The following is a 545,976-nucleotide window of genomic DNA, read 5'->3' as shown; positions in this document are numbered from 1 at the left end:
CGAGGAGTACTTGTTGCCATACAGTCTAGTTTGCAAATTAATTCCAATTCTGCAGTTTCTTGTTGGAGTCTGTTTTTGAAGTTTTTTTGTTGGAGAATTGCGACCAAGGATAGGTTCCTGAGTTAGTAAAGAAACAGATTGACAGAGCCAGAAGAATGCCCAGAAGTCAGCTACTCCAGGACAGGCCCATCAAAGAAAGTAACAGAATGCCACTAGCTGTCACCTTCAGCCCCCAACTTAAACCTCTCCAGCGCATCATCAAGGATCTACAACCTATCCTGAAGGACAATCCCTCACTCTCACAGATATTGGGAGACAGGCCAGTCCTCACTTACAGACAGCCCCCCAACCTGAAGCAAATACTTACCAGCAACCACACACCACATAACAAAAACACTAAACCAGGAACCTATCCTTGTAACAAAGCCCATTGCCAACTCTGTCCACATGTCTATTCAAGGGACACCATCATAGGACCTAATCATATCAGCTACACCAAAAGAGGCTCGTTCACCTGCACATCTACCAATGTGCCAACAATGCACCTCTGCCATGTATATTTGGCCAAACCAGACAATCTCTTCGCAAAAGAATAAATGGACACAAATCAGACATCAAGAATTATAACATTCAAAAATCAGTCAGATTTTTCAACACTTCAACCTCCCTGGTCATAGAATCATAGAATATCAGGGTTGGAAGGGACCTCAGGAGGTCATCTAGTCCAACCCCCTGCTCAAAGCAGGACCAATCCCCAGCTAAATAATTGTTGGTTACTCAATTTTAGACCTAAAAGTTGCAATTCTCCAACAAAAAAACTTCAAAAGCAGACTCCAACGAGTCTCCAACTGCAGAATTGGAATTAATTTGCAAAGTGGACACCATTAAATTAGGCTTGAATAAAGACTGGGAGTGGATGGGTCATTACACAAAGTAAAAACTATTTCCCCATGCTAATTTTTCCCCCTACTGTTACTCAAATTCTTCTTGTCAACTGGTTGAAATGGGCCATCTTGATTACCACTACAAAAGGGTTTTTTTCTCCTGGTGATAATAGCCCACCTTACTTAATTGGTCTCATTACAGCTGGTATGGCAACACCCATTTTTTCATGTTCTCTCTCTATATCTATATCTTCCTACTGTATTTTCCACTGCATGCATCCGATGAAGTGGGTTTTAGTCCACAAAAGCTTATACCCAAATATATTTGTTAGTCTCTAAGGTGCCACAAGTACTCCTCGTTTTTTTTTCTACATCAGATAGCAGTTTTTAGCAAAGTAGGAACTGTTGCTGCTACAGGTAGCACATTCCTACAGATAGCGGTTTCACACACCTTATAGTGTAAGAAACTAATATCTGTTGGAATGTGCTACCTGTAGCAGTGCTCTCTGACGTAGCTAATTCCTACAGATATCAGTCTCATGCACCTTATATCTGTAGGAATTTGCTACCTGTTGCCTGGAGAGGTAGTGAATTGTTACCATTAGCAGTTACTGATACATATGGTTGTTCTTATGTGCTGACTTGTCCTAATATGCTAAAACTTGACAGTGGTGTGGGATGGAAGCATAAAGTGTTCAGCTTCTAAACAACCCTGCCTAGATTCATTGTAGTGGAACCTGGGACATGTGGAGGATAATTTAAACTCTTAATTTCCTTAGCGTTCGCAGTCTCTGACCATTAGAGTTCATGAACTCAGCAGGCAGGCACAGGCAGCAATGCACTTGTCCTGTTGCCTTGACTGAGAGAGGTTTCTGATCAAAGCAAATGTGGATTCCAGCAAGCTCCTGGGTTAATATCTCATTGGAGATGAAAGGGCTTGTTCAGAAAGAGATTTTGAAGTCTGTAAGGTAAAGATGAGCCAGATGGGTTTGTCTTCATGAAGCTATATTTTATTCTCTGGGGGCTGGATAGAAAGGAAAGGAAAGAGAAGTATTTTGGATTTCCTATTTCCCTTACTGAGGACCATCTATGGTCACCTGAAATTTTTCCTGGCAGAAGCAGTTCCTATCCATATCTTACAGGGTCAAAATATGGCTGCCATCACACAGAAGCATTAGTGGTGGTGAAGGTGAGAAGAGGGCCAAAAAGTCCTTTCCCTTCCCCAAACACTCCCATGCATGTGGAAGCCCTAATGTTGCTGCTGCCTAAATACCCTGATGGCAAACAGGTAGGGGCAGAAGGCACTGCCAGCTGTACTGAGCACCCCAGAGGAGCCATGCACTGTGTGGAGTGTATGCTGCTACATATATCCTGTACTGGTGAGGGCAACCCTCACTCCACAGTGCTCCTTGTGGCCCCAGGACTTCCCCTGACTTCCACCAGCACAAACACGCTCCTACCACCATTGGTGGAAAATGCACCACCTTCTCTTCCTCCCCGCCATTGCTCAAGCTTTAGAGCCATAACTGAGCCTGCAGCTGGTTAAGTGCTCATGATCTCTATGAAACATGACATAGGTTGATTATAATTGTTGCTACTGAGGATCTCAAACTCAGACAAACCTTAATGGGGAGGCAAAGAGTTCTATTGAAGAACTGACGTGGTGTTTTTGGTGAGGTGAATAGCTCTTTAGAGGTTCATGCTACTCCCGTGAACAAATGAGCCAGTGAAGCAGCCTAGAAAAATAAACAAACATACCCTGCTATTTACATTAGGAGGATAATTGATGCTGAATCCTGTAGTTGACAGAATGTGATATAAACAAGTATCGCACAGTAAAAATATTTCACTGCTGTGTTTTCCACAGAAATTTAGATTAGGGGAGGTGTTCAAAAATACAGGGGGAGGGAGGAGGACTGTTAGGGCAAAGGTGAGCTGTATGGCACCATAGTAAAAACTGAAAAATGTTTCATGACCATTTTATTAGATTTAACTCATGTTTTTAAATCATCACACAAAATAAAGTTGGCTATACAAGCCTACTATGAAGCACTATATCTACATCCTTCTTGGTTTCTTGTTGTAATTTTGCACAACCCTGTTAATGAACTTCTCGAATGCAGTACATTCATTTTTGGTGGCTTCTCATGTGTCAGATACTTCCAGTCCTTCATGATATGCTCATGATCAGGCAGAAGGTGACTTCTTTCAGAACACAAAATTCTATTCAACGAGGAAAAGGAATGCTCAACTGTAGCTGTGGAGACTGGGAATAGAAAGAGATGAATTCCTACCTCTTTCATCACAGGAAACAGCACAAAAATTGGGTTAAACCATTCCTTTTCCTCGTTGAATAGAATTTTGTGTTCTGAAAGAAGTCACCTTCTGCCTGATCATGAGAAGTTGAAATCAAATCTACATTCTCAGAAGTTGAAATCAAATCTACATTCGTGCATCATATGATATTCCACTCTGTGTTCAAATTCTCTATTCTGTCCTGATCACATGGCAGTCCCATTGCTGGTAGTGCCTCACTCCACTCTATTGTCAGTGTTTTATAAGACAGGCATCTGTAAAAGCTACGTAGAGGTTGATGGAATCCAAAAGTTGTTGTTGTAGAGATGTAAAAATCAAGTCAGTGTACTTTATTTTTTTCAGCTGGCTAAACAAACACTTCTTGTCTTTTTCATTTAATATAAGTGCCCTAATTAGTCAACATCTGAACTGAAGTCTTTGCTTCTTCCAGTACATTTTCAATGGCTATCTCTCTGCTTGATCCAAGTGTAGCTTCCATTGCTGAACAGAGATTTACTACTGTTGTTTCAGATGTTTGGATGGCATTGTATAATGACCCCAGTGGTTTCAACAGTAGACTTACAAGGGACAGAATGGCGATTGTGTTCTCTGAACTTAGTAGGAAAAATAGTCCACCAGCCTCACTACTTAGATTCGCCCATCTTGGTAGATACTTTCCAAAGCCAATAATAATGGTTGCAGTAATTTTAAGACAACAGCTAAGGATCACTCATGAGAAAGCCAGTGGATTTTCCCAGGTTGGACTAATTTGAACTTCTGTCTCAATGTATCTTCTATATTTTCCTTTTGGACTCTTGCTGAAAAGGAGTATAATGAAGACATTACATTTATAACTTTTTAAATGCCTTTTGAAGATTCTGTAGCTTGTACTAGTGCTAGCTGGAGTAGATGGCCTCTGCAGTGTATATTGGACAGATTAGAGTTACACTTTTCTCTGAGCAAAGCTTGTACTCCACTATGTCTTCCAGAGAAGTTTGCAGCTCCATCAAATGCACAGGTAGCCATCTGTCTGGGGTTCAAATGACAATAATTTAACTCTTCTAAGATGTGGGTTGTCAGAGATGCAGCCGATGTGTCTTCTATAACCTGAACATCTAGAAATTCATCTACTGACCTATCACTGATATCAAGATAACATAGGCAGTGACTTAATACTTGACACCCATTTGCATCGGTGCATTCATCAGCCATGTATGCACATTTTCTGAATGTGGTGAGAGAGTTCTTCACTTTTTCAACTGCTGAGTCTTTCACTGTTACACTGCATGCTTCTAACCAGTCAGTTGAGTTTCTTGCAGAAAGAAAGTGAGCATTTGCTGGTCTTGGTAGGAACCAGTGTCCAACTTCCACATTATATATCCTCATATCTTGAATACAGTGTGTAGTCCTGGTCGTCCCATCTCAAAAAAGATATATTGGAGTTGGAAAGGGTACAGAGAAGGGCAACTAAAATGATTAGGCATATGGAACAGCTTCCATATGAGGAGAGATTAAAAAGACTGGAGGACTTTCCGGCTTGGAAAAGAGACTATTAAGGGGGGGTATATAAAATCTTGACTGGTGTGGAGAAAGTGAAAAGCTCCCTCACATAACACAAGAACTAGGGGTCACCCAATGACATTAATAGGCAGTAGGTTTAAAACAAACAAAAGGAAGTTCTTCTTCAGACAACATACAGTCAACCTGTGGAACTTTTTGCCAGGGGCTGTTGTGAAGGCCAAAACTAGAACAGGATTCAAAAAAAGAACTAGATAAGTTCATGGAGGATATATCCATCAATGGCTATTAGCCAGGATGGGCAGGGATGCAATGCCATGCTCTTAAAACCTCTGTTTGCCTGAAGCTGGGAGTGGACAACAGGGGGTGGATCACTCAATTATTGCCCTGTTCTGTTAATTCCCTTTGAAGCACCTGGCATTGGCCACTGTCAGAAGACAGAGTACTGGGTTAGATGGACCATTGGTCTGACCCAATATGGCCGTTCTTATGCTCTTATGTAAAAATTAATTATAATATAATAAAAATGTTTAGTACAGAAACTCCCAAAACACCAGCCAAAATTGATCACTTGGGCAACACAGCTCTGTCTGCTGGATACCTAGGCGGAGTAGGTGAGTTCATGTAAATACAATCTGGTCCTGAAGCCCTCCCCCTAGCCCCAGCTCATCATTAGCTGTCAGGGGAGAGCTCATTCAGACCTTGCTTACAAATCATAATTTTAAATTATAAGGTTGGCCAACATTGCTGAAATGAATGCACCAACATTGTCAGAAAAAACAATAGCTGTGTGAGGAAGCTAGTCTTTGTTCATACTTTTCAAACCTATTATACTTTTTTAGGTACAAGTATTTTATCATACATTGTCTATGCTTTTAAATTGTGTATTAATGTTTCACTTTCAAGTCAAATTTCCAACCAATGACAAAATTGGCAACACTGTTGTAACTAGTTGACCACTGGGGGGGTGCTGGGGATATTTGGGGTGGGATGGGGTGTACAGCCCCCTGGGGAGGTGTAGGGAAGGCCCAGTTTCACTGAATTAAGTCTCCTGCTGCAGCACCTCATTAGGTTACATCAAAGAGAAGCTGCAGTGACTAGGGATTTGAATGCCTGTGCCTTTAAGAAAAGTCATTGGAATACCTGTGCCTTTAAGAATCCAGCCCTGGGAAGCCCATGCTGAGAGGTACTGTCTGTGGGAGAGGAAATAAAAAATTCCCTCTGCTCCCCCCACCCTATTTTTTGCCAAACAGTGGTGTCTCAGTCCACTGGGGTAACTATTACCCCCTCTGCCTCTCCCTGTGCCGGGGTTTTATCCTCTGCTACCCTCTGGCAGTGGCTTCAGCAGATGATACTGAACATGTTTTGTTTGTCTGAAACCATGCTCGCTACACCCTAAGTAGCATATTCCTACAGAGAGCAGTTTCCTATACTACACTGGCAGAGTGGCGTCTGGCTGCTGGGCGGCTCCAGGATGACAGTGGAGGTGTTGGCGGAAAATTGTGGTGGGCCCCAGGCCCCTCTGTGGGAATGAGACCAGAAAGAAACTAAGAAAGGTGTCGTGGGCCGTGGACCCCTTGTGGCCCAATTAGACATTAATAGGCAGCAGGTTTAAAACAAACAAAAGGAAGTTCTTCTTCACATACAAACCCCACACCGGACAACAAGGGGCCAAAAGAAATCTGATGAGGTTCAACAAGGACAAGTGCAGAGTCCTGCACTTAGCATGGAAGAATCCCATGCACGGCTACAGAGTAGGGGCCGAATGGCTAGGCAGCAGTTCTGCAGAAAAAGACCTACGGGTTACAGTGGATGAGAAGCTGGCTATGAGTCAACAGTGTGCCCAATCCTCTAATTTGTCTAGGTCCCTCTGTATCCTATCCCTACCCTCCAGTGTATCTACCTCTCCTCCCAGTTTATTGTCATCTGCAAACTTGCTGAGGGTGCAATCCACACCATCCTCCAGATCATTTATGAAGATATTGAACAAAACCGGCCCCAGGACCGACCCTTGAGGCACTCCACTTGATAGCGGCTGCCAACTAGACATGGAGCCATTGATCACTACCCATTGAGCCCGACGATATAGCCAGCCTTCTATCCACTTTGTAGTCCATTCATCCAATCCATACTTCTTTAACTTGCTGGGAAGAATACTGTGGGAGGCAAGCATGGGATTATTGAACCTGCAGGTCCACCAGAGTCTGCAGCATGTCTGTTTGCTGCCTGAGAAGTGCAAGCATCTTCTGTGGCACATCCCTCTCCTTTTCCTGTGCTTTTCTCCTCTCCACTTTATCCCTAACCATGCTGTCTGCAAGGGTCATCTTCCAAGACCTGTGCTCATTATCTGAAGCACTGGAGCCTTGGAGGGTCTCTTGGAGCATATAATCCCGAGTCCACTTCCTTCTTCTCCTTATCTGGCTCAGCTGTTCCAATGGAGTGCATGGAGAGACCCTCAAGGCCACATTTGCAGCTGCTTAAGATGCAATACACAGAGGCACCATGGTGAGTGTATTCACAAGATAAATCAAAACTTAGGGTACTGTACTCATTCCTCTTGAGACATACAAGTTGTAAGCACTACATTTTCACTTCTCCTTGGGATTTATACAGCATGGCGGCAGTCACAACAGAAGCCATGGTGAGTACAGCCCTGGGGCAGGGGGAGAATTGGGGAAATGAGGGAGGATGGCTCATGCTCATAGGTATGCCAGCCATCTATCAGTTGGACGGCCGTGTCTCCCTTGATTTATTTCCTGACACCACCTCGCACAGAGTAAAAGTTACCAAAAGTTTTGGGTTGAAAGAACCCCAGGTAACAGAATTTGGAGGCCCCACCGAGGATGGTAGAGAGGAAGGAGACGGATGGTACAAACAGTTTGTAGTTTGTCCATTGCAATAGGAGGTAAAAGACGGTGGGGTAGGGTCGCTCCTGTGCCAGCTCGAGTGGAGAAATTATGTCCAGAGACAGGGAAACAACTGGAAAGAAAGAACAGTTGAAAATGATGTTGGGAAACAGCTTGACAGATTTTTTTCAAGAGTATGGGGGTAACAGACCCAGGAAGCCTTCACTGGCCCTGGGGCCTTCCTGCAGCTCCACAAGCAATATGATATCTGGGTTAGTGCAGGAAGGTGGGGAGATCCATATGTTAGGGCAAAGAAAAAGGCTGCTTTGAAGGGGTTGTGAATGGTTGCGACAACACTGGATCATGAGATAGATCAGCTAAAAGACCAGGTGCAGAAATTGGAAAGAATCAGAGCTGAAAAGGAAAGTGAAGTTATTAATTTGAAGGCAGAATCTGATGCTCTCAGGCCTGGTCTACACTGGGGGGGAGGGGGATCGATCTAAGATACGCAACTTCAGCTACGAGAATAGCATAGCTGAAGTCGACATACCTTAGTTCAAATTAGAATCACTTACTTCAGGTCCTTGTGGCGCGGGATCGATGGCGGTCGCTCCCCCGTCGGCTTGACTTCCACCCCTCGCCCTGGTGGAGTTCCGGAGTCGACAGCAGAGCAATCGGGGATCAATTTATCGTGTCTACACTAGACGCAATAAATCGATCTCCGTGGGTAGTGTAGACGTGGCCTCAGAGCTACATCTCTGACACAAGCAGCACAGATTGTAGGAATGCAGAAGCAAGTATGTGACAGTGAGAGGGTCAGTGGCAAGTTGCAGAGGAAGTGTCTGAGTTAAAACAGCAGACCACAGAAAGCAAAGCTGCAGTGAGAGCTCTTTTAAAGGATTCACAAAGCAGAGCCCAGGTAGACCACGGGGAATGGTGGAGACAGATTTGTACCCTTAAGGCTCAGTTGGGAGAGCAAAAGGGGATTGTGGTAGTGATCAGAGGGAATTGTAGCTGGAAGGAAGACATAGAACGAGAGGAGGATCCCAGTGCATACTCCCCTTATTGCAATTATGAGCTGAAGGGCCCGGTGAGTTCATCTTGGATCCCATCGGGCAGTCTCCAAATAGTCCCCTACGGGAATCACTGGAAGAGCTAGAAAGACCTCAGCCAATGGCCCCCATAATCAATACCTCTGTCACAAAGGTGGGCCCTCAAAGAGGTCACGCAGGAACAGAGAAACGGGTGGAGACTAGACCCTTCTCCCCTGACCAGGTTAGGGCAGTGGGGAAATCAGTTGGCCCCCTGAATAGGAGCACAGCCTTGGAGTGGATGGTAAGAGTATCTGGCATGGCTGGATTCACTCTGGCTGATGTGGCAGCTCTGTGCAGGGAGTGTATGTCCTCCAAGGATTTTGCTGGGCTCCCTGTGAAATCCAGATGGGGTCCCCCTCCCCGAAGCAGATGATACAGAGAAGCACATAAATGTGCAGAGGGAAGTAATACACACCCTGTTCCCAGGTAAAAGCCCCACAGTTATATTTCACCAAGAGAAGCAACAGGCCGGGGAGAGAGTAGAAAGTTATATAGCCAGAACAAAATTGGCATGGAGATATTCTGGGCTGACAAATGCAGACTTTTCAGCCTCCTCTTTCACACAAGCTTTAATCCAAGGATTTCTCCCTCTAATTCATATGGCCTTAGTGGGTATGGATCTGGCCTCAATTCTAACAAGAGATATTGAGGATAGAGCAAAGCAGGCCTACGAGGTCCAAAAGGATATGCACCCTCCTAAAAGAAAACCTGATAAGGTGGCTGCTATAACCCCTCCAAGTAGCACACAGGAAAAGGAAAGAGGAGACAGACCCCATAAGGGTGGAGGCAGAACCATGATGTGGGGAAATTTGGAAGCGGCTTTTAAAATATGAGCAAAAGGAAACGATAGACCGGGTGCCTACTGCTGAACTCCTAGCGAAATTGGCAGAACATGAACTAGCCGGCTGCCCTATAGGGAGCCAGGCACCCCAGGAACCCCTAATTGTGCCAGAGTTAAACACAGATGAGTGGGGGAGGTTCACAGTTTATGTGAACTTTGCAGGAGGGGCGTTTGGACAAAAATTTACTAGTGGACTCAGGTGCCACCTATTCCCTAATTAGTACCCAAAATAACCACCTGTTTGGACCTCCATCTGGAGTCAAAACCTTACAGGGATTTAATGAGGCACAAAGCATTATTTCCTTCTGTAAAAAAATCACCTATAGTGTGGGAACAAAGAAGAGACAAGGGCAATTTGGCTTGATGGATTTGAGGGGAGAAGGTATTCTAGAAATAGATGCTCTGAGGGAAGTGAGAGTGCTGGTTGATTGTGCTAACAAGGTTTTGTGGGAAATGCCTCCTGGCACCCATGGGAGCCTGTGGCGATTTCAGCCAGCTATCGAATAGTAGCCATTAAGGCATCTGAGGACTTGGAATGGCGTGCATGGCCCCCAGAAGTTTTAGCAATTGCAGAGATATACCAGGAGGTGTGGGCCAAGAATAAAATTAAATGTGGTAAAATTGATGCAGAAATCCTAGTCACAGATCTCTGATCCTCCACCCCAGAAGCAATATCACTATCCAAAGGAGGCAGAAGCTAGCCTAAAGGAAACAATTGATGGGCTTTTGAGCCCAGGAGTTCTAGTGGAACAGCCCAGCCCTAACAATGCTGCCCTATGGCCTATCCTTAAGAGTGATGGCAAAACCAGGAGACTTGTGTTGGATTTTTGCCCCCTCAACCGGGTGACTCCACCTATTGCCCCGTAGTAACAAAATATCAGAAGGTAATGGCTTCCATTGTAGGAGGGGCCCAGTGGTTTTCACTTTTAGATTTGGCTAATGCTTTCTTCACTGTCCCCTTACACTGGGACATCTACTATAAATTTGCTTTCACCTTTCAGGAAAAACAATTGTGTTTTGCCCGGGTCCCCATGGGCTGGAATAACGCACCTATTATTTGCCATGCTCATGTAGCAAAAATGTGGGAGGGAATGACTGAAAGCGATAGTGTGATTTCTTATGTGGATGATATCCTGATCTGCACACAGACCCCAGAGGAAAATTTAAAGGTGTTGGACAGAGTGCTACAAAAGATTCAGGAAACAGGATTTAAAGTAAGCCTAAAGAAGGCCCAGCAGGTACACTACCTTGGGTTAACCTTGGGACAAGAAGGGTGCTCCCCTAACCAACAGAGGGTTGAGCTGATTCTCAACCTCCCAGGTCCCACAGACATAACTGCTCTGAGATCCTTTCTGGGCATGGTTAATTTTTCCCGAGATTTTATAGAAGGGATTTTAGAAAAAGCAGCCCCACTGCATGAATTGTTAAAGAAAGGGACAGAATGGACCTGGGGCCCACAGCAGCAGGAAGCCATGGCCCAGTTAAAACAAGCCTTGGCCCAAGCCCTGGCCCTATCATATCCTCGGGTAGGAGAACTATTTGTATTACAACTGGCAACTGCAGACAAGGGAATGGGAGCTGTGCTAGGCCAGAACCATGGAACAGGTCTCCGACCTGTCGCTTATGCCTGCAAGACCCTGAGTGAGATAGAGAAAGGATTCACCCCAGGTGAAAAGGAAGTCTTGGCACTCATTTGGGCACTATGTAATTGGGAATACCTGGTGGGTTTGTCCCGTGTTACTAAAAATAACCCACTCCTCAGTGAAGTATGTAAAATCAACAATGGCCACGTATCCAGCACTCGGTTGGTAAAATGGACCCTTGCTTTGTTAAAGAAAAATGTATATATGGAAAAAAAACAGTACTGTCTCCAATACCTTATGGCCTCCTGATAGAGGGGGGAAAGCATGAATGCCCGCTACCTGGGCCACTGCCTCAGGAGCTGTTACTCTTCGAGGGAGAGGCCGTGCTGATTGAGATGTTGGAAATAGTAGATATTTCGTTTGTGGATGGCTCTTGTTTTTATGAAAACAGCCATCTGCATGCGGGCTTCACTGCTGTAAAAGTGCTTACGGACAAGGTGCTGAGGGGACAGTGTACATCACACTCTGCCCAAGCAGCTGAAATTGTGGCTATAGCAATAGCCCTCGAAAATACCCCAACCTTTCAGGAGGTAGCCATTTTCACAGACTCAGACTCAGTCCTTCGGTCCCTAGTGGATTGGGTTCCAGTATGGAAAAAGAAAGGGATGAGGTCTGCAGATGGGAAACCTATAGCCTATGCTGACAAACTGACATACGTGTGGACATTGGCAGAGGCCTGGGACACTGTGGTACACTTGGGAAAACAAGAACAGAGAACACAAGAAGCGGACTGAGGAGTCAAAATGGAATAATCAGGCAGAGGAGGAAACAAGGAGGGGGGCCAGAGAAGGAAAATGGTGGCAGCCAAGAAATGGGGGAGGTATAGCTCCTACAGCAGCCAGAAAAGGAGAGTCAGTTCAAATAGATTTAATAACCCTCCAAAGCAGGATCCCAGCCTGACAGAATTAGTGAAAAAGGGAAAGCACCAGGAGTGGAAAGTGTGGCAGAATGAATCAAAATTAATTCTAGCAACTAAGGAAGGGGAACCAGAAGCAATCTGGGTGGCTCCTGCAGCATTGCAAATGGAAATGATTTCCCTAGCTCATGATGGGGGACACCTAGGAGTAGAGAAAACCTTAACCTGATTGCAGGCTGCCGGCTGGTGCCCACACATGAGCAGCAATGTGGAGCAGTTTGTAAATAGCTGTCTACCATGTGCAGCCAATAATGCTGATCCCAAAATAATCAAAGGACCTCTGAGACATCAAATAATAGATTCATAGATACTAAGGTCAGAAGGGATCATTATGATCATCTAGTCTGACCTCCTGCACAATGCAGGCCACAGAATCTCACCGACTCACCCCTGCGAAAAACCTCTCACCTATGTCTGAGCTATTGAAGTCCTCAAATCGTGGTTTAAAGACTTCAGGGAGCAGAGAATCCTCCAGCAAGTGACCCATGCCCCATGCTACAGAGGAAGGCGAAAAACCTCCAGGGCCTCTTCCAATCTGCCCTGGAGGAAAATTCCTTCCCGACCGCCAAAATGGCGATCAGCTAAACCCTGAGCATATGGGCAAGATTCACCAGCCAGATACCGAGGAAAGAATTAGAGGGACCATGGGCCAGACTGCAAATTGATTTTATTGGGCAACAGGACAACAAAGGGAAATCAGTATTGTCTGGTGATTGTTGATCCTTTTACTAAATGGATTGAGGCTATCCCCTCTCAAAATAACACAGCTCAAACCACAGCTCGGGTGCTCACTGAACAAGTAATAACCAGATGGGGCATCCCGAGGAAAATTGATTCAGACCAAGGGCCCCTCTTTACTGGGGAAATCACAAAAGGAATCAGCCAAATGTTTGGAATTAAACAAAGGCTACATATAACTGGACACCCTCAAAGTTCAGGCCAAGTAGAGCGAACTAACCGCACTCTAAAAACAGCTCTCAGAAAAGTAGTAAACTAGCAAGGGAAGGATTGGGACCAAAGTCTGCCATTCATCCTGATGGCTATCCGGGGGTCTGTGGCATTGCATGGAGTAACTCCATTCAAGGCAATGACTGGGAGAAATATGAGTCTCCCAGAACAGCAGTGGGTGGATGGAACACCACCTGACAACCTACAACCCCACATCCTCACAGACCAATGGATGCAGCAGCTGTTAAAAGTTGTTGCCGACACCCATTGGCAGGTTGCCATAGCCTTGGGAACAAACATTCAGAAAATGGACAGAAGAATGGCTCCAGTCCTAAATCCCCAAGAATGGCAGGTCAGAGACATGGTTATGTATCGGCAAGTAAGGGAAAAAGCACATAATCTCAGTTCCATTTTGGCAGGACCTGTCAGAATCTGTAACAAGGCTAGTCTCATTGTCTATCAGATAAAAATTTGGTCAGGAAAGAAAAACATACTGAAGTGGTTTCACTCCTCACAGCTAAAACGATGGAAGGGAAACCATCCCAGTCAGTCTTAGACGAGATGGATGCCTATTTTTGGTTCCTGGAGGGGGAGAGCATAATTATTCATGGGAAATGGGAATCTGAAGTAGAAACAGATAGTGACCTGACAACTAATCCCTCGCAGTCAGAAGAGGAGGAGTTAAGTTTAGAGCTGGAGGTAATAGAGGAAGCTCAAGTGGTGCCAGATGAAAATATAAATGTAACCGAAGTAATAGTTAAAATTAAAACAGCATAAAGTGAAATAGATGCCATAAACTACCCTAGTAGTCATGGGCAAATGCTCGGGACCCAGTGTCAGGCCCAGATACTCCCAGCTTGGGAGAAACATGATTCAGGTATCAGTGAGTCTGAACAAATGTTAGCTTTAAAACGCTTTACCACTCCCTCCCTCTTTTGGGGTAGGAGGGAGGAGCCGGGGGGGGGTAAACAGTCTATTTTTGTTTTGTGTAGCAGAGTCCTTTGTCAGCAGATGTCCAACAGCCCGGCCTGCAATGCGGTCCTGGCTGTGTATGTTGCTATTTGGATTCTTGTGTTTGTCGGTCTATGCTTCTGGAATTGGTGCACCAAAAGACATCATGATCAAGACATGGGAGAACCATGCGTGGAAGACACTGGAGTGTGAAGTAAACAATACCCTTGACATTGCTCCAAGTTCCACATATGTCTCAGGAGAAAGTCTCCACCTCCTAGGACCTACAGATCGATTCAACCCCACTTCTGTGAGGTTAAAAGGTTTGAGCAATAAATGTCACTGTCAGAATGAGTGGGGAATCAACATGTACAATGGTTTGGACTGTAAATGGTAGTGCACTTTGACAGCTAAAGAATCCCAGAATGATTGGTGGAAACATCACTATCCTCATGCATACCATAACATCCCCTCTGTGGCCCAGGAGAGCAGATTTATTGGTGGGAGGAATTGGAGGATACTACCCATAGAATCATAGAGTCATAGAATATTAGGGTTGAAAGAGACCTCAGGAGGTCATCTAGTCCAATCCCCTGCTCAAAGCAGGGCCAACACCAAGCCAGATTAAATTAGGCTGTCATTGGGTGGGAACAAACAGGCTGTTGCATTATTGTAGCAACCTAGATATGCGCAGTTGTGGACTGATTGCCTGAGAAAACAGCCCCTGGAGACAAAACAGTCCAATTTAAATTAGAATATGCCACCCACTTCACTGGGAAGCAGACAAATTTGGAAAAAAATGGATTGCAAATAGTCATGCCGGGAGGGGAATGAAGATCCTCCTGTCCTGTTTCCCCAGGAACCAGTGGCCACTCAAAGAGGATCTCCTGTCTCCACGATGTGGAGAACAGCATCAGTTGATTTGGTGTGCTAGTGAGGAAATTATCAACGTGCGGGTTAGCATGACAGGAAAATGGCTTCTGCGAGGGCCTCATGGTGTAAAAAGCTGCAATGTTTGGATTCTGGATCCGCCAGTAATCAATTTAATCAGTCCTTATATTGTCCGAACCAATGTCAAAAAGCAATTAGTAATTGACTCTACTCACTCCCTCAAAAAGGTCATTCTAGACCTAAGCTTGACAAAGGTCTCATGATGGAGCCCTGGTGTAAGCAATTTGTTCCGCCCTTATTTGAAGGTTGGAAAAATTGGATGGAAACACACTAGCCTTTGTAACCTGAGCTGAGATTTCCCAAGAACTTCAAGCAAAATAAACTGTTTTCGGTAAAGTATAAAACAGATTTATTAACTAGAGAAAGTGCTTCTTGATTAGGCACTTAAGTTGCAAATTCCTTTCTAAAGAAGCTGACCAAATGCCTTACTAAGGTTATTTAAAATCAAACAAGTATACAGCCAATATTCATAACTTGGAATACAACTATGACACATGCATACAAATAGGATGAATATATTCAATAGATCATAACCTTTACAGAGATATGTTACATGGCTTATGTAGCATAAAACATATTCCAGTTATGTCATATATATACATTCATAAGCATATTTCCATAAAGCCTTATGGGGTGCACTGTCACAGTTGCCATTTACTTATTCTGGTAACAGGGATTTGTTTAATCTGGGGCTAATATATCTGTCTCCCATTACTATCCTCTGGTCCATCCGCATGTCCCACTTTGTCTCCATCACCACCGCCATTGCTGCCCCCTCCACCACCCCCAGTGGACACTTACCATCTGCCTCAAGCTCCTGCCTCTGAGAGTCAGCTGCTCACCTGGCTTGCCATGCCCTTTCACCACCTTTTGGGCCTGAAGCAGCAGCCAGCCCAAACTGACTTTTGCAAGCGCACGTGGGCACGTGTGCCCCCCCGGACTAACCCCCACCCCCAGCAAACCCTCAGCTTTGCCCCTTGCTACCTGCCCCATTTGCCCCTGGCAGTCTTTTGCCCCTCCCCTTTGCTCCAGCCCCCTCACTAGCTTCAGTTTCTTTCCCTGTGCTGCTCTGTTTGCCCTGCCCCAGCCTCTGAAGCTAGCCCATAGGTCTTCTTGTCCTACCTCCAACCTGGTTGTTCCCCCCCACCATGTGGTTCCCCCTGCCCTGATTAGCCCCCTCACTTTGTGTGCCCATGTCCCCCTCCCATGTGCTTGTGCCCCTCCCATTTTAGTTGACCCCCATATCACTGCACCCCCGTAATGCTATTGTAACCCCCTCTCCCCTAGTGCAGCTAAAGGAGCCAGAATCCTATCCTGAGTTGGTGACAGACCCCCACTACATCCTTGATAGCCTCCCCTGCATCCAGCCCTCCACTTCCAGCACCCTCCTCCCCTGCTTGCAGCCTAGTGGGGAGGAGTGGTCGACCTGTTCCCCTTCCTCCCCTCCCTCTGGTGTTTGTTCCCCCCCCTTTATTATGGTGGGGGACAAGGCAGGTGGGACCCCTCGGGCAGACCCTGCCACCCCTCCCCATCTGCCCTCTGTTACCCCACCAGCCTGTACCTCAACCGCTGCTGCTGAACAACCCCTGCCACGTCAGGGGTCCCCCCTTGCCTGCCCATCTCAATTGACCCCGGCTCCCCATATGCTCAGAGAAGAGCTGCTGGAGTTTCTTGAAGACATCTGTGGCTCCCACAACAAGGTGCAACTCGCTCTCCAGTGATGGGGGGATTTTCACCAAATCCTCCGGGCTGCAAAGGGGAGGGTAAAAAGACTGGGAAGCAGGCCGCCATGGCCTACCAGTGGGTCCGCGGCTTCTGTGACTCCTTGCTCACCTACGGGTTAGGTCACGGTTTGCTGTGTGGCCCAGTGGGGACTGTGAGCATCCCTGCTGGCTAGGGTCCCCCACAGCCCTCCTCATGGTACTCATCATCTTTGCAACATTGAACACCCGAGGCTGTAGGATGGGTCTCCGCAGGTGCCAGGTGCTCTTCTTCCTTCGGGATGGGGGGTACTCTGTGGTTTTCCTGCAGGAGACCCATACGGATCCGGCCGCCAAAGATAGCTGGCAGCTGGAGTTGGGGGACAGGGTCTACTTTAGCTGTCTCACAGTTCATACAGCTGGAGTGGCTACCCTGTTCTCCCCCAAACTATGGCCCGAGGTGCTGGGGGTGGCTGAGGCTGTGTCAGGCTGTCTGCTGCACCTCCAGGTCCGCATGGAGGGGCTTGTGGTCAACCTCGTTAATGTTTATGCTCCTACATCGGTCTCAGAGTGGCTGCTTTTCTATCAGCAGGAGTCCGCCTTCCTCAGCTCCTTGGATTCTCGCGAGTGCCTGGTCCTGGATGGGGACTTTAACACCACCCTCGAGGAACGGGACCACTTGGAGACCGAGCAGTGCCCGGCCACCACGGACATCCTCTGGGAGATTGTAGACCATCACTCGCTGGTGGACGTCTGGTGTGACCACCATCTGGATGACGTCTCAATGTTCACCTTTGTCTTGGTGGAGGCCCATCGGTCGCACCACTCCCAGTTGGACCGCATTTACTTGTCATGCTTCCAGCTTTCATAGGCCCAGTCCTACAGCATCTGGCAGGCCCGGTTTTCGGATCACCATCTAGCCACCGTGACAGCCTCTCTCTGTGCGGAGAGGCCGGGGCCGGCCTATTGGCATTTCAACAACAGCTATTTGGAGGATATGGGCTTTGTGGCATCCTTCTGGGAGTTCTGGCTGGTCTGGTGAGCGCAGAGGCACACCTTTCCCTCGGCACAGTGGTGGTGGGACGTGCGGAAGTTGCGCTCCCAGCTCTTCTGCTGTGACTACACATGGGGTGCCAGCCGACAGAGCGATGCAGCGATAGAGTGGTTGGAATGGGAGGTCTTAGAGCTGGAGAGGTGTCTGGCCACAAGCCCCGAGGATCTATCCCTCTGAAGAGTGTGCCAGGAGAAGCAGGAGGAGCTCTGGGCCCTCGAAGACCTTTGGGCCCGGGATGCCTTTGTTCGATCCCGCATCCGCCTCCTTCGGGAGATGGATTGCAGCTGCCACATCTTCTACAGCCTGGAGAAAAGGAGGGGAGCCAAGAAGCACATCACCTGCCTTCTGGCAGAGGATGGCACCTGCCTCACAGATCCGGCAGAGATGTGCGGGAGGGCCAGTACCTTCTACGCAGGCCTTTTCTCCCCGGATCTGACCGATCCTAATCCTTGCAGAATGCTCTGGGACAGGCTCCCATCAGTCAGTGCAGGTGACTGAGACCCGCGAGAGCTGCCTTTCACTCTGGCCGAGTTCTCAGAAGTCCTCCGTCGCATGCCCACCAATAAATCTCTGGGCATGGACGGGCTGACCGTGGAGTTCTACCGCGTGTTCTGGGACATCCTCGGCCCAGACCTAGTCAGCGTCTGGGCTGAGTCTTTGCAGAGGGGGGTCCTCCCTCTTTCGTGTAGGTGAGCCATGCTCGCCTTATTGCTGAAGAAAGGGGACCTCCGCGATTTACGAAACTGGCGTCCCGTCTCGCTCCTCAGCACGGACTACAAAGTCGTGGCAAAAGCAATCTCACTGCAGCTAGGGTCCGTGCTGGCGGACGTGGTCCACCCAGACCAGACCTACACCATCCTGGGCCGCAGCATCTTTGACAACCTATATCTGGTCCGGGACCTTTTGGAACTCAGGTGTAGGGGTGGTCTGTCGTTCACCCTCCTGTCCTTGGATCAGGAGAAGGCATTCGACAGGGTGGACCACGGGTATCTCCTGAACACTCTGCAAGTGTTTGGCTTCAGACCCCAGTTTGTGGGTTTTCTCCGGGTGCTGTATGCCTCCGCAGAGTGTCTGGTCAGGCTCAACTGGACCCTGACCAAACTGGTCAGCTTTGGGTGAGGACTACAGCAGGGGTGCCCCCTCTCAGACCAGCTGTATGCTCAGGCGATTGAGCCCTTCCTCTGTCTCCTCCACAGGAGGTTGACGGGGCTGGTGCTACGGGAGCCGGAGCTGCGGCTGGTCCTGTTGGCATACGCTGGTGATGTGCTTCCCGTGGTCCAGGACCCGGGCGACTTGGCGCGGGTGGAGGCCTGCCAGGCCATCTTTTCGGCAGCCTCCTCCACCCAGTCAACTGGGTCAAGAGCTCTGGCCTTGTGGTTGGGGACGGCTGGCAGGCGAGCTCCCTCCCACCCGCGTTTCAGGCCATCCAGTGGAGTGCGGGTCACCTGCTCTATCTCGGCGTTTACCTTTCTGCCACGCATCCCTCTCCACCGGAGAACTGGCACAATTTAGAGAGCGGGGTGATAGAGCGGCTCTGGAAATGGACAGAACTACTCCGGTGCGCCTCCCTTTGAGGGAGAGTGCTGGTGCTTAATCAACTAGTCCTGTCCATGCTCTGGTACCGGCTCAATACCCTGGTCCCGGCCCCAGGTTTCCTGGCCAACCTCCGGACATCGATTCTGGAGTTTTTTTGGTTAGGACTGCACTGGGTCCCTGCAGGGGTTCTCCATCTACCCCTGGAGGAGGGAGGGCAGGGCCTGAAGTGTCTGCACACTCAGGTCCATGTCTTCCACCTCCAGGCCCTGCAGAGGCTCCTTTATGGTGCAGGTAGTCCGGTGTGGAGCACACTGGCGCATGCCTTCCTACACCGCTTCCGAGGTCTCCAATACGACCAGCAGCTCCTTTATCTCCATCCGAGAGGTCTTCCGCGAGATCTCTCCAGGCTGCCAGTCTTCTACCAGGACCTCCTCCAGACCTGGAAACTCCTTTCAACGACCAGGTCCATGGTGGTCACCAAAGGGGCAGATCTCCTCGCGGAGCCCCTGCTACACAACCCCCAGCTTCGCGTGCAGGTGGCGGAGCCCCCCTTTGTGCACCAGAGGTTGGTCCTGGCAGAAGTCACAAGAGTCGGAGACCTCCTCGACTATGACCGGGGAGACTGGCTGGATCCTCTGATGCTCGCTCAGCGCATGGGACTCTCCAGACCTCGTACTCCTAGGCGCGTATTTCAGGAGGTGAGGGCCACTTTGCTGCCCGCTGCTCGGGTTTACCTCGACCGGGTCCTGCACAAGGGTGCACCCCGCCCACCCTCCACCCCAGGCCCGCTGGATCTTTTCATTGGGCCCCTGCCTCATGGACCCAACCATACCCTCCGCCCCTTCACCGTGAGCCAGCTGCACGAGCTGCAGCTGGTCTGCTTCCAGACCGCACCAAGGAAACATCTATACATGCTCGTGCTCCACTCCCTTCATGCCCTCACCCTTGCATCCCACCCCAGTACAAAATGGCGGGACCTCCTGCCACTTTTGGAGGCTGAGGAGTCCCGGTGGGCCAGTCTATATTCCACGTTGGTCCCAAAGCTCGCCGGTGATATCAGTTGGCGGCTCCTTCATGGAGCTGTGAGCACGGGCATTTACTTGGCGTGGTTCACCCCATCCCAGACACCTGCCCGTTTTGCAGCATGAGGGAAACCCTGGCACACATATATTTGGAATGTGCCAGGCTGCAGCCCCTATTCCGGCTCCTCACAAATATTTTATTACGTTTTTGGTTGCAGTTTTCCCCTCACCTTCTTATTTATACACTCCCTATCCGCAGCCTCACAGAGTTGCTGGACCTCCTGGTCAACGTCCTCCTGGCCCTGGCAAAAATGGCCATCTATAAAACCAGGGTGAGAAGGTTGGCCGATGGAGTCTCCTGTGACTGTGGGGCCTATTTCCGATCCTCTGTCTGTTCACTGTATCCGGGCAGAGGTCCTCTGGGTGGCGTCCACTGACTCTCTTGATGCCTTTGAGGAACAGTGGGCGCTGTCTGGGGTTGTCTGCTCAGTGGCCCCGTCCGGGTCCCTTCATTTGACCCTTTGACCACACTCCTGTCCCTTTTATTTCATTAGTTGTCCCCCGTATTTATTTGGTGTCCAGGTCCTGTGGATCCCCCTCTTAAGCTGGGGGGTATCCTTTAGCAGTGGGCGCGCTTCGCCCGCCCACTTCCCAGATCCCAATAGGATCACTTTCCTGTAGCCCTCTGGCCCGGAGGGAGAGGGCTGCTGCTCCTACTCCTGCTGCTAGGCCCTGAGCTCTCCCTGCTGCTGCTGCTCCAGCTGCTCCCCTGGCTGGGCCAGACACCACCCCTCTTCTCTGCTATCTGGTTGCTGGCCGGTTGCTGGACCCCCCAACCGTCGGGTGCTGCTACTGCTCCAACTGCAGCCCCTTGCGGGGGGGGCTGCTAGCCTGCTCCCCAGAGGGGAGGAGTGAGGGACCCCAGCCATTGCTGCTGTGGATACCACCACCACCACCTGAGAGGGGTCCTTTCTGCCTACCCGGACCACCACCTGGAGTTTCTGGAGCTGCTGCTGTGGAGTCTACTCCCTGGAGCTGCTGAAGCCCTGAGGAGGAGAAGAAGAGGATCATCTACCGGGGGGGAGTACCTAGAGACTTTGCAACTACCATGGAGGAGGCCTTTGGAACTGAGTAACTTTCAAACTATGCTCTTGTGGTAGCGGTCTTGACTGTGTTTGTAGGGGCACAGGGGGTGTGGCGTGGAGCTGCCCCCTGATCCATCTGTGTGTCCCCCGCAACCCCAACCACTGCCACCACCGCTACCCCCTCCACCACCCCCACTGGCTGTTTACCATCTGCCTCAGCTCCTGCCTCTGGACTCAGCTGCTTGCTTGGCTTGCCACGCCCTGTTTCCACCATTTAGGCCAGAAGCAGCAGCCAGCTTAAACAGACTCTTTGTGCAAGCACACATGGGCTCACGTGCCCCGCCCCCAGACTGCCCACCTCACAGCTTTGCCCTTTGCTACCTGCCCCATTTGTCCCTTGCAGCCTTTCCCCCTCCCTTTTACCCCAGCCCCCTTACTAGCTTCAGTTGTTTGCCTGCCCGCCCATTTCCATCTGCAGCTTTTGTTTGTTTGCACTGCCCCAGCCTCTGAAGCTAGTCCCTTGGTTTCCCTGACCTAACTCCAGGCCCCTTAGCCCCTTGCTCCGTGTGCCCATGCCCCCTCCCATGCGCTTGTGCCACTCCTCTTTTTAGTTTAAACCCTCTTCACTGCACCCCCAATACTGTTGTATCCCCCCCTCCCCTAGTGCAGCTAGAGGATCCGGAATTCCACCTCGTGTCGTGACTGACCCCAACCCCTGATTTGCGCCCCCCATCCAGCCCACCCCTTTTCGCACCCTCCTCCCCTGCATGCAGCCTAGCGGGGAGGAGTGGTTGACCTGCTTCCCCTTTCCCCTCCTATTTCTGGTGTCTCCCCCTCCCTCCCTGCTCATGGTGGCGGGGGATAAAGTGAGTGGGACCCCTCCAGCAGATCACCGCTGCCTCTCCCCCACCTGCCATCCTGTTGCCACCCCAAGCCTCTACCTCCACTGCCGCACCCGAACCACCTGCTATTGCCCCTGCTGGGGCACCTCCGCTGCTGCCACGTCCCTTGCCCCTTCCGACTCTGGGGAAGTCCCCCCAGACAGCAGGAAGGGCCAGGGTAAAAAGAAGGATAAGGGCCCCGCAAAAAAGACAAGCCTTCCATGGCAGGGGCTGCCCCCACTGCTGTGGCCCCGCCATGGGCCGCTGTGTCCCTCCTCGCTGCTCCCTCCACCAACTCTGTGGGTGTCTCTCCCCCGGCCCCCAGGGTGTACGCCCAGGTGGCAACAGCCCCCCCGCCTGCTGCTACGTCATCTCTCCTGACCACCGCCTCTGCTACCATCTATAGCGGCCAGGGCCCCTTCCCAACCTTGACCAGGAGGCACGGTGTCCGTTGCCTCCTGGTGCCCACCTCACACCACATAGAAACCTTCATGTGAGCGTTGGCGAGAGCGGTGAGGCCCACGGCCATTGTGGTGGCCTCCAAAATGTATGGCAAGGTCGTCTTCTTTTTGGCATTGGAGGCTGCCGCCCAGGAGGCAGTGGAGAAGGGCCTGGCGGTGGGGGGCGTTTGTCCCCCTAGAGCCTCTAGAGGACCTGGGCGTCCGCCTGGTCCTGACCTCTGTCCCTTCCTTTCTTCCCAATGCCACCCTATTACCCACTCTCTCTACTCTGGGGAAGCCTATTTCCATTGTCAGCCCTCTTCTGTTGGGCTGCAAAGACCCCGCCCTCCGTCACGTCCTCTCGTTTCGCTGGCAGGCGCAGCTTTAACTGCCGCCAGTGGCGCATGACGGAGAGGTGCTCGAGGGGTCATTCCTGGTCCCATACCAGGGGTCCTGTTACCGGGTGCATTATTCAATGGGGGAGGCCTGGTGCTACCTCTGCCGGGCGATGGGGCACGTCCGGAGGGACTTCCCATGGGCCCAGCAAGGAGGGGCATCCGGGACCCCCAAGACCCGGCAGGGCACCAGCCCCGTCATCGCTGGCTGCCTGGTGCCCGAAGCCGTCCCTCCTCCTTCCCAGCCCACCACTGCTCCCGCTCGGGCCCAAGGGACACCTCCCCCAGTATGCCCAGATGAGCGGGAGAGCCCCGCCTCTGCTGCTTCCAATCTGGCGGGGCCTGTAGAGGAGGGTGTGGCAGGGATACCGCCGGCAATGGGAAAGGGCCTGCCCCAGGGGGAATCTTCCCTCCCTTGTGCTGCCCCACCGTTATCCCCCCGAGTCCCTGAGCCATCGCCCCTGCTCCCTGACCTGACCTCTGTTAGCCAGCCCCCAGATGTTGCCATGGAGGGCTGGGCCCTAGTACAGGGGAAGCGGGGAAGCTGAAGTCTTGAGCTCCGTTCCTTCCATCAGATGCGGAGGCCTTCCGGAAGACCAGAAAGGGGGGCACCGATGTTGAGCCTTTTGCCCTGCTCCTGGGTGTATTCCATCCACCAGTCCCCCTTTCCCCAAGCTCCCACCCCTTGACCGCTGCTTCTGCTCCCGCCTCTGAGGGTCCCCTGGGCTCCTCCATCTGCCCAGGCACAGGTGGCACACCACTGAAGGCCGCCGAGCCTACTGAGGCGATGGCCGGTGCCATGCAGCCAAGACCCTAGACCCATGGGGTATCCCTCGTAGGTGTGGGGCAACCGACCTCCTTCCCAGGCGGGGACCCCACTGCAGACCATCCACCTTCCGATGCCGTGGCTTCCACACCATCCATAGAGCCAGAGCATCACTTCCCACCCCTTCCAAGATCCCTGAGCCCGACCGAGAGGGGCCGCCTGCCCGTGGCCCAGCTACTGGGGTCCAGGATCCTGCCTTTGCCTCTTCCCCCTGCCCCTTCTCCTGACCCCTGCCCTGCCCCTACTCTTGATCCCTGCCCTGCCCCTGATGCCAACCTCGTCCTTATCCCCTCCACCTCCCAGGATGCCATTGCCACCCTTGGGGCCATCACCTCCTCGTTCCCAGAGGATAGGCCCCAGGGAGCGGCCTCTGTATTTCTCTGTCCTGACCCACCACGGGCTGCTATCTTCCCTCCGCCACCCACAACTGAGCCGGAGTTTGAGGCGGGCCACATGGCGCCGGCCCATCAGTACCCCTGTAATGATGCTGGTTCTGGTGGGACCCAACTGAGAGTGCCAATTCAGGACAAATTGCTTCAAGCAGGGCAGTTACAGCAACAAGGCAAACCAAACCAGCCAAACAGAGAAGACTTTGGTTTTACCCCACTGCTAACCACAAGTCACACAAGCAATTCCCTTAGACACTCCAGTTTCCCAGTATCCCCACCAGTGCCACTCGTTATGGGGACAAATGGTTATGAAAACCAATACCCCAGTAAAAGAAAAATGGTTTTCCCGATCCCAAAGGACCAAGCCCCAGACCCAGGTCAATATACAATCAGACCTTACCCACAAATCACGCTGTTGCCAATTCTTTAGAATCTAAAATCTAAAGGTTTATTCATAAAAGGAAAAAGATGTAGATGAGAGCTAGAATTGGTTAAATGGAATCAATTACATACAGTAGTGGCAAAGTTCTTGGTTCAGGCTTGCAGCAGCAATAGAATAAACGGCAGGTTCAAATCAAGTCTCTGGAGTACATCCACAGCTGGGATGGGTCATTCAGTCCTTGGTTCAAAGCTTCAGTGTAGCAAAGTTCCTCCAGAGGTAAGAAGCAGGATTGAAGACCACATGGAGGAGCTGCAGCAGCTTTTTATATTCTCTTGCCATGTGGTCTTTCTTTCTTTGTTCCAAAGACAAGCTGTTCATCACATGGCCTGGAAAAATCTCAGCATTCTGTCCATAGGCATGTCCCTGCATACCTTGCTGAGTCACAAGGCGTGTCTGCCTTCTCTCAATGGGTCAGTTGTATAGCTGATGGTCCCTTAATGGGCCATCAGGCAGGCTAGGCAGAGCTAACACCAACTTGTCTGGGGTGTCACCCAGAAGCATGGCACAAAAGTTTGAAATACAGACAGTATAGAGCCAATACTTATATCTTTAAATACAAAAATGATACATGCAAACAGATAGTATAATCATAACCAGCAAACCATAACCTTGTCTTAGACACCTCCTTTGACCCCCTTTATACAAGATTTGGTGCCACTACAGGACCTTGGTTGCAACAATGATCTATAAGGTCCCAGATTATGTCAATAACGTCACACCCCCCTCATTTCCACCCAGGTTAGGAGGTAAAACTCTGCAGATAAACTTATGAACTCTGGGGCTGCACTGACCAGAGACAGAGACTTTTGGGTTGTTGGACTTTTGGGACTTTGGGTGACTTTTGGGTTGCTGGACTCAAGAACCAAAGGGAAAGAACTCGGCCCAATTTGCTTGGGATGGGTTTTGCTCATGGGGTGTGTTATGAATCCTGTTGGTGGTGTTTCCCCAACATAATGTCACATTGTTTCTCTCTGTTATTAAAAGGCTTTTGCTACAGTCAGACCCTGTGCTTGCGAGAGTGGAAGTATTGCCCCTTGGAGGCGCCCAGCGGGGGTGGTATATATTTATCCCAGGTCACTGGGTGGGGGCTCGAGCCGGTTTTGCATGGTTATTGGAACGGAACCCTAGATACTGAACCCGGCCCTTGCTGCTGCCAACTCTGACGGGGAGAAGGGTTACATGAAGATTTTTGATTAGAAAGAAAGCTTTTTAGCCTACTCTGACTTCAAAATGAAGTCTTTTATGGCTTTCTGGATCAACTTTTTTTCGAGTGTTGGGTGTCCTTGCTATGTTGACCAAACTAAAGAAAACTTATTTGCAGCTAAATGGAATTACAGTTTGCTTCTTTTTTATTTGCTCTGCAACAAAGTAGATTGAGTTTTGCGTAGCAGTATTGACAAATATCTTTGGGTCTTCCCTCCCAGAATAACTTGGAATGAGTGAAATAAAGTGTATAGAAAGAGACAAAGGAGACAGGAAAGCTGGGTTCCCCTTTGCTTCCTCTCCTATAAAACCACAGGCCAAAGTAACCTGAGACCTGGGCTACTCTAGGAGCACTTTGCTAGTATAATCCTTTGCACTGTGGTATACCAGCACAGCACTCCTTGTGTGATGCAGCACACACCTGCAAATCTGCACTTCTGCTGCTACAGAGACATGGGGGGTGGGGTGGGTTAGGTAACGTACTTTTTTGGACAAACTCCTGTTTGTGAGAGAGACAAACTTTTAAGCCACACATAAAGCGTTTCTTCAGGTCTGGGAAAAGTACTCCAAGTGTCACAGTTAAATGCATCATCATACAGATAAAGAAAAGGAGTACTTGTGGCACCTTAGAGACTAACCAATTTATTTGAGCATAAGCTTTCGTGAGCTACAGCTCACTTCATCGGATGCTTATGCTAAACTATCATACAGATAGTTTAGCATAAGTAGTTAATACATATTCTAAGGCAGACCTCGATAGGGATGGATTTAGAGTCTGCTATTTCCTGAACCACCAGGGTAGAAATAGTGCTCTAGCTAATGTAAGTATGACAGATGCTTCTACATGAAAATTAAACCCAAAGTCGTGAGTTTACATAGTGAGATTTTATTTTACTCCAAGTTATTCTTTAGAAGTTTAACTTTTCACCCTGTCTCTGGCAAAAATCCTGTTCAAAGTTGGACTGCTTATAGCTGCTACATACCAAATTATAAAAAGGGAAATTTAGAGCAGAAGAACAGTTACTTAAGAATAAGGAAGGTTTGCATTGTGTGTTTAGTTGGATGACTGAGTATTTTCATTTTTTCAGGTCAGACTTTTTGTTAGCTTGTTGTTTTTTTTTGTGAAAGTGTGGGGTTAGTTAGAACTTTTGTGGGATGGTTTAAAATGTCTGTGGATACAACTATAATTGAACTCCTAGACTCACTATTTTGGGACCTGTGGACAGATTGGCTGGCTGTACATTTTAGGATGGAAATTCACAAATGTCAGTCTAAACCAGCATTTACTAGCAGGGGGAGGATCTGTTTGTATAAAGATGACTTAATCAAATTGAGAGATGCCAGTGACTTCAGAAGGGGTGTGCCCCACTCTGATTCACCAAAAATGATGCTGAAGTGAAGTTCAGTGGTTGAGGAACCAGCTCAGCTGTCATCTAAAGGGGGGAAAATTTCTTCTGGCTATACATCACCCTGCTTGACAAAGAGGCCTGTGCTTCCTCCACATTCCTGTGTAAACACCAAAGGCTAGGAGTTCAACAGCATCTAAGATTTAACACGTACAAGTTAGTCACATCTAGCCAGCCAGCAAGTTCAGCGTTAGCCTACTGAGTTGAGAACTTCCAGCTAATCTTTTCCACCACATTCCAGGTTTCTGAAGCTGAATGAAAATACAAGAATAGTGACAATTATCCAATGTAATTATCAACTTTGCTGTGTTTATTCCCCCATTATTACTCAAGGGATGCTTCTACCTTTGTATTTTTGTACTTTTTAAAACTTCAGATGGTAACTGATAGCAAGCATGAGTGTATGTACTCAAGAATGTGGTATATATGGATGGAACCTACAGCATTTCTTAGAAGAGTGCCTAAAGATTAGTTTCTCAAATACCTAAGAGAGTCCTAGATTAAATAATCTCATTGACAGAAAAATCACTTTTACAAATATTTTATGTGTTGGGAAGCATGTGTTAAATTCTAAATTATTTTCACTTAAATTTATTTGAATTTTTTCTGTAACAAGATATATTATTCTGAATCGTATTGGAATAGCTCACGTAACACTATGTTGGGGGAGTGGGGAGGGAAAGAGATTGGTTATCATCTAACCACCTATAATTTGGGTAGATTTGATATTACAGATTTGGGGTAACATTTTCAAAAGTGCCTACATGATTTAAGCATAGAGCTGTGCAAACAACTGATGTTTCACTTTGCTGGCTAAACTGGAGAAAAAATGAATTTTCATTTCAGGTCTACCAGAAACAAATTTTAAAATTTTTTCAGCAAACCAAACGTAGGAAAAAATTAGTTTAGTTTGAATAGCATTTAATACAATTGAAATAAAATTGGAAATGAAAAATTATTTTGAATCAAAACATCTGAAAAATGTCAAATACTTTTATTTTCAAAATTGTTTTTTCAACCAAAACAATCTGAATTAAAACACAAATTTGTGAAAGGTTTTAGTCAACCCAAAATTGCATTTTTGGGGGGATTAAATTTTTTTTTTCAGCTGAAAAATTTTGCCTAGTTCTACTTAGGTTTCTATGTCCCACTGACTTTCAGTGAAACTTGGCTCTTAAATCATTTAGGCACTTTTCATAAATGTACCTGTAATCAAAATATTTCAACTTGTATCAGATGTTTGCCTGGAATGTAAATATATCAACTGGCATACAGCTCAATAATGCCCTGTTACTGTTGGGGCTGATAGTCAAATAAAGTCTGCTGCCTTCCCAAGTTATTAAATCTAATTAGTTTATCATTCCAAATAAAGCCAACTGATAATTTGATCCTAAATAAAACAAGTTAAAATGCGTTATATGTTTGGATTGAGTATGTAGGTATTTACATTGGTTAAGAACAGAAGAATGACCATACTGGGTCAGACCAATGGTCTATCAGTTTTGTGAGACCACTTTGTAACTCTTTGCAGTCTGCTTTGGATTTAACTATCTTGAGTAATTATTTTGGGAAAGTTCTATGGCCTCAGTTAGACAAGAGGTCAGACTAGATGTTCACAGTTGTCCTTTCTGGCCTTGTAATCTATGAATCTGGTGATTGGGAATTAGAACATAAGAATGGCTAAACTAGGTCAGATCAGACCAATGTTCCATCCAGCCCAGTATCCTCTCCACTGAAAGTGGCTGATGCCAGCTGCTTCAAAGAGAATGAACAGAACAAAGCAATCATCAAGTGATTCATTCCCTGTCATCTAGTCCCAGCATCTGGCAGTCAGAGGTTTAGGGACACCCAGAGCATGGGATTGCATCCTTGACCACCTTCACTAATAGCCATTGATGGACCTATCCTCCATGAATTTATCTAATTCTCTTTTGAATCCAGTTATACTTTTGGCTTTCACAATGTCCCCTGGCAACAAGTTGCACAGGTTGACTGTGCATTGTGTGAAGAAGAACTTTGTTTGTTTTTAAACCTGCAATTTATTAATTTCGTTGGGTGACCTCTGATTCTTGTGTTATGAGAAGGGGTAAATAACACTTCCTTATTTACTTTCTCCACAATATTCATGATCGTATAGACCTCTATCATATCCCCTGTTAGTTGTCTCTTCCAAGCTGAGCAGTCCTAGTCTTTTTAATCTCTCATCTATATAGAAGCTGTTCCATATCCTTAATAATTTTTCTTGCCCTTCTCTTAACTTTTCAATTTCTAGTATCTTTTTTGAGATGAGGTGACCAGATCTACAGTCAGTATTCAAGGTGTGGGTGTTCTGTGGGTTTATGCAGTGGCATTATGATGTTTACTGCCTTATTGTCTATCCTTTCCTTTTGGTTCCTAACATTTTGTTAGCTATTTTGACTGCCACTGCACACGGAGTGGATATTTTCGGACTCCAATATCTCTTTCTTGAGTGGTAACAGCTAATTTAGATCCCATCATATTGTATGTATAGTTGGGATTATGTTTCCCAATATGCATTATTTTGCATTTATCAACATTGAATTTCATCTGCCATTTGGTTGCCCAGTCACCTAGTTTTGTGAGATCCCCTTGTAACTCTTGCCAGTGTGCTTTGGACTTAACTATCTTGAGTAATTATGTGTCCTTTGCAAACTTTGCCACCTCACAATTTATCCCTTTTCTCCAGATCATTTATGAATATCTTGAACAGTACAGATCCCTGGAGGACACCACTATTTTGCTCTCTCCATTCTGAAAACTGACCATTTATTCCTATTGTTTGTTTCTTGTCTTTTAATCAGTTACTGATCAATGAGAGGACCTTCCCTCTTATCACATGATGGCTTACTTTGCTTAAGAGCTTTTGTTGAGGGACCTTTTCAAAGGCTTTCTGAAATTCCAATGATACTATATCCACTGGATCACCCTTGTTCACATGTCTGATCCAAGGTGAGGGGAAAAGTGCAACCAAAAAAGTAGTAAAATATTTGTGAGGAGCCGGAATAGGGGCTGCAGCCTGGTACACTCCAGATATACGTGTGCCAGGGTTTCCTCTCACGCCGCAAAAGGGGCAGGTGTCTGGGATAGAGGTGAACTGCACGAAGAACACACCCGTGCTCACGGCTCCATGAAGGAGCTGACAACTGACATCCCCGGCGGGCCTCAGGACCAAGGTGGAATATAGGCTGGCCCACCAGGGCTTCTCGTCCTCCAAAGGTGGCAGGAGGTCCCGCTATTTTGTATCAGGGCGGGACACCAGGGTGAGGGCGTGAAGGGTGTGGAGCACGAGCATGTATAGATGTTTCCTTGGCGCGGTCTGGAAGCAGACCAGCTGCAGCTTGTGCAACTGGCTCACGGTGAAGGTGGGATGGGGGGGGTGACAGTTGGGTCCACGGGGCAGGAGCCCTATGAAAAGGTCCAGCGCGCCTGGGGTGGAGGGTGGGAGGGGCGCGCCCTCATGCAGGACCCAGTTGAGATAAACTTGAGCAGCAGGTGGCAAAGCGGTCTTCACCTCTTGAAGTATGCGCCGGGAAGTACGAGGTCTAGAGAGCCCCATGCGCTGAGCGAGCGTCAGGGGATCCAGCCAGTCTCCCTGGTTGTAGTCCAGGAGGTCTCCGACTCTTTTGACTTCTGCCAGCACCAACCTCTGGCGCACCGAAGGGGACTCCGCCACCTGCATGTGGAGCTGGGGGTTGCGTAGCAGGGGCTCCGCGAGGAGATCTGCCCCCTTGGTGGCCGCCATGGACCTGGTCGTTGAAAACAGTTTCCAGTAGAAGACCGGCAGCCTGGAGAGGTCTCGCGGAAGACCTCTCGGAGAGAGATAAAGGAGCTGCCGGTCGTATCGGAGACCTCGGAAGCGGCACAGGAAGGCATGCGCCAGTATGCTCCACACCGGACTACCTGCACCATAAAGGAGCCTCTGCAGGACCTGGAAGCGGAAGACATGGACCTGAGTGTGCAGACACTTCAGGCCCTGCCCTCCCTCCTCTAGGGGTAGATGGAGAACCCCTGCAGGGACCCAGTGCAGTCCTGACCAAAAGAACTCCAGAATCAATGTCTGGAGGTTGGCCAGGAAACCCGGGGCTAGGACCAGGGTATTGAGCCGGTACCAGAGCATGGACAGGACTAGTTGATTAAGCACCAGCACTCTCCCTCAAAGGGAGGCGCACCGGAGTAGTTCTGTCCATTTCCAGAGCCGCTCTATCACCCCGCCCTCTAAATTGTGCCAGTTCTCCGGTGGAGAGGGATGCGTGGCAGAAAGGTAAACGCCGAGATAGAGCAGGTGACCCGCACTCCACTGGATGGCCTGAAGCATGGGTGGGAGGGAGCTCGCCTGCCAGCCGTCCCCGATCACCAGGCCAGAGCTCTTGACCCAGTTGACCCGGGCGGAGGAGGCTGCCGAATAGATGGCCTGGCAAGCCGCCACCCGTGCCAAGTTGCCCGGGTCCTGGACCACGAGGAGCACATCATCAGCGTACGTCGACAGGACAAGCTGCAGCTCCGGCTCCCGCAGCACCAACCCTGTCAACCTCCTTTGGAGGAGACAGAGGAAGGGCTCGATTGCCAGAGTGTACAGCTGGCCCGAGAGGGGGCACCCCTGCTGTACTCCTCGCCCGAAGCTGACCGGTTTGGTCAGGGTCCAGTTGAGCCTGACCAGACACTCTGCGGAGGCGTACAGCACCCGGAGAAAACCCACAAACTGGGGGTTTGAAGCCAAACACTTGCAGAGTGTTCAGGAGATACCCATGATCCACCCTGTCGAACGCCTTCTCCTGATCCAAGGACAGGAGGGCGAACGACAGACCATCTCTACACCCGAGTTCCAAAAGGTCCCAGACCAGATATAGGTTGTCAAAGATGCTGTGGCCCAGAATGGTGTAGGTCTGGTCTGGGTGGACCATGTCTGCCACCACGGACCGTAGCCACAGTGAGATTGCTTTTGCCACGACTTTGTAGTTCATGCTGAGGAGCGAGACGGGACACCAATTTCGTAAATCGCGGAGGTCCCCCTTCTTCAGCAATAAGGCGAGCATGGCTCGCCTGCACGAAAGAGGGAGGACCCCGCTCTGCAGAGACTCGGCCCAGACAGTGACTAGGTCTGGGCCGAGGATGTCCCAGAACACGCGATAGAACTCCATGGTCAGCCCGTCCATGCCCAGAGATTTATTGGTGGGCATGCGATGGCGGGCTTCTGAGAACTCGGCCAGAGTGAGAGGCAGGTCTAGCCAGTTTTGGTCGCCCGCGCTGACCATAGGGAGCTCCTCCCAGAGCACTGGGCAAGCATTAGGATTGGTCAGATCCGGGGAGAAAAGGCTTGTGTAGAAGGCTCATACCCTCCCACACATCTCCACCAGATCCGTGATGGGGGTGCCGTCTTCTGCCAAAAGTCAGGTGATGTGTTTCTTGGCCCCCCTCCTTTTCTCCAGGGCATAGAAGAAGCGGGAGCCGCGATCCATCTCCCGAAGGAGGCAGATGGGGATCGAACAAAGGCACCCCGGGCCCGATGGTCCTCAAGGGCCCGGAGCTCCTCCCGCTTCTCCTGGCACGCTCCGCAGAGGGGCTGGTGGCCAGATGCCTCTCCAGCTCTAAGACCTCCCATTCCAACTGCTCTATCGCCGCTTCCCTCCGTCGGCTGGCGCCCTGGGTGTAGTCACAGCAGAAGAGCTAGGCGCGCACCTTCCTGAGGTCCCACCACCGCCGTGCCAAGGGAAAGGCATGCCACTGCCCTCGCCAGGCCAGCCAGAACTCCCGGAAGGACGTCACAAAGCCCACATCCTCCAACAGGCTGTTGTTAAAATGCCAATAGGCCGGCCCTGGCCTCTCCGCGCAGAGGGAGGTTGTCACGGTGGCTAAATGATGGTCAGAAAATGGGGCCGGCGAGATGCTGGAGGAGTGGGCTCATGAAAGGTGGCAACGTGATAAGTAAATGCGATCCAACTGGGAGTGGCGCGACCAATGGGCCTCCACCCGGACAAAGGTGAACGTGGAAATGTCATCCGGGTGGTGGTCACACCAGACATCCACCAGGGAGTGATGTTCGACTATCTCCCAGAGGATGTCCGCTGCGGCTCGGCACTGCTCGGTCCCTGAGTGGTCCCGCTCCTCGAGGATGGTGTTAAAGTCCCCACCCAGGACCAGGGACTCATGAGGAGCCAAGGTTCGGAAGAAGGCGGACGCCTGTTGATAGAATTGCAGCCACTCCGGGCCAGATGTCGGGGCATAGACGTTAATGACGTTGACCACGACACCCTCCATATGGGCCCAGAGGCGCAGCAGGCGGCCCGGCACAGCCTTGGCGACCCCCAGCACCTCGGGCCATAGGTTGGGGGAGAACAGGGTTGCCACTCCAGCCGTATGAACAGTGAGATGGCTAAAGTAGACCCTGTCCCCCCAGTCCAGCCGCCAGCTGTCTTCAGCTGCTGGATCTGTATGGGTCTCCTGCAGGAAAACCACAGAGTACCCCCCCACCCCCGCCGACGGAAGGAGAGCACCTGGGACCTGCGGAGACCCATCCTACAGCCCCGGGTGTTCAACGTTGCGATGGTGAGAGGTGCCATGAGGAGGGCTTGGGGGGATCCTCACCAGCAGGGATGCTCGTGGCTCCCAATGGGCCGCGCAACAGTCCGTGACCTACCCCGTAAGTGAGTAAGGAGTCACAGAAGACGCGGACCCGCTGGTAGGCCGTGGCGCCTTGCTTCCTGGTCCTTTTACCCTCCCCCATGAGGGCCCTCGCGGCCCGGAGGATGTGATGAAAGTCCGCCCATCGCTGGAGAGCAAGCTGTACCTTGTTGCGGGAGCCACGGACGTCTTCTAAAAACTCCCGCAACTCCTCTCGCAGCGCATGCGGGGGTGGGATTACGGTCTCCTGCTTATCCCCTGACGGGGCCCTTGGTACAGCCCTGTGGCCCACGGTACAGCCCCGTGGCCCACCGGGATGGGCAGACAGGGTGCGGACCCCCGACGGGGCGTCTGATGAGCTGGTGCCACTATCCAGAGGGAGGATAGCAGCCCCTAGTGGGTCAGGACAGGGGAACACAAAGGCCGCTCCCTGGAGGTCATCTCCTGGAAAAGGGATTGAGACAGCCCCAGGGGCAGCAATAACATCGTGGGAGGTGAACCGTGTCAAAAACACGCCCGTGCTCACAGCTCCGTGAAGGAGCTGCCAACTGATGTCCCCGACGGGCCTTGGGACCAGGGTGGAATACAGGCTGGCCCACCGAGGTTGCTCACCCTCCAAAGGTGGCAGGAGATCCCGCCACTTTGTATCGGGGCGGGACACCAGGGTGTGGGCGTGAAGGGTGTGAAGCGTAAGTGTATATAAGTATTTCCGTGAAGCAATTTGAAAGCTAACCGGCTGCAATTCGTGCAGCCGGCTTGCAGTGAAAGGGTGAGGGGTGTGTTGGGATCTACGGGGTGGGGGCCCGATGGAAAGGTCCGGCGGGCCTGGGGTAAGGGATGGGCGGGGTGCGCCCTCGCACAAGGCTCGGCTAACATAAGCCCGAGCAGCGGGGGTCAAGGTGGCCTTCACCTCCTGAAGTACGCGCCGGGGGGTACGGAGGCTGGAGAGCCCCATGCGCCGAGCGAGATGACCCCTAGCACCTCAGGCCGTAGGTTGGGGGAGAATAGGGTTGCCACTCCAGCCTGCCAGGTCGCAAAGTGGCTAAAGTATACCCCGTCCCCCCACTCCAGCCGCCACCTGTCCTCGGCGGCCGGGTCTGTATGGGTCTCCTGCAGGAAAACTACAGAGTACCTCCCCTCCCGAAGGTAAGAGAGCACCTGGGACCTGCGGAGAGCCATCCTACAGCCCCTGGTATTCAGGGTCGCAATAATAAGAGGCATCATACGGAGGGCTGGCGGGGTGGGGGTCTCGTATTGGCGGGGGGGTTCAGGGCCCCCGGCGGGTTGCGCAGCAACCCATGACCCATCCCGTGGGTGAGTTGATCGCTTCGGAAGCTGCGGGCTCGCTCGTAGGCCGCAGCACCGCGCTTTCCTTGCCCCCTGCCCTCCTTTATAAGGGCCTTTGTGGCCTGGAGGAGTTGATCAAAGTCCCCCCATAGCCGAAGAGCCAGCTGTGCCCTATTGCGGGCGCCACGGGAGTGCTCTAGGAACTTCCGTAGCGCATGCCGCAGCTCATGGGGGGGTGGGATTACAATTCCCGAGGTATTCCCTGATGGGCCTCTTAATACAGCCTCGTGGTCCGCTAAGGCAGGTAGACAGGGTGCGGACCACCGACGGGGCGTCTGACAGGCTGGGGTTATTAAATTCATTTCACACCTTGGGGTGGAGGGGGATGGCAGGGAAAAAATTGCCACTCCTAACGGGTCGCGACTAGAAAGTGCAAAGACTGCTCCCTGGGGGGAGTCTGCAAAAGGCGGAAAGGAAGTAACCCCAGGGGCGGCATTAACATTGCAGGAGGAGGGACCTTGGGCAGGGGCAGGGGTAAGGCTCTGGGGTGCAGGAGGCGAGCAGCTAAAGGAAAGTGCCTCCTGAGCAGAGTCAAGGGTTAAGGGGGAAGGGGAGGGGCTCCCAATAATGCTAGGTGCTGGCTCCATGGTGGTTTTAGCGGTCACGGCATCAGGTGGTGGACCGCCTTCTGCAGGGTGCTCACCCGGGAAGGCAAAAAGGGGGAGGGAGCATGGGGAAAGGGAGGCTGGGGTAAGGCTGCCCAGCTCGAGGCCAGCCGGCAGCAAATCATCCCCTCCCTGGGTGACCGGGGTCAAATCTAGGGCCTCAATCTCCGCATACACGGAGGAGAGGCCAACTCCTGCCACCCCGGGGGCCTCTCCTCTAGGGCCCGCCTCAACGGCCGCCTCGGAGTCCGCGGGGGGTTCAGGTAGCGTCCAGGCAGAAGGGGTGTCCTCAGAAGTCTCGGAGGGGAGGGTTTCCCGTGGAGGGGGGATTCTGCCCTCCAATGCCAGTCCGTCTTCCCCTCCCGACACCGGCGGATGGATCTCGCTCGCAGCCGTGGCGGGAGGCTCGATAGCAGTGCCTCCTTTCCTGGTCTTCCGGGGGGCTTCCGCGTCGGGTGGATGCAGCGGAGCTCGAGCCTTCCGCTTGCCTCGCTTCCCCTGGACTAGGGTCCAGCCCTCCATAGCATCATCTGGGGGTTGGTTAGCAGGGGTCGTGTCGGGGGGCGGAGGCAATGGTTTAGGGGTTCGGGGAGGTAGCGGTGGGGCAACATGAGGGGCGGGGGCTTCTCCTTGGGGAGGGCCCTCTCTTATACCTGATAATATCCTTGCCACACCCTCCTCCATGGGCTCTATTGGGTTGGTACGAGCAAGGGTGGAAACCCCTTGCTCGCCCGGGCATTGTAGGGAAGGTATCTCTTGGGCCTGGACGGGAGCAGCGATGGGTCGAGTAGGAGGAGGGTTGGTTTCAGGTACTGGGCAGCCAGGGGCGTCGGCAGCGACGGGGCCGATGTCCTGCCGGGTCTCGGGGGTTTCGGGTGCCCCTCCCCCCCGAGCCAAAGGGCAGTCTCTGCGGACATGCCCCGCTGAGCGGCAAAGGTAGCACCGGGCCTCTCCGGTAGAATAAAAGACCCGATAGCGGGCTCCCTCGTAGGGGACTAGAAAGGACCCCTCAAGCGCCTCTCCGTCACGCGCCCCTGCTGGTGGTAGAAGCTGCACTTGCCGGCGGAACGAAAAAATGTGACGGAGGGTGGGGTCCTTGCAGCCCAACGGGAGAGGGCTGATGACAGAAACAAGTTTCCCCAGGGTGGAAAGAGCGGGTAACAGGGCAGCATTGGGTAAGAAGGGAGGAACGGAGGTAAGGACGAGGCGAACGCCCAGGTCTTCTAACGGTTCTAGGGGGACAAACACCCCCCCTACCGTCAGGCCCCTCTCCACCGCCTCCTGGGCGGCATCCTCCGAGGCTAAGAAGAAAACGACCTTCCCATACATCTTGGAGGCCGCCACAATAGCCGTGGGTCCTACCACCTTCGCCAACGCCTGCACGTATGTCTCCACGTGGGGCGAGGCGGGCACCAGGAGGCAACGGACGCCATGCTTCCTGGTCAAGGCGGGGAAAGGGCCTCGGCCGCTGGTGATGGTGGTGGAGGCAGGGGGGGGCGAGATGACGAGGCGGCAGGCAGCGGGGAGCCCGCTGCCGCCCGGGCATACGTCCTGGGGGCCGGGGGAGGGACAATCGCAGAGCTGGTGGAGGGAAACGCTGGGAGGGGCGCCACGGTTGATGACGAGGCCGCAGCGGTGGGGGCAGCCCCTGCCATAGAGGGCTCAGTGGTTTTAGCGGGGCCCTTTCCTTTCCACCCGCCCTGGCCCTTCTGGCGAACCGGGGGGGTTTCCTAGAATCTGGGGGGGTGGTGGGTGCAGCAGCAGCAGCAATCACCCTGGTGCCTCCTGCTACCGGTGCCCCAGCAGGGGGGGTGGTAAATACCTTAACAATAGTAGTGGGGGGGGGACCTTGGGGGTTGGGCAGGGGTGGTGGTGGGGAAGGGACAACTAATTTTATTAAAGCAGTCTTGCCCCTCTCGTTCCCCGCCATTGTGAGCGGGGAGAGACAGGGAGACACCGGAAGAAGGAGGGGGGAGGGGAAAAGGCGGAATAGCCCCTCCTTCCGCTGGCTGCGGACGGGAAGGGAAAAAATGCCGAGGGAGGGGGGCTGGGAGGATGGGGGGGAACAAAATCGGGGTCCAATAAAAGGGGCAAGTTGTGGGATAAGCAATCCGGGGGGAGGGGGTGCAGACCCACACACGTTTGTCCAAAGAGTCTCGGTTGGTCGGTTATTAGGTCCGGTCCGGAAGGCAAAGTTCAAAGCAAACAGCTGGATCCAAAGGGAGATGGCAGATTGCCAGCAGGGACAGACTGCGGGGGGGCCATGACAGTTGTAATAATGATGGGGGGGTAGGGGCACCGATGGATCGGGGGTGGGGGTCTCCACGCCACACCCCCTGTGCCGCCACAAACGCAAGTAATCACAGTCAAACTCCCCCCCACGAGAGTATAATTCAGAAAGTTACTCAATCTCACGGCCTCCGTCACGATGATTTATATTATTTCTCCTGTCTGATGAAATCTCCGTCTCCGGCTGTGTTGGCTGTGTTCCAAGTCCTCCGGTATGTTAAGAATGTTGTAAGATCCGAGCTGCTGGCAAAACGGCTGGGGGTTTCCACTCCCCCCCCCGGACAGCAAAATCGGCAATCTTCCCCCCCCTCCTCCGGGGGCTCAGCTGAGGCAAATAGCTGTGCCCGAAAGCAGGCGTGGGGGGGATGGCTGGCGAAGGACGTAGACGGAAAAAAAACACAAAAAATAAAAAGAAAAATCAAAAAAGCGTCTGGCCCGGTCGGGGGGGGACTAAGGCAGGTGCAAAAAGTAAGAAAAATCCAGGCCAGGGGGCTTTAGGAAAGAATAGAAAGCAGATAGCTGAGGAGCAAGCAAAAGACGTTCCGTTTCCTAACAGGGAAGGTTCCAGAACAATCAGGAACCTTTGGAAACAATTAAGACAGGCTGATTAGAACACCTGCAGCCAAACAAGAAGCTGCTAGAATCAATTAAGGAAGTCTAAGCAGGACACCTGGGTTTTAAAAAAGGAGCTCACTTCAGTTTGTGGTGCGTGTGTAAGGAGCTGGGAGCAAGAGGTGCTAGGAGCTGAGTGAGAACATGGACTGTTAGAGAACTGAGGTGTACAAGCACTATCAGACACTAGGAGGAAGGTCCTATGGTGAGGATAAAGAAAGTGTTGGGAGGAAGCCATGGGGAAGTAGCCCAGGGAGTTGTAGCTGTTGCACAGTCGTTCCAGGAGGCACTCTAGACAGCTGCATTCTACAGGGCCCTGGGCTGGAACTCAGAGTAGAGGGTGGGCCCGGGTTCCCCCCAAATCCTCCCAACTCCTGGTCAGACACAGAAGGAGTCCACCTGGACTGTGAATTCAGAAAAACAGGCAAGCTGAGGGCTGCCGTGAAGCTCCAAGGTGAGCAAATCTGCCAGTAAGCGAAAGACCCACCAAGGTAGCGCAGGAACTTTGTGACAACTTTTACATTTGACTTGCCATAATTTATGCTCCTTTCTATTTTCCTCAGTAGGATTTAATTTCCAATTTTGCCTCTAACCTCTTCTTTTACTCAGTTTAGCCAGAGTGGCATTTTTTTGGGTCCTCTTACTAATTTTTGTAAAGTTGGGATATGCATTTAATTCAAGCCTCTATTATGGTGGGTTTTTTTTTAAAGTTTCCATGCAGTTTGCACTCTTGTGACTGTTTCTTTTAATTTCTGTTTAACTAGCTTCTTCATTTTTCTGTAGTTCCCCTTTTTGACATTAAATGTTACAGTAGTGGTCTTTCATATTCCTATCCCTCAAGCTGTTAAATTTAATTATTTGATCACTATTAATGAGTGGTTCAGCTGTATTCACCTCTTGGACTAGATCCTGTGCTCCACTTAGGACTAAATCAAGAATTGCCTCTCCCCTTTATGGGTTCTAGGAATAGCTGCTTGAAGAAGTCATAGAATCATAGAATATCAGGGTTGGAAGGGACCCCAGAAGGTCATCTAGTCCAACCCCCTGCTCAAAGCAGGACCAATTCCCAGTTAAATCATCCCAGCCAGGGCTTTGTCAAGCCTGACCTTAAAAACCTCTAAGGAAGGAGATTCTACCACCTCCCTAGGTAACGCATTCCAGTGTTTCACCACCCTCTTAGTGAAAAAGTTTTTCCTAATATCCAATCTAAACCTCCCCCACTGTCGTCATTAATGGTATCTAGGATCTTTATTTCTACATCCTGTCTTGAGGTGACGTACACAGTCAATATGGGCATAGTTGAAATCTTCCTTTAATTATTATTAATAAAGGTTTCTATTCTCCCTGAGCATTTCACAATCAACATCCTGGTCAGGTGGTCAGTACATTTCTATTGCTATATTCTTATTATTCAAGTATGACCTTTCTGTCCATAGATATTTTATGGTACAGATTGATTCATTTAAGATATTCACTATATTTGACTGTGTGATTTCTTGCACTCCCTGGCCTGCACAACCTATTCTTTCATATTTAGTACTCTGGTATTACAAGGTCCCATTGATTGTTATCATTCCACCAAGTTTCTGTTGTGCCTATTCATCAATATTCTTATTTAATACCAGGCACTTAAGTTCACCCATCTTAGTATTTAAATGTCTAGCATTTGTTTATAAGTGCTTGTAAAATTTGTCACTTTTTAGTTGTCTGCCTTCATGTGATGTAATTGAAGAGGCCTCTTTCATTTGACTGTTTCTCTTCAGTTCCCTACCTGTACTTGATCAACTTCTATCTTCTCCTCTTTACTAGGATATAGAGACTCTCTGTTAATAGAGCCTCCCTTATGGGATGTCTCTGTCCAAACTGTGTGTTGGCTTTTCCCCAGCCCTTACTTTAAAAACTCCTCTACAACCTTTTTAATTTCACATGCCAGCAATCTGGTTCCATTATGGGTTAGGTGGAGCCCACCCTTTCTGTATAAGTTCCTCTTTTCCCAAACGGTTCCCCAGTTCCTAATAAACCTAAACCCTCCTCCCTAGACTATCCTCTCATCTATGTATTGAGACCCTGAAGTTCTGCCTGTCTAACTGTCCCTGCATCTGGAATTGGAAGCATTTCAGAGAATGCTACCATGGAGGTCTTGGACTTTCAACTCTTGCTTAGCAGCTAAGCCTAAATTTTGCCTCCAGTACCGCTCTCCTCCCTTTTCCTATGTCACTGGTATCTACATGTACCACTACCACCAGCTCCTTCCCAGTACTGCGCATACATCCGTCTTGATTTCTCGAGAGATCCACAACCTTCAGACCTGGCCGGCTTCAGGGCTGGAAGAAGACCTAGATCTAGAGTAGTGTGGTGGGAGAAGATTGGAACCATGGGAGTAGAAACTGGGACTGGAGGCTGGTAGTGGTGGAAGACAGGGAGACAGTGGGTGGGGAGATACTAAAATCACATGAGGAGCCATAGGGAAGGGATGGGAGATAGCACTGACAAAGAGATGGAGTATGGGGGAGAACTGGGACTGGCTGAACAAAGAGACTGGGATAAGGAGCAGAGAGAGGTGAGGACATGGAGATTGGATGAGAAACCTGGGGAGGGAGACTGCAACAAGGAGACAGGGGAGTGGAGCCCAAATGGAGGCCACAAGGTGGAATGTGGGGAAGAGACAGTTGGGTTAGTGATGGAGGAAACTGGGACTGGATGGACAAGGAGATTGGAGGCAAGGATCTCCTAGAGTAGGTGGGGGAGTAGTAGGAATGGCTAGTTGAGGAGACTGGTAACCAAGAGCACTAGCGAGAATGGAGGGGTAAAACTAAGACTGACTGAACAAAGAGTGAGACTGGAATCAGAAGCCTGTGACTGGAGACTGAGGCTGACTAGGTGAGGAGCCAATCATGGGGTAGAGACAGGAGTAGGACAGGTTGCAGGGGATGGGGTAGAAGCCTCACTAGCTGCTCTGGGCCCAGTGGTGTACCTGAGGATTTTGCCCTTAAATTACTGCACCAGATTTTCAAAGATGGATGATTACATATGTTTCAACCACAGTCAAAAGAGTATTGACATACAGAGTACAGCATAAAGGGATACCTGAAGACACAGGATTTGTGCACAAAGCAGTGCACATGCAAATTAGGCATGCAAGCTTAATTTTTGAAAATCAGGACTTCTGTCTCATCACTTTATTTCTTCATTTTCTCTTCGGTGTAATTTTCCTTAATTTGTTTCTTTTTGCTCCCTTTCCCCCCCAGTTGCAGAATTTTTTCAGTCTTCTCCCTCCTTTTTCTCCCCCCACACACACACACTTCATTCTCCTTGCCTGCATTCAACACACTCTTTTCCTCCCCTTCATTCATCAGTCTCCCCTCTTAACCCTTCACACACACACGCACACAGAGCTGTTCCCCATCCCCACTCACAATACTGACTTCCATCTCAAATATGCTATCCTGCTCAGGGCTGATCTCCACTTGCATGTGTATAAACTCTCAAGCTCTCTCTCACATTGAAGGTCCCATAATGCATGGTGTGTGGTAGTTTGTTAAATCAAAAAACAAAGGTGGCCAGGATTGGGATTACTCTGTGGCAGCCTCATTTTGCAGCTGCTTCAGCTGTGAGTCCTCCACAAGGCACCTCTGATCCAGGATTGTTGCCCTTTTGTCCCCTCCCAGCACAGGATCCATGAATCTACCCTGACAACATGAGTTTACTGATGGAAGAGCATGTGTGAATGTGACTACCTTGTATCACCCCTGCTTTTCTCAGCTAAAATTTATTTCAAGTACACTGTATTATGGTGCAGTGATAGCTGCATTATAATTACACTGAATTCTGTAATGCAACCTTAACATGACCTTCAAACTCTACTTTGTAAAGTCACTGAAATGGCAAAAAAGAAAATATAAACACTGAGCAGAACTTTAGTTTGAGAAATGACTATTGAACTATTCAATCTTTTAGCATTTTTTCATTGGATTATCTCACTTTTAGATTTCTTGCAAACAGGGCACAAAGAAAACACTCTGGGACCTGTCCTTTGTCCACACTTTCTCTTCATATGTGGATTTGTACAATATCAGCTGTAAATTATTAGTGTTCATATATAGACAAATTATAACTTTTTAGCCATACTTCAAAGTTTTTGTTAAGTTGAACCTGTTGACAAAAGGGGAAGGAGGGCAAGGTAGAGCCTCACCAAATACTTTTGTAGCCTATAGGAATCATAGAATCATAGAATATCAGGGTTGGAAGGGACCCCAGAAGGTCATCTAGTCCAACCCCCTGCTCGAAGCAGGACCAATTCCCAGTTAAATCATCCCAGCCAGGGCTTTGTCAAGCCTGACCTTAAAAACCTCTAAGGAAGGAGATTCCACCACCTCCCTAGGTAACGCATTCCAGTGTTTCACCACCCTCTTAGTGAAAAAGTTTTTCCTAATATCCAATCTAAACCTCCCCCACTGCAACTTGAGACCATTACTCCTCGTTCTGTCATCTGCTACCATTGAGAACAGTCTAGAGCCATCCTCTTTGGAAGCCCCTTTCAGGTAGTTGAAAGCAGCTATCAAATCCCCCCTCATTCTTCGCTTCTGCAGGCTAAACAATCCCAGCTCCCTCAGCCTCTCCTCATAACTCATGTGTTCCAGTCCCCTAATCATTTTTGTTGCCCTTCGCTGGACTCTCTCCAATTTATCCACATCCTTCTTGAAGTGTGGGGCCCAAAACTGGACACAGTACTCCAGATGAGGCCTCGCCAATGTCGAATAGAGGGGAACGATCACGTCCCTCAATCTGCTCGCTATGCCCCTACTTATACATCCCAAAATGCCATTGGCCTTCTTGGCAACAAGGGCACACTGCTGACTCATATCCAGCTTCTCGTCCACTGTCACCCCTAGGTCCTTTTCCGCAGAACTGCTGCCTAGCCATTCGGTCCCTAGTCTGTAGCTGTGCATTGGGTTCTTCCGTCCTAAGTGCAGGACCCTGCACTTCTCCTTATTGAACCTCATCAGATTTCTTTTGGCCCAATCCTCCAATTTGTCTAGGTCCTTCTGTATCCTATCCCTCCCCTCCAGCGTATCTACCACTCCTCCCAGTTTAGTATCATCCGCAAATTTGCTGAGAGTGCAATCCACACCATCCTCCAGATCATTTATGAAGGTATTGAACAAAACCGGCCCCAGGACCGACCCTTGGGGCACTCCACTTGATACCGGCTGCCAACTAGACATGGAGCCATTGATCACTACCCGTTGAGCCCGACAATCTAGCCAGCTTTCTACCCACCTTATAGTGCATTCATCCAGCCCATACTTCCTTAACTTGCTGACAAGAATACTGTGGGAGACAGTGTCAAAAGCTTTGCTAAAGTCAAGAAACAATACATCCACTGCTTTCCCTTCATCCACAGAACCAGTAATCTCATCATAAAAGGCGATTAGATTAGTCAGGCATGACCTTCCCTTGGTGAATCCATGCTGGCTGTTCCTGATCACTTTCCTCTCATGCAAGTGCATCAGGATTGATTCTTTGAGGACCTGCTCCATGATTTTTCCAGGGACTGAGGTGAGGCTGACTGGCCTGTAGTTCCCAGGATCCTCCTTCTTCCCTTTTTTAAAGATTGGCACTACATTAGCCTTTTTCCAGTCATCTGGGACTTCCCCGGTTCGCCACGAGTTTTCAAAGATAATGGCCAATGGCTCTGCAATCACAGCCGCCAATTCCTTCAGCACTCTCGGATGCAACTCATCCAGCCCCATGGACTTGTGCACGTCCAGCTTTTCTAAATAGTCCCTAACCACCTCTATCTCCACAGAGGGCTGGCCATCTCTTCCCCATTTTGTGATGCCCAGCGCAGCAGTCTGGGAGCTGACCTTGTTAGTGAAAACAGAGGCAAAAAAAGCATTGAGTACATTAGCTTTTTCCACATCCTCTGTCACTAGGTTGCCTCCCTCATTCAGTAAGGGGCCCACGCTTTCCTTGGCTTTCTTCTTGTTGCCAACATACCTGAAGAAACCCTTCTTGTTACTCTTGACATCTCTGGCTAGCTGCAGCTCCAGGTGCTATTTGGCCCTCCTGATATCATTCCTACATGCCCGAGCAATATTTTTATACTCTTCCCTGGTCATTTGTCCAATCTTCCACTTCTTGTAAGCTTCTTTTTTATGTTTAAGATCCGCTAGGATTTCACCATTAAGCCAAGCTGGTCGCCTGCCATATTTACTATTCTTTCGACTCATCGAAAATCTAGGAAAGATTTTCAGAGTCCAAGGCCAGAAGGGACCACTATGAGCATCTAGTCTGACCTCTTATTTTGGGAAAGTTCTATGGCTTATGTTAAACAATTCCTTTTGATGTAGAGCATAGCTTTTTTTAAAAAAAAATCTGACCTCGATTTAAAAAATTGCCAGTGATGGAGAATCCACCACGATTCTTGGTAAATTGTTTCAATGTTTGTTTTTGTTTCTCTGCAAAACAAAAAGACCTTTATCAAATATCTGTTCCCCATGTGGGTACTTACAGACTAATCGAGTCACCCCTTAGACTCGAAGAGCTCAGTCTACCACTATAAAGCATATTTTCAATCCATTAATCATTCTCATGGCTCTTCTCTGAATCCTGTCCAGTTTTCAGCTTTGTGAAATTGGCTCTATTAAAGTACAAGTATGTACATTACTGGTCTGGACTTTATTCTTCTTGCACATTATAAATGTGATCAAGTCATGATCATTTGTATCCAAGCCACCATTAACTTTTTAGTTCTGTGATCAGTTCCTCTTCAGCTGTTGGCTGCAACAATTTTTGCGTTAGAAAACTCCATGTATAATATTTAGAAATTCCAAAGATGTTTTAGTACTGGTAGCATGAGACCTCCAGCAAATGCCATTCCAATGGAAGTCCCCTATGATCACAATCCGCCCTCCTCCCCCAACTTACACATTGTAAGGTGCATGAGGAGTCATCTTTTTCCCTAGTGTGACCAAGGGGTCTGTAACAGACACCAACTAATACCCCATCTTGTGCTTTATCTGTTAGGACATTGATCCATAAACATTCAAGATCATTTACTTCTGAGTGACTTGGAAAGAGGTAATGCCATTTTTGACAGAGTGCCACTGCCCCTCCCCTTTTGCCCACTCAATTTTTTCTAAATAAGTCATGTGATTAGAATTAAAAATCAATAAATCACCACACTAGGTTTCAGTAACACTGAATAGATATAATTTATTCTTGTAACTGAGCAATTCCAATTCCTCCTTTGTTACACGTTTGTAACATTAGTGTATAGATAAGTCTAGAATTTCTGTTCCACAAAACCCTACCCTGCTTAGCAGCAGGGTCACTTCCAGAAAATGTCTTTGTCTTCCTTCATTTGTGGGACAGCAAGGATCTCCAGGAAGATCACTTGGATATTTTTCTTTTTCAGCACCCTTCTAAGTTCCCTGAAGTCATCTAGTATTAGTAAGATATCCCATAACATAGTGTCATTAGTGCCAATATGAACCATTGCTGATGTTGCCTATCAACTTCAGAAGCCTATGCAGTCTTAGAGTGATGCTTGTGTCTTGGCCTCAGGAAAACAGCACACCATCCTGTTGTCTACCTGTCCCTTCCAGAATGTTCTTTCCATCCTTCTTAATGGAGAATTGCCAACAAGGATTATTGGTCTTCCTTGGCCAATTGGTGATTTCTTTGTGGGCAAGCTTGATTTTCTTACAGGTTGGGCTAAGCACCATCCACAAGTGTGTTCCATACATCTCTCCATTCTCTTGGATCAGCTGCATCTTCAGAGATATATCTTTCACAGTTTCCACAATGAGGATATGGTATTGATTGGAAACTTCAAGCTCTGTGGAATTCCTCTTGGTCCTCTTCTCTTTGGTGACCACAGCTAGGGTGACCAGATAGTAAGTATGATAAATCGGGATGGGGTGGGATGTGGGGGATAATTGCCTTTATAAGATAAAGCCCGAAATATCAGGACTGTCCCTATACAACTGGGACATCTGGTCACCCTAAGCACAGCCTGCCCATCTTTGACTGCCTACAGATGTTTAGAATGCTACCTCATCCTCTTTCCTCTTGTGTCTATGAACTGCCATGCCTCTTGAGTTCCTCTCTCTCCAACTCCTTGGTGCCCAGCTCTTTTCTTTCTTGAACCTGGGGTACTGATATTTCCCAAACCTGGTTGTCTAGAAACACTTCAATTTCTCAGATTATCTGTAGCATCTCTAGTTGCCCTCCCAATCCAAGAATCTTTTCTTCCAGCACAGCTACTAACTGCACTTCATACAAAGGAAGTCCCTTCTGGCTTCAGGCAAGAAAGAAAACATGGCACATGCATTGCAGGTCACAAACATTGCTCCATTTCTGATTATTAAGGAATCAAACAGAGTTGGACCTAGGAGGAAAGCCTCTCACACTCCCTGAGCTAAGAAAGAGTCCAAGAATTCAACACTTCTCTAAAAGGTATTTAAACTCTCAAGAAATTTACTATCCTTGTTATTGACTAAGGCCATGAACCCCAAACTAGAAGACAGTTAGGGGAGAGCTGCTGACCATTTCCCATCCCCACCCATTTTTAACAAGGTAGCTTATGGAAGGCCACTGCAGAACCACAACCCAGTTATCTAACTTGATGATAAATTCCAGTCTTATCCACTGGAGCACACTATCTTCAATAGTTATTAAAACATTGAGTTATCCTATATCTAGCCACTATGAATCACACTCCTCTCCTGAAGGAAGGACAGAATCTAGTATATCTGATCCCCAATATTATAGTGCAGATTAAATAATTTTGTAACTAACCAGGAAGAAAATGGATACTGTCCTACTCCAGTGGCTGGTCTATAAAGGGGCTAGCAATTACTCCTGTTGGTCCGGTAATAAGGGTCTAAGTTAAGGACTGATACATTTGAGTGGGCTGAGGTTTCAGAATGTGAGATGACCAGGAATTGGAAGAGAAAAAAGGGCAAATCTCGGAATGTGATAGAGGAAGCAGAAGCAAGATTTAGACACACCCTATATGTAAAGGCCATGAGAGGGATAACGCAAAGATGAAGCCAGGATTATAGATGCAAGTTATATGGAGAGAATGATAATGCTCTCCATTGTGAGAAAGAAACAAGGTAGGAGGAGCCACTGAACAAAACACTGAGGGAGAAATTCAAAATGGAGGAGAACTTGGAGATGTTACAAAACCCTAGGCATGACAAGATTAAGTAGTAGTGCATAATCAGTGTCAAACCAATAGGTAAAGGAGGAAGATAAGTACCAGCCCTGAAACTAGGCCAGAATAAGGTCATTAGAGAACTTTGAGAGCTATTTCAGTGAAACATAGGGAACAGAAGCCAGGTTGGAGGGATTTAGAATAGACCTAGAGGAGAGAAATTTAAGGTAGCAATTGTAGATGGTGCATTCAATTAGTTTGGAGATATTAATACCTAGTTCAGAATGTCATAGTCCATCTGTAGAAAGAATTTAAGATCTCTAGCCTAGAAGTGTTGTAATAAAGAGATGTAAGCATAGAACTCATAATATTTTATTCAAAATCAATATTGTCTACACTGTTCTTCTATGTTTACTATGACTGACTTAAAAAAGTTTGGTGTATTACTAGAATCTTTCCCCACTGTACCTCACATTCCTACACCAGATTTAACCACATGAAAGTCCACAGTTTGATTGTATGCTTCCTAACCTTTTTTCCTCCCTCCCCACACATTTTGTTCAAATTGAAAAAATTAATTCAAGTAGCAATAATGACTATGGGGGTCTTTGTGAGAAGACCACACCCAATACACACACTAGCTCCTACCTCCATTCATGTCCATAAAAAGATGGTCTGATTCTCCATTGCCTTTTACTTCATACTTATTTATACTAATACAAAATAGGTGTAAAACACTGCAGAATTGGAATGATAAAGTGAACACAGAATACTAGATAGTAAAGAAATTGGCCACTTTGTGCCACTCCATACTAATAATGGTTTAGATTTGAATATTTGTGAATAAATCTGCAGAAAACTTCATTCATATGAATGGCAGACTAAACTAGTATTCATTCCCTGAACATTATAGATCATTTGAATGAGGATAAGAGCTTTCATGGTTCACCTGAAAACTGAAATTAAGAAACAAAACACACAAAAACAAAAGTCCCATTTTAGATTTTCCTATGATGGAGTCAGTATTCACCAAAAATCAGGATATACTTAGCTTTAGTGCTTCTTGTAAAAGCATATGAAGAAGAGTGTTAACTGCCATTATCAATCCCTTGACCTATCCAGTTCTTGTAAAAATATTGCCTGTTTGTGATTCAAGGTTTAGACGTAGTCTGAGAAACCAATAAACTAACTAGTTCATGTAGTTCAGCTGCTATGAATATTTACAAATCTCTTTTAAATCAGTCCCATCACTCTCTTCTCATCTACTTGGACAGCTAACTCCAGCTGAGAATAGAATAGTGGAGCAAAAGCAATTGCTCAAGTAGTGTATAGTACTGGATGGGTCACGGCTGGCCTATTCCCTTTCTCTGTGCCACAATGGAGTCACCTTCACAGTCTTCCAACTAGTGGATTAAGGAATACTGAATTCCAAAAGTTTCTGTTCTGTCACTGGCTGTTCCTCCTCTCAGCTTGTCCCTCTCCTACCAACACTATTCTTTTGCTCCCAAACATTCCTCTCCTTCAACCCTTCCCACCTTCCTCTGTTGTTCTTAAGATTCATTTTTCAACAATACCTCCTCATTTCATCTTAATCTCTCCCCTAATTTAAGAAAAAGCCGAGACACCAGCAGGAGGGCTTAAACACGGGACTGTCCCTTTAAAAACAGGCCATCTGTTCACCCTATCCAGAATGCTTGCAGTTGCTGAAACCTGTCTCTTTAAGGTGTTTGTCATAAAATATATGGCTAGGCCATCTTGAAGGAATTCTAGAATATCCTGAACTCTGGAAATATTTTTGCTTTATCCAACTGTCATAATACTGCCTGCATGGTACCATATATCCTGCTGGTATAACTTGTTCACAAGGCCACTTGCTTATAATATCTTTCCAATTCTTCTGAAATTCTGATTCTAATTTTTCCATCTTCTAGCTTTAGTTGATCTGGGATTTGGTGCATTATAGGACCATGTCTCAGTAGGCCTACCTGTGACTGGATTTTGAGAGGAATATCCAGTTTCTTGTGAATCAGAACTAAGAACCAGAATGTAAGGGGCTAATAAGTGACATATTCTGGAGGTCTCATGCCAAAGCAGCTTGATTTCCTTCTTTGACAGGATAACTGGTTCGGTGGATATGGGGAATGCAGCAGACATAATATACTTGTACTTGAGCAAGGCTTTTGACACTATCCCACATGATATTCTGATAAGTATGCTGGAGAAATGCAGGCTTGGAGGAACTACCATTAAGTGGATACATAATTGGTTAAAAAACTGCAAACAAAGAAACTATTAATGGAATAAGAACAGGAGTGCTTGTGGCACCTTAGAGGCTAACGAAAGCTTATGCTCAAATAAATTTGCTAGTCTAAGGTGCCACAAGTACTCCTGTTCTTTATTGCGAATACAGACTAACACGGCTGCTACTCTGAAACCTATGAATAGAATGATGCCAGATTGGAAGAAAGTGTAAAATGGGGTTCCACAGGGATTTCTTCTGGGTCAAGTATTATTTAACATCTTTATTAATTACCTGGATGTAGGAATAGAGAGCACACTGATCAAATTTGCAGATGACACAAAGCTGGGGGGAGAGGAGGGGTTTGCAAACACTTTGGAAGATAGAACTAAAAGTCAAAGGGATCTTGACAAATTGGAGAACTAGGCTATAAAAACAAATTGAAATTCAAAGACAAATGTAAGGTGCTTAGGGAAGAAAAATCAAATGCACAAATACAGAATCAGTGGGGGTTGTAGAGGGATAACTGGCTTGGCAGCAGCACTGCTGAGAAGGATCTGGGAGTTGTGGTGGATCACAACCTCAACATGAGTCAGCAATGTGATGCTGCTGCAAAAAAAAGCAATCCTGCATTAACAGAGGCATAAGATGCAAGTCATGGGAGGTGATAATACCTCTACTTGGCACTGGTCAGGCCACAACTGGAATACTTGTCCAATTTTGGTCACCAATGTATAGAAAGGATGTAGAGAAATTGGAAAGGATCCAGAGGCAAGTGACAAATGATCAAAGGGATGTGCAAGCCATATGAGCAAAGGCTGAAGGAACTGGATATGTTTAGTTTGGAAAAGAGGAGATTAAGGGGGCTATGATAGCGGTCTACAACTACTTGAAAGGCTGCCATAAAAAAAGATGGAGAAAAGTTGTTCTCTCTTGCAAAAGAGGGCAGGACAAGAGGGAATGGGTTCAAACTACAGAATAGCAGATTTAGATGATGTCTCAGGAAAAAATTCCTAACTATAAGAAGAGTAGGACAGTGCTACAGATTGCCTAGGGAGGTTGTGGAAGCTCCTTCACTGGAGGTTTTCAAAAAGAGACTGGATAGCCATCTGTCTTGGATGGTTTAGACACAACAAATCCTGCATCTTGGCAAGGGGTTAGACTAGATGACCCTTGCGGTCCCCTCTAACCCTATGGTTCTAATAGCCCAATCCCAAGTGAACAGGTAGAAATACATGATGAAGATCTACCACTAGAGCTTAATATTGATTTAGGAGACATTACAATGGAAGATGTTAGAAAAGCCACCATAAACTTAAAAATAGGAAAGCAGCTAGAGAGGATAACATTACTGGAGAGATGCTTAAGGCAAGTGATGAAATACCCCTCCAGACTCTCCTTGTATATTTTCCTCTGTAGTGCGTGGGCGTGGCCCTCCCTCTGAGACCGACTGGGAGAAACCACTCTCCATGCTCCCCACCAGAAGCAAAGGGGCAGGACAAGAAATTTAAAAGGCAGACCCGGTAACTCAATTGTGCAAGAACTGAAGGAAGCAGATATCTCTTGCCTACTGCCGAGCCCTGTGCCCGAAATGGAGCTCTACAGCACTGAGGACCCAGAGGAAGTGCTGGGATGGAGGCCTGACCAGTACCCGGAGGAACTACTGGGACTGCCACTGGCCATGTACACCAGGAAGACAGAAGAACCTGAGGAGATGGAGGTACACCCAGGGGGTATAGTAGGAAGGGACACTAGACGTTAGTCTGGTTGTGTTGCCAGAGCTAGGTCAGTATGTTTCGATGGGATTCCTTCTGACCCAGTGGTGGAGCAATCTTCCATTGTCAAGGACCTGGTGGAGTAGGGTGGGCCAGGGTCCTCTTCCCCCCTACTGCCCAGAAGGCCAGAGCCTTTAAACTGCTCGGTGCTCTGACATGCCCAGAGGGCCAGAGCTTCTAGACTGCTTGTTGCTGTACCCCACCCAGAGGGGCAGAGCCTTTAAACTGCTTATTGCTCTGCCCTGCCCAGGGGGCCAGAGCCCTGAGACTACTAATCCCTCTGTTGAGCCTTGCATTTATAGGCAAATTGTACTGAGGTGGTGTGGTGTCCCTCTGAGACTGATAGGAAGGGACAGCCACGAACCACTATACATGGTGGAGAATAAAGGCAGTGCCCCATCCTTGAGAAAAGGGTTTTTTGTGCTACCAACCTGCCTCCAGCCCCAAGCTGCCAGAATGGAGCTGGATAAGCTGATGAAGTGGTGGGTGGAGAGCCAGCAGGAGCAGCAGGTGGCCATCCAGCTCCAACAGCAGCAGCAGCTAGTGCAGCAATTAGAAGCCAAGGAGCAGCAGCTGATCTGAGGGCCCAACAGCAAGAACAGCAGCGGTAGTGCCTCCAGGAGCTTGCAGCCCCGCTGCTCAGCTCCACTCCTGGAGGAGTGACAACCCCGGCTGCCTGAGATACCAGTGCAGCTTACTAAAATGGGGCCCAAGGATGACCCGGAAGCCTTCTTGATCACTTTTGTATGGGTTGCCTCGGTAGCCAGATGACCCGTGGACAAATGCATCATGCTCTTGGCCCCATACCTGACAGCCCAGGCCATTTATAATGACAAAGCCTGGGACAAAGCCAATGACAAAGCCTGGGACTATGGGCACATAAAGGCAGCCATACTTGAATCCTTCGATATCATCCCCAATACCTTCTGACAGTGGTTCTAGGGGAAGACATACCTGCTGGGAGCCTGACCCCAGGTTTTGGTGCCCCTGCTGACAGTGGCTCCAGCCCAAGAGACACTTCGTGACTGATATGGCTGAGCAGGTTGTCATCAAGCAGTTTGTCCACATACCTCTGCCCCATGGGAGGGCCTGGGTTTTTTGACACCGATCCACCACCCTGAGGGTGGAGGTGGGCTTGATGGAAGACTTTCTGGCAGCAGAGGCCCTGGTCACGCTGGCAGCCATGGCTAGGATGCCAGCTAGTAGCCCCCTAGGCTTGGGGAAGACCTCCAGCCCTAAGGCTGATGCTCGACTTGGCCCAAACCATGAGGAAGACCTCAGCAGCAGCCATCTGCCATGGATTACCCCAACATCCTGAGGAACCGCTGCAGGTCATGCTACAGGAGGGAGACCTGTGAATCTGAGCTCACCAAATCATAGAATCCTAGACTTTAAGGTCAGAAGGGAGTATTATGATCATCTAGTTTGACCTCCTGTACGATGCAGGCCACAGAATCTCACCTACCCACTCCTGTAACAAACCCCTAACCCACGTCTGAGCTACTGAAGTCCTCAAATCGTGGTTTAAAGCTTCAAGGTGCAAAGAATCCTCCAGCAAGTGACCTGTGCCTGTAACGCAGCTAGCCAGGGCTCGACCCTCTCCAGGGCGGTGGGGAGCCACGCTGGCTCACGACACACAGATAATGTTTGGGGGAATTAGTCTGGCTGTGGGAGTCTCCCTCGGCAGTGCTTGCAGCAACTGAAACAAGCACCATGAGCCCGGGCCCTAGGTCAGGGCAGGGCAACAATAAGTCAGGTGCTCAGGCTCTCCGGCAGGGGCTGAGCAGTAGCAAACAGTATATAGAAATAGGCCCAGGGTCAGGGCAGGGCAAGCAAGCCAGTAGCTCAGGCCCTCAGGCAGGGGCTGAGCAAATAGTTCAACGTTAGCAGGCCTAGGCCTCTAAAGGACCTGGAAGAGGGGGAGACTGCCACCCACAAGTTGGGTGGCAGGGGGGACACAGGCCCTCCCACTCCACTGTGTCCCAGCCCAGGGCCCTAGCAGGGGCAGAAGACCCGCTGCTGTGTCAGTGTGAATCCTGGCCTCAACACACTGACATGGGCTCTGGCAGCATTACAGCCAGACTAGGGTCAACTGTCCCCAGGCTACTTCCTAATCCCCCCTCTTGGGGTACCTGGGTCCAGGCAGTGTCCTCTGGGGCATCCAGCACCATGGGTTCCTCAGGGTAGCAGGCAAGCAGCAGGCCCAGCAACTCCTCCAGGTAGCAGCTGCAGGGCAGGTCTGGCAACTCCTGGCATGTACCTTGGACCGCAGGGGCTTCCAAGTCGCAGGCCAGGCTGGAGGCATCTGGCCTCCCTGGTAGCTGGGCCCTCAGGGAGCTCTGCAGGTGAGCTTTTATACTTCCGGGTCGCCACCTGACCCTCTGAGGGGTGGGCTCAGAGCTCCCGGGCTCCGCCCACTCTGGCACCTGGATGGGCTCGTCCCTCTCTGGGGCGGCAGGGAGTCACAATGCCTCACTACAGTACCACACGCTGCAGAGGAAGGCAAAAAAACCCCAGGGCCTCTGCCAATCTGCCCTGGAGGAAAACTCCTTCCTGACCCTAAATATGGCGATCAGCTAAACCCTGAGCGTGTGGGCAAGACTCACCAGCCAGACACCCAGGAAATAATTCTCTGTAGTAACTCAGATCCCACCCCATCTAACATCCCATCACAGGCCATTGGGCATATTTACTGCTAATAGTCAAAGATCAATTAATTGCCAAAATTAGGCTATCCCATCCTACCATCCCTTCCATAAACTTATCAAGCTTAGTCTTGAAGCCAGATATGTCTTTTGCCCCCACTGCTCCCCTTGGAAGGCTGTTCCAGAACTTCACTCCACTGATAGTTAGAAACCTTCGTCTAATTTCAAGTCTAAACTTCCTGCTGGCCAGTTTATATCCATTTGTTCTTGTGTTCACATTGGTACTGAGCTTAAATAATTCCTCTCCCTCTCTGGTATTTATCCCTCTGATATATTTATAGAGAGCAATCATATCTCCCCTCAGCCTTCTTTTGGTCATGCTAAACAAGTCAAGCTCTTCAGTCTCCTTTCATAAGACAGGTTTTCCATTCCTTGGATCATCCAAGTAGCCCCTCTCTGTAACGGTTTCAGTTTGAATTCATCCTTCTTAAACATGGGAGACCAGAACTGCACACAGTATTTCAGATGAGGTCTCACCAGTGCCTTCTACAATGGTACTAACACCTCCTTATCTCTACTGGAAATACCTTGCCTGATGCATCCCAAGACCACATTAGCTTTTTTCACATTGGCAGCTCATAGTCATCCTGTGGAAAACCAATACTCCAAGATCCTTCTCCTCCTCTGTTACTTCTAATTGATACATCCCCAGCTTATAACTAAAATTCTTGTTATTAATCCCTAAATGCATAACCTTACACTTCTCACTATTAAATTTCATCCTATTACTATTACTCCAGTTTACAAGGTCATCCAGATCTTCCTGGGTGATATCCCGGTCCTTCTCTGTATTGGCAATACCTCCCAGCTTTGTGTCATCTGCAAACTTTATTAGCACATTCCCGCTTTTTGTGCTGAGGTCAGTAATAAAAAGATTAAATAAGATTGGTCCCAAAACTGATCCCTGAGGAACTCCACTAGTAACCTCCTTCCAGCCTGAGTGTTCACCTTTCAGTATGACCTGTTGCAGTCTCCCCTTTAATCAGATCCTTATCCACCTTTCAATTTTCATATTGATCCCCATCTTTTTCCAATTTAGCTAATAATTCCCCATGTGGAACCATATCAAATGCCTTACTGAAATCAAGGTAAATTAGATCCATTGCGTTTCCTTTGTCTAAAATATCTGTTACCTTCTCAAAGAAGGAGATCAGGTTGGTTTGGCATGATCTACCTTTTGTAAAACCATATTGTCCCAATTACCCTTGACCTCAGTGTCCTTAACTACTTTCTCCTTCAAAATTTTTTCCAAGACCTTGAATACTACAGATGTCAAACTAACAGGCCTGTAGTTACCCGGATCACTTTTTTTTCCTTTCTTAAAATTAGGAACTATGTTAGCAATTCTCATACAGTACAACCCCTGAGTTTACAGATTCATTAAAAATTCTTGCTAATGGGCTTGCAATTTCATGTGCCAGTTCCTTTAATATTCTTGGATGAAGTTTATCTGGGCACCTCAATTTAGTCCCATTAAGCTGTTCAAGTTTGGCTTCTACCTTGGATGTGGTAATATCTACCTCCATATCTTCCTTCCCATTTGTCATCCTACTATTATCCCTAAGCTCCTCATTAAAGACTGAGGCAAAGTATTTGTTTAGATATTGGGCCATGCCTAGATTATCATTTATCTCCACTCCATCCTCAGTGTTTAGCGGTCCCACTTCTTCTGTCTTCATTTTCTTCTTATTTATATGGCTATAGAACCTTTTACTATTGGTTTTAATTCCCTTTGCAAGGTCCAACTCTACATATCTTTTGGCCTTTCTCACTTTATCCCTACATGTTCTGACCTCAGTAAGGTAGCTTTTCTTTGCTGATCCCTCCCATCTTCCACTCTTTGTAGGCTTTCTGCTTTTTCTTAATCACCTCTCTGAGATGCTTGCTCATCCAGCTTGGTCTACAACTCCTGCCTATGAATTTTTTCCCCTTTCTTGGGATGCAGGCTTCTGATAGTTTCTGCAACTTTGACTTGAAGTAATTCCAGACGTCCTCCACCTTTAGATCCACAAGTTCTTCAGTCCAATCCAGTTCCCTAATTAATTTCCTTAATTTTTTAAAGTTAGCCCTTTTGAAATCAAAAAGCCTAGTCACAGATCTATTTTTGTTTATCCTTCCTTCAAGAGCATTTGCCCAGACCAGTCCTCTAATTGTCTCAGGTCTAACCAGTCTGTCTCACAAACATAAACCTTCAATCTTCAGTGTAGGGCTTTCTCCAGCGGCTCACAGGTTTAGATTTTAAGGTCAGAAGAGATTTATGATCTAACCCAACCTCCTGCATAACAGACCATAACACTTCATCAAGTGATTCTAGCATCAAGACATAATTTCTGGTTGAGCTAGAGCATCTGTTTTTTGGAAAGACAGCAAGTATTGATTTAAAGACTTAATGTAATGGAGAAGCCTCTACATCCTTAGATAAATTGTTCTAATGATTAATTACCCTGACTTAAAATTTTGTGCCTTATTTTTAGTCTGTATTTATCTAGCTTCAGCTTCCAGAAATTGGATATTGTTAAATTTCTGGATTAAAGAGCCCTCTGCTATTAAATTTCTTCCCCTATGGTCAAGTCACCTCTTAATCTTGGCTTGGATAAACTAAATAGATGGAGCTTACTCAAGCTTGAGTAGGGCTTGAACTTTACCATTGGGTAGGTTTTCCTGTCTTCTGAATTCTCTCCAATTTATCAACATCCTTACAAAGGACAAAAAATAGTCCTTTACTGGTGGATTTCTTTCTCTCTGGCTTAACCCAAACATGACCCATTTTTGGGATACTTCCCCCAGACCTGGATTTAGGCAAATTGGGATCCTAGGCACCCTATAACATGGACTGTCACCTTGGCCTTGCCTCCCCTCCTACCCCCACATGGTGTGTGGATACTTAGACAAGAACATGCTGGGCTGTTGAGGGGCCTGCCACCCCACATTTTCAGGAGGGAAGGGGCTGCAGTAGCCCTACCTCCACTCCAAGAAAAGCAGAGATGGCTGCAGGGGGTCCCTCTTCTCACAGAGAGGTAGCAGCAGGGGCCACTCTTTTCCACTATAGGAACAGCAGCAGGGACCCACTTGTGAGCAGTAGTTGCTGCAGGGGTCCCCTCTGCTCCCAGCAGACAAAGGAGGGCCCCACACAGCTGCTGGGGTGAATAATCTGCTTGGATAAGTCCTGCACTGTTTTGTCTTGCCATACACTGTCTTGGTCCCTGTGCATCCCAGAGCTCAGGCTGCAGCCTGAGCCCTGGAATCTACACTGCAATGAAATAGCCCCATGGCCCAAGCCCCGTGAGAAGGAGTCAGCTGGCATAGGCCAGTCATGTGTTTTTAATTGCAGTGTAGACATACCCTAAGTAACATTATAGGGCAGGAAAAGCTAATCTGTGCCAGTCTGTACCCTTGTGTTCACCCCTTTCACAGGATTATGATAAATTTTGTACAAAGTATGGCTTGTGAAGTATCTTTTGAAAACTCATAATTTGCTGATCTTTATTGTCCTGGTAAAATACTGTGGCAACACTGTATGTAAAGTTATAAGATTCCTCTGTATGGTATAACTAAGACATGTTCCAAGTCTGGAGAGTGACCACAAACCAGTTTCCCAGAAACAAAAAGGCAAACTGATGCCTCAGCCAGGTTTAACCATCACCTGGTTAAATGGCCACTCTTGGGCAGGAAAGAAGTTGTGGATGAAATAGCTACCTGTTGACAAAGAAATAGCTTGGCGTTCCCATCTTCACAGATTTTCTGTCTCCTGAACCTCAGCTAGAGATGCTTCTTGAAGAAGAGAAAGAAGTATAAGAAGGGAAAGCAGATGCCCCAAATCATTCGTCCCTTTCTCTCTGCTCACGGCACCCATGACACCTGAAGAACAAAGGAAGCAGCATTGGACTGGGGGAGGGATCCTGACTGAAATAAGTTCAGACAGTAAGACTGCTGAAACATCTGGTGAGAGACCTTTGCTTTGTATTCACTCTATTTTTTAAAGCTAGGCATTAGTTGCATTTTACTTTTCTTGTTAATGTAACAACTTCTGACTTTTATGCCTCATTACTTATCACTTAAACTATATCCTTTTGTAGTTAATAAACTTGTTTGTTTTATCTAAACCAGTGTTATTTGGATTGAAGTGTTTGCGAAACTCCATTTGGGATAACAGGATTTGTGCATATCATTTTATATTAATAAAATGACTTTATGTGAGCTTGTAGTGTCCAGGAGAAAGCCAGGTAGTACAAGACATGCATTACTGGGGAAAGTCTGGGACTGGGAGTTTACTGGTGTTTCTCTGCAATATAATTGAAGACTGGCTGGCTTTAGCACTCATACAATATAACTGGAAGTAACTTACATACTGGAGACTGGGTGTGAGCAGACCAGAAGCGATAGCTCTCACTGAAAAGCAGTGTAAGGAACACCCCAGGTTGGAGAACTGAGGGGACACAGCTGTTCATCAGTCCAGATTGTACACTGTGTATAGCATGTCATGTATGCTATAGTCAAAGCTGCAACAGAGTTAAAAAACAGGAAACAGAGGCACTTTAAATGTATATAACTGGAATGCCGTCACTAAAAATTAGTGCATAGTACTGAAAAGGGCAATCTTTTTAAATGTAAAAAGCTGTTAGACTTTATTTTGGGAATTAAGTGGAACGCTGCAGAGCTGTATTCTACTATAGCTTGCTAGCACATTGTGAAGCTTCCTAAGGAGTTCTAATAAAATAGTCATATGGAAGGAATACTCATCTACAAGCCAGGAGACCATGAGTTCTGTTCTCTCCTCTTCTACCCACTGCTGCTAATATTTCTGTACACTTGGGCACTAAAGCCTGGGCTCTGAACCCAGAGGCTCTCGGAACTTGAACCTGAATGTCTGTAATGACATTTTTAGCCTCATAGCATGAGCCCAAGTCAGTTGACCCAGGCTCTGGGACTTGCTTCTGTATTTTTGTTATTCTGTGTAGACATATCCAGAGAGAGGGTGCATGATACTGTATAGGCTGGTTGCGAGGGTAGTCACCTGGGAGGTGTGAGACCTGAATTCAAATCCTTGTTTCAGAGCAGGGAATCTAATCTGGGTTTCCCACATCCCAGGTGAGTGCCCTAACCAATGGGCTAAAGATTATAAGGGCAGGTGGGAGAACACCATCATTTCCTCAAGCTGTTTTGTGAATTGCAACCAAGTCCCCTTATAAATCTAGCCCCAAAAGGTTTTTGGCTGAAACTATTAAACAAATTTGTGTCAAATTTTGGATCAGACAAAACTACATATTTTTGGTGAATAAACTACTCATCTGAAAAATTTTGCCCAGCTCTTATCCATGCTACCTGGGAGCCAGCAGAAGGTAACTGACAGCACAGGAGAGAGAGTCTGCTCTCATTTTTGGTACCTGCCCTGTCCCTGAAATAGCCTGGAGTAGCAGTTGGAGGAAAAGTCTCAGCACCTGCTGTCTCAGGCCAGAGCATACTCAGTGGCAGATGGAATCTTCAGAAATTTTATCTGTGAAGCTCTAAGCAGTTTCTACCAAGCATATGGAAACTGATTTTTTTTCAAAGGTGCATACATTGGCCACACGTGGGTAGATTTGCACAGGGAATGACAAACGGTACTATGGGGGCACTAAAGCTTCTTAACAAAAATAAGAAAAGAAAAAAAAAGGTTGTTAAATTATTTTTTAATGTGAACAAAACCATATAGTTTTCCCTAATCTGGTTCTTGGAAACTGTTGAACTCTTTTAGTTAAAACTTTCCAGTTAAAATAGTTAGTCTGAGGCTGACACTTGACATTGAAAATTTCAAACTGAACAGTTAGTATGCTGAAGTTATAAGCAACTAAAAACTGGGTCTTATGTTGGAAGTGTCAGACAAGCTTAATAATAGGCATCACTACCATCTCTGCCTCTAATATTTCTAAACAGGTTATGATAATTGGTTTGATACATTATGGGCCATCTTTATCAATATTACCTGTTTAAAATTATATGAACATACCAATTATTTCTTTACATGGTTACCTTTAAATATGCAAATTCAATAGCATTTACTAAGTAAATGAAATCCTTTTCCCATGCTACTACTGTTGCTGGAAAAAATTACAGGAAGGCAGGGCATTTGACAGACAATTTCAAACCACTTCACTTGAATAAAACAGAAAACAGCCTTCTTCAAGCATAACTATCTTTTTGTATTGGATACTTTTCAGCTATCATGTACTGAAACTAATCTGAGCCAGAACAACTATAGGCACTGCTGTAAATACAGTAGAACTTGAATAATTTGCATTGGGGGACCCATTAGTGAACTACTGAATTTTATGAATTAAATACATACACACACACACCACAATCAAAAGAGCAAGGACACTTCATCACAAAATGCACTTCTTAATTTATTTTGACAATTACATTGCTCTTTATACTATAAAAGTAAATATTCTGAAATATTTTGTGTATAAGACTACTGCTATTTTGAAATGTGAGACAGTACAAGATTTTTTGCACAAATTATTCAGTATTAAGATTAGCAAAGGGGATGATGAGTGTGAGATTTTTGTGGAATAATAGTTATTGAATTTGGAGTGTTATTTGTAACATGGGTCTTTTACTGAGTTCAGCCAATAATGTAATCAAGTAGATATTTCTAAAAGACCGAGAGATCATGAGTTCTTTTTTCCCCGAAGCACAAAAAAGCAGTATACCAGTCAAGAGTGGAAAGTTATAGAAATGCCCCAGTAAGGCATCAGGGCCAGATTAGGGCAACTCAAGGGCCTTGATATATGGAGACTTGGGGTCTCCCATTGCCTTGACCTTATGTAGCAGCAGCCAGGGGCACCCTCCCACACCAAAGAGGCAAGGGTGGCAGTTGGGGACCCACTTCTCTTTCCAGGAAGGGCAGTATGTCCCCCTACCTTCTTGGGAGCAGCAGCAGAGGAACTTCAACTCCTAGAGGCAGGATCAGCAGCATGAGGCTTTCTTTACCCCCCACAGGACCAGCAACAGAGGCCCCTCCTCCCCTTGGAAGCAGTAGAGGTCTCCTTCCCCTCCCCCCAGGCATGAAGGAGTTGCAGCAAGGGGCCTGTAATACATGCTGGCTGTTGGGTGGGCCATGCATTTCTCCTCCTTCCACATAAAGTCCTCTGCTGGAATGATGTTATTATGGCTTCTCAGAGCAGAAAGTCTTGGAGTTAAAACCCCATACAGATGTACAGAGCTATATTACTGCATTGGTTATACTTCTCTTGCATTTCTTTTTAGTAACCACGAAACTTTGTTTAATAAAAGCTCAAATTCTGATATGATCCCATGGTTCCAAGAGTGAGGGCCATAATACAGCCTTGGAAACCAACAACCATTTCTCTGTGTACTGATGTCACATGATTACACTTGTGGCATGGTAGTGTTTGTGGTACAGATTAAATTTAAGTAATTGTTTCCAAAAATTAATTTCCTCATAATGTCACTACACAGTAGCATTAAGGGTCTTTGGGTGCCTTATCTGTACTTCCATAACTTATGATTGGATTTCTGTTAAACTTAATTGTAACTGTGAATGTCTTGCGTTTGTAATGCTTGTTTTGAGATAATGATATTATTTTGTGATTTTTATCATTAAATTGCTTGTGTATACTCCTGATCTTTGCTCAAATTTAATTTTTTTCTGGGAATATTATTACATCCATGCCAAATAGGAGGGAATATATAAAATAGATTGGCAGTGATGTTTTTTTGAGCTCTTGGCAGTACTACTGCATGATCTTTAATGTGATTTGTGAACAATGAAAACTAGGAATGGAAAAATACTGCTATTGTCTTAGTCATCGCTCTAGAGCAGTTGAAACTTGTAATTTGGCACTTCAATTTTTAGAAGAGCTACTAACGTGCAGTTAACAAAATTTTAGTTTTTCCAGTCTATATATTTTGATTGTGAATAACTTGGGGTAAACATTACCAAAATGGAATTCTTCTCTAAATATGACTGTGTGTACAAAGTTAAGAGAAAGATGGGAAATTGTAAAAGCCAACAAAACAAACTAATGCAATCTTTCTCATGGAATATGAAAGACTACCTGGGGTGAGCGTGAACAATTTTAGCTTTCATTTAAAGCAATTATGGTTGTAGAGAAAACCTTAAATTAAAGCAAGTGTAACTGTAAGCGTATAGGTGGGTATGGCTCTTCCTCCCTCTCAGTCCCCTTTGCTGATGCCACAGTCTAAGGGCACGTCTACACTGGCAAAGTTACGGCACTGGTAGTTACAGCGCCGCTCAGAGAGTACCGAAGGAAAACCACTGTTGTGTGTTCACACTGACAGCTGCCTGCGCAATAGTGTGTTCACACTATTTGGGGGGAGGGATAGCTCAGTGGTTTGAGCATTGGCCTGCTAAACACAGGGTTGTGAGTTCAATCCTTGAGGGGGCCATTTAGGGATCTGAGGCAAAACTTGGGGATTGTTCCTGCTTCAAGCAGCGGGTTGGACTAGATGACCTCCTGAGGTCCCTTCCAACCCTAACCTTCTATGATTTAAGGATACGCACTTGCACTGAGAGTATCAATTCAGGACAAACTGCTTAGAGCAAGGCTGTCACAGCACAAGGCTGGGGGTCCTTTGCACGCCAAACTAGCCAAACAGAGAGGACTTTGGTTTTACCCCACTGGCTAACCAGAAGTCTTACAAGCAATTCCTTTAGATGCTCCAGTTTCCCAGTATCACCACCAGCACCGCTCCTTATGGAGGATGAATGGTTATGAAAACCAATACCCCAGTAAAAGAAAAAAGGTTCTCCCGATCCCAAAGGACCAAGGCCCAGACCCAGGTCAATATACCAGTCAGACCTTACCCACAAATCACGCTGTTGCCAATCCTTTGGAATCCAAAATCTAAAGGTTTATTCATAAAAAGAAAGAAATACAGATGAGAGTTAAAATTGGTTAAACGGAATCAAGTTTCTGGAGTACATCCACAGTTTGGATAAGTCATTTAGTTTGTAGCAAAGTTCCTCCAGAGGTAAGAGGCAGGATTAAAGACAAAATGGAGAAGATGCAGCTGCCTTTTATAGCCTCTTGCCATGTGACTTTAGCTTCCTTTATTTCATACACAAGCTGCCCGGCACATGGCTTGAAAGCCTTAAGAGTCCTCTCCATAGGCATGCCCTGCATGTCTTGCTGAGTCATAAGGTGTATCTGCCTTCTCTCAATGGGTCAGTTGTATAATGGATGGTCCTTAATGGGCTACCAAGCAGGCTAGGCAGTGCTGATGCCAAACTGTCTGGGGTGTCACCCAGAAGCATAGCACAAGTTTGAAAATACAGACAGTACAGAACCCATAGTTATAACTTTAAATACAAAAATGATACATACATAGAGATAGCAAATCATAACCAGCAAATCCTTACTTGACCTCCTTTGTACAAGATTTGGTGCCACTATAGGACCTTGGTTTCAACAGTGGGCTATACAGTCACAGTTCATGTCAATAACATCACAGGGGGTTGTGCTCATGGTGGGGTTGGGCATCTGGCAAGCAGCCTGTGGGCGGGGGCATGCGCTGATGCCAGGGTCGGGCACCCAGCAAGTAGCCTAGGGGCGTGGGGGCGGTGCTCAGGCTGGGGTTGGGCATCCAGTTAGGAGCCTGTGAGGACGCGATCAGGCTGGGGTTTGGCACCCAACAAGCAACGTGGAAAGGGGAAGGTGCGCTGAGGCTGGGGCGGGGTATTGAGCAAGCAGCCTGGGGGGAGGGAGGAGCTCAGACCAGGGTTGGGCACCGAGCAAGGAGCCTGGATGGGGGGTGGGGCTAAAATTATCAATGAAAGATCTAATGGATTAAAGACAAATATTGAATAAGAAATCTAAATATGAGAAATAAAGAAAAATCTAGCAATGACATAGGCCCAATATTAGACAAGGATAATAAAATTATCAATCGTCATTCAGAAAAGGCATGTTCAATAAATATTTCTGCTGTTCTGCATTTGTAAAGAAGCAGGACAACATATTTATATCTTGCAGCGATAATAAAATGTTTTCTATTTCATCTGGTACAATGGAGTATGTTAAACAGTATCTAAAGTTAAGCATTTTAAAATTAGCAGCAGTACTACATAACTTCCACCCAAGAGTATTAAAAAAAATTAGCCAAGGAGCTCTCTAAAACATTAAGGTTGATTTTTAACAAACCTTGTAACATTGGGGAAGTTTCAGGGGACTGGAAAAAAAAAACCCAATGTTGTGCCAATATTTAAAAAGAGTGAACAGAATGACCTGGGAAACTAGGGTATAGGGTAAATATTTATTAAAGCTAATGTTAAAAAAATTATATAATACATAAGTTGGGAAAAGAGTGTCTGTACATCTGGGCATAATGCTTAGATTATCCACAAATACAAAGTTTGTTTTTAAAAGTCGTACGATACATAGAGTACATAATCAACAATAACCCAAATTTAGGTGAATAGATTTAACAATACAGTTTAGATATTAGAATCCGAATACTGGGTATATCACTCATGAAACGTTGTACAGAGATTTGGTTGTGGAAAGTAAAATATATCAATGAATGGAGATTATCCCTCAGTAATTGAGAATTAGGTTGGTTGTCCATTTAGAAAATACAATTCATGAGGAAAGTATTTCAGTTACTTTCCTGACTTCCCTACTTTCTCATCGGCACTCCAGCTCATCCCTCCTGGTATTGCCAATGTCCGGTGATGTGTTCTATGTAGATGTCCCTCGACTACCTGATGGCGTCCAACACCATGAGTTGCCGTATCAGCCGAGTGTAGTGTTGACCAATTCTGCATTCTCTCAGCACTTGCTCGTTACTGGGGTCCCATACACTATAATGTAAACCTGGGCTGAGTCACAGGCTTGAGCCCAGACTCTATTCCATACACACACAGATCTCTCAGACTCAGGCTTGGATCTAGGATCCTCGGACCCTGTGGGGCTGGAGGTGCTGAATCCGAGTCAAGCCGTGTCCCAAGGTTCAAGCCCTATTGCTTGGCAGTGTAGATGCAGCCACACCAACTTGGGTTCTGGGAGTCCTTTGAAAGTATTCCACAATATCATGGGCCAACTTTGTTTGTCCTTTCTATCCCACAAATCTTCAGTAGACTCCAATGAAAAGGGAAGCAGTCCTCCTTGGTGTACAGCAGCAGCTTAGAGAGTCGGCATTAACCTTCCATTGTCTTCTGACTACTGAGCAGCAAACGCACCATCAGAGAGCCTTCTGTGTTTGCAATGTATATTAAACAGAAGAATCTTTTGCAAAGCATGGTGCTTCATAGTCATGGAAGCACAGTCAGCTTTTGGTGAATCTCTGGTGCGAGGACAGCAAAACTGTGAACTTTAATAAGAGTACCAGGAATGACCACACATACTAGCAAATAGTGAAGAAATTGATAGATTTGCAAATTTACTGAACAAGTGATCAGTGCAGGGAGTGGCTGAAGAGTTCAGTACCGCAAAGTGTTCAGGGACCAGAACCACACCTCAGGCAACTCACCAAAATCATGCCCATATGATGAGGCGTTTGACTGGGTGCTAGCCACTGCACTTAGCATGGAGTCAAAAGTGGTGCATGATGACCTGGTCAACTAGGATGGCGCCCTGTTGCCCCAGAATCCATGATGGGGAAGAGATGGGAGCCAACAGCAGGCACCGAGTGAGAATAAGTCACTCTGTTGCTGAAATTGGTCCCAGAGCTGGCTTTGGAGCAGGAGCAGGACATTCTGGGTCCAGAGGAGCTATCTGGTGTCCCCCCTGAGGAACAGCCTACTGTGAAGCCTGCAAAAGACACAGAAGGAACAGGAGCTGCCCCTGTGCCTGGTAAGTTTCTGCCTCCATTTTAATGTTTATTAACTCAGTCATGGGAGGGATTTCCGGTCTATGAACCAATGCAAACGTTATGAGAAGCCCCAGCTAGCAGCGTGTATCTACTAATGGCAGATTGTATGCCAGTCTCTTGGCATTCCCCCTTCCTCTTCCCTCTACCATGTTGAGTTCAAAATGGTGGCCGGGAAATGCAAACAGTTAAGAACAACTTTAAAGTATATTTCTAATGGAAAGGCACAGATATTTGCAAGGGCCATTTTTGTTTCTTAAAAATAATAACCTTACATTGCCATGCCTGTAAGTATGCCGCTCTATAACCACTCAATGATCTGTCAATCTGCCTGGAAACAGCGAACTGTGTGGGAGTGGGGGAGGTAGAAAAGTGATCCATTTACAAATCTGGTCCATTTCAGTTAGAAGTAGTCTGTGCAGTCCACAGGCGACTGTGACACTTGGGGGTTGGTTGGTAGGGGAGCATTGCCTAGTGATCAGGGCTTAGGCCCGTGACTTGCAGGGGGTTGTTGGTTGCGGAGCCCAGCCCTCTCCACTCCACCGGGCTCTGACTCAGGGCCCGTTGAGGGCTATCATTGACCTGACAGCCAGGGAGCTGCTTAAGGCTGCCCTCCCAGGCCACTTCCTATCACCTCCCCTGCAATTGCCCCAAATTTGCTATCTGGGTCTAGGCAGCATGAAGGGTGTCTTCTGGCAGCTGCGTATAGTGGGGCAGCTCTCTTCCTTTCTTGGGTGGAGACTGCCTCTTGCTGTGGTATGGCCCACCCTCCTGGGCAGCTCAGTCCTATGGCTTTCCCATTCTGGGGTAGTCTAAACATAGTAAAGGGAAATTAACAGAACTTGGGAGTTCATATAAGAGGAAGAGGGGAATGCTTCCCTCTCAAACTGTCTCTGTAGCAGGTCCTCTCTTCTCTTAGGGAGGGACCTTTGGGCAGTTGTCATGGGGAGAGATTCTGCCTTTCCTCAGCTCTCCTTTGCTGGAGCTGCAGGTTTGCTCTCTTCTACCACCAAATGAGGTCTGCCACCAAATGAGCTGTTCTCCTGCCTTTTAACTCCTCCCCTAGTTGGAGCATTTGCTACAGGGGTGGTGGGCAGGGCTGACTGGGCCCAGAGTAGTTCCTTACCCCCTTGTTGCCCAGTGTGGGATTTGTATACCCCATCAAAGTGATAAAATTATTTGTCCCAAATATGACTGGGATTTGAAATTTTGTCCTGAAACGTGCTGGGGGAGAGGAGGGAGGAGGAAGTCTGTGGAGTTCTGCATGTTTGCATGCAGCCATAACAGGGTAAGTCATGTGGAAGTTAACGCAGCATCCTGTTGATTCCCTCATGAATTCTGACCCAATCCCAGATGCAAACTTTTCCTGAAGCAGGAACTCCAGGTAGGTGGTCACATTTCAGGAAAGGGCGTTTTTTTACAGGCCACCTTGATAGCCTACTCCACTCATAGATGTGCCGGTCAGTCACTATACGTTTGAATACCTTAGTTGCATAAACTGCAGGTTTCCTACCAACAGCTTGGAATATCATCTCCCTTTGCCAGTCAGGTACCACAAGAATGGTTATGTCCTCCAAAATATGGAAGATCTGAAACGATAGACAATGTTTTTGTAGCATGGTCACTGATGACAGCCCTCCTATCATGCCCCCAAAACCCAAAGTAGTTCTGAAATTTTCTAAAATAAAAAAAGCAGCTTTGCATTTTCAACTTACCATTGTGTGTGCACTTCTTTTGCTGTGATTAGCCAGGCTGTGTCTAGGGACCCTCTGTGGTCTGAAGCATCCCTCTCACAGTGTACAGAACTTCAGTTTGTAAAAGTATCATTCTATGTCCTTGAAATCCTAACAATGATTTTTTCTGAACTCCTGCTCTGAGCTATTTGAGACAATGTTCCAGGCCCCTCAACCTCTACTGGCTGCAGTTCCTCCACAGACTATCCATACTGCAGCAGAAGCCTGGACCAATGTAGCTTCACAGACTGTTCCAAAACGAAGCATTTCTATGATGAACTTATGGTTGAAGTTTTGGAGAGGGCCAACAAGCAGCTCCCGTAACAAAGACAGAGAGACTTATGGCTAGAGGAAAGGGATGGCAAGAGGCAAGGCTTAGCCTGGCTACACAGCTTGAGCAGAGGATTTCAGCACAAGTGCAGGCACTTGCTTTGCAGTTCCTGGAACAGAAACAGCAGCTAAGGGAGGAGGACAGAACTCAGCAGAAAAAAGTTTCAGTAGCTCATATCAGTAATGACTGCCTGTGCTTCAGTCCAGAAGTAGCATGGAAGACTCTATGGCTGCGTGGCATATGCAATTTGGCCCCATGAGCGGCTGGGCAGGGCCACCTTGCCCATGCAGTCCTTCATATTGGCCTCCTCCCCCATGGGCATCATGTGAATGCCTGCTCGGGGAGGCTAGCCCCTGGCCCCGCCCCTTCTGCCCAAGGCCCCTCCCTTTCCCCTCAGGAGCCCCGAGGCTGCTAGGCCCCCACCCCCCCACTCCAGCAGTCCCAGCGCAAGCGCCCCAGAACACCAGATGGCACAGTTCCAGTGTCCCCAGCCCCAGCATCCCCAGTCCTGGAGTGCCAAGCAGGCAGCCCCAGAGCGCTGGGCAGCACAGCCCCACCCCCAGCGTCCCGGAGTGCCAGGTGGTGCGGCCCCAGCCCTTGAGTGCCAGAGTGCCTGGCAGGTGGCCCAGCACCAGGCGGACAGAGCACTGACCCCAGCTGCCCTGAGTCCCAGACCACAGGTCAGCCTGCCCTAGCCCCAGCCCAGGCCAGGGGAGGAGAGTGGGAAGCAGGAGCAGGTTTTGGGGCAGAGTGTGGGGGGGCAACACCTGGCTGTTTGGGGAGGCTCAACCTCCCCTGGCTTGCGATACCTGCTGCTCATGCCCTCCACTATGGATGCCTCCACCCCTCCCCCCAGCACCAAGTGTGTAGCAAACAGGGAAACAGGGAAAGGAGAATGGATGGCCAGGGTATATGCCATAGTAGGGGATTACTGTCATGTAAATGATTTCACTGTTTGCACTTGTTCATGCACTTTGTTTTTACTGTTTTTTTTTCTGTAAGGTTCTGTTGTTACTGGTTTTTTGGTGTGATAATGGCAGCTGGCCTGCCTGGGAATGGTTATCTATAGCAATTCATACTTCAATCACTTCCTTACATCAAGCCATACTGTGAATAACCCACCTCCATTTCATAAGTGGTCCTGTCATTCACAATCAATGAGTCCCCACACCACCACAAGCACATTAATAATGTACTAATACTAATGGTATTCCATTGTGCCATGCAAGTCCATCATGTGGGAGCTCAAAGCATCCCTGACTTCTGTTGCCTGGGTTCACCCAGTTGTGGTAGGTGAACTTTCTGGCTGATTGTATCACTGTCAGAGAGCCATTGAGTGGGGAAATTGTTCATCTCTGGCTTTACCAAGATTGTGAAGAGCACAGTAAGCCACAGAAATGTGGACAGCATTAATGACACTGTAATCCAAACAGGTCTGTAAACATCTCCAACAGGATTTCAATCTAACAAAAGCACATTCAACAACCATTCTGCCCCTGGTGAGAGGGTAATTAAACCTTCTTTTGTCATGGCCTCTTAAATCAGGGTACAGTTTCATAAGCCAAAATAGAAGTGGGTATGTGGGGTTCCCCAAAATAACAGCAGGGACGTAACTTCATTTATGACAATGTCAATTGGTGGGAATAGTGTCCCAGACTGTCCATGAATGTAGACTCCTGATCGGCAAAGAACCCTGGCATCATGAACTTCTCTGCTGAAGGACACATTGAGTTCATAAATCACCCTCTGTGGTCCATGAGGGCCTGCATAAAAATGGAGTAGTACCCTTTGTAGTTTATGTACTCACGTTCCTTGAGGAGGGCAAACTATGGGCACATGAGTCCCATCAATGGCCCCAGCGCAGTTTGGAAACCCCATTCTCTCAAAGCCAGCAATTACTCCAGGAATATCTATTTATGCCTGCACCCTGGGGTAAAATACACTCTTGCCTCAGAGTGGTTGACTTTCCAACACCAAACTAGTTTGCAATGAACCTGTTGCAGTTTGGGCTATATTATAGCAACCAGCTTCTGGACTGGCAAGTATGGCTCCATACATGTATCTTTATGCTGGAAGACAAGCTGCTCCCAAAGCTCCAGAAATGTAGCTTTCTTCATGCAAAAGTTCTGGATCCACTGCTGGTCGTTCCAGGTCTGCATGATGATGGAATCCTACCAGTCTGTGCTAGTGGCCCTGCTCCAGAAGTGCTAGTCTACGTACAGAGCACTAGCACCTATACCAAGTGTCATGAGCAGCATCAGACAGTGTGAGTCTGCCAAGCCTAGGTACTCCCTCCTCTGCCTTCTTCTGTTGCTTCATAAGCTCTGTCAGGTGCCTTGGTGGGTCAAAACCACTGCTGAAATGTCCACCAGAGTCTCACAGTAGCTCTGTCAATTTCCTGACACAGGAGTGAAAGCGAAAGTAAGAGAAGTTCTTGAAAAGGTGCCTCCTCCATATGCTGGCTGTAGTGGCTATAAAAATGATACATGCATACAGACAGCAGTCCCGAGCACAGCAACAAATATTAGTGGCTTTCAGCTTCAAATTGCTGCCTCATTCCTGATCCTTATGGCCCCGCGCTGTGCCCCTCTAATAGCCCTAGTCTCTGGCTGTTCAAACTCAGCCTCCAGGAGCTGAGCCTCTGCAGTCCAGCCCTGAGTGAAGCTTTCATCCTTCCCTTCACAAATATTACAGAACATACAGCACACGGCTATAAGCATAGGAATATTGTCATCAGCCATGTCAAGCTTCCCATAGAGGCAGCACCAGTAGGCCTTTAAATGGTCAAAAGCACACTCAACAGTCATTCTGCACTTGCTCAGCCTGTTGTTGAACCACTCCTTGCTGCTGTCAAGTTGCCCTGTGTATGGCTTCATAAGCCATGGCATTAAGGGGTAGGTAGGGTCTCCCAGGATCACAATGGGCATTTTGACTTCCCCTACAGTGATCTTCTGGTCCAGGAAGAAAGTCCCTGCTTGCAGCATTCTGAACAGGCCAGTGTTTTGAAAGATGCACGCGTCAAGCACCTTTCTGGACCAGCCTGCGTTAATGTCTGTGAAACGACCACAGTGATCCACAGGAGCCTGGAGAACCATTGAGAAATATGCCTTGCGATTAATGTACTTGGTGGCTAGCTGGTCTGGTGCCAGAATTGGAATGTGTGTGCCATCTATCTCCCTCCACAGTTAGGGAAGCCCATTTGTGCAAAGCCCATCCACAATGTCACGCACGTTGCTCAGAGTCACGGTCTTTCAGAGCATGATGCAATTAATGGCCCTGCACACTTCCATCAACATGAGTCCAGTGGTCGACTTTCCCACTTCAAACTGGTTAGCAACCCATCGGTAGCAGTCTGGAGGAGTGAGCTTCCACAGTGCAATCACCACGCGCTTCTCCAATGGCAGGGCAGCTCTCAATCTCATGTCCTTGCACCGCAGGGCTGGGGCGAGCTCATCACACAGTCCCAGGAATGTGGCTTTCCTCAGGTGAAAGTTCTGCAGCCACTGCTAACCATCCCTGACGTGCATCACAATGTGATTCCAGCACTCAGTGGAATGAGCTGAAAAGCGGCTTTCCACTGTGGTCAGCACGTCTGTGAATGCCACAAGCAATTTCGTGTCATAGCTAGTATGCATGGTGGGATCAATGTTGCACTCCTCTTGCCTTTGTAGTTTAAGGAATAACTCCACTGCCACTCGTGATGTGTTGGTCAGAGCAAGCAGCATACTAGACAACAGTTCGGGATCCATTTCTGCAGACTGAAGAGGCAAAGTGTGCAGTACAGAAACCATGGAAAGATGACGCCAAATGAGGATGGAAGCACAGGGATTGCTGGGAAGCAAAGCAATGCATCATGGGGCATTGGGACAGGACCCAGGATGCCCCGCGACCCCCTCCATCTTCCCACAACTCTTAGCGGCAGAAGAGGAAGAAATGCTCTGTGTGATAGCTCCCCAGAGTGCAATGCTCCGAATACCACTGCAAGTGCCGCAAGTGTGAACACACTATTGCACAGGCAGCTGACGCTGTGAACACACAACAGTGGTTTTCCTTCAGTGCTCTCTGAGTGGTGCTGTAACTCCTGGCGCTGTAACTCTGCCAGTGTCGACATGTCCTTAGAAAGATTCTGAAGATAAAAATCTTTAGGGTAGTTTTTGCAAGCAGTTTGCTGTAATTGAGGGATATAGTGAAAGTGATTTGATCAAGGGAGTTTCAGTTCCTAAAACTGCCAGAGTCTTTCTGAGGTGTGTAGCTACACTGAGCCAGCTTTAGGAAGATCCAGTGGGGATATCTTTGAGGAGATTTTGGATGGAAAGAAAATTGTCAGGGAACTTGAACAGCCCCATAACCAAGTGGCTGTGTTTGACCAGCTTGTTGGGGAGACAAGGCTGTTGGAACATGAATGTCTCCATGCTGATTTTTTAAGTAAGCAGTCTGTGCCTCAGGGTCTGAGGAAAGACTGGGATTACTGGTTTTTCAAAGCAGAACAGCCTTATGACTTAACCCACAAGGATGCAGGGGAGAGCAGATAAACTCTCACCCTTAGACACTTTGGATTCATTTGGTATCTCTTTAAAACAGAGTCCAGCCTCTATGCTGGTGGTGGTGGTGGATCCACAAACAAGCATGCAGGAGAATGTCTGTGTAGATATTCATAGCACAGAGGGGCTGCAGCTGGTAAACACATCTAGCCAGCAAAGGGATTCCTATAAGCAGGGAGGTTCAGTTTTCAACCTTCTAGAAAAAAAGGTGTGTTGGGAGGAAGGACCCAATCCTGCTGATGGAAAGAATGAGTGTCTAGCCTTAAAATTGGTAGCAGATGATAATTTGGAAGCTAGTGTCTGGGTTGATACAATCTACCAAGGGAGGGGGAAGATTTGCCCCATAGCTGGTAGCATGGAGGACACACCTAGCCAGCCAAGGGATTTAGTAAGGTGAGAGGCATGCTTTATCAAGATACTTATAATCACTGACTTGTAAGAAATTTTGTGTTACTGTTAAGGTTTAGCCTTGTGATGTATTTGATTTTTATGTCAACCGTGGTAAAAATATACAATGTGCCTAATCTTTTGTGTAACTTTAGTGTCCTAATGGCCAAGATGGAGTCTGCTCTGCAGGCAGCTCTGGCCAAGATAAGGCGCGTGCAGGAATGCAGCAGGAAAAATCCCTTCCATTTCAGGGACACCTGTTCCAACGCCCCCAGAGTGAACACACACACACCAGAAAAGTACAATGGATATAAGAAAGGGAAATATTTATTTACAGAGGGATGAGAGGAGAAAAACAAAAGGGGAAATATAGGGGGAGCAGCAAAACAGGGTTGGATCCAAACCAAGGCCCCACAGGCCCAGTGGTAGCACAGTCTGAATGGGCAGACACTGAGCAATGTGTCTGCACACAGAGTTCAGGAGTCCTGAGCAAAGTTCCAGTCCAGTGGTGAGTCTTGGGTGCTCCTGGTCGTCTTCGTCGCCAGTAAACTTTCCCCAAGAAACCCCTCCGGTGTCCTTGAGACACAAATTCAAGGGCATCTGCATTTAAAGTGACTGTTTGTGGCACAGGATTCTTTGCCTGCACTGAACCTTCCTCCTCATGTTCTTGGGGACTCTCAACAACTTTGGACGGTGAGGCCTTGGGAGTGCTCAGTGTGGGTTCTCCCCCTTCACCATCTCTTTGTGCAACAACAAGAGGATCCATTAGGGTTGGGGCATTCCAAACTAGATGTTTGCCAAGCCCCATTTCATCCTCACTCTCCGAGGAGCTGCGCGTTTGCGGAGGACAGGTATATTTCCGTCATCGGGACTGTGTCTGACTTGCGGGGCCGGGAGGCTCAGAATCTGTGGAAACATCCTTATGGAGAAACAATACTTGTCCTACAGGTAACAGATGATTCTGGTGGAGAGTTCTGGTGGGGCCGTGACTGCTTTTAGGACATATGTGATACACTGGTAGATCCCCAAGTTTCTTCTCTATAATGTATGGGTGTGACTCCCAATGGTTTGCTGCAATCTCTGAGATACCCTTGCATAATCTGTTTTGTTTTGGAAGTCCAAGGCATAGTGACCATCTTTCCCACAGTTGTAACAGAAACCTTCTCGCTGGCTATCACCCCTCCTGCTACTCTCCGCTCTTGAGGATGGCACAGTATGTCCCTGAGGCTTCGTCATGGCCAGTTCTTGGCTCAAATCTCTGAGTGCCGCTGCCACTGATGAGGCCTCTTCCATCTCTCCAAGCACTGTGGTGGCGTGTCTCCCTGCCTTCTTCGGCTGCACCACTGCGTCCACTTGCAACAATCGCTCCTCCTCTGCACGTATCTCTTGAATCAGCTTGTGGAATGGGGGTGGGTTTTGGGCCTGCTCCCTCAACTGCAGTCACCACAACCCATGTTGTCAGGTGCCCCGAAGGATCTGATCCAACCTAGTGGAATCAGTGCGCTTGGTGGTGATGCCCTCCTTCCGCACTACCTGCTGTAGCAAATCCTCTAGTCTCCTGATGAAATCTGACAGTCATTCATGGGGCTCTTGATAGGTATGGTGGAAACGATAATACAGGTTTTCGCTGCTATCCGTAGCACTGTAGACACTCTCAAGAGTGGTTAAATAGTCTTTCACTGTGGCAGCTGGTTGTGAGTCTTTAAGGGCTTGGACAATTTGCATGGCAGGTGCCCCCAGACTCTCAAGCACACTTTTCCACTTCTCAGCATCAGAGCATTCCCACTCTTGGACAAGTGGCACTGTAAAATCCCTCCAGGTCTCGTAATCATCCTCCCCGAGGGTACAGGTGACACCCCCGAGAAAGAACGTAACCGATTGTATGGAGCACTTTCATATGTCGGCTTCAATGCATCTTTGAGAGCGTTTCCCAGCTATTTGGCCATCCCACCAGGCTGGGTGCCACAAGTGTTGGAGCCCCTCCTAATGCCAAACTTAATTCCTCTCTTCTCTGCTTCTCATCCACCAGAGTTTGCAATTTCTGCGCTAAAGAATCCACCTCAAGTGACATGGGCACACTAGTAGGGGATTGCTCTGCCCCCAGAATTGTCCAGGGAAGAATTCCTACTTGCACCTCTTTGGGCACTTTATCAAGATCTTCCTTGGAGTGAGTACACAGTGCTACCATGCCCTTCACTTTGCAGTTGTAAATACGGATGTTGACCTTCACTCTCCCCAGTACTTCAACTGCATCTAGGCTCTCCTCAATATCATTTGGTTCCATCTCTTCTGGGAACCCCGCCACTAGCACAGCTTTGGTTACTGGGATTCGTACCCCTCGGCACAGGTCTTCTAATAATCACCTCTCCATTTTTTTTTTTAAACTGAGATGAAAGTCACTCAGAAGTATCTTTGCACTGTGAAGGAGAGCCCAGGGTACGTAACATAGGTGTGTGCGTGCATGTACTTCAAAGTCCTTATACGGGCCAACAAGTGTAACTTTAGTGCCCTCGTGGCCAAGATGGAGTCTGCTCTGCAGGTAGCTCTGGCCAAGAGAAGGCGCGCACAGGAATGCAGCAGGAAAAATCCCTTCCACCTCAGGGGCGCCTGTTCCAAACCCCCAAGAGTGAACATACACACGCACACACCGGTAAAGTACAATGGATATAAGAAAGGGAAATATTTATTTACAGAGGGATGAGAGGAGAAAAACAACAAGGGGAAGTATAGGGGGAGCAGTAAAACAGGGTTGGATCCAAACCAAGGCCCCACAGGCCCAGTGGTAGCACAGTCTGAAAGAGCAGACACTGAGCAATGCGTCTGCACACAGAGTTCAGGAGTCCTGAGCAAAGTTCCAGTCCAGTGGCGAGTCTTGGGTGCTCCTGGTTGTCTTCGACACCACTAAACTTTCCACAACAAACCCCTCCAGTGCCCTCTTCTGCTGCTCTCTGCAAAGCCGCACAGAGCGACCACCTCCCCACTTAACTAGCTAGCAGCCTCCCTCCTTATTCCCAATGGAGAGTCACAGGTCCCAGTACTCACAGCCCCATGCAGCTCTGGGCAGCAGTGATACTAGGTCCAGCTCTCTCTGTCCTTCTCAGGCTTCAGGCAGATTCTCCGCCGCTTCACTTTGTGAGGGCCTGCTTGCTGCAGCCTTTCTGTCTTGAGCTCCAGAGCCATACCCCTGGAGTTTCCCTCCTTTCTCTCACTGCTCCCTCTCCCCCATTAGGAAAAAGATTTAAAGGGGCCATGCTATCTAAACCGCAAGGGGGTTACATTTGAAAAAAAACTTTGAACATTTTAAGAATGATAGATAAGAACACACTTTATGTTAAAAGGCCTTGTGATACTGATGTTTCCCAATTAATGCCTATGGACAGTCTTGAAGCTCTTCACAGCAGAAAAGACATTGCATACCTAATGTGCTGTATGAAAAGGGAAACTGAGGCACACTACTATATTGCTTTCATGGCTAACTGGCAATATTCCTACACTGTGGCAAACATTAATATCTACATTGGCTTGATGTTAATTAGGTTTGTAAAGAAATTCAATAATATTGTTAAATATAATTTTGATAAACCATTTCTGTTATACATTAAGACTTCTAATATTGGGTTAGAAGCTGTAGTAATACAAAACCAAGAATGGAAAGATTCCTAGATGCATTCAACAGTGACTGGGACACATCTTCCCGCACCAATTGTGTGTTGGGGGAGTGATGTTATCTGATTAAAATATAACCATATAGATCACTGTTATATATTTGCCACAAATCTTGTACAAAGTTTGTCTGTGAAAAGGTTATGATTTGCTGGTTATGATTATGCTATCTGTATGCATGTATCATTTTTGTATTTGAAGTTATAAGTATTGGCTCTATATCTGGATTTCAAATGTTTGTTCCTGGAGTATCACCGACAAGGTAGCTAGCCAGCATATCCTTGGAGGGACTATTCAAATTAAGAGGCTCATCAAAAAATACTTGGCTGACAATGAATCATGGGAGATGCTCATCTACACTGTGTGGACTGTAGGTTATGGCTTCCTACAATGACTAGGCGAAATGCACCAACATGTGACTTTCCCAGGTGACTCCAAATTCCATCTTGTTGCTGTAATTTTCCACAGTAAGAACAATGGGTTTCCTTCCACATGGCAGAGGATATAAAAGGCCCTGAAACCTCTCCATTTTCGCCTCTATCCTGCTCCAGCCTCTTTCCAGCCCAAGCCTCTGGACTATGAACTTATACTTATATGAGCTTTCTAACCAGTGGACTGAAGTCCTTCCAATGATTTGGAAGCAACCAGAGACTTATCAAACCAGCAGTTTATATGACTTATATGAGCTTTCTAACCAGTGGACTGAAGTCCTTCCAATGATTTGGAAGCAACCAGAGACTTATCAAACCAGCAGTTTATTCCATCACTGCTACAAGCCTGAACCAAGAACTTTGCAATTACTGAATGTATTTGATTCCTTTAACCAATTTTAACTCTCACCTTTCTTTCTTTTTATGAATAAACCTTTAGATTTTAGATACTAAAGGATTGGCATCAGCGTGATTTTTGGGTAAGATCTAAGTTATATATTGACCTGGGTGTGTGGCTGGTCCTTTGGGATCAGAAGAACCTATTATTTGATGAAACTGGTTGAAAAGAACCACTCATCTCTGAATCCAGTGTTTTTGGATATAAGAACTGGAATGCCTGAGGAAACTGCCTTCATGTTCTCCTGTTTGCCAATGTGGTGAAACAGAAGTTTACTTTTGTTGCTGGTTTCATATATGCTATGGGATTAGCCACCAGTCTTGGGGTGTATCTGCCCTATTTCTCAGCAGTTCACCCTGAATTCAACATTCTCAGTTGTGACCCCCACTGAGGCACGGTTACACCACCTTTTTCTCACTCTCCCTTGGCAAGCACACAGCTCAGTGAGCTCCCTAAATAGGGTGAATTCAGCCACAGGGTTGTGGGGGAAAGGTCCAAGATGGGACAAAGGGTCTAGGTATTTTTTTAAGGGGATAACTGCAAGTGTCTAGGGACACTATTGTATATTTTGCCACCATTTTCCACAGACAGGGGTGATTGAAGCTGCTATCTAACTCCTGTGGGTAAATGAGAATGCAATGCATTAGTAGGAGTGTTGCCAACAGATAGAGGGAAATGATTATTTCCCTCTATTTGGCAGTGGTGAGGCCACATCTGGAGTATTGCGTCCAGTTTTGGGTCCCCCACTACAGAAAGAATGTGGACAAAATTGGAGAGTCCAGCGGAGGGCAATGAAAATGATTAGGGGGCTGGGGCACATGACTTATGAGGAGAAGCTGAGGGAACTGGGCTTATTTAGTCTGTAGAAGAGTAGGGGGGGGGGGGTTGATAGTAGCCTTCAACTACCTGAAGTGGGGTTCCAAAGAGGATGGAGCTAGGCTATTCTCAGTGGTGTGTGAAGACAGAACAAGGAGCAATGGTCTCAAGTTGCAGTGTGGGAGGTCTAGGTTGGATATTAGGAAACACTATTTCACTAGGAGGGTGGTGAAGCACTGGAATAGGTTACCTAGGGAGGTGGTGGAATCTCCATCCTTAGAGGTTTTTAAGGCCCAGCTTGACAAAGCCCTGGCAGAGATGATTTAGTTGAAGTTGGACCTGCTTTGAGCAGGGGGTTGGACTAGATGACCTCCTGAGGTCTCTTCCAACCCTAATCTTCTATGATTCTGTGATCTCCTACATGTCTTAGGTTTCAGACTGAGCTCCTATGCTGCTCACCTGTGTGCTGCTTTGGTCCCTGCACAAGTGATTGCCCGTTGGCATGGCAAAGTTTCCTGCAATGGGGGAAGAAATAAAGCTGCTCTGCCAAGGAACCTTCAGCAGAGGATTGGTGAGTACCTCCAGGAAAGTTTCCTAGAGATCTTTCTGGAAGATTTCCGTAAAATCTCAATGTGCGTTAACAAACTTTTCCACAGGATCCCCACTGCGTAGCTGCACTGGGGAATGGGAAGCAGACGCTACCACTGCTAGTCATGTACATTTCTATCCTTGACTCACTTCTAAGATATAATGAAACAAAAGACAGCTCTTCCTCATGTAACCAAGTAGTATCACTTATCAAAATGAGTACTTACCAGAGTTCCCCTCTCCTGCATCATTCATGCCAGAGCCACAGTGCTGGGACTAGCTTGAACGCACCAGAGTTGAGAAGAGATCCTGGCTCACCACACTATCGGATAACCCTGCCACCTGTTCCACCTCATCCTCCAACTCCACTTCATCCTTGGGGTTGAGTCTGCTGACTGCTGTCTTCTGGAAGCCATTTACAGCAACATAAGCAAGTACAGTGTCTCCATTAACACTGTGTTGATCTAACTTTGCTGCAAAAAGCTCTGCACCTTGTCATAAATATAAAGGGAAGGGTAAACCCCTTTGAAATCCCTCCTGGCCAGGGGAAAGCTCCTCTCACCTGTAAAGGGTTAAGAAGCTAAAGGTAACCTCGCTGGCACCTGACTAAAATGACCAATGAGGAGACAAGATACTTTCAAAAGCTGGGAGGAGGGAGAGAAACAAAGGGTCTATGTGTCTGTCTATATGCTGGTCTTTACCGGGGATAGACCAGGAATGGAGTCTTAGAACTTTTAGTAAGTAATCTAGCTAGGTATGTGTTAGATTATGATTTCTTTAAATGGCTGAGAAAAGAATTGTGCTGAATAGAATAACTATTTCTGTCTGTGTATCTTTTTTGTAACTTAAGGTTTTGCCTAGAGGGGTTCTCTATGTTTTTGAATCTAATTACCCTGCAAGATATCTACCATCCTGATTTTACAGGGGGGATTTCTTTATTTCTATTTACTTCTATTTTTATTAAAAGTCTTCTTGTAAGAAAACTGAATGCTTTTTCATTGTTCTCAGATCCAAGGATTTGGGTCGGTGGTCACCTATGCAAATTGGTGAGGCTTTTTATCCAACATTTCCCAGGAAAGGGGGGGTGCAAGTGTTGGGAGGATTGTTCATTGTTCTTAAGATCCAAGGGTCTGGGTCTGTAGTCACCTAGGCAAATTGGTGAGGCTTTTTACCAAACTTTGTCCAGGAAGTGGGGTGCAAGGTTTTGGGAAGTATTTTGGGGGGAAGGACGCGTCCAAACAGCTCTTCCCCAGTTTGGTGGTGGTAGCGGCCAGTCCAAGGACAACGGGTGTAATATTTTGTACCTTGGGGAAGTTTTGACCTAAGCTGGTAAAGATAAGCTTAGGAGGTTTTTCATGCAGGTCCCCACATCTGTACCCTAGAGTGCAGAGTGGGGGAGGAACCTTGACATGGTGGCAGTGGTGGGATAGTGGTGGGATTAACCTGAAATCATTTTGAGATCCAGTTGAGATTTTTTGAGCTAGAAATACAGATTTTAAAAAGGAAATTTTTTTTTCCTTTGGAAAGGAAGTCCAGAAAGCAGCTGAAACTGAAAGCAGCTTGTTTTTTCTCTGCTTTGTGGCCAAGCAGAGACAAAAGGGGATTATCTTTGTGAATTGCAGGTTTCTTTGCCTGGAGGCAGGGTACTTAACTCCTGCAAGGAAATTCACAGTCTTCCAACCCAGAGGTTTTTTTTTCTTCCTAAAAGTAAATAGGGGGTGTGTGTTCTACCCATTTGCTTTTTCTTTGGGCTGGGTAAGCAGGTTTCCAAGTAGTTGGAGGTTTTTTGCTTTAATTTGTGCCCAGAGCAGAGACAAGGGAATTGTCTTTTTCTGTAGGCTGACAATCACTATCAGAGAATAGGTATTCTATTCCAGCACAGCAAAATTTTACAGCCAAGTTTTGTTTGTTTATTTCTAAACCTCGGGTGTAAAGTTAGTTAAAAACAGAGAGGTTAGAATGACCAAATCTGCAGCTCGACTACAGCTGGAATTAGCCAAATTTCAGGCTGAGGAAAGACAAAGGGAACATGAAAGACAGATAGAACTCCTGCGGCTGAAGAAGGAACAAGAAAGGGAGGCAGCGAGAGAAGCAGAACAACACCAAGCGGCTGCTCACAGGAGAGCTATGGAAGCAAGGGACAAAGAACTGGAGGAGAAGGAAAAAGAGAGGAAGTACATGGAGGAGATGGAGAAGATAAAGGCTCAGCAGAATATCCCAACAAACCCTAGTAATCCTTCTCCAAGTACCACTTCCCATCCCAGAAAGTTCCCCACCTACAAGGCAGGCGATGATACTGAGGCCTTCCTAGAAAACTTCGAAAGGGCCTGCCTTGGGTACAACATCTCTACTGACCAATACATGGTAGAGCTGAGGCCGCAGCTCAGTGGACCCTTAGCTGAGGTGGCAGCTGAAATGCCTAAAGAACACATGAACAAGTATGAACTGTTTAAATCCAAGGCGAGAGTCAGAATGGGGATAACACCCGAGCAGTCTCGTTGGAGGTTCAGAGCCCTAAGGTGGAAACCAGACATGTCATTTACCCGACATGCCTACCACATTGTGAAACATTGGGATGCCTGGATATCAGGAGCAAGTGTTGAATCTCCAGAAAATTTGCCCTTCCTAATGCAAATGGAACAATTCTTAGAGGGTGTTCCTGAGGAAATAGAAAGATACATCCTAGATGGGAAACCCAAAACTGTAATCGAGGCAGGAGAGATTGGAGACAGATGGGTGGAGGTGGCAGAGAAGAAGAAAACTGGTCGCAGTTGGAGCGGAGACCAGAAGGGACCACCCCAGACCACACCCTATTACCGGGGGCCACCCAAGGCCCCACCTACCTCCCAAAGAACCCTCCAGACCCCTTATTGTCCCGCCACCCCGTTCTCCAGCAACCCTCCTCGCCCCAGTGACCCGTCAGCTGGACGATGTTTTAAATGTAACGAGCTGGGGCATGTAAAGGCCAACTGCCCCAAGAACCCCAACAGATTACAGTTCATTGCACCGGAATCACACCAGAGGTCCTCAGGCCCACATACCTCCCAGATACCCTTGGAGCAGAGGGAAACTGTGAGTGTGGGCGGGAAGAAGGTCACCGCGTGGAGGGACACCGGAGCACAAGTATCAGCTATCCATGCTTCCTTAGTGGACCCCAATTTAATCAACCCAGAGATCCAAGTGACGATTCAACCCTTCAAGTCCAACTCTTTCAATTTGCCTACAGCCAAGTTGCCTGTCCAGTACAAGGGCTGGTCAGGAATGTGGACTTTTGCAGTCTATGATGATTATCCCATCCCCATGCTGTTGGGGGAAGACTTGGCCAATCATGTGAAGCAGGCCAAGAGGGTGGGAACGGTCACCCGCAGCCAGGCTAAACAAGCCGTGAGGCCTAGCTCTGTTCCGGAAACTTCTATCAGGACCCGGTCAGAGGTGATGGACCCGGACCCCAGGCCAATGTCTGCAACAGCAGTAGTGGATCCAGTTCCAGAGACCCAGACGGAACCAGTCCCAGAACCGGAACCAGCCGAACAACCAACACCAGACCCAGTGTCAGCACTGAATCCAATACTTGCAACCTCAACACCAGAGGGCCCCACTGACCCTGAACTGGCAGCAGCCGATAACCCGACCCAAGAGGCTCAGCCGGAGCCTGAATCCCAACATAGTGCACCAGCGGAGAGCGGTTCACAGTCAACAGAAACAGCTCCATCCCCTATATCGCTTCCAGAGGGACCAAGCCTAGGTCCACAATCCAATGAGGAACTGATGTCTCCAGCATCAAGGGAACAGTTCCAGACCGAACAGGAAGCAGATGAAAGCCTCCAGAGAGCTTGGACGGCGGCACGGAGCAACGCACCGCCTCTCAGCTCTTCTAATCGATCCAGGTTTGTTGTAGAAAGAGGACTTTTATACAAGGAAACTCTTTCTGGTGGACACCAGGAAGACTGGCATCCTCAGAGACAGTTGGTAGTTCCAACTAAATACCGGGCCAAGCTCTTGAGCTTAGCCCATGATCACCCTAGTGGCCATGCTGGGGTGAACAGGACCAAAGACCGTTTGGGGGGGTCATTCCACTGGGAGGGAATGGGCAAGGATGTTTCTACCTATGTCTGGTCTTGTGAGGTATGCCAAAGAGTGGGAAAACCCCAGGACCAGGTCAAAGCCCCTCTCCAGCCACTCCCCATCATTGAAGTTCCATTTCAGCGAGTAGCTGTGGATATTCTGGGTCCTTTTCCGAAAAAGACACCCAGAGGAAAGCAGTACATACTGACTTTCATGGATTTTGCCACCCGATGGCCGGAAGCAGTAGCTCTAAGCAACACCAGGGCTAAAAGTGTGTGCCAGGCACTAGCAGACATTTTTGCCAGGGTAGGTTGGCCCTCCGACATCCTCACAGATGCAGGGACTAATTTCCTGGCAGGAACTATGGAAAACCTTTGGGAAGCTCATGGGGTAAATCACTTGGTTGCCACTCCTTACCACCATCAAACAAATGGCATGGTGGAGAAGTTTAATGGAACTTTGGGGGCCATGATACGTAAATTCGTAAATGAGCACTCCAATGATTGGGACCTAGTGTTGCAGCAGTTGCTCTTTGCCTACAGAGCTGTACCACATCCCAGTTTAGGGTTTTCCCCATTTGAACTTGTATATGGCCGTGAGGTTAAGGGGCCATTGCAGTTGGTGAAACAGCAATGGGAGGGATTTACACCTTCTCCAGGAACTAACATTCTGGACTTCGTAACCAACCTACAAAACACCCTCCGAACCTCTTTAGCCCTTGCTAAAGAAAACTTACAGGATGCTCAAAAAGAGCAAAAAGCCTGGTATGATAAACATGCCAGAGAGCGTTCCTTCAAAGTAGGGGACCAGGTCATGGTCTTAAAGGTGCTCCAGGCCCATAAAATGGAAGCATCGTGGGAAGGGCCATTCACGGTCCAGGAGCACCTGGGAGCTGTTAATTATCTCATAGCATTCCCCACCTCCAACCGAAAGCCTAAGGTGTACCATATTAATTCTCTTAAGCCCTTTTATTCCAGAGAATTAAAGGTTTGTCAGTTTACAGCCCAGGGAGGAGATGATGCTGAGTGGCCCGAAGGTGTCTACTACGAAGGGAAATGTGGTGGTGGTGTGGAAGAGGTGAACCTCTCCATGACCCTTGGGCGTATGCAGCGACAGCAGATCCAGGAGCTGTGCACTAGCTACGCGCCAACATTCTCAGCCACCCCAGGACTGACTGAATGGGCATACCACTCCATTGACACAGGTAATGCTCACCCAATTAGGGTCCAACCTTACCGGGTGTCTCCTCAAGCTAAAACTGCTATAGAACAGGAGATCCAAGATATGTTACAGATGGGTGTAATCCGCCCCTCTGAAAGTGCATGGGCATCTCCAGTGGTTCTAGTTCCCAAACCAGATGGGGAAATACGTTTTTGCGTGGACTACCATAAGCTAAATGCTGTAACTCGCCCAGACAACTATCCAATGCCACGCACAGATGAACTATTAGAGAAACTGGGACGGGCCCAGTTCATCTCTACCTTGGACTTAACCAAGGGGTACTGGCAGGTACTGCTAGATGAATCTGCCAAGGAAAGGTCAGCCTTCACCACACATCTCGGGCTGTATGAATTTAATGTACTCCCTTTCGGGCTGCGAAATGCACCCGCCACTTTCCAAAGACTTGTAGATGGTCTCCTAGCGGGATTAGGAGAATATGCAGTCGCCTACCTTGACGATGTGGCCATATTTTCGGATTCCTGGGCAGACCACCTGGAACATCTACAAAAAGTCCTTGAGCGCATAAGGGAGGCAGGACTAACTGTTAAGGCTAAGAAGTGTCAAATAGGCCTAAACAGAGTGACTTACCTTGGACACCAGGTGGGTCAAGGAACTATCAGCCCCCTACAGGCCAAAGTGGATGCTATCCAAAAGTGGCCTGTCCCCAAAGTCAAAGAAACAGGTTCAATCCTTCTTAGGCTTGGCCGGTTATTACAGACGATTTGTACCGCACTACAGCCAAATCGCTGCCCCACTGACAGACCTAACCAAAAAGAAACAGCCAAATGCTGTTCAGTGGACCGGAAAGTGTCAGAAGGCCTTTAACAAGCTTAAAGCGACACTCATGTCTGACCCTGTACTAAGGGCCCCAGACTTTGACAAACCGTTTCTAGTAACCACAGATGCGTCCGAGCGTGGTGTGGGAGCAGTTTTAATGCAGAAAGGACCTGATAAAGAATTCCACCCTGTAGTGTTTCTCAGCAAAAAACTGTCTGAGAGGGAAAGCAACTGGTCAGTCACTGAAAAAGAATGTTACGCCATTGTCTACGCTCTGGAAAAGCTACGCCCATATGTTTGGGGACGGCGTTTCCACCTGCAAACCGACCATGCTGCACTGAAGTGGCTTCACACCGTCAAGGAAACTAACAAAAAACTTCTTCGGTGGAGTTTAGCTCTCCAAGATTTTGATTTCGACATCCAACACATCTCAGGAGCTTCTAACAAAGTGGCTGATGCACTCTCCCGTGAAAGTTTCCCAGAATCAACTGGTTAAAATCGTCCTTGAGATGTGGAAAATATTGTTAGTCTTTATGTACTCGGTAGTATATTTAGAGATGCATGTGTCTTATTAACTCTGTTTTTCCTAGAGCTCCAGGAAGAAATCCCAGCCAATGTTTCACCCTAGCTGAGATTTGGGGGGCGTGTCATAAATATAAAGGGAAGGGTAAACCCCTTTGAAATCCCTCCTGGCCAGGGGAAAGCTCCTCTCACCTGTAAAGGGTTAAGAAGCTAAAGGTAACCTCGCTGGCACCTGACTAAAATGACCAATGAGGAGACAAGATACTTTCAAAAGCTGGGAGGAGGGAGAGAAACAAAGGGTCTGTGTGTCTGTCTATATGCTGGTCTTTACCGGGGATAGACCAGGAATGGAGTCTTAGAACTTTTAGTAAGTAATCTAGCTAGGTATGTGTTAGATTATGATTTCTTTAAATGGCTGAGAAAAGAATTGTGCTGAATAGAATAACTATTTCTGTCTGTGTATCTTTTTTGTAACTTAAGGTTTTGCCTAGAGGGGTTCTCTATGTTTTTGAATCTAATTACCCTGCAAGATATCTACCATCCTGATTTTACAGGGGGGATTTCTTTATTTCTATTTACTTCTATTTTTATTAAAAGTCTTCTTGTAAGAAAACTGAATGCTTTTTCATTGTTCTCAGATCCAAGGATTTGGGTCGGTGGTCACCTATGCAAATTGGTGAGGCTTTTTATCCAACATTTCCCAGGAAAGGGGGGGTGCAAGTGTTGGGAGGATTGTTCATTGTTCTTAAGATCCAAGGGTCTGGGTCTGTAGTCACCTAGGCAAATTGGTGAGGCTTTTTACCAAACTTTGTCCAGGAAGTGGGGTGCAAGGTTTTGGGAAGTATTTTGGGGGGAAGGACGCGTCCAAACAGCTCTTCCCCAGTAACCAGTATTAGTTTGGTGGTGGTAGCGGCCAGTCCAAGGACAACGGGTGTAATATTTTGTACCTTGGGGAAGTTTTGACCTAAGCTGGTAAAGATAAGCTTAGGAGGTTTTTCATGCAGGTCCCCACATCTGTACCCTAGAGTTCAGAGTGGGGGAGGAATCTTGACACACCTCTTGTTGAGGTGCTTTTATTTTGATGGCGTAGCAGGAAAGTTAAATTGGCTGGAGGAGCATTGCAGCGTGTACACCTCCACTGTTTTGTCAATGAAAGTTGACTTTTGTGGACAAAACTGTGTTGCACAGACAAAGCCTTAGGCAGATGGATGTCTATTTTCCCCCAGTTTGTATACTACTGGGGTTAGGTACCTAGACACCTGGAGTGAGGCAGCAGCATGCACACTCAGAGACAGAAACAAAGGCAACTTTTACAGAAGAAATTTAGGCACATTGATTTTGTGTGTGTGCACCTAAAGCATTCAGTGGCAGCTGAGCTGGGGTTTTGTTAATACTAGAGGTGCCTAAAATCTGGGACTTACCTGCCTAAAGAGGCAGGTAGGCACATAAGACCTATCTCTTTTCAAACAATTTGGGGAATATCTCTTTTCAAACAATTTTGCCCTGATATTAGAACCTATCCATTCCACTGAGAGCCACTGAGGGGAAAACATGGTCTCTTCTGGACTCTGGCTTGCAGAGGATTTTAGGAGTCCTCCCAACTCAGCTGGTGAGTGTAGGGGAGAAAATCATCAGGAGTGGGGCGGTGGGGGTGACCCTTGCGGATTGGATCTCGGGGGCTGTATCTACTTAGTGTGGGTGGGGGCCCGGCCCGGCGCTCCCCCTTTTCCTTCTGTGCAGACGCTGAAGTTAGTAGACATGGCAGCCGGCGGAACTGTTTGCAAAGCCTAGTGAAAAATCAAAGCCAGCGTGTGGAGAGCGCCAGCCACCCCCCACGGCGTGAGGAAATGGCTCTCACGTGAGGGAGGCGGCAGCTCGAGGACTCCCACCCCTCTCCCTGTCGGGGGAGGGAACAGCAGACGCCGCCGCCAACGCCCCGTCGCTCCCGAGCTCTGAGCGCGGAGTCCCGGCGCTGCCCAGCCGGAAGACAATGCCCACCAGTTTCACAGTAGTGCCAGTGGAAGGGCAGGAGCCGCAGCCCAGCCGGCCACTGGAGGAGACGAGTCAGCAGCTGGCGGAGTGCAGTTCCGGGGAGCCGGGTGAGTCAGCGGCGCCGAGCCCCCGGCACCGGCGGGCGAGCGCGGAGCTGCGGGGGTTGGGCGAGCCGCACACCTGAGTTAGGTCACAGGCGGAGCCCGGCTCTGCACACAAAGGGCCCTGCCGGCGGCAGCTCCTAGCCCCGTCCTGGCTCTGCTTGTGAGCAGTGTTTCCTTTCAGTTACCTGGAGGCAGCAAAAAGGGCTCAGTCTCCGGAGTCTCCTCCTCCAAGGAGCGCTTTGCAGGGGCCGTTCAGCCTCCAGAGTACACGGACCTGCTGCAGCTCTTCTGGCCACTGAACGTAACTGTCTGGCGCATGATCCAGCCGAGCAGGTAGCTGCCATAGGGTACTGGCCTGTTGCGCCAGGAGGATTGCCGTGGGGGGCTTCTCCGGGCGCGGAGCAAGATGGGCCAGTGTAGTGGCTCTTCGCATATAGGGTTGGATTCTCATTGTTTCTCCAGGTGGCCTTAGAGCCCCTGAAAACAAAAAGGAGGTAGCCTAGCCACGTCTACTATGTGCTTCTGCTGGATAGGCAGACAAGGAAGGAGGTGCTCTTTGGGACTGGACTGGACTGGACTGGAGGTGCTAGCCACAGGTGGGAAAAAGAAATGAGGGAGTGGGCAGGATGCCCAATGAGTAGAGGGAATAGAACAAATGACGGTGAAATCCTTGCGGATCTTAAACATAAAAAAGAAGCTTACAAGAAGTGGAAGGTTGGACATATGACCAGGGAAGAGTATAAAAATATTGCTTGGGTATGTAGGAATGAAATCAGGAGGGCCAAATCACACCTGGAGCTGCAGCTAGCAAGAGATGTTTAGAGTACCAAGAAGGGTTTCTTCAGGTATGTTGGCAACAAGAAGAAAGTCAAGGAAAGTGTGGGCCCCTTACTGAATGAGGGAGGCAACCTAGTGACGGAGGATGTGGAAAAAGCTAATGTACTCAATGCTTTTTTTGCCTCTTTCTTCACGAACAAAGTCAGCTCCCAGACAACTGCACTGGGCAGCACAGCATGGGGAGGAGGTGACCAGCCCTCTGTGGAGAAAGAAGTGGTTAGGGACTATTTAGAAAAGCTGGATGTGCACAAGTCCATGGGGCCGGACGCGTTGCATCCGAGAGTGCTAAAGGAATTGGCGGCTGTGATTGCAGAGCTATTGGCCATTATCTTTGAAAACTCATGGCGAATGGGGGAAGTCCCAGATGACTGGAAAAGGCTAATGTAGTGCCAATCTTTAAAAAGGGGAAGAAGGAGAATCCTGGGATCTACAGGCCAGTCAGTCTCACCTCAGTCCCCGGAAAAATCATGGTGCAGGTCCTCAAGGAAAGTGATCAGGAACAGTCATGGATTCACCAAGGGAAGGTCATGCCTGACTAATCTAATTGCCTTCTATGATGAGATTACTGGTTCTGTGGATGAAGGGAAAGCAGTGGATGTATTGTTTCTTGACTTTAGCAAAGCTTTTGACACGGTCTCCCACAGTATTCTTGTCAGCAAGTTAAAGAAGTATTGGCTGGATGAATGCACTATAAGGTGGGTAGAAAGTTGGCTAGATTGTCGGGCTCAACGGGTAGTGATCAATGGCTCCATGTCTAGTTGGCAGCCGGTATCAAGTGGAGTGCCCCAAGGGTCGGTCCTGGGGCCGGTTTTGTTCAATATCTTCATAAATGATCTGGAGGATGGTGTGGATTGCACTCTCAGCAAATTTGCTGATGATACTAAACTAGGAGGAGTGGTAGATACGCTGGAGGGCAAGGATAGGATACAGAGGGACCTAGACAAATTAGAGGATTGGGCCAAAAGAAATCTGATGAGGTTCAACAAGGATAAGTGCAGAGTCCTGCACTTAGGACGGAAGAACCCAATGCACCGCAACCGACTAGGGACCGAATGGCTAGGCAGCAGTTCTGCGGAAAAGGATCTAGGGGTGGCAGTGGACGAGAAGCTGGATATGAGTCAACAGTGTGCCCTTGTTGCCAAGAAGGCCAATGGCATTTTGGGATGTATAAGTAGGGGCATAGCCAGCAGATTGAGGGACATGATCGTTCCCCTCTATTCGACATTGGTGAGGCCTCATCTGGAGTACTGTGTCCAGTTTTTGGCCCCGCACTACAAGAAGGATGTGGATAAATTGGAGAGGAGAGGCTGAGAGGACTGGGATTGTTTAGTCTGCAGAAGAGAAGAATGAGGGGGGATTTGATAGCTGCTTTCAACTACCTGAGAGGTGGTTCCAAAGAGGATGGTTCTAGACTATTCTCAGTGGTAGAAGAGGACAGGACAAGGAGTAATGGTCTCAAGTTGCAGTGGGGGAGGTCTAGGTTGGATATTAGTAAAAACTTTTTCATTAGGAGGGTGGTGAAACACTGGAATACGTTACCTAGGGAGGTGGTAGAATCTCCTTCCTTAGAAGTTTTTAAGGTCAGGCTTGACAGAGCCCTGGCTGGGATGATTTAGTTGGGGATTGGTCCTGCTTTTGAGCAGGGGTTTGGACTAGATGACCTCCTGAGGTCCCTTCCAACCCTAATATTCTATGAGTCTATGAAGTGTTCAGCTATACCACATAGATTAAAGAATCAAGTGGCAGGGACTAATCTTATGCAGAAGAGGCTGTGGGAAGTGTGCTAAAAGTATGTGTGTGGGCGGGGAGCGAGTGGGGAAACAAAATGAAGAGCAAAAGTAACCAGTGTGGCTAACTATTTCTCCCCCCACCCCCAAAAAAAGACAAAACTGGAAGACAGATACAGAAATGCTACTGAATATTAGATACCCATATAAGCAATTTCTGTAACTTGCTACAGAGATGAAGAAGAGGGAAAGTGGCTAAATAGGAGGGAAGGTGGTCTGCATGACGGCAAATATTGGGGAGATGGGGTCCACACCACTAGTGCCCTGAGGCCACATATCTGTTCAGCCATGCACTCTGCTGACAAGGACTGTACACAGATCATTTCCCGCCACTAAGCAGTAAGGTGCCAGTAATTCAGCACTAGGTGCTGCTATCAAAATTGCATTTGCTTGAATGGCAGTGATTGAAGTTTGAGGGAAGAGCAAGACGGTACATTTGTGTAAAGGAAAAAGGAGGGTTTAATGAAACTAACCAATTCTATAATGGGGTTAAATCAGGGGTAGGCAAACTTTTTGGCCTGAGGGCCACATCAGAGAATAGAAATTGTATGGAGGGCCATGAAATTGGGGTTGGGTGTGGGAGGGGGTGCGGGCTCTGGAGTGGGGCTGAGGATGAGAGGTTTGGGGTGCAGGAGGGTGCACTGGGCTGGGATCGAGGAGTTTGGAGAGCAGGAGGGGGATCAGAGCTGGGGAGGGGGTTGGGATATGGGGAGAAGCTCAGGGGTGCTTACCTCAAGTGGCTCCTGGAAGCAGTGGCATGTCCCTTCTCTGGCTCCTATGAGGAGGCATGGCCAGGCAGCTCTGCATGCTGGCGCATCCACAGGCGCTGCCCCTGCAGCACCCACTGGAGCACATAGGAGCTGGAGCGGGGCCATGTCGCGGCTTCCAGGAGCCGAGTGGTGCGGCCCCCTATCGTGCCCCACAGCTGGAGTTGGGCCGAGCTGCGTGGTCCGACCCAGACCCAGGGCCCCAGCCAGAGCGCTGGAGCGGGGCCGAGCCACTGGTGTGGTTCGCAAGCCAGCTTTAAATGGCTCATGGGCCGGATCCGGCCTGCAGGCCGTAGTTTGCCCACCACTGGATGAAATAGTCATCTTGAAGCTTTGTCTTGAAAATGATTGAGTGCAGTTGAACAATATACTGGCCCTCAGAGACTGTGTGTGGACTTTGGAGACCAGGGTGGCTGAGCTGGAGGAGCTAAGGGAGACAGAGAGGTACGTAGATGAGACTTTCTGGGACACAGTAGAACGGTCCCACCCCTGGTCTGACAGCCTCTGTGCTGTTGAGTAGGATGAAAGCCTCAGGGAAGGAGAACATCCAACTGGAGCAGAGGGAAACGATCCCATAGTTGGGACCCTCCTCCCAGATGATGCTGTGGTATCCTCTCACACTGAGGAGTCTTCTCTGGGGGAGAGAACTTCAGTTATTAGGAAGAGACAGGTATTAGTAATGGGCAATTTGATCATTAGAAACATAGATAGCTGGGTTTGCGATGATCGGGAGAACCTCATGGTGACTTGCCTGCCTGATGCGACGGTTGCGGATCTCTCAAGACATCTAGACAGACTTATGTGTACTGCTGGGGAGGAGCCAGTGGTTGTGGTACATGTAGGTACCAACGACGTGGGGAAGGGTAGGAGAGAGGTCCTGGAGGTCAAATTTAGGCTGCTAGGTAAGAGATTGAAGTCCAGAACCTCCATGGTAGCATTTTCTGAAATGCTTCCAGTTCCACGTGCAGGGCCAGTTAGACAGGCAGAACTGCAGGGTCTCAATGCGTGGATGAGACAATGGTATAGGGAGGAGGGGTTTAGATTGATTAGCAACTGGGGAAGCTTTTGGGAGAGGGGGAGCCTGTACAGGAAGGATGGGCTCCACCTAAACCAAAACGGAACCAGATTTCTGGCGCTTAAAATTAAAAAGGTCGTAGAACAGTTTTTAAACTAAAGGTTGGGGGAAAGCTGACAGGTGTGGAGGAGCATGTAATGCCATGTAATAATGGCACACAGTAATGTACAAAATATATTGAAAGGACAGAACATGTCATGCTGGTGGGGGAGTGGCACTATATGTGAAAGAAAGCATAGAATCAAATGAAGTAACAAATCTTAAATGAACTAAATTGTACTATAGAATCTCTATGGATAGTTTGAGTAACAGCCATGTTAGTCTGTATTCGCAAAAAGAAAAGGAGGACTTGTGGCACCTTAGAGACTAACCAATTTATTTGAGCATGAGCTTTCGTGAGCTACAGCTCACTTCATCGGATGCATACCGTGGAAACTGCAGCAGACTTTATATATACACAGAGAATATGAAACAAAACCTCCTCCCACCCCACTGTCCTGCTGGTAATAGCTTATCTAAAGTGATCATCAGGTTGGGCCATTTCCAGCACAAATCCAAGTTTTCTCACCCTCCACCCCCCCAGACAAATTCACTCTCCTGCTGGTGATAGCCCATCCAAAGTGACAACTCTTTACACAATGTGCATGATAATCAAGTTGGGCCATTTCCTGCACAAATCCAGGTTCCCTCACCCCCCTCCCAAAAACCACACACACAAACTCACTATCCTGCTGGATGAAGATGTCATCAATATAGCGCAAGTAGAGTAGGGGCTTTAGGTCTTTAGGTCTAGGTCCCCTAAAGCCCCTACTGGCCTAGGTCCCGATCCAAGAAATCTGCAGGGCAGTGACTTGGTCCTCAATGAATACCTTCACCTCTCACCATGCCATTGTCCAGCACGCCGGACCTGAAGCAGCTTTTGGCAAAGCGGTGCTACAATCAGCATTTCCTTAACTCTGACCCCACCGCCTAGATAAGGCTTGGGAGTCACCTAATTGGAATCAATGTGAGCAATCACTCGAAGAAGAAAAAATGGTTACTCACCTCTCGATTGTTGTTCTTTGAGATGTGTTGCTCATATCCATTTCAAACCCACCTGCCTTCCCCTCTGTCGGAGTAACAGGCAAGAAGGAACTGAGGAGGCACCAGGTTGGCAAAGTCATATATTGAGCGCCATGAAGGCACCACTCCAGGGGGCTCCACAGCTGACCTGAAGGGTGCTGCTAGGGGAAAAACTTTCAGATGACTGTGCACACAGCGCACGCACACCTAACTGGGATGGATATGAGGAACACATCTCAAAGATCAACAGTTACGAAAGGTGAGTAATCTTTTTTTCCTCTGACTGGAACATATTAGAGCAGCAATTTTCAAACTGGGTCACATGGTTCTGGCTTGTCCCCTTGTTTCCAGTTGCTAAACTGCTTTAAAGACAGCTGTAAATACTTTCCTTGTGTTATCTTTCCTTATAAATAGGGCCTTACCAAATTCATGGCCATGAAAAACGTGTCACAGACTGTGAAATCTGGTTTCCCCCTATGAAATCTCATCTTTTGTGTGCTTTTACCCTATACTATACAGATTTCATGGGGGAGACCAGCGTTTCTCAAATTGCGGGCCCTGACCCAAAAAGGAGTTGCGTGTTTGTCACAAGGTTATTTTAGAGGGGTCGCAATATTACCATCTTTACTTCTGTGCTGACTCGGGAGCTGGGCGGACGGAGAGCGGTGGCTGTTGGCTGTGTGGTCTGCCCTGAAGGCAGCGCCCCACCAGCAGCAGCGCAGAAGTAAGAGTGGCAATATGATGCCATGCCACCCTTACCTCTGTGCTGCTGCCTGCAGAGCTGGGCCCTCAGTCAGCAGCTGCCACTTTCCAGCCGCCTGGCTTTGCAGGTAGCAGCACAGAAGTAAGGGTGGCAATACCATACCATGCCATCCTTACTTCTGCGCTGCTGCTGGCGGTGGCTCTGCCTTCAGAGCTGGGCTCCTTGCTTGCAGCCGCCAGTCTCCAGCTTCCCAGATCTGAAGGCAGCGCTGCCACCTGCAGCAGTGCAGAAGTAAAGGTAGCAGTACAGCAACCCTACTACAATAATCTTGTGACATGCCCCCCAACTCCTTTTTGGGTCAGGACCCCTGTAATTACAACTCTGTGAAATTTCAGATTTAAATAGCTGAAATAATGAAATTTACAAATTTTAAAATCCTATGATGGTGAAATTGACCAAAATGGACTGTGAATTTGGTAGGGCCCTACATATAAAAAATTGCTGTAGTTACTGTAGGAATGTTAGATGATCACAGATGAGAAGACAGCTGGTGCTCAAAGCAGTCTGGATTAACATGGTCTATATGATGAAAAGAATGAGAACCCACTCCTATACTAATTGGTTATAAACTTTTATGTGCATCATAGTATGAGGGGATAAGGGGGGAGGGATAAAGGAATGTCTGACAAATCAATTGCATAATTTTCAACTACATTTACCTGAAAATTCTCTAGGAAGATTACAAAGTGATTTAAGAATTTAGATGGTCTGAACTCATTTTTATAATGCTTAAAAATGGTTCCAGCAGATATCATTATTATACCTCTAATATAATCCCTGAATCTCAGGAACCAGATAAAGTTTTTATTGTACCCTCTGGAATTATTTTCTATTCTTTTTTGGGTACATTGTTCTTCACAAGTTTTACTCTCTTTATTCCAGGCTATATTTAAAAGGTTCTGCTATTCATTGATTGAAGAAGCACTTGGATATGAAAAGCATTGTATACAATCTAACTGAACTTATATACTCCAGGATCATTTTGTGCCAGGTTTCACTAATAATGAAGTGGTCATTCTGGTATCAATCAACCTCCATAGATCAAACACTGAAAATATTAAAATTGCCTTAAGGGATAATGTTTCTTAATTTATTTTTATATATGAAAACAAAATTTTTACATGTAAATGTAATGAAAACTTACTTTATACATGGCCAATTCTGCTAAAGAATATTATGTGAAAAAGAATATATTTATTGTCAAAATCTTAAACAGAAAAAAAAGAGGAAAATGAGAGGCAAATTGGGGAGAAGGGGGAAAGACTGTGGTAATCAAATTGTCAAAACGTCTAACTCTTCTCAGCTTCAAGTGTTGTAAGCAGAAAAGGGATTTAATTTCTGCCGTCTTCTTGAACTTGGTGGTTCTACTTATAGAATCACAGATATGAAAAGTGAACAAGTTGATTTATTATAAAATAGGGAGTTTCAATGGATAATTTCAACTTTAGTCTATTGTGGAATGATCCTCGCAAAGAGTAATTTATTCCTATAGTTTTTGTTATTAATGCATGGTCTGCAGTTATTATTCTGAAGGGTTTTTTGCGTTTGTTTTTAATTGTCTGCCAGACAAATTGTATTAATTTCAGGGCCATTTCATCCAATGAAAGATTAAAGCACACTTTTTTTTTTTATCAGAAACCTCTTGGATACCTTTTAAAAACACTTTGTTTTGTTCAGTACATTGGATGAAATGAACAATACAAGGAGGGATCAATACAACAATAATAGAGTTAACGGTGGCAGTATTTTCTAACTATGGTTAAATCAGGAGCAGAATACTCTGACATTTCATGGAATGGGAGGTGGTGGTTAAAGACTCCTTTTCCATGTATTTTTTGTTTGTTTTTAGTCTGATTTTTGTTTTTAATATTAACTATTTGGAGAAGTTTTGTTTATACTTAAGGCAGAAATGTATCCATCAAAATTATTAGGAACCACAGGGCATTCTCTGGAACAGATGATGCAATTTCCTGTAGACCGGAGTTAGCTGTCAGAGGCAGAGAAATCATTTCAGTCTTTCCATCAGTTTTGTGGCAGAATTTTAATAAGTGACTTCTGTGAGTATTCTCTAGCACATCCAGTGAATGTTTTACACTAATCTACATAAGGCTTATGTACTAGAATTTTGGTTTTGTTTAACTTTGTTATTACTAATGTTTTCAGTGGTAGTTAAAGCAAAGTTAAACTGAAATCTATGATTTAACCTTAACAGGAGATTTAAACCTTTATTTTGCAAAATTGTCACTGAAATAGTAAAAAAATAACACAAGGAATATAAATTTTGAGTACTATTCAACTTTTTCATGGTGGATTTATGAAAAATGAATTGATAGAGAATAATATTAATCCCTTTTGGCAATTGCATTGGATTGTCTAACCCTTCTTTGTCACCCTTTTGCAACAAATGTAAAAATTATCCACAATCTGTTCCATGTCCACATTATCGTTTCTTGTTCTGATTGCTCAAATATCAGTTATACATTGGTGGTAGTTGTTTATAGATCATGTTATACTATTTTAGCTATAATTGCAAATTTATGTGCAAGGCTGAACCCACTGACATTGATGACAATTCTGCTATGGCGTGAGCAGGGAGGGACACAAACTGTTGCCAAATACCTCTGAGCCTAGGAGAAAATGTCCTGAGCTGGGAAAGAGGAGACCAGGAATTCAAATCTCACTTCTAAGGTCAGTTTTAAATTCCCATGCATTTTACTGCCCTTATTATTGACTAAGGCCATGTCTACACTGCCACTTATGTCAGCAAAAAGAAAGGCTCACTTTGGAATAGCTGTAGCTCAAGAAAGCTTATGTTTAAATATATTTGTTAGTCTCTAAGGTGCCAGAAGTCCTCCTTTTTCTTTTTGCGGATACAGACTAATACTGCTGCTACTCTGAAATCTGTCATTATGTCAGCAATACACCCCGGAGCGACATAAATTTCGCCGGCATAAGTGACAACGTGCACGGCGCTGTTTCGGTGGGAGAACTTCTCCTGGTGACATAGCTACAGCCATTCATTCAAGTGGTTTTATTATGTTGACTGGAGAGCTCTTTCCCATCAGCATAGAGTGGCCACACAGATGGTCTTACAGCAACTCTGCTGCTATAAGCTCGCTAGCGTAAACATCGCGTAAAGGTATGTCTATACTTAAATGCCACAGCTACGCCACTGCAGCGCTTCAGTGTAGACATTATCTATGCTGATGGGGTTCTCCCATCAGTGTAAGTAATCCACCTCCTGAGAAAGCAGTAGCTAAGTCAAAGGAAGAATTATTTCGTCGACCTAGTGCTATCTACATGGGGATTTAGGTTGGCTTAACAATGCCACTCAGGAGTGTGGGTTTTACACACCCCCGACTTACGTAGTTCAAGAGACTTAATTTTCTAGTGAAGACCAGGCCTCAGGCCATGAATTCCAACCTAGAATACCATCAGGTAATTCATAGAATATCAGGGTTGGAAGGGACCTCAGGAGGTCATCTAGTCCAACACCCTGCTCAAAGCAGGACCAATCCCCAATTAAATCATCCCAGCCAGGACTTTGTCAAGCCTGACCTTAAAAACTTCTAAGGAAGGAGATTCTACCACCTCCCTAGGTAACGCATTCCAGTGTTTCACCACCCTCCTGGTGAAAAAGTTTTTCCTAATATCCAACCTAAACCTCCCCCACTGCAACTTGAGACCATTACTCCTTGTCCTGTCCTCATCTACCACTGAGAATAGTCTAGAACCATCCTCTCTGGAACCACCTCTCAGGTAGTTGAAAGCAGCTATCAAATCCCCCCTCATTCTTCTCTTCTGCAGACTAAACAATCCCAGTTCCCTCAGCCTCTCCTCATAAGTCATGTGTTCCAGACCCCTAATCATCCTAATTGATGCTGAACACCCCCCTCCCCTTGTTAAAAATAAGTTACAGCTCTTATGGAAGGTCACTGGTCACTGCAACCCAGAATTCATATCTCTAACAAGACAAAACCCAGTCTTATTCACTGTACCATGCTGTCTTTCAGGGTGTCTTCACCAGTTAGTTATCTTATTTCTAAGCACTATGAACCACACTCCTTTCCCAGAGCGAGAGAGAGAATCCAGAATTTCACTGCTGATTACTAAATAATTATATAACCCTCTGGGAAAATAGTGAGTCCAGTCCCCTCCAGTGGCTAGTCTAGAAAGGGACTATCAATTACTCAGTTGCCCAAGTAATAAGGGTCCAAGCTAGCAATCTCAAGGTCAAGGGGTTCAAACATAACTGCTTATCTGTGTGGGAGGATGGCATGGTTGTATGTGATTCACACAGTAAGAAGACCTCTTCATATTTTTTTAAAGTCCAAATTTGCTTTGATCTGTAAATTATGTTGTAAATTACCAAAATACATATATTTTACATTCTACTTGTGAATGCTCTTGGCCAGTGTGTATGTTACACATCCCTCTCGGTGGCCAATGTACAGAGGATGCAAGTCTATAGCAGCTCTGAGCTTGAGCCTGGCCTTTCTTTACCTTACAAATAAAAAGCATGAATCTCTACATCTTGTGCTAATTGGTTCAATCCCACTGTCAGCCAAGAGTGCAGCTGTCACATTTGCAGGAGTCTCCCATTGTCATGTTTGAAGGTTGAGAGGTATGTGTCACACTGGCAGGAATAGGGGATTGTTGCAGTGTGGCAACTCACCTCTAGGGCACCTCCTACTGGTTGTCCAGGGAATTAGCATTCCAGCCTCCAGAGCGCCCTCTGCAGGCCAGTGTCCCACTTGCTGCTGGGCCCCGAGTCCCTCCTGGACCCTGGTGCACCCTTTTATGCCAGGGTGCTGCCACCTGCAGTACCCCATGCAGATCTGGGTTTCCCCTCCCGGGGGAACTCCCAACCCTCTACCTCCAGCTGAGTCTATGGCCACTGCCAGTCATCACCTAGCCCCCGTTCCCTGGGGTTAACTGTGGTGTAAGTGCCACTCATCATAGGCAAGGGGGGTTTGGATCTGCTGCCTTTGCCTACCCTCTGCAACCCCAGTACCTATTTGGCCTTACTGTAGGCCTGCAGCCTGGGGGGTTTCCAGGCCAGAGCTTCCCAGCTCCTCTGGCCTTCCCCCAGCCCTGCTCCACCTCAGGTACTCTCTCAGCTTCCAGGCAGCCAGGCCCTTCTCCCTCAGTGCGGGAGAGTCCTCTCTGCTCCTGGCTTCATTGGCCATTATAGGGCCAGCTGGGTCTGTTTGGGGCATGGCCCCAACTGTGGCTGCTCTGCCAATCAGCCCATTTTTCCCCTGCCCCAGCTCTCTCCCAGGGCTGTTTTAAGCCCTTCAGGGCAGGAGCGCGTGACCATCCCACTACAGGGACCCAGAACAAGAAGCCATATGATAGGCAGATCTGCTGATTTAATACAAACTTATACCATGTTACTGCAGCCTCTCCTGGCTGTATCCAGTACCTAGAAGTCCATCAGAGGCTATGGAGTGTTTCATGGAGATTCCTTCCACCTGCCAGGTGCATCCGATGAAGTGAGCTGTGGCTCACAAAAGCTTATGCTCAAATAAATTGGTTAGTCTCTAAGGTGCCACTAGTACTCCTTTTCTTTTTGCGAATACAGACTAACACGGCTGTTACTCTGAAACTTGCCAGGTTGTGCATCACTTCTAAACACAGAAGGTTGCTCTAATTATACATCCTTCCAGTAATTTTGAAACTGATACAATTTCATAGACAAAGAATCTACTGAGGCATGTCAAAGTCTCTTGAACTGGTCAGATGGGTCAGCATAGTCAGGAGCAACATTAACAGCATAATTTCTCCCTCTCATTCCCAGGTAGGTGCAGCTTCCTTTTTCCTTGACTGGGGAGAGATATCCATTAAGGCAGAGGTTATCAAACTTTAGGAACCCAAGGAGCCCCATTTTGATTTTAAATTTTTTTGCGGATCCCCAAGGCCCCACCTCAGCACACCTCTTCCCGCCCCTGCTTCACCTCTGCCCCTCCTCTTCCCCACCTCTTTCTGCCCTCTCCCCCTCGCGCTTCCCATCCCCACTCCTTCCCCTCCCTCCTAGCGTGTCCTGTGTGCTGCTGAACTGCTGTTCCCTGGCGTGCAGGAGGCACAGGGTGGGAGGGAGAGGAGTTGAGTTGATCAGCGGGGCCCATGGACTCCCTGGAGTAAGGACCCCAGTTTGAGAAATGCTGCATTAAGGTACACTAAAGCTGTATAAATGAACAGTAAATTAGTAAACACCTTCATATGGCCTATAATACACTTTCACCTCCATTTCCACCAGATACCAAAAGCAATACATATGGCAACTTCATAAGCTTACACTCCAGCACAAAACCTAAATCTGATCTCAGCAACCTTATTGCAGAATAACTTTCCAAATGTGTGACAGTCCAGATGTGCTTATCTGTTAATATAATTTTTATATAAAGCTTATGACATCACCATTTAGGTTTTGCACTAGTGTGTAAATTTGAAGTTGTAGTATCTATTGCTTTTTGATATCTGTTGGAGATGAAGTAAAAGCCTTATGGAGCGTAGAGTGCATGATAGACAATGTGAAGGTGGAAGGAACGCACAAGTCTGTCCCCTTAACTTATTCCAGTGCTTTTCAGGTTTTGGTTGGATGGATTTGGTCCTGATGCAGATTTATCTGTTCAGAAACAAAGTTTCTGTTTGAGTTTTAATATATGTTCCCTTAATGTATGATTGATGTTGCTTTGGGTACAGTTTTTCCCCGCTCAGTCTCTGACTACTCTAATAAAGAACTGAATTTGCATTCTGAAACCTACTTGCTCTCATAAATTTTTAAAGCTAGAAAGGACCATTTGTCTTCTGATATAGTCTTGAATTTCCCCCAGTTTTCCCTGGATTGAGCTTTTGTTTGAAGCATATTTTCTAGAAAGGCATCCAGTCTTGATTCAAAGACATCAAGAGATGGAGAATTCACCATTTCCTTTGGTAATTTGTTCCTTGTTAATGGTTAATCGCTCTCCTTGTTGAACACTTGTCTTATTTCCAGTTTGTTTGCCTGGCTTCAGCTTCCAGCCATAAGTTCTTATGCTGGAATAAAGAGCCCTTTAGTTCCCAATATTTTCTCCCCATGAAAGTAATTATTATAACAGAGTGAGTTAAGACCAGATTTTTGTTTAAACCTAGACTTTGTTTTCTAAAGTCTACACGGTTGCTTGGGTTGACTTGAAATTTGGTGTGCCTCATCAGTGTGCTGGGTACAGTTAGTGGTCCGAATTTTGGGCCATTTAACAAACAGGTTCCTGATATGCAGCCCCCTGAGGCAGTGGGGACAATATTTCTTAAGGCTGAGAGAATCTGGCAACATTTACTTAATCAGAGATAGAGATCAAACTAGGGTTCAGATGATTGCACCAAGGTGACCAACACTCAAAGGTTAACCAAACAGAATTCATGGCACCAACCAGCCCCTTGGGGAAAATCAAATTAAAACCTATTTAAAAAAGATTTTGCTTTTCTAGTTTATCCAGTCACAAGCCTCTTTTACTAACTGACATGCTTATAAAATTACACTGAGCATAAACATATAGAGAAGTTAACAAAATTGTTAAATTTTCACATGAGCTGCATAATTTATGGGAATGAGCAGTAGTTCTTTGATCCTGACTCATCCAGTCAGTGTTGTTCAAATTCTACCTTTGGCAGAAATTTGGAAAAGGTTGCATGACATATTGCTAAAATCTGTCTGTCAGGGCTTTTTATTATTATTTTATTATATTTATTTATTTATTTTTGGGTATGTTATCAAAGTGTATAGTTGGGTTTTGTTTTTTTAAACAAAAAGATATATGTATGTTTGCTGGCAGGAGGGGGCAGTTTATGGGAGGAATAGGCACGAGGGATTTGGGGCTGGGTAAATGGGGTTGGATGGTAGCCTACCCCCCATGTGTGCTGAGATCAGGCGGTCTCTGCCTGCTGGGGATGTCGGAGCCCTACTCCCTGCACTGCTGTGTGTGTGCCAGGATCTGGGGTTTCCTTCTCCTCTGGGGTGTTTGAATACCTTTCCCTGCTCCCTTATGTGAGCCAGGTTTTGGAGGGGGCTTGCCTTTCTGGCGGGACTGAACCCATCTTCCTACCCCCTCCATATGAGTTAGAATCTGGGGTTCCCGCTTCCCTCAGGGATATGTGAGCCCTACTCCCTTCCTCCTTGTATGTGTGCCAGGATCTGGGGGGGCTCTGGCAATCGATGCGGATCTTATCTCCTCTTCCTCTCATGTAGGTTTGCCAAGTTTCTAATCGCAGAAAACCGAACACCTCTGCCACTTCCCTAAATTCCTGCCCCTGCTCACTCCATGCCCCCTCCCTGCATCGTGTGCTCTTCTGCACCCTCACTCACTCACTCGTTTTCAGTGGGCTGGGGAAGGAGATTGGGGTACAGGAGGGGGTGAAGGCTCTGGCTGTGGGTGCTGGCTCTGGGGGGGGCGGAGATGAGGGGTTTGGTGTGCAGGAGGGGGCTCAGGGCTGGAGGGTGGGGCCAAGGGGTTCAGAGTGTGGGAGGGGGCTCTGGGTTGAGGCAGGGCGTTGTTGTGTGGGAGGGGATACAGGCTCTCGGATGAGGATGCGGGCCAAAAATGAGGGATTCAGGGTGTGGGAGGGGGCTCCAGGCTTGGGCAGGGGGTTAGGGTGTGGGGGGTGAGGTCTCTGGCTGGGTGTGTGGGCTCTGGGGTGGGGTCAGGGATGAGGGGTTTGGGGTGTAGGAGGGGGCTTTGGGCTGGGGCCGAGGGTAGGGGTGTGGGATGGGGTGTGGGCTCTGGGAGGGATTTTGGGAAGCAGTGTCATGTCCCTCTGGCTCCTAGGCAGAGGGGTAGCCAGGGGGCTCTGAGTGCTGCTCCCACCCGCAGGCGCCGCTCCCACAGCTCCATGATTCCTGGCCAATGGGAACTGCGGAGCTAGTGCTTGGGGTGGTGCCTACAGGTGGGGGCAGCGCGTGGAGCCCCCTGGCTGCCACTTCACCTAGGAGATGGAGGGACATATTGCCTTTTCCCGAGAGCCACGCAGAACTGGGCATGAGCCTGCCTGTCTCATTGTGGCCAACCGGACTTTTAATAGCCCAGTCAGTGGTGCTGACCGGAGCTGCCAGCCAGATACCTGTCACCCCTAGCCTCATGGAAGCTAGGTTCTGGGGAGGGGGGTTGCCTTACTCTCGCGGGGGGGGGGGGGGGGGCTGAACTGCACTCCTTACCTCCCCTGTGAGCTGGGATCTGGGGAAGCACTTCCCCTCTGGGTGTGGCGTTTAGAACAGGCATGCTCAGAACATGCACTAAGAATACACTGCTGAGACTGGAGTGAGGAGCTGAGAATGGGTAATATGCTTGACACACACCAGAAATTTTCCAGCACTGGGGAAGGGGGAAAGTCAACACCCACTGAAATGAATGAATCAGTTCACACATCTCAGAGCTATTGTTTCAGTCTGTATTCATCTCCATGGGGTATTCTCTTTCAGATGAGAACATTTCATTGAGATTAGTGAGCCACTTAACACCTCTCTGAACTTGCAACTTTGAAGTTTGAAACCCACAGTGGACAGAAATCTGAGAACTAACTGAAAAAATCTGCCTCTGTCAAGGTTTTTTATAAATGTAATCTGAGTACAACAGACTATTCAGAAGGTGCTGAAACTATTTTTGAAAAGAAAATAAATTACACATGGATACTCACTGGTAGGGGAGGGAAGAGTGGGGGGGTAGGGATTAGTTGTATTGGGAGGAGAGAAGACAGTACAGGTAAGAGAATATGGGGGATAGCAGAGGAACTTGGGGTGGGAGCCACATCATCCCTAAATTCTCCCCTTCAATGTATGTGTTGGGGTCTGGAGGAGCCCTGCTCCTTTGCAGGGGTTTGAGCCCCACTTCCTGCCTGCTATGTTCTGGGATCTGAGGGACTTTTTCCTCTTGGGGTGTCTGAGCCCATCTCCCTGCTCCTCCATGTGAGCTGGGATTTGGAGTGCAGAAATGAAGGTAGTATTAACATCTGAAATCCAGAAAATGAAGAGTTAAGATACACATCATTCTGTGTGCGGTGAAGGTGCTGTCCAGTGTATGTGGGGAAGGGGCTTGATTCGGAGGAGAGGCAGACTGTATAAACCTGAAGCATGGCTGGGGAAGCCTGACTGAAGCAGGAGTCCTAGCTGGTAGGTAGTGAGAGTGAGGGGAACAGTTTGGACTGCATAACCAAGGTAGCATGTGGCCCTCCAGTAAGCTGCTGCTTGTCCTGAGATATGTGCATGCAGCACCATAAGGTAAGAAACAGCAAGGAGCAACTTCTTACACGTCAATGGCGTCTACAGTGCTAACGAATGGCTTGATAGGATGCGAAGGGGAATTGGAAATTTTGCAGGTGGAGTGGCTACATGTTATGGGGAATGGAGGGGCAAGGGGTGGAGAAGGAGAGAGATACCAGTCTTTTCTCATATGCTTAGTTATGTAACAACCATGTAATAAAACTGTCAAGGTTTTCGCAAAAAGAAAAGGAGTACTTGTGGCACCTTAGAGACTAACCAATTTGTTTGAGCATGAGCTTTCAGCTCACTTCATCGGATGCATACTGTGGAAACTGCAGAAGACATTATATACAACAGAGACCATGAAACAATAACTCCTCCCACCCCACGCTCCTGCTGGTAATAGCTTATCTAAAGTGATCATCAAGTTGGGCCACACACACACACACACAAACTCACTCTCCTGCTGGTAAAAGCTCATCCAAAGTGACCACTCTCCTACTCCTACTCCCTACAATGTAGGGAGAGTGGTTAGTCTCTAAGGTGCCACAAGTACTCCTTTTCTTTTTGCAAATACAAACTAACACGGCTGTTACTCTGAAACCTGTCAAGGTTTTGGGACATACTACATGGATGAAATTTCTCTCATCCATCCTGTTAGCAACTATACATTACAAACATTTCAAACATTACCATTATCTCCATTCCACTATAACAAAATGTACAGGGGGGCAGGAACACTGGGGAATCACATAACAACAGTGTGGCCGGAAAGACCACTGGACTTAGACTATTCCTAGCTCTGCCACTGGCCTGCTGTTGACCTTGGGCAAGTCACTTAACCTCTCTGTGCCTCAGTTCCTCATCTGTAAAATGGGGATAATGATGTAAAGCTCTTTGAGACCCACTGTTGAAAAGCACTATATATCACCTAGTCACAATAACATAAACTGCAAACCTAGGTGAGAACTAAAACTATCTAAATGACCATTCACTCCTACAAACAAATATTTCTTTTTGTTTAAAAATTATGAAATTGAATAGCAAAAAATGTAAGTCTGGTCTACACTACAAAGTTAGATTGACATAAGCTGCCTTGTGTCGACCTAGCTGTGCATGTGTCTCAACTAGTCTTCCACTGATGTAAGTGCCCTGTCATGCTGTCATAATAACACCACCTTCCTGAGCAGCATAGAGCCATGATCGATGTATTTAGGTTGATGCAAAGTGAGTGCACACACTGTGTTATTTGTTGACCTGAACAGTCCTCCATCAGCTGTCCAACAGTGCCCACAGCTCTGCTCCCAGGGGTCATGTACACCAGAAGCCACCCACTCCTTTAAAGTCCCATGAATTTTTTAAATGGCTTTTCCTGGTTGCCCAGGCACACGGTCTGGCCTGGAGTAGACTGGAGATATTGGATCTCCTGGGGCTGTGAGGAGAAGAGGCTGTGCAAGCACAACTACGGACCAGCATTGACATCTACAACCAGAGTGCTCTGGGGATTCAGGAGAACGGTTATGACAGGGACCCACAGCAGTGCTGTGTGAAAGTGAAGGAGCTGTGGCAGGCATACCAGAAGGCCAGGGAGGCCAACAGTTGATCTGGTGCTGAGCTGAAGACTTGCCACTTTTACAAAGAGCTGTGTGTCATACTTGGTGGAGACCTCACCATGACCCCACACACCACCACAAATACCCTGGTGAGAACAGGGAGGATGAAGAAGAAGATGGGGGACATTTGATGAGGGGGTCCAGCTATACCATGAGCCAGGCCCTCTTTGAGACTCCACTGCAGTCCCGGCAGTCGAGCAAAGACAAGACCGATGTGGGGGAAGGATCCTTGGGTAAGAGTGTACATTTATTTCCTATTACGGTGATGGTATCCCCAACTTAACTGGACACAGCTATTGACTTTGCATTCATTTACTTTTACTAGAAGAGACATTGGTACAACAGAGGTAGCATTTGTTATTTGCATTTCATTGCCCTGGAGAGTTAGGCAAGAGGAGGGCCACGTGGAGTAATTTGCTTATATACACAGGGATCATAGAATCATAGAATATTAGGGTTGGAAGAGGCCTCAGGAGATCATCTCATCCAATCCCCTGCTCAAAGCAGGACCAACATCCACAAAATCATCCCAGCCAGGGCTTTGTCAAGCCAGGCCTTAGAAACCTCTAAGGATGGAGATTCCACCACCTCCCTAGGTAACCCATTCCACTGCTTTACCACCCTCCTAGTGAAATAGTGTTTCCTAATATCAAACCTAGACCTCCCGCACTGCAACTTGAGACCATTGCTGCTTGTTCTGTCATCTGCCACCACTGAGAACAGCCTAGCTCCATCCTCTTTGGAACCCCCTTTCAGGTAATTGAAGGCTGCCATCAAATCCCTCCTCACTCTTCTCTTCTGCAGACTAAATAAGCCAAGTTCCCTCAGCCTTTCCTTGTAAGTCATGTGCCCCAGCCCCCTAATCATTTTCATTTCCCTCCACTGGACTCTGTCCAATTTGTCCACATCCTTTCTGTAGTGAGAGGACCAAAACGGGATGCAATACTCCAGATGTGGCCTCACCAGTGCCGAATAGAGGGGAATAATCGCTTCCCCCAGTCTGCTGGCAATGCTCCTACTAATACAGCCCAATATGCCATTGGCCTTCTTGACAACGAGGGCACACTGCTGACTCATATCCAGCTTCTCGTCCACTGTAATCCCCAAGTCCTTTTCTGCAGGACTGCTGCTTAGCCAGTTGGCCCCCAACCTGTAGCGGTGCATGGGATTCTTCCATCCTAAGTGCAGGACTCTAAACTTGTCCTCATTGAACCTCATCAGATTTCTTTTGGCCCAATCCTCTAATTTGTCTAGGTCATTCTGGACCCTATCCCTACCCTCCAGTGTATTTACCTCTCCCCGCAGCTTAGTGTGATCCGCAAACTTGCTGAGGGTGCAATCCATCCCATCATTCAGATAATTAATAAAGATGTTGAACAAAACTGGCCCCAGGACTGACCCAATTGGGGCATTCCGCTTGATACCGTCTGTCAACTAGACATCGAGCCATTGATCATTACCCATTGAGCCCAACAATCTAGCCAACTTTCTATCCACATAATAGTCCATTCATCCAATCCATACTTTTTTTAACTTGCTGGCAAGAATACTGTGGGAGACTGTATCAAAAGCTTTGCTAAAGTCAAAATATATCACATCCACTGTTTTCCCCATATCCACAGAGCCAGTTATCTCATCATAGAAGGCAATCAGGTTGGTCAGGCATGACTTGCCCTTGGTGAATCCATATTGACTGTTCCTGATCACCTTCCTCTCCTTCAAGTGCTTCAAAATGGATTCCTTGAGGACCTGCTCCATGATTTTGCTGGGGACTGAAGTGAGGATGAGCCTGTAGTTCCCTGGGTTCTCTTTCTTCTCTTTTTTAAAAGATGGGCACTATATTTGCCTTTTTCCAATCATCTGGGACCTGCCCCAATCACCATGAATTTTCAAAGATAATGGCCAATGGCTCTGCAATCATATCAGCCAACTCCCTCGGCACCCTTAGATGCATTAGATCTGGACCCATTGACTTATGCATGTCCAGCTTTTCTAAATAGTCCTTAAACTGTTCTTTCACCACTGAGGGCTGCTCATCTCTCCGTGCTGTGTTGCCCAATGCAGCAGTCTGGGAGGTGACCTTGTCTGTGAAGCATTGAGTGTACTTCAGCATTTTCCACATCATCTGTCACTGTGTTGCCTCACCCATTCAGGAAGGGTCCCATACTTTCCCTGACCACCTTGTTGCTAACATACCTGTAGAAACCCTTCTTGTTACCCTTCACATTCCTTGCTTGCTGCAACTCCAATTGTGCCTTGGCCTTCCTGATTTCATCCCTCCATGTTCTGGCAATAGTTTTATACTCCTCTCTAGTCATCTGTCCAAATTTCCACTTCTTGTAAGCTTCCTTTTTGAGTTTAAGCTCACCAAATATTTCACTGTTGAGGCAAGATGGTTATATTTGCTATTCTTTCTGCACGTCGGGATGGTTTGTTCCTGCGCGCTCAGTAAGGCTTCTTTAAAATACCACCAGCTCTTCTGGACTCCTTGCCCCCTTATATTAGCTTCCCAGGGGATTCTGCCCATCAGTTCCCTAAGGGAGTCAAAGTCTGCTTTTCTGAAGTCCAGGGTCCACATTTTGCTACTTTTCTTTCTTCCTTTTAGTCAGGATCCTGAACTCAACCGTCTCATAGTCACTGCTACCTGGGTTGCCACCCACTTCTACTTCCCTGACCAATTCTTCCCTGTTTCTAAGCAGCAAGTCAAGAGAAGTATGGCCTCTAGTTAGTTCCTCTAGCACTTGTACCAGGAAGTTGTCCCCAACGCTCTCCAAAAACTTCCTGGATTGTCTGTGTATTACTGGATGTCTCTTGAAACCTCCTTAGAGATCTTGATGAAACTTTTATGGAGGTTCTCTCCAGTCTTCTCCTGCAGGTTTCTAGGGAGGGCTGCCTTATTTCTTCCTCTGTGGTAGGATCCCACATCACTCAGTGTTAACTTTGGCAGGACCATTGTAGTACATAGGCTAGCAGCGTATGAGCCCAGGTAGCTTTGGGATGCCAGCAATAGCTGTGCCCTCTATCTTTGTTACCCTGAGGGGTGCGGTATCAGCTAAAATCACCAGTGTCTGTGGAAAATGGTGCCAGTATTCAGTGCCATTGCCCTATACTCATAGTTTTATGGAAACAAGAAATTCCCTCCTTGTTTGGTTTGATCTGAAAGTGGCACTGGGGTCAGGAACTCCAAAGCAGAAGTGTCAATAAGCTTGTCATGTTTAACACTTATGGGGAGTATGGGAGGGAGGAGTTCTGAATCTTTAAATTCTGCTTTCCATTGTGAATATTACTAACAATGATACCTCTGTGTGTTAGCAGCAGCTGCTGCCTTTGCAACGTTGGGGGGGGTTTCCCCTCCAGACCCATGGAAAGCCTGAGTCAGATTTGAGATGACACGTTTAATTGTGTCCTGCAAGACAGTGCTGCATCAGACTGTGAGCACTGGAGCTGGAAGGTCAACATTGCAGACAGCCTGGAAAAGAGTCAAGAGCAGAAAGGCCCAGGAGTCACAGCAGGAAAAAGAAAAGGAGATGCATCAGGACATAATGGGGCTTCTCTGGTATCAAACACAGATGCTGCAGACCCTGATGGACCTACAGTTTCAACAATCCTGGGCTCGCCTCCCTCTTCAGCAGGAGAACTCCTACATGTTGGTGTTCAACCTTTCACATGGCATCAGCGACTGCTTCATGATCCCTACCACTCCACTACAGGAGACATTAAAGACAATCACAGCTTCACATCACCAACCATTGCTTTCACAGATCAGTGTATGTATAGCTGAAATCGACATGAATATTCTTTTCCCCTCAAGTTCTGTTCTATTTATTTATTAAATTTTATTAAGTTTTTAATTTAAATTTGCACTTTTTTGGCACTGATTTTGTTACAGAATAAAATTATACTGTTTGGAACATAATCTGTATTAGTTCACAACAGATACTGCTCAGGAGTTCTGAAAGCGACCAATTACTTGTTAATGCACAGTTTCACACAACTCCTAGGATCAGTCACAAACAACATTAATAGGTGCATTGACAGGGTCATAAACAGCATGGTCAGGGTAGAGCATAGTGCAACAAAGCATATTACTGTGGCTCGCTATTAAAGTGCTCTTGCAAAGCCTTCCTGTGCCATATAGCTCCACGTTGAGCGCTTCTAATAGTCTTTATATCTGGCTGTTCAAGATCAGCAAACAGCTGCTCCACCCTGGTAGAAACTTTTCTCTCTGTGCTTCACAGATATTATAAAGGACACAGTAGGAGCTAACCATTGGGATATTTTTCTCACTGAAATCCAATCTTGTGAGTAAACAGCAGCAGTGTCCCTTCAATCTACAAAGGCACATTCAGAGGTCATTTTGCTCCTACTGATTTAGTAGTTGAATCTCTCCTTGCTGCTGTTGAAGTGGCTGTTGTGTGGTTTCATGAGCCAGTGAATCAGGGGTAGGCTAAGTCCCTCAGGATCTCTATTGGCATTTCAACATTCCCAGTACAAATCTGCCAATCAGGAAAGAAACTCCTTACTTGTAGCTTTCTCATATCTTAAAGATATGAGTGTCATGCACCCAGTGATCGACCAGTGTTCATATAGCCATAATAAAGTAGCCCTTTCTGTTGACATATTCTGTGGCAAGGTAGCCTGGTGCAAGATAGGGGTATGCACGCCATATATCACTCCTCTGCAGTTTGGGAACTCCATATCCATCCACTATGTCCTCTATGTTGCTGAGAGTCACAGTCTTGCATAGCAGTATGTAATTAATGGTCCTGCATGCTTGAATGACAACAGCCCCTGCAGTGGATTTTTCGACCCCAAGTTGCTTTCTGATTGACCAGTGGCAATTTGGCATTTCAAGTTTCCACAGTGTGAGTACCACTTGCTGCTTCACTGTCAGTGCAGCTCTCATTTTGATATCCCTGCGCTGGAGGGCTGGAGTGAACTCAGTGCACAGACCAAGGAATGTGGCCTTGCACATCTGAAAGTTCTGCAGCCATTCTGTTTCCTTGACTTGCACATAAGGCGTAGCTTGCACTGTTCATTGTCCCAAACCTGAATTATGATGCAATCCCACCAGTCGATGCTTATTTCTCAGGCCCAGAAGCAGCGCTCTGCCATTTGCAGCTGCTCCATGAACACCACCAACAACCTTGAATTGATTTTCACTGTGCCCCACAGCAATCTGTCCTCCAAGAAATTGTCATGTTCCCTACAGATTCAGTTCTTCTTGTGTCTCTGCAAATACTGGAAGAGTGTGTGTCCTGTGTTTGCAATACTCACGACAGTAGTGCAGAGCTGTGCGGGATCCATGCTTCTGTCAAAGATGGTGGACAGTGAGGAGGGCCACGTGGCTTTGTGGGATTTTTAAAAAAGATGCAAAAATTATGGGATATAGATGCCATTATGGGATGGAGACAATTGCACATTAGGAACTTGACCCTTTGCTCCTAGTGACTCTTGTGCGAATCATTTCTGCTCCACCATGTATTGTGAAAGCTTCCCAAAAGATAGTGCGTTGGATGGTGGCAGGTGCACTGCATTATGCACTGATACAAGCAGTCCTGGTGAGTATGCTTGCCACGAACACAAGGAGCCAAGTATGCATGCGCACAAGTGATATACCAACTCTAATGGCTGTATGCTGACATAACGTGTGTTGGCACAACTTTGTAGAGTGGACATAGCCTTAGTTAATGCAGAATTAAAGTTGCTTGGTGGTGGCTTGTCCTTTTCCAGAACATTGAGTTCAGCAAGGCTAAAACTTCTAAAAGCCAGGAAAGGTAAACGCCCATGCAATCTGAACTCTGCCCTTCTGAGGAGCTGACAATAGCTCCTGGGATTTATCAGGATGCAGTCCAGCTGCCTTCACTGTATGAAATGCTGAGAATGGTGGAGGCATTGGGTGGGGCAGGTTGGTAGAGGTGTGCTTGTAAATTGAGGAGGCTGGGATTAGTTGGAGGAACATCACAGAGCTGTGATATGAGAAAATGAGGGCTTGTAGCTATGCCCTATGTGCAAGTCAAGGAAAGAGAATCATGTGCACCCAAAGAAGTAATGTGCAGTATTGTATGGAAAAAATTGTGTGTGTAGGTAGTGTCAGGATGGGTTGGGATGGTGGTCTTTACACAAGAGTTGTCTTTGAGGTGAGATATGACAGCAGAATGTGGGTTTACCCACTGGTAGATAAAGCAAATGTACAGGTGCAGAAGGTATCTTGTGCATATGCGCCGACTTCCCCTCTTTCCCATGGGTACTCGACCCCCTTCTGCCCCTGGCCCCACCCCCACTCCACCCTTTCCATGAGACCCCACCCCTGCTATGCCTCTTCCCACCCTGCCCTGCCCCCATTCCAACCCCTTCCCCAAAGTCCTCACCCCAACTCTGCCCCCTCCCTGCCCTTATTCCAACTCCTTCCCCAAATCCCCGCCCCGGCTGCACCTGTTCCCCACCTCCTCCCCTGAGTACCCCACGTTCTCACTCCTCCCCCCTCCCTCCCGGAACGTGCTAATGCTGCAAACAACTGTTTGGTGGTGGCCAGACGGGAAGCGCTGGGAGGTAGGCCGAGGAGTGGGGACATGGTGTACTTAGGGGAGGAGGAGGTGGGGTGGGGGATGAGGGGATCCTGGCTGCCTGTGGGTGCAGAGCACCCACTAGTTTTTCCCTGTGGGTGCTCCAGCCCTGGAGCAAACCATGGAGTCTGCACCTATGATCTTGTGGGTGAATGTGAAGGAGTTATTTACATTTCACTGAGTGTGGTATTCTGTCAGAATAGTAGGCTAAGGCTACGTTTATATTACAGATGCTACAGTGGGCACCATTCTGGCACTGCAACTGTAACACCATAGTGTAGACACTTGCTACATTGAAGAAGGGGTTTTTCCATTATTTTTCCCCCTTAGATGTGGCACTAGGTTAATGGAAGAATTCTTCCATCAAGCTAGTGGTGTCTACACCAGGACTTAAGTCAGCTTAGCTATGGGTATGTCTATGCTAGGGAGAGTATACTTGCATAGCTTTGTCAGAATATAACCCGCTAGTGTAGACGCAGGCTACGGTGACAGAAGGGTTATTTCCATTGGTATAGGAAGTCCACCTCCCTGAATGATGGTAGCTACATCAACAGAAGCAATCTTCTGTTGACCTAGCTGCATGTAAACTGGGGGTTAGGTTGGCATAGCTATGTCAGTCAGAGGTATGGTTTTTTTCATACCACTGACCAACATAGCTATGTCAACTTAACTTTTAAGTGTAGACCAAGTTTACATCTCTGAGGTGTGAGCAATGTAGCTAGGTTGACCTAAGTTTTAGGTGTACATCAGGTGTAACCAGAGGCAGATTAAGATTTATTAGGGCCTTGAACACAAAGAAAATTTGGGCCCCCCACACCCTTAGCCATGGGCCCCTACCCCCTGCTCCTCCCCTTCTCCCCCGCAAGGCCCAGCCCCCTGTTTTGGCCAGAAGCTGGAGCTGAGCTGTGGTAAGAGCTGCCCATGGAGCCTGGGCTACTGTGGGGAGCCCTGAACCTTCCACCTTCCCTGGGCAGTGTGCCCGGTGGGGGGCAGGCACACAGGCTGGGGGCTGCTCTTGGGCCCTCTGGCCCCCTGCCCAGGGCAGGTGGAGGGTCCGAGGCTCCCCACAGCAGCCTGGGCTACTTGGACAGCTCTTAAGTGATCCACAGTCTCAGCATCTCTCCTTCTCTGGCTCTGGAGAGGGTTAACCCTGTGGTTCCCTTGCTTAAATCAAGATCAGGGCTCCATTTCATGAGAATACACAGACATCACAAACAGAATGAAGGATGGTCCCTACCAGTCTTCCCACTAATCTTTCCCACCCATGTGCAGAATGAATTTTGTTATGTGCACCAATATAGAGGTAATGTGTGACTTCCACAGTGGTGCACGTAACAAAATTCAAGTGGTGGGGGTGGGGCCGAGGGGTTTGGAGTATAGGAGGGGGCTCAGGGCTGGGGCAGAGGTTTGGGGTGTGGGGTGGAGTGAGGGCTCTGGCTGGGGGTGTGGGCTCAGGGGTGGGGCCAGGGATGAGGGGTTTGGGGTACAGGTTGTCCTGGAGCTGCAACAGGGAGGGAGGACTCCCCCCAGCTCTCTCTCCCTGTAGCAGTACCTGTACTGGTGGGGGGAGAGGTGCCTCTCCCACACTCCTGGCAGGTCTGGGCTGGGTTGAGGCCAGGGGAGGGGCGCCTCTCCCATGACCCCAACCCAGCTTGGCCTGGATCTGCTGCGGCCATGGGAGAGGTGCCCCTTCCCCAGTCCGAACCCAGCCTGGCCTAGTGCTGCTGCAGCCATGGGAAAGGCGCTCCTCCCCCAGCCCCAACCCTCTGACCTGCTGCAGCCCAGAGGACACCCAGAGCTCGCTCCGCTTTAGGTGACTCCCTGCGTGAGCTGGGGGAGCACACTGAACCACCTAGTGGGGCATAATGGCAAAGAGCTGCTCCTCCTGTTCCATGAATTGCACATTTGAGTCATGTTGCTGCTGCTGTGCCAGAGCCTTGGTGTGAGAGGGACTCGGAAATGCGTTTCGGCTGAACGAGGCGCTCTACATCAGCTCTGTGCCAGGCTGGGTTGGGGCTGGGGGAGGGGCACCTCTCCCCTGGCTGCAGCAAGTCCATGGCTGGGCTGGGCTGGGCTGGGCTGAGCTGGGGCTTGGGGAAGAGTTAGAGAAAAGAAATCTCTCCCCGCTGCAGCCCTAAATGCCTGTGTGGTGCTTAATATGCTGCTGTGCGGCCACACAGCTTTGAGGGAACTTAGGTCCCTACTCCAGGTGCAGAAGGTATCTTGTGCATGTGTGCTGACTTCCCCTCTTTTCCATGGGTACTCGACCCCCCTCCACTTAAGAAAGATTACTCCAATCATTCTTAAAAGCCAATACAAGTGAAAGTGATGGATGCTAGGAAAGTAGTGATGAAGGACTCTTGCAGTTACTGAGCCTGACAACAGGGAGGCCCCAAATCAGGTATTTTTTTTTAAAAATAGCATTGTTAGAGTTCCCTATTGAACCAGATCTCCTGGACTCCCTCAAGGCCCCCACCCCAGGAACAAGTGACTTTGGGCTTGGTGCCCATTATTTTTAGAGCATTTTATTGATTTTCCCCTTCTGTACAGACTCTCCTCACCAGGGCCCTTTCCCCAACATCATTAGTACTCTTAGAATCATAGAATATCAGGGTTGGAAGGGACCTCAGGAGGTCATCTGGTCCAATCCCCTGCTCAAAGCAGGACCAATCCCCAACTAAATCATCCCAGCCAGGGCTTTGTCAAGCCTGACCTTAAAAATATCTAAGGAAGGAGATTCCACCACCTCCCTTGGTAACGCATTCCAGTGTTTCACCACCCTCCTAGTGAAAAAGTTTTTCCTAATACCCAACCTAAACCTCCCCCACTGCAACTTGAGACCATTACTCCTTGTTCTGTCATTTGATACCACTGAGAACAGTCTAGATCCATCCTCTTTGGAACCTGCTTTCAGGTAGTTGAAAGCAGCTATCAAATCCGCAGACTAAACGATCCCAGTTCCCTCAGCCTCTCCTCATAAGTTATGTGTTCCAGTCCCCTAATCATTTTTGTTGCCCTCCGCTGGACTCTTTCCAATTTTTCCACATCCTTCTTGCTGTGTGGGGCCCAAAACTGGACACAATACTCCAGATGAAGCTTCACCAATGTCAAATAGAGGGGAACGATCATGTCCCTCATTCTGCTGGCTATGCCCCTACTTATACATCCCAAAATGCCATTGGCCTTCTTGACAACAAGGGCACACTGTTGACTCATATCCAGCTTCTCGTCCACTGTAACCCCTAGGACCTTTTCTGCAGAACTGCTGCCGAGCCATTCGGTCCCTAGTCTGTAGCGGTGCATGGGATTCTTCCGTCCTAAGTGCAGGACTCTGCACTTGTCCTTGTTGAACCTCATCAGATTTCTTTTGGTCCAATCCTCTAATTTGTCTAGGTCCCTCTGTATCCTATCCCTTCCTTCCAGCGTATCTACCTCTCCTCCCAGTTTAGTGTCATCTGCAAACTTGCAGAGGGTGCAATCCACACCATCCTCCAGATCATTTATGAAGATATTGAACAAAACCGGCCCCAGAACCGACCCCTGGGGCGCTCTACTTGATACCGGCTGCCAACTAGACATGGAGCCATTGATCACTACCCGTTGAGCCCAACAATCTAGCCATGGGATCCTGCCCATATTTCCTGAGGGAGTCAAAGACTGCTTGTCTGAAGCCCAAGGTCTGTATCCTGCTGCTTTCCTTTCTTCCCTGTGTCAGGATCCTGAACTCAACCATCTCATGGTCACTGCCTCCCAGGTTCCCATCCACTTTAGCTTCCCCTACTAATTCTTCCCAGTTTGTGAGCAGCAGGTCAAGAAGAGGACAATTCTTCCTCTTGTTGTCCCCTTTCCTAATTCTTCCTTCATATTCTATGAAGAGCTCTGCCCCTAGTTGGTTCCTCCAGCACTTGCACCAGGAAATTGTCCCCTAAATTTTCCAAAAACTTCCTGGATTGTCTGTGCACTGCTGTATTGCTCTCCCAGCAGATATCAGGGTGATTGAACTCTCCCATGAGAACCAGGGCCTGCGATCTAGTAACTTCCGTGAGTTGCCGGAAGAAAGCCTCGTCCACTTCATCCCATCTCTTAAGCCTTCTCAAATCTTGGGACAGTCCCTCAGGGTGTGTACTTCCTGTCTCTTTGCTGCTATGTAGGGGGCCAGGATGGATTCATGAAGTATAGGGAGTCCATTGATCAGTTATGGAATGCCTGCTTTGATGTCCCCACCTGTGAAGGTGCCAATGGGGCCTGCCTGTTACCTAATTCCCTACTTAGGCTGCCTGGCACTAGGGCATTCCTTATTACTATTGATCTTAAAGGCACTCAGATATAAAAATGTTAATGTTAAAATTATATAATACATAGGTTAAGAAAAGAGTGTTTGTAGATCTGGGTATAGTAAATTATCCAAAAGTACAAAGGTTGGTTTAAAAGTAATACAATACATATAGTACATAATCAGCAATAATCCATATAAGATTAATAAATGTAATGATACAATTTAGATATTGACTTCCAAATATTTGGGTACACCACTCATGAAAAGTTATATCGAGAGTTGGTTGTGGAAAGCAAATATATCAATGAGTGAAGATTGTCCCTCAGTAATTGAGAATTTAGGATAGGTTGTCCATTAGAAAATACAATCCACCAGGGAAGCATTTTGGTTACTTTCCGACCTCACTTCTCATCGGCACTCCAGCTCATCTGTCCTGGTATTGCTGATGTCCAGTGATGTGTTCTAGGTAGATGGCCCTTGACCACCTGATGGCGCCTGACACCATGAGTTGCCATATCAGCTGAGTGTAGTGCTGGCCAATTCTGCATTCCTGCAATACTTGCTCGTTGCTGGGGTCCATGCGCCCAGAGCTCTGACAATCAGAGCATGAGTTTGAATCTGGTAACCCCTAGCTCTCAAGGTGTTAGCCAGAGGGGTGTATTTCTCCACCTTTCAATTTTGGGCGTCACGGAAGGCCGAGGTCCTGTTCTCAAAGGGCACTGTGATATCCACCATGATGATCTTCTTCTGGTCCTCGTTGGTGATGATGATGTCTGGTTGCAGTTGGCTGTGCGTTCCAGGGATGGTGGAGTTCACGGCCATCTTCCCCACAGGTGGCAGGATGGCTTTGACTAAGCCAGTGCATGCAGCCCATCAGGGTAATCTGCGGGCCGCGAAACATTTTGCTGATGTTGATCAGCCGCAAGCATGGCCCCTGCAGCTCCCAGTGGCCATGGTTCGCTGTTCCCAGCCAATGGGAGTTGCAGGAAGTGGCAGGCCACAGGGGCGGTCAATGTCAGCAAAGTGTCTTGTGACCCGCAATCAGATTAACCTGATGGACTGCATGCGGCCCACGGGCTGAAGGTTGCCCACCCCTGGACTAGGCAATCTTGGATGGCATTGTGGCGCAGCTGCCAGGCTTTGGAATCAGGCTTGCAGCTACACAAGGTGTGGGGTAGTGTCTCGTTGGCATAGCTGCACTTTCTGCATCATTTCTCTTGATTCCCGTGGCGGACAGCTCCTTTCAGTGGGGTGCAGTTGAGCTGGGCCCTGTGGATGAACCTCCAGTTGGCAAATCTGGTGCATCTCCCTTTCCATTTTCTGCTTGGACTCCTGGGCCTTTCTCCTCACCACTCTTTCCTTCTCTATGTTTTCTGCAAGGGTCACCCTCCAGACCCAGGTTTCATTTTCTGATGCAGCACAGTCTTGCAGCATCTCCTCTTCTTTCTTCTTATCTGGCTGTATTACTTAAATAAAAAAAGTCATTGATCTTTGGTAATCCTAGGGAAGTTGTACTTGACATGTAGGACTGAAAATATTTGTTCATCAAAGTCATTGTCAGTGTCATCTCTTCCTGGGGCACCACTGCTAAACATGTCATGTTGATGCTCATCTGCACCGCACATGCACATATCTGTACAAGTGAGGCTACTAGCCAGATATTTTCAGGGTACTGAGTATCTTGTCTTTGCACATGAGCATTTGATTAGCTGAAGGATTCTTTTGGGAGTGCATGGTATTTCACACATAATGGGTGTGATCAGTCCATCCTCCAAGACTCATTCATGCCCAGCAGAGGAGAATAGTTTTGGATGCCCTCAATCATCCTGCAGCCATTCCATTGCGTGTTAATTTTCCCTCTTGATATTAGGTATAAATGCACCCCTTATAGGTGACCATTTTTCTCCATTTGCCAGCTTCTTGGAAAACATTCACTAATGTAGCTCTGCAAGTGTCATAATGTTTGTCTTCAAATGGTAAACTCAGCATATGAATGCCTCCAGTGTATTTATGACCTCATCAGTGACAGTCAAGCGCCTTCAGGGTGAGGAGGCTAAATCAGATGCCTTTCAGTAAGATATTTCAGTCCTTTCAGCCAACCTTCTAGTAGTGTCATATTCTGAAAGGATGTGTAAACCTGACAGTGTGACAGCATTTAATGGTCCAGCTGATAGGAATACATCTCTGAGGGATATATATTGATTCTGTTTCTCAGCAAAAAGAAAAGGAGTACTTGTGGCACCTTAGAGACTAACCAATTTATTTGAGCATGAGCTTTCGTGAGCTACAGCTCACTTCATCGGATGCGTACCGTGGAAACTGCAGCAGACTTTATATACACACAGAGAATATGAAACAATACCTCCTCCCACCCCACTGTCCTGGTGGTACAAAAACAGAATCTTGTGGAAGTCTTGGGTAGCATCTCACGTAGAGCACTGGAACATCTGTGCCAGAGTTTAGTAGCACCTCTCTTTGTGGCATTGGTGGCATGTAAGGTAATTTTAGTGTCAACCTCCTTATGGAATCTATGAAGAAACTCCACTAAGCAGTGTGAGGCAATAGCTTCATTATGCCATACGATGGCAACAATTCTTTGCATGCTGGAATGTTTTCCTGCAAAGTATGCAGTCAAATTGTCCTTCATATGAGTATGAGACAGTAGCTTCTTCACTGTGGCATTGGAGATGTTCGTGGAGTCAATGATTTTGAATTGGACAGGTTTAATACCATGGAGTCTCTTCTTTCCAGTAATATTTTTAATTGATTCCTCCTTTTCTGCTTCCATATCAAACATGAGGCAGACTTTATCACCGGTCCAGTATTTTCTCTATAGCCTCATAATGAAGTGTTTAGCCAAACCTTGGCAGGTATTAACATTTTCTGGCTTGTAGAGAGCTTGTACGTCAGCCATACCATCTATGATTACTATGCTGAAAGGCCTCTGTTGTCATAAGGTACTGGTTATGTTATCAGTAGGAGCTGGCTTAGGAAGACCATGCAAAATGTGCATTAGTTTGCATGTCACCTGTCACATGTATTGTTCCTTCACATTCAAACATCAGTTGTGGTACCACAGAGAACTCATACTTTCCCAAAGGTTCATGCAGATCAATATCACACTGAGATCTGGGCATGACCAGGAGATAGGTTATTATTTGCTCATCTGTGGTTAGATCTTTACCAGACCCTGCCACTTTCATTCTGACTTTCTTCTTTGCATTTGAGCACAGCTTTAGTCTATTCTTCTTGATTGGAGCCCAAAGATAGATAAGTCATGACATGTCATGACTCAAAGCATCCATTTGACTGACATCTTCAGCTATCACAGCACCTGAAGACTGCTTTTGTCAAGTTATTAATAAGCTCTGGTTCATCAAATATGAATAGCTGCCAGTCCGAGTAAGCTCATCCTGTAGCATTAAATTGCCCCTTCTTGGCATTTAAGAGTACCTAATGAGTCTAGATGGTGCTTGCTTACTTCTGGGGAAGTCATCCCAGCCACGCTTAATGTTTTGTCTGAAATTTTCTGTTGCTTTTACCTTTTGATGCAACACTTTATATATGTTCTTGGTGTAGCACTTGATGTGATACAGTATCATATGTATGGATATCTTTTGGGTCAATACACAATAGTTTCCTTTCCATTCTAAGAGTGACATACTTGCTAAGAGTGACTGCTTTTAACTTGTATGTTGAAACTGTGCTTAATGGATGGCTTTAGGCTTCTGGCCTATTAAGAACATAAGAACAGCCATACTGGGTCAGACCAAAGGTCCATCTAGCCCAGTATCCTGTCTTCCAACAGTGGCCAATGTGCCATGTGCTTCAGAGGGAATGAACAGAACAGGTAATCATCAAGTGATCCATTCCCTGTCACCCATTCCCAGCTTCTAGCAAACAGAAGCTAGGGACACCATCCCTGCCAATCCTGGCTAATAGCCATTGGTGGACCTATCCTCCATGAATGTATCTAGTTCTTTTTTGAACCCTTGGCCTTCACAACACCCTCTGGCAAATAATTCTACAGGTTGACTGTGTGTTGTGTGAAGAAATACTTCCTTTTGTTTGTTTTAAACCTGCTGCCTATTAATTTCATTTGGTGACCCCTAGTTCTTGTGTTATGAGAAGGAGTAAACAACACTTCCTTATTTACTTTCTCCATGCCAGTCATGATTTTATAGACCTCTGTCATATCCCCCTTTAGTTGTCTCTTTTCCAAGCTGAAAAGTCCTAGTCTTATTAATCTCTCCTCACATGGAAGCTGTTCTGTACCCCTAATAATTTTTGTTGCCTTTTTCAGAACCGTTTCCAATTCCAATATATCTTTTTTGAGATGGGGTGGCCACATCTGCACACAGTATTCAAGATGTGGGCATGCTATGGATTTATATAGAGGCAATATGATATTTTCTGTTTTATTATCTATCCCTTTCTTAATGATTCCCACTATTTCCCAACATTCTGTTAGCTTTTTTGACTGCTGCTTCGCATTCATAGAATCATAGAATATAAGGGTTGGAAGGGACCTCAGGAGGTCATCTAGTCCAAGCCCCTGCTCAAAGCAGGACCGATCACCGACTAAATCATCCCAGCCAGGGCTTTGTCAAGCCTGACCTTAAAAACTTATAGGGAAGGAGATTCCACCACCTCCCTAGGTAACGCATTCCAGTGTTTCACCACCCTCCTAGTGAAAAAGTTTTTCCTAATATCCAACTTAAATCTCCCCCACTACAACTTGAGACCATTACTCCTTGTTCTGTCATCTGCTACCACTGAGAACAGTCTAGATCCATCCTCTTTGGAACCACCTCTCAGGTAGTTGAAAGCAGCTATCAAATCCCCCCTCATTCTTCTCTTCTGAAGACTAAACATCCCCAGTTCCCTCAGCCTCTCCTCATAAATCATGTGTTCCAGTCCCCTAATCATTTTTGTTGCCCTCCGCTGGACTCTTTCCAATTTTTTACATCCTTCTTGTAGTGTGGCATCTGGACACAGTATTCCAGATGATTCCTTGAGGACCTGCTCCATGATTTTTCCAGGGACTGAGGTGAGGCTGACTGGCCTGTAGTTCCTAGGATCCTCCTTCTTCCCTTTTTTAAAGATGGGCACTACATTAGCCTTTTTCCAGTCATCTGGGACCTCCCCCGATCGCCATGAGTTTTCAAAGATAATGGCCAATGGCTCTGCAATCACATCTGCCAACTCCTTTAGCACTCTCGGATGCAACGCATTCGGCCCCATGGACTTGTGCTTGTCCAGCTTTTCTAAATAGTCCCGAACCACTTCTTCCTTCACAGAGGGCTGGTCACCTCCTCCCCATGCTGTGCTGCCCAGTGCAGTAGTCTGGGAGCTGACCTTGTTCGTGAAGACAGAGGCAAAAAAAGCATTGAGTACATTAGCTTTTTCCACATCCTCTGTCACTAGGTTGCCTTCCTCATTCAGTAAGGGGCCCACACTTTCCTTGACTTTCTTCTTGTTGTTAACATACCTGAAGAAACCCTTCTTGGTACTCTAAACATCTCTTGCTAGCTGTGACTCCAGGTGTATTTGGCCTTCCTGATTTCACTCCTGCAAGCCCGAGCAATATTTTTATACTCATCCCTGGTCATTTGTCCAATCTTCCATTTCTTGTAAGCTTCTTTTTTGTATTTAAGAGCAGCAAGGATTTCACTGTTAAGGCAAGCTGGTCGCCTGCCATATTTACTATTCTTTCTACACATCAGGATGGTTTGTCCCTGTAACCTCAATAAGGATTCTTTAAAATACAGCCAACTCTCCTGGACTCCTTTCCCCCTCATGTTGTTCTCCCAGAGGATCTTGCCCATCAGTTCCCTGAGGGAGTCAAAGTCTGCTTTTCTGAAGTCCAGGGTCTGTATTCTGCTGCTCTCCTTTCTTCCTTGTGTTAGGATCCTGAACTCAACCATTTCATGGTCACTGCCTCCCAGGTTCCCATCCACTTTAGCTTCCCCTACTAATTCTTCCCCGTTTGTGAGCAGCAGGTCAAGAAGAGCCCTGCTCCTAGTTGGTTTCTCCAGCACTTGCACCAGGAAATTGTCCCCTACATGTTCCAAAACCTTCCTGGATTGTCTGTGCACTGCTGTATTGCTCTCCCAGCAGATATCAGGGTGATTGAAGTCTCCCATGAGAACCAGGGCCTGCGATCTAGTAACTTCTGCGAGTTGCCGGAAGAAAGGCTCGTCCACCTCATCCCCCTGGTCTGGTGGTCTATAGTAGACTCCCACCATGACATCACCCTTGTTGCTCACACTTCTAAACTTAATCCAGAGACTCTCAGGTTTTTCTGCAGTTTCATACTTGAGCTCTAAGCAGTCATACTGCTCCCTTACATACAGTGCAACTCCCTCACCTTTTCTGCCCTTCCTGTCCTTCCTGAACAGCTTATATCCATCCATGACAGTACTCCAGTTATGTGAGTTATCCCACAAAGTCTCTGTTATTCCAATCACATCATAATTCCTAGACTGTGCATTGAATGGATGTTTTCAGAGAACTATTCACAATAACTCCAAGATCTCTTTCTTGAGCAGTTACAGCTAATTTAGACTCCATCATTTTATATGTATAGTTGGGATTATGTTTTCCAATGTGCATTAGTTTAATTTATCAACATTGAATTTCATCTGCCATTTTGTGGCCCAGTCACCCAGTTTTGTGAGGTCCCTTTGTCATTCTTTGAAATGTGCTTTGAACTTAACTCTCTTGAGTAGTTTTATATCATCTGCAAACTTTGCCACCTCACTGCTTACCCCTTTTTTTCCAGATCATTTATGAATATGTTGAATAGTACTTGTCCCAGTACAAACACATGGGGGACATCAATATTTACCTCTCTTCATTCTGAAAACTGACCATTTATTCTTACCCTTTTTTGCTATCTTTTAACCAGTCCTAAAATGATAGTTTACAGAGATTGTTAAGCTTACAGTTTCTTAGAGGAATTTTTTAATACTGTAAATGCTGAAATGAAGATTTTGCAGAGATAGCATTTGAAAGCCGGTCAGTGGTGCTTGAAAACTCTGAAAGGAATGGTCATGGAGATTTCTGTCTTCACTTGCTTGACTTGCTAGACTGCCGAGCTTGTAAACCTTGGACACTTAAATGACAGAATAATGATAATCACAAAAGATAGGAGTTTCACAAATCAATAAGTCATTTGTTTAACTGCTTCCACTGAAGTAAATGATGAAATTTTCATTGACTTCAGTGGAATCAGTCAGGTCAATCAGTCTGAACCCTTTTTGAAAACCCCACCCTAAGTCCACTGTTTTCTTACAAGTTTCTTACAAGCTGTTTTCTTACAACTTGTACCCAGAGTCTCTAAATTCTATAAAACCTGAAATGAATAGCTCTAGGAGTATTCAAACTTATATTAGAGCTGTTGCTTACTGAGCTCATGAAGCATTAGAGACAGGCTGCTGTTACTATGTGGCTCTTGGATCTTATAAATTCTGCAGGGCTGTTTCAGAGGTTTTATTCTCATTGAACCAAAACTGTTGGATTCTGGTGATTTGCAAACTCCACACACATGCAGAATATATAAGTTCTGCAAGATCTAGGAAAAGGTTTAATAAGCTCAGCAGAGACCTTGTGGAGCTCAGAGATTAAGATACTTATAGTGAGTAACTTCAAAATTAACAACCAACTTTCTGAAGATAGTCTTGTGCATAGGGCTGTAACCAGGGCGAGGCAAGCAGGACAGCCGCCCAGGGTGCAAAGCTGTCGGGATGGAAAAATTGAGCAGAGAAATGCAAAAAACCCCCCCAAAACCTGGCAGGGGGTTCAAATATGCTTGCTCTCCCCAGGGTTTAACATGTCTAGTAATACTTGTACAAGAACTCCCAAAGTTTTAAAATGTCAACCCAACCTCAATAATAAACAGTACTGCATATTAGTGCTCACTTTAAAAAGCATTTAAAACAGATGTGAACACTTCAGACCAACATATCTTTTACATATATTTTGCAGGGGGAAAGGAATTATATTTGGAGTGAAAAACTACCAGTTTTCTAAGTGGTTCAATTCAACATGACTTATTTGATTAACCACAAACATTCAAATATTTTTTTTCTTGCCTAAAAGTAAAGTGTGTGCAATTTCAGGCACAAAAAAGCTTTCAGAAAATGGAACATAAGGCAGTGAAGGGGGAACATTGGGTTTAAGATATAAACTGTCCAATAACCCTAACTAGTATGGTGCCAAAATGAAAATATTGGTTATAAAATCTCTTATAATAACATCTCCTTGTAAGGATATTGTGGGGTGTGTGTGTGTGTGTGAGAGTGTATTTGTGTTTGTATGTGAACTTGAACACTTGTCTTAAGAAAGTAACTTATGGCTAAGAAACTACCCTTTACTCTTTTTGTACTCTTTAAAATCCATTGTTTACATATGTCTGAGTAACTGCCCTTTTCATTATTTTTTCATAGGTGACATGAGTTACTTTAATGTAATTTGATAGAGAAAAGAAATGTACTAAGAGTAAACAGTAGGAAAAATTCAATTACCCTCCCCCCCAGATCTCTTGCCAGTTTAAATTCCCATGGGCTATAGAAACAAATAAGCTGCCTTAACTATGTTCTTTCTGTTGTACAGCTTATGAATCATAAGAAGCAAAGAGTTTAAATGTAATGAAATGCTGAAAGAATGAATATAGCTTTGATTTACAGTGCTACTCAACACTTCACAATACTAAAACCCCTCTATTAACAAAACAAACTAATATTCTCTACAACATAAAGGTAGTTGAAAATTGTTGTGCTCCATAATTGAGTGTTTTGGGTTTTTTGTGGTGTAAACATGGTCAGTTCTGATAAGTTTATCTTATAATATTTAAAAATAAGCAAACTTTTAATTCAAAATAATAATAGAGTGGGCATCATCTCACCTCTTTTTCTTTGCTTCCCACGTATCACTTTTGTGAGTATAATGTTAAATCTACCTATTGAACTCTATATGGTTACAAAGTGTTACTTTCAGTTATCTTTGTAAACTTTCAGCATAATAGAACATATGAATTCAGACCAGATGACCGCTCTTCCTTCCTTCAGGTGTGGTAAAAGTTTTTTGTTTTTGTTTTAACTGACCCAGGTGGACTTTTTAGGTTCAGGGATTGTCTGTATCAGGGATTTTTGCATGGGGGTGGCTACCTCTCCAGTGCAAATCCATTCATGCAAATGTGCTATACCAGTGTGAAGTGAGAACTTCACTTTACACTGATGCAGTGCATCTATGCACCAATGCAAAAACCCTTAGGGTATGTCTACACTACGGAATTAGGTCGATATTATTGAAGTCGATTTTTAGAAATTGATTTTATACAGTCGATTGTGCATGTCCACACTAAGTGCATTAAGTCGGTGGACTGTGTCCTCACTACCATGGCTAGCATCGTCTTACGGAGCGGTGCACTGTGGGTAGCTATCCCACAGTTCCCACAGTCTCCGCCGCCCATTGGAATTTTGGGTTAAGCTCCCAGTGCCTGATGGGACAAAAACATTGTTGCGGGTGGTTTTGGGTACATGTCATCAGTCTCCCCTCCCTCCCTCCGTTAAAGCAACGGCAGACAATTGTTTTGCACCTTTTTTCCGTACAGACACCGTAGTGCTTTCAGCAGATGGTGCAGTAGGACCGCAAACCGTCATCATCCACTACTTTTTCTGCAACTCTGCTCTGCTGCTATTGTCTCAATAGCGAATTTCTCCATGTTGTCTGTCATGGGCTCTCAGGTACATGTGTGCTTCCTCGGGAAATGTGCGTGGTGCTAACCATCGGCCTCTACCGCTTCAACTCTGCTCTCCTGAATCCACCTCGCAGGTCCTCTCGTCATTCTCTATAAATATCTATTCCCGTGGCATCCATTGTCAGCCACCGCTTCCGCTGCAACTCTGCTCTCCTGCAGACACCATACCACAGCAAGCATGGAGCCTGCTCAGATCACTGCGGCAGTTATGAGCATTGTAAAATTATCCTGCGGTATGTGCAGAACCAGAACCTGCAGGGGAAGAGGCGATGGCAGCATGGTGATAAGAGTGATGAGGACATGGATACAGACTTCTCTCAAAGTATGGGTCCTGGCAATTTGGACATCCTGGTGGCAATGGGGCAGGCTCATGCCATGGAACTCCGATTCTGGGCACAGGAAACAAGCACAGACTGGTGGGACTGCATCATGCTGCAGGTCTGGGATGATTCCCAGTGGCTGCGAAACTTTCGCATGCGTAAGGGCACTTTCATGGAACTTTATGACTTGCTTTCCCCTGCCCTGAAGCACAAGAATACCAAGATGAGAGCAGCCCTCCCAGTTCACAAGTGAGTGGTGATAGCCCTCGGAAGCTTGTAATGCCAGACAGCTACCGGTGAGTCGGGAATCAATTTGGAGTGGGCAAATCTACTGTGGGGGCTGCTCTGATCCAAGTAGCCAGTGCAATCACTGAGTTGCTGCTATCAAGGGTAGTGACTCTGGGAAATGTGAAGGTCATAGTGGATGGCTTTACTGCAATGGGATTCCCTAACTGTGGTGGGGTGATAGACGGAATACATATCCTTATTTTGGGACCGGGCCACCTTGGCAGATGGTACATAAACCGCAAGGGATACTTTTCAATGGTGCTGCAAGCACTGCTGGATCACAAGGGAAGTTTCACTGACATCAATGTGGGATGGCCTGGAAAGGTACATGACAGTCACATCTTCAGGAACTCTAGTCTGTATGAACAGCTGCAGGAAGGGACTTACTTCCCAGACCAGAAAATAACTTTTGGGGATGTTGAAATGCCTACAGTTATCCTTGGGGACCCAGCTTACCCTTTAATGCCATGGCTCATGAAGGCATACACAGGCACCCTGGACAGTGGTAAGGAGCTGTTCAACTATAGGCTGAGCAAGTGCAGAATGGTGATAGAATGTGCAGTTGGACATTTAAAAGCGTGCTGGCGCAGTTTACTGACTCGGTTAGACCTTAGTGAAACCAATAGTCCCATTGTTATTGCTGCCTGCTGTGTGCTCCACAATATCTGTGAGAGTAAGGGGTAGACATTTATGGCAGGGTGGGAGGTTGAGGCAAATTGCCTGGCTGCTGATCACGCATAGCCAGACACCAGGGTGATTAGAAGAGTGCATCCGAGAAGCTTTGAAAACCAGTTTCATGACTGGCTAGGCTACAGTGTGACACTTCTGTTTGTTTCTCCTTGATGAAAACCTGCCCCTTTGGTTCACTCTGCTTCCCTGTAAGCCAACCACCCTCCCCCCTTCGATCACCACTTGCAGAGGAAATGAAGTCATTGTTGTTTCAAAATCATGCATTCTTTAATTAATTCATCACACAAATAGGGGGATAACTGTCAAGGTAGCCCGGGAGGGGTGGGGGAGGAGGGAAGGACAAGGCCAACACTGCACTTCAAAACTTATTGAATGCCAGCCTTCTGTTGCTTGGGCAGTCCTCTGGGGTGGAGTGGATGGGTGCCCAGAGCTGCCGCATCCCACCCGCCTGCATTCTTGGGCATCTGGGTGAGGAGGGCGGACGGTTACACAGGGGCTGCAGCGGCAGTCTGTGCTCCTGCTGCCTTTCTGCAGCTCCACCAGACGCCAAAGCAGATCAGTTCGATCCTCCACAGTAGCCTCAGCATTGCATCCTGCCTCCTCTCATCACGCTGCCGCCACCTCTCCTCTTGCTCCCGCAGCCTCTCATCTTGCTTGTCTCTCCTTTCCTTGTGTTCATTTTCTGCTTTCCTGGACTCTGCCATTGTTTGTCTCCACGCATTCTGCTGAGCTCGTTCGCTGAGCTCATGCAGTGAAAATTTCATCGCGAGTGCATTTTTTTCACCTTCTTATCTGCGCTAGTCTCTGGGACAGAGATGATAGGGGGAGCGTTGAAACATTTGCAGGTGCAGGAGGGAAAAAAAAAGGGAGAGTAGTATTTAAAAAGACACATGTTAGAGAACAATGGGTAGACTCTTTCATGGTGAACCGAGCTGTTAACATTACATAGCACATGTGCTTTCGGTACAAGGTCACATTTTGCCTCTTATATTGAGGGCCTGCCAGTTTGGTGTTAGAGATCACACACGGAGGGCCAGGCAACAGAATTCGGCTTGCAGGCAGCCATGGTAAGCCACAGTCTTTTGGCTTCTTCAACCTTCATAACATGTGGGAATGGTTTCAAACAGCAGTACCCTCCTTTCCCATACCAAGCACCCGTTGGGTTGGCCATTTAAAAGGAGGGGCTGTGGTTTTTGGGTTAACGTGCAGCACAAACCCAACTAACCCCCCACACCCATCCAATTCTCTGGGATGATTGTTTCACCCCTCCTCCCACTGTGTGACTAGTATCAGGGAAGATCCCTGCCAGCCAAATACAAACAGCTGACCGTGAACAACCCCCCCAACCCCACCGTGTGGCTAAAAGAGGGGAAGATTTCTTTTCAGCCACAGGCAAACAGCCCAGCAGGAAAGGCCACCTCTGAATGTCCCCTTAATAATGTCCCTGCAGGATTTCCGCTCCATTCCCAGACACGTTAACAGACTTTTCCAGTAGCTATACTGGCCATGAATGCATCCCAAGTCTTCAGGGCAAATTAATCATTAAACATGCTTGCTTTTAAACCATGTATTATATTTACAAAGGTACACTCACCAGAGGTGCCTTCTCCGGCTTCATGGTCCAGGAGTCCGCCTTGGGAGGATTGGGAGGGTATTGGCTCCAGGGTGATAAACAGTTCCTGGCTGTCAGAGAAAACGGTTTCTCCACTTGCCTGTTGTGCACTATCCTCCTCCTCATCTCCCTCGTCCCCAAAATCCTCATCCCTGTTGCATGAGACTCCCCCCTTGCAGATGTCCACGGACAGGGGTGGGGTAGTGGTAGAGGCACCCCCAAGAATTTCATGCAGCTTATCATAGAAGCGGCATTTCTGGGGCTCTGACCCGGAGCAGCTGTTTGCCACTTTGGTAGGCTTGCCTGAGCTCCTTAATTTTCACACGGCACTGCTGCCAGGTCCCTGTTATAGCCTGTGTGCATCATGCACTTGGATATTTTTTTAAATATATTGGCATTTCGTCTTTTGGAACGGAGTTCTGATAGCTTGGATTCGTCTCCCCATAAAGTGATCAGATCCAGTACCTCCCCTTTGGTCCATGATGGAGCTCTTTTGCTATTCTGGGACTGCATGGTCAACTGTGCTGATGAGCTCTGCATGGTCACCTCTGCTGATGAGGTCGCCACACTGGCCAAACAGGAAATGAAATTCAAAAGTTCCCAGTGCTTTTCCTGTGTACCTGGCTAGTGCATCCGAGTTGAAAGTACTGTCCAGAGCGGTCACAATGGAGCACTCTGGGATAGCTCCCAGAGGCCAACAACATCGAATTGCATCCACACTACCTCAAATTCTACCCAGCAATGTCGATTTCAGTGCTAATCCCCTCGACGGGGAGGAGTACAGAAATCTATTTCAAAAGCCCTTTAAGTCGACAAAAATGGCTTCATCGTGTGGGCGGGTGCATGGTTAAATTGATCTTATGCTGCTAAATTCGACCTACACGCGTAGTGTAGACCAGGGCTAAATGTAGACGAGTCCTTACTGTGAATCTGTGGACCTAAAAGAATGTCTGGTTTCTTTTGTTCTTATGAATAAATGCTGTTTTAGCTGTGGGGAGTTTTCTTTCAAGTTGGAGGCGGAGATTTATTATTATCATTTAATGCTGGGGAGGGTTTTTCTCTTTGTCCTTTAATGTGATTTTTCTAATTATGCTGGAGCAGTAGCAATGCTATAGTTACAGTTGTTTTCTGTTTTTGCACATAAAGAATAATAAAATGAATACCTAGTTCTTATGCATTCTTCATCAATAGATCTTAAAGTACTTGACAATCTTTAATGTATTTATCCTCAGAACACTCCTGTGATGTAGAGAAGTACTATTATCCCTGGTTTTAGTGATGAGAGTTGGGGGAGGGAAACCAAGGCACAGAGAGGGTAAATGACCAAAGATCACATAAGAAGTCTGTGGTGGAGCAGAAAATTTAATCCAGGTCTCACAAGTGCTTGACTCATGCCCTAATCACTGGACAATTTTGCCTCAACCTCCTTATTTTATTTAAAAAAAAAAGTACACCTGCCCCAAACTTTCAGCACAATCTCTGATTAATTAGTTTCCCTAATTAATCAATTAAAAGTTGGCCTTTAAAACAAGCAAACATAAAACATTGTGTGTCACAGGTTTTTGAAAGATTAAGTACAACAGACTTGTAGATATGAGAGTTCAGAGTGTGTGTGGGAGTGTCTGTCTGGGATTTCTGCTGTGTATTTTGTTTAACAGAAAACCCATTATGAACATTATTCATCATAACTGAATCCTTATGCATCACTATGAGTCAATAGATAACGTGTTGTATAACTATGGGTGGGCAAACTTTTTGGCCCGAGGGCCACATCTGGGTATGGAAATTGTATGGTGGGCCATGAATGCTCATGAAATTGGGGGTTCGGGTGCGGGAGGGGGTGTGGGCTCTAGGGTAGGGCCAGAAATGAGGAATTCAGAATGCGGGAGGGGGCTCCGGGCTGAGGCAAAGAGTTGGGGTATGCTCTGGGGTGGGGCTGAGGATGAGGGGTTGGGGGTGCATGAGGGTGCTCTGAGCTGGGACTGAAGGGTTCAGAGGGTGGGAGGGGGAGCAGGAGTGGTGCAGGGGGTTGAAGCACAGGAGGGGTTTGGGGTGCAGGCTCTGGGGGGCACTTACCTCAAGCAGCTCCCAGAAGCAGCGGCATATGTCCCTCCAGCTCTTATGTGGAGGTGCAGCCAGGCAGCTCTGCACACTGCCTCATCTGCAGGTGCCACCCTGCAGCTCCCATTGGCCATTTGGAGCTGTGGGGTGGTGCTTGAGGTGGGAGCAGCGTGCAGAGCCCCCTGGCTGCCCCTATGCATAGGAGCAGGAGGAGGGATATGCTGCTGCTTCTGGGAGCAGCATGGAGTGGGGCAAATCCCTGACCCTGCTCTGTGTCTGGAGCAGGGCAAGCCCCTGGCAGAAGCTCAAGGGCCGGATTAAAATGTCTGAAGGGCCAGATGTGGCCCCCGGGTCGTAGTTTGCCCACCCCTGGTATAACTACTTCTTCCATTCTCCAATACAGTGTGCAGCTAGACTTATAGACTTTAAGGGCAGAAGGGATCATCATGATCTAGTCTGACCTCCTGCACCTTGCAGGCCACAGAACCTCACCCTGAAATAGACCCCTAACCTCTGTCTGAGTTACTGAAGTCCTCAAATCAGGGTTAAAGACTTCAAGTTATAAAGAATTCATCATTTACACTAGTTTAAATCTGCAAGTGACCCCGCCCCAGAGTCTCTGCCAGTCTGATCCAGGGGAAAATTCCTTCCCAAATATGATTATCAGACTCTGAGCATGTGGGCAAGACCCACCAATCAGATACCTGAGAGAGAATTCTCTGTAGTAACTCAGAGCCTTCCCCATCTAGTGTCCCATCTCTAGTCATTGGGGATTTCTGCAACTGGCAGTTAGATTTTTTTGCCCTCAGTGCTCCCCTTGGAAGTTCCAGAACTTCACTCCTCTGATTGTTAGAAACCTTTGCCTAATTTTGAGGCTAAATTTGTTGATGGCCAGTTTATATCCATTTGTTCTTGTGTCCACATTGGCGCTTCACTTAAATAACTGCTTTTCCTTCCTGGATTTATCCCTCTTATGAATTTATAGAGAGCAATCATACCTCCCCGCAACTTCTTTTGGTTAGGTTAAACAATCCAAGTTCTTTGAATCTCCTCTCATAATTTAAGTTTTCTATTCCTCAGATCATTCTAGTAGCGCTTCTCTGCACCTGTTCCAGTTTGAATTTATCTTTCTTAAACATAGGTGATGAGAATTGCACACAGTATTCCAGATGAGATCTCACTGGTACCTTGTATAGTGCTACTAACACTTCCTGATCTTCACTGGAAATACCTCATCCTGATGCATCCTAGGAATGCATTAGTCATAATCATCCTGTGATCAACCAAAAACTCAGGTCTTTCTCCTCCTCTGTTGCTTCCAATTGATAAGTCCCCATCTTATAGCAAAAATTCTTATAGTTAGTTCCAAAATGCATGACCCATTTCTATTACTCCAGTTTAAAAGATCATCCAGATCTTCTTGTATGATTATTCCGGCCCTCCTCCATATTGGCAGTACTTCCGAACTTTGTGTCATCTGCAAATTTTATTAGCACGCTTTAATTTTTTGTGTCAAGATCAATAATAAAAGTGTTAAATAAGATTGGTTCCAAGACTAATCCCTGAGAAATTTCACTAGTAACTTCCCTCCAGCCTTTCGGTATGACCCACTGTAGTCTTCCCTTTAACCAGATCCTTGTCTGCTTTTCAATTCTCATATTAATCCCTATCTTCTCCAATTTAACTAATTTCTGATGAGGAACTGTATCAAATGCCTTACTGAAATGCAGGTAGATTAGATCTACTGCATTTCCTTTGTCTGAAAAAATCAGTTATTTTCTCAAAGAAGGAGATCAGGTTGGTCTGGCACAATCTACCTTTTGTAAAACCATGTTGTATTTTATACCGATGACCATTCACCTATGTCCTTAACTACTTTCTCTTGCAAAATTGGTTGCAAGACCTTGCATACAATTGAGGTCAAACTAACAGACCTGCAGTTTCCTGGATCACTTTATTCCCCCCTTTTTAAAAAGGAACTATATTAGCAATTCTCAAGTCATAGAATCATAGAAGATTAGGTTGGAAGAGACCTCAGGAGGTCATCTAGTCTAATCCCCTACTCAAAGCAGGACCAACCCCAACTAAATCATCTCAGCCAGGGCTTTGTCAAGCTGGGCCTTAAAAACCTCTAAGGATGGAGATTCCACCACCTCCCTAGGTAACCCATTGTGGTGCTTCACCACCCTCCTAGTGAAATAGTGTTTCCTAATATCAAACCTAGACCTCCCCCACTGCAACTTGAGACCATTGCGCCTGGTTCTGTCATCTGCCACCTGTGGCAAGATGGCCAATTTTAGTGTGGTGGGTTCCATGCTTTTCTTGGCAAGGAGAAGAGATGCTACCCTTTGCCCCTCCCCTTGGGTGCCAAGGGCCCTGCTACTAGTCTGGAAGGGTGGTAGAGGAGGGAAGCAGGGGAGGGGTTTAGGTTTGCTCCTCACTCTGAGTTCCAGCCCCTCTCAACCCCTGTGGGTTTTTTACCCTCAGTCCTTAGACACTGGGGGGAAGGGAGTCTCCCTGTGGGCAGGGTCTCCCTTACTTCAATGCTCAGGTCTTCCAAATCTCTCAACATACCTCCAAGCTCCAGTCCTTTCTCCTTCCTCCTCCTCCTCCCCTGTCTGCCTGACACAGAGGGTTTTATTAGGTTCCTAACAGGGCCTTAATTGACTGCAGTGCTCCAGTTAACCTGCAGGCACCTTCCCTAGTCTACAGGGAACCACACCTTAATTAGCCTTGATTTTATATATTTCTCCTCTAGCACTCTTCCACTGCTCCCTGGCCCTCCTGTATCATACACCACTGAGAACAGCCTAGCGCCATCCTCTTTGGAAACCCCCCACCCCCACCTTCAGGTAGTTGAAGGCTGCTATCAAATCCCCCCTCACTCATCTCTTCTGCAGACAAAATAAGCCCAGTTCCTTCAGTCTCTCGTCATAAATCATTTGCCGCAGCCGCCTAATAATTTTCGTTGTCCTCCGATGGACTCTCCAATTTGTCCACATCCTTTCTGTAGTGGGGGCCCCAAACCTGGATGTAATACTCCAGATGTGGCTTCGCCAGTGCTGAATAGAGGGGAATAATCACTTCCCACAATCTGCTGGCAATGCTCCTGCTAATGCATCCCAATATACCATTAACCTTCTTGGCAAGAAGGGCACACTATTGACTCATATCCAGCTTCTCATCCTGCAGAAAAGGACCTGGGGATTACAGTGAACTGCCACTTAGCTAGTTGGTCCCCAGCCTATAAAAGTGCATGGGATTCTTCCATCCTAAGTGCAGGACTCTGCAGTTGTCCTTGTTGAACCTCATCAGATTTCTTTTGGTCCAGTCCTCTGTCAAAGTCAGATTCAGGACTCACATAATTTGTCAGACCACTCTGTTTATTAGCAAAGCGCTTTGCCAATGCACCCAGATGTGAGCCCCTCTCTGAGGCTAAAGATAACTTATTTATTCAGCTAAGCCAAAGCTAATTTAACATAAGAGACAAAAGGAAGCAGAAACTGACAAATATACATACATATCTTATTTGCATACTAACGTTTACCAATCTCCTAGCTCAGTAGGAGCTCTAAGTTAATTAGTTTGAGGACCCATTGTCTCACACGCCTTAATGTTTCTCTTTCTGACAACTATATTTCAACAAACCCTTCAAGCAGCATTTCTTTAATGAATTATAATTTCAATATAATTAATTCTACTTTCACAATCCCTCCTTTTGGTCAAGCTACGCAATGACCAACAATGACTGGGTTCCACATATCAATCGTTCTTTATCTCTTTGTTCATCAGTGATATTTAAAATCATCAAATTAGCACTCTGGTTTGGGGCAGCTATCTGTATAGCATGCCTGGCACAATTTTGGATACAACAGGAAAGTAACTGAAAACATACAAAAATTATTAGGATTCCAAACAGGAGAGTTAGGGCTCCCTGAAACAACCAGTTTCCTATGCCAGAGAAATTGAAAAGGTTACTTAGCCACTTCCATAAAGAACTTGGCTCTTCGTGGGGAAGATATGCGATTTGTTCTAAGTGGCTAGCACGATCTGTTACCTCATGGGTGTTGTCTGGTATATACACACAGCAGTCTTTTCCAATGAGAGCACAAGTCCCTCCTTTTGCCGCCAGCACTATGTCCAATGCCTGATGGTTTTGGAGGGCCGTCTGTCGGATTGCCCCTGTTTCTTTAGCCAGGGCTCTTAAACTTTCTCCAGTTTCATTTGCCATTATTTCAACTACTACTTGTAACCTTAGGAGCCTTTTTGTTTGGTGTATTACTCCCCCTAATGGTATTAAGCAACTGCCAATGGCCTCTTCCCAGGTTAAGGGGCTTATGTTATTTACGTGCCGTTGGGCATCTGTTAAGTCCCTTCTTTTTCACCTGAAATTGCTGAGGCGTTGTCGAGGAAAGGTTCCTAGCACTCGGAATTGTGGGAAGAGTCGGGCAGGATAACAGATTCCTGACCAATTAGCTGTTAGTTCGGTATAAGCTCTGGTCCCACACACCCAGTGATGGCCTATTAAGGCCAGGAAGGGTCGGTTGCACCCATTTGTCATATAGGTGTTTGCAAAGGAGGAGTAGTATCCCCCAAAGGGTACAGGGTAATTCTCCTTACGAGGAGTGGTGTTATTTGCATGACATTGAAAGATTGTATTGTTTTCACTAAGGTTACTGTAGGGGGAACATGAGATGGATTTCTCTGTTTGATCCCAGGTTGAGAAAAAAATTCATATCTCCATACCCGGCCCGCCACTTTTTAGTTTTGTTTGAATAATCCCATACACCATTGGCCACAATATGCTGAAGGCAACGGCTTTTCCCCAGATCCAGCCCTGTCCCATTACACACCCAACACCAATGACTTTTTCCTTCCACCACGCTTATCTATTTAGTTGCATTTATTCCCACCGCTTCCCAAGTGTCATTGTTGATCCATATTTTGTTAAACGGACGAGGCCCTCCAGTGAGGTCTGGGGACTTGAGTGGGATAGCCAGGACAGGAACACCAGTTTGAGAGTTGGCTGGGATGTGGCTGCAGACTCAGCAATTAGAAATATTAAGGGTCTGAGCTATCCACACCTGCTGCTGGATAAAAGAATTGTCATCGTGGTATCCCCAGACCGTAAGATACCAGCAGCCGAGGAACAGCGTCTGCTTCTGGCAACCCTTACGAGAGCGTAGATTGTAAGGTATTGCAGACTGTTCCTCTACGTCATCTTCTGGAGTCAAAATTGACTCTGCGTTGTCCTGAGGTGATGACTGGTTCTCTGGGGATGGTGCCTTTTTACACTGTGAAGCATGTATCCACGCTGCGATGCCAGATAGTCTAACAGCCGTCTGTGTAGTAAGCAGTACCTGATGAGGACCCTTCCACCGGGGCTCCAAGGCGTGCTTTCGATGACGACGCCGTACGTAGACCCAATCACCTGGCTCAAGGTTGTGGCAAGCGTCGGAGGTGGGTTCCGTGGGCCAGGCAGCTCGAACCTGTGAATGGAAGTGACTTACAGCTTGCATTAGTCCCTTGCTATACTGAAGGAGCGCACTGTGAGTCAAGTTCAAATCTGGAACGGGAATCATAGCTCGCATAGGCTTAAGTACACCATTTCGTCTTTCAACTGCACCTGCACTCTGTGGGTGGTAGGGACAGTGCAACAGGTGTTTGATATGCAATATACGGTCCAGGTGTTGAACAAGTTGTCCAGTAAAATGTGTACCCCGATTACTGGACAGAGTAGCAGGAATTCCCTTGGCAGGCATAATATGATTTAACAAACATTTAGCAACAGGCAGTGAGTCAGCCTTGTGACAAGAAAAGACTTCAATTCAACCAGAGAATAAACATACCATAACCAATATAAATTCATATTATTGACACTTAAGCATATGTGCAAGAACGGTGCTTGAGGCAGGCCCTGGAACCCCTGGGCCACTTTTACAGGTTTAACAATATTATGGCTTTGTGGTACAGGCTGCACAGTGGCGGGCTGCAAAAGAGCTAAAATGGGGGGGCCCACCATCCTGTCTTAGTTACAGCAGAGACCATCCCCTCCTTTCCGACATGCGAAACACCGTGTAGCAGGCAGCCAGAGAGGGGTAGAGTGAAAAGGGGGCTACAAAGGCGCCAGTAGGCGAGCGCCAAAAGGAATCGGGATGTAGAGAGCAACCTTGGGCAACCCAGGATTCTTTCTCCGTTTCTGGGGCAGAGTCTTGGAGCAGGGTGAGGTCAGTGAGGGACCAGGAGGGTAAGAGGAGAGTGGAGAACAAGGGAATCAGACATTTCAACTAGGCGCGCAGCAGCAGGCAGGGGAGTAAGCCTTGGGCAACAGGGTCTAAAGTGGCAGAGAAATAAGCCACTGGGCAGTTCTTTTCTCCATGCATCTGAGTGAGAACTCCAAGCGCACACACAGATTGTTCGTGGCAGAAAAGGGTAAAAGGCTTAGAATAGTCAGGCAGCCCTAAGGCAGGGGCAGAAGCCAAACCCTATTTGAGGGAAACAAAGGCAGAATTGGCCTCCGGGGGCCACGGCATGGGGTCAGGCACAGAGAATTGAGTGAGTTCCTGGAGAGGTTTTGCAAGGGAGGCATATTGGGGAATCCATTGTCTGCAAAATCCAGCCATGCCTAAAAACTTCTGGACCTGGCCTGGGGAGCGGGGTCGGGGAAAGCTAAGGATAGCTTGGGCGCGGGTAGGAGAAAGTGCACAGGAACCCTGGGAGAGGAGAAAGCCGAGGTATATGACAGAAGCTTGACAGAGTTGTACTTCAGAGCGAGAAGCTTTGTGACCCTTATTTGCTAGGGCAGTAAGGAGCACTAAAGAGTCAGTTTCAGAGGCAGACAATGAAGGGGAACAGAGGAGTAGATCATCTACATATTGGACTAGTGTGGACCTGGACAGGAAAACAAGGTCAGCAAGGTCTCGGGCTAATGCTTGGGAAAAATATGATGGGCTTTCAGTATACCCCTGGGGCAGTGTGGTCCATGTGTATTGTTGCCCCTTGTAAGAAAAGGCAAACAGGAACTGGGAGTCAGGGTGAACTGGGAGAGAAAAGAAAGCAGAGCACAAATCAACAACAGTAAAATGAGTTGCATCTGGTGGGATAGAAGCCAGAATCTTTGAGAGAGGCAAGTTTTGATTCTGTCCACCTATGATTTGCCTCTTCCCACCACTGCATGAAACAATCAACCTCTCCTTTTGCCAATTTAGTTGTAGGTTGGCCGAGTTTGTCTTTTAAGACGTCTACACAGTCTTTGTCCCAAGATCCTAACAGTGGCCACTGAATTTTGGGATTCTCCTGAGTTAGCCTTTTGCATTGCCATACACATCTTCCCCCCCGCCCCCCCAGGTCAGCCTTTTGAAGCCATCCCCCACCGATGTCATGAGGTTTTCTGTTCATTAAAACACAACAATGCTAGCAACGAGACAAACACCACAGACAAACAACACAAAACATAGATCCATGGTATTCTGAGTTATTCTTCCACTGGTGCCAGCTTGCTTGTAGAGACTAAAAACAAAAGAAACAATTTCCACCCCCCCTGGTGGGGACAGATTATTGCTTAATAATAATAACACTTTCTTTTACAAATTTCCTTGCTAATTGCAGGAAAAACAGAAGAATTACCTCCAAGCTGTACTTATTTTGTTCTATAGTCAGGCTATTCTATAGTCAGGCTAGTGAATTACCCCACTCACTGGTCATTTATGAAATTCATGAGGTGGTGTACCTCAGTTTCCCCTCTTGTGCAACAGACCATGTTTGCAATAGTTTCTCTGCTGTACCAAGCTTTATTCTCAGGTGATAGCTGAGACACAGCTTCAGATTTTGGCACTATTCACACACACAAAATTCTCTTTTGCCTAACATCCCTTGCGCTGTGATTACTCTTTTACACAACTGTACCCCGATTACACTTCCATCTTGTACAACTAGACACAACCAGGAGCAGCCAAGTTAAGTTCCAATAGAAACGCCTTACATCCTTTAGTGATTTTGATTACATTACCCAATACTCAAATAATTTTGATCAGATTCTCTCTCTGCCTGCTGCCTGCAGCAGTCCCTTATAGACCATTTCTGTGGGAAAAGGGCCCATTTTCCCTCAGAATAGCTGTAAAGGCTTTTGGGGACAGAAGCATAGTGCTGGTAGTAGTCACTCTGCCTGACCCCCTTAGCCTGGACCATTTTTCCAGAAATTTACAGGAGTCTGGACTCTTCCTAAAATATATAAACTGAGCCGGTGTTCCTTTAGGGAACTGTCCCGACTTAGATGTCTGGTTACCCATACAAGAGGACTTTACACACCAATCACACAAGAAGGAAAGTCAGGTTCGTCAGAGCGATGCCTGGTGCAACACAAAAAAGGAGCCCACAGGCTACTGCCTCAATTGCCCTTGCTTTCACACTAAGGGTATGTCTACACTACGGAATAAGGTTGAATTTATAGAAGTTGGTTTTTTAGAAATCGGTTTTATATATTCGAGTGTGTGTGTCCCCACAGAAAATGCTCTAGTGCATTAACTCGGCGGAGTGCTTCCACAGTACTGAGGCTAGAGTCGACTTCTGGAGCATTGCACTGTGGATAGCTATCCCACAGTTCCCACAGTCTCCACTGCCCATTGGAATTCTGGGTTGAGATCCCAATGCCTGATGGGGCTAAAACATTGTCGCGGGTGGTTCTGGGTACATATCGTCAGGCCCCCCCTTCCCTCCCTCCCTCCGTGAAAGCAAAGGCAGACAATCGTTTCGCGCCTTTTTTCCTGAGTTACCTGTGCAGACGCTATACCATGGCAAGCATGGAGCCCGCTCAGGTAACCGTCACCCTATGTCTCCTGGGTGCTGGCAGACGTGGTATGGCATTGCTACACAGTAGCAGCAACCCATTGCCTTCTGGCAGCAGACGGTGCAGTATGACTGGTAGCCATTCTCGTCGTGTCCGAGGTGCTCCTGGCCACGTCGGCTGGGAGCGCCTGGGCAGACATGGGCGCAGGGACTAAATTTGGAGAGACTTGACCAGGTCATTCTCTTTAGTCGTGCAGTCAGTCCTATTGAACCGTCTTATGGTGAGCAGGCAGGCAATACGGATTGCTAGCAGTCGTACTGTACCATCTTCTGCCGAGCAGCCATGAGATGTGGATGGCATGCAGTCCTTCTGCACCGTTTGCTGCTAGCCAAAGATGTAAAAGATAGATGGAGTGGATCAAAACAAGAAATAGACCAGATTTGTTTTGTACTCATTTGCCTCCTCCCCTGTCTAGGGGACTCATTCCTCTAGGTCACACTGCAGTCACTCACAGAGAAGATGCAGTGAGGTAAATCTAGCCATGTATCAATCAGAGGCCAGCCTAACCTCCTTGTTCCAATAAGAACAATAACTTAGGTGCACCATTTCTTATTGGAACCCTCCGTGAAGTCCTGCCTGAAATACTCTTTGATGTAAAGACACCCCCTTTGTTGATTTTAGCTCCCTGAAGCCAATTTTATAAGCCATGTCGTCAGTCGCCCCTCCGTCCGTCAGACAACGGCAGACAATTGTTCCCCGCCTTTTTTCTGTGCGGACTCCATACCAAGGCAAGCATGGAGGCCGCTCAGCTCACTTTGGCAATTAGGAGCACATTAAACACCACACGCATTATCCAGCAGTATATGCAGCATCAGAACCTGGCAAAGTGATACCGGGCGAGGAGGCGACGTCAGCGCAGTCACGTGAGTGATCAGGACATGGACACAGATTTCTCTGAAAGCATGGGCCCTGCCAATGCATGCATCATGGTGCTAATGGGGCAGGTTCATGCTGTGGAACGCAGATTCTGGGCTCGGGAAATAAGCACAGACTGGTGGGACCGCATAGTGTTGCAAGTCTGGGACGATTCCCAGTGGCTGCGAAACTTTCGCATGCGTAAGGGCACTTTCATGGAACTTTGTGACTTGCTTTCCCCTGCCCTGAGGCACATGAATACCAAGATGAGAGCAGCCCTCACAGTTGAGAAGCGAGTGGCGATAGCCCTGTGGAAGCTTGCAATGCCAGACAGCTACCGGTCAGTTGGGAATCAATTTGGAGTGGGCAAATCTACTGTTGGGGCTGCTGTGATGCAAGTAGCCCACGCAATCAAAGATCTGCTGATATCAAGGGTAGTGACCCTGGGAAATGTGCAGGTCATAGTGGATGGCATTGCTGCAATGGGATTCCCTAACTGTGGTGGGGCCATAGACGGAACCCATATCCCTATCTTGGCACCGGAGCACCAAGCCGCCGAGTACATAAACTGCAAGGGGTACTTTTCAATAGTGCTGCAAGCTCTGGTGGATCACAAGGGACGTTTCACCAACATCAACGTGGGATGGCCGGGAAAGGTACATGACGCTCGCATCTTCAGGAACTCTGGTCTGTTTCAAAAGCTGCAGGAAGGGACTTTATTCCCAGACCAGAAAATAACTGTTGGGGATGTTGAAATGCCTATATGTATCCTTGGGGACCCAGCCTACCCCTTAATGCCATGGCTCATGAAGCCGTACATAGGTAGCCTGGACAGTAGTCAGGAGCTGTTCAACTACAGGCTGAGCAAGTGCAGAATGGTGGTAGAATGTACATTTGGACGTTTAAAGGCGCGCTGGCGCAGTTTACTGACTCGCTTAGACCTCAGCGAAACCAATATTCCCACTGTTATTACTGCTTGCTGTGTGCTCCACAATATCTGTGAGAGTAAGGGGGAGACATTTATGGCGGGGTGGGAGGTTGAGGCAAATCGCCTGGCTGCTGGTTACACGCAGCCAGACACCAGGGCGGTTAGAAGAGCACAGGAGGGCGCGGTACGCATCAGAGAAGCTTTGAAAACTAGTTTCATGACTGGCCAGGCTACGGTGTGAAAGTTCTGTTTGTTTCTCCTTGATGAAACCCCCCGCCCCTTGGTTCACTCTACTTCCCTGTAAGCTAACCACCCTCCTCTCCTCCCTTCAATCATCGCTTGCAGAGGCAATAAAGTCATTGTTGCTTCACATTCATGCATTCTTTATTCATTCATCACACAAATAGGGGGATGACTACCAAGGTAGCCCAGGAGGGGTGGTGGAGGAGGGAAGGAAAATGCCACACAGCACTTTAAAAGTTTACAACTTTAAAATTTATTGAATGCCAGCCTTCTTTTTTTTGGCAATCCTTTGTGGCGGAGTGGCTGGTTGGCCGGTGGCCCCCCCACCGCATTCAATAAATGGCGGTTGGTTACACAGGGGCTGTAGTGGCAGTCTGTGCTCCAGCTGCCTTTGCTGTAGCTCAACCATACACTGGAGCATACTGGTTTGGTCCTCCAGCAGCCTCAGCATTGAATCCTGCCTCCTCTCATCATGCTTGCCGCCACATTTGAGCTTCAGCCCTGTCTTCAGCCCGCCATCTCTCCTCCCGGTCATTTTGTGCTTTCCTGCACTCTAACATTATTTGCCTCCACGCATTCGTCTGTGCTCTGTCAGTGTGGGAGGACAGCATGAGCTCGGAGAACATTTCATCGCGAGTGCGTTTTTTTTTCTTTCTAAGCTTCAGTAGCCTCTGGGAAGGAGAAGATCCTGTGATCATTGAAACACATGCAGCTGGTCGAGAAAAAAAAAGGGACAGCGGTATTTAAAAAGACACATTTTATAAAACAGTGGCTACACTCTTTCAGGGTAAACCTTGCTGTTAACATTACATACATAGCACATGTGCTTTCATTACAAGGTCGCATTTTGCCTCCCCCCACCACGTGGCTACCCCCTCAACCTTCTCCGCTCCCCGTGGCTAACAGCGGGGAACATTTCTGTTTAGCCACAGGCAAACAGCCCAGCAGGAATGGGCTCCTCTGAGTGTCCCCTGAAGAAAAGCACTCTATTTCAACCAGGTGACCATGAATTATATCTCACTCTCCTGAGGATAACACAGAGAGATAAAGAACTGATGTTGTTTGAACGCCAGCAAACATACACTGCAATGCTTTGTTGTACAGTGATTCCTGAGTACGTGTTACTGGCCTGGAGTGGTCAAGTGTCCTACCATGAAGAACGCAATAAGGCTGCTGTCCCCAGAAACCTTTTGCAAAGGCTTTGGGAGTACATCCAGGAGAACCGCGAATGCCAGGGCAAAGTAATCCTTTCACATGCTTGCTTTTAAACCATGTATAGTATTTTAAAAGGTACACTCACCGGAGGTCCCTTCTCCGCCTGCTGGGTCCAGGAGGCAGCCTTGGGTGGGTTCGGGGGGTACTGGCTCCAGGTCCAGGGTGAGAAACAGTTCCTGGCTGTCGGGAAAACCGGTTTCTCCGCTTGCTTGCTGTGAGCTATCTACAACCTCATCATCATCATTATCTTCTTCATCCCCAAAACCTGCTTCCGTATTGCCTCCATCTCCATTGAAGGAGTCAAACAACACGGCTGGGGTAGTGGTGGCTGAACCCCCTTAAATGGCATGCAGCTCATCATAGAAGCGGCATGTTTGGGGCTCTGACCCGGAGCAGCCGTTCGCCTCTCTGGTTTTCTGGTAAGCTTGCCTCAGCTCCTTCAGTTTCATGCGGCACTGCTTCGGGTCCCTGTTATGGCCTCTGTCCTTCATGCTCTGGGAGATTTTGACAAAGGTTTTGGCATTTCGAAAACTGGAACGGAGTTCTGATAGCACGGATTCCTCTCCCCATACAGTGATCAGATCCCGTACCTCCCGTTTGGTCCATGCTGGAGCTCTTTTGCGATTCTGGGACTCCATCATGGTCACCTCTGCTGATGAGCTCTGCATGGTCACCTGCAGCTTGCCATGCTGGCCAAACAGGAAATGAGATTCAAAAGTTCGCGGTTCTTTTCCTGTCTACCTGGCCAGTGCATCTGAGTTGAGAGTGCTGTCCAGAGTGGTCACAATGGAGCACTCTGGGATAGCTCCCGGAGGCCAATACCGTCGAATTGTGTCCACAGTACCCCAAATTCGAGCCGGCAAGGCCGATTTAAGCACTAATCCACTTGTCAGGGGTGGAGTAAGGAAATCGATTTTAAGAGCCCTTTAAGTCGAAATAAAGGGCTTCATTGTGTGGACAGGTGCAGGTTTACATCGATTTAATGCTGCTAAATTTGACCTAAAGTCCTAGTGTAGACTCGGGCTTAGGGTTTTACTGAAGGCGCAGTGTGGCTGCGATTGTGCAGATTTCACTCACTCAGACCGTGGGAGAGGAACCCTTTGGTCAGCCGATCCCTGGACGGAGACGGTGCCCAGACTCAAACACCCCACAGGGAGGACGGATAGACAAGACAGTCCTCAGAGACAAGACAGTCCTCAGTCCGGACAAAACACAGAAATAATTACCTGACCAGATTCCTGATGTTAGATCCCGGGATCTCTACCAGAACAGAGTGGGAACCAACAGGTTCGATGGCGTAGACTTCACTGTGGTCATGCACCCTTCCGTTCTGGCGGAGGACCGCTCGGGCCAAATGCCCAGGTTCCAGCTTGCCATGGCCATCCTAAGAACAGTCAGAAGTCACACGGCTCCAGTGAAGACGGTTGCCATCTCGGTGGGACCTTCAAATTGTCAAAGTCAGATTCAGGTCTCACATAATTTGTCAGACCACTCGGTTTATTAGCAAAGTGCTTTGCCAATGCACCCGGATGTGAGCCCCTCTCTGAGGCTAAAGATAACTTATTTATCCAGGTTTGAGAATAACAGCCATGTTAGTCTGTATTTGCAAAAAGAAAAGGAGTACTTGTGCCACCTTAGAGACTAACCAATTTTTTTGAGCATAAGCTTTCGTGAGCTACAGCTCACTTCATCGGATGCATACTGTGGAAACTGCAGAAGACATTATATACACAGAGACCATGAAACAATACCTCCTCCCACCCCACTCTCCTGCTGGTAATAGCTTATCTAAAGTGATCACTCTCCTTAAAATGTGTATGATAATCAAGTTGGGCCATTTCCAGCACAAATCCAGGTTTTCTCACCCCCCCCCCCCCACACAAACTCACTCTCCTGCTGGTAATAGCTTATCCAAAGTGACCACTCTCCTTACAATGTGTATGAAAATCAAGGTGGGCCATTTCCAGCACAAATCCAGGTTTTCTCAACCCCCCCCACACACAAACTCACTCTCCTGCTGGTAATAGCTCATCCAAACTGACCACTCTCCTAACAATGTGTATGATAATCAAGGTGGGCCATTTCCAGCATAAATCCAAGTTTAACCAGAACGTCTGGGGAGGTGGGGTAGGAAAAAACAAGGGGAAATAGGCTACTTGCATAATGACTTAGCCACTCCCAGTCTCTATTTAAGCCTAAATTAATAGTATCCAATTTGCAAATGAATTCCAATTCAGCAGTTTCTCGCTGGAGTCTGGATTTGAAGTTTTTTTGTTTTAAGATAGCAACCTTCATGTCTGTAATTGCGTGACCAGAGAGATTGAAGTGTTCTCCGACTGGTTTATGAATGTTATAATTCTTGACATCTGATTTGAGTCCATTTATTCTTTTACGTAGAGACTGTCCAGTTTGACCAATGTACATGGCAGAGGGGCATTGCTGGCACATGATGGCATATATCACATTGGTGGATGTGCAGGTGAACGAGCCTCTGATAGTGTGGCTGATGTTATTAGGCCCTGTGATGGTGTCCCCTGAATAGATATGTGGGCACAGTTGGAAACGGGCTTTGTTGCAAGGATAGGTCCCTGGGTTAGTGGTTCTGTTGTGTGGTATGTGGTTGTTGGTGAGTATTTGCTTCAGGTTGGGGGGCTGTCTGTAGGCAAGGACTGGCCTGTCTCCCAAGATTTGTGAGAGTGTTGGGTCATCCTTCAGGATAGGTTGTAGATCCTTAATAATGCATTGGAGGGGTTTTAGTTGGGGGCTGAAGATGACGGCTAGTGGCGTTCTGTTATTTTCTTTGTTAGGCCTGTCCTGTAGTAGGTGACTTCTGGGAACTCTTCTGGCTCTATCAATCTGTTTCTTCACTTCCGCAGGTGGGTATTGTACTCCTTTTCTTTATTTATCCAGCTAAGCCAAAGTCAATTTAACATAAGAGACAAAAGGAAGCAGAAACTGACAAATATACATTCATATCTTATTTGCATACGAATGTTTACCAATCTCTGAGCTCAGTAGGAGCTCTAAGTTAATTAGTTTGAGGAACCATTGTCTCAGACGCCTTAATGTTTCTTTTTCTGACAACTATATTTCAACAAACCCTTCAAGTAGCATTTCTTTAATGAATTATAATTTCAATATAATTCATTCTACTTTCACACCTCCAATTTGTCTAGGTCTCTCTGGACCCTATTCCTACCCTCTAGCATATCCACCTCTCCCCCCCTAACTTAGTGTCATCTGCGAACTTGTTGAGGGTACAATCCATCCCATCATGCAGATCATTAATGAAGATGTTGAACAAAACCGGTCCCAGGACCGACTCCTGGGGCACTTGACTTGATACCGGCTGCCAACTAGACATCGATTTGTTGATCACTACCCATTCAGCCTGACGATCTAGCCAGTTTTATATCCACCTTATAGTCCATTCATCCAATCAAAAGCTTTGCTAAAGTTAAGGTATATCACATCCACTGTTTTCCCCATATCCACAGAGCCAGTTATCTCATCACAGAAGGTAATCAGGTTGCTCAGGAATGACTTGCCCTTGGTGAATCCATGTTGACTGTTCCTGATCACTTTCCTCTCCTCCAAGTGCTTCAAAATGGATTCCTTGAGGACCTGCTTCATGATTTTTCCAGGGACTGAGGTGAGGCTGACTGGTTGTGGTTCCCCAGATTCTCCTTCTTCCCTTTTTTAAAGATAGGCACTACATTAGCCTTTTTCCAGTCATCCGGGACCTTCCCCAGTCGCCACGAGTTTTCAAAGATAATGGCCAATGGCTCTGTAGTCACATCAGTCAACTCCTCAGCACCCTCGGATGCATTGCATGCAGCCCCATGGACTTGTGTATGTCCAGCTTTTCTAAATAGTCCTTAACCTTTCACTACTGAGGGCTGGTCACCTCCTCCCCAGACTGTGCTGCCCAGTGCAGTAGTCTGGGAGCTGACCTTATGGGTGAAGACCGAGACAAAAAAAGCATTGAGTACTTCAGCTTTTTCCACATCATCTGTCACTAGGTTGCCTCCCCCATTCATTAAGGGTCCCACACTTTCCCTGACCACCTTCTTGTTGCTAACATACCTGTAGAAACCCTTCTTGTTACCCTTCACACCCCTTGCTAGCTGCAACTCCAGTTGTGTTTTGGCCTTCCTGATTATACCCCTGCATGCTCGAGCAATATTTTTATACTCCTCCCTAGTCATCTGTCCAAGTTTCCACTTCTTGTAAGGTTCCTTTTTGTGTTTAAGCTCACCAAAGATTTCTCTGTAAAGCCAAGCTTGTCGCCTGCCATATTTGCTATTCTTTCTGCACATCAGGATGGGTTGTTCCTGAGCCCACAATAAGACTTTTTTAAAATACAGTCATCTCTCCTGGACTCCTTTCCCCCTCATATTAGCCTCCCAGGTGTTCCTGTCCATCCGTTCCCTGAGGGAGTCAAAGTCTGCTTTTCTGAAGTCCAGGGTCCATATTCTGCTGTTCTCCTTTCTTCCTTTTGTCAGGATCCTGAACTCGACCATCCCATGGTTACTGCTGCCCAGGTTGCCACTCACTTGTACTTCCCCTACCAATTCTTCCCTGTTTGTGAGCAGTAGATGAAGAGGAGCATGGCCTCTAGTTGGTTCCTTCAGCATTTTCACTAAGAAACTGTCCCAGACACTCTCCAAAAACTTCCTGGATTTTCTGTGCACGGCTGTATTGCTCTCCCAGCAGATGTCAGGGTGATTGAAGTCCCTCATGAGAACCAGGGTCTGTGATCTGGAAACTTCTGTTAGTTGTCCGAAGACAATCTCATTTACCTCATCCTCCTGGTCTGGTGGTCTATAGCAGACACCCACCACGACATCACCCTTGTTGCTCTCACCTCTAAATTTTACCCAAAGACTCTCAACAGGCTTTTCTCCAGTTTCATACTGGAGCTCTGAACAATCATACTGCTCTCTTACGTACAGTGCAACTTCTCCACCTTTTCTCCCCTGCCTGTCCTTCCTGAACAGTTTATACCCATCAATGACAGTGCTTCAGTCATGTAAGTTACCCCACCAGGTCTCTTTTATTCCAATCACATCAAAGGGTATGACCCCTGAATTTACAGATTCATTAAAAATCCTTGCTATTGGGCTTGAAATGTCATATTCCTTTAATATTCTTGGACAGAGATTATCCGGCCCCATTCCCGCAATTCAGGCCACCTGGAGCCATCAGTTACCTCTATACAAAACACACAGTCATAAAACAAAACCAAAACCAACTAAACAATTATTGTAACCAACATACCCTGTACTCCTCTATCCAGGGACCTAGACCCTGGAGAGAAGAGCAAGTTAACATAGTAGTTAACATCGTAACCCAACTAGCTATAAAAGATTGTGCTTGGATAGGTATTTCCATGACCAAAGTGCTACATTAAGTCCATGATGTAACTGAAGTCAGAAGACAAAGGTATAATCTAACTTTCTCTTCTGACTTCAGTTACATCATGGCCTTAATGTAGCACTTTGTGCTTGGACGGGTATTTCCATGACCAATCTTTTTTTATAGGTAGTTGGGTTACTATGTTGACTTGCTCTTCTCTCCAGGATACAGACTTTTTGCTATTTATATAATTCACATGATTGCATTAAACTAAAAGTCATGTTAAGGGGGCAGAGAAAAACTATTTCCTATGCTTAGATTCTGGTAGTGAACACTACTTCAAATGGAGTGTTTTAGTAGTACTACTATATTTAATGTTAGAATAAACAAATATAGAAGATAGTTTTTTGAAGACTTTTAAGTTTATGTAGGTAAAATGTGATTCCTGCTTGTGTTTTAAAATCTGAATTTGCCACATTATAGTAAGTGTAAATGTTTCTGAAGAAACATTTCTTAATTTTTAGGAGAAAGGTGATAGATGTTAGGTTTTGTTTTTAAATTAGCTTAGACTTTATATTCAATAGCGATTTTTTAAAAAAAATGTTGGTGGTTACCTTAGAATCATAGAATCATAGAATATCAGGGTTGGAAGGGACCCCAGAAGGTCATCTAGTCCAACCCCCTGCTCAAAGCAGGACCAATTCCCAGTTAAATCATCATTCCCAGTTAAATCATCTATACTACCTTGAGGTAGTATGCTAATAAACATCTAGTATTTTTGTCATAAGATCTATATAAGGCAGTATATTAACAATATGCACTATAGAGATTTTTTATTTTTAAGGCCAGAAGAGATCATTGTGATGATTCAGTCTGACCTCCTGCATAACAGAAGCCGTGTAACCTCCCTCCAGAGATTGTTGCATCAAGCCCATAAATTCTGTTTGAACTACAGTATTTTTTAGGAAGATTTGTCTTGATTTAAACACTTAAAATGATGGAAAGTCCATCATGTCCTATGCAAATTGTTCCAATAATTAATTACCCTCACTATTAAAAATGTGCACCTTATTTCTAGTCTGAATTTAGCTAGCACCAGCTTCCAATCACTGGCTCTTATACATCACTCCATCCCTCTTTCCTAAATTCTAGAGACCTCTTATCAGAAATCTCTTCCCATTTAGGTACTTGTAGATCATGATCAAGTCACATCTTCGCCTTCTGTTGGATAAATTAAATAGACTGAGATACATTTATTGTAGTTTTGTGTTATCAGAAAATAAGGCAAACTTTTAATGTTACTGTAACAGATGAAAGTACTGGAATACAATATCCCTTTAGACACTTCTTGCTTGTAAACAGAGAACTAGATCATTCCCATTATACAGGGGTGGGCAAACTTTTTGGCCCGAGGGCTACATCGGGGTGTGAAACTGTATGGAGGGCCAGGTAGGGAAGGCTGTGCCCCCCAAACAGTCTGGCTCCTGCCCCCCACCCCCTATTCGTCCCTTCCCACTTCCCATCCCCTGATTGCCCCCTCCTGGGACCCCCCCACCCCAAACTGCCCCCCCGGGATCCCACCCCCTATCCAACACTCCCCCCCCGCTCCCTGTACCCTGACTGCCCTGACCTATTCACACCCTGCCCCCGACAGGCCCCCAGGGACTCCCATCCAACCCCCCTTTACCGCGACCCCTGACTGCCCCAGAACCTCCGCCCCATCCAACTGCCCCCTGCTCCCTGTCCCCTGACTGCCCCCCAGGACCCGCTACCTAACCCTCCCACTGCCGCGTGCCCTTACCATGTTGCTTAGGCGGCAGGAGCTTGCAGCCCCACTGCCCGTGCGGCAGTGTGGCTGCATGGGGGGAGGAATAGTGGGGGAGGGGTTGGGGACGAGCCTCCTGGGCCAAGAGCTCAAGGGCCGGGCAGGATGGTCCCGTGAGCCATAGTTTGCCCACCTCTGTCATAAGATGACAGCTTTCTTGTGAGTCTTATCACCCTCTTGAATCATAGAATCATAGAATATCAGGGTTGGAAGGGACCTCAGGAGGTCATCTAGTCCAACCCCCTGCTCAAAAGCAGGACCCATCCCCAATTAAATCATCACAGCCAGGGCTTTGTCAAGCCTGACCTTAAAAACTTCTAAGGAAGGAGATTCCACCAATCTCAGGAGATTGAGATATTGAAACTTTCCCCCTCATATGAATATTTCAAATAAAAGTTCAATGTTTATAAGAAAGGTCTTACTTTTTTTTTTAAATGATCTGCATATCCAACCAGCCCATAACAAATACTAGAACTTCATCCTTATTATTAGGGGCATTCAACATAAAGAGAGGTGTTCAGCACTTCAGCTTACTACTTCCCTGTTTTTGTTTGAGCCTGAAGTCAATATCAGCCATTGAGCACTGGCTTCCATTTGCTTGTGATACCCCAAACTTTGGCTCTACTGGTGATTCCCTGGCTGGAGCCAGGTAATAGAATAAGGTGGATCCTTCTTCTTAAAACAATAACTCATATGATTTTGTATATATATTATAAATAATACCCCCTACCCAGGAGCTATAATAGTAGGAGTAAGCAGGTGATTTTTACTTCTGTATACAACATTAGTGAGATAGGAATAGAATATTGGAACCAATTCTTGGGTCCACATTTTAAAAAGTGTGAAATTGGAGTGGGTATAGAAAAGAGCCACAAAAGTGATTTGAGTCCTGGAGAGATTTAAGGAGCTCAATCTGTTTAGTTTATCAATAAGAAGACTGAGAAGGGGCTTGATGACAGTGTAGACCTTCATGGTGAGAAAATACCAGGTACTAAAGGGCTCTTTAATCTAGTGGAGAAAAGTATAACAAGAACCATTGTCTGGAATTTAAAGCCTCACAAATTCAAATTAGAAATAAGATAGGCTTTAGTCAAACACAGGTTATTGGGCACAATGCAGGGATAACTGGGTGAAATTCTGTTTGTGTTATATAAGAGGTCAGACCAGATGATCTCATTTTCATTAAAAAAAAAAAAAGCAGTGCTTAAAATTTCTTCAGATTTCCTCTCCAGAGTAATGTCTCTGTATTATCTAAATTAGAACATCATGCTGCCTTTATTTTTTTCCTAATTGGTCTCATTTCAAAGTTATAAGATGGTATCTATTGCCTAGACATCTGTAGAGCCATCAAATTCTAAATCAACATGACAAAAGTATCAAGGTACCTAGATAGTATGAGTCTTTATTCATCATCTAGGCCAGTGCTACTCAAAGTGGTGGTCCGTGGACCGGTGCTGGTCTGCGAGCCATCAGCTGCCAGTCTGCGGCACATTGGAAAAAATATTGCCGGTCCCCCGCAACAGATAGCAGGATTTGTAATAGCCTAGTCCAGTGCTTCTCAAGCTAAGTGCACCCTCATATCCTTCTCTTTGGTTCCATGGATGTAACTTAACCCTTTTCTGTCTGAGCTGGCTGCTTTGTCCTAGTTGGCAAGCTCCTGTTGTTTCAGGACCTGCCAACAAGGTCAGCTCCCAGACTGCTGCACTGGGCATCACAAAATGGGGAAGAGATGGCCAGCCCTCTGTGGAGATAGAGGTGGTTAGGGACTATTTAGAAAAGCTGGACGTGCACAAGTCCATGGGGCCGGACAACTTGCATCCGAGAGTGCTGAAGGAAATGGCGGCTGTGATTGCAGAGCCATTGGCCATTATCTTTGAAAACTCGTGGCGAACCGGGGAAGTCCCGGATGACTGGAAAAAGGCTAATGTAGTGCCAATCTTTAAAAAAGGGAAGAAGGAGGATCCTGGGAACTACAGGCCAGTCAGCCTCACCTCAGTCCCTGGAAAAATCATGGAGCAGGTCCTCAAAGAATCAATCCTGAAACACTTGCATGAGAGGAAAGTGATCAGGAACAGCCAGCATGGATTCACTAAGGGAAGGTCATACCTGACTAATCTAATCGCCTTTTATGATGAGATTACTGGTTCTGTGGATAAAGGGAAAGCAGTGGATGTATTGTTTCTTGACTTTAGCAAAGCTTTTGACACGGTCTCCCACAGTATTCTTGTCAGCAAGTTAAGGAAGTATGGGCTGGATGAATGCACTATAAGGTGGGTAGAAAGCTGGCTAGATTGTCGGGCTCAACGGGTAGTGATCAATGGCTCCATGTCTAGTTGGCAGCCGGTATCAAGTCAGTCCTGGGGCCGGTTTTGTTCAATATCTTCATAAATGATCTGGAGGATGGTGTGGATTGCACTCTCAGCAAATTTGCGGATGATACTAAACTGGGAGGAGTGGTAGATACGCTGGAGGGGAGGGATAGGATACAGAAGGACCTAGACAAATTGGAGGATTGGGCCAAAAGAAATCTGATGAGGTTCAATAAAGGATAAGTGCAGGGTCCTGCACTTAGGACGGAAGAACCCAATGCACAGCTACAGACTAGGGACCGAATGGCTAGGCAGCAGTTCTGCGGAAAAGGACCTAGGGGTGACAGTGGACGAGAAGCTGGATATGAGTCAGCAGTGTGCCCTTGTTGCCAAGAAGGCCAATGGCATTTTGGGATGTATAAGTAGGGGCATAGCGAGCAGATCGAGGGACGTGATCGTTCCCCTCTATTCGACATTGGCGAGGCCTCATCTGAAGTGCTGTGTCCAGTTTTGGGCCCCACACTTCAAGAAGGATGTGGATAAATTGGAGAGAGTCCAGCGAAGGGCAACAAAAATGATTAGGGGACTGGAACACATGAGTTATGAGGAGAGGCTGAGGGAGCTGGGATTGTTTAGCCTGCAGAAGAGAAGAATGAGGGTGGATTTGATAGCTGCTTTCAACTACCTGAAAGGGGGTTCCAAAGAGGATGGCTCTAAACTGTTCTCAATGGTAGCAGATGACAGAACGAGGAGTAATGGTCTCAAGTTGCAGTGGGGGAGGTTTAGATTGGATATTAGGAAAAACTTTTTCACTAAGAGGGTGGTGAAACACTGGAATGCGTTACCTAGGGAGGTGGTAGAATCTCCTTCCTTAGAGGTTTTTAAGGTCAGGCTTGACAAAGCCCTGGCTGGGATGATTTAACTGGGAATTGGTCCTGCTTTGAGCAGGGGGTTGGACTAGATGACCTTCTGGGGTCCCTTCCAACCCTGATATTCTATGATTCTATGATTCAGCTCTGCCTGCTCACTCTGACACCTGGCTCCCAGCCCCATCCACCTCTCCTCCACAAGCATCCTTTTCCACTCCAGTCTTCATAGCTCTGGACCGCTCACCCTGGCCACTACATCTGCGGCACACAGTTTGGAGTGGGTATCCCATCCTGCCTCAGAGTATATGAATGCAGGCTGGCTACCCATTTTGCCTGCTTCTCCTTCATGAAAAGTCTCTTCTGCTCTAGCCTCTGGAACTCTCACCATCACTGCTACATCTGCTGCACTGTCTGTGACACCATCTGTTTGGTCATCTGCATGCCCTGTAGGAGCAGGTGCCCCATCCTGGATCAAGGTATATGAGTGCAGCATGGCCACCAACTCAGATTTCTTCCGATCATCAGCAGACAGACTTCACTGTAAACATAGGCTCAGAAGCTGCTGTTTGTAATTCATCCTTTCTAACAGACATACTCCTGGCTTTCAGTTTAAGAGCAAAAGTGTAGGCCCATGCAAAAATGTTTTTAAAAGCTTCCTACACGGTGTTCCCACTGCTAATACCATTCTGTTACAGATCCCAGGAGATGGCCTAAAAGCCAGGGAATGGACCAGACCCTGTGAATCCATGACAGGCTGATGATAATTTTATTTAACACTTATATTATGATAGTGCCTACAGGTCAACCAGTTCAGGACCCATTTTGGTAGGTATTGTACAAATATACAGAAAATTATAGTTACTGTCCCACAAAAGGTTAAGGCTTCAGAGTCTACAAAGTAATTGTCTCCTGGTGGGATAGGCAACTATTGGTCAGCCATACAGGAAGGTTGGTAAAACTTCTTCTAGTCTCGGCATTCCACGAGATCTGCAACATCAGATCACATCAGCATTACACATCAGCAACAGAGTGATAAGGAGAGTGCTACAGAACAGCCACCTTGAAATTTCTGCACATCTTGAGACATCCACCTTGTTGTGCTTTTTAATCCTTTTCTGATGCTGCCATTTTCTTTCAATCAGGTGCTGTGGTCTATCATTACTCCCATATTCTCTTCTCCATGTTGCCTTTACCCTTCCTTTTTTCTCACACTGCTTCCTAATTCCCAATAAACCTTTCCAGGTTAATGGACTAACTGCATATGAGAAGAGACCATTTTTTTTCTTACCTGTAACTTTTTCATTTCATATGTAGAAATAAATTAGTTTGGGTATTTTCCATTCTTGTAAATATGTTCACAATTATTTAGGCTTCTAAGTGTGGGAAATTACCTACTGGAGCTGTGACATAATGGACGGGGTTATAGAGCGGGAGCGGTTTTGTGCAAAAAAATCTTCACTGTGAGCCTGGATAGGTGTAGTCAAACAAATAGTCCCTCTCAGATTAATGGGTTTTCTCCATTAGATGCAGGTAAGGGCAGTTTGGGGGGACGCCAGATGGAATGTTGTCTGAGAGCAACTGTTTGCAATCTCATCCTGTGCTGGCCACTGTCTGTCTCTAGTATAAGGATAAAGTTTGGCTATTGTAACCAAACCCACTACGGGATGTTACTGCAAGTATTGTGATATACCCTCCCTTGTTAGATGTCTGGTAGAGTGCTCTGTTTATCATCAGCTCAGAGGCAAGCAATTCAGGCATGCCAGGCACTAGGCTCTGCAGGTTCAACAATGAAAACAAACAGATTTTGATAGATTTGTAAAAAAGTGAATAGATGGGGATGTAAACAACTTGGAATGAGTTTTTTTTACTTTTAAATATTTTATAGCTTATGAATTCTGTGCAGATGTGATTTACTTTTTCTGGTCTTCGAGTGGAAATATTACAAATATTAGCATAATAGTTACTTGGTTTAGGTGAAACCTTTTCTGATTTTTTCAATTTCAATAATAATTTTTTTACAGCCCTTTCCTGTGCATTGTCTTGTCAGGATTCAATTTTAAGAGATATATATTGACACTGAAATCGATGCAAAAAATATTGATTGGTAACAGTAGGCAGGAGTGCAGCCTCCCCCCCCTTGCACTTACTGGGATCCGGTGTCACAGGCCCTATCCTCCAATTTGTCTAGGTCCTTCTGTATCCTATCCCTCCCCTCCAGCGTATCTACCACTCCTCCCAGTTTAGTATCATCCGCAAATTTGCTGAGAGTGCAATCCACACCATCCTCCAGATCATTTATGAAGATACTGAACAAAACCGGCCCCAGGACCGACCCCTGGGGCACTCCACTGGACACCGGCTGCCAACTAGACATGGAGCCATTGATCACTACCCGTTGAGCCCGACAACCTAGCCAGCTTTCTACCCACCTTATAGTGCATTCATCCAGCCCATACTTCCTTAACTTGCTGACAAGAATACTGTGGGAGACCGTGTCAAAAGCTTTGCTAAAGTCAAGAAACAATACATCCACTGCTTTCCCTTCATCCACAGAACCAGTAATCTCATCATAAAAGGAGATTAGATTAGTCAGGCATGACCTTCCCTTGGTGAATCCATGCTGGCTGTTCCTGATTCAAGTTGCAGTGGGGGAGGTTTAGATTGGATATTAGGAAAAACTTTTTCACTAAGAGGGTGGTGAAACACTGGAATGCGTTACCTAGGGAGGTGGTAGAATCTCCTTCCTTAGAGGTTTTTAAGGTCAGGCTTGACAAAGCCCTGGCTGGGATGATTTAACTGGGAATTGGTCCTGCTTTGAGCAGGGGGTTGGACTAGATGACCTTCTGGGGTCCCTTCCAACCCTGATATTCTATGATTCTATGATTCTATGATCACTTTCCTCTCATGCAAGTGCTTCAGGATTGATTCTTTGAGGACCTGCTCCATGATTTTTCCAGGGACTGAGGTAAGGCTGACTGGCCTGTAGTTCCCAGGATCCTCCTTCTTCCCTTTTTTAAAGATTGGCACTACATTAGCCTTTTTCCAGTCATCTGGGACTTCCCCGGTTCGCCACGAGTTTTCAAAGATAATGGCCAATGGCTCTGCAATCACAGCCGCCAATTCCTTCAGCACTCTCGGATGCAAGTCGTCCGGCCCCATGGACTTGTGCACGTCCAGCTTTTCTAAATAGTCCCTAACCACCTCTATCTCCACAGAGGGCTGGCCATCTCTTCCCCATTTTGTGATGCCCAACACAGCAGTCTGGGAGCTGACCTTGTTAGTGAAAACAGAGGCAAAAAAAGCAGAGTATATTAGCTTTTTCCACATCCTCTGTCACTAGGTTGCCTCCCTCATTCAGTAAGGGGCCCACACTTTCCTTGGCTTTCTTCTTGTTGCCAACATACCTGAAGAAACCCTTCTTGTTACTCTTAACATCTCTTGCTAGCTGCAGCTCCAGGTGCGATTTGGCCCTCCTGATATCATTCCTACATGCCCGAGCAATATTTTTATACTCTTCCGTGGTCATATGTCCAACCTTCCACTTCTTGTAAGCTTCTTTTTTATGTTTAAGATCTGCTAGGATTTCACCATTAAGCCAAGCTGGTCGCCTGCCATATTTACTATTCTTTCGACTCATCGGGATGGTTTGTCCCTGTAACCTCAACAGGGATTCCTTGAAATACAGCCAGCTCTCCTGGACTCCTTTCCCCTTCAAGTTAGTCCCCCAGGGGATCCTGGCCATCCGTTCCCTGAGGGAGTCGAAGTCTGCTTTCCTGAAATCCAGGGTCCGTATCCTGCTGCTTACCTTTCTTCCCTGTGTCAGGATCCTGAACGCAACCAACTCATGGTCACTGCCTCCCAGATTCCCATCCACTTTTGCTTCCCCCACTAATTCTACCGGGTTTGTGAGCAGCAGGTCAAGAAAAGCGCCCCCCCCCAGTTGGCTCCTCTAGTACTTGCGCCAGGAAATTGTCCCCTACACTTTCCAAAAACTTCCTGGATTGTCTATGCACCGCTGTATTGCTCTCCCAGCAGATATCAGGAAAATTAAAGTCACCCATGAGAATCAGGGCATGCGATCTAGTAGCTTCCGTGAGCTGCCAGAAGAAAGCCTCATCTACCTCATCCCCCTGGTCCGGTGGTCTATAGCAGACTCCCACCACTACATCACTCTTGTTGCACACACTTCTAAACTTAATCCAGAGACACTCAGGTTTTTCTACAGTTTCGTACCGGAGCTCTGAGCAGTCATACTGCTCCCTTACATACAGTGCTACTCCCCCACCTTTTCTGCCCTGCCTGTCTTTTGTCTGTTGAAAAAAATTTCCCTGGAACTTAAACCCCCCCATTTATATTCTTATCGGGAAATTGAATTTGCTTAACATCATTTCACTTAAAGTCACACTTTTCAGGAACATAACTACAACTTTAAGTGAGGAGTTATTGCACTGGAAACCCTCTGATGCCCCACTGTCATTGCTGAGAGCCTCCTGCAGTCCCACTGTCAGTGCTGCCCTACCCACCATCCCTAATTTCCAGCAACTGTAAAAATAAAAATAGTTAAAAATTGAAAAAAAAAATCTTTAAAATAAAAATTGATCTTAATTGTTAAAATTAGAAAAGAATAGAGTTCTGCCAAGCCTACTTGTGCAGTAGCATATCTGATAGAACTTAAAACTCATACAACCACAATGATATATACAGTAAAAGTATTTTTGAAGTGTATTTTCAATTTTAGTTTAGCAACAGTACAAGATAAAATAGTTTCTGAGAAGATTAGTAATAGTGTCTAAAAACTAGCAAGGCAGTGTTAAATTTGTGCATCTGCATTTTGTTGTCCATGGAATTACTTCCAAATCAATTTTGACCTTTACTTTGATAAATGCTGCTAGAAATATCTCTTGACTACAAAGATAGTTGGACAATGACCTCAGTTAGCAAGGCTCCAACATTACCAGCTGAGTCATATTACTTGGCAGAGTTACTTTTAGAGGTGGTAACTAGTGATTGACATCAGGTGTTCTATTAAAGACATGAGAACTTCTTGGATCTTTTCAATGAGAGTATTTTTAAAGGATCTTTGCATCTCCACTTAGAAAACAAAGAAGGAACAATATTTTGTAAGCATCCTGGGGATTACTGCACATTGACTTAGTGGTGGCTAAAAAAATTGTTACCAGATTTTAGAGGGGCCACATCTCAATTTCATACCTTCTCTCTTTAGTGGTAAAAGAAGTTTGTGGGGGATAGACCTGGAAACAGTCAATGTAGCAATGAGAGGGGGAAAAGATATACTTTTCTGTAAAATTATATTTCTTCTTGCCTCACAGTTCCTCTTTCATTCCTGCACAAAACTGTTTCGCAATATTTTCTTCTTTTTGCTTTCTGTTCCTGTTTCTTTGCTTAGGTTTTTTGTTTGTTTGTTCTACCTTTGCTTCCTTTCCCATTTATCCCTCTCTTTCGTGGGTTCTTCTTTTGTGGACACCTGGGAACGTTGTAGAAGTACTTCAAAAGTAGTTACTTATGGTCATTGCTATTTTGCTGTACATAAATTGGGGAAAGAAATTGAGAATCATAAAAGTGACAGATTTCCTTCAGCACGCCACATCTGACAAGTTCAAGGTCCCCTTTTTTACCATAAAGCCATATATTTCACTTAGAAATTCCAGCATCTAATTCAACAATTTGTGAATGAAGTAAAGCATGTCTTTTAGAAAGAAATCCCATATTGATTTAAAGACCCAAGTAATGATGGAAAATTAAATAGATCTTCCAATAAGCTGTTTCAATGTTTAGCTGCACTCACTTCTTATTTCCAGTTTAAACCTCGATAAGCTAAACAGATTGAGTTCCTTTAGTCTCTTATTTTAAGGCTTGTTTTCCAGACCACTAACATTACTGTAGCTCTTTTCTAATTCCTCTCCAGTTTTTCATCATTCTTATTTAAATGTGGATGTCAGAAACAGACATGTTACTCAGGTAGTGGTCTCACCAGTGAATATAAGCAGAGGTATAATATCACCTGTGTACGCCTACTTTTGTAATGTGTTAGCCTTTTTCCCAACAGCATTCCACTGGGAGCACTTGTTCAGCTGGCTATTTAAGATGACCCCTCAGTCCTCTCCAGAACTGCTGATTTTCTGGATACTGCTGATTTCCTCAAGGCTTCCTGCTGGCACCCAGGAGTACGAGGCACCTCGCTATCCCCTGCCCATAGCATTAAGAAGTTTGTCTGTGCTTGCCGGGGTCAGCTTCCTGACACCACCAGCCACAGTCAACACAAACACTCCCCTCTTAGCCCATACAGGCTCTGCTGTCCATCATGCAGGCTTGGGATAGGCACACTCCAACCCCCAAGTCCTGCAAGCATCCCCCTTTGGGTTCCCTCCCTGACTGTTCACCTCTTCCGGTTAATTTCTTCTCTTGAAGACCCCACAGTCTCTTTATTAGCATTTGACTCATGCAAATAGAATCCCCTTGTAAGACACACAATATACAATGGTCAGCCAGTGAGGTAAGTATCTCTTACCTCCTGTCTGGTGGAACTTTCCCAGACCTGAAGAAGAAAGCTTTTCTCTCTCACCAACAGAAGTTGGTCCAATAAAATATATTACTTCACCTACCTTGTCTCTCTAACTTGTCTTCAGGCATGTTACCTCTGGATGACCTGCCTTTAACTACAATGCCTTAAGAACATAGTTTCCAATATACATCTCTCCTCATGCACGACTGTGTCCGAAGCCAGTTGGCATCAAGAGGTCCTTAGATCACGGATCAGATTGGTTATGTATTAGCTATGAGCCAAGGTTTTTAAAAAATAACTAATGGTCGTGGGTCTCTAATTTTTTTGGGTATCTAATTTGAAACACTTTAAAGGGGCAGATGCTCTGTACTTTCTGACAATTGTTTCAGGGTGGGACACATAATCATGAATCACTTCTGACAATCTTGGACAGGATCTACTGAATGTTGTACTCCAAGCAATGTTCGACAATGCAGGATGAATAGTCACACTTTGATGTTCTTAGACTTGTTTAAAGATTTATTAAGGACCTAAGAAGACTTAATCATAGAATATCAGGGTTGGAAGGGACTTCAGGAGGTCATCTAGTCCAACCCCCTGCTCAAAGCAGGACCAATCCCCAATTTTTGCCCCAGATCCCTAAATGGCTGCCTCAAGGATTGAGCTCACAACCCTGGGTTTAGCAGGCCAATGCTCAAACCACTGAGCTATCCCTCCCCCCATGCATATGTCACCACAGGGCATATTAATGGGTGCTTTTAGTACTTCTGTTTTTATTTTTTTAAGAAAAGGGATTAAGGGATTAAATGTGTTAGGTAATGCAACATTATAGTTGCACAGTCCATTTTAATAACAGGAAATGTTAAAGCTAAGATGCTAAATACAGAGTTGGTGCTGTGTGGAACATCATTGTCCTTCCCCCAATTGCACCCACTACTGAAAAGTGGCATAGTAATGGGGGCCAGTGCACAATTAAGTAGGGTCCTCCACCCCATCTCAGAGAGGCAGAGGCATCAGCATGAGAGTCCCCTTGTCCCTCCTAAGAGAGGCAGTAGCAAGAGGTTGGCCCAGTGCTTATGCTACAGCTACTGAACTATTTGTATGGGTGGATGGTTGGGCCAGGCTTCCTATGCTCTTTTCCTGCCACACAATGTTTTGGGATGGTGTCAATAAGCACCCCCATCCTCCCCATGCAGAAGGGACTTGGCATTAACACCCTGTATAAATGAATGGGGTAGGTCCTTGGTAGATTAAATTAAATAGGTTTATTTTTAAAAAGAAAAAAAATTAAATTAAATTTGAAATTGTGACAACCTATGTTAAGGCCTAAATTACTGTAATACACTAAAATCATTTAAATAAAAAACATCAAGAGTTCCATGTTTGTGGCTAAATTTTTAAAGAAAGTCCAATCTCTGAACTGATGGAAGTTCCTGTCTAAGAACATGGAACCAGAATTTGTGTAAATGCTAAACCAGCTTTTGACAGCAGTAGCCTCTTCTGCAGGTGCAGAGAGAATATTGTCTTCATTTCAGTATATTCAGCTAGTTCAGTTCAATGACTAGTTCACTGAAGCTGCAAAAGTGATTGAAGTTGAAGAAGCAGGAAAACTTGTTTTCCTTTTCCAATGTATGAATACAGATAGGCGTGAGAGGATGAGAACTAGTAGATCCCAAATCTTGAAAGGACATGGTGACCAGAGACAACTGATTTATAGTTAAAAAGTAACACAAAATAACAGAAAGAGATTAGAGGATGGAAAATACTTTTTCTGTATTAGAATTTTTAGTTTGAGCATGAGCTCAAATTCTGTATTAGAATTTATTTGAGCATGAGCTTTCGTGAGCTACAGCTCACTTCATCGGATGCATACTGTGGAAACTGCAGAAGAGTTTCCACAGTATGCATTCGATGAAGTGAGCTGTTGCTCACAAAAGCTCATGCTCAGATAAATTGGTTAGTTTATAAGGTGCCACAAGTACACCTTTTCTTCATGTAAAGTGTTATGCATCCCATGCTGGTATCCTATCACTGTCTGACGCAATTGGGAAATTTTTGCAATGTGTTGAGAAATAGAAATGACTTGCCCAGGGATCTCTGGGAGCTAGGGGGTCAAGTTCCCAGCATGCAACTTTTTCCGTTCCATAATGCCATCTATATCCTATAATTTCTATGTCTTTTTAAAAAAAGTCCCACAACCTGTCTGGCACTTTTCAGTGTCTGCCATTTATAACAGAAGCACAGAGCCTGCAGAACTCTGTGCTATTTTAATGAACTTTACAAATACAGGGGACACAAGTCTCTTGTATATGCAGACCTGCAGGAAGTACCACAACAACGGAGGACATGGTAATTTCTACAAGGACAGTTTTCTGATGAGCATAGCAAAAAATAATTTAAGGCAAAGCATAATTCTTGGTGCTGCCTATATAGGTAGTGTTGCCTTTCCAGCCCTGCTGCACTTCTGAGGGGATCATTCTGGTGAATAACATTACTATGTATTTTTCTAGTCTGGTCATTGCTTTTTTGCATAAGCCTTTTCTTTGCTTCTGGGGGGATGTCTACACTGGAGCTGGAGGTGAAATTTCCAGCTTGGATAGATATGCCTGTTCTAGCTCTGATCAAGCTAGCATGTTAAAATAGGGTAGCCTTGGCAGCATGGGGTGGACAGGTTGCTGCCCTGAGTACAATCCAGACTGAACCCCTAGATATGTATTCAGGGCGGCAAATTGGTCCCACCGCCCATGTCAACACAACTACACTGCTATTTTTAGTGCACTAGCTTGAGCAGAGCTAGTGTGGGGTTGTCTACCTGAGCTGGAAATTGCACATCCGGCTCCAGGGTAGATATATCCTGGGTGACTCTCTTATTAGGTTAACATCCTCCAATGAAAGAACTAGCTGAAGAGAGGTACACATGCAATTATTCAATTACTAACCTAGCTTCTGCAAGCCTTAACTGCCACCTAGCCCATGTAACCCCCCAAACCCTCAGCCCATGCAAACACTCTGCTGCCAGCCTTCAGCCAGGTAGCACACCAGCAGTATAAGAACAGAACAAGGTTCCTATGCAAAGGGGAAGTAAAATAGAAAATGTCTTACCATCTCTAAGATCTTCTCTGACTTGGGAAGAGGCTATTGGAATGGTATTCCAAAACTGAGGAAAAAACAATGTTTGATCATTGTTGCCATAGAGACTGGAATTACTACAATAACTACTTGCTCTGTTTCTCAGTCCATCACCTCCCCCTCCACTACATCTGACATCTTCTGGCTACAAGGACAGCACTATTGTCTGTAGAAGCCTTGGCAAATATCTGGGGCAGGAGAAGGAAGATCAAAGATGAAATGTTTGGGGGCCTCTTGTCAGCATCCCAAAAAAGAGATTAGAAGATTGAGGAGTGGATGGAATTCTTATGAGGGGGCAGAGAGAATGACAGAGAAATGACAAGGGACACCATCATGGAAGAGACAGTCATGCAGAAACAGTTCTTGAAGCTGATACAAAAGCAGACTGTCTTGATGGGAGAACATTTTGGCGCAATTTTCTGGCCCAGCACTACAACCCCTATTCAACCATGTCCTGCAGCCCATGGAGAACAATGTATACTGGAACAGCATTACCCATCCTAAAGCTCACGCCACAGACACTTACATCCCACCCTGCACCAGAGGTCCCCTCCTGCACAATTACTATAACAAACTATGGCTTCTTCCCATGCCATTTTATACCCCAAGACAATCCTGTACACACATATGCTTATCACCAGTACAGAACAAACACATGCACTCAGCACTCTTTTGATATGTGGTTGTGACAGTGTGATGGGCCACAACAGCTGATCCAGCACTCTGGTCACTCCAACTCTAATCAATTACTCTCAAGCAGACCTCATTAAGAAGTGCTGTGCCTAAATGATGGGCTAAGGAGAATTAAAAGTCTAATTAGGCCAGTAGGCAGATGATACAAAAGGCACAGAAAGGAGGCAGAGAAGAGAGTGTGTGATTGATTGATTGCTCTTTCCTACTTGCCACAGGAGTAGCCTAGGACTGTAGGGGTGAGGCTCTATAGAGTATAAGGGTGATGGAAACTAATTTTGTAAATAAACTGCACAGGGTATTTTACCAACAAAAAGGTCTCGGAGCTGTTTGTTGGCTTGAGCAGAGGCAGGAGTGAGTGAGCCTTGCACAGTGGTACACATGTTTATTATCTTGTGTAAGGTTTGCACTGGTTTATGTTACGGTTTATTACAATGGATAAAACCTTGCAAATTTTTTTTCACTACATGTTTTGATTATCTGCATTATTTGAAAAAAGAAAAGGAGTACTTGTGGCACCTTAGAGACTAACCAATTTATTTGAGCATGAGCTTTCGTGAGCTACAGCTCACTTCATCAGATGTTTACCGTGGAAACTGCAGCAGACTTTATATACACACAGAAATCATGAAACAATACCTCCTCCCACCCCACTGTCCTGCTGGTAATAGCTTATCTAAAGTGATCAACAGGTGGGCCATTTCCAGCACAAATCCAGGTTTTCTCACCCTCCACCCCCCCACACAAATTCACTCTCCTGCTGGTGCTAGCCCATCCAAAGTGACAACTCTTTACATAATCAAGTCGGGCTATTTCCTGCATAGATCAAGGTTTTCTCACATCCCCCCCACCCCCATACACACACAAACTCACTCTCCTGCTGGTAATAGCTCATCTAAACTGACCATTCTCCAGGTTTAAATCCAAGTTAAACCAGAACATCTGGGGGGGGGGGGTAGGAAAAAACAAGAGGAAACAGGCTACCTTGCATAATGACTTAGCCACTCCCAGTCTCTATTTAAGCCTAAATTAATAGTATCCAATTTGCAAATGAATTACTCCTTTTCTTTTTGCGAATACAGACTAACACGGCTGTTCCTCTGAAACCTGTCATTATGCAAGGCACTGCATTTAGCCGTATGGAGTGGAAATCTATCAACTGCATGAAGAAACTTGTACAGATACAGACAGACATCATCTTCCTTTCCAAATGCAAACAGATGGACATCGTACCAAAAGGACTGAAGGTCAAAAATCCATTACAATCTACATACCACACAGACTATGCTGACAGCTTGTGCCTCACGCTCTCAAAGAAACTGCGGAATCACCTGATCAAGATCCTCTACAGCAAACAGGGAAAGATTAAGAATGAGCTCTCAAAAATGGATACTCTCATAAAGAACCAACCTTCCACACAAACTTCCTCGTGGCTGGATTTTACTAAAACTAGACAAGCCATTTACAACGCACACTTTGCTTCTCTACAAAAGAAAAAAGACACTAAACTTTCTAAACTACTACATGCTACAAGGGGCCACAGCAATGGTTCCCTCACCCCACCTAGCAATATTGTTAACCTATCCAACTATACTCTCAGCCCAGCAGAAGCAGCTGTTCTATCTCGGGGCCTCTCCTTCTGCCCCTCCACCCCCACGAACATGATACAGTTCTGTGGTGACCTAGAATCCTATTTTCGACGTCTCCGTCTCAAGGAATATTTCCAAAATACCTCTGAACAACATACTAATCCACAGAGGTCTCCCTGCCAACACTACAGAAAGAGGGATTCTAGATGGACTCCTCCTGAAGGTCGAAACAGCAGACTGGACTTCTACATAGAGTGCTTCCGCCGACGTGCACGGGCTGAAATTGTGGAAAAGCAGCATCACTTGCCCCATAACCTCAGCCATGCGGAACGCAATGCCATCCACAGCCTCAGAAACAACTCTGACATCATAATCAAAAAGGCTGACAAAGGAGGTGCTGTTGTCATCATGAATAGGTCGGAATATGAACAAGAGGCTGCTCGGCAGCTCTCCAACACGAGTTTCTACAAGCCATTACCCTATGATCCCACTGAGAGTTACCAAAAGCAACTACAGCATTTGCTCAAGAAACTTCCTGAAAAAGCACAAGATCAAATCCGCACAGACACACCCCTGGAACCCCGACCTGGGATATTCTATCTACTACCCAAGATCCATAAACCTGGAAATCCTGGGCGCCCCATCATCTCAGGCATTGGCACCCTGACAGCAGGATTGTCTGGCTATGTAGACTCCCTCCTCAGGCCCTACGCTACCAGCACTCCCAGCTACCTTCGAGACACCACTGACTTCCTGAGGAAACTTCAATCCATCGGTGATCTTCCTGATAACACCATCCCGGCTACTATGGATGTAGAAGCCCTCTACACCAACATTCCACACAAAGATGGACTACAAGCCGTCAAGAACACTATCCCCGATAATGTCACGGCTAACCTGGTGGCTGAACTTTGTGACTTTGTCCTTACCCATAACTATTTCACATTTGGGGACAATGTATACCTTCAGATCAGCGGCACTGCTATGGGTACCCGCATGGCCCCACAGTATGCCAACATTTTTATGGCTGATTTAGAACAACGCTTCCTCAGCTCTCGTCCCCTAAAGCCCCTACTCTACTTGCGCTATATTGATGACATCTTCATCATCTGGACCCATGGAAAAGAAGCCCTTGAGGAATTCCACCATGATTTCAACAATTTCCATCCCACCACCAACCTCAGCCTGGTCCAGTCCACACAAGAGATCCACTTCCTGGACACTACAGTGCTAATAAACAATGGCCACATAAACACCACCCTATACCGTAAACCTACTGACCGCTATTCCTACCTGCATGCCTCCAGCTTTCACCCTGACCACACCACACGATCCATCGTCTACAGCCAAGCTCTGCGATACAACCGCATTTGCTCCAACCCCTCAGACAGAGACAAACACCTACAAGATCTCTGTCAAGCTTTCTTACAACTACAATACCCACCTGCAGAAGTAAAGAAACAGATTGATAGAGCCAGAAGAGTTCCCAGAAGTTACCTACTACAGGACAGGCCTAACAAAGAAAATAACAGAACGCCACTAGCCGTCACCTTCAGCCCCCAACTAAAACCCCTCCAACGCATTATTAAGGATCTACAACCTATCCTAAAGGATGACCCAACACTCTCACAAGTCTTGGGAGACAGGCCAGTCCTTGCCTACAGACAGCCCCGCAACCTGAAGCAAATACTCACCAACAACCACATACCACACAACAGAACCACTAACCCAGGAACTTATCCTTGCAACAAAGCCCGTTGCCAATTGTGCCCACATATCTATTCAGGGGACACCATCACAGGGCCTAATAACATCAGCCACACTATCAGAGGCTCGTTCACCTGCACATCCACCAATGTGATCTATGCCATCATGTGCCAGCAATGCCCCTCTGCCATGTACATTGGTCAAACTGGACAGTCTCTACGTAAAAGAATAAATGGACACAAATCAGATGTCAAGAATTATAACATTCATAAACCAGTCGGAGAACACTTCAATCTCTCTGGTCACGCAATCACAGACATGAAGGTCGCTATCTTAAAACAAAAAAACTTCAAATCCAGACTCCAGCGAGAAACTGCTGAATTGGAATTCATTTGCAAATTGGATACTATTAATTTAGGCTTAAATAGAGACTGGGAGTGGCTAAGTCATTATGCAAGGTAGCCTGTTTCCTCTTGTTTTTTCCTACCCCCCCCCCCCCAGATGTTCTGGTTTAACTTGGATTTAAACCTGGAGAATGGTCAGTTTAGATGAGCTATTACCAGCAGGAGAGTGAGTTTGTGTGTGTATGGGGGTGGGGGGGATGTGAGAAAACCTTGATCTATGCAGGAAATAGCCCGACTTGATTATGTAAAGAGTTGTCACTTTGGATGGGCTAGCACCAGCAGGAGAGTGAATTTGTGTGGGGGGGTGGAGGGTGAGAAAACCTGGATTTGTGCTGGAAATGGCCCACCTGTTGATCACTTTAGATAAGCTATTACCAGCAGGACAGTGGGGTGGGAGGAGGTATTGTTTCATGATTTCTGTGTGTATATAAAGTCTGCTGCAGTTTCCACGGTAAACATCTGATGAAGTGAGCTGTAGCTCACGAAAGCTCATGCTCAAATAAATTGGTTAGTCTCTAAGGTGCCACAAGTACTCCTTTTCTTTTTGCGAATACAGACTAACACGGCTGTTCCTCTGAAACCTGCATTATTTGATGTTCCATAAAGGTCATTTCTGACAGAAGCTCACCAGTTTCCAAAAATACCACTGTGACATTCCGCAGGGTACAGTCTGGATTGCTAAACAGTTGTGTCCCCTCAATACCCCAGCCTGAGGTGCCCGTTACTCTGCTTTGCTGTGAAAACCACCACTCCTGGCCAGTTCACACACAGCCTCTAGCATGCAAAATCTCTCCCAGCTGTATTAGATAAAAACTATGGCTAGCCACTCATGAATTATATGCAGCTTGACACCAGCATATTCCCAGTTCCAGACCTTCCCCCAGAAATTTTGTACTGCCTAGCAGCCACTGGACAATGAAAGCTCACGTAAAGGCCATCATTTCATCAATGGAAAATTATATGTACCAACTCTGTTACCTGAAATGGAAGTTCCCAAACACTTCAATCCAAACACACTGGTTTAGATAAACCAAGTTTATTAACTACAGAAGGATTTTAAGTGATTACAAGTAATGAGGCATAAAAGTCAGAATTACAAAGAAAATAAAAAGAAAATGTAAGCTTACTGCCTAACTTAACAAGCTAAGTGTACTTAAAAGCAAAAGGGTTTTCTCACTATGGGCATACAGCAGTCTGTACAGGCTGAAAAGCTTCCCAGCCAGGACCCCTCCCCCAGTTCAATGGTGCTTCCTTTGTCTTCTAAGCGTCGTTGATGTTGCGAATAGAGATGAGGGTAGAGAGGTCATTTGTGTTGCGTACGTCCTCTATTTTTATACCCTTCTCCCCTCTTTGAGGATTATCTCCAGCTGGGGTTCAGGAAACAGCCAGTCTGTTTACATTGGAACCCCCAGTTGTTCTATTGTCAATATTTAACGTTCTTGCCTACCGCCTTCTTCCTCCGTAAGAATGTCTGTTTAAATAGGTGATTGTCCAGTTGATTATGCTGATAGCTGGCTGGGGTGCTAGTGTGTCTTTGTCTCTGAAAAACTGGTTTGGGCCTGCCTTTCTAACTCTGGAACATGTTCCAACAATGCTTTGCAGTAGAATCTTATAACTTAACATACAATGTTGATAGACATATTTTACCAAGACAATAATAATCATCAGATTATAGGTTTTAAAATGGTACTTCACAAAGCGTACTTTGTATAAAATTTATCATAGTCTTGTAAAAGTGGTGAACATAAAAGTATAGATTGTCACAACCACATATCCCATAAACCTAATAAAATACCCTCTCCATAAATCTTTGCACCAAATGTTTAAAAAGCAAAATAGGCAAAACATTTAAGAAGCTCAATACACTTCTGTTTCACTAAACCTGCACACAGAACAATAAACTACCACAGTGCATAATAAATTTACATTGCAACATTTCAGTTCCTAGCTTCCAAGTAGGAGCACAGGGCATCCTGTGGCGCAGATGATTTTCTGCAGTTTGCAGAGAAAGCCTCTCTGGCTGTTCGTAGTATTCTAAAAGTCTTTGCACTTCTGCCTTTCAGCCATTGGTCAGGCTCTCTTCCTGGCTCTCCATAGATGTTGTGCAAAATACAGCAAGCAGTTATCACACAAGACAGATATTGTTAAGCAGCCCCCAGCCCCTCATGAATCATAGAATCACAGAATATCAGGGTTGGAAGGGACCTCAGGAGGTCATCTAGTCCAACCCCCTGCTCAAAGCAGGACCAATCCCCAATTAAATCATCCCAGCCAGGGCTTTGTCAAGCCTGACCTTAAAAACTTCTAAGGAAGGAGATTCCACCACCTCCCTAGGTAACGCATTCCAGTGTTTCACCAGCCTCGTAGTGAAAAAGTTTTTCCTAATATCCAACCTAACCCCCCCCCCCTGCAACTTGAGACCATTACTCCTTGTCCTGTCCTCTTCTACCACTGAGAATAGTCTAGAACCATCCTCTCTGGAACCACCTCTCAGGTAGTTGAAAGCAGTTATCAAATCCCCCCTCATTCTTCTCTTCTGCAGACTAAACAATCCCAGTTCCCTCAGCCTCTCCTCATAAGTCATGTGTTCCAGACCCCTAATCATTTTTGTTGCCCTTCGCTGGACTCTCTCCAATTTATCCCCATCCTTCTTGTAGTGTGGGGCCCAAAACTGGACAGAGTACTCCAGATGAGGCCTCACCAATGTCGAATAGAGGGGAACGATCACGTCCCTCGATCTGCTCGCTATGCCCATACTTATACATCCCCAAATGCCATTGGCCTTCTTGGCAACAAGGGCACACTGCTGACTCATATCCAGCTTCTCGTCCACTGTCACCCCTAGGTCCTTTTCCGCAGAACTGCTGCCTAGCCATTCGGTCCCTAGTCTGTAGCTGTGCATTGGGTTCTTCCGTCCTAAGTGCAGGAGCCTGGACTTATCCTTATTGAACCTCATCAGATTTCTTTTGGCCCAATCCTCCAATTTGTCTAGGTCCCTCTGTATCCTATCCCTGCCCTCCAGCATATCTACCACTCCTCCCAGTTTAGTATCATCCACAAATTTGCTGAGAGTGCAATCCACACCATCCTCCAGATCATTTATGAAGATATTGAACAAAACCGGCCCCAGGACCGACCCCTGGGGCACTCCACTTGACACCGGCTGCCAACTAGACATGGAGAAACATGAGACAACGCCATCACCCTTTCAGCCTTCCAAATGCGCACGCCACTGTCATTGTGCACCTATTCAGAACCTTTCTCCTATCCAAGTATCCAGTAAAAGCCCTCATAAGCCAGGGTGTATTGGCATTTTCAGAATGATGGGAAATCATAACACCATTAAAGTCCATAGTAGTCCTGGGAGTAAATTTTCCAGTTTTCATTAAGGAAAACAGACTTGAGTTTCTAAGGATCCTAGAGTCATGGACCTTTCCAGACCACTGCACATTAATATTGGTGAACCTTTCATGGTGATCAACCAGACCTTGGAGCACCATGGAGAAGCACTCCTTTCTATTTATGAACTCTGAGGTCTGGTCAGGAGTGGGGCATTTGGGACCTATCAGTGGCCCCCATACAACTCTGAAATCCCAGCTGTGCAAATCCAACAATAACCTCCTGTGTGTTTCCAAGCTTTCAGCACCTTCTTGATAACAGTGCACACCTCCATAACAGCCCCGACAGTTGATCTACCAACACCAAACTGGTTGGCTACTGACTGATAGTACTGTAATCAGAGGTGGCAAGCTTTAAGATGGCAATAGCACTCTCATGTTGGTGTGATGCTGCTGCACCTCTGGGTGAGCTCTGTGTAGAACTCTAACATGGCTGTTACTCTGAAACCTGCTCTAGACCCGAAATTCTGCATCCATTCCTGGTCATTCCAGGACCACAATGCTATCTTTGCCTACCAATCAGTGATGGTTCCCTGAGCCCATCGAGTGAAGGTGCTCCAGAAAAATTTACAAAAAGAAAAGGAGTACTTGTGGCACCTTAGAGACTAACCAATTTATTTGAGCATGAGCTTTCGTGAGCTACAGCTCACTTTATCGGATGAAGTGAGCTGTAGCTCACGAAAGCTCATGCTTAAATAAATTGGTTAGTCTCTAAGGTGCCACAAGTACTCCTTTTCTTTTTGCGAATACAGACTAACACGGCTGTTACTCTGAAACCAGAAAAATTTATTCACACTTTGCTGCTCAGTTTTTCTCCTTCTCCTCCTCCTGAAATCAGCTGAGCAGCATAACAGCTGCTTTCCAAAGCCTGAGCCACCTGAATGTGGTTGCCATTCACATGAAAATCAGCAATGGGATCTCAATGGTATACTGGCACTTCCAAGCTAGAATAAAAGTACAAGTTGAAAATTCTGAATAAAGCAGGGAAAATTGTCTTGTTCCTGGAGCAGGAAGTTTTGTTGATTATTTATTGCTTATACTGTTTCTTTTCAATACTTTCACTGTGTGCTGAGTGCTTTTCAAACCCTCATTAAGGATGATCTGTATTGTGAGGAGCCCACAACATGAGACATTTAATGCAGCAGTTCCCAAACTTTATCAATTCACATACCACCTTCTTAAAATAAATGTAATAAAAAGTTTGAAGTACCACATGCAAATTTCTCCTTTTTATACATATTTTAGGTCTTCATAGGCTTAACATCTCTATTTCTGGGCTCTATAGTAAATTAAATTCCTAAAGAAATCTAAAATGTTTAATTGTAACATTTTTTTTAAATGATCTCTGATGTTTAGATACTGCATCCAAAGGAAAGACAATGAAGCAGCCATTATTACTACTTATGTCTTTTTTGTTACTCAAATTGCAAGAAGCAGTTGAATGTGTTGCACATGATGTCTGCCCTGATCCATGTAGGTGATTATGACTGAGCTACACCCCATGACTGATGGATTCTTTAATGTGACTTAAGTTTGAAATTCCTACTCAGGGTTATCTGGATTGCTGTTCAACATGAGCCAAAGTCATGGCAAGAGCTGGCGGGGTTTCACCTGGAAACTAAGCAGCCTCACCTCCAGAAACCTCTTGCTCATCAGCAGCTCAATCTGGCCTCCTCCTAGGCAGGGTCCTTGGATGCCTGCAATGCTGGGCAAGCTGCACAAGGGCTGTGGGGCAGAAGAGAACATTGCAGTCAGCCAAATGTTCTGATGTTGAAAAGCCTTGTGATTCTCCTTAGTCCTGTGGCCAGGCTTTCTGTTCATAGAATATCAGGGTTGGAAGGGACCTCAGGAGGTCATCTGGTCCAATCCCCTGCTCAAAGCAGGACCAATCCCCACTAAATCATCCCAGCCAGGGCTTTGTCAAGCCTAACCTTAAAAATATCTAAGGAAAGAGATTCCACCACCTCCGTAGGTAACACATTCCAGTGTTTCACCAGCCTCGTAGTGAAAAAGTTTTTCCTAATATCCAACCTAAACCTCCCCCACTGCAACTTGAGACCATTACTCCTTGTTCTGTCATTTGATACCACTGAGAACAGTCTAGATCCATCCTCTTTGGAACCCCCTTTCAGGTAGTTGAAAGCAGCTATCAAATCCCCCCTCATTCTTCTCTTCCGCAGACTAAACGATCCCAGTTCCCTCAGCCTCTCCTCATAAGTCATGTGTTCCAGTCCCCTAATCATTTTTGTTGCCCTCCGCTGGACTCTTTCCAATTTTTCCACATCCTTCTTGCAGTGTGGGCCCAAAACTGGACACAGTACTCCAGATGAGGCCTCACCAATGTCGAATAGAGGGGAACGATCACGTCCCTCGATCTGCAGGCAATGCCCCTACCTATACATCCCAAAATGGCATTGGCCTTCTAGGAAACAAGGGCACACTGTTGACTCATATCCAGCTTCTTGTCCACTGTAACCCCTAGGTCCTTTTTGCAGAACTGGTGCCGAGCCATTCGGTCCCTAGTCTGTAGCGGTGCATGGGATTCCTCCATCCTAAGTGCAGGACTCTGCACTTGTCCTTGTTGAACCACATCAGATTTCTTTTGGCCCAATCCTCTAATTTGTCTAGGGCCCTCTGTATCCTATCCCTACCCTCCAGCATATCTACCTCTCGTCCCAGTTTAGTGTCATCTGCAAACTTGCTGAGGGTGCAATCCACACCATCCTCCAGATCATTTATGAAGATATTGAACAAAACCGGCCCGAGGACCGACCCTTGGGGCACTCCACTTGATACCGGCTGCCAACTAGACATGGAGCCATTGATCAGTACCCGTTGAGCCCGACAATCTAGCCAACTTTCTATCCACCTTATAGTGAATTCATACAGCCCATACTTCTTTAACTTGCTGGCAAGAATACTGACTGCTGAATTGGAATTCATTTGCAAATTGGATACAATTAACTTAGGCTTGAATAGAGACTGGGAGTGGCTAAGTCATTATGCAAGGTAACCTATTTCCCCTTGTTTTTTCCTACCCCCCCCCAGACGTTCTTGTTAAACCCTGGATTTGTGCTGGAAATGGCCCACCTTGATTATCATACACATTGTAAGGAGAGTGATCACTTTAGATAAGCTATTAGCAGCAGGAGAGTGGGGTGGGGGGAGGTATTTTTTCATGCTTTGTGTGTATAAAAAAATCTTCTACACTTTTCACAGTATGCATCTGATGAAGTGAGTTGTAGCTCATGAAAGTTTATGCTCAAATAAATTGGTTAGTCTCTAAGGTGCCACAAGTACTCCTTTTCTTTGTGGGAGACCGTGTCAAAAGCTTTGCAAAAGTCAAGGAACAACACGTTCACCGCTTTCCCCTCATCCACAGAGCCAGTTATCTCGTCATAGAAGGCAATTAGATTAGTCAGGCATGACTTGCCCTTGGTGAATCCATGCTGACTGTTCCTGATCACTTTCCTCTCCTCGAAGTGCTTCAGAATTGATTCCTTGAGGACCTGCTCCATGATTTTTCCAGGGCCTGAGGTGAGGCTGACTGGCCTGTAGTTCCCAGGCTCCTCCTCCTTCCCTTTTTTAAAGATGGGTACTACATTAGCCTTTTTTCAGTCATCCGGGACTTCCCCAGATCGCCATGAGTTTTCAAATATAATGGCCAATGGCTCTGCAATCACATCCGCCAACTCCTTTAGCACTCTCAGATGCAGCGCATCCAGCTCCATGGACTTGTGCTCGTCCAGCTTTTCTAAATAGTCCTGAACCACTTCTTTCTCCACAGAGGGCTGGTCACCTCCTCCCCATCCTGTGCTGCCCAGTGCAGTAGTCTGGGAGCTGACCTTGTTCTTGAAGACAGAGGCAAAAAATATCATTGAGTAGATTAGCTTTTTCCACATCCTCTGTCATGAGGTTGCCTCCCTCATTCAGTAAGGGAGTTACTGATCCATGAGAGAACCTTTCCTCTTATCCCATGATAGATTACTTTGCTTAAGAGCCTTTGATGAAGGACCTCATCAAAGGCTTGCTGAAAATCTAAGTACACTATATCCACTGGGTCCCCCTTATCCACATACTTGTTGACACCCTCAAACAATTCTAGTAGATTGGTGAGCCATGATTGCCCTTTACAAAAACCATGTTGACTCTTCCCCAACAAATTATGTTAATCTAGGTGTCTGACAGTTCTGTTCTTTACTATAGTTTCAACCAATTTGCCCAGTACTGACACCAGGCTTACTGGCCTCTAATTGCCAGGATCACCTGTGGAGCCCTTTTAAAAAATTGACATCATATTAGCTATTTTCCAGTCATTTGGTGCAGAAGCTGATTTAAGTGATAGGTTACAAACCATGGTTATTAGTTCTGCAATTTCACATTTGAGTTCCTTCGGAACCCTTGGATGAATACCATCTGGTCCTGGTGACTTATTACTGTTTAATTTATCAATTTATTCCAAAACCTCCTCTAATGACTCCTCAATCTGGGACGGTTCCTCAGATTTGTCACCTCAAAATAGTGGCTCAGGTTGGGAATCTCCCTCACATCCTCAGCTGTGAAGACCAATGCAAATAATTTATTTAGTTTCTTCGCAATGGCCTTATTGTCCTTGAGTGCTCATTTAGCATCTTGATCATCCAGTGGCCACACTGGTTATTTAGCACGCTTCCTGCTTCTGATGAACTTACAATTTTTTTTTTGCTATTACTTTTGAGTCTTTGGCTGGATATTCTTCAAATTCTCTTTTGGCCTTCCTAATTATATTTTTGACTTCACTTGCCAGAGTTTATGCTCCTTTCTATTTTCCTTACTAGGATTTAACTTCTACTTTTTAAAGGATGCCTTTTTGTTTCTCACTGCTTCTTTTACTTTGTTTAGCCACAGTGGCACTTTTTGAGTTCTCTTATTATGTTTTTTAATTTGGGGTATACATTTAAGTTGAACCTCTATTATGGTGTCTTTAAAAAGTTTCCATGCAGTGGCAGGAATTTCACTTTTGGCACCTTTTAATTTCTGTTTAACTAACTTGGCTTCATTTTTGTGTAGTCCCACTTTTTGAAATTAAATGCTACCATGTTGGGCTGCAGTGGTGTTTTCCCCACCACAGAAATGTTAAATTTAATTATATTATGGTCGCTATTATCAATCAGTCCAGCTATATTCACCTCTTGGACCAGATCCTGTGCTCCACTTAGGACTAAATCAAGAATTGCCTTTCTTCTTGTGTGTTCCAGGACTAGCTGCTTCAAGAAGCAGTCATTTAAGTTGTCAAGAAACTTTATCTCTGCATCCCATCCTGAGGTGACATGTGCCCAGTCAATATGGGGATAGTTATTAATTATTATTATTTTTATTTATGATTGAGTTTTTTATTTTTATAGCCTCTAATTTTCTTCAATATTTCACAGTCACTATCACCATCCTGATCAGTTCGTTCAGGGGTGGGCAAACTATGGCCCAGGGGCCGCATCTGGCCCTTCAGACATTTTCATCTGGCCCTCAAGCTTCCGCCAGGGAGCAGGGCCTGGGGCTTGTCCCGCTCTGGTGCTCCAGTCAGGGAGTGGGGTTGGGGGCTTGCTCCGCGCAGCTCCCGGAAGCAGTGGCATGTCCCCCCTCTGGCTCCTACGTGTAGGGACAGCCAGGGGGCTCCACACGCTGCCCCCACAGCTCCCATTGGCTGGGAACCACAGCTAAGGGGAGCTGAAGGGGTGGCACCTGCTGACGGGGCAGTGCATAGAGCCACCTGGCCGTGCCTCCATGTTGGAGACAGAGGGGGGACATGCCGCTGCTTCTGGGAGCTGCTTGAGGTAAGTGCCGTCCAGAGCCTGCACCCCTGACTGTCTCCCACGCCCCCACCTCCTTCCCCCATCCTGATCCCCTTCCAGCCCTCCGAACCCCTTGGTCCCAGCCCAAAGCACCCTCCTGCACCCCCAACCCCTCATCCTCACCTCAGAGCCTGCACCCTCAGCTGGAGCCCTCACACACACACACACACACACACACACCTGCACCCCAACCCCTGGCCACAGCCCCTTCCTGCACTCTGAACTCCTCATTTCTGGCCCCACTCCAGATCCCACACCCCCAGCCAGAGCCCTCACCCCAACCTCCAGTTTCGTGTTCATGGCCCCCCATAGAATTTCCATACCCAGATGTGGCCCTCGGGCCAAAAAGCATGCCCATCCCTGAGTTGGTCAATAGTATATCCCTCCTGCTATATTGTTATTATTAGAGCATGGAATTACTATCCATAGAGATTCTATGGTACAGTTTGGTTCATTTAAGATTTTTACTTCATTTGATTCTATTCTTTCTTTCACATATAGAGCAACACCCACACCACCACAACCTGTTCTGTCCTTCCAATATATTTTGTACCCTGGTATTACTGTGTCCCATTGATTATCCTCATTCCACCAAGTTTCTGTGGTGCCTATTATATCAATATCCTCATTTAATATGAGGCACTCTTATTATTTAGACTTCTAGCATTTGTATATAAGATGACACTAAACTGGGAGGAGTGGTAGATACACTGGAGGGTAGGGATAGGATACAGAGGGCCCTAGACAAATTAGAGGACTGGGCCAAAAGATATCTGATGAAGTTCAGCAAGGACAAGTGCAGAGTCCTGCACTTAGGACGGAAGAATCCCATGCACCGCTACAGACTAGGGGCCGAATGGCTAGGCAGCAGTTCTGCAGAAAAGGACCTAGGGGTTACAGTGGACGAGAAGCTGGATATGAGTCAACAGTGTGCCCTTGTTGCCAAGAAGGCTAACGGCATTTTGGGCTGTATAAGTAGGGGCATTGCCAGTAGTTTGAGGGACGTGATCGTTCCCCTCTATTTGACATTGGTGAGGCCTCATCTGGAGTACTGTGTCCAGTTTTGGGCCCCACACTGCAAGAAGGATGTGGAAAAATTGGAAAGCGTCCTGCGGAGGGCAACAGAAATGATTGGGGGTTGGAACACATGACTTTTATGAGGAGAGGCTGAGGGAACTGGGATTGTTTAGTCTGCAGAAGAGAAGGATAGCTGCTTTCAAGTACCTGAAAGGGGGTTCCAAAGAGGATGGATCTAGACTGTTCTCAATGGTAGCAGATGACAGAACGAGGAGTAATGGTCTCAAGTTGCAGTGGGGGAGGTTTAGATTGGATATTAGGAAAAACTTTTTCACTAAGAGGGTGGTGAAACACTGGAATGCGTTACCTAGGGAGGTGGTAGAATCTCCTTCCTTAGAGGTTTTTAAGGTCAGGCTTGACAAAGCCCTGGCTGGGATGATTTAACTGGGAATTGGTCCTGCTTTGAGCAGGGGGTTGGACTAGATGACCTTCTGGGGTCCCTTCCAACCCTGATATTCTATGATTCTATGATTCTATGATTCTCAGTGGTATCAAATGACAGAACAGGGAGCAATGGTCTCAAGTTGCAGTGGGGGAGGTTTAGGTTGGAGATTAGGAAAACCTTTTTCACTAGGAGGGTGGTGAAGTACTGGAATGCGTTACCTAGGGAGGTGGTGGAATCTCCTTCCTTAGAGGTTTTTACGGTCAGGCTTGACAAAGCTCTGGCTGGGACGATTTAGTTGTGTATTGGTCCTGCTTTGAGCAGGGGGTTGGACTAGATGACCTCCTGAGGTCCCTTCCAAACCTGATATTCTATGATTCTATGAACAGCACAGAGGCTGTCAGACTGTGGATGGAATCATAGATACTAAGGTCAGAAGGGACCATTATGATCATCTAGTCTGACCTCCTGCACAATGCAGGCCACAGAATCTTACCCACCCAACTCCTGCGAAAAAACTCTCACCAATGTCTGAGCTATTGAAGTCCCCAAATCGTGGTTTAAAGACTTCAAGGAGCAGAGAATCCTCCAGCAAGTGACTCGTGTCCCATGCTGCAGAGTAAGGCGAAAAACCTCCAGGGCCTCTTCCAATCTGCCTTGGAGGAAAGTTCCTTCCCGACCCCAAATATGGTGATCCGCTAAACCCTGAGCATATGGGCAAGATTCACCAGCCAGATATCAGAAAGCATTTTCTATAGTAACTCAGATCCCACCCCATCTAACATCCCATCACAGGCCATTGGGCCTATTTACCATGAATATTTAAAGATCAATTAATTACCAAAATCATGTTATCCCATCAGACCATCTCCTCCATAAACTTATCGAGTTTAATCTTGAAGCCAGATAGGTCTTTTGCCCCCACTGTTTCCCTGGCAAGGCTATTCCAAAAGTTCTCTCCTCTGAGGGTTAGAAACCTTCGTCTAATTTCAAGTCTAAACTTCCCAATGACTAGTTTATATCCATTTGTTCTTCTGTCCCAGAAAGTCTTGTCTCTCTATCTCCCTTAGTTCCTCCAGTTCAGCCACTCTGGTCTCCAAAGTACACAGTCTCTGAGGGGCAGGAGCTCCTTGCACCGAATGCACACATATGCCACCTGCCCATAGGGCAGGTAATCATACATGCTGCATTGAGTACAATAAACTGGATAGCTCCACTCTTGCTGGACTTCTGCCTGCATTCTCTTTTTACTCTTGCAGCTCGTTCCTTTGTTGTTTTGTTTTTATCAGGGGGTGTTTTTGGCCTTAAGTTTAAAGAATGTTAAGTGTATCTAGCCCCCCCCAGGCTTCCCCTCTAAACTCCCTCTCAAAACTCCCCTGTTAGCCGCTCCTGTTCACTAGCTCCTCTCGTCGCTTTGGAGTGGGCTTTTTAAAGCCCTGGTCTTCCTGAGTAGCCGCGCCCCCTGGTTAAGGCTTGATGGGTGCTAAAGCGCTTAGGGATCAAAGCCTTGTTAAGAAGCTCTCAGTCTTGCCTAGCAGGCTGCTAGGTTTAGCACATGGTCCCCCAAACAAAGAGACCACAGAATATATATTTCAGTCAAGCAGCAAGCACACCACAAACATATACGCTACAGACAACAAACTTACCCCAAGGGTCATGTAATTGCTCCTTCTTCACCTGGAGAACTCCCTTGCAAAACTCCCCTGTTAGCTGCTCCTGTTTGCTAGCAAGTAAGGAAGTCCATGTACACTTGCCAAATAACTTCTAGTTTTCTATTTGATGGTGAAAATACACCTCCATCCCAGTAGCTCACACAAAATGTAGCTTAAACACCTGGACTTACAGCCTTACACATTCAAGCATTTGGGACAAGTCTCAACTGTCAAAGAAATGAGACTAAGGGCCCTCTTTCCACCACTTCTTAAAGACCCAGAGAAAGTTTCAAACACAGAATCAGCATCTGATAGCTGGGTTATGACAATACGTCTTGGCTTTTGGTGGAGCCAGAGGAAGATATTGACCTTAGTGTTTGCTTTGTCCCAAACTAAGAGGAAGTTACCAATAAAATTGCAAGTGTTGGAACAATACATGAACATGACACTTCAAAATGTATTGGAAGTCTTCCAACTTGTCATTCTGTGGGCAGTCCCAGAAAGCTCTACTTTTTCCCCAATCCTATTTAACATCTACATTAAACTGTTAGGAAAATTATTGGAAAGCCCAGCTTTAAACGTTAGCAGTACTTTGGTAACATCAGCTTTATCTCATTTATGTCATAACATCCATCCTAATACTTGTTAGAGATAACCATCTGGCTGAAACCTTTGGCTATAAGTTTTTCCATTGCAATGATTCCCAGCCTGTATTTCTCCATGCTATAATCTTGAGAGATCAGTCTTCTTCCAAAAACGAGCAATCACACTCCTAGCTATTAGTAGTAATTATGAGTCATTCCCTGAGGGTATGTCTACACTAGAAACCTAAGTCGACATATATTAGGTGGACTTACAGACACCACATGTCCACACTACCCTCCTTGGGTTAGTGGTGCACGACCTTGTAGGAGCGCTTCCACCGACCTAAGGGGGGCAGTGTGGAGAAATGAGAGACTGGTCTCTCAGCTCTGCAGGCGGCTCCCTGCTGGGAGCCTGACTGCGTCACAGGCTACTGGTCTCCCAGTGGGCTGCCCCCTCCTCTGCTCCCCATTCCTCACTGGGAGCAGGGGGAAGCTGCCTGTGGCTTCTCGCCCCCAGGGAGCAGTGTCCAGCTGCCCCAGCTTCTTGCCCCCCCTGCCCACTCCCCACTGGAAGCCAGGCAGCCTTGTCAATTTTGCGGCTCACGAAACTGTGAAATTAACAAGGCTGCCCTGCTGGGGCCGGGGGCTACCCCAGGTTCTTGCTGCTCCTGATTGCACAGCAGAAAGTCAAAAACTCCTTAATATATGCTGCCATTTTTTCATAGGCTTATTATTTATGCCTCCAACTATATTTGCATAAAATCTCCTGAATTTTTTACTAATCTCTCTGGTCTTAAATTTTACTTCTCACTCTGCTCTTCTGTATGTGTGTGACTCTTTTCTTTCTCTTCTCTTTTTCTTAGTCTGTAGGAAAGAAGCTTATTAACCTTATTCATTCCTTCATGGTATCTGTGTTTCAGCTAGCTGAGTGAGGGCCTTTTAGTTTTTTTCTGTAAGTATGGCATTTAATTGCTCTCTGGGGAAGGAGATGCATTTAAATACCCAGTTCTTTTTTCAAGGCTTGAAGTTTTCAATCTCCTGTGTTAATTTTGCTTTGTGTACTTCCCTTTCTTTTCCTCTTTGAGATGTTAGGCTAACTAATTTCCCTCATTTTACTTTATATTAAGGCTTCCGATTAATCACAGTTAACTCACGTGTTTAACTAAAAAAAATTAATCACAATTAATCGCAGTTGTAATCAGACTGTTAAACAATAGACATTGAAATTTATTAAATATTTTGGATGTTTTTCTACATTTTCATATATTTTGTATTCTGTTTTGTAATTGAAATCAAAGTGTATATTACTTTTGATTACAAATATTTGCACTGTAAAAATGATAAACAAAATATTTTTCAATTCACCTCATACAAGTACTGTAGTGCAATCTCTTTGTCATGAGAGTGCAACTTACAAATGTGGATTTTTTTTGTTACATAACTGCACTCAAAAACAAAACAATGTAAAACTTTCTGGTGACGCTGTAAATTAGAAGAGAGCAGCATTAGCTCCTGTAAATGTAAACAAACTTGTTTGTCTTAGTGATTGGCTGAACAAGAAGTAGGACTGAGTGGACTTGCAGGCTCTAAAGTTTTACATTGTTTTGTTTTTGAATGCAGGTCTTTTGTACATAATTCTACATTTGTAAGTTCAATTTTCATGATAAAGAGATTGCACTACAGTAGTTGTATTAAGTGAATTGAAAAATACTATTTCTTTTGTTTTTTTTACAGTGCAAATGCTTGAAATAAAAATAAATATGAAGTGAGCACTGTGCACTTTGTATTCTGTGTGGTAATCAAAATCAATATATTTGAAAATGTAGAAAACATCAAAATATATTTAAATAAATGGTATTCTATAGAAGTGTGATTAATCAATCGCGATTAATTTTTTTAATCACTTGACAGCCCTACTTTATATGCATCCCAGGCAATATTATTAATTGTTTGAACTTCTTTTTTATAGCATCCTGAATAACTAAGTCTTTCATTCTAGGATCTCCATTATTGATTTTTAAGGCATTTTAGACATTGCATGGTATGTTGATACTTGAGGTTTGATGTCTGAATCTATAATATCTGCTACTAAGGATGAAGAAACCAGGATGTCCTCATGTATATATTAGAGAGGCTGGGAGAAAAAGGTCTAATCACTTTTTTAAAGGGGTGCTGATCCCTCCAGCTGTCATGAAGTCCAGATTTATAAAATTTGTCTTTGACTTTTGGTTGTCAGAGACCTGGGTTCTGAATCTGCAGTGACCTTGCACAAGCTCTTTGCTAATTTGTTTAAAAAATTGGTGGGGCATGTTCAGTAACACTTTCCCAGATTGAAGTTGACAATAAGGGGTAATAAATTGCATGGGAATTTAAACACCTCTTAGAAGATGAGAGATTTGGATTCCTGGGCACTTTTCAGGAAAAGTCAGGAAACTTTCCTCTAGGTACAGGGTATATGGTGAATATGTTCTCTCTCTGCATGGCAGCACCATCACAGATTTGTATTCAAGTTAACATTTGATAGGTTCAGCTTAATGTACATATTGTCCAACATAGATAAAAATGTATAAAATTGCACATCTCTCATTGAATGTCAGTCTCGAAAGAAATAGTTTAATGTTGAGCACAACCATCATTCTTGAAACAAATTTCTGTCCTGGAGAAGTTGGGATGTAATTTTGTGTTTGCTAGTCAGATATACAGTGACTGCAAACCGTAGTTAGTGGGGAAGGGAGATAGCTGTTTTACTGTGTTTCAGCTTTATTGCTCAGTTCTAAGTTTTGCAGACACAAACTTATTTTTTTTAGTTAGCATTTGTATATCATTAGTTATCTTTATAGTTTTTTAGGTTTTTTTTTTTTAAAGGAAAACTTTTCAGTTTCCCTTGAGTAGCAGTGAAATTAATGTAAGTGAGCTCTGGATGAATCACAACAGGAGGTCTGGACTATGTCTAAGGATACAATTCTGTCATGGAGGTAACAGATTCTGTGACTTTAAGGGACCCCCGTGACTTCTTTGGCTTCAGCTCCCACCAGAGCAGTGGTCAGTAGTCGGGATTGGCAGTGCACCATTCAGGGCTAGGGCAACCCCTGGGGGCTGGGCTGGTGCAGCGAGTGGGGGCTGGGCTGGAGCAGGAGCCGGCACCTGTGGCTGTTAGTTCCTTCTTCCCCCCAGTATTTCTAGTAAAAGTCAGGGATAGTAAAAGTCAGGCTTCTGTGATTTTTGTTTACTGTCCATGACTTTTACTAAAAATACCTGTGACAAAATCTTAACCTTAACTATATCTAACCCTACTGAAGGATACCCTGCTCCTCCCTAGACATCCTTCCCAAAGGGTGCATTATTATATATAACGTTTACTTCACTCATAGGTGGGTGGCTATGACATTAGTTTCAGTGGATTTTTGGGTGATGGGCAGTTTTAAAAATCAAGCTATTTTTATTTAGCTCCCTAAATAATGGATTATGGGGCCTAAATTTAGGCACCCAGCTTTGAAAATGCTGGCCTTAATCTCAAAATGAATTTTGGATACAATGAAGAAGTTAGTTTTATTAAAATATTTAAAACAGAATTTTGATTTCACAAATGTTTGGGAGCAAACAACTAAAAAAGGTTATGAATATAGTGAATCAAAATTGTTTTAAATTGAATATTTGTGAACATCTCCCACTATTTGCCAACCTCTTGCATTAAACCAGAGCATTGTCCCTAAAAATTTTGTAGAATTACTTTTTTCTTTTTCTGGCTTGAGTGTAGGAACTCAATAAGTATTTCTGAAATCCTGTTGCTGAGAACGACTTCTGGACAGCAGAAATACTATCTTTGGATATTCATGCACTCTAATGGTGTCCATCTACTTACATGGTAAATGGAACCATCATAGTTGGTTTTAATACTGGTGAAAGCTCCTAGTGAACTTTGGGACTGTGCAAATAGTTAATTCAGTCTGCCTGAGTACCCTTTTTGGGGAAAAATCTGTGTGAAATAAGCACCAGTGTGGATTTCCATTTCTTGAGATAGAGGGGTATCTTTTGTCTTCATTAGTGAAGGGTTCAGGCCTTGCACTGACTCTGAAGTAAAATGCATTTGTAGCTCCCTTTCTAATGACTTCAGAACTGATATCAGAGTGTTTAGCCCAGTGATATTCAGACATCGTGATTCAGGAGCCAAGTTAGAGATCAACATTACCTAAAAGAGCCACAAAAGTGTGAATTCATTGTTTCATTTGCTACAGTACTATATATTCATATTTAAACAGTATGATGGGAAATACTTAATGTATTGTGACAAAGCTCTGTCCTTGCCTTCGTGGGTTCTGTGTTTCCTGGTGGATTTCGCTAGCCCCAGAGACTCACTGTGACCCTCCACGTAACCCTTCTTTCTCTAGAGACAAGAGTCACAGTCTACTGAGCCATTTTCATCATAAGCCAGCAAGGGAGGTGAGGAGAAGTTATCCTTCCTTGCACAGTCTCTTGTCTCCCAGTCTCAGTGATTAATCAGGGGGCAAAGGTGTGTGTGTGGGGGGGAGCCCAGGCCCACCCTCTACTCTGGGCTCCAGCCCAGGGACCCTAATAGTATCAGCTATGGTAGCTGACCTTTTAGAAACATGATGTGTACAATTCCCTGGGCTACTTCCCCCACAGCAGCCCTCACTTCCTCAAGCTCCACTTCACCCTTACCTCAGGGCCTCCTTCCTTGTGCCTGATATGGTGTGTACTACTCAGCCTCTCCAACAGCACAACTTCCTCCCACAGCTCCTGACATGCACAACCACCTGACTGGCTGGGAGGCTTTTAACTAGTTTCAGCCAGCCTCTGATTGGCTTCAGGTGTCCCAATCAACCTAACATTCTCCCTGCCTTCTGGAAAGTTCTTAATTGGCCCCAGGTGTCTTAATTGACCTGGAGTAGCTTCCATTTCACTTAACCTGGTACCAGATATATTAGCTCCAGGCTAAACAAATCCCTATCTCCCACTACTTTTCTATAGCCATCTGGCCTTGCCCCGTCACAGTATATATATATAATATTTATATTATTCTCAAAGCAAAATAACTAAGTATTATTATTGTTTCAACTACAATTGGTTAATAACATAGTAAAAGAATCCTGATTAGTTAATAACTTAGATCAGTTAATAAGGCCAGCTGCCTTAAGAGAGGAGTCACGGTTTCTGCTACTTTCCATTGTGCAGCTCTTAAAAATCTGTCCTGCTAACCCCGGCTGATATATGCTCTCCTCCACTCCTCAGTAGCTATTACCATGACATAAGGGATTGGAGAGGGAGTTGTCATAGATGCTGCTGTTGTACATACTTGTAGCACTAAATTGTCTCTTGGAACAAGGGCACCTATCTAGCCTGTGACATAGGATCTGTCTTTACTTTGGTGTTACTTCTGAGAGGATAAAGGTTTGAGAGGCATATGTCTTAAATCCTTAAACTGCTCAGAAGGAAACTTATAACTGTAAGCATACAAGCTTTTTAATTGATGTAAAAAAAACCCCAGATTGATTGTTTTGTACCTCAAATAATATCTACCTGAGTTAGTTCTTTTATTTGTCTTACAATCAGGTTCTATTGCACCAATGTGGAAGTGTGGTTCGTGACCACTACCACTCCAATGTCCTTCTCACAGATGCTTTATGGAGTGTCTATAAATCTATTTCAGTTAGCAAATTAGATTTTAAATTTTGTTTTACCCTGTGGAATCTGTGTCTGTGCTTGTAGGTATTCTCATCAGCCATCTTAGATTTCAGCCTCCAATACAGATGTATTGTACATTATTCTAAATTTCCCATTTAAAAAAGCCTCTGTGTGAAATAAATTTATTATCAGTGAAGCTATTATAGCAGGGGTGGGTAAACTACAGCTCACGGGCCAAATCCAGCCCACCAGCCATTTTAATCTGGCCCTCAAGATCATGTTGGGGAGCAGTGTCTGGGGCTTGCCCTGCTCTGGTGCTCCATGGGGCCTCTCCGTATGTCCCCACTCCAGCTCTTATGCATAGGGGCAGCCAGGGGGCTCCACTCCACAAACTGCTCCCACCCCAAGTGCTGCCCCCGCAGCTCCTATTGGCCAGGAACCGCAGCCAATGGGAGCTGCAGGGGTGGTGCCACCTGGCCGCGGCTCTGCCTAGGAGCTGGAGGGGGGATATGCTGCTGCTTTCGGGAGCTAGTTGGGGTAAGCGCTGCGCAGAGCCTGCACCAACCCCCCGTGCCCTGTCCCAGCCCTGATTCCCCTCCCACCCTCTGAGCCCCTCAGTCGCAGCCTGGAGCACCGTCCTGTTCCCCAAACCACTCATCCTCAGCCCCACCCCAGAGCCTGCACTCCCAGCTGAAGCCCTCACTCCCACACCGCCCTCCACCCCGGAGCCCCCTCCCACACCCTGAACTCCTCATTTCTGGCCCCACCCTGGAGAACACCCCCCCAGCCAGAGCCCTCACCCCCTCCCCAACCCCAATTTTGTGAGCGTTCATGGCCTGCCATACAATTTCTATACCCAGATGTGGCCCTCAGGCCAAAAAGTTTGCCCACCCCTGTGTTATAGTGTATGTGGGGTTAATGATTATTTATGGTTGAAGAAAGAGCTGGATTTAATATTTGAATCTAAGATTTGACCATAGGAAGTCACCTTTTCAAAGTAATAACATGCTGTCAGGGTTCCCTCCCCACTCTGAACTCTAGGGTACAGATGTGGGGACCTGCATGAAAGACCCCCTAAGCTTATTTTTACCAGCTTAGGTTAAAAACTCCAAGGCACAAATTCTCCCTTGTACTTTGGATTAGGTAAACACTACCACCACCAAGTGATTCAAACAAACATTTAGGGAGGGCCACTTGGAACCCTACCTCCCCCCTAATATCCCCCCAAGCCCTACACCCCCTTTCCTGGGGTGGCTTGAGAATAAACAAGATGAGCACAGATCAACCTTGGGTTTTTAAGGACACAAAAAACGCCAATCAGATTCTTAAAAAACAGAACTTTATTAGAAGCACAAAGAAAAGATAAAAGAACAACTCTAAGATTAGAATGGAAGATAATCTCACAGGCAGTCAGACTTAAAACACAGAGAATCCCTCTAGGCAAAACCTTAAGTTACAAAAAGACACAAAAACAGGAATACACGTTCCCTCCAGCATAGTGAATTTCACAAGCCAAAACAAAAGAAAATCTAACTCATTTTCTAGCTAGATTACTTACTAACTCTATAGGAGTTGGATTGCTTGCTTTCTTGATCTGTCCCCGGCAGAAGCATCACACAGATAGACAAAGCCTCCTCCCCCTGATTTGAAAGTATTTTGTCCCCGGATTAGTCATTTGGATCAGGTGCGAGCCAGGTTACTTGAGCTTCTTAACCCTTTACAGGTAAGAGGATTTTATAGTACTATATCAGAGCTTCTTAACTCCTTCCCTTTATATTTAATGACACATGCATTAAACAGCAACTCAAGAGGCTGTCCTAAATTGCATACAGTTGTTGAGTATTTGTTCAATACATACAAAATGACTTCATATAGAAATTTAAAACCAGAATAGTGCTTGTAGTTAAAGAAAACTGTGTTTAGAAACAAGAAATTTAACCAAATGTAAATTTGAACTATAATTGCTCTTTAACATGAAATGTATTTGTGATTATATATTTGACCCGAAAAGAAATTAGCTTATGCATAATGAAATAACTATTGGATTACATTAATATTATCATTCATTGCTTATATACACGAAGATTATATGATGTGGTTGCTTGTGACAGTAGTGGAGTGGACTGAATGACCTAGAAGGTCTTGTCCAGTCTTATGTTCTTATATTTTCTTAATGGAAATATTTTCTAAAATAAGATTTCCGTTAGTAGAAATAATAAGTATAGTTGGCTGCAGGCACAGTTTAAATCTTTCTAGTCAAACACTACACTCAGTGATAAGGGCAGGGCCTAAGTTACTAATGTCAAATGTCTTTACCATTGATAAAGATCATGTAGCTTAATTCTATTGGAGTGTACTGCTGCTAGAGTGCAGCTTGGCTTTGTGTCACATGCATACTTTAAACTGCATGAAGCCTTGATGACTTGCCTCAGGATTAATCCACTACTACTGAGAGATAGGATTTGAGGTCTTGCACAAAACGGAGAGGGGACAACTGTCAGCTTCCTGCTGTTTCATTTCTTGATACCTGAAGAGCTAGCAGATTTTATTTTATTTTATTATGAATGAACAGGATTACGAGGAAGGTGGGCCAAGCCTGGGTGAGTCTTTTTATTTTATTTTTTAAAATAAAAAAGTGTTTTATATTTGACAGTTGATCCTGTTTTAGATGGGAGTCCTACTGAAGGTACTGCAAAGGATTAAGAGTTTTTACAGACTTTTTCATTAAAAGTATACTGTACTTGATTTTAATATCAATTTGTTTCTTAAATTACTAAATTTTTAAATTTTAATTACTATGTTGACAAGATGGTTGAGCGGTGCAGTATCAGAATCCTCCATTATGTAAAAGGCTTAGAGAGAGGCATCTTAAGTATTCCTAATTCTGCTTTTCAGTATAATTTAAGTAAACAATGCTAGTCACTGATAAAAACAGTGCAAGATACAATTTAATGCATTTTTTATATATAATATAAGCATTAGATTATATGGAAATGTCTTTGTAAAGTAATTTAACTTTAACTTGAATAACTTGCATTGGATTGGTGAAACCTCTCAACTCTAGTGTTCATAAATAAACACAGATAAAATAGATACCTCAACACTTTACCTATACATTTTCTGATGAAAATGTTTAGTGTTTTTGTTTTACATTTTGAAATTTAAACCTGGTAATTGCCATTTTGAATTTTGGCTTGTTGTAGAAATTAATTCAATATATAATTAAATGCAAAAAACAGTTTAGGTTAGGAAACAAACTTAACTTTGAATTTCATTGCTGTGCTAAACCTGCCTATAATTTGCTCTATTGTGCCCGGACACTCAAAGGTATCAGGCATCTAACGTCATAAAACTGTCTTTGGGATCTGAAATATCTAGTCACGATTAAGTGAGATAGGAGTAGTTCTGTCACAACTTTAGAATTCCCTTTGTCAGCTTATATTTCAAACTGCATTTAGTTTTTAAATGTTTCTTTACTTTTACAGTGTTTAAACAATAAAACTACAGGGAGAAGGGGGGAAAGAGGAAACACCATCTTGTATATCTGATGTATAGTTTCCTGTAAATGTGTTTTGGGTTTTAAAAGCTGATAATACAGGACCAGGATTTATTCTGTTTGTAGCCAGGACTGCTAAAAAGGCAAAGCCTTGTAACATTAAAAAGAAAGTTATTACATTTACAAGAAAGTTAATTTTTTATTTAGAATTTGGAATGATGTAGGGGTCTGAATATTGGGAGGAAGTGGGTAACCAAACCTATATATTAATACAGCATTAAGGCTGCCTCATTCTATTTTTAGTTGTTTTTTTTTTTTTAAAAGGCATAATAATAATTTATTATAACTGATCAAACTTATCTAACGCTTACTTAAAGCAATCCTGTATTTACAAAAATAGTGTTTCTTCATAAGCAATATGTATATTAACAAAATGTTACATAAAGATAGGTTTTCACCAGACTTAGAAATGTACTGCAAAAGATTGTAGCGAAGAACCTATGCTAACCAATTTGAGGGGCAAAATAGAGAGATGTTTAAAACACCAAACAACAACAAGATAAACAGCAGAGCAGATAAAGCCTGAGGCTGTTCGTGCAACTATACCCTCAGCTGAATGCTCTGAAATTCCAAATCTGATTTGTTCTGATGAACTTATACCTTAGATCCAAATGATGTTTAGTAGCACTATAAAACTAAAATAGAATTTTTGTCTTATTATTAATTAAGGTAGCACCAAATGCCCCAAATAGGATTGAGTCCTTGTCATTGTGGGGCTGTACAAACCATACAATCTCTACCTAAAAGGTTTTACAATCTAAAAGCACAAACAGGGGAAGGATAGTGAGTGTGATAAAATATGTAAGCAAATAAATCTGGTGAAGAACTGGCACAGCTTTGTTAAAAGCGTAGGTTTTTGTTGGCTCTCGTGGCCGGACGTCCCTCCGTGTCCACGAGAGCCTCCTCACAGTTTGCTAGATTATTTTCCAAATGAAGAAAAAAGCAGGGAATTAGCAGTTCTCAGTGGGCCCTGGCCTTCAAGTGGGGTGGGGCCGTAAACAGTCTGGGTTCTGACCTGCAACCAGGCCAAGTGGTTGCATTTTATTCACCCAGTCTTTAAGCAGGGTGGGGCAGCAAACAGTCAAGGTTCTGGCCTGCAGTAAGGCAGAGCCATAGCACTAGCCCAATCTATGGGGCTCAGGCAAGGGTGTCCAAGGAGCATAGGCCTCCTTGCCTAAGGACGGGGAGTACTGCCGCCCCAGGGGTGGAGTGGCAAGGGGGATGTGGGCCCACCTAACTTCACCGCATCCCAGCCCAGGACCCTAACAGTGGTGGAATGGTCCATCACTGGGTCAGCAGGGATCTGCCCATAACATGCTCACCTTGTACCAGGCCAGCTCTCAACCAGACTGTTGTCTAGTTTCCCTGGGCTACTTCCTACTCTCCCCCTCGGGTGTACCTGCATCCAGGGGTCATCCTCAGTCTCCCTGGAATATACCACCAAGCTGCTCCTCAGTATTGGGAGTGGCAGGGCTCTGTAGAAGCTCATGCAGGCCCTTGGGGTAGCCACAGTTCTCCTCAGTGTCCCACTCCAGCAGCAGGGAAGAAGAGTCTGTCTCCCTCTGCAGCTCCCTCCCAGCTGAGCTTCTGGGTGGCCTTTTATACTTCCTCTTCCTGTCCTGCCCCTCTGTTACCTACAAAAAATGTAGGGAACTCCACCTATACCCTACTAAGGGCTCAAGGCGTGGCCTGGTCAATTTAGGGTACCTTCCCTTTCCCATGGGCCTCAAGGGTCTACAGGTCTGTGGAACTTTTTCCCAGTGAGAGCCTTGCACAGCTGTGCTCGAAACATCCATTTATTAGCAACAGACACAGAATACATATAGCAAGCAAATCTCTTATGATCACCACTCCCAACATACAGACAAAATTCATCTGATAGCCAGTCAGGATCCTTTCATCTTGGGGTTTTCAGCGATGCCTTTGCATGTCAGGGTCATGCAGAGGGGTCAGACTTCTAGCAGTTTGATGTTAAATTCCAGTCCAGCTACTTAACTTCACTAAACCTATCACACTATTCAGTACCCTAGGTAACAACATTTAACCAATCATGCACTGGCACCTATGTTTTCTCCTCCCTGCTCAACTCCTTTTACATTTTATATCTCATGACCAAATTGTAAGTTATTTATGACCTTCTTTGTTTGTGCAGCTGATCAGCATAAATTCACTGGTCAGAGCTTATCTTATCTATTTTACCAATTCTTGGGGTCATTCTGTTTCCTGCCTAAACCTCCCAGTGTCTAGGTGTCTATACTTTACAACCCTTGGTGTTATAACTCTTGCTAGGGGCATTCCTGAGGAGGGGACACCTTAGCAGCAGTGGAGCATTTTTTCCTTAACTATAGTGGTGAACTCCCTGAGTTTCACCAAAGGCTGGTTGAGTATGGGGTGAGTTAAATCTCAGGCTTGTGTAATGGTTTTAGTTATATTCACTAGTTATGATTGTTTGATTTGTTTGCAACAGATCACCTGTGCCCTACAACGACCACAACTACTGTAATGATCATAGATCAAGGGGAGAGTGTTGTAGGAGCAGTAGTGATGTGTATGCTCTGTATAAAATGTATGCTCAATAGGGGTATTACACTCCCCACCCCCGTTTTGTCTCCTCTCCCTCTTTGAATACCTGTGAAGTGGCTTTCCCCCTCTCCCTCCCTCCTGGAATGCTTGTGGGATGAATGGGCTGCTTGAACAGCTGGAAGATCAGAAGAGCTCTCAGGTAGACAAGGTCTGGGTTGAAAGAATAGTAAATATGGCAGGCAACCAGCTTGGCTTAACGGTGAAATCCTAGCGGATCTTAAACATTAAAAAGAAGCTTACAAGAAGTGGAAGGTTGGACATATGACCACGGAAGAGTATAAAAATATTGCTCGGGCATGTAGGAATGAAATCAGGAGGGCCAAATCACACCTGGAGCTGCAGCTAGCAAGAGATGTCAAGACTAACAAGAAGGGTTTCTTCATGTATGTTGGCAACAAGAAGAAAGCCAAGGAAAGTGTGGGCCCCTTAATGAATGAGGGAGGCAACCTAGTGACAGAGGATGTGGAAAAAGCTAATGTGCTCAATGCTTTTTTTGCCTCTGTCTTCACTAACAAGGACAGCTACCAGACTGCTGTGCTGGGCATCACAACATGGGGAGTAGATGGCCAGCCCTCTGTGGAGAAAGAGGTGGTTCGGGACTATTTAGAAAAGCTGGACGTGCACAAGTCCATGGGGCCGGACGAGTTGCATCCGAGAGTGCTAAAGGAATTGGTGGCTGTGATTGCAGAGCCATTGGCCATTATCTTTGAAAACTCGTGGTGAACGGAGAAAGTACCAGATGACTGGAAAAAGGCTAATGTAGTGCCAATCTTTAAAAAAGGGAAGGAGGAGGATCCTGGAAACTACAGGTCAGTCAGCCTCACCTCAGTCCCCGGAAAAATCACGGAGCAGGTCCTCAAGGAATCAATCCTGAAGCACTTACATGAGAGGAAAGTGATCAGGAACAGTCAGCATGGATTCACCAAGGGAAGGTCATGCCTGACTAATCTAATCGCTTTCTATGATGAGATTACTGGTTCTGTTGATGAAGGGAAAGCAGTGGATGTATTTTGACTTTAGCAAAGCTTTTGACACGGTCTCCCACAGTATTCTTGTCAGCAAGTTGAAGAAGTATGGGCTGGATGAATGCACTATACGGTGGGTAGAAAGTTGGCTAGATTGTCGGGTTCAACAGATAGTGATCAATGGCTTCATGTCTAGCTGGCAGCCGGTGTCAATTGGAGTGCCCCAGGGGTCGGTCCTGGGGCCAGTTTTGTTCAATATCTTCATAAATGATCTGGAGGATGGTGTGGATTGCACTCTCAGCAAATTTGTGGATGATACTAAACTGGGAGGAGTGGTAGATACGCTGGAGGGCAGGGATAGGATACAGAGGGACCTAGACAAATTGGAGGATTGGGCCAAAAGAAATCTGATGAGGTTCAATAAGGATAAGTGCAGGGTCCTGCACTTAGGACGGAAGAACCCAATGCACAGCTACAGACTAGGGACCGAATGGCGAGGCAGCAGTCCTGTGGAAAAGGACCTAGGGGTGACAGTGGACGAGAAGCTGGATATGAGTCAGCAGTGTGCCCTTGTTGCCAAGAAGGTCACTGGCATTTTGGGATGTATAAGTAGAGGCATAGCGAGCAGATCGAGGGACGTGATCGTTCCCCTCTATTCGACATTGGTGAGGCCTCATCTGGAGTACTCTGTCCAGTTTTGGGCCCCACACTACAAGAAGGATGGGGATAAATTGGAGAGAGTTCAGCGAAGGGCAACAAAAATGATTAGGGGTCTGGAACACATGACTTATGAGGAGAGGCTGAGGGAACTGGGATTGTTTAGTCTGCAGAAGAGAAGAATGAGGGGGGATTTGATAGCTGCTTTCAACTACCTGAAAGGTGGTTCCAGAGAGGATGGTTCTAGACTATTCTCAGTGGTAGAAGAGGACAGGACAAGGAGTAATGGTCTCAAGTTGCAGTGGGGGAGGTTTAGGTTGGATATTAGAAAAACTTTTTCACTAGGAGAGTGGTGAAACACTGGAATGCGTTACCTAGGGAGGTGGTAGAATCTCCTTCCTTAGAAGTTTTTAAGGTCAGGCTTGACAAAGCCCTGGCTGGGATGATTTAATTGGGGATTGGTCCTGCTTTGAGCAGGGGGTTGGACTAGATGACCTCCTGAGGTCCCTTCCAACCCTGATATTCTATGATTCTATGACTCTGATTAGGCAGCGATCACACACCCAATGCATGGACACTGTATGTACACTGTCCGAGGTGGAGTGTGACCAACCAGATGCAGCCAAGTCATCCCTAGTTGCAGGCCATGAGGAGCAAGTCCTTAAAAGGGGAAGGGGCCATGTGCTCAGGAGTGACTCTCAAGATTGTACCTCCCGTAAAGGCCCTTCGCTCAGACCACCTGGCTAGTGGTTTGCCACGTTGGTTTCCATCGTGCCTCAGGTAGACTTACCTTCATCACACCATCCATCAGTAATGTTACCTGAAATTGGGTGAGCTAGTAAGCTTAGGGAGGACTAATGACCCACCAGAATTTGGAAGAAAGCAGCACGTTTATTATAGTGATAGTTAAGCTCAAAAGAAGCGGGGCGAGGGGGTTACACTCACAGTTGCTTACTCACGCTCCCAGGACAGGCACGGCACTGGAGATGTCAGGATCCTTCAAGGTAAATGTCCCACAGCGCAGCAATGGATGGTGCGATGAAGGTAAGTCTTCCCGAGGCACGATGGAATGCAACACAGCGAACCACTGGCCAGGTGGTCTGGGCGAAGGGCCTTCACGGGAGGTACAATCTTGTGACTCACTCCTGAGCACATGGCCCCTTCCCCTTTTAAGGACTTACTCCTCATGGCCTGCGACTAGGGATGACTTGGCTGCGTCTGGTTGGTCAGACTCCACCTTGGACCGTGTCCACACAGTGTCCCCATGCATTGGGTGTGTGATCGCTGCCTAATCAGAGTCCCAGAAGCCTTGTCTACCTGAGAGCTCTTCTGATCTTCTAGCTGTTCAAGCAGCCCATTCATCCCACAAGCATTCCAGGAGGGAGGGAGGGGGGGAAAGCTGCTTCACAGGTATTCAAAGAGGGAGAGGAGACAAAAGAGGGGGGAAAGTGTAATAGACCTTTTGAGCATACAGATTATACATAGCATACAGATCACTGCTGCTCCTACAACAGCCTACACCTCGGCTTCCTGTATGTGAGGCATGGTCCTCTGGCTCTGCCCAGCAGGCGGCTTAGGGTGTTCCCTCTGTGTCTGCCTCTGAGGGAGGCCACGCCTCCTTGCTACAGTTTTGTTTTGTCTTTTAATGACTGGGGCTTGGGGAAAGGAGTAGGAAAAGGAAAGAAGAGGAAAAGAAATAGTCACAGCTTGTCACCTGCCTCGCCATGAACATTAGGTTGGGTTTTGAAAGGAGTCTGAAGGATAACAGTGGATATTTGGATTTTGCCAGAGAATTTTCCCCACCAGTAACGGGTAGCACAGTAGAAAGCACAGAGATGCTTTTGAGAGAAGCTGATTGGTGAGTAGTCAGGACTGGGAATGCTGGCAGAGTGAAGGCATAATTCATCCCAATAGGTCAGCTAGGTAGAGTGGAGCTAAATTAGGAAGGGTCTTAAAGATAAAGACAAGAAGCTTTTATTTAACGAAGAGGTGAACAGGGAGCTAGTGTAGAGACACACAATAGGGGATGATGTGGCCAGGGGGATGAGCCGCAAATGTGATTTTTGCAGCATCAGCATCATTCTTGAGGACTTGAGCGGAGCAGGGTTGCAGTACTTTAAGGCCAGAAAAGAGGAGGTTGCAGTACTTAAGACATGAAATGATAAAGGCTTGGATGAGAGTTTTGACTGTGGACAAAGAGGAAAGGCTGTATTTAAGAGATGATATAATAATAATTGAAAAAAGAAGAGTGGAGATGGGGCAGCAAGTACTGAGATTTAGAAATGACTTGAATATGATACAGTTGAGGGCAAAGTCAAAGATGACACCCTGGTTCTAGCCATAGTGACTGTAAAGATGTGCAGGTGTCTGGTGTCCATAGTGATGGAGAGAGGGAAAGATTTGGGGGTATGTTGAAAGGAAGATCAAGAGAAGATTGAAGGTCTGGAGCAACAGATAACGACCCTGCGTTGCATACGAGAAACGGAGGATTTTCTGGACAAAAGTCAGGATATGCTTCTACGGGCACAAAGCTCAAAAGATTTAGAGCAGGTTGCACAGCGGAGCCAAGAGGCCAGTGAAGAAGCTTGGCAACATGTGACCTCCAGAAGAAGAAGGGGGAATGTCCGGGTTCCAGCAACGCGGACACAGGTAACTAACCGCTTTCATGTTCTCTCCACAGGTACCATTGCGGAGAGTGGACCAGATGATATGTCTGGGGGGAGAAAGCAGAAGGAGACTCCGCTGGTTGGAAGGCATGAGATGCGCTGTCCTGAGATGGGGGGTTCCACGACCACCACTCCCAAGAGAAGGAGGCGGGTGGTGGTGGTCGGGGACTCTCTACTCCGGGGGACTGAGTCATCTATCTGCCGCCCTGACCGGGGAAACCGAGAAGTCTGCTGCTTGCCGGGGGCTAAGATTCGTGTTGTGACGGAGAGACTGCCGAGACTCATCAAGCCCTCGGATCGCTACCCCTTCCTGCTTCTCCACGTGGGCACCAATGATACTGCCAAGAATGACCTTGAGCGGATCACTGCGGACTACGTGGCTCTGGGAAGAAGGATAAAGGAGTTTGAGGCGCAAGTGGTGTTCTCGTCCATCCTCCCCGTGGAAGGAAAAGGCCTGGGTAGGGACCGTCGAATAGTGGAAGTCAACGAATGGCTACGCAGGTGGTGTCGGAGAGAAGGCTTTGGATTCTTTGACAATGGGATAGAATCATAGAATCATAGAACCATAGAATATCAGGGTTGGAAGGGACCTCAGGAGGTCATCTAGTCCAACCCCCTGCTCAAAAGCAGGACCCATACCCAATTAAATCATCCCAGCCAGGGCTTTGTCAAGCCTGACCTTAAAAACTTCTAAGGAAGGAGATTCCACCACCTCCCTAGGCAACGCATTCCAGTGTTTCACCACCCTCCTACTGAAAAAGTTTTTCCTAATATCCAACCTAACCTCCCCCACTGCAACTTGAGACCATTACTCCTTGTCCTGTCCTCTTCCACCACTGAGAATAGTCTAGAACCATCCTCTCTGGAACTACCTCTCAGGTAATTGAAAGCAGCTATCAAATCCCCCCTCATTCTTCTCTTCTGCAGACTAAACAATTCCAGTTCCCTCAGACTCTCCTCATAAGTCATGTGTTCCAGACCCCTAATCATTTTTGTTGCCCTTCGCTGGACTCTCTCCAATTTATCCACATCCTTCTTGTAGTGTGGGGCCCAAAACTGGACACAGTACTCCAGATGAGGCCTCACCAATGTCGAATAGAGGGGAACGATCACGTCCCTCGATCTGCTCGCTATGCCCCTACTTATACATCCCAAAATGCCATTGGCCTTCTTGGCAACAAGGGCACACTGCTGGCTCATATCTAGCTTCTCGTCCACTGTCACCCCTAGGTCCTTTTCCGCAGAACTGCTGTCTAGCCATTCGGTGGGATGGTGTTCCATGAAGGAGGAGTGCTGGGCAGAGATGGGCTCCACCTTACGAAGAGAGGGAAGAGCATCTTTGCGAGTAGGCTGGCTAACCTAGTGAGGAGGGCTTTAAACTAGGTTCACCGGGGGAAGAAGACCAAAGCCCTGAGGTAAGTGGGAAAGCGGGATACCGGGAGGAAGCACAGGCAGGAATGTCTGTGAGGGGAGGGCTCCTGCCTCATATTGAGAATGAGGGGCGATCAGCAGGTTATCTCAAGTGCTTATATACGAATGCACAAAGCCTTGGAAACAAGCAGGGAGAACTGGAGGTCCTGGTGACGTCAAGGAATTATGACATGACTGGAATAACAGAGACTTGGTGGGATAACTCACATGACTGGAGTACTGGCATGGATGGTTATAAACTGTTCAGGAAGGACAGGCAGGGCAGAAAAGGTGGGGGAGTAGCACTGTATGTAAGGGAGCAGTATGACTGCTCAGAGTTCCGGTACGAAACTGCAGAAAAACCTGAGTGTCTCTGGATTAAGTTTAGAAGTGTGAGCAACATGAGTGATGTAGTGGTGGGAGTCTGCTATAGAACACCGGACCAGGGGGATGAGGTGGATGAGGCTTTCTTCCGGCAGCTCGCGGAAGCTACTAGATCGCATGCCCTGGTTCTCATGGGTGACTTTAATTTTCCTGATATCTGCTGGGAGAGCAATACAGCGGTGCATAGACAATCCAGGAAGTTTTTGGAAAGCATAGGGGACAATTTCCTGGTGCAAGTGCTAGAGGAGCCAACTAGGGGGGGAGCTTTTCTTGACCTGCTGCTCACAAACCGGGAAGAATTAGTAGGGGAAGCAAAAGTGGATGGGAATCTGGGAGGCAGTGACCATGAGTTGGTTGAGTTCAGGATCCTGACACAGGGAAGAAAGGTAAGCAGCAGGATACGGACCCTGGACTTCAGGAAAGCAGACTTCGACTCCCTCAGGGAACGGATGGGTAGGATCCCCTGGGGGACTAACATGAAGGAGAAAGGAGTCCAGGACAGCTGGCTGTATTTCAAGGAATCCCTGTTGAGGTTATAGGGACAAACCATCCCGATGTGTCCAAAGAATAGTAAATATGGCAGGCGTCCAGCTTGGCTTAACGGTGAAATCCTAGCAGATCTTAAGCATAAAAAAGAAGCTTACAAGAAGTGGAAGGTTGGACATATGACCAGGGAGGAGTATAAAAATATTGCTCGGGCATGTAGGAATGAAATTAAGAGGGCCAAATCGCACCTGGAGCTGCAGCTAGTGAGAGATGTTAAGAGTAACAAGAAGGGTTTCTTCATGTATGTTGGCAACAAGAAGAAAGCCAAGGAAAGTGTGGGCCCCTTACTGAACGAGGGAGGCAACCTAGTGACAGAGGATGTGGAAAAAGCTAATGTACTCAATGCTTTTTTTGCCTCTGTCTTCACGAACAAGGTCAGCTCCCAGACTGCTGCGCTGGGCATCACAACATGGGGAATAGATGGCCAGCCCTCTGTGGAGAAAGAGGTGGTTCGGGACTACTTAGAAAAGCTGGACATGCACAAGTCCACGGGGCCGGACGAGTTACATCCGAGAGTGCTGAAGGAACTGGCGGCTGTGATTGCAGAGCCATTGGCCATTATCTTTGAAAACTCATGGCGAACGGGGGAAGTCCCGGATGACTGGAAAAAGGCTAATGTAGTGCCAATCTTTAAAAAAGGGAAGAAGGAGGATCCTGGGAACTACAGGCCAGTCAGCCTCACCTCAGTCCCTGGAAAAATCATAGAGCAGGTCCTCAAAGAATCAATCCTGAAGCACTTACATGAGAGGAAAGTGATCAGGAACAGTCAGCATGGATTCACCAAGGGAAGGTCATGCCTGACTAATCTAATCGCCTTCTATGATGAGATTACTGGTTCTGTGGATGAAGGGAAAGCAGTGGATGTATTGTATCTTGACTTTAGCAAAGCTTTTGACACGGTCTCCCACAGTATTCTTGTCAGCAAGTTGAAGAAGTATTGGCTGGATGAATGCACTATAAGGTGGGTAGAAAGTAGGCTAGATTGTCGGGCTCAACGGGTAGTGATCAATAGCTCCATGTCTAGTTGGCAGCCGGTGTCAAGTGGAGTGCCCCAGGGGTCGGTCCTGGGGCCGGTTTTGTTCAATATCTTCATAAATGATCTGGAGGATGGTGTGGATTGCACTCTCAGCAAATTTGCGGATGATACTAAACTGGGAGGAGTGGTAGATACGCTGGAGGGCAGGGATAGGATACAGAGGGACCTAGACAAATTGGAGGATTGGGCCAAAAGAAATCTGATGAGGTTCAATAAGGATAAGTGCAGGGTCCTGCACTTAGGACGGAAGAACCCAATGCACAGCTACAGACTAGGGACCGAATGGCTAGGCAGCAGTTCTGCGGAAAAGGACCTAGGGGTGACAGTGGACGAGAAGCTGGATATGAGTCAGCAGTGTGCCCTTGTTGCCAAGAAGGCCAATGGCATTTTGGGATGTATAAGTAGGGGCATAGCAAGCAGATCGAGGGACGTGATCGTCCCCCTCTATTCGACATTGGTGAGGCCTCATCTGGAGTACTGCGTCCAGTTTTGGGCCCCACACTACAAGAAGGATGTGGATAAATTGGAAGGAGTCCAGCGAAGGGCAACAAAAATGATTAGGGGTCTGGAACACATGACTTATGAGGAGAGGCTGAGGGAACTGGGATTGTTTAGTCTGCAGAAGAGAAGAATGAGGGGGGATTTGATAGCTGCTTTCAACTACCTGAGAGGTAGTTCCAGAGAAGATGGTTCTAGACTATTCTCAGTGGTGGAAGAGGACAGGACAAGGAGTAATGGTCTCAAGTTGCAGTGGGGGAGGTTTAGGTTGGATATTAGGAAAAACTTTTTCAGTAGGAGGGTGGTGAAACACTGGAATGCGTTGCCTAGGGAGGTGGTGGAATCTCCTTTCTTAGAAGTTTTTAAGGTCAGGCTTGACAAAGCCCTGGCTGGGATGATTTAATTGGGGATGGGTCCTGCTTTTGAGCAGGGGGTTGGACTAGATGACCTCCTGAGGTCCCTTCCAACCCTGATATTCTATGATTCTATGATTCTAAGAACTTAGTTTTCACCATGTTCTGTTGAAGAAGACAACTGGGAAACCTGTAAAGAGATGTTGAAGGACAGGCTGATATATTAGGGCTTGTCTACACTTACCAGGGGATTGATGGGTGGTGATCAATGCATCGGTGTAAGACCCGCTAAATTGATCACCACTCACTCTCCTGTCGACTCCTGTACTTCACCAGACCGAGAAGAGTAGGGGGAGTTGATGGGAGAACGTCTCTCATCAACGTCATATAGCAGATCTAAACTACGTCGATCTAAGCTATTCATGTAACTCAAATTGTGTAGCTTAGATCGAATTTTCCCTGTTGTGTAGACAAGGCCTTAGATTGGATGAGGGGAGATAAATTTGTGAGTTATCAGCATAAAGATGATAGTTAAAGCCATGCTTTCAGCTAAGACCACCTAGAGTTAAGGGTGGAGGGGACTAAGGAGAGAAAGATACCTACAGAAAAGGGGGAGAGCAGTGAGAGATCTTTAATGAATCACTTATTTAGCTGGATTAATAACAGAGTCTTAAAAATTTAATCAACAAAATTCCATTCTTAATTAAAACAAATGTCTTCAAGATTTTTAATTGAGCTCTCTGGGGGGAAAACAACTTTTTTCCTAAGGAAAAAAAAATCTTTAGCTTTTACATACTGCAAGACTATTTTCACCAGTAGTCTTCCTTTGCTCAGTTTTTCTGAGGCTGGGATGATGGAATCTGAGGGAATGAATTAATTGCTTTTATGTGGGTTTCGGGAATATATTAATTCATAGTCCTACAGAAACACTTTTGCCACCTACACTGTAAGCTCTTTGGGACAGGGATTGTCTTCATGTGTGTTTGTATAGCACCTCTCACAGTGGGGCTTGTCACAGTTCAAGAAAACTGTACCCGTATTTCCTTTCTTTGGTCCCCCAAGGGCATCCACTTAAAGTTTTCCAGGTCCCAGTCACCCTCCGTCTTGGGCAAAGACTCACATCTCTCTCCCTCCTTACGTGGTTGTTTTAATGCTATCTACACTATGATTAAGAATATGATTTTGTCACAGAGGTCATGGATTCTGTGACTTTAGTGGACCTCCGTGACTTCTTTGGCTTCAGCCCCCACTAGAGCAGTGGGGGTGGAGCAGCTATGTGGCTCCAGCACAGGAGCAGCAGCCGGGGCTGGAGCAGTGGCTGGCAGTCAGCAGCTGGGGCTGGAGCAGCGACTGGGGCTGAGTCCGGGGCTGGCGGAGCAGACCCACCACAGGAGCACTGATAGTCCCTGCTGCCAGCTTTTAGTCCCTACCCCGATTCCCCTCCGCCACGGTATTTTTAGTAAAAGTCAGGGGCAGGTTGCAGGCTTCCGTGATTTTTTTGTTTATTGCCCACGACCTGTCTATGACTTTTACTAATAATACCAGTGATAAAATCTTAACCTTAACTGTGATATACCCAGCAAGCCAGACTGTCTAAACAGGCCAGTATCTGCATTTTGCTTTCTCTCCAATGTGATGAACAGCATAAGTGCCCACAGTTCTTTCTTAGTAAGTACATTTATTCTTTAAGTGAAAGTGTTACAGCAAAAATATATTAGAACAATAAAAGAACCTACATGCATCCTAAAAAGCTTAGAAGAGGTCACCCCAACTCCGACTTTGGGCTCTGGAAGGTGTCTGTCCTTCAAAACCCACAAATAGCTTTTCTTGATAGTTACAATTTCATAACAGTCTCAGATTCAGAACCAGAATGGATACTGTGCATATCTGCCTCTTTCTTTATACACCTTGGGCCTTTGATCTGCAGTCTCTGGGAACAGGTAATCATCAGACAATCACCCACTCCTCATTGTGTGGCTTTATAGAGCTGGGATTTGCATAACCCAGAGGTGAGGAATTTGCATTAACTGGGTAATCCCCAGGAAATCCACTTAATACTTATTGTTTGAAGGAACAGAAATGGACACCATGTAGAGTCAAGGACAGGAGTTTATTACGCACAGCGCTGGTGGAGTATCACTTTGCTTATTAGGCTCAGAGACACTGCCCAACAATTAATTACAATAGATTATATAGGGTGCCATGGGTGGAGAGAAGCGACAGGGAGGGATTTCCCAAGCCTCTGGCAGCAAGACAAGATAAACACAATAAGCCAATGGTCTAAAAGATTACCTAATGGCTCCGCCCATGGCTCAAATTAACATATTGTTAACACACAGGTAATTACCTTTAAACTATTTCTATTAAAGTATATAGGTTAAATCCTAATTTTGAGGTCCAGGGGAACGAGGTAGCAGCTCTCCTGGTTGACGAACAGGTACATTTCTGGAGATTTAATGCAAAAGAGCAGTAATTAGTTTTTAACAATAACAATTGTTTATAGTTTTACCTTTGCATTTTTGTGAACTGGGATTGGCATACATCTATGAGGGGAGGGCGTCATTACTCACGTCAATCATGTTAGGCCTCCCATGAACTCTGTTCTGGCATGTGTTCTGGCATCTGTACCAGGGAGTTAACTTTGAGGCCCTTCTCAGCGCTTCGTGTGTCTATAAGTTGCGATAAGGACACCCAATTACAGCTCACCATCTGGAGTAATGCTGACTCCACTCATCGACTTGAAACACACAAGGTTGTCTTAGCCATGTATTGTTCTTTGTTAGCTAGCCCTTATCTGGATCTCCCTGACACTAAACTGAGAAGAGAGGTAGATACGCTGGAGGGTAGGGATAGGATACAGAGGGACAAATTGGAGGATTGGGCCAAAAGAAATCTGCTGAGGTTCAACAAGGACAAGTGCAGAGTCCTGCACTTAGGACGGAAGAATCCCATGCACCGTGACAGACTAGGGACCGAATGGCTCAGCAGCAGTTCTGCAGAAAAGGACCTAGGGGTTACAGTGGACGAGAAGCTGGATATCAGTCAACAGTGTGCCCTTGTTGCCAAGAAGGCCAATGGCATTTTGGGATCTATAGGTAGGGGCATTGCCAGCAGATTGAGGGACATGATCGTTCCCCTCTATTGGACATTGGTGAGGCCTCATCTGGAGTACTGTGTCCAGTTTTGGGCCCCACACTACAAGAAGGATGTGGAAAAATTGGAAAGAGTCTAGCGAAAGGCAACAAAAATAATTAGGGGACTGGAACACATGACTTATGAGGAGAGACTGAGGGAACTGGGATAGTTTAGTCTGTGGAAAAGAAGAATGAGGGGGGATTTGATAGCTCCTTTCAAGTACCTGAAAGGGGGTTCCAAAGAGGATAGATCTAGACTGTTCTCAGTGGTAGCTGATGACAGAACAAGGAGTAACGGTCTCAAGTTGCAGTGGGGGAGGTTTAGGTTGGATATTAGGAAAAACTTTTTCACTAGGAGGGTGGTGAAGCACTAGAATGGGTTACCTAGGGAGGTGGTAGAATCTCCTTCCTTAGATATTTTTAAGGTCAGGCTTGACAAAGCCCTGGCTGGTATGATTTAGTTGGGGATTGGTCCTGCTTTGAGCAGGGGGTTGGACTAGATGACCTCCTGAGGTCCCTTCCAACCCTGACATTCTATTCTAATATAAAGTCTGGATAGAGAAAGGGTCAGGCTCTGGCTTTAGATTTCATAGAATATCAGGGTTGGAAGGGACCTCAGGAGGTCCTCTAGTCCAGTGCTACTCAAAGTGGTGGTCTGCGGACCAGTGCCGGTCCGTGAGCCATCGGCTGCCAGTCTGCGCGCACACTGGAAAAAAAAATTGCTGGTCCCCCACATCAGATAGCTTGAGAAGCACTAATCTAGTCCAACCCCCTGCTCAAAGCAGGACCAATCCCCAATTTTTGCCCCAGATCCCTAAATGGCCTCCTCAAGGATTGAACTCACAACCCTAGGTTTAGCAGGCCAATGCTCAAACCACTGAGCTATCCCACCACTCAAATATTTCCTATGGGAGAAAACTGGAAATTGCAGAAGCAAAGGTCTGTTACTAAAAATACCATGCCTCTGGTTCCTCTGAGATTCATCTGTGGGTCTGATAACTTCATTCAATTGGAATGATGCAATTAACATGGTATGTGTGAGGAGTAGCTAGGTCATTTAGTCATAATAACTAGTAAGTTGATTTTCACCAGAAGTAGATTGACAGCTAATGCAGATTGCAGAGTATGGATGAAATATGATCATTCAATTCTTTTCTGTCCTGGCTAAGACTCCTGACTGACCTTCAAGGTTAGCCTCAGATAATGAGTATTGCAAATAATCTGCCCTAGGGCAAGACTTGCATTTTACTAGAAAAAGAGTACAATGTCTTGGTCAGCTGCAGATGTGGAAAGGCATTTCTGGTCACTGTTGCTAACCTAGTAACGATGAATCTATTAAGATCATTAGAATGCCGACCACTTTCTCTTGGCCTCATATTAACGTAACAATAAAATACTTTACTATGCCAACAAAATGCTTCCCATTATGTTAATCATCAACACTTTCTATGAGGAATAATCTTAAAACAACTGGTTTTCATCCAAAAAATGTATTAAGAGTTCTGCTGCCTAACTACTGTCAACGGATAGCATTCTCTGGTTGGTGCTTCATGTCCGTGAAGGTAAAATTTTTAAAAGTAGTTAAGTGACTTAGGAGCCTAAATCCCATTTTCAAAAATGACTTAGGCATGTTAATGGTTTAAGTCCTATTGACTGTCACTGAAACGTAAGCATGTAAGTGCCTAAATCACTTTTGAAAATGGGATTTAGGCTCCTATGTCACTAAAGCGTTTTAAATTTTTTTTTACCCCAAATTAGAAAGTCAAGAAATGCAAAAGTTAAGGCTGACAGAGTTTAGAGTAATATAAAATTATAGAAGTGTAGCACTGGAAAGGACCTCAATGGGTCATCTAGTCCAGTTCCTGGCACTCAAGGCAGGATTATGTAATGTTAAACATTCTATGTTTGTTTTTATAGTGTATACTTATTAGCAGTAATATATTATTCTACACACAATGAAAAAAAGAGGTTGGTTTGATGCTTGGATATGGAAGGATTAGTTGCTGAAAATGGTAGCAGAGAGGCCAGTGTAAGAGTCTCAGCCCGGATAAATCAATATTCTGCTGAAATAGGCTCACTGAAGTCCTTCTGGGCAGCACTAGGCATGATGGACTGGGTCTGTGCTGGGCACTGGGAAGAGGCCTGTTTAGTACGTGGTGCAAACAAACTCTGCTGAAACTGGAGTGGGGAGCTGAGAATGGCATGTTCAGTGTTTAGAATAGGCGCATAGTGAGATTAGGAAGTTGAGAATGGGTATGCTTGGTGCATGGAATGGGCACACAGTGTTGAGACAGGGGGTGAGGAACTAAGAGAAGGTCTACACTTAAAATGCTGTAAGCTGATGGAAGAGAGCTTCTCCTGTTGGCTTAGTTAATCCACCTCTGTGAGAGGCGGTAGCTATGTTGGCGGGAGAAGCTCTCCTGCCAACATGATGCTGTCTACGCCAGCGCTTAGGTCGGTATAACTACATTGCCCTGAGCGACGTAGTTATACCCAAGTAATTCTGTAGTGTCGACCAAGGCTCAGAATCATGTGTTCGGCTCATGGCACTATACCCAAGCACTGATATGGAAGAAGTGGGGTGAGAACATTCATTGAGATGAATGTTGTAGTTCACATGTCTCAGAGCTATTGTTTCAGGCTTCATTCATCTCCATGAGGTGTTCCCATTCAGCTGGGAACATCTCATTGAAATGAATGGGCCACTTCACACCTCTACAGTCTTCCCATGATGCAGAGAGGGTTGTGCAAAGCCTTTCTCCTCTACATTAGCCACAAAGTAGAATAGGGAGTCTGTGGCTCAGTTTCCCTTCCCCCCCACCCCCTGTTGCTTCCAACTGTTAAATGTGCTCCTCACAGCCCATTGGCTACCACCTTCTGCCTTCCCTATAGCACCTTGAATTCTTCTGGGGACACACAGAGGCCAGGAGGAGGGCAGAGCTGGTAGCTGAGAGGCAGTGAGACTTCTCAGGGAGGCCCTTCATTTTCCCCTGAAACTCAGCCCCCAACTGGTGCCTCTGAATATGGTGCCTTGGCTTCACAACCATCACTTCCTCAAAACAAAAGGAAAATGCACCCCTAAAACATTGTTTATGCAGAGCTAAGGATAACTGATATTGCCAGAATGTGAAATGCATATCTGAGAAACAGGAAATAAGGTAAAACAAACTTAAACCTCTGAAAACTGGGAGACAAAGAATGGAGGCAATGTGTCTCACACTATGCTCCCACAAAACTTTATCTCTGCCTCCTTTGGGCATTGCCCCGAGTCTGCATGAGCAATCATAGGATTGTACACTTCCTCAGCAGTGTGAAAAATGCACTGGACTAGTCTGGGGGAAAACTCTTAGGTCTTTTCTTCTCTAGGATAAATGTTAAATTTAGGTCAGGCTCACTGAACACAACCTACTTAGGCACCACATACGCTCACGCACTTTGCGTACTCTAGACAAATCAACAAAGTCTTACCAGATGTTAACATATATTAACCCTCTGGGACATCATCTTCAGTGAGTCCTGACTGAGCCTTTGGTACACTTGATAGGAGCCACCTGGCTGCTAAAAGTCCCCAGGGCAATAATGCAGCACAGAAGGCATGGTACTGCCTGAATGACAGTGCAGGTGTGGGATTCTGTGCACACTGAGAATATGCAGTAGTGTTAGAAATAGGGGCAAGGAGGAGCATCACCCATTTCCTTGAAATACCTAGTGAAATGTTAGCTTCTGGAGATTAAAATTCTACAGACATTTACAAAATACTTTTGTATTTTCTAAGATTTTAGAGCCAAGAGAGGCCACTGTGCTAATCTACCTGGACCTACTGCATATCACAGCTCTGGTAAAAGGGGAACCTTTATTCCTCTCCATTCAGCTGCATTTCTCCTCAAATGGCAATCTGAGCTGTGACAAACTTGGATCAATACAGCTAACCCTAACACAGTGAGGGTCAGTAGAAGTATAAGAGGAATTTTTGCATACCCTTGTGTAGAATATAACACAGAAAATGTCAGGTTTTGTTAGGAGTAGGTCAAGTTTGGTTTACCAAAGTTAAGGTTGTGTGGTGTAGGAAATGTTAACTGTAACTCTATATTTCCTGGTTTTCTTAGGCTCAGGTTTGCTTTGCCTTATGTTAAGTAGAATTTCATATTAGGAGCATATTACCCTAGTGTGTGATAGACCATAGGAAATGCCATACTGGATCGGACCAGTGCAGGTTTTAGAATCATAAAATATCAGAGTGGCAAGGGACCTCATCTAGTCCAACACCCTGTTCAAAGCAGAGCCAATCCCCAATTTTTGCCCCAGATCCCTAAATGACCCCCTCAAGGATTGAACTCACAACCCTGGGTTTAGGGGACCAATGCTCAAACCACTGAACTATCCCTCCCCTTCAAGTGTCTTGCACTCTCTTCTGAATCTTCTAATAATAGACATGGTTGAACCACTGATCTGATCCAGATTGATGAAATCTAAGACTTTGTAGGTTTGCATTAGTACCTTGAACTCCACACAGAAACTAAACAGAAACTAGTCAGTGCCGATCCTGAAGTGCAGAAACTTAGCATGTTTCAAAAAGCAGTTAGACATTTATGTGGACGACACTACCAGGTATTCCTGTAATAGTAAATACTAACAAACAAACAAAAAATAACCTTAACCCCAACTTCCAAGAGTTTTAGAAGATAGGAGTTTAAGCCAATCTCTGAATATTGGGGGTTAGGTGAAAACTTCCTAGCAGCAGGCTGTTAAGTTTCTGGATAGAATTCAAAGTATTACAGTTATCATATAAAGCCTCAAATGATTTGGGACATGGTTACCTGAGAAAGCACTTCTCTGTGTGCCATACTTCTGCAGTTGAGCTCAATGGAGGCACTTGAGCTGCATCCCCCTTTTTCTGGAGGGGGCTGCTGGCAAGGCATTCTCTGTCAGTGTTCATTGACTTTGAAATTTGCACTACTATGTGGTCCACCAAAGCCAGGTTTTGTTTACCTTCCAGCTATGTTGTTGTCATAAATATAAAGGGAAGGGTAAACACCTTTAAAATCCCTCCTGGCCAGAGGAAAAACCCTTTCACCTGTAAAAGGTTAAGAAGCTAGGATAACCTCACTGGCACCTGACCAGAATGACCAATGAGAAGACAAGATACTTTCAAAAGCTGGGGGGAGGGAAAAACAAAGCCTCTCTCTGTCTGTGTGATGCTTTTGCTGGGGACAGACAGGAATGGAGTCTTAGAACTTAGTAATCTAGCTAGATATGCGTTAGATTCTGATTCCTTTAAATGGCTGAGAAAATAAGCTGTGCTGATTGGAATGGATATTCCTGTTTTTGTGTCTCTTTGTAACTTAAGGTTTTGCCTAGAGGGATTCTCTATGTTTTGAATCCAATTACCCTGTAAGATATTTACCATCCTGATTTTACAGAGGTGATTCTTTTTACTTTTACTTCCATTAAAATTCTTCTTTTAAGAAACTGAATGCTTTTTCATTGTTCTTAAGATCCAAGGGTTTGGGTCTGTGGTCACCTATGCAAATTGGTGAGGATTTTTATCAAACCTTCCCCAGGAAAGGGGGTGTAAGATCTGGGAGGATTTTGGGGGGAAAGAAGTTTCCAAATGGGCTCTTTCCAAATTATTTCCCTGTTAGATGTTTGGTGGTGGCAGCAGTAAGTCCAAGGGCAAATGGTAAAATAGTTTGTACCTTGGGGAAGTTTTAATCTAAGCTGGTAAAAGTAAGCCATTTAAAGGAATCAGAATCTAACACATATCTAGCTAGATTACTAAGTTCTAAGACTCCATTCCTGTTCTGTCCCCAGCAAAAGCATCACATAGACAGAGAGAGGCTTTGTTTCTCCCTCCCCCCAGCTTTTGAAAGTATCTTGTCTCCTCATTGGTCATTTTGGTCAGGTGCCAGCGAGGTTATCCTAGCTTCTTAACCCTTTACAGGTGAAAGGGTTTTTCCTCTGGCCAGGAGGGATTTTAAAGGTGTTTACCCTTCCCTTTATATTTATGACAGCTGTAAAGTCCATCTTTTCCACTAAGCTTTTAAGGAGGGGGTGAGATGAAGGATGGAGAAGTTTGGGTTTCTTTTGTTATCCTCCACTTAGCTGGTGAATATTTATGTCAGGAGGAGATGATCAGTCCTTTATACTAGATTATGTATTGTGCATTTTAATTTATGGGATGGGTGTCTAAGTATATTTAAAAAAAATCTGGAAGAGTACTGTTTTGCCAAAAAAATCAAGATTTTAATTTTTGGATGGTAACATTTTGTTATTATTTATTTGCAGCAGCACCAAGTATGTTCTTTCAACACCAGAGCAGGGATGTCCTCCTTCATTGACCTCATGATCTAAATATAAACAAGCTGATAAAAGTCAGGTGAGGGATAACTCAGTGGTTTGAGCATTGGCTTGCTAAACCCAGGGTTGTGAGTTCAATCCTTGAAGGGGCCATTTAGGGATCTGGGGCAAAAATTGGGGATTGGCCCTGCTTTGAGCAGGGGGTTGGACTAGATGACCTCCTGTGGTCCCTTCCAACCGTGATATTCTATGACTCTATGAAAGGGAATAACAATGGGCAATCTACAAACAATTCATATACGTTAGCTTTTTCAGAACTGAGTCTTTAAGAGGGCTTTACTTAGACAGGGTAAGGACCTTGCACATTATGGAGGTTGTATGATATGTAGGGGTCAGGGTGTAACTGATTGTATGAGAATCTGACAAACAGAAGGACTGTGCTGGGAGCACTGGCAGACCAGAAAAGAAATGACAACAGGAAGCTTGACAATGGAGAATAAACTGTGAGGGGCAGAGTTATAGAGAGCTTTGAAAGTGGTGATAAGAAGCTTAAATTTGGTGTGATATCAGATGGGAAGTCAAGGGAGGGATTCAAAGAGAAATTGAAAAGCTAAGTGCTATGTTTCTATTTGAAGCACATAGGTATGTTTGGCAAGATAGATCTTTAAATTATCAATAAAACCTTAATGTTGTTAGCGATCTTGTGCTCTGCATTTGTTGCTATTGGAGCAAATCCAAGTAATTGTTTTTATATAATGTAAGCATACAAATAATCAGAATTTAAAAAAAATCTTAATTTTAAATTATAGGGAAACACTAGAGATATGAGGCCTACAATACTGAATGGCAGTTATTATCTGTGAAAATGGCAAAACTCCAAAGAATATACTTAAATTTCTTACCTCAGAACTGCAGAGGCTGATGGCTATATTCACTTATTATTTTCCCTCCCTTTAGCCTTTTAACACCTTACTAATAATTTATCAGCAAAAGAAATAGCTGTTTCAAAGATGTTGTTGTTTGTTGTAGTGAATGTGAGAAAATGTTTACTGTTCTGAAATACCTCCCTAATGTTTTGGAAGGAGAACTCTATTCTCATTGGAAGAGGAAAAACCTTTTTCCATTAGAAGTCTCAGTTTTCAGTCACTTTTAACTTGTCCAGATCTTAACTACTGGGTCTGAAATTTTCCATGTTGGATGAATGCCATAGAGTGATGTTTTTGTTTTTGTTTTGTTTTGAATAGGGTTGCCAACTTTCTAATCCCTGAAAACCAAACACCCCTGCCCTGCCCCACCCCTTCCCCCAAGGCCCCGACCCCTGCCCTTCCCCTTCTTCTGAGGTTCTGACCCACCTCTCCCACACTCCGCCACTTGCTCTCCACTTCCACCCCTGCTGCTCAGTCCTCATCACCTGGGACTCACCTGCTGCCTGCAGAGTCAGGCTGGGAGGAGCTGATGCAGATCCTGCCTGCCTTCCCAATCGGGGCACAGTGGGGGCTGGCAGGGTCAAATACTGGAGTGAGGGGCTGGAGAAGGGAAATTGGGGCACAGCAGGGTGGTCCCCAGAGCAAGGGGCCAGGGCAAAATGGTGACTGGTCCCTGGAGCAAGGGGTTGGGATGGGGAAATTGGGGCACAGTGGGGCGGGGGGGTCTGTACATGGAGTGAGGGGCCTGGGAGTGGAAATTGGGGCACAGTGGGGTGGCAGAGAGTTGGTTCCTGGAGCAAGGGTTGTGGTGGGGAAATCAGGACACAGCAGGGTGGGGTGGGCTGTCACTGGAGTGAGGGGCTGGGGAAATTGGGGCACAGCAGGTGTGTGTGAGGTAGACAGGTTACTGCCCTCTCCCCGTCCCCCGGACAGCACCAATACCAACTTCGAAGCCCGGTACAGGAGCCAGTCAGTTCTCTCCATCAGGCTCGGGGGTGGGAAGATCAGCAGCTGCTAAGCAGAGCCTCTTCTGCAGGGTCCAGCATCAGCTGCTGTTCTTCCCACCCCCCAGTGGCGGAGGCCAGTTACTACAAGTAACTGGACTTTTAGCGTACGGTCAGCTGTGCTGACTGGACGCTGACAATTTCCCTTTTTGACCAGACGCTCTAGTTGAAAACTGGACACCTGGCAACCCTAGTTTTTAGCTGAAAACTAATTTTAAAAATGGTTTGGGTAATCCATGAACAAGATCAGGGAAAAATATTGTTTTGACAATATTGAAAAAAATGAGCAACATTTTTATAGAGAAACTTTAGTGCTGCTGTGCTTTTGAACAGGGAGTTGCAATTTGGCAGGGTGTCACTCTAATGACAGAGTTGTCTTTTGCTGTCCTTATGAAAACCTACCCAGATTTGCCTGAGTTGTAAGCTTATGAAAATTGTTGTTCATACATGCTCAGTAGAGGTTTGGTAAAGTATGGTAGCTAAATTGTCTGACTTTTTTTCTCCCCTGAGCATGTCCTGTCCCACAGAACTCCTTGAGCAGGACTTTTACAGCAGTTGCTCTTGCCAGATGCAAGGCCTGCTGTGGCTCTGGGCAGCAGGACTGAGAATAGGAAGCTGCTCTCTTCTGTGCTTTCTCTGGTCTGCTGATTCCAAGGCAGTGTGAATGAATAGCAGGAAGCAACCTGATTCAAGTACAGATGAGTGAGCAACAGAATGGGGCAAGGACAGGCTGGGATTATAATGTGGAGAGGGGAAATGGAGAAGGGGAACAGGACAAGCTGTGGGGAAAATAGGAGCAGAGGAGTGCAGAAGCAGGGAGAGGGGGACAAGCGCAGAGAAGGATGGTCTGGGAAGGGGATGGGCAAAAGGATCTGTAAACACTAGAGTACATTCCTCTCCAGAACCTGAAATAGAATCAAGTGGACTTTTTGAGTCCCAGCATTAGTCTGATGTAAGCAATTAACTTTTAATTCCACTGGTAATGTATGTCTTATCCCCCTCTAGTGGTGACTGGCCAATATAAAGAAAACCAGTCTTCTACTACTACTGTCAGTCACCTCAAGTGGTAGAGGGTTGTGGGCTTTTTTAATGTAATATATGAGTTAAAATGAAAAATGTTTACTCCATTATTTGCAATAATAGGACATTGTCAAGGCTGACAGACTCCAATTTAACAGCACTGACATTTACATAGGTGTTCTTAAGTTTTCCATTGATAACATTTTAATTGTTATTGCTCCAATATGTTTACTGTGAGTGTTACAGTGATAAAATCTTAGGGTCTGGTGCTTGGATTGTTATTCCAAGTGTGCACAAGCTCACAGCTTTGCCTGCCCATTTTGTTCTGATAAGCCAGCACAATATTGAATTTAATTAGACAAAATACCTTGAGACCAGCAATTTTGACATAGTCAATACCTTGCAGCTTAAGTGGAGGGGGAGGGATAGCTCAGTGGTTTGAGCATTGGCCTGCTAAACCCAGGGTTGTGCCTTCAATCCTTGAGGGGGGCATTTAGGGATCTGGGGCAAAAATTGGGGATTGGACCTGCTTTGAGCAGGGTGTTGGATTAGATGACCTCCTGAGGACCCTTCCAACCCTGATATTCTATGATTCTATGACCATCAGAGTAGAGGGGATATATCATGTGACAGTGACTGAATTCTGATATCATTTCATACTTGAGTTTCCTTTATAAAACCCAACAACAGAAACGTCTTGCTTCTAAACCTGTTCTTTATGTACTAAGCATTATTTGTGCTAATGAATAGAAACCACAAGTTCACATAGAAAGATCTAGTATCTGCCTCATTGTTTAGAGATTCATAGATTAATAAATTATAAGGCTGAAATGGACCACTCTGATCATTTAGTGTGACCTCCTGCATAACAGAAGCCATAGCACTTCCTGAATTAATTCCTGTTTGAACTGGAGCAGCAGTCCCCAAACTGTAGGTCATGACCTGAAATGATATACAAAATGGCAGCCTCCACACAGCATGGCCTCACATGTATTATGCAGAGGCTGCTATTTTGTAAAATGGTGGCCTCCTGGTGCAATATTTGTGGAGCAGGTCCGGACAGATTGGCTGTGTGTGGGTGGTTTTGTGGATCCCATTTTGTGTTTTGCACCATCTGACTGTGCAAGCATCCACCTAAGAGACTTGAATCCAGAAGATCCTTACCCGTGTGCAGTAGTCTTATCAACAGAGCATCCTCTCTGCTTGAGCTGGTAGGTACCTGTACTAGACTTTTCTGAGATGTGAATCTGCAGTGGTTTTTAAGCTCTTTAAAGCAGGGCCCATATCTTCTTTTATGCCATCCTGAGCGCTCTGTTGGCACTCGATAAAGAATAATCTTAAATCACTGTCTCTATGCTGCCTTACTATCACTGCACAGAGCCTTACTAAGTACTGGCCTCATTTTCTTAACAGTGAATTCCTCTTTCTCATTTGTGATAAGAGGCACAATGGGCTGATTTTTAGACTGAATATCTGCTTCAATCTCCAGCTCTGAATCTAGCTCAGTTATGAACAAAAAACAAGAGTGCAAGAAATGTGCTCACAAATGAGCCAAGGCTTTCTCTGAATATGACTTCACCAGTGATTTTTGTCAAGAACAAAGACAGGCTAAAACGCCTGCTATGTCACACGCTGTTATCTAGCGAAAGCATGAAGCCTAATAAACTTAAATGACATTTGGAAACCTTTCACAAGGATGACATAGGAAAACCAAGGTCATTTTTCCAGTGCTGGAAAGAAGAACTTTCTCATTAACAAATGCAATTCAAGAGAGCCATGTCCGTCTCTGACCATGATCAAAAGGCATAATTTGAGGTGAGTTACTGCATTGCACAAGCCAAGAAGCCTCACATAGTTGGAGAAACTTTGATTTTGCCAGCTGCAATCAATATCATGAAGATAATATGTAGGAAAAACGAGGCAAACAATCTCCATGCCATACCACTATCCATCACAGTGAAGCGAAGAATTGAGGCTATAGGGGCAGACTAGGAAAACACACTGGTGGAGCATCTGAAAAACATGGATGCTGTTGCTCTTCAGTTGCTGTGAGCACTGAGAGTTGTTCTTCTTCGAGAGATGTCCCTGTGGCTGCTCCACTCCAGGTGTTGGTGCATCCCTGTGTCTTCGCTCGGAGATTTTGACAGCAGTACTCGTACCGGTCACGCACGCGCAGAGCCTGCCCCACACGCTGAGTGTGCTTTAATAGTATGCGTGCGTGACCGGTCTCCTCCATTCCTTCTCTACCGTCCCCGGACTGAGATGGAGCTCAGCAGACTTGCCTGGCTCTCCAGGTTTTAAGCACTGCTCTAACTGTAATGGTGCCATCCCTCTTTCAGATGGCCACTCTAAATGTATTAAATGTTTGGGGAAGTCCCACATCCCCCAAAAATGTGCCCACTGCAGCAAGTTAAAATCCAGGGCATGCAAAGACAGGGAACTGCACTTAAAATTGCTCCTGCTGCAAAAATCTCTCAGACCAGCCTCAGACACCGGCTCTGACTCTGCTGTACACCGCTGCCCCCCCGCTTCAAAGAAACAGAAGAAAACTTCAAAAAAGCATCAGTCCCTCTCACCCACAAAGGGTATTCTCAGGGACAAGAGCTCTCTGGGCAGATCCACTGCTTCCCTCCCGGCGGTCCCCCGGCTGGGTACTTTTGATGTGCTGGGCTTTCAGTTGCCTGCCTCTCACATGGCACCGCTTGGCACTGCAATGGAAGCAGTGCTGATGCATACTAGCCTGCCTGACCCCCCACAGACTCCTCTCACTCTCCCAGCACTGTCAGCCTTTGAGCTAGCTGGCAGTGACAGAAGGCTCAGGACACTGGTGCAGAGGAACCCCTCTTCACAACAAATTCCTCTCGCTCAGCCCTCCCCTCACAGAGGCACTGTGGCGCTGCAATTCACACAGTCAAGGGACCTGCTGGTGTCACCTATCTTGCAGTCACCCCTACTTACCAGCTACTTCTCTCCGGATGCTCAGGCAAGATCCGCACAGCTTTCCTCCAGAGATGAGGAATCTGGGCTGCAGGGAGAATTTTCACCTTATCAGATCTCCAGTCCACAGACCCCAATCAAGAGAGGTCATAGAAAAGCTACCTCATCCTACTCCGAGGGCCCTGCCCCATGGTGCGTGAACCCCTGGATGGTACCACCCATGCCCTTCCCACCACAGTGGCAATATTGGGCTCCATGGGCTCCTTCTACTCTGGACCACACTCGTTATACGACTGCAGCCAGGCGTGAGACCTGCTCGGTACCACCAGCTGACGACCCTGCCACTGACTCCAGACACAAGGCAGCCCTGTCACAACCTCAAGAACAATCATGGCCTGCCTCTAACCTGGTAGAACCAGTTGTTCCACCTGATGAAGCATTGCTTCCTCTTCCTCCAGCGTCTTCAGACGACTTCTCAAAATTTCAGAACCTCTTTCAAAGAGTTGCCAGTGAGCTACGAATTAACCTGGAGGAAGTTCCTGAACAGCAGCATGAGTTAACTGACATCCTGCAGCCCTCTTCTTCTTCTAGAATTGCAATAACTATCAATGCAGCCCTTCTAGAACCTGCCATGGCCATCTGGCAAACTCCGGTTGCAAGCCTGCCTACCTGTAAGCGAGTGGACCAGAAGTACTTTATTCCTTCTAAGGGCTTGGAATTCCTTTTCACTCACCCAGTGCCAAACTCGTTGGTAGTAGACACAGTCAACCACAAGAACAAACACCAGTTTTCCCCACTCCACCCCTTCTGACAAGGACAGTAAACAATTAGATCTTCTTGGATGTAAGGTATACACTTCTTCCATGTTACAGTTTCGCATTGCTAATTGTACAGCTGTTCTAGCAAAATATGACCACAAAAATTACAATAAATTAATGGACTTTATTGATCACATTCCAGAGGAAAAGAAACAACAATTTAAAGCCATAGTTTCCGAGGGACAAATCGTCTCCTGCACTGCTCTTCAAGCTGCCCTGGCCGCAGCCAATACTGTGGCACGATCCACTGCCACAGTAGTTGTGATGTGCTGAGGTTCATGGCTCTTGTCCTCTTCCTTTCCCTGGGAGATCCAGAGTATCATTGAGGATCTCCCCTTCGATGGTGAGAAACTATTCTCCTCCACTACGAATGACATACTCCACTCCATGAAGGACTCCAGGGCAACTCTTTGCTCTCTGGGGAGTCAAACCCCTACAACCAGAAGGCGACAATATAGATACCAGCCTTACCAGCAACTACGCTACCCCACATACACCCAGCAATTCCATAGATCTCACGAGCAATAGCAACAACAGCAACACCAGAGACCCAGATACCAATGCTGCTGTCCCAACTCGTTGGCAGTGTCTTAACCCCCTCTGACCAATAAGCAAATTCAAAGCCTTGGTCAAGGGTATAGAAAACAATATTCCCACTTCAATGCTTACGCCACCTGCCCCTATTTTTGGTCATTGCCTATGCCCATTCTCCCATCAATGGCGAAATATTACCACCGACAAGTGGGCTTTAGAGGTCATCACAGTTGGCTGTTCCATCCCTTTCCTCTCGCCGCCTCCCACCCACCCACCTTCCCTGTCTCTCTTCAGGGACCCCTCTCACGAGCAACTGCTCCTCCAAGAAGTACAACATCTACTTCAATTGGGGGCAGTGGAAATCGTGCCCGAACAACACAGAGGGAAATGTTTCTATTCCCATTACTTCTTAACAGAAAAGAAAACTGAGGGATGGTGACCAATCCTCGACCTCAGGTGGCTAAACAAATTTATCAAAAAGTAAAAGTTCAAAATGGTTACCCTCACCACCATAATCCCAGCACTGGAGCAGGGTGATTGTTTTTGAGCCCTTGACCTACAGAATGCCTGTTTTCATGTGACGGTTCACCCATCCCACAGACGTTTTCTTCGTTTTACCCTTGGTTCGACACATTTTCAATACAGAATGTTGCCCTTCCACCTATCTACCGCCCCCCAAGTTTTCTCCAAACGCCTAGCTGCCCACCTCAGGAAAGAGGGGGTTATAATATTTCCTTACCTCGATGATTATCTCCTCAAAGCCTCAACGCTCGATAAAGCTCGTTGATCCATGCAGCTTACCGTCGCTTGCTTCCTTTCCCTTGGCCTACAAATAAACAAAAGCAAATCCACCTTATCTCCTACCCAACAACTGGAGTTCATAGGAGCACACCTTGATTCCCAAACGGGAATAGCGTCTCTCCCTCTCAATCATTTCAACACCATAAACCTCCTGGTTACAAAACTTCGCAGCAGTTCCCAGGTCACTGCACAAGACTGCCTGCAACTATTAGGCCACATGGTCTTGTGTACTTTCGTGGTCAAAAATGCATGCCTATACATGAGGTGCTTCCAAGCTTGGTTGGCCACGGCTTGCAGACAGAATGTACATGCTTTAAACAAGCCTCTATCCATACCCTTTGGAGCCAAAGACTCCCTCCAATGATGGACAGTTCCCTCCAACCTCTGCTGAGGAGTCCCTTTTCTCCAGGATGCTCTATCACTCATAACGACTACTGATGCATCCCTCATGGGATGGGGAGCACACATGTCCCACCACACAGCCCAGGGGCTATAGTCTTTCACTGAAGCCTCCCTATACATAAACGTCCTGCCGTCACTTCCTCCCGTTCATTCAGAACCAATGTGTTTTGGATAATGACAGACAACATTGCATGCATGTTCTAAGTTCACAGGCAGGGAGGGGCTCGATCTCACTCACTTTGCACAGAAGCCATGAAGCTCTGGAATTGGTGCCTCGTGAACAACATCCGGATATCAGCCTCCTATCCTCCCAGAGCCCTGAATATCACCAGGGATGAACTAAGCAGATGTTTTCCCTGGGATCATGAATGGGAGATAAACGACATGATCATACACAACATATTCTGCATTTGGGGCTATCCAACCCTAGACCTCTTCATGACTGCGAAGAACAAGAAATGTCCCGAATTTTGCTCCAGAGCAGTGTTCGGCAAACATTCCCTAGGAGAGGTTTCGGAGTAACAGCTGTGTTAGTCTGTATTCGCAAAAAGAAAAGGAGTACTTGTGGCACCTTAGAGACTAACCAATTTATTTGAGCATGAGCTTTTGTGAGCTACAGCTCACTTCATCGGATGCATACTGTGGAAACTACAGAAGACATTATATACACAGAGACCATGAAACAATACCTCCTCCCACCCCACTGTCCTGCTGGTAATAGCTTATCTAAAGTGATCATCAAGTTGGGCCATTTCCAGCACAAATCCAGGTTTTCTCACCCTCCGCCCCTCCCCCTCCAAACTCACTGTCCTGCTGGTAATAGCCCATCCAAAGTGACCACTCTCTTCACAATGTGTATGATAATCAAAGTGGGCCATTTCCAGCACAAATCCAGGTTTTCTCACCCCCCTACCCCCATTCACACACAAACTCACTCTCCTGCTGGTAATAGCTCATCCAAAGTGAGCACTCTCCCTACAATGTGCATGATAATCAAGGTGGGCCATTTCCAACATAAATCCAAGTTTAACCAGAACGTCGGGGGGGGGGGGGGGTAGAAAAAAACAAGGGGAAGTAGGCTACCTTGCATAATGACTTAGCCACTCCCAGGCTCTATTTAAGCCTAAATTAATAGTATCCAATTTGCAAATGAATTCCAATTCAGCAGTTTCTCGTTGGAGTCTGGATTTGAAGTTTTTTTGTTTTAAGATAGCGACCTTCATGTCTGTGATTGCGTGACCAGAGAGATTGAAGTGTTCTCCGACTGGTTTATGAATGTTATAATTCTTGACATCTGATTTGTGTCCATTTATTCTTTTACGTAGGGATTGTCCAGTTTGACCAATGTACATGGCAGAGTGGCATTGCTGGCACATGATGGCATATATCACATTGGTGGATGTGCAGGTGAACGAGCCTCTGATAGTGTGGCTGATGTTATTAGGCCCTTTGATGGTGTCCCCTGAATAGATATGTGGGCACAGTTGGCAATGGGCTTTGTTGCAAGGATAAGTTCCTGGGTTAGTGGTTCTGTTGTGTGGTATGTGGTTGTTGGTGAGTATTTGCTCCAGGGTGGGGGGCTGTCTGTAGGCAAGGACTGGCCTGTCTCCCAAGATTTGTGAGAGTGTTGGGTCATCCTTCAGGATAGGTTGTAGATCCTTAATAATGCATTGGAGGGGTTTTAGTTGGGGGCTGAAGGTGACGGCTAGTGGCGTTCTGTTATTTTCTTTGTTAGGCCTGTCCTGTAGTAGGTGACTTCTGGGAACTCTTCTGGCTCTATCAATCTGTTTCTTCGCTTCCGCAGGTGGGTATTGTAGTTGTAAGAATGCTTGATAGAGATCTTGTAGGTGTTTGTCTCTGTCTGAGGGGTTGGAGCAAATGCGGTTGTATCGCAGAGCTTGGCTGTAGACGATGGATCGTGTGGTGTGGTCAGGGTGAAAGCTGGAGGCATGTGGGTAGGAATAGCGGTCAGTAGGTTTCCGGTATAGGGTGGTGTTTATGTGACCATTGTTTATTAGCACTGTAGTGTCCAGGAAGTGGATCTCTTGTGTGGACTGGATCAGGCTGAGGTTGGTGGTGGGATGGAAATTGTTGAAATCATGGTGGAATTCCTCAAGGGCTTCTTTTCCATGGGTCCAGATGATGAAGATGTCATCAATATAGCGCAAGTAGAGTAGGGGCTTTAGGGGATGAGACCTGAGGAAGCGTTGTTCTAAATCAGCCATAAAAATGTTGGCATACTGTGGGGCCATGCGGGTACCCATAGCAGTGCCGCTGATCTGAAGGTATACATTGTCCCTAAATGTAAAATAGTTATGGGTAAGGACAAAGTCACAAAGTTCAGCCACCAGGTTAGCCGTGACATTAACGGGGATAGTGTTCTTGACAGCTTGTAGTCCATCTTTGTGTGGAATGTTGGTGTAGAGGGCTTCTACATCCATAGTGGCCAAGATGGTGTTATCAGGAAGATCACCGATGGATTGTAGTTTCCTCAGGAAGTCAGTGGTGTCTCGAAGGTAGCTGGGAGTGCTGGTAGCGTAGGGCCTGAGGAGGGAGTCTACATAGCCAGACAATCCTGCTGTCAAGGTGCCAATGCCTGAGATGATGGGGCGCCCAGGATTTCCAGGTTTATGGATCTTGGGTAGTAGATAGAATATCCCAGATTGGGGTTCCAGGGGTGTGTCTGTGCGGATTTGATCTTGTGCTTTTTCAGGAAGTTTCTTGAGCAAATGCTGTAGTTGCTTTTGGTAACTCTCAGTGGGATCATAGGGTAATGGCTTGTAGAAAGTGGTGTTGGAGAGCTGCTGAGCAGCCTCTTGTTCATATTCCAACCTATTCATGATGACAACAGCACCTCCTTTGTCAGCCTTTTTGATTATGATGTCAGAGTTGTTTCTGAGGCTGTGGATGGCATTGTGTTCTGCACGGCTGAGGTTATGGGGCAAGTGATGCTGCTTTTCCACAATTTCAGCCCGTGCACGTCGGCGGAAGCAGTCTATGTAGAAGTCCAGTCTGCTGTTTTGACCTTCAGGAGGAGTCCACCTAGAATCCTTCTTTTTGTAATGTTGGTAGGGAGGCCTCTGTGGATTAGTATGTTGTTCAGAGGTATTTTGGAAATATTCCTTGAGTTGGAGATGTCGAAAATAGGATTCTAGGTCACCACAGAACTGTATCATGTTCGTGGGGGTGGAGGGGCAGAAGGAGAGGCCCCGAGATAAGACAGCTGCTTCTGCTGGGCTGAGAGTATAGTTGGATAGGTTAACAATATTGCTGGGTGGGTTGAGGGAACCATTGCTGTGGCCCCTTGTAGCATGTAGTAGTTTAGAAAGTTTAGTGTCCTTTTTCTTTTGTAGAGAAGCAAAGTGTGCGTTGTAAATGGCTTGTCTAGTTTTAGTAAAATCCAGCCAAGAGGAAGTTTGTGTGGAAGGTTGGTTTTTTATGAGAGTATCCAGTTTTGAGAGCTCATTCTTAATCTTTCCCTGTTTGCTGTAGAGGATGTTGATCAGGTGATTCCGCAGTTTCTTTGAGAGCGTGTGGCACAAGCTGTCAGCATAGTCTGTGTGGTATGTAGATTGTAATGGATTTTTTACCTTCAGTCCTTTTGGTACAATGTCCATCTGTTTGCATTTGGAAAGGAAGATGATGTCTGTCTGTATCTGTACAAGCTTTTTCATGCAGTTGATAGATTTCCACTCCATACGGCTAAATGCAGTGCCTTGCATAATGACAGGTTTCAGAGTAAGAGCCGTGTTAGTCTGTATTCGCAAAAAGAAAAGGAGTACTTGTGGCACCTTAGAGACTAACCAGTTTATTTGAGCATGAGCTTTCGTGAGCTACAGCTCACTTCATCGGATGCATACTGTGGAAACTACAGAAGACATAGAGACAATGAAACAATACCTCCTCCCACCCCACTCTCCTGCTGGTAATAGCTTATCTAAAGTGAGCTATTACCCTAGGAGATGCGTTCCTGATCTCATGGGCTCAACACTTAATGTATCCTTTCCCCCCGATACTAGTTCTCCACAGAGTTCTGACAAAGATACAAACAGATTGTGCCATGGTAATTTTGATTGCCCCGTCGTGGCCCAGACAACCATGGTATCCATTCCTCACCAGCATGTCAATTTATCCACCGATTTCATTGCCTCTCACTCTGAACCTCATATTACAGCAACACGGCCAATTTCTTCACCCCAACTTATCCATGCTTCACCTCAAAGCTTGGTTCCTCCATGGTTCTCAGAAAGCGAACTAGCATGCTCTGAAAAGAGTACTTTAACATAGCAGAACACAATCTACTCGCACCACATATCTCCAAAAGTGGAAACGATTCACGCATTGGTGCTTGAACAACCAAATTCTTCCCATTTCCGCACTTCTTCCAGCACATACGTGATTACCTACTAGACCTTAAGCAATCTGGCCTTTCTTTCAGCTCCTTCAAAGTCCACTTAGCTGCTATTCCAACTTTTCACGACAACATCAATGGTACTTCTGTTTTTGCTTATCCAATCAGCAAGTGCTTTCTTAAAGGGCTCCAATCCCTATACCTGGACATTAAACCTCCTACTCCTCCGTGGGACCTTCACTTAGTATTAATCTGTTTAACGCAACAACCTTTCGAGCTCCTAGCCACTTGCACCCTCTTACACCTCTCTATGAAAACAACATTCTTAGTGGCAATCACCTCAGCCAGACGTGCAGGAGAAATAGCAGCTCTTATGGCGGACCCACCCTACACAACATTTTTTTAACAACCAGGTTACCCTCCGACTACACCCCAAATTTCTTCCAAAGGTACATTCGTCATTCCACATCAACGAACCTATACATCTACCAACCTTCTTTCCTAAATCGCATGCAAACTCCTTTGAATTCCCAATGCATATGTTGGATGTACGCAGGGCTTTGTCCTTTTGTTTGGATAGAACCTTTAGGAACTCTTCCAGACTCTTTGTCTCCATTTCAGAATGATCCGAGGAGACACCTATTTCCACCCAGAGACTTTCCAACTGGATCTCTGCTTGTATCCATCTATGCTATCAGTTAAAGGAGACAATTCCTCCAGCCTGCATCAGGACTCACTCCACTAGATCTGTAGCTACCTCTGTGGCTTTTCTACGCAGAGTCCCTCTGGCTGACATCTGTAAAGCTGCCACTCGGACCTCCGAACACACATTTGTTAAGCATTATGCCCTTACTCAAGCCCCTCTCACTGATACACGATTGGGCAGAGCTGTATTATCTACCACATTCCTACCAGATCCGAAGTCCCTACCTCCTTGAGATATACTGCTTTTAAGTCACCTGGAGTGGAGCACCCACAGGGACATCTCTCTCTCGAAGAGGAGGTTACTCGCCTATGCAGTAACTGACGTTCTTTGAGATGAGTATCCCTGTGGGTGCTCGACTACCCCCCTCTTCCCCTCTACTTCGGAGTTGGGGTAGCCTCCATTGCAGAGAAGGAACTAAGGAGAGCGGTCATGCACGCTTACTATTAAAGCACACTCAGCATGTGAGGCAGGCTCTGTGCATGTGCAACCGGCATGAGTACTGCTGTCAAAATCTCAGAGCGAAGGCACAGGGATGCACCAACACCTGGAGTGGAGCACCCACAGGGACACTCATCTTGAAGAAAGTCAGTTACTGCACAGGTGAGTAACCTCCTCTTATGTACATTTCCTGGCCTTTGTGAAATACACATGGGCGGTTGCAATTCTCGAAGACGTTCTGTTTTCTCTCCCTCTTCCTGGACATGAGATGGTACAAGGAATGTTTGATATGCTACATGGCTGACATGCAAAACAAAAACATCCCATGTGATCACATTGGTGGGTTTTAGACAGAGTTCCATCTGTTCCATGTCAGGCCACAAATCAGGTCTGCATACCTTGCTAAAGAAAGTTGCTCCATCTACTGTGTGGACTCACTGCAGAATGCACAGAGATCAATGGCATCTAAAGCTCTGAATTCAGAGCTAGGTGAAGTTTTGCCCAGGTCTCATCTATTGTGAACTATATTAAAACTCAGCCTCTTCATGAACATCTATTTGCAAAACTGTGTGAAGACATGGGGTCTTATCGTGAGGTGTTACTGTTTCACCCTGACAGGTTTCAGAGTAACAGCTGTGTTAGTCTGTATTCGCAAAAAGAAAAGGAGTACTTGTGGCACCTTAATGACTAACAAATTTATTTGAGCATAAGCTTTCGTGAGCTACAGCTCACTTCATCGGATGCATTCAGTGGAAAATACAGTGGGGAGATTTATATACACAGAGAACATGAAACAATGGGTGTTACCATACACACTGTAAGGAGAGTGATCACTTAAGATGAGCTAATACCAGCAGGAGAGCGGGGGTGGGGGTGGGAGAAAACCTTTTGTAGTGATAATCAAGGTGGGCCATTTCCAGCAGTTGACAAGAACATCTGAGGAACAGTCAGGGGTGGGGGGAAATAAACATGGGGAAATAGTTTTACTTTGTGTAATGACCCATCCACTCCCAGTCTATATTTAAGCCTAAGTTAATTGTATCCAGTTTGCAAATTAATTTCAATTCAGCAGTCTTTCATTGGAGTCTGTTTCTGAAGTTTTTTTGTTGAAGAATTGTCACTTTTGGGTCTCTAATTGAGTGACCAGAGAGATTGAAGTGTTCTCTGACTGGTTTTTGAATGTTATAATTCTTGACATCTGATTTGTGTCCATTTATTCTTTAACATAGAGACTGTCCAATTTGACCAATGTACATGGCAGAGGGGCATTGCTGGCACATGATGGCATATATCACATTGGTGGATATGCAGGTGAACCATGTGCAGTGTGGCTGATGAGATTAGGCCCTATGGTGGTGTCCTCTGAATAGATATGTGGGCACAGTTGACAATGGGCTTTGTTGCAAGGATAGGTTCCTGGGTTAGTGGTTCTGTTGTGTTGTGTGTGGTTGCTGGTGAGTATTTGCTTCAGGTTGGGGGGCTGTCTGTAAGCAAGGACTGGCCTGTCTCCCAAGATCTGTGAAAGTGATGGGTCGTCCTTCAGGATAGGTTGTAGATCCTTGATGATCTGTCATTCCACTATTTTGCCCAAGATCCATGTCAATCTGAGAAATACAGTGATTTGTGTTGTCCCATTTATCCTTTAAAAATATTGGTGCAATATTAGCTTTCTTCCAGTTCTCTGGAACTTTCCAGTGTTCCAAGACTTATTGAAACTCAATATTAATAGTACAGAGATCTATTAAATGTCATCCCATTTCTATTACTACAGATTTCAAGGTCATCCAAATCTTGTGGTATGATATTCCAGTCCTCCTCTGTATTGGCAATACTTCTCAACATCCACAAATATTATAAGCACACTCTCATTTTTGGTGCCAAGACCAAGAATGAAAATGTGAAATAAGATCAGTCCCAAGACTGATTCCTGAGGAACTCCACTAGTAACTTCCTCCAGCCTGACTGTTCACCTTTCAGCATGACCCATTGTAGTCTTCCCTTCAGCCAGTTCCTATTCACCTTTTAATTCTCATATTAATTCCTATCTTCTTCAATTCAACTAATACTTTCCCAGGTGGAACTGCATCAAATGCCTTACTGAAATCCAGGTAGATTAGATATACTGCATTTCCTTTGTCTAAAAGATCAGTTATTTTTTCAAAGAAAGAGATCATATTGGTCTGTCACGATCTACCTTGTGTAAAACCATGTTTTATTTTGTCCCAATTACTGTTTACTGCTATGTCCTTAACTACTTTCTCTTTCAAAATATGTTCCAAGACCTTGCATATCAAATGTGTTGCATTACAGCTAAATGCAAGATCATACATGTAATATCAAATAATGAAGGTCACACTTGCAGGTTGGGGGACTATGTTGTGGATAGCAGTGCCTCTGACAAGGATTTAAGTGTTATCGTAGATAACCAAATAAACATGAGTACCCAGCACAAGCTATGTCAAAATGGCTACACAGCGTTAGGATTTATTAACGGGGTTACATGAAGCAGGAGTATGGATGTGATGTTACCTCTGTATATAGCATTGGGGAGACTACTGCTGGAATAGTGTGTCTACACTTTATGAAAAATATTAAAAAGTGGAGATGGTTCAGAGAAGAATTACAAGAATAGCTTCTCATCTGGAAAACATGAGTAGTTAAGAACTCTATAGCCTTCATTTCCATTTAATTTTGACGGGTTTCCATGCCTCCTTTTTGGCTTATGTCCTGCCCCCTGGACTCATGTGTACATGTACGCTTTTGGCATGGTTGGCCATTTTGAAAAGAAATTATTTTATTATTTTTATGGGGAACCTTAGGGGTGTTTGTGTGTGTGTGTGTGTGTGTGTGTGTGTATTTTTATACGTTATGGTTAGAAGAAAATTTTTTTTACACACTTTCAGAGAAATAATTTTATAGGCATTTTTAGATAATTTACAAAACAAAGCAGATTATCACAAAGCGTTAAAGGAAAAATGTCAGAAAAGACAGTTTTAAAACTGCAAAAAAGGAAAAAAGAGAAGAGTCCCTTAAATGTATTAACAAGTCTTTTTTTTAAAAAAACCAAACAGCTATGGATTTAGGTTATTTTGAAGTAAAGTCTGAAAAATAATTATATGGTTTTTGAAATAAAGAACAGAACATGTATGTTTAGAGAAAATTAACCAGCTAGTGAGAGAGGCTTGTAGAACATTTGAGAAAAGCAAAAACCTCTTAGCCTGTTACAGAAAGAGGAAAAAATAAAGGGGGAGAGAAAGTTTTAAAGCAGCAAGAAATGCTGTATCACTGACCACTGAGAGAACCACTCTACCCCTGCAGCTATCTCTAGTCAAATGCCAAGAAGTCTGTCAAAAGTCAGCCAGCCTCGGGCAAACAATGCCTCTTGGCTGAGCCTGTAAAATGCTGTTGAGCTTTGTCATAGAAGGCATTTTCCTGAACCAATCATAATGAGCCACATGACCACTAACATGTGGCTATTGACAGTTGGTGTGCTTAAAAAATACAACACTGTGCATAACACAATTTTTTGTAGAAATACCTGCCTTTTTAAAAAAAAATAGTGTTAGCTTGCTTTTTAAAGTTTTGCCCAAAAGGAAAACTGCCCCCAAAACTTATTACTTGTAATGTGTAAAGAAATCTTTAAATTGCACACTTGATACAAAACACACATAGGTTAACTGAAAAGAAATACTAGCTTATGTAAAGCAGTTAACATTTTTACCAGAGGTATGAACGCTGTTTTCCCGCCACAGTTTTCTTTCCTAATGTTTTTTAGTATTTAAATGCTATTAAACCAAGTAAAATTTTAACAAACACACTTTTAAAACAGCAATCAAAAGAAGCACGTGTGAGGATTTCTTTACTAACATTTTTTTTTAAAATGTAGGAGACATTCTTATTTGTTTTTGGTGTTGTACCAGAAAATAAATTACCGGTACCTCCTTTTACATAAAGCCTGTAGCCTTGATCTTAAAAAGTGATAGAATGACCCTAATGAAAGTTTTCTAATCTTTATATCAATTTCTCTTATTCTGTTTACTTAAAGTAATATATTTTTAAAACCCTTGATTATGCTATGTCACTGGGAGCTCTGCAATTTTCACCCCTCCTGTATTAGCATTTATACCTCAGTAATATTTTCTGTTGTAGAAAATAGTGCTTTTTAAAGTTTAGCCAGGGTGCAAAAGCAACCCCAAAATGTTCTTAGAGACTAAAAGAGCTAGTAACCCTTTTTACCAGAAACAAGATTTTGACTTCTGAAAAATGTTTTAACAAACTTTTAAAAAAGAGCTTTGAAGCAGTTTTATAACTTTTAAAGGAAAAATAACCAAAATTCATGTTTTAAGTCTAGTGAAATAAAATTGACATTTGCAAATTGTGGAGAAGCATAGCCTTTTGCTAAAGAATTGAGCAACGTTAGTGAAGGAGCATACCCCCCCTTCTTTTAAAAAATTGTTAACTTTTGCAATGAAAGAATTTTTAACCACAGGATTAAAATTAAATAAAGTTGGTATATCATAAATTTTAAAAATAATGTAAGCATGTTTTTACATTTTAAAAAGTTGCTAAGTTTACTTAATTTCCATAACTAAATAATTATCTCAGTGACACAAATTAAATAAAATTTTTAGTAATTTTATGTCTAAGGACATGTCTATATGGCAAAGAAAAACCTGTGGCTGGCCTGTGCCAGCCAACTTGAGTTCGTGGGCTACGGGTTTGCGGGACTCTTTCATTGCTGGGTAGATTTCCGGTCTTGGGCTGGAGCCTGGGCTCTGGGATCCTCCAGGATGGGTGGACCAACTTTTCTTGGTGAGAGAGACAAGCCTTCGAGCTTACACAGAGCTCTTCTTCAGGTCCAGGAAACATACCCAGAGTGTCACAGCTAATACAAAGTGGAACAGATTGCTTAGTATAAGGGGTAATGCTTGTTGTAGGAGGCCATGGAACATTTCTGAAGACCTTTTTCAAGAAAGGTGGGTCTGTACATATTTGGGCTTGTTTGGACATCTGAATCTTTTAGAAGGTTCATTTCTGAAATGTTCCATCTATAAAAAAAAATCTCATGACAATTTGTGTGGCAGATGGCTGTAGCCCTTATAGACAACGTTTTTCTATACCGGTTTGCACCTTGGTGTGTGGTGCTTACTCTCAAAGGCAATAGGACTGCCCTGATCCTGTAGGGTTGATGGGGGCTGCGCTTTGATAGGCTTGGTCCAAGGGGTTGTGTAGCAGTGTGTTGATCTGTTTGTATGACACAGGGCCCCTTACAGGGAGCTCCAAAAAACATGCTTCACACAGTCATTTTCAACTGACATTTTATTCAAAAGACACATTTATTTTATTTTTACAACATACCCCAGTTTGTTCCTAAATCACACTAGAACTTTTGGGGTTTTTCCTCAACAGGATTTTGTAATTTGCTGAACGAAGACGACGTTCAACATTACACATTAAACATTTATCCATTAGCTCAGTTGCTTCAGCTAAACCTTTATCTTGGTCCTCTGCCTCTGCCACTTTGTCCATCAGGTCTGTCCCTTGAGCTAAATGTTCCTGGATTAAACAGAGGCATTCCAGTGCATATCCCAATGTGATGATAATATTTAAAACACTCTCCAGGCACAAATTACCACTAAGTTTTGGATTTTACAGTTCACATCATCTGGCCAGGGGCATCTATGATGCATCTTGTGCAGTCCTTAAATTGCTTCTCTCTCAGGTAGTGCTTGATGATTCTATGTGCAGCAACTCGTACAATTGCATGCGTAACAGTTTTACAGTTACAGCCTCACGCAGGTTCAATACCATATTTCCTCCTCACTGTTACATAGTACAGGCCTATAGAATAAGCATCTGATTTTGGGTTTGGGCAAAAACAGATCAGTCCCAATCCGTTTGCTCCTTCAGAGCTGTCAGTGTCCAGATTCTCCAAGACCTCTGAAGAACACAGCTGCTGAGAAATTTAAAATAAGAAATACGTGTAAGGCATCATTTTACTTTTTTATAGTGCGCTTTTAAAACATTTTATTTGTATGTTAAAAGACTTCTCCAGTTTACAGCTTTTTTTAAAAAAAATTGCCTTGGTATGAGGATTGATCCAAAAAGCTCCAACCAATTGAACAAAGAAGCCAGATCCCCTCTCGCCCCCCAAGCGTTCTTACTTATAACATACCTGTAATTTGTCTCTGTACAACTCTCCATTTGAATCATTTGGGGTCTCCCCAACTCTGATTGAAGTCCAGAGTGTCAAACAAAACTGGTTTCTTCAGTTCTTACAACTTCACCTTATAACATCTCTTCATGAGCTGCTTGACTGCTGGTGTTGTCAAGGGACTTTTAGGTGCTTCCATTTTTAATAAATAGGCCTGTTTGAACAGTTCTTCCTCTTTTATACAATAGTTGCAGAATACTTTCTCAGCCAATAGTTTAGGGCCAATACTTCAAAAGTCCTTTGGTTCCCCTCCCCAAGTAAGGAAGAACTTCTGTTTAAGGGCATTGAAGGATGGACACTATTGTACCTTTAGTTTTGTATTATTTTTATATCTTATACTTTCCTGAGTCAGTTCTCTTACAGAATTAAAACCCAAACCAAAACAAGTTATGTGATAAAAAGGTACTTACATTTTAAAAAGTGGTTAATGTTTTTCCCTATGATTTAAGTGTGTGAAATTGAACAAAATGTATCCTAAAAAGCCATAGACTGACTTCTCCTGTAATCTACATTGGGCTGAATAGGCGAAGCTCGGGCAATGTTGGTCTTCACTAACCAAAAACAAAGTGAAAGAAACCCGCTGCATTTCCTCGCTGGCTAGAGTGTAAATGCTGAAATTCAGTGCAGAATTAATAACTGCCCAGGGAATGAACCAGTCAGCCTTGTATAAAATGGCAAACTCCTGGGTCACTGTTGATTTCTTGTTCATGTGCAAATCCACCTTCTCTTTAATAGCAGGCAAGGCATTATTAATTAATAAATCCACATACTGAGGATACCATCATCTCTGTGCATGTTAGTGCCATCCTAGGCTGCTGGTAATCTTTCATGACAGGCATGAGGAGACTCATCTTTTTCTTGTCTAACATTTGCTAACTGTGCAATTTCTACCTCTCCTGGATATAAAATCTGTTCCAATTTAACCAGTGTCTCAGCAAAATCCTTGGCTTCTGACTGAAAGTCTGGGCGTAGGGCATACCACAAAGGACCCACTGTCATTTGCAAAATCTTTAAACAATCTCTATCATTCAACGGAAACATTTGAGTAGTATTCTCAATTCTTCTAGCATGCAACATAATTAGATCACTCTTAGAAACTCTGTAAATAACCAAGTTTTTTAGCCACCAAATCCAATGTTTTAACATACACTGCTGGCACAGGATGGAGGTCCCTCATCTAATTCCTCTGGATTTTACTAGCTTTTGAGATACTGCTGTTTAATACCCCCATCTGTAGAAAATATGCTACAGGGTTGAAGATTAGACTCCCTCCTTGCTCTTTACTAGCTGCTGCACACAGAAGGTTAGGAAATCCACTCCATTCTGCCTCTGTACAAATGCCTCTGTATTTTCACAAACAGTAATGGATTCCAACATGCCTTGTTCAGCACTGTTAAAAATATCTCTCAAAATTTGAAAGAAAGGGGTATTTGGTGCTGCTAAACTTTACCCCCAGTTTTGCGCCCTCCAGGGGTCCAAAGACTGTTCTTAATCTTGAGGTCTCTGTTCTAAACCCTAAAACTGAAATACCCATTGCTCTGGCAACAAAATTACAGGTCTTATTGCAAACCAAACTGTCCTGACTTGAACTGCTCTGTGTCAGAATCTGCTTGTTCTCTGTCTTGAGCTCTGGATCTGGTTAGCACTCCACTATACTCTTGTCCCTGTTCCTTCTGTGTCTCATTTCCTGGTGAAACCATAGTCACGCAGGTCTAGTCTCTCCACGGGCATATATGCTATCAGACAAAACCTTTCTTAAAAGCTGAATATCATCCTTCATCACCAAAAACATCAAATCATCCTCTAAAAGAGGAGCATGTGTACTAAAAACCATGGATCCCTTCATATAAAACAGCATGAAGCTCAGCCACCTTATTTTGTGCAGCTCTCCTACAGATCTCTACATCTTGGTCATGACACCAATGTTCCTCAGCCTTACCTTTTATATGACAAGGCTTTTTCCTTCTATTTCTCAGAATAGTTTTGGATAAAAGGGCCAAGATATCTAAAATTCCAGAATATAATTCTAGTTTGCTCACACTCCTGAGCTACAATAGCAGTGATACTCACCTGTGCTTGCAAATGTTCTTCTAAATTCTTTATTAGTTTTGTAATATCCACCAGACTAGGAGAATGAGGTAGATGAGGCTTTCTTCAGTCAACTAACAGACGTTTCCAGATCCCAGGCCCTGGTTCTCATGGCGGACTTCAATCACCCTGACAGTACACCTTGACTTTAGCAAAACTTTTGATATGGTCTCCCACAGTATTCTTGCCAGCAAGTTAAAGAAGTATGGATTGGCTGAATGGACTATAAGGCAGATAGAAAGGCGGCTAGATCGTTGGGCTCAACGGGTAGTGATTAATGGCTCAATGTCTAGTTGGCAGCTAGTATCAAGCGGATGCCCCAGGGGTCAGTCCTGGGGCTGGTTTTGTTCAACATCTTTATTAATTATCTGAATGTTGGGATGGATTGCACCCTCAGCAAGTTTGCGGATGACACTAAGCTGTGGGGAGAGGTAGATACTCTGGAGGGTAGGGATAGGGTCCAGAGTGACCTAGACAAATTGGAGGATTGGGCCAAAAGAAATCTAATGAGGTTCAACATGGAAAAGTGCAGAGTTCTGCAGTTAGGATGGAAGAATCCCATGCACTGCTACAGGCTGGGGACCGACTGGCTAAGCGGCAGTTCAGCAGAAAAGGACCTGGGGATTACAGTGCACGAGAATCTGGATATGAGTCCACAGTGTGCCCTCGTTGCCAAGATGGCTAATGGCATATTGGGCTGCATTAGTAGGAGCATTGCCAAGAGGTCGAGGGAAGTGATTATTCCCCTCTATTCGGCACTGGTTGATCACCTGTTCAGCCTGATGATCTAACCAGTTTTCTATCCATATTATAGTCCATTCATCCAATCCACACTTTAACTTGCTGGCAAGAATACTGTGGGAGACCGTATCAAGAGCTTTGCTAAAGTCAAAGTATATCACTTCCACCGCTTTCCCCATATCCACAGAGCCAGTTATCTCATCATAGAAGGCAATCAGGTTGGTCAGGCATAACTTGCCCTTGCTGAATCCCCGTTGACTGTTTCTAATCACTTTCTGCTCCTCCAAGTGCTTCAAAATGGATTGCTTGAGGACCTGCTCCATGATTTTTTTGGGAACTGAGGTGAGGTTGTAGTTCCCCGGATTCTCCTTCTTCCCTTTGTTAAAGATGGGCATTAAATTTGCCTTTTTCCAATTCGTCTGGGACCTCCACCGATCGCCATGAGTTTCAAAGATAATGGCCAATAGCTCTGCAATCACATCAGCCAACACCCTCAGCACCCTTGGGTGCATTGCATCCGGCCCCATCGACTTGTGCATGTCCAGTTTTTCTGAGTAGTTCTTAATCTGTTCTTTCACCACTGAGGGATGCTCACCTCCTCCCCATACTGTGCTGCCCAGTGCAACAGTCTAGGAGCTGACCTTGTCTGTGAAGACCGAGGCAAAAAAAGCATTGAGTACTTCAGCTTTTTGCACATCCTCTGTCACTAGGTTGCCTCTCCCATTCAGAAGGGTCCCACACTTTCCCTGACCTTCTTTTTGTTGCTAACATACCTGGAGAAGCCCTTCTTATTACCCTTCACATCCCTTGCTAGCTGCAACTCCAGTTGTGATTTGGCCTTCCTGATTACACCCATGCAGGCTCAAGCAGTATTTTTATACTCCTCCCTAGTTATCTGTCCAAGTTTCCATTTCTTGTAAGCTTCCTTTTTGTGTTTAAGCTCACCAAAGATTTCTCTGTTAAGCCAAGCTGGTCGCCTGCCATATTTGCTATTCTTTCTGCACATCGGGATGTTTTGTTCCTGTGCCCTCAGTAAGGCTTCTTTAAAATATAGCCAGCTCTCCTGGACTCCTTTCCCTCTCACATTAGCCTCCCAGGGAATCCTGCCCATCCATTCCCTGATGGAGTCAAAGTCTGATTTTCTGAAACCCAGGGTCCGTATTCTGCTGCTCTCCTTTCTTCCTTTTGTCAGGATCCTGAACTCGACCATCTCATGGTCACTATGCCTAGATTGCCCCCCATGATTACTAGATTACTTCCCCTATCAATTCTTCCCTGTTTTTGCGAGCAGCAGGTCAAGAGGAGCACAGCCCGTAGTTGGTTCCTCCAGCACTTGCACCAGGAAGCTGTCCCCAGCACGCTCCAAAAACTTCCTGGATTGTCTGTGCACTGCTGTATTGCTCTCCCAGCAGATATAAGGGTGATTGAAGTCCCCCATGAGAACCAGGGCCTGTGATCTGGAAAGTTCTGTTAGTTGTCTGAAGGACAATCTTAGGCTTAATCTTAGGTTTAATATTAGGCTCTCAAATAACACCCCTTTCCTCTAAGCCATCTCATACATTTCAACAGGAAAATGTTTTTTGGAAGGATCTGAAATGTAAGTCAAAACTGGGTTTATAACAGGAAATAAATTACAACTTTAAATTTGGAGCTGCTACTGCAGTGTCGTAATGTGTCTGTGCCTGTCTGTTTTAGGTATCAGTGGGTAGCCGTGTTAGTCTGTATCCGCAAAAACAACAAGGAGTCTGGTGACACCTTAACAGCTTTATTTGGGCATAAGCTTTCATGTCTGTTTTAGATGGACACATGCAAGTAAGTGCAAGGCCTAGCACAATTTTGCAGTGAGGGCACAGTTTCTTACCAGTGTGGAAAATTACTTGAATAGAAGGATTATGGAAATTCTCCTCCACCCCCAACAGTTTGCTTTGCACTGCACATGTTGGAGTCTACTGAGAAATGGTTTATTGAAATGACAAAGGATTGTGGATTTAACAACATCTTGCCCATCAAACCAAACCTTTCTAATCTCTGGGAATTTTTTACAACCTTCTGAATAGCTGTAAATTTTATCTCCTTAATAGGAGAAGGAATGTACAGCAAATCAAACTAAATCAGACATTATAACTATATCTTAAAAATATTTGGTGTTTTTTAACATAGTTTGAATTTTTATCTTATAACTTTAGCAACATGCATTAAATTTGAACACAGTGGTATCAATATTGATGGTGTGTGTGTTATTTTAATCTTCATTTCAAATGTTTTGGATGAAACATAAAATCAGTTCGAGTTCCTTCCTTTCTTTATCAGAAAGCACAATGTTAACCTATACTGCTTAGACAAATTACAAACCTAGACACTGAGTTTAACATTCCTTTTATGTCAGAAAGCACCAAGGGATCAGGACCTTGATTTTGTTTAATCTAAATGATTTAAAATAGAGATTAAAATAAAATACACGTTGATATTTTTATCTTCTCAAGTGTTCAAATACTATGTCGGCTCAGACAAGTAGGATTACTTAATGTAACCAACAGTTGGGCACAGGAAGAATTCTAAACGCTTGAGTGGGAAAGGGGAAGTGTATGTTTCTGAGAGAGGTCAATATTTCCTGGACATTAGGGTATTTTCTCTAGTATCCGCTAAAACATAGGGGTAACAGCTGGATTTTAGGTGATCCAGAGACTTCAGAGCTGTGTTCTACTCAGTTCTGTAAAAAATATATTGGAAAGACTAGTTTCAGTATGAAGAGTTTGTCATTCAGTCCCTTACATTCTAGGGATTTCATAGCTAAGGCTACGAGTTTGTCACAGAGGTTACAGAAGTCACGGTTTCCGTGACTTTCCGGGACCTCTGTGACTTCTGCAGCAGCCGGTGTGGCTAACTTGTGGGCCACCTGTGGATCTCAGACCACAGCCTCCCTTCCACACACCTCCAGCAACAGCAGGGGTTTGGGTTGAGGTGCAGGAGTGGGTGAGGGCTCTGGGTGGTGCTTACCTTGGGAGGCTGCCTGGAAGTGGCGACATGTCCCTCCCTCAGCTCCTAGTTCTGCCTGCTGCCTCCACTTGCAAGCACTGCCAGTGGGAGCTGTGGAGCCGGCGCTTGGGGTGGGAGCACCGCATGGAGCTGGGAGCTGAGGGAGGGACATTTCGCCATTTCTGGGAGCCACGAGGGGTCAGGTAGGGAGCCTGCTAGCTCTGCTAAGCCCCCACCCCCAGCACCAATGGGGATCCTGCCTGCCCCTCCCAGCAGCGGTAGAGTTCCTGGGCAGCTCCCCTGGAGCCCCCGCGGTGTCCCCAGGCCACCCCCCCAAGCATCCATGGTGCCCCCTAGGCTACCCCCCAGAAGTCCCCGTGACACCCCCAGGCCACCCCCCGTCCCCTCCAAGATTTAGTCAGGGTATATAGTACAAGTCATGGACAGGATACGGGCCATGAATTTTTGTTTACTGCCTGTGACCTGTCCATGACTTTTACTAAGAATACCTGTGACTAGAATGTAGCCTTATTCATAGCCCTTCAAAATGATTGTCAACATAAACCCACACATTTCATAAGGCCATAGTTCTCCTATTACTATAATATGGCAGCATTTCCAGGGCACAGCTGTACATAAGTCTTGTGTGATTGTTTAGAGTGTGTCTGCTAAACAAAAGAGGTAAAATTTTCAAAAGCCCTTCAGTCATTGAATCTAAGTTTTTTGAGTGATGGTCCCTATTGCATTCCACTGAGGGTTATGCACATGTACCAGGCACCTTGAATGGGAACTTTTCAAAATAGTAGTGTCCATTGGTCCATGCATGCACTCCTGCATGGCCTTGTGGTTTTGCTGAAGGTGATAAAGGACCAGGTAGACAGTTCATTCTCACTGGTGCATGGTTGGAGTCGGAGCTTCTGCTTTTTCTCTCTGACTGTACTGCACCTCCTCCAGTGGGATCCGAAGAACATTAGCTATTCTCTTGAGCGCCTCCGGAAATTGACGGTAGTCATTTGGAGGAAAGGAGGGTGTCGATGACAACAAGTGGAATCTCTCTGGATCCATTAAAAAAAGAAAAGGAGGACTTGTGGCACCTTAGAGACTAACCAATTTATTAGAGCATAAGCTTTCGTGAGCTACAGCTCACTTCCTCAGATGCATATCGTGGAAACTGCAGCAGGCTTTATATATACACAGAGAATATGAAACAATACCTATTCCCACCCCACTGTCCTGCTGGTAATAGCTTATCTAAAGTGATTTCCAGCACAAATCCAGGTTTTCTCACCCTCCACCCCCCCACACAAATTCACTCTCCTGCTGGTGATAGCCCATCCAAAGTGACAACTCTTTACACAATGTGCATGACAATCAAGCTGGGCTATTTCCTGCACAAATCCAGGTTCTCACATCCCCCCCACCCCCATACACACACAAACTCACTCTCCTGCTGGTAATAGCTCATCCAAACTGACCACTCTTCAAGTTAAAATCCAAGTTAAACCAGAACATCTGGGGGGGGGGGGGTAGGAAAAAACAAGAGGAAACAGGCTACCTTGCATAATGACTTAGCCACTCCAAGTCTCTATTTAAGCCTAAATTAATAGTATCCAATTTGCAAATGAATTCCAATTCAGCAGTTTCTCGCTGGAGTCTGGATTTGAAGTTTTTTTGTTTTAAGATAGCGACCTTCATGTCTGTGATCGCGTGACCAGAGAGATTGAAGTGTTCTCCGACTGGTTTATGAATGTTATAATTCTTGACATCTGATTTGTGTCCATTTATTCTTTTACGTAGAGACTGTCCAGTTTGACCAATGTACATGGCAGAGGGGCATTGCTGGCACATGATGGCATATATCACATTGGTGGATGTGCAGGTGAACAAGCCTCTGATAGTGTGGCTGATGTTATTAGGCCCTGTGATGGTGTCCCCTGAATAGATATGTGGGCACAGTTGGCAACGGGCTTTGTTGCAAGGATAAGTTCCTGGGTTAGTGGTTCTGTTGTGTGGTATGTGGTTGTTGGTGAGTATTTGCTTCAGGTTGCGGGGCTGTCTGTAGGCAAGGACTGGCCTGTCTCCCAAGATTTGTGAGAGTGTTGGGTCATCCTTTAGGATAGGTTGTAGATCCTTAATAATGCGTTGGAGGGGTTTTAGTTGGGGGCTGAAGATGACGGCTAGTGGCGTTCTGTTATTTTCTTTGTTAGGCCTGTCCTGTAGTAGGTAACTTCTGGGAACTCTTCTGGCTCTATCAATCTGTTTCTTTACTTCTGCAGGTGGGTATTGTAGTTGTAAGAAAGCTTGACAGAGATCTTGTAGGTGTTTGTCTCTGTCTGAGGGGTTGGAGCAAATGCGGTTGTATCGCAGAGCTTGGCTGTAGACGATGGATCGTGTGGTGTGGTCAGGGTGAAAGCTGGAGGCATGCAGGTAGGAATAGCGGTCAGTAGGTTTCCGGTATAGGGTGGTGTTTATGTGACCATTGTTTATTAGCACTGTAGTGTCCAGGAAGTGGATCTCTTGTGTGGACTGGACCAGGCTGAGGTTGGTGGTGGGATGGAAATTGTTGAAATCATGGTGGAATTCCTCAAGGGCTTCTTTTCCATGGGTCCAGATGATGAAGATGTCATCAATATAGCGCAAGTAGAGTAGGGGCTTTAGGGGACGAGAGCTGAGGAAGCGTTGTTCTAAATCAGCCATAAAAATGTTGGCATACTGTGGGGCCATGCGGGTACCCATAGCAGTGCCGCTGATCTGAAGGTATACATTGTCCCCAAATGTGAAGTAGTTATGGGTAAGGACAAAGTCACAAAGTTCAGCCACCAGGTTAGCCGTGACATTATCGGGGATAGTGTTCTTGACGGCTTGTAGTCCATCTTTGTGTGGAATGTTGGTGTAGAGGGCTTCTACATCATAACTACTTCACATTTGGGGACAATGTATACCTTCAGATCAGCAGCACTGCTATGGGTACCCGCATGGCTTAGTTGCTTAGGCAGTTTTGAAAATCCCAACCTTTGTTCTTTTTTTTTTTCTTTTTTTTTCATTTGGCACAGTTTGGCTCTTGGTTTATTCCTAGGATTATCACATGATGATCTTCCTACTTCCCATCCTTTTATTGTACCACTTTGTTAAAATCCTCATGACTTGGAACAATGCAGAACATTTTTTTCTTATCTATAAATATATCATCTGTGATCTTTCAATATATCAGATTTTTCTGAAGGAACAAGAAGAAAAGGTTGAAAATCAGTTATATGAATTTTAAACTACTTTTGATAGTAGACCAGCAGGAATTATAGATCCCGGTCTGTTTGCTTGTTACTCCAATTTCAGAGTAGTTGAGCACAGTTCTATAGTGCTCCATTAAAGGAAGCTTACAAAATATTTACAGCAGAAATTCACATAATCTGTATTGGATATCTGTATTTAAATATCTTCTGTTCTTGTGCTGGTTTAAAAAAAGAAATATTGAAACTGCTGTCAGGCAGTACTTCGGAGACCAGCAGTCAAAAGTTTTCTTTCCTGCTACCAGAAAGCTTTGTTGTCAGTTCAGTTATTAAAACCCTAATTTATTGTAGCACAATAATGCCAGGGTAATTTCTCACTACATGCCATTTTTGACTAAGAGATGTGTTATGGCTCTCAGCACTAAAACAAATGGGTTAAGAACGAATAATCCTTCCTTTTTGGAGGATGTGTAATGCTGAGGATTTTTTTAATGAGATTTATAAGCTTCCTAAGGACAATATTTTGTTTGCCTCAGAGGACAACAGAGCAGCAGTGCTCTTTGTCTTAAATTGTTCAAGTGCTGGTATATCAAAAAGCAGGTAAAAATGGTCCAGACAAAAATGCTGTTTCACTTCATCACTAAATTGGCAAGCATTCTAAGGCCAGAAAGGACCATTGTGATCATCTAGATCACCTACGATATGACACAGGCTATTGGACTTCACTGAATTAATTCCTGCTTCAAGTCCAATAGCTGTGGTTGAGATAGAGTATCTCTTTTAGAAAAACATCCAATCTCGTTTAAAGATTACCAGTGATGGAGAATCCACCACAAACCTTGGTAAGCTGTTCCAGTAGTTAATTATCCTCCCCTCACTCCCATTAAATTTTAAGACTTATTTCTAGTCTAAATTTGTCAAGCTTCAACTTCCAGCCATTAGAACTTGTTATACCTTTGTCAGCTAGATTAAAGAGCTCTCTTTATCAAATTTCTGTTTCCCATGTAGGTATTTACAGACTGTGATCAAGCCACCCATTAATATTTTCTTTGATAAATACACAGTGAGAGACTCAAGGAGGAAAATCTATAAAGCATGTTTTACAATCTTTCAGTTCTTCATGTTCCAATTCTTTAATTCCAGTCCTTCAGTTTTCATGTCTCTTCCATGAACCCTCTCCAATTTATCAGTATCCCTTACTGAACTTTGGAGAACTGGTCACAGTATTACAGTAAGGGATTGACCAGTGCCATATAAAAAGGCAATATAAACCCTCTTCCCCTTACTGCAGATTCCCCTGTTCATGTATCCAAGGATCATTAGCCTCTTTAGCCATAGCATCACACTGGGAGCTCATGTTCAGCTGATTATCCACCATGACCTGCAACTAATCTTGTAAGTATGGCCTACATTTTACCTTACATTTGGCCATATTGAAACATACATTGTTTGTTTGTGCCCAGCTTACCAAGTGATCCAGATCATCCTCTTCATTATTCTCGGCTCCCTCAATCTTTGTATCACCTTTAGACTTTATCACTGATGATTTTATGTTCTCTTCCAGGTCATGGATTTAAAAATGTTAAAAAGAGTAGGGTCAAGAATCAATATCTATGGGACCCCACTTGACAAACCATCCACTCAGTGATGATTCCCTGTTTCACAATTACATTTTGAGACCTGTCATTTAGACAGTTTTTAATCCTTTTAGTGTGTGCCATTGTTTTTGTATCAGTCTAGATTTCTTAATCAAAATCCATGTGGTATCAAGTCAAATGCCTTCCGAAAGCCTAAGTATATTACATCCACACTATTAAATTTATCAACTAAACTTGTAATCTCATTAAAAAGTGATATCAAGTTAGTTTGACAGTATCTATTTTCCATAAACCCATGTTCATTTGCATTAATTATATTACTCTCCTTTAGTTCATTATTATTCAAGTCCCATATCAACTACCCCATTATCTTGCCAAGGATCAAGTCAGACTGACAGATCTATAATTACCTGGATCATCCAATTTACTTTAAAAAAAAGTTGGCACAGTAGTCAGTGCTCCAAGACTTACTGATAATCAGTATTAATGGTCCCGTGAGCTCCTCAGCTAGATCTTTTAAAATTCTTGGATGGAAATTAACTGGATCTGCTGATTTAAAAATATCTAACTTTAGTAGCGTCTGTTTAACATTCTCCAGAGATACTAGTGGAATGGAAATGTTGTCACCATATGATGAGACTAAATAATCTGTTTTTCCCCAAATACAGAACAGAAATATTTATTGAACACCTTTGCCTTTTCTGCATTACTATTGATAATTTTATCATTTCCATTTAATAATGGACCAGTACTATTGTCAGAATTCTTTTTGTTCCTAATCCATTTATAAAACTCCTCCTTACTATCCGTACTGTGCTGGCCATAGATTTCTCCTTATGTCTGTTGGCTTCCCTTATCAATTTTCTACAGTTCCTAACTTATGATTTATATTCATTACTATCAAATTCCCCTTTCTTCCATTTGTTATATATTATAGTTTTATTATTATTATTTATTATTTATATCTGCTTTTACTTCTCCTCTAAATCAGGTTGGCATTTTAACCAGCATGGCTGTTATCTGCACAATCTAGAGCACCCTGCCTTTACCCTACTGAGGGCTCAAGATGTGACTGAGTTAATTTAGGCACCCCCACCCTTTCCATTCCGAGGGCTCAGGAGATAGGGCGCCTACCCTTACCAGTCAGGGGCTCAGGGAGAAACCTGGTCAATTTGAGTACCTGCCCTTACCTCTTCCCTTGGGGCTCAGGGCTCTCTGGATCCGCAGGACCTTTTCCCAGTGAAAGAGTCTTACACAACTGTGCTCTAAACATCTGTTTGTTAGCAACACACACAGAATACATATCACAAGCAAAGCTATTATGCTTACTGCTCTTAATATACAAGCACATTTCACCCAATAGCCAGTCAGAATCTACTTCTCTGGGGGTTCTGATCCACTTACATGTCATGGTCGTGCAAGGGGATAGGGTATGCCACAGCTTGTTGGTTCCCAAGGAGTGTTGTTTTTCATTTACTGTATATACCTCCTTTAACTCTATACTAAATTTATCACATTGTCCGACACCCCTACATAACAAAATTTAACCAATCACACGTGTCCTCCTCCCTGCCCTTCTGTGTGTCCTCCTCCCTGACCAAGTCTCTTATATTTTATCTCTCATGCCAAAATTGTAATTTATTTATGACTTCCCCTGTTTGTGCAGATGGTCAGCATGAATCCACTAGTCAGAACTTATCTTATCTATTACCATTTGTTCTTGAGTCTCTCTGTATTCTCCCTAAAACTTCCCAGTGCCTATGTCTCTCTACTTTACAACCCTTGTTAGGGGACATTCCTGGGGAGAGGGTACTTTATTAGCAGCAGAGAATACTTTTTCTCAGTTTTAGTGGGGAAATCCCTGAGTTTCACCCAAGGCTGGTTAAGGAAAGTTTAGTATGGGAGTGGGTTAGGTCCCAGGCCTGCACAGTCTTCTGTTTTAAGGGGTATTGACTGGACTATTGTGATAAATGAAGGTGTGTGTGTGTGTGTGGGGGGGGGGAGTAGCTCCCTGACACCCAGCTGCCAGTTAGCTAAAAAATCTCTTATAGTAGCTGTTCTCTACTTGCTTTACCTGTAAAGGGTTAAAAAGTCTGACTGCATGCATAGGTAAAAGGAAGTGAGTGGGCACCTGGCCAAAAGACCTAATGGGAAGGCTAGAACTTTTAAAAATTGAAACGAGACTCCCCTTTTGTCTGTCCATGTTGTTCTCCCAGAGAGGAAACACAGACTAGCAATGCCGTAAGAAGCTTTGAGCCAGGTATGAAAAATCATAGAATCATAGAAGATATGGGTTGGAAGAGATCTCAGGAGGTCATCTAGTCTAACCCCCTGCTCAAAGCAGGACCAACACCAACTAAATCATTCCAGCCAGGGCTTTGTCAAGCTGGGCCTTAAAAACCTCTAAGGATGGAGTATGGGTGGGAGAAGTATGGAACAGGTTTTTTTGGGGGGTGGAAGGTGGCATTGTTAGGGAGGTGGGAAGCCTCCCCCCATGCAGACTCTTGCTGACCCCAAGTCTCTCCCATTCAGTCAGGCACATCTGCCGTTGTTCCCACACCTCCCCATCCCCATGTGTCCCTGCAGCCTCCTCCCCAATCCTCATGTGTCCCTGCAGCTCCCCTCCCCCATCCCCATGTGGCCTTGCACCCCCACTCCCATTCAGCCCCTGGCTCAATGCTGTCATCCCACTAGCTCCTGAGCCTGTGCCCCAGTCTGTTCCCTGCACTAGCCATTCTGACCCCCAGTCTGTGACCCCCCCCAGCAGCCCCATGTGCCCTACTCTGTTCTAACCTGGCTCCGCGAGCAGGGTGCTGTGATGAATTTCTACTCCTGGGGGAATTCTGTGCCATTGCACATACACAGAATATTTTTTCCCCACAGAAAATACATTCTGCCCATGAAGTACTGCAGTTCCACCTTTTGCCCACCAGAGGCAGCTGTGGTGCCAGAACAGGCAGCTATGTTCATGCTGCTGGCTGTCCTAGTATCACAGCGGCCTCTGGTGGGTGAAAGGTGGAAATGCAGCACTTCTTGGGCAGAATGTATTTTCTATGGAAAAAAATTCTGCAGGACACATGCATTCTGCACATGTACAATGGTGCAGAATTCCCCCAGGAGTAACTCTTCAAAATTACAGTACTGATTGAATATTCTGAGAGTTTACTAGTAAAGAAATTAATATTGATTGAAAAGTGTACTCTTTTACATCTGACATTTTGTTGTTGTTGGCTGTTGTCGTTTTTGTCGAGGGGAGGAGTCCCAAAAAGATGAGCTTGGGTGTTGTCTTTCTAGACAAAAGTTGTCAGAATAAATCTTGAGCAGATCAGATTACACTGATTAAGGTATGTTTAAAAATATTTTTAGCATTAATATCACTTTTAAAAATTATTCTTCATAAGTGAAAATTCCTCTTTCAGCAGAGACTAAAGAATAATGTTCTCTTCAGAGAATTCATGAAGGACTGCCCTCTTTCAAAATAGTCATCTAAATGAGACCGAGGTCACAATTTGCACTCTGCTAAGATGCCCTTGTCAAAATATGAGATAGAGGTCATCACCTGTCATAATCAAAAATGGCCACTGCCTCCATTCTCCTGATCCTCAGTGTTTGATTATGAAGAATAACAGCAGAAAATTACCATTAACTGCAGCTAGAGTCTATACTTGAATGACCAAGCCTAAAAGTTAAATTTTAAAAAGCTATTTAAGGTTGTTATTGTATATCTTCAAATAATTAGAAATCTCACATGGTAGCATTCTCCTTTAGCTTTCTTGTTTACTGTTCATGTGTGAACATTTTAATAATTAAAATATTAAATCTCCCCCAGGAAATTCCCAAAGTTACATTAAAATATTTGAGGATACACTTAAGTAATTTAGGGTAAAATACATTACAGGGATGTTGTAACAATCAATATAAAAGATTTTTTTTGCCTTAAATACTGATGTATAGTTTCAATCTTAACTACATTATAATATAATATATGTTATATTCAGTGCTGGGATGATGCCTCTTTTACAAGTTAACTTAACATTAGGAATGGTAATTAAGCACACATGACATTAAAAAACAAGCATGTTTATTTTTTTCCATTTAAAACTTTTAAATTTGCTCTGACAAATCATTCTATATGTACCACAATATCCAGTTAACAGGCAACTCATAAATAATCTTCACATATCACAATGTTTTTCAAATGTTGAAGGCTGAGAACTTTCAACTCACTTCATTTGTAACTGAAAACCCAATGGAAACATTAATTTTTAATTGAAAAAATCTGTTGACAAAAAATTTTAACCTGCTATTTTAACACAGACTATAATGCCTTTTCTGCAACAGAAAAAATATCTATGGACAAAGCAGTTAAACTTAATTTTAGAAAATTTTAGCTGCTGTAGTAATTCTCTTAAGCCTATTGCTGTCTTCCAAAGGAAATTACAAGTGTGCACTAATCCTTTAGAACCACTTTTATCATTTATGAGACATGCAACACCCAAAGTAGTAAAATATTTATGCCTTTTAGTCACTAAAAATTGAAAGTATGACTAAAACGTGATGATTTCACTTGAGCCCATAGTGTTGCACTGTCTCACATATTGAAGTAAAAACAGACTTTTATTATAAACAATGAAAATAGAAACAATTGCAGTAGAAGTAATTACATATTAAAACAAAAATCACAATAACTCTAAAATAAGTATAGTGTATCTGGAAGACTTGTTACTGAAAAGTCCCTGAAGACATGAAGCGATTAATTTACACGGCAAGAGACTTTAATTAGGTCCCCTGTCCAATGCTTGGTAGAAAATGATTAAAATGCAGGATAAAAATAAGGGAAAAATGATTCATATGCCTTGGAAAATATTTTATTGAGTTAGTAGCTATCCAGAGAGAATTACATGAGAATGAAAGATATTATACTTTGTGATCTGATAGCCATAAGTCTTGCTTCAGAATAGATCTACATTTTTACATATAGAAATAATTTATAGAACATTCACACATATTTATTGTGTCATGCCCCATCTTGAGTATTATCGTCAGGCAAGGGAGTTTGAAACAAACAAAACAATTGATGTTTAATAACTCTTTACTGCAGCTCCAATTGTCCCTAAAGCATATGCTTTCCTTTCTAACAGACACTGAAAAGCTATATGTTCCTCAGCTTCATCCAACTTGTGCTCTTATGAAAAACCTTAATGATGACTTCAGCAATGTTAATGTAGAATAACTCTCAAACTGAATGGAGAAGAGAGTATGATGGTATCGATAGGTTTTGCATAAAAGTGCAAGTGGAGACTTTTCTCTTTTCCCTCTTATTTCTATACTATTAAGGTTTGGGTGGCTAGGCTCAGTATCGATTCAACCTTAACTGTCACTAAATAACCTTAAGTGTCACTGAACAGTGGTTTTGTGTGTGTGTGTATTAATTTATATATTAGCTAGGGATGCCAATTAATTGCAGCTAACTCACGTGATTAATTCAAAAAAATTAATTGCACTTAGAACAATAGAATACCAGGCATTCGCATAGCACTGTTGTAGGTGGCATTGCAAAATATTTACATGCCAGACGCGCTAAAGATTCATATGTCCCTTCATGCTTCAACCACCATTCCAGAGGGCATGTGTCCATGCTGATGATGCTTGTTAAAAAAATAACGCGTCAATTAAATAATCTGTCAATTAAATTAAAATCTCCTTCGGGGGAGAATTGCATGAGGTGGTGGAATCTCCTTCCTTAGAAGTCTTTAAGGTCAGGCTTGACAAAGCCCTGCCTGGGATGATTTAGTTGGGGATTGGTCCTGCTTTGAGCAGGGGGTTGGACTAGATGACCTCCTGAGGTCCCTTCCAACCCTGATATTCTATGATTCTATGTCTCCTGCTCTGTTTTATGCATTCTGCATATATTTTATGTTATAGCAGTCTCGGATGATGACCCAGCACATGTTCGTTTTAAGAACACTTTCACTGCAGATTTGACAAAACACAAAAAAGGTACCCATGTGAGATTTCTAAAAATAGCTACAGGACTCAACCCAAGGTTTAAGAATCTGAAGTAGCTTCCAAAATCTAACAGGGATGAGGTGTGAAGCATGCTTTTAGAAGTCTTAAAAGAGCAACACACTGATGCGGAAACTACAGAGCCCAAACCACCAAAAAAGAAAATGAAACTTCTGCTGGTGGCATCGGACTCAGATACTGAAAATGAACATGCGTCAGCACTGATTTGGATCGTTATCAAGCATAACCCATCATCAGCATGGATGCATGTCCTCTGGAATGGTGGGACATATGAATCTTTAGTGCATCTGGCATGTAAATATCTTGCAACGCCAGCTACAATAGTGCCATGCAAATGCCTGTTCTCACTTTCAGGTGATGTAAACAAGAAGCAGGCAGCATTGTCTCCTGTTTGTCTGCGTGAATGGTTGACCAAGATGTAGGACTGAGTGGACTTGTGGGCTCTAAAGTTTTACATTGTTTTATTTTTGAATGCAGTTTTTTACATAATTCTACATTTGTAAGTTCAATTTTCATGATAAAGAAATTGCACTACAGTACTTGTATGAGGTGAATTGAAAAATACATTTTTTTGTTTTTTTTACAGTCCAAATATTTGTAATAAAAATAAATATAAAGTAAGCACTGTACACTTTGTATTCTATGTTGTAATTTTAATTAATATATTTGAAAATGTAGTAAACATCCAAAATATTTAAAATAAATAGTATTCTATTGTTGTTTACCAGCACGATTAATTGCAATTAATCGTGATTAATTTTTTTAATTGCTTGACAGCCCTAAAATTAACAACATTTTTGTGCACATTTCTTACCTGGCTTCAAAGGCTAGCTATGTTAATGAGTGAACTGGTCTAGCTATCCTTGATATGAGTTAGGTCAACACAGAGCCTTCATAAGGGGAAAAATTGGGCTAATGAGTCTGTTTCTAAGTTTCAACCGCTTTTCTGAGGTAGGCATTGCTGCTGCCTTTGTTTCTAACCATTTCTTATTATCCACCAGGAGATGGGATTCCGAAGGAAAATAGTCCATTTATTAACAGTGCCGAGATGGACCAAGGAAATAGCTATGAAGGGAAAAATATGGCTCTCTTTGAGGTAACTTTCAGAATTTTAAAATAACTTATTTTGAGGAGTAAATTACAGAGCAATTTCAGGTTATTTTTAGAGAGTGAGGAAAAGTAAAAACAATTGCAGCTCTCTGTATATTAGAAATCTGTTGTACAAGACATGTAAACATAATTTGTTTCTTTTAATTGTTTAGTTTCCATGAGGTTGTGTTAATGTTTTTAAAAGTCTGATCAAGAATCACTTTTTAAATTAATTTTGATTAGAAACTTTCTTAACTTATCCACTTCATAATTTATTTTATAAGCAAATTATTGTGACATCCCCCTCTGGCGTTGTCTGGACCGGTGATCTGCTAGGCAACTCCAATCCTTGACTCTGGGAGCCAGCCTTACCCTGCTCTGCTGTGAGAATCTCCATTCCTGGCCTGTTCACGCACAGTCTCTGGCATATAAGCTGCTCCTTGGATTGTGCAACCGAATGACACTAGCCAATACTTCCGGTCCCAGACACAACCCTAGGAACCTCCGTCTTGCATTGTCCAGTTATGCCCACTGGATGCTGCAAGTTTATGAGTTTGACAATTTAACAAAGAAATTGATTTGTACCAGGCTTGTTATCCCAAGGGGAGTCTCTGTCACACTTCAGACCAAATGCACTGCTTCAGGTAGAATAACCAAATACATTTATTAACTATAAAGATAGATTTTAAGTGATTATAAGTCAAAAAATAACAAGTCAGATTTGGTCAAATGAAATAAAAGCAAAACACATTCTAAGCTGATCTTAACACTTTCAGTGCCCTTACAAACTTAGATGCTTCTTACCACAGGCTGGCTGGTTGCTCTTCAGTCAGGCTCTCCCCTTTGATCAGCGCTTCAGTCGCTTGGTGTGGTGTTTGTAGATGTAGGTGGAAGAGAGAGGAAGTGCATGGCAAATGTCTCTCCCTTCTATCATGTCCTTTCTTCCCTCTTGGCTTTGCCCTTCTCCCCTTCAGAGTCAGGTGAGCATTACCTCATTGCAGTCCCAAACTGACCAAAGGAAGGGGGGTGACTCACTCAGAGTCTAACAGATCCTTTTGATGTTGCCTAGGCCAGCATCCTTTGTTCCTGTGAGGCTGGGCTGGGTTTTCCCCATACATGCCCTGATGAGGTGTGAACTACCTCTCTGTTCTTGGAGAGTTTTTGTTGGGCTTGGTTTAAGCCATGAGGATAAATTTTCAGCTTTATGACCATATACATGAAATTATAGCTTATAACATTACTGTAATAATTACTGTAACGTCACTAGAACAACCATGCTCAGTGCATCATGAACCTTCCGAAGACACCCAACATGACAAACTTTGCATTGGATACAACACAATCATTTTTTTCAAAAGGAACATGGGGGTGTAGCGTGTTCCTCCAAGGTACCCTTAGTTTACTGCAAGAGGGTTAGTTACTGACTAGCTTGAAGGCAGTTTGTGTTATAGTTCTCTTGGGATCCAGCCATTAAGGCTATGAGGCAGCATGCCTCAGTTTCCCCAGTCACACACAGAAAACCAGGTTTTTTAAGGTTTCTCTGCTGTGATAAGCTTTAAACCTGTTTACAGGTATTAATTGAAAAGTAGAGTGATGGAGCAGGGAGTATTAACCTGGTAATGTTGCATGGGAGTTTTACTAGTTTACTGTCTTCTGCTGACACGGGGCGTGCCTCCATTTCCCTGGGGTAGTGCATCAATACTAGATGGTGATGGGAAATAAGGGTGTGACTTCACTGAGGGATGATACTTGACGACCAGCAAGTAAAGGATTGTGGCTGCGCTTCATAACCTGAGCCCAGGAAGGGGTTGGAGCCAGGTGATACTTTCTGCCTGGGAAACTGGACAAAGTGTGGAGGAGGGGCTGGGAGTGTGGCTGGGTGAAGCAGCAGGAAGGGGTTTCAGTTTGGAGCTGGCTGGGGAGATGCGGGGAGGCCCAGAACCTGGGTCTGTGCTCCCCGCTCCCCAAGAGGGACCTAACTGAGGGGTCCTGTTTTCTGTACCTAAAAGCTCTGTTTTAGACTGTGTTCCTGTCGTCTAATAAACCTTCTGTTTTACTGGCTGGCTGAGCGTCACGGTGAATTGCAGGAAGTGGGGGGTGCAGGGCCCTGACTCCCCCACACTCCTTGACAAGTAGCATTATCATAGATTTAACATCTGTGTCAAAATTCTTATCCCCAAAACTTAACATTAATGCCAAAATTTTTATCACAGATGGGCATTTACTAGTATCTTTATGATACCACGCCCTCTATTCAGATAGTGTAGTTTGAGGTTAGTTTGTTCGTTACCCATGGTGTTCTTTGACTCTCTCCCATGTAATCAGTCACTAGCTTTTCCTTCCTTCCATTGTTCCCCTCTGCGTCGGCTCTTAATTTAATCACGTTTCTGGAATTTTGGTGCCTCAGGGTCTGGCAAGATAGATGTTCAGGGGGATCCTACACATTGGTTGGCCCTTTGGGGATTGGTCTCCGAACCCCAGGACTGTATATATGCAGAAAATCCAGCTCCCCTTTTGGGGTTATCCTGTGTTCCCCCTTCCAGAACTCAGTCCTTCCCTGCCCCCTGGAGGGCTGTGATCTGTGCTCTACGAGCTAGGTGTGTTTACTCTTCGATCAGATGCTCCTTTTCCCAGCAGCTCTCCCATAATTGCTTTCTGTGTCTCACCAGGGTGGGGTAAGACACCCCCCACTCTGTCAGTTGGGCCATTTGTATTCTCACTAACTACCACCTGGCAATTTTCTTTTCCCAACTCCTCTGTTATCACAGGCATTGGAGCCGCATCTTGATTTAAAGACACACAGTTACTTTCCAAAAACCCTCCAGGAGGTCAGTTACACAGTTCCTTCTCAAAACCTGGGTCACAGGCTGAGTGTCTGGGCGCACAGATGCTGACCCAGCCACCCTAGTGTCCTGGACATCCTGCCCCAAGTGACTAGTGAGGAGACATTCCTGTACCCCCACTATTCCTTTCCCAGTTTCCTCCTCTGGGCCCCCTCCTAAGACAGATTTCTCTGTGCTCCCTAGGAAGGGTTCTGTCTCTTGTTCATCTGCAGAACTCTGCCAGCTAACAACTGGGACAGTTTTCTTAATCACTGACATCACCTCTCCTGCCCTTGTGCCTGAGGGCATGTTGCCTTCTACTGGAAAGGAGCTAGCTTCAGCCTCTCCCACACTTGGAAGTACACTGCTTCCCTGTGTTACAGAGTCACAGGAATCCTCACCCACCTCAGTGGTTTCTGAGATCCCCAGCCCCTTCTCTGGGCTCTCCTCTGGGACACATTTCTCTATGTTCCCAGTGAGGTGCCTGCAAGAATAAAATATTGAGGTTGTTGACTTAAGTCTATACCAGTCCTTTGATTCTTTGTACCCGGCCTTAGAAAATGAAAAACACTGTTCAGATGAGTGTAAGCCTTGTCTTTCCAGGTGTGTCTGATGCTAGTTTGTTGCAGACACAGACCACCTGACTGCATTATAACCAATTGAGACAGTTATTCAGGGTATGATAAATGTAGATACCCTTTTCTCCCTCAGAAAGAATCAGTATCATAGCTATCTTAGAGACCCTGAGGGACTGAAGGTAGAATCATAGAAGATTAGGGTTGGAAGAGACCTCAGGAGGTCATCTAGTCCAACCCCCTGCTCAAAGCGGGACCAACACCAACTAAATCATGACAGCCAGGGCTTTGTCAAGCTGGGCCTTAAAAACCTCTACGGATGGAGATTCCACCACCTCCCTGCGTAACCCATTCCAGTGCTTCACCACCCTCATAGTGAAATAGTGTTTCCTAATATGCAACCTAGACCTCCCCTACTGCAACTTGAGACTATTGCTCCTTGTTCTGTCATCTGCCATGACTGATAAAAGCCAAGCTCCATCCTCTTTGGAATCCCCCTTCAGGTAGTTGAAGGCTGCTATCAAATCCCCCCTCACTCTTCTCTTCTGCAGACTAAACATGTCCAGTTACCTCAGCCTCTCCTTGTAAGTCATGTTTTCCAGCCCCCTGATCATTTTCCTTGCCCTCCGCTGGACTCTCCCGAATTTGTTCATGTCCTTTCTGTAGTGGGGGCCCCAAAACTGGATGCAATACTCCAGATGTGGCCTCACCAGTGCCGACTAGAGGGGAATAATCACTTCCCTCGATCTTCTGGCAATGCTCCTACTAATGCAGCCCAATATGCCACTAGCCTCCTTGGCAACAAGGGCACACTGCTGACTCATAATCCAGCTTCTCATCCACTGTAATCCTAAGGTCCTTTTCTGCAGGACTGCTGCTTAGCCAGTTGGTCCCCAGCCTGTAGTGGTGCATGGGATTCTTGCATCCTAAGTACAGGACTCTAAACTTGTCCTTGTTGAACTCATCAGATTTCTTTTGGCCCAATCCTCCAATTTATCTAGGTCACTCTGTATCCTATCCTTACCCTCTAGCATATCTACCTCTCCCCCCAGCTTAGTGTCATCTGCGAACTTGCTGAGGGTGCAATCCATCCCACCATCCAGATCTTTAATAAAGATGTTGAACAAAACCAGCCCCAGGACTGACCCCTGGGGTACTCCGCTTGATACCGGCTGCCAACTAGACATCGAGCCGTTGATTGCTACCCATTGAGCCCAGCAATCTAGCCAGCTTTCTATCCACCTTATAGTCCAAAGGCAGACCAAAGGCAGACCAAAGGAAGGGCCACATCTTGCAAACACAGGTTCCCCACTATGAACTGCAGGTATTTGAAGAGGGAATAATGTACTGAGACATTCAAATGTGCTTTTTGGAGATTTGTAGCACATAGAAATAGTCATTTCTAGATTTTCTTGATTGAGAGACGTACTCCACCCAGAATCTTATTGCTGATTATAAAGGAGATCAGTCTAGATCTGGGAGTATGTGCCCATCCTCTTTTGGGAATCCAGAGCTATGGTTTTCAAACATAGGATTCTAAAATTAGGTTTCTAAATCCATATGTAGACTTCTATTAACTTCAGTGGAAGCTACTGATGCTTTGCATTTTTAAAAACCAGGTCACTTATTTATGGATTTAAATTCCTAATTTTAGAATCCTATGTTTGAAAACGTTGGCCCAGTAAATCTGAAATAGGTACCCTCCCAAGGTGGGACAGGTGAAATTGCACACAGTCAAGAAGATATTGAAGGAGTTCCAAAGAGATGTCTATCAGAATAAAGAAAAGAAAATTAAGGAAGGAACATGAAATGTGAAAAGTAGCCACATTGTACCAAATAAAATGCAGTTTGTCCTCAGTAGTTTTAGTCCACGCTGGGTATAGTCTTTCAAACCTGTTCCCAATAAGAGATGAGATATAGACTGGCTAGCTTTTGCTTACTGGAGGAGGAGCTAGAGAAACTGCTTATATCTGGAACCTCAGGTGGATACCAAGAAGTATCCCTTTGCCCTGTAGAGGAAGGGAATGAGCAAAAGGGCTGCTTTTGATCCATACCATTGTCTTCATAGCTATTGCCCCAAGGAAAGAGAGGGAAAAAATGCTCCTATAGGGAGTTTGATCTGGTTTGAAGCTTACCTTATTGCTGTGTCTGAGGCCTCACTAAACAGCTTTAATGCATCAAAGGGACATTGGATCACAGGGATCTTAGAAATGATTTTTACTTCCCAGGATCACAGCCCAGTCTGCATCCTTATTATTCCATTTTCTGTATGCCCTTTCATCCGATTCAGACTCTTATAAATCATCAATACCCTCAGTGTGGCCTGGGTGGAAACATTAATATGGGATCCATTGTTTGACATAGATTTCACTGAGCTCAATGAGCTACCTCTACTCTTTGTTTTCAGTTAAACATTGATAATCAAAGAGACTAGCATTTCATAGATTCATAGAATTTTAAGATTGTTAGGATCATCTATTCTAGTCTAACCTCCTACATATGTAGGCTATAGCATTTCACATAGTGATTCCTGTCTCAAGCCTGTATCTTCAGTTTTGAGGTACAGAATCTCTTTTAGAAAGACTTTCAATCTTGATTTAAAGACTTAAAGTAATGGGCAAGTGATGGTAAGTTGTTCCAATGGAGGGGAAGGTTAAAGGACTAGAGACCCAAGTATCAACCCTACATTGCATCAGAGAAAATGAAGACTTTCTGTATAGAAGTCAGCATTTGGCATTGCAAGCACAGCATGCTGAAGAATCAGAGAGGGCAGTGCAGAACAGGGAAGAAAACTGGCAGTATGTGACCTCAAGAAGGAGGAGGAGGAGAATCCATATACTCCCAATGCAGATAGAGCTAAGAAACTGTTTTCAGGCTCTCTGCACAGGTATTATGGAGGAGAATGGTTTGGAAGAGTCATCTGAAGGAAGGGATCAGAAGGAGACCCCATCGACTGGAAGGCATAGGATGCATTGTCCTAGGGATGGAGGTTCTAAGACCACCACTTCCAAGAGGAGGAGATGGGTGGTGGTGGTTGGGGACTCCCTCATAAGGGGGACATAGTCATCCATATGCCATCCAGATTAGGAAACTTGAGAAGTGTGCTTCTTGCCTGGAGCTAGAATTCAGGAGTTGTCTGCCGAGACCGATCAAGCCCTTGGACTGCTGCCTGTTCCTACTTCTCCATGTTGGCACCCATGATACTGCCAAGAATGACCTTCAGCAGGTCACTGCAGATTATGTGGCTCTGGGAAGAAGGATAAAGGCATTTGAGGCGCAAGTTGTGCTCTCATCCATTCTCCCTGTTGAAGGAAAAGGCTCAGGTAGGGACCACTGAATTGTGGAAGTAAATGTGTGGTTACACAGGTGGTGTTGGAGAGGCGGTTTTGGATTCTTCGACCATGCGATATTGTTCCAGGAAGAAGGATTGCTAGGAAAAGATGGGATCCACATAACAAAGAGAGGGAAGAGCATCTTCGCAGGCAGGCTTGCTAACCTAGTGAGGAGGGCTTTAAACTAGGTTCACCGGGGATGGAGACCTAAGCCCTGAGGTAAGTGGGCAAGTAGGGTACCAGGAGGAAACACAAGAAGGAGGGTGCAACAGGGGAGGCCTCCTGATTCATACTGAGAAAGTAGGGTAATTGGCTCGTTATTGTAGGTGCCTGTACACGAACACAAGAAACTTGGGAAACAAGCAGGAAGAATTGAAAGTCCTGGCACAGTCAAGGAACTGTGATGTGATCGGAATAATGGAGACTTGGTGGAGTAATTCACATGACTGGAGCACTGTTGTGGATGGTATAAACTGTTCAGGAAGGGCAGACAGGGGAGAAAAGGTGGAGGATTTGCACTGTGTGTAAGAGAGCAGTATGATTGCTCAGAGCTCCAGTATGAAACTGGAGAAAAGCCTGTTGAGAGTCTTTGGGTTATGTTTAGAGGTGAGAGCAACAGGGCTGATGTTGGGGTGGGCGTCTTCTGTAGACCACCAGACCAGGAGAATGAGGTAGACAAGGCTTTCTTCGGACAACTAACAGAAGTTTCCAGATCCCAGGCCCCAGTTCTCATGGCAGACTTCAATCACCCTGACATTATACCTTGACTTTAGCAAAGCTTTTGATATGGTCTCCCACAGTATTCTTGCCAGCAAGTTAAAGAAGTATGGATTGGATGAATGGACTATAAGATGGATAGAAATCTGGCTAGATTGTCGTCAATGAGTGATTAATGGCTTGATGTCTAGTTGGTAGCCAGTATCAAGTGGAGTGCCACAGAGGTCAGACCTGGGGCTGGTTTTGTTCAAGATCTTCATTAATGATCTGGACGATGGGATGGATTGCACCCTCAGCAAGTTTGCGGTTGAAACTAAGCTGGGGGGTAGATATGCTGGAAGGTAGGGATAGGGTCCAGAGTGACCTAAACAAATTGGAGGATTGGGCCAGAAGAAATCTGATGAGGTTCAACAAGGACAAGTGTAGAGTCCTGCACTTAGGACGGAAGAATCCCATGCACTGCTACAGGCTGGGGACCGACTGGCTAAGAGGCAGTTCTGCAGAAAAGGACCTTAGGATTACAGTGCACGAGAATCTGGATATGAGTCAACAGTGTGCCCTTGTTGCCAAGAAGGCTCATGGTATATTGGGCTGCATGTATAGGAGCATTGCCAGAAGATCGAGGGAAGTGATTATTCCCCTCTAGTCGGCACTGGTGAGGCCATATCTGGAGTATTACATCCAGTTTTGGCTCCTCCACTACAGAAAGGATGTGAACAAATTCGGGAGAGTCCAGTGGAGGGCAACGAAAATGATCAGGGGGCTGAGGCACATGACTTATGAGGAGAGGCTGAGGGAATTGGGCTTATTTAATCTGCAGAAGAGAAGAATGAGGGGGGATTTGATAGCAGCCTTCAACTACCTGAAGGGGGGTTCCAAAGAGGATGGAGCTAGGTTGTTCTCAGTGGTGGCAGATGACAGAACCAGGAGCAATGGTCTCAAGTTACAGTGGGGGAGGTCTAAATTGGATATAAGGAAAAACTATTTCACTAGGAGGGTGGTAAAGCACTGGAATGGGTTACGTAGGGAGATGGTGGAATCTTCATCCTTAGAGGTTATTAAGGCCTGGCTTGACAAAGCCCTGGCTGGGATGATTTAGTGGAAGTTGGTCCTGCTTTGAGCAAGGGGTTGGATTAAATGACCTCCTGAGGTCTCTTCCAACCCTAATCTTCTATGATTCTAAATTACCATCACTATATATGTCTTATTTCTAGCCTGAATTATTTTAGCTTCATCTTCTAACATTCAAACATTTTGGGCCTGGGCTTGATAAAGAGCCATCTACTATCAAAAATCTTTTCCCTGTGTAGGTACTTCCAGTTTAAGATCAAGTAACCGTTAAGATTTACTTGTTAAACTGAATAGATTGAGCTTGTTTAATCTCTCCTTATAAGGAATATTTTTCAAGGCTCAAATAATTTTTTTAACTTTTTTGGACACTTTCCAGTTTGTTGTTGTTCTTTTTTAAAGGGTGGGCACCAGATCTGGACACATTATTCCAGTAGAATTCTGATTTATGCCATATACAGTGGTAACAACACCTCCCTACTTCTGAAACACGCTAATCTCCTGCTTATACATTCAAGGAATTCGTTTTCTTTTCTTAGTCCCACATAGCATACTGTCAACGCATGTTCAGTTGATTATTCACCATGACCCCCAAGTCCTTTTCTGAATCACTGCTTTTCAGAATACAGTTCCCCATCTAATAAGTGTGACTGACATTCTTGGTTCTTAGATGACTAATTTTGCATTTAGATGTATTAAAGTGCATAGAACCGGTTTACCATGCAATCTGGATCACTCTGTACAACTGATCTGTCCTTATCATTATTTATCTCTTCACCGATTTACCTCTTCACAAATTCAGTAGAGGATTTCCAACAATTATTTTCCTGAGTTTAGACAAATGTTCCCCATTCCCAAAAGAAAAATGAAGTAATATGCTGGCAAGCAATAAGGACAAAGTTTAGGTTGTGTGGCTGTGCTTAGTTTGAAGTAGCACCTTAAATTTCCATATTCTGGTTTTCATAATTTTTTGTGATTTTTGTTTTTAATTTTAAGCTAATATTCTTTTGGGGGTTTTGTAGCAAGCCCTTATCTGAAGATTCCTGTGTTTTTAACTGTTGAATGTAGGGTTTCCCTTCTCTCAGAAGTGTACAGTGAGAAGAAAACCCTGTTATGGAAAAGAAAACTTCACTTACCGAAAAAAAAAGAACAAAACCCTTAAAGCAGAGTTATATTTATTAGGGGGAGGAATCTGGGACCAAAACTTTATGCAGTGAGCTGTCTCTTTATAGGATTGTTACCTAATAGTTCATTGCAGACTGGTATAAGAAGATAAATTTCCAAATAGGAATTACATTTTCTATTAATTGAACAAAATGTAATTGTCCATGTTTCCCCTAATCATTTCACATAATATAAAATACTCTGAATTAGGAAACAAAGTGCCACAATTTTTATTATGTACACACTGTACACCCAAAGAAGCTTCAGAAGTGTTGCTAGTAAATAATTGGCTAGATTTTGTGGCAGTAGGTACTGTATGACAGTTAATCAGCATTTGGCATGTGAAGCTTTGAAAACCTGACATGAAATGGCTTATGTTTTAAAATGTGTTTTTATTTGCTATTAAAGTATTGCTTTATATTAACATTTTTCAAAATCCCAACAGGAAGAAATGGATAGCAACCCCATGGTATCATCTCTTCTTAATAAGATAGCAAATTATACCAATCTGACTCAGGGAGTGGTAGAACATGAAGCAGATGAAGACAGCAAACGAAAAGAAATCAAGGTATCCAAAATTTTGAAAATTATAATTATTGTTATTATGTAGTATTTTCATTACAGTGGTAGGCATTGTGTAAACACAAGGGAGGCATGGTTCCTGGCCTGAACAGTTAATCCTTTTAGGGCTGGTCTACACTACAAAGTTAGGTCAGCTTAACTACGTCACTCAGGGCTGTGAAAAAATTCACAATGCAGGCCTGCTCTGCACTAGGAATTTACATTGGCATAGCTAAATCTCTCAGGGGTGTGAAAAATCCACATCCCAAGAGACATAGCTATACCAACCTACCCCCATATAGAAAGTGCTGGGTTGATGGAACAATTCTTCTGTCAATCTAGCTAGCGCCTCTTGGAGAAGTTGATTTACTACATTGGGCGGGGGGGTGGAAGGAGTACTTGTGGCACCTTAGGGACTAACATTCATTGGATGCGATGAAGTGAGCTGTAGCTCACGAAAGCTTATGTTCAAATACATTTGTTAGTCTCTAAGGTGCCACAAGTACTCCTTTCCTTTTTTTGTGGATACAGACTAATACGGCGGCTACTCTGAAACCCGTACATTGATGAAGGATCCCCTTCCGTTGCTGTAGTAAGTGTCTGCACTATAGTAGTGCAGCTGTAGCTGTGCTGCTTTAGCACTTGAAGTGTAGAAGTACCCTAAGAGCATGTCTAGATTGCAGCTGGGAGGGTCCTTCCCAGAATGTATAGACAGACATGCACTACCTCTGCCTGAGCTAGCCAGCTAAAAATAGCATTGTGGCCATGACAGCTTGAGCTAGCCACCTGAGTATGTACCCAGGGGTCAGGCAGGTTTGTATTCAGGTGGCCAGACTGAGCTACCACCCATTCTGCCTCTGCCATGTTGCTATTTTTAGTATGCTAACTTGAGCAGAACTCGTGTGTGTCTATTTACCTGTGCTGGGAAGCACGCTCCCAGCTGCTGTGTAGACATAGCTTAAAAGACAAACTGACTAAAGGTAGGGGAAAGGGGCACAATGCACAAAGTGGTTAAGCTGGTGATAGAAAACATCTTAATAAATTATTAGGGCTGTCAATTAATCGCAGTTAACTCATGCAATTAACTCAAAAAAATTAATTGCGATTAATCGCACTTAAAACAATAGAATGCCAATTGAAATTTATTAAATATTTATGGATGTTTTTCCACATTTTCAATATTGATTTCAGTTACAACACAGAATACAAAGTGCACTACGCTCAATTTATATTATTATTTTTTTATTATAAATATATGCACTGTAAAAATGATAAAAGAAATAGTATTTTTCAATTCACTTCATACAAGTACTGAAGTGCAATCTCTTTATTGTGAAAGTGTAATTTACAAATGCAGATTTTTTTTTTTTGGTTACATAACTTCACTTAGAAACAAAACAGTGTAAAACTTTAAAGAATACAAGTCCACTCAGTCCTACTTCTTATTCTGCCAATCAATAAAACAAACAAGTTTGTTTACATTGACAGTAGATACTGCTGCCTGCTTCTTATTTACAATGTCACTTGACAGTGAGAACAGGTGTTTGCATGGTACTTTTTTAGCTGGCACTGCAAGGTATTTACATGCCAGATATGCCAAATATTTGTATGCCCCTTCATGCTTCAGCTACCATTCCAGAGGACATGCTTCCATGCTGATGACTCTCATTAAAAAAATAATGCGTCAATTTTCTGAATATATTTCATGTTATAGCAATCTTGGATGATGACCCAGCACATGTTCATTTTAAGAACACTTTCACTGCAGATTTGACAAAACGCAAACCACAAAAAAAAAAGAAAAAAGAACCTTCTTCTGGTGGCATCTGACTTAGATGATGAAAATGAACATGTGTCGGTCCACACTGCTTTGGATCATTATCAAGCATAAGCCATCATCAGCATGGAAGCATGTCCTCTGGAATGGTGGTTGAAGCATGAAGGGACATACGAATCATTAGCACATCTGGCACGTAAATATCTTGCAATGCCAGCTACAACAGTGCCATGCGAACGCCTGTTCTCACTTTCAGGTGACATTGTAAACAAGAAGCAGACAGCAGGGTCTCCTGCAAATTGTAACCAATTTTGTTTGTCTGCGTGATTGGCTGACCAAGAAGTAGGACTGAGTGGACTTTGTTTTATTTTCGAATGCAGTTTTTTTGTTTACATAATTCTACATTTGTAAGTTCAACTTTCATGATAAAGAGATTGCACTACAGTACTTGTATGAGGTGAATTGAAAAATATTTTTTTGTTTTTTTACCGTGCAAATATTTGTAATAAAAAATAAATGTAAAGTGAGCACTGTACACTTTGTATTCTGTATTGTAATTGAAAGCAATACTGAAAATGTAGAAAAACATCCAAAAATATGTAATAAATTTTAATTGGTATTCTATTGTTATATATTGTTTCTAAGGCCTCTAAGAAGAGGGCCGTCTCCCCTACACTGTCCAAATCAAGTGAAACTCAGTGCCCCAACACAGATATGTTAGGAGTTCACAGGGAACATGGGTCCAAACCTTTGGTACCAAGGGCCAAGACTCCCCTAAACAGACAGCCACAGAAGGGGCAGCACTGGCAAGAGAGAAGAGGGAGCAATCACTGGCTGCACAGTTGGTACCACAGTGCAGCAGCAAAAAGGATTCAGCCGTTCTGATGTCCACTGCCCAACCTAAATCAGTGCTATCCGCTCCACCAAGAGGTAGCAGATCCTCCCACTCACCTTCTGCTAGATCAGGGTTCACTATCCTGGATGACCTGGCTATTTATTCTGACTCAGAGTTGCTGATATTTGTGGAACTGGTCATCTCCAGGGAGATACCCACACTGCTGGTGCTCCATTCACCAATACCATCAACCAGCCGAGGGAGTTATTTCAAGGCATACTCTGTCTCCGCCAGTGCCAATTCCTCCAGTGAACTAGAGACTAAGACAGTGCTCCCGCTGCCCACTCTGAGCCACAACATTAGCCCAGATAGGGATTCCTGACTCTCCTGGGCACCCTCACATTCCTGAAAGACAATCTGCAGGGCTTGAGATCACTGGCATCTTCCCCCTTGGGCATCAACCTCTTACCCTGGTGGGATTCCTGGTATTCCTACGGCAGACATCTTGACTCACAGGTATCTCGGGGAGGTACACACACAAAGATCACCATAAAGGGAAGATCTTCAGCCCCCTCATTATGAGGAGGAGAATCAACCTGAGCAGACAAACCACTCAGTTCCTCTGTGGCACTTTCTTCCTCATTCCCTGATGAGGCAGTGACATTGGCTTCTCTATTGCCACCCGATGACTACAAGCAGTTTCAGGACTGCTTGCTGAGGATTGCAGAGTTGCTACAGATTCCCCTGGAGGCAATCCAGGACTCTACTTATGAGCTGCTTGACATCCTTCAAATTGCAGGCCCTAACAAATAGATACTTTACATTAATGAAGCGATAATGGAGCCAGCCAATAGGATACGGCATATCCCAGCCACTTGTGCCCCCACCCTGAAGGGGGTTGAGAGAAAGTACTTTGCACCATATAACAGGACAGAATATCTATTTTCTCATCCTGCTCCGAACTCCCTGGTGGTTCAGGTGGTTACCAAACTCAACAGGCTACACCATCTCAAGTCTACTCCTTCTGATAAGGATGCTAAAAGACAGGACTTGTTCAGGTGGAAGAACTTCTCTGCCAGTCTTCGGTTCCACATTGCCTGTTATCATGCTTTATTTTCTACATAAGATGTTATTAATTATGACAAACTATCTGAGTTCAGCAACAAACTTCAGTTCAGGCCACAATTTCAGGACATCATTGGTTAGGGTAAACTAATAGCCATGTTGACACACCATGCCTTGTTAGACATTGCTGTGGCACTTTGCCCTGCTCACAGAACAATGGCCTTACTCTGGCTTCCATCATCCCACTTACTCCATGCAGGGTGACCCCAACAATTTTTCTGGTCCTGAATCTGCCCAAAACCATCTCCCCTGCAGTGTCCAGTCCCTCTTAGTGGACACTCACAGAGGTAACACCAAATTTGCTGCCTCAAAAGAGCCAGTACACACAACAGCTTGTTCTCCTAGCTAGGGTTATGCACTCCTCCTTAATATACAAAACTAAGATGGTTGTGTAATAAAACAGGAATAAGTTTATTAACAAAGATTTAAGTGATTTCAAGCAAGAACGAAAGAGATATGAAAGGGTTACAAACAAAACAAAACAAAAAATCCACTTTCTAATGTCTAAAACTTAATTCTAGCATAATACATCTTTGCCTAACCTAATATCTTACTCACACCAAGTAATCAGCATTCTCCAGCTTGATTAACAAGAGGACCAATCTTTCTTATATACAAAGCACTGACTTCTTCTCTCAGGTGATGGATACCTTAAAGTCTTTCAGCAGTTCCTTACATCTCCCAAATTTGTTTTTGTCTTCAAAGTCAGGAAGCCATTCTGGGGGCTCAACTATGTGTGTCCACCAGGTAGCCAATGCCACGTTAACTTTGTCATCTCCTGTGGTTTATGGTGTAAATGATCTTCCTGTAATCTCCATTGCAAACGAATAGCCCATTTTACCAGTCCCTGGTCATACCTGGCATGGTTTGCAATTGAGCCAAAGAGGTGTTTGCATTTCTTCTTTGTTGGATACAAACTGTTTTGTCTCCTTTGTCTGTTTATGCTCTCCAAAACATAGTATCAGACAGTATCCATAATTTCACATGCAGTGTTGTTACATATATTTCACAATGACATTAATGACCAGTGTGGTATTAGTTTTCAAGTAATGTATTACAAATCACCTTTTAAATAAATATGAAAACTGTGTGAGAGGTGTATTGAGCTGGTCAGATCAGGTGATATTTACTGTTACATACCAGGTGTATGTATACCATCTGGTGCTGGGGTGCTCTTATGGTCACAGATCATAATTCTGCTTCCTGCTCCATGGCAACTTCAGTTGTCATGAAACGGGCCTCATGGCTGCCATCTTGCCAGGTCCCCAAGTCGGTTCAAGTTATTGTGGAGGACTTTCCCTTTGAGGGCAACCTTTCTACAGTCAGAGAGGGTCTGAGCCTCCCAGGAAGCATTAGAAACTGCAACATAGCCACCCTGCCATCATCTTCCTCTCAGTCTTATCTGCTGCCAGGAGATCATTTGATGGGACCTTGGGAATTACCCACAGTGGAATACAGATAGGCACCATTAGTGTTGGCTTGGCCTCGTCAAGGAATACTTGTAAAGCCCTCATAAGCTGGTCTCCCATCTCCGAATGTATTGTGATAGCAAGACTTTCACATAGACATGGCAACATCACTATCATTGGTGCTTGTGCACCTGCTATTCTTGCCAACAAGGAGGACAAGGAACAATATGCATGAGTCATGTATAATGTAATCAGAATAGTAGCCACACACAACATTATCATTGTGTTACCCAATGCCAATGCCATGCTGGGACCAGATGCTAGATCAGCTTGGCGAGAAAGTGTTGGGGATTTCTTTGTGGATGTGACCATGAACAATAATGGTGAGTGACTGCTCAAGCTTTGTGCTGAAACTGGACTCCATATTTCTAACACGGATTTCCAATGAAAAAACATACATACATGGATTTGGTATTAGAATGATGGAGAAACCGGCAAAGAGCTAGACCATGGTCTTATATCTAGTCAGTGGAGAAGCTGTGTACACTATTGTTGGGTGCTGAAGTTGGCAATACTGACCACAGGTTGCTTGCGGACATGGGGAAACTGAAGTTGAAGGCAACTGAAATCAAGACTTCCATTAGTCATTTAGTCACAGTACAAAACCAGGCTGAAATCTGCAAACCATTTGATGTTCTAGCCCTTGCAGATGAAAATTTTGAACACAAGGAAATCAATAATTTGTGGGACTGTTTCCAGTCTTCTATTATGGACGCTCTCAACAGAGTGCTGGGGAAAATGTGCCCAAGCCCCAAACATCAATGGATCCATCAACAGACCCTGGATGTCACAGATAAATGACATATGGCTCACTTAAACAGGAACAACCAAGACTACTGATGCCTCAATGCCTTGTGTAACACAGTTTTAAAGCAGGACTAGGAGATGTTTAGGCAAATAATGCTCGATTGATGGAAGCTGTATTGGCAAAAAATGACTATGATGCTATCTATAAAGAATTGTGCACCTTAAAAGTTGGTCCACAGAACACCAGCTTTCTTATCGGCAATGGATGCAGTAATATAGTCCACACGTAGGAAGAATGTGTGAATAGATGGCAGAACACTTTCAGGAGCTTCTTAACCACCCCATAAAATCTCCCCAGCTCCAGCAGGATGTGAAGAGTGGAGTAACCACCCCATATGTAATGTAGAGGATATCACTGTTGAGGAGGTTAGAAGCACATCCCGTAAGCTCAAGTTCTGCTGGTGTTTGTTGTATAGCTACTGAGCTAACCAAGCATGTTGGAGATTCCATCTTGGAGTGGCAGACCCATGTTATCAACAAAATACGGATTAAGGAGAAACTACCTGCCTACTGGTCCTGTGGAATTATTCTTTCTTTTTGGAGATGGAAAGGTGATGTTCTGATGTATTCCAATCACCATGGCATCGTGGCATGGTGATTGGAATACATCAGAACGTCACCAATCGTGGCATTTAATTGGTATACAAACTGTTCACAGTGGTTCTTCCTGAGCATGTTAAACCCAACATAAGCAATCTATGGCCTCTACAGTAAGCCAGATTTGTGCCCATCTGATCAACCGCAGAGCAGAATTTTACTGTTAGATAAATTATTGAAAAAGCTTAAAGAGTTTCTGCGCAGGAAGGATGAGGTGTATATAGCCTTTATTGATTTAAAATCTGCCTTTGACTCTGTTGATCATAGCTCTCTTTGGCTCGGCCTGGAAGCTGCTGTGCCTGGCAAGCTCCTCAGCCTCTAATAGAAATGCATTGCCAAAGTGAGAGCTGTTTCTGGTTAGATACTAGGATGTTCAACGGGTTTGAATACAACTGTGGCATCCATCAAGGAAACATGGCTACCCCATATCTTTTCAACACTGTAATTGACCATGCAGTGCATGATTTCTATATAATAGACCTTGAAAATGGGGATGACAGGGCTGCGTTTCCATCCTCATGAACTAATCTCATCAGTGCACTGAATATATTTATGGAAGAAGGAAATAGGCTTGTGTGACAGTCTGTATCCCTATAAAAAGAAAAGGAGGACTTGTGGCACCTTAGAGACTAACCAATTTATTAGAGCATAAGCTTTCGTGAGCTACAGCTCACTTCCTCAGATGCATATCGTGGAAACTGCAGCAGGCTTTATATATACACAGAGAATATGAAACAATACCTATTCCCACCCCACTGTCCTGCTGGTAATAGCTTATCTAAAGTGATTTCCAGCACAAATCCAGGTTTTCTCACCCTCCACCCCCCCACACAAATTCACTCTCCTGCTGGTGCTAGCCCATCCAAAGTGACAACTCTTTACACAATGTGCATGACAATCAAGCTGGGCTATTTCCTGCATAAATCCAGGTTCTCACATCCCCCCCACCCCCATACACACACAAACTCACTCTCCTGCTGGTAATAGCTCATCCAAACTGACCACTCTTCAAGTTAAAATCCAAGTTAAACCAGAACATCTGGGGGGGGGGGTAGGAAAAAACAAGAGGAAACAGGCTACCTTGCATAATGACTTAGCCACTCCAAGTCTCTATTTAAGCCTAAATTAATAGTATCCAATTTGCAAATGAATTCCAATTCAGCAGTTTCTCGCTCGAGAAACTGCTGAATTGGAATTCATTTGCAAATTGGATACTATTAATTTAGGCTTAAATAGAGACTTGGAGTGGCTAAGTCATTATGCAAGGTAGCCTGTTTCCTCTTGTTTTTTCCTACCCCCCCCCCCCCAAGATGTTCTGGTTTAACTTGGATTTTAACTTGAAGAGTGGTCAGTTTGGATGAGCTATTACCAGCAGGAGAGTGAGTTTGTGTGTGTATGGGGGTGGGGGGGATGTGAGAACCTGGATTTATGCAGGAAATAGCCCAGCTTGATTGTCATGCACATTGTGTAAAGAGTTGTCACTTTGGATGGGCTAGCACCAGCAGGAGAGTGAATTTGTGTGGGGGGGTGGAGGGTGAGAAAACCTGGATTTGTGCTGGAAATCACTTTAGATAAGCTATTACCAGCAGGACAGTGGGGTGGGAATAGGTATTGTTTCATATTCTCTGTGTATATATAAAGCCTGCTGCAGTTTCCACGATATGCATCTGAGGAAGTGAGCTGTAGCTCACGAAAGCTTATGCTCTAATAAATTGGTTAGTCTCTAAGGTGCCACAAGTCCTCCTTTTCTTTTTATAGGGATACAGACTAACACGGCTGTTACTCTGAAACCTGTATCCCTATGTTCACCCTTTTTACAAAACTATAATGGATTTTGTATAAAGTATGCCTTGGGGGGGTATCATTTGAAAACTCATAATGTGCTGATCATTATTGTCCTGGTAAAATATGTGTGGCCATATTGTATGAAAAGTTATAAGATTCTACTGTACAACTTTACTGAGACATGCTCCAAGTTCAGAAAAGCAGGCATAAACCAATTCATCAGAGACAAAAGACAACCTGGCGCTTCAGTCAGGTGTCAACAAAATCAAATGGACTATCACTTGGTTAAGCGGCCATTCTTTGGGAGGAAAAAGGGTGTGAGCAAAAAATTTCCAGGCTGGCAAAAAAACTCCCCAGATTACCTCTCCTCCCTTTCTCTCTGCTCATGGCATCAACAACACCCGCAGAACAAGATGGTAACACTGAATTTGGAGAAGGGTCCTGACTGAAACATGTGGTGAGAGAGACTTTTGCTTTATGTTCACTTAGCTTCTTACATTAGGTATTAGTATGCGTTTTACCTTTTATTTCTTTGTATCCAATTCTGACTTTTATGCCTCATTACTTGTAATCTCTTAAAATCCATCTTTCTGTAGTTAATAAACTGGTTTTATTATTTTATCTAAACCAGTGTGTGTTTGGATTGAAGTGTTTGGGAAATGGACGTATCATTTTCTATTAATGAAATGACAGACTTTATATGAGCTTGTATTGTCCTGGAGGGTGCTGGGCAGTACAAGATGCACATTACTGGGGGAAAGTCCGTGATTGGGAGTTTGCTGTTGTTGCCCGGCTGTATAATTCATGGGTGGCTGGCTATTGCATTCATACCGTATAGCTGGGAGTGATTTACATGCTGGTGGCTGTGTGTGAGCAGGCAAGTGGTGTAAAAGGCATCTCAGGATGGAGAATTATGGGGACACAGCTGTCCATCAGTCCAGATTGTATCCTGGGTAATGTCACAGTTTGGTCTTTAAATCAGATGGAAGAAGACCAAACTGATGAAAGCAGCTGATGAACCTCTACCCCTGCCCATCGTAATTGATGGAGAAGAAGTTTGATTCATTGACTCGTTTGAGTATCTTGGTTCCATTGTCACCACAGAGGGAGGTTGCCTTGCTGACATGAAACATCAAATCAGAAAGGCTCTGAGTGTTATGCGCACTCTTTGGAAGCCTCTGTGGTGTCAACTAAGATGCATATCTATCAAGCAGCAGTGACTTCTGTCCTTTTGTATGGCTCTGAAATCTGGGCCACAACAGAGACACAAATGCACCAGTTGGATACTTTTAATATGAAACAGCAGTGATATCTTGAAGGCATATGGTGGTTTCATCATGTTACAAACAAGGATGTGAGGCATTGAACCAACCAGTTTCCATTGTCTTCCCAAGTGACTTAGTGCTGGCTCAGGTGGCTGGGACATCTGCTCTGTATGCTAGAGTTCATACCAGCCTGCCAGCTTTATGCATTCAATCCAACAAAAGCTGGATGGAAAAGACCTTGTGGACAGCACATGTTGGAGTGATGTCATGTATTCTGATCTGGCCCACCTCAGCCTTAATATAGAGCAAGCCGCAATACTGGCAGGAGACTGGGCTCTCTGGAAACAGATGATCCAAAGTGTGCACTCTACACTCTATGAGCGGAGAATGAGTGATTGACCATCACTCAAAGAAAGAAAGGTTACTTAACTTACAGTAATTGGATAGAGTTTAGGTACCATAAGACCATGTAGTCTGACCTGTATAATGGAGGCCATTTAATTTCACCCAGTGACCCCCTGTATTGAGCTCAATAACTTGTGTTTCATTAAAGACTATCTTCCAAAAAGGCTTGATCTGACAACTTCAAGAGATGGAGGATCTATCGCTTGTCCTTAGTAATTTGTTCTAATGGTTAATCATCCTCACTATTAAATATTTGTGCCTTGTTACTAATCTGAATTTGTCTGACTTCAGCTTCCAGTTCTTGGTTCTTGTTAAGCCTTTATAATGTTAGATTAAAAAACTGTTTAATACTTGGTATTTTCTCCCCATGAAGGTACTTATACACTGTAATCAAGTTGCCTCTCAATCTTCATTTTTATAAACTAAACAGATTAAACTGGAAGTCTCTCATTGTCAGGCATTTTATTTCAAGCCCTGGAATCATTTTTGCAGCTCATTTCTGAACCCTCTCCCATTTTTCAACAACCTTTTTGAAATGTGGACCCTAGAACTGTACACAGTATTCGTCTCACCAGTACAATATATAGAGGTAAGAGTACCTCCCTACACCTATTCAATATTCCCCAGTTTCTACATCTAAGAAGCCCATTAGTCCTTTTTGCCACAGCATTGCACTAGGAGCTTACGATCAGCTCATTGTCCACCATGCCCCCTCAAATCCTTTTCATAGTCACTGCTTCCCAGGGTAGAGTCCCCCATCTGGTAGGTGTGTCGTGAATTCTTTGTTCCTAGATGTTTAACTAGATGTTCCTAGATGTTTAATGGGGTCAGCTCATCAAGTGATCCAGATTGCTCTGTTTAACTAACCTGTCCTCATAACTGTTTACCACTCTGCCAATGTATGCTCTTGGTATTATTTAATACTTTCTTTATTAGAATGTCATGCTGTACTAAAACAAATGTCTTACAAATGTCTGAGTATATTACACCCATGCAGTTATCTTTATCAATCAAACTTGAAATATCATCAAAGAATGAAATGAGGTTATTTGACAAGATCTATTTTCTGTAAAACAGTATTGACTGGCGTTAATTATATTCCAATACTTTAATTCTTTATCAGCTTTTCCATTATCTTGCCCAGGACTGATACCAGTCTAACTGGCCTGTAGCTACCTAGCTCATCCCACTTGACACCTTTGAATATTGGCACAACATTAACCCTATTCCAGTTTTATGGAATGTCTCTGGTATTCCATGGTTTGTTAAAAATTAAGATCTTCTCAGCCAACACTTTTAGGACTTGTGTGTGCAATTTATGTGGGCCTACTGATTTTAAAATGCTTATCCCTAGTAGATGCTGTTTAACATCCTTTTTAGTTACTAATAGACTAGAAAAAACTTCATCATCCTCATTTGATATGAGTAAAACATCCTGCTTCTTTCCAAATACAGAATAAAAATATTTATTGAACACTTCTGCCTTTTCTGCATCATTAACAGATTTACTTTCTCCATCTAGTAATGAACTTATACCATTCCTATGATTTATTTTGTTCCCAATATATTTAAAAAAAATCCACCTATTGTTCTTAATCTTACTAGCTATGGATTTTTCTCTTGTGTCTTTAGCTTCCCATAATAATTTTCTGCATTATATAACCTCTTATTTATATCAATTTCTATCTTTTCTCATCTGTAATATATTGCTTTTTAATTTCTAATTTCTGTCTTCTGTGACAGACCCAGACTGGTTGGGTGCAGGAGTCTGGTAGAAGGAAAACACATTGGAAACTGGATGAATAGTTTTCTGTTTCCTGAGCGACCAGGGCAGGGGCCAGAGCAGTCAGGAAGGTGCTACAAGCAATTAAGTCAGGCAGACTCCATAAGGCACCTGGAACCAATAGAAGCAATCAAGGGAAACAGGCTAATCAGATCACCTGAAGCCCATTTAGAACCAGCTGGGACTAGTTTAAAAGGAAGCCCCTTCAGAGAGGCCAGCTGGTAGGAGCTGGGAGTAAGCTGGTGTGTTGTGGGAAGACTAGAAGTAAGAAGGTGCACAGTAAAAGAGCCGGGAGAACAAGCATGGTCAGGTACCAAGGAGGGTGCTAGGCGGGGCCGTTTGGGGAAGTAGCCCAGGGAAGGGCTATAGCTCCGGTAGTATAGGAAAACTACTTGTTGCCACTGTCAATTAGGGTCCCTGGGCTGGAACCTGGAGAAGAGGGTGGGTCTGCGTCTCCTACCCCACATTTCTACAGAAATGCTCCCTGAGTAGGAAGACAGGGGCTAAAGAGGGTTCTTACACCAAACCCGTTGACTGACCGATCATGAAGGTGGCTCAGTAAGCTGTAACCCTTGCCTCTGAGAGGGGAGAGAGGCTACACTGAGGGTCACAAAAAACCTCTGAGGCAAATCCTAACCACCTAGAAGCGCAGGACCCCCCGAGGCAAAGCCGATGTCCTGCCACACTTCACAGACACTTTCAGCCAGAAAAATTGTCCTTTTTTCTTGATTGTAGAATTGTGGATTTTCACAATCGACTAAACTTATTTTAAAGAGCTTCAACTTCTAATTTTTATTCCTAATTTCCCCCAAACCATTTTGCTCATAGTTTTCCTCAGCTTTGGGAAATAATCCCTTTTGAAGGAATGGTTAATTAATTTATCTTTATCCATCATCGTGAGGTCCAAAACAGAGCAACCTCAGGTTGGGTCCAATACCTTTTGTGTTAGAAAATGATCATCTATAATTTTTAGAAACTTTAATGATCATTTACAACTAGCAGCATGGAACCTCCAGCATATGTCTTCCAAATTGAAGTCCCCCACAACAGCACAGGTTTTATTCCATCCAGTGCAAACAGCTGTTTAAGGAGTAACTCATCCTGTTGTATGGTTTGATTTGGTGTTCTGTAACAGAGTGGCGCTCCATCTTTCCAGACTACTGTACCCCTTTCAGGAGTCTGATTTGTCTTGAGTACTGCTAAGTTTCACGTCTCTTAAAAACTATTTGCTTACAAAATCAGCCATAAAAATACACAAATGTCACAGCACACTATTACTGAAAAATTGCTTCCTTTTTCGTTTTTACTATAAAATTATAAATTAAATCAATTGGAATATAAATATTGGCCTGCCCTGGTCGCTCAGGAAACAGAAAACTACTCATCCAGTTTCCAGGGTGTTTTCCTTCTACCAAACTCCTGCACCCGACCAGTCTGGGTCTGTCACAGAAGATAGAAATTAGAAATTAAAAAGCAATATATTACAGATGGGAAAAGATAGAAATTGATATAAATAAGAGGTTATATAATGCAGAAAACTTAATTTCAGTGTATAATATATAGAGCAGTATAAACAAGTCATTGCCTCTATGAAATTTTAGTTTTACTGACTTCGCTAGTGCTTTTTGTGTAGTCTATTGTAAAACCAGGCAAATATCTAGATGAGTTGATGTACCCCCTGGAAGACCTCTGCATACCCGCAGGAGTACACATGCCCCTGGTTGAGAACCACTGCTGCAACAGGTTCCCCAGCAGTACTTCTGCCTTAGCTTTGTTAGTTAGTGCATTGACCCATAGTGATTCAATATCTTGTGGATCTGAGTTATTAATAAGTCTAAATCAAGTAATGGTATATTTGAAGTAGGGTTCCACCTCCCCACTCACCTCTTTTACCTACTATCCTTGCTGAATAGGTGATAACCAGTGATTTTAACATTCTAATCATGCATATCATCCTACCAGTTTTCAGTAGTGTCACTTACATCAAGTTTCTTCTAATCAATCAGAATTTCCAGTTCATCTTGCTTGTTACCCAGATTCCTAGAATTGGTATAAAAACAAGCCCTCCCCCTCCCCCAAGAAAAGCAGGGAGGTGAAGGGACAAAATTAGAAAGGCCAAGGCACAAAATGAGATCAAACTAGCTAGAGACAAAAGGGTAACAAGAAAACATTCTACAAATACATTGGAAGCAAGAGGAAGACAGGGTAGGCCCGTTACTCAAGGGGCTGGGGGGAGGAGAGGGTATGGGGAGGGGAGAGGGGGAAGGACAATAACCAAAAATGTGGAAATGGCAGGGATGCTTAATGACTTCTTTGTTTCGGTTTTCACTAAGAAGGTTGGTGGTGATTGGATGTCTAACATAGTGAATACAAATGAAAATGAGGTAGGATCCAGAATAGGGAAAGAACAAGTTAAAAATTACTTAGACAAATTAGATGTCTTCAAGTCGCCAGGGCCTGATGAAATACATCCTAAAATACTTAAAGTGCTGACTGAGGAGATATCTGAGCCATTAGTGATTATCTTGTAAAAGTCATGGAAGATGGAGGAAATTCCAGAAGACTGGAAAAGGGCAAATATAGTGCCAATCTATAAAAAGGGAAATAAGGAAAACCCAGGGAATTATAGACTAGTCAGTTTAACTTCAGTACGTGGAAAGATAATGGAGCAAATAATTAAGCAATCAATTTGCAAACCCTTAGAAGACTATAAGGTGATAAGTAACAGTCAGCATGGGTTTATCAAGAACAAACTGTCAAACCAACCTAATATCTTTCTTTGATAGAGTTAGAAGCCTTGTGGATGGGGGGAAGTGGTAGATGTGATATATCTTGAATTTAGTAAGGCTTTTTATACTGTCTTGCATGACTTTCTCCTAAACAAACTAGGGAAATACAACCTAGATGGAGCTACTTTAAGGTGGGTGCATAACTGGTTGGAAAACTGTTCCCAGAGAATAGTTATCAGTGGTTCACATTCAAGCTGGAAGGGCACATCAAATGGGGTTCCACAGAGATCAGTTCTGGGTCCAGTTCCATTCAGTATTTTCATCAATGAATTAGATAATGGCATAGATAGTACACTTAAAATTTGCAAACAATACCGAGCTGGAAGGGGTTGCAATTGCTTTGGAGGATAGAATTAAAATTCAAAATGATCTGGACAAACTGGATAAATGGTCTTCAATAAATGCAAAGTACCCCACTTAGGAAGGAACAGTCAGTTGCACATGTACAAAATGGGAAATGACTGCCTGGGACTGTGGAAAGGGATCTGGGGGTCATAGCGGATCACAAGCTAAATATGAGTCAACAGTGTAACACTGTTGCAAAAAAAGCAAACATCATTCTGGGATGTATTAGCAGGAGTGTTGTAAACAAGACATGAGAAGTAATTCTTCAACTCTACTCTGTGCTGATTAGTCCTCAGCTGGAGTATTGTGTCCACTTCTGGGCACCACCTTTCAGGAAAGATGTGGACAAATTGGAAAGTGTCCAGAGAAGAGCAGCAAAAATGATTAAATGTCTAGAAAACATGACCTATGAGGGAAGATTGAAAAAAATGAGTTTGTTTATTCTGGAGAAGAGAAGACTGAGAGGGGACATGATAATAATTTTCAAGTACATAAAAGATTGTTATAAGGAGGAGGGAGAAAAAATGTTCTCTTTAACCTCTGAGGATAGGACAAAAAGACAAGAGCTTAAAATGGAACAAGGGCAATTTAGGTTTTACATTGAGAAAAACTTCCTAACTGTCAGAGTAGTTAAGCACTGGAATAGGTTGCCTAAGGAGATTGAGGAATCTCTGTCACTGGAGATTTTTAAGAGCAGGTTAGACAAACACCTGTCAGCGATAGTCTAGATAATATTTAGTCCTGCCTGAGTGCAGGGGATTGGACTAAATGCCCTCTCAAGTCTTATGGTTCTATGATTGTATAATGTATGCACACAAAAATTATCCATTTTAGCCTTATAATTTCTTTCTTACATTTCATCTTCCATACTTTATACTAATTTCTATTAGCTTCCTTTGGATTGTACTTCTATTTTCTGACTTATACCTATGCAAACTTACTTAGGCACCCTTCTGTGTATATATTATGATACAGTCTTTAATTACATGACCATATACTGCTTTCTCCACAGACCCTGCCTCTTTCAGTGTACAGAATTGATGGAGCACTGGGAATGAATTTGGGTTGTGTAGGTGAACGAGGGTGTTGTCTGTAGTACTCCTACTTCATTTGCTGAAGTTGAAAGGTGTGTATGGTGAATAAGGCAGGGGACTGCAGGTAGAGAAAGGATGGTCTTATGGTTAAGGGAAGTGAATGTCATACTTCAGCATTGAATTCTATCTCTGCATCTGCTACAGAACTGTGTGATGCTTGTCATTTTTCTCTGATGACGGTAATGATTGTTGTATGAGTTTAAATGTTTTTCTCATTGCGATGTATTTAGATAACCTGGGGAAAACAGATTCTTTTAAAAGTCTGCACTGTACATAACTATTGTTTACATAATCCTAGTTTGTTTTTATAATTTTCTTGAGCTTTCATGAGCTTGGAGTACAGTGGAAGTGGCACATGAAAGGTCAATGGAGAGTTGGAGGAAGTGGAGGGGTGGGAGAGAAAATTAAGGAGAGTTAGGCTTTGTCTACATTCAGAATTTATGCATTAATATAACAACATTGATTTAATTAGACTAGTGTGAACAACTAATATAGACAGGCTACACCAGTTCTAGGTCAGGTTTATACCAGTGTACTTTAATTTGGTTACCCTGGTATTAGCCACACCATTTCATAATGCAACCCATCAACACTGGTTTGTATCAGTGTAATTAAATTGATGTAGTTATACTGGTAAACAAATTTCTTAATAAGAAAAGGAGTACTAGTGGCACCTTAGAGACTAACCAATTTATTTGAGCATAAGCTTCACGAAAGAACTCCTTTTCTTTTTGCGAATACAAACTAACACGGCTGCTACTCTGAAAAAAATTCCTTAATGTAGACAAGACTTTAGGCTCTTTATATTGCCTTGAGGAACATTTGTTAACTGATTAGAAGCATCATTACACAAAGGCTATGTCTACACTAACACTTTTGTTGGTATAACTTATGTCGCTCAGGGATGTGGAACCCCCCCCTCCCCCACACCAACATAGCTAGCACCGCTCATGGTTTAATTATGTCAGTGGGAGAACTCTCTCCCATTGGCATAGCTTGGCTACACGAGCGATCTTATAGTGGCACAGCTGCATTGGTGCTGCTGTGCCGCTGTAAGCTCGCTAGTGCAGACATGGTGAAAGAGAGGGGTCCATTTATGTATTCTAAGCTGTGGCGAGTGGCAGCAATGCAAATCATGTCTATACAAGGCTGTAGGTTACATAAAAGAGGAATAAAACAAGGTCTTCATACATATGTTGATAAACCAACTACACACTATATTTCTTGAATTTTTAAAAAAGTGCATGGGATTACTTTAAAAATCATATGATTTATGACTTTTTAACTTTTTGGGTTGTAAACATGGGGGGTGTAATTATATTTTTTTACCCCTTCCTTCTTTATTGTTATATGTGATCTCTCCTCTCTTTTTCTCAGTTGTCTTGGCTCTCTTGCTACACTCCGTTCTATGGTGTGTTTTGGGGTCAAAGTGAAAGTAATTAGAATTCTAAGATTTTGACAGAGACTCATTATATTTCCTTGGATTTTATTTGATAGATGTTATTTAAAAAGATAAAATATCTGTGTTTAAAGTAGAAATAAAGGCTCACTGACTTGTTCATATCAAGTGAAATTATTTCTTTATTCCATGTTTGACAATCTAATCTACCAGACCAAACACAAAAATAGGCTGCCTAATTGAGAAGTCAGACTGAGCTGATATACAGTGATACGAAGTACCAGCACTTTACAGTGGTGTCATCATTTTCTATGGAATTTAAGCTTTCATTTAATTAAAAAAAACCACAAAAACAAAAAATAACAAATACCCAGTTGTTTTAGACCTTATAGAAGTGAAGAAAACTTTCCAAGTATAAACCATTAGAGTGGTCTCTCATTGTGCCTACAGAACAAAGGTACAGTCAACAAGTCTGAATGACTGGAGTTACATATTGACAATGGTTTAATTTTTTTTAAAAATGGAAGATTTAAGCCTCAGTGGGATGTGTTAGGTGCTCAGTACTTTTGAAAATCAGATGTCTTGTTTAGAAGCCTAAGTATGTACTTAAGAGACTAACCTTAGGCTTGTGGTTTTGAAAAACCTGGCCAATGTAAATGTCAGGGTTAACTGCTTCACAGCTGAGCACTTCTACAGAAAAGTAGACAGAGGTTGGGATTCAGAGTGGGGCCTGAATAGAGAACTGTCATTTATATTTTTAACATCTGGCTTGATTTTGAATTTTGATCCCTGAGCATCAAAAATGAAATAAAGGAAATATTAACAAATGTGCCATATTGAATCAGATCTGTGGTCCAGCATCCTGTCTCAAACAGAGGCCAACACCAGATGCTTCAGAGGAAGCTACGAGAAACCTCATGGCAGGCAGATGTAGGATGATCTGTCTCACCTTAAGGTCTCCTCCTAATTCTTAACAGAGACTATCTTAGTGCATAAAAGGTATTCTGTTTTTTTTTAAATGCTGTGTTTTATCTATAAAACTAGAATCTTTTTTTAAATGCTGTAATGTTATCTAGAAATCCTGAGGTCTTCACTCAGTTTTTGCTCACTCCTTACTAAAAAAAAGACTTTTTGTTACAAGTCATTGTGAATTTGCTGGATGAGGTGTTAAGATACCTGGTCTTTTGTTTGGGAAGAAATATTCTAGGTGGAATTTATATTTTGTTTGTTTCAGGCTCCACGTATGGGCACTTTTATTGGTGTGTACCTTCCCTGCTTGCAAAATATTTTGGGAGTCATTCTTTTCCTACGTTTGACGTGGATTGTTGGAACATCTGGAGTTCTTGAATCTTTCATCATTGTGTTCATGTGCTGTGCTTGTGTAAGTTAATATTTAATTGTCTTATACATTTAAAGTTAAATCCTATTCTATGCTACTGCCAGACCAACTCCCCTGTCCCCCTGCTTGCACAAGCAGCAGGCAGAACCCTTTTATAGAGTTCAAAGAGCAGTACAGGTGGGCGTTAAGGTGGGCTAAAATACTAGCTTGCCTTTTATGTCTTTTAGCGTGTTCATTTATGCATAGACTTTAAGTAGTGTGTATGTTGAAATTCAGTTGCAATGGGCACCCTACACTGAAAAGGTGCAGCAAAGTGAGCCCTCCCGCACTATTTCTGCCTTGATTGATGGGACACACTGCTGTCTCTTTGCTTATTAGAGCTGGTCAGAAATTTTCTGACAAAATGGTTTTATTGTCAGAAACTGCAATTCACTGAAACAAATGTTTATGAAAAGGTATCAGGTTAAGCAAAACTTCCATTGGGAAATGTTTCTTAGATTCCCAGGATGGATTTTCTGATCAAAAAGACAGATACAGAGAGATGGACTCCAGAATAGCCAATAACTCAATGGTGAGGCCACTTTCCTGGGAAGAAGATGATCCAGGTTCGAGTCCTTATTCTGCCTGATTCAGAGCAGGGACTTGAACTTACAACTTCCACATCCCATATGAGTCTCATAACCACAAAGCTATGGGTTTTTCTGAAGTTGGTGTGTCTGAATCTCTCCTATTAGAACTGTTCCACTTTGTATAACTAATTAAATATTCATTGGACCAGAGAGAGAGAGAGAGAGACTGGCTTTATATATGGGTGATTATGGCACTCACATGGGACATGGGAGACAAAGGGACTAGAACATGTCCTAACCTTAGGCTGGGCTAGTATGGTGTATCTCTTGATTTTTTGAAAAACTGTTTTTTGGGGATTTTTGGAAAGGTCTTAGTTTTGTCCCAATGCAAAATGGAAAAAGTATTTTGAAATTTAAAAAACTTTCATAGAACAGGGAAACCATTTCTTGCCCAGCTGCACTACTTATCCTCATTGAATTGATCAAAACAAGATTCAGTCTTAAGTTTGTAAAATACTAATGTTAGCGCCATTTACTCAGTAATTAAAATTGTATTTCATGGTTCTCATTAAATCAGTCCTTAGTATTTGTTCTTCTCTTGATTTATCCTCCTGCTTTGTGTTTATTTAAATTTGGGTAAGAAGGAATTACTTTTCAAAATTTCACATGAAACTCTGAAACTTAATTATTAGCAGTACTGTGATTTACTTGTAGCTCAAGTTCATAAATGTAATTGTTTTGGAATATGGAGCTAGAAGTAAGATACATAATGGTAATGATGGTAAAGATACACAATGGTCATTTGTTACTAATTACTATTTAATGAGAACAATATTTTCTTTGGGTTGTTTTCTGGTGAATATTGAAAGTCCTCAAGGTTTCCCCTTCTTTCCAGTTATATATTCAAAGGCTCTGCTTTGAGCTGACCCATACTTCTAGATGTATTAAACAGTTGTTCAGTCTAAGACTCAATGCTCAACTGACTTTGGAATCAATTAGCTTAGTTAGGAAAAAAAGGCATATAACTTGAGTCCCTGTCACCACAAAGACATAAAGATATTTTCCAATTTCCAGCTTATTCCCACTAGACCATTGGGCTTGTCCATCATTTATAGTTTTTAAAGAACTTTATTATCTTAAATTAAACATTCTTAATAATGGTCTTTCCACAGACTATGCTGACTGCAATTTCAATGAGCGCAATAGCAACAAATGGCGTAGTTCCAGGTATTTACAATTTTTAACCTGAATCTTAAACCTAAAGTAATTATAAATGCACTTTAAAGGATTTATATGCAATATATATATTATTAAAGCTGTACATTTAAAGACCTAATGTGACGGAGAATCCACCATATCCCTTGATAAATTATTCCAATGGTTAATTGCCCTCGTGGTTTAAAAATTAATGCCTTATTTCTAGTCCACAATTGTCTAGCTTCAGCTTCAAACCGCTGGAACTTGTTTTTCCTTTTTCTGCTAGATTAAGAGCAGTCTGAAATAAGAAATCTCTTCCTCATGTAGACCATGAGCAAGTCACTTCTGAGACTTCACTTGGATAAACTAAATAAATTGAGAAGCTCTGTCTCTCACTTTAAGGCAGGTTTTCCAAGTCTGAAATCTTTATTATAGTTCTTTTCTGAATCCTTTCCAATTTTCAATTTCTTTTTTGAATTGAGAACACCATAACCATTGGAACAACTTACCTACTGATGTGTCAGATTCTCCATTACTGGAAATCTTTAAATCAAGATTGGTCATTTTTTAAAAGATATGCTTTAGCTCAGCCAGAAGTTATGGACTTGATACAGGAATTACTGGGTGAAATTGTGTGACCTGTATTATGCAGGCAGTCAGACTTGATTATCATAATAGTCTTTCTTTTCTTAAAATGTAAGAATCTGTGCAATAAAATTAGTCTGTAACATACACAGGGTACTGCTATACATGACATAACATTTCAGTAGAAAAAATAAATGGAATCCTTTTACACAAAGTGACCCTACTTCCTGCTTTTTCACATGATATCCCCTATTATCCTAGGAACTTCTTTCAGGACTCCTGAAATGTCATAGAATCATAGAATATCAGGGTTGGAAGGGACCTCAGGAGGTCATCTAGTCCAACCCCCTGCTCAAAGCAGGACCAATCCACAACTAAATTATCCTAGCCAGGGCTTTGTCAAGCCTGACCTTAAAAACCTCAAAAGAAGGAGATTCCACCACCTCCCTAGGTAACGCATTCCAGTGCTTCACCACCCTCCTAGTGAAAAAGTTTTTCCTAATATCCAACCTAAACCTCCCCCACTGCAACTTGAGACCATTACTTCTTGTTCTGTCATCTGCTACCACTGGGAACAGTCTAGATCCATCTCTTTGGAACCCCCTTTCAGGTAGTTGAAAGCGGCTATCAACCCCCCCCCCCCCAAAAAATCATGTGTTCCAGTCCCCTAATCATTTTTGTTTCCCTCTGCTGGACATTTTCCAATTTTTCCACATCCTTCTTGTAGTGTGGGGCCCGAAACTGGACACAGTACTCCAGCTGAGACCTTACCAATGTTGAATAGAGGGGAACGATCACGTCCCTTGATCTGCTGGCAATGCCCCTACTTATACAGCCCAAAATGTCATTGGCCTTCTTGGCAACAAGGGCACACTGTTCACTCATATCCAGCTTCTCATTCACTGTAACCCCTAGGTCCTTTTCTGCAGAATTGCTGCCTAGCTATTCGGTCCGTAGTCTGTAGTGGTGCATGGGATTCTTCCGTCCTAAGTGCAGGACTCTGCACTTGTCCTTGTTGAACCTCATCAGATTTCTTTTAGCCCAATCCTCTAATTTGTCTAGGGCCCTCTGTATCCTATCCCTACCCTCCAGCGTATCTACCACTCCTCCCAGTTTAGGGTCATCAGCAAACTTGCTGAGGATGCAGTCCATGCCATCCTCCAGATCATTAATGAAGATATTGAACAAAACCGGCCCCAGGACCGACCTTTGGAGTGCTCCGCTTGATATCGGCTGCCAACTAGACATGGAGCCATTGATCACTACCCATTGAGCCCGAGGATCTAGCCAGCTTTCTCTCCACCTTATACTCCATTCATCCAGCCCATACTTCTTTAACTTGCTGGCAAGAATACTATCGGAGACCGTGTCAAAAGCTTTGCTAAAGTCAAGGAATAACACATCCACTGCTTTCCCCTCATCCACAGAGCCAGTTATCTCATCATAGAAGGCAAGTAGATTAGTCAGGCATGACCTTCCCTTGGTGAATCCATGCTGACTGTTCCTGATCACTTTCCTCTCCTCTAAGTGCTTCAAAATTGATTCCTTGAGGACCTGCTCCATGATTTTTCTAGGGACTGAGGTGAGGCTGACCGGCCTGTAGTTCCCAGCATCCTCCTTCTTCCCTTTTTTAAGGATGGGTCTGTCCCACTTTTTCATTTAATCAAAATGTTTTGTTTCTTAATGTTTCTTGAAGATCTATTGCTATACCAAGTAGAATTTGGTCTGTGTTACATGAAACGAACAGCCCAACTGAATGAGCATTTAGTTGGATGATCAGTGTTTGGAATGAAGAGAAAAATGTAGACTTTATCAAAGCTGTTCCTTTGCTCAAAGGGAAGGTTCTTAACACTGTATCAGTGTTCAATGATTAACTCAGAACACAAAGTTATTGGAAAAAATTCTCCACTTTGAGAAATAAGCATGTGTCACTGTTGAGTCAGAAGCTGGGAAGTAGCAACATCAGCACATCTTTGTAAAAAGTGTATATTGGGCATTTTATATGACCCAGGACACTAAAAAAAGTCTCTATGAGGAGGGATGATGATGACAAAGGGAACATGTTTTCCCTTCTCCTTTCTCCCACCAAAATTATTTTTTCCTACCTTGTAATGTCCCCTTTTATTTCTGTCTGCCCAATATTTGAGGAGATATAAATGAAAAGGCATCTCCCTCTGGTAAATGGTAAAGAAATAAGAAATGACAGTATGGTAATATGGACAAAACAAAATTTTGGGCCAAAATTACTTTGGGGAAGGACAGCAAAAGAGGATCCAGTGGGATGGTGTTAGGGGTCTTACTGTAGACTCCCTGGGTCAGAAGCAAGAAGGGACATATGAATCTTTAGCGCATCTGGCATGTAAATATCTTGCAATCCTGGCTACAACAGTGCCATCCGAATGCCTGTTCTCACTTTCAGGTGACATTGTAAAGGAGTGGGAGGCATGATTTCCTGTAAGTGTAAACAAACTTGTCTGAGTGATTATAGACTATAGGGGAGGGATAGCTCAGTGGTTTGAGCATTGGTCTGTTAAACCCAGGGTTGTGAGTTCAATTCTTGAGGGGGCCATTTAGGGATCTGGGGCAAAAATTGGGGATTGGTCCTGCTTTGAGCAGGGTGTTGGACTAGATGACCTCCTGAGGTCCCTTCCGACCCTGATATTCTATGATTGGCTGAACAAGAAGTAGGACTGAGTGGACTTGTAGGCTCTAAACTTTTACATTGTTTTAGTTTTAAATGCAGTTATTTTTTGTACATAATTCTACATTTGTAAGTTCAACTTTCATGATAAAGAGATGGCAGTACACTACATTACTTGTCTTAGGTGAATTGAAAAATACTATTTCTTTTGTTTCTTTTTTACAGTGCAAATATATGTAATCAAAAATAAATATAAAGTGAGCACTGTACATGTTGTATTCTTTGTTGCAATTGAAATAAATGTATTTGAAAGTGTAAAAAACATTGAAAAATATTTAAATAAATGGTATTCTGTTTGTGATGGGTTGGATCACAGAAAACTCCTTGGGACTGCCAACTGATGTGATAAGGCTAGTTCTGGCCCTGCTTTCCCTGCCAGCTTGGGACCTCAGCACCCGAACACAGACCCAGGTCTGAATAACATCCCACAAACTGCAGGCTTAACTGAAAACAGTTTAAGAAGTGTTCTTGTCTCCAACACTCAGATGCCCAAGTCCCAATGGGATCCAAACCCCAAATAAATCCGTTTTACCCTGAATAGAGCTTGTACAGGGTAAACTCATAAATTGTTCGCCATCTATAACACTGATAGAGAAATATGCTCAGCTGGTGCCCCCCATTAATTAATAAGTAAAAAGTGATTTTGTTAAATACAAAAAGTAGGATTTAAGTGGTTCCAAGTAATAACCCACAGAACAAATTTCAGAGTAACAGCCGTGTTAGTCTGTCTTCGCAAAAAGAAAAGGAGTACTTGTGGCACCTTAGAGACTGACCAATTTATTTGAGCATGAGCTTTCGTGAGCTACAGCTCACTTCATCGGATGCATACCGTGGAAACTGCAGAAGACGTTATATACACACAGAGACCATGAAACAATACCTCCTCCCACCCCACTGTCCTGCTGGTAATAGCTTATCTAAAGTGATCATAAAGTTGGGCCATTTCCAGCACAAATCCAGGTTTTCTCACCCCCTCTCACCCCCTCCCCCAAACTCACTCTCCTGCTGGTAACAGCCTATCCAAAGTGACCATTCTCTTCACAATGTGTATGATAATCAAGGTGGGCCATTTCCTGCACAAATCCAGGTTCTCTCACTCCCTCACCCCCCTCCAAAAACCACACACACAAACTCACTCTGCTGCTGGTAATAGCTTATCCAAAGTGACCACTCTCCTTACAATGTGCATGATAATCAAGGTGGGCCATTTCCAGCACAAATCCAGGTTTTCTCCCCCCTCCACCCCCATACACACACAAACTCACTCTCCTGCTGGTAATAGCTTATCTAAAGTGATCATCAAGTTGGGCCATTTCCAGCACAAATCCAGGTTTTCTCACCCTCCGCCCCCCCCCCCAAACTCACTCTCCTGCTGGTAATAGAACAAAGTGAATTACCCAGCAAAATAAAATAAAACATGCAAGTCTATGCCCAATACAGTAAGAAAGTTATTACAGATGAAATCTCACCCTCAGAGATGTTCCAGTAAGCTTCTTTTACAGACTAGACTCCTTCTAGTCTGGGTCGAGCAATCACTTACACACTTATGGTTACTGTCCTTTGTTCCAGTTTCTTTCAGGTATCCTTTGGGGGTGGAGAGGCTATCTCTTGATCCAGCTGAAGACAAAATGGAAGGATCTCCCAGGGGTTTAAATAGACTTTCTCTTGTGGGTGGACACCCCTTCTTCCCCCTGTGTAGAATCCCAACTACAAGATGGAGTTTTGGAGTCACATGGGCAAGTCACATGCCCATGAATGACTTAGAACTTACAGGTAGCAGCCATTGTTCACATACTATCTTGAACATCCTCAGGTAGACTTCTTATGTGGATTGGAGCCTTCCAAGATCCATTGTCCATTAAGTGTTTCTTGACTGGGCACTTAACTTGCAAATTCCTTTCTAAAGAAGCTGCCCAAATGCCTTACTAAGGCTAATTAAAATCAAACAAGTACACAGCCAATATTCATAACTTTGAATACAAAAATGATACATGCATACAAATAGGATGAATATATTCAGTAGATCATAACCTTTGCAGAGATATGTTACATGGCATATGTAGCATAAAACACATCCCAGTTATGTCATATTTACATTCATAAGCATATTTCCATAAAGCATTATGGGGTGCAACGTCACACTGTTATTGTTTGACAGCGCGATTAATTTTTTTAATCATTTGACAGCCCTAAATTTTAGACTTGGTTTTGGTAAATAGTGAGAAAATAGTGAGAAAATAGTGAGAAGAGCTGGTTTTAGGAAATAACCTTGGATCGAGGTTCATGAGCTGATTTAGTTTAAATTAAATGTAAGGATAATCAAAACAGGTCATCATCTATGGTTTTTTATTTCAAAAGGGAAATTAAGGGAATTAGTTGAAGTCAATTGGACTGAAGAGCTCAAGGACCTAAATGTGGAGGAGGCTTAGAATTTCTTTAAATCAAGTATACAAAACTATCTGAAATTTACGTTGCAAGGAAGGGGGGCCGGGGGAGGGGGAATTTTAGGGAAAGGTTCCAGATCCAACTGGGTGAATAACTACATCAAAAAGGTTAATGAAAGTAGAGAGTCTCTAGGGAATGGAAACAGGGATTGAAAAAGCAATATCTTGCAGGTTAGAAAATGAAGGAACAAAGTAAGAATTGCTAAAAAGTAGAGCTAACTTTTGCCAAGAGAATTAAAATAAATAGGTTTTTTAAATTATATAAATAAAAAAAGACTCGGAAAGGATGAAGTTGGACTGCTATGCAGTGTGGTGGGGAACAGATTAAAGATAATCTAGATATGGCCGAAAACCGAAATGAACACTAAATGTGGTGTGCTCGCTGCTTGACTGAAATATAACGTGTGCTTTGTTTGTTTGTTTGGGGGACCGAGTACTGCCCGTGTGTGTGCTGAGCCTAGCAGCCTGCTAGGCAAGGCTGAGAGCTTCTTAACGAGGCTGTAATCCTTAGGCCTTTTAGCACCCATCAAAACTTAACTAGGGAATGAGGCTACTCAGGGCTACTCAGGGAGACCAGAGCTTAAGCCCTCTCCTAAGCAGCCAGAGGAGCTAGGGAACAGGAGCAGCTAACAGGGGAGTTTTGCGAGGGTGTTAACAGGGGCAGTGTGAGGGGGGCTAGAACTCAATATTCTTTAAACTTAAAAGCCAAAAATACCCCCTTGATATAAACAAAACATCAACAACTGCAGGGAAATGCAGGCAGAAGTCCAGCAATAGAGTGGGGGCTACCCAGTTTATTGCACCCAATGCAGCATGTATGATTACCTGTCCTATGGGCAGGTGGCGTATGTGTGCATTTGGTGCAAGGAGCTCCTAGCCCTTAGAGATCTTGTACGGGCTTTGGAGACCAGAGTGGCTGAACTGGAGGAGCTGAGGGAGACAGAGAGGTACATAGATGAGACTTTCTGGGACACAGTAGAACTGTCCCACCCCCAGTCTGACAGCCTCTGTGCTGTTGAGGAGGATGAAAGTCCCAGGGAAGGAGAGCATCTAACTGGAGCACAGAGAAACAATCCCATAGTTGGGACCCTCCTTCCAGATGATGTTGTGGTATCCTCTCACACTGAGGATACCTCTCCAGGGGAGGGAACTCCAGCTATTAGAAAGAAGCAGGTATTAGTAATGGGCCCTGCTTTGAGCAGGGGGTTGGACTAGATGACCTCCTGAGGTCCCTTCAAACCCTGATATTCTATGATTCTATGGGAGATTTGATCATTAGAAACATAGATAGCCAGGTTTGCAATGACCAGGAGAACCGCACGGTGACTTGCCTGCCTGGCGCAAAGGTTGCGGATCTCTTGAGATATCTAGATAGACTTATGTGTAGTGCTGGGGAGAAGCCGGTGGTCATGGTACATATAGGTACCAATGACATAGGGAAGGATAGGTGAGAGGTCTTGGAGGCCAAATTTAGGCTGCTAGGTAAGAGATTGAAGTCCAGGACCTCCATGGTAGCATTCTCTGAGATGCTCCCAGTTCCACATGCAGGGCCAGTTAGACCGGCAGAACTGCAGAGTCTCAGTGCGTGGATGAGATGATGGTGTAGGGAGGAGGGGGTTAGATTTATTAGGAACTGGGGAAACTTTTGGGATAGGGGGAGCCTATACAGGAAGGAGGGCTCCAGCTAAACTAAAATGGAACCAGATTGCTGGCACTTAACTTTAAAGAAGCCATAGAGCAGTTTTTAAACTAAGGGCTGGGGGAAAACCGACAGGTGCTGAGAAGTACATGGTTGGACATTCCTTAGGGGAGGATCTATTAATGGAGAATGGGGGGAGGGATCTATTAATGGAGAATCTCTTAATGGAGGATCTATTAATGGAGAATGGGGGGAGGGATAGCTCAGTGGTTTGAGCATTGGCCTGCTTAAACCCAGGGTTGTGAGTTCAATCCTTAAAAGGGTCATTTAGGGATCTGGGGCAAAAATTGGAGATGGTCCTGCTTTGAGCAGTGAGTTGGACTAGATGACCTCCTGAGGTCCCTTCTAACCCTCAGATGTCCTAGTGAGGGAAAGAGGATGGAAAATGATAAAATACAGGCAGGGTCTGAAACAGTCAAATAAAAAATATCCCATTTAATTACATCATGTAATGGCAGACAGCCAAAAGGAGACAATTTTTATAGTGCTTATATACGAATGCTAGAAGTCTAAATAATAAAATGGGTGAAGTAGAGTACCTTGTATTAAATGAGGATATTGATATAATAGGCATCACAGAAACTTGGTGGAATGAGGCTACTCAATGGGATACAGTAATACCAGGGTACAAAACGTATTAGAAGGACAGAACAGTCATGTTGGTGGGGGAGTGGCATTATATGTGAAAGAAAGCATAGAAGCAAATGAAGTAAAAATTGTAAATGAATCAAACTGTACCATAGAATCTCTATAGATAGAAATTCCATACTCTAATAATAAGATTATTATTATATAATAATATATAATTATTATAAGGCGGTAAGGATATATTACTGACCACCTGACCAGGATGGTGAAAGTGACTGTGAAATGCTCAGGGGGATTAGAGAGGCTATTAAAATAAAAAACTCAATAATAATAATAATGGGGGATTTCAATTATCCGCATAATGACTGGGTACATGTCACCTCAGGACGGGATGCAGAGATAAAGTTTCTTGACACCTTAAATGACTGCTTCTTGGAGCAGCTGGTCCTGGAACCCACAAGAAAAGAGGCAATTCTTGATTTAGTTCTAAGTGGAGCACAGGATCTGATCCAAGAGGTGAATATAGCTGGACCGCCTGGTAATAGTGACCATAATATAATTAAATTTAATATCCCTGTGGCAGGAAAAACACCACAGTAGCCCAACACTGTAGAATTTAATTTCAGAAAGGGGAACTACACAAAAATGAGGAGGTTAATTAAACAGAAATTAAAAGGTATGGTGCCAAAAGTGAAATCTCTGCAAGCTGAGTGGAAACTTTTTAAAGACACCCTAATAGACACCTCAACTTAAATGTATACCCCAAATTAAAAAACATAGTAAGAGAACCAAAAAAGAGCCACCATGGCTAAACAACAAAGTGAAACAAACAATGGCAAGCAAAAAGACATCCTTTAAAAAGTGGAAGTTAAATCCTAGTGAGGAAAATGGAAAGGCGCATAAACACTGGCAAATGAAGTGTAAAAATACAATTAGGAAGGCCACAAAAGAATTTGAGGAACAGCTAGCCAAAGACTCAAAAAGTAATAGCAATTTTTTTTTAAAGTACATCAGAAGCAGGAAGCCTGCTAAACAACCAGTGGGGCCACTGGACGATCGAGGTGCTAAAGGAGCACTCTAGGACGATAAGCCTATTGAGGTGAAACTAAATTAATTCTTTGCATCCGTTTTCACGGCTGAGGATGTGAAGGAGATTCCCAAACTGAGCCATTCTTTTTAGGTGACAGATCTGAGGAACTGTCCCAGATTGAGGTATCATTAGAGGAAGTTTTGGAAGAAATTGATAAATTAAACAGCAATAAGTCACCAGGACCAGATGGTATTCACGCAAGAGTTCTGATGGAACTCAAATGTGAAATTGCAGAACTACTAACTGTAGTCTGTAACCTATCATTTAAATCAGCTTCTGTACCAGATGACTGGAGGATAGCTAATGTGATGCCAATTTTTAAAAAGAGCTCCAGAGGTGATCCTGGTAATTACAGTTCTCAGAATGGAGAGAGGTAAATAGTGGTGTCTTCCAGGGGTCTGTTCTGGGACCAGTCCTATTCAACATACTCATAAATGATCTGGGAAAAGGGGTAAACAGTGAGGTGGCAAAATTTGCAGATGATACAAATTTACTAAAGATAGTTAAGACCCAGGCAGACTGCGAAGAGCTACAAAAGGATCTCTCAAAACTGGGCAACAAAATGGCAGATGAAATTTAATGTTGATAAATGCAAAGTAATGCACATTGGAAAGCATAATCCCAACTATACATGTAAAGTGATGGGGTCTAAATTCACTGTTGCCACTCAAGAAAGAGATCTTGGAGTCATTGTGGATAGTTCTCTGAAAACATCCACTCAATGTGCAGCAGCAGTCAAAAAAGTGAACAGAATTCTGGGAATAATTAAGAAGGGGATAGATAATAGGACAGAAAATATCATGTTGCCTCTATATAAATCCATGGTATGCCCACATCTTGAATACTGTGTGCAGATGTGGTTGTCCCATCTCAAAAAAGATATATTGATTTGGAAAAGGTTCAGAAAAGGGCAACAAAAAGGATTAGAGATATGGAATGGCTTTCGTATGAGGAGAGATTAATAAGACTGGAACTTTTCAGCTTGGAAAAGAGACGGCTAAGGGGAGATATGATTGAGGTCTATAAAATCATGACTGGTGTAGAGAAAGTAGATAAGAACATAAGAATGGTCCTACTGGTCAGACCAAAGGTCCATCCAGCCCAGTATCCTGTCTACCGAGAGCGGTCAATGCCTGGTGCCCAGAGGGAGTGAACCTAACAGGTAATGATCAAGTGATCTCTCTCCTGCCATCCATCTCCACCCTCTGACAGAGGCTAGGGACACCATTCCTTACCCATCCTGGCTAATAGCCATTGATGGACTATCCTCCATGAATATATCTAGTTCTTTTTTGAACCCTGTTATGGTCTTGGCCTTCACAACATCCTCTGGAAAGGAGTTCTACAGGTTGACTGTGTGTTGTGTGAAGAAATACTTCCTTTTATCTGTTTTAAACCTGCTGCCTATTAATTTCATTTGGTGACCCCTAGTTCTTGTGTTATGAGAAGGAGTAAACAACACTTCCTAGTGCTGTGTGCTGAGCTTGTGTTTGTCTGTTTGTTTGTCTGTTTTTTTGTTTGAAGGACCGTGTGCTGTGACCGGCAGTTGGAAGCTGTGAGCTTCTAAACAAGGTTTGAAATCTAGAAGCCTCTGTTCATTGGCTGAGCCTTAATCAGAGGGTGGAGCTATCAAGAAGGCCAGGGCTTTATTAAGCAGTGAGCATGCTACCAGGGAGCTTTGTGACCAGGGACCGCTAACAGGGAGTTTCAAGAGGGAGTTTGGAAGGGGAGTGGAAAGGGGGTGAGGTACACTTGCCATTCTTTAAAACCTTTAAACTAAACTATAATCAAAACTTCTTGATTTAAGCAAAAACCCTATCATTAACCTAGGTAGCTGTAGAGAGAATGCAGGCAGAAGCCCAGCAGCAGAGTGGGGGCTATCCTGTTTATTGCACTTGGTGTAGCATGTATGATTACCTGCCCTGTGGGCGGGTGGCATATGTGTGCATTTGGTGCAAAGATCTCCTGGCCCTCAGAGACCGTGTACGGGCTTTGGAGGCCAGGGTGGCGGAACTGGAGGAGCTAAGGGAGGCAGAGAGGTAAGTTGATGAGGCTTTCCGGGACACTGTAGATTTGTCCTACCTCTGGTCAGACAGCCCCTGCGCTGTTAAGGAGGATGAAAGGCCCAGAGAAGGAGAGCAGTCAATGGGAGCAGAGGGAAACCTTCCCATAGTTGGGACCCTCCTTCCAGATGATGTTGTGGTATCCTGGTGGGGGAGGGATAGCTCAGTGGTTTGAGCTTTGGCCTGCTAAACCCAGGGTTATGAGTTCAATCCTTGAGGGGGCCATTTAGGGATATGGGGATTGGTCTTGCTTTGAGCAGGGGGTTGGACTAGATGACCTCCTGAGTTCCCTTCCAACCATGATATTCTATGATTCTATGATCCTCTCACACTGAGGTTACCTCTCTGCGGGAGGGGACTCCAGGCATTAGGAAAAGGCAGGTGTTAGTAATGGGAGATTTGATCATTAGAAACATAGATAGCTGGGTTTGTGATGACCGGGAGAACCACATGGTGACTTGCCTGCCTGATGCGAAGGTTGCGGATCTCTCAAGGCATCTAGATAGACTTATGTGTAGTGCTGGGGAGGAGCTGGTGGTTGTGGTACATGTACGTACTAGTGAGATAGGGAAGGGTAAGAGAGATGTCCTGGAGGCCAAATTTAGGCTGCAAGGAAAGAGACTGAAATCCAGGACCTCTATGGTGGCATTCTCAGAAATGCTTCCAGTTCCACACGCAGGGCCAGGCAGGCAGAGCTTCAGAGTCTCAATGTGTGGATGAGACAATGGTGTAGAGAGGAGGGGTTTAGATTTATTAGGAACTGGGGAAACTTTTCAGGAAGAATGGACTCCACCTAAACCAAAGTGGATCCAGACTGCTGGCACTTAACATTAAAAAGGTTGCACAGTAGTTTTTAAACTAAGAGATGGGGGAAAGCCGATTGCTGCAGAGGCGCACGTGGATCGGACAGAGACTTCTCTTTGAGGAGAGTCTATTGATAGAGATTCTCTAGGTTTTAGTCAGGAGGAGAGGATGGAAGAGGATAAAGTATGGGCCAGATCGACGAGAAACATTCACATAAAGAACCTGACACATCAGAAAAGGGCAGACAAATAAACAGTGACAAGTTTTTCAAGTGCTTGTACACAAATGCTAGAAGTCTAAATAATAAGATGGGTGAACTAGAGAGCCTCGTGTTAAAGGAGGATATTGATATAATAGGCATCACAGAAACCTGGTGGAGTGAGGACAATCAATGGGGCACAATCATTCCGGGGTACGAAATATATCGGAAGGACAGAACAGGTCGTCTGAGGGCTGGGCAGTGGCACTATACGTGAAAGAAAATGTAGAATCAAATGAAATAAAAATCTTAAATGAATCCACGTGTTCCATAGAATCTCCATGGATAGTAATTCCATGCTCTAATAAGAATAGGGATCATTATCGACCACCTGACCAGGACAGTGATCGTGACGATGAAATGCTAAGGGAAATTAGAGAGGCTACCAAAATAAAAAACTCAATAATAGTGGGGGATTTCACTTATCCCCATATTGACTGGTTACATGTCACCTCAGGATGAAATGCAGAGACAAAATTTCTCAATACTTTAAATGACTGCTTCTTGGAGCAGTTGGTACAGGAACCCACAAGGGAAGAGACAACTCTCGATGTAATCCTGAGTGGAGCGAAGGATCTGGTCCAAGAGGTAAATATAACAGGACCACTTGGAAATAGTGACCATAATATAGTAACATTTATCATTCCTGTGGTGTTGGGCTGTTGAGGTGGTCACGGTTTGCCGTTCCGGCCAATGGGAGCTGCAGAAAGCCGCGGGCCATGGGGATGTGCTGGGACAGTCAATGTAAACAAAATGTCTCGCAGTCCGCCAGTGGATTTCCCTGACGGGCCGCATGCCGAGGGTTGCCGACCCCAGATCTAGATCATTCCTGACAGGTGTTTGTCTAACCTGCTCTTAAAAATCTCCAATGATAGACATTCCACAACCTCCCTAGTCAATTTATTCCAGTGCTTAACCACCCTGATAGTTAGGAAGTTTTTCCTAATGTCCAATCTAAACCTCCCTTGCTGCAATTTAAGCCCATTGCTTTTTGTCCTACCCTCAGAGGTAAAGAAGAAAATTTTTTCTCCCTCCTCCTTGTAGCAGCCTTTTATGTAATTGAAAACTGTTATCATGTCCCCCCTCAGTCTTCTCTTTTCCAGACTAAACAAACCCCATTTTTTCAATCTTCCCTCATAGGTCATGTTATTTAGACCTTTAATCATTTTTGTTGCTCTTCTCTGGACTCTCTCCAATTTGTCCACATCCTTCCTGAAGTGTGGCACCCAGAACTGGATACTGTACTCCAGTTGAGGCCTAATCAGCGTGGAGTAGAGTGGAAGAATGCCTTCTCGTATCTTGCTTACAACACTCCTGCTAATACAACCCAGAATGATGTTCATTTTTTTTACAACAGCGTTACACTGTTGACTTATATTTAGCTTGTGGTCTGCTATGACCCCAGATCCCTTTCAGCAGTACTCCTTCCTAGGCTGTCATTTCCCATTTTGTATGTGTGCAACTGATTATTCCTTCCTAAATGGAGTACTTTGCATTGGTCCTCATTGAATTTCATCCTATTTACTTCAGACCATTTCTCCAGTTTGTCCAGATCATTTTGAATTTTAATCCTATCCTCCAAAGCACTTGCAACCCCTCCCAGCTTGTTATTGTCTGCAAACATTATAAGTGTACTCTCTGTGCCATTATCTAAATCATTAATGAAGACTTTGAACAGAACCAAACACAGAACTGATCCCTGTGGGATCCCACTCTTTATGCCCTTCCAACATGACTGTGAACCACTGGTAACTATTCTCTGGGAACGGTTTTCCAACCAGTTTTGCACCCAGCTTATAGTAGCTCCATCTAGGTTGCATTTCCCTAGTTTGTTGGTGCGAGACAGTATCAAAACCTTTACTGAAGTCAAGATGTGCCACGTCTACTGCTTCCCCCCATCCACAAGTCTTGTTACCCAGTCAGAAAGCTATCAGGTTGGTTTGACGTGATTTGTTCTTCACAGATCCATGCTGACTGTTACTTATCACCTCATTATCTTCTAAATATTTACAAATTGATTGCTTAATTATTTGCTCCATTAGCTTTTTGGGTACAGAAGTTAAGATGACTCGTCTGTAATTTCCTGGGTTGTCTTTATTTCCCTTTTTATAGATTGCACTATATTTGCCCTTTTCCAGTCTTCTGGAATCTCTCTCATCTTCCATGACTTTTCAAAGATAATCGCTAATGACTCATATATCTCCTCTGTCAGCTCCTTGAGTATTCTAGGATGCATTTCATCAGGCCCTGGTGCCTTGAAGACATCTAATTTGTCTAAGTAATTTTTAACTTGTTCTCCCCCTATTTTAGCCTCTTCTGATCCTACCCCATTTTCACTGGTATTCACTATGTTAGATGTCCTATCACCACCACCCTTCTTGATGAAAACTGACACAAAGAAGTCATTAAGCATCCCTGCTATTTCCACATTTTTGGTTATTGTCCTTCCCCCCACAAATTGAGAAATGGGCCTACCCTGTCCTTGGTCTTCCTCTTGTTCCAATGTATTTCTAGAATGTTTTCTTGTTACCCTTTATGTCTCTAGCTAGTTTGATCTCGTTTTGTGTCTTGGTCTTTCCAATTTTGTCCCTACATACTTGTGTTATTTGTTTATATTCATCTTTTGCAGTTTGACCTAGTTTCCACTTTTTGTAGGACTCTTTTTTGATTTTTAGATAATTCAAGATCTCCTGGTTAAGCCAGGGTGGTCCCTTGCCATACTTTGTATCGTTCCTACACAGTGAGATAGTTTGCTCTTGTGCCCTTAATAATGTCTCTTTGAAAAACTGCCAGCTGTCTTCAGTTGTTTTTCCCCTTAGACTTGCTTCCCCTGGGATCTTACCTACCATCTCCCTGAGTTTGCTAAAGTCTCCCTTCTTGAAATCCATTATCTTTATTTTGCTGTTCTCCCTCCTACCATTCGTTAGAATCATGAACTCTATCATTTCATGATCACTTTCACCCAAACTGCCTTCCACTTTCAAATTCTCAACCAGTTCCTCCCTATTTGTCAAAATCAAATCTAGAACAGCCTCTCTCCAGTAGCTTTCTCTACCTTCTGAAATAAAAAATTGTCTCCAATACATTCCAATAACTTGTTGGATAATCTGTGCCCTACTGTGTTATTTTCCCAACAGACATCTGAGTAGTTAAGTCCCCCATCACCACCAAGTCCTCTGCTTTGGATGACCTTTTTAGTTGTATAAAAAAAAGCCTCATCCACTTCTTCCTGGTTAGGTGGTCTGTAGTAGACCCCTAAAATAACATCACCCTTGTTTTTTTACCCCTTTTATCCTTACGCAGAGACTTTCCACAAGTCTGTCTCCTATTTCCATCTCAATCTCAGTCTGACTTGTTATGCTTTGATTTATAATCACTTAAAATCTATTTTTATAGCTAATAAATCTATACCCCACTGGATATTGCAGTCTTTAATATACAGGTTTGTCCTTTAAACCTGGGCCAATCTTCTGTGTTAGAGTCTTGTCTTCTTCTCAGTGTCTTAGTTGCTTGCAGCATAGGTGGAGCAGAAGAAGGGCATAGTATATGTCCATTCTGTTTTATACTCTCAGTCCATGTGCTTGTAGAACACAAGTCCAGGCATGTCTGTGGGGCATTGCTGAATCTCTCCCAGCAAGGTTAAGCAAATCCCTTGGTGGGGCCTGATGCAGGTGGGTCATTGAATTGTAGCTCCCTTGCTGGACAATGGCTGTTGATGGGCTGTGTCACACCCCGCCTGGCCATTGGTTACTTTCCTTGATGTTGCCTCTGGGGAGCTAATATCTGGCTGATTCCGGAACTTACAGCATAGAATCATAGAATCATAGAATATCAGGGTTGGAAGGGACCCCAGAAGGTCATCTAGTCCAACCCCCTGCTCAAAGCAGGACCAATTCCCAGTTAAATCATCCCAGCCAGGGCTTTGTCAAGCCTGACCTTAAAAACCTCTAAGGAAGGAGATTCTACCACCTCCCTAGGTAATGCATTCCAGTGTTTCACCACCCTCTTAGTGAAAAAGTTTTTCCTAATATCCAATCTAAACCTCCCCCACTGCAACTTGAGACCATTACTCCTCGTTCTGTCATCTGCTACCATTGAGAACAGTCTAGAGCCATCCTCTTTGGAACCCCCTTTCAGGTAGTTGAAAGCAGCTATCAAATCCCCCCTCATTCTTCTCTTCTGCAGGCTAAACAATCCCAGCTCCCTCAGCCTCTCCTCATAACTCATGTGTTCCAGTCCCCTAATCATTTTTGTTGCCCTTCGCTGGACTCTCTCCAATTTATCCACATCCTTCTTGAAGTGTGGGGCCCAAAACTGGACACAGTACTCCAGATGAGGCCTCACCAATGTCGAATAGAGGGGAACGATCACGTCCCTCGATCTGCTCGCTATGCCCCTACTTATACATCCCAAAATGCCATTGGCCTTCTTGGCAACAAGGGCACACTGCTGACTCATATCCAGCTTCTCGTCCACTGTCACCCCTAGGTCCTTTTCTGCATGTTTTAGTGACCATCATACTACACAATTCTCATAACTTCATATGCATTAATGATATACATATATATGGACAGAGAAATGACTTTCAGCAGATCATAACCTTTCCCCGATACTGTACAAGGCATGCTTTATATGTAAGATCACAATTATATGAAAATGAGGAATATGAGGGTTACAGCAGGCTCTTCCAAGGTATAGAATGTCACAGAAGTATCGTCTTCATCTCTGAGTTGAGAACATGGAGATTCAAAAAATTTCTGGCCTGGATTCTAGAAGTACCCACTCCTGAAAAAATGGTTTGTACATCAGGAATAAAGGGTAAAGATTGCAATGATATTCCAGGTAAGGAAATAAATGACTAGATTCAGAGTCTTCATTGGCTGCCTGTTTCAGTGATGTGCTGGGCCCTGATTGGTGGGAAGAATGCCTGTTAAATCAGCCAGAGAGTACTGTGGTTTCTGACAGCAACAACCTCTCTACATCTCCTGTTTCAGACCTTGATACAACTGCAACAGGCCCATCACAACCTCATTTACTTGAGTATCCAAAAACTGCTTTTGGTCAGCAAACTTATTCATTTATATAAGAATATTACGAAACATTTTCATTTTTAGAGTACAGTAAGCAGGCAGATGCAGTTTTCTGCTTTCCTTGCAGACAGTTTTCCAGTGGTTTTAGAGACCCTGCATTCACTGAAAACGGAGAAAGGGACAGGAAAAATATAGGAAAAAAGCATCAGAAATATATACAATCTGCTATACACAAGCAGTGTTCTGAAAGGTTGCATTTTTTCAAATAGTCAAAAGAAGTGGGCTCTGTAATGGCACAGTTTTCAAATTCTCACTAGATGGTGTTACATGAAAACAAAGCATATGCTATAAAAATCACCGATTTACTGCTTTACTTGGCTAAACAAGGAATTGCATTGCGGGGGCACAATGAGAGAAGAATCAGCAAACCATGGAAACTTTCCAGAATTATGCAATTTGTTTTCAAAGTATGATAAAGCATTTGCAAAAAAAAAAAAAAAAAAGCGGGTTTTTTCAGTCTCACAAGCCTTGTAACTCAAAACGAGCATTTACAAATTGCTGCTGATATTGTGAAATCAGTCAGAAGTCTCAGGGGACTGGGTTTTTTACTGTTCTTGGTGACAAAGCATGCACTGTGACACAGCAGAAGGGAGGTATATAAGCCCCGGGATGATCAGAGCCTTATTTTCTGTGGACTAAGGAGAGGTAAAAACCCCTGCTTCAGTCAGACAAGAGAGGGGAAGGAAAGCTGACTGTAGTTTAGAAGTGTAGTGGTGTTGACCAGAGAATCAGAGTACCAGGGGAAGGGAGACCCTGCCCAAGGGGAAAGAGGATAAGAAGCTTATGAAGCTGAAGGGGCTGGGACTAAAGTAGGGGGCGGATCTGGGTCTCTTACCTTTTCCCCTTCTTTCCCTCTCCAGGGCACTAGTGGAGCCCAAGAATAGGGGCAGGGACCCTGACCCACCACACTAAGGAGAAGCGCGGGACTCACCACAATAGCGTTGGCCATTTGCCGTAGCTGTTTTAAGCAAGAAGAAATACACAGAAAATCTGGAAATAAAGGAATGATTTCTAGGATTTGTTGATTGTTCTAAGTGAGGGGATGCTATCACAACATTAAGAAGTTCTTACAAGCATCAGGGATTGCAAACTTGTCAGTAAAAGCACAGTGTTATCATGGGGCCACTGTAATGGCAGGTAATGTAAGTGGAGTACAGCAAAAAATGCTGCAACATCACCCCACTGCTAGACACTGAGTGGCTCATAAATTGAATTTCGTTTTATTTGAGGCCTGCAAAGTAAACCGGTCAGCAACAGGATTTTTTTTACACTGTAGAGGGCTGGTTAACCTTCTTTTCACAACCTAACACACACCATGCTTACTTAGAGGCCTGGAAGATGCTTGGAGTGAAACTGGATTTGTGTAGTTTAAGTAACACGAGATGGGCATGCAGATGGAAAAATGTATCTGCTGTAAAAAAACTCCTTAAGAGCACTTCTTAGCAGTTTGTTGGGACTGTCAGAGCCTGATGCCGGAGCAACTCAGCTAAGGGGTGCCAAAACGGCATGGGAGGGGTCAGGGGACCAGGACCTTATCACTTTTAAAAGTGGTTCTGCTGCTCGCTGGCTGGCCCAGCTGTGGGACTCCTCCTCCCGCTGTGCCAAGGTTGGAGCAACTCAGCTAAGGGGTGCCAGAACAGCGGGCGGTCAGGGCCCCATCACTTTTAAAAGTGGGAGGGCTTTTGGAACGCTTGCCTCTCTTATGAACAGAAGTTTGTCCAATAAAAGATATTACCTCCCCCACCTTGTCTCTGTAAAAGGACAAAATTACACATTTTTGTGTAAAACAAGGAATCGTTGAAATCATAGTTGCTGGATTCATCTGTAAGATGTGTACCGCAAATACAATTGAATTAACTACCTTACAGGCACAGTCTGTTCAGTAATCAGCTAAGAGTCCCTTCAAAGAGACTCATTTGTTTTCCAGATATGGGAAATGGAAAGTAAAATTTAAGGAAAGAAGCATGGTTTGGTGTTGAAAGCAGTTAGGAATATGAAGGTCTGGGCTTTTATTAATGGTCCTGTCACAGACTTTCAGTGTGACATTGGATCCGTCATTTAAGACTTGATCTCTATGGGAGTCTTTCCATTGATTTAAAAAGGCCGCGGATAGGTGACTTAATCAATCTGTTTCTCCATTGGAAAAACAGGGATAATACGACTTTCCTGCCTCACCGGGGTATTGTGTAGCTTAATTCTTTGGTTTTTGTTAGGCGCTTTGAGGTCATCAGATGGAAAGTGCTTTGGAAGTGCAGTGTTTTTACAGTTCCAGAACTTCATGCTTCATTCATCCAGTACTGTATGCACTTCTCCTGGATCACAGAAGAGAGTGATTTTAGCTGGGACTCCTCCTCTCGCTGTGCTGATGCTCGAGCAACTCACTTAAGGGGCACCGGAACCGGGGGGCCCAGGGCCACATCACTTTTTACCTTCCTTAAGGGCGAGTGATGGGGTGGGGAGAGACGGAGAGCAATGAGTGGTGGGCAGGGGGACCTTGGGTGAGGAGTTGGAGAGGAGCAAACAGCGGGTGGGGGGCCTTTGGGGAGGAGGTGGAGAGGTGCAACCGGCAAGTGGGGAGACCTTGGAGGAGGGGACCAAGCAGGGTACGGGGTGGTGCGGGGATGGAGCGTGGGTGGGGCCTCTGGGGGAGGAGGCTGAATGGGGGCAGAGCCTTGGGCAGAGCAGGGGGTGGAGCCACATTTTGGGCACTCAGTCCCCGCCCCCCCCCCGTTTCTAGGGAACCTCGTTTCTAGAGAACATCCTACACTCGCACCCAGCTTCCCAAAATGCAGGAATCACACACTGCCTATGATCAGAGGTAGTACCAGCCTGCAGTCAGGAGGAAAGAGTAAGGGTCAGAGTCAGGCTTCAATCAGAGAACAGAGATTAGGAGATGAGCTAAGGTCTGGAGTCCCAGCATGCCTGAAATCTGGGACACCTTCCAGGGTTAAATAGGGCATTTGGACAGTCAGAGGCCCTCAGGGTACTGTCACCCTGGGTTTCGTGGGCAGTACTTCCTGCAGTGCCTACTCTCACAGTGCTTCCTGGCTGTAGTTCTGCATGGCCTCCTGGTGACACTGTGGAAACACTGAGTGTCCCAGACTCTGCCCATTCAGGTTCTAGTCCCTGGCTCCTTACAACTGCTCCCCATTCTGAGATGGAGCTTTACCTTTGGACACACCCAAGTAAAGCTACTTTTGGCCTCATGTAGATTCCAAACTCTGAGAGATGTCTGTCTCTTAACCCCATTGTCTTAGTTGATAGAGCATGGTTATGCTTTTCCCTAATTGACAGAGTTTTAAGAGTCCTCTGACCTGAAGTCTTTAGCTTAGCTGACATCTCCAAAATTGAGGTTAGTCAGAAATAGGAGATAATGGGGGTGGAGAATCGAATATGTAATATCCATCAACAATTCTACTATGATAGTCTTGTCATTAGTGAGTAATTTTGATGTTCCCCATGCACACTGAATGTCAATCAAGTGCTCCTCTGGCTTTTGTGTTTTTTGAAGCTTTGGTGCCCTATGAAGCCAGAATCTTTTGACATCAATTTGTGTACATCAAAATCCTCTGGATACAGCCAACAGTGGTATTTTTAGCGTCATTCCATCTACTATAAATCTCTTGAAATTGAAAAATGTGTTTTCATAGTGTTATTAAATTTCCTTTGATCTAGGCATATTCACCACATTATAGTTTTTCTAGTACCACCATATAATGTGTCCAGTTATTTTGTTTGATTGACTGATTTTCTTTATAACTTTTAAATTCTCTATGCATGTTAGTTCCATGCTGAATCTGAGTAGCTCCTGTGAATTCTCGATAGTCTGGTACTACCTACAGTACACTCAGTGATGGCAGCATCCTTATCATGCTACTTGAACATATCACTTAGCATTCCAAAAATCCAGATTTGATAATGGTTATAGGCATAATGTTACTAACTTGATCTTGAGTGCAAATGGTGCTGTAATAGGTGGGGCAACATTGGTGTGTAGACAAATGGGGGAGATATGTCCTTAATTCAACTGATTTAATCAAAAGTACAGTCCAATTCCTTTGGCATATTGTTTTATTTTACATTGTGTAAGATATCTCATTTTTATTTGGTCATCTTACTTTTTAATGGCTAATAGAGATTGAACTTCCATGTCTCCATACTCCAGCTGAGGCCTTACCAATTGCAAGTAGAGTGGAACAATTAAATCCCATGACTTACATACGACATTCCTGTTAATACTTCCTAGAGTGATATTTGCCTTTTTCTTAACACCATCCCACTGTTGACTCAGATTCAAGTTGTGATCCCCTATAAATTCCAGATCCTTTTTTGCAGTATTATTGCATGGCCAATTATTTCCCATTTTGAAATTCATATATTTGATTTCTCCTTCCTAAACCTAGTACAGTAAAAGCTGTGTTATCCGGCATGTTGGGGTAATGGGGGTTCCAGTAAGTGAAAAATGCAGGTTAACTCAGAGGGAGGAAGTTTGGGTGTGGGACGGGGTGAGGGGCTGGGGTGCGGGCTCTGGGAGGGAGTTTGGATGTGGGAAGGGGTTTGGGGCACAGGAGGGGGCTTGGGATGCCGGATCCAGGGGCCGCTTACCTTGGGTGGCTCCCTGCAAACAGTGACCTGTCCCGGCTGTTCTGAGGTGGAGGCGCGGCAGGCTCTGCACACTGCCTGACCCCAGCCCCAAGTGCTAGCTTTACAGCTCCCATTGGCTGGGAACCATGGCCAATGGGAGCTGTGGGGGCGGTGCCTGGGGTGGAGACAGTGTGCAGAGGTGTCTGCCGCGCTTCCGCCTAGGAGCAGCTGGGACAGGTCGCCGCTTGTGGGGAGCCGCCCAAGGTGACCACCCCCCCCCCCCGGATCTGGCACCCACCTGCACCCCCTCTCCTACCCCAACCCGCTGCCCCAAGTCTCCTCCCGCACCCAAACTCCCTTCCAGGGCCTGTGCTCCACACCCTCTCCTGTACCCCAACCCACTGCTGGTCCCGCGCCAACTGGATTATAAACTGGAATTTCAATGAAGATCAGAAATGTTGGTTTATAGAACTTTCCAATTGGTGATGTGCCAGATAAAACAGCTTTTACTATACTTTGCACTTGTCTTTACTGGATTTCATTTTATTGATTTCAGACCAATTCTCCAATTTATCAAGATCATTTTGACTTCAAATCTTGCCCTCCGAAGTGCTTGCAAGCTCACCCAAATTGGTGTCATCTGTAGATTTTACAAGCATGCTCTCGACTCCATCATCCCAAGTCATTAATGAAAATATTGCACAGTACCATACTTAGGACAGACCCCTACAAGACCCCATTTGAAACATCTCCCAGTTTGATATTGATAACTACTCTTTGAGTATCGTTTTTCAATCAGTTTTTCACCTCCTTATAATAACTTCATTTATATTTCTGTAGTTTTCTCATGAAAATGTCTTGTGGGAATGTGCCAAAACCCTTACAAAAGTCCCGATATAGCACAACTACTGCTTCCCCCCTATACATTAGGCTGGTTACTCTAACAAAGAAGGAAATTAGATTGGTTTGACAATATTAATTCTTGAAAATCCATGTTGACTATTACTTATTGCTAAGGGTATGATTCTGTCATGGATGTCATCGGTTCTGTAACTTTCTGGGACCTTTGTGACTTCCTCAGTGGTAGGGTGGAGCAGCTGTCAGCCTTGGGGCCACTGAAGCAGTGACCCCAGGGCAAAGCAGCAGGCTCTGTGAATTTTTGTTTATTGCCCACCACCTGTCCCTGACTTTTACTAAAAATACGTGTGACCGAATCTTAACTTTACTTATTGCCTTATTGTCCTCTAGGTTTGAGCAAATTGATTGTTTAATAACGTGTTCCAATATCCTTCCAGGTATTGAAGTTAGTCTGGTCTATTTTTCCACACCAATTGCTCTTTATTTATTTTCTTGGTTCAGTTAGGGTTTTCATTTGTGACTTAGTAATGTCTGCAGTTCTGAAGATTATTATTTACTTGTATTAATGTAGAACCTAGGAGCCCTAGTCATGGACCAGGACCCCATTGTGGTAGGTGCTTTACAAACACAGAACAAAAAAGATGGTCCCTGCTTGGAAGAGCTTACAATAAAAATAAGAGACAGCTGATGGATACAGACAGTATGAGACAACAATGAGACGGTATGCATCATCATGATAGGCAGTGATCTCTGCATACAAACAGCCTAACAGTTGTCAAGTTTTCTGTAGACATCACAACAACGTGAAATATATCACGTTTGTAAATCTTCATAAAGACTATGTCTTCCAAACTCATTCTTAAAGATGAATCTTTAAACCTTCATTGCTCCTTTCACCACATGTAGTAAGAAATACACTCTTTTAATCTTAGCTATTTTTAACAGAGTTTTGTTTGTGAATTTGCCAGCTTTTTGAATGAGCACAGAAGTTTGAATAAGATTGGTATATACTACATTACCCACAGGAGGGGAATCCTTCTGCAACAGATCTTCTGAGGCTCATCAAAATGGGGGCTGTCCTCTTGCAAATTTTAGCAGGTCTATAGGAGTGGGGGTGTACTGCAGAAGAAGGATGGGATATGGGATTAATGGAGGGAAAGTGGAGGAAGATTGTATCAGCCTTGGAAACTGCAAGAGCTTTAAAAAAAATTCTAAAAATTGTGAGTATTTAACATTTTAGCATGGATAAAAGACTCTTCTTTTTCTTGTCCCCTTCCATGCTCCTCTGTTCTCTGTAACCCTTTGTCACTGATGTCCCTTTCCTCCATTTATCAGCACTCTTTAAGACTGTTTTGTAAAGGCTCTACATGCTCTTCCTCAAGTGCTTGCTTCTGCATACCATAAGGTATGCGGGAGAATCACACCTCTCTGAACCCTGTGGCCATCTGGCTATGCTTCTTTAGACTGGAAGAGTGCCATAGGGTATTAGGCATCCCCACCTCTATCTAAGTACTCAGGAGTAGCTCTGTAATATGTCTGGCTCCTGCATAGGTATGATGATGTTGGTGGGGAAGGAGTTGGGAGAAGAACAAACAGAATTCAGACCAATACTTTAACTTTAATTTCAATATGTTGAGTTAGTACCATGTTACACACACTATAAAGCATAAGAAAATAAACCTCTAGTATTATTATTAGTATAGGTTTCAGAGTAGCAGCCGTGTTAGTCTGTATCCGCAAAAAGAAAAGGAGTACTTGTGGCACCTTAGAGACTAACCTGTTTATTTGAGCATAAGCTTTCGTGAGCTACAGCTCATGAAAGCTTATTATTAGTATAGTAATTTTAACCTAGTATTGCCAGGTTAAAATTTAATATATTTTAAAAATGTAGATATACTTACCAGTGTTACTTATAACTTTGGGCATGTCTACACAGCAAAAGTTGTGCATGGGCTAGCCTACTTGAGCTAGCTTGAAGCTAGCTAGCATGGGTAACAATGATAGTGAAGACAGCAAAGAGTGGGCTAGCAAGTTAATTATATACCCTGGGTCTGTGCCAGACTTGAACTACACACACTGAAGTCTGCATTGCTATTGTTACCCATGCTAGCTGGATTAAAACTGAAACAATATGAATAGTCTAATTTACTTTTACCATTTATGATATTAGTGTATTTTATATTAACTTTGTTAGACAATTAAAAATATAGTTAGCAATTTGATTTGTTCTTATTCCTTTTCTAATTATTTTTACTTTCTAGCTCTGATATTTGAATAGAATGAAACAATATTTTGGTTGCAAGCACTGCAGGTGAATGCTACTCCTTTAAAAATATTGTTTCCATTTAAATTTCTTTAAAAAAAAATCTGTTTCTTATGCAGAGCAGAAATTTGAGTTGCCAGGTTAACTTAGGTCCCAAATTTTGGTTGGAATAAACAATTTTTACAAAAATATTATATCTAAATTTGGGACCTAAGTTGACTTGGCAACTCAAATGTATTGTCTAGGATGTGATGTGCATCTCTCAGGGTCTGACTTCTTTTAAATTTTACTTTTTTTTGTTTCACAGCAGGTGGCTCTTACTACATGATTTCAAGATCTTTAGGGCCAGAGTTTGGCGGAGCAGTGGGACTCTGTTTTTACTTGGGTACAACTTTTGCAGGAGCGATGTATATTCTTGGTACCATTGAAATTTTGTTGGTAAGTATTTTATCTTTTAAGATTGACTATATTCCAGCAGTTTTTGGAGCTAATAGAGCAGATATACTCAACCTAAAATGCATTCCAAGTCACCGTTATTTTTTAAAATGTTTTGTTGATATTTATCGTTTGAGATGCTGACTTTCTTTCAAAGAATCTAGCATGGAATGTGTTTAAGGAATAATTTGTCATCTGAACAATAGGAGTATATCATCTTGTCACCTTGATTGATTGCTCCTTCAGCCCTTGTATAGATTGCGCCAATCACAACATGTCTTCCATTCTTCTCATATCCAGGCCTTCCTTCTCCATGTGCGGCCATGTCTTTTCATGATACAATCTTCCCATCTCTTTGGAGATTGGCCAAGTGGTTTCTTCAGTTCCAATGGGTACCACTTGGCAACAGCTGCAATCCATTGATTGTCAGTGAGCCTTGCTATATCCCCAGCCCATCGCATTTTACTGTGCCTTCCCTCAACAATGATGTCCTGCACTCCACTCTGCTGTCTGATCACTTAACTGGGGACTCGGTCATGGATTGAAATTCCCAGAATTCTTCCTTCCATTGCCCTCTCCGTGACAGACAGTTGCTGCTCCTCTGTCTTCATCAGCGCCCATGTTTCACTGCCGTACAACATTGCTGGCAATATGGTTGAGTTGAAGAGGCTGGCGCGTGTTGCCTTGTTGATTTTTCCTTGGAGGACATCCTTGATAGAATTGAATGTGCATGAACCTGCTTTCTTTCTTCACAAGAGTTCACCTTCCTGATCATGGTGCATGTTAATTTCTTGGCCCAAATAGACATATTGCTCAACTTCTTCTATTTGTTCTCCCTTGATTGTTATTTGGGCTTTTGGAAAGGTATCCGACTGCATACATTTAGTTTTGGAGTGGTTAATTTTAAGTCCAGCTTGGCTGCTTTTTGTGTTGAGTTCTCGCAACATTTTCTATAGTTTGATAATATTTTTGGCAATCAACATAATATTGTCTGCAAATCTGAGATGGTTTAACTGCTCTCCGTTGATGTTGATTCCACCCTTCCAATTCATCCGCCTCATTATCATTTCAAGGCAGGCTGTGAAGAGTTTAGGTGAAACTGTGTCTTTTTGTTTCACACCTTTCTTAACTGGGATGCGAGGGGGAGTGTCAAATAAGGTTATATCTGTAGTGAAGTCAGAATTTGCTTCCTTTAATAGTTTGATATAGTTTGTGTTGATGCCCTGCTCCACAAGAGTTTTTAACACTGCACTGATCTCTATGCTGTCAAAAACTTTTTCATAGTTGATGAAGGCAATACATAAGGGGAATTTGTATTCCCTTGCGCAGTCCAATAGCTGGTTTAAAGTGAAACTATGGTCCATTTTGCTGAAGTTCCTTCGAAAGCCTGCCTACCCTCTTGGCTGCTGCTCATCCAGACTCTGTGAGAGTCGGTTTGTTATTATTTTGGTGAACAGCTTGTAGACATGTGAGAGCAGGCATATTGGATGATAGTTCTTTAGATCTTTATGATCACCCTTCTTATACAGCAGAACAGTATTGGACTGCTTCCACCTAGATGGTATCTTCTACATTGCCAAGTAACGGCTGAACCTCTGAGCAAGGGTTTCCCAGAGGTTTTGGCCGCTAGCTCTTATCATTTCGACTGTCAGTCCATCTTTACCTGGGGCTTTTCCTTCCTTCATTTGGTGAACTGTCTGTCAAACTTGGCTGACGAGGATTGGGAGTACATGCTCTTTGGTCTCTTGAAGTGTTGGTACTGGGACATTTATCTGAGATGTGAACAGTTTGGCATTGAAATGTTTGCAGATTGCTTCCATCCCTGTTCTGTCAATTACTGGTTTTCCGTCCCTGTTCTTCAGCGCCGTTATTGTTGACCTGCACAGTGTCAATTCACTTTTGCATTTTTTGAGGCTTCTGTGACCTTCAGCTGTCTTTAAGAGCCTTTCATTTCGGTACTTCTCAAAGTCCTCCTTTAGTTTTCTTCTTATCAACTTGCAGAGGAGGGAGTACTCAATTTGTCACCATCATTTTGCTTCATATTCCTCCACTTCTCGAGCAAGTTCTGCGTTTCCTTGGCGATTCTTCCCTTCGTTCTTTTTGGTCTTTCTTTCTTGGCTAATTTCATGCATTGCCTCAACTTATCAGTGAAGTTTTTATAATCCTCATCGCAGTTATCTATAAGACTCCAGTTTTCCTTGGAAATGTTTGCTTTCAAGATTGCCTGATCGAATATTTTTAGTCACTGTCTCTGATTTGCCATCTGTAGTGCTTACATAAAAGAACAGAAAAAAATAATGTTAATAGTTCAGGTTGCTCTGCTCTACATTAATAACATTTTCTTCAAAGAAAGTACACATTAAGTTGTTCCCCTTTTTCTAAAAAATCCAAAAAGAAAAGCATATGTTTAAAGGAGCTGTACTTTTAACATTTGTATATTCCTTGTATGTACATATGTATGTCAGTTAAGGCTATATGATAGTTTATGAAGCCATGGATGTTAACAATGTGTTGTGGAAAGAGGATAGTAATAGATAAGAGTTGATAAGTTCTATTTTGGTGTAGGTTATGAAACAGAAGTGTAGTTGTTAACTGTAGTTATTTATTTCTTAGCTTTTCAGTGTTTGAGGAAAATGTTATTAAAGTAGCACAAAGTAACATTAACTAACATTAAACAATGTTCTTTTTCTGTGAAGTTCCATAGTTTTTAAAAGAAATTGTGTAAATTGTCAATGAAAAATAAATAGTTAAAAATGGCAATAATATAGAGAATGTGGTGACTGCAGTGAGTGTTGGAGAAATGTTGACTTTAGATGAAATGTGGCCATTGGAACTTGACAAATCTGTTGTTGTGTAAAAGACATAGGAAACTACCTATCAAGGAAAGTAGTCCTTAGTTAATGCAGTTTTTTAGAATGGACAATGCTAACTCAGTGTTGACAGAGTAAATAGGAACACTGGAATTTGACACATTTATTTCCTTGTATATACATAAGTGTCTTGCTAGCAAGCAATATCATCACACATCATTAATGCAGAAATTTCAAATTTGGCAACATTTACTACCATTATTAGACTATTAACAATATTTTCTGTTTACTAAAGTTTCACTTTAAGCTATGACTATTTTTATGTCAATGAATCATATACTCTAAACCATTGGTTCTCAAAGCCGGTCCGCCGCTTGTTCAGGGAAAGCCCCTGGCGCGCTGGACCAGTTTGTTTACCTGCCGTGTTTGCAGGTTCGGCCGATCACGGCTCCCACTGGCCACGGTTCACCGCTCCAGACCAATGGGGTCTGCAGGAAGGGCAGCCAGCACATCCCTTGGCCCGGGCCGCTTCCTGCAGCCCCCATTGTCCTGGAGCAGTGAACTGCAGCCAGTGGGAGCCGTGATCGGCCGAACCTGCGGATGCGGCAGGTAAACAAACCGGTCCGGCATGCCAGGGACTTTCCCTGAACACGTGGCGGACCGGCTTTGAGAACCACTGCTCTAAACCCTAAAAAGAAAATGGCAATTGGTGAGTCCCTAGGGGTTCCTAACTTTTGTTCTCTTTAAAATTATACTGGTGTATTTGATAGTATTTTCATCAATTGTATCTTCTTTTTATTTTCAAATGAAATTTTAACACATAATTACAAATTCCCAAATAACCATAAAATACTTTTAAAATCTATATGATTGTTACACAAAGTTTGTGTGTGCATGTGTGTATGTAGTAGGCCTGTCAATTAATCGCAGTTAACGCATGCGATTAACTCAAAACAAATTAACATGTTATTTTCTTAACAAGTGTTAATCACACACCTCTGTAGACTGGACTCCGTGGCGGACAGGGAGGGAGGCATCAGCTGCGGCAATTTGGGATAGCTGATTAAACACCTTCCAGAGGTGAGAGAGGAGCACAGCCCCCTGGCACCTGCTGCACAGGGCCAGGCTTAGGCATGAGTGAGGGGAGCCACTACCCAGGGCGCCTGTTTAGGGCAGGGGTCCCCTCCTCCCACTGCCATGCTCCACTGCTTCTCCCACCACTCCCTCCCTCCCCCCCACCATGGAGCTGCCTCTAGCCAAGCTGCTCCAGACAGGGAGCCTGCATCCTGGCTGCTGTGCACAGCAAGGGCAGGGGGAGATGCAGGGGGGCTGATGTCAAGGTGTCCCTCTCCCCCTGACTATGTACCTGGTCGCCACTGAGCCGGGGTTGGGGGACAGGGGGAGCCTGTCTGCTGCTGCTTCTGGCTCAGGAGTGAGTGCTGCTACTGGAAAACTGTTCAAGCTCCTGAGTGCTCTGCTTAAAGAGACGGACCCCCCCTCCCACAACACACACACGCACGCGCGCACACACACACTGTTTCTCTCTTTCTCTCTTTTCCCCCAACACACACATACACACACTCTTCTCCCCCCCCACACTCTCTCCCTCCAACACAAACACACATACACTCTCTCTCTCTATCATCCCCAGCACACACACATACACGCTTTCTTCCCCAACACACACATACAGACACACACACTCTCTCTCTCTTCCCCAACACACACACAATATTGAAAAATACTATTTATTTTTAGCTTTTTTACAATGCAAATATTTGTAATAAAAAATAATGTGAAGTGAGCACTGTGCATTTTGTGTTCTCTGTTGTAGTTGAAATCAATATAATTGAAAATGTAGAAAACATCCAAAATTATTTAAATAAATGGTATTGTTTATTGTTTAACAGCGTGATTAAAGCTGTGATTAATCACAACTATTTTTTTAGTTTTGTGATTAATCAAATTAACTTTTTAAATAATTTGACAGCCCTCGTATGTAGAAAGAAAGATATATAATCCATCACAAAAGTACTTAGAGACCATTAATTTTGCACAATTAAGCATCCATAAATCAAGAAAATACAAAGATAACATTTCATTGGTAAGTGCATGCATTATTATATGGTCTTTAACTATGTAATCAGATACTCTTTATCAGATATTGTGAAATAATTTTTTTTTGTAATACCTTAGATACAGGTGCAGCAGATTTCCTACCTCTCTTTGTCCTGAATAAACTTCAGAAAACAATGCAAACTCCATACATTGTGCATTTCTATATCAAGTAACATTTCTGGAAATAGGTTTTCTCCAAAAATACAATAAAGAGTATGAAAATCAGATATATAATGGGATCCTGGTTTTACTTTAACTACAGTATGATGTTTCTACCAAGTTACACTTTAAATTTCTCGGTGGAGTGATTTAAGCAGCTGATTTAAATCACTTGATTTTTTTTTTAAATCATTCATTTAGGTTGAGGTTTTGTAACACTAATTCAAAAAATTGTGCTATTGTAACTTCAGAATAAACTTTATAATTAACTAAATTATAATTACTATTTTAAAAATATTACTGCTAATAAGGTGTCATATTTGAATTTTACAAAAAAGAAAAAAGGAAAATTAAGGCCCTGATCCTGCAAGCTTAAGCAGGTATGTAACTTTCGTCACATGAGTAGTCCCATAATTTAATTGGAACTACTTAGTGTACACACAGTTAAGCACATGCATAAGTATCTGCAACATCTGGAGCTAAAGTTGTATTTTTGTTAAAAAATTTTTTTCTTAGTGATACCATTTGAACTAAATGATACAGAATGCACTGCATCCGAGGGTGCTAAAGGAGTTGGTGGATGTGATTGCAGAGCCATTGGCCATTATCTTTGAAAACTCGTGGCAATCGGGGGAGGTCCTGGATGATTGGAAAAAGGCTAATGTAGTGCCAATCTTTAAAAAAGGGAAGAAGGAGGATCTGGGGAACTACAGGCCAGTCAGCCTCACCTCAGTCCATGGAAAAATCATGGAACAGGTCCTCAAGGAATCAATTTTGAAGCACTTAGAGGAGAGGAAAGTGATCAGGAACAGTCAGCATGGATTCACCAAGGGCAAGTCATGCCTGACATATCTAATTTCCTTCTATGACGAGATAACTGGCTCCGTGGATGAGGGGAAAGCAGTGGACATGCTTGACTTTAGCAAAGCTTTTGACATGGTCTCCCACAGTATTCTTGCCAGCAAGTTAAAGTAGTATGGGCTGGATGAATGGACTATAAGGTAGATAGAAAGCTGGCTAGATCATTGAGCTCAATGGGTAGTGATCAATGGCTCCATGTCTAGTTGGAAGCTGGTATCAAGCAGAGTGCCCCAAGGGTCGGTCCTGGGGCCGGTTTTGTTCAATATCTTCATTAATGATCTGGAGGATGGCGTGGATTGCAGCCTTAGCAAGTTTGAAGATGACCCTAAACTGGGAGGAGTGGTATAGAATCATAGAATCATAGAATATCAGGGTTGGAAGGGACCCCAGAAGGTCATCTAGTCCAACCCCCTGCTCAAAGCAGGACCAATTCCCAGTTAAATCATTCCAGCCAGGGCTTTGTCAAGCCTGACCTTAAAAACCTCTAAGGAAGGAGATTCTACCACCTCCCTAGGTAACGCATTCCAGTGTTTCACCACCCTCTTAGTGAAAAAGTTTTTCCTAATATCCAATTAGATATTGGTATATAATATAATGGTATAATGGTAGATATGCTGGAGGGTAGGGATAGGATATAATGGTAGATATGCTGGAGGGTAGGGATAGGATACAGAGGGCCCTAGACAAATTAGAGGATTGGGCTAAAAGAAAGCTGATGAAGTTCAATAAGGACAAGTGCAGACTCCTGCACTTAGGACGGAAGAATCCCATGCACTGCTACAGACTGCGGACTGAGCGGCTAGGCAGCAGTTCTGCAAAAAGTACCTAGAGATTACAGTGGATAAGAAGTTGGATATGAGTCAACAGTTGTGCCCTTGTTGCCAAGAAGGCTAATGGCATTTTGGGATGTATAAGTAGGGGCATTGCCAGCAGATCAAGGGACGTGATCGTTCCCCTCTATTCGACATTGGTGAGGCCTCATCTGGAGTACTGTGTCCAGTTTTGGGTCCCACATTACAAGAAGGATGTGAAGAAATTGGAAAGCATCCAGCGGAGGGCGACAAAAATGATTAGGGGACTGGAACACATGACTTATGAGGAGAGGCTGAGGGAACTGGGATTGTTTAGTCTGTGGAAGAGAAGAATGAGGGGGGTTTGATAGCTGCTTTCAACTACCTGAAAGGGGGTTCCAAAGAGGATGCATCTAGAACTGTTCTCAGTGGTAGCAGATGACAGAATGGGGAGTAATGGTCTCAAGTTGCAGTGGGGGAGATTTAGGTTGGATATTAGTAAAAACTTTTTCACTAGGAGGGTGGTAAAGCACTGGAATGGGTTACCTAGGGAGGTGGTGGAATCTCCTTCCTTAGAGGTTTTTAAGGTCAGGCTTGACAGATCCCTGGCTGGGATGATTTAGTTGTGGATTGGTCCTGCTTTGAGCAGGAGGTTGGACTAGATGACCTCCTGAGATCCCTTCCAACCCTGATATTCTATGATACTTCTGACTCTATCATCAGAAGAACAAGCCTTTGTGTTCTCATTAAACAGCTGTTGTATAGCAAAATACTTGTACTCTTACATGCTATAACCTTTACAGTTGGAATAAGAATTTCTACTGACATTGTTTAATTACAAGCTGTTTTCTTCAGATATAGTCTGTGCTACATAATATAAGAAATATTAAACACTGAAATATTAAAAATTGGTCACATTTTCAAATCATGTTAATTGTAATGACCTGTAACTGAAAAAGAGTTTGTTTAACTTTATCTTTGTTTAACCTTTAACTTTATCTCTTTTACCTAAGAATAAATCAGCCAATTTTCAGTCTTAATTAGTCTTTGTTGTGAAGCTATAGGGGGCTATAAGAAAGATGTATTATGAAACTGTGGTTACAATTTCAACATTGAAGCCATGGCTATGACTCCATAATAAAAAACCTTCGGAAATAACTTTTTTCTTAATTGTATTGTCCTCCAGCAGATTGAGGAACTTATTTGTTTCTTCAGATTCAATGTCCTTTTTTCACTGTTTGTATATCTATGCCTCTGATACAGGGATCAGCACTTGAAAGACTAAAGGTAGTATGTATACCAGATAAATTCTCTAACATAAATGTAAGATCTGTAAACTCAAGAAAATGTAGTTATTGTGAAAGGTTGGGCACCTTTTGAAGAAAGTTTTAATATTTTATTTGTTTTCTTTTGTAGACATACATTTCTCCCAGTGCTGCTATATTTAAAGCAGAAGATGCTGATGGAGAAACAGAAGCTATGTTAAACAACATGAGAGTTTACGGGACATGTATTATCGCTCTGATGGCCATAGTAGTCTTTGTAGGAGTTAAATATGTCAACAAACTTGCACTGGTCTTCCTGTCTTGTGTGATTCTTTCCATCTTTGCCATTTATGCTGGCATTATTAAAACTGCTTTTGACCCACCAGACTTTCCGTAAGTGAAATACTATTTTAAGTGCTAAAGTGTGTAAAGATAGATTATTACTGTAATGCCTTAAATATTTTGTACCAAATTCTAGAATATGAGTACAATAGATGCAACCTAAAACTCTTAAAAACATTTTGGTAGAAAAAATTGGTAATTGTGCACCTAAGTATCTATTCGGTTTCATAATTTACCCATTTGTCCACACAAATGTGTTTCTGTATCTACAGAAGTGGTAACTGATTTTTGGCATACATTCTCATTAGAATATTTAAAATTCTGAATATTTTTATGGACTTCAATCTCTCAGTGAGCAAGCATACCTTTTTTTTTTTTTTACATAGTGCAAATATAATTATTCCATTTAATTGAAATAGATCCAAAAAAAGAAATAAATTGTGTTATAGTCCATTAATGAGAATTCATCAGTATATACTTTTTCTAATAAAAATGTTTCTAGTCTTTTCTTATTTGCTTTGGGGGGTTTTGTGGTGGTTTTTAAAATGTAGTTGTGTAACTATGTATGTCTTTCTCAAAGATTTTCCTCTTCAATTAAACTTGCCTTCCTCCTCCTCTTAATATTTATATCTCACTGGAGATTGGATTTCCAAAAGATATAATCTAAGAATTACTCTGGGAAAGTTCTATGCCCTGTGTTATACAGGAGGTCAGACTAGATAATCATAACAATCCCTTCTGGCCTTGGAATCTGTGAATCTATGGTGAGCCTCAGGCCTGCTCTACAATAAAAATTTAGGTCAACCGAGCTACTTTCCTCAGGGGTGTAAAAAATCCATATCTCTGAGTGGCATATTTAAGCTGACCTACTCCTGGTGTGGACAGTGCTAGGTTGACAGAAGAATTCTTCTGTTCATCTAGCTACCGTCTCTCGTGGAGGTAGATTACCTACGCTGATGGGAGAACCTCTCCTGTTAGAATAGGTAGTGTTTACACTGAAGAGCTACAGCAGCACAGAGTTTCAAGTGCAGACAAGCTCACAGAAAGCTTCAGGGTAGGGTAAGTGAACCAAATTTGGAGTCTTTATTTATTTATTTACTTTTACCCAGACTTATGCCTGGTCTACACTAGGGGGAGGGATCGATCTACGTTACACAACTTCAGCTACGTGAATAACGTAGCTAAAATCAACGTACTTAGATATACTCACCGTGGTGTCTTCGCTGCGGTGAGTCGACTGCTGATGCTCCCCTCTCGACTCCACCTGTGCCTCTTGCTCCGGTGGAGTACCGGAGTTGATGGGAGAGCGCTCAGCGGTCGATATATTGTGTCTAGACTAGACACGATAAATCGACCCCCGCTGGATCTATCACTGCCCGTCAATCCAGCAGGTAATGTAGACAGGCCCTTAAAGATCAGACCACTGATGAGCTATGGGTCAAAATGGTCCCAGTCTATCAAGTTTTACCCAGGGTAGTGCATGACACTCACTAAATCTTTTGGTGGACCCAAATTCAGAACAGTATTTAAGAAAAAGTTCATTTTTTTAAATGGTGCATGTGTCAATACAGACAAATAGTCAGAGAGTTTCTAATCCCACCATTTTTTTTTAGGCTTGATTCTTGTAAGTGCTCTAAAATTCAAATGATTAATCGGATTGTTTTGAACTTTGCCTCATGGTCTGTAGGGTAGCTTTAATGATCTAAATTTTAAGGGGTTCCTGAGTTAGAATCATAGAATCATAGAATATCAGGGTTGGAAGGGACCCCAGAAGGTCATCTAGTCCAACCCCCTGCTCAAAGCAGGACCAATTAGTTAGTCCTCCACCCCTCCAAAAAAAACCCTCAGTTTCCTTCTGCCATTTTTACTATTAAAAGGAGAGATACTGATGGCTGGAGGAATCACAGATCTCTTGATGGCTGTGAACTCACCCTGCCATTCACATATCTAAGGATAAATTAATTGCAAGCCCCATCTAAGAAAGACAAAAGGAGTTTTGAGTGACTGGAGGTTGCTGCAGATTGCAAGTCATCGGTTTCAATTCTAGTTTGGAGGGAATGTAATCAAAGTCTTTTGGGTGGAAAATTAGACAACTGAATGCTTCCTGGGAGGTGAGGAAAAGGGAGGGGATGGAGGAATAGGATGAGAGGTGTTTGGTGGTGCAGCAAGGGGAGGGCGGTTATGGAAAGGAGGATAAATAGGGATTAGTGGTTAGGGAAGGGAGAGAGGTTGAGGGCTCAGGTGAGGAAAGTGTGGAATCCTGCAGCTTGGCCAGTGCACCCCAAACCCCTGCACCCTCAGCTCTGCCAGAGCATCCCACCTCTGTACCTCAACCCCCTGTAATATCACCCCTACCTGCACACTCACCTCTGCAAGTTCACCCCAACCCCCTGTGCTCCCAGCTGTTAGTGCACCCTAACCTGTTTGCACCCACACCTCTGCCAGGGCACCCCAACCACCCTGCACACCCAGCTCTGCTAGTGCACTGCAACCCAACCCACTGCAACCCCTGCTCTGCTAGTGCATCCCAAGCCCCTGCATTCCAACCTTCCTGCTCCTCCCAGTTTTGCCAGTGCACTGTAGCCCTTCATCCCAAGCTCCTTTAGGGGGCCTAAGTGTTTGAAGGAAAAAATTAGCCATATGAATGCTTCCTAGGAGGGGAAAGGTAATTGGGGGCAGAGGAGAGGAAAAGGGAGGGGAGGAGAGAGAAGAGGGGTTTGGGGCTGCACTGAATCCCATCATCACACTGTGGGTGGACCCCGCAATACAGCAGTGAGTCTGAGCGGAGCTGCCCACAAAGGCAGCACCATCTGAGCTGGATCCAGCTCTAAAGTAGTCTGAGTGAGCACCAGTGCCCACTGCCTGGGGAGTGTGACTGCTGATGTGCTGGTGGGCTTCATTTTGCTGCTGACTGGAGCAAGGAATAGATGGGCTGCCCGTGCTACCGACTGGACAGTGAAATCTTTATTAAAATGAGCTCAGCACTGTGATCATTGCTGTCCACAGTAAACTGTGGACCCACCCAAATTTCCACTCCTAGCTACATCACTGTTGTGTAGATGTGCAGTCTGGAATGTGACCCTGGGAGCCTTGCATTGCCAATTAGAAAAGCCACAACATATTATAACTCTCATCAGGCCTGACACACACATTGCACCAACTCACTGTTGTCATAATCTGTATCTAAAAGGTGTTGTGTAAGGTATCATATGTAAAATGATAACACACTGGTCATTAATATTGTGTGATGTATATATAGGTGATGTATAAATAGTTATAGGTGTGTGCTGGAAATTCTTTCCTAAAATGTGTTTTGAGAGGCATTGCTTAAGCCCACCTGTCCTAGACAAAGGAACATTGTTTCAAAGATTTGACTGTGTCTCCAATGTAAATTAAACAAGATGAGACCAAAGACAGTGAAAAACACATTTACAAATGAGGTAAACAAAGTCATCAGGGGAACAAGAGAGGGGTGATGACCCTTTAATAATCTTGATAGGGGATGGAGACTGTGTATCCCCAGGAAATTTTCCTGCCTCTTGAAACAGGGTCAGTGAGTTTTGGTAAGATACAAGCAGAGGCAAAAAACCATTATGTTATGTATGCATCACTAGATGGATACCAGGGCCATAGCTCTTGTATTCTGAGAAACTTGGATGTTTCAGCAAAGAAGATTGAAGTCTTTGGGAAATATGTGAGAAACCTAGACAAAGATTGTAACTTGCTGAGGTTAAGTTTGTCATTGGAAAGCGTGTTTTGTTTTTTCACTTGTAAACATAACTGTGTCTTCCGTTCATACCAATTATCACTTAAATATATGATCTTTGTTAATAAACTTATTCTTGTTTCATTACAAGACCATCTTAGTGCTGTGCATTTGACTGAAGAATAAAATCCTCAGTCCAATACCAGGTTGATGAATGTTCTGTCTCTTTGGAGACAGCAAATTTGATAACTTCTCTGAGGGTCCAGTAAGAGGGACTAGACATTGCAGAAAGATGTCTCTGGGAAATTCAGGAATTGGGATTCACTGTTATCTTTAAGGCAAGGTTTGGACTGGCAGAGTCCTGAGGAGTTTGCTAACAAGACAGATAAGCTGGTGTGTCAGCGGCCTCACTCTTAGCTTAGTAGCACAAGTTCACCCTTGCTGAGGCAGAGCGGTAACACACTGGCTCAGGGTTCTGGGTGTCCCAAGCAAAGAGTCACATGTAAGGATTACAGTGTGCATGCACCAATGAAGGGAAAAAATTAGAGGGTTTCTATATTGGCATTATATACTGTCCTGGGTAGTTTGAGGGAATGTGCCAATACCATTGTCCCTAGTGAACACCTGCACTGAATTTTCTCTTTTGAACCTGTACAGTAAAAAATTAATAACTCATGCTGCTTGCTACAAGTTGTATCTGTTATATTTTTTATATTATGGGGAGTGTACTGTGAACACAGCAGAACAGTCTTGGTCTTACCAAAATGTTTTTATATTGTGTGGGGAGGAGCTGCAGACAGAGGTATTTGTGTGTGTGGTTGGGTGGGGAGACAGGGAGAGGGGTTGCAGCTGCGGAGGGATTGGGCAATGGGGATGGATTATAGACAAGTCTTAGATTGGTAGTTTCAGAAAATCTGTATTTTACTAGCCCTTTTTTAGAGTGTGTAGGGGTGGGATGGCAAGTGGCTACTTCTGGTGTTGGGGCAGATCATTGTGGTGTTTTCAAAGACATGTAGTGCAGAGATTTGATGGCTGAGGGAAAAGAAATATGTGCACGGCCAGGATTGCCAGTGTGTGGATTCTGGGTGATTCCTGGATCACAAGGTTGCAGAAGTTTGGGGGAGAGCAAAGAGTATACCATGACATGGGCATTGCTGACCACAGGCTGTTTTGGTTTGGTATGCAAATTGTGGGACATGATATGTACAACAGCCTAAATAACTACTAGCTACTACCAGCAGCACATCTTTTCCCAGTCAATAATGAAGAAATTCAATGGCAAAAAGACGATAATGCAGAGTTAAGGCTATTGGTGATATGTTGTCCCCTTGCAGAACACGGAGTTGAGCATAATTCAAACTTCTGAAAAACAGGAAATGAAGAATTAAGGTTGCCCATGTAGGATCCAGTGTGCATTGTTTCAGTGTAGAATTGTGTATTCCACATAATTAGCAGGGCACAGGAGTTTTATTGGAAAGGGTATATTCAGTAGCAAGCTGGGACATAAGAGCAGTCTTAAGCGTTTATTATCTGCATGCACTCCAGGTAAAGTGCGTGTGGTTGGTGTCAGCTATACTGAATGGTGGAGGCAGTAGTGTCAGATCTGTGTGACAGTAGCTGTGATTTGTGATATGTGAAGATCTATGTTTTGTACCCTATTATGCATATGAGGAAAGGGAAGACGTTCATGTGTACCTCCAGGATGCATCATTTCTATGCAGAATTGTATTGGTTACATCAATAGCAGGGCATAGGGCTTGCAAAGGATATTGTCAACAGTGAGGTGGAATACAAAAGGATTCTTATACTTTCATGATGGTTAAGTGAACGCGTAGGTTGAGATGGTATCCTCTGAGTATGTGTGAGGAGGCTGTAAAAGGCTTGTGAAGTGATCCTTAAATTGTATGTGTGTGATATCTTTTTCTGGGGAGTTGGCTAAGTGCTTGAGTGTGCACCAGCATTTGGAACCTCCTGAGTCTTAGACTGCCAAGGAGCAGCGTGAGTATGTGCTATGTCAATATTAAGACATTTCTCAAAAAGGGTACAGAGAAGGTGGTAAGAGCAACTTTATCTCCCCCTTTTAATAGTGTTAGGTGGAATCCTGTTGGTGAAAGTGACTGGGCTGGAAAAGGAGGTGAAGATCTCATATATTCAGCAAAAGTCTGAGTTTTGCTCCATTCAGCATTCTGCAAGGGGGCAACATACCACTGAGCAACTTTACAATTCTGCATTAACATAGTTTTTGCCATTGAATTAATAATGTTATAATGTGTATAATGTGTGATATGGTAAATGAAGAATTTGCTAGAGAATAGACTATAGATTAAGTTAAATGAGAACAAATTCACTACAGAGAACCAATTCTACCCTTATTTTATTTCTTTCACATCTAGTATTTGTCTTCTTGGAAACCGTACATTGTCAAGACACAACGTTGATATTTGTGCCAAATCTATTGAGGTAAACAATGAAACAGTGACAACGAAGCTGTGGAGTCTCTTCTGTGATAGTCCCTCACTTAATGCCACATGTGATGAATACTTTAACCTAAATAACGTGACAGAAATTCAAGGGATTCCTGGAATTGCTAGTGGAGTTCTAATTGGTAAGTCTGAAAACAGAGCCAGAGATGGGACACTAGACAGGGAAGGCTCTAAGTTACTACAGAGAATTGTTTCCCAGGTGTCTGGGTGCTGGTTTTGCCCAGATGCTCAGGGTCTAACCGATCACCATATTTAGTATCAGGAAGGAATTTTCCTCTGGGTCAGCTTGGCAGAGTCCTTTGGGTTCTTTGCCTTCCTCTGCAGCATGGGACATGGGTCACTTGCAGGTTAAACTAGGGTGAATTTCTGTAACCGGAAATCTTTAAATCATGATTTGAGGACTTGAGTAATTCAGCGAGAGGTTGAGGTTATTGGTCTATTACAGGAGTGGGTGGGCGAGGTTCTATGGCCTGTAATGTGCAGGAGGTCAGACTAGGTGATCATGGTGGTCCCTTCTGGCCTTAAAGTCAATGTGCAGTTAAACTTTTAAATTTTTTGTATGGTATTAGTGTAGGCCATAACAGTTCTAACGTGCAGGGCGTAAGATGTCTATAATTGTTTCTGTAACTCATGTATCTGTAGACTGCTCCCTCCTATCACTGTATTTCAGCACTGTTTGGTTCTTAGAAATACTTCATTTTATGGTACGTGGACACTTGTTTAAGGGTAACTATTGTATCAAATAACAAAAAAGTTAAAAATACCAATTAAAATGCAATGTAATTATAATAGTTAGCATTTTTGTACACTTAGTGCTTTACACCTTCAATATGCTGTACGTTCATTAATTCTCAAAACCCTACTATATGGTAGGGGTAATGGTTGGAAACAGTAAAATACAGAGTTTGTGACTTGTCCAAGGTCACATGGCAAGTCAGTGGCAGAACTGAGATGAAAACTCAGCAGTTTCTAGCTTCCGGTCACACATTTAGTTCAATAGACTTCTAACAGAATGTCAGGAAGCTCCTGTTGTCCCATTCTGTTAGCAGTTGTGGGAACCCTGCAGGCTAATTTCTGCTGTTCTACTGGATCTTTAGACTCCATCTGTATGTAAGAGGGGTGACAGTAGGCTTCCAGCAGAGATTGTTTCTAGGTTCTGGAAAAGAGAAGTCTTGAAGGAAGGAACCTTTAAGAGCTGCCAAGCCAGGGGGAAAGCATATGATTTGGGGTTCAGGTAGTGTGGGTTTTGAAATTGTTTAATGAACAATTCCCAAGGAAGCATTAATTCTTGATTCTACAAGTACGTAATTTTTTTTAAGTTGGTGGGGACTCCAGCAACTTACTACTTCTGTCAAAATTCAGTAAAAGATTTCAAGAAGGATCCAATATAAAATGTATATGCACTTACAATGATCATTCTTCAATTCCAAACCCTTATATTCCATCACTCTGAACTTCCTTAAAATGTTTTCTTTGTGGCTTTAATTTTTCTTGTGAGAAATGTGTTAGGCTTTTTATTTGTGTTTTGTAGTACATCATATGAATATCTGCTAGTTTTCTGAATGCATATATTTAAAATTATATTTATTCTGGTAACATTTTACAATATGCTCAGAAAAGTTTAAAGCAGCTTTTATTTTGGTACAGACTAATATAATTTCATTTTGAAATAAAAATTTTCTAATGGTTCAGGTTAGCATACTATGTCCATAAGGTTGTTTTCCTTAACTTCAAAAAAAAAAAAATTGTACTTTGGCTCTATGCCATGAGGCCTTCCATCATTATGTACTTTTCTGATGGGTAGCCACTCCCATATTACAAGCATCAGCTAATCTTTGGGATTGGATGTCCATAAATCACAGATTGGTCATTTAGAAAGATATGTAGAGTTCAAAGGCTTTGCATTTTCCTTTTTGTGTAGTATAGGAAAACATATTTTTATACAGTAAATAAATGAAACTGTTCTCTAGATAGAGATAAAAATAGGGCTTCATGCTTTTCTCCTTTTTTTGAGGAAGAATATAGTAAAAACTCACAAATAGGAAAACATGCTTTTAGGTAATGAATACAAATCTAATCAAATTAAATAAAAAACTTCAAAGTTTTAGTGACTGTAAAATAAAATATTTTTATTTCTTCAAGCAAATATTGCAAGAAACTGTTACATGAGTTAATCATATATATATATAACATTGGTGTTCTACATCCATTGTGAAATGTATTCCAAAAATTGCTCCTTTCAGAGTTATCCAATAAAATTTATTTATAGATAGATAAATAGAGATAAAAATAAAAATGCAGGGAGAAGGAAAAAAGCAGTGCACCCCACTGATTGTATATTATGCATAGCCTTTGATACTGATCATCCCCAAGTATTTTTCAAAGCAGCCACATGTCTGCCCAGGTGTAACAGCCACAAAAATTAGCTGGCACTCATAGTATGGAGAGTGGCCACCTGTCAAAAAAAAAAAAAAAAAGAAGCTGATAGAAGATACCATAGGGTTACTATTGCCTTTTTCCTAGTGTTTTAAGAAATGTTCCCAAAATGCCAAGAGTTTTATACCCAGCGAGGTCACCCAATTCATAAGAGTAGATCTTTGTTTAAATTACAAGTAATATTGTATGCTTTGTTGTTATATAAAAATAAATGAGATAAAAACTGTAGTATGTCTACACTACAGAAAGAGAGCTACTGTCCTGTAGCATCGTATTGTTGATTCTTCCTGTATCAACGAAAGGGGGTTTTCTGTCAAAGTAATCAATCCATCTCTTTGAGAACCAGTAGCTAGGTCGATGGAAGAATTCTTCTATCAACCTAGCTGTCTCTACAATGAAGGTTAGATCAACCTAATTACACCACATAAGACATGGAATTTTTCACAGCTGTGAGTGATGGAGCTAGGTTGATCTTATTTTTAGGTCACTTTTGTTTGGATAGCTCTCATTTATTAGGTGTTTGTACAGCTCTCACTTATTTCCTTACAGATAACCTGTGGAGTACCTATACAGACAAAGGATCAATTGTTGAAAAAAAGGGTCAGCCATCAGTTACTGGAACAGAAGAGACAAAAGTTGGAGGACTCCCATATGTTTTTACAGACATTATGACCTACTTCACAATGCTAGTAGGGATTTATTTCCCATCTGTGACAGGTAAATACAGTGGTTTTGCATGAAGAGATATTGCTGTTGTTAATTGTCATTTTATTGTTGGCACTGCACTTCCCCAATTTTGGTTAAAAAGTATTATGGCTAAGTTATTTAATTATAATGTCAGAATATAGGGGAGGCACAGTCTACCTTGTTATTTCAGTGGACTACAGTCTGAGGCAGAAACCATTTAAAGCAGCATTTTCTAATTTTTTGAAAGCTGAGTTCCCTTCAAGAAGATGAAACCAATTGTCTCTTCCCAGGGCTTCATGCATTGCTAAAGGCCTAAGCAAAAGAAGTGCTAACTCAAAGATTGTGCATATCTTCATAATATAATTTTCTCTTTCTTGAAGTGAATGGGGCAGTTTACCCATCTGAGCTACTGTTCCAGGTTTTCTGCAAACTTAGGCTGACATCTTTTTATCAGTTTACATTTTCAAGGTTCTCTTTTCAACTGAAAGAAGGTGAAGACATCTAGAGGCTTACTGTCACAGAAGTGCAGCTAGTCTCGCAACCATCCCCTTCCTGGTCTTGATAGATTTATATGGAGGTAGTTTGATTCATAGAATCATAGAATATCAGAGTTGGAAGGGACCTCAGGAGGTCATCTAGCGAAGTCCAACCCCCTGCTCAAAGCAGGACCAATCCACAACTAAATCATCCCAGCCAGGGCTTTGTCAAGCCTGACCTTAAAAAACTCTAAGGAAGGAGATTTCACCACCTCCCTAGGTAACACATTCCAGTGCTTCACCACCCTCCTAGTGAAAAAGTTTTTCCTAATATCCAACCTAAACCTCCCCACTGCAACTTGAGACCATTACTCCTCATTCTGTCATCTGCTACCACTGAGAACAGTCTAGATCCATCCTCTTCGGAACCCCCTTTCAGGTAGTTGAAAGCAGCTATCAAATCCCCTCTCAGTCTTCTCTTACGCAGACTAAATAATCCCAGTTCCCTCAGCCTCTCCTCATAAGTCATGTGCTCCAGCGCCCTAATCATTTTTGTTGCCCTCCGCTGGACGCTTTCCAATTTTTCCACATCCTTCTTGTAGTGTGGGGCCCAAAACTGGACAGGCCTCACCAATGCCGAATAGATGGGAATGATCATGTCCCTTGATCTGCTGGCAGTGCTCCTACTTATACATCCCAAAATGCCATAAGCCTCCTTGGCAACAAGGGTACACTGTTGACTCATATCCAGATTCTCGTCCACTGTAATCCCTAAATCCTTTTCTTCAGAACTGCTGCCTAGCCACTTGGTCCCTAGTCTGTAGCAGTGCATGGGATTCTTCCATCCTAAGTGCAGGACTCTGCACTTGTCCTTATTGAACCTCATCAGATTTCTTTTAGCCCAATCCTCTAATTTCTTTAGGTCCCTCTGTATCCCATCCCTACCCTCCAGCGTATCTACCTCTCCTCCCAGTTTAGGGTCATCTTCCAACTTGCTGAGGGTGCAATCCACTCCATCCTCCAGATCATTACTGAAGATATTGAACAAAACCGGCCCCAGGACCGGCCCTTGGGGCACTAAGCTTGAAACCAGCTGCCAATTAGACATGGAGCCATTGATCACCACCCGTTGAGCTCGACGATCTAGCCAGCTTTCTATCTACCTTATAGTCCATTCATCCAGCCCATACTTCTTTAACTTGCTGGCAAGAATACTGTGGGAGACCATGTCAAAAGCTTTGCTAAAGTCAAGGAACACCACGTCCACCGTTTTCCCCTCATCCACAGAGCCAGTTACCTCGTCATAGAAGGCAATTAGATTAGTCAGGCATGACTTGCCCTTGGTGAATCCATGCTGACTGTTCCTGATCACTTTCCTCTCCTCTAAGTGCTTCAAAATTGATTCCTTGAGGACCTGCTCCATAATTTTTCCAGGGACTGAGGTGAGGCTGACAAGCCTATAGTTCCCCAGATCCTCCTTCTTCCCTTTTTTAAAGATGGGCACTACCTTGGCCTTTTTCCAATTATCCAGGACCTCCCCTGATCGGCATGAGTTTTCAAAGATAATGGCCAATGGCTCTGCAATCACATCAGCCAACTCCTCTAGCACCGTAGGATGGAGTGCATCCGGCCCCATGGACTTGTGCACGTCCAGCTTTTCTAAATAGTCCTGAACTACTTTTTTCTCCACAGAGGTCTGGTCACCTTCTCCCCGTACTGTGCTGCCCAGTTCAGTTGTCTGGGAGCTGACGTTGTTCATGAAGACAGAGGCAAAAAAGCATTAAGTACATTAGCTTTTTCCACATCCTCTGTCACTAGGTTGCCTCCCTCATTCAGTAAGGGGCCCACACTTTCCTTGACCACCTTCTTGTTGCTAACATACCTGTAGAAACCCTTCTTGTTACTCTTAACATCCCTTGCTAGCTGCAACTCCAGGTGTGATTTTGCCTTCCTGATTTCACTCCTGCATGCCTGAGCAATAATTTTATACTCCTCCCTGGTCATTTGTGCAATCTTCCACTTCTTGGAAGCTTCTTTTTTGTGTTTAAGATCAGCAAGGATTTCACTGTTAAGCCAAGCTGGTCACCTGCCATATTTACTATTTTTTCTATACATCAGGATGGTTTGTTCCTGCAACCTCAGTAAGGATTCTTTAAAATACAGCCAGCTCTCCTGGACTCCTTTCCCCCTCATGTTATTCTCCTAGGGGATCCTGCCTATCAGTTCCCTGAGGGAGTCAAAGTCTGCTTTTCTGAAGCCCAGGGTCTGTATTCTGCTGCTCTCCTTTCTTCCTTGTGTCAGGATCCTGAACTCGACCATCTCATGGTCACTGCCTCCCAGGTTCCCATCCACTTTTGCTTCCCCTACTAATTCTTCCCAGTTTGTGAGCAGCAGGTCAAGAAGAGCTGTGCCCCTAGTTGAAACACCTTGAGGGGAATTGGGCAGGGTTTCCCCTGCCCCCATTCCTAACTCAGTCATTTGCATTTTGACGGATCACCTGACTGTTGTGAGCTTTCTTAGGTAACAGAAGGGGATACTTTCTAAAATATTTCCCAGTAAAATATCAGAAAGAATGTTGTCTAACATTCCCACTGCTAGCATCCCCAAACTCTCTTGGGTCTTTACAGAGATTTCGGATAGAGGTGGGGAAAATGGTTTTACCCTTGGCATTTTATCCACATCTAGCTGCCTCCCAGGTTCTAGTGTGGTTTTATCTCATGTGGTTTGACTAGGATATGGGCAGTGTGCTGTGTTCCTCCATCCCTGGAATATCTGCCCAGTAACTTTCATCCCCACTGGGGATCTGGTGTTTCTGTACCCATAAGGTACAGCACAGTATATGTACTTGTCTTTTTGTTCTGTTTATACAGCACCTAGTCCAGTGGATCCTTGTCTGTGACTTAGGATTCCTAGGTTATGATAATACAAATAATAAATAATAATATGTACTGGTGCCTGAGGAGTGAAGTCAGCAGCATGTACGTTGTACACCCCAGTTGAACTGGCTGTGTAATTTCTCCCCCTCCAGAGGCTGAACAACAGAGTTAACTCTCTACTTTTGAAGTTCAAGCAGGGCCCCCTCTCCACCCCGCTCAGTGTACAGACTGGGTAATTCCAGGGGAGATAAACCCGTGTATGACAGAGATGATGCCACTTCTCCCCACTCCTCTGAGATCCCTCTGGGATGGTATCCTGCTGCAGTAGGTTCTCACCCCTGAATGGGTGATTCTGCTTGCCTCATCCCTCTTATGTTTCCTATCAGCCCAAGACATCTGTCTATGTATTCGTCAGCCAGTTTACTGTCTGTGAACACATCTCAGGGCTTTCAGTCTATTAACCAGGATTTTAGGGCATATAGGTACAAGGTGTAAAACTGCTCAAGTCCCATTAGCTCATAGACCTTCTGAACAGTTTTCTTGCCCCAACCACTACTCCATTTTATTATGTAATCCCTAATTTGTGTTTCAACTTCAGAAGACTAGTTTTTATCACACTTTTTCTGAACCCCCTGAAATTTCCTTCTGTACAATTTGTGTGACAGTTCAAATTTTTCAAGCAAGGCAAGTTTAAACTGAACAAATGTTCTGTAGTCCACATAATGGAATGCCAAATGTTTCCTCAGTTATATTAGTTTTTGGATTGTTGCTAAACATAAATATTGTATTTAAACTCTTTTTCATAAAGTAATCACTATTCATTGCTTTTATGGTATAAAATTTGGTTTTATTCTTTTTTTTTTTAGGTATTATGGCAGGATCAAACAGATCTGGAGACCTTAGGGATGCTCAGAAATCTATTCCTACTGGAACAATTTTGGCTATTTCAACTACATCCTTTATCTGTATCCTTTGTGATGTGTTTTAATTATTTTCTTTCTTCCAGTGCACACTATTAAGGTGGAAGTGTACATGCCTTAGGATTTTCCTTTGAAATTTCACTGGGGAGTCATTCAAGTTTGCTGAGTTTAAAACTTAGCAGGAGCAAAACAGAACCTAAACTGAAAGAAATTCTAAATATTTTCTATTGATTTCCCAAATTCCAAATTAAAATTGATGCTATTGTGGTGGATAATGCAGGATCCTGAAACCACCCTGGTCTACCCAGTAAATTACCTTTATTTTGGCCTGATCAGTGTGGCCATTTGAAAATGTGATAGTGTATGAACTGCCAGGGAAAGAAACTAATGCTATACAGCATTACAAAATTAGGAATCCCAGAGTCTTCTTTTATGAAATGCCAAATTTTGTATCACTTGAAGTTACTTAAAATATGAGAAAATATTTATCCCTATGGTTGAGTGTGTACCCATAAATGATGTAATCTAATCTAATCTATGAAGTTGGTTATTTTCAGCACTACATTGGGGTAAAGTATAGAATAAATACAGCACATCATAAAGAAATATTGGCAAAAGTCAGCTAATCCTTGATTAATCTTATTTTTGTGAGAAAGCTGGAAGAAGACAAAAAAAGCAATGTTCTGAAATTTTTTACAGATTCTTAGGTAAAGTGGAGTTTGATTCTTCTCCAAATTATACTACAGTATAATCTGTTTTTATCTTCCTTCATTCTCAATAATAGATCTATCCTGCATTGTATTGTTTGGTGCATGTATAGAAGGTGTGATATTAAGAGATAAGTATGTATATTTAATTTCCATCTTTATAAAGCTCATAAATTTTGATTATTGGAATGAAAATATGTTTGAATAGGTTTTATTTTGGAAATTTAATTTAGATGGTGTGCGTTTATGCGACAGTTAACTTTGCTAAATTTCCTAATTTATACTATTCTTTTAATAAAAACAGACAAGTCAAAGTTGAAGAAGAAAAAATAATGAAAATATGCTAAGTACACACCTAGCCTTAATTATGCATGCTTATGTTTCTGAATACACTACCTGGAGATCCACCTGAAAATCACAAAGTGTATTAGCTAATGCAGAACACAGAAGCTCACCTTTTGAGTAGCGCATGTTATTGGGACCATACTGCACCTGTGTTCTGTGCTGTGCACTGGCTGCCAGTTCCTGTCTTGCTGAAATTAGATTATAATTAGTACCTTTATAGACAGGTTTCAGAGTAGCAGCTGTGTTAGCCTGTATCCGCAAAAAGAAAAGGAGTACTTGTGGCACCTTAGAGACTAACCAATTTATTTGAGCATAAGCTTTCGTGAGCTACAGCTCACTTCTCACAAAAGCTTATGCTCAAATAAATTTGTTAGTCTCTAAGGTGCCATAAGTCCTCCTTACCTTTATAGAGTTGTAACAGATTGCTTGGAGGGCCACGTGGCCTAGTGTTTTGCATCTGACTTCCAGCCCTTTGTTTCCCTGGTCAAGGTGTGTCAGTCCTTCAGGCAGTGAGGGTAGGAGGAATCGGGCCCTCCCAATCCACTGACCCTGTGTGAGTTGACTCCTGAACAGGGGCACTGCAAGTAGGGAGTCTAAAGTCACTGTCCTGGGCTACTTTCTACCACCGTCCCTTCAGTTTGTGGAATGGCCTCTAGAGTTCAATTTACTGGGGTGGCTTGCCTCCCATGGCAGCCTCTCATGGATCTTGGGCAGCATCCTGCTGCAGTTCCTGGGCATGTAGCAGAGAATTTTCAGGGACTCAGTTGTATGTATGCACTGGCACCATGTGGCGTGCCTTTTTCTGCACATCCAGAGGTGACTTTTTTTCAAAGCTGTGTGCATATGTAGCTTCAAAATGAGGACTGACGCGCGTATCCCAGTGTCTGGGCATGCACAATTCAAAGATTTTGAAAATTGACTTCAATGCATAAGGCTTCTTGCTCTGTCTCTGCTGTTCCTGGCCCTTGCAGGCCTGAGAAGAAATAAGGTGGTCTTAGCTTTACCTTTTTTCTTTTCTCTGCCAACTGCTCTGGCAAGCCTGAAAATAAATGAAAAATAATAGGCTAGATACAATGCATTTTTACTAAATGAATTTTTACTAATCTTCAAACATTAAAAGTGACCTTCAAATTTTTTTAAAATAAGTTAATGCATACCACTTTTTAAAAAACTGGATGACATCTCACATTTCTTAAGACTCTCCTAAGCTCTCTCACCTTAATTGAACCCCCTGTGGACTCATGCATGGATCCATAGGCAAGACAGTATCAATTATCTCAAGAAACTATTGGAACTAGATTGGGCATCAGCTACTATGTTATGAAAGCACCTGGCTCCTAGTGCTGATTTTCTTTGCTCATTCTCCTGATAGACATCTTTCAAAAATTGCAGAGACTCAAGCAGCATGTCAGGCTAAAGGCATATGTATATAGTTGACTGGCTAATTCTAGTTGCCACCCCCACAAGTTATCTGTCTTTACTCCCTCTGCCTGTACTTCAGAGAAAACCATCATAACATTACCACTTTTTCCTTAGCACTCCCTCCCACCTCCCATCACAATAACCCTCTCCTATCTGCTATTTTTCTTTAACCGGAACAGCTAATCTAACAACTGTTAGTGGAGGACAGCTTGCAGGCTGCCTCCATGCTTGCACATGCCCAAGTGTCTTAAGCATATCTAAACAATGTTAATAATAGGCCGTTCACATCTATAACCAGGTTATGACACTACCTCACCCACTGAATTTTCTCATACATTATTTGATACTCATGCACTGTGTATGATCAACCATTTATTTTGAAAACAATATTCATATGTATCTTCTATTTGTGTCTCTGTATATATCTGCACGACAGGGTTTTCAACAGCACAGGCTTTTGAAAATCTGGCTTCTAGTATCATGGCTGTTATTCTCATTACATGGTAATTAGTTCAATACCACAAGCGATACAGAGCGTATGAGTAAATATCTTGCTACTGGTATAAACAATGTAGTGAGCCCAGATAATATGGAAGTCATGTCTTGTAAAGACACATGTAGTAATAATGATTATTAAATCACAGTTGTGTTGTAAAATTTAGCTGCTCCATTCTTTAATAGTATAAGAAAGAGGATAAATCGGTTGGGTAAACCCAAACACAACCTGATTAATTTGTGGAGTATCATTTATTAAGTGCTAAAACAGACTTAGAAATGTGTATATTGAGCTATAAGAGAAGAATTATCACTTTAGCATCCACTGCTCTTTCTCATTAATTTATTTGATCTTTCCCCCAAGGTTTGGAGAAGCAGTTAATGGAAACCTAGTGATTGGTACGTTGGCGTGGCCTTCTCCATGGGTAATTGTAATTGGTTCATTCTTCTCTACATGTGGTGCTGGTCTACAGAGTCTTACTGGTGCACCCCGGCTGTTGCAGGCTATTGCAAGAGATGGCATAATACCATTTCTTCAAGTGAGCTACTTTTTTCAGTGTTTTAAATGCATTTACATTTAAATTGCATTTATATTGTTGACTAAAATATATTTTAATTATTTTTATTCCTGTTACCACTGCAGAGCCATGAAAGTGTGATGGTATGTCTATTCTGCAATCCAAGGTATAATTGCAGCTAGGGTAGACCTACCTATGCTAGCTTTACTTGTGCGAGCATTGCTAAAAATAGCAGCGTAGATATGGTGGTGCAAGCTTCAACAATGCGAGTTGGTACTCAGGATTATGAATGGGCTTGTAAAGCCTGCACTGAACTCCATGTCACCTCAACTACACTGCTATTTTTAGCAATGCTAGCACAGGTAAAGCTAATGGAGGTAAGTTTACCTGACCTGCAGTCACACCTTGGATTGCAGTATAGACATACCTTGAGCTGAAGCTAGATTTTAATTGCATTTTTAAAAAAAGTAAATCAAGTTGCATTTGCAGAGCACACTCTACCCTTATGTATCTCTGTGCTGTTTTATTGTCTTTATTCTTCAAACAATCAAGTTGTGCACTATGAAACTGAGGCAGAATTGGCCCCACAGAAGTTTTTACGAGGAGAACTGCACAAGCCAGAAAATAACTAGCAACTTAACTTTCAGATTCCAGTTCAGGCACTTTTTATTTGTAAATAGAGTAAATTTGATGTGGACAGGGAACTACATGATACTGTTTTGGAGTCACTTATAGAAAAGGTTGAGAGCAACTATTTAAGTTCTTACTCATTCTGCAAATTATATAAATTAAAGTTATAACAGCTATTTCCCTGCTGTTCTGTCATTAGCTCTGAACTTCAAGGCCTGGTTGTGACTGAGATGAAGATTATGTAGCTTTTCTCTGAATTGGATAGTTTGGCAAGTGTAGAGTGTACAGTCTCCCAGGTATTCTAGTGCCTGGGCAAAATTGGGTGATGCATGAAAAGCCAGACCATCTTAAAGAGCTTGCAAAAACAGTAACCTCCCCATTGATGAAGCGGTATAAATCAAGTTATTAAGGTACTGCATATGCTTGGTCTCTTGCTGGGTGCATCTTTGTGCCTACACTTACATATAAAAGCAAAGGACGAAAAATGCCACCATCCAGAAAGACAATGCAAAGACTTTTGTAAGGCACTATACCTGGAATTAACTGAAAAAGCCTACCTAGAAGTGACAGCTGTTACAACACTCTGTGGGTGCCTGCTAAGGAATAGCGGAGAATGGCGGCTGCTGGCCAGACACCCAGCTCTGAAGGCAGCTTCGCTGCTGCCAGCAGCAGCGCAGAAGTAAGAGTGACAATACATTATACCATGCCAATATTACTTCTGCGCTGCTGCTGGCAGCAGGACTGCCTTCAGATCTGGGTGCAAGGCCAGCAGCTGCGATTCTCCAGCAGGCCAGCCATTGCTTAAATTGTGCTAGGGCTTCTCCAGCACCTCATGCATTACAAATTAAGCTCTGCCCCCATTTCCCTCCTTACATGCTACATTCAGTATGCACTGTAGAGTTTCAAATTATGGATAAGTCACTATGCAAGCTTTTAGTCACTGACTACAGTGGAATGAGCAAATAACCCTATAGCAGCACAAGATAGTTCATCATCCCTGCCTCTTAGTCCAGCCAAAATAAATATTAAAAACTATTAAAAAACCTGTAAATTAAAATTAAAATGAAAACATGGCTGCAGCAGAAGCAAAAATGTTAACTCAGTCATTTTCCTTTTATTCTGACAAATTCTCACTCTTTTGGACAAGACTGGAAAATGACTATTGTTAGGAGGCATAGAAAAATATTCAACAGTGGGTAGATACTTGATTGTTTTGGTTTCTATCTCTTAAGGATAGAATGGGCTGGGCTTGTTCTGAAAGGCAGTGCTGCTTTTTTTCTCATGAGACTTGGCAACGGCTGCTGTTGGCCGGCAGGGAGCTGAGCAGAGACAGGGCCAACCAGCAGCTCCTCCTAATTCCCCACATTATATAACTTGTCCAAGGGGATAGGAGCTGGTGTGAGCTCTAGAGAGGCATCATCTAGTGTATGATGGTGGCGGTAATGGGAGGAGTGGGGGAACAACCTTTGGGAGAGGAATTAAAGTGGGACAAAAAGAAAAGGAGTACTTGTGGCACCTTAGAGACTAACCAATTTATTTGAGCATGAGCTTTCGTGAGCTACAGCTCACTTCATCGGATGCATACCGTGGAAACTGCTGTAGCTCACAAAAGCTCATGCTCAAATAAATTGGTTAGTCTCTAAGGTGCCACAAGTACTCCTTTTCTTTTTGCGAATACAGACTAACACGGCTGTTACTCTGAAACCTGTTAGAGTGGGACAGGCTCAGTTAGGGGAATCTGAGGAGGGGACTGGGGCTGGGAAGAAGTTGTATGAATAGAAGGGAGTTGGAGAGAGGTGTGGGGAACTTGTGGGTGAGGAGAAGGGAGCTAAGGAAGGAGGGACTTGGTGGAAGGAGCTGAATACTGGGGACACAGAGAGAATAGGGGCCAGGACAGGGAGAGGTGAGAGGTGAATCAAAGAGACAGATGGGGGGGCAAGAGAGAAATGTAATCGTTTTGAGGAGTAAATAGAAAGGGGATATTTGGCAATGAGGGAACAAAGGGTGGGATGACTGCAGAGGTTTCACAGGAGGAGAGAATGGTCTTGAGGAAAGAGGAGACTGCAAACGGAGGGACATGAGAGTTGTCTGCAGGAGGATTAGAGAATTTGTAGATTGGGATGGGTTTCAAGGGAGATGTTTAGAGATGATGAAGTGTTTGGAGGTAGAGGGAAGAGAGCATGAAGAATTCACAGTGGTGCAAAGGTGTGAGGGAACATGAGACATTGAAATACGGCAAGAGATGTTTGAGGAAAATTAGGGTCTAGAAAGAGAATGAGAGTTTGAATGAAAGAGATGGAAGATTGAAGGGTCTCTATAGGGAAAAGGGAGGGACTGTTGTGGTATGGAGAATGAGAGTGAGGAGAAACTGGATGTTTAGAAAGAGAACAGGTGGAGGAAACATTGGGGTTTCAATCCTTATGGTGATGTGGAGAGAGGAGAAGGGAACATATACTGCTGTGTGTATTCTTTGGAACCTTGAGAGAAGACTTTGTCCCTGCTACCCCCAACAACTTTATGCGTAAAATTAGCTGAGTGGATCTGGCCATGAGCTCTCTCATATCCCATGTCTCAGCAACTGGGCTCCTTCTACTGATTTATGGTAGGGTTCTCTGTAGGTTCCCACGCTCTTTCTTTTGTTTCTTGTTTTCTTTTTTTAATGCAGTATCAAGAGACAGGCCTGTGATTAGAAATGTCATGTTGTTTCTCTTCCCCATCCCTGAAATTTTAATTTTGTATTATAAAAAAAAATAGTTTTCCTACATCAAGTCTTAACTCATGTAAATTTTCTTATTTAATATATAAGAGAATCTGCTCATGCATGTGCATTTCAAATAACTTTAAAAATGGCTTTAACCAGTTTAAATTTGATGGGCTTTGTTAAAGTTGGTTTCCCTTTAGTATATTTTGAGAACTATATATTGAACAGATTTACTCATTTTACTGTATATTTTAATTGAATTAGGTATTTGGTCATGGAAAAGCAAATGGTGAACCAACCTGGGCATTACTTCTCACTGCTTGTATTTGTGAGATAGGAATTCTCATAGCTTCCCTGGATAGCGTAGCACCAATTCTTTCAATGTAAGTATGCATGTGAAACTTGACATTATTTTTTTAAAAGCTTAATATATTGTTGAAATTGAGTAACTTAGTTATCAAGACTTTTTCTTGTCTTTGAAATACTTTTCAGATCATATTGTTAGTAAAGCTCACAGTTAACCTGAAGAGAATCTAGACTGACAAAATATGATAAAAGCCTTAGGCTAATGCTAAATTAAATCAATGCTTAACTGAAATAGACTTCTATATGTTATTTGACTTAGTACTGCAGACATTCCCATAAAAAAATTAACACTTTCTGAAATCAACACAGACCATATTAAATGGACTCAAATCTAGCTAAATGAGAGATTACACAAACTAATTCTGATTATGGAGTTATCATCTAGTGGGGGAATTTCTAGTGAGATCCCACCGGGATCTGTTCTTGTCTTAATGCTATTGAATATTTTTACCAGTGATTTGGAAGAAAATATAAAATCATTGATGGTAAAGTTTGCAGATGCCAGAAAATAGGTGAAATGGTAAATAATGCCGGGGACAAGTCAGTTCTACAGAGCAGGGTGGGTCACATTGGCTAGGTGGGCTCTCTTGAACAAAATTTATTTTAGTCCATCTAAATAAAAGATCTTACATCTGGGAACCAAGAATGTAGGTAACATTTATAGAATAGAAGACTGTTTTGACAAGCAGTGACTCTGAAAAGGACTTAAAGGTTATGGTGGATAACCCTATGTGATACAGCTAAGATAGTAAATGCAATACTTTCATAGACTGCTAGGCCAGAAGGGATCACTGTGATCATCCAGTCTAATCTCCTGGACAGCAGAGACCATAGAACTGTCCCAAAATAATTCCTAGCAAGTATCTTTTAGATAAACATTCAATCTAGATTTAAAAATTGTCAGTGATAGAGAATGTACCACAACCCTTGGTGAGTTGTTCCAATTGTTACTCTCACTGTCAAAAGTGTACACCTTATTTCTAGTCTAAATTTGTTTAGCTTCAACTTCCAGCCATTGGATCATGTTATATTTTTCTTGGCTAGATTGAAGAGTCCATTATTAAATATTTGTTCCCCATATAATGTGGGTACTTATAAATTGTAATCAAGTTAACCCTTAACCATCTCTTTGCTAAATTAAATAGATTGAACTCCTTGAGACTATCACTTAAAGGCATGTTTTCTAATCCTTTAATCATTCTCCTGGCTCTTCTCTGAACCCTCTCCAATTTATCAACATCTGCATTGAATTGTGGACACCAGAACTGGACACAATATTCCAGCCAGTGGTCACATGCCAAATGCAGAGATAATATTAACCTCTCTATTGCTGCTCAAGATTCCCCTGTTTATGCATCCCAGGATAGCATTAGTGTTATACTTAGAAGCACATGGAACCTTTTTAAATGGGATAAGTCCCATGGCAATACACCCTTCTTTTATAGTAATAAGTTCCCATACAAGCCTATGGACCTTGCTGTGTCACACTGGAGCTGTCAATCACAAGGTATTCAAGGTTGTTCTTAATTAGCATTATTTTGAGTTGTTACTAGGAGGATCCACAGCTGTTTCTTATCTTGTCCCTCTGGCTCAACTTCTTATCTTGTCCTTGGGGTGTATGCCTTTGCTTAGGGTCATCCATCCCGGTGATTCTGGTAATAAAGTTTGTGCCTCTCGACTCCTCCACTCCCCTCTTGACTATTCAGCCCAGCTGTCTCTTCTCAGTTAATCAGTATACCTTACATTCTTTACTCACACACCAAACAGGATATAATGCAATAATTACAGCCATAAAACTTCTATCCTTCTAAGAACAATCATTAGCACAATCAGCAAAGAATAAACTCAGAACAATTTCTTCTTACTAATTCAAAGCTAGCAAAATGGAAGACAATTTACTTGAGACAATTTCTCCCCATTAGACTTTTGGCCTACATTAGCCCTTTTTGACCACAGTGTCACACTGGGAGCTCAAGTTCAGCTGATTATCCACCACAACCCCCAAATCTTTTTCAGAGTCACTGTTTCTCAGGATAGAGTCTCCCATCAAGTAAGAATGGCTTGTATTCTTTATTTCTTGGATAAGTAAGTAAGGAAACATGGTGTAGATGTAGAGAGGTGGTATTACCTTTATATATGGTATAAGTGAGACCTTACTGGTATACTGTGTCCAGTTTTGATGTACACACTTCAGAAATGATGCTGACAATTGGAAATGGTTAAAAGAGCTGTCAATCCATCTATTGTGCTTGTATCACCCTAATTATTGTGGTATCTGAGTGCCTGACAGGGTATAATGTATCTTTCTAGTGTTATAGCTGTGCTAGTCCCAGGACATTAGAGAGGTGAGTGAGGTAATATCTTTTATTGGACCAACTTCTGTTGGTGAAAGAGACAAGCTTTTGAGCTACACAGAGCTCTTCAAACAATAAATCATAGGCTTAGAAGATAGTGATGTAACGTATGTTTAACTCAATAACTCATCCTGAAAACCTCTTTCATATTTCTTTCAATCAGGTTAGTTTCTCTAGTAATTTACCCACAGTATCGCAATAAGCAGCTGTTTTCCATACTTTTATATTTTAAAATATTGCTAATGTCAAATTACTTTCCTATTTTAAAGGTAATTCCAGTACCTTTGAATAAAATGTAATAAAATGTGGGGTGGTTTTACATTGACAGTAAGCTAGACTAAATCTTACAATATACCAGTGACCATAGCTATTGCATACAAAACTGTCTCTTGCCTTAAAACTTTAAGTATCAGGGGGTAGCCATGTTAGTCTGTATCCACAAAAACAACAAGGAGTCTGGTGGCACCTTAAAGACTGACAGATTTGTTTGGGCAAAAGCTTTCATGGGTAAAAAACTTACTTCTTCAGATGCAGCATGCTTATCCACGAAAACTTATGTCCAAATAAATCTGTTAGTCTTTAAAGTGCCACTGCACTCCTTGTTGTTTCTAAAACTTTAAGTGCATCAGTAGCATTTTTCTTTTTAAATTTTCTCCTATCTGCAGTGATATCTTTAACCAAAAGAATTATGTGTAAACAGTTACCAAAAAATGACTCATCATTGTCTAAGAAGGATGCTTAATTATTTGATCTGAACACTTTATGGGCACAGCTTTAATCTGGTGTTTGTCTATGTTTTAGAGAGGAGAAGGGAAATAAGAAGGGACATGCTAAAAGTGTGTGAAATAATGCAACAGGGAATGTAGACTGGGCATTTTTATTAATCTTTTCTAAAATACAAGGCCAAAGGGACAGTCAGTGAAATTAAAAGGATCTAAATTTAAAAGTAAAAAAAAAGAAATGCTTTTTAACAAAACATATCACTTGTGGAACTTAGTCACTACAGTATAACATTCTACAAAGAGATTAGTAAAACTCTAAAAAGGATTAGAGTTTTATATGAATAACAAAAAGATGCCTTAAGTTACAATAGCAAAGATTTTTGATAAAAGTTTTATGAGGGATATAAACCCTGTTTTTTGTTTCAAGGTATAAGCAAAATTCTAGCTGATTGGAGATAGGAAGAAGCTTTCCATGTTGATAGCTCATTCTTTGATTATCTACTGAAGTGTTTATTGCTTCTTCTTTTGAAACATCTGGTACTGACCTATCAGAGACTGGATAGTATATTAGAAGAATCACTGTTCTGATCTGGCTTTGTAATTCCCATGTTCTGATACTAATCTGAACTTTCTGTAAATATATTTATTTATCCCTACTCTCTTGATAGATTTTGTATGTGAGACTGTAGAGTTCATTTCCCAGTTAAAAGATTTGTCTTTCTTTGCAGGTTTTTTCTAATGTGCTATATGTTTGTGAACTTGGCCTGTGCAGTGCAAACTCTTTTATGCACTCCAAACTGGAGACCTCGTTTCAAGTACTACCATTGGTAGGAAATCTTTTTATGTACACTTCTTATTTAGAAGAGCCAAATCTAATGGCTTAATTTTGGTTTTTATTTGTTGTTTGCTTTGCATTCATTGGACATTTTCGGTAGTAAAACTGTTTTCAACAATTTATCACAACATTAATACAAGATGAAAAATTACAGTAGAGGAGAGGGTTTGGAAAAATATTTTTTTCCCTGTTGATTTCAGTTAGTTCTAAGTTTGATGCAGATGGGAAGCAAGAGAGAAATAGTTATGAACAAGAACACACATAATGATAGTTGTAGTTAAAGGCACATAGGGATCTATTTCAGGAATGGGTGAGGTTCTGTGGACTGCAATGTTCAGGAGGTCAGACTAGACAATCGCTTCTGACCTTAAAGTCTATGAGTCTATGAACATAACCTCTGTGCAGCCTTAATTCAGCCCCCTTAGTGAATCTATTATCATACAATCTTTAATTACACACTTACATACATAATTACATTTCTACAGGACCCATTGCTCTAGTCCTAAAAAAACCAGTTATCGGAGCACATGATTTTGCCATATAAATGATAGTTATTTTGGACTTAAAGTGGATGCATTGTGTGAAATTCTGAAGTAGTATGCAAATTCCCAGCAAATATCTGTGAAACTCACTGACAACGTGCGTGCTTCAACCCCCTCTAGTTCTGGTCGACAAAGAGGATGACAGCCTACTGCTGCTACTACTGCTGTTAGTTACTTCATTAGCTCAAGGGGCAGAGGTCTGTGCTATAGATGTTAAGGTTCCAACTGTGCTGAAGGCTCACGTCAGTGTCAATATTATTTCACGTGATTCAATTTTTTCCCCTGTTTTCTTTTTAAAAAATCTATGAAATCACATACAGAAAACTATGATAAAAATAAAAAGAAAAGGAGTACTTGTGGCACCTTAGAGAAGTAAGCTGTAGCTCACAAAAGCTTATGCTCAAATAAATTTGTTAGTCTCTAAGGTGCCACAAGTACTCCTTTTCTTTTTGCGAATACAGACTAACACGGCTGCTACTCTGAAACCTATGATAAAAATGTTAAGGTTGCAAAGCCAAGTTCTCAAAAGTTAGGAAATGTCAGAATTAAGTTCGCATTTTATAGATGAGGAAACTGAGACATGCAAAATTAGTTGCCTATGGCCATACCTGAGTCAGTGACAGAACCAGGATTAGACAGAAGGCTTATTGACTCCCAACTCTGTGCACTTTCTTCCAAACCACACTCTTGTTACTATCCGTGTTATTGTGTATCTACAATTTCCATTGGCTATAGTTGCAGTCATGAGTGCTCACTGCTTCTGAAAAATCAGGTCCAAGATGTCTGAAGTTGGGCACTCCAAAAAAAAAACAACAACAAAAAAAATGAGAACACAATTAGTAGCAACCCATGAAAGCAATGAAGAAATTAGAGCTTCTGTGAAAAAGGTGATAAGAATCTTTTAAATATGGAAAGTGTTAGGCAAGTTAATGATTTAATTAGTGTTGATGTGACATGCAGGAGTGCTACAAAGAGACTTATTTCTTTTTTTAAATTTCCTGTTCCCAATCATCTGATATGGATCAGGATTACCCTGTCATGTGGCGGGGTCATTTCACTGTGCCCAGTGGCACTATTACACATCTTCTCTTTCATTTGAAAAGCAAAAGCAAACATGACATCATAACTGAAAAAAAAGCCTTGCTGCAAACTAATAGAGCCAACATCCTATTTTTTTATAAAATGTAAACAGATTATATGACACCGTACCTTCCCCCTAACCCTTTCAGCCCCCAAAACATCAATCAACTACTAAATTTTAGTACTGCAGCACTGTCACTTGAGCTAAAGGACTTTAGCTGGAAGCATGAAAAGGCTGTTATCCTCTCCTGACCAGCCACTGGAAGAGGACAGACAACATATTGAAAGAGAGTTACATGTGCTGAAGTAGCCTGCTTTTACAGACACCATAGCCAAGGACATATATTTGGCAAATTTTCTGAGGGATAGCATTGATAAGTGGTTCAGGCTTGGATGTGCCCTATTTGAGATCATAGAATCATAGACTATCAGGGTTGGAAGGGACCTCAGGAGGTCATCTAGTCCAAGCCCCTGCTCAAATCAGGACCAATCCCCAACTAAATCATCCCAGCCAGGGCTTTGTCAAGCCTAACCTTAAAAATATCTAAGGAAGGAGATTCCACCACCTCCCTAGGTAACACATTCCAGTGTTTCACCACCCTCCTAGTGAAAAAGTTTTTCCTAATATCCAACGTAAACCTCCCGCACTGCAACTTGAGACCATTACTCCTTGTTCTGTCATCAGCTACCACTGAGAACAGTCTAGATCCATCCTCTTTGGAACCCCCTTTCAGGTAGTTGAAAGCAGCTATCAAATCCCCCCTCAGTCTTCTCTTCTTCAGACTAAACAATCCCAGTTCCCTCAGTCTCTCCTCATAAGTCATGTGTTCCAGTCCCCTAATCATTTTTGTTGCTCTCCGCTGGACGCTTTCCAATTTTTCCACATCCTTCTTGTAGTGTGGGACCCAAAACTAGACACAGTACTCCAGATGAGGCCTCACCAATGTCGAATAGAGGGGAATGACACGTCCCTCGATCTGCTGGCAATGCTCTACCTATACATCCCAAAATGCCATTGGCCTTCTTGGCAACAATGGCACACTGTTGACTCATATCCAGCTTCTTGTCCACTGTAACCCCTAGGTCCTTTTCTATAGAACTGGTGCCGAGCCATTCGGTCCCTAGTCTGTAGCGGTGCATGGGATTCTTCCGTCCTAAGTGCAGGACTCTGCACTTGTCCTTGTTGAACCTCATCAGATTTCTTTTGGTCCAATCCTCTAATTTGTCTAGGTCCCTCTGTATCCTATCCCTACCCTCCAGCGTATCTACCTCTCCTCCCAGTTTCGTGTCATCTGCAAACTTGCTGAGGGTGCAATCCACACCATCCTCCAGATCATTTATGAACATATTGAACAAAACTGGCCCCAGGACCAGCCCTTGGGGCACTCCACTTGATACCGGCTGCCAACTAGTCATGGAGCCATTGATCACTACCCATTGAGCCCGACAATCTAGCCAACTTTCTATCCACCTTATAGTCCATTCATCCAGCCCATACTTCTTTAACTTGCTGGCAAGAATACTGTGGGAGACCGTGGCAAAAGCTTTGCTAAAGTCAAGGAACACCACGTCCACCACTTTCCCCTCATCCACAGAGCCAGTTATCTCGTCATAGAAGGCAATTAGATTAGTCAGGCATGACTTGCCCTTGGTGAATCCATGCTGACTGTTCCTGATCACTTTCCTCTCCTCTAAGTGCTTCAGAATTGATTCCTTGAGGACCTGCTCCATGAATTTCCCAGGGACTGAGGTAAGGCTGACTGGCCTGTAGTTCCCGGGATCTGACTTCTTCCCTTTTTTAAAGATGGGCACTACATTAGCCTTTTTCCACTCATCCGGGACTTCCCCAGTTCACCATGAGTTTTCAAAGATAATGGCCAATGGCTCTGCAATCACAACCGCCAACTCCTTTAGCACTCTTGGATGCAGCGCATCCGGCCCCTTGGACTTGTGCTCGTCCAGCTTTTCTAAATAGTCCCGAACCACTTCTTTCTCCACAGAGGGCTGGTCACCTCCTCCCCATGCTGTGCTGCCCAGTGCAGCAGTCTGGGAGCTGACCTTGCTCATGAAGACAGAGGCAAAAAAAAAGAGATCTGGATTCCCAACTTGTGATCAGTAATAAGTTCTATGAAGTTCACAGAACTGTTAACACCAGGTTGTAGTATTGAGTCTACAACTAAGGGTGAAATTTTGGTCCCACTGAAGTCAATGGGAATATGATTCCAGGATTTTCCCTTGGTTCAAGCATCATGCATTTTCCCTTAGGCCAAAGGGTATTTTAATTGGGAGGAAAAAAATAATATTTATTTTATCTATGTCTTGTTTGGAGTCTCAGCTCTTTGTGTGAACTGCTGAAGTGAAATGCCCTGAGATGGTTGCCTAGAGTGTTAATAGAATTTTGGGGATGTTTGGCAACAAACCAAAAACAGGCTGTGCCTTGTGAAAAACAGATAGGAAGTTGGAATTTTTGACACCTTGTAACTTGGCCAAATCTAAAGAGATTTTCTTGAAGCCAACAAAAGGCATCTTGTTTACTCCAGGACAATCCACTTGCCAAATTTCAAAGGCTTGCTGCGAGTATAAGAGCTCTGCAAAAAGAGTGTGTAAGAATTTTTAATAAAGGAATATAGTATACAGCCCAAATCTGTCATTGCTGGTATTCATCAGATAATCTTTTGTTTATAAACCTCATCCTATTTCTGCCTGGTGTGATTTAAACAAAAACCACAAACCTCTGCATGTTTATTTAATGACCAATTCTTATTTGTATATTTGTTCTTTTAAAACCTTTTGTCTGCTTATATTTTATTTTTTAAACGTCTGCCTTTTTGTTTTTCAACTTTGACATTTTTTTTTTACCATTTTAAGTCCCAATCTGTCTTTTTTTAACCTTTATATAAAAAAGGTTTCTTAGTCTCTTACCACAACAGATACTTATCATACACCAGTTTTTATTAGCACATGACATACTTAAGTCACCATATCAGTAGATATATCATACTTCATTGACTGAATTTAACAAGAATATTGTTAATATTGGCTGTTTTTACATGGATTTATATAGATAATATAAATAATGAAGAATATTTTTTGAAGTTTAAAATAGACTTGAAAGTTATAGATGTTAAATAACGTTAAGACCTGTTTAAAACTTGAAGAGAGTTGTAGGCACAAGTAGAGAGATTCAGAATTGAACATTGAAGGCATAAATTGAATATTGTATTCAGTTTTCAGCATTTTCAGAATGATTATTAAAATTGTTGACAATGCATTTAAATTATGAAATAGCCTTTTTTGTTAGAGAGGTCTTTCTGGGAGTTAGTTTAATGGAAGAATTGACTTTGTAGTACATTTGCAGGCATGTTATAAATTCAAAAATGTGCTTCTTTTTAGGGCTCTTTCATTCCTGGGGATGAGTTTATGTTTTGCCTTGATGTTCATTTGCTCTTGGTACTATGCTTTGATTGCCATGCTAATTGCAGGATGTATTTACAAGTACATAGAATATAGAGGGTAAGAGGATGTATTTTATTCATTTGTTATATTTAATTAATTTTTTTATTGGGGAATTAATACCAGGAAAATATGAAATGTTACGCTTGAATGTTAATGTCAAGTAGCAAGCTTTAAAAAGTGACATGGTCTTGAAGCCCTAAAATTCCAGCTGTTCTGCAGGAAATTTCAAGGAAAATGACATATGTGCGTATGTATGAAAAAGGCACTCCTTTCTGCAAGGCAGATGGAATGTCAAAGTACCAAGACGCTCTGTGTCTGTTTATACAAACACATAATACACAGAAAAGCCAGAAAATTATTTGACATCTGGGAAAATGTCTTGCCGAGAGAGACTTGAGTTCATTTTTAGCTTATCAAAAAGATCAAGAAATGACTTAATTAGGGTGTATATATACCCTTATGCAGGAAAAAACAGGTATTAAAGGCACAAAAAGAGCCAATGTCTCGAACCTGAAGACAGATAAATTCAAATTTTTTAATTAGGCACAAGTTTTTAACTGTGAGAGTAATTAAATATTGATACTACCATGGGACATGGTGGAACAATTGATTGTCATTCTCTTTATAACAGCCCTTAACGTATTTGACGACTGTTATCAGATCCACTCATAGTCTTCTTCTTTTGAGACTAAACATGCCCTGTTTTTTAAACTTTTTCTCATATGTCAGTTTTTCTAAACCTTTTATTATTTTTGTTGCTCTCCTCTGGACTCTCCCCAATTTATCCACAGCTTGCATAGACATACCCATGCTAGTTCTGTTCCAGCTTGCAGAACTAACTTGGGTGTGTCTATTTGAGTTTGGTATCTCATGACCAGCTCCAATTGTAGATGAAATTTAGATGAATAATCTTTTGTTTTGTATTCTTTTTCTTGCTGATCTTCAGTGAAGTATGCTGTTTGGTCAAACAAAAAATATACAGATGACTAGGCACCATTGACTAGGCACCATTGGAGACAAAGAAGCTTGTAAATTGTCTTGCATTAATCTAAATTTTGGAAATAATGAGATGAACATAACATTCATGATCACGTGTATTATGTGATATCTGGAAAATATTTTGTGCTACTCAAAATCTGGTTATTAATGGAGTAACTCTGATATCCAGTTAGTCTGTGAATAAAAATTAATCAAAAGTGTGCATTCTTGTGCATAGAGAGTCCTGTAATCTAGAAATCATGACTGATGGATTGACCAAGACCATAGAGGCAATTGATATGTTCAGTTTTTGGTGCCAGAACTTTTTCCCCCTTCACTGTTACATCTGCTCAGCAAGTGCATCACAATTTTTTTTGCTGCCTCTGTAAATAGCTGTTCTGAGCTCTCCAGGCCTCAGACTTTGGGCTGTGAGGGCAGTCTTTCCTTTTTTTCCCTGTTCTTCCTCTACTTCCTTATCCTTAATATTAACATGGCACCCATTAAATGGATTTAAAAACTAGCTGATAGTTCTCAAAATGTAATTGTAAACAGGAAATAATTATTAAATGGGTATGTTTCTATGGAAATGCCTCAGGGATTGATTCTTGGCCCTATGCTATTTATCAATTACCTGGGGGATAACATAAAATCATCACTGATAAAGTTTGCATATGACACAAAGATCATATGACTCATAAACAGTGAAGAGGACAGGTCACTGATTCAGAATGATCTGAATTGCTTGGTAAACTGGCCTCAAGGAAAAAATATGCATTTTAATGATAAATGTAAATACACACATTTAAGAACAAAGAAGGTATACAGAATGAAGCAGCGACTCTGAAAAAGATTTGGGGGTTATGGTGGATAATCAGCTAACTGCGTGCTCCCGGTGTGATGCTGTTGCCAAAAGGGCTAGACCCTTGAATTCATAAACAGGGTACTATCAAGTAGTAGTAGAGAGGTTATTTTACTTCTGTATTTTGCACTAGTGCAAACACTACTGGAATACTGTATCTGGTTCTGGTGCCAACAATTCAAGAAGGATGTGGAAGAATTGGAGAGAGTTCAGAGAAGAGCTATGAGAATGATTAAAGGATTAGAAAACATATCTTACAGGGATAGATGCAAGGAGCTCAATCTATTTAGTTTAACAAAGAGAAGGTTTAGGGGTGACTTAATTACAGCCTATAAATACCTACATGGAGAACAAATAGTTGTTAGTGGGCTCTTCAGTCTAGCCGAGAAAGGTACAACAGAATCCAATGGCTGGAAGTTGAAGCTAGACAAATTCGGACTGGAAATAAGGTGTAAATTTTTAGTAGTCAGAGTAATTAATCATTGGAACAATTTACCAAGGGTTGTAGTGGATTCCCCATCACTGACACTTTTAAAATCAGGATTGTATGGTTTTTCTAAAAGATTTGCTCTAGGAATTACTTTCAGAAAGTTCTATGGCCTGTGTTGTACAGAAGGTCAGACTAGATGATCACAGTGGTCCCTTCTGGGCTTGGAATCTATGAATCTATAGCAGGGGTTGGCAACCTTTCAGAAGTGGTGTGCCGAGTCTTCATTTATTCACTCTAATTTAAGGTTTCGCATGCCAGTAATACATTTTAATGTTTTTAGAAGGTCTCTTTCTATAAGTCTTTAATATATAACTAAACTATTGTATGTAAAGTAAATAAGGTTTTTAAAATGTTTAAGAAGCTTCATTTAAAATTAAATTAAAATGTAGAGCCCCCCAGACTGGTGGCCAAGCCCCGGGCACTGTGAGTGCCACTGAAAATCAGCTCCCGTGCCACCTTTGGCACGCATGCCATAGGTTGCCTACCCCTGATATATAGGAATCTATGAAGGATAAATTTAAGCAATCTTGCCTGAACTTGTGAACTCAGACAGGAAGAGTGGTTCCCCACATCTTGCAGATCCCATGTGTAAAGTGTCCTTGACTACATTAATGTACCTGGTGGACATATTTGGCAAAATGAATGCACTGAAACTAATACTTCAAGGTAGGAATACAAATATACTAGTTATGAAAGAGAAAACTGGGGGAACTGATAAAATAACTTTGTTATTGGAGTTGCCACATTGAAAAGGAAAAGGAGTACTTGTGGCACCTTACAGACTAACCAATTTATTTGAGCATAAGCTTTTGTGAGCTACAGCTCACTTCATTGGATGCATACTGTGGAAAGTATAGAAGATCTTTTTATACACACAAACCATGAAAAAATGAGTGTTTACCACTACAAAAGGTTTTCTCCCTCCCCACCCCACTCTCCTGCTGGTAATAGCTTATCTAAAGTGATCACTCTCCTTACAATGTGTATGATAATCAAGTTGGGCCATTTCCAGTACAAATCCAGGTTTTCTCCCCACCCCCTCCACAAACCCACTCTTCTGTTGGTAATAGGTTATCTAAAGTGATCACTCTCCTTACAATGTGTATGATAATCAAGGTGGGCAATCTCCAGCACAAATCCAGGGTTTAACAAGAACGTCTGGGGGGGGAGGGGGGGAGGAAAAAACAAGGGGAAATAGGTTACCTTGCATACCTCTTCCCCCCCCCCCCAAGGTTCTTGTTAAACCCTGGATTTGTGCTGGAGATGGCCCACCTTGATTTATCATACACATTGTAAGGAGAGTGATCACTTTAGATAAGCTATTACCAACAGGAGAGTGGGTTTGTGGGGGGGAGAGAAAACCTTTTGTAGTGGTAAACACTCATTTTTTCATGGTTTGTGTGTATAAGAAGATCTTCTGTACTTTCCACAGATGGAATCCTGCCTGCCAGCTTGCTGGGTTGCTAAGGAGTCTGCGTCTTCTGAGACTTGTGGCTCCAGGGCAGACAGCCATGCCAGGATGTCCAGGCTCCATGCCATGAGCCTGGAAGTCCTAGGTGCCCTGGCTCTGCAGCAGGGAGCATGGAAGCCTGGACGTTTTGGAAAGCGCTTCCAGGGTCTACAGCTCCAGGGCAGTGGTGCCATATGGACTGCCTTGGGCCAGGGAGACACCCTTCCAGGGCTTCCAGATTCCCACTAGCTGACCGAAGTGTCAGGAAGCCCTGGGTCCCCAGACAAGGGCAATCTGCATGATAGGGCTGCTTCAGAGCCACAGAAGCTTCCAAATGCTAATAGCAGTGATGAAGCCAACAAGAACATTAATTTCTGACAGCAGCTGTCAGGGTTGGGGTGCAAATTTTGTTTCAGAAACACCTTATGTTGGTGTTGCTAAAATGATTTTTTGGGGATATTTCTGGTTCTTGGAAAAGTTTAAATAAAATAAGCATGATTTTATTCTGATTTGGAACAAAACCAAATTTCATAAAATGAGAAATTTCCTGCAAGTGGAAATCCCATGTTTTGGCCAGTTCTATATTAGACCACCCATGCATTTTGTCTAGCATATTATTTATCTTTAACCTCTTAAAAAGCAGTCATAGTACTCTGAGGAGAATAAAAATATCTGGAGCTTACTGATGCCAAAATAAGAAAAGAACAAGGAACAGTTTTATATGCTAAAACAAATTCCCTGCAGCAGAAAAATTCACAGTATAGCTCAAATTCTGCAATGAATTCCTCACAATTGGGGCCAAACTAATTTCTGGCTAGGGTGACCAGATAGCAAGTATGAAAAATCTGTACACTTTTTTTCAGAGGTTGGGGGGGTACAGCTGCATATATAAGACAAAGCCCCTAATATCGGGAGGCTCCAATAATATCGGGACATCTGGTCCCTATTTCTGGTTCTCTCAGTTCTGATATAACAGTAGATAGGAGAGGTATAGAATGAATGAGAATGGACGAGGATGAATGACCATGAAGTGATCATAGCATTTCAATAATCAGTGGAGCTCATAGCTTCCCACAGGTTATAGGCACCAGGTAATGAGGTTATTCATAGGTTAGTCTCCAGAAACATCAGTAACAGTTTTGATTAAGAAAAGGAGTACTTGTGGCACCTTAAGAGATTGAGAGTTTTTGGTTCCTATTCATTCCTTTTGCTAAGGAAAATCCTTGCAAAAAAGGCATCTCGTCAGATTGTATATTGAGTTTTTTAACCAATCAAGTCTCGCATTCATAGATCCATAGATTCCAAAGCCACAAGGAACCAATATGATCATTGTCTGACCTCCTATATCACACAAGCCATAGAACTTCCCCAAAATTATTTGTACAGCATATCTTTTAGAATAACATTCAATCTTGATTTAAAAATTGTCAGTGATGGAGGATCCACTGCTTACTTACTCTGCTTCCACTATTTACTTACTCTCACTATTAAAAACGTGTGCCTTATTTCCAGTCTACATTTGTCTAGCTTCAACTTCCAACCATTGGATCACGTTGTATATTTCTCTGCTAGATTGCAGAGACCATTATTAAATATTTGTTCCCCATGTAGGTATTTACAGACTGTCATCAAGTCACACATTAACCTTCTCTTTGTTAAGCTAAATAGATTGAGCTTCTTGAGTCTATCCCTATCAGGCATGTTTTCTAACCCTTTAATCATCCTCATAGCTCTTCTCTGAACTCTCTTAAATTTATCAACATCCTTGAATTGCGAACACCAAAACTGAACAGAGTATTCCAGCAGTGATTGTACCAATGCCAAATACAGAGGTAAAATAACCTCCCTATGCCTATTTGAGATTCCCCTGTTTATGCATCCAAGATTTGCATTAGCCCTTTTGGCCACAGGGAGTTTGTACAATTTTTTTTCTGAGTCACTGCTTTCCAGAATAGGGTCCCCCATCACGTAACTATGGCCTACATTCTTTGTTCCTAGGTATATACATTTACATTTAGTCATATTAAAACCCATATTGTTTATTTGGGCCCAGCCTAGTGGTCCAGATTGCTCTGTATCAGGGTATGTTGACATAGTGCGTGGAATCGAGCCTCCCAGCCTGGGTCAGCAGACTCAGGCTCATGGGGCTCATGCTACCACACTAAAAATATCTCTGCAAGCAACTCTTTGAACTTGCGTCTTGGGCTGGAGCTTGGGATCTGAAGCCCCGCCCCCTTCTCTAGGTTTTAGAGCCTGAGTTCTAGCCCAAGCTGCAGCATTTACACAACTATTTTTAGTGTGGTAGCATAAGCACAACTCTGTCAATCCAGAGTGGGAGGCTTACTGCCGCGGGCTGTGTAGATGTATTATCAGTGACCTGTCCTCTTCATTATTTACATGGGGAGCAAAGGCTCCATTGCCAGTTCTGTAGCGAGAGGAATGATTTTTTTTTTGGTCTTTTGCCAGTGCTCAAATAGCTAACATTTTTATTTAATTTTCCCACCTAAAATATGATTATTGGATTTAGTTTGTTAAATCCTTAGGTTATGGGAGTAACAGAACCAATTTTATGAGGCGAATTGTGAGTAACACTGTACAATCCTTCATATAGGATGTCTTTTTTTAATGTGTTCTGTCAGCTAAACAAGTCATTTCATTATAAAGAGACTGTTTTATATTGCATTAGAAAAGGTACTCTGTTAATGCAATCCCTTTTTCTATATCTTGAAGAGCTGAAAAAGAGTGGGGTGATGGAATCAGGGGGTTATCCTTGAATGCAGCTCGCTATGCTTTACTTCGGGTTGAACATGGTCCTCCTCACACGAAAAACTGGAGGTAAGAATCCATGAAGTCCCCCTACTTTAAATATGAATAATTTTAGAAGTAGGAATGTTGCTGATGATGAAACACTGTGTAGATTTCAGTAATCTTAAAACTAGTGCAGGATTCATAGAGAGATATTATGTTTATAAAACAACTAAACTAATAGCCAAAGTTCACTGAAATTAGAATTGGAGTTTGCACATTGCAGTGTGTAACAAGCCATGCTCCGTTCCCACCCTGTCATGCCTAGAAATGTCTGACTCTCCAGTGAGTGGCACCTCCACATTATTTTATTTATATTCCTGCCACCAACCCCAATACAATCTTGTGCAGCCAAATACGCAGAGTAGTTTCTTGCCTGTCCCTCAGGGCCAGAGAGGAACAGTGATATCTCTCCCTTGCATACTGTGCTCAACTAACCAAATTTTTTCTCCCTCACTTCCTTTCTGTGTCTTCTTTTATAGTTTCATCTGAAAGCTAAGTGGCTCATCAGCCTCCCAGACTGGTCAGCCAATTAGCTGCAGATTCCACAATCAGTCTTCTCCAGGGGAACTAATCAGTGCTTAAGTGATCACAGGGCTGGGTACTTGTTAGCCTCCTGTACTCTGTCACACAGTTATTTTTAGTAATTTCTTAATTTATTTTACTTAATAAAATTTCAACTAAATCCAAGTTGATTATAAGTGGCTCCACTACACTTATTTAACATGAGGTTTTATTTTTCTTAATGTTAATGGCCGTTTCTAAAATCCATGTTTTATTATATTTATTATAATGGCACTTCTTGATAATTAGACTTTGGAAGTGACAAGTGGGATAAAAGGCCTGATTATTTCACATTAATTAGACATTTTTTAATGTTAGAATATTAACCTCTGAGTGCAATATTTCTGGGAACGTCCTGATATAGTCTGATGTTGTACTGGTGTAATTGAAGGTAGAATTTGATCTTGCCATTAGAATTTAATTAACAATTATGCTGATATTGAAGAAAGAAGTAGAACCCTATACTCTCTCATAGCTATTTTGGATTTATAACAATGACAAATGTCAGAAAAATAATTTTGTCAATTAAGTAAGCAGATTTGACTCTGAAACAAGAAGATTGCTGAATAAGTAAGCAGATTTGACTCTGAAACAAGAAGATTGCTGAATAATTAACAATCTGCCATTTTTAAGAGTAAAGCTACAACAGAAGGTCAGCAGAGAGTGCTATATATCTCTATAGATATTCTACATTATCAGTTCTCTGACAAAGTTTGATGACCTAAAATTTGTCTGGGCTTCTTTGCTTGATAGTTTATCTTGTTTGCAATTGAACACTAGAACATTTGATTATTAATGATTCTGTTATAATTTTAATTTTCTAGTTGTCTTTCTTTTTTTTTTTTTTTTTTTGAATACTGCAGACCTCAAGTCTTGGTTTTGTTGAATTTGGACTCGGAACAGGTGGTTAAACACCCTAGATTGCTTTCTTTCACCTCTCAGTTGAAGGCTGGTAAAGGATTGACTATTGTGGGCTCTGTACTACAGGGAATCTACTTGGACAAATACATAGAAGCTCAAAAAGCTGAAGAGGTATGCAAAAGGCAACTTGCAAATACTTACAGGTTCTGTTTAGATTCAAGTTTCAATGAAATGGTGCCAGGATTTTCTGAAGAATTAGCATTTTGCATCAATATGGGCTGCTGTAAAGCATTTAAGCAAGGTTAAGTTTTGACTCAAAAAATTTAATGCTTTTATATACTAAAATGAGCTTAGTGATTGGAATCGAATTATGAAAATTCTTTATAAAATTTAGAAGGATATTATTATATCTAGCTATTATTCTGCTAGTTTTCTTAGGATAAATCCAAAGTAGGATCAGGAGGGCTCAGTGGTCTCCCATATGGAGTGGTAAAACACATTCACATAGTGGTTCATATAGAGTGGCTGACTCTAAAAAATGTATTTATTTCAGTGATCACCTTTAAAAACTGGATAATGTTATTGCAATACTACCTCCACTTCAGCATAGGGAATGCCTAGAAAATTCCTTGCTAATATTTAATTAAAAAAGCAATTTAAAAGGTTTTGAAGATGCTTTCATGAGCTTGTCTACACTGTGCATTGGTGTGCACCAGGTAGGATGTAAATTCTAGTGCGCATCAACATGTCTCTAACTGGCTGTGTCGACCCTACTGGTACACACTAAAAGTTGCCTAGTGCACACTGATGTCCTGTTTTATACAGTTCTACACGAGTGCACAGAAGGGAATTTCTCGTATGCACCAGCAGGTCTATGCAGCCAGTTAGTGAGAGACATGCTGTTGCATGCTAGACTGTACACCCCAGCTGGTGAACACTACCTTACTATGTAGACAAGCCCCTGTATCTTAGTGTGATATTGACTTTATCACAATTACTACTTTCCTATTCCTACATGAAGTATTGTAGTGAGCTGATATCACACTGTTTAGTGTTAACCACTGTAGGAGAGTTGTAAGTCAGATTACCTTTTACTATGCCATTCAAATATTGCTCTACGAAAAATATGTATGTATCTTATTTGGCCATGGAACAGTCCTAATATTTTACTTGGTTAAAACATACAGTTGAAATCAAACTCTTTATATAACAGTTTTTAAAATGCCTTTTTTACAAAATGAAGAAAACTGACTAATCTGGTAGATCTTTGAAGTGACCAGGTCTTCATTCCTTAGGTCATTATAATCTTCCTAATGTAATAGGAAGTGATATTGTCATTCTGGTTGTGAAACCTAAGGAAGTAGAAGGATATAAGTTGGCTGTGAACAGGGTCATCAAGCAGGGGCACCAGAACAGGAGGGCCAGGGGCCATGGCCCTCCCACTTTTCACCACGAGACCCCACCCCCTTCCCATCCTCTTCCCCCCCCAAGCTCCCATCTCCCTAGTAGGCCAGCAGCTGATGGAGCCCAGCTGATGGAGCCCGGGCAGTTGTGGTCCACATTGGCTCCCCACAGCTGCCGCATGGCTCTTGGAACCACAGCCCAGCCATAGTAAGAACCATGTGGGCAGTTGTGGGGAGCTGGAGTGGACCATCCATCTTCCTGCAGTGCAAGGGGCCCAAGAGCAGCCTGGAGGATTTGCACTGTCTCCCCACAGCTGCCCGTGCAGCTCTTACTATGGCCGGGCTGTGGCTCCAGGCCCCACCCCTTGGCCGGAGCCAGGTCAGGATAAGAGCTGCACGGGCAGCTGTGGGGAGCTGGGTCCCTCCACCTGCCCTGGCAAGGGGCCCAGGGGGCAGGGACATGGGCAGGGGGCTGCTTCGGCCGACCCTGACCCCAAGTGGGGCAAGGCCAGGCTCCCTAGCCCCACTCCGGCTTCTGGCTTGGCCAGGGGCGGGGCCTCCGGGGGACAAGGAGGGGCACTAGGGGAAGGGGCAGCATCTTGGGGAAAGAGGATAGCCAGGAGTATTGCTTGTAGCATTTTGATTGTGGGATGGCATTTACAGTTTCTTGGATGACTGTGCTTATGGCAGTCCAGGCTAATACTGTGTCATCCAGGAGCGTGCCAAGTGCATAGAATTTATTTTTCACTGTGACAGAGTACTTGTTAGCAAGTGCTGAGTCTTCACAGATGCATTGTGCCTTATGTATCATAACAGGCATGCTCTTATGTTGAAACCAGGGAGTAATTGCCATTTTAGCAACAAGGAGATGATGGTCATTATTTGCCAGGGGTTCTGCACCTCTGTAGACCCACTATGCCCTTATTATACCCTAATTCCGGACCAAGTTATGGTCCAGCTCCTTCCTCATCCAGCCATTGTTAGACAGCCAGGATCCCAAGTACCTGAACCAAATGCTGGTGATGACAATATTGTGAGAAGAGCAAAAGGAGAGTAATCGTCTAGAGTAATCATTTATAGTTCCCAAGCAAAATGGCCCAAGAAAAATTTTGAAGACATTTCTGGGGCAACTTGGTGAGAAGTTCATATCTCTGAGTATAATAAATTTGTCATGCAAAGGAATGGATTGTGTCACTGCTGCTAGTTGCTGATAGAATTCATCTTTATTAACATCTGTAGTTTCCTCGGTGGGAGTGTAGGCTACAATGATGGACAGCTGCCCATGGTGATGCCTCTACCTGGCATATAGCAGTCAATCAGAAATAGAGTGCTACATTGTGTAATATCTCTCCCTGAAAAATGACTGCTTCTTTCAGAATGAATGATAATGGGAAAAGTTGTACCTCAGGGTTTTAATATCCCTGCTGTATTGTAGCTTCATGTAGGGTCCTATTTGTAGACCCATGTTAATGTATCACTAATTTAATTGAATAATAAAGGCATAAATAATTTCTATGAGGTTGGCATATAAAAGAAAAGGTTGCAGCCTTCTTGCCAGGTACAAGCAGAAAAAGCACTCTTGGTAGTGGATGCTACCTGGACTTCCATGAGCAACCAAGAATTTAACATGATCCCCCTGGTTATAAACTTAATAAACAGCAAGTACTCTGTCCTTTAACTGATATAGCTGATCTCTACCAGTTCTTCCAGTTGGCTTCCTTTTCCTGCAGTAGAACCTCAGAGTTATGAACACCTTGGGAATGCAGGTTGTTCATGATTCTGAAATCTTTTTAACTCTGAACAAAATGTTGTGGTTGTTCTTTCAAAAGTTTACAACTGATCATTGATCTAATACAGCTTTGAAGCAGAAGAAAAATGCTGCTTTTAACCATCTCAATTCAAATGAAACAAGCACAGAAACAGTTTCCTTACCTTGTCAAATCTTTTTTAACTTTCCCTTTATTTTTAGTAGTTTACATTTAACACAGTACTGTACTGTGTTCGGTTTATTTATTTTTTGTTTCTGTTGCTGCCTGATTGCATACTTCTGGCTCCAAATGAGGTGTGTGGTTGACTGGCCAGTTAGTAACTAAGGTTCTACTGTATTTGTATTACATTTGATTTTATCTAAGTTCAGTTTGTTAGCTAATTCTCATCCCTAGTCCCAGTTTCGGCTAGAATTATAAAATTATTAAACTTCAGTGGCTGGGTCCAATGAATTTGAGGCATAGAGCTGTGGGTGTGTTTTACATCCTAGAGCAGGGATGGGCAAACTACAGCGCTCGGCCAGGGGGCTGGCTTTTGGCAGCACCAAGCGGCACGGCCTTGCTCCAGAGCTCTAGCCGGGGCACAGGGTTGGGGGCCGAACCACGTGGCTCTTGGAAGCCGCGGTATGGCCCTGCTCCAGCTCCTACACTCTCCAATGGGAGCTGCAGGGGCGGTGCCTGTGGATGGGGCAGCGTGCAGAACTTCTTGGCCGCGCGCGCTGCCACATAGGAGCCGGAGAAGGGACATGCCAGTGCTTCCAGGAGCTGCTTGAGGTAAGCACCACTTGGAGCCTGCACCCCCTGAGCCTCTTCCCACACCCCAACCCCCTGTCCCAGCCTTGATCCCCCTCCCACTGTCCAAACCCCTTGATCCCAGCCCGGAGCATTCTCCTGCACCCCAAACCCCTCATCCCCAGCCCCACCCCAGAGCCCGCACCCCAACCCCAATTTTGTGAGCATTCATGGTCCACCATACAATTTCTATTCCCTGATGTGGCCCTCGGGCCAAAAATGTTTGCCCACCCCTGTCCTAGAGGCATCACAATTCACACATAACAGCCTCATGTACATATTGAACAAGAAAGATGACAGAATTAAAAAAAACACCATGGAACTCTGCATGAGGGTGTTGTTGGAGTAGATGAGCAATTGCTCAATATCACTCTACCTTCTGGAACCTATCAGAAACAAAGCCACTGAAGCAATTCTGTCTACCCCTTCCGAGGTTCCAGGGCATGTCAAGAATAATTAATGGCCAATGGTATCAAAGACAATGTACTTCATTCAGTGTGATCCCCCTTTTAATTTTTTTTTCAATTTTTCCCCCTCTGAATAAAGATCAAAGTAAAAGACCAAAGGGGCCATCTGTCAGTCGAGAATAGATGGGGCTCAGAAGTGCTCTGGCCATACTCCTTTTATTGCAGGCATGCCCAGTATGCTGGAGCTGGTTCTGTAGAAGCCAATAATGTTTACTTGCCAGCTGAGAGCTCCCCAACACTGGAAATTCTTTGAAGCTGCAACCAATTAAACTTAGGTTTTCTCTACACTAGCACTTTTTTTGGCAAAACTTTTGTCATTCAGTGGTGTGAAAAAACCACCTCCCTGACTGACAAGTTTAACTGACAAAAGCACCGGTGTGGACAATGCTATGTCGGCAGGAGAGCATCTCCCACTGACATAGCTACCGCTGCTTGTTGGGTGTGATTTGATTATGCTGGCAGGAGAGCTCTCTCGCCGGGATAGAGCAGCTACACAGGAGACCTTACAGAGGCACAGCTGCGGCGGTACAGCTGTGCCACTATAAGGTCCATAGTGTAGACATAGCCGTAGCAATTTATTTTGAATGAGCATGACAGTCTGGATTTTAATAAAATATATTCTACTTATAGATTCAAATAGGTATTGGCACATTTTTCAGGTAAATACAGGTACTTCCTTGTGGTCTCTTTTAGGTGAACTGACCTGATTAATTTGTGTCTCAGTATTAAGGAGTAAATCTAATTTTCAGATAAAGGAGGTGATAATTATCTCAGTAATTGGATTTCTTTCTGTGTAGGCTCATGGGTTTCATTATTCTTTGTTCCCTCTCATTTTTTCTTAATCTAATTTTATAACTTTGTTTTGCGATTTGATAGCTGAATCTAAATTTTCATGGAAGGAGTTCAAAGAGCTTATCTTCAAAATTAATTGTAACAAGGTACTGATTAAGATTTTTTTGGATTTTCTTCTGAGATAACTTTGGGGGTCTATAATACAATGATGATAGAATTATGTCATTCAAAAAGAAATTCAATTACTGAGCTTACTGCCATATTTCAGAAACTCTAGGGGTTCATAAATCTTATTAAATGAAGGCTTCCACCCAGAACAACAGATTCATTTCTTTTAAAATATCTTAGTAAAAGCTATATGAAACTGAATTGATTTATCAATATGAAGATTGTAGTTTTAATGAATTTATTCAGTTTAATGCATTTTATTTTTTCTCTTTAAAAGAAAATTTGATCTATAACAGTGTTTCTCAACCTGGTAGGTTAGGACCTCTATAAGGAGCACAGGGCAGAAGAGAGGAACATTGGGAACACTACCCTGGTCATTATCCATGATATGATCATATTAAACTACTAGAATAGTACAAAAATTAAGTATGGATATCACTTCTGTTTTTTTATTTTAACCAATAAATACTGATAAAATACCCCTGATATAGATAGATAAAATATGAAATCTGTACTTGTCCAATAAACACTGCAGAAGATCCAGAAATGGTAGATTATATCTATGGATGTACAGCTTGTCTACAGAGCAGTAGTATACAGGAGTATGATTATTAAAGTACATTAATGTGTTGGCAAAGCACAGACCGTGCTTTTTCACACAAGGGAATATTACAAAGAGATTAATTATTACAGTAACATATACTGTATATTGTAGTATTATACGGTGTATAATATACATTATTCATTACAGTATATACAAAGAAATAGCCCTAAACTCCTGATTTTTGACATCTATATAAAATTCAAAAATTGCTAAAAATAACCCTCCCCAAAACAGGATGAATAAACCCAGAAAAACAGAAGCTCTAAGTATGGCATAGCACCTAGCATTTGTCTGATTATTTACTTACAATAAAACAGCTCAAAGTTTTCTTTTAAAAAGTCATTGCTTTGTCATAACCTGGGAGAATTTGAAGCCAGATATAAAAATAACAATTTTAGGGAAGACTTGCTTAACTTGCATTCCTAAAATACTCTCAGTATTTGTCAAACTTACAAAAGTATTCTCTGTAGGCACCTGTCCTGTGCTGAGTACCTATCCCATAAATTAAAATATACAACAGTATAGAATGTAAAGGACAAATAATACACATACAAATAAATATTCACTAGACTATTATTTCACAAATGGTGCATTGCGGGAAAGTCTAGATGGGTTTTGTCTGCCACGAATGCCTCAGCCCCATGCTCTCACTTCCTGCTGGCAGCAGCCCACAGGAAGCATTTCTGGGGCACGGGTAGGGCAGGATAGGCTGCTGAGTGTTCATTTGCTGGCTCCAGCCACTTCTCCCACACTGACAGGTTTCAGAGTAGCAGCCGTGTTAGTCTGTATTCACAATAAGAAAAGGAGTACTTGTGGCACCTTAGAGACTAACCAATTTATTTGAGCATAAGCTTTCGTGAGCTCCAGCTCACTTCATCGGATGCATTCAGTGGAAAATACAGTGAGGAGATTTATATACACACAGAACATGAAAAAATGGGTGTTATCATACACACTGTAAAGAGAGTGATCACTTAAGATGAGCTATTACCAGCAGGAGAGTGGCGGGGAGGGGGAAGAAAACCTTTTGTAGTGATAATCAAGGTGGGCCATTTCCAGCAGTTAACAAGAATGTCTGAGGAACAGTTGGGGGGGGAGGGGGATAAACATGGGAAAATAGTTTTACTTTGTGTAATGACTCATCCACTCCCAGTCTCTATTCAAGCCTGAGTTTGAATCCAGTTTGCAAATTAATTCCAATTCAGCAGTCTCTCATTGGAGTCTGTTTTTGAAGTCTTTTTGTTGTGATATTGTGAATATTAGGTCAGAGATCGAGTGACCAGAGAGATTGAAGTGTTCTCCGACAGTGGACGCGTTATTCCTTGACTTTAGCAAGGGTCGGTCCTGGGGCTGGTTTTGTTCAATATCTTCATTAATGATCTGGAGGATGGAGTGGATTTCACCCTCAGCAAGTTTGAAGATGACCCTAAACTGGGAGGAGAGGTAGATATGCTGGAGGGTAGGGATAGGATACAGAGGGACCTAGACAGATTAGAGGATTGGGCCAAAAGAAATCTGATGAGGTTCAACAAGGACAAGTGCAGAGTCCTGCACTTAGGATGGAAGAATCCCATGCACTGCTACAGACTAGGGACCGAGTGGCTCGGCAGCAGTTCTGCAGAAAAGGACCTACGGGTTACAGTGGATGAGAAGCTGGTTATGAGTCAACAGTGTGCCCTTGTTTCCAAGAAGGCCAATGGCATTTTGGGATGTATAAGTAGGGGCATTGCCAGCAGATCAAGGGACGTGATCGTTTTCCTCTATTCGACATTGGTGAGGCCTCATCTGGAGTACTGTGTCCAGTTTTGGGTTCCACACTACAAGAAGGATGTGAAGAAATTGGAAAGCATCCAGCGGAGGGCGACAAAAATAATTAGGGGACTGGAACACATGACTTATGAGGAGAGGCTGAGGGAACTGGGATTGTTTAGTCTGTGGAAGAGAAGAATGAGGGGGGATTTGATAGCTGCTTTCAACTACCTGAAAGGGGGTTCCAAAGAGGATGGATCTAGACTGTTCTCAGTGGTAGCAGATGACAGAACAAGGAGTAATGGTCTCAAGTTGCAGTGCGGGAGGTTTAGGTTGGATATTAGGAAAAACTTTTTCACTAGGAGGGTGGTGAAGCACTGGAATGGGTTACCTAGGGAGGTGGTGGAATCTCCTTCCTTAGAGGTTTTTAAGGTCAGGCTTGACAAAGCCCTGGCTGGGATGATTTAGTTGGGGATTGGTCCTTCTTTGAGCAGGGGGTTGGACTAGATGACCTCCACAGGTCCCTTCCAACCCTGATATTCTATGATTCTGTGATTCATAGGCCTTAGGCCTACTATGCCACTGGACTTCTAGCAGTTTAAAATCTCCCAGATTGGCTTCAGTAGCCTCCAGGAGATTGAGCCTGATTCGGGGAGACTCACGGCCATGCCGAGAGGGTTGGCAACTGTAATCAGCCACCTGGGAGTGATTGCAGCCCAGCCATAGGGAGAGAGAAGGGCCAGCTAGGACTGCAATAGGGAAGGGGTAGGAATGGGACAGCAATAGCAAGAGGGTTGGGAGAGCTGAGCAGGGGGCTTGGGCTGGGAAGGGTGGAGCAGGAGGCAGGGGATGGGTAATAGTGGATCCTCAAAAAAGATAAAATGAAGTTGGAAGGTCACCTTAGTAAGACGTTTGGGAACCACTGCTCTTGACTCATTCAGCCTTCAGCCCATCCCTGCTTATGAAGCACAAGATAAAGAGTGAGCTTTGTAACATACCTACAAGCTAGCAAAGTAGACTATGCCAGATCAAGGTCAGGAGTGCATTCCGAAGTTGAGGAAACTTCATGGAGGACACCCTGCCAACAGACTCTCTGTCATTTAATCAAGTGGGCTCCAGCTGAAGTGGCCTGTGCTGATCTCAGTTGTGACAATATGACAAGGGGGGAAGAGGTGATCTCTCAGGTGACTAAATCCAAAACTATTGAGGGCTTGATAGATCAAAACTGATTCCTTGAATTCTACCCAGAAGCTTATTAGAAGCCAGTGTAAATCCTAGATCTTAGAACGCCTGTTTAATGTGTTTCCAACATGTAACTGCTGAATAAATTAATCACAGCATTCTACATTAGCCTACGCTTCTTATAGTTCTAAGGGACAGCCTAATGTACAGTGCATGATAGTTGTAGTCTAATATTGAGGTGACAAAAGCATGGATAATTATGACAAGGACCTCTTCTCATGAGGCACAGATGGAAAAATCTCTCTTGGCCACATCAAGGAGCAGAGTAGAATCTAATAACACACCCAAATTTATGCAGATATGTTATTGAGGCAGTGTGCCCTTTATTTATAAGAGATGCCATAATAAATTCCTCAAAGTCTTTCAGCAGCTTTTCCCAGCCCACCAACAATATCTCTTATCTTGTCTGGATTAAATTTCAGACAGTAAATGGAGACTTACTCCAGACATAGATCAAGAAGCCCCAATCCAAGCTCCAGTTTCATTTTAACACTCGGTAATTAATTCCATATCTCCAGCTGGGGCAGTTTTGGAGACTTAGAGCTGATTGCTATTGACATGCTGAATGCCTTTACAGCCCATTCATCCTTATTAAGCCTCCCAGCAAACTCATATACACATTAAACAAGAGCTATGACAATATAGACCCTGTGGCACTGCTTGGGAGAAGATATTCTGAGCAAAAGAACAATTACAATTAACCTTTGTTAAGATAAGAATGGAACAGCTCCAGTGAAGCTTCACTCACTTGTGCTATCATGTGCAAACAATTTAAGAAAAGCATGGTCTGAAAAACTGCTAACAATAATAATCAGCACAAACACATTGGTTTTTATCCATTGCTAGAAGTTAATACAACTAGTGCAGTTTCTACTCCATGTCCACAACTCAGTTGACTTTGATGTAAGGACTCTTAAAGCCCTCAGATTTGCACTGCTACAGCCTTCTCAATGACCTTCCTCGGAGGTTGGATACTGGTCAATAGATAACCAAATTGTCAATACCAGAAGTTGCTTTCTTGAGCATTGGCCTCACAACAGTTTCTTAAAGAGCTCCTGGCATCCTTCTCCATTTTCCAGAAATACTGGCTATCTCAACCTATAATGGACCCAGTACCTCCCTACAGGCCTTCACCAGCCAACAAGGTTATGCAAACCATAGCCCACACCAAGCATTACTTATTATGAAATACTGGGCAAAGTGACTCAAACACTGTGTTACTCATATTCCATTCCCCCTTAAGAAACAAAGACTTCTGTGTGCACAGAGTGATTTTAAAACGTGGGTTTTACAGTTATCATAGCACCTGGTTCATTCATTGGGTTGAGAGAGTAAAACAATGTTCCTTGATGTCATATTCCAGTGTATAGCATCTTATTGTTACTTTAGTGCAACGATTAACTATGGTATTTATAATTATTTCCTTTAATATATTCCCACGTCATCTTCAATTTCTTATTTTTAATAGAATATTAAATCCTTAATGGGGGTAGAAAAGACCAAAGGATTTTGCCAGATCGTGGTATCTCCCAGTTTTAGAGATGGAATGTCCCATTTGATTCAGTCTGCTGGTCTGGGAGGGATGACACATAATACAGTCCTGATGGCCTGGCCACAGTCATGGAAACAGACCGATAATCCTTTCTCATGGAAAAATTTTGTTGGTATGTATTCTCTTAGTTTTATTTATGCCATTTTAATGAAAATATATAATGGTAATGTATTTTAAATGTTATTTTGTAAACTTGTTACCTGGAAAAACAAATGTCAGAGATTTATATGTAGTTCTACTGTAAGACCTACTCAAAATAGTGGGCTAATATTAGTCCCATTGAGGTCAATGAAAACTGGTGGGTGCTCAGCACTTTTGAAAATCAACACACTTTATTTAGATGTCAAAATATGGACTTCAAAGCCTAACTTTAGGCTCCTATTTTTGACAGTTTTGACATAAATAATTATAAAATTGGTCCCTTCTTATTCAAGAAATTTACTTCTTGTGTGCATTCAAATTCTTACAAAATTCTTTTATCAGCCTTTACTCCTTTTAGCCTGCTGAGCCAATACAAATAAGAAGGCAAAGCAAATGGATTCTGTTCTTTCTTGTGCATTATTATTTGAATTGATTATTAAATTCTAGAGCTGGCAAAAAATATATTTTTTTTCAGTAAATAAAATGCATATTCTTTATTGGAGCATTTCTAAGCAAAACAATACTTTGATTTAAAATAAAAAATTGTAATTTTCTTTTTGATTCAAGTTACAAAATATATTTTTTAAAACATTTTTTCTCTTTCTTTTCCATTTTTTGCCACTGAATGAATGATGTGGGTTCACTTTTTCCTCTTTTCTTCTTTTCTCATTTTGCAGCTCTGTAAACTTTTCAAATTGGAGAAATTTTGAGAAGTTAGAGAAGAAAAAGAAAAAAAAGAGAGGAAAAAGTGTCAGGGGGAACTTGAACATTATTCATTGTATTGTACCACATGACAAAAGGAGAGAAAAATGGGGGGGGGGAAAGAGGGCAAAATTAAAATATGAAATTTCAAAAAAAAATGATCAAAAATTCTAATAAAACCAAATTTTCAGTTAGAAACAAAACAAAAAGTTTAATTTAATTTTGTTCTGAAATTTCCACTCTAAAATTTTTGGTCAAAAATATTTTCTTAACAAAAATGTTTCAATAAAAGCCCATTTTTTTAACCAGCTCTACTACGTTCCAATCTGTTACATCAATGAAAATAGCTAAGGCCGTGGTATTGCTCACATCACCAGACACACGATTTAAGGACAGTGGGATTGCATGTGGCTACTGAGGGTTACATTTGGCTTACATAACCTTTTATTACAGGTGGTGATTAGTGTAAAGGATCTTTTATCTCAGAACCTAGATTCTACTGTTTTCTTTAAAATAAAAAAAAATGTTGTTATTAACATATAATTAAAATATAATCATTCAAATTATACAAATATTTATCCTTATTAATACTAACTGTATAAATTCACATTTCAACACACGTATTATAAATCTTTTTCATAACATATCTCACCTTCTAATTCCACCTAATATGAATGAAGAAAGTCTCAAGCCTCTAACCAGGGATCACACAAATATCATGTTGGAAGTTCTAGTCTGTAGTCAGTTACACATGTTGTCCAAATATGAACAGTTACTGAGATTACCACATGAAATCTTTCATAAATGTTTGCCTTCTTCTATTGTTTTTCCTCTGTAAATCATGTAAGTTATCATTAAATCGTACATACGTCCCTTTTTATGTAATGTAATTGCAGTCGTTTCGGTCCCAGGATATTAGAGAGACATGGTGGGTGAGGTAAAATCTTTTACTGGGGCAGCTTCGGTTAGTGAGAGAAAGCTTTTCTTCTTCAGGTCTGGGAGTACCTGTGCTGTGTGGCTCAAATAGTGCTGTGTGGCTCAAAAGCTTCTCTCTCTTACCAACAGAATAGTGCTGTGTGGCTCAAAAGCTTCTCTCTCACCAACAGAAGTTATTCCAATAAAAGACGTTACCTCACCCGTATTGTCCTCGTTATGCAAATCATGTGCCCTGGTTCACTTCTGCTTATTTCTCTACATTTGTTTCCTTTAAAAGATCCATTTGTGTTTACTCCACTTCTTATAATTGTCTATATATTTATTTTGTTCAAACTCCAAAAATGGTGGTAACATTATTAAATCTGTTTGATTTAATATAAAGCTCATTTTTCCATTGCAATATTTTCTTGTACTTTTTCTCCGTGCCATTAATGTTGAGGATTGCCTGCTGTCACACTGTTTGTGGCTCCTGAGTGGCTCATGACAGTCAGGGCAGACTGTCAAAAACAGGGCAGACACCCCAGATTGGTGGTGTGTTCTACAATTAGTTTTCACCAAGTCAGTTACAATGTGAACTCCTGGAACACTATAACAGTTTTAACATGGAGTCACAGACAGTCCCCTTAGACTCTTCAGTCTATCTTGCCACTCAATCAAACTAGACTTAGTGGTAAAAAATAGTCACCTAGACCAAAAATCACACCATAGTCAGGTTGCTGCCAGTCTCAAGAGACCAGTCACTTACCCCAGATCAATTGGTACTCTAGATCTTACATCAAAAACAACGCCTGTAGCCAATCCTATAATAAACCATTTAAAGGTTTATTAAATAGGGAAAAGAAACGAGAGTTATTTTCAGGTTTAAGCAAGCAAACATATACACACAAATGAGTTATTACCTATATCCTAAGAGTGACAGAGTTGTAGTGATCTGTCAATTCAAAGTGTCTTTTAGGGTTGACCTAGGGATAACCCTATGGAGTTCTCTGCCTCAGTTTGGAGTCTCTGGCCCTGTCAGAGTTCAAATAGCAAAGAAAGAGATGGAAAATATTCCTGTGACTTTATTTCCTTCATTCAGCTTCCAAGTCCACAGGAAGAGTTTCCTTGCCTTGCACATAGCATTTCTGAGGTGCAATAGGGCCATTAACCAATCCTTCATGTTTCGATGTTCCTTGATGGACCATCTAATTGTGATATTCCTGGATGGGTAAGGGGGACGATTCCAGTGCCTGGGTTCACAGCATCAGAGCAAACATTTTAAAAGTTATAAAAGCAAAACTTACATATTTTCTTATAACATGGAATACCAACATTACAACTGAGATTAATGCATGCAGCAACTTACAAGCATTTCAGAAGAGTCTAAACACTACATACATTCTTATAAAACTAAACCTATTTTGAACAAAACTAACATACATGTGAACTGGTCTTGTTATCCAGCACAATCTGGGGCACCCTGCCTATATCCTACAGAGGGCTCCAGGTGTGACCCAGTCAGTTTAGGCACCCCCACTCTTTTCTTTCCGAAGGCTCATGGCATAAGGCACCTACCCGTACGCACGGGGCTCAGGGAGAAACCTGGTCAGTTTAAGTACCCACCCTTACCCACGAGGCTCAGGGCTCTACAGGTCTGCGGAATCTTTTCCCAGTGCCTTACACTTAAGAGCCTTACACAGCTGTGCTCTAAACATCTATTTGTTAGCAACACACACAGAATACATATGCCAAGCAAATCTATTGTGCTCACCACTCCCAATGTACAGACAAATTTCATCCGATGGCCAGTGAGGATCCACTTATCTGGGGTTCCTGGCACCCGCACACATCACAGTCGTGCAGGGGATACTATATCTTGCAGCTTGTTGTTGTATTGCAGTAAAGAGTTGATTCCCAAAGAGCTTTGCTTTTCATTTACATTATATAGATAAAACTAGCTACCTCCTTCAAATTTACTAAACCTATCACATTATCCCACACCCTAACTAACAAAATTTTTAACCAATTACACACTGATGCAATCACATGCAATCCCACTGTCCTGTGTGTCATCCTTCCTAACCAAGTATTTGTATTTTATCTTTCATGTCCAAATTGAAACTTATTTGTGACCTTCTCTGTTTGTGCAGATGGTCAGCATAAATTCACTGGTCAGAACTTACCTTATCTCTGTGCCATTTGTTGAGTCTCTCTGAATCCTTGCTAAAATTTCCCAGTGCCTGGGTATCTCTACTTTACAACCTTGGTGGTTATAACTCTTGTTAGGGATGTTCGGTCCTTTATCAGCAACAGCAGCAGCAGCAGATTATCCTTTTTTTTTTTTTTTTTTACAATTCTAGTGGTGACCTCCCTGAGTTTCACACAAGACTGGTTTAATATGGGGGGATTGATTAGGTCTCTGGCCTACAATTACCCGCCGTGATGATGCTTTCACCCAAGCAGTCATCACTACCATGGGATACCCATGTTACATTAGTAGGTTACACTTCCTGGGTATGGTGAGCAACAGTGTTAGTTAATTCGCATGTTGGCCATCTTGTATCTTCCAGGTGATTCTTCTTACACATTCTGCCAATATCACCATGCGTAAAAGCAAAGCCAATTGGATTCCAATTATCACCACTATGGGGTGAATCATTGTATTAAAAGCTCCAGTCGCCATAGGCAACCATTCCAATAATGTTTCCCACCAAGGGTTATATTCTGTTTCAGCAATGGTTTTTAAAAGCTTGGTCCTTGTTGATTGTTGTGCTGCATCACTGCAGATTGTTCTTTAGTGCATTTTATATATTGGAAATGGTCTTGCAACACAGAGTGAATTAACAGTTATCAAACTAAACTTATTTTCAGACCTATATTAACAAATCTTATATCACTAAATACATGGACATTGTACTGCAAATGTTGTACAATCCAAAGGGGTACATACTATTCAAAATTACAACTGTTAACTTCACTAACATTACAAAAACATCTTATTACTTAAATATGTCATAAAACATACTTCATTATTATTTACAATAATTTCCAGACAATGTTTTCTAACACATATTACAGCCTTGACCTACATAAATTACAGCTGATTTTTGTTCTGTAAACACATTAAACATGCACCTTTGAGTGCACTTGGTTTTATCGTAAAAGTAACTCCTTCCTTGTTTGCAAGTTTTGGTCCTCACATACATATCCTAAATCTTCATGAGCTATACATTGGGATACATCTATGTTTTTTCATTGTTCATATTTTTGGTGGGTCCATGCATTAAAAAAGGGAAGATGGAGGATCCTGGGAACTACAGCCCAGTCAGCCTCACCTCAGTCCCTGGAAAAATCATGGAGCAGGTCCTCAAGGTATCAATTCTGAAGCACTTAGAGGAGAGTAAAGTGATCAGAACAGTCAGCATGGATTCACCAACGGCAAGTCATGCCTGACTAATCTAATTGCCTTCTATGATGAGATAACTGGCTCTGTGGATGAGGGAAAAGTAGTGGACGTGTTGTTCCTTGACTTTAGCAAAGATTTTGCCACGGTCTCCCACAGTATTCTTGCCAGCAAGTTAAAGAAGTATGGGCTGGATGAATGGACTATAAGGTGGATAGAAAGTTGGCTAGATTGTCGGGCTCAACGGGTAGTGATCAATGGCTCCATGTCTAGTTGGCAGCCAGGATCAAGTGGAGTGCCTCAAGGGTCGGTCCCGGGGCCAGTTTTGTTCAATATGTTCATAAATGATCTGGATGATGGTGTGGATTGGACCCTCAGCAAGTTTGCAGATGACACGAAACTGGGAGGAGAGGTAGATACGCTGGAGGGTAGGGATAGGATACAGAGGGCCTAGATAAATTAGAGGATTGGGCCAAAAGAAATCTGATGAGGTTCAACAAGGACAAGTGCAGAGTCCTGCACTTAGGACGGAAGAATCCCTTGCACTGCTACAGACTAGGGACCGAATGGCTAGGCAGCAGTTCTGCAGAAAAGGACCTAGGGGTTACAGTGGACGGGAAGCTGGATATGAGTCAACAGTGTGCCCTTGTTTCCAAGAAGGTCAATGGCATTTTGGGATGTATAAGTAGGGGCATTGCCAGCAGATCGAGGGATGTGATCGTTCCCCTCTATTCAACATTGGTGAGGACTCATTTGGAGTACTGTGTCCAGTTTTGGGCCCTACACTACAAGAAGGATGTGGAAAAATTGGAAAGAGTCCAGCGGAGGGCAACAAAAATGATTAGGGGACTGGAACACATGACTTATAAGGAGAGGCTGTGGGAACTGGGATTGTTTAGCCTGCGGAAGAGAAGAATGAGGGGGGATTTGATAGCTGCTTTCAGCTACCTGAAAGGGGGTTCCAAAGAGGATGGATCTAGACTGTTCTCAGTGGTAGCAGATGACAGAACAAGGAGTAATGGTCTCAAGTTGCAGTGCAGGAGGTTTAGGTTGGATATTAGGAAAAACTTTTTCACTAGGAGGGTGGTGACACACTGGAATGGGTTACCTAGGGAGATGGTGGAATCTTCTTTCTTAGAAGATTTTAAGGTCAGGCTTGACAAAGCCCTGGCTGGGATGATTTAGTTGGCAATTGGTCCTGCTTTGATATTCTATGATTCTATGAGGGACCACTGAATACATTACTAGGTAGTATCGGATATATATTAATAGTGTGGATAGGGTAGACAGATATTACATATGCTTGAATGGTCATTTATTTGATCCTTATAAAAAGTAAAGTTTACCAATTTTCACCAAGATGCCAGTTGTCTTTTTTCCTGAGTGATATTTTTTTCCACAACAACTTTTTATTTCCAAAGGCAACTTTTTTGTTGTTTTTTTTTGTTTTTCGCATGCCTTCTCAGATCATTTGGATGACTATTTGCTGACTCATTTCCTGGGCCTGTGTACAGGCTAATGCTAAGGATACATTTCCTTGTAGTGTCTCCGTAGTCACTGCTAAAAGTAATATTTTTTTTTCACCTTGCTATTGCCATACTATCAGTATTTTAGAAAATAATTGTTGCCCCATTCCTAATTTTAACAAGGTTGCACTGAGGGGCTTTTCCAGTTCTTGTATTTCTGCTGTAACATAACTTAATTTATTTGCGAATACCTTCATGTTAATAGTATTCAGTATTCCAACTTCTAATCCCATTCCAAAGCAGTTTCCAATACACCCCTTGGGGTTCTTTTCCTTATGGATTTTACGACATACCATAATTTTAAACATGCTGCCTATCCCTTATGGAGAGTTTGTACATATGAGGCACATTGAGGTATAACCTTGGATACATTTAACTCAGTGAGATCCAGATCAATTTGTTTTAGAGATTGTATTGGTGTTACAATAACTCATTCCCTATGATTCAATTTTACCACATGTGGTCCATTCAATGGATATCTTCTTGTTTTTTCATATATCAGCTTCAGTTGCAAGTACCTTAAAATACAATTGTACCTAAATGCTTTGCAACGTGTACTTACCTAGCTGGGTAGAAGCAGTATGAAACGTGGTCAGACACTGATTTCGTAAGTGAACTTTAGGCTGTTTTTAAAATATATTTACTGCCATGGGTTTCTTTGATCCATTCTGGGGGTTCCATTTTCCCTATATCCCTAGTATCCATTTGCCAAGGTTTATTTTTACAGTTCCCTTACACTCAAAATTGCTGCTCAGAGGGAATAGTCAGTGTATTGGGACTTTACTTCCAGATTTGAACCAATTTTAGGTTTATTGAATTCCCTTAATGCCCTGATGTCAATGTCCCTTCCTGCCTGCCAAACAAATTCAATAGCAGCTATATCTTCATTGGGCCTTTATTTTACTGCTCCTTATAGTAATTAGGAAAGGTGTTGTGATACCCTCCCTTTTTAATGCCCACCACAGTAATGCTAGCAACAAGACAAACAACACAAATCTTCACAATCTTCGTTGCGACAGTAGATGTATAGTATTTTGGTTTGATCTTCTGCTGATGCCAGCTTTTTCTAAAGTACTGAAAGACAAAAAACATTTTTTCTACCCTCTTTCGGGGGAGGCAGATTATTGCTTAAAATACCCCTTCCTTTTACAAATCTCCTTGCTGATTACAGGCAAAACAAAGGAATTACCTCCATACTTTCCTGTGTTTTTGTTTTATAGGCAGGCCAGGTTTCAAGAGGTGGAGTGAATAGGAAACCAAGAAGTTCCAGAAAGCATCAGGGAATGTCAAAGTGTAGTTTGGGTGGGGGCCTGGAAAACAGTTCTGAATTTGCTGCAGGGGAGGGCAGGCATGCATTTGTTCTGATGGCAGTCTTATGAGGGACTTAAGCATTTCTGCTGCTCCATTACTTTTATCATTTGCTTAGTGGCATCCTTAACAAAGTCCTGGTTTTCTTTTCTGTCCCGCCTTTCAATTTCTCTCCACTCCCTGCATTCCCTTTTTTTCTGCATCAGAGTATTGCAGGACCTCCTGGAACATGTCCTCCTTGCTCCGTCTTGACTGCTTTCTTATCTGACAGAGGTGCTTCGCTGATGTTTAGGGGGTTCCCCTGAAGGCCACATCTGCAGAAGCACAAGAAGCAACACACAGAAGCATAATTGTTAGTTCACACACAGGATTGAATCACTACAGTTCAGCATACTTCTTGTAACATACCAAGCACTTTCTCACTGTCCCTTGGCAAGCACACATCTCAGCAAACACCTGAGGCATGGGAAGTTTAGCCCAGGTGGGGAGAGGGAGTGAGACTTTGTACCTGGGATAAACAGTAGTGGTGTTTATGAAAGAGTCGTGGTGCTGATGACTTGGGACAGTATTGTAAATTCTTGACCCCTTTTCCACAGGTGGGGGGTCATTGAAGCAGATATCTCACTCCTGAGGGCAACCAGGGAAACAAGGCTGTATCAGCTGCATGCTTTTGACTTCCAATCCGATCCCTATGCTGCTCACCTGTGTGCCCCTTTGGTTCCTGCACAAGTGATTGCAGAGTGACATGGAAAAGTTTTATTCAAGGGGGAAGGAACAGGGCAGCTCTGCCAAGGAACCTCCAGAGAGGATTGCCGAGTATTTCCAGGAAAGTTTCCTAGAGATCTCTCTGAAGGATTCCTGTGAAATCTCAGTGTGCATCAACACACTGTTTGTTTAGCTGCACACGGAATCGTCCAACAAACAGAAACACAGCTAGCCTTGTCCATTTCTATCTTTTCACCCATCAGGTAACTGAACACCATCAACTCAAAACAAACACTTACCAGGGGTCTCCTCTCCTGCTTCTTGTTCACCAGAGTGGGAGTGCAGGACTGGCTAGACCACTCCAGAGTGGAGAACAGTTCTTGACTGATCTGACCACCTGGCGACCCCACCATGGGCTCCGCAGTGTACTCTAACTCCACCTCCTCGGCCACGACCTAGTCCTCTGGGTTAGGTCCTCTTTCTACCACCTCAAGCCCTGCTGAAGTGTCCACGGTGCTGTTGGTAGTGGAGGTGGGGTTGCTGCCGAGGATAGCATCAACTCCTTAAAGAACCGGCAGGCCTTTGGCATAGCATCCTAGCAACGGTTTCCCTCACTTGCTTTCTGGTACACCTGCCTCAGCTCCTTTATCTTCTTTCTGCACTGCACCGTGTCCCTATGATACACTTTTTCACACAAGCCACAAGAAATCTTCCTGTAGGTATCGAAATTCCTAAGGCTGGATTGCAGCTGAGACTGGACAGCCTCCTCTCCCCAAATACTAAGCAGATCCAACAGCTCTGCATTGGTCCAAGCAGGAGACCATTTGCTGTGTGGAATTGCCATGATCAGCCGGGAAGATGCGATGTGAGCTCTCCACACTGATCAAACAGGAAGTGGAATTTCAAAAATTCGTGCGGCTTTAAAGGGGGAGAGGTGGAAGGTTGTTTAGCTGACTGCAGGGCAGAGGACGGAGTTCAAACTGCTGATGAGAGTGGGCAGGATTGGCATTGTGAGACACCTCCTGGAGTTCATTTACAGCGGCAAAACCAAGGAGGATATCTACACTGGCACTTTGCCGCTAAAATTTTGGCACAAAAACCCCTGTGTCTGTCATCAAAGTGGTTATATTTTGTCACCAAAACAAGTCAGTTTTGTTGTCAAACGTGGCATTGCAATGTGTACACATCCACTGTTTTGATGACAAAAGCTGCCTTTTGCCGACAAAATTGTACAGTGTAGACAAGGCCTTAGCTACCAAGTACAATCTCTGCAACACAGCTGCGTTAGTTTGCTGTTTCAAACCCCACATTTGTTCCTCCAGTGTCTATGGCTTTTGTTTGCCTGCCAAATGGATGGCAGGATTGCTCTTCTTTGCTGCAGTTAATTGTTCCTGGGCAACTCCGTGGGTTAATGCATTAACTTTAGATATTAACCCACTCACTCTCCATTTTTCACTTTGAAATTCTTTTTTTATCCACTCCCCTGGGATCAAGTTTTTATCCACTCTTGTCTCTTAAGATGGTCTGTTAACTCTGCTACCATCCACAATTCCTGCCATTCCCTTCTCAAGGGGGCATATGGCTCTTCTGGGAAGGCATTGGAGAGAGGGGTATGACCATCCTGGATCTGTCCCCTCAAGATCAGCCCAAATATTCCCACCCCAAGTATTCTCCCAGGGGACTGAAGTACCCCCGGTGTCTGCACCTACTCCTCTCTTTACTGCTGCCACAATGCCTCTCTGAGCTCCCAACATATTTTCCAGCTTCTCTATCTGCTGTCTATCTCCAGTCACTGTTTGCATGGGCCTGATCCTGCTTTCCTCAGAGAACTGTTCCTTTCCATGGGCACGAGCCTTGTACCACTACCCATTTAGCAAGGAAGGTGGGCTCCCCAACCAGCCTCCACTGCTCCTGGTCCCCTTTCTTGGTGTCTGGGGTGGTAATTCTGCCATTAGGTTGCGAACCTCAGCTGGCAGAAGGATACCAGTATTCTGTCTGACCATTATGTTTGGCTCAATCAGTTCCATCCAAATGACCTAGGTTACCTGCATTCTTCACTAGTCTGATCTCCAGATAGGAGATTATCAGCTCTTATATAATGCCTCCAACCTTGGCAAGAGTTGGCATCTGGCCTGCAAGTATCACACCTTGTTTTTCAAAAACAAATGATCTCACATCTACCTTCTCATAATAATTGCATTATCTCTGGGTCCTTCCCTGAGTTAACTTCCTTTGCACAATAAATTAATGGAATCACCATGGTTTCTGTTGGTAGCATAACTTTATTTATCTTGAAAATATCTATTCATATTCTCCTCCAAAATTCTGTTATCTTTGGACATTCCTTCCATAGATGCGGAAAAGTCCCTATAACAGTGGTGGGCAACTGTGGTCTGTGGGCCACATGCAACCCATCAGGGTAATCTGACTGCGGGCTGCGAGACATTTTGCTGATGTTGACCATCCGCAGGCACAGCCCCCTGCAGCTCCCAGTGGCTGCAGTTCACCATTCCCGGCCAATGGGAGCTGCAGGAAGTGGCGGCCAGCACGTCCCTGCGGCTTGACACTTCCTGCAGCTCCCATTGGCCAGGAAAGGTGAACTGCAGCCATTGGGAGCTGCAGGGGGCTGTGCCTGCAGACGGTCAACATCAGCAAAATGTCTCGCAGCCCACAATCAGATTACTCTGATGGGCCGCAGGTTGTCCACTACTGCCCTATAGTGACTATATACCTTAATCAAACACAAGTTATTAGGCTTATTACAGGCATAATTGGATGAAATTCCATGGCCTGTGAAGGTTATCGAATTAATCTTCTCCAACATTAATAACAACTCCCTTTTTAATGTATCTTCCTTAGCTTAATGGCTGTAACACTGATAAAATATTTTGTAATAATTGTCCTTATCATTACACAAATTCATTTTGGCTCTCCTCCAGATATTTTTCCATTGTTCTAAAATTATATCTATTATGAAATATTTTTTTTCCCATTTTTCACTAGAGGTAGTCCTGTCTTCCAGTTCCATCAGCAACAATTCATTGTATCATGTGAACATCAGGGCCTTAGAATTGGCGTTACCTACATTAGTGTTCTTATTTTCATTAATAGTCTTCTGAATCTTTTGCTTCCTAGATGGGTTATGATATAATGATTTAGTTCAAAATAAGCCAAAGCTATTATATTATAATGTATTATATTAATATTCTCCATGAGTTCTTTGATGGCATTGATTTCCATAATTTTATTATTATGGTATAGCTGGCTAATGTCTATATATCCTTTTTCCTTCTATACTTTGTATATTAGAATTAGATAACTCAGTTGAAATTGTGGCATGTCTCTAATAGATAAGCCGGGGATGGGGGGGAGAGAAGGAGCCCTCTTGTTTGTATCAAATTCCATATCCGAAGGGTTGTTGTGGCATCTGCATTGTCTCCCTTTTGTGTTAGTCTAACAATTTTTCAGTAAAAAGATGAATGAACTAAATTTATATTTTCTTGCGGCCACAACCTCCTGTGCAGTGATGGGGGAGTTGAAGGGGTGGAGCAATGGCCCCTCCCCTGAGGCTGCCCTCCTCTGCCAGAGGAACGGGTAGCTGGTGCGAGTTCCCCACCTTCCTAGGAGTGGTGGAGGTCAGGCTTCTGGCTTCAGCTCTGGGGTGGCAGGTGCCAGGCTCCGGCCACAGGGCTTCAGGCTCCATCTCCCATTATGGGGGCTTCAGGCTACAGCCCTGAGCTCATTCCCATCCATCGCCCTGGCCCCCACTACCTCCCTACCTATCTCTCCATCCATGGCTTGCCAGGGCTGCATAAGTCTGCTGTGAAAAGTGATACATACAAATATACATATATCAGTTTTCACAAAAGCAGCCTTACTAGCTATCAAGGCTAAAAAAAAAAAACAGCCAAAAAAGCAAAAGAAACAACAACAAAATGGACAAGAATGTGCAGAGCATCTTATTTTGTTTCTATTCTGTTTAGTTCCAGTAAAGAACTAAAGACAGAGACAAGTGTACATTATTTTTATGATTGAGTCTGAAAAAAACCCCTACAGAAATAAATTACAATGATTTGGATGTGTATATGTTCATATTTATTTGTTTTTCCTAAAGTTAACTAAGTATTTTAGGAAAAATTGTCAGAGCGGCCACCAAAAAATTTCTTGTGAGAACCCCTGGTCTAGGTAATACTTAATCCTGCCGTGAATGCAGATGACTGGATTAGATGATCTCTTGAGGTCCCTTTCATTCCTTCAGTTCTATGATTCTTTGAGTTGATTGCACATGTCCATTGCACTGCCAGTGCATGTGCATTCCAGTGCACAGTTTTCAGAGAGATTTTCCCTTAGCAGTACTATATGGGGCAGCATGAGCACCCTCTGTTGTCTCATGCACTGTGCGCAGGCATAAAAGGTAGAGCTGCCCCCGACCTTCTCTGTTCTTTCCTACTGCCCGTGATGGTTGTTGAGCTCTCTTCTTGGCTTCTGCAAGTCTTTTAATCTAGCATGTAAATCGTTCCCGTTTTAGAATCTCTATGATTAGTATAGTTTAAAAAAATTTTTTTTCTGTTGTTGTGACGCCCAGTCTGGGACTAGTCCCAGCACCAGACATATGCTATGCTGTCCAGTTTCAAGCTCTGCCACTCTTGTGGTAAGGCAATACCTTTCAGTGATCCTCACCTGTGAAGGGGTCCCTGGAGTGCAACCTGGACTGTCGGACAACTGTGCTCTCCAAAACCCACCAGCCTGGGGTATTCCTCATACTGTGATGCTGATGTCAAGCTGCAAGTCTCTGATAGGCACTGCACTTACCCAGACATCCATAAGCAGGGCCATACCCAACTGAGTTACATGAATGATCTCCCAGCCATTCATGAACCATCAAGAAGGAGGCTCCAGCCAGTTCCCCCCAGCTCCTCAGTCTTGCACCCCAGAACTGTACCGTCTTGCACTGGTCAGAAGTCTGGCCAGTTAACCTGAGCTGAAATTTCCCAAGCACTTCAACCAAAACACACTGTTTTAGGTAAAATATAAAACAGATTTATTAACTGCAGAAAGATAGATTTTAAGTGATTATAAGTGGTAGACATAAAGATTAAAGTAGTTACCTTAAGAAAATGAAAAGTAAACACACCTGCTAAACCCTAAACTTTCAGTAAAAAGAAAAGGAGTACTTGTGGCACCTTAGAGACTAACCAATTTATTTGAGCATAAACTTTCGTGAGCTACAGCTCACTTGTACTCACTCTAAGATGCCACAAGTACGCCTTTTCTTTTTGCGAATACAGACTAACACGGCTGTTACTCTGTAAACTTTTAGTCTAAGCAAGAGTTGAATCAAACAGCTTTTCTCACCCTGACAGGTTAGAATTCCTAAATACACAGACTGGAACTACCCTTCCCCCCGACAAAGTCTTTGTCTTCCACACGTTCTTCCAGGTGTTGAGATGGGGGTGGGGGCGGGGGTAAGAAGGAGAGAGGCCAAGTGATGATATTGCTATCTCTCTGTCATACTTTCTTCTAGCTTGCTGGAAAGATCTTTACTGTGACGTGAATTAGTCTTCCCCTATGGTGTATGTGTCTCCTCTAAGAAGTCTCTAGGATAATGAATTGTGTGTTGATGAGCCATTAACACTGTCTGGCTATTAATGGCTACTCCTTTGTTGTAATGGAAAGGTTGGCTGTGGGCATCTCCCAACCTCACAACATTTCAGTAACACACACATATCAAAACTTCATAACTTCACTTACAATGATAGCATGTACAATCCAACAGGATATTAATATTCAACAATCAAGACTTTAAAAATGATACCATACAAGGTATATTTTGTACAAAACATACCATAATTATAAGACAGTGGTGAATATGGGAGTTGCAGGGTGCTTCTTTGAGATACAGAGTGTCACATCACCTCAGCTGATTGTCGGAGATGTAGCATCTGTAAGGGCTTTAAATACTGCTTCAGGAAGGACAGGATAGCTAGATTTAAATATCATTAGCCTGCATAGTGTTCCTTCCTCACGTCAGAGGAAGGGGCATGTCGGTGTTAACTGACAATAAGATGATTATGTTTTATGTAAACAAACAGGGCAGGACCTGGTCCTCACTGCTCTGCTAGGAAACAGTTCTACTTTGAGACTTCTGCATTATCAACTCTATACTTCTGAAAGAGGCCTACCTTCCAGGGCCTCAGAATATGCTGGCATGGTCATCTAAGCAAGTTGAAACACCAGAGTGGTCCCTTTGTCCAGACATAGCACAGTCCATTTTCCAGCTCTCAGGAATTCTCCAAGTAGATCTGTTTGCAACAGCAGATAACAGAAAATGTCACCAGTTTTGCTCCGGGAGGGCCCCAGGCCAGGTTTAATAATAGACACTTTCCTGATGCCATGGTCATTGGTCTCATGTATGCCTTTCCCCCTTTGCTTTTTCTACCCAAAGGCCTATCAAGCAAGACAAGGCACTTATACTGATACTTATACTGATCACCCTGCACTGATACTTATACTGATCACCCAGCACTTATACTGATCACCCTGCCATGGCCCCATCAAAACTGATTTTCTGAGGTCTCAGACCTATCTATCTGTTTCCCCCACTGTCAATTCTGCTTCACCTGGACTTGATTTCACAAAATCATGGCTGCCTCCTCCACTCCCACCTTCCGGCCCTTCACCTGATGGCCTGGGGGCTAGGTGGTTAACATCAGCAGAGGAATCCTGCCCTAGAGAAGTTCAGGATGTTCTTCTGAATAGTAGAAAACCATCAACTAGAACTACTTATCTTGCTAAATGGAAAAAGGTTTCCATGTGGTCCTTGCTTCTGTTCAGCACATGCTGGATAGCTTATGATGACTGGAAAAAGGCTAATGTAGTGCCCATCTTTAAAAAAGGGAAGAAGGAGGATCCGGGAAACTACAGGCCAGTCAGCCTCACCTCAGTTCCTGGAAAAATCGTAGAGCAAGTCCTCGAGGAATCAATTTTGAAGCACTTAGAGGAAACGAAAGTGAACCTTAACAGTCAGCATGGATTCACCAAGGACAAGTCATGCATGATGAACCTAACTGCCTTCTAAGACAAGATAACTGGCTCTGTGGATAAGGGGAAAGCAGTGGATGTGTTATTCCATGACTTTAGCAAAGCTTTTGATATGGCCTCCCACAGTATTCTTGCCAGCAAATTAAAGAAGTATAGGCTGGACGAATGGACCATAAGGTGGATAGAAAGCTGGCTAGATCATTCGGCTTAATGGGTAGTGATCAATGCCTCCATGTCTAGTTGGCAGCCAGTATCAAGCGGGGTGCCCCAAGGGTTAGTCCTGGGGCCGGTTTTGTTCAATATCTTCATTAATGATCTGGAGGATGGCGTGGATTGCACCCTCAGCAAGTTTGCAGATGACACGAAAGTGGGAGGCATGATAGATACGCTGGACGGTAGGGGTAGGATACAGAGGGACCTAGAAAAATTAGAGGATTGGGCCAAAAGAAATCTGATGAGGTTCAGCAAGGACAAGTGCAGAGTCCTGCACTTAGGACAGAAGAATCCCATGCACTGCCACAGACTAGGGACCGAGCAGTTAGGCAGTAGTTCTGCAGAAAAGGATCTAGGGGTTACAGTGGACGAGAAGCTGGATATGAGTCAACAGTTTGCTGTTGTTGCCAAGAAGGTCAATGGCATTTTGGGATGTATAGGTAGGGGCATTGCCAGCAGATTGAGGGACGTGATCATTCCCATCTATTCGGCATTGGTGAGGCCTTATCTGGAGTACTGTGTCCAGTTTTGGGCCCCACACTACAAGAAGGATGTGGAAAAATTGGAAAGTGTCCAGCGGAGGGCAACAAAAGTTATTATGGGGCTGGAACACATGATTTATGAGGAGAGGCTGAGGGAACTGGGATTATTTAGTCTGCAGAAGAGAAGACTGAGGGGGGATTTGATAGCTGCTTTAAACTACCTGAAAGGGGGCTCCAAAGAGGATGGATCTAAACTATTCTCTGGTAGCAGATGACAGAACAAGGAGTAATGGTCTCAAGTTGCAGTGGGGGAGGTTTAGGTTGGATATTAGGAAAAACTTTTTCACTAGGAGGGTGGTGAAGCACTGGAATGGGTTACCTAGGGAGGTGGTGGAATCTCCTTCCTTAGAGGTTTTTAAGGTCAGGCTTGATAAAGCCCTGGCTGGGATGATTTAATTGGGAATTGGTCTCGCTTTGAGCAGGGGGTTGGACTAGATGACCTCCTGAGGTCCCTTCCAACCCTGATATTCTATGATTCTATGATTCTATGTACTTAAAACATCAAGACTGGCAATAAGCTCAATCAGAGTACACTTAAAGAAAAGGAGTACTTGTGGCACCATAGAGACTAACAAATTTATTTGAGCATAAGCTTTCGTGAGGTACAGCTCACTTCATCAGATGCATTCAGTGGAAAATACAGTGGGGAGATTTATATACATAGAGAACATGAAACAATGGGTATTACCATACACACTGTAACCAGAGTGATCACTTGGCACCCTGGCAGCAGGATTGTCTGGCTATGTAGACTCCCTTCTCAGGCCCTACGCTACCAGCACTCCCAGCTATCTTCGAGACACCACTGACTTCCTGAGGAAACTACAGTCCATCGGTGATCTTCCTGAAAACACCATCCTGGCCACTATGGATGTAGAAGCCCTCTACACCAACATTCCACACAAAGAGGGACTACAAGCCATCAGGAACAGCAAACCCGGTGGCTGAACTTTGTGACTTTGTCCTCACCCATAACTATTTCACATTTGCGGACAATGTATACCTTCAAATCAGCAGCACTGCTATGGATAACCGCATGGCCCTACAGTATGCCATCTTTTTTATGGCTGACTTAGAACAACCCTTCCTCAGCTCTTGTCCCCTAATGTCCCTGCTCTACTTGCGCTACATTGATGACATCTTCATCATCAGGACCCATGGAAAAAAGGCCTTGAGGAATTCCACCATGATTTCAACAATTTCCATCCCACCATCAACCTCAGCCTGGACCAGTCCATACAAGAGATCCACTTCCTGGACACTACAGTGGTAATAAGCGATGGTCACATAAACACCACCACCATACCGGAAACCTACTGACCGCTATTCCTACCTACCTGTCTCCAGCTTTCATCCAGACCACACCACACGATCCATTGTCTACAGCCAAGGTCTAGGATACAACCGCATTTGCTCCAACCCCTCAGACAGAGACAAACACCTACAAGATCTCTATCAAGCATTCTTACAACTACAATACCCACCTGCTGAAGTGAAGAAACAGATTGACAGAGCCAGAAGAGTACCCAGATGTCACCTACTACAGGAAAGGCCCAACAAAGAAAATAACAGAACGCCACTAGCCATCACCTTCAGCCCCCAACTAAAACCTCTCCAACGCATCATCAAGGATCTACAACCTATCCTGAAGGACGACCCATCACTCTCACAGATCTTGGGAGACAGGCTAGTCCTTGCTTACAGACAGCCCCCCAACCTGAAGCAAATACTCACCAGCAACCACACACCACACAACAGAACCACTAACCCAGGAACCTATCCTTGCAACAAAGCCCGTTGCCAACTGTGCCCACATATCTATTCAGGGGACACCATCATAGGGCCTAATCACATCAGTCACAAAACCAAAAATTTGTGGTTTAGTAAAGCATATCTTTCAGAATGGCATTCAGTCTTCGATAGTTTGCTCCAATAGTTAAGCATTTCATTGTTAAGATTTTGAGCCTTATTTCAAATTTTAATTTGTCTAACTTTTATTTCCAGCCATTGGTTCTTGTTATGCCTTTCTCCACTAGGTAAATGAGCCCCTTAGTACCGGGGTATTTTCTCCCTATGAAGGTATTTATATTCTGTAAGCAAATCACTTCTTAATTTTATTTATTTATGAGGTGTACTGAGTAGTTGAGGCCAGCTGAGACTCATGGCTACATACCAGGGAGCTCCAGGCCATCTGGTACTAGGGCAATCTTAGGGTTGCAATAGTATTTCAATATCTGTCTCACCAATAGCTTACAAAAATAAAATCACTTACCTACTTCTGTTCATTCCTCCATTGTTTATATATGCAAGGACTGTTTAGCCCTTTTTGCCACAGCATCACACTGGAATCTCCTGTTCAGTTGTTTGTCGACTGATACCCCTAACTCCTTTTCAGAATCACGGCTTTCCAGGATTTGTTGTATGTAGTGTTTTTGTAGCCGTGTCAGTCCCAGCATATTAGCAAAACAAAGTGGGTGAGGTAATATCTTTTATTGGACCAACTTCTGTTGGTGAGAGCTAACAGAGGTTTTCTGTCTCACCAACAGAAGTTGGTCCAAAAAAATATTACCTCACCCACCTTGTCTCTTTGTTTTCCAGGAAACAGTCATTCATTACGTAGGCACAGCTAGCATTCTTTGTTCCTTGATGTATACATTTACATTTGGCTGTATTAAAATGCATTTTTGTTTTGCTTACCAAATGATCCAGATCACTCTGAATAACTATCCTATCCTCTTCATATTTTCCTCTTTGCCAATCTTTTTGTCATGTGCAGTTTTGTCAGCAATGATTTTACATTTCCTTCCAGATCATTGATAAAAATATTGAATAGCAAACAGTCTACTACTGATCCACACAGAACCCCACTACAAACCTCCTATTAGTGTGCTATATTTTATCATTAGAATGTGATGGGGTATTGTCAGGGTTCCTTCCCCACTCTGAATTCTGGGGTACAGATGTGGGGACCCACATGAAAGACCCCCTAAGCTTATTCTTACCAGCTTAGGTTAAAACTTCCCCAAGGCACAGATTCCTTTCCTGCCTTGGGATCGCTGTCACCACCAAGTGATTTAACAAACAATCAGGGAAAAGACCACTTGGAGTCCTATTCCCCCCAAAATATTCCCCGAAGCCTACACCCCCTTTCCTGGGGAAAGCTTGAGCAAATATCCTCACCAATTGGTTACAATCCTTCCTGATGCGGGGAGGAGGGGACGCTGATCTGGTTGGGGGAAGCGGGGGAGATAAACTTCCTCTCTGGGAGGGAAAAGCCCCTCAGGCAGGCTTAAACTGGGTGTGGGTGAGAGGGAGACAGCTTTAAGCTGGGCAAGCCTTACTTTCACAGGCATGAGAGCTGGCCATGGAGAAGAGCCCATGGGGAGCTTGAGGCTAGAAGTATTGGTGTTGTGTTCCCCCCTCCTGTCTCCTCACACATGGGGGAAGGGATGCAGCGCCCTGGGACCTGGGTCAGAACCGTAGGGGTTGGGACCTCCCAGACCCCGCATGTGAAGGGTCCAGGCACAGGCAGGGTCCGTGCTGGGGGAGGCTGCTCATTTGCACCTGGGGCTGGGGCTGCAGTGAAGCCCCTCTCACCTCTGGCCGTGGCTGGGCGCACCCAACTGGCTAGACAGAGCATGGGGAGGGGGCAAGCTGCTGGCCCCATTCCAAGTTCACTCATCAGACACAAGGGCAAACTTTTCTTAAAGGAGCCATGTCTTTTGGTTTGTCCCTCTATCCAGCAGTAAGGGGGTCTGCAGCTGGTTTCTCCTGGCTGGAGGGGAGCATAGGTTCTGGAGGAGACACCAGAGTGGGCTGAGAATGGCTGGCTTGCTCCTTGAGAAACACCCGAGCCCGTACTCCCCAACCCCTACTCAGATAGGCCCAGAAGCTGCCATGCGCTAGCTGCTTGTCCCCCCTAGCCCAGCTCCCTCTGCCCTGAAAATTAAAAGGACTCACACATGCCTGCAATGGGAGCCCTCTGGGAGCTTCAGCCACGGCAGGGGAAACAGCTGATAGGCGGGGACTTCGCGCCAAATGGCTGATTGGCTGCAGCCAGCCAAAGAGCTGATGAGGGCTGCTGCCCATGCTAAACAGCTGATTGGCAGTTGCCAACAGCGGATCTCCCCGGTGTGTGCAGAGCACCCACTAATTTTTTTCTGTAGGTGCTCCAGCCCCGGAGCACCCCCAGAGCCGTCACCTATGATCCTGACCTGGCCTGACTCTTGTTCCTGAACTCAAGTTTGTCTTCTGCTTCTGATCTCTCGGTATCCTGAGCCAGCTGAATCTTGACTCCTGTTTTGTGACTGTGGACTCTGGCTCGAACCACTATGTCTGGCTGCCCCTGACTGGGCCGTGACAGCTTGTTCAGACCACAATAACCCTATAGGACTGAGCTCTGTGTGAGAACGATGGACGTAGCAACACCACTACAGCCACCAGAAGCATCAGACTTGCCCAAATGGTCCCTCTGCCTCCAGGTGGATAATCAAGCACTGCAGGCCCAAGCTGCGCAGTTTATCAGGGAAAACCAGCAATTGCCGGAGCAAGTTGCTCCCATTGAGACACCTACTGAGGGAACTACAGAACCCTATTTAAGCCAGCAGCAGGAACAGGAACCTTTCAGAACCACAGGACTCCTCCCTGTTCTGGACTGTATACCTTGTGCATCCTTCTCCCACTCCCACAGCTTGATTTCCTGACACCTTGACCTTGTATGACTCCTAGTATCTGATTCGTGGTTCTGATCTCCTGTCTTCCTCTTGCCTCTTACCCACCAGAATCCTGACCTAGCCCGACTCTGGTTCCTGACTTTTGTTTCTGACCTCAAGTTTGTCTCCTGCTTCTGATCTGCTGGTATCCTGACCCAGCTGATTCTTGACTCCTGTTTCATGAGTGTGGACTTTGGCTCTGACCACTAGGTCTGGCTGCCCATGACCCACCTGTGAGACTAATAATAGTCTAATTCTTTAGTTTCCTGGTGATTGAATCCTGTATCATTTTTTTCCATTATTTTGCCTGGGGTTGACATCACATTATAACAAGCCTGTAATTACCTGGATCAAACCACCTGCTCTTTTTGAATATTTGCACATTACCAATCCTCTGGAATTTCCTTGGTATTCCAATACCAATTCATTAAATAAAAATTAATAGTAGCAGAACAGAGGTCTCCTCAACCAACTCTTTTAAGATTCTTGGATGCAAGCTGCCTGGATTTCCTGATTAAAAAATGTGTATCCTTAGTAGATGCTGTTTTATGTTTTCCTAAATTACTAGTTCATCATCTTCCTGTGATATGAATACATCATCCTGCTTCTTTCCAAATACAGAACATATATTTATTGAACACTTCTGCCTTTTCTACATCATTATTAACATTTTTACCATTTCCCTCTCGTGATATGATATTTTTTGGTTTCTGACATAATTCACGTTATCCTTGACCCAGCTATCCATGGATTTTTCCCTGATATCTTTAGCATCCCTTATTAGTTTACTTATCTTATCAATATCTAATTTTATATTGATTACTGTCTACTTTCCCTTTTTTTCATTTGTTACATATGAAAGTGTTTGTAGCTGTGTTGGTCCAAGAATATAAGAGGCAAGGAAGTAGATTGTATCTTTTATTGGACCAACTTCTGTTGGTGAAAGAGAAAAGCTTTTGAACAATATACAGCTTTTCTTCAGATCCGCTGTTGCTTAAAAGCTTTTCTCTTTCATCAAGAGAAGTTGGTCCAATAAAAAAGGTAATAACTTCACCCACCTAATCTCTCATATATGAGGGTGGACTGATATAAGTCAAAATGATTTAAAACACTGATTTTAACCATGATTTAATTCAGCAAGCACAAAGTGTTGATTTCACTCCTTAGTTTTGCATTTGTACTTTTCAGTTATTTTCCTAAAGACCGGTTGATTCTAATTCGTTGATAACCATTAAAACATCTTGATTTGCAATTAAATATAAGCCTTTACATAAATTAGGTACTTATTTTTGTAGGAGGATACACTATGGCTTGGTCTACACTATAAAGTTAGGTAGACATGAGTCACTTTGCATTAACCCATTTGTGCATGTGTCTACAATGAAATTTGTCTTTGCCTGACATAAGTGCCCCATTATGGTGATAAAACCACCTCCCCTGAAAAGTGTTGAGCCATGGTTGACCTACTGAGGTTAATGCTGTTCAAGTGTAGGCACTCCGTGACTTGACAGTGACCTAAAGTTAGCAGTTAGTGACGTAAAGTTAGCAGTTCTCCTGCAATGCTCCATTTCCTGCAACGCTGGCCATTCTGGTCATAATTGTGAACTCCATTGCTCAGGGGTCACAGAAACCAGAAGCCACTGCCATGGATTTTTGGAATGCCTTTTCCTGATTGCTCACTTTACTGAGTATACCTAGTGGCTCTCCCTCGTGTTCAACTGCCAACTAGCCATGATACTAGGAGTAGGATACTAGATCTGCTGCCTTCACAGTGAGCTGTATGCCATACCTGGTGGAGACCCCACCAGGACCCCACTACCATGGATACCTCAGAGGACGCAAGACCACCCACACCATGAACAGTGAGGAAGAGCAGAGGGAAGACAGAAATGTTTGAGACACCTCCACAGTTTAGCCAGTCCCACCAGCTGAGCACGGGTACACCCAGTGAAGAGGCAGTGACCTCAGGTAAGTGTGTGCATGTGTTTTTCCTTACAGTGCTTAAATATAAAGATGGCACCTGGCCCATCCGCAAGACACACACATTGCTGTTTCATTCTTTTACTAGTACGAGAAAAGGTAGCAGTACAAAAAATAGAAGTAGAGTTGGTATGTGCTTTTCATTCCCTTTTTGGGTTAGGTGGGTGTGGGGAGAAGAGGGTACCATGCGGAGCAGTTTGTTTATATACACAGAGATGCCCATTGTATCTTCCTGAGAGATCTCTGAAATTTTCATGGAGATACTCTGCAATCCAGTCCCAAAGGCTTCTAGGGATGGCTACCTTATTTCTTCCTCTGAGATAGGACACTTTCCCACATCAGTCTGCAATGAGTTCAGCTGGCACCATTACAGTACACAGGCTAGTGGCATGCAGGCCCAGGGGGTGAGGCCCAGGCCTCAGGAGTGAGATATCAGCTAAAATCACCACCAGCTTTGGAAAATAGTGCCAATATTCAATGCCATTGCCCTATATTCATACCCATGGAAGGTGGACCAACATTTTATTGTTTCATGCAATTAAAATTCTTTCTCTTTCCCCACTCCCAATCCCTATGGTTGGAGCTGGAGAGCAGTGCTCTGCAGAGGGTTCCCAAGGCTGAAGTGTCAATAGTTATGTCTTATTACACTTTTTTATGGGGGTAAGGGAAGGGAATTTTGAAACGTGTCTCTCCCTTTCTGTTGTGACTATAAATCCAATGACACATCTCTGTTTTTATCAGCAGCTTCTGGCGTGGCGGCCTGGAGGTGTACCCTCTCCAGATCCCCAGAACACCTGACCTTGATGAGAAGGAAAGAGAAGAGGACTAGGAGGATGTGTTCTGTGAGATCCTGCAAGCCAGTGCTGCATAGGACTGTAAACAAAGGGCCTGGAGGGTCAACATGGCAGATGGCCTGTAGAAGGGAAGAGGAGACAGGAGAAAGGCCTGGGAACCCCATAAGGACATGCAGTGATATGCATTTGAACATAATGAGTCTTCTGAGGCAGCAGCATATCCAAATGCTGCAGACCCTGGTTGACCTACAGGTCCCAAAATCCTAAAGTCTCCACCCTTTTCAGTTCTTTGAGAACTCCATGGTAGCATCTCCTTACATTCCCAACATACCACTTGGTATCACATGCTGCATCCTTACTCCTACCACTCCATGCCAGGGAACAGCAAAGAAAACCACAACTTCACACACCCTGACCTGTGAGAACTATGGTTAATGTATGAGTAGTCACAATGGACTATACTTGTGCACTGAAGCAGACAGAAATGTTTGTTGCCTTTCCAATTTCAAAATCCGAGTCTGTTAATTTATGTTAAAGGTTTGTAATGCATTGCCTCTTGTTTTTTGCGCATTGTTAAACTGCACTCTTTTTGCCACTCAAGAAATTTCTGTTTATGGAAAATTGAATTATCTTTATTAGTTTACAACCCATATTGCAGAATGCATACGAATACTCAAAGCACCCAGCACTTGTAAAGCACCACAGAACTCCTAGTTCAAGAAAACACACAGTCCAATATTTATAATGGTACAGCAAACGTAACATAATCCATAGTTTCAATAAAACATCTAGTCAAATTTATAAATGTACCTGAATCATAATTCCTAACAGAACGCAAAACTCCTGGCCCAGAAACCACTGCAACACAGAACAATGGCTGACTGTTAAAGTGCTCTTTCAAAACTTTCTTCAGTTGCACAGTTCCTTGTTAAGCACTTGTAACAGCCTCACTGTTTGACTCACTGTTCAAAGTCAGCAGACAGCTGCTCCACCTCTGCTCTCCACCCTGGCAGCAGCTTTTCTCCCTTTTGCCTCACAGATATTATGTAGGACACAACAGGCAGCTACCCATTGGGATATTTTTGTCACTGAGATCCATTGTATTGAGTAAACACCTTCAGTCTATTAAAATCACATTTGACTGTCATTCTGAACCTGCTGAGGTAGTAGCTGAATCATTTCTTGGTGCTGGTTGAGGTAGCCACACACAGCTTCATGAGCCAGGGAAACAAGGGATAGACTGGGTCCCCCTGAATCACTATTGTCATTGCCATATTGTCAGTGGTAGTCTGCCGGTTGGGAAAGAATGTCCCGGCTTGCAGCTTTCTGACCAGTCCTGTGTTTTTAAAGATGCAAGCACATCTTCCCTGACCAGTCCACAGTAATACTGGTGAAGTATCTCTGGTGATCCACCAAAGCTTGCATATCCATAGAAAAATAGAGCTTTCTTTTGATGTACTCTGTGCCAACGTAGGATATGTGTACCATCTATCACCCTACCAGAATTTGGGAACCCCATTTGCTGCTAATTTATCCACTGTGTCCTGCACATTGTTAAGAGTCACAGTTCTGTGTAATAGGAGATAATTAATAGCCCACATGACAACAACCACCACTGTAGATTTTCCAACTCCAAAATGTTTTCCAACTGACCAGTAGTAATCCAGTGTTGCACACTTCCAGAGTGTAAGCACCACTCGCTTCTCCACTGTCAATGGAACTTTCATTTTGGTATCCCTGTTCTACAGGGCTATGGTGGGCTCAGCACATAGATCCAAAGATGTGATCTTTCACATCTGCAGTTTGTCATCCCACACTTGAATTATGATGCAAACCCACCAGTCAGTGTTAATTTCTCAGGCCCAGAAGTGGCACTCCACTGTCAGCAGCGGCTCCATGAACTCCATCAACAATCTTGAATTGTTGTTTGCTGTGTCCCTGAGCAAACTGTTTTTGCAGTACTTCTTGTGGGTCTGTAAATACAGGAGAATTGTGTGTCCTGTATTTCCAGTGTTTGAGAGAATAGTGCAGACCTCTGTGGGACTCAATGTGTCTGTCAAAGATAATGGACACCAAAAAGTGCTGAGTGTGTTGGTGGGAAAATTTTTTAAAAGCACAAAAATTCTGGGATATGGATAGCATGGAATAAGTTGCATGCTGGAAACTTAACTCCTAGCTCCCAGAGATCTTTGGGCAAGTCATTTCTGTCCCAGAACATATTGCAAACATTTCCTAAAAGGCACCATGTCAGATGGTGGCACATGGTACACTGATACCTAGCTGTGATGAACTGCATTGTGCATTGACACAAGAACTCCTGGTGAGTACACACAATGCCAACGCAAGGAGCAAATTATGCACGAGTGATATACAAATTTTGACAGCTGAATGCCAATATAACTTGCATCAACAAAATTTATAGTGCAGATGTAGTGTAGTGTGGCCGATAGATATACACATAATATATATATATATATTATTTAAGCAGTTATCATAGAATCATAGAATACCAGGGTTGGAAGGGACCTCAGGAGGTCATCTAGTCCAAACCCCTGCCCAAAGCAGGACCAATCCCCAACTAAACCATCCCAGCCAGGGCTTTGTCAACCCTGACCTTAAAAACTTCTAAGGAAGGAGATTCCACCACCTCCCTAGGTAACACATTCCATTGTTTCACCACCCTCCTAGTGAAAAAGTTTTTCCTAATATCCAACCTAAACCTCCCGCACTGCAACTTGAGACCATTACTCCTTGTTCTGTCATCTGCTACCACTTAGAACAGTCTAGATCCATCCTCTTTGGAACCCCCTTTCAGGTAGTTGAAAGCAGCTATCAAATCCCCCCTCATTCTTCTCTTCCACAGACTAAACAATCCCAGTTCCCTCAGCCTGTCCTCATAAGTCATGTGTTTCAGTACCCTAATCATTTTTATTGCCCTCCGCTGGACGCTTTCCAATTTTTCCACATCCTTCTTGTAGTGTGGGGCCCAAAACTAGAGACAGTACTCCAGATGAGGCCTCACCAATGTCTAATAGAGGGGAACGATCACATTCCCTCGATCTGCTGGCAATGCCCCTACCTATACATCCCAAAATGCCATTGACCTTCTTGGCAACAAGGGCACACTGTTGACTCATATCCAGCTTCTCGTCCACTGTAACCCGTAGGTCCTTTTCTGCACAGCTGCTGCCTAGCCATTCGGTCCCTAGTCTGTAGCAGTGCATGGGATTCTTCCGTCCTAAGTGCAGGACTCTGCACTTCTCCTTGCTGAACCTCATCAGATTTCTTTTGGCCCAATCCTCTAATTTGTCTAGGTCCCTCTATATCCTATCCCTACCCTCCAGCGTATCTACCTCTCCTCCCAGTTTCGTGTCATCTGCAAACTTGCTGAGGGTGCAATCCACACCATCCTCCAGATCATTTATGAAGATATTGAACAAAACCGGCTCCAGGACCGACCCTTGGGGCGCTCCACTTGATCCTGGCTGCCAACTAGACATGGAGCCATTGATCATTACCCGTTGAGCCCGACAATCTAGCCAACTTTCTATCCACCTTATAGTCCATTCATCCAGCCCATACTTCTTTAACTTGCTGGCAAGAATTCTGTGAGAGACGGTCTCAAAAGCTTTGCTAGAGTGAAGGAACAATACGTTCACCGCTTTCTTCTCATCCACAGAGCCAGTTATCTCTTCATAGAAGGCAATTAGATTAGTCAGGCATGACTTGCCCTTGGTGAATCCATGCTGACTGTTCCTGATCACTTTCCTCTCCTCTAAGTGCTTCAGAATTGATTCCTTGAGGACCTGCTCCATGATTTTTCCGGGGACTGAGGTAAGGCTGACTGTCCTGTAGTTCCCAGGATCCGCCTTTCTCCCTTTTTTAAAGATGGGCACTACATTAGCCTTTTTCCAGTCGTCCGGGAGTTCCCCCGATCGCCATGAGTTTTCAAAGATAATGGCCAATGGCTCTGCAATCACATCCGCCAACTCCTTTAGCACTCTCGGATGCAGCGCATCCGGCCCCACGGACTTGTGCTCGTCCAGCTTTTCTAAATAGTCCTGAACCACTTCTTTCTCCACAGAGGGCTGTTCACCTCCTCCCCATGCTGTGCTGCCAAGTGCAGTAGTCAGGGAGCTGACCTTGTTTGTGAAGACAGAGGCAAAAAAAGCACTGAGTACATTAGCTTTTTCCACATCCTCCGTCACTAGGTTGCCTCCCTCATTCAGTAAGGGGCCCACGCTTTCCTTGTCTTTTTCCTTGTTGCCAACATACCTGAAGAAACCCTTCTTGTTACTCTTAACTTCTCTTGCTAGCTGCAACTCCAGGTGTGATTTGGCTTTCCTGCATGCCCGAGCATACTCTTCCCTGGTCATTCGTCCAATCTTCCACTTCTTGTATGCTTCTTTTTTGTGTTTAAGATCTGCAAGGATTTCACTGTTAAGCCAAGCTGGTCGCCTGGCATATTTACTATTCTTTCTACACATTGGGATGGTTTGTCCCTGTAAGCTGAGTAAGGATTCTTTAAAATATAGCCAGCTGTCCTGGACTCCTTTCCTCCTCATGTTATTCTCCCAAGGGATCCTGCCTATCAGTTCCCTGAGGGAGTCAAAGTCCGCTTTTCTGAAATCCAGGTCTGTATTCTGCTGCTCTTCTTTCTTCCCTGTGTCAGAATCCTGAACTCGACCATCTCATGGTCACTGCCTCCCAGGTTCCCATCCACTTTAGCTTCCCCTACTTATTCTTCCCGGTTTGTGAGCAGCAGGTCAAGAAGAGCTCTGCCCCTAGTTGGTTCCTCCAGCACTTGCACCAGGAAATTGTCCCCTACATTTTCCAAAAACTTCCTGGATTGTCTGTGCACTGCTGTATTGCTCTCCCAGCAGATATCAGGGTGATTGAAGTCTCCCATGAGAACCAGGGCCTGTGATCTAGTAACTTCTGCGAGTTGCCGGAAGAAAGCCTCGTCCACCTCATCCTCCTGGTCCGGTGGTCTATAGCAGACTCCCACCATGACATCACCCTTGTTGCTCACACTGCTCAACTTAATCCAGAGACTCTCAGGTTTTTCTGCAGTTTCATACCGGAGCTCTGAGCAGTCATACTGCTCCCTTACATACAATGCAACTGCCCCACCTATTCTGCCCTGCCTGTCCTTCCTGAACAGTTTATATCCATCCATAACAGTACTCCAGTCATGTGAGTTATCCCACCAAGTCTCTGTTATTCCAATCACATCATAATTCCTTGACTGTGCCAGGACTTCCCGTTCTCCCTGCTTGTTTCCCAGGCTTCTTGCATTTGTGTATAGGCACTTGAGATAAGTCTTTGATCGTCCCCCCTTTCTCAGTATGAGGCAAGAGCCCTCCCCTCTCGCACGCTCCTGCTCGTGTTTCCTCCCGGTATCGCACTTCCCCACTTACCTCAGGGCTTTGGTTTCCTTCCCCCGGTGAACCTAGTTTAAAGCCCTCCTCACTAGGTTAACCAGCGTGCTTGCGAAGATGCTCTTCCCTCTCTCCGTTAGATGGAGCCCGTCTCTGCCTAGCACTTCTCCTTCTTGGAACACCATCCCATGGTCAAAGAATCCAAAGCCTTCTCTCCGACACTACCTGCGTAGCCATTCATTGACTTCCACGATTCGACAGTCTCTACCCAGGCCTTTTCCTTCCACGGGGAGGATGGATGAGAAGACCACTTGCGCCTCAAACTCCTTTATCCTTCTTCCCAGAGCCATGTAGTCTGCAGTGATCCGCTCAAGGTCATTCTTGGCAATATCATTGCTACCCATGTGGAGAAGCAGGAAGGGGTAGAGATCCGAGGGCTTGATGAGTCTCAGCAATCTCTCCATCACATCGTGAATCCTAGCTCCTGGCAAGCAGCAGACTTCTTGGTTTTCCCAGTCAAGACGGCAGATAGATGACTCAGTCCCCCTCAGGAGAGAGTCCCCGACCACCACCACCTGCCTCCTCCTCTTGGGAGCGGTGGTTGTGGAACCCCCAACCCTAGGACAGCACATCTCATGCTTTCCAATCGGCGGAGTCTCCTTCTGTTCCCTTCCCTCAGATGTATCATCTGGTCCACTCTCCGCATTAGTACCTGTGGAGAGAACATGAAAACGGTTGCTTACCTGTATCTGCATTGCTGGTACATGGACGCTCCCCTTTCTTCTTCTGGAGGTCACATGCTGCCAAATTTCTTCACCGTCCTCCTGTCCCCGCAGTGCAGCCTGCTCTGAATCTTCAGAACGTTGTGTCCGTAGAAGCGTATCCTGACGTCTGTCCAGGAAATCTTCGGTTTCTGTTATGCAATGCAGGGTCGATACCTTATATAGCTTAACATATATTTATTCAAATTTTTATGCTTTAAATCTTTTTATTATGTTAGAAAATGGTGAATGACACATTTCTTGTTTACTAGATGCTGATTAAATTTTTACTCATAATTTCTGTCACTCTGCTTTTGGATGGAAATTGGAATTCAATTTAAAATGAACAAAAACGTGATTTCCATATTTTTTTATTAGTTAACTAAACTATCTTAAGTGTATTGAATACAAAAGAAGAAAAAGTAAGTTTATCAGAACTTGCTTTGCATTGAAAACTAACTGGTTTATTAAAGCTAACTGTTATTAAAACTAACTGGTTTATTAAGATACTAAAGTATTATCTTTAGTTAGTGAACTGAACTAATTGTTTCTGGTCATCATGCCCTTCCATATTTTTGAACTAGTTGATCTCATCCTCTTGCACCTAGTTTATATTCAGAGATTAGAAGAAGGAAACAAATTTTCCTGCTTTTTCAACCTCCAGTTATTTTCTCAACTTTCAACTGATCTAGTTGAAAAACTGAAAAGAAAGATAGTACCGGTATTATCTCTGCACCTGTGGAAGAGGATACTGCTGTCAAAGCCGAATTAACACTTTACCAAACTCTGTTTCCAGGTGCTTAGCCAGTGACTTCCACCAGTTCTGTGGTCTGACTTTCTTTAAAACTTCAGCAGCACAAATATACCATGTCAATGTTATTTTTAAATTTAATTTACATTATTTTAAGTTATGGTATTAATATAGGTTGGCATATTTTCAAATTTCAAATAGGTTTATTTTTCAAATAAAGAAATCTTATTTAAATTAAACAATCAATTTTGAAAAAATGGTTAATTTTTATCCACCTTGTGTGGATGTGGATGTGTGAGATTGCTGTCTTTGCTTCCTCTCTTAAGCAGGATAGGCTTTTAACCAGAATTATCCTCTTTCACAATAGTGGCATTGTGGATTTTTGGCCATCTAATAGTCTTCTTCAGCAACTCCGAATTTTCATTCAAATTTTCTGATTTCAGATACAGTCCGAGAAACAACAGCAGCACAACAAGCTCTACTGGTCGCTAAAAACATTGATTTGTTTCCAACAAATCAAGAGCGCTTTTCTGAAGGGAATGTAGATGTGTGGTGGATTGTTCATGATGGTGGCATGCTGATGTTGCTTCCTTTCCTGCTTCGACAACACAAGGTACCGTATATGACTCAAAAAGGGAAATCTTGTCTTAGAAAATGAGTAGGAATGACTTTTTTTTCCACTAAGCATTACATAAAATTACTAAATAAATTCTTATATACTTTTTTACTTAGCTGTTTAAAGGACTGTGAACAGAAGGGGAAAAATTATTTCTACGTTTGTCATATAAAATGCCTTTTCCCTTACATAGGTGTGGAGAAAATGCAAAATGCGTATCTTCACTGTTGCCCAAATGGATGACAACAGCATTCAAATGAAAAAGGACCTTCAGATATTTTTGTATCATCTTCGACTTAATGCTGAGGTGGAGGTTGTTGAAATGGTAAGCTCCTATATATTTTATCTGTTACCTGAAAACCTTGAACTAAACTTGGAAGTTCTTCTTCAGACTCCTAGAATTTCTTTTGCCTAATGACATTTGGAGGGTAAACTAAGTAAGGGATTGTAGTATTTGGCCTAAAATGGCAGGAAAAGCAAAATTTAATGTTCCTACAGCAATGTTAACTCAACCACATAATGCATCCTATATATTTTATGGTGTATTTTTTACAATATAAGCAGTAATAGGTCACACATAGGTCAAATACTGCACATATGCAATATGGTTGAGTTAAGGTTCCATATTGTACCTTAACACGTGTGTTTTCTGACTGTGATTTTAACTGGGCAACCTTAATATTGCATTACCATAAATTTTTGTATTTCATTTCCTAGTTACTTTAAAAGAGTGGAGAGAAAAAATTCCCTGTTGTTGTTTTATAAATATAAATTACACACAGAAAACTATATTAAAAATACTCAAAACTAAGGAAAGAGAGAATTCATGTTGCCTGCAATCTCAGTTTGACCCCCTTGTACGTATGCTTTATGATACAGGTTTTAATTACATGATCACAAACTATTTTTTCCATAAGACCCCGCCTCATTCAGTGCACAAGATGGAAAATATTCATTGAATGAGCAGCTATTCAAAATTTTGTTTTATCCATAGAGTTTAATGTGTGACCCCCGTTTTGTTCACTGTACACTATTCAAACCCTACTATGAATACAGAATTATGAATTTCCTCATAGTCTTTTCTTTGGCACTGATTAGAATAAGTATTGAAGTGCTTCAGCAACATTAATTAATTTTCATAATACCCCATGAGACTGGGGCTATTATTCCTATTTATAAACTCAGGCACAAAGAAATTAAGGCAAACATTGTCAAAAGTGTCCACTAATTTTGGGTCCCCAATCTGAGATGATTATGGCCTCATTTTTAAGTGATTTTAGTATTGTACAGCACTTTATATGTTCAAAGCACAGCTCCAATTGACTTCAGCTGTAGGTGTGAATGTTCAGAGCTTCTGCAAATCAGGCCCCAGATACCTCATGTTGGGCTAAAAAAAAAGAGGAACACACAATTAGTGACACCTGGGAAAAGTTTGGTCAACATAACTTGCCTAGTATAGGAATTCACTGGCAGAGATGAAGATTTGAAACCAGTTCTCCAGGGCAGCATTCAGTTGCCTTAGCCATATGACCATTATTTCTCTTCCTGTAATCCCCTGCCTCATTGACTACACACCTTCCAATTTCTGCAACAAATGAGGCAGGAGAACAAACAAAGAACAATAGTCTGTGATCACTACACACACAGGGGGCTGAATTACATTTGCACTGTCATAGTCAGGAAGGAGACATGCTGTAGTGCTCTGTATTAGAGTTTCTTAAGGGTGATGGCTTCATGCCCAGACATATTGAATTTCTTTAGGCCAGGCAGAAGGTGACAGAGATGGGTATATCTAAGGCCAAGTCATCATCCACCATGATGTGACAGACTGTTCTAGCCAACAGGAGATGGTAGAAAGTTGTGGATGCTGCTATGTGAGAGCTTGTGATGAGCAAGGAATCCAAAAATAAGTTCTAAATGTCTCCTTTCCCAGTCAGTCCCATTCTGCCCCCCAACTCTGGCTTACAGTCTCCACATCCAATCTCAGTCTTTCCACCCCTACTCTCAGTATTTCCACCCCTACTCTCAGTCTCCTCACTAGGTTCGATGTCCTAATTCCCTTACACCTTCCCACCCTAGGCTCCTTGTCCCTGTCTCCTTCCAAGCCACTCTCCCTCTTCTCCACTTCCTTCTCAGTCCCAATCTACTACCTCCACCTCCCTCTCCCTCTTGTCCCTTCTGCATTCAGTCAGGCAGCTTCCTCCTCCACATTACCTGGGCCCAGCAAAGGAGCCTTGAGGGCATAAGAGAGATTGTCTTCCTGCTATCAGTTACAATGCTCAGTGGAGAGCAGGAGCAGGAATTGCAGGAAGTCCTTCTCAGCCTCTGAATCTCTGGGATGGAGCATGTTCAGTCCCTCTGTGGCAATGGTGCATGTGCAGTCCAATAAGAACATAGGAGCTGTGAGGGATGGAGCATGCCTAATTCAGAAGGGATTTTCTGGTAATCTAGCTGCCAAATTCTAAGAGCATGAGATTTTTCAAAGGTTTATAACTTGGCCAAATTTGGGGAGATTTTTACAGGAATGGAAAAAGGCACATCCCTGATGACAGGGTGACATCTATGCCAAATTTCAAGCCCTTGCTTCAAAGCATAGAAGAGCTAGAGCTTTTCAATGAAATGGTTGTAAGAATTTTCTTAACACAAGCAAAATGTATTTGGCTACCTATGCCAACCTATCACAAATAAAATAAAATCAGACAAAAACATTGACAAAAAGATTCACTGCCAACAAAAGATTCTCCTAGCTCTTAGTTTTAAATTCCCACTCAATATCCATGTTTTCTTGATCAAGGGTCTCTAACAACATTTTTTTTAAATAAGCTGTCATTTTACCCTCCCTCTTCGTCTCGCCCCCGCCCCACCCGCTGGTGGTATTTACCATCCACTCCAAAAGTGTCTCCAAAATATTTTCCCATTGATTTTCACCAACATATAGGGGCATGTACCTAATTTAGAGGTGTCAGCTTCTCCATCACTTCAGTGAGCAATGCCAGTGGAAAGTCAAGCAGAGAAGACTCCATTTTTCCCTACTAGGCAGAGTCAGAAATTGCTATGTGTGGTTCCAAGCTATTTTATCCACAAAATAATTTGAAGATTCCTTGAAGCAAAAATGCACAATCCTGTCCTCTGAAGTAAGCAAACCCTGATTAAGCCAAGTGCTTTACCACCTGAAACTGCTTCTCTAGTTGGAATTTTGAAGCTGCTTTGGTGGATGTGAAGAAACAGAGCCACAGCAAAACTTTGCAAAAATTCTCTACGTTGCTATTGGTCAAAGTGTCAGCAGGACTTCCAACACCAGCAGTTTACCCATCTTCCTTCTTGGTTCATGAGTTGCAGGTCTCCAGCGAGGATGAAGCTGAAGAGATGATACTTAAGAGTCACTCTCTGGTTACTCAAGGATAAAAAATTATTGGAATGTCTTAGAGGCCTCATTAGTACAGTGCCTCTCAGCAAAACAGTATTCATTCTGTGCACCTTCTGAAACCTAGTAGAATGCCTCACCCTCTGAGACTATGCAATTAAAACAGCTCCTTCATTCCAGGGGGGAGAGGTTCCCCTGGATGTGGCATGACATGGTTGCCATCTCCACACATTCCCAATCCAACCCAAGCATAAGTTCCAGAGTGAGCCAAAAAACAGAAACAAGGAGTCTGGTGGCACCTTAAAAGCTAACAGATTTATTTGGGCATAAGCTTTCGTGGGTAAAAAACCACTTTTTCAGATGTATGGAGTGAAAATTACAGATGCAGGAATTATATACTGACACCTGAAGAGAAGGGAGTTACCTCACAAGTGGAGAACCAGTGTTGACAGGGCTAATTCAATCAGGGTGGACGTAGTCTACTCCCTATAATAGATGAGGAGGTGTCAATTCCAGGAGAGGCAAAGCTGCTTTTGTAATGAGCCAGCCACTCCCTGTTGCTATTCAAGCCCAAATTAATGGAGTTAAATTTGCAAATGAATTTTAGTTCTGCTGTTTCTCTTTGAAGTCTGTTTCTGAAGTGTTTTTGTTCAAGTGTCAATACTTTCAAATCTGTTATAGAATGTCCAGGAAGACTGAAGTGTTCTCCTACTGGCTTTTGTATGTTACCATTTAAAAGAATAAATGGACACAAATCGGACATCAGGAATCGTAACATACAAAAGATTCCAGAAGGTGCTCTGAGCCCTCCAAATATGAATTTTCTGGGGTCTCTTCCCCTACTCACCTCCTCAGTGGGCCTGTTGAAATCCCTGGACAGCCTGTGGGCACCAACTCAATGGGGTTCTCATCTTCATGTTTCATGTTTAGACATTCCTCAGGCTCCACGACAACCACCAGCATCACAACTCCAAATAAATCCTCCTCCTTCCTGGGGGACGCAGTGATGCCACCACCACCTTCCTATGCAGATGATTTTAGGTTGTTCTGGGGCAGAATTGGAGAATCTTTTCAACCTTTCACTGAAGAGTACAAGAATCCCAGCACTTTGTCATGGACTTTCTTCATACCACCCCCTCAAGCCAAGATTGCACTGCCTGTTAACCAGGCACTCTTCTCACTAGCCCGTAATATGTGGTAGACCCCTGCCACTTTTGCACCTACCTGCAAATGGGCAGACAAAAAATATTACATACCAGCCAAGGAACTGTAATATTTTTTCTCTTATCCCATTCCCAACTCCTTGGTAGTGGATACAGCTAACGAGATAAACCACCGAGCTCGCTCAAGATCCACACCTTCTGATAAAGGAGGATGTTATTCTTCCACTACTCTCCATTTTGAGGTGGCAGATTATCAAGCCCTGATGGCAAAATATGGTTTTAACAGTTCTATTTCAAACCCATGGAACCTCCTCCAAGGAGGCCCAGACTCCAAAAGAGAGTACCAGCTCAAACAGCAACCCTCCTTACCCAGGCCCCCTTCCAAATGACTGTTTTGACAATTTGGTCAAGGGCCACAAACAATCCCCTTCTGTGGATTTGCTGACCAAACCAGTCTTCCACTTCCCCTTTAGGGACCACATGTCACAATTTTACCTTCTTGGGAGCTTATCACCACTGACAGGTGGATTTTAAAGGTGGAGGCTACGGGATATTCTATCCATTTCTATGCTATGCCTCTCTCCCATCCCCATCCCTCTCATGAGAATCTTTTAAAGCAGGAGGTTCAATCCCTACAGCAGTTGGAGATGATAGTCAGTTCCCCCAGAATTTGTGGGAAAAGGGTTTTATTCCAAATAGTTCTGGTTCCCAAAACAACATGGTTAGAGACTGATCATAGACCTCTGGAACCTGAATACTTACATCCTTTCACAGCACTTCAGGATGGTGACTTTTACTTCCATAAACCCAGCCCTGAATCAAGAGGTTGGTTTATTGCCCTCAGCCAGCAACACACATATTTTCACAGTGCTGTGCACCCTTCCTTCAACTTTCTCTGCACTTCTTCATTGGCTCAGAATGCTATTAATACCTGTGTTTCCCTTCAGACTCTCCCAGCCCCATGGGTCTTTACAACAGTCTTCTCAGTAGTGGCAACTCACCTGTGTCAAGACAGTATTAAAGTCTTCCCCATCTGGACAACTGGCTTCTGAAGGGGCACTCTGCTTTAGAGGTCCAGTCTACAGCCAACAAGGCTCTAATGCTGTTCCAATTCCAGGGCCTTCGTATCAACCTGAAAAGTCCACATTAACACCTGTTCAATGGATAGACTTCACTACCACAGGGCGGATTCTCTGATATATCCAGTCTGGTCACTACCCTCCAGCTGAGTCTCCAGACGATAGTAAGGACCTGACTTCAACTCCTAGTTCCCATGTTGGCCTCAACATTTGCCACATCACATGCAAAACTAAATCTCCAATGCCTTCAGGCCTGGCTCAGAACCATTTACACATCAAACAAGCACAGTCTTAGTGAGAAAGTTTCCATACCCTCACGGGTGCTGGACTTCCTCAGGTGGTGGCAAGACCCCTTGCAGATCTGTCTGGGAGAACCATTCTCATACCTGCCACGAACATGAATCATCATGATGATGTGGGGAGCCCACTTGCAAAGATCTACTGCATAGGAAAGATGGTCTCCACAGGAAATATTGTTTTACATCAAAGTTTTAGAGCTACAGCTGATTTGTTTTGCATGTCAGGACTAAACATTTAGGGACACCATGTCAGAGTAATGATAGACCACAGTACAACGATGTACTATGTAAATCAACGAGGGGGAGCAAGATCCCAGTCCTTATATACGGAATCTCTAAAGCTACGGAACTAGTGCATTGCCTGCCATATAGAGATTTCCACTGTTTACCTATTGGGTATCCAGAATACGGTGGCAGATGCCCTAAGCAGAAACTTCCACCAGGACCACAAGTGGTTGCTCAACAACCTGATATTTCACATTTGTGGAGTTTGGGGCCTCCCCACAGTGGATCTCTTTGCCAACCAGACCAATACAAAATGCCACATCTTTTGCTCCAAAGGGGCACTATGTCCCAACTTTTTAGGAGATGCCGTACTACTCCTCTATCCTTGCCCCCTCCTCTATGCCTTCTCTTCAACAATGCTACTCCTCAGGACATTAATCAAACTGTGGTAGAAGCAGGTAAGGGTCACCTTAATAGTGCCTTCTTGGACAAGACAAGTGTATTATTCAGCTCTTCACCTTTTTGTAGAGATACCTCACCGTCTTACCCTGAAATTGAACCTCCTAACACAGAACTTGGGCATCATGAGCCACTCCAACCTTGTATCACTGATCTTCAAGGCCTCGATGTTCTCAACCTTAGAGGTGGACTGTTCATCTGAAGTACAGTCCGTAGTACTAAATAGTAGAAAGTCACCTGCCACGTGAAAAGCTTAACTGCAGAAGTGGAAATGCCTCCTGTCCTGGTATTCCTGTCAATCTGTAGACTCTCTTGAAGCTTCTGTCTCCAGGATGCTTGATTACCTGCTTGAATTAAAAACACAGGACTACCTATGAGTTCTGTCATGATATACCTGGCAGCTATTATGGCCTTTAATTTGCCTTTTGAGGGCCTCTTATTTTCGGGTCATGCTACCACTGCCAGATTGCTTAGGGGTTTATCTAATCTGTTCCCTCATATTGGGACCCCACATCTTCTTGAAACCTTAATTTAGTTCTCAGTACCTTAAGGAAACCTCCTTTGGAACCTATGGCAGGCAGATTTGTTCCCCCATCTTTCCTGTAAGACCTTTTCCCTGATAGCTGTCACCTTGGCTAGAAGGGTGGGAGGGCTCAGAGCTCTCATGGCTGACCCATCTTACACTGCCTTCTATCATGTTGAGATCACACTATACCAAATCCTTGGTTTATGCCATATCAGGCAAGATAACTGTCTGCCAATGTTCTTCCCCAAGCTTCACTCCTCCACAGAAGTGACATGCCTTCACACTTCAGATGCTCACAGGGCATTTCCAGATTTCCCCTAGACTGTTCATATCCTTTTCTGAATGAATGAAAGGACAATTGATCTCTTCTCAAAGATTATCAAAGTGGGTGGCATCATAGCCTGAAACAAGATTGCTGTGGTACAACTCCCCCTCAAAGTGGCAGCATACTCCACTAAGACTCAGTCCATTTCTATTACCCTCATCAAAGACATCCTTATCTCTGAAATTTTCAGGGTCGCAATTTGGTCCTCAGTTCACATGTTCTCAAAACATTACAATATTCTTTCTGTGCCAAGATAGACACAACTTTTGCTGATGCTGTCCTCTGCACCATCTTGGATCTGCCTCCTCAGCACCCCCTTCCATGTTGAGTTACTGCTTTGGAGTCTGTGGTTGAGCACCCATAGTAACATATACTCAAAGAAGAAGGAGAGGTTACTTACCTTTCAGGAACTTGACTTCTTCAAGATATTATCTCTCCAGGGGTGCTCCCCACCCTCTTTCCCCTCTGGCTTTGTAGTTGACAAGGAACTGGAATGGTGGCGGGTCCACTTCTCCCCATATTTCCTCACTCCAAAGCATGAGGCTGTATAGAATCATAGGGTTAGAAGGGACTGCAAAGGTCATCTAGTCTAATTCCTGTGTAGTGTAGCATGCAGGCGCAGACCTGCAGACACTGATAACTCAAATCTCTGGCTGAGAGTGCAAGGGCATGCTCATATCCTTTGGTAGCGCACCCATAGGGCCAACACTTCTCAAAGAACTCAAGTTACTGAAAGGTAAGTAACCTCTCCTCTGAGTTTCCAGTTTGAGAGGGGACTGTAAAGGCAAAGAGAATTAGGATCCTACTCCAGTGAAGTATAGGCATAACTTTAAGCACATTCGTAATCCCATTGATTTTGGTGAGATTACTTATGTTCTTAGAGTTACCCTTTGCTTAAATGCTTTTCTGAATCAAGGCCTAGGAGAGGCTTCAAGAGATTCATGAAAACACTAGCTTCAAGAGCCATTTCAGTGAGGGAGTCGAGGTTGTGGGTATTGAAGCCAGGACTGAGTGATTCATTTGACCCATGATGCCATGAAGGATATGTGTTACACTTGCTTGGGGTGCCCAGGATGATGAGTCCCCTTGTTACCCCTCTGCTTCAGCAAAAGTGAGAATAACTTGTGCTTAACTGACACCTCCAGTCTGTCACCCAAACAATCTCTTCAGGGCTCTACTAACCCCTTGCTTTGCCATGCAGGTTAGTAATAGGTGCACCCCGGTTCCATGCCACTCTGAAAGCATCCCCCTGTAGTTTCCAGCCCTTGTCACTGGATACTCACAGAAATTACCAGGTAAAATATTCCTGAAGGAACAGTCTACACACAGCTTGACTGGTACTTCTCAGGATCAGCAACATATAACATCACAGCACTGAGATATATGTATAGTGAAACAATCGTAAATTTATTATCAAAGATTAAGATTTAAGAGATAGTGAGTAAGGATAATAAGTGGAAACAGAAATGGTTACATATAATACTGACGTATAACATGCTTCTTATAGATTAAACTTAACTTTAACAGGCTACCCATCTGCCTAGAAGCAGTCTTATCTGACCTAAAGCTTTCTTGCAGCATTTCCAACCAGGACCAGTTGGGATCTCATTTTCATGAATGTAATCACATTGCCTGATTACTTCTTTGAGTTCAGGATAACAGGGTGCTGTCCCTGTCCCCCAGTTACAGAACAACAAACCTTCAAAGTGCACCCCAAGACAAAGCTTTTTCCCCCTGCTGTCCTCTTCCTGTTAAATCTCATCTGCATTTAACTAAGACTAGTGTTTGTGATTGAGACAAATACTTGATTTACATGTCCACAGATAGATGGATAAACAGCTCTGGTCTGGCAAAGTCATCTTGTAGTCCATGTTGGTTTGTGTTTTTTGTGAAATTTTCAGATTTGGTAATGTATTTACAGTAATGGAGAAGAAATTGCTGTCTTCTGGCATTTACTAATTTCAATCTAAATCCAGGTGATCCTTTCAAAACCATGTTAAAACCATTTCTTTCAGAGATTCATTTTGAGTAGTGATTTACCTCATGAGTTCTTTAGAACTGTCACACATATATTTGCAAAATATTACCTTCTGAGAACTTCTTTGTGCTTCTTATTTGCCAAAATGCCAGTTTTATGCTTTGTATTTTGTTGTGTGTGAAATAACTATTTCTGGTATTCTGTGGTTCTAATGTACTTTCAGTTTGATTAATGCCACTACTTCTTCCAGTCATAACAACCTCAGTTAGAATATTTTACTAATTTGTAAGAGCATATTTTAAATAGATATTTTTATTTATTTTGTTCTCAGTAGGAATGTTATCTCTATTTTGTTATATTATATAGTTTCACTTAATTTTTGTTCAATGTCTCAAGACACAAAGGACCATATTCTTTATTAAAGTCTTGCCTCTTTACTCTTCTTTGGTGCATAAAAAGACTGCAAATTGTGTGGAATCAGTCCCCCAGAAAATACCCCTAGTGTTAGCTTGTTCCCTAGGCAGTGTAGAGTTTGGGTCAGTTCTGCACTACGACCACTCCCCTCAAGCCCTCCCACCATTGGATGCATGCTAGAGGTGCAGTTACAAGCCTGTGCATTAGCAGGTTGGGGCCAGAATACAGGAGGTGCAAAGATGGTTTAAAAGGTGGCCTTTAGCCCATCCTCATTCCTGCAGTCTGTATAAGAACAGAACAATGGAAAGTCTTGTATCTTAAATTTTTCTGATATGATACAGTGTCTAGTGGCATATTTTTGAAGGAGTATTTTAATACTGTGTAGACTTGAAAATTAGAATTCCAAAGCATTGAAAACAGAAGACATTTAGATATTGGAAATACTGTTAGGATATAAATTAACACAAATTAAAGCAAACCCCAAGATGTTACCCAAATGATGGGGCGGGAGGGGGGTTGTAAATGAGATTTTTCTCCTTTTAATGATGGCATACTTATTTTGCAGTTTGAAAATGATATTTCAGCATTCACATATGAGAAGACTCTTATGATGGAGCAGAGATCTCAGATGTTAAAACAGATGCAGCTGTCTAAGAATGAAAGGGAAAGAGAGGTAAACAATTTAACTTGACTATAAACTTTATGAAAACCAGTATAAGCAAGTGGAAATGGTAATGCTAGGCCATGATCTCTAACAATTTCATAACAAGTAAATAAAATAAAACCTCTTTTGTTATGAATTATGTACTGGTTTATCAGTTGTAAGAGAATATTTGATTTACTTTATCTTTTTGTGTAATGAGTCATTAATATTAGCTCTAAACAATACTGAAATACTAGAATTACTACAGTTCCAGAATAACTATAACAGTAGATTGGAGTTTAAAATACTGCACTAAAAGCATCTGTGTTTGCATGCTTGTCATCAAACATATCTATTTTCCTGGGTTTTAAGGATTTTAAAAATTTAACTGAAGAATTTTAAAATATATTATTTTGAGTTAAATAGATGATGCAACCTTATACTTTTCAGTAATACTATTTTTGCCATCTTGTCAGCGTTTGAAATCTGCAAGACGTGATAAAGCAATTAAGAAAATTACGCTATATATCTAACATATAGCAAGGATTTTTAATGAATCCGTAAACTCTGAGGTCGTACCCTGTGACCGGAGAATTGCTAATATAGTACTATGACATTATCCAGAGTACAATTTGGACTGTTGAACAGCTGTGTCCCCTTTAATCGCTAGCCTGGGGTGCCTTTTACACTGCTTTGCTGTCAGAACAGCCACTCTTGGCCTGCTCACACAGCCTTCAGCATGCAAATTTACTCACAGCTAAACACGTGAGCACACTGACTAGTCACTCATGAATTACATACAGGGTGACACCTGCAAAGTCTTAGTGTCAGACTTTCCCCCAGTAATGTGCATCTTGTGCTGTCCAGCACACTACTGAACAATGCAAGCTCATAGAAAGTCCGTCATTTTGTCAAAGAAAATGATATATGCACCAGCCTTGCTATCCCACTGTCTCTCATTTTTATATCATCTTCCCCTCTTTGAGGATTACCCCCAGCTGGGGTGTAGGCAACACATAGTCTCTTGTGGATGTGAGGGTTGAACTGTCTCTGTGATGAAATGTAAATTTCTTGTTTACACCTTCCTGTTGATGAAGAATGACATTGATAGCTGTTTAACACCTAAGTGGGGTACTAGGGTGTCTTTGTCTCTGAAAAAATGTTTTGTGACTGCTTTGGATCATGTTATAACAACGATACATAGTAGAATCTAATAATTTCTCATACAATATTGATACACACATTTTGCCAGGACAACAATATTCAGCAGATTATGAGTTTTCAAATGATATCTCACAAGGTGTACTTTGTACAAAATTTATCATAGTCTTGTAAGAGTGATGACCAAAAAAATATAGAACATCACAAGTACCTGTTTTTAAGAAAGGAGAGAAAAGTGATCTGGGAAACTATAGGCCTGTTAGTTTGACGTCAATTGCCTGCAAGCTCTTGGAACAAATTTTGAAAGAGAAAGTAGTAAGAACATAGATGTAAATAGTAATTGGGATAAAGTACAACATGGTTTTACAAAAGGCAGATCATGCCAGATCAACCTGATCTCTTTCTTTGAGAAGATAACTGGGTTTTTCTGGACAAAGGAAATGTACCAGATCTAATCTCCCTGGATTTCAGTAAGGCATTTGATACAGTTCCAGATGATAAATTATTATTTAAATTAGAGAAGATGGGAATTAATATGAGAATTAAAATGTGGATAAGGAACTGCTTAAAGGGGAATCTACAACAGGTCATATGGAAAGGTGAATTCAGGCTGGAGGGAGGTTGGTAGTGGAGTTCCTGAGGGATGAGTCTTGGGACCTTTCTAACATTTTTATTAATGATCTTGGCACAAAAAATGGGAGTGTGTTAATAAAATTTGCAGATGAGAAAAAGTTGGGAGTTTGTCAATGTGGAGGAGGACCGGACTATCACACAAGAAGATCTGGAGGATCTTGAAAATTGGAATAATAGAAATGGGATGAAATTTAATAGTGCAAAGTGCAAAGTCATGCACTTAGAGACTAACAAGAATGTTTGCTATATGCTGGGGACTTATCAGTTGGAAGCAACAGAGGAAGAGAAAGATCTGGGTGTACTGGTTGATCGCAGGATGACTATGAGCTGCCAACGTGATGCAGCTGTGAAAAAGGCTAAAGCAGTCCTAGGATGCATGAGGCAAGGTATTTGCAGTAGAGACAGGGAAGTGTTAGTACCATTATACAAGGCAGTGGTAAGACCTCATCTGGAATACTGTGTGCAGTTCTGGTCTCCCATGTTTAAGAAAGATTAATTCAAACTGGAACAGATGCAGAGAAGGACTACTAGGATGATCAGATGAATTTGAGTCTCCTACCTTATGAGAGGAGATTCAAAGAGCTTGGCTTATTTAGTCTAACCAAAAGAAGGCTGAGGGGAGATACGATTGCTCTATGTAAATACACCAGAGAAATAAATACCAGGGAGGGAGAGTTGTTTAAATGAAGTGTTACTGTTGACACAAGAAAAAATGGATATAAACTGGTCATCAATACATTTAGGCTTGAAATTAGATGAAGGTTTCTAACTATCAGAGGAGTGAAGTTTTGGAACAGCCTTCTAAGGGGAGTAGGGGTAGCAAAAACCTAACTGGATTCAAGACTGAGCTTGATAAGTTTATGGAGGGTATGGTATGATGACTCTGCCTACAATGGCATGTAGCTGATCTGTGATTGCTAGCTGCAAATATCTCCAATGGCCAGTGATGGGACACTAGATGGGAAGGGCTCTGAGTAACTACAGAGAATTCTTTCCCAGGTCTTGCACACATGCTCAGGGTTTCCATATTTGGGTTGGGAAGGAATTCCCCCCATCTCCCCCTGTCAGATTGGCAGAGACCCTGGGGTTTTTTGCCTTCTTATGCAGCATGGGGCATTGGTCACTTGCAGGTTTAAATTTGTGTAAATGGTGGATTCTCTGTAACCTGAAGTATTTAAATCATGATTTGAGGACTTCAGCAACTCAGCCACAAGTTAGGGTCTGTTACAGGAGTACGTGAGTGAAGTTATGTGTCTGCAATGTGTAGAAGGTCAGACTAGATTATCATGATGGTCCTTTCTGGCCTTAAAGTCTGTGAGTCTATAATGTTTCAACATTTTAATTTAATTTACTGCAGGAAAAAAATCATGGCAAAACTGTTGCATAGCTTTATTCATAAAAATGTATTTTTAAAATAAAATATATTCATGCAACACTCTGGATTTTGGCACATATCTGCACCATGTCTTCAATCCGTCAGTGAAAATCTCTTAAATTCATTTCTGCTATTTAAATCTCAATATTCTTGAATAATCTTATGCACCCCGAATGCTCTCTTATTCACACAGGTAAAAAAATACTCTTTTCTTCTTTTTTTAACTTCATGCTTATATGATAGTGTTGTCATCTTCAAAATACATGCATTCATTAATGCTCACAACATGCCTGTGAAGTAGGGAGGTATTATTCCTTTTTAACAATGGAGAACTGTCACACACAGGTGAGATGGCCACATAGTCAGTCAGTGGCAGAGATGCCAGTCTTGTATTAGAAAACACTGCCTCTCTAACAGATAAGCCCTCTTGTATGTTTCCTTTATGAGAGTGAATTCTGAATTACTTTATAGTCACTTCACTTGGAAAAGTCATATTCCCGTTAATTTATTCAAAGTAATAATAATAAGTCCATAAATATTTATAACATTGCATAGAAATAAAGTCAAATGAAAGTTCTGTCATATCTAATCCTAGTTTAGAAGGGGGCTTTGAATAGTAGTTGCCATGTGGGAAACATCATTAAGCAGGGGTTTCTAGTGAGGCTCCATAGGAATCTGTTCTAAGCATAACAGGGTTCAATATTTTTATCAGTGATCTGGAAGTAAATTTTAGGGAGGTACAAAAGTTGGTGGAGTGGTAAATAATGATGATGACAGGACAATCATACAGAGTGAACTGAATTGCTTGATCAGGTGGGCCCGTTCAAACAAAATGCATTTTCTAATACAACAAATGCAAGTCATACATCTTGGACCAAAGAATGCAGAACTTACCTACAGAATGGGTGACTGTATCCTGGAAAGCAGTGACTCTAGAAAGGGATTTAAGAGTCACAGTAGACAATTAAAAAAGAGCTCCCAGTGTGATGCTTTGGCAAAAAGGGCTAATGTGATTCTTCAATGAATAAACTGGGGGAGTAGGGAAGTGATTTTACCTCTGATGCAGCATTGGTGAGACAGATACTGGAATACTGTGTTCAGTTCCGGTGTCCTCACTTTAAAAAGGATATTGAAAAATGAAGATGGTGCAGAGAAGAACCACAAAAATGATTTGAGAAAAAGTGCTGTACACAGAGATTTAAGAAGCTCAGTCTCTTTAATTTAATCAAGAGGTGACTTGAACACAGTGTGTAAGTACCTTCACAGGAAGAAAATACCAAATAATAAAGGGCTCTAATCTAATATAGCAGAGACAGTTATAATTAGAACCAATGACTGGAAGATAAAGGTAGACAAAAATCTGTGCCTTGTTTCTAATTTGAATTTAATAGTAAGGGTGATTAACCATTGAAACAAACTACTAAGGGAAGTGGTGGATGACCTGTCTGTTGAAGTCTTCAGATCAAGACTGAATGCTTTTCTGGAAGACATACTTCAGTCAAGCTCGAGTTATTTGACTCAATACAGGAATAACTGGATAAAATTCAATGGCTGGTGTTATACAGGAAGTCAAAGTTGACTATATAATGGTCCCTTTTGGCCTTAATTCAATATTTCTTCTTTTTTATTGCTCTTGTTTGTGGTTGTGTTAATGTAAAAACACACTGGGTCTGGAAGCCCCCAAATGATTTCCTGCTTCTTTTGTTGATGGCTTGTTCTCTCACCTTCCAAAACACTACATCCCAGTATACCCCAGATAGTGATATGAATCTTATATGTAGATGATTGCATTCAGGCACCCAGGGAAAAGGGACCTACTTAGCCTGGGGCTAATATATCTGCCTTCTATTACTCTCCTATAGCCTGGCCTGACCCTGTCACAATATATTCAACATACCTTGGCAAAACCTAAATGTAAACTGAACATATATCAATAGTTGTTTAGTAATCTTATTACGAGTGTTTGAGTTTGGCTGTTCAATACATGTTTTGTGTGTGTGTGTTTTTTCTAAAATTATTTTTGGGTTTGTGTAAAAATTCTTGTCTGTTACCAAGAAAACAAACTCATTAACTTACTATGGAGCTAGATTTTTACATGTGTGACCTTCTATTGAAGTAAATATCTTTTTCCTTTTGTGTACAGTCTGCTTGTTTGAGTACAAAATAACTCTTTGATCTCTGTTTCTTTTAAATTCAAAGTAGTGCTTCAATCAAATTTTAGAAATACATCGCTATGCTAATTTGTGCAAATGAGCACCATGTTTGTAAAAGGCAAACACAATTACATAGTGGCATCTGTATCTGTTTTCAGAATACTCCCACTTTCAGCTATTTAAATAAAGACAAATTGTTATTTGAGTAGCATAATTAATTATATCCTTTTTTTGTATGCTGGTTGTACTTGGTGACCTTCACGTCCCAGATTCAGAGCATCACTGATGAGTCTCAAGGCTTAGTCAGAAGAAAAAGCTACTCTAGTCCACAGCCCATTGGTCAAGATATACAGGCTCTGCTGCCTAATGACAATCCAGAAGAAGAGGTAGTCTGAAGTAGTACTGACTGGATATTCCATTCTCATTACAACACTTACAGTGCCACTTTAGAAAATGTAGTACTAAAGACCGGAAATGAAATTGCAGATTTTTTTCTCTAAAGCTTTCAAACTTTTTACAAAACATTTGCCCATTTTCCTCCTATAAATAAATAATTGCGGTTAAACAAAATTGATGCAGGTAGTGATGTGATAGAAAACAACCTTTTTGTCCTCTCCTTTCTCTTGTCTGGAAACAATCCTCAAGAAATTTAGATTTTAGTATTACCTACTATGATTTATTTTTATTATCACGGCACTATCTTTTGTGTATATACCTGCTATTACAAACTGTCACTATACTACATCTTCTCTCATTTATAGATTTTCCTGAGAAGTAATGTCTGGAATTTCTAAAAGTCTCAAGAAAATTAGCAAAGATATCTTCAACTTCTCCCTTCTCATTTAAGTAATTTCTAGAATTTGAGGAGTTCAATTGAGAAGCATATTTTACTCCTTCAAAATATTTAAAATAAAAATTGCATTTAGAAGTCTATCATGTATCAGGCAGCATATAGCCAGTGCTGAAGCATCTCTAAGTCCATTTAGTCAGAAACCTAGCATGAAATTCTGGCCCCCCTGAAGTCAATTTCACTGTTGGAGTGCAAACCTCCCCCTAAAGATATACTTCTCAAAAATAGAGAGCAACACTATTTGTATAATTCTGGTGAAACATCTGAATCTTTACACTATAAATGTCACTCATCAATTTCTTTATTAGTTCAATTATGATGAAAATATGGCACTTTAAATGTTTATGTCCAAAGATGGGTATCCTAGTTTGTGGCATTACATTAGTGTTTCTTTATATTCCACATACTTTAGACACTGTGGGCATATTTGTGTTAATTTCCATTTAAGCAATGAAATAAAATCCAAGTATCTCTAACACAAAATATTCCCTCCCTTTGCATTTTTTAATGTAATTGTAAATGTCTTCTGTTCCATAACAGTGAAAGACAGTTAGACATTATTGCTGTCCTAAACAGGGACATTGATTTTTTTATTTCAGATACCAATTCAGTGTTAATTGTTTCTGATATCTCTGCTAGTGCTACTTAGTGCAAAGTATTTGCAGATATATTTTTGGTCTTTTTTTCACTCTTAATGGGTACCCTAATCACAGCTTGGAAAAACATCTTTTTAAACATATGGAAATTCCCAGGAAAATCTTCAAATTAGAATTGAAGTTGCACAGTAATTTGGACTCAAATTTTCATTAAAGCAAATTGTCTTTAGTTTTAATTATAAAAATAAGCCTCTCAATTAGACCCCAGTAAACACAAATGAATAACTTCATGTATCTGAGTAGTTCTGTTGGCTTCAATGTTAAAGTTAAGCATGTGTTTGCAGCATAAGGTATCATAGTTTGTAAACCTCTTGGGGCTGATCATGCTCCAATTAAAGTCTGTCAACTCCCATTGATTTAGGTTGTGCAGATCAGTGATTTAAATTTCTTTGTCTCTCTAAAACGACTATATTTTGACCTGTTCTCTTTATTTTATTTTTTTTCAGGCTCAGTTAATACATGACAGAAACACTGCGTCCCATTCAGCAGCGGTTGTTAAGTGTGATACTGCTGCTGCTACACCTGAAAAAGTGCAAATGACCTGGACTAAAGAAAAGTTTATAGCTGAAAAGCACAAAAATAGAGAAACAAATATAACAGGTTTTAAAGATATCTTCAACATGAAGCCGTAAGTACAAATGTGATTTTAATAAGTTTCTGGTTTTATCCTTTTTCTGGTATTATTTCAGGCCTCATTGTGTAAAAACGTAAATGCATGCCAGTAATTTTATAGACAGGAGTAGTGCCACTGAAGTCAAGGGCAGAATTTACATGCATACATTTTTACAAGATGAGGCCCTACGTGAAGCGTAGAGGAGGCGAATGTTTGGGCAATAAGTGCTAATTTGGGTGACTGATACATTTGCATTACTTGTAACCGTGCTTTAGAGGAAGCATTTTCACATTTTACATTTGTCATATTACACGTATAATGTTCTTATTGAAAATAACTGCAAAGAAGATGCTAAATATTGTCCTAAGAAATTCATTCAATCATGTACTCTAATTAAACAGACTTAGGCCCCACTCTTGTGAGTTACAACAGATTGGTGGACCCCTGTGCCCTCAGAAGTCAATGAGATTCTACCCAGGTACCAGGGTTTTCCCCACATATGTAAGCTGCAAGGCAGGAGCTTAAGGATATGCCTACACTGCAGACAACTCCTGCAGCAGGGAGTATCAGAGCCCAGGTCATCTGACTTGGGCATGCACTATGGGATTAAAAATAGCAGTATAAACATTCTTGCTCAGGCTCTGAGACCCTACTCCATCCTAGGTTTCAGAGCTCGGTCTCCTACTCAAGCAGGAACATCTACATTGTTATTTTTAGCCCCATATTGCAAGCTGAAGTTAGTTGACCTGGGCTCTTGAGACTCACTGCCATGGAGGGGTGGGGAGGTTTACTGTGTAGATGTGTAAGTTTGTAAGAGCTAACCTTTAATAATAATAATAGTAAACTGAAAGTCAAATGAACTTAGATCCTCTTGAAAATGAAACTTCTGTCACTTAGGAGCCTGTTTTCTTTGGAATTTTTTACCTATTCCAAATGCAGAATATCAGTTTGGTTATGATAGAGTTTTACTTTAAAATACTGTTCTCTTCAGAAGCTGTACTAGAAACTGACTTATATTTTACTTAAAATTGTTGTTTTTTAAATTATTTTCTGGTAGCAGACCTTTTGATTCATGCAAAAACATAGATTGACATTTTTTATTTAGATATTAGAACTCTAAAATTATACTACTTGTCAATGAGGGAAAGTTTAATTCAGACCACAAAAGTTGTACAGTGTTTTATCAGCTGAAGTTGCTATATTTAAAAATGCACCAAATAGCATAAAGCAATGTAGTTTCATGTTTGTTTCTCTTCCATGTAGAGAGTGGGGAAATCTGTAAGTCAAATCTGATTTAATTTAGGCTGTGTTCCCTGGTTCTTGTGTATTATTATTGCATGTTTCCTTTAAAGTAGTTGCTTCCCATGATTTACAGTATGCATATTGTGCACATATTGTGATTTGGCATGTGAATATAATTAGCATAGTATTTCCTGTCAGCTTTTTCTGTTTTAGTTCCTATACCTTATCAGTTTTTTATTTCAGAGTAATTCATAGTATACATATAAGTTTCTCAAAAATGATGGTCAATGTAGTCAGTAGCAAAATCTTTCGTTAAAAACCTGACAGTATTTGGTTGCAAAATAAGTGACCTTCATTTTTTCTAATTTTCTTCTTAGAACACTGAATGTATGTATTAAACATTTTAATTATGATTATGCTACTGTATGGCACTGTGGGCTGAAAAAATGAGACTGAGACTTGTTAAAAAATTGTATTATTCAAAAAGCCTGCATTTCCCAACTGGTAAACTGTAGATTTCCTTGTACAATACAACCCTCCCCCCACCCGCCACCCCCACACACATACTCTTCATTTGGGCTATAGGAAGCAAATAAATTTACCAACAGATTCATAAAACCAGATCATGTAGCTGTCCAGAGGCAGTTTATCCACCCCGATGGAGCCACTAGAAGTACTCTACTTTTCCTCCTCTCTTTGTTCTTGGGTTTTCTCTGTTTTGACAGAAGTGCTAAAAGACATCCTCTACCTTACACCGAATTCTGTCTTTTGTTGCTGACTTTGTAGCTCTCTCTCTATGATCTTTGATTTCTCTCTCTCTCTCTCACTCTTTGTCATCTTCTAGCTACCATAATTACTTCCACAGAATTGTAAACAATGAAGTAAATCCTTCAGGTTAAAAAAATGTGTATCCAAATTAATCTTATTATTATTAGTTTGATAGCACCCAAAAATGTGTTAGGCTCTTCATAGAAAAAGTAATCTTTGCCCCCAAGATCCTGCAATCTAAATTTAAACATTACACAATCAATGATCATGGCAAACAGGTAGGGAAGGAATAGGGTAAATAGTAAATAGATATTGCTGCCCGCTACTTGGTAAATAAGAAGTAGGCATTATCTCCCGTAAATGTAAACAAACTTGTTTGTCTTAGCAATCGGCTGAACAACAAGTAGGAATGAGTGGACTTGTAGGTTCTAACTTTTCACATTGTTTTCCTTTTCAGTGAATTTATGTAAAATAAATTCTGCATTTGTAAGTGGCTCTTTCATGATAAAGAGATACTTGGATGAGGTGTATTGTACATGATATAGTACTTGGATGAGGTGAATTGAAAAATACTATTTCTTTTGTTTATCTTTTTTACAGTGCAAATATTTGCAATAAAAATAATAATATGATGTGATCACTGAACACTGTATTCTATATTGTAATTGAAATCAATATATTTGAAAATGTAGAAAAACATCCACAATCTTTATAATTAATTTAAATTGGTATTCTATTATTTAACCGTGAGATTAAAACTGCGATTAATTGCAACTATTTTTTCATGTAGTTAATTTGTTTTGCATTAATCGCTTGAGTTAACTGCAATTAATTGACAGTCCTAGTAAATATGGCTGATGGTTACAGGCATAAAATCATGTGGTTTATCTGGATTTTAACTTTGTTTCCAAAGCCACAAACCTTGGAATTATACATCTCCCTTTTTTATTAATCTGCCTATCACAGCTGGTGATATATTGCCATAATTTATCCTTGAGACTGCTTCTGTTCTAATCCTCATTCATGCCCTAATCAATTCCTAACTAAATCCATCATTTTCTTTTACAGTCTTCTCACATCATTATCCTTTAAACTACAGAGAATCCCAAAAGTTGAGTCCAAACTACAGTAGAACGTCAGGCTTACGAACACCTTGGGAATTGAGGTTGTTCATAACTCTGAACTGTTTGTAACACTGAACAAGACGTTATGGTTGTTCTTTCAAAAGTTTACAACTGACCATTGACTTAATACAGCTTTGAAACTTTACTATACAGAAGAAAAATGTTTTTTCCCCTTTATTTTTTTTTAGTAGTTCATGTTTAACACAGTATTGTACTGTATTTGCTTTGTGTGTGTGTGTGTGTGTGTGTGTGTGTGTGTGTGTGTGTCTGCTGCTGCCTGATTATATACTTCTGGTTCCAAATGAGGTGTGTGATTGGTCAGTTCATAATTCTAGTGTTCTTAACTCTGAGGTTCTACTGTATTTTCTTGTTCCAGAAAGTGCCAGTCATCTGTCACCTTCACTGAGTTCCTATCCAACAACTTCTCCAATTAATAATTTCTTCATGTTAGATATCCCTTTTATAGGAAAACCTTACGTGTTGGATGAGAAATTCTGTTCTCACAATTTTGCTGTAATTTGAAGGCATCTGAGGGGAGGGAGAGTCACATGGACAGTCCCTTTCCCTTCTTTTACTCCCCCTCCCTCACCCCAAGCCAAGTCCAAGAGATGCTGTATTTATAAGGTAGCTTTTCTGGAGTCCCAGAGAATGAGCTATAGCCTTCTTCTGCCTGCCAGACAACCCTCACTCTGCCAGGGCCTTGAGTCAAACCAGCATGCCAGGGCCTCATCACCCAAATGCAACTCTGATATCTCATTAAAACTACAATGTTAAATAAAAACATATGGGAATTAGCATAGGTCAGCACAGCAGTAATCCCATCGACAAAAGACATCATCGCTGCTTGAGAAGGGGGCTTCCTTCCAAAAGATCCCACATACCATGAAAGGTCTGCATAGAGTTTCAAAGCTTCAGTTGTGGCCATTTAGATGACAGGTGTGCCTGTCATTTGTAAGCAAAATGTAAGCACCTTTCTTGTGGCTGGTGGGAGCAGAAGTGATATCTGCTTATGTGGAAAACAAAGATCTTAGAGGCAGTCACTGAGCAGCACAGTGGAAGTCACCCAAGATGTCTAATAATTTTTACTGAAGCCAGGACAAAACTGATTTCAATAGGACTACTCAGAAAAATGGAACAGCTCTGCAATACCCAAGACACCCTGATAAATTCTGATATCTGGTCATTGTATCTATTATGTCCATTTCTATATCTTTTCACACCAGTGAACTCAGAAGCCTGTCCATATAACTTATTTCTAGAGACAGAGACAAACAACAAGGAGAAAAATGTCATAACAAAACCATTGTGAGATTAATTAAAAGAATGATTAAATCATAGAATCATAGAATATCAGGGTTGAAAGGGACCTCAGGAGGTCATCTAGTTCAACCCCCTGCTCAAAGCAGGGCCAATCCACAACTAAATGATCCCAGCCCATGGTTTTGTCAAGCCTGACCTTAAAAACCTCAAAGGAAGGAGATTCTACCACCTCCCTAGGTAACGCATTCCAGTGCTTTACCACCCTCCTAGTGAAAAAGTTTTTCCTAATATCCAACATAAACCTCCCCCACTGCAACTTGAGATCATTACTTCTTGTTCTGTCATCAGCTACCACTGAGAACAGTCTAGATCCATCCTCTTTGGAACCCCCTTTCAGGTAGTTGAAAGCAGCTATCAAATCCCCCCTCATTCTTCTCTTCTGCAGACTAAACAATCCCAGTTCCCTCAGCCTGTCCTCATAAGTCATGTGTTCCAGTCCCCTAATCATTTTTGTTGCTCTCCGCTGGATGCTTTCCAATTTTTCCACATCCTTCTTGTAGTGTGGGGCCCAAAACTGGACACAGTACTCCAGATGAGGCCTCACCAATGTCGAATAGAGGAGAACGATCACGTTCCTCAATCTACTGGCAATGCCCCTACTTACACAGCCTTCTTGGCAACAAGGGCACACTGTTGACTCATATCCAGCTTCTCGTCCACTGTAACCCCAGGTCCTTTTCTGTAGAACTGCTGCCTAGCCATTTGGTCCCTAGTCTGTAGAAGTGCATGGGATTGTTCCATCCTAAGTGCTAAGACTGGTGGTGTCTTTGGGTGTTATTGCCAACAACTAACCACTTTGCTACTTTCTCATATAGTTTCCCATTATGAATTGAATTTCATTCAAAGATTTTATAGTATGACTCGTTTAACTTATGCTGGGATTTTCAAAGGAATTTAAGGGAAATCCCACTGTATCTGCAGAGTCTTGCTACAGTGCATTTAGAAATGCTATAACAAAGATTGTGTCTGAATTTCCATTATAAATCCTTGTTTTGCATTCTTCCCTCAATTAGATTTCTAGGAATCTCTATCAATCTATATCCACTCCTTGGCTTAAATTTCACTTACAAGGAAATTGTCCTGAAAGCAGTACTCATGTTTAGATTTCATTTTATTTTGAAGGAAAGTATTACCAATTTTAAGTTAAAAATTATAGCCCTTCTTTCATAAACCATCAAAATTGGACTTGATTTTTAATAAATGAGTAACTATAATTATAGAAGTTAAGATGTACTGAGATCTAAGTTTAATCCTTTTAGGCATCTCCTTCTATTACAAGTATGACATTTTCAGCTAATTATCATAGTTCACAAATTTATCTGTGGTGTACAGATTAAAATAGTTATTGGTTACAATAACATTTTTACTGTAGAAAAGTTTGTTTCTGTACTAGGAATCAGTCAAATGTGAGAAGAATGCACACTGCTGTGAAGCTCAATGGAGTAATATTAAATAAGTCACAACATGCTCAGCTAGTTTTATTGAATATGCCCGGACCTCCTAAAAACAAAAAAGGGGATGAAAACTGTATCCTATGCTTTATTGTTTTAATGGTGAAGTATACTATATTACAAAAAAGTAACAATATCATATAGATCAACAGTTGCATAAATTAAAGTTGTTATTGCTATGAATGAGTAGAATGAGCATGTGTATATCTGTTTATATGTATATAGGGGCTGTGTGCTTTTTTTGTCTGTACTGTGGCTTTTTTGTTTGTATTTTAACTAGAGAGACCTATGCCTTTAAGACCAGCACTTGCAGAATGTTTTCATGAAACCAAAAGTAGTGGGGGAGAATGTTGTCTTTGCTTAATGATAACACTCGTATTCTGGGTTCAGTTTAATCTAAAATGCTTAGATAAAAATAATAGAGTTTAATACCAATTTTATCTATTTATTAGTATTTCTGGGGTGCCTACATAGATCCCAACATTTATTACTCCTTCGTGATCTGAGCTGGGAGGCTCTTTGCATGCTGGGACCTAAAATGGTTGTGGCTGCACTTCATGAAAGATGAATGTGTTAGGTGCTTTAGGCAAGTTATTGGATGCAGCTGCTGCACTTGCACTTTGGATGCAGGAATACAATTTATTAAGGGTTTTTTAGTATTATGTTTAAAGGTTGTTTTATTTCTTGTCTATAATCTTAAAACCTTGACTTGATTGTCCTCCAGACATGGAGTTTTTGGAAGTTTTGACAGAAGGTCTGAACAGAGTTCTCTTAGTGCGAGGTGGTGGACGTGAAGTGATCACCATTTACTCCTAATGCTGTTACAGAATATGAACAGATTAACTGCGGTAATTTGAACAGTTGAAATGAAATTACCTGTGTACTTGAAATGATGCACCAGCTGAATCTTCTGATCATGTGTTCTGCTTTCTTTCAAAGGAATCTATCTGAAATTATTTACTACATAGATTTATCTTTATAGAAGAAATTTATATATTGTAGTATTAAATAAATGCTAAATATCAGGAGGGTATTTTTTTAAGCAATCTTGGTGTGAGACCCAAGAAGGGAAAGGTAATTTTTATGGCCGATGTAGCAACTAATGTTTTAAATGTGCATAATCAGAGAAAAAACAGAATCTGCATTTTTAGTAACATTAATTGTATTATTTTGCTTCTACAAAAGGATAATTAAATTATGTTAAAACCTTCCAAGTTTATCAACAAAATATGAAATATTTCAAACAAGAAACCCTGGTCTTATTATTTTGTCCTCTTGACAAATGCTGCTGTGGTGCATCTGTGACTGTTGTGATCACAGTTTCATCTTAGGTCTCCTGGTTCATATTGATTCAGAAATATGTACAAACATTTGACATATTTAATTATTTGACATAAAAGGAATTACCTGTTTTCAAAATTGGTTAAATAAAAATTCACAATTCAGCCATTACTAACTACTATAATTCTTTGCATGGTGACAAGTATCAGGGGGTAGCCGTGTTACTCTGTATCCACAAAAACAACAAGGAGTCCAGTAGAAAGAAAAGGAGTACTTGTGGCACCTTAGAGACTAACACATTTATTTGAGCATATGCTTTCGTGAGCTACAGCTCACTTCATTGGATGCATTCAGTGGAGTCCAGTGACATTTAAAGGCTAACATATGAAGACAACATACGAAGACACACATATGGTCTGAAGAACTTCTGCCTTGCAATCTGAAATCAGCTTAAGCCCTAACTCATTTTCCTCTGCATTCTTTACACCCCACACTCATTTTGTGTTGGAGCTGAATGTATAGCTTTAAGCTGATGCTAAATAATTTGTTTGGGAGTGGAATGTGGGGGTGGTTTTTTGAAATTAAAAACTTGCTAGTGTGAAATGTTAGACTTGAGCCGGGGGCCCTCATCTGTGTATGGCAGTGTGATGTTAGAGCTGGCCTCACATCAAAATTATCGATGCTTTGTCTGCTTAGGTGGAAAATTTGAAATTATTATTATTAAAGACAAAAGCCAGTAGAACACTTCAATCTTCCTGGACATTCTATAACAGATTTGAAAGTAGCTATACTTGAACAAAAAAACTTCAGAAACAGACTTCAAAGAGAAACAGCAGAACTAAAATTCATTTGCAAATTTAACACCATTAATTTGGGCTTGAATAGGGACTGGGAGTGGCTGGCTCATTACAAAAGCAGTTTTGAGTCTCCTGGAATTGACACCTCCTCATCTGTTATTGGGAGTGGATTACATCCACCCTGGTCCTCCACATGTGAGGTAACTCCCTTCTCTTCATGTATCAGTATATTTATGTCTGCATCTGTAATTTTCACTCCATGCATCTGAAGAAGTGGGGTTTTTACCCCCAAAAGCTTATGTTCAAATAAATCTGTAAGTCTTTAAGGTGCCACCAGACTCCTTGTTACTATAATTCTTTTACATTACCTTTTTTGTATGTTCATCTAAACTTAACTTTGCTGACTTTACTAAGTTATAAAAAAAATGTATGACCCCCTTTGCACCGCTGCTATGTAAGGATAATCTCCAAATGGAGGTGAAGGTATTCTACCTACTATTTCACACACAGTTCTTTAATGCTTGTAGCACACTGCATTCCAGTGATCCCAGGGTTAGTGAATGGCTCCTTGGGGGCTATTGCATTTTGGAGCAGTCTGAGAGCTGAAACCAGGACTTGAGAATTTTAGCTATCTCCTGTTTAGATGATGGATATAGCAAGTGATGGGGAAGAGAATAGGGACAGTAGGGCATTTATATATCATATGTCTGTGATTCTGCCTTGTGATGGGTGATGATTTTCGACATACGGCATGCAATAGTCAAATTCAAATGATAAAACTGAAGTGTAGGAAATAAGGAGGCTCACTTTGACCAGTTAAGTGTAGTCTTTTGCTTTAAATTAAATGCAGGGACAGTCACCCTATTTCTTTTCATTATTTTTATTTCTTGAAAGAAAATCTGATTTTCTGAAAACTGACCTTTTTTATAAAATACATAAATGAAGAATTTCTTTGCCAACTGAATTGGGAGTAAACTATTAAATTTGTAAATATTTGTTTTATATAGTATTTTTCAGCTTTTTGTTAATAATACACCTCTGTGCATTATGACTGGCCATAAAATTAAGTTTATAAATTACATCTTAAAACTATTTGTCACTGCCCAGTGTTTCTTGATACTGAAAATATCTGGCCACAAATACTGCAATAGCACCTAGGGACTATACTAGTTTAAGGGATGTGGCATAATTACACTAAAGACAAAGTGCAATGTGTAAAATAAAATATGTTTGTTATTTTGTGCAGGGAACATAATTTCATGTTTTAAATGATAGATCTGCCAATATATTTTCAGTAAGCATTTCAGCTAAATCATTTTTTCCACAAATTTCATTGATGAAGTATATATTCAGTCATAGATAAAAATGGCTTATAAAATGTATTCTACTTATCAACTCATTTTACATTTTGTTTTGTTTGTACAATACTATTTACTGTTTATAGTCTCTATAAAGAAATATTTTTACACACACTTATAGCAACCTTAGAAGTAAATGCTGTACATTCCAGGCCCTGTTTTGAAAGATATCTTCAATAGTTTTGCTGCAGTATGTCTAAACTTGCACATTTTTTGTTTTATGCTTTCTTTTCAGTTCTCTGGTTTAGAATATTAGAGTATGTGGTCAAGTAGTTATGTATACCAAAGCTCATTCAATATTATAACTGAAACACACATCCTAGACTCCTAGATAGATGTCTGGGACTAACCCAGTGAATAAAAAATGTGCAGTGCAGGTGCAAAATGTGTGTCCCTCCAACAGATCCACTGCCGGGACCCTTCAATTCCACCAGCTCCCCCCCTTTTCATCCAGGTCCCTCCAGCAATTCCCTTGCCAGGACCTTACCAATTCCAGCCAATTCCAGGAGGACTTCCAAGTCCCCCTTTTCATCCAGGTCCCTCCAACAATTCCCTTGCTGGGACCTTACCAATTCCAGCCAATTCTGGGGGGACTTCCAAGTCCCCCTTTTCATCCAGGTCCTTCCAGTAATTCCCTTGCCGGGACCTTACCGACCACCCCCCCTCATAGGAAGGGTTAAGGTGGACTATGATGATGGGGGCGTTGGCTCTCTGCTGTACCTATCATAGGAGTCCCCAACTGCCCCCCGGCTTGCTCAGTTACCAAGCACCTCTCCTTAATTCCTTTTCCAGGCCATTTTTCCGTTCTTTTGTGCCTTAATTTATGGAGTACCTGCACTGAACATCCTCTATACAGTTAAATAAAGAGTTGCGACATATGGCCTACCGCCTGTGCATGAACAGAGCCCACCTGAACCTGCTGCAAGGAAGGCAAAAAGCCCCCCACTGCACAAGGCCAATATGGTGGTAAGGGAAAAATTCCTTCCCAGACCCCCTTAGCAGGGCGGCTAGCATAGTGTCCACAGCAGATATAGCTAAACACCTGGCATATTTGTTACATAATGAGGGAGGGAGGGAGGATGGGTGCTACCCAGCCTGTTCCAGGTAAAGAGAGTGGCCAAGCCCATACTGATCTTTTTAAACCCCCCATTACTAGGTGGTGAGTCATCCAGCACGCTGACTGCTCTTCCAGCAGTCTTACGTCTCCCCTCCTCCCCACAGCCTGAAAGCAGTCATCCACCATGCTGACTGCTCTTCCAGCAGTCTTACGTCTCCCCTCCTGCCCCCAGAAAATGCCAGAAAGCTTTGCCCTCCTCTCCTGGCCAGCCAGACAACCACACCCCTGCTTGAAGTGCACGGTGGTGATTATGAATATGTACCTAAAAGAATGTAGAAACTATTGGTTCTGAAATAGCAGAAAGAAATCCATCTTCTCTTGGATGCAATACCATAAGCTACTCTAGCCATTAATAAGAATTAGGGGTACACATCGAAGTGCAGCATTTTTCAGTGTATGCAAATATGGCTTTTAACTTAATAAGTATTTTTTTTTCAAATATGAAAGTCACAATCCTTGAAACTAATAGTTATGAAAATTAAGAAAATGAATTATGGCTACAAGAACATTTTGCAAAAAGAAAAGGAGTACTTGTGGCACCTTAGAGACTAATAAATCGGTTAGTCTCTAAGGTGCCACAAGTACTCCTTTTCTTTTTGCGGATACAGACTAACATGGCTGCTACTTTGAAACCTGTCATTATGAAAAGAACATTTTGGTATTACAGCATAAGTACTTGCCAGATATAGATATCCTAAGTTACCCTAAGGTTATTTTTTGTTTGTACTAAAATATTTGCAAGATCATTATCTTATCGCTATACGAAAAACTTTTGTAAATGTTTAGAAATGACAATGTTTCCCTTTGTTTGTGTAGGTGTTCACAAATAAATAAAACTGTCTGAAACCACTGTCTGTACTACACATTCTTGTTGATACTCATGTGAAAAACAGTTGATGGGGAAGATACACAATACTTTAAGCTCTGTCAGTACTAACCAAGTAATTTGATTGATGTCACGTGTATCGTTTCAAATTTAAATATAAAATTATTTGACAAAAAAAGACTGGTGAATAATAAAAATTACAAGAACATACAGAATTTTTCACAAGTTGAATCCAATGCAGGACCAAATGACATAAACTGCTACATTAAAAAAACAAAAGCAAAACACAGCTAAATTAAGTCAATCCATGTAATATAAATAGATGTAGATGCAAATAATTCATGAAGAGTAATGCCAAATAGAGTGGGTAGAATTCTTACCACATGTGTGATTAGATGAAAAACATTCCCTGTATAGAGTGACTAATAAAAATTAAAACCCTGCTTAGACTATTATACCCATCCACAAGTATTTGTTTTATTATATTATTATTATTTTATTTTTTTAATCTATATAGTTCACAGTTTTCTAATGGAAGAGGAAAACACAACTAATTTCCCTAAGTAAACACAGACATTTCAAAGAAGAGCGGATTTTGATTACCAGTCTTCAAAAAGTACTTTGGAGCTACACAACTAGAAAATATTGCATAGCATGCCCAGAAGCTAATTTCTACCATATAGCTAGGAATTTTAAAAATTGCACTCCTACTCTTCTTACACAGAGTCAGAAATGCAGTTTATTACCATATTAATTAATATACTTGAAATTATATAGTTATGATTTATTTAAAGTAATTTATTTGTTTGTGAGCACCATGTGTGGGAACAGGAAAGAATCCCCCCACACACGCCCCTGGGCAAATTGGCAATGACCTTGGGAGTTTTTGGCCTTCCACTGCAGCATGGAGTGCAGACTGATTGCCAGGATCGTCTGGGTACATCTCAGTTAATCAGTTTCCATTGCAGGGCCCTTGGGCATTAATGCACCTCCATCCCTTCTATTCTCTGCTTGTGGCACTTAATAGTTTAGTCTCCTGAGGACTATAATGCATTGATGCAGCTGCATCTCTGTAAGCTCTCTAGCATAGCCACTCTAAGCCGACAGGAGACAGATTTCCTGTTGACTTAATTAATTCACCCACAATGAGCGGGGGGCAGCTATGTCAGCAGGAGAAGCTCCAACATAGCACTATCTACACCAGTGTTTAGGTTGGTGTAACTTATGTCACTCAGTGGGGTGGCTTATTCACACCCCTAGTGACATAAATTATACCAACATAAGTGGTAGTGTAGACATAGCCTTAGTTTAATTTTAGTTGTTGGGATTAGTGTGTGAGTGCTGGGTGGTGTTGGTGGCATGTGATATACACGTCAGACTAGGTGGTCTGGTGATCCCTTCTGATCTCAAATTCTATGACTATGAGTATTGTAACATACTTATGATTTATTTAAAGTCATTTTTGACTGTTTACACATTCTTACAAAACATAGGATGTCTTTGAAGATTGCATTTATATTTCCAAAAGTTGAGATATAATTAAATCACAATTATTTATATTTTCACCTTTTGAAGCGTTATTATCTGAAAATCCTATGATACCATATTTTAGGTAATCTGAAAGTTAAGTAAATGACAAATGTACCTGGCCCAACAAGTGGGCAATAAGCTCTCTCCTGTGAGATGGAAGGTAACTATTAACCAGGAAATAATTCTTTGAAATTTCATTTAAATCATTTAAAAATCATATCATTTAAAAAAAATCCAATCTTGATATAAAAATTGCCAGTAATGGACAATCTACCATGGCCCTTGCTAAATTATTCCAATGATTGATTACTCAACTGTTAAAAATGTGTACCTTATTTGTAGTCTAAATTTGTCTAGCTTCTGCTTCTAGCCGTTAGATCTTATTATAACTTTATGTGCTAGAAGAACCCTCTGTTATCACATTTCTGTTCCCCTTATAGGTACTTCTAGATTGTGATCAAGTCACCCCTTCACCTTCTCTTTGTTAAGCTAAATAGATTGAGGTCCTTCAGTCTATGACTATAAGGCATGCTTTCTAATCCTTTAATCATTCTCATGGCTCTTCTCTAAACCCTCTCCAATTTATCAATATCCTTTTTGAATTGAGGACACCAGAACTGGACACAAGATTACAGCAGCAGTGGCATCGGTGTCAAATACAGAGGTAAAATGACTTATCTGCTCCTACTCCAGATTCCCTTTTTTATGCATCCAAGAATTTCATTAGCACTTTTGGCCACAGAATCACACTGGGAGCTCAACTTCAGCTGGTTACCCAGCATTATCCCCAAATCGTATTTTGAGTAACTGATTCCCAGGATAGAGTCCCCCATCCTGTAACTATGGCCTACATTCTTTGTTCCTAGATGTATATGTTTATATTTAGCCATATTAAAATGCGTATTATTTGTTTGCACCTAGCTTACCAAGTAGTCCAGATTGCTCTGAATCAGTGATGTATCCTTTTAATTATTTACCACTGTCAAGGTTCCTCCCCCACTCTGAACTCTAGGGTACAGATGTGGGGACCTGCATGAAAACCTCCTAAGCTTACTTTCACCAGCTTAGGTTAAAACTTCCCCAAGGTACAAATTAATTTTATCCGTCGTCCATGGATCTCCACTGCCACGACCAAACTCTAACTGGGTTTACTGGGAAACGTAGTTTGGACACATCTTTCCCCCCAAAATCCTCCCACCCTTGCACCCCACTTCCTGGGGAAGGCTTGGTAAAAATCCTCACCAATTTGCATAGGTGACCACAGACCCAAACCCTTGGATCTGAGAACAATGAAAAAGCATTCAGTTTTCTTACACGAAGACTTTTGATAGAAGTAAAGAAATCACCTCTGTAAAATCAGGATGGTAGATACCTTACAGGGTAATTAGATTCAAAACATAGAGAATCCCTCTAGGCAAAACCTTAAGTTACAAAAAAGACACACAGACGGGAATAGTCATTCTATTCAGCACAGTTCCTTTCTCAGCCATTTAAAGAAATCATAATCTAACAGATACCTAGCTAGATTACTTACTAAAAGTTCTAAGACTCCATTCCTGGTCTATCCCCGACAAAAGCAGCATATAGACAGACAGAGACCGTTTGTTTCTCTCCCTCCTCCCAGCTTTTGAAAGTATCTTGTCTCCTCATTGGTCATTTTGGTCAGGTGCCAGCGAGGTTACCTTTAGCTTCTTAACCCTTTACAGGTGAGAGGAGTTTTCCTCTGGCCAGGGGGGATTTTAAAGGGGTTTACCCTTCCTTTATATTTATGACACGCCCCCAAAATCTCAGCTAGGGTGAAATGCTGGCTGGGATTTCTTCCTGGAGCTCTAAGAAAAACAGAGTTAATAAGACACATGCACCTCTAAATATACTACCAAGTACATAAAGACTAACAATATTTTCCACATCTCAAGAACGATTTTAACCAGTTGATTCTGGGAAACTTTCATGGGAGAGTGCATCAGCCACTTTGTTAGAAGCTCCTGAGATGTGTTGGATGTCGAAATCAAAATCTTGGAGAGCTAAACTCCACCAAATAAGTTTTTTGTTATTGCCCATGGCGGTATGAAGCCACTGTAGTGCAGCATGGTCGGTTTGCAGGTGGAAACGCCGTCCCCAAACATATGGGCATAGCTTTTCCAGGGCGTAGACAATGGCGTAACATTCTTTTTCACTGACTGACCAGTTGCTTTCCCTCTCAGACAGGTTTTTGCTGAGAAACACTACAGGGTGAAATTCTTGATCAGGTCTTTTCTGCATTAAAACTGCTCACACCACGCTCGGATGCATCTGTGGTTACTAGGAACGGTTTGTCAAAGTCTGGGGCCCTTAGTACAGGGTCAGACATGAGTGTCGCTTTAAGCTTGTTAAAGATCTTCTGACACTTTTCGGTCCACTGAACGGCATTTGGCTGTTTCTTTTTGGTTAGGTCTGTCAGTGGGGTGGTGATTTGGCTGCATTGCGGTACAAATCGTCTGTAATAACCGGCCAAGCCTAAGAAGGATTGAACCTGTTTCTTTGACTTTGGGACAGGCCACTTTTGGATAGCATCCACTTTGGCCTGTAGAGGGCTGATAGTTCCTTGACCCACCTGGTGTCCAAGGTAAGTCACTCTGTTTAGGCCTATTTGACACTTCTTAGCCTTAACAGTTAGTCCTGCCTCCCTTATGCGCTCAAGGACTTTTTGTAGATGTTCCAGGTGGTCTGCCCAGGAATCCGAAAATATGGCCACATCGTCAAGGTAGGCGACTGCATATTCTCCTAATCCCGCTAGGAGACCATCTACAAGTCTTTGGAAGGTGGCGGGTGCATTCCGCAGCCCGAAAGGGAGTACATTATATTCATACAGCCCGAGATGTGTGGTGAAGGCTGACCTTTCCTTGGCAGATTCATCTAGCGGTACCTGCCAGTACCCCTTGGTTAAGTCCAAGGTAGAGATGAACTGGGCCCGTCCCAGTTTCTCTAATAGTTCATCTGTGCGTGGCATTGGATAGTTGTCTGGGCGAGTTACAGCATTTAGCTTACGGTAGTCCACGCAAAAACGTATTTCCCCATCTGGTTTGGGAACTAGAACCACTGGAGATGCCCATGCACTTTCAGAGGGGCAGATTACACCCATCTGTAGCATGTCCTGGATCTCCCGTTCTATAGCAGTTTTAGCTTGAGGAGACACCCGGTAAGGTTGGACTTTAATTGGGTGAGCATTACCTGTATCAATGGAATGGTATGCCTGTTCAGTCAGTCCTGGGGTGGCTGAGAACGTTGGCGCATACCTAGTGCACAGCTCCTTGATCTGCTGTCGCTGCATACGCCCAAGGGTCATGGAGAGGTTCACCTCTTCCACACCACCAGCACTTTTCCCTTCGTAGTAGACACCTTCAGGCCACTCAGCATCATCTCCTCCCTGGGCTGTAAACTGACAAACCTTTAACTCTCGGGAATAAAAGGGCTTTAGAGAATTAATATGGTACACCTTAGGCTTTCGGTTGGAGGTGGGGAATGCTATGAGTAAATTAACAGCTCCCAGGCGCTCCTGGACCGTGAATGCCCTTCCCACGATGCTTCCATTTTATGGGCCTGGAGCGCCTTTAAGACCATGACCTGGTCTCCTACTTTGAAGGAATGCTCTCTGGCATGTTTATCATACCAGGCTTTTTGCTCTTTTTGAGCATCCTGTAAGATTTCTTTAGCAAGGGCTAAAGAGGTTCGGAGGGTGTTTTGTAGGTTGGTTACAAAGTCCAGAATGTTAGTTCCTGGAGAAGGTGTAAATCCCTCCCATTGCTGCTTCACCAACTGTAATGGCCCCTTAACCTCACGGCCATATACAAGTTCAAATGGGGAAAACCCTAAACTGGGATGTGGTACAGCTCTGTAGGCAAAGAGCAACTGCTGCAGCACTAGGTCCCAATCATTGGAGTGCTCATTTACGAATTTACGTATCATGGCCCCCAAAGTTCCATTAAACTTCTCCACAATGCCATTTGTTTGATGGTGGTAAGGAGTGGCAACCAAGTGATTTACCCCATGAGCTTCCCAAAGGTTTTCCATAGTTGCTGCCAGGAAATTAGTCCCTGCACTTGTGAGGATGTCGGAGGGCCAACCTACCCTGGCAAAAATGTCTGCTAGTGCCTGGCACACACTTTTAGCCCTGGTGTTGCTTAGAGCTACTGCTTCCGGCCATCAGGTGGCAAAATCCATGAAAGTCAGTATGTACTGTTTTCTTCTGGGTGTCTTTTTCAGAAAAGGACTCAGAATATCCACAGCTACTCCCTGAAATGGAACTTCAATGATGGGGAGTGGCTGGAGAGGGGCTTTGACCTGGTCTTGGGGTTTTCCCACTCTTTGGCATACGTCACAAGACCGGACATAGGTAGAAACATCCTTGCCATTCCCTCCCAGTGGAATGACCCCCCCAAATGGTCTTTGGTCCTGTTCACCCCAGCATGGCCACTAGGGTGATCATGGGCTAAGCTCAAGAGCTTGGCCCGGTATTTAGTTGGAACTTCCAACTGTCTCTGGGGATGCCAGTCTTCCTGGTGTCCACCAGAAAGAGTTTCCTTGTATAAAAGTCCTCTTTCTACAACAAACCTGGATCGATTAGAAGAGCTGAGAGGTGGTGGGTTGCTCCGTGCCACCGTCCAAGCTCTCTGGAGGCTTTCATCTGCTTCCTGTTTGGTCTGGAACTGTTCCCTTGATGCTGGAGACATCAGTTCCTCATTGGATTGTGGACCTAAGCTTGGTCCCTCTGGAAGCGATGTAGGGGATGGGGCTGTTTCTGTTGACTGTGAACCGCTCTCCGCTTGGACACTATGTTGGGGTTCAGGCTCCAGCTGAGCCTCTTGTGTACGGTTATGGGCTGCTGCCGGTTCAGGTTCGGTGGGGCCCTCTGGTGTTGAGGTTGCAAGTACTGGATTCAGTGCTGGCAATGGGTCTGGTGTTGGTTGTTCGGCTGGTTCCGGTTCTGGGACTGGTTCCGTCTGGGTCTCTGGGACTGGATCCACTACTGCTGTTGCAGACATTGGCCTGGGGTCCGGGTCCATCACCTCTGACTGGGTCCTGATAGAAGTTTCTGGAACAGAGCTAGGCCTCACGGCTTGTTTAGCCTGGCTGCAGGTGACCATTCCCACCCTCTTGGCCCGTTTCACATGATTGGCCAAGTCTTCCCCCAACAGCATGGGGATGGGATAACCATCATAGACTGCAGAAGTCCACGTTCCTGACCAGCCCTGGTACTGGACAGGTAACTTGGCTGTAGGCAAATCGAAAGAGTTGGACTTGAAGGGTTGAATCGTCACTGGGATCTTTGGGTTGATTAAATTGGGGTCCACTAAGGAAGCATGGATAGCTGACACTTGTGCTCCGGTGTCCCTCCACGCGGTGACCTTCTTCCCACCCACACTCACAGTTTCCCTCTGCTCCAAGGGTATCTGGGAGGTATGTGGGCCTGAGGACCTCTGGTGTGATTCCGGTGCAATGAACTGTAATCTGTTGGGGTTCTTGGGGCATTTGGCCTTTACATGCCCCAGCTCGTTACATTTAAAACATCGTCCAGCTGACGGGTCACTGGGGCGAGGTGGGTTGCTGGAGAACGGGGTGGTGGGATGATAAGGGGTCTGGAGGGTTCTTTGGGAGGTAAGTGGGGCTTTGGGTGGCCTCCGGTAATAGTGTGTGTCTGGGGTTGTCCCTTCTGGTCTCCGCTCCAACTGCGACCAGTTTTCTTCTTCTCTGCCACCTCCACCCATCTGTCTCCAATCTCTCCTGCCTCGATTACAGTTTTGGGCTTCCCATCTAGGATGTATCTTTCTATTTCCTCAGGAACACCCTCTAAGAATTGTTCCATTTGCATTAGGAAGGGCATTTACTGGAGATTCAACACTGGCTCCTTATATCCAGGCATCCCAATGTTTCACAATGTGGTAGGCATGTCGGGTAAATGACACGTCTGGTTTCCACCTTAGGGCTCTGAACCTCCGAAGAGACTGATCGGGTGTTATCCCCATTCTGACTCTCGCCTTGGATTTAAACAATTCATACTTGTTCATGTGTTCTTTAGGCATTTCAGCCGCCACCTCAGCTAAGGGTCCACTGAGCTGCAGCCTCAGCTCTACCATGTATTGGTCGGTAGAGATGCTGTACCCAAGGCAGGCCCTTTCGAAGTTTTCTAAGAAGGCCTCCGTATCATCACCTGCCTTGTAAGTGGGGAACTTTCTGGGATGGGAAGTGGTACCTGGAGAAGGATTGCTAGGTTTTGTTGGTATATTCTGCTGAGCCTTTACTTTCTCCATCTCCAGTTCATGCTTCCTCTCTTTTTCCTTCTCCTCCTCCACATGCTTCCTCTCTTTTTCCTTCTCCTCCTCCACATGCTTCCTTGCCTCCATTTCCCTCTTGTGGGCAGCCTCCTGTACCTCCTTCTCCAGCCGCATGAGTTCTATCTGTCTTTCATGTTCCTTTCGTTTTTCCTCAGGCTGAAATCTGGCTAATTCCATTTTTTGTTGTGCCGTGGATTCTGTCATCCTAACCTCTCTGTTTTTAACTAACTTTACACCCGAGGGTTAGAAATAAAATAAACAAAACTTGGCTTTAAAATTTTGCTGTGCTGGAATAGGATACCTATTCTCTGATAGTGATTGTCAGCCTACAGAAAAAGACAATTCCCTTTGTCTCTGCTCTGGCCCCAAATCAAAGCAAAAAACCTCCAACTACTTGGAAACCTGCTTACCAGCAGCCCAAAGGAAAAAAAAATCCTTTTCAAACCTGTGCTCCTTGTAAAACAAAAAAAAAATCAAAATCCTAAAAAAAACCTCTTGCCACTTTTGTCTCCAGGTAAATGGGTAGAACATCCCCCCCCCCGCCCCCCGTTTACTTTTAGGGAAAAAAAACTCTGGTTTGGAAGACTGTGAATTTCCCTGCAGGAGTTAAGTACCCTGCCTCCAGGCAAAGAAAGCCTGCAATTCACAAAGATAATCCCCTTTTGTCTCTGCTCTGGCCCCAAAGCAGAGAAAAAACTAGCTGCTTTCAGTTGGACCTCCTTTCCAGCAGCCCCAAAGAAAAAAATTTACCTTTTTAAACTCTGTATTTCTAGTTCAAAAAATCTCAAATTGATCTCAAAATGATTTCAGGTTAATCCCACCACTTTGCCACCATGTCAAGGTTCCTCCCCCACTCTGAACTCTAGGGTACAGATGTGGGGACCTGCATGAAAACTTCCTAAGCTTACTTTCACCAGCTTAAGTTAAAACTTCCCCAAGGTACAAATTAATTTTATCCTTTGTCCTTGGAATATCTACTGCCACCACTAAACTCTAACTGGGTTTACTGGGAAACGTAGTTTGGACATGTCTTTCCCCCCAAAATCCTCCCACCCTTGCACCCCACTTCCTGGGGAGGGTTTGGTAAAAATCCTCACCAATTTGCATAGGTGACCACAGACCCAAACCCTTGGATCTGAGAACAATGAAAAAGCATTCAGTTTTCTTACACGAAGACTTTTGATAGAAGTAAAGAAATCACCTCTGTAAAATCAGGATGGTAGATACCTTACAGGGTAATTAGATTCAAAACATAGAGAATCCCTCTAGGCAAAACCTTAAGTTACAAAAAAGACACACAGACGGGAATAGTCATTCTATTCAGCACAGTTCCTTTCTCAGCCATTTAAAGAAATCATAATCTAACAGATACCTAGCTAGATTACTTACTAAAAGTTCTAAGACGCCATTCCTGTTCTATTCCCGGCAAAAGCAGCATACAGACAGACACAGACCCTTTGTTTCTCTCCCTCCTCCCAGCTTTTGAAAGTATCTTGTCTCCTCATTGGTCATTTTGGTCAGGTGCCAGCGAGGTTACCTTTAGCTTCTTAACCCTTTACAGATGAGAGGATTTTCCCTCCGGCCAGGAGGGATTTTAAAGGGGTTTACCCTTCCCTTTATATTTATGACAATCACTCTTCCAGTTTTTGTGTGATCTGCAAATTGCATCAGTGATGACTTGTGTTTTCTTCCAGGTGATTGATAAAAATACATATGGCCAAGAACAGATTCCTCTTGGACCGCACTAGAGAGATACCTGCTCGAAGATGATTCGCTATTTACAATTCTATTTTGAAACCTATTGGTTAGCAAGTTTTTAATTCATTGAATGTGTGCCATGTTAAATTTGTATTCCAGTTTTTTTAACTAAAATATCATGCAGTCAGTAAAATAGCTGCCATTTAACATCCTCCTGAATTACTTGGAATAGAAAAAAGAGTGCCATCATCATCATGCTACACCATCAGTTCCCCAACTCACCCCGCAGAATAGAACAGAAATATTTATTAAACACTTCTGCATTGTTATTTCTAGTTCTAACATTCCATCTAGTAATGGACCAATACCATTGTTAGAATTCTTTTTGTTCCTATTAAACATAAAAACACCTTCTTATTGACCTTAATTCTTTGGGCCTTGTGTTATTGAATGGGATTATTTTTCATTTTACTGTTTCTCTTCAGTTCCTACCTGTATGGCATCATCTTCTCTTCTCTCTTCTTTACTAGAATATAGAATATCCCCTTTAATAAATCCTCTCCAAGGACTGTCTCTGTCCAAACTGTGTGCTCCTCTACACCGCTCAGTTTCCCCGCAGTCCTCAGTTTAAAATCTCCTCTACAAAGTTTTTCATTTTAAAAGATAGCAATCTGGTTCCATTTTGGTTTTGGTGGAGCCTAGACTTCTTACGCAGGTTCCTCCTTTTCCAAAAGGTTCCCCAGTTTCTAATCAACCTAAGTCCCAACACCATTGTCTCATCCATATCCTGAGTTAACTTATCTAATATCTTATCTAATTGGCTAAGTGGAAAAAAGTCAACTTTTCACATTTTTTGTTTGTTTGTCAAAAAGTCAATTATTCATAAAAGAACTCCAGAAGAAATTTTGTGAAAAGTGGGAAAATACTGATATTTCCACTAAAAATCAAAAACTATTTTTGCCACAAAATTAACATTTTGCATAAATAAAAAAAAGATTTTTGACATAAAAATGGAAATGACCTGTTTTTTGGCTAAAAATAAAATGAAAAACAAATTTTTGACTAAATTTTTTTGGCTAAAAAGTCAATTTTTCATGTAAAAGAATCTTAATTTCCAAAACCAGGAAAAATAATATTTTGGCTAAAACTCAAAAACAAATTTGCCAGAGCTGATTTTTTTGCATTAAAAAAAATTGGAAAATAGAAAAAAGTCTCTGCTAAAAAAATCTCAAAAACATGCTAAATACTGGATTTTTGCATAAAAACTGTGAAAAAATTGACTAGTCAAACTAAACTTAATTAAATGGAAAAAATGCTTTTTTCAGCTACTAATCAAAATAAAAGAAAAAATGAAAACAATCATTTTTTGGTAAAACAGAAAAAGTTTTCAATACAAACTCAGTTTTTTCCACAAAAATAGAAAAAACTGAAAAAATTTTAAAAAAGATATTTCTGCTACAAATTGAAAAAAAAATAAAAGATTGTTCCACTAAAAACTGAGGGAGGGGGAAGGGAGAATTGACAAAAGTTGATTTATTGAATAAAATCAAAAATAACATTTAGAGGAGAAACAAAAACAAATATGTTATCTAATCATTGAAATTTTTGCTAAAAAGTTGATTTGCATTAAAAATGTAAAAAATGTAAGAAAATGGGAAAAATCTGTGAAAAACAGAATGTTTTTGCATAAGTACATTTTTTGCTTAAAAGTCTCCAATTTTTTATAAAAAGGGAAAATATTTCACTTAAATATCAATGTAATCCTAAAAATGATTTTTCTAATACAATTTTTTAAAAACTTTTTTGCAAGAAAATGGGGGGAAATCAATATTTTCAATAAATTACACAAAACATTTGGGGGAAAGGTAAAAATCTGTTTTATCACAATATCAGGATAAAAATTGTGAAAAACTCAAAAATAGCATAAACTCAAAAAAGTCCTACAAAAATGGAAAAAAGCTTTTTTTGTTAAAAAAAATATTTTGGAAAAAATCCATTTTTGGCTGAAGATGAATAATGGAAAAAATGGAAAAGAATTGGTTTTTCAGCTAAAAATAAAAAAATTCAAAAAAGAGCGGAATCTATACTTCTGCTAACAATAAACATTGCAAAAAATTATCAATGTTTTGATAAACCTCAAAACATCATTAAAAATAAACAATAAACATAACTAAAAAAATGTAAAAATTTGCATGAAAAAGATTTAAAATTTGGTATAAAAATAAAATTTATAGACTTTCCAGAATTTCATTTTTCACATATCAATTAAAAAAGATGAGGCAATCCTGAAGGAGAACATTTCTAGGGAAGATTGGAGCCTCCTGGGTGACTGTGATGATGATTATGAGAACTTCAGTAAGAGACTGAAATGGTGTGTGAAAACAGCTGAGTGTGAAAGACCAAGAAGAGCTAGTGGAAGAATCTTGGAGAATACAAAGACTTTATTGGAGAAGAGGAGGAAAAGCAGCAGTTCTGCAGAAAGGGACCTGGGGATTACAACGATCGAGAAGCTGGATATGAATCAACAGCATGCCATTGTTGCCAAGAAGGCTAATGGCATATTTGGCTGCATTAGTACATGCATTGCCAGCAGATTGAGGGAAGTGATTATTCCCCTCTATTCGGCACTGGTGAGGCCACATCTGGAGTACTGCGTCCAATTTTGGGCCCTGCCCCTACAGAAAGGATGTGGAAAGATTGACAAGAGTCCAGCAGAGGGCAACAAAAATAATTAGCCGGCTGGGGCACATGACTTATGAGGAGAGGCTGCGGGAACTAGGCTTATTTAGTCTGCAGAAGAATCATAGAATCATAGAATCATAGAATATCAGGGTTGGAAGGGACCCCAGAAGGTCATCTAGTCCAACCCCCTGCTCGAAGCAGGACCAATTCCCAGTTAAATCATCCCAGCCAGGGCTTTGTCAAGCCTGACCTTAAAAACCTCTAAGAGAAGAGTGAGGGGGGATTTGATAGCAGCCTTCAACTACCTAAAGGGGGTTTCCAAAGAGGATGGAGTTCGGCTGTTGTCAGTGGTGGCAGATGACAGAACAAGGAGCAATAGTCTCAAGTTGCAGTGCGGGAGGTCTAGGTTGGATATTAGGAAACACTATTTCACTAGGAGGGTGGTGAAGCACTGGAATAGGTTACCTAGGGAGGCGTTGGAATCTCCATCCTTAGAGATTTTTAAGGCCCGGCTTGACAAAGCCCTGGCTGTCATGATTTAGTTGGGGTTGGTCCTGCTTCGAACACAGGGTTGGACTACATGACCTCCTGAGGTCTCTTCCAAACCTAATCTTCTATGATTCTATGATATGCACATCAGTGACCCAATCCTGCACTGAGATCTGTTACCATAGACCCCTGAGCCTTTGGGGAATTCCACTGCAGAACTAGGGCCTAAGGGTGGTGGCAGTTGGGCAGCAATATTTTATGCATTCTCATTGTAGCTTTTGTCTTTGAATATATGTAATTCGTACATTTTAAGCAAGACAGGGAACTGATTGGCAAGATCCCCTGGGAGAATAACATGAGAGGGAAAGGAGTCCAGGAGAGCTGGCTGTATTCTAAAGAATCCTTATTGAGGTTACAGGGACAAACCATCCTGATGTGTAGAAAGAACAGTAAATATGGCAGGTGACCACCTTGGCTTAACAGTGAAATTCTTGCTGATCTTAAACACAAAAAAGAGGCTTACAAGAAGTGGAAGATTGGACAAATGACCAGGGATGAGTAAATAAAAATTGCTCGGGCATGTAGGAATGAAATCAGGAAGGCTAAATCACACCTGGAGTTGCAGCTAGTGAGGGATGTTAAGAGTACCAAGAAGGGTTTCTTCAGGTATGTTGGCAATAAGAAGAAAGCCAAGGAAAATGTGGGCCCCTTAATGAATGAGGGAGGCAACCTAGTGACAGAGGATGTGGAAAAAGCTAATGTACTCAATGTTTTTTTTGCCTCTGTCTTCACGAAAAAGGTCAGCTCCCAGACCACTGCACTGGGCAGCACAACATGGGGAGGAGGTGGCCAGCCCTCTGTGAAGGAAGAAGTGGTTTGGGACTATTTAGAAAAACTGGACGTGCACAAGTCCATGGGGCCAGATGCATTGCATCCAAGAGTGCTAAAGGAGTTGGCGGATGTGATTGCAGAGCCATTGGCCATTATCTTTGAAAACTCATGGCGATGGATGGAAGTCCCGGAAGACTGGAAAAAGGCTAATGTAGTGCCCATCTTTAAAAAAGGGAAGAAGGAGGATCCTGGGAACTAGAGGCCGGTCAGCCTCACCTCAGTCCCCGGAAAAATCATGGAGCATGTCCTCTAGGAATCAATTCTGAAGCACTTAGAGGAGAGGAAAGTTATCAGGAACAGTCAGCATGGATTCACCAAGGGCAAGTCATGCCTGACTAATCTAATTGCCTTCTATGAAGAGATAACTGGCTCTGTGGATGAGAGGAAAGCGGTGAACGTATTGTTCCTTGACTCTAGCAAAGCTTTTGACACCGTCTCTCACAGAATTCTTGCCAGCAAGTTAAAGAAGTATGGGCTGGATGAATGGACTATAAGGTGGATAGAAAGTTGGCTAGATTGTCGGGCTCAACGGGTAGTAATCAATGGCTCCATGTCTAGTTGGCAGCCGGGATCAAGTGGAGTGCCCCAAGGGTCGGTCCTGGAGCTGGTTTTGTTCAATATCTTCATAAATGATCTGGAGGATGGTGTGCATTGCCCCCTCAGCAAGTTTGCGGATGACACTAAACTGGGAGGAGTGGTAGATACGCTGGAGGGTAGGGATAGGATACAGAGGGACCTAGACAAATTAGAGGATTGGGCCAAAAGAAATCTGATGAGGTTCAACAAGGACAAGTGCAGAGTCCTGCATTTAGGACGGAAGAATCCGTTGCACCGCTACAGACTAGGGACTGAATGGCTAGGCAGCAGTTCTGCAGAGAAGGACCTAGGGGTGACAGTGGACGAGAAGCTGGATATGAGTCAACAGTGTGCCGTTGTTGCCAGGAAGGCTAATGGCATTTTGGGATGTATAAGTAGGGGCATTGCCAGCAGATAGAGGGATGTGATCGTTCCCCTCTATTCAACATTGGTGAGGCCTCATCTGGAGTACTGTGTCCAGTTTTGGGCCCCACACTACAAGAAGGATGTGGAGAAATTGGAGAGAGTCCAGCGAAGGGCAACAAAAATGATTAGGCTTCTGGAACACATGACTTATGAGGAGAGGCTGAGGGAACTGGGATTGTTTAGGCTACGGAAGACAAGGATGTGGGGAGGGGGGGGATTTGATAGCTGCTTTTAACTACCTGAAAGGTGGATCCAAAGAGGATGGATCTAGACTATTCTCAGTGATAGCAGATGACAGGACAAGGAGTAATGGTCTCAAGTTGCAGTGGGGGAGGTTTAGGTTGGATATTAGGAAAAACTTTTTCACTAGGAGGGTGGTGAAACACTGGAATGCGTTACCTAGTGAGGTGGTGGAATCCCCTTCCTTAGAAGTTTTTAAGGTCAGGCTTGACAAAGCCCTGGCTGGGATGATTTAGTTGGGATTGGTCCTGCTCTGGGCAGGGGGTTGGACTAGATGGCCTCCAGAGGTCCCTTCCAACTCTGTTATTCTATGATTCTAAGACATATGCTCTTGGAGCTGTTTAGAACTCTTAGCTATATATTGAAGTATTGGCTGCCCTTATGCACACAGAGAGGATGAATTACAAATTCCCTGAGCACTTCCATACTTGGCTTAGAAAAAAAGCCCACTCCACATGTTTTCTAAGTCAAGTATGTGTAATGCATAATCTCTTGTTCATTAGTAACACTTTCAATAAACTAGACCCTCTGGACTTTTAATATTTAACTCCATATTTTTAACATAAACTTTTTTTATTAAGTAACCTCTACTTTGTAAAAATATTGAAGTAAAAGAAAAAAAGCCTCCATTAACACTGAGTCATTGTTACACAAACATTTTAGTCATGGTTCGTTAGCTCAGTATTATGATGCTAACTGTGATGATCATGGACTCTATTCATATATCTGTCATTTTCTGGCCCGAATTCATTACAAAAACAAGATTTATAATCCTGAAAATATTTTTAATTTTCAATTAGAAAACTTCTATTTTTTTTAAATGAGAATATTGCCAATTTACTATTTGTCTTGAATCCCTTAAACTTTAAAGAAAAGATTATTTACAATAAAGCATATTGCAGCAAATGCTTATCACAGTACAGCTTGGTTAGTTGTACCAGTCATCTTTTTGCTTTAGTTGGCAGTACAGAGAGTAAGTTTTAGCACAGACTTATAATGTTTTTCTTATGCCATGTAACAAATAAAATGTTTTGACATTTATTAAATTTCAATCATGTCCCTTTGTTATAAAACTGAACTCATAAATTCTCATTTAGACATTCTGCTTCCCAGCATGACTAGGTACAGTGGGTTATTAACAAGCTATCCATTTCTTATTCAAGATATCATAATTGCTTTTATGTTGTTTTGTCCACAACTTACCATTAGTCTTGTCAGAATTGTAGATCTCCCCCTTAAGTTTATATTGCGTGGCATGTGTGTGGCAAGGGAAGGGAAGAGGTGGCAGTGGTTAGTGAATATAATTTTACCAGTGAATTGCCTCTGCTTGTTTTCTTTCCTTAGTATATTCACTGATTACCTATATTTGATAACTGCCAGTCCTAAAATAAATAAAATGGGGTCGGGGGGGGCGGGGAGGAGGAAGGTACCGAACCACTCATCCCTCTTATGAAGCAGGAAGAAAAATCTCTGTCTGCAGTCCTTGCCTTGAGGAAGGGTGTCCTTCCCTGTTGTTCAGCTTCCCACATATTAGTTCATTCTGCCTGCAATGACCATCCACACCTGCCTCCATTTCTTGCTGCTCAGCATCTCTCTCTCTCTCCTCTGTACCCTCCCCGCTGAACAACAACAAAAGACTAAAACAGGAGACTGAGGATGGAGATAAGGGCATAGGTACTGGAACTAAGGGTGCGTGGGGTGCTGAGGCACCCCCTGACTTGAAGTGGTTTCCATTATATATAATGGGTTTACAGTTTGGTTCAATGGCTCACAGCACCCCACCCCTATAAAAATTGTTCCAGCACCCTGGACAAGGGTGGAAGAGAATGGTGGACTGGTATAAAGTGCTTGTATAGGAGAGTGAGGAGTCCACCATTTTGAAAGATCTAGCCCATAGTTGGTTCTTATTAGTTTTAATCTCTCGCTAGCCATAAATCTTGTGAGTTTCCCAGCCCGGCTTCACAAATTCAAGATATTTGGTTTGTTGAGAAAAGCTTTGCTAAGTATCTGAAATTTTCGCTTTCTGAGGCATATGATTTTGCACATGGTTTCTCCAAGTACAGTGCTTAAGAATGACTCCTCACTACCCTGCACCTTTGTTCTCCCTATCCATAAGTCCTTTTGTTTTTGGTTATTATTAGGGCTGTCAAGTGATTAAAAAAATTATCGTGATTAATCGCATTGTTAAACAATAATAGAATACCATTTATTTAAATATTTTGGATGCATTCTACATTTTAAAATATATTGATTTCAATTACAACACAGAATACAAAGTGTACAGTGCTCACTTTATATTTATTTTTATTACAAGTGTTTGAACTATAAAAAAACAAAAAGAAATAGTATTTTTCAGTTCACCTAATACAAATACTGTAGTGAAATCTCTTTATCATGAAAGTTGAACTTACTAATGTAGAATTATGTCCAAAAAACCCTGCATTCAAAAATAAAACAATGTCAAATTTTAGAGTCTGCAAGTCCACTCAGTCCTACTTCTTGTTCAGCCAACTGCTCAGACAAACAAGTTTGTTTACATTTGCAGGAGATAATGCTGCCCGTTTCTTGTTTACAATGTCACTTGAAAGTGAGAACAGGCATTCTTATGGCACTGTTGTAGCTTGCACCGCAAGATATTTACATTGCATATGCGCTAAAGATTCATATGTCCCTTCATACTGCAGCCACCATTCCAGGGGACATGCGTCCATGCTGATGACGGGTTCTGCTCAATGACAATCCAAAGCAGTGCGGACTGACGCACGTTCATTTTCATTATCTGAGTCTTTTGTCATTATCATAGTCATAGCCATTATCATAGTCATCATAGCCATTATCTATTTCTTTTGTTTATCATTTTTACAGTGCAAATATTTGTAATAAAAATAATTTATACTTTCATTTAAATTACAACACAGAATACAATATATATGAAAGTGTAGAAAAATGTCCAAAATATTTGATATATTTCAATTGGTATTCTATTGGTATTCTATCAATGGGGGAGGTTTAGATTGGATATTAGGAAAAACTTTTTCACTAAGAGGGTGGTGAAACACTGGAATGCGTTACCTAGGGAGGTGGTAGAATCTCCTTCCTTAGAGGTTTTTAAGGTCAGGCTTGACAAAGCCCTGGCTGGGATGATTTAACTGGGAATTGGTCCTGCTTCGGGCAGGGGGTTGGACTAGATGACCTTCTGGGGTCCCTTCCAACCCTGATATTCTATGATTCTATGTTTTACAGTGTGATTAAAACTGCGATTAATGACGATTAATTTTTTTTTAGTTTATCGCGAGTTAACTGCGATTAATCGACAGCCCTAGTTATTATTGTTTTTCTATTGAAAAATTCCTGGGTTTTTTACAAAAGCTATTTTTTGGGGAGGAGGGAGGTTAACAATTTTCATCCAAGTTTTGAGCCACTCAAGTACATGAAAATACTGATTATGTTAAGAAAAACCAATACATTACATTAGGTAGATGTCGTTTTGTTAATAATAAATTAGTCTAAGTGTTAATATCAGGCTGGGTTTGTTAAAATAAGTTAAAATAGTAGAAGATACACACACATATACGCACACAAATATGCATGCATATAAGTACATACTTTTAAAGTATAGTTCATTAAATAAACCATGGAATTATACCTCTTTTACTTTCAATACTCTTATTTTGCTCTATTTGTTTGGTTTTTTCTATCTGCCATCCCCCAATATTCCAGAAATTTACCCAAAAAACTGAAATTAATTTCACCTGTTTTTAATTTTTGTAATAAACACTGATAAATTCCTGGGAATTTTTAAACAAAATACAAAACAAAAACAAAGAATGTAGTCTATCCATCATGGAAAGTGAACTATATGGCTAGATAGGGGACTTGTAAAGTGAATTTATTTGAGAAGCAACCTCTCAACTGCTTCTTCCCTAGACCAGCGTGTGCCTACTCATGTACCTACCAATTGCTATGTAACATACCAATCTCCTCATTTCTCTCTCTCTCTCCCTCAACCCACCAAGCTCTGTCCTCAGTCCCCTAAAATGATTCCCTGCTTGCCTCTTCATCCATCATAGCTTTCTGTGTGCCTGTACACCTATAAACCTACATAAGGGTCATCCTGAGTTAATTTCATGATGCCCAAAACATAAAGAGAAACTACCATCAGTTATTAAATCCTGCTCCCCCAGCCACACACCTCCACATCTACCCAAATAAAACTAGTAAAAACTACTGGTTATTTGAAACACTAAAATCTTTAACCATATTTGGGCCAAACCATTTTAGAATTAAAACAAGGAGAAAAATTACAGGAAAGTGCTGAAGAAGTAAATTCACCAGTTTTTGAGCCTTCACATGCTTTGTCTAATTTGCCTCCTGAATTCTAGAAAAAAACTTAGCCTGGCATAAATTTGTGCCTGTCAAATATCAGGTTTATTGTTTTCAGTTTTGTAAGGCTGGTGATAGGGTTATAATGGAAGGCTAGCTTCAAACTTATCTATTGAGCTTCTCTCCATAATTAACATACCACAGAGTACATAATTTCAAAGTTCCAAAACTTCCCACTGTGCACAAAAATATTTCAAAATTTTAAAATTATTGACATAGACTATGACTGCAAAAGCAGTGTATGGAGTGCTTTCATAGGTTCAACATAATTTTGGGTATAATCATGTTCGGGACACTGGGCACTACACTAGGTAACTCGGGAGGGTGGAAGACCACGAGTGTCAAGGAAGCCCTCCTGCTCTAGGCCCGGATAAACCAAGGCCCCTTTGCTCCTTGAACCCTCTGTGATCCTGCATAACACTGAGGAAGCTAGCACACAAACAGACAGGTTTGCACACAGCTTGCTAGCCAAGGCCAGCTTCGGCCTGGGAAACAGATAGATAAGGCAGAAATGTTTAGCAAAACCCAGTAACAAATAGGACCAAATAAGGCAAGGCTCGGGCAATGCTACTGAGGAAAAACACAACTGGCTGCTTTAGCTGATTGGCTACGGTATTGTACGGGGCAACAGGTAATTGGTTGCATAAGCTTGTGTAGTGAAATAGGCAAAGGTATAAAATGTATACTGAAATCTGCTGCACTGCTGCAGGATTTGAGACAGCTCAGTCTCCCTGCACCCTATTTGGAGCTCCAAATAAATCTCTCTGCTTCTCCACCCTGTTGTGGTCATTGGCGCGACGCACACCAGGCAACGAACCAGCTGTTGCTTGACTCGGGCACTCTGTGCTGGCAATAATCATTATATTACTCCATTTGTGCAGTGTACCAAAAAAAGTGGATAAAAGTATAATCTTTTCACAAAACTAGACATACTACAATATACCAAGATCAGAACAATTTAACTTTGTTAACTATCCAGTAGAATGTGAACAAGAAATAATCATGCCTTCTGTTATATATTCTTTTACTGTGAAATATAACCAACTTGATTTCAGGCACGAAGTGTAATGTTTAATAAAAACTCAGGAGTCAGGCTTGTCAGGAATCAAGTAATTCCATTTATTAATGACAAAGATGCAGTGAACTTCCTAGAAGATATGCAAACTAAAACAGGCAGAGTTCAAAATAACCCAGGAGGAATAAAGATTTTTGCTGAGGGTTATGCAAAGAAAAGTCAAATATGTAAATATAAAGAATTTTGCATTTAGAAGGATAGCTATGAAAACTTTGAGGAAAAGTGTCAAAGTATCCGGAATATTAACACTGTGAAGTAAGAGAAAGATGTGACTTGATCAGGGTTATTTTATTTGTATGACTAAATATCCCAAAGTGAACTGAAAAAGATACATTGCATGATATGAACAGACCATTTATTTGATAATTTACATTAATTCTGAATAAAAGGTGAAGTTTTTCAAACAGACGTGGATGAATCCTCTCTGACTATAGTGAAATAAGTTAAAGTCTGAGCCATCAATGAAAATGAGCTACTTTGTCCTTAAATTACAAATGCATAGTTCTTGATTAAAGCTCATTTTCACAGTTCATAAAAGGAAAATTGTTCTGATTGCTTGGGAAAACAAGTAAAACTCTTATCTAAGCTACAGTGAAAAAAGGTAAGGTGTTTGGTAAAACATAAGACTTCAGTTAGCTGGTTGTACAATCCTGAAAGAGTGGGAAATCATTACGGCAGGGCCAGCACATTTAGTCATTCCCACTTCTTGACATCTAGATATTCTGTTTCCCAATACCTCTTTCAGTCATCACTGAAGACAATAGGGATTGCCTGAAAACTACAAGAGTTTGATAAACATAACAAGCCAGATTCATGGAAGATACATTCCCAAAAAACTTGCTTGTATTCATCTGTCAGGAATGATCAAGATTCAGTGCTAATAATTGAGGTGTTATCTTAGTTAAATGTTACCTCATTCTGTTTGAAATACTTAGTCATCTGAGTATTAAATACATGTTCAAAGGCTAGGGTTAGTGAATTAAGATAATGTTACTATCACTAATTAAGTTCAGAATCCATGCACTTTATGCCAGTGAAAGCTTTTGAACACAGGCCTACTTATGATGAAAGGAATGCTGTCAAGATAAAGATTATTTATTAACATTTCCCCCCAACCTATGTTAATAACACCTTAGATTCTTTTACATTTCTTCAGGTTTTAATAATCTAACTCTCTTTTATCCTTTGATGCTATCTGTTTACTTCCTTCATCTTGAACAGTGAAACTAGACTGGTCAGTTTCACTTTCCTTTAATACTATATTTTAATTTCTGATTCTTGGGCACAAGTGCAATGCTGTTGAATCTTGAGGTTCAATAGTGCAATGGAAGTAAATTAAAATGAAAACTGATTTAGCTGAAATTAAAGAAAACCCCTAAACATACAAACATATTATTTCATATTAATTTATGTTAAATTCTTTAACAGACATAGGTGAGATTTTCAAAACTGGGTGCCAAACATTAGGCTTCTAACTCTATATTTAGACACCTAAATAGGTAGCCTAATTTTTCCAATGTGCAGAGATTGCAGATGTTTAGCAAACTTCCATCTTCAGGACCCAATGAGCAAAGTGTAAACAGATTTCTGAAGAAGTTATTCCCGCAAATGATGCTGTTAGTTTAAAAAAACAAAACCAGAAACACACACAAAAGGTCACACTCCTCTGCCTCAAAGGAACACAGAGAGAAAATCACTTTAAACGCCATTTTTGTCTGGGCTTTTGTGCTCTTTATCAGTGCTTTAGATATGGTGCTGTATAAATGCCTAAGAAAGATGTATTGGTAGTTATTAAAGATGGGTTATGAATATCAAATATTCTAGAGAAGGGTTTGCCAAAAGAGGCCTGAAGTAGGCATTTCAGATTTGTTTGATTACGTGATCTCCTAGCTTACCCAGGGAACAGTTTTTATAATGCTGAAGTGAAGAAACAGATTGACAGAGACAGAAGAGTACCCAGAAGTTACCTACTACAGAACAGGCCCAACAAAGAAAATAACAGAACGCCACTAGCCATCACCTTCAGCCCCCAACTAAAACCTCTCCAACTCATCATCAAGGATCTACAACCTATCCTGAAGGACGACCCATCACTCTCACAGATCTTGGGAGACAGGCCAGTCCTTGCTTACAGACTCTCCCCCCCCCCCCCGCCCAACCTGAAGCAAATACTCACCAGCAACCACACAACAAAACCTCTAACCCAGGAACCTATTCTTGCAACAAAGCCTGTTGCCAACTGTGCCCACATATCTATTCAGGGGACACCATCATAGGGCCTAATCACATCAGCCACACTATCAGAGGCTCGTTCACCTGCACATCTACCAATGTGATATATGCCATCATGTGCCAGCAATGTCCCTCTGCCATGTACATTGGCCAAACCGCACAGTTTCTACGTAAAAGCCTGGTACTTCTACATATGCACCAAGTGAGCCTAGGGTACTACCCACTTTACCTAGAGAGAAAGGAGGGGCTTGTGGACTAGGAGTCAGGTGATCTGGGTTCAATTCAATTCAAGCTCTGCCACGGTATTCATCTGTGACCTCAGGAAGCTCATTTACTCTCTTTAAGACTCATTTCCCCATCTGTAAAATGGAGGTAATAATATTTCTCTACCTCACAGGGGACTTGTAAGGTAAAATTCCTCACTGCTGCTTTTATCCTCTGATACTATGGAATGGGGAGCATACAATTTAATTAACTATTAAATAAAAATAACTATGATCTACATTCACAAAGGAACTGAGGTATAGTGATGCTTAGCCTTGCTATGCTTCATTTATAGGTGTCTAGAAAATCACTGCAATTCACAAAACCTGAGTTAGGCATCTATGCTCCCTATCCAACTAGAGTAAACCCAGCTAGCCCAAATCTGTTGACTCAGGATGAGAGACTCACTACCATGGGCTCCAAAATGTGTGTAGACATACTCATAGACACCTTAAAATGGGATTCACAAAAACCAGCTTGCTAGGCAGTGCCTCACCTAATCTAGGCAATGGGAGGTGCCAAGCCAGGATGTGTGTCCTAAACCTTGCTCCTCTCAGGAAGTTTGGCACCTAAGCCTGGGCTGCAAGGAGGTGTCTCTTTTTAGGATTTACAGCTGAAAACCCTCTCCTGGGGTTAGGCACCTACAATGTTTGTGCATGAGGCAGGGGAGAGGAGGCGAGTGCCCACCTCAATCATATCTTTAGCCCAGTGGTAGGATACTCATCTTGTCTATGGGAGACCCCCAGTTTAAGTCCCCATCCACCTGCAGGGAAGAAGGGATGTGAACATCTCATCCCTAAATGCCCTAATCTAACAGGAGACATTGAGGCAGCCCTACCATCTACATCAGAATACCCTGTAGCCCAGTGATTAGAATACTCACCTGAGAGGTGGCAGATCCCTGTCCAAATCCTGTTTCCCCCTCGGGTGGAAGCGGGACTTAAATAGGGGGTCTCTACATCCCAGGTGAATCCCCTAACCGTTGTACTAAAAGTTATGAGGGAGGTGTCTTTCTCTCTGCAACCATTTCATGTGAGCTCACCTCTAGGGAGAGTGTTTTGAGTATTGGCTCCTATTTTTTCAACTATCTTACTCCAGAAAGGACTGATTCTTATATTTATCCTGAATGAAGGGCAGATGTCATGCCCACCATCTTCAGTGATGTTTCACCCAACCTCCAGCATCATAATCACTTCCCAGTTGCAGAAAAGTGTAAAAGTCAGATGTGCTGATTTGTTGATCTAATAGATATGAAATCATATGAGGTCACTGTTAAGGTTTTGCATTAAACTGAAAGTTGATGAAGTTGGGGTGTGTATTGCCTAAGAGTGTGAGGCTGTGGCATGCATCAGTAAGTTCTGTGTGTCCATAACACTTCATCCCCATTTTAAAAGTACTAATAGTATGTATACCAAAAGCAACCCTCCATGGTGAGAGGAGAGCATATAACCTGTCAGCTGGATGGAATCTCTCTATAGGAATCCATGTGATTTCCAAAACGCTGTAGCTTTCATGAAGTTCTACAAACAGCCAGAAGCAGCTTGCTTGTGCCTGTATTACAGCAGCCTATTGCATCCCCCCCTTCCTCTGGGTCCCACATCCCTGTCTATATGAGCATGCTTCTCACTCTTTAAACATGCTAATATGGGGCATATGCCATCTTGCTCAGCATCAATGATTGAACTGGGGTTCTTCCCAGCTGAAAGCGGAAATATTTACAGCTTGTGCTAAAGAACCAGACTCCCAAGTTCTGAGCTGTTAACAGAGGCACATCTTCTGTGGATTGGGTGCAGAGGGGAACACATACCACACACACTGACCAGTGGGGGTACAGAGGCAGAATGTGTGACAAATGACTGAAAGGTGGAACATGTATTTTGGGAAATGACACTATAACTTTAAGAAGTAATGGGATTTGAATCTATGAGTTGTATGTACACTATATAGTTCAGCATTGTCCCTTAAGGTTATTTGTACTGCATCTCTTTTCAAAAGTCCAATATCTCCAAATATTCCATCGAATTCTTCCATCTTTCTCACTGGGCCCATCATGGCTGACATGCTGTGGCTGAGAAAGATGTTGGTCGGTGATCCTTTGATCACATACACCCTGAATGCAAAGCTTTTGTTAGTTGTTTCTATGGTGAACAGGCCAATGCAGTTCAGGATATTTTCAGGGCTTGTCAGAGCTGTGTCAGGTGACTTCAGCTCTGGGAGAGGTTGAAGGTGATTGTATGTCTCTTCTGAGATGGCTGTGATGTCTGCCCCTGAGTCAATTTTAAAGTCAATAGCCTTGTTATGAATATTCAATTTCACTGCCCTGGCAGTATCTATCAGCCACATCATCAGAGGCTCATTCACCTGCACATCTACCATTGTGATATATGCCATCATGTGCCAGCAATGCCCCTCTGCCATGTACATTGGCCAAATCAGACAGTCTCTAGGCAAAAGAATAAATGGACACAAATCTGACATCACGAATTATAATATTAAAAAACCAGTAGGAGAACACTTCAATCTCCCTGGACACTCAATAACAGACTTAAAAGTGGCAATTCTTCAACAAAAAAACTTCAAAACCAGACTCCAGTGAGAAACTGCAGAACTGGAATTAATTTGCAAACTGGACGCCGTCAAATTAGGCCTGAATAAAGACTGGGAGTGGATGGTTCACTACAAAAATTAATTTCCCCGTGCTGATACTCACACCTTCTTGTCAACTGTTTGAAATGGGCCAACTTGTTTACATTGGCGTCATTAGCACTACAAAAGTGATTTCCACCCCTTATTGTCTACTGTTGAGAATAGCGCACTTCCACCTTAATTGAATTGGCTTGTTAGTATTGACCCCTCACTTGGTAAGGCAACTCCCATCTTGTTATATGCTGTGTATTTATACCTCCCTACTGTATGTTCCACTCCAAGCATCTGATGAAGTGGGTTTTAGCCCATGAAAACTTATGCCCAAATAAATTTGTTTGTCTCTAGGGTGCCACAAGGACTCCTCATTGTTTTTGCTGACTAATACGGCTACCACACTGAAATGTGATAACCTACAGTTTAATAGATTTCAGTTGCTATTGGTAAGAGAATGTTTTCTATATACGCACATTAAAACTATTTCTTAGCTAATTAAGACACCATTTCAACTGGGATTAGTGTATGTTGTAGAATATGTTTTATAGTATATATAATGAATTACTGAGTTAAATGTTAAATAAATGCAGGATTTACATTTGTGCTCCTATCATAATGGAAAATGTCACCTTCCCAAGGAGAGCCACCCCAGACTTTTCTCTCTTTTGTATTTGAAAGAAAAGAAAAAAGGATCACCCTTGATTGTAAGTTAGTGAGTTAACCCTCTCTTGCATTCTGACTCATTCTTCTCTCTCAGTTCCTTTCCATGATAATATTTTCTTTGTCTTTATCTCCGTGAATCCTTTTTCCTCCTCTTCCATTTTCATTTCATACATGACCAACACTCCAGTAAGTTGTTACCATCATTATTATCTATTTTTTTCTATTTTACTTTTTTATTTTTGGTCTAAATAATGATAACTGGTCACTTTGGCCCTTAGTGTTTGGGTATAATGTTTTCCTTTTAAAGCTTTCCCATTATTGTTCTGTGTGCATGTATCAAGGGAATTCTCTTTCTCTGGACATTCGCCAGTCAGCCCCTTTGCAAATTTGTATATTTTGGAAGCAAAATAAATGAATAAAACGAATTGGTAGCATAAATGTATTACAAAACTCATACCTCACTATTACTATTCTTACGTTGTTATTTGTGATCTGAAGCTAGGCCATTTTTTCTAGTTTTGAATATGATTATCTTGATAATATAGCTGAAGTTTCACAGGTGTGACAAAACAAAAAGGGAGTTTGGCTAAGGTAATCATAGATGTGAGTCTTCTGTCTCACACTATGTAGGACAGCCTTAACATTTTGCATACTGTGATGTCCTAACAGCTTGATATGCTATCCTGTGCATTCTTCGCTACCACCTTGTGTATGTCTTTAGGTACTACAAGTGTTTTATTAGGTTGTTGTTGGTCAACTTTTTCTGAACACGGCCCTTCTACAGGGGAGCAGGAAGCGAACCTTCACCTGTGAAGTCAGAGGCGCTGACTTTTCAAAGTGCCAGGGGGTACTTGATCCCTGGCTGTGCCCCAGGACCCACCCCACTCCACCTCTTCCCTCAAGGCCTTCCCTCTTTCTGCGCCTGCTCCACCCTGACCTGCCTCTTCCCACCCAGTTCCTCCCCCTCTCCCGAGCGTGCTGCGTCCTTGCTGCTCCCCCTTCTCCCACCCTCCCTGCATGCCGCGAAATAGCTGATTGTGGCAGGCGGGAGGTGCAGGGAGGGAAGGAGAGGCACTGATCCGCAGGGCCCACCGGTGGGTGGGAGGTGCTGGGGGGGACAGCTTATAGGGGGGCTGCCGGTGGGTGCTGAGCACCCACCATTTTTTCCCCGTGGGTGCTCCAGCCCCAGAGCACTCATGAAGTTGGCATCTATGTGTGAAGTACAAGCTTGCATGCCTAAAACAGACAGGCAGGGAGTGGGAGAGAAAAGAGAAGTAGTTCTGTGTCTGAGGGCCAGATAACACTGTCCAAAAGACCTTGGGATAGTGGAGTGGGGGTGACGAGGGGCTTAGCATGATAACATTGGTCAAGCAAACTGACCAACTGACAGAATGATGCATATACAGTGCCTTGCTGACTGGCTTAAATGCCTCTCAAACAAAGTTGTGCAGAGGTTGGCTTTGGGGAAATAAAATTATAAAGTTACTGGGCCAGATTCTCAGTCTTCTATGGCTAGTCTGTATGTAAGTAGCCTTAGACAAGCCAGGCAAGGCCACTGGAGGATTCCCCTTTTAAAGTGGAAAATCCCAACTGGCATAAAGCCATATGTGCCAACATCTGAAACAAAAACAACCCTGGTAGATTCCAATATTTTTTTAAAAAGAAATTGGATGTGTTGGTATGCGTAACTGTGCATAGACACATTGCCTGTTCAGCCCACTCACACCAGCTCCAGGCATTCAATATATTTTCACTCCAGATGCTCTGCAGAGGCATACAGCACCTGGAGAAACCCCATGAAGAGGGAACCCGTGATCCACCCGTCAAATTCCTTCTCCTGGTTGAGAGACAGGAGGGCAAGAGACAGAACATCACTATATGGTAGATGGAGTAGGTCCTAGACCAGATAGATTGTCAAAGACGGTTTACCTTGGACTGTGTAGGTCTGCTCTGGTTGGATCATGTCTGCCAGCACAGACTTCAGCCACAGCAAGATGGCCTTTGCTATGTTATAGTACATGCTGAAGAGTGATATTGGTTGCCAATTCCTGAGGTCATGGAGGACTCCCTTTTTGGACAGCAGGGTGAGTACAGCCTACATGCATGACAGAAGGAGCACCCTGCTACCTAAGGACTCAGCCCAGATGGTGGCAAGGTCCGGGCTGAGGATGTCCCAGAACACATGGTAGAGTTCCATGGTTAGCCCGTCAATGCCTGGAAATTTGTTGGTGGGCGTAAGATGGAGGGCCCCAAGGAATTGGCCAGAGAAAGAGGGTCCTCTAGATGGTCTTGGTTACCTGTGCTGATTATAAGGAGCTTGTTCCTTATTGGTATGAAGGGTGCCATCCTCCTTGAGGAGGTAGGTGATATGCTTTTTGGCACCCCTCTTTTTCTCCAGAGCATAGAAGAAGTAGGAGCCACAATCCATCTCCTGAAAGAGCTGGATGCAGGATTGAAGAAAGGTTCCCTGTGCCTGATGGTTATTAAGGTTTGTCCTTCTCTTGACAATCTCTGCACAGAGAGTGCCCCAGGATGAGCAGCCGCCACTCCAGCTCCAACTGCTAAATTGCTGCATCCCTCCTTCAACTGCCCCCCGGGTGTAAAAGCGACAGAGGAGGGCAGTGTTAAAGTCCCCACCCAGGCCCAGGCACTTGCAAGGATCCAAGGTGCTGAGGAAGATGGATGCCTGCCAATTGAACTGCATCCACTCGCATAGCAGGGCTTAGATGTTAAGAAGTTTGAGGATCAACTTCTCCACACAACCAGGAGGTGCAGCAGGCATCCCAGCATGACCTGGGGCTGTAGGTCCAGGGAGAACAGGGTGGCCACCCACTCCAGCCGAGAGTGTAGTGTGGTGGCTGAAATACACCCTGTCCTGCCACTCCAGTTGCCAGCTGGCTTCAGCAGCTGGATTGGTGTTAATCTCCTGCAGGAAGAGTACCCCCCACCACACACACAAGAAGGAGAGTACCTGGCACCTGCGAAGACTCTCCCAACAGCCCCTGATGTTCAGAGATGCAGAGGTGTTAAGTCTCATTGTGCAGCTTGAGGGTCCTGGCCACTGGTCGCTGTGCCACCTGCCCCCCAGGGAACCACGCAGCAACATGTTGTTGATCCCAAACGTGATGAGGAAAGCTGTGGGCCTATTGGTAGACTTTCCTTTTATCCCTTTACTCTCCCACACCACGACCCTCATGCCCTGGAGAATGTGAATAAAATTCTCCCACTGCTGGAAACCAAGCTGCACCTTCTTCCTCGAGCTAAGTGTGTCTGACAGGAACTGACCCAGCTTGTCCCATTGCATAGAGGGGGGCCAAGAGCTCTGCAGACTCACGGACTCTCTTTTAGGTATGGGAATGGTTGCCTTAATGGTCACGGAGCCCTGGCACAGCATCACCCATACCACATGGTCTGTCTTGCCTCCTGACAGAGATGTGAGCATCAGAGGGAGCACAGCAGCCCCCACTGGAGCAGGGAAAGGGCCAGTGGAGCAGTATTCCCTCCAATTCTCTTTCTTTGATTATTTTTGTAATTCTTTGTGCTATTGCCTTACTTCTTTTATACTTCATTAGATCTTCACTATTCATTGTATTTGTTGCTTTTTATAGGCTTTGTTCCTTCCTTTAAGTGCCATTTTGAACCCCTCATTCCACCATGGAAGTGAGTTTTTAGTTTTGGGATACTTCAGTATCCAAGGTATGGCTACAATAGCTGCTGCTATTAATCCTTTTTTTACGTTATCACTGAAATTCTCTCTGTCATCATTCACACAATGATTATTTACAAATTTGGTACATTTACTTGTAAATAGGAGCTCCCAGTTAGCTTTCTTAAAATTCCAGGTGAGTAATTTTCCTTTACCTTACCATTGAAAAGTAATAAGTATAGAGAAATGATCACTTTCCTTTCCTTCTCCCTTATATATTTCCAAGTTGCATTTATTTGCAATATCTCCTGTTATAATTCCCAGGTCTAAGCAGGAAAAGCTACCATCTTCTGCATTAAATCTAGTTGTGATGCCATCATTTAAAACCACTAGATTGTTCTCATCAATGACCTTTTCTAACCATGCACCATTTTCATCAGCTATCTTACTTCCCCATGATTTATTATGTCTATTTAGGTCACCGCATATAATATATGGTCTTTTATAATTTTTTGCTATTTCTTGTATCTCTGAACTTTCTAATTTCCCACATGGGTTATAGGTATTATAAATCCTCAAAAAATATTACTCTTCTGCATTGGGATTTCAACAGCATTATATTCTAGGCTTGCTTCATCATTCTGTGCTACTATGTAGTTTAATCTTTCCCTTATTAAAGTACAAGTGCCTCCTCCTCTTCTGAGTTTTTAGTCTTGCCTAAAGAAAATATAGACACTGGAATTTTAAAAAACACACAATTCAACCAACCATGTTTCCTAGATACATATGACATCTGGTTTAGTTTTCATTTCAAGGATATTTTCTTTGAGTTCTTCATGATGTGCTATCAAACTGTGTACATTCCAACAAAAGATTGAGATCCCCATACTACTCATATTTCACCATTAACTTCATTCAAAATTGCATGACTACAGTCTATTGACAAGTATGTTTTAATTGCCCTTGCTATAATTTTCATTTTTTTCTGATTTTTCCCAGTTTATAATTTATGATTGATAACTTTTTCATAAGTAGTAGACCATCGCCTATTCTTTCTGCAGCGTTTGTTAACAACTTTTGACTTTTGTATCTCTTTAGGTTGCCTTGCCACAATTCACCCTTAGTTACTACATTTGACTTCTGTCCCCTCTATACAATTTTCATAGGAATGCTCTCCCTCAAATTTACCGCATCTCATTTTCTCTTTAGCAACAGCTGCTATATGCCCATACCATTGGCACTTATAACACCATATGGGACATGGGATATATGGCTTGATTCACAATATCTGAAACCATAGAATTACTATCTCAGGTAGAATCGCTCTGTGACAGATTTATGTTACCAATCTGCCTGAGACGTCAGGTGATCAGGCTGAGGCCGCAGGATCATTGGGGAGGAGATGAAGGAGCACACCAAGTGACTAAATTTTAAAGCTTTATTAATAAAATAAAGTAAAATAACAGCGGAGAGTGATGGGTGCTCCCCACGTCACTCAGAGGAAGGAAGAAAGCGTTAGTGCCCCAAGCCCTAACCTACTTTCATACTCACACACGCACTACCTGAGGCTGTCCAAGCCCGGGTGTAATGTAAGAACAAGAGGGGGAAGGGTCGACGAGAGTTCTGTCCTGTGCACAGGTCACCCTGGGTCCGCTGTTGATCTCCGACCTGCCCTGGCTCTTGGGAGGATTTTTAAGTGCTTGGTTCTTCTGGGGGGCATTCCGTTCAAGGACCTCTGTCCCCCGTGCTCTTTGTACCAGTCCAAACTGGCTTTTTGTGGCTTCCTCAGCTTTCCCAAAACACATTGGCTTCAGGGATGGGAGATGGTTGTTTTCCCTTCACCGTCTCACTCGTTTTCGCAGCCCCAGCAGTTCAGTTCTGCAACTCTCCTTTCTCACAGCTGGTCGGGGTTGAAATCTCGACCCCCATCTTTCTTGGCAAGTAGCAGAGAATCTGTTGTGTGCAGTGCCCTTGGGCTGGAGTCAACCTCTTACTTGTGGACCTAGCTGGAGTGTCGAGTTAACCCGTTCCCTTCTCTCTTCCTCCCCCTTTGGCCTCTCACAACCTGCAAAGAAATCTTTAACTCTGCACTCACACCTTCAACCCTTCCCGAGTTCCTTACAACTACATATAAAAGCATTAGCAATATATAATGCTCGTGCTTACCCAGGGTACCCCCTGGGGGGGAGTTATATTGTGACAGTCCCCCCCTTGACCCCGAATCAACATTCTGTTGTGAGGGGTCACCACTTAGGTTTCCACCCTCCGGTAAGGAGGAGTTCTAGGCTACCCTTAGCTGTACGGTTATGACACGCCCCCCAAATCACAGATGGTGCTAGATAGCCTGTACCACACTGGCTATGATTTCTTCCTGGAGCTCTAGGAGAAAACAGAGTTAATAAGACACATGGACCTCTAGATATACTACTGATTACATAAAAACTAACAATATTTTCCACATTTCAAGGACGATTTTAACCAGTTGATTCTGGGAAAATTTCATGGGAGAGTGAATCAGCCACTTTCTTAGAAGCTCCTGAAATGTATTTCAAAATCAAAATCTTGGAGAGCTAAACTCCACTGAAGAAGTTTTTTGTTATTGTCCTTGACGATATGAAGCCACTTCAGCGCAGCATGGTCTGTTTGCAGGTGGAAACGCTGTCCCCAAACGTATGGGCGTCGCTTTTCCAGAGAGTACACAATGGCATAACATTCCTTTTAGCTGATTGACCAGTGACTTTCCCTCTCAGACAGTTTCTTGCTGAGAAACACAACGGGATGGAATTCTTGATCCGGTCCTTCCTGCATTAAAACTGCTCCCACACCACCCTCGGACGCTTCTGTGGTTACTAGGAAAGGTTTGTCAAAGTCTGGGGCCCTTAGCACAGGGTCAGACATGAGTGTTGCTTTAAGCTGGTTAAAGGCCTTTTGACACTCTTCAGTCCACTGAACTGCATTTGGCTGTTTTTTTGGTTAGGTCAGTCAGTGGGGCAGCGATTTGGCTGTAGTGGGGTACAAATCGCCTGTAATATCCAGTCAAGCCGAAGAAGGATTGGACCTGTTTCTTTGACTTTGGGAAAGGCCACTTTTGGATAGCTTTCACTTTGGCCTGTAGAGGGTTGATAGTTCCTTGACCCACCTGGTGTCCAAGGTAAGTCATTCTGTTTAGGCCTATTTGACACTTCTTAGCCTTAACAGTTAGTCCTGCTTCCCTTACGCGCTCAAAGACTTTTTGTAGATGTTCCAAGTGTTCTGCCCATGAATCAGAAAACATGGCCACATCATCAAGGTAGGCAACTGCAGATTCTGCCAATCCTGCTATGAGACAATCTACAAGTTTTTGGAAGGTGGCGGGTACATTTCGCACCCCGAAAGGGAGCACATTAAATTCATACATGGGTGACGAACGCTGAACTTTCCTTAGTGGATTCATCCAGCAGTACTTGCCAGTACCCCTTGATTAAGTCTAAGGTAGAGATGAACTGGGCATGTCCCAGTTTCTCCAATAGTTCATTTGTGCATGGCATTGGATAGTTGTCTGGGCGAGTTACAGCATTTAGCTTACGGTAGTCCATGCAAAAGCGTATCTCCCCATCTGGTTTGGGAAGTAGAACCACTGGAGATGCCCATGCACTGCCAGAGGGGCGGATTACACCCAGGTGTAACATATCCTGGATCTCCCGTTCTATAGCAGTTTTAGCTTGAGGAGACACCCGGTAAGGTTGGACTTCAATTGGGTGAGCATTACCTGTGTGAGTGGAGTGGTATGCCCGTTCAGTCAGTCCTGGAGTGGCAGAGAACGTCGGCGTGTAGCTAGTGCACAGCTCCTTGATCTGCTGTCGCTGCATACGCCCAAGAGAGGTTCACCTCTTCCACGCCACCGTCACTTTTTCCTTCGTAGTAGACACCTTCAGGCCACTCAGCATCATCTCCTCCCTGGGCTGTAAACTGACAAACCCTTAATTCTCTGGAATAAAAGGGCTTTAGAGAATCAACATGGTACACCTTAAGCTTTAGGTTTGAGGTTGGGGATGCTGTGAGATAGTTAACAGCTCCCAGGCACTCTTGAACCGTAAATGGCCCTTCCCACAACACTTCCATTTTATGGGCCTGAGGCGCCTTCAAGACCATGACCTGCTCCCCTACTTTAAAGGAATGTTCTCTGGCTTGTTAATCATACCAGACCTTTTGCTCTTCCTGAGCATCTTTTAGGTTTTCTCTAGCAAGGGCTAAAGAGGTTTGGAGGGTTTTTGGAGGTTGTTTACAAAGTCCAGAATGTTAGTTCCTGGAGAAGGCATAAACCCCTCCTATTATTGCTTCACCAACTGTAATGGCCCCTTAACCTCATGGCCATACTCAAGTTCAAATGGTGAAAACCCTAAACTGGGATGTGGTACAGCCCTGTAGGCAAAAAGCAACTGCTGCAACACTAGGTCCCAATCGTTGGAGTGCTCATTTAAGTATCATGGCCCCCAAAGTTCCACTAAACTTCTCCACCAGATCATTTGTTTGATGGTTGTAAGGGGTGGCAACCAAGTGGTTCACCCCATGAGCTTACCGCAGGCTTTTCATGGTCCCTCCCAGGAAATTAGTTCCATAAGGATGTCGAATCCATAAGGATGTCGGAGGGCCAACCTACCCTGGCAAAAACGTCTGTTAATGCCTGGCACACACTTTTAGCCCGGGTGTTGCTTAGAGCTACTGCTTCCGGCCATCGGGTGGCAAAATCCATGAAAGTCAGTATGTACTGCTTTCTTCTGGGTGTCTTTTTCGGAAAAGGACCCAGAATATCCACAACTACTCACTGAAATGGAACCTCAATGATGGGGAGTGGCTGGAGAGGGGCTTTGACCTAGTCTTGGGGTTTTCCTGCTCTTTGGCACACCTCACAAGACCGGACATAGGTAGAAACATCCTTGCCTATTCCCTCCCAGTGGAAGGACCTCCCTCAAATGGTCTTTGGTCCTGTTCACCCCAGCATGGCCACTAGGGTGATCATGGGCTAAGCTCAGGAGCTTTACCCAGTACCTAGTTGGAACTTCCAACTGTCTCTGAGGATGCCAGTCTTCCTGGTGTCCACCAGAAGTCCTCTTTCTACAACAAACCTGGATCGACTAGAAGAGCTGAGATACAGCGGGTTGTTCCGTGCTGCTGTCCAAGCTCCTCGGAGGCTTTCATCTGCTTCCTGTTCGGTCTGGAACTGTTCTCTTGATGCTGGAGACATCAGTTCCTCACTGGATTGTGGACCTGGGCTTGGTCCCTCTGGAAGCGATGCAGGGGATGGAGCTGTTTCCATTGACTGTGAACCACTCTCCACGGGTACACTATGTGGTATTTCAGGCTCTGGCTGAGCCTCTTGTTTAGGGTTATCTGCTGCTGCTGCCCGTGCAGGCTTGGTGGTGCCCTCTGGTGCTGGAGCGGTAGACGGGGTTGCAAGTGCTGGACTCAGTGCTGGCAATGGTTCTGGTGCTGGTTGCTCCGCCAGTTCTGGATTTGGGACTGGCTCTGGCTGGGTCTCTGCGACTGGATCCACTACTGCTGTCACAGATGTTGGCATGGGGTCCGGTTCCACCACCTCAGTCTGGGGCTCTGGTAACACAGACTGGGCCCTTGTTGAAGGCTCAGAAACAGAACTAGGTGTGACATCTCGCTTAGCCTGGCTGCGGGTGACCATTCCCACCCTCTTGGCTAGCTTCACATGGTTGGCCAAGTCTTCCCCCAGCAGCAGGGGAATGGGATAATCATCATAAGAGTGTAAAAGTCCACATTCCTGACCAGCTCTTGTACTGGACAGGCAACTCGGTGGTAGGCAAGTTTAAAGATTTTGACATGAAGGGTTGAATCGTCACTTGGGCCTCTGGGTTGATGAATTTGGGGTTCACTAAGGATTGGTGGATAGCTGACACCTGTGCTCCAGTGTCCCTCCATGCTGTAACCTTCTTCCCACCCACACTCACAGTTTTCCTTCGCTCTGAGGGTACCTGGGAGACATCTGAGCTTGAGGACCTTTGGTGTGACTCTGGTGTAATGAACTGCAGTCTATTGGGGTTCTTGGGGCAGCTGGCCTTCACATGCCCCGGCTCATTACATTTAAACATCGCCCAGCTGACTGGTCACTTGGGTGAGGTGGGTTGCTGGTGATGTATGTGGTGGGATGATAAGGTGTTTGGGGTTTTCCTGGGGATGTAGGTGGGGCCTTGGGCTATTCCCAGTGTTGTCTCGGGTTGCCCCTTCTGATATCCGCTCCAACTGCTACTAGTTTTTTCTCTTTTCCGCCACCTCCACCCATTTGGTTCCAATCTCCCCCGCTTTGATTATAGTTTTGGGCTTTCCATCTAGGATATACCTTTCTATTTCCTCAGGAACACTCTCTAAGAACTGCTCCATTTGCATTTGGAGAGACAGATCTTCCAGAGATTTAACGCTTGCTCCTGATAACCAGGCATCCCAATTTTTTACAATGCCGCCACCTCTGCTAAGGGTCCACTGAGCTGTGGCCTCAGCTCCACCAGGTACTGATCTGTAGAGGTGCTGTACCCAAGGCAGGCCCTTTCACAATTTTCTAAGAAGGCCTTTGTATCATCGCCTACCTTGTAGGTAGGGAATTTTCTGGGATGGGAAGCGGTACCTGCAGAAGGATTGCTAGGGTTGTCTAGTATATTCTGCTTAGCGCTTTCCATCTCTAAACGTTTTGTCTATAATTCCAGTTCATGCTTCCTCTCTCTTACTTTATCCTCCAGTTCATGCTTCCTCTCTCTTTCTTTTAACTCCAGGGCTCTCTTGTGGGCAGCTTCTTCTGCCTCCAATTCCAAGCGCTTTAAGGCCATCCATATATCATGTTCTTTTTGTCTCTCATCAGCTTCGAATCTGGCTAATTCTAATTTCTTTTGGACGTCACTGTCAGTCATCCTAGCCTTTCTGTGTTTAATCTAGCCTAACCCAAGAGCTAGAAAGAAAAAAAAAACATTTGTGAATTCCCCTGCAGGAGGTTAACTACCCTGCCCTCAGGCAGAGAAAAAAAACAACAACTCCAGCTGCTCAGAGCTTAAAAAAAAAATCCTTAAAAAAACCCCTCCCTGCTTTCCAAGCAGCAAAAACGGGGGCGGGGGGGGGGGAATTGTTCTTTTAAAATCCTACTGTGCTTTTGGTTCAGAATGATCCCACCGTGCTCCTACCATGTCAGGGTTCCCTCCCCACTCTGAACTCTAGGGTACAGATGTGGGGACCTGCATGAAAGACCCCCTAAGCTTATTTCTACCAGCTTAGGTTAAAACTTCCCCAAGGCACAAATTCTTTGCCCTTGGATGGTCTGCTGCCACCACCAAGTGATTTAACAAAGAATCAGGGAAAGGACTACTTGGAGTTCCTATTCCCCCAAAATATCCCCCCAAGCCCTTACATCCCCTTTCCTGGGGAGGCTTGAGAATAATATCCTAACCAATTGATTACAAAGTGATCACAGACCCAAACCCCTGGGTCTTAGGACAATAGAGAAATCAGTCAGGTTCTTAAAAGAAGACTTTTATTTAAAAAAAAGTAAAAATCACCTCTGTAAAATCAGGATGGAAAATAACTTTACAGGGTAACAAACAATTCAAAAACATAGCAGAACTTCCTCTAGGCTTAGTTTCAAAGTTACAAAAAACAGAAATAAACCTCCCTCCAGCAAAGGAAAAATTCACAAGCAGAACAAAAGATAATCTAACACGCCTTGCCTGGCTTTTACTTACAATTGTTGTAATATGAGAGACTTTTAGGATTGTTTATAGGGGAAGGAGTTTTCTGACCTGTTGCTTCTCCACTTCCCAAGAGAACACACAAAACAAAGCCTCCCCCCTGCTCCAAGATTTGAAAGTACCTTCTTTCCCCATTGGTCCTTTTGGTTAGGTGCCAACCAGGTTATTTGAGCTTCTTAACCCCTTACAGATAAGGAGGAATTCTATGCTATCCTTAGCTGTATGGTTATGACAGTCTCTACTATGACTAAGCGAAAGAATGCATGGACATGTGACTTGCCCATGGGACTCAAAACACCATCTTGTTTATTGTAATTTTCCACAGTGAGAACAATGAGGGTATGTCTACACTGCGAAGTTTTCGACATAAGTTTTGTCTTTCATGGGTACTTAAAAAAGCCCCCCCACAAAAGACAAAAGTTTTGCTGATGCAAGTGGCAGCAGGGCTGTCCTTACCCATATGCAAAGTACACAGCTGCGTAGGGCACCAGGAAATTTCTCTTCCCCATGGCCCCCGCTCTGCTCTGCCCCAGCCGTGCCTCTTCCCACCCCTGCTCCGCCCCCGCCCTGCTCCCACTCCACCCCCTTCCCCTGAGGACTGCAGCAGGGGTCGGGCCTGCCCTGTACTCACCAAGTGGCGGGAAGTGGAGCGACCAAGTCCCAACCTGCTGTGCTCCGCTGGCTCCCAGCTGTGCTGCTGGTAAGTGCTGGGGGGGCGGTTCCCCCCAGCCCTCAAGTCCCAAGGCTGAGAGCCAGGGGAGCAGAGCGGAGAGGGCTGAGGCCATGTCACTCCACTTCCCACTGCCCCGTGAGTGCAGGGTCGGGCCCGCCCTGTAGTCACCAGGCGGCAGGAAGTGGAGCGACCTGGCCCCAACCCGCTCCGCTCCAGCCCCAACCCTGCCCCTCAAGCCTGTTCGTGCTCTCCCGCAGATGCCTGGGGCCAGCCCCCCCATTCCTCCTGCAGAGGCCTGCAGAAGGCACCAAAATGGCTTGGGACGGCCCTGAGTGGACAAAGCTAACACTGCTCATGGGGCTGGAAGTATTTTGTCAGCAAAAGTGCTGATGGGTTTCTCTTCACTTGGCAGAAACTATAAAGGCCCTGGAAACATCTCCATTTTGCCTCTTTCCTTCTCAAACCTCCAGACTACGATGAACTTGTACTAATGGGAGCATTCTAACCAAAGGACCGAAGACCTTCCAGTGATTTGGAAGCAACCAGAGACTTAACAAACCAGCAGTTTATTCCATCAGTGCTACAAGCCTGATCCAAGAACTTTGCAATTGTTGTATGTATTTGTTTCCTTTAATCAAATCTTTCTTTCTTTCTTTCTTTCTTTCTTTCTTTCTTTCTTTCTTTCTTTCTTTCTTTCTTTCTTTCTTTCTTTCTTTCTTTCTTTCTTTCTTTCTATAAATAAACATTTAGATTTTAGATACTAAAGGATTGGGAACAGTGTGATTATTGGGTAAGATCTGAGTTGTATATTGACCTGGGTGTGTGGCTGGTCCTTTGGGATCAGAAGAACCCTTTTGTTTGATTAAATGGGTTTTAAATAACCACTCATCATTAAGTCCAGTGTTTTTAGTTGTGATTCAAGGACTGGAATGCCTAAGGATACTGCTTTTCTGAATACTTGTTAGCCACTGTGGTGAAACAGAAGTTTACTTTTGTTGCTGGTTTGGTATATCTTATGGAAGAATAACCACCAGTTTTTGGGTACGTCTGTCTTATTTCTTAGCGGTTTTCAGTTGTGACCCACAGAGGCACGGTGACAGTTGTATACTGACATCTTATGTTAACCAAACTTTATAGTGCAGACACAGCCTTGGGGATAACCCTGTGCATCACTGACTTGCATGAAGACCAGGAGGCCCTGAATCAGGGGACCACAACTGGATCTCTGCAGCAGCCAGTCTCTGCTATGTCCATGCCTGATCATGGGCGGTGCTAAGCATGCTCCACCTTCCTGGAAGTCAGTGGGGACAGAAGTTGCTGAGAAGGGGGCAAGCATCGTCCCACCAGCTGAGGCCCTATATTATTAGGTCAAAAATTCCAATCTTGAATGCCTGGAGGTAGGCACTTGAACCCATACTTAGGCCTCTAAATAAAAGTCGTTGGATTTCCAGAGGTGCTGTGCATACGCCATCCCCATTCACTATGATGATAGCAGGACCATGCCCAACAACTAGTTTTATGATTCAGAATAATCAGTACAATGACTTCAGTGTCAATACATTGTCTCTCTTCTGCAGACTGGGACTACAGCTGATATGCTGAAATACAGAAATGCTGAATTCTTTGCCCTTTATACAACAATAAGCATGAAGAAACTATAGAGGCATAGTGGAGTTCAAAATCAGTGGTGATTCCGGGGTTGGCAGATGAAGGGGCAGGGCCAGAGCCAGAAGGAGAGAGCAGCTGCTGCGTGCCGCACCATGGGCAGCATACCAGGCAGGCAGTGGCTGGAGGCTGCCTGGGAGAGTGGACTAGTGGCTCCCTATGCCAGGGGGACTGGAGCAGAGGCGCACCCCACCAGGAAACGTGGGATGGGGCATAGACACCGACTTCCCCTCTTTTCCCTGGGTGCTTGACCTCCTTCTGCCCCCAGCCCCGCCCCCACTCCACCCCTTCCATGAGGCTCTGCCCCTCCCCCGGCTCGTCCCACCCCTTCCCTGCCCCCCTTTCAATTCCTTCCCCATAGTCTCCGCCCCAACTCCACGCCATCCCTGCCCCTATTCCAACTCCTTCCCCAAATCCCCGCCCCGCCTCTTCCCTGCCTCTTCCCCTGAGTGTGCCATGTTCCCGCTCATCACCCCGGAGTGTACTAATGCCGCCAAACAGCAGTTTGGCGGCGGCTGAGCGGGAAATGCTGGGAGGTAGATGGAGGAGTGGGGACACATCACGCTCGGGGGGGAGGAGGAGATGGGGCGGGGCGGGGAACTTGGCTGCTTATGGGATGCTTAAGTCAGTGCTTATGGGATGGGGAGGGGACAGGGAAAGCGCAGGACCCCCAGGTTGGGACGGATCACGTGGGCAGCGGGTTAGGGAGGAGTCACGTGAGGGAGTCATGTGGGGGGCGGGGACGAGTCACGTGGGGGGGTCACACGGGCAGGTCACATGCCCCCCTTTAGCTGGTGCCCCCTTTGTGTCCCTCCCACTAGTCGCTGTTCAAATAACCATAGCTTACTAAATATACACAACATGCAAGCATGCTCAGATTTCCAATTAGGCACAGTAGGGACGTGTCTAGGGGTGCCGGTGTTCTAGGGGTACCTAAAACTGGCTTAAAAGTTTCATTTTTTATGGAAAACACAAAGGTCAGCTGTAGGTGGTAGTGGTGGCGGTGGGGCACTGAAGATGCTGTGCCTAGGGGTGCGTAAGGTGTAAATCCAGCCTTCCATGCAAGATTTAGCTATGTAGTCATTTATACATACACAAGCATGTGCGCACACGTATGCTTTGGCTGGTTTCTAAAAAGCAAGTACCTTATATCTGACCTTGAGAAAATGAAATAATAAAGGAAATAAGGAAAGGGAGAGGTAGTGAATGTGCCTTATTAATGATGTATCCTGGATTGTTTATATTTGATTAACCTGGAAATGTAGAGATTTTATTTAATAAATCAATGAAGCACTATGCCAAAACTTTTGTTTTTGTTGCCATGCTCCCTTTTTCTAAAACCCCATGGGTAAAATCCTTGTAGTCCGTCTGGCTACACAGTAATCGCTCTCGTTCCCGCGTTACTCTGGCCCCAAGGCAGCCGGCCCTGCTCTCCAGGACAGCGACCCGCGTCCTTCCCACGCTGCTGCCGCTCAATGCCCAACACAGCTGTGTGAAATCACCTGGGGCGGAAGCACCATCGCAGCCCAGAGCCCTTCGGGGCAGCTCCGACTCCCACAGAAGCGCACGGGACCGCGGGAGCCTAGCAGGAAGCGCCGTCGCTCTTCCAGCCCCTTTGGGGATGCCCCAGAAGACTACAGCTCCCAGCACGCAACGCTCGAGAAGAGTGGCCGCATTGCATGATGGGACATGCAGTCTCAGACTCTCAGCCCCCAGCCCACGTCACGGGGAGGCGGGAAGGGTCGCTCTCTCTCCGCAATGACTGCCGGTGAAGCGCCGCCAATCGGCCCCGGCAGCGACCCGCCCTAACGTAGCAGGACCCAAGCGGGGCTCTAGGGAATAGCCTGTTTGTAAACATGCCCCTGTCCTGGGCGGCTGCCTGTAGAACCCCTCGTTAATCCGGGTCTGAGCGGCTCTACGGAGCGAGCCCCTGCCCCGGCCAACAGTGCCTCAAGCCGGCTGGTGTCTTCCGCTCCCGAGCAGGCAACTGGGCGGGCACCAGGCGGGGGGCGGGGGTGGGTCCTTCCTGGCACTTGCGGCTCGGTGCGTTTGTACCGCGTCTGCCCCGGCCCAGCGCTGTGCTGCCGGGGCTGGGGGCGGATGGAGGCGCGCGGCGGCAGGGCACGGCGGCTGCCCAGGGTGAAGCGGCTGCGGGACTGCAGGGCCGGTGTGGGGGACTCGGCGCCGCGGGGACCATGATGCCCGGAGAGGCGCCGGCGGCGGGGATCGCGGCCGAGGCCGCCACGGCCTGTGCGAACTGCAGCGCGCTCCAGCAGGTACCAGCATTCCGCGCCTCCTGTCCGCCCGCCCGGCTCAGGCCGGGACTGTCGCCCCCCCCCCCCGGGCCGGCTGGGACCGGTATCGGCTGGACCCCGCTCCCTACAGTTATGCAGGTGGCGCTCAGCCACCTGCGCTCCTGCCTGCGGCGGGACCTGCTCCTGTTTTCTGGTGCTCGGTCTGGGCGGGCGGCTCTGGCTCCCCCGCTGCCTCTGGTTAGAGCCTAGCGACCTTCCTGCTGCTGTGACATTTAACCACAGGGCGTGGGCAGAGCCAGTTCTATCTCCCCTCTGCTTGCTGGAGGCTCCGCAGCAGCCCTCGCTCAGCTGATTGGGAGCGTCCTTGGCCTCCACCGGAGCATGTTGAATTTTAAGTCTTAAAAAGAATTAGTTTAATTCTCAATCTTTGTATCTTGAACCTTAATGTGGCGGGCAGGTGCCGAGCCCTCCAGCTGTCAGTAGCCTTTCAAGGGCAATAGAGTGGGTAGGAACATGGATTGCGAATGTAAATAGCAAACGGAAAGAAGCCCCATCACAAATGTCTCAGAAAGAGTCAGAAAAAAGCTCAGGTCTCTATTGTCACTTTTCTCTAACAATTCCACTAGTGTCACCCTTTCTTCTGCACTTTTGGATTTCCTAAGTCTTGGATAACATGCACTTCTTCAGCTGGATTTTACAAAGATTTTCTTTTTGTAAACTGATTTGATTGCTTTTCTACCTAATCTATTTATTTTACAAATTTCTACAGCACTACAAGTGTGTAAGGTACTTCACAAAAAAGAAAATGGCAGCGTTTCTTCCCAGACCAGTTAGTATTACTCTGTGCATATGTGAGCTCATACTCACGCATGTAGTTCTCTTGACTTTAGTGGCACTCAGCAGAGGCTCAGTGGTCTGTCTTTCTATGGAGAACTCATTGCAGAATTGGGGCCTAATTTAAGAATAAGAAAGAGTTATAGAAAGGGAGGCTGAAGGTGTTAAGACCACCACTTAAATTAGTGGTGCATGCATCTTGAGGGATATCCTGGGTTTTTTTGTATTTGGTTATGATTTTGAGTAGACACATCACTAGACATCGGCAGTACCAGGAGGGATGAGATGGAGTGCTGATGAGAAGCGCAGTGGGGAAAGTAACTGGAATATTTCCTCATGGGTTGTATTTTCTAAATGGACAACCTACCCTAATTCTCAATTACTGACGGACAATCTTCACTCACTGCTATATTTGCTTTCCTCAAACAACTCTCTGTATAACTTTTCATGACTGATGTTACCGAATACTTGGATGCTAATAGCTAAACTAGGGCTATCAGGTGATTTAAAAAAAATTAAACCTGAATAATCATGGTGTGAATAATCATGGTGTTAATAATAGAATACCATTTCTTTAAATATTTATGGATGTTTTCTACATTTTCAGTTATTTTGATTTCAGTTACAACACAGAATACAGAGTGTACAGGGCTCACTTTACTTTTATTTATTGGAAACATTTGCACTATAAAAAAGACTGCAATTCACCTCATTGAAGTACTGTAGTGCAATCTTTTTTTATCATGAAAGTTGAACATACAAATGTAGAATTCTGTAAAAAAGAATAACTGCACTTTACAATAAAACAATGTAAAACTTCAGAGCCTACAGGTCCACTCAGTCCTACTTCTTTTTCAGCCAGTCACTCAGACAAACAAGCTTGTTTACATTTGTGGGAGATAATGCTGCCCGCTTCTTGTTTACAATGTCACCTGAAAGTGAAAACAGGCATTCACGTAGCACTGTTGTAGCTGGTGTAGCAAGATATTTATGTGCCAGATGTGCTAAAGATTCATGTGTCTCTTCGTGCTTCGACCACCATTCCAGAGGACATAGTCCATGCTGATGATGGGTTCTGCTCGATAACCATCCAAAGCAGTGGGGACTGACGCATGTTCTTTTTCGTCATCTGAGTCGGATGCCACCAGCAGAAGGTTGATTTTCTTTTTTGGTGGTTTGGGTTCTGTAATTTCCACATCAGAGTGTTGCTCTTTTAAGACTTCTGAAAGCATGCTCCACACATCATCCCTCTCAGACTTTGGAAGGCACTTCAGATTCTTAAAACTTGGGTTTAGTGCATTTTGTAAAATCTGTTGTGAAAGTATTTTTAAATTGAGCAACATATACTGGTCATCTTCAGAGACTGCCGTAATGTGGAATATATGGCAGAATGCAGGTAAAACCATGGAGCAGGAGACATACAATTCCCCTCCAAGAAGTTCAGTCTCAATCCTGCACGGCTCAAGCAGTGTTTCTAGCTTTTGCAGTTTTTTCCAAATCCTTATTTATTGGCACTGATAGATGGTGCTTTTGAAGAGCTAATGTGGATGTGATAGCGGCTTTATTGCAAAGCAGGTGCTGAATCATAGCCAATGCGGAGTTCCATCTGGTTGAAATATCTTGTATGAGAAGTTCTTGTTTCTTTCCATTTGCAGCTTATTGTATTCCTAGTTCTGTACTGTTATCTAGACTTTGTTTGAAATGGTCTACAAGTTTTCTACATTGTGCCAACACGTTTTCAAAACCACCATCGTTGAGCGTTACTGTAATGGATCGCTGCAGACTGTGAGCAATGCACATCATGTGTTCAAAAGGCAAGTGACTGGCTGCTGCTACCATTTTACGTGCACTGTCAGTACTAATTGATGTTACATTTTCTTGAATATTCTGTTCTTTCACAACATCCATGAAGCAGTCTGCATGTGCTTCAGCATAATGTCTCTCTTCAGTATGAGTTACTGTTACAGCAAATGACTGCAGTGTCCATACGGCATCGATAAGGTGTGCAGTGACACCAAGATAGCTATGATTGTTCAGGGATGTCCAGTGATCACCAGTTAAAGCAACAGCTAGTGCATTTTTCAGAAGCTCCAACATTGTAGTGTTCTCCTTGTCATATAGGTCATTTTTTTGTGATGCAAAGTGTATGTCGGATTGGAAGATGCAATTTGAGTAATATCTCTTAGTCCTCTGTCATTTTACAATGTTGAGTAGTCTGCAGTCCATAGCTATCCACTTTGCAATAGCATTGGTTAAGGTGTTGTACTTTGTTTGATCCCTGGGCTTGTAGCGATCCTGAAACTCTGTAATTGTACTCTGTTGCGGCTGGCTGGATTAATTTGATGGTGGTGGATTATCTGTAGCACAAGATCCGGATGCAAAAGCATGCTTAGAACGTAGGTGGTACTACAGGCTTGAAGTGCTTCTATGGTATTGGAACTCAGCCTTGCAATAGCTACAGATAAGTCTTTTTAGCCAAAGAACCATCTGGAAGTATTTTAAATATAAACTTCCTAGTCAAAAGACCTGAACTGTTGCTACTTTGTTCCATTACCTTTTTAAATCAGTCCAGATCATGAAAACTCAGTAGAACTGTGTCAGTGTCTGGAATAATTCAATATAATCAATATATTTGTATACTGTTCAAAAGAGTCCTTGCCACAGATATGGAAAGATTTTTCTCTCAGGATTAACATTCGGTAGGGGAGTGAATTGTGCAGGAGGCTTTTTTTTCATCTGCTGCTGCTGGGTAAGCCTTTTATATACTATTTTGTATGCCTCCTTTAGAGGAGTGTTGGCTTATTGAAGGGGTGAGATTTTTTTTTTTTTTTGACTCCGTACTCTGGAGATGAGAGGTGTGTGAGTTCTTGATGCTGCTCCTATTGGAGTGGGTTTCTGAGCTCACCAGGTTCACCTCCTGTCCAAAGAGAGTTTCATCTTAGAAATCTGCATACAGTGTTGTGGGGACGACCTTGGAGGGGAGAAGTATGCAATGACTTGTGCAGGAGGAGGATGAGGGAGGTGTCTTGCTGGTGCTGCTTCTGGAAGGGTGGTTTCTGGTACTGGGCTCGCCATGTTCGCCTCCTTTTACTGAGTTAGGTGGGCTCCCTTCAGCAAAGTGAGCCTTTGTTTGCAAGGGAGAGTGGATTTTAACCTCAGGGACTCATCGTACTGCAGGGGTGGAGAGGCTGGGGCAGGGAGGCTGAGCTCTCCAGGCTCATGTTCTCTGTGGGGTACCCCCGGAACAAGTGGCCAGCTAGGGGCAATGGGGCATGATTCAGGGGGGTTGGTCCTGGGAGTGGGGGGCCAGCTGGGCACAATAGGGCGCAGGCTGGCTAGGGTGACGATACGTCCCGTTTTGTCCAGTACAGGCCCCTTTCTCAGCTCTGTCCCGGCCGTCCCTCCTTTTTCACCAAAACTGGGCATTTGTCCTGGCAGCAAGGCAGAGCAGAGAGAGGCGGCTGCTGCCTGAGGGGTTAGCTGAAGATAGGACTGCCTGCCACCAGGAAAGTGGAGAAATTTGCTGCTGGCGTGGAGTGCTGGCTTCAGAGCTGACCCCTGGGTGGCACGGAGGTGGGGAGGTAAGCCTCAGCCGGGGGAGGCACGGAGCTGGGGGGAGGATTCAGCCCTAGCTGTGCATGGCATGGAGCTTGGGAGTGGGGGTCAGCCCCATGTGGCATGGAGCTTGTGGGGGAGGGGGCATCAGCTCCAGTGCCATGTGGCGGGGGTCATCCCCAGCCCCAAATGTGGATGGCACAGGTCTGGGGCAGGAGACCCCACCAAGGGCAATGTGGCGCTTGGGGGTGGGGGCGCTCAGCCCCAGCTGCAGGCAACATGGGGCTTGGGAGGGGGTCAGCTCCCGACTTCAGGGGGGGCCAGCCACAGCCCCAGGCGGCATGGGGCTGAGGGGAGTGTCAGCCCCAGCTGTGGGCAACATGGGGCTCAGGATGGGGATCAGCCCCCAAACTCGGGGGTACGGGGGTCAGCCCCAGCTCTGGGTGGTGTGAAGCTCGGGAGTGGGGAAGTGGGAATCAGCCCCAGCTGTGGACATTGTGGAGCTTGGGGGGGGCTTGGGCGCCACATGGCTCAGCCCCAGCTGCAGGTGACATGGGGCTCGTTTTGGGGGGGGGAGGGGATTAGCCCCAACTGTAGGCGGCATGGGGATCGGGAGGTAGGGTCAGCCTAGTTTTTTGGGGGGGGGTCAGCCCCCGAGCTCAGGGTGTGAATGTAAGTCCCACACAGCATGGGGCTTGGGAGGAGGGGTTAGCCCCAGTTGCAGGTGGCACAGGGCTGGGGGGTGGAGAGATCCTGGTATGGGCAGTGCGGGGCTCAGCCCCAGCTGCGGGCGGCATGGGGAGGGTGGCTCGGGCAAACCCTTGGCCACCCTGTTTTTACTTCTAAAAAATACTTCTGGGCTGGAGCTGGCATGAGAACCACATGCATCTTTCTGTAGCCTCTTCTCTTTCTGCCGCCCTCCGGTGGTGGCTTGTGTTACTTTGTCTGACCTGAGGTAGGTACTCTGAAGCAGTTTATGCTGCGCGCGTTAAAAAAATTAATGCGTTAATTGTGGTGTGCATTAATGGCACGCTTTAACGGCAGTTAATTGACTGCCCTAATCTAAACTGACAGGTTTCAGAGTAGCAGCTGTGTTAGTCTGTATCCGCAAAAGGAAAAGAAGTATTGTGGCACCTTAGAGGCTAACAAATTTATTTGAGCATATGCTTTCATGAGCGTCCGATGAATTGAGCTCACAAAAGCTTATGCTCAAATAAATTTGTTAGTCTCTAAGGTGCCACAATACTCCTTTTCTTTTTGCTAATCTAAACTGTTTTGTTAAATTTATTCACCTAAATTTGGGTTATTGCTGATTATGCACTATATGTATCGTATGACTTTAAAAACAAACTTTGTATTTGTGGATACTCTAAGCACTATACCCAGATGTACAGACACTCTTTTCTTAACCTGTGTACTATATAATTTTTGAACAATTACTAATTCTTTCTTCCCAAGTGGCAGAAACCTAGGCGATAAATCTTGGGAATAGTGTTTGCAAAGTAAAGAGTAGTTCTGGATTTCTAAGAGGCTGAAATATTGTGTATTTGTCAAAAAAATTTGCTTTGTTTAAACTAGTCTAACTCTCCAGAGTCCAGAATGGCAGAGCAGTTTTCCAAACTGTTGTCTTTACCTCATCTTTCATAAGTGTATCCTTTCAATTCACATACCTTTGGATTTCGGCAGTGTTCATTTAAAATAGCCCATGTGAAAATTTGGATCTTCAATTTTTCATTGTAATTTCTTAAAACTCAGAGGTCCATATTTTCAGTAGTATTAATCAATAAATCCATTTTAGATGAAAGATAGGCTTCTCCGGTAGGATGTTTTTTAAAGAAAGTTTGAATTGGAAATGAGCATTAGCATTATCAGAAATATTTGAATTGTAAATTAGAAAACCATTGGACATAGATAAATTAAGAGAACTGCGTTATGGTTTAGTTTAGTTGTTTTATTGTTTGTCAGGATTTAATGTGGGGCATAAAAGAAAAAAGACATTAGGTTAACCAGTCAACTTGAAAATATATAGAATGTTAGTATTTGACAAGTTTCCTCAGTTTGGAGCGTCTATAGTGTCTGTGTACTATTTTTGGTGTGAAATTTCTTTGCCAACTTGAGATTTTTTTTCCTTACAGAATTTAAATGAATATGTAGCTGCATTGATTGCACTGAAGCAAAAAATAATTGACACAGAGTAAGTACAACTGATATATTTTACACAAAAACATTTTTACTGTTTTAAGCTAGTAGTTTTTTTTAAAAAAAATACATTTTATAGCAGTATATGACTGTTTTAATCTATTGTCCATTGTGGTTGTTGGTTATCACAAAAAAGTAGAATGGGCATGGTTTCCTCAGGAAAGAGCTCAGGTCTAAACTATAGAGTATTGCATTTTAGTTTTTACTTGCAACATGTGAAGTGTGTAGAGAGGCTTAGCAGTGTGTCTTCAGACTTGCTGTCAGTTTTGCTTTCATGTCTGTACTACTGCATACTCCTGGGGGAATTCTGTTCCACTGTGCATGCAGAATTTGAGCAGAAATTAATGCTGTGCGCGCAGAATTTCCTTCCCTCTGCTGCCTCCACCCCGTTCCCCAAATTGGCTGCAGAGCTGCTGGCCACCACTAGGGTGCGCTGGATCTGGCAGAGCCAGCCCAGCTCACAAATAGAAGACGCTGTAGGAGGGACGGGGAGGGAGCTGGAGGGTTCCTGGAAGCTGCAGTTCCTGGCACGCCCTGAAGGAAGGAGGCAGCTGTACAAGCCTGAGACCCAGCATCAGGCTATTTCTCCTTCTGGATCCCAGGACTCTGGAGGTTAGGGGGTGCAAGTGTCTGGGTGATGGCATGGCTGTGCTCTGGGGAAGCAGGGGGTGTGAGTGCCTGGGCTCTGAAGGGATAGGGGGTGTAGGTGTCTGAGCTGGGGGAGACCCTGTAGCTAGGTGCTGGGGGTGGCCCTGTGGCTGTGCTCTGGCAGAGGACGGGGTGCAGGTGTCCGGGCTCTAGGTGGCCCCACAGCTGGGCTCTAGTGGAGAGGGGGTGCGGGTGTCTGCGCTGGGGTGGGCCTTGCAGCAGGGCTCTAGTGGGGAGGGGTTGTGTGTGTCTGGGTTGGGGTGGGCCCACAGCTGGACTCTGGGGATTAGGGAGTCTGTGCGAGTGTCTGGGTGGGCGGGGGCTCTGGAGGATATGGGGTGCGGGTGTCTGGCCTCCCTGTTGGGCTCTGTGGCCGAGGGAGCTGAGAAACAGTGGTTTCTTTACTTCTCTACTCCTGGGGGAATTTTTTTTTGTGTCTGTATTGTCACAGACAGTTGCTGACAGGTATTTTGAAATAAATTACCAAATAATTGAAACTGGCATGATTTTTTGACAAATAAAATATGCAGAATTTTGCAGAATTTTTAATTTTTTGGCACAGAATTCCCCCAGGAGTAACTACTTATATCAAACAAATCTTTGAAAGTAAGAGAGTGTTCGTTTTTACCCAACATGCAGTAAGAAAATTTAGTGGAAAGCTTCTTTGGAGGCAGAGTCCGAGAATTAAGATTTTGTTCTACTGTCCACTTTTTCTCAAGAAAATTTAGTTCTGTCATTAAGATGCTAATCCCTGTTACCAGTTGTTAATTATATTAAATATAATATACTGGAGTGAGGTCAATTTATCAGAAGAGCCAAGTCATAATTAAATTAAGAGAGGCTATAGGTACTCTTAATAGCCTAAATTGAGAAGTGTTGCTGAAGAAGCTTAAATTGAAAATGTTAGGAAAAAATAAAGTTAATGACGTCAAATCCACAACCTTAGCATTGTGTTCAGATTTGACTTTTTCAAAAAGCCTGACAAAATTTAAAAATGGAATCTTAAAACTTGATTGTCCAGGTCAGATTCAAAAATGAATTGAAAGATCACCCTTGTAAACAACTTATTCTTTTCTTTCTACAGCCATTTGCTGACAGAGTATCAACAGAAGTGTGATGATATCCTTTGTTTCTGTATTTCTCTTAGTGTTTTGTTGTATTTACATGTGAACATTTCATTTGACAGATAGGGCTTTGGGGAATTTATGAAGTTAAAAATTAAGGTTAGAAGCTTATTTGTAGCAAGTACTGCTTATTCTAAAATATTGAACAACTGAATCTATAGAGTCTATTGGAAAAAAATTGGACTTCAGAAGTGGAAACTTAACATGCCTGAGTTTTGGCAATTTCCAGTATTTTTTTTAAATTGGGTCTATAGTGAAACTAGGGGTTGAGAATTATTGCTTGAAGTGCTTAACAAAGTCAGTGATTCTACATAGGTATTGTTTTTTTCCCCAATGTATTTACTTCATATAATACTTTACTTTGTCATACTTGTTTAACGGTACAACAGAATTGTTACATTACTTTTGTTCCTCCGAGTCATCTTCCATTGGGAAGGGTGTATTGACTTGATATTTCTTCACAGTTGTTGAGATTCCAGCATACTACTTCCATTCTTGACACTTTTTTGAGAAAATTGTGGTAAACTTACTACTTTTTTTTCCCTTAACAAGGTATCACAGCTTCAGGTGGCTGAAAGGTAAGAACAAAATTCAGTTTTAGGTCTGTTTAAATCTCTGCTTGGTTTGGTAATTGTTCTGAAGTAGGCAAGAGGGGTATTTATCAATGCAAAGTAATGGACACTTACATGGCCATTAATTGACTCCAGTTTGCAATATTCTCCCTGTGTAACTTCGACGTAAATGGCCTGTCATAGTAATGGCAGCTGCCTGGGGCTGCTCTTTGACCAACACTGCTGTTTGAAATCTCTGCAGTGCTACAACTCCATCCTAGGCATGTCCACTGTGCCAAAGCTTTGAAAGGATTCTCTGAGGACAGACTTAAGTCTGTCTTCCACAGTGTCCGTGCTGGGGAATCTTACCCCCAGGTAGATTCAGGATTTTGAGGCCTTTTTACATGACACAAAGGGGCCTAAGTGCAGGTGAGGTTCTTGCCTCTGGTATGGGTTCAAAGTGAGGGGTCTAGGGACTCAAATGCATTCAGTGGAAAGGGCTGAATTATATTCTTATTTATGGTCTGTGAGCCAGTATGGGAACTTAAGTTTACCCACTCCACTCGTTTCTCTTTAAATCTGACCCAAATTTTCTATGAGGAAAGCATATTACCTGGAAAAACGCTAAGTTGGCTCACACACCAAGAATGTTAAAGTAATTGGAGAGACTAGGTGGGTAAGATAATCTTTTATTGGACCAGCTTCTGCTGCTGAAAGAGACAAGCATTTGAGCTTACGCAGAGCTCTTCAGGGCCAGCAAAACGTATTACTACACCCACCTTGTCTCTAATATCCTGAGACTCTCACAAGTACAACAATACAAGTACAACAATAAAGCAAACAAGTAGCTGGAGAGCATTTTCAGCTGTCTTGTAGTGGAAAGCAAAGTAGCTGCTGTTTCGGGAAATACAGCACTGAGTTCAGACTTGAACAAAATCTATGTTTTTTGGCTGAATGTTCTGTAGTCTTTGTCCATTTCAGAGAGAATAACACTCTTCGTCACCAAGTGGAACAGATGCTACAAAAAATCTCTCCTCTAGAAAAGTGTCAGCAAGAGTTGGGGTCTCTGAAAGCAGAATTGGAAGAGAAAAAGGTATGCTGAAAAGTATGAGGATTGTTTAAAAGTTTACGAAATCTTTGTTTAAAAAATGCTTTCTTGCAACAGACTAACTGATTTTTTGCCGCTAGTTTTATTGCCAGTATCTTAACTTTAGTAGTGACTAAACAACATCTTGGAGTGATCTCACCTCTCCCTCAAACTGCTTGGCAGCTCTGAGTCATAAATTTTCAAATTCTGTCACCTTTACTCTGAAAGTAGACCTATTGTAATCATATTACTGACATTGAGTAGTACCTTTACTGTGAAAGTAACGTAGCCTAATCTGCCCAACGCTGCTAGGACAGCCTTTGTAGACTTGTGGGAGGGGGGCAATTTACAGCTCTACAATACTTCATAAACATTTAGGAAATCCTCTTTAATGTGAGGTTTAAAATTGGCTCAAGTGTAACAAACTTTACGGAATGTCCCCAATATCTAGCAAAGTGTGAAGATATTAATGTGTAACTTCAGAATTTATAATGTACATGGCTTGCATACATGTGAGCCTATCGTTTTTCAAGCTCAGCTGGCTCATTACTTGGATGGAAGACAATTCAATTCCTAGGATGCCATGGTACTTGGTTTTGGCCATTGAATATGACACACTCTTCCTCTTGAATCACTAAAAGAACAGGAGTACTTGTGGCACCTTAGAGATGAACAAATTTATTTGAGCATAAGCTTTCATGGGCTAAAGCACACTTCATCAGATGTATGCGGTGGAAAATACAGTAGGAAGAATCAGTGCTCCTGAGTGGTGGTAGAGCAGAGGTATTGAAAGTGCTGTGGTAATTACTTGAAGATTGCTGATGCTTTCACACTCATGGAAATGACACCCTGTGGTGTCTCAAGCACAGAATCCTCTTTCAAAGCTGTCTAGTTGGACTGCCTCCGTATGCCTTGTAGTGGCATTAAATGTGTGCTTGAGACTACGTAAGAACTAGCAGCATCCACCTGCCTCTGTGCCTTCACCTGCGCTATGCAGAGTACTCAAAGAACCCTTTGCAGTGTCTGCAAAAACAACGAGGAGTCCTTGAGGCACCTTAGAGACTAACAAATTTATTTGGGCATAAGCTTTTTGTGGGCTAAAACCCACAGCCCACGAAAGCTTATGCGCAAATAAATTTTAGTCCCTAAGGTGTCACAAGGACTCCTTGTTTTTGCTGATACAGACTAACGCTCTGAAACCTGTTTGCAGTGTCTGGGTCTGCACCACAGACCCTTACTTTCTGTGCTTTTATTACATATAATTAAGTAGTTCTAGATATTGCAAATTGCATGTTGTTGAGTTCTCAGGGTCTTGCCTTAGTAAAAGAACCATGTAGGGGCTTCAAATATTGTGCCTTGTGCCAATTTATTTTCCCTGAATTGGGAGGAGGGATAGCTCAGTGGTTTGATCATTGGCCTGCTAAACCCAGGGTTGTGAGTTCAATCCTTGAGGGGACCATTTAGGGATCTTGGGCAAAAATTGGGGATTGGCCCTGCTTTGAGCAGGGGGTTGGACTAGATGACCTCCTGAGGTCCCTTCCAACCCTGATATTCTATGATTTCTGGGTCCAGTGTGTTCTCAGCTTGTGGGAGATTCTCTCTCTGGCACAGTGTTTGGAGTGCAAAGCATTCATGCAAGAGGCCATTGGTACAGACAACTTTGGCTCTCGGCCAAGCACACAGTGAAGAGCTTGACTTTCTGCCTATGATGGGCAGTGAGTGAAGTGTCCCATTTAATTGGTATATGAAATGATTCCTTCAGGTGTAGGTAATATATAAAATGGGTTTCAGAGTAGCGGCTGTGTTAGTCTGTATCCGCAAAAAGAAAAGGAGTACTTGTGGCACCTTAGAGACTGACAAATTTATTTGAGCATAAGCTTTCGTGAGCTACAGCTCACTTCATCGGATGCATGCAGTGGAAAATACAGTGGGGAGATTTTATATACACAGAGAACATGAAACAATGGGTGTTACCATACACACTGTAATGGGAGTGATCAGGTAAGGTGAGCTATTACCAGCAGGAGTGGGAGGGGGGTGGGAGGAGGGGAAAAACACAAAAAAATCCTTTTGTAGTGATAATCAAGGTGGGTCATTTCCAGCAGTTGACAAGAATGTGCGAGGAACAGTAGGGGGGAAAAATAAACATGGGGAAATAGTTTTACTTTGTGTCATGATACATCCACTCCCAGTCTTTATTCAAGCCTAATTTAATGGAGTCCAGTTTGCAAATTAATTCCAATTCAGCAGTCTCTCATTGGAGTCTGTTTTTGAAGATTTTTTGTTGAAGAATTGTGACTTTTAGGTCTGTAATCGAGTGACCAGAGAGGTTGAAGTGTTCTCTGACTGGTTTTTGAATGTTATAATTCTTGACGTCTGATTTGTGTCCATTTATTCTTTTACGTAGAGACTGTCCAGTTTGTCCAATGTACATGGCAGAGGTAGATGTGCAGGTGAACGAGCCTCTGATAGTGTGGCTGATGTGATTAGGCCCTATGATGGTGTTCCCTGAATAGATATGTGGGCACAGTCGGCAACGGGCTTTGTTTCAAGGATAGGTTCCTGGCTTAGTGGTTTTGTTGTGTGGTTGCTGGTGAGCATTTGCTTCAGGTTGTGTGTGGGGGGGGAGAGTCTATAAGCAAGGACTGGCCTGTCTCCCAAGATCTGTGAGAGTGATGGGTCGTCCTTCAGGGTAGGTTGTAGATCCTTGATGATGAGTTGGAGAGGTTTTAGTTGGGGGCTGAAGGTGATGGCTAGTGGCATTCTGTTATTTTCTTTGTTGGGCCTGTCCTGTAGTACGTAACTTCTGGGTACTCTTCTGGTTCTGTCAATCTTTCTTCACTTCAGCAGGTGGGTATTGTAGTTATAAGAGCACTTGATAGAGATCTTGTAGGTGTTTGTCTCTGTCTGAGGGGTTGGAGCAAATGAGGTGGTATCATAGAGCTTGTCTGTAGACAATGGATTGTGTGGTGTGGTCTGGATGAAAGCTGGATGCATGTACATAAGTATAGCGGTCAATAGGTTTCCGGTATAGGGTGGCATTCATGTGACCATCGCTTATCAGAATTATAACATTCAAAAACCAGTCGGAGAATACTTCAATCTCTCTGATCACTCGATTATAGACCTAAAAGTCGCAATTCTTCAACAAAAAAAACTTCAGAAACAGCCTCCAACGAGAGACTGCTGAATTGGAATTAATTTGCAAACTGGACACCATTAAATTAGGCTTGAATAAAAACTGGGAGTGGATGGAGCATGACACAAAGTAAAACTATTCCTCCTCCTCCCCCCCTCCCCCCCCTGTTCCTCGCACATTCTTGTCAACTGCTGGAAATGACCCACCTTGATTATCACTGCAAAAAGTGTTTTTGTTTGTTTGGCTTTTTTTTTTTTTTGGCCCCCCTCTCCGGTTGGTAATAGCTCACCTTTCCTGATCTCTCTCGTTGATACAATGGGTGTTACTATACACACTGTATGTTCTCTGTGTGTATAAAAACTCCCCACTGTATTTTCTACTGCATACATCCGATGAAGTGAGCTGTAGCTCATGAAAGCTTATGCTCAAATAAATTGGTTAGTCTCTAAGGTGCCACAAGTACTCCTTTTCTTTTTATAAAATGGGTTGACATCCTTTGGAATGAAAGCTTCTATATAAAGTAATAATGTATTCTTATTTTTAGCCAGTCTATTGAGGGCATTTAGTGCCTCTTTGAGCTACTAAAATACTTTATAAAAGAATTGTGGGTTGTCTTTGAAGGTTATAGTTGTTTTGTGTGCAAACTGTATACATTAGAGCAAGAAGATCTCTCAGATGTTCTAGCCCATCCCTCTACCATTGTTCTTTGAAAATACTTCAAGTATACTGATTGTACTGGGTCCCTGGAGTTAAAGGGTCATAACTCTATTGTGTGGCTAGAGCCTGATTTTCATAGCTAGAGAGTTTTGAGGGCTGCTACCTTACAACAGCTGATAGTATATTCCATTTTGTGTTGGAAGGGTACAGACCCTACTACTGAGAGTTCCTTTTCCCTACTTCTGATAGTAGTGCTCATCTTCATTATTGCTCTTTCCACAGTTTTTTGCTCACTATTTGGTGCTTGACTTTGCCTTTAATAGTTTTCCTTATTTCACTGTTTGGCTGAGGCTGTCTTGGAGACTAAAAAACATTTATGGATACTGCTATACAACTGTGGGAATTTTCTAGGTTCATTAACTAATGCCTTTGGAGAAAACAATTACCTTTAAATCATGGTTTCTGATTTTATACGTTGAATTAAATCCACACTTATGTATTCACTGTAGACAGTACTTTGGGGATTCATTCATTAATGTCCTTAGTTTCTTTTGTCAGCAAGGGTTAAGTGGTGCTGTCACCTGTTCAGCAAGGGCAGAATGTACCATCCACAGTGTTCGCACAGTTGAGTAGAGTTTAACATCTAGTTAGGTGCTGGGAACACAGACAAATACAGATGTCACAGCTTGTACCTTCAGAAAAAACGAATCATAGCTGAAACACATCCTTTTCTAATTTGTTTTTATTCCTGAGTAGAGTGTGTTCCTTGATCACTGTCCATTTATGTACTATAGAACAGGCAAAACTCTGCCAATCCACTGTTTTCTGTCCACTATAAGGACATGCTTTATTGTCATTTTCTTCAGAGTTCTCTCAAGATTTATCAGCAAACTCATCTGGAATATGCTCGGGTGAAAGAAGAAATTGCTAGAAATGATGCTGTGTAAGTGAGTCTTTTCTAAAAACTTACTCTTGTCTGTCATTTCTATGAAAATGCACAAGCTATCTGTAAATTGTCAGAGATTGTGTTTTTGTATTTACTCTCTTTATATGCAAATATAATAGGGGGAGCTGGCATCAACACCTGTTGTTAAGGTTGCCTAATGCTTCCCATGGGAAGACCCTATTTTCAGTTGCTTCTGACTTGCTAGATTTTAACAATTTTGTGCTGAAATTTTTCTTGATAGTTTTTCATGTTTCAGGATAGTTTTGTTTTGAAAGTTTTTCAGCAAAGATGGTGTAGCCATTTGCGAGTGAGAGCATGTAGTTGGCATACTGAAAATAGAAGTGTAGCTGCAGTGGTGTGAGGGGCTAGCTGCCCCGAGTATGTACCTGTGGTCTTAGATGGGATCATACTTGGGGTAGCTAGCCTGTTGCACCACCGCAGCTGCACTTCTATTTTTAGTGAGCTATCTCAGTCAGAGCTAATATGGATATGTCTCCTCCAACTGGAATTTACATCTTCCAGCTCCAGTGCAGATATACCCTTAATAAAATCTTAAGTTAATGTAACTAAAGTAAGATTTGGGTTTTGTGTAATGACTTCACTTTACACTTCCTTAGTGGCTATGGAATTCTACAGGAATAAATGACAGTACAGAAGATCTATAAAATTAACATTATTTTGTTCTGTAAATATTGTGATGCTAATTTAGCAATTTCATTGTCTGCCTATGTAATATCCAACTACTTATTTGCTTATAAATGCATTAGTTCATTTTGTTAATTGATCTGGAAACTGATTCCCCAAAGGACTAAGCATTTATAAAGCTTAAAAGTTCAGCTGTCTTTGACTAAAATGTGTGAAGGAAAAAGTCTGATCTCTTCTATAAAACCACATCTGTGTCAGAAACAGTTATCATGGGAATCTTAATATAATGTGGGCCTTTGCTGTGAGGAAAAAATTACAGCAAAGGATGTTAAACCTTTGGATTGGATGTTAAACCCTCAAATTGGGATATGCCATTGTTAAGAGAACGTGTAATCTTAACTCGGGCATTGCATCTGTGTAAGAAGAATTTATTTGAAGTTAATCTAGTTACACTGATGCAATTTTTCTAATATCGAAATGGCCTCTCTACTTTGTTTAAATACATTACAATAGACTTAATCATGTAGTATTTTTTAAATATAATTTAAAATACTCTTAGTCCATAGTTATCTGTTGGTCTCTGCTTTAAGAAGTTGGGTAAGAATTATTACCCTCTTTATCAATCATAATTAAACGCAACGATGTGAAGAAAACTTCCTGAGAGGTACTATGATCTAGTAAAGAAGACCTCAGAAATCCTGTGTTTTTATCTTTGTTCTGCTATAAATTTCTGTTCATTTTTGGGCAAGTCACTGAAGTCAGAATTTTTGCGATTTGGGGTACCAAAAGTTAGGCACTTACAGCCATATCTAAACACTCTAATACTCTGAATAAACAGGCTCTGCGACATAGGATTTCCTGAGTTCTAGTCCCCTTTTCAGTGACCCATCTTAATTCGGCTTCATTTCAAATCTTGTTAAGCATGGACTCTCTCCACCTTTTAGGGCAGGGGCCTTCAAACTGTAGGGGGGCACAGAGGAATGTTCGTGGGGGCAGCTGCCTCTCCAACTGTTGGCCTGGCCCCGGGCCCAGCTGTCGTCATGGCTCTGCTCTCTGCCCTTGACCCAGCCCCACGGCTCTGGCATCTGCCCCTGGCTCTCAGCCTAGCTGCGACTGCAGCCCCAGCCTTGGCAGTGCTTGGATGGGGTAAGGGTGGGTGTAGGGTAAAAAGTTTGGCAATTACTGTTATAGATGGAGTAGCTAAAGCACATACAAGTTAAGCCCAAATATTCAAACTGTTGCTTCAGATAAAGTATCTAAACCCATATTTAGATACCTAACTCAGTGGCCTGATTTTTCTCTTTCCCCCTCCCTTCTCCCCCCCATGCAAATTTGAGCACTTCTGAGAAATAGTTAAATCCTTAACTTTAGGCACTCATGTTAAAAGATTTTGGTTTGAATAACTTAATCTATGAAATGCTGAGTTACTTTCTCCACAAAAACTGTTGGATTTATTTGTAATTCAGCTGGTCTCTTACTGAGATCTAAATATAGAATAATTTTTTTAAAATATTTTTTATTTTTTTATTATGATCAGGAAGAAGAAACTGGAAGCCAAAGTGAAGAAACTGGAAGGTAATTGTCACTTTTTTATATTCAAGTTACAATATTAGTGGCTCACTTAATCTTTTTTAAACCTTTTATTAACGCAAAGTTAAAATCGAACATTAACATATGACATCACTTATTCAGGATCAGGTTAATATTTAAAGAACTTGGCTAAAATTCTCACCTGATGGTTGGGGAGCCTGCATCCTTTGACTACGTTACAAAGGGTGACCAGATTTCTAAATGCCTATCCTCCTTTTGGTTCTTCTCTCATGTCTGACGTGATGTGAAATCTTTTTCATTACAAGAACAGTTCATATTTTACTGTATCACAATTCCATAGGAGGAATCACTTTTTTTCAATAATGTGAAATACAAAGTCTAGCTGCTAACAATAAAAAAATTAATTTCATTCTGTTTAAAATGTAGACCCTTTACTAGAGTATCTAGTAAGCAGGTGTGGGGATCTCTGGGAAGCCAGCATTTTGTCATAAAATGAATCTCATAAATAACTTTCTCCCAAAATCATCAAATTCCTGTACACAGTCACGACATGTGCAAGTATATTCCCCTTTCCCTGCAAGCCCTCCATCAGAGCACAGCCCTAGTAGCAAAAATGTGATGGATATTAACTGGAGTCAAATGCCGTCTATACAGTAATTTATAAAATTTTCTTTGTTTTGTGCAAATTGAAGATACCCTTTTTCCCTTATAGAGACCCACTCATGCAGATCAGCTTCTTTGTCCAAATCCCTCTCCCATCTTTTCATCTGGATTGTTTTCTTATCAACAACTTTTTCAATCAAAATTGTGTATATCTTAGAAATTAAACATTTGTTCCGGCTTGCTCCTGGGTCAGCTCCTCAAATTTGTTTAAATGTTTAGATAGAGCTGCCTCATTCAGACTGCACAATAAAATGTTTGACTTGTAAATATTGAAACTATGGGATCTTCATATTACTCACATTATTACCCATCTTGTGGTATGATGTCAAATCAGGACCCAGGAACGGCTATCCAGTTGTGTAACAGATTAGAGATTATTTTTACTAGCATTTTTGACAATTGGAGGAATTAAATGTTAGTATCATAATGACCTGGGAGGAGGAGATAATGGTGTGGTTGAGCAACATTCAGCAAGGAAGGAACAGATTTTAGAAAAATGGATTTGATCATTGGCTGGATGTGAGGAGGGGAAGGAGTTGAAGACGACCTCCAGTTTGCAGACCTGGGTGACATGAAGGATATATTAATGTCAGTCACAATGGAGCATGAAGGTAGGAGAAAGGGTTTGGGAAGAAAGATAAGCTCTCTTTTGGCCACGTTTATTGGCTCTAAAGCTGAAACATCTTAAGGATAATAAAGTTGAGAATGAACCATAGCGTACACATCTCTAATGGAGAAGAGGCTTTTAGTTGGTGCTTTACAAAATGCAGAAATTAGACTATAACTCCAGAATCTCCTGAGGTATGTCAGGATGTCATAAATAAGTCATTACAGTCAGTATCTTTGGTTTCAGCTCTATAATTTTGATAAATCACCTTAATAAAAAAAATCTCTACAGGTCAAGTTTCAGTACAAAGACCTTTGGTATCCATGCTGAAACTGGACCATATTCAGCCTTGGTGCAAGTGAGCATGGCTCCCACTGAAGTCAAAGGGATTTGCATCTTATGTAGTAGGACTGAATTTGACCAGATTCCTTTGCAACATCAACACATTTTTATTTTTTATCTAACTTCTAATTCCCTAGCCCCTTCATTAAATAGGATAATAGGGCATGTGAAAAATATCATCACCCAGTTTGGACCTGCCTTTCCTATCTGGGGAATATGGGGCTGTATTTAAGTTCATGAGTGGTGGTTCATATTGTGATGCTTGGGTGTTGTCTTATTGTAACTTTAAATATACATCTAGTGTGTTCTAATCCTGGTAAAATACTTCAGAAGAAATCACGCATACATTGATGGATCCCAGATAAACTTTCAAAGTTTAACAAACCAAAAATGCAGTGTGTTTCTATAGGTCTGCATTCTACACTTATATTTGCTGGTTTCAGGTGCTTTGACTTGTGCATTAATAGTCTCATGCCTATGGTTCTTTTTCCTTAAATAAAGAGGCTGCAACAAAGCATATGCAAGACTTCAGACAGTTGAAGACTGAAAAGAAAGTTCTTGAAAAGGAGCTAAAGAAGGCACAGGTAGTAATTGGCAACTTTGGGGGGGAAAATCTTTCTGTAGTATTTCTAAAAAAAAAAGTAGATACAATAACTGTGAATTTCATGAATATCTCAGTTTGAGGTTTTCAACTATACTAGTATAGGAAGATCTTGAATTAGCTTGGGGATATTGAATTACAACACTTAGTATTTTAGTTGCTGTTTCAGACCCTACACAGCATTAATTAAGTTAGTGCACTTTAAATAAATATTGACCAAAGATCATTGGTCTTTTCAATGTGATTATTGTAAAATATATATGTATTGCATAGCAATTTAACGCAGTTAATTAATGTTAAACAGGAAAAACGTGATGACTTTCCCAAAGAAAAATGCAAAAAGGGTGAGTTTCCAGTTTTTGTTTGCCTTTAGATTTATAGTTGTATTTAAACTGTTACTTTCTGTATGTTATTAAACTGTATATATTCTTTTCAGTGTTAAAACATGCAGAGACGCAGAGTGCAAGAGAAGGTCCAGTAGCAAACATAGACAAAGGTACACTTCTGTTAGACTTTCTTCTGTGCAGTACAAATGGTTCAAAACATACTGTAATTCTGCAGGAATATATCTTGCTGTCTTGGCAGCAGTATTTTTAGCAGTACAGATGTTTGAAATGGATTTATAATGAATATATATTATAAAAGCAGATTTAGCTGGTATTAGGAATGAAAAGCAAAATACTTTTATGAGGGAATATACACTACTAAAGTTGATATGCAATTTATTTACATTATTTCATGTGAGAAGGTTCTAAAGACTTATTTTAAGTTGTCACTTTTTAAAACAATTTTTCACTTTTCATACGCAAACACCACTTAGCAATTACCCAAAATCCAGCCTGAAAACAACAGACTGTAAGATATCCCATCATCTCATTCCATTTTCCAGTGTCCTCAGTTCAGATCGTGAAGAGGCAAGTAAAGCAAATAAAAGAAAATATGAATCAAATCTTCGGTGGTGTTTGTCAAACTGTAACAGGCTATACCTTCCCCAAGGAGGCAAAAATCCAGGGAGAATGGACTAAAAGAAGGGAAATGAAAAATTTCATCATAATGAATCACTTCTGCCTTGCATAAAGCTAACACATCTGCTGAATATTCAGTAGACTGTTCTGTTCTTTTCTTTACCTCTCTAATTCCAAATGGAAATTGCTGAGCAAGCAAAGCAAACACCGTCCTGACTGTAACCTTCTTCCAGAATGCATTTTAACTGCTGAAGAGGGATTCCTCACTTTAAGTGAGGGTTTCCTAACTGATTGTACTTTTGCAACTCACATATGTGCTTTTTTTGAATACCAATTGTTTCAGTTTTTAAAAACTACTTAAAAATTTTTGATGAACACAAAAACAGGAGAAAAAAAGGAAACACTTCCCTTTTTTTCTGACCAGTTGTATTCCTTGTTTTAGAGCATTTGTATACAACTTTAAGTACAACAAAAATTGTTTTTTGCAAAATAAGTCTGACATTTGTTAATCAATTGCACTTAACTTCATCCTTCTGTTTCTAATTTGGTGTGTAAATGGATACTACTTAAATTCAGTTTCAGGAAGTGAGAGGGCTTTGCTGTTAATGAGAAGTTTTTTTGGAAAATAGCTGCTAAGTAGATATCTCCAAATCAGAGAACCCATAAATGACAGGTGGCAGTGGAAAATACCTAATGTACATAATATGCCTATTTATGTGATAGAGGTCATGATGAAGTGTGACACCACAGCAATTTTCAAACTTCAACAAAGCTACATGGTGGTAATCTGACACAAACTATCAAAAGTAAACTTGTTCCAGCTAGCGTAAAATGTATTGTTATGTCTCGAGTTGTGTGTTCTTCCTTACCAGTGACACTGATACAGGATACACATAGGGTGCACGGAGAAAGGGATGGAAAATGTTATACTGCTATTACATAAAACAGTGGTACACTCTCATCTGGGATGCTAAGTTCAGTTCTGGTCACTGTATCTAATAAAGGATATAGCAGAAATAGAAGGATTCAGCAACAGTGATAGAAATGCTTAGAGACACGGAAAACCTCCATATAAAGAGAGGGAAGATAGGGACAACTTATTTTATAATAGAGATCAAAATGAACGGACATCATATAAATATACTCTTGTTTTGATGAGCTCATGAATAAGGCTATGTTTCAGTCATGGGTATTTTTAGTAAAAGTCATGGACAGGTCACGGACAGTAAACAAAAAGTCATGGCCTGCGACCTGTCCATGACTTGTATTATATGTCCTTGACTAAATCTTGGGGGGGCCCTTGAGCGCCAGCAGGCGGAGGCAGTGCGCAGAGCTGTCTGGCCACATCTCTGCCTAGGAGCTGACGGAGGGGGATGTCGTCGCTTCTGGGGAGCTCTCTGAGGTAAACATGACCCTGAGCCCCCTCCCACACACAAACTCCTGCTGCTGCTGCGGGAGGGGGGCATGGTGGCCGGAGATGGCCCCAGCAGCAGCCGGTGCAGCTGGCCCAGGAGCTGCCTGAGCTGCTCGGGTGGCTCCTGGATCAGCTGCTGCAGAAGTCATAGAATCATAGAATATCAGGGTTGGAAGGGACCCCAGAAGGTCATCTAGTCCAACCCCCTGCTCGAAGCAGGACCAATTCCCAGGTAAATTATCCCAGCCAGGGCTTTGTCAAGCCTGACCTTAAAAACCTCTAAGGAAGGAGATTCTACCACCTCCCTAGGTAACGCATTCCAGTGTTTCACCACCCTCTTAGTGAAAAAGTTTTTCCTAATATCCAATCTAAACCTCCCCCACTGCAACTTGAGACCATTACTCCTCGTTCTGTCATCTGCTACCATTGAGAACAGTCTAGAGCCAACCTCTTTGGAACCCCCTTTCAGGTAGTTGAAAGCAGCTATCAAATCCCCCCTCATTCTTCTCTTCTGCAGGCTAAACAATCCCAGCTCCCTCAGCCTCTCCTCATAACTCATGTGTTCCAGTCCCCTAATCATTTTTATTGCCCTTCGCTGGACTCTCTCCAATTTATCCACATCCTTCTTGTAGTGTGGGGCCCAAAACTGGACACAGTACTCCAGATGAGGCCTCACCAATGTCGAATAGAGGGGAACGATCACGTCCCTCGATCTGCTCGCTATGCCCCTACTTATACATCCCAAAATGCCATTGGCCTTCTTGGCAACAAGGGCACACTGCTGACTCAAAGTCACGGAGGTCCTAGAAAGTCACAGAATCCGTGACCTACATGACAAACTTGCAGTCTTAATCTTGGATGGTACAGAGAAGTGGAGTAAGTGCTCCTATTTACCGTTTCACATTATACAAGAGCAAGTGGATAATCAGCAAAATTGAAAGGGAGCAAATTTAAAACTGATAAAATGGAATTTTTTTTTCATGATGTACGGTTGCCAAAGGAGCTCATCACAAGAAATCATTTGGTATGTCTACCCAATTGGAAATGTGAATCTTGGTGTGCGTGGACAGATTTCCCCTAGCTACATTAGCTTGGTTGCTAAAAATAGCAATATGAACATTACAGCAGACTTGGGAGTTAGTCAGGCTTGGACTTGGGTGTTTAGCCTGAACTGCTGCCCTTGTTGAAATGTCCACGCTACTATCTTTAGTGTGCTAGCATGAGTCTCTCTGCCTGTGCTAGTGGATCACCTCCCAGCCTCAGTGTAGATATAGCCAATGAGGCCAAGAGTTTATGAAGATGCCAAAAATGGCTGGAGATATATATATATGTATATATATATATGTGTGTGTGTATGTATATATATATGTATATCTAAGTACATATAACAAGTATCCAAAATTTCATTAGTAATGTGTTTATAAAAAAAAAAAAGTCGTGAGAGACAAACCTTTGTACTTCAGGCTGTAAACTAACCTGTGAAGGAGTTATGAAGAAACTTGCTCTATTAACAGATTCTTCTATAATTTCACACTTCAGAGATTCTTGCACTTTCCCTGAAGCAACTGCTATTGACCTACAGAATTAGGTAGACCATTGGTCTGATCCTGTGCACCTGTACATGTGTTCATAAGGTTGTTAGCGTTCTCTTCATTTTTTGCTTTTCTTTTTAGTGCTGCTATAATTGTATTTTCATTATTTAACCATTTCAGTTTACACCCCTCTGAAAGTTAACACTCAGAGTATCGATCTGCCTGCATTTACTTAATTTCATGTGCTTTGTAGTGCCTTTTAAATAAGTTTTGTCTTAATATTGCAACAGGAAATGGCATGTAGGTAATTTTTAATTTACTAAAAACCTCCATTAATTTTAAGTTGATTGAATCTGCTCCCAAATTTCTTGTTTCATTTCTATCTCTCCTGAATTTACTGAGCTCTGTAGGAGGAGAGAAAGTCATGGCTGGCACAGTGCATGGGGAGGTGCAGGCCAGGGGCTTAGAGACCAGAGAGCCCTGCACCTGCCTGCCTTAGAAGCTCAGTATGGAGAGCATTTTTCTTAGAGTCTCAAGGCTCTCTGTGGGGAGGAGCAAGCAGTGGACTGGGGCATGGGCTTCTCATGAACCACAGCCTCTCTACCCCCTGTGAATCCTACATGCAGCAGTATATAACTTCGGTTCATCTATACCATTCTTGCACTAAGTTTTAAGCCACTGACAGAGTGAGGACAACCTGCTGCATAATTCAGATCTGATCTACTGCTTAGGATATTGGGCCTTGATTGTAGCTAAGCAAATGTGCATGAAAACATACAATTATTGTATTTTCTCCAAGTTCCTACCCATGAGAAGAACCTGCGTGAAGGACCGTTAACTCCTGGATTGGGTATCTAGGATATATTTCCCCAGATAAAATGGTTGCTTTACATTTTTTATACTTTTAGTTAATATATAATACTAGATTTTAGTATTCTCTATTTTACTGTATTCATACATGTATGCTTGCTTAGAACAAAAGTGATATGACAAATTCCCAAACTTAAAAAGCTATTTAATTGTAAAGTATTTATTTTTAACAGGAAAAATAAAGCTGCTGTTGGAGGAGCTCTGGATGTGCATTGACAGCACAACAGGAAAAACACAGAACCACGAACATGATTATATCTTGGGTGAGATGGAGCACAAAAAGTCTTGGAATGCTGTTGAAACTTTCTTCTTCTTTTTTTTTAAATCTTTCTCATTGAGAACAAATTGTATTAATGACTGTTTTTTTTCCTCAGCAGCTTCTGTTCAGGGTCACTCAAGGATGCCTGAAAAAACAGGCAACTTATTTACAGAAGGTATGTTGCAATAGGTTTTTAATGTATTTGCTATAAAAATAAATGCACTAATTCAGGCTAAATGCTATTGTATTATCTCAGAACATTACAAATTTAACTATTTGAAAAGTGTTATGCTAGGTCTTAAGTGCTTGTCTACACTGGCAAGTTTTTTTGATGAAACTAATGTCGCCAAGGAAAAATCGACAAAAGCAAAGGCGCCAAAGTGTGTGTACGTTTGCTCCCTCTGTCAACAGATCGTGTCTGCATTTGGGGTGGCAGCAAGAGCAATGGACTGTGGGTATGTATCCCGCAGTGCCTGGCAACACCATCTGTCTCTTGGTGTTGTGGGAATGCGGAAATGGAGCGTGGCGCATCCTGGGATGTGCAAAATGTACCATCATACACCGCTTTGTGTCCCACCCCTCCAAAGGTCTCGGGCTTCCTTTTGCGACATTTTTCCAACTGTCATTCTTTTGTAGTGCACGCCAGCATCTGCAGTGAGAGAGGATGGATCCCGCGCTTCTCTCCTATGCGCTGTTAGTTGTCATGAGGACATTGTGCATGGCAGCACAGTTACTTGCATAGTTAGTCACTGTTAGCAGAGGGTGAATTGCAGGCACCCGAGTGTGATATGGACGGCAGCAACTTAGCAGTGCTTTGTGCATTCACAGAGCAGCTGCGTACGGTAGACCAGGGGTGGCCAACCTGTGGCTCCAGAGCCGCATGCGGCTCTTCAGAAGTTAATATGTGGCTCCTTGCATAGGTGCCGACTCTGGGGCTGGAGCTACAGGTGCTAATTTTCCAATGTACCAGTAGTGCTAACTGCTCAACCCCTGGCTCTGCCCCAGGTCCTGACCCCACTCCACCCCTTCTCCAGAGCCTGCCATGCCCTTGCTCCTCCCCCTTCCCCCAAGAGCCTCCTGCACCTTGTGAAACAGCTATGATTGGGGAGGGAGAGGGAGGCGCTGATTGGTGGGGCTGCCAGCGGGCAGGAGGCACTGGGGGCGGAATGGGGAGAGCTGATGGGGAGACGGCTGATATGTTGTTGTGGTTCTTTGGCAATGTACATTGGTAAATTCTGGCTCCTTCTCAGGCTCAGGTTGCCCACCCGTGCGGTAGACCATCGCTTTTGGGCTAGGGAACTAGCACTGATTGATGGGCTTGCATTGTCCTTGGATACAGAACTTTAGGATGCGTAAAGCAACCTTCATGGAGCTATGTGCTGAGCTGGCCCCCGACCTGTGGCGCAAGGACACCAGATTGAGAGCTGCCCTTCTGGTAGAGAAGTGTGTTGCAATCGCTGTGTGGAAGCTGGCGAATCCAGACAGCTACCTGTCAGTTACAAATCAAAGTGGATGGGAACCTCGGAGGCAGTGACCATGAGATGGTCAAGTTCAGGATCCTGACACAAGGAAGAAAGGAGAGCAGCAGAATACGGACCCTGGATTTCAGAAAAGCAGACTTTGACTCCCTCAGGGAACTGATGGGCAGGATCCCCTGGGAGAGTAACATGAGGGGGGAAAGGAGTCCAGGAGAGCTGGCTGTATTTTAAAGAATCCTTATTGAGGTTGCGGGAACAAACCATCCTGATGCGAAGAAAAAATTAGTAAATATGGCAAGCGACCAGCTTGGCTTAACAGTGAAATCCTTGCTGATCTTAAACACAAAAAAGAAGCTTACAGGAAGTGGAAGATTGGACAAATGACCAGGGAGGACTATAAAAATACTCAGGCATGAAGGAGTGAAATCAGGAAGGCCAAATCACACTTGGAGTTGCAGCTAGCAAGGGATGTTAAGAGTAACAAGAAGGGTTTCTACAGGTATGTTAGCAATAAGAAGGTGGTCAAGGAAAGGGTGGGCCCCTTACTGAATGAGGGAGGCAACCTAGTGACAGAGGATGTGGAAAAAGCTAATGTACTCAATGCTTTTCTTTGCCTCTGTCTTCACGAACAAGGTCAGTTCCCAAACTACTGCACTGGGCTGCACAGTATGGGGAGGAGGTGACCAGCCCCCTGTGAAGAAAGAAGTGGTTCAGGACTATTTTGAAAAGCTGGACGAGCACCAGTCCGTGGGGCCGGATGCGCTGCATCCGAGAGTGCTAAAGGAGTTGGCGGATGTGATTGCAGAGCCATTGGCCATTATCTTTGAAAACTCATGGCAATCGGGGGAAGTCCCGGATGTAGGGCCCATCTTTAAAAAAAGGGAAGGAGGAGGATCCAGGGAACTACAGGCCAGTCAGCCTCACCTCAGACCCTGGAAAAATCATGGAGCAGGTTCTCAAGGAATCAATCTTGAAGCACTTATAGGAGAGGAAAGTGATCAGGAACAGTCAGCATGGATTCACCAAGGGCAAGTCATGCCTGACTAATCTAATTGCCTTCTATGAAGAGGTAACTGGCTCTGTGGATGAGGGGGAAAGCAGTGGACATGTTATTCCTTGACTTTAGGAAAGCTTTTGATATGGTCTCCCACAGTATTCTTGCCAGTAAGTTAAAGAAGTATGGGCTGGATGAATGGACCCTAAGGTGGATAGAAAGCTGGCTAGATCATCGAGCTCAATGGGTAGTGATCAATGGCTCCATGTCTATGAATGTCACGGGTAGTAAGAGAGAACTGAGAGGTGGGCATGCTTGCTCCGTATCATATGCCCTGGGATGGGAAGATACGAGAGCATGCAGGCATGCAGTTCTGTTCAAAATATTCTGATTTCATGTGCAAGATGTTGCACTACCAGTGGGATCTATGTACAAAACATCTCAAAGAACCACAGATACTGAGAGTTATGTAACTTTTTTCTTTTCCGTTCTATCTGGTACATTAGCTTTTTGTGTCCTTGGAGATGGCAGTCAGAATGTGAAATGAGAACTGTGATGTTAAAGACCACTTCCACTTCTTGTTTTGTCTAAATCTTGCATTTTGAGTTCTTGAGGACAAGTTCTGCCTTTGTTTTTTCTGTACAGTGCCTGGTACAATGGTGTCTTGATCCTTGGAGTCCTTAAGCACTTATATTATGAAATAATAAACTATAACATCACAGCATTGCTTTGTGTGTCAGTTAAGATTGGGTCTATGCTTAACACACCATGCAGTCTAAAAAGCAAGGGAATGAAAAGTTAAGGCAACAAGCAGTTCTCTACCCAGAGAGACATTTCACCAATCGCCATACACCACAGAGAATGAACTGTAATTTTGCCCCAGTAGGGATGCCAGCCTTCTGTCACCCTCTTCCCTAAATTACACTGTCCCCACCGCCACAAACAGTTTAAACTTCTGTCCCTTCTGCACGCTTTTCTCTGAAACGACACACACCTAGGTGTGGGAAAGTATTTGCTGGAAGGCTGGAGTCTGTGCTGGCACATATGTTTGCAGAATCTCGGGCCTATGCCAGTAAAGACACTATACTACACATTGTTCTAATATAAAATTATGAAAATTATGAGATGCTGCATGTGTATCTAGGGTTATAGAAATATACGTGAAATACTACATTATATAGTTCTAGTGCATATATGGCAAATAGACATAGTTAAGGTTGTTCAAGCAGTTTTGATTTTTTGGCCTTTCCTGACTCGAGTTCTTAACTGTACATCCTTAATATTCCCAATATCTTTTTGACATGATAACGTATAATTATATTTGAGAATATATGAAGGTCTTCATTTTAATCCTAGTTCATGAACAATGTTTTTGAAAATGAAATTTGTTGGTGCTTCTTCCAGTTATCTTTGAAAATATTTAGAAAATCGTGATCAAAATATGTTTAATCATAAAATAGTATTAACTTGATTAAAACAGAACGAAAAATACAAGAACTGGTTATATTTTTGTCTTTTGTAGAAGTTGCACAAACCCACCAAAAATTCAGGAAATCAGACAGCAAAATGCTTCACCCTCATTCTTCACCGGAAACCACTGAAAAACAAAGTTCCTTAACAACTTTGCAGATAAAAGTAGACAAGGAGCCTTCTGGAAGTGATCAATTTGAGAGCAAGACCACTGAAGAACGTCTTCAGGACTATAATGGTGACAGTGCTTTTTATGAGGACAAAACTATAGAGGTGGTTGTACAGACAGACTTAACAGACAGTAGCTCAGAGTCCCCTGATCAGGAACAAGAACAGCTTAGTGGAAAATTGCTGGATATTTTGAACTGGGCCAGGCCTCTCCCGCCTCTTCTATCGCCAGTATGTTTTTCACCACTGGCTACGCAGGTGAGTTATAGTAAGACTGAATTGGCAAAAGCTCAGCTTCTCTAGTACTGCAAAAATAATTAAAGCGATTTGATAGGCTTGTCTAAAGTATTAGTGTTTGTCTAATTTCAAACACTTTACAGGGACTTTGTCACAATGTTTAGATCCAAATTTAGTTAATATTTGCTGAGTTTAAAATTCTCTCTCTCTCCACAAAATAGTGTGACACATCTCTTGTAATGCAATAAGCGTGAATGACTAAAATAGTGGCATGACAATCAATAAATATACAGTACTATATACATTACAATCAGAATGTAAGTAACGAGTGTGGAGGTGACTTTTGAGTCAGTAAAGTCCCCTGCATCCAGTACTTCTCATGGACTTGGAAATTTTTTAGTTTGCTATAACTGCTTCATTAGGCACTGTTGCCTGTTTAGCAAGGTTACCATTGGAAATCTGAATTTGAGAGCAAAACTCTCAAACTTGAGTGCCTAGAGATGTACTTGTTTGATTTTAAGAACCTAACTTCAGGCACCAAGCATTGAAAAGTTGGCCGACAGTAACTTCAGCCTCCTTGTTTTATTGGTGCCTGATGTAGTCCTTTCTCCTTTCCTTTCTGTGTTACTCATTATTCCACAGTTTGCTCTAAGATATCAACTGGTGAAAAGGTAGACACTGAGTTGTTCTTTTGCCATAAGTGTCCCCTCTAGGCCATTATTAGAGAACATTGATAGAGAGACTTGTAATTCTGCTGTCCAAGCTGTACCTGTTTAAGTGGTTACATTGCATAAGTTCCCAGTGCTTGCCAGTACATTCACTGAAAAAAATATTATAGCCATAGAATTATACTGAATTTGAAAAACTGCAGTTTGAAAAACTGTCCTTTTTGTATCTTTTAATTGAAGGATACTCTGTTTGGAGAGTCCACTGATTCCAGTGATGAAGAAATTGATCATAATGCTCACATTGTGGAAAGTATTTTAGAAGAAGGCAAAGCAGAGTCACAGAGTAACTGTAGCTTTGTCAGTATGAAAGAAAGCAATGAACATGAGAAATCACATGAACCTCATGACAGAGAAATCTCAACTAAAGTGAGAGAGAATGAAGAGATACCAATTTATATAGACACTTTCACAGCAAAATTAAGATACGTTAAGAAGAAAGATGCTGAAGCAAAGCAAACTGAGATGACTGTTTCAAGTATGAACACGTTGGCCAATGAAGAACATTTCGAAGAGGACTCTGAGAATATAGGGCCTGCAAAGATAGACATAACACTGAAGGTAGCAACTCCTAAACTGGAAGCCATCAATGAGAAGGAAGTCCATACTGACGAGATACAAAATGAAGATAAAACCTCTTCAGCTATGTCATCTAACTTCCAATACTTGCAAGAAAAATCTAATGAACTAGTACAAACAGAGAAGACTACAGTTATAAATTTAAATACTACAGCCAATTCTGAACCTATGAAAGAAGGGTGTAGTGAATTAATGGAAACAGAGGAAGCTGAATTACCAGGAAAAGTAGAAACGCCAAAACCAGCATCCACTCTCAGAGGTGATGCTCACTTGCAAACTGAGGAACCCATTTTTGCAACTGAAAGTGTTTTGGTAACCCCTGAGAATTTTGAGGAAGAGCCTAGTGAAGTGATGAGGAATGAAGAAATGGAAAATGAATCCAGCGACATACAAACAAAATCTAATGTGATAAAAACAACACCCTGCATAGAAGAGCACATTGAAAAAGTAACCAAGGAGGAGAGAATAATAGCTACAATAACCACAAAAGGATTCTGTGTAGAGACAAGTAGTGAACCAAGTCATAATGAAGAGGAAGATGTGAGATCTAGTTTCAGACATTTGAAATTCCTTTCTGGAGCAGAGCATGATAATGAATTGATGTGTCAATGTAATGGTGCAAGAACATTTCTGCAAACTGAAATAGACACTAAAGCTAAAGATATCTCCACTAAATCACAATGCTCTGAAGAAAAAATCAGCAATGAAGAGACACTGGATAAACAGTTTGAGCATATAAAACAACATGGAGTAAATGAAGAGGGTGGACTGGAAAAAAATAATGCTTTTAGACATGACTCATTTATACTTGCCACTGAAAGAAGCAGAGATTCATTATATATGGATAGGGAAAACCATACTGCAGAGGTATGCAGAACTGCTTGCTCAGTGTCTGCAGAAGATGGAGATGGGGAACTGCTCAGAACTGGAGAGCAGTGTGTTGAGGTCAATATAACTCAGCCTGAACAAAATATTTTCTCTGGTAGTTCAGTAAACAAGGAATATTTTCTAGAAGCATATACATTTGCTAAATCACTCCATGTTACGGAAGTTGGAGAATTACAAGATGCAACGGAGGAAAGGTGTCTACAAGCTAAACTAGACCATGAACAAAAAGATGCTAATAACCTATTGCAAAAGAAACCAGATTTTGAAACTACGCTTATGTCACGAAATCCAGCATCTGGTATAAATGGAGAAAATGATCCATTAGAACCTGAAGAAATAGTTCGAACTAATCGTGTATTACTTGCACCAGAGTATGTCACAGAAAGAACTAGTGAAATGAGGCAGGCTAAAAATACATACATTGTATCGGAACAGAGGTCTTCCAAATTTCAAAATTTTATAAGAGTATTTGAATCTCAGGAGATTGAAATGGAACATTTGAAACTTAGAGAGAGAAGCAGTGATCCATTAGAAACTGAGAAAATAGATACTGTGAAGTCTGTCATAACGGAAAGTGAACACCCTTCTTGGGCACAGTTTTTGAAACCTCTGGATTCATGTTCAGTAACTGAAAATTCTCAGTGTGAGGAAATAGAGAAATTAAATGACAAACCATTTGAGAGCATGGTGATTCAGAACTGTAACAGTTCACCTGATCTGGAAGAGAATAGTGTGGAGGAAGTAGAGATGAGAAACCAGATTCCAGATGTCTCAGACCAGGTTGTCTCAGAAAAGGATTTTATTGGAAAACCAGCTTTACCCATAAAAGATGTCTTGCAGACTGGAAGTATAGATAGTAAAAAAATTAACTCACCTGTCACAGCAACTTTGGAGAGCACAGCAGCGTTCATTGATTTTACTGCTTTCAGTTTTCAGGTGTGTGGTGAACCTTTCAAACAGAATTGTCAAGCGTTTGACGCTAATAATGAAGAAGATTCTATTACAGCACTTAGTACTGCTTCATCCCTAACTAGAAGAAATGAAAACTGTAATGATCATGATATTCAAAGTATGCCTAATTATTCTGTAGGTAATTTGGTGAAGAGCAAGACAATACATAATGATAAAGAAAAGATCAAGCCACTTGATTGTCCCAGTAATAAATATGAGAATAAAAGTAGAACAGAAATTGAAAATGAAAAGGAGCAGCCAAATGCCAAAGAACCACAAAATACGTTGGTAAATATACAGATCTTCGATAAGAGTTCTGTTGACAGGGGTACACATGTGGAAAAGGAAGCTAGTCTAGTTTTTGAAGAAGCAGAATGTGAAACATGTAGCCTGAAGGAAATTGGCACAACTCTTTCTGTAATAAAAGAAACTTCACCTCAGAGAGTGGAGCCTCTTTGGTCTTCTGAAGGTCAGGTCCGATCTATAGAATACAGGCTTGATGAAACCATTAAGAACAATGACAAAGAATTGAACATCGTTAAGCTATTTGGAGAGACAAATGGGAACAAATCTTCTAAAAGTACTTTTGAGGTTCCAAAGGAGACAAATGAATCTGAAGAGGAAGACTTTCCTTATAGAAAGGTCAAGTATACAAAAGAGCATGAACGTTTTTTAGTGTCCAGTGAGAAATTGAGAACTTTCAGGATTTACTCAGTGGATGTGCCAGTAATTCACACAGCTGTTGATGAAAATGACCAAATGTGTGAATTCCCTCCTTCAGTGTTCTCAGATGCACTAGCAGATATGCCTATGCCTTGTATAACTCACCATTCTCCAAGTATTGTGAAGAAGCAGTCATGTTTAACAGAAAAGGTTTATCCTAAAGGCAAACTTTTCTCAGCACATGGAATTGTATTCCATAATAATGAAAATAATGAGAGAGCATCTGAACATAGAGAAAATTCTAAAACAGTTGGGTCAGCATCTGGCAATGAGAATAGCTTGATAAAATTAGAAGAATCGTCTACATCTGCTGAGGTATCGGAAAAGATCCCCACAAAACAAACTATTTCAGAAATTAATTTATCACACTATATGTTAGCCAAGTGCTCAGAAATCTACAAACCTGTTACAAAAAATAGTAAATTAGACACACATCTGTCTGGCAATTTCTTACAAATAAATGGTAATGAAAAACTTGCATCAAATATGGAACAAAGTGTGTCATGTGATGCTGGCATAGAAGGGTCTAAATCACATACAGTGTTTTGTGAAGAATTAAATGATAAACAAAAAGAAACTTATGTTGCTTTTGCCTCAGCAGATATCGACACAAATATTATTCAAGATGGCTGTCAGTCTTGTTTTGATGACCGTTACAGTGATGTTTTTCTTAAGGAGACACATTTTCAAAGAAAAGGTAGAAAGTTTTTGACAGAATTCGATCAGCATCCAACCGTGTCCGATGAAATATCTGACCCTAGACCCGTCAATGAAACCTCTAAATCACAAAAAGCAATATTTGAAAACACCCACATTGTGGACTCAGAGTCATCTCTAGATCTTATATCCAAAACCAACAGTAGATTGAAGTGGGAAGTCCAGGAACCATCAGATGTCTTAAATGCTTCAGCCAAGACATCAATCCAAGCAGGCCAGGGCAGACTAACACAGAGATTACTTCAAGGTAAAGGAAAAAGAAAAACTCAGCAGGTCCAACTAACCCAGCCAGTTCTAGCCAATGCTGATACTTCTACACCAACCAAACGTTCATCTGAGACCATCAATAAAATTAGACAAGAGATGGGTCCACCTTTACCTCCCCTGCTCCCACCTCTAATAACTACCCCTCCAAGAACTGTGCTTCCTGTTTCTCCGATAATGTCTTCATCTAGCCGGTCCTCTCTGCCATCTCCTCTTGATGGTCTTATTTCCCCTCTAAGAGTAACTCCATTTCCTCCACTAATGTCTCCTTTGTCAGATGCTCCAAAGTACAAATCTCCCCCTATATTTTCCACTTCATCTCCCTCAGAGACAGCAGTTGGTCGAAGAATCCTGTCCTCACCTTTGCAATTTTGTGCTGCCACACCAAAGCATGCACTTCCCGTGCCAGGAAGATTTCCTCCATCTGCAGCTGGTAGTTCTGCTTTAGATGCTCCTCAGGAGAACTCTGTGAAAATCTTGGACACTATGTATCCAGAGCTATCACCAAGAGCAAGAACACTCAACATTCTCAAAGGTAACATTCAGCCCACCGGGCATGCCCCTTCAGAATACAAGAATGTACCAGGGCCAGTGAGTCAGTTCAGTGGGTTCAAAGCAATTTCTTCTACATCCACTGCTTTTGTTAAAACAGGGAGTAATTCAGAATCTCACAGTAATAAAGATCAAAAAGATTCAGGGAGTCAGAGTCATGTTGGAAAAAGGATATTGTCAGCCTCTATGCCAAGAAGTGCAAAGCGGCTGAGGCTAGACAGTGAATTGCCACAATTGGAGACCAAGGAAGATGTTGCAATCAAAGCTATAGGAGACTTTAATATTGAAGTACTGAGTGCTGCAGGTAAAACTGTCTCACTCAGCAATTGTGAAATTAGGCAATTAGCAGGCAACTGCAATTCAGAATTGCCTTCACCAGTAGAGAATATTATTGATCCTGTGACTTTGGCACTGAAGAAAATTGCTGAATCCTGTTTTGACCTGTTACCTGTTATTTGGAGTCATGTGTACGTGGGAAATATTTCGAAGGTCCCGGTAATGAGAGATGAAGAGAAAGAAGTTGTCTATGAATTTGGTATCGCAAACAAGGTACATAGTGTAATTCTGAATTTCATATTTTAATAATCCCCTTTGTCCAAATAGAATACAAATGTGTAATAAATTAGACTAAATTAGCAGACAGGCCAGTTGTAATGCAGATATTTATACTGTCAAAATGATCATAGCAAAAGGCTGCAAACTTTTGAAGGTATTGCCTGGGTTTGGTTAGTCTAAAATATCCCAAAACTTGCCTACCCAATTTTCACTGTTCATCTAGGGGTTTCTCCACTTATGTGCCAGTCCTATTTAATAGGATGTTACTGTAAGTCTGTGTTATCTCATAACTTGAACATTTTTATTTTCATTTTATTTAAAGGGCAATGAAAAGTCACATTATTCCTTCTGGTTTGCCTCTGGTTTATTATACTTTTTTGGTAGGTCTGGCCTCACCTTGGGTACTAGTATTTTTATCTTTTTAAATTTGTTGCAAGTTTCACCATGTGCCTTTTTAGTACAATTACCAAGAGCATTTCTTTCAAGGACAATGTCACAACTGTTTACTCAGCATACACCCAAAATAATACTTGTGAAGTTCTATCAACTGTACTGTGGATAATGAATGTTAGTAAAAATCGCTTTTGTGTGTTACAGCATTTAGCAGAGTCACTGCTGCATGCTATTCTCAATAAACTGAAGACTCAGAAGATGTCTTTGAACCACAATTTTACTCAGGCTTTATGTAGAGTATACGTAGGAATCTGTCGGCAGTTGGGAGATTTGGAAAGAGCTCGCCTCTTCTGCTACAGCTTACTTAAGGAAGGTATGGTGTGACATAGCCATTTTGTGTTTGTATGCTTTTTCTTTCTAGATTGTTTTCATCACATGCTTCATAGATATTAAACTCCAACGAAAGCTGTTTAAGCAAACAATCCCAAAACACATTGTAGTTCTAAGAACTTGAAGGTGAATATCAAAAATTAAAATTGTCTGCATTGATTTTTCAGTGTTCAAGTTTAGAGAAATGCAGAATAAACCGTGTAAATAGCAACAAATTATTTAAATTTTTATTTAAATCTAAATAAATCATAGCAAAACGTTTGTTTGCAACATATGATTGCTTAACATTCTGTTTTAAACACTGTTAGAATCCCTGTCCTACTTGGTACATTTATCTCATGGGAATCACAAAGGGGACTTGCTGAGAGTTCTAATCTTGTTCTCTTGGAGCACCAGGATTTTCTTAACCCTGTAGCCTGCTTTTGCATTGGCCTTCTTCCTGCAATCTTGTCTGATTCTCAAGAAACTTTCTAACCTTCACTGCTGTCTTGTTGAGAACAAACATAGCACTTGCTTGCGGTGATGAGATATTTCAGTAGAGTTCACTGGAGAATCAGAATGATCATGAAGATAATTTCTTCATGTTCACCAGTATCCGCTTCCTTCCATCCATGTGTGCATGTATTTCTTTCCCTCTGTCCATGGCTATGGAGCTCGTAGTTAAAATTCTTCATATATGGTTTATGCATGATGAACATAAATGCTGCTAATGTCTTTAACATATGAAGAAATCCTTCACTAACAGGGTACAGTACACTGTTAACAGACAAGGTCACATTCAGCATACTGTATTGATACCAAGTTCTTCTTCGGGTGATTGTCCACATAGAGTCTGCTCACTGAGTATGCACATTTTGTATGCAAGATTGGACACTTTTGGCCATGAGAGTTAGTCACTGGTATGCCAGATTAGGTAGGTATCTCCAGTATCAACCTCTCCTCCACTGGCTGTAAAATGAAAGTTTATTCCTTTGCTGGGTATAGTAGGGACTCATCTACCACCTGTCCACCTTTCCCTCCATGGGTAACACAGTGGGAGTCAGGAAAGGAGTCGAGAGGATTCCATGAGAGGCAGAAAAAAAGACTTGCTCCTCATAAGGAGCACCCCTCCTGACACCTGTCCCCCACCAAGTGTCCCCTACTTCAGTTTTTCTACCTTTAGCAGCCATGGCCCTATTGGACATCCAGAGTGTACAGCCATACTCCAGAAAGGCTGCATCACCCTCTGTTTCTTGGGCTAGTTCATTCTCCCCTGAAGAGACGAATTAAATCACCTCAGATAAACTAGCTGGTGCAGTCTTGGATACTGTAGAGGCGAGAAAAAGATAATGAAGAAGAGCATCAACTGTGAGAAGAGCTGATCCCTGCTGCTATCATCTCATTCTTCCCAGATGAGGAAGTGAATCTTTCTATAGCTGCATTGGTGGATGAATTCAAGGTGTTGAAGGAGCTCATGAAACACATGGTGGAGACCTTGGATATACAGTTGGAGAGGTAGCCCAAGAGAAATAACGAACTCTTGCACATCATTCATGCTTCTACACCAGAGGGATCACCATGCCCATAAATGAGGAACTACTGCATCTACAGTGGCTGCTTCAAAATGAGTTGACAGGAGGCATCAGGTGTCTGTAAGGGGTTTGAATATATTTACACCCATCTGGGACTAGGTTCACTTGTAGTAGCAGCTAGTCAGGAGAGATTCAAACTTAAATCTACTCAGAAGGACACACAAGAAATTGGATCTCTTGAGTTTTAAGGTGTACTTGCCAGCTAGCCTCCAGATGAGGGTGATTAATTACCAGTCTTGCTCTCCAAATACGACTATTTTTATTTCAGTTTGTAGACAGTCTCACAAAGGAATAAGACAACACTTATGATGTGCGGCTTAAGGAACTCAACCAAAGGCAGAAAAAGTTGAGAGGTGACCTGGTTACTGGTTATAGGTACTTATAAATAGAAAAATATCTGATATTGCAGGAAGGGGGTTCAACCTTGCTGCCAAAGGTATAACAAGATTCAGTGGTTGGAAGTTGAACCTTGAAATAAGATATGGTTTTGCAGCCGTTAGAGTAATTAACAATTATCAGAGGCTAGTGGTGGGACTCACCTTCACTTAGTCTTTAAAGTGATGTTAGATATCATTCTAAAGAATAAGAGATAATCCAGTTTGTGGGAGAAATTCTGTAGTCTTTGTGTGCGGGGGTCAGAATGGATGGTTGTGTTGACCATAACGCAAGAATTGGGGGTCATGCAATGGAATTAATAGGCAGCCAGTTTAAAACAAACCTAAGGGAGTATTTCTTCACACAGTTCAGAGTCAACCTGTGGAACTCCTTGCCAGAGGATTTTGTGAAGGCCAGAGGTATTACTAGATTCAAAAATGAAACCCCACACAAAAGGGGAAACAATGCAACTAACTAGACAGTGTCAACTGCACAAAATAAACTGAAATATCTTTGTCAGATCTCATACTCTTGGGTTTATCTTTAACAATATGGCAAAAATCATTAATTTGAATTGCGCTACCAGTTCCTACAATTCCTATTTAAAAGATGAATGATTTTGAAGGTACTGTGTATATGCCAAGATTATATACTAATCTTCTGAAAATTATTTTAGTAAAGTAGCTCAAAAATTTGTTTTAAATGTGCTAATTTGTCTTGTGTACCTGTTATACACACTGGAAAAATTAGGAGAAATACCTGTAAGGAGTTAGCCTTTGCAATCTGAGCAGTAAATTTAAAAGGGTATTCAGAGGTTTATCTTTTTTGATTTATCCTTTCTCGTTTCTCTTCCAGACTTCCCAGAATCTGCCAAATTAACTTTGTTTATCACAAATGTGTGGGACGATATATTCTCCTTCCAAGGCGTGATTAACAAAGCTATGCAGTTAGTTGTCAGGAAACGTGCACGAGGAGAGGTGCTGAACTGTCTGCGTGCTTATCTCAGTTGGGAAAAGGTAACTTTCACTTTTACTGTTTGGGTAGGTCCCTTATGCCTGCACTGATTCCTAGGAAAGATCAAAGCCTAATTATACAGCTTGCAGACTAAAGGCAAAGAAGGCACACTGTACAAGTCCCCCACGTAATCTGTTAAATTTCACAACTAACGCTGCTGCTTTTTATAGCTTTTTTTACTACTGTCAAGTCTCATTCTGTTAAAACCTTGATGGTGTATCTTTTTTCTTACTAAACCTTTTTCTTTTTTAAACTTTGCCTGCAAGTCTATTAGCTTGTCCCTGACCTTCCTGTTTTAACTCTGATTTTATAAAACCTTTCCCCCCTCCCTCCCAATCTTAACTCTCACTATCTCTCATACATGACCCCATAGCTTTCCTCTCTGCTCCATCCTAAAACTCATCACCCCTTCCATACCTTCCCCCACCTTATCTCTATAGAAATAAAGGCCATTGTTGTCCCGTCCCCCCCCACATGAGATTATTTTTCTGGGATGACCTATATAACTCAACTGTGGTTTTGCTACTAACAAGTAATATGGCCATCTCACTCATGCTGATAAACCTTTGTAACACACCAACACTTATATGCATACACAGTATGTTTCATATCTAATGTAATGGGCTATAGTTACTTTAGTGCATAAAAGTATTACATTTCAATAACTACATTCCATTTGACGTAGTAATATGAGTTGTCTCCATTATAAACTTCTGAATCTGTCTACGTTTCATAAAGGACTTGTCTTTAGACAAGTTGTACTGCTTTATACTGTTATATTTAATGGTGTAAACTTCCTTGTGTAGAAAGAGTTTTATATATTGGTATAAAAGTGTATTATACCAATACAACAATTCCCGAATGTGAAAGGGAATAAGCTACATTGGTATAAGACACCTTTGTACAGTATAATTGTGTCCAACACTATAGGTTCTACCGGTATAACCATTTCAGTTTAAAAAAAAAAAAAAAAAAGGCGCACACAACTGTGTGTAGCTCAGGCCGAAGAAAACAGTAGTATAATAATATACTTCTGAGCAAAATGTGTAATTACTGATTCTTTTGGGGTTTTTCTAGTTTTCTTTGGTGCCATTGCAGTGACTATTTCAGCAACTTTCACATCATTTCTCATTTATGTTCTGTAAATCCCTATGAACTGGAAGTTTTGGCTGGCAGTGCATGTTTCTCTGGGACGGATTCTTCCAACAGTGCAAAATATTAAATGGTTTGAATAAAAAGAACTGCTACCTCTAAAGTAAGAGATGAGTGATTCTAGAGGAGTTGGAGCAGTTCTAGGCTGTTTCAGAGCATGTTTCTGAAGTGGTTGTTTGTTTTGCAGGGTCCTTCAGATTTCTTAAATTTATAGCATAATTTACAAGTCAGATGAAGTGTAAATTTACACCTTAGCTAAAATGTTTGTTTGAGTAACATGCCCAGAAGCGAAGACTAAACTGAACAACAAATTCTATTTATAAATCGTGCATATCCTAGCTGCTTCCTGAGTTGTGGATCACTCAGTTTTATAAATGTTGATGCAGATTAACTCTGAATAGGATAAGATGTGTAATCATTGCGTGGTACAGAGTTTTCTTAACTTGTGGAGGGAAGGGGAAGAATTTTAAAACCAATTATTTTGGGTATTTAACAGTTTAAAAATTGCTATTTATCTTCAGTTTGCTTTACTCTGAAAATTTTGGTAAATGACAAAATAACTTAACATTAATGTTCTAAAGAGCTGGCCCTATACCACTGCAGCAGCAATTGGAAACATCTGGGTGCTATCAGAGCATCTGTAGTAGTGTAGGGCACGAAGAAGATCAGGCTGGATTTCTCCCATAGCCCCTCAGACCCAGCAGATGAATATGCTAGCATCCTCTCCCGTCTGCCCATGGGGCAACCACATAAGGCAGGAGGCCCCCTACATCCAGCAGGCAGAGGTGAGAACTGGTCTGGAGACCCAGTGTGTGATACCAGCGACTTATTTCCACTGAGATCAGCATACTCTTTCTGCCTGCTAGTCTCATTCGTCCTATATCTCAAGTTGTAGGAGTTTATGCAGTGCTGGAGGATTAGGGTTCAAACCTGCTGATGATGCATGATGGGGCAGTAGTTACAATTGTATAATAGACATGTTTATTTTTTTCCTTTTAAAAAATCCCAATAAACCTTAAAAAGTTGCATACAAAAAAAATCTGTCTTTAAAATATAGATTGCAGGTCAAGTACTCAAGAGTTTAAAAATGCCACATTTACAGTTGCCTGTACAACCTTAATTTTGCCTCCTTGTGTGTTTGCATTATGATGCAGTCTTTAATTTACATGATCACATATTTGTTTTTTCCGATAGAATCCCTTTCTCATTCAGTGCACTGGGTGGATGCAGAAGGGAGCAGAATTAAGGTTGTAAGGCAATCTTAAAATTGGTACTTCTACTTGAGGGCCTCTGAATTGCCACTCATAGAATTTGACACCTCTGGCATTGAGCTTCTGAACTGCCTTGAAAAACAGTATCTGTTGGGTGAGGAGAGATCTCGTATGAAGGGGACATCATTGACCTGCCCTATATAAGGGAGTGCACCCTCCACCCCACAAGCATTTTCCTTTGTCACTGCCACAAATGGAATGGAACTCATTCTGTTGTGTCCTCAGGTCAAACCCTAGCCTTGTACATTATATTGCAAATAGCGTAGTGTAGTTTGTTTAGTTGTAGTATAAATAGTCATAACCTGCTGTTGGGACTGGGCCCCTTACTGAGATTGTGTTGGATCTTGAACCCCCTAAAACCTACAAGCGGTATACCTCTTGCCCAACAATCATACCAGAATCTGAGACCCACATCCAGTCCCTTCTGTGTGGATGAGGCCCACTCTGCTACCCAATGTACATCTTGCTCTGCCTTCATTCTCGGGACCAGAAGGGGGAGAGATGTTGTGGGTCCAGGCTTCTCTCTTGCCTGTTGTTGCCTAGAGCAGGGATTAGCAACCTTTGGCACGTGGCCTATCAGGGAAATCCGCAAGGGCGAGGAGGGTTTGTCTACCTGCAGCGTCTGCAGGTTCAGCCGATCGCTGCTCCCATTGGCCACGGTTCGCCATTCCAGGCCAACGGGGGCTGCAATCGGCCGAACCTGCGGACGCTGCAGGTAAACAAACTGTCCCGGCCCGCCAGCGGATTTCTCTCATGGGCCGCGTGCCAAAAAGTTGACGATCCCTGGCCTGGAGCCTGATACTCTAATGGGCCTTTTGGTAGTACCGAATGAGCCCAGCTTGTGTGCCAAAATCTTGTTGTAGGATTCAAGAGAGATTCCCCCTGCTATGGGTTTAACAGCACCTTCTGCTAAGGTCTTGAGACCACAATCTCCTTGGCCCTTTACGGGGAGTGGATCCCTCAGATATCACCATTGGCACAGGAAAGTTTTAAGGGCATCAGAGATTCTCTGAACAATCAGTGCAGACCGCACAGTGTTTGCTAAGGCAATTAGGTCTGATGTCCTCATTGACCTATATCTCATTGTTTGCTCGTCTGAACATGAGATCTTTGCAGCTCTAGGTGGCAGAACACTGCACACTAAATATGCACTGCTTTCAGAGGAGACAGACCGTCCCTCTTCAATTGCTCCAACAGCTTTCTTGGTGGTAGAACAGGAACAAAATTCTCCAGGAGGTATCATTTACTCTGCCCCATCCCTTTTAATCGTAATAATCACTGATGTGTCTATTCTGGACTGGGGTGCACATTGTTCCTAGAATCCAAGGCCAGAAGGGACCTCAGTGATTATCTAGTCTGACCTACTGTGTAACACAGGCCACAGAACTTCTCCAAAATAATTCGCAGTGTGCATCTTCTAGAAGGATAACCAGTATTGCTTTAAAAATTATCGGTGTTGGACAATTCATTGACCCTTTGTAAGTTGTTCCAGTGATTAATTCTTTGGCAGTTAAAAATGTACACCTTATTTCCAGTCTGAATTTTTCTAGCCTCAAATTCCAGCCATTGCATCATGTTATACCATTTTCTGTTAGATTGAAGAGCCCATTATTAAATATTTGTTCCCTGTGTAGGTACTTATAGACAGTGATCAAATCACCCTTTAACCTTCTCCAAACCTCTTCAAGTTTATCAACATTCTTGAACTGTGGATACCAGAACTGGGCACAGTATTTCAGGCCAAATACAGAGGTAAAATAGACTCTCGACTCCTATTCGAGATACCCCTGTTTATGCATCCCAGGTTTGCATTAGTTCTTTTGGCCACAGTGTCGCTCTGGGAGCTCAACTTCAGTTGATCAGCCATTATGACCCCTGAATCCCTGTTTCCCAGGATAGAACACCCACTCAGTAAGTATGGCCTACGTTCTTTGTCTCTAGATTTATATATTTACACTTAGACATATTAGAACGTGTATTGTTTGCTTGAGCACAACTTAACTAGCAATCCAGAGCTCTCTGTATTAGTGACCTGTCCACTTCATTATTTACCACTCCAATATGTGTCATCTGCAAACTTTATTGGTGATGATTTTGTGGTTTTTTCCAGGTCATTAATAAAAATGTTAAATAGCATAGGACCAAGAATTTATTCCTTTGGGTCCCCACTACAAACATACCTGTTGAATAATGATTTCTCATTTACAGTTATGTTTTGAGATCTATCAGACAGACAGTTTTTAATCCATTTAATGTATGCCATGTTAATTTCATATCTTTCTAGTGTTTTAATCAAAATTTTGTGCAGTATCAAGTAAAATGCCTTACAGAAGTCGTGTATTACATCAATACTATTAGCTTTTATCAACCAGATTTGTAATCTCATTTTAAAAAAAAATCAGGTTAATTTAACCACATCTGTTTTCCATAAATCCATGTTGATTGGCATTAATTATATTACCTTTCTTTAATTCTTTATTATGCAAGTCTCCTATCAGCCACTCTAATATCTTGCCCAGGGTTGATGTCCGACTGATAGGCCTATAAATTACCAGGGTCATCACATTTACAGTTATTAAATATTGACATGACGTTAGCTGTTTTCTGGAACTTCCCCAGTGCTCCAAGACTTACTGAAGATCGGCATTGCTGGTCCAGCCAGGTCCTTAAAGACTCTCGGATTTAAGTTATCCGGACCTACTGGTTTTAGAATGTGTAACTTCAGTAGCTGCTGTTTAACATGCTCCTGAGGTACTAATGGAGTGGAAGAAGTAGGATACTTTATCATCTGTTTTTCTCCAAATACGGAACAGAAATATTTATTGAACACTTTTCTACATTATTAATGATAATTCTACCATTTCCACCTAGTAATGGACCAATACAATTGTAAGGATTCTGTTTGTTCCTAGTATGCTTAAAAAAACCTCCCACTTATTGCCATTACTCTTCTGGCCATAAAATCCTGTTTGTGATTCTTTACTTCCCTTTTCAACTTTCTACAATTCCTACCTTCCCATTTATATTCATCGCTATCAACTTCCCCTTTCTTCCATTTGTTTTATATAACTTTATTTTTGATAGCTGGCTTCACTTCCCCCCAAACCAGGTTGTTTTTAACCAGTCTTCATCAGTTGGGGCTTTGTGTATCTAGTAAAGTGTTCTTAAACAATTCCCATTACCATTCACATTTTTCTGATTAAATTCTTCCTCCCAGCTGATTTGTCTCAATTATTTTCAGCTTTGTGAAATTGGCCCTTTTAAAGCTCATGGAGCAGGTCCTCAAAGAATCAATCCTGAAGCACTTGCATGAGAGGAAAGTGATCAGGAACAGCCAGCATGGATTCACCAAGGGAAGGTCATGCCTGACTAATCTAATCGCCTTTTATGATGAGATTACTGGTTCTGTGGATGAAGGGAAAGCAGTGGATGTATTGTTTCTTGACTTTAGCAAAGCTTTTGACACGGTCTCCCATAGTATTCTTGTCAGCAAGTTAAGGAAGTATGGGCTGGATGAATGCACCATAAGGTGGGTAGAAAGCTGGCTAAATTGTCGGGCTCAACGGGTAGTGATCAATGGCTCCATGTCTAGTTGGCAGCCGGTATCAAGTGGAGTGCCCCAGGGGTCGGTCCTGGGGCCGGTTTTATTCAATATCTTCATAAATGATCTGGAGGATGGTGTGGATTGCACTCTCAGCAAATTTGCGGATGATACTAAACTGGGAGGAGTGGTAGATACGCTGGAGGGGAGGGATAGGATACAGAAGGACCTAGACCAATTGGAAGATTGGGCCAAAAGGAATCTGATGAGGTTCAATAAGGATAAGTGCAGGGTCCTGCACTTAGGACGGAAGAACCCAATGCACAGCTACAGACTAGGGACCGAATGGCTAGGCAGCAGTTCTGCAGAAAAGGACCTAGGGGTGACAGTGGACGAGAAGCTGGATATGAGTCAGCAGTGTGCCCTTGTTGCCAAGAAGGCCAATGGCATTTTGGGATGTATAAGTAGGGGCATAGCGAGCAGATCGAGGGACGTGATCGTTCCCCTCTATTCGACATTGGTGAGGCCTCATCTGGAGTACTGTGTCCAGTTTTGGGCCCCACACTTCAAGAAGGATGTGGATAAATTGGAGAGAGTCCAGCGAAGGGCAACAAAAATGATTAGGGGACTGGAACACATGAGTTATGAGGAGAGGCTGAGGGAGCTGGGATTGTTTAGCCTGCAGAAGAGAAGAATGAGGGGGGATTTGATAGCTGCTTTCAACTACCTGAAAGGGGGTTCCAAAGAGGATGGCTCTAGACTGTTCTCAATGGTAGCAGATGACAGAACGAGGAGTAATGGTCTCAAGTTGCAGTGGGGGAGGTTTAGATTGGATATTAGGAAAAACTTTTTCACTAAGAGGGTGGTGAAACACTGGAATGCGTTACCTAGGGAGGTGGTAGAATCTCCTTCCTTAGAGGTTTTTAAGGTCAGGCTTGACAAAGCCCTGGCTGGGATGATTTAACTGGGAATTGGTCCTGCTTTGAGCAGGGGGTTGGACTAGATGACCTTCTGGGGTCCCTTCCAACCCTGATATTCTATGATTCTATGATTCTATGAAAGCACCAAATATGCATAGCATTGATCTGGATTTTATTCTATTAGCACATTATAAATGTGATTAAGTCATGATCATTTGTACCTAAGTAATCATTTTTTAGTTCTGTGATCAGTACTACTTTATCTGTCAAGAAGAAATCTAATATAGAATTCCCACATGTTAAGACATCCAAGTGTAAGCCCTCTGGAACATCTGGAAGTCCAGAGGCTGTGTTAGCTTACTGAAGTTCAGGGCAGTACAATGGGTCCTCAAGACTTGGAGTGGTCTGTAAACACCTGTTCTACATAGCCATGTATTACATCAAGAAGCAGGAGGGGAGCATCTTCTCTGGTCTTATCTGAAGACACAGGAAAATGGGCTGTGGTACATCCAAAGTCGAATCTTTTCTGTTGTGCTGCACCTGGCAAAGAATGAAAATGGAGAGGAAGATTTTTTTGTGATCCTTGAAACCCATTGTGTCCAGAGGACAGATGCAACCACCCAGTAATGGACCTCTCTGTGTCTGAACACAACTTCAAATTCCCACATACCTTGCACAAGAGCACTGAAGCTTCCTCTTGGATAGGTTTCGGCTCTGTTGGAACCAACGCTTCTTTTTTTTAAAATGACTTCCCTCCCTTTTCCCTGATATCTAGCATTATAAAGAAGATCAGATTGGACAGAATCAAAATTGTTAGTTCTTTGAGGAGTGTCCCTGTGAGTGCTCCACTTTTAGGTATTTGAGCGCCCCTGCGCTTCTAGTCAGAGATTTAAGGTAGCAATGCCCTGGTTGGCCACGCACACGCTGCAGCCAGCGCATGATGCTCTGTGTGTAGCCATCCCCCAGTTTCTTCTTTGCTGCTGTTGGCTTCGGTCGGAACAGCTGCACCTCAGAATACTTTTCCTCAGAATATTTTTTCCTTTCCTTTTTTGCCTGAAATTACCCCTTCTCTTCCCTGTGGGGTTCCTGTCTCTTCCCTTTTCATTTAAAAGACAATAACCAGAGACTCTCTTCAAACGGCTATGCCTGGCTCTCCAGGCTTTAAACATTGCCTCACCTGTAGACTGTCAGTACCAGCTTCTGATGGACACTCCCAGTGTGTTCGCTGCCTGGGGGAGACTCATGTTATGCAGAAGTATACCACTGCAAAAAGCTAACGTCAAGGACCAGAAAGGCTAGGGAACTCCAGCTCAAACTGATGCTTTGGAGAAATCCCTGTGTCCTGCCTCTGACCATGAGCAGGGGACCCTTCCCTACCAGCTCACTCACTCACCAGCTGCCGTGTCGGACATGGGATGCTCCTCTAAGACAAGCACAAAGGACCCAGCCCTCATGAAAACAAAGAAGCGGGCTCACTCCTCCCCCCGCCAGGGAGAATCACCATGCAAAAAGTAATCTCTGACCGCTAAATCTGCCCTGGTACTGTCGGCACACAGGGCCTCAGGTTGCAAGTTAAGACTGTGAATTTCCCTGCAGGAGGTTAACTGCTCTGCCTCCAGGGAAAGAAAACCTGCAATTCCGTTTTGTCTGTGCTCTGGCCCCAAAGCAGAGAAAAAAATAGCTGCTTTCAGTTGGACCTCCTTTCCAGCAGCCCCAAAAGAAAAAAAAAATTTCCTTTTTAAAATTTGTTTTTCTGGTTCAAAAAAAATCTCAAATTGATCTCAAAAGGATTTCAGGTTAATCCCACCGCTCTGCCACCATGTCAAAGTTCCTTCCCCACTCTGAACTCCAGGGTACAGATGTGGGGACCTGCATGAAAACCTCCTAAGCTTACTTTTACCAGCTTAGGTTAAAACTTCCCCAAAGTACAAAATTATTTTACCCTTGGATTTCCACTGCCATCACCAAACTTTATCTGGGTTTACTGGGAAACATAGTTTGGACACGTCTTTCCCCCCAAAATCCTCCCAACCCTTGCACCCCACTTCCTGGGGAAGGTTTGGTAAAAATTCTCACCAATTTGCATAGGTGACTACAGACCCAAACCCTGGGATCTTAGAACAATGAAAAAGCATTCAGTTTTCTTACAAGAAGACTTTTAATAGAAGTAAAGGAATCACCGATGTAAAATCAGGTTGGTAGATACCTTACAGGGTAATTAGATTCAAAACATAGAGAATCCCTCTAGGCAAAACCTTAAGTTACAAAAAAGACACACAGACAGGAATAGTCATTCTAGCTATTTTCTCAGCCATTTAAAGAAATCATAATCTAACACATACCTAGCTAGATTACTAAATTCTAAGACTCCATTCCTGTTCTGTCCCTGGCCAAAGCATCATACAGACAGACACAGGCCCTTTGTTTTTCTCCCTCCTCCCAGCTTTTGAAAGTATCTTGTCTCCTCATTGGTCATTTTGGTCAGGTGCCAGCGAGGTTACCTTTAGCTTCTTAACCCTTTACAGGTAAGAGGATTTTTCCTCTGGCGAGGAGGGATTTTAAAGGGGTTTACCCTTCCCCTTATATTTATGACACACCCAGTGCTTCTGTACTGCTCTGTACACCCAGCTGCAGAGACAGTGCTACCATCGTCAGCCAAGACAACGACAGACACCGGGGCAATGTGCCATGTCCCAACCATCTACTTCTAGACAGGCATTTTTTAAGTGTTGGTTGAGGGCATGAGAGTCCCTCACATTCCATTATCGCAACCATCTCCCGATTCCAGTCCATTTGGAGACCGCCTAACACCTTTCTCTTCGGTCTGGGCAACCATTACATCGGACAAATGGGTTCTGGAGATTATACGCAAGGGCTGTTCCATACCCTTCACCTCTATTCAACAAACCCACCCCCCCTTCCCCGTCCCTCTTCAGGGACCATTCTCACGAGCATCTACTATAGCAGGAAATCCCCTCCTGCAACTCAGTGCTGTAGAACCTCTATCTCCCAAGCACAGGAGGACTGGGTTTTATTCACACTATTTCCTCATCCAAAAGAAAAAGGGCAGCTGGAGGCCCATATTGGACTTGTGCAAGCTAAACAAGTTTCTCAGAACTCAGCGTTTCAAGATGGTTACCCTGGCATTGGAGAAGGGAGATTGGCTCTCAGCCCTCGACCTCCAGGATGCGTATTTCCATGTTACCATACATCCTTCACGCAGACGTTTCACAGTAGGCAACCTACATTTCCAGTACAAAGTGCTCCCATTTGGGGCTTACCGTGGCCTGTGAGTTTTCTCCAAAGTCCTCGCTGTAGTCGCAGCCCATCTTCACAGATAGTGGATAATTATATTCCCCTGTCTGGACGATTACCTGTTGAAAGTGTCTTCATGCCAACAGGCGATGGACGCTTGTCGCTCACTGCAAATCTGTTCATAAGACTAGGCCTACAAATCAGTGCCCTAAAACTCACCATAATTTTGATCCAACAGTTGGAATTCATAGGTGCCCACCTGGACTACACCACAGCATTGGCAAGTCTACCCCATCAACACTTCCTCATATTAATGAACCTCATAGCAACTATACAAAACAGCCCGCAGACATCCGCCAGGTTATGTCTCCAACTTCTAGGATACATGTCAACAACCGCATTTGTTGTGGAACATGCACGACTTCATATGAGGCACCTTCGGGCATAGCTCCATATAGTATACATTCCTCACAGACATTACATTCACAAGCGACTGACCATGCCCACCACGATAAAGAACTCGTTATCTTGGTGGACAAACCATTCCAATATCTGCATGGGTGTCCCATTCCAACGACACACCCCATCAGTAACGATAACCAGGGATGTGTGTCTCCAGGGGTAGGGGGCACACCTGTCTGAACATATCATCCAGGGCAGATGGTCCTCCATGGAGTCCATGCTCCACATAAATCTGTTGGAGCTCCGGGTGATCCACAATGCATGCCACCATTTTCTGCTCCTCATTCACAACAAGATGGTGGCCAAATTGTCTGTAAGGATCTGCACTATGTTTTATATCGGTCACCAAGGTGGGGCTCGGTCTTACCCACACTGCACAGTCAGTTCACCTTTGGGAGTGGTGCATCTCCCACAACATAGTTCTCAAAGCGGCCTACCTACTGGGAAGCCAAAACATCACAGCGGATGAGCTACGCAGAAACTTCTCCCAGATACATGAATGGGAAATGGACCCAGAAATCCTCACCACTATCTTCCAACACTAGGGTTCCCCAAAATAGACCTTTTTGCAATGCCCCACAATACAAAGTGCCCTCAATGCTGCTCCTGGGCAGGACTCAGGGAAAACTTCCTCGGGGACGCCTTCCTCATGAAATGGGAAGCATCTCTAATGTACGCTTTTCCCCCGATTCCTCTGATATCTCTTGTCCTTTACAAGATAAAACAGGACAGATCCCGAGTAATCCTGATCGCACCACCATGGCCTAGACAAACTTGTTTTCTCTAACTCAACCAGATGATTACACCACCATCATGGTCCCTCCCACTCGTACCTCACCTACTCACACAGGACTCAGGTAGTCTCTGCCACCAACATCCCGATCCTCCATCTCAAGGCATGGCTAATTTGTGGCTGACACCTCTGGAGGCAGGCTGTTCCACAGAGGTCCAGGATATTTTGATGAACAGCAGACTATTAACCACACAAAAACCATATGCTCAAAAGTGGCGTCATTTCTTACTATGTTGCGGAGGCAAACAACTTTCCCCTTGAACAGCCTCATTACCTGCAATACTTGAATATATGCGGACCTTAAAAAAAATCAGGTCTTTCTGTAAGTTCACTCTGGGTACACTTAAGTGGAATGGAAAGCTGTGATTGCAAAGTACATGGCCTCACTATATTCGCACTTCCTCTCATTAAACGCTTCTTCAAGGGTATACAGAATACTTACCCTACTGTCAGAGACCCTATTCCTATGTGGGACCTTAACTTAGTCCTATGTATCCTCATGGGCAAACCTTCTGAGCCTCTGGCTACCAGCTCACTATTACACTTGTCCATGAATGTTGCCTTCCTAGTCGCAATTACATCTGCGTGACGGGTTGGAGAGCTTGGTGCCCTGATGGTAACTTCACCTTACACCATATTCCTCAAGGACAAGGTAATCCTTCGCCTACATCTGAAATTCATACCTAAAGTGGCCTCATCCTTCCATCTCAACCAGCTCATCTACTTACCTGTATTCTTCCCAAAGCCACATGCTGACATCAGGGAAGCATCTCTTCACACGCTGGGTGTTCGTAGGGCACACACGTTCTATATAGATAGAACAAAGACATTCAGAAAATCCACCAGATTGTTCGTTTCCACAATGGAACGATCTCAAGGACTAACCATTTTCAAACAATGATTTTCAAAATGGATATCTGAGTGCATCTGATTATGCTACCGCGAACATGACCTAGAACCCCCCTCTGGTCTTCACACGCATTCCACCAGGGCTATATCCATATCACTGGCCTTTCTTAAAGATATACCCATCATTGATATATATAAAGCAGCTACCTGGGCATCACACCACACCTTCACCAGTCATTATGCTATAGAGAAGCGATCAGCTGTTGACGCTCATTTCGGAGAATCAATGTTATCCGCCTCTCAGTAAATATCTCCAAAGCCCCTCCTTCCACTGAAAGGTACTGCTCCATAGTCACCTAAAAGCAGAGCACCCACAGGGGAAGAAGAAACAACAACTACTCACCTGTGCAGTAACTGAGGGTCTTCAAGATGAGTGTCCCTGTGGGTGCTCCACTACCCCCCTCCTCCCCTCTGCTTCGGAGTTTCTCTTCGATCCTCTGCAGCAGAGAAGGAACTGGGGGGCAGTTGGATACGCGCTTGCGATACCCACTCCGAGCAGAATGAGCGTTGCCGACCAGGACACTTCTACCTTAAATCTCCTATTAGAAGCGTAGGGGCGCTCAAACACCTAAAAGTGGAGCACCCCCAGGGACAGCCATCTCAAAGAACCTCAGTTGCTGCACAGGTGAGTAATCGTCTCTTCTAGCGTGGCCTTGTCAGCACTGGCCTGAGAACCTATGTCTCAGATGTTCCAAGCCATATTACTGAAATGCTATAAACAGAAATGAAGCAGTTCTCTGTTTGGGCCACTAGTCAAGGACTAATCCCATTTGAGCTGGGGTCCCTGCAGTCCTAGAGTACCCTGTACACCTTAAGTTTCAGGGCGTAGATATAGCTTTCTTAAACGTCCACATGGGAGCAGTATCTACTTATTGTAATTACATGTAGTGTAGTTGTAGCCATGTCAGTCCCAGGGTATTAGAGAGACAGGGTGGGTGAAGTAATATCTTTTATGGGTCCAACTTATGTTGGTGTGAGATACAAGCTTTTGAGCCACACAAACTCTTTAGGTGTAGAAAAGATATGCTGAGTGTCATAGCTAAATGCAAGATGGAACAGATCCATTTAGCATAATTAGGTAGCACATATTGTAAGGGACCATTTGAGGTAGAGCAGTCCATTAACACCCCTGCAGTCATAGGACAAAAAGAGGGGGATAGTGGGTTACAGATTATGGTTTATTACAACAAATCCAGTGTCTGTTCAGTCCATGATTTTTAGTATCTAGCAGAGTTATGAATTTTATCTCCCAGGCTTGTCTTTTGAAAGTGTTGTGCAAGTTTTCTTTGAGGATGGGGACAAGGACTGATAGGTCAGGCATAGATTGTAGACACTTATACACTCTTCAGGGACTAATGCACTACCCCCACAAGTATTTGCAGTTACAAACCATCTTTTCAAAACAGAGTAGGGTTTATTAGTCAGCTGGAACATAGCATTCAAAGTCCTTATGTTAACATAGAGAAATAAAGGTTAAAGCATAGTCCATTCTGGTCAAGCCAGAGCAGATCACCAGCCAAGTACAGTGGATTCTATCTCAGGCTCTCTCGGACTCACTTGTTTGTCCTAGGAGAGAGCAGCCAGCTTCCTCCAGAAGCCCACACTTTATCCCTTGCTGTTCATGTCTCAGTCCTCTGTTCTTAAGCTGGGGTCTCTGCTCAGCTTCCGTGATGCATGGTGGGAGGAAAATCTCCTTCCTCTGTGTTATTTCCTGGGTGTCAATGTTCTGGCCACTGGGGCTTTTTGTTGTCTCCTTTGAATTCAGTATTGATCTGTTACTTTCAGCGGGTTTCAGCCAATTCCTTAGTGACCCTAATCACTGCAACCCAGACAGCAAGGTAACTCATGTCCTGTGCTGCCCCTAAGAGAAGACTTAGTCCTGGGGGATGGGGGTGGGTTAAGTACTAATTATAGAGGGAAACTGAGGTGCACATAAGATTCATAAAAAAATGCAGAAAATTCCACTTTCACACATGGTAAAGGTGTCCCATCCCCCCCGCCCAGTTAGTGAGCTCTCACCTTCATGGACCTAAAGCTTGCCCTGATTAAGTTGATGGGCCCTACTTATGTGTATCTGGCACAAGCCTCTTGAGTGCTTTTCTATCAAAATGGCCATCTGCTAGGAGGGTGCATGAGCTTAGGCCACTCCACTTCATATTATGGTACGGCAGTAGAAAGTCACCATGATGCCCCATCCTAGCTTTGTGTCTAAAGTGGTCTCAGATTCCCAACTATCTCCTTCATGTTCTTCCCTAGACCCCATTCCCTTGCAGGGGAAACTCTTCTCCATATTCTAGATGTAAAAAGGATGCTTTGTTTTTACCTGGAAAATACCAAGCTCGTTAGAAAATCCTATAGGTTATATGTAGTATATGGGGAGATGAATGATGGTTCACTGGTTATGGCACTAGCTTGAGACCTGGGAGATCTGGGTTCAAGTACCAAAGACTTCCTATGTGAACTTGGGCAAGTCACTTAACCTCTCTGTTGTTCCATGCCCCATCTGTAAAACTGGGATAATAGTATTTCCTTACTACAGAGGAGCACACTTACATCTCTGCTAGAAAACCAGTGTCCCCTGGTTTAAAGAGTGACTCCACTAGAGCCAGCACTCCATTAGTGGCATGCCTCTGGCAGCTTCCCTAGTGGAGATATATAATGCAGCAACTTGAAGTTTAGTGTACACATTCACCAATCAGTACTCTTTGGATTTAGCTTTGTGCTCTGATCCCCAGTTGTGGAGAGCGGTCCATATTTAGCTAAGAATTCCTTGCCCACAGCCATCCTGGTGGGACACCACTTGTTAATCTCCCTGAAATGGGAATACAGAGCCTCTCAATCATGAAAGAGAGGTTACTTATCAGTATCTGTTCTTCGAGTGCTTGCTCATATCAATTCCATTCTAGATGTGAGCACACCCATGTGCAGTGTCTTTGGAGATTTTTGCCTTAGCAATATCCATAGGGTTGGCTGTGGCGCCCCCTTGATAGTGTCACGCTCATACGCTGGTATATTAGGCGCTGCCAACCCTATGCCCTCTCAGTTTCTTGCTGCCTGTGATGGTTGGAGCGCCTTGTCTTGCATCGCAAGAGCATTAGTGGTTCTTATAGTCCATTGCTCTGTCTCCTTTGTTTTTAGTTGTTGGGTACTTAATTATACCATTAAGTTAAGTGTTAGAGTAGTTTAGTAGTTAGAGTCCTGGCAGGGGCTTCACCTCGGAATGGGGCTTTAAGCCATGCTCATCGTACAGCTTGCTGATTCCCATTAGTGACCCCCCCCCATGATAGCTGTTTAAAGTGTTTGAGGGAGTCCCACAGAAAGGCCCAGTGTGCTGGATCTCCAAAAACTTTCACCCTCAAACTCAAAAGGAGCAGAATATTCACTTGATGGCCCTCCTCGTGGAGACGGCGCTTCATTCTACCTCAGAGCCCTCTCAATCGGAATCCAAACTCAACACTTTGGCATCGGCATGCAGCGCACCACCGGCACCGTTCCCCCTTACTGGCACCTAAGAAGCGGTCAAAGTCGATGGGGCCGCCAGCACCACAGAAAAAGGGGGCTTCAGGTTAGGCCAGGTGCCTGCCGTGGAGCTACTTGAGGTAACACTGCAGTCGGACCCCCAGCTCAGCCAGGGACCCACCTCCGACTCTGGGAGTGGCAGGGGGTCAGCCCCTTGTAGGGCCATTGGTGCCCAAAGAGGGCCTGGCTGCCAAAGAGCAAGTAGACTGGCAGGCACTGCAGATGCCAAGCCAGGTGACAAGCCCTCCTAAGGCCCCGGCATCTTCGGGCAAGCCAGTTATGGGACCCCCTTCTAAAGCAGCCTCGGTCCCCTGTCAGAAGGCCCAGGTCCCTGATGCCAAGGTCTTCACCTACGAGGCACGGGACACCTGAGCCATGATGCCGATCCCTGTACCCACAGTACAATTGGGCCTCCTACCAGAGATCGCCAAGGTGCAGATCACCATTGTCTTGACAGTCTCCCAGGCTTCAATTCCCTCCCCCCCCCCCCGTGCAGGATTGTTCCCGGTCGTGGCACTGTTCTGACTCCCTAATACTGCTCTTCGGGCAGGCACCGATCCTCACCCTCTCCTTACCGGTCATTGACGAAGGTCAGTCGGCAGTATCAGGCATCTATGCTCCGACCTGGTCACCGGAAGGGCAATAGTCCAAAGGACAGTTCAGCCCCCTCACCTATAAAAGGCGACTTGCCACTAGGCAATGCGACCAGCACGGCTCCTGCAGCAGTGGCGTGGAGGCAGGGAGAGGGGCCCACTCAGTGGCAATATTGGAACCAGTGGGGTGTACCTGTTATGGTGGTCCAATACTCACACCCTTCTTCCCCGGCACACAAACTACCCCCGCCATTACTGGAGTCAGAGCACGGTGCCAAATCTGATGTCAGGGTGGCACAGTGGGCACCAATGCCCTAAGAGCTGACTGCAGACTAGCAAAGGGAAGCCACCCCTCCCCTTGCAGTGCAGTAGTCTCTCATCTCTGGATGAAGTGGTGGTGGGCCTCTCGCAAACTAGCATCCCCTCTGACAACTTCAAGGAGTACCAAGCCATGCTCAAAAGGGTGGCTGTCAACCTGAACTTGGAGGCTGAGGAGCTAGGGGAGGAGGCAGACCTCTTTAATGTCATACCCTCCTCCACCCTGGCCCGAGTTGCGTTACCCAGCTATCCAGGGGTCCTAAAAATTGCTATGTCTGTATAGCACACCCTCTCTTCCATTCCGCTTATCTACAATAAGACGGAAAAGAAGTACTATGTCCCAGTAAAGGAGTTTGAGTACCTGTACACTCACCTTGCAGTGGGATCCCTGGTCATCTCCACTGTCCATGAAAGGGATAGGCAGGGCCAGGTGAGTGGCACACCAAGAAATAAAGATGCCAAGACACTGGACTGGTTTGTCAGGAAAATTCATTCCACAACCAGCCTGCAATTTTGGGTGTCTAACCATCAGGCCCTGCTAGGAAGGTACAACTTCAATCTGTGGTACTTTTTGAGCAAGTTGAAGGAGGGCCTCCTACAGGATCAAGCCCAGGAGTTTGCCTCTTTGGTGGAAGTGAGCAGAGGGGTGGCGAGAGGCACCGTCCAGTAATAAAAAGATTGGTCCCAAAACTGATTCCTGCGGAACTCCACTGGTAACCTCCCTCCAGCCTGACAGTTCACCTTTCAGTAGGACCCACTGTAGTCTCCCTGTTAAACATTTCCTTATCAACCTTTCAGTTTTCATATTGATCCATCTTTTCCAATTTAACTAATGATTCCTCAAGTGGCACAGTATCAAATGCCTTACTGAAACTGCATTTCCTTTGTCTAAAAAAATCTGTCATTTTCTCAAAGGAGGTGGTCAGGTTGGTTTGGCACAATCTACCTTTTTTGTAAAACCATGTTGTATTTTGTCCAATTTACCATCGACCTCAATGTCCTTAACTATTTTCTCCTTCAAAATTTTTTCCAAGACCTTACATGCTACAGATGTCAAACAGGCCTGTAGTTACCCGGATCACTTTTTTGTTTTCCCTTTCTTAAAAATAGGAACTATGTTCGCAATTCTCCAGTCATACGGTACAACCCTTGAGTTTATAGATTCATTAAAAATTCGTTAATGGGCTTGCAATTTCATGTGCCAATTCCTTTAATATTCTTGGATGAAGATTATCTGGGCCCCCCTGATTTAGTCCCATTAAGCTGTTTGAGTTTCACTTCTATCTCAGATATGGTAATATCTACCTCCATATCCTCATTCCCATTTGTCATGCTACCATTATCCCTAAGATCCTCTTTAGCCTTATTAAAGACTGAAAAAGTATTTGTTTAGATATTGGGCCATGCCTAGATTATCCTTGACCTCCACTCAATCCTCAGTGTTTAGCGGTCCCACTTCTTTCTTAGTTTTCTTCTTATTTATATGGCTATAGAACCTTTTACTATTGGTTTAAATTCCCTTTGCAAGGTCCAACTCTACTTGGCTTTTAGCCTGTCACTTTATCCCTACATGTTCTGACCTCAATACGGTTGCTTTCCTTGCTGATCCCTCCCATCTTCCATTCCCTGTATGCTTTGTGCTTTTTCTTAATCACCTTTCTGAGAGGTTTCAGAGTAGCAGCCGTGTTAGTCTGTATTCGCAAAAAGAAAAAGGAGTACTTGTGGCACCTTAGAGACTAACCAATTTATTTGAGCATAAGCTTTCGTGAGTTACAGCTCACTTCATCAGATGCTGTAGCTCACAAAAGCTTATGCTCAAATAAATTGGTTAGTCTCTAAGGTGCCACAAGTACTCCTTTTCTCTCTGAGATGCTTGCTCATCCAGCTTGGTCTACAACTCCTGCCTATGAATTTTTTCCCCTTTCTTGGGACGCAGGCTTCCGATAGCTTCTGTAGCTTTGATTTAAAGTAATCCCAGGCCTCCTCTGCCTTTAGATCCATAAATGCTTCAGACCAATCTACTTCCCTAACTAATGTCCTTAATTTTTGAAAGTCAGCCCTTTTGAAATCAAAAGCCCTAGTTGCAGATTTATTTTTGTTAATCTTTCCATTCAGTTTGAACTGAATTAGCTCACATCACTTGAACCAAGATTGTCCCCTACAACCATTTCTTCTATGAGGTCCTCACTACTCACCAAAACCAAATCTAAAATGGCATCCCCTCTAGTAGGTTCAGCAACTACTCGATGAAGGAATCCATCAGCTATCGCATCTAGGAAAATCTGAGCCTTACTATTATTACTAACACTTGTCCTCCAGTCTATATCTGGGAAGTTAAAGTCTCCCATGATCACACAGTTCCCATTAGTATTTACTTCATTAAAAACATTAAAGAGGGTCTATCGATCTCCAAATTAGATGTCGGCAGTCTATAGCACACCCCAAGCACTATCCCAGGGGAGGCTCTAGTAGTTTTCTTCCCCAGTGTAATTTTTGCCCAGACGGACTCTATCTTATCCATTCCATCATTTCTTATTTCTTTACATTCTACCTCATCATTGATATACAACGCTATTCCACCGCCTTTGCCTTCATTTCTGTCTTTCCTAAATAGCACATACACTTCAATACCCATAGTCCAGTCATGACTACTATTCCACCATGTTTCTGTTATCCCTATAATATCTGGTTTCACTTCCTGCACCAGTAGCTCTAGTTCCTCCATTTTGTTACCTAGGCTCCTCGCATTGGTGTACATCATAATTTTTGCTGTTTGGCCTCGCTCAAATTCTGTACCCAATTAGGCATGGCCATTCTACAGCCAGTATAACCTACTAGACTGGTATCCACACTGCCCTTCCTCCTTATATACCTTCTCCTACCCATGGCTGTATCCTTTCTTACTTTGTTTTCTTCCCTCACAATGCTGAAATCCAGTGTGGAGATTACCTGGACATCTCCCAACCATCTCCCCCAAATTCCTAGTTTAAAGCTCTCAATCAATTGTGCCAGCCTCCATCCTGGAAGTCTATTTCCTTCCCTACTCAGATGAAGTCCATCCTGAGAGAACTGTCCTCTGTCCATGAATGCCTCCCAGTGGCCATACATCCCAAAGCCCTCCTTATAGCACCACTGCCTAAGCCATCTGTTGGCGTCATAATCTTGTCACACCTTTGTTGGCCTACTCTAGGAACAGGCAGAATCCCACTAAAGATCACCTGAGTCTCAATTTCCTTAAGCGTCTTCCCCAGCCTAGCATAGTCTCCCTTAATACTTTCCAGCGAGAATCTAGCCGTATCATTTGTTCCCACATGAAGGATAATTAGGGGATTCTTTCCCGCTCCCTTTAGGATCCTTTTCAACCTCAGGGCTACATCCCGTATCTTAGCACCTGGAAGACAGCACACCCTTCTATTCTCTGGATCAGCTCTGATTACAGGCCTGTCTATTTTTCTCAGTAAAGAGTCCCCGATCACATAGACCTGCCTTTTCCTGGTGACGGTACTATTCTCCAGTCTATCCCCTGTTCCCTCTGGCTGCAAGTTCTTTGCATTCCTATTCTCCCTTGCAATCCTCTGCAACCTCTCCTGTATCTTCCTGGGGCTCATATTTGGTGTAGTCTCCATTGACTCTTTTTATCTTTGAAAACTCGTGGCGAACCAGGGAAGTCCCGGATGACTGGAAAAAGGCTAATGTAGTGCCAATCTTTAAAAAAGGGAAGAAGGAGGATCCTGGGAACTACAGGCCAGTCAGCCTCACCTCAGTCCCTGGAAAAATCACGGAGCAGGTCCTCAAAGAATCAATTCTGAAGCACTTGCATGAGAGGAAAGTGATCAGGAACAGCCAGCATGGATTCACCAAGGGAAGGTCATGCCTGACTAATCTAATCACCTTTTATGATGAGATTACTGGTTCTGTGGATGAAGGGAAAGCAGTGGATGTATTGTATCTTGACTTTAGCAAAGCTTTTGATACGGTCTCCCACAGTATTCTTGTCAGCAAGTTAAGGAAGTATGGGCTGGATGAATGCACTATAAGGTGGGTAGAAAGCTGGCTAGATTGTCGGGCTCAACAGGTAGTGATCAATGGCTCCATGTCTAGTTGGCAGCCGGTATCAAGTGGAGTGCCCCAAGGGTCGGTCCTGGGGCCGGTTTTGTTCAATATCTTCATAAATGATCTGGAGGATGGTGTGGATTGCACTCTCAGCAAATTTGCGGATGATACTAAACTGGGAGGAGTGGTAGATACGCTGGAGGGGAGGGATAGGATACAGAAGGACCTAGACAAATTGGAGGATTGGGCCAAAAGAAATCTGATGAGGTTCAATAAGGATAAGTGCAGGGTCCTGCACTTAGGATGGAAGAATCCAATGCACCACTACAGACTAGGGACCGAATGGCTAGGCAGCAGTTCTGCGGAAAAGGACCTAGGGATGACAGTGGACGAGAAGCTGGATATGAGTCAGCAGTGTGCCCTTGTTGCCAAGAAGGCCAATGGCATTTTGGGATGTATAAGTAGGGGCATAGCGAACAGATCGAGGGACGTGATCGTTCCCCTCTATTCGACATTGGTGAGGCCTCATCTGGAGTACTGTGTCCAGTTTTGGGCCCCACACTACAAGAAGGATGTGGATAAATTGGAGAGAGTCCAGCGAAGGGCAACAAAAATGATTAGGGGTCTAGAACACATGAATTATGAGGAGAGGCTGAGGGAGCTGGGATTGTTTAGCCTGCAGAAGAGAAGAATGAGGGGGGATTTGATAGCTGCTTTCAACTACCTGAAAGGGGGTTCCAAAGAGGATGGCTCTAGACTGTTCTCAATGGTAGCAGATGACAGAACGAGGAGTAATGGTCTCAAGTTGCAGTGGGGGAGGTTTAGATTGGATATTAGGAGAAACTTTTTCACTAAGAGGGTGGTGAAACACTGGAATGCGTTACCTAGGGAGGTGGTAGAATCTCCTTCCTTAGAGGTTTTTAAGGTCAGGCTTGACAAAGCCCTGGCTGAGATGATTTAACTGGGAATTGGTCCTGCTTCGAGCAGGGGGTTGGACTAGATGACCTCCTGAGGTCCCTTCCAACCCTGATATTCTATGACTCTTCCCCTTTTCCTATAGGGCTAGCCGCTCTTCTCTTCTTCCTTGCCCTTCCACCTTCAGTGACTACCTGCTGAGCCCCTTCTTCATTTTCCAACTCTGCTATTCTTGAGCTCTATTTCTCCTTCACTAGCCCGTCTTTTCCTCTGCCTGGTTCTTTTAGTCACATGCTTCCACTGACCACTTTCCTCACCCAGCAGTCTCCCCTCAGAATTCCTCAGTCCTGCTTCCATCTGCAAGTCTTGAGCTTTTCCCTTCATATACCTCAATGTCTTTGCTCCATAATCTGCTTGAACCCCTTTCTAAACTCAACCATACTTCCCACCTGCATTTCCAAACCTCGGATCCTTTCCTCCATCAGCTCTATCAGATGGCATTTCATGCAGACAAAACTGTTACCAGGGACCCCGTCCAGGATAATATACATACCACAGCTTCCACATCCAGTCATGTTCATTGTGTCTTCCGCTACATGGGTCACTCCTACTGCTGCCTCTGTAATAGCCTTCCCACCTAAATCCTATTAATCTGGGAAACAAAACCACACCAAAACACCACCACCCACAGCAGAAACAAACCCCAAACAAGCACCACAATACAAACTCCCCTTTCAAACTCCCACTGAAACTCCCCTGTTTACAGCTCAGTTTGCTGGCTCCTGTGCTGCTACAGCTGTCTGTGACTTGCCCTTGGTGAATCCATGCAGACTGTTCCTGATCACTTTCCTTTCCTCTAAGTGCTTCAGAATTGATTCCTTGAGGACCTGCTCCATGATTTTTCCAGGGACTGAGGTGAGGCTGACTGGCCCGTAGTTCCCCGGATCCTCCTCCTTCCCTTTTTTAAAGATGGGCATTACATTAGCCTTTTTCCAGTCCTCCGGGCTGTCCCAGGAAATGCAGGTTACCCTCCAGGACCTCCCGTTTGAGGGATCAGGGCTCTTTTTGAAGCTGACCGATGCACGGCTCCACGGCCTTAAAGACTCCCGTGCCATCCTCTGGTCCTTAGGCCTACCCACCCATCAGTAGGCTAGAAAGTGTTCCATCCCCCACTGTCAAGGTCATGGGGTTTCCCTCAGTCCAGCTCCTACAGGAAGGTGGTCAGAAACTAAGAATTTAAATGGTGTCACCCTTTATCTTCCCATTCTTCTACCCAGCCTGATTCTTCCAGAGGCTAAGGAAGCCAGAAGCTGGCATTTTGAGGATGCTCCTGAGGACAGCGCCCCAGTCACTTCTCATGATGCACACACAGACCCCCCTCCCCCGCTCTTTCTTCAACTACCTGCGCCTCTTCTGGTTGCAGTTGATCTTGGACCGTTGGGTGCTCGACATAATGTTTTCAGGCTACACCCTACAGTTTGTGGCCGACCCTCCCTCCCATCTCCTTTCTCAGTCCCTCCTCAGGGACCTTTCTCATGAGCAACTACTCATTCAAGAGATTGAGAACCTCCTATGCCTGGGGGGCAGTAGAGGATGTCCCTCCGGACTTGAAAGGGAAAGGGTTCTACTCCTGCTATTTCCTATTCCCCAAAGCAAAAGGGGCCTCAACAAGTCTCTCAACAAGTTAAAGATCTGCATGGTCTCTTTGGCCTCCATTATTCCCTCTCTGGATCTGGGAGAGTGGTACGCTGCCCTCGACTTAAAGGATGCATATTTCCATTTTCCCAGGGCACAGGTGTTTCCTCCATTTTGTGTTGGGCCACTGCCATTTTCAATTTACAGTGCTGCCCTTCAGTCACTCGTCAGCCCCAAAGTGTTTACAAAGTGCATAGCACCTGAGGCGCCGAGGGGTTCAAATTTCTCCATACCTTGACGACTGGTTAATAAAGGGTCAATCTCAGGATCAGATATGGTATCATCTTGACCTGGTTTGCTCCACCTGTTGTGACCTGGGGCTGTTAATAAAAGAGAAAAAAAGTCTAACTTAATTCCAGTGCAACACAGTTCATTGGAGTGGTCCTTGACACTACTCAGGCCAGAGCCTTCCTCCCCCAGGCTTGGTTCCAAGCCATGGTGGACCTGATCTTATGCATGCAAGTCCATCCCCCCCACCACTGCTCACACGTGCCTGAAATTGTTAGACCACATGGCGGCCTGAACTTACATGGTCCAGCACACGTGGCTCCACCTCAGGCTCCTGCAGGCATGGCTGGTGTCGGTCTTCGTCCCCAACAGAAATAGTATGGGCCCTGTGATCAGGGTCCCAGACCACTTACTCTTGTCGCTCACATTGTGGCAGAATCATAGAATATCAGGGTTGGAAGGGACCTCAGGAGGTCATCTAGTCCAACCCCCCGCTCAAAGCAGGACCAATCCCCAATTTTTGCCCCAGATCCCTAAATGGCCCCCTCAAGGATTGAACTCACAACCCTGGGTTTAGCAGGCCAATGCTGAAACCACTGAGCTATCCCTCCCCCTAAAATGCTAAGAATCCACCAGGTTGGATGGAGTTCCCTTCGCAGTTCCGTCCCTCTTGATGACCCTAATCTCCGATGCTTTGGAACTGGGGTGAGAGGGCAATTTCAGTACACAAGATCTTGGTCAAGTCGATATCGCTCCCTACACATCAGCATCGGGGAGCTGAGAGAAGTTCGCCTGACTTGCCAAGCCTTCCTACCTCACATAAAAAGCTGGGTGGTCCAGGTCCTGATGGACAACACAACGGCTATGTTTTATATCAAGAAAAAAGACAGAGCCAGCTTGTCTGCCCTTGGCCAGGAAGCCCTCAGGCTCTGGAACTTGTGTGTGCAACACAACATCCATCTTGTAGCCACACGCCTCTCTAGGGCCAGGAACGCTTTGGCAGATCACCTCAGCAGGACCTTCTCGTCTCATCACAAGTGGTCCCTCCATCTAGAAGATTCCCCAGGTGGACATGTTTGCATTCAGGCAGAACAGGAAGTGCCATATTTCTGCTCAATTTGGAGGATCGACAAAGGCTCCCTGTCGGATGCTTTTCTGCTCCTGTGGTCGGGGGCTTGGTTATATGCCTTCCCCCAATGCTGCTAATTCAGAGAGTCCTTACCAAGATCAAGCAGGACAGGGAGAAGGTGATCCTCATAGTGCTGGCTTGTCCGTGCCAGCACTGATTTGGCACGCTGCTGGACCTCTCGGTGGCCGCTCCATTACTGCTTCAGCTCAGGCTGGACCTGCTGTCCCAAAACCATGGCAGTCCTCTGCATCCGAACCTGGCAGCATTGCACCTGACAGCTTGGCTGCTGCATTGTTAAATGTGGGGGAGCAGGAGTGCTCAGCCGCTGTCCAGCAGGTCCTGTTGGGCAGCAGAAAGCCCTCAACCAAAGCGGCCTACCTGGCCAAATGGAAGCGGTGGTTGGATCTCAGATAAATGCATTCTGCCAGAGTGGGCCTCCTCCAGGTAATCCGGATCTTTTCCAGGTAATCCTGAACAACCTTCTGCATCTCAAGCTTCAAGGTCTGTCCCTTCTATCAAGGTCCACTTGGCTGCTATCTCCGCCTTCCATCCACTACTCTAGTGTACGTCAGTTTTCACCCAGTACATGACTGCCAGGTTCCTCAAGGGCCTCGTGCACCTCTACCCACACGTCAGGGACCCCGTTCCTCCAAGGGACCTGAACTTGCACTGTTTCAGCTCATGAGACCCCCCTTCGAACCTCTGGCTTTCCTGATCTCTCGTCCTTTCCTGGAAGGTTGTGTTCCTGGTTGCAATAACATCTGCCCGCCCGGTCTCTGAGATTACAGTGCTTACCTCAGAACTGCCCTACATGGTCTTTTACGAAAACAAGTTCCAACTGCAGCCACATCAGGCTTTCCTGCAGAAGGTGGTCTCACAGTTTCATATGGGACAGTACATTTACTTGTCTTTTTTTCCAAAGCTGCATAAGTCAGAGGAGGAGCATAGGTTGCCGTCCTTAGATATCAAGAGGGCGCTAGCTTTCTACGTTGAAAGGACCAAGCCATTCTGCAAGCTGACAATCTTCAACTTGCGGAATGTGGCCAACAGGATGAAAAGTCATCTGGTGTCTGCTCACAGAATTTCTTCTTGGATCACTGCCTGCATTCACTGCTGCTAAGATCAGGCAAAGGTGCCCCCTCCAGTGATTGTAACTGCCCACTCAACCAGGGCGCAAGCCTCTTTGGCAGCTTTCCTAGCTCAAGTGCCTATCCAGGACATCTGTAGGGTGACCACTGGTCGTCCGTCCACATGTTTATGTCCCATTGAGCACTTACCAGCAGGCCTGGGATGATGCTGTCTTCAGTAGAGTAGTGCTGCAAGCCACTAGACTGTGAACTCTGAGCCCACCTCCAAGTCACCTAGAATGGAATCTACATGAGCAAGCACTTGAAGAAAAAACGGTTACCTACCTTTTCGTTACTGTTCTTTGAGATGTGTTGCTCACGTCCATTCCATTACTTGCCCTCCTTACTCCTCTGTTTGAGTTGCCAGCAAGAAGGAACTGAGGACGTAGGGTTGACGGCGTCTAATATGCCAGCGCCATGAGTGCAGCACTCAAAGGGGTGCCGCAGCCAACCCTACAGATACTGCTAAGGCAAAAATTTCCAGTGACTGCGCACATGGGCGTGCACACACCTAGAATGGAATGGACATAAGCAACACATCTCTAAAAACAACAGTTACGACAACGTAGGTAACAGTTTTTTCTTTGGAAGTTACCTCTGTGCATTCGTGCTACTTGCCCATCTTCCCCTCTGCCTTAGAGTTCTATATAATATCAGGGTGCTGCAAGTAGAAGGAAGGAACTGAGGCGGTGGTAGCACTCCCTTATGTGGAGTAGGGTGAAGACATTACCCTCATGTGAGATCTCTCACGATCACCCTTTCTCCCCCAATGGATGTGGCTTTTCAAAGCAGTTCTATCAGTGCGCAGGACATCATATTCCATAAGTGGAAATACACAGAAGCAACTTTAGAAGAACAGGTCCTGGTAAGTAACAGCTCCTTTATATAAAGATCCATATTATCCAATCAGAATTACCCCGTCTATGAAAGTATTAAATCTCTCAATTTCATTCAAGGTCACAGTATCAGTTTAGTGTAATGCATAATCATTCCAGAATTTACTGCTGTTCTGTTGTAACAATATCTGTCCTGAGAAAATTAGTCCTGCACCTGGATGTTTAAAAAATGTATCTGCATTTAAATCCCCTGATTATTCTAGCTTCAGTTTAGATGTGCAAAATAGTTTTTAATCACTTGTTACTTAGCTAGTTTAAAATATCTTTGACACACTTGCTTGGAAACTAGCCTCTAGTAAGGATTAGACAATCCTTAGATTAGACTTCAAAAATTCAGTAAATCTGAGTTGTGAGCAAAAATGCCTTTTTGCAGTGGAAAAGGTTCTCTCACCCGAGCATAATTTAAATGAAAATGTTCTAACTGCCAAAAAAAAAAAAATCATGTTTGGAATGACACCAGCTATAGAAAAGGAAAATACTGAGTATATACAAATGGGGTTATAATTCCAAAAGTAATCAAATTATAGTATTTATACAAAATGAATTCCTGTGAGAATAGTGTATGGTGGTTTTGCCTGCTGGCCATTTTTAGGATCAGAAAAGTACACTCAGTTCTGGATAGTTGCCTTTTCCTGTTTTAAGATCAATTGATTTTAATTTTCCAGAGTCCACCTTTGGATACAGGCATTATGGCCTCAAGTCTGCTTTTGGCACTACAGTTGTGTCCAAAAATGGAATTCCAGTTGAGTGAGCGATATGGAGAAGATCTGAGTGAAAGCACTTGGGAATGTATACTTGCTATTGATCTCCTCTGCTGTCACTTGAAATGGAGTTGGACGCATGACAATATCATAAGGTATTGTGCTACTTACTCCTTACTTCAGAATGTTAAATTTTTCCTTTTCATTATATTCAAAAGCCAGTTCTTTTGCTTTTAACCTATGAGCTTTAAAAACAAAATCCTGTAGTGATCATTTTATGTTTCTCTAACTGATGACAATCCAGGCTATAAAATGGCTACTGTTTTTGGTAGTTTCAGTCCATAGTAGAACAGCAACAGTAACTAGTCAAAAATGATTTACAAAATTGTTTGATACTATAGCAAGAAAACATCGGTGTGAAACTGTGTTACCAGAGTGGTTTACTTTGTAAATGGATTTAGGAGCACCTCTGGGACTCTTGGCTCAGCTCAATGTATAAGTGGAAATAAAATGCTTGATCTTCTGAAGATGATAGTTAGTTTCCAACAGACATAAGAGTGACTGGAAAATACAACTAAAAATTGAAATGCATTGTATTCAAAACTGCTCTAGTATTGAACAGCTGTAACCCAGCCACACTGTGACAAGTGTAATATCCTGGGTTTCTGCCTCAGGAGGCAAGTCATTTCTCTAACAGGTTAATTTAAACGAACAAACAGCTGCTCAGGGGTTGGGAATGTATAAGTTCCAAGTAGATGAATTATTGAGCAGGTAAGATTGTAAAAGGTGCATGATAAATTATCTCACAGCTCTTTAATTTAATTTTATCCTATAATTATCATCAACACTATACCATATGTTTTCAACACGTCTTCTTTCACAGTAAAGAGCTTTGGCCTGTCATGGATCAGTGGGTAAAGCATAGGAAAGGACATGAGACTGTTCCACCTACTCCAGATATTATTGTAGCATCAACACTTAGGCTAATTGGTGAGTACCATAAGTTTTGGTTGAACTCCTTCTTTGTATAAATAAACCCTCTGAAAATGCCTGGATGGCTTCTGGAAGCTGGAATTGAAGTACTCACACATTTTTGGCTTTTGAATTTCATTGTTACTTTAAATGTGATGATTCACCACTGTCAATAACTAAGTAAATATTTCTTCTCTCTATGCTGTCTGTGAAGATCAGTTATATTGATATTAGGGCTGTTAATTAATCAGTCAACTCACACGATTAACTCAAATTAATTGTGGTTAAAAAAATTGTGATTAATCACACACATAACAATACCAGTTGAAATTTATAACATTTTTGGGTCTTTCTACATTTTCACTATTGATTTCAATTACAACAGACTACAAAGTGCACAGTGCTCACTTTTTATATTATTTTTGATTACAAAATATATGCACTGTAAAAAATGATAAACAAAAATATAGTATTTCAGTTCACCTCATACAAGTACTGAAGTGCAATATATTTATCGTGATAGTGTAACTTACAAATGCAGATTATTTTTGGTTACATAACTGCAGTCAAACAAAACAGGGTAAACCTTTAGAGCCTGTAAGTCCACTCAGTCCTACTTCTTCTGCCAATTGCTAAGACAAATAAGTTTGTTTACATTGATGGGAGATACTGCTGCCTGCTTCTTATTTATGTCACCTGAAAATGAGAACAGGCGTTTGTATTGTACTTTGGTAGCTGGCGTTGCAAGGTATTTACATGCCAGATATGCTAAACATTTGTGTGCCCCTTAATGCTTCAGCCACCATTTCAGAGGACATATTTCCATGCTGATGACGCTTGTTTAAAAAAAAAAAAATGCGTCAATTAAATTTGTGACTGTACCCCTTGGGGGGAGATTTGTATGTCTCCTGCTCTGTTTTATCAGCATTCTGCATATATTTCATATTATAGCAGTCTTGGATGATGACCCAGCACATGTTGGTTTTAAGAACACTTTCACAGCAGATTTGACAAAACATGAAGGTACTGATGTGAGATTTCTAAAAATACCTATAGTGCTCGACCCAACCTTTAAGAATCTGAAGTGCTGTCCAAAATCTGGGAGGGACAAGGTATGGAGCATGCTTTTAGAAGTCTTAAAATAGTAATACACTGATGTGGAAACTACAGAACCCAAACCACGAAAAAAGAAAATCAACCTTCTGCTGTGGCATCTGACTCAAATGATGAAAATGAACATGCGACAGTCCACACTGCTTTGGATAGTTATCAAACAGAACCCATCATCAGAATGGAGCATGTCCTCTGGAAAGGTGGTTGAAGCATGAAGGGACATATAAATCTTTAGTGCATCTGGCACATAAATATCTTGCAATGCCAACTAAAACAGTGCCATGCAAACACCTGTTCTCACTTTCAGATGACAATGTCAACAAGAAGCGGCCATCATTATCTCCCGCAAAGTGTAACCAACCTTGTTTGTCTGAGTGTTTGGCTGACAAAGAAGTAGGACTGAGTGGACTTGTAAGCTCTAAAATTCTATAATATTTTTGTACATAATTCTACATTTGTAAGTTCAACTTTCATGATAAAGAGATTGCAGTACGGTACTTGTATTTTTCAATTCACCTCTTTTTTTACAGTGCAAATATTTGTAATCAAAAATATAAAGTGAGTACTGAACACTTCGTATACTGTGTTGTAATTGAAATTTGGAAATATAGTAAGCATCCAAAATTATTAAAATAAATGGTATTCTATTTAACAGCGTGATAATTTTTTAATAACACAATTAATCATTAATTTTTTTAATCGCTTGACAGTGATATGTATTTAATCTTGTGAGGAGAGATTACTACGGCTTCATGCCAAGCTGTATAGGAGATTTCTAATGATTCAATTACTATCTATGTCTGTTAGTAAAAAGTAAATAGTTCTTAATGTACACTTTTTCCACAAGGGGAAAATTCTGGTGCCCCTGTATTTTAGGGTTCTTCAAACTTTCCTCTGATTTTCTAGTAGATTCCTAACCTTGTATAAACCATCTCTTTCTCCTATCATGATTGTGCAGCACTGTGACCACAGAAGGAATTGCTTCAATGGGAAAGTAAAATACACTCCCAATATTAATGTATCTTAATTGTCATAGAATATTAGGGTTGGAATAGACCTCAGGAGGTCATCTAGTCCAATCCCCTGCTTAAAGCAGGACCAACACGAACTAAATCATCCCAGCCAAGGCGTTGTCAAGCTGGGCCTTAAAAACCTCTAAGGATGGAGATTCCACCACCTCCCTAGGTAACCCATTCCAGTGCTTCACCACGCTCCTAGTGAAACAGTGTTTTCCAATATCCAACCTAGACCTCCCCCACTGCAACTTGAGACCATTGCTCCTTGTTCTGTCATCTGCCACCCCTGAGAACAGCCTAGCTCCATAGTCTTTGGAACCCCCCCTTCAGGTAGTTGAAGGCTTCTATCGAATCTCCCCTCACTCTTCTCTTCTGCAGCCTAATTCCCTGAGCCTCTCCTCATAAGTCATGTGCCCCAGCCCACTAATCATTTTTGTTGCCCTCTGCTGGACTGTTTCCAATTTGTCCACATCCCTGGTAGTGGAGGGACCAAAACTGGATGTAATACTCCAGGTGTGGCCTCACCAGTGCCGAATAGAGGAGAATAATCACTTCCCTCAATCTGCTGGCAATGCTCCTACTAATACAGCCCAGTGTGCCATTGGCCTTGGCAACGAAGGCACACTGACTCATATCCAGCTTCTCATCCACTGTAATCCTCAGGTCCTTTTTTGCAGAACTGCTGCTTAGCCAGTTGGTCCCCAGCCTGTAATGGTGCATGGGATTCTTCCTTCCTAAGTGCAGGATTCTGCACTTGTCCTTGTTGAAGCTCATCAGATTTCTTTTGGCCCAAGAAGAAATAGAACCCAGTACTATTTGACTAGCCAGCTCTTTGTGAGCCATTACTTGGGAATCTCTATACAAATTAGAAGATTTTCTATTGGCTTGCTCATCCCACAAAGATTTCATTCTACACTTATATTTTATATAAATACCATTGATTCCAGTAGGTGACACTCTCCCCTCTGAGTTACTAAAAAACAAATTCTCTAGCACAGTGGCTTTGAACTTTTTTTCATTGCAGATCCCTAAAAAAATTTCAAATGGATCCCTTTGGAAAACTTAAATATAGTCTGCGTATCTCCAGGGTCCATAGATGCCCAGGTTGAAAACCACTGTTCTATGGTAACAACCACCTTTTGTGAGCCCTTTAGACATAGTCTACAGATCATCAGGGATCTGTTTTCTACAGGTGAAAAACCATTGCTCTAGCATATTGGTAAAGGGCATGGTGTTGCAGAAGGAGCTGTATTTCATGTGAAACTTAAAGCAGGTTTGTGTGTGTGTGTGTGTCAGTCACACTGTCTGGAGTGGCTCACAACCGTGAGTGCCTATCTCAGGGCAAATCATCAGAAAACAAGACCTGTGGTCTCTGAAGAACGAAAACTCCCAACTGAATATAATTTATTTAAAAAGGTCTAATTTCAGTGACTCTTCCAAGAGAATTAAGATATTGTATAAAGGAACTCTTTCTAGGGTAGTTTAGCAGTTAGCGTATAGAGCATATTAAAAGTGAATGTAGAAAATAAAATTCTGCTAATTAAAAACTAAATGACATCAAGACACTTGGAGACAAGGTAAGTGAGGGTAATCTCTTATTGGGCCCAACTTGAGTTGGTCCAAGAAGAGATATTACCCTCACCTGCCTTGTCTCCCTAAGTGAGCTTTACGAAAGCTTCTGTGTCTCACCAACAGAAGTTGGTCCAATTAAATATTACCTCACCCACCTTGTCTTTCCAACTGTCTTAAAGTCATTTAGTTTTTAATCAGCAGAATTTTACCTTCTGCATTCATTTTGAAGTAGGAGAGCAAGTTTTGATTTAACTGTTTGGAAATAACATTACTCAGAGGATATAACAGGTTTCAGAGTAGCAGCTGTGTTAGTTTGTATCTGCAAAAAGAAGTGGCACCTTACAGACTAACAGCTACAGCTCACTTCATCAGATGCATATGGATATGATACTAGTTGATTTCTGGTCTCTTTTCATGTATCTCACATGAAGGAAGAAGCAAGCTTTTTAGATAAACATTGCATTTGGTTATTTCCATAAATCCTTTAGATTATCAAGCTCTTCTCTCGAATTTTAACTATTTCTTCAGTATATATTATTTGACTAACTACAAGAGTTCCTTAAAGTTCAAAGGAACAACAAAGGAAAGAAAAATAGCTGCTGCTACAGTTGATTATTGTGGAAAAATAAATGCTAAATGTCATTCATAGGATGGACTGTGAGAGATGCTTGCTTAATCTCTTTTTAATTAAAGTTGTATCACAGTGTATAAATACAGTAGTAACTGCCATAAAGAGTATCAGATAAGTATATCCTTCATTAGCATGTTATACTATCTCAGACTGTTTTTTAGTTTGATCTTAGAAACTAAGCAGGATTGCTCCTATGTGTACAGGAGATCTCCAAAGAACACACAGGTGCTGTGGAAAGCTGTTAATTCAGTAGGTGGCTCTCTTTCCTGGCTAAGTACTGATGCAATACGCTAATGAGGCGCACTGGATTTTTGGAGGTGCTCTTTCACGTCAGATGTTTAACCCATTTGTGGTCATTGAAGATATCATGCTGCTTTTGAAAGAAATGTTGTCCCCAGTATCCTGCTTAAATCGTAAATTAAGTAATCTTCCTACAATTAATTTAGGCTTGAATAAAGATTGGGAGTGGATGGGTCATTACATAAAGTAGAACTATTTCCCCAGGTTCCCCCCCCCGGCTGTTCCTCAGACTTCCTTGTCAACTGCTGGAAAGGGCCCACCTTGATTATCACTACAAAAGGTTTTTTCTCCTGCTCTCCTGCTGGTAATAGCTCACCTTACCTGATCACTCTTGTTACAGTGTGTATGGTAACACCCATTGTTTCATGTTCTCTGTGTATATAAATCTCCCCACTGTATTTTCCACTGAAAGCATCTGATGAAGTGAGCTGTAGCTCACGAAAGCTTATGCTCAAATAAATGTTAGTCTCTAAGGTGCCACAAGTCCTCCTTTTCTTCCTACCTAAACATTCATGCTGCAGTTTCAATTGTACATACAGTATTATTGATTCTTCTTTGAGTGATGGTCCCTATGTGTATTCCACACATGGGGGTGTGCATCCATGCCATGTGTCTGAGTCTGGAAGCAGTTTTTAGCAGCGTCAATTGACCAGCATGTGTGTAGTGTATCTCCTCATGCTCCAAGTCAAAAATATAAGAGCTAGTGTCAGTCAACACCTCTCCAGTTCCCTCTTACTACCACATAGCCTGAGTTGGAACCCCCTGTTCCTTCACAATCTTAGTTTTCGGAGAGTGTGACTCACCTCTACTTCATTATAAATAATAGTATGTAGGGTTTTTTAGTGGTAATTAGCTGAGTATAAATTAGTGTAGTAGTTCTTTCCCCATTCAGTGACTGTATTTCCCATCTCTTTCTATATATAAAGCACACACACTCCCCCTCCGCTCCCCCCTCCCCCCCAGGACTGTGCCCCAGGCTCCAGGTTTCAAAAAATTTTCTCCTGCCCAGGCTCCCTTTTTGTGGGCGACAAGCACCACCAGTGCCTCTACTGCCTCAGCAAGGCACGCATCACAGCTCGCTGCGCCATTTGCAAATCCTTCTTGCCCCAGACCCGGGAAGCCCACAGGCTTCACCTTCATAAATACTTGAGGGAGGAAGTGATGAGACCCAGGGCACACTCTAATCTGGGACCAGGAGAACCCCCTCCCCATCACCGGCATGGAGCACTCTTCTGAGCACTGCGCATGCCCTGGAGCCAGTATTGAAGGCCAAAGATAAGTCCCGGCACGAGAGCAAACACTCTCCTGGGCACAAGATCAGACCGCAGGGTTTTCTTCCGGAGCCATGCCAGGTCAGGTGAGAAGTCATGTGTGGATCTGGCTGGACTGGCACCCAAGATTACCTGGATAGGGAGGGTAAGGCTAGGTGCAAATGAGATTCAACTTGACCTTGGCACCCAAGCAGCCTGCTCACTGGCATGCACACTGCCTGTTCCACCAGTACCTGTGTGTTTTGCAGACGAGCCAGCTCTGCAGATATCGCCAGGCCCATCCAATAGCTTGACAGGTACACTGCAGACCCCTGTATACTCAGAGGCATTTCTGTCAGTGGAAGAGTTGATCCTTTTCTACCCTCTGTCTTGTCTTCTATCTGGCCCCCTGCTCATCCACACCATCCTGACCCTGTTGGATGAAGTCCTTCTGCTCGTGCCAGAGACGCCGGTTCCTCTGCCAGACCACAGCCCTCCGGTACCGACGCCCTCCCTCCTCTGCCGGAACCATATTCAGAGTCCAAGGCGTTATTAGAGCCAGAACCCTCTTTCTCACTGTTGTCATGCCAGCGTCTGGACATACATCCCAGGCTGCCCTACCCTCTGGCATATGATCTGACAGCAGAGGCCTGGTACTGCTTCCTGTGCGGCCCACCACATCCAAGAGACCCTTCCTTTTGGCCATACTGGAGACCCTGGGATCCCTATGCCAGGCACTATCTCAGGCATCCTACCAGCTGTCCCCCATACACTCACCAGTGCTGTCAATATATCAAAAAGAGGGAGACATCAAACTGGTTCTGACAGAGCATCCTCCTCACCGGATGTGGCGATCATCCCCCTCCCACACACTCCAGATGGCCACTGCCAGTATCAGCTACATGACAACACGCTCCTGTACCTCTTCATGAAGTAGGGCACACCCCTCCCACTGATGGGACCATTGCTACTCACAAGAACAGAGAGCTTGCCCCTCTATTGCTCGAGAGGAGCACTGTGGGAGGGCTCTCAGGATGATGCTTTCCTCCTCCCCTGGACAGGTGACCTTCACTGCGCCTTTCCCCCCATTCCCTTCCTGCTGCAGCTGCTAGGCAAGATTCATTGGAACAGAGCCACCATCATAGCCCCGTTCTGTTCCCATCGGTTCTGGTTCACAGAATTCCTCAGATTCTCTGCCCACACACGACTCCACATACTCCTGAATCTGCTAACACAAGATTGGGGGCAGGAGGGTCCATCATCCCAATCCAGGCCCTCTTCACCTTTACAGCCTGGTATTTGGATGGGAGTTGAGGGTAGACCATGCATACTCTACCCCCCTTTGACACATCCTTGCCCAGAACAGGAGATAATCCACTAGCGCCCGCTATCAAGCTAAATGAAGACACTTTATGGCACGTGCCCACCGCCACCACTACTCACTGAGCATGGTCTCTCTTCCAGCAATCCTCGACTAGCTCCTTGCCATTAAGATGTTGGTCCTGGCCCTCAATTCTTTTCAAGTGCCTTTCTCCCTCCCATGGACGGCACCTCGGTGTTTACTCACCCTGCCACTATCCACTTCATGAAAGCTTTACTAACGCCCTTCCACCAGTACTGAAGCCCATGCCACCCTTTGAGCCATTAGCGATATGCTCTTTCCCACCAAAAGTGACTTAGTAGCCACTACCTGAGCCAGACAAGTCAGTGAATTTGTGGCCACGATGGCAGAACCCCCCCACATGATATTCCACAAGGACAAGCTGTCCTTATGGCTGCACCCTAAATTCCTCCCAAAAGTGATGCCTGAGTTCTACCTCAATCAGTCCATCCACCTGCCAGTTTTCCCCTCCAAACCACATGCCTTCCCGACTGACGTCCAACATACACGGGCATTCTACCTCCATAGGTACCCCATTTTGCATATTGCCAAAAGTATTTGTGGCCATCGCTGAATGATCCATAAGTCAAGCCTGCTTGTCCCAACGCATCTCCAAATGGGTCTTGGGGTGCATAGTGAATGCTACAACATACAACGTACCCAAGCACAAGTTGCCACATCAGCCTCATTGACGTGTGTGTCCTGGCAAGACGTCTGCCGCACAGCAACATGGCACTCTGTTGTAAACGTGTAAACACACTATGCCATTGCACAAGCAGCAGCAACAGATGCCACTGTAGGCCAGGCCGAACGGTAGATTTCACTTCCACGGGAATGCTTGCACCCACCACTGTGCTTGCTGATCATTGCTCACAAATCATCCATGTGTGGAATACACATAGGGACCATCACTCAAAGAAGAGGAGGAGGTTACTTACCTGTAACTGGAGGGTCTTTGAGATGTGTGGTCCCTAGCTGTTGTCCAGAAGCATTTCTTAGTACTTAGGGACCACACATCTCGAAGAACCTCCAATCTGTATTCCAGTATCCACCCTCCATCTCCTCTGCTTCGGACTGGATTCCATTATGGTAAGACAGACTTGGGAGGCATTGCTCCCAGCCAAGAGCATAAGAGGTAGTGTGGGTCATGAGGAGATGCACTATACACATGCAGGTTAACGGACGCTGCTAAGAAATGCTTCCGGACTCAAGTACATGGTGTGCATGCGCACCCTCATGTGGAAAACAGATAGAGACCAGACATCTCAAAAAAATCTTTAGTTACAGGTAAGTAACTTCCTCTTTTCCTTCATCTTAAACTATTGTGCAGTGTTGCTATGCACTGTTAAACTGCCACGTTCCTAACAGGAACTTTACCTTGATTAGGTGTGTGATTTCCTGTAAATTTTGGTAAATTTGAAAAGTGCTTTGAGATTCTTAGTCATAGTTGTTTCCTAAAATAAATACAGAAACCAGTCCAATGTTCTGTGGCTTCATATTTGAAGTGAATCGTTCATTTTATACAGATTAGTCAAGACTTTGGTTTCAACAGTAGAACCTCAGTTACGAACACCTCAGGAATGAAGGTTGTTTGTAACTCTGAACAAAACGTTATGGTGGTTCTTTCAAAAGTTTTCAACTGAACATTGACTTAATACAGTTTTGAAACTTTACAATGCAAAAAGATATGCTGCTTTTAACCATCTTAGTTTTAATGTAACAAGCACAGAAACCGTTTCCTTACTTGGTCAATTTTTTTTAAACTTTCCCTTTTTTAGTAGTTTGTTTAACAAAGTACTGTACTGTATTTGCCTTTGTGTGTGTGTGCTGCTGCCAGATTGCATAGTTCCAGTTCCAAATGGGGTCTGTGATTGACTGGTCAACTCATAACTCTGGTGTTCGTAACTGAGGCTCTGCTGTACTTCGTTGTAAGTTAGGAAGGTTATGTCTAAAAATAAAGCTTCTTTAGTGATCAGTTATACAGATGCATGGTAATCTTTTTCTCCTTTCTTAGGTCGCTTAGGCCAAATAGGTTTGAGGGAAGGATTCTTTTCTGCTGTGAAAAATATCAGTTCTATTATTGGACGCTTTATACAGCATGCAAAAGAAGAAGGTAATGTTTCTGTAGAAATTTTTTTTTTACTGCAGATTCTTAAATCAAGGTTTTTTGCCAGTATGTTCATGAAGGATGGGAGCTGTGAATTCAGTCCTTCAAACACTTCTGTATATACATAGATAGTCCCATTGAGGTAGGTTACTAATCACATGAGGCAAGTTACTCACTTTTGTAAAGATCTGCAGAACCATGCCACGTAATAACTTCCCCACTCAGTACCTGGTTTAGCCTTATGTAGATCAGTTAGCAATAGAAAATGGCATTTAAATAGGTCTGGCAGACCAGGAATAGATTTTATTCAGTTTTGTCCTGAGGAGCTGTAACTGAACAAGTAGTTGACTGATTTTATTTAGAACAGTGCTATATCGACCTCAGTTCCTGGATTCCTAGCTCCTGCAATAACTGTCTAAGTCCTATCGCTCTTTCATTACGTGTCTGACTAATTTATGAGGTGACATTCACTTTGGAGGTAGACATGACCATCCTAAAGGTATGAGATCCCATAGTACAGGAAATAAATGGTGCTGTCTCCCTTATAGTCAAAGTGGTGTGACAAGATGGCCGATGTTCATACGGTGGGTCCTGTGCTTTTCTTGGGGGGGGAGAGGCAGGCTAAGATGCCATCCCTTGCCTGCTGAGGACCCCGCTAGTGGCCCTGGAAAGTGATAAAGGAGGGAAGAGTCTGGGTTTGCTCCGCATGTTGAGTCCCAGCCCCTCTCAACCCCCACAGGTTTCTTACCCTCACCCCCCTTAGATGGGGTTACCCTTGGTCCTTAGACACTGGGGGGAGGGAGTCTCCTTGTTCTGCTGAGGCAGGGTCTCCCTTACTTCAGTTCTCTGATCTTCCAAATCTCACAACACACCTCCAAGCTCCAGTCCTCTCTCCTTCCTCCTTCTCCCTGACTGCCTGAAGCAGGGGGTTTTATTAGTTTCCTGACAAGGCCTTAATTGACAACTAGTGCTCCAATTAACCTGTAGCAACCCTCCCTAGTCTACAGGGAACCATGCCTTAATTAGCCTAGGGCTTATATATTTCCCCTCTAACACTGCTCCCTGGCACTCCTGTATCACAGTGGAAACAGTACTTATGCTTGTAGGCCTGGATTTTCAATGGGGACTAAGAGAGTAAGTGTTTAACTCCCTCAGGTGCTCATTTGAAAGTCCTAGATACATTGAATTCAGAAGTTTATTTAAAACATTGAAAAATATTTTTTTCTAACGGGAAATTGGATGTCATGGATTTTAAACTGCACAGTTTGGAATACAGCAAATATATTAATCCTATTTTTAAAGTATCATTGTACTACTTTTCATAGGCCACCTTTTAATTTTTTTTCCTCATAGATGCTTTTAATTCTTGACAAGTAATCTTCTGAATCAGGTTAATTGATGAGAAATATTATATGTAAGATATCTTCTTAAATACTGATTTTTTTCTGTAGATTTACTATCTTACCAAATCTTTGCAGATGTGCCTTGGGGAGTGCAGTTGGCAGCAGTATATGCACTCTGTGACTTGGGTCCAAGCAATCCACTAGAAGTTGTTGAGACCATCCAAGCTTGGAGAACAGTGACTACTAACAGCATCCCATCTGCAGTCACAAGTGGCATATCTGAAGTCAGCTCTCTGTGCACAGTAGAATTACACTAAGATGAGGGAAGGTAGCCTCATCTACAGAAAGTGCCTTTTATTAATAAAAACTAGGTGATGTCTTTTAGGATGAAAGTTAGAAACAGTATGAAGGGGGAAAACCAGGAAAAGAGCCCTGTGCTTTCCTTTTGGGGAAGGTGGGACACTTATGCACTCATTGTTTATGTAGGTGTTGTCTGGTCAGAAAGCATTATAAACAAAAAAGGCTCTGAAGTATTTTGTTTGCCCTCTGCTGCAGAAAGACATGAAGTCATAGATTTGTGTGCGTTCTGGTGTAACTCATAGGTTACATGAGTGCTAGTGGATGTTTAAACCAGAAAAATCCCTTCCCTATGAAAGTGGAAAGGTTGTGTTTTGATAGGTCTTCCATTGGCTGAACCTCAGGCTACCAAAGCTCTTATCTTTTTGGTGGACTACTTGCTGTAACAGAAGACTGGGCAGCAGTTTATAAATTAAACTATTCATCTACATCATATTTTATGTGGAAGATGCAGTAAAAATTGAAAGATTTATTGGACTCAATCCAACTTAACTTTGTCCCATTAACTTAAACTACTTATATCAGACAATTATATGTACAGTAAAAAGATTGAGATAACAAATCTCTGTCAGTTTGTATATATGGTATATGCCTATAATGTGTTTCACATTTGATGTTGTTCCACTTTGGGAATTTTAGTGTGTGTATATATAGAAAAACTGGTTTAAAAAACTTACCTTGTTTAAACTTCTAATATACTTGTACACAGCATTTTTTTTATTGTCCGAACGTTTTTATAATAAAAAAACAAAAGTGAACCATTCATATGTCTGTAGTGGTCATTTCAATACTTTCACCTCAGATGGTAATTAATTAAAAAGAAGTAGCTGAGACAAGTTTCCAAAATAGTTACTGTATTTGGAAAAATTGCCCAATAAGTTTGTTTAGTAACTCTTGATTGCCATGGGAAAAGTTTATTAGTGTTTCCATTTTGCTTTTATACATATGAAGTATAGAGTTAACAACAGGCTGCTTTCTCATCAACCTTAAAATACAATTCTTAGTTATACGTTACTTTCTTTTACTTGACTGCTGCATACCAAACATATCCATTTCAACATTGTTAAAAAACCCATGCTTTAGCCTACACTGGCAAGGCAAAACATGTTAAAAATCTTAATGGCATAATGTCTAAAAGTTTTACTAATAACTCACTGGTGTGCATGGAGCCATGCAACTTTCATATCCTTTTGAAACCTTACTCCTTTTTCTAAATGTAAATTAACATTGATTCATTTAGTTTTGTATCAAAGTATGTTTCTAAAACAACTATTAATTCTTGTGATTAGAAATGAGAAATCCTGGTCATTTTTGGACCAGAATGGCCAAAGTGGAAGACTGCCACTAGAGGGCACTCCAGTGCAGATCAATCAATAAAATCAGTTAAAACAGGGTTTTATTCAAGAAATGTAAAACTGATACTGAATACTGGCTTGCTGTGGCTGTTGGACTTCAGGATTTGATGAGATGTAAAATACTCTGTAGACAAAACCTGTATTTTGACTTTCCAGATGAGAATTTCGGATAAATATAAGAGGCCTAAGAGAACTTGCTACATGTACATAAATCATTCACTACTATTGCATATTTTAGATTGTATTAAGTTGCTGGTTCTCAAACTTTAAGTGTTCCACAATATGGATATGTTCCTTTCCTTGCCCAGTTCTCTTCCCAAGCCCTAAGTTACACCTTGCATGGAGTAACTACAATGAAAAAATAGTGTTAATATGACCAGAATGAAAATGTTTACTTTCATATCTATTCATCGTCCTTAGTTTTCATTTTTGCATTTATTTTTTCTTGGACTGTAGGGACTTTGGAACTGAATTTTGGATGTAGATAAACATTGGCAAATGGGGGGGGTGGGGTGGGCAGGGGAATAATTAGCAACTAGCCTGTACAACTGATGTCAGTGTGTTCACTGAAGACATACAGCAGAGTCTGGATATATTTGACTGATTTTCACTTGCCTAAAAATCAAATGCCAGTCAAAATGAAATTCTGTACACTTGATCAGCCTTACTTTACATTTATAAGCAACAAATCTCCCTTTGTCCCGCCCTGCAGCCCTCACACTGCTCTTAACTTTCTAAGTAAATTTGCAGTGTGGTTCTGTTTGCCCATGTGTGTTACTAACATTTAGTTTTATCTTCTGCAGATTTAATCATGGTCAAACTTACATTAAAAAGTCACCAGTTAAAAACAAACTAAAAAAAACACCTGAGAAAGTGCAGGGACTACTGGTGGATATTTTTATAGTTGGCTCAAAAAAAAAAATATAGTCTCCCTGGTCACTTAAGTCCTGGAGTGGGCTACAACTCTTTGGAAACATCACTGGAGTGATCAATCCTTAAAGAGTTAAAAGCAGCGGCTTGGCCGCCTATCAATAGTCCATTGGCCAATTTGAGAGCCAGTACTTTAAAACCAATATAACAATAAGTACCAACATGGTGTGAATTAGTAGGGTTGTGGTGCAGACCTCCGATGAAGGCAGATGATGCAACTTCTTTCATCTGGAAAGTATGTCAGTAAAAGCTCAATGATGCACTCTCTGGCAGGACTCATTGCTTTTAAGCTAGTGAACAGAAGTGGCTAACAGGAGTTTTGCGAGGGAGTTCTCCAGGTGGAGGAGGAGAGATTGTGACCCTTGAGGTAAATTTGTCTTTAGTGTGTGTGTGTCTCTCTGTTTGTGGTGTGCTTGCTGCTTAACTGAAATATACCGTGTGCCCTGTTTGTTTAGGGGACCATGTGCTGTCCGTGAACAGGAGCGGCTAATGGGAGTTTTGCGAGGGAGTTTAGAGGGGGAGCGAGGGGGTTGGGGGCTAGATTACTTAACTTCTTTTAAACTTAAAGTACAAAAAAAACCACTGAAAAACAAAACAAAGGAACAAGCTTCAGGAGTGAAAAGATAATGGAGACAGAAGGCCAGCAACAGAGTGGGGGCTATCCAGTTTATTACACCCAATGCAGCATGTATGATTACCTGCCCTATGGGCAGGTAGTATAGGTGTTCATTCGGTGCAAGGAGCTCCTCGCTCTCACATACAGTGTACGGGCTTTGGAGACCAGAGTGGTTGAACTGGAGGAGCTAAGAGAGTCAGAGGTACATAGAAAAGGAGTACTTGGGGCACCTTAGACTAATTAATTAAATTAATTAATTAATTAGGTTAGTCTCTAAGGTGCCCCAAGTACTCCTTTTCTTTTTGCAAATACAGACTAACACGGCTGTTACTCTGAAAAGAGATACATAGATTAGACTTTCTGGGACACAGTAGAACAGTCCCACCCCCCCAGTCTGACAACCTCTTTGGAAGAAAGTCTCAGGGAAGGAGAACATACAACAGGAGCAGAGGGAAACAATCCCACAGTTGGGACCCTTCTTCCAGATGATGAGGTATCCTCCCACATTGAGGATACCTCGCAGGGGGAGGGAACTCCAGTTATTAGGAAGAGACAGGTAATAATTATGGGAGATTCAATCATTAGAAACATAGCTGGGTTTGCATAGATAGCTGGGAGAATCACATGGTGACTTACCTGTCTGGTGTGAAGTTTGTGGCTCTCTCAAGACATCTAGATAGATGTATGTGTAGTGCTGGGAAGGAGCCGGTGGTTGTGGTACATGTAGGTACTGTGACAAAGTTCCTCCTCTACCTCGCTGGGTCCTGTGCTTATTTGTGGATTTGCTTTCCTCAGAGATTCACGGCAGCCCCCAGCTTGGCCACTTTTGTGGCTCAAATCT

At 43.5% G+C, this 545,976-nt stretch overlaps 2 protein-coding genes and 1 pseudogene across 9 annotated transcripts; 2 read left to right on the top strand and 1 right to left on the bottom strand.

The window, feature by feature from the left end:
- The first annotated feature begins 87,855 nt into the window (after positions 1–87,855).
- SLC12A7 (solute carrier family 12 member 7) lies at positions 87,856–422,426 on the top strand. 2 transcript variants are annotated; one of them, XM_073332427.1, is made up of 24 exons: positions 87,856–88,046; positions 248,702–248,796; positions 258,913–259,035; positions 277,738–277,884; positions 279,584–279,638; positions 304,944–305,074; positions 313,227–313,468; positions 319,517–319,728; positions 322,592–322,759; positions 326,948–327,046; positions 327,786–327,843; positions 330,335–330,509; positions 334,084–334,202; positions 337,990–338,088; positions 343,112–343,231; positions 349,682–349,786; positions 351,184–351,352; positions 361,633–361,828; positions 393,035–393,204; positions 393,401–393,532; positions 403,605–403,712; positions 410,957–411,138; positions 416,971–417,104; positions 417,753–422,426. In XM_073332427.1, exons 1-24 carry the CDS (start codon positions 87,938–87,940, stop codon positions 417,842–417,844), a joined length of 3,240 nt encoding a protein of 1,079 aa, XP_073188528.1. In that variant the 5' UTR covers positions 87,856–87,937; the 3' UTR covers positions 417,845–422,426. The 2 variants fall into 2 exon arrangements, with proteins under 2 accessions (XP_073188528.1, XP_073188529.1); XM_073332428.1 differs by lacking the exons at positions 87,856–88,046; positions 248,702–248,796; positions 258,913–259,035; positions 277,738–277,884; positions 279,584–279,638 and adding an exon at positions 284,603–284,667.
- Positions 422,427–464,247: 41,821 nt separating this feature from the next.
- Positions 464,248–542,995, top strand: ICE1 (interactor of little elongation complex ELL subunit 1). Of its 7 annotated transcripts, none has more exons than XM_073332422.1 (21): positions 464,248–464,503; positions 471,007–471,065; positions 472,803–472,838; positions 473,403–473,420; positions 474,375–474,486; positions 479,143–479,219; positions 481,405–481,442; positions 483,532–483,614; positions 483,936–483,975; positions 484,068–484,127; positions 488,586–488,675; positions 488,787–488,846; positions 492,666–493,039; positions 493,927–498,966; positions 499,570–499,738; positions 502,557–502,717; positions 530,157–530,347; positions 531,076–531,182; positions 535,700–535,745; positions 540,442–540,540; positions 541,986–542,143. In XM_073332422.1, the coding sequence occupies exons 1-21, from the start codon at positions 464,423–464,425 to the stop codon at positions 542,056–542,058; spliced, it is 7,014 nt and encodes a 2,337-aa protein (XP_073188523.1). In that variant the 5' UTR covers positions 464,248–464,422; the 3' UTR covers positions 542,059–542,143. The 7 variants fall into 7 exon arrangements, with proteins under 7 accessions (XP_073188523.1, XP_073188525.1, XP_073188521.1 ...); XM_073332424.1 differs by having other exon boundaries at positions 464,249–464,503; positions 542,013–542,143; XM_073332420.1 differs by lacking the exon at positions 535,700–535,745 and having other exon boundaries at positions 464,249–464,503; positions 488,790–488,846; positions 541,986–542,995.
- LOC140907143 (E3 SUMO-protein ligase ZBED1-like) lies at positions 466,160–467,867 on the bottom strand (annotated as a pseudogene).
- Positions 542,996–545,976: the final 2,981 nt, after the last annotated feature.

This window comes from Lepidochelys kempii, chromosome 2 (genome assembly GCF_965140265.1).
Source record: "Lepidochelys kempii isolate rLepKem1 chromosome 2, rLepKem1.hap2, whole genome shotgun sequence".
Lineage (NCBI taxonomy): Eukaryota > Metazoa > Chordata > Testudines > Cheloniidae > Lepidochelys > Lepidochelys kempii.
Note: the sequence above shows the minus strand (reverse complement) of the source record. Positions and strands in the feature narration are given on the sequence as shown.

Coding starts and splice junctions, on each gene's coding strand:
- SLC12A7 (XM_073332427.1), top strand. CDS start 87,938: ATGCCCACCAGTTTCACAGTAGTGCCAGTGGAAGGGCAGGAGCCGCAG. Junction 322,760..326,947: donor TTATTTCCCATCTGTGACAG/GTAAATACAGTG, acceptor TTTTTTTTTTAG/GTATTATGGCAGGATCAAAC. Junction 334,203..337,989: donor GTAGCACCAATTCTTTCAAT/GTAAGTATGCAT, acceptor CTTTCTTTGCAG/GTTTTTTCTAATGTGCTATA.
- ICE1 (XM_073332419.1), top strand. CDS start 464,423: ATGATGCCCGGAGAGGCGCCGGCGGCGGGGATCGCGGCCGAGGCCGCC. Junction 479,220..481,404: donor ATTGCTAGAAATGATGCTGT/GTAAGTGAGTCT, acceptor TATTATGATCAG/GAAGAAGAAACTGGAAGCCA. Junction 484,128..488,585: donor AGTAGCAAACATAGACAAAG/GTACACTTCTGT, acceptor TATTTTTAACAG/GAAAAATAAAGCTGCTGTTG.